We start from the raw sequence: 567,500 nt of genomic DNA, 5'->3' as shown, positions 1-567,500 counted from the left end.
CTGTGCAAAACCACTGCACACAGCAGGTAAGTATAGCATGTTTGTCATCCCTCAACCCCCCCATCCCCCCAAAAATGAACCTTTAGAATCGCTTTAACTTGTACGAAATTTCTCAAAAGACAAAAGGAAACGTTCTCTCTGGTGTACGATCATTATGTTCGCTGCCACCTTCTTCCAGGTCATCCTTTGCTTCTGATCATGCACGATTTTTTCTATTCACATATTTCTGTACGATTACTGAACACATTGAGCGAAGGTCAGACGTTGTGTTCACCTACGATAAACATTTTTTAGTTTTCACCTTTGTTTTTTGTTTTTTTGTCCGAACCATCGGAATCGGCTGTTGAAAGCATTATACTAACAAAATGACAATCAACCGATCGTTCCTCGCGCAGAATTTGTCTTCCTACTTTCTTATAGTTTGTACCCAGGTTTACATTTTTTTTATGGTGCTCTGCGGTGCGGTGCTTAGTCGATCCTTTGTGAACAACATACCCATGAACCATGAGATCACAGCACACAAAAAAAGTGCGCAAAGGGTACAGAATAGGGCCAACTTCCAAAGAGGAACGGTCTTATTCCCTGAACCTCCCCCAAAGCCCCCCCCCCCCCCCGGGGTGCAAGGCTGCTGACAGGGATAAGGCATACTGTGCTCTATCTAGGTGGACTCCGACCCCTAGGTATCTGCCTAAGCTGGTTCTCCCAAAGAGAGACTCCGGTTGAGTAGATGAAGAAGACCCAAGGGCTACAGATCCTCTACCCGACATCAGGGCAGGGTAGTCAGGGCCGGGATAATGGGTGGGCAGAAGGGGCGGCTGCCCTGGGCCCAATGGTTTACTATAGGGCTGTCATGTTTCACATGACTGTCATATGCCTTTAAGTGTTCTTTGTATTTTGTCTCTGCTCCTCCCTTTCCTCTGGTTTAGTTCATGCTGTATAGATAGCTCCACCCCTTTTCCCAGTAAGGGATTTCAGCTTCAAGCCTCATGTCATGAAGCAGATCACATTATGATCTTTTGACCGATCCGATGTTCATTGTTGTAAGATTCTCTCAGTTTATGGAATAAACTTCACAAGATCTACAAGGTGTCATCTGGATCGAGTCACTGTCTGTGATATTCAACTAAGATTGGAGTTATCGCTATCTCATCACAACTGTAAGTTACAGAGATCACACTTTCAATGCTTAGATTGGAGAGACAGAACAAGGGCTGAGGGCACTTTCCTTCTGTTACAAGGCTGACAGGAGTAGTGATAGGGGCAGGGATATTGACAAGCAAGTGACGGATGGACATAGGATCCCCTAAGCTTGCACATCATGAATGGAGGAGGGAGGGGGCACAGTTTGGCATCTTTTCCCTTGGTGCTGGATGACCTTGTCCCCGGTTTGTGCTACTACAGCAACCTTCACAATCTTCCAATCTTTCAGGCCCTGTTTCAAGTGGCTTTCCTTCTACATAATGACCGCAGGGTGTTGTTCGCTCCTCAGCGCTTCCATTCACAGAAGGCCTTCTATTTTTTTTAGTGAATACAAGGACTTCTCTGATTGTACAAGGTGGAGATTGTGACATCATCATCACTAACCCCCCTTCATCCAAGCATCCGAGGCCTTTGTGAATAGTGGTGGTGTCCTCTGTGATCACTACGCAGAAGAAAAAAGAAAAAACAAAACCCACAAGCGGCTGCAGTTAGCTGAAGGAGCCAGCAGCCTCCCCCTGCTTTCAAAGGGTCTTCCTCCATGTGGGGCCCATTCTAAAGGTCTGAATTTGGTCTAATGTGGTGCTGATTACTGGGTGAGTGGTCACACATTGGTTATAGTGGTCATTCTTTATATTGCATATATACAGTGAAGGAAATGTGTATTTGCTCCCCGGCTGATGTTGAATGTTCGCCCCTCACAAAGAAATGATCGGTCTAAAAATCGAATGTTCGGTGTATTGTAACACAGAGATAGAATACAACAACAAATTCAGCAGAAATGCGTCTAACAAATGATGACTGATCTGCATGTTCATGAGGGAAATAAGGGTTTGGTCCCCTATCATTCAGCAGCATTTCTGTCTCCCAGGTGTCTTTCATACAGGTAACAAGCTGAGATTAGATGCAGTCTCTTAAAGGGAGTGCTGCTAATCTCATTGTGTTACCTGTATAAAAGACACCTGTCCACAGGAGCAATCAAACCATCAGATTCCAAATTCTCCACCATGGCAAAGACCAAAGAGCTGTCCAAGGATGTCAGGGACAAGATGGTAGACCTACACAAGGCTGGACTGGGCTACCAAACTATGGCCAAGCAGCTTGGTGAGAAGGTGACAACAGTTGGTGCAATCATTCACAAATGGAAGAAACACAAAACAAGTGTCAGTCTCCCTAGGTCTGGTGCACCATGCAAGATCTCACCTCGTGGAGTGTCAATGATCATGAGAACAGTGAGGAATCATCCCAGAACTACACGTGAGGATCTTGTCAATGATCTCCAGGCAGCTGGGACCACAGTCACCAAGAAAACAATTGGTAACACACTACGCCGACAAGGACTGAAATCCTGCAGTGCCCGCAAGGTCCCTCTGCTCAAGAAAGCACATGTCCAGGCCCGTCTGAAGTCTGCCACTGAACATCTGAATGATGCAGAGGAGGACTGGTTGAAAGTGTTGTGGTCAGATGAGACCAAAATCCAGCTCTTTAACATCAACTCAAATCACCGTGTTTGGAGGAGGAGGAATGCTGCCTATGACCGCAAGAACACCATCCCAACTGTGAAACATGGTGGTGGAAACATTCTGCTTTGGGGGTGTTTTTCTGCTAAGGGGACAGGACAACTGCACCACATCAAAGGGACGATGGACGGGGCAATGTACCCTCAAATCTTGGGTGAGAACCTTCTTCCCTCAGCCAGGGCATTGAAAATGGGTCGTGGATGGGTGTTCCAGCATGACAATGACACAAAACACACAGCCAAAGCAACAAAGGAGCGGCTCAAGAAGAAGCACATTAAGGTCCTGGAGTGGCCTAGCCAGTCTCCAGACCTTCATCTGATTGAAAATCTGTGGAGGGAGCTGAAAGCGCGAGCTGCCAAACGTCAGCCACCAAACCTTAATGACTTGGAGAGGATCTGCCAAGAGGAGTGGGCCAAAATCCCTCCTGAGATGTGTGCGAACCTGAGGGCCAACTCCAGGACACATCTGACCTCTGTGATTGCCAACAAGGGATTTGCCACCAAGTACTAAGTCATGTTTTGTGAAGGGGATCAAATCCTTATTTCCCTCATGAACATGCAGATCAGTCATCATTTGTTAGACGCATTTCTGCTGAATTTGTTGTTGTATTCTGTCTCTCAGTGTTACACCGAACATTCCATTGTTAGACCGATCATTTCTGTGTGAGGGGGAACATTCCATTGTTAGACCGATCATTTCTGTGTGAGGGGCGAACATTCAACATCAGCCGGGGAGCAAATACGCATTTCCTTCACTGTATATGATTGTTTCTCCCCCTCTTCTCTCTCTCTCTCCTCTTTCTCTTTTTTCCCTCCTCTCTCTCTTCTCTCTCTCCTCTACTAGCACATATTTCCCCCATTCCCCCCTGCAAAAAAATGCCACCCTAGGCAAATGCCTTGTTTGCCTTGCGGTAGATATGCCCCTGGCAAGGCACACCAGATCCACCAGATCTCTCAGTGTCTGTACTCACGAGTCCAAGGACAGAATGGCAACCTCCTTCCAATCTTCTAAGCGACTCTCTCTCCAGAGACACCAGACAGGGCTTTGGCAGCTCCCTTCAGTCAGCTTACTGTAGAACCGGGGTCACTCTCTCCAGCTCCAGGCCCTCAGGTCGCCCACCTGAAGCCTGCATGGCAGCAAGTACCAGGTGAGGCAAACCTGCCTCCAGCCGCCTGGCTTGGTTCAATCCTCTCCCAAGAAAGACGCTCACGGAACATATTATATATATTTTTAAAATATTCTTCCCAAATATATTGAAATATATTTGAAATACTACATTTTTAACTGTATTCAATATATATATATAAAAAATATATATATGTGTGTGTGTCTATATATATATATATATATATATATAGAGCATGTTGAAATGCTGAAATGCGTTTTTTATATATTACAAAATAAAAAATATTTTTAAAAATATATTCTTCAAATTTTTTTGAACATATAAAAAAAATTAAATTTTAACATATATTTTTACATATATTTGTAAATGCGTCCAAAAATGTAGATTGCATGTATTTTTAAAGACATCCAGTATATTTGAAAATGTATTTTTAAAAATATTTTTTCATATATTTTGTAATTATTATTATTATTATTACTACGAGTTTATATAGCGCCAAAGGGTTTGCTCAGCGCTGTACAATAGGGGGGACAATACATGGCACAGTACAACAACAACAAACAATGTAATAAAAACGCATTTGAATATGCAGTATATATATTTATTGAAATATATTTTGAAATATATTGAATATGGCCAAAATTGTAGTATTTCAAATATACGTCAATATATTTGGGAAGAATATTTTTAAAATATATTTAAAATATATTTTTCTTCCATGTGGGTATTCATGCTGCTCATTTGCCTAGTTCCCTCCCAGGTTCCGGAAGGCTCTCATAGCTTCCTGAAGGCGGGCAGAACTAAAGGCGAACTCAGCAGTACCAGAACCGACCTTATCCAATCCATCGCAGCAGGCGAAGCTCCACCCAAAAGGGGAAGTTCTGCTTTAAGGACTACTCCCCCGCTCCCCATTAAGGATTGGCACCTTTGGGAGGAGGGTCCCCGAATTTGACAGGTACCCGCTCCCATTTGACAGTATTTGGAACACCTTGCTTGCCACTGTGGCCATCTTCATAATGCAAATGCTTTTTAGATACATACTTTGTCTGTATGTTTTTTATCCTTTATACCTTTGAATAAACCTTGGATAATGCACTAGGTGTGTGCGCCACCTGTTCAGGGGTGGACTGACCATTCGAACACTCGGGCACTGCCCGAGGGCCCAGGGTCAGTAGGGGGCCCCATGAGATGCCCCTGGTACCTTTCATTGGCTTTTTCAAAGGCTTTTTTGGGTGTTGGTGAGGACACAGGGTCCCCATGATCCCCTATTGCTCGGGAGCCCCATGAGTTGTAAGTCCACCCCTGCACCTCTTTATTCTTTATCTAGTGGCTGATCTCCCCGTCTGAGGAGGGCAGCACCCTTGAAACATCTCCTTTGGTTGTTGCTGTCCTGGTTCCCTTGGCTTTCCTTTGGCTGTGCATTTCCTGAGGCACTGGAGAGTACATCCGTTATCCGGTTAAGACCAAGGGAGTGAGAAATTGTCTTTCAGTCTATTCACCACATGGCTTTGTTTAGAAATCAGAAAAGATAGGCTTACCCAAAAACAGGTTAACAGAAATACATTTCCGTTCCACAGGACATACAGTATCTCCATAGCTGATATCAGGTAAATGACAGATGAAAGTGGGGCAAACACCAGTTTAATCAGTACTGCTCTAGAAGTAAACTCATACCTCAATACCTATTAGTACCAGATATTTCCTTCACTCCCCAACCAATCCTTTTAATGCGACCTGACAGACATACCTGGTAGTAGCGGTTATTGAGGAGCATTTGACTCACCCACCATTGCTAGGCCATTCAACACTGTCACTGGGGACCATAGCCCTGTGTGTGCCTCAACTTTGATGATCTGAAGCTCACACCAGGCTTTCTTGTCACTGCTAGTGGTGGCAGAGCAATAAGAAGTGAAGAGAGAAGTATGGCCAAACCATTTTTTGGTTTCTTCACATTTAGCCAGTGTGTAATGGACCACCTGACAGCACCTCTATCAGTCCCCTGATAGAGCCTCCCCAGAGTGCGGAGTCTAAGTACCGGAGCACTTGTTCACCAGGGCCCCTAATGGTGGGGATGGACTTGGAGCGCTCCGGGACCAGGTCGCAGCTACCGGGTATCTCTACCAGAGGTGGAGGAGTCTGCCAGAGGCTCCTGTGGGTTAAGAGTCTGATGTGAGGGAGCCCGGGGATCCCTGAGGGATGGATGGATGAGCAAGATCAAACAGGCCGTGTCGGTAACTAGCGGGTCGGTGCGGTACAAGACGATAGGCAAAGGATAGTCGGGTCACACGCAGGGTCAATACCAGAAGATCAGATCTATAAGGGAGCATCCAGGAGCAGAGTCAGGCAAGCCAAGGGGTCAGGACAGGAGAAGGCAACAAGGTCAGACAATCCAGATCAGAGTACTCACAACACAGGCAACAGGATACGCAAAGACTATTCAGCAACAAGTGTCTGTTCAGGGCTGGTTTAAGTAGCCCGCCCTGCACCTGACAGGGGCAGCCTAGGTCCTAGTGCCTGCCCAGTACTGTCATAGACGACGGGTGCGCCTGGGTCCTAGTGCCCTGCTGCCTGCATGTCTTGACAGACACCTACACATGTGTAGACCCATGCGTCGCGATGGTCCCTGACACAGTGTTTCTTCTCTGAATAGTCTTACAGCATCACAGCTAGCATGGGCCCCCTGGAGCTTGAGGGGTTGCAATGGCAACCCTGCCCATGCTCCAGGGGGTCCATGCAGCTTACCTGTCATTAGGTTATACACTGTGTCCTTGGGGAAAAGTGCTTGCGGCGTCACCCTGCGTAGGTACTTCAGTAAACTCAGAGGACCCGGGCCCTCTGAGTTTCTGGTTTCCTCTACACGGGGTGATGGGGCAAGCCCTTTCCCCCAGTGGTATGCTCTCTGCTCATGTCTACCCCCCCCATTCACCCAATCTAGTACAGCCCCTCCATCCCTGCCCTTCTCAACCGTGCGCGTGCACACAAGGTTGGGACAGGAAGGCCATACACTGAGCTTCTGGGTGAAAGCAGTGGGCTTGTGTGTGAATCTGGAAGTCGGAGGGTCCACCCAACCCAGGCCCAGCCCTCTGAGTGTCCTCTTTCACATACAACCCACTGCGACAACTCAGAGGTGCCTGCCTTCACCTTGTGTGCACGTGCAGCCGGCAGCAGGAGTGTTTTGGCACACGGTTGGAGCATCTTGATGCACGATGGAAGGGTAGGGGGGACCGAGGTCAACTTTTGCATGGGGGCCCACAAGCTTCAAGCTGCACCTCTGACAGCTAGGGTTGCTACTTGTTGGTATTTTCCAGCTTGTCCAGTAAATTTTGAGTTATTATTCCATTGATATACAATTGGAAAGATATCATAAGTCGAGCATTGCTTTCCAGAAAGCGTGGAAACTTTATTGACAGCCTAAACTCCATTGCTTGCAAGACTCTTGGGAGCGTCTGTCGTGCTTTGCTAAGAGTGAGTCTCTTTTGCCCCATTATTATGTTGCCCCGACTTTCATCTGCTTCTTTAAAGGCTATCTCCACCTTCTGCAATAAGTTACATGTTACATGGGGGTGTAACCCCACCCCAAAAACCACTTCACTTGTGACAGCGAGGGTTCTTCTCCAGCTGTCACTTTTGAAATCTGCATCATGTGCGGCCTTGTAGAATATGTGTGCGATAATCACCTCGTAGTCCATTGACACTTCCTCCAGATCTCCAACTGAAAGCCCATACCGAGGTACAGACATAGAGCTGGGCAGAGTCTGCAGGAGCTTGGTATTGTACCCTCATCCCCCGATCATGGGTGACATGAAAAATAATAAAAAAAATGCACATTTTTTTCCTGTAAATATCAGTGCATTTAATATTTTTGTTTTTCTAAAAGGTGAAATTAGCCTTGAGCTAGACCAGGAGTCGCCAAACATTCTAAACAAAGGGCCAGTTTATTGTCTTTTAAACTTTAGGAGGGCTGTAATGTGCCCAGTGAGAATAGAAAATGTCTCATACTTGGTGGTCAGTGGAAGTAAAAAAAAATTACATAACCCCTGTCGTCAGTAGGAGGAGGACTAGTGGCCCATCATTGGTGTCAGTGGGAGGAATAGTGCCCCATCATTGAAGTCAGTGGGAAGAATAGTGCGCCATCATTGGTTTTAATTTGAAGGAATAGTGCCCCATCATTGGTATCAGTGGGAGGAATAGTGCCCCATTATTAGTATCAGTGGGGGGAATAGTGCCCCATCATTGGTGTCAGTGGGATGAATAGTGCCCCATCATTGGTATCAGTGGGAGGAATAGTGCCCCATCATTGGTGTCAGTGGGAGGAATAGTGCCCCATCATTGGTATCAGTGGGAGGAATAGTGCCCCATCATTGGTATCAGTGGGAGGAATAGTGTCCCATCATTGGTGTCAGTGGGAGGAATAGTGCCCCATCATTGGTATCAGTGGGAGGAATAGTGCCCCATCATTGGTATCAGTGGGAGGAATAGTGCCCCATCATTGGTGTCAGTGGGAGGAATAGTGCCCCCTCATTGGTGTCAGTGGGAGGAATAGTGCCCCATCATTGGTATCAGTTGGAGGAATAGTGTCCCATCATTGGTGTCAGTGGGAGGAATAGTGCCCCATCATTGGTGTCAGTGGGAGGAATAGTGCCCCATCATTGGTGTCAGTGGGAGGAATAGTGCCTCATCATTGGTGTCAGTGGAAAGAATAGTGCCCCAATTTTGGTGTCAGTAGGAGGAATAGTGCCCCATCATTGGTGTCAGTAGGAGGAATAGTGCCCCACCGTTGGTGTCAGTGGGAGGAATAGTGCCCCATCATTGGTGTCAGTAGGAGGAATAGAGCCCCATTGTTTATACCAGTTGGAGGAATTATGTCCCATTGTTGGTGTCAATAGGAGGAATAGTGCCCCATTGTTGTTGCCAGTGGGAGGGATAGTACTATATTGTTGGTATAAGTGGGAGGAATAGTACCCCATTGTTGAAGTCTGTTAGAGGAATAGTGCCCCATTGTTGTTGTCAGTGGGAGGAATAGCGCTCCGTTATTGGTGTCAGTGGGAGGAATAGTGCCCCATTTTTGTTGTCAGTGGGAGGAATACTGCTTCATTGTTGGAATCAGTGAGAGGAATAGTTCCTCCCGTTGGTGTCTGTGGAAGGAATAGGGCCCCATTGTTTATATTAGTGTGATAAATTATACCCCATTGTTGGTGTCAGTGGGAGGAATAGTGCCCCATTGTTGGTGTCAGTGGGAGGAATAGTGCCCCATTGTTGGTGTCTGTGGACTAATGGTGCCTCATTATTGGTGTCAGTGGGAGAAGTAGTGAGTTGTATCAATGGGAGTAGTAATAGTGCCTCATATCAGTGGTAGGAATAGTGCTCAAAGGCCAGATAAAGACAAGCAAAGGGCTGCATCTTGCCCTTGGGCTATAGTTTGGAGACCACTGAACTTGATGAACCTTTGCTGGTAATAAGGGGTCTATTAGCACACAGAGTTTTACATTGGTACCAGTGAATTCTGTAACAACTCATTCTCTGGGTCCATCAAAATAAAAGAGAGAAAGGAAGGACAATCAGTCACAAACCATTACGCCCTTTGCCATATCGGAGACGCAATGATTTCCTCCAGACACAATCATTATACCTTACGTACCGAACTTTCATTCCTACATAAATAACAGAACAAGTCTCGTAATAACACCTCATGGCCAGTTTCGGATGTTAATGACTTTAATATTTTGCTTTGCATAGGAACTGATTATTAGCAATAAATACAAGGCGGATTCAGGTACGACTGATTTAAAGTGCTCTGTTGGATGTGGGGGAATGGCTGACCGCTGAGGGAATGTGAAAAGCTATTGAATCAGGAAGAAATGTTTCAGAGAAAGAAGGAATGCAGTGAGAAAGCGTGTGGGTGGAAGAAAGATTTAGGGAGGAGATCCTTAGTGCCTCATTTCCTACAAGCGTTCTATATATGTTCTCTACGTTATGGCTTTATAGTCTTTTTACATCTATGGCCTGTGACCTGAAAGTCATCTCCATTGTCTTGGTCAGAGACAGTACTGATTGCTTATCACCTGGACTGGGGCCTGGAGAATGAAGGTTCTTACAGACATATCTTTAGGTACACCAAACCTGACCTAAAATGTTTCTTTGGTTAAAAACAATGCTGAAGGTTAGCTACTTTGTGGTTCCTGCACTAACATACATAACATTTTGGGGGGTGGATATATTTGTCACACTTAAATGATTCAGATCATCAAACAAATTTGAATATTACACAAACCTGAATAAATACAAAATGCAGTTTTTAAATAATGATTTCATTTATTAAGGGAAAAAGCTGTCCAAACCTGTCTGGCCCTATTTGAAAAAGTAATTTCCCTCCCCCCCTTTGCTAAATCATTAATGAGATGTAATTAACCACATTTTTGGAAAGCTGAGTTAAATTTTCATTTGCCACACCCAGGCCTGATTACTGCCAGACCTGTTGAATCTCTAAATGAATTCATTAGAAGCTGTCTGACAAAGTGAAGCATGCTAAAAGATCTCAAAAAGCAAAAGAAATTCAAGTAGAGATGATAAACAAAGTAACTGGCATGTATCGGTCTGGAAAGGGTTACAAAGCCATTTCGAAAGGCTTTGGGACTCCAGTGAACCACGGTGAGAGCCGTTATTCACAAATGGAGAAAACTTGGAACAGTGGTGAACCTTCCAAGGAGTGGCCAGCCTACCAAAATTACTCCAAGAGCACTACGAAGACTCATCCAGGAGGTCAAAAAAGAACCCAGAACAACATCTAAAGAACTGAGGGCTTCACTTGCCTCAGTTAGGATCAGTGTTCATGATTCAACAATAAGAAAGAGACCGGGCAAAAATGACCTCCATGAGGCAGTTTCAAGGCCAAAGCCACTGCTGACCAAACAGAACACTAACATTTGCCAAAAATCATCTTTATTACGCTCAAGACTTTTGGGCAAATGTTCTGTGGACTGGTGAGACAAAAGTTGAAGTTTGGTGTAAAACGAACACAGCATTTCATAAACATAACATCATACCAACAGTCAAACATGGCGGTGGAAGTGTGAAGGTCCGGGGCTGCTTTGAAGCATCAGGACCTGGACGACTTGCCTTAATTGATGGAACCATGAATTCTGAGCTCTACCACAAAATCCTGAAGGAGAATGTCCAGCCATCAGTCCCTGATCTCAAGCCCAAGCGCACTTGGGTTATGCAGAAAGGGGTTTAGGGGGCAATTACTTTTTCACCTACGGCCAGGTGGGTTTGGACAGCTTTTTTTCCCTTAATAAATGAAATCATCATTTAAAAACTGCATTTTGTATTTACTTGGGTTATCTTTGTGTAATATTAAAATTTGTTTGATGGTCTAAATCATTGTGTGACAAATATGTAAAAAAAGGCATGTCCTCCAAAGATCCTGCCACCTGATTTAAACCTAAGGCCTTCATGATATATGCTCTGGATGGTCTTTCAGCTTATTCCCTTGTCATCTGTGTTTTTGAAGCCTGTTTGACTCCTTTCCTGACCCCTCTACATCTGACTCTTCTCTGGATGACCCTTGCCTGATCATGTCTGCTTCTGTTACTGACCTTGGTCTGGACCGTTGACCAAGTTTCTGCCTTCTGATTTAGTACTTTTCTGGCAGCACACGTTCAACCCTTGCCTGTCTCTGACCTGGACTCATGATTTGGAACCTATTTGCCTGGCTATTATCAAACTCGGCTTGTGACTTGAATCCGCGCATCTGCTCATCTGACATCGGTACTTTCAAGTTTAAGTTTAGAGGACAAACTTCCTGTCACCCGCACCCTTCCGCTGCCCTAGCAGCCCCTGCCTCCACTTCCAGAGGTTCCTGAGCAGGAATTGTGCAAGGGCCAACTTCATCACCTTGAGCTCCACAGCCCGATTCATGACAAAGTACCTGTGTTAATTTTCAAATTGGTCTCAAAGTCTCTGGAGAACCTGTTGTATCTAAGACCCAGGCTGGACATGGAGAACAAGTTAACATTTAACCTCAACCATATCATTTAAGAACTTCAGTGGGCAGTCCAGACTGTGGCATTGGAAAGTTGAATGACATGGGGTGGGTCACAACGTCTCACTCTGACCACATCACTCCTTCAGAAAAAACTTTATTCCAGGTCCAACAGCCCCCCATAGCCACACCCTACTGATGCATTTCGCCCTGATTGAGCTTAGTCATAAAGTCATGGATAACCATAGAGGTGGATGTTAGCATCAGGAGGGGAAAGGCTTAAAGCAAGCCTGTGAAGGGCAGAGCAACAAATTCGTTTAAAGCCCAACTCCAGGAAAATATAAAAACTCCCCCTTTTCAGTGGGGCCCTCAGCAATGCAAGCTATATTGCTCTAGAGGGTTTCCCAAGAGGATCTCTCACTTACCTGATTCCTCCTGCTGGCCAAATCCAGTGTTCTCCTCCTCCGCCCAAAGGGCCAGGCCATGGATGGGGTTCAGCATCATCACATACAATACAGGGACATTAATCCTGTACAATGAGGAGGCTGGAGTGTGACCAGGGGACTGTTGGAGCGAAGAGTAAGGTAAGTATTACTCCGTAATCCTCTGTTATGAGACCAAATGAGCAATTAACCCTCGTATTGCAGAGGGTCCTACTTCAAAGGTGGATTTTTTTTATTTTTCCTTTCGTTGGGCTTTAATTTTCCCTCACCTCCTTTCAGGAAACTCTGCATAAACTCCAAATTGTTCCTGGTGGCGAGCAAAATGGGGTGGGGAAGAGATGGGAAGGTGAGTATATGTTGTTGGGGAGGAAGGAAAATCCGTGAACCGATCAATTTGCCCGACATGGACAAAGCAAAGTTCACTTTAATCTCAACGTGAACAGAAGTCAAGATGCCATGTACAGCTTGGGGATAAGGTCCCAGGGGCTCTACAGGTGAAGACTATTATAGATAGTTGCAGGCAAAGTGTCAGAACTGTCATTACCGTAAAAAACATTTTAGGCTTGGTCAAGTTCTCTTTAAACTTCTGCATTGTCAAATGTCCTTCATGCACCACACAGTCTGCATTTACCTTTACATGGTAAACACATTCTGCAATTCACACGCAGTGCAGGACAGCACAGTGCATTCCACCATGTACAGTCTACATGGACCAGGGCTCCTGTGCATGCCACGAAGGTGCATACCATAGAGGTAAAGGCTGGCTTTATGCAAGCACTTACATGGTCTATATGGTGTTGTGTTCCTGGGAATTAAGGTGTGTCTGTTACAACACATCCAATTCAAGGGCCCTTATGAGGGCCCTTTTTAGCAAATAATTAACAGATAATGTGGCTTTAGGCTGGCCATACACTGGTAGAGTTTTGTTAGAAAATTTAAATTTTTGGAGCGTTTATTTGATTTTGTAATGGTTACTGGGGTATCATTGACGATCGTAGAAAGTTTAATGAAGGAGGATGGAATGAGCAGGACAGACCCATTACCAGTTTGAAATACATGAACAATCCTACCCTGATGAAGCTACTTGAATAGTGGCGTAACACATAGAACAGAGCCAAGTGACGTCACTTCCAGTGTGGAAATGAAACCAGAATTTCATGTATTCTATCCTGATAAAGCTACGTGGATAGTGTAATGGTTACTGGGGTATCATTGTCAATTGTAGTATTGAGAAAATTTAATGAAGGAGGATGGAATGAGCAAAACAGACTCATTACCAGCTTGAAATACATGACCAATCCTACCCTGATGAAGCTACGTGGATAGTGATGTAACACATAGGGCGGAGCCAAGTGACGTCACTTCCAGTGCGAAACTGAAATCAGAATTTCACGTACTCTACCCTGATAAAGGTTTATGGATAGTGGTGTAACACGTAGGGCGGAGCCAAGTGACATCACTTCCAGTGCGGAACTGAAACCAGAATTTCATGTACTCTATCCTGATAAAGCTACGTGGATAGTGTAATGGTTACTGGGGTATCATTGTCGATCGTAGTATTGAGAACGTTTAATGAAGCAGGATGGAATGAGCAAAACAGACTCATTACCAGCTTGAAATACATAAACAATCCTACCTTGATGAAGCTACGTGGATAGTGACGTAACACATAGGGCGGAGCCAAATTATGTCACTTCCAGTGCGGAACTGAAATCAGAATTTCACGTACTCTGCCCTGATAAAGCTACTTGGATAGTGGCGTAACACGTAGGGCGGAGCCAAGTGACGCCACTTCTGCTGCGGAGCCAAAACCAGAATTTCATGTATTTCAAGCCGGCAATGAGTCTGTGACTCAAGTTCATATTGTGAGAGCGTTTTTGCATTTCTAATGCTATTAAACAGTACTACCCTATTGGGGGCTTCCTGTCTTTCCTCCATGAGTTATCTGGAGAATGGCTGAAATGATGCCTTTTATTTAAAGGTAACTCGCTGGTGCTTTTAAGGGAACCTGTCTCTCAATCACCCTGGGGAGCCTCGGATGGATTCATCAGCATATGATCTGTAAAAGCATTTTGTGACCTGTATATCTATAAAGGGTCCAGAAGTCAGTTGAGCGAGAATTTCTGTTGGTGGTGAAGAACTCCAGTTTCTGGTGGAGCACGGATTTGAATTTACACGAGAATTACTGACCACAGTTGACTTTAATTTGTTATTATTCATTGAGATTTTATGTGTTGATATACAGGAGGATCATTGAGAAAAAAAACCGTTATTTTGTTCTAAAATTTAATGGTTTATGTTTAGTTTTTATGGGAGGTCAGTATATCCTTATATATTTTATGAGTAGCGCAACATTTTTCTTGATAATATTTAACTGTAAATGTGTTTTTTTTTTTACTTGTAGGTACAAAGAGAACCTATTTAATACATTTGGGTTTCCATTCAAGTAGCAGGTCTTGACAAAACTTTGAGTATAGAAGGGAACAATTGAGTACTGTCCGTGATACTTTTTTTATTTGCACTAACATACAATTTTGAGGACAAGCTTTCGGGGTATGTCCCTGTGACGGGAGTGACTTTTGGGGGTGGGGGGACCCCTGTATCAGCTCCCCAGATTCCTCTTATGTGTAACCCACCCTGTGCCTGTTAGGGGTACAGGGTGAAAAGGTCTAATATTGGTGTAGGGATTGTTCATTGTCCTCTGCCATGTGGCTGCATCCCAGAGTTCTAGCAAACTATTATGGGATGTAATGTTTGTGTATTGGTGTGGGGGTTTTTCATTGTTCACTGCCAGGTGCTGCATCCCATTGTTCTATTGTATGTCTTGGTTTGGTGGGGGGGTGTTTCCTGCAGCCCTTCCCCCTGATGGGTCGGCCTGCTGATGTGTTTCCTGTTCCTGGTTGTATTTCCCCGCCCTGTGTATAAATCTTGTGTTTGTGTTAAAATAAAGCAGTTGACTTCCTGTCTTTAAGAAGAGTCTGGTGCTGTCTATTTCCTGTATGGTCAGCAGTGGGGTCTGTGGATGGTGTTCGAACAGGGAAGCGAGAGTCTAACGGAAATACCCTAGGGCAGTCGGGGTCCGGTTTCGTTACAGTCTCCTTCTTCAAGGTCCAAGCAGTACTCTGGACCAGGTCAGAGTACTGCCTGGACCTTGAAGAAGGGGACATACCCCAAAACCTTGTCCTCAAAATTGTATGTTAGTGCAAATAAAAAAAGTATCACGTCAGTACTCAATTGTTTCTGTCACAAGTGCACTAATACGGCTACAATCACCTCACACAGTATAGAAGGGAAATTAGTTGACTTAATAATGGCAAGATGGAACGCTCTGAAGAACAATTTTTCAGAATTTCCATACAAACGTTGGAACGAAATTCTACCGTATGGCCAGCCTAAAGAAGTGCCCTGTCAACTCTACACCATAGCTCTTTGCTGTTGGCAGCCACTTTATTTTTAAGTCCCTTCAGGGCAATTGACGCAGAATATGAAGCTGGTCATACACAGGTTATCTAATCATTCCAACAAAGGGACCCTTGCGTGATCTTTTCATCACCTGACATCCTTGTGCACTAAAAACTGTCTATTGAGCAGTAATACGTTGTGTTGTGTAAGCGGAAATAAATAGTGAATTTGTAGAAAAAATAATTTTTTCGATGATGACATCAGATGCCCTGCAACCGTGACATCTGGCCTCCAAATGTCCTCTCTTCCTGTCACACATGGTAAGATAAGGTGAACTCTTCCTGTGTATAACCAACCTAAAGCCTGAAGGATGTCTTTTACAAACCCATCTCTTTTCCCCCAAGATTTGATCATGTAAGGCTCAGAACTAAGAATTTATCATGACCCAATTGAAACAGCTGGGCTTGACAGTGTTGGCCTTGGCCAAGCCCTGGGTTTTTGAAGTACTTGAGGAGTTAGTTGCATTTACTTGTATGCACGACCCTTCTTGGATACATGATGGTTTGAGTAATTAGTGCAGATCAATACACATTGCCGGGCGCCTATGGCAGGCACTAGGGCCAGTTAGTCTATAACTCCCACAAGATTGGGTTACATGGGGAAGCCATCTCTTCCTGTGACAACATATGGCCACCATGAGGGTGTCGAGGACAGCTAGCTTTCTTTAGGACTATTCCTTAGGTTTCTGAGCTCCAGTTCCAGCTGTCGGATGTGGAGGTCCCTCTGAGCCAGCTGCTCCTTCAGACGTCGAATCTCATCCTGCTGCCGGTAGAACATGCGCAGAAGCTAAAGGGCACAGGTAAGTGAGCGGGTGAAGGGCACAGTATATGCATACAGCAGAATAGACACATGCAGAGTGAACATTGTGACTAGCAGCTAGTACTTTGTGTTGACTGACACCGTACTTAACACATAATTCTTTATGTACAAATAAGAATATACTTTAGAAGTTAATTTGCAGAATATTTGTGCTCAGCCTTGGGTGTCCTTGGCCTGCAGAGCAGAAGGTGTCTTGGTTCCAAAAGCAGAAGAGCAAAGTAACCCTTACAGATATAGATATGAGCATTATGGGATTTTAAAGTTACTTCAAAAATCTCTAGTCCAGTCATTCTCAACCAAAGTTCCAGAGAACCCCAGGAGCCCTTCAGAGGTTTCTAGGGTTTCCCTGAGCTGTGGCTAGTTGGCCTCCTGTTTGATGGTGCGTGCATAGTCCTGTGCCCAATTGCACTTGGCTGAGCCAGTATGTAGGTAGGTGCATTCTATACTCCTTTTCCCAGAGGTTATGCTGCTCCATGTGCTGGCATCCATCTTGGGTTTCTGCAAAGCATGGTGGGAGCCTTTTATGCTTTCAGGCCTCTGCAGTCCATCCCCCAGAGGGGTGTGGTTGAGCACATTTAAGCCTGTTGTCTGCACTTGCTCTTTGCATTCATGTCCTGTTTGTTAAGTGTTGTTGAAAGCTCTGTTTCTACTCTTGTGGCTCTCCTGGAAACCGACTCGGCTTTGTCTAAGACTACTCTCAGCCTTATCCCTTTATCTGACCTCCCGTTGCTGAACCCGGCTTGTGACCCGTGTATTCTTGTCTACCGTTCTGTACTGTCTGTCCCGCTGTTATTTACCCGGCCTGTCCGACTACGCTATTGTTCTTATCTGGTTCCTACCCGCTATACACCATTGGCGGCGGCCATTACCGCAGCTGGGGTTTCTCGGGGGGCCGCGACCTGGTTCCTGGCTGCGTCAAGTCCATCCCCACCATCAGGGGCCCTGGTGAAGGGCAGCCTGGGGCTTATACTCCGCGCCTCCTGCCATTAGGCCTGCCTGTCCATTCCACAGCTCCTGCCCTGACAACTCCCCACTGTAGGTGGCTCTAGGCTATATCGGCAATATAGAAGGGGAAGGAAGTTATGGGAAACTTAGTTCCTCTATGATTTCCTGCGATCACCAGGAGAGTGGCTTTCCAATTGGACACTGGGGCACTCGTGACCGCCACAGCCATCTGAGGGCAGAGCCTATTTATGCCTCTGATCCCATGAATTGGCATGCATTTTGCGAGTGGTTAATGTAGGGACAGGTTCCCCCTCTGTTAGGGACAGCACTTTGTGACAGGGAGAGGTTCTGGAGGAGTAAAGAAAGTGGGGGGACTATGTTATCTCCACCTTGGATGTGGTTGGAGTGGCCAGGCCACATTTCCGCTCCTCATCTGTACACGGTGAGCAGGCGGCCCCAAAGACAGAGGCCGTGGGGAAGGTGGGCAGTGAGGGCGGCAAGGACCGAGAGCCCGGAAGGGAGAACACCTTCACCGCTTCCCTCCCTTTCCCAGGAAAATGTTTGCTCAGGGTACAATCAATGTTAAAGATGGCCCTGGTCCTAACAAGAGCTGGCTAATGTGACAGAGAGCTCCAAAGAATGAGAACCACAACATAAAATATGAGATTATATCACATATATCATGCATCTGGCTCTCACCCCGGGTCTCTATCTGCCGCATGCCACCTGGAATTTGCCCGGTGGCTGCTGGGCCACATGTTCTTACCAGGGCCATCTTTACCATGGGGCAAAAGGGGCAGCTGCAACGGACCCAGTCATTGTTGTGGGACCCAAAGCAGCTGTCCCCTGAGCCCCTTGTCATGGAGAGTCCAGGTCCGACGACAGTGGGAACGGGGCAGAGAAGGCCTTGGATCCTGCGGATCTAAATCCGGTACTGACAGTGGCCTCCTCAGGGTGCAGACAGGCTGAAAGCACCTTGCTCCGCATATCATCTGTACACGGTGAGCAGGTGGCCTCAAAGACAGAGGCCGCGGGGAAGGTGGGCAGTGAGGCAGGCAAGGAGAAGACCTTCACCGCTTCCCTCCTTTGCCCAGGAAAATGTTTGCTCAGGGTGCAATCCATATTAAAGATGGCCCTGGATCTAACAAGAGATGGCTAATGTGACAGAGAGCTCCAGAGGGTGAGAACCACAACATAAAATATGAGATTATAAATTATGCACTTGGCTCTCACCCGCGGGTCTCTATCTGCCGCAGGCCATGTGGGCCTCTAGGGAGGGACACCGACCGAGCAAGACTCTCTGAGACTAGTCCTCCCTTCGGTCTCAATGCAGAACTTGATGCTGGCGCTCAGTGGTATCTACCTGTAAAAACCCAGCATTCATTCTTTCATTTATTATCATATATTTACATAATTCCAAATGATTATTAAATTACAGTGACTGAAACAGGTTTAATAAAACTAAAAACTAAAAGACATTGAGAAATCGATGTCAAGAAAAACATATGGGCTGCTCAGTCTAAAATGCCAGGGCCTATTTTCGCCCCAATCTGGGCCTGCCCGGGGCATATCATTTTGTTACCAACCTAACAAAATTATTTTTAATTATAATCTTGAAATGAGTAGCAGCAGAAAAGAATAGGGAGAAGGTAAAACTTGTGGTCTAGACTTCAGCATTTACTATACTTGGGCGGACTTTTGGGTGTATAGGAACCCAGCCATAGACCTGGCGACCCATGGGCCATATTGGCATAGAAGTAGAGCTCATCTTGAATAAAAACTGGGGTGACCTCTAACATTGGTGGTCTTTGTAGAAGTGATCTCTTACATTGGTGGTTATTGGAAAATTGCCCCCCTTGCATTGATGGCCAGTGTATGTGGGAGATCAATTTACCAATTGGCTCCTTGCTCAAGGAACCCCTATTTACCTCAGTAGGAACCCTGGTTGAGAAACACTGCTTTCTAAATAATGAATTCTGCTGACACATAGAAAGTGGAAAGCTTTAACTCTTCTCAGTAGTGCTACATCTTGCTCAGTCTCTATTGTTCTTCACCTATTTTTTGTCCAATGAGGAAGCCCATCAGAGTGATGGACCAATAGGAATGTGCGTCGTTTAGCGGCAAGTTCCGAGACTATCCAGAATTGTCTGAACTTTGTGAAAATGGACCAGCCCAGCATTCAGGTGAAGCAGAGGACAGAGAATTCTGCTGCAGGTATGGGTGCCTATGCTTCAGCAGTTTTCAGCATTCTTAAAGTGACAGCGTCTCTTAACCTCTTGCCGTCCGCCTGCTGTTGATAAACGGCAGGGCGGTGGCACTCCAGGGGCGGGTTGCCGTTAACAAACGGCACCCGCCTTTTCTAGCTGTAGCAGCAGCACCGCGATCTGGTGCCGCTGTGTCCTCTGGACACATTGAAACATCAATCGTCGGACGGGACCTCTGTACGAGGTCCCGATCATGTGATCACTGATTGGCGAATCAGTGATCACATGCAGAGTAGTAAGCAAGAGGTCACTTCTGACATCATTGCTTACTACTTATGAAATCTGTGAATAATCACAGCGGTCACATGGTACAGGGCTATTCACAGTACTTCTCAATGACTGCAAGAATGCAGACAGAGAGAAAGAGAAATTATTGCTTTTACATCCTATATGGGTGTAAAAGCAATCCGTGTAAAAAAAAGAAAAAATATTCATCACCCCCCACAAGTAGTAGTGTCACCATGGTGACACTGTACTGCTAGGGTGACAGTATGTAAAAAAAAAATAAAAATAAAAAATAATAATATAAAAAAAATAAAATAAAAATGTAAAAAAAAATGTTTAAAAATGATAATTTTTGGTTATAAACTAATTTGGATTTTTTTTTTTTACTAAAAAAATAACGGAATAAATTTTGGCCAAGATTTATGATGAAATATTATTTATTTGCAAAATTTTATTAAAAAATACTTTTTTTCAAAATTTTTGGACACTTTCATTTACATAGTAAAAAAAATAAAAATCCCAGCGGGGAATAAATACCACCAAAATAAAGCTTTATCTGTCTCAAAAAAATGGTAAAAAATTCATATGGGTACAGTGTTGCATGACCGCGCAATTGTCATTCAAAGTGGGATATCGCTGAAAGCTGAAAATTGCCCTGGACTGGAAGGGGGTGAAAGTGTCCGGACAGGAAGGGGGGGAAGTGTCCGGTCTGGAAGGGGGGGAAAGTGTCCGGACAGGAAGGGGGGGAAGTGTCCGGTCTGGAAGGGGGGAAAGTGTCCGGACTGGAAGGGGGGGAAAGTGTCCGGACTGGAAGGGGGGGAAAGTGTCCGGACTGGAAGGGGGGGAAAGTGTCCGGACTGGAAGGGGGTGAAAGTGTCCGGACTGGAAGGGGGGGAAAGTGTCCGGACAGGAAGGGGGGGAAAGTGTCCGGACTGGAAGGGGGGGAAAGTGCCCGGACAGGAAGGGGGGGGAAAGTGTCCAGCATGGAAGGGGGGGAAAGTGTCCGGACAGGAAGGGGGTGAAAGTGTCCGGACAGGAAGGGGGGGAAAGTGTCCGGACTGGAAGGGGGGGAAAGTGTCCGGACTGGAAGGGGGGGAAAGTGTCCGGACTGGAAGGGGGTGAAAGTGTCCGGACTGGAAGGGGGGGAAAGTGTCCGGACTGGAAGGGGGGGAAAGTGTCCGGACAGGAAGGGGGGGAAAGTGTCCGGACTGGAAGGGGGGGAAAGTGTCCGGACTGGAAGGGGGTGAAAGTGTCCGGACTGGAAGGGGGGGAAAGTGTCCGGACTGGAAGGGGGGGAAAGTGTCCGGACAGGAAGTGGTTAAAACATTGCGAGGATATATGCTTCTAACAGGGTGACCTTAATCATTAGAAGATTTATTGCTTGCAAGAGGCTAAATGAAGAATTTTGGTCCAGACCGGCTACTTTGGACTTCTGCCTATGACAACCGTGTGTAAATTGTGTGATATTAGGTGTGCAGAAATGTACCGGGTTGCATCAGGGAACAGCGTAGGTCGATCTGATATCTATACTCACTTCGTTTTCCGTGCGAGGTGGCACATTCTCTAGCAAATCGATGCTGTTTACAACCATACTCTTCTTGTCTCTCACCGGAGCTTTAAATGTAGCCTTTGACTCCTTGCGGTACCCTTCCTTCAGGCTCATCAGAACGGGGTCTAGGGAAGGAAGATTGATTATTCATTACTCATGTATACAAAGACATTGTTGTTGAGAAAAGACACTCGTCCATCGTCAAACAGCTGGCCGCAGGGTAGCACTCGGTGACTGGCAATTGTTCGTCTTGTGAACAAGGGAGGCAATGAGAAGAGACATTGGTGAATAACCTTGTCTTTCTTTCATTGCACTGATTATGATAGAGATGTGGGTCCAACAAAAGATACATTTCAACAAAAACTGAATGTTAAAGTCCAACTCTGGGCAAAATTATAATTTTTTTCTGATCCCTCCCTCTCTAACCCATCCTTCTCTATATTTACCCTACAGGTGGGCTTTAAAGCAGACTTCTCTAACCCATCCAATCCATCAATCTCTAACCTATCCAATCCATCACTCTCTATCCCATCCAATCCATCACTCCCTAACCCATCCAATCCATCAATCTCTAACCCATCCAATCCAGCACTCTCTAACCCATCTGGGCCTCTCTAACCCATCCTTCTCTACATTTATCCTACAGCTGGGCTTTAAAGCAGACTTCTTTAGCCCATCCAATCCATCACTCTCTAACCCATCCAATCAATCACTCTCTAACCCATTCAATCCATCACTCTCTAACCCATCCAATCAATCACTCTCTAACCCATCCAATCCATCACTCTCTAACCCATCTGGGCCTCTCTAACCCATCCAATCCATCACTCTCTAACCCATCTAGGCCTGTCAAACCCATCTGATACATTCCACTCTAACTTATCTGGACCTCTCTAAACTATCTGAGTCATCCCATTCAGACTTCTCTAACCCATCCAATCCATCACTCTCTAACCCAACCAATCCATCACTCTTTAACCCATTAAAACTATCACTCTCTAACCCATCTGAGCCTCTAAAACCCATCCAATCCATCACTCTCTAACCCATCTTGGCCTCTTGAACCCATTCAATCCATCACTCTCTAACCCATCTGGGTCTCTCAAACCCATCCAATCCATCACTCTCTAACCCATCCAATCCATCACTCTCTAACCCATCCAATCCATCACTCTCTAACCCATCCAATCCATCACTCTCTAACCCATCTGGGTCTCTCTAACCCATCCAATCCATTCCACTCAAACCTATCTGGACCTCTCTAAACTATCTGAGTCATCCCACTCAGACCTCTCTAACCCATCCAATCCATCACTCTCTAACGGTTAGAGAGTGATGGATTGGATGGGTTAGAGAGGTCCAGATGGTTTAGAGTCTAAACCATCTGGACCTCTCTAACCCATCCAATCATCCCTCTCTGACTTGGACCTCTCTAATTATCTGATCTATCCCTCTCTAACCCATCTGGACCTCTCTAACCCGTCCAATCATCCCTCTCTCACCCATCCAATCATCCCTCTCTGACCCATCCAGATCTCTCTAAAGCATCTGATCTCTCTAACCCATCCAATCATCCCTCTATGACCCATCCAGTCATCCCTCTCTCACCCATCCAATCATCCCTCTCTGACCCATCCAGATCTCTCTAAACCATCTGGACCTCTCTAACCCATTCTTCTCTACTTTGTATCCTAGAGTTTGGCTTCAAAGCGGACCTGCTCCCAGCACAGACACTGGACTCTCACTGAGAGCCCCGGGTCTCATACTAACAGTTCTCAGTCACCTGATCACTGTAATAGCCTCTGATTGGCTATCACGGTGATCAGTCAATGTACAGCCCGCCCCTGTGTTTTCTTTCTCCTCTGAATGGAGAGAAAGGTATATTGTATCTTTCTCTCCTTGGTAGGGGAGAAAGATGTTAAAAAAACAAAAGCGTGTAAAAAAATAATAAAAGAAGAAAAAATAAAATAAAAAGCTAGATCTAGGTCAGTGGCAGGGTTAGTGTTAGGGTCAAGGTAAGGGTCAAAGGTTAAGTTATGGGTCAGAGGTCGGGGTCAGTACATTTTGTGGAGAAAGTAGGGAACACTGGGGGGATAAACTGCTTCCATATTGTGTCTTTGGGCTCGTTCCAGCTTGTGGTGCTCTATGAAGAGCAATCCCCACTCCCTGCCCGTCGAAAGGGACAGGGGGTATAATTCCTGCCATGGCCATGAAGCGAAGCAAAGCAAAGCTTCATGTATTCCCCCAGTTGCTCCCTCTGCAGCTAATGGGGTAACAGGTGGTGGTGGTAAAGGGGAATAGGGCGGGGGTAGACCAAACCATGGCTCAACCCAGTGATTTTAACCCCCCCCCCTCCATGTGAAGCCACATCCTTTACCTTTGTTGATGCCACTTAGCCATTCTTTAGCACTCATGGCTGGCTCAATCCCCGGGGTCATAGGATAAATATCCTCCTGGTAGGTTTCTGACTGCAACAAAGAAGACTTGTGTTATCCTTGAAGTTCTCCAGCTACCCAAAGGCTTCCGGAGCAAAGTGCCATACGGGTAGGTGCACACCAAGACTCACCTTTCTTGGAACTATCATAGATATCGGCTCTATAAGATTCTTTAGGGTGATGAGCTTGTAAAAGCGAAATATCTCACATGCTGACACATCCAACCCGTGCTTTGGCATTACTCCTATAGAAAACATGACAAGACATTGTGATCAAAGGTTCAAAAGTTATGGAGTAGAGTTCTGTCCCACCTATTTGTAAATTCTCTCTGTTGTATTGACCTGTATCGGGTTGCTACTGTTTTGGGCCACCACAACTTGTTTATTTATGTGATTTGGTATCTCCCTCTGTCCCCTCCCCCCCATTTTTTTTTTTGTGTTCTTTATTTATAAGCTTTGTTCATTACATAACAAACAAAAGGACACAAATGAAACAGTCCACTGCATGATCGTTGAGGTTTCACATAGGTTAAACTACAGTAGCTGTCTGGGGAGCAATCCAGACCCATATGAATTTGTGCAAAAAGAACCCCCGAAGAAAAAAGCTTTTTTATTTTTTAATATAAAGTCATATGGAGAACTATCCTGAACTCAAGAATACAGTGGTGGAGCAGTGGGTACGGCATTGGAGAACCAGAGGCCCTTTTCCAAGGAAGTTGGCATGTTGTGGCCCACGTAGATTCTGTAGTGTCAAGCCCAATGGAACCCATCAATTGGCATGCAATGGTCATAAAAAGTATATAAAAAGTCCCTCCTGTTGGGTGCTCCCACAGCAAGCAGCTTGCTATGGAGGCACCTGCTGCTCCATGTGTCCATTCACACATGGAGCAGCAGCTTGGCCCCGCCTCTTCTCTTCTCATTGGCACACTGGCTGTGATTGACAGTAGCGAGAGCCAATGGCTCCCACCAGAGGCGTCTCTAGGGTTGGTGTCACCCGATGCGGCAACGCATGGTGTCACCCCTCCAGAGGTGGTCCTCTCCCTGTGTCCCTGTCGCACCCCCAAACCGGTGTTGCAAGATCAGTTAACCCCGTATAGGTTGCAAGCTGACGATCCCTGCAAGATGGATCGAATCTGTGGATTGGGGAGCATAATGGAACGGGGGTTAACTGATCTTGCAACATCGGTCCGGGGGTGGGGGGTGCGACAAAGACACAGGGAGGGGAAGAGCCAGGTTCTGTGTGCACGACAGGGACCGCCCACCTCTGAAGGGGTGACACCACGTGTTACCGCAGATCTGATCCATTTTGCAGGGATCGTCGGCTTGCTGTAAAACTTTTTAGTGTCAACCTGTGAGATAGGTGTCACCCGGTGTGGCACGCACCCCCAGCATCCAATTAGGGACGCCACTGGCTCCCACTGCAGTCTCAGCCAATGAGGAGAGGGAGTACCGACATAGCTGAGACTCCCATGCACATCACTGGAACGAGAGGGGGTTTAGGTGAGAATTAGGGGGGGCTGGGCAGGAATGCAGCACAAAGAAGGTTTTTTACCTTCATGCATAGAATACATGAAGATAAGAAACCTTGAGCCTTTACAACCACTTTAACCTCTTGGCGCCGGCCGCACGCAAATGTGCAGCCTCCCAGCATCTGGGCCTTGATGCCGAATGGCCGCATATTTGCGCGCAATTAAGAAAAACATATGCGCTGAGAGCGCGCGCGCTGCGCACTCCCAGCACATGTGTCCGGTACTCACGGAAAGGTCCCGATCTCCTCTTGCGATCGGGACCTTTCCCGATCATGTGACCGCTGTGACAGCGAATCACGGCGGTCACATGACCCTAAACCCCCCGCCCCGCCTCCCGGCTTCTGAAACCCTTAAAGGGCCGGGAGGTGCCAGCGCCAAGGGGTTAAGGACATTAGTAACAAACATAGTAAGAAATGTATAGAGGGAGCGGGCCCCACTCCTGCTAGTTAGATTTGTCCTAGCAAGACCCTCCCTGTTTCTTCCATGTTCCCTCAGTCAGTGTTAGTTCTTCACAGAGATAGAGCTTGGGAAAGTCATTGTCTTCTTACACTTCAGAAAACTGGAAAAACATCCTCAGTACTGTGATTGTTGCAGTGTACACTCCCTGGCTGCTGCCTCTGCAGCTAAAAGGAGTAGTGGTTTGTGGGTGGTAAAAGCACAGCTAAACCACAGGGTTTTATCCCCCCCCCCATCCCCAACCACTAGTGTGAACGAGCCCTTATAGTCCTTTACAATGGAGATTTGTATTCCAAAATTCTCAGCATCTCACCAAGTCCTTTCTGTGGAGCCGCTGATCGGAATTCCATGAGATAGGTCAGGAATGGCTTTTCCACCGTGATTTCATAGTATCGGATGTTCCCGTCTCCCTGACATAGATTAAGGAATACATAAAAATAAAAAAGTAAGTACTTGGATGACATGTCCCAAAAAACACACCTCGAAAAAATCGCATTCGTGAGTATAAAGAAAAAAAACAATGAAAAGGCTGAATGGAAACAAAATGTCAGTTTTTAATTGGAAAGAACAATTGATATTCACAGATCTGTCGATCATCTAAATGTGAATAAATCTGACATTATAGATCTGATCTGAGGGAGGGATATAGTTATATATATATAAAGCCATATTAAACAAAACCAAAAAGTAACTATAGTTCAGTCCTTCCATGTGGCGGCTGCTTTCCTTTTCTTTTTCTCCTCTGTTTTCACCTGGCCATCTGGCCAGTAGCACACCTCCTGTATTAGAGCGCCCCCAATCTGGATGAAGGAGCACAGGGGGGCACCTTTGGACAGCAGCATTGTCAGTCCGGGGGGAGGGGAGTGTTGGACTTGACTAACAGATTAAACCTGAACTCCGGATAACACATAATAATCAGTTACAGCAACAGTTTTTTTATTCCTTTTGAGATAAATGTTTTACATGAATAAAAGATGATCATTGTAAGCACCCCTGTCAGTGGTCAATGGTTTACCTCATCCCTCTAACTCAGTGGTCTCCAAACTGCAGTCTTCTGCTTGCTATTATCCAGTCCTTGGGGCATTATTTCCCCCATCAGCAACAGTGAGGTATAGGTCCCGCCACTGACACCAACAATGGGGCACTATTCTTCCCACTGACACCAATGATGGGGCACTATTCCTCCCACTGACACCAATGATGGGGCACTATTCCTCCCACTGACACCAATGATGGGGTACTATTCATCCCACTGACACCAATGATGGGGCACTATTCCTCCCACTGACACCAATGATGGGGCACTATTCCTCCCACTGATACCAATGATGGGGCACTATTCCTCCCACTGACACCAACAATGGGGCACAATTCCTCCCACTGACACCAATGATGGGGCACTATTCCTCCCACTGACACCAATGATGGGGCACTATTCCTCCCACTGACACCAATGATGGGGCACTATTCCTCCCACTGACACCAATGATGGGGCACTATTCCTCCCACTGACACCAATGATGAGGCACTATTCCTCCCACTGATACCAATGATGAGGCACTATTCCTCCCACTGATACCAATGATGGGGCACTATTCCTGCCACTGATACCAATGATGGGGCACTATTCCTCCCACTGACACCAATGATGGGGCGCTATTCATCCCACTGACACCAATGATGGGACACTATTCCTCCCACTGATACCAATGATGGGGCACTATATCTGCCGTTAATACCAATGATGGGGCACTATTCCTCCCACTGATAACCAATGATGGGGCACTATTCCTCCCACTGACACCAATGATGAGGCACTATTCCTCCCACTGATACCAATGATGGGGCACTATTCCTGCCACTGATACCAATGATGGGGCACTATTCCTCCCACTGACACCAATAATGGGGCACTATTCCTCCCACTGACACCAATGATGGGGCACTATTCCTCCCACTGACACCAATGATGAGGCACTATTCCTCCCACTGATACCAATGATGGTGCACTATTCCTCCCACTGACACCAATGATGAGGCACTATTCCTCCCACTGACACTAATGATGGGGCACTATTCCTCCCACTGACACCAATGATGGGGCACTATTCCTCCCACTGACACCAATGATGAGGCACTATTCCTCCCACTGATACCAATGATGGTGCACTATTCCTCCCACTGACACCAATGATGGTGCACTATTCCTGCCACTGATACCAATGATGGGGCACTATTCCTCCCACTGATACCAATGATGGGGCACTATTCCTCCCACTGATACCAATGATGGGGCACTATTCCTCCCACTGATACCAATGATGGGGCACTATTCCTCCCACTGACACCAATGATGAGGCACTATTCCTCCCACTGACACCAATGATGGGGCACTATTCCTCCCACTGATACCAATGATGGGGCACTATTCCTCCCACTGACACCAATGATGGGGCACTGTTCCTCCCACTGATACCAATGATGGGGGACTATTCCTCCCACTGATACCAATGATGGGGCACTATTCCTCCTACTGACACCAATGATGAGGCACTATTCCTCCCACTGACACCAATGATGGGGCACTATTCCTCCCACTGACACCAATGATGAGGCACTATTCCTCCCACTGACACCAATGATGGGGCACTATTCCTCCCACTGATACCAATGATGGGGGACTATTCCTCCCACTGACACCAATGATGGGGCACTATATCTGCCGTTAATACCAATGATGAGGCACTATTCCTCCCACTAATACCAATGATGGGGCACTATTCCTCCCACTGACACCAATGATGGGGCACTATTCCTCCCACTGACACCAATGATGGGGCACTATTCCTCCCACTGACACCAATGATGGGGCACTATTCCTCCCACTGATACCAATGATGGGGCACTATTCCTCCCACTGATACCAATGATGGGGCACTATTCCTCCCACTGACACCAATGATGGGGCACTATTCCTGCCACTGATACCAATGATGGGGCACTATTCCTCCCACTGACACCAATGATGGGGTGCTATTCATCCCACTGACACCAATGATGGGACACTATTCCTCCCACTGATACCAATGATGGGGCACTATATCTGCCGTTAATACCAATGATGAGGCACTATTCCCCCCACTGATAACCAATGATGGGGCACTATTCCTCCCACTGACACCAATGATGGGGCACTATTCCTCCCACTGACAACAATGATGGGGCACTATTCCTCCCACTGATACCAATGATGGGGAACTATTCCTCCCACTGACACCAATGATGGGGCACTATTCCTCCCACTGACACCAATGATGGGGCACTATTCCTCCCACTGACACCAATGATGGGGCACTATTCCTCCCACTGATACCAATGATGGGGCACTATTCCTCCCACTGACACCAATGATGGGGCACTATTCCTCCCACTGACACCAATGATGGGGCACTATTCCTCCCACTGATACCAATGATGGGGAACTATTCCTCCCACTGACACCAATGATGGGGCACTATTCCTCCCACTGACACCAATGATGGGGCACTATTCCTCCCACTGATACCAATGATGGGGAACTATTCCTCCCACTGACACCAATGATGGGGCACTATTCCTCCCACTGACACCAATGATGGGGCACTATTCCTCCCACTGACACCAATGATGGGGCACTATTCCTCCCACTGACACCAATGATGGGGCACTATTCCTCCCACTGATACCAATGATGGGGCACTATTCCTCCCACTGACACCAATGATGGGGCACTATTCCTCCCACTGATACCAATGATGGGGCACTATTCCTCCCACTGACACCAATGATGGGGCACTATTCCTCCCACTGACACCAATGATGGGGCACTATTCCTCCCACTGACACCAATGATGGGGCACTATTCCTCCCACTGATACCAATGATGGGGAACTATTCCTCCCACTGACACCAATGATGGGGCACTATTCCTCCCACTGACACCAATGATGGGGCACTATTCCTCCCACTGATACCAATGATGGGGCACTATTCCTCCCACTGATACCAATGATGGGGCACTATTCCTCCCACTGATACCAATGATGGGGCACTATTCCTCCCACTGACACCAATGATGGGGCACTATTCCTGCCACTGATACCAATGATAGGGCACTATTCCTCCCACTGACACCAATGATGGGGTGCTATTCATCCCACTGACACCAATGATGGGACACTATTCCTCCCACTGACACCAATGATAGGGCACTATATCTGCCGTTAATACCAATGATGAGGCACTATTCCCCCCACTGATAACCAATGATGGGGCACTATTCCTCCCACTGACACCAATGATGGGGCACTATTCCTCCCACTGACAACAATGATGGGGCACTATTCCTCCCACTGATACCAATGATGGGGAACTATTCCTCCCACTGACACCAATGATGGGGCACTATTCCTCCCACTGACACCAATGATGGGGCACTATTCCTCCCACTGACACCAATGATGGGGCACTATTCCTCCCACTGATACCAATGATGGGGCACTATTCCTCCCACTGACACCAATGATGGGGCACTATTCCTCCCACTGACACCAATGATGGGGCACTATTCCTCCCACTGATACCAATGATGGGGAACTATTCCTCCCACTGACACCAATGATGGGGCACTATTCCTCCCACTGACACCAATGATGGGGCACTATTCCTCCCACTGATACCAATGATGGGGAACTATTCCTCCCACTGACACCAATGATGGGGCACTATTCCTCCCACTGACACCAATGATGGGGCACTATTCCTCCCACTGACACCAATGATGGGGCACTATTCCTCCCACTGATACCAATGATGGGGCACTATTCCTCCCACTGACACCAATGATGGGGCACTATTCCTCCCACTGATACCAATGATGGGGCACTATTCCTCCCACTGACACCAATGATGGGGCACTATTCCTCCCACTGACACCAATGATGGGGCACTATTCCTCCCACTGACACCAATGATGGGGCACTATTCCTCCCACTGATACCAATGATGGGGAACTATTCCTCCCACTGACACCAATGATGGGGCACTATTCCTCCCACTGACACCAATGATGGGGCACTATTCCTCCCACTGATACTAATGATGGGGCACTATTCCTCCCACTGATACCAATGATGGGGCACTATTCCTCCCACTGACACCAATGATGGGGCACTATTCCTCCCACTGACACCAATGATGGGGCACTATTCCTCCCACTGATACCAATGATGGGGCACTATTCCTCCCACTGATACCAATGATGGGGCACTATTCCTCCCACTCACACCAATGATGGGGCACTATTCCTCCCACTGACACCAATGATGGGGCACTATTCCTCCCACTGATACCAATGATGGGGCACTATTCCTCCCACTGACACCAATGATGGGGCACTATTCCTCCCACTGACACCAATGATGGGGCACTATTCCTCCCACTGACACCAATGATAGGGCACTATATCTGCCGTTAATACCAATAATGGAACATCGTTAACTCCCACTGATGTTGGGACATTTTCTTCTCCCACTGGCCACAGTCCAGCCCCCCTGAAGTCTGAAGGACAGTAAACTGGCCCTTCGTTTATAAAGTTTGGAGACCCCTGTTCTAACTGACTCTTTTTACTGAACAGTGTGGTCTGTTTTTTTTTTTGCAATTCTTTATTGAGACATTGTACACGTCACAAAGAAGTGCCATCACACAGCAGACAAGGCGTGAACATACACTCAACATGAAACACTTACTAGCTAGGAACCTCAGACTAGATACAAACTGTCTGTGTCAGAAACTGAAATAATGCCACTCACATCACAAATATCGAGTAATGAACCTGAAATACGCAAAGTCTGGATGAAAATGTCTCATTATAGAAGGCAAATTTGATCCCATAAATCTCGGGACCATAGAAAGAAAGAAAAATTGTGTAACATAACTCTCAGTGTAGGGGGAAAACAGAGGAAAAAAGGGGGGTTCACAAGAGAGGACAGTGTGGTCTAGTAGCCTCCCTAGCGGTCTGATTATGTCCATATTTTTGTGCTCAAAGCGGTACATTTTTTTGCATGGAAATATGTATTTTTTTTATTGTAGGCCTGTAATTTTTAGGAATAACTCACTGAAATCTGTCCGAACAAGAGTCTAGTAAACATCCCGGGTGCGATAAAACTTGAAACACGAAATCATAAATTATAATTTAATAAATAATCATAAAAAATAATAATAATAATAAATGTAATTCAATAATATAATCAAACCAAAAACACTGAAATGTGAAATAGAGCGCCAAGTTCGCACATCGCTGAGCTCAGTCGCAGAATCGTTTTCAGTGTCTGATGAGGAATTTCCCCCACCAATCATTATCACTCAATTCTGCAAGTGGTTCTGATTTACTATCGCTGTTCTCTAGCCGGTCTAAAACCGCGTCTGACCTAAAGGGACGCTTTTTGGACGCCATGGACGTTTCTCAGTTTCCAGGCAGAAAGAACAGTAAAAATGCAGGCAGGGCGCCGGACAAAGCACTCGGGACAAAATGTATGTGAAATGGTTTGATACAGGAATGTTATACTATGTGATTTTAGTGGATTTAGTGAATGTCACTTTTAAAATTTTCAAATTTCCCGCCAGTTCCGTCCCCCGTACGTCCCGACGTCGCAGGGAACGGAACCCGGAAGACAGATGCCGGCATCGGCCGGAGGACATTGCCGGGGACACTGCTGGAGGGACATCGCGGGAGCGCAGGACAAGGTAAGTGCTGGAGGGATCCCGGAGCAACGCTGCAGTGTATTCCCGAGTGTAGCTCAGGGGGGGTTACTGCTTGTGGTGCTGAAACTTTACCCCGAGCTACACTCGGGAATACCTCCGGGGGGGGGGGGGTTAAAGGAAGTTGAAAAACAACAGACTTACAGGCTGGATCACCAGATGAACATAAAGCCTAAAAAAGAAAAATGAATGCAACCACTTCAGCTAAGAGTTGGTAAGCTGCAATATATTACATTTGCTTTTGTGGGTTTAATACTTTAACATCCTGGATAATGATCCTTGCCACATGGAAGAAAAATATATTTGAAATACTACAATTTTGGCCATATTCAATATATTTCAATAAATAAATTATATATATATATATATATGTGTGTGTGTGTGTATATATATATATATATATATATATATATATATATTATATATTACAAAATATATGAAAAATATTTTTACAAATATTTCTTTTTTAAAATATATTCTACGGATTTTATTTTAACATATAAAAAAGTAATTTTAACATATATTCTTACATAGATTTGTAAATGCATTCCAAAAATGTAGGTTTGCATTTTTAAAGACATACAGTATATTTGAAATGTATTTTTAAAAATATTTTTGATATATTTTGTAATAAAAACATACAGTGTATACACACACACACACACACACACACACACACACATATATATATATTTTTTTTTAATTTTTTTTTTTTAAATATATTGAATATGGACAAAATTTTAGTATTTCAAATATATGTCAATATATTTGGGAAGAATATTTTTTAAATATATTTCAAATATATTTTTCTTAGATATGGGTGTAAATGTGCTGAGCAAACTGTTGGCGCTATATAAATCCTGTATTATAAAAATAATAAAAATAATAATAATAATAATAAATGCAGTGTACAGTTATGTAATATGGGTGAGAAGCAGAGATAATGCCTGGATGTGGTTATACAGATGGGAATACCTTTCCAGCCAGGTACAGCATGTGTGTGTCCATATCATAGAATGGGAACAGCATCCCTGAGAGCCCATCGATCTCCTCCTCTATCAGCGGCATGGACAGATCCTCCTGCGGAAACATTTCATAATATACTGTATTTATATATATCTGTAAAGTAGATCATTCATTTCTAGTCATTTAATGCAATATCAGGCACATACTTATAGTAATTTTTTTTTTCTGTTTAATATACAAGTTAAACTCGAAAAATGAGAATATGGTGCAAAAGTTCATTGATTTCAGTGCAGCAACTTAAAAGGTGAAACTAATATATGAGACTCATTCCATGCAAAGCAAGATAGTTCAAGCCGTGATTTGTCATCATTGTGATGATTATGGCTTACAGCTCATGAAAACCCCAAATCCACAATCTCAGAAAATGAGAATATTCCATGCAATCAATAAAACACGGATTGTACATAGAACAATATCAGACCTCTGAAAAGTAGAAGCTGCATATGTACTCAGTACTTGGTTGGGGCCCCTTTTGCAGCAATTACTGCCTCAATGTGGCGTGGCATGGAAGCTATCAGCCTGTGGCACTGCTGGTGTTGGCCCACTGTGCTTCATTAAGTCCAGGGTCACCGCAGCCGTCTACCAGGAGATTTTGGAGCACTTCATGCTTCCTTCCACAGACCAGCTTTATGGGGATGCTGACTTCATTTTCCAGCAGGACTTGGCTCCGCCCACACTGCCAAAAGCACCAAAACCTGGTTCAATGACCGTGGGATTACTGTGCTTGATTGGCCAGCAAACTCGCCTGACCTGAACCCCATAGAGAATCTATGGGGCATTGCCAAGAGAAAGATGAGAGACATGAGACCGAAAAATGCAGGAGAGCTGAAGGCCGCTATTGAAGCATCCTGGTCTTCCATAACACCTCAGCAGTGCCACAGGCTGATAGCTTCCATGCCACGCCGCATTGAGGCAGTAATTGCTGCAAAAGGGGCCCCAACCAAGTACTGAGTACATATGCAGCTTATACTTTTCAGAGGTGCGATATTGTTCTATGTACAATCCGTGTTTTATTGATTGCATGGAATATTCTCATTTTCTGAGATTGTGGATTTGGGGTTTTCATGAGCTGTAAGCCATAATCATCACAATGATGACAAATCACGGCTTGAACTATCTTGCTTTGCATGGAATGAGTCTCATATATTAGTTTCACCTTTTAAGTTGCTGCACTGAAATAAATGAACTTTTACACCAGATTTTAATTTTTCGAGTTTCACCATACCGCCATTTGTAGACACTATAACTTTCATGCAAACCAATGAATTTACACGTATTGTTTTTTTTTTTTTTTTTAGCAAAGACATGTAACGGAATATATTTTGGCCTAAATTTATGATGAAATTTGATTTTTTTACATTTTTTTTATTGGACATGTTTAATAGCAAAAAGTCGAAAAAATATATTTGTTTTTTACAAAATTGTTGGTATTTTTTGTTTATAGTGCACAAAATAAAAAATGCACAGGCGATCAAACACCACCATTTGTCGGAAAAAAAAGGACATAAATTTAATTTGGGTGCCATTACTAGTATATATATATATATAAAAAAAAATTCCAGTATATATACCGCCATTTGTAGACACTATAACTTTCACACAAACCAATTAATTTACACGTATTAGGGTTTTTTTTTTAGCAATGACACGGAGCAGAATACATTTTGGCCTAAATTTATGATGAATTTTGATTTTTAAAATTTTTTTATTGGACAAGTTTAATAGCAAAAAGTAAAAAATATATATATATTTTTTTACAAAATTGTGGGTATTTTTTGTTTATAGCGCGCAAAATGAAAACCGCACAGGCGATCACAAACACCACCATTTTTTGGGGAAAAAAGAACATAAATTTCATTTGAGTGCCATTACTAGTATAAAAAAATTCCAGTATCTATACCGCCATTCGTAGACACTATAACTTTCATGCAAACCAATTAATTTACACGTATTGGGGTTTTTTTTTAGCAAAGACACGGAGCAGAATATATATTGGCCTAAATTTATGATGAAATTAGATTTTTAAATTTTTTTTTATCGGACAAGTTTAACTGCCTCCCGTTTGGCTGTTGTATATAAATGGCCGGACGGTGGCAGTGCAGGGTCAGGTGGTCATTTATAAACGGCCTCCCCGCACCCTGGGAGCGCACAGCACAGCGATCCGGTGCCCGCTGTGTCCTTCCGACACAGTGGAACACCAATCGTAGTACGGGACCTCTGTGTGACGTCCCGATCATGTGATCACTGATTGGCCAATCAGTGATCACATGCAGAGTAGTAAGCAAAATGTCACTTCTGACATCATTGCTTACTGCGTGTGAAATCTGTGAATGATCACAGGGATCACATGGTACAGGGCCATTCATAACAGCCTTGTACCATGTGACAAGCTGTGACCAATCACAGCTCACTCAGTAGTTCTTTTTGGATTTTTTAATTTAATTTTTTTTTTTACTTTTTAATTTTACCTTGCTTCCCACCGTATGCTCCCCAGTGACACCATGGGATCGCAACCTTGTTTTATTGGCCCTTCAAGCCCATTAGGCTAGGTTCACACCAAACACAACTTTGAAATTGCGCTTCATTTAGGACGCGGACCAGTGCGATTTCAGATGCAACTTGCAATCGCAAAAAATACGGCAGGAACTACTTTCATAACGGTTACATTGCCAGCATTAGGGAGTGACTTGCCATGCGATTTGGAACGGTGACATCTCATGACAAGTTGCGCCGATGTGAACCAGGGCTTAGGGAGGTTCACTTATCCAATCTCACTAACAAGAAGTCTTTCTCATTGCCGTAACCACTATGAGGTGTAGGAAGAGCCAGTGGCGCCCCGAGGCAGGTGGGGGTGCGGCCCGCATCGGGTGACGCCGACCGCACGGGGTGACCCTGGACCCGCTCCACGAAAAGGTAAGTTGTAGAGCAAGCCGACGATCCCCGCAGGATGGATCGGATCTGCAGATTGAGCATAATGGATCGGAGTCCGATCCATTATACTCCCCAATCCGCAGATCCCATCCATCCTGCAGGGATCGCCGGCTTCCTTTACAACTTACCTTTTCGTGGAGCAGGTCCAGGGTCACCCCGTATAGGTTGCATGCTGGCCATCCCTGCAGCATGGATCGGATCTGCGGATTGGGGAGGATATTGGATTGGGCTCTGATCCATTATGCTCAATCCGCAGATCCGATCCATCCTGTGGGGATCGTCGGCTTGCTTTACAACTTACCTTCTCGTGGAGCGGGTTCAGTGTCACCCCGTATAGGTTGCATGCCGACGATCCCCGCAGGATGGATGGGATGTGCGGATTGGGGAGCATAAGGGATCGGACTCCGATCCATTATGCTCAATACGCAGGTCCGATCCATCCTGTGGGGATCGTCGGCATGCAACCTATACGGGGTGACACTGAACCCGCTCCTCGAGAAGGTAAGTTGTAAAGAAAGCCAACGATCTCCGCAGGTCGGTGTCACCCGGTGCGCGGCCGTGGAGTCAGCAATCCTCAATCCGCAGATCCGATCCAGTCTGCGGGGATCGTCGGAGGGGGTGTCACCAAGTGTTACCGCACCGGGTGACACCAACTCTAGGGACGCCTGTGGGAAGAGCCCTTCCTAAAGGGATAGGGAAAGGCCTTCCTTCTTCCCAAGGTGGTTTCCTCCCTCCACCTTAACTAGGACATGGGTGGGCAACTGTGGCCCTCCAGCTGTTGGTGAACTACAAGTCCCATCATGCCTCTGCCTTTTGGAGTCATGCTTGTAACTGTCAATTTTGCAATGCCTCATGGGACTTGTAGTTCACCAACAGCTGGAGGGCCGCAGTTGCCCACCCCTTAACTAGGACTTTGTTCTCCCCTCATTCATCATTTTCTGAAACATTCTACGGAAATTTCTGTGCACTGCTGACGCCTAACAGGGGATTTGTCAGATGCCATTTGCTGCACACTATTGTCACAGCCGTTCTCACCTGATCCCACAGTGCGATCTGCCTCGTATTCCACTTCGAGACTCCTGTTGTAAGTAGGCGCTTCATGTTCCCCAGAAAAACAACTCGAGTCATTTTGTGGTTTTTACAGGTTGCTGCCTAGAAAGACAAAGTACGTAGTTAGTCTGGCTGAAAAAAAGACAAAAAGTCCATCCAGTTCAACCATAAAATTATATAAAAATAAAAGTTATAATCCTACACCCACAACTGATCCAGAGGACGGCAAAAAGAACCCAGCAAAGCACGATCCAATTTGCTCCTGCAGAGGAAAAATTCCTTCCTGATCCCCCGAGAGGCAATCGGATATTCCCTGGATCAACTTTACCTATAAATGTTATATCCAGTTATATTCTGTGTATCCAAGAAAGAATCCAGGACTTTCCTACAGCAATCCACTGAGCTGGCCACACCCAACTCTGGAGGGAGTCTATTCCACATTTTCACAGCTCTTACTGTGAAGAAACCTTTCCATGTTTGGAGATTACATTTCTTTTTTCCAGACATTAAGAGCACCCCCTTGTCCTCTGTGATGACCTCAGGGAGAATAACTACACCGAGTTCACTATATGAACCACTGATGTATTATACATGGAGATCATATCCCCCCCTTATGTATTATACATGGAGATCATATCCCCCCTTATGTATTATACATGGAGATCATACCCCCCCTTATGTATTATACATGGAGATCATATCCCCCTTATGTATTATACATGGAGATCATATCCCCCTTATGTATTATACATGGAGATCATATCCCCCCCTTATGTATTATACATGGAGATCATATCCCCCCTTATGTATTATACATGGAGATCATACCCCCCCTTATGTATTATACATGGAGATCATATCCCCCCTTATGTATTATACATGGAGATCATATCCCCCCTTATGTATTATACATGGAGATCATATCCCCCTTATGTATTATACATGGAGATCATATCCCCCCTTATGTATTATACATGGAGATCATACCCCCCCTTATGTATTATACATGGAGATCATATCCCCCCTTATGTATTATACATGGAGATCATATCCCCCCTTATGTATTATACATGGAGATCATATCCCCCCTTATGTATTATACATGGAGATCATATCCCCCTTATGTATTATACATGGAGATCATATCCCCCCTTATGTATTATACATGGAGATCATATCCCCCCTTATGTATTATACATGGAGATCACATCCCCCTTACAGTGAAGGAAATGCGTATTTGCTCCCCGGCTGATGTTGAATGTTCGCCCCTCACACAGAAATGATCGGTCTAACAATGGAATGTTCGGTGTAACACTGAGAGACAGAATACAACAACAAATTCAGCAGAAATGCGTCTAACAAATGATGACTGATCTGCATGTTCATGAGGGAAATAAGGATTTGATCCCCTTCACAAAACATGACTTAGTACTTGGTGGCAAATCCCTTGTTGGCAATCACAGAGGTCAGACGTTTCCTGGAGTTGGCCCCCAGGTTCGCACACATCTCAGGGGGGATTTTGGCCCACTCCTCTTGGCAGATCCTCTCCAAGTCATTAAGGTTTGGTGGCTGACGTTTGGCAACTCGAACCTTCAGCTCCCTCCACAGATTTTCAATCAGATGAAGGTCTGGAGACTGGCTAGGCCACTCCAGGACCTTAATGTGCTTCTTCTTGAGCCACTCCTTTGTTGCCTTGGCCATATGCTTTGGGTCATTGTCATGCTGGAACACCCATCCACCACCCATTTTCAATGCCCTGGCTGAGGGAAGAAGGTTCTCACCCAAGATTTGATGGTACATTGCCCCGTCCATCGCCCCTTTGATGCGGTGCAGTTGTCCTGTCCCCTTAGCAGAAAAACACCCCCAAAGCAGAATGTTTCCACCACCATGTTTGACAGTTGGGATGGTGTTCTTGGGGTCATAGGCAGCATTCCTCCTCCAAACATGACGAGTTGATGCCAAAGAGCTCGATTTTGGTCTCATCTGACCACAACACTTCCCACCAGTCCTCCTCTGCATCATTCAGATGTTCAGTGGCAGACTTCAGACGGGCCTGGACATGTGCTTTCTTGAGCAGAGGGACCTTGCGGGCACTGCAGGATTTCAGTCCTTGTCGGCGTAGTGTGTTACCAATTGTTTTCTTGGTGACTGTGGTCCCAGCTGCCTGGAGATCATTGACAAGATCCTCACGTGTAGTTCTGGGATGATTCCTCACTGTTCTCATGATCATTGACACTCCACGAGGTGAGATCTTGCATGGTGCACCAGACCTAGGGAGACTGACACTTGTTTTGTGTTTCTTCCATTTGTGAATGATTGCACCAACTGTTGTCACCTTCTCACCAAGCTGCTTGGCCATAGTTTGGTAGCCCAGTCCAGCCTTGTGTAGGTCTACAATCTTGTCCCTGATCATATCCCCCTTATGAATTATACATGGAGATCACATCCCCCCTTATGTATTATACATGGAGATCATATCCCCCCTTATGTATTATACATGGAGATCATATCCCCCCTTATGTATTATACATGGAGATCGTATCCCCCCCTTATGTATTATACATGGTGATCATATCCCCCCTTATGTATTATACATGGTGATCATATCCCCTCTTATGTATTAAATATGGAGATCGTATCCCCCCCTTATGTATTAAACATGGTGATCATATCCCCCCCTTATGTATTATACATGGAGATCATATCCCTCCTTATGTATTATACATGGAGATCATATCCCCCTTATGTATTATACATGGTGATCATATCCCCCCTTATGTATTATACATGGAGATCATATCCCCCCTTATGTATTATACATGGAGATCATATCCCCCCCTTATGTATTATACATGGAGATCATATCCCCCCTTATGTATTAAACATGGAGATCGTATCCCCCCCTTATGTATTAAACATGGTGATCATATCCCCCCCTTATGTATTATACATGGAGATCATATCCCTCCTTATGTATTATACATGGAGATCATATCCCCCCTTATGTATTATACATGGAGATCATATCCCCCCTTATGTATTATACATAGAGATCATATCCCCCCTTATGTATTATACATGGAGATCATATCCCCCCTTATGTATTATACATGGAGATCATATCCCCCCTTATGTATTATACATGGAGATCATATCCCCCCTTATGTATTATACATGGAGATCATATCCCCCCTTATATATTATACATGGAGATCATATCCCCCTTATGTATTATACATAGAGATCATATCCCCCCCTTATGTATTATACATAGAGATCATATCCCCCCTTATGTATTATACATGGAGATCATATCCCCCCTTATGTATTATACATGGAGATCATATCCCCCCTTAATCTCCTCTTCTCAGTAGAGAATAAATTCAGTGCCTCTAATCTTTCCTCATAGCTGATCTCCTCCATGCCTCATATCAGTTTGGTTGCCCTTCTCTGTACTTTCTCCAGTTCCCCAATGTTCTTTTTGTGAATTGGAGCCCAAAATTGAACTGCATATTCAAGATGAGGTGTTACTAATTTGTACCGGGGGGGGGGGGGGTAATATGATATCTTTCTCTCTGGAGTCTATACCTCTCGTAATACAAGAAAGGATTTTGCTCGCGTTAGAAACCGGCAACTGAATCAACTGAATAGAAGTATTCTTTAAGGTCCCCTTAGTCACTCCTGATAAGCCAGGTACAAGGGGTGTCTTTAGTGCTCCTGCTTTGCTCAATAGGTCTCAGGAGAACATTTGGTTTAGGAACCAGTCATCTGGCACAGCTTAGACCAGCCATTCTCAACCAGGGTTCCATGAAACCCTAGAGTTTCTCCAAAAGTTGCTAGGGGTCCCTTAGGCTGTGGTTGATTGTCTTCCCATCTGATGGTGCCTGCATAGTTCCTAGACTAACACCACTTGGCAAAACCAAATGCATGACATCAATTTATCTTCTTAGCTGGCTGTAATGGTGGCATTCTGACCACCACTGTAAGGATTGCATTAATCCTACTGACTGCCAACGTAAGGGGCATTTTCCCATAGACCTCCTGAAAATTATTTCATGGGGTCCCCTTGGGTAACAAGGTTGAGAAAGACTGGCTAAGATCATGTCTATAGGTCTTACTGTCCGCTTGTTTCCTTGGCCCTGCCTGATGAAACTGCGCGCCTGGATTAATTTTGTCCTGCACATGCTCAGAAATGCGTCGCATTGTGATGACGTCAGACACGACATGTGCTGATCCCGTACATCTTGGAGACTCTGCCAGGCTCCACCATCCATGCTGCATATGCACAGCACCATCTGCTGGCAGACACCTTGGAGATTCCACCAGGCTTACCATCCATGCTGCACATGCACAGCACCACCTGCTGATGGACTCAATCGATCTCCTCTCTGGATCAGGCACACAACTACATCTGACAGACGTCTCACCCTCTTGCCCATGAGCCTGTTTTTAAATTCTAGGATATGAGTTACTACTTATCTTTCTGTTTTAAGTGAGTGCAGTATTTTATCTGTATTGCTTTTTGCACCACTGAATAAGCCTGACAGACGAATTTCCCGTACACACTATCAGTTTTTTTTTGTTCATCCCAGCAGGCTTAATGAAAAAACCTCACAGAACTGGGCTTTTTTCCATGGAGCTGCATATTTGCGTAGCTGTCTTTGTGCTGGGACTGCGCGCTCCCAGCACAAAGACCGCGGTGTCACGGAGAGCCCTGGGTTCTGTTCTAAAGATCGGGACCCGGGACTCCCGATTCCGGGTCACATGATCGCTATGACAGCCTCTGATTGGCTATCACAGTGATCAGTCACTGTACAGCCCAGCCCCCTTGTTTTTTTCCTCTCTCTATGAATGGAGAAGAGAGATACATTGTATCATTATATACATTCTATTATACATTGTATCATTATATACATTCCATTATACATTGTATCATTATATACATTCTAATATACATTGTATCATTATATACATTCTAATATACATTGTATCATTACATACATCCTATTATACGTTGTATCATTATATACATTCTATTATACGTTGTATCATTATATTCATCCTATTATACATTGTATTATTATATACATTCCATTATACATTGTATCATTATATACATTCCATTATACATTGTATCATTATATACATTGTATCATTATATACATTCTAATATACATTGTATCATTATATACATTCTAATATACATTGTATCATTATATACATCCTATTATATGTTGAATCATTATATACATCCCATTATACATTGTATCATTATATACATCCTATTATACGTTGTATCATTATATACATCCTATTATACATTGTATCATTATATACATCCTATTATACGTTGTATCATTATATACATTCTATTAAACATTGTATCATTATATACATCCTATTATACATTGTATCATTATATACATCCTGTTATACGTTGTATCGTTATATACATTCTATTATACGTTGTATCATTATATACATTCTGTTATACATTGTATCATTATATACATTCTATTATACATTGTATCATTATATAAATTCTATTATACATTGTATCATTATATACATTCTGTTATACATTGTATCATTATATAAATTCTATTATACATTGTATCATTATATACATTCTGTTATACATTGTATCATTATATACATCATATTATACATTGTATCATTGTATACATTCTGTTATACATTGTATCATTATATACATTCTGTTATACATTGTATCTCTCTAACTCCTGGCATAGAGAGAAAAAATAAGGTTTGTAAGAAAAAAAAAAAAAAGATAAATAAATAAATATTAAAAAATAAAATAAAAAATAAAGAAGCAATACCTAGATCAAGGTTTGATCTAGTTAAGTGCCAGAGTTATTGTTTGGGTCAAGGTCAGGGTCAAAGGTCAAGGTAAAAATGTCAGGGTCAAAGGTCAGTGTCAGGGACTGCCAGTGCCTCTCCCATCCCCTGCCATATCCCTCCACCCCTCCCTTCCCCCTTGCACATTCCGATGTCTGTGGAGCTTCCATGGACAGGGCTGGGCTGGCCATTGCCGAAGCAACCTAGCTGTGTCCCACATGGTTTTCAAAAGACTTGCACAGGAAGCAGCCCTCCTCTCTTCCTGTCAATGCTGCTGGAATCATCTTGCTCCCAAAAAGATTCTGAAAGGCTCGGGTGAGGGGGACCATGCCTCCCCAGCCATCCCCCCTGCGCACTCTGCAGACACCCAAAAGTTCAGGACTGTAGCCCTCTGCAATACCCCAGGGTTGGGAGTCTCCACAGCTCTGCATGAGCCTTCTCCTCAAAGGTCAGACCCCACAGCTGAGACCCTGCCAGACCCTACAAGTCTGTAAGCCTGTCTACTGAGCACCCTTGCACCCTGTCTGCTGCTGAGTGCCCTGGGAGCTGCTGCTGAGGGACCCAGCACACTGTCCGTGGCTGCGTGTCCCTGGAAGCCGTCCGCTGTTGAGTGCCCGGGGAGCTGCTGCTGTATGCTGATCGCTGGTTGTCCCTGGAACACTGACCGCTGGTCCTCCCTGTCTGGAGCCGCCTGCCGCTGAGGATCTGCAACCTGCTTACCGTGAGTGTCCTGAACTGTCCCTGTTGTGCGCACTGACCACCTGTGTCCTGAACTGTCCCTGCTGTGTGCACCGACCACTCGTGTCCTCAAGTGTCCCCGCTGTGTGCACCGACCACCCGTGTCCTGAACTGTCCCTGTTGTGTGCACTGACCACCTGTGTCCTGAACTGTCCCTGTTGTGCGCAATTGACCACCTGTGTCCTGAACTGTCCCCGCTGTGTGCACCGACCACCCGTGTCCTGAACTGTCCCCGCTGTGTGCACCGACCACCCGTGTCCTGAACTGTCCCTGTTGTGTGTACTGACAACCTTTGTCCTGAACTGTCCCTGTTGTAAGCACTGACCACCTGTGTCCTGAACTGTCCCTGCTGTGTGCACCGACCACTCGTGTCCTGAACTGTCCCTGTTGTGCGCACTGATCACCTGTGTCCTGAACTGTGCCTGCTGTGTGCACCGACCACTCGTGTCCTGAACTGTCCTCGGTGTGTGCACCGACCACTCGTGTCCTGAACTGTCCCTGTTGTGCGTACTGACCACCTGTGTCCTGAACTGTGCCTGCTGTGTGCACCGACCACTCGTGTCCTGAACTGTCCCCGCTGTGTGCACCGACCACCCGTGTTCCGAACTGCCCCGCTGTGTGCACTGACCACCCGTGTCCTGAACTGTCCCTGTTGTGCGCACAGACCACCTGGGTTATGCACTGCCCTACTACACGCCTAGACTACCCTTACTTGAACCGCCCCATGGCAAGCCCGGAGTATAGCTACCTGTGGTGCCCCTGAGTGCTTGAGCCATCGCTACCCGTTGAGTCCCCGTGAACCCAATGTCCCTAGAAAGCTGGGTGGGAGCTGTGCTGAGGCCAGACTCCACAGTTAGAGTCCCGTTGAGTCCCCGAGACCCCTGCCCAGGGGTAGATTGCCGCCTGTTGCCCAAGGCCCCTGCCCAGTGGTAGGTTGCCGCCTGTTGCTCGAGACCCCTGCCCAGGGGTAGATTGCCGCTTGTTGCCCGAGGTCCCTGCCCAGTGGTAGGTTGCCGCCTGTTGCCCGAGGTCCCTGCCCAGTGGTAGGTTGCCGCCTGTTGCCCAAGACCCCTGCCCAGGGGCAGATTGCCACCTGTTGCCCGAGGTCCCTGCCCAGTGGTAGGTTGCCGCCTGTTGCCCGAGATCCCTGCCCAGGGGTAGATTGCCGCCTGTTGCCCGAGGTCCCTGCCCAGTGGTAGGTTGCCTGCCTGTTGCTCGAGACCCCTGCCCAGGGGTAGATTGCCGCCTGTTGCCCGAGGTCCCTGCCCAGTGGTAGGTTGCCGCCTGTTGCCCGAGACCCCTGCCCAGGGGTAGATTGCCGCCTGTTGCCCGAGGTCCCTGCCCAGTGGTAGATTGCCGCCTGTTACCCCAGGTCCCTGCCCAGTGGTAGGTTGCCGCCTGTTGCCCGAGACCCCTGCCCAGGGGTAGATTGCCGCCTGTTGCCCGAGGTCCCTGCCCAGTGGTAGATTGCCGCCTGTTGCCCGAGACCCCTGCCCAGGGGTAGATTGCCACCTGTTGCCTGAGGTCCCTGCCCAGTGGTAGGTTGCCGTCTGTTGCTCGAGACCCCTGCCAGGGGTAGATTGCCGCCTGTTGCCCGAGGCCCCTGCCCAGGGGTAGATTACCTGCCTGTTGCCCAAGACCCCTGCTCAGGGGTAGGTTGCCCGCCTGTTGCCCGAGTCTCCAATCTGCTGTCCAGTCACGGAGGGAGCTTGGCTGAGGCCCCAAGCCTAGGAGGGAGATTGCCTGCCTGTTGCCGAAGACCCCCCGTGCCTGGAATCGTCCCTGGTTTGCGCACACATCACCCTCCCTGCCATTTCCCCATTGAGTGTCTGTCATTTTGTTGCTTCAATAAAGCTTTGTGTGTTCCCCATCTTCTCCGTGTGCTCTGTCCTGCCTACGCTTCCGTTACAGTCAGGATTTTAAAAAAAAATTGGTATCAGTGTCAGTTAGTGCCAATGTCAGTGTGTTTTAGGTAAAAAAAAAAAGACAAAAAAAAGACAAAATGCACACTATTGTTTCTGGGCTGTACTACGGGTACAAACAACAAATAACATACACATATATGGTATCGCTGCGATCGTCAAGAGCTGGAGAATTTATTTTGGGTTGTCCTTTGGTGGTAGGTTATGGTAGTAACAAGAACCATACAGCTATAAAAAAAAATATTTTTTTTTTAGTATTTTGGGCCAGTTTTCCTTTGATAATAAAAAAAATCAGGCGATATCCATTAACATTTACCACCAAATGAAAGCCCAATTTGTCCTGAAGAAAAACGCGGTATAATTCACCTGGATGTACAAAGTAGTTGTGATGATATGTATAGTTTTACTAACACATGTCAACGTTGCAAAATTGTGCTTAGGCGTTTAGATTTGTTTTCCCCTTAGGTGTGAAGGGGTTAAATAAACACACAATAATTACAATGCTGAACATAAGATAATGAAAGACATGAAGTATACAATGAAGAAGGTAAATCATAAAATGAATATAGTCACGTGAACGATCACCGATCACCTGCAGCACTCTCCCTGAACGAGGTTCCAGCACACGCAACTTCTTATCTTTGCAGGTGGTGGCCAGTAGGCTCCCGTCTGTGTTGAAGGACATGCAAAGGATGACATCCGTGTGACAGTCTATCATTTTCACTGCTTCCCCGTCATCCAGATTCCAGATCAGTATCTAAACACGGAAGTTTTCATTAATACCGTTACTTTCCCCGCCACTGAGCCCTGTTATAAGACATCGCTAATTCACAAACAATGCCCAATTGGGTGGTGTGATATGGGGAACTTGGGATCACCAACCGGGCGTTCGTAAAAGTAACGCAGTCTTAATCGCTTCTTCAGAAGTCAGGAATAAAACAATTTCTTTGTCAAAGATAAATGCAAACAGTCCACAGTTGAAATATCCTGAAAACAATATGATGGCTCACCACCAATTTACCAGTCCCATACCAGGGTTTAGGGTTCCCCGTCTGTCTCGGAGTGCTGCAAAGGCAGCAAAAACTGTCTCAGTTGTCAGACAGTTCACACTTGCACAGGGCTCCACTCTACCTCACAGACGGGTGCGGATTCCTCATTGCTTCTTGTAGGTGGCTTAACCCCCTGCATGACCAGAGTCCCTGTAATCAGGGCTTGGAGGTTCTTTTCCCACCCAAAGGTCCCTCTGAAATCCAGGTATCAATGAGGGCTTACTGATAATACTTGAAATCAATCCTCTCCTCTCCAACCGGACTACCCCAGAACCCCGCAGGGGGGAGAACCCGTGAGTACTAAAACTGCATTCAAGTCATCTCGCTTAAAGGGACCACAACTTCAATAATGGGGAAATGTACCGGCCATCCAGGACACAATCCTAGTTTCATGTACAGTGGCCAGTGCCCCAAATGTTACTTTGTTCCTAGACCAGCCTTTCTCAACCTTTTTACCGCAAGGAACTCTATAATAATTTTCACATTCCAGGGAACCCTTACTAGAACCAATTTATTAGGGGTCAATAATAAAAAAAGGCCTCCATTGGGGCAAGAAGAATACAACCTTCACAGCTGTGGTCAGCCTTACAGACTGCTAAAAAGATCTTTGGTGTCATGCTGCTGGTTCTGCCAAGTGGCATTGGAACTGTAGCTATGCAAGCATTATCATGTGGGAAGTCAATGACCCACATCTAAAGGAACCCCAAGCACCCTCAGGAGGAACGTTGGGGTTCCACGGAACACTACATTAGACAATGCCCAGCCACTGGGGTTCCACGGAAACCTATATTAGACAATACCCAGCTATGTGGGCTCCATGGAACCCTATATTAGACAATGCCCAGCCATTTGGGCTCCACGGAACTCTACATTAGACCATGCCCAGCCATTGGGGTTCCACGGAACTCTACATTAGACAATGCCCAGTCATTGGAGTTCCATGGAACCCTATATTAGACAATGCCCAGCCATTTGGGCTCCACAGAACCCTATATTAGACAATGCCCAGCCATTTGGGCTCCACGGAACTCTACATTAGACAATGCCCAGCCATTGGGGTTCCACGGAACCTTATATTAGACAATGCCCAGCCAATGGGGTTCCACGGAACCCTATATTAGACAATGCCCAGCCATTGGGGTTCCACGGAACCCTATATTAGACAATGCCCAGCCATTTGGGCTCCACGGAACTCTACATTAGACCATGCCCAGCCATTCTTGAACCACCCAGTCACCGAATGATCTTCCTAAAGAAAAATCTGTCTACAAACATGCTTGTTTTGATCAGGTGAACTTGCATGTTTGTGCCTAAGGGAAGACATTGTGTGTCCTATATGAGAAACAATAGTATCTGGTGCAGTCAAACCAGGCCAACCAACTTTGTCCTGAGCAGGCTTGGCCAAGTCGTAAAGAGGTCTACAATCATAATAAAAGGGCCCTAATTTGACTGTGACAAATGTAAGAGGCATTTGTTATCCCATTGACCCCTGACACCAATGATCATTTTAGCTGGCTGTAATGGTGGCATTCTAACCAAGACTGTACGGGGTTATACCTTCCACTGACCACCAATTTAAGGAGAATTTTCCTTATGACTCTTTATGGACTAATCTTTGCTGGGATTCCCGTACACCTGAAAATCTGGAGTAAAAAGGTCAGGAAAGGCTGGTCTAAAGTAATCAGGTAGGTTAACATGGATCTGTCATGACAGACAATGCTGCAAACAGGCTGGGACAAGGTTGCACATAGCAACCTGTTGAAATTATACATTTGTACCAATGGTTACTCTTTTATTGAATAGTCATGGGAACACTGATTACTCCTATATTGAACTGATTAGTTCTCTATTGACCAGTAATGGAGACACCGATTACTCCTCTGTTTAAAAGTAATGGAAACACCGATTACTCCTCTTTTGAATAGTAATGGAAACACTGATTACTCCTCTGTTGAAAAGTAATGGAAACACTGATTATTCCTCTACTGAAAAGTAATGGAAACACTTATTACTCCTCTATTGAATAGTAATGGAAACAGTGATTACTGCACTATTGAATAGTAATGGAAACATTGATTACTCCTCTATTGAATAGTAATGGAAACTGATTACTCCTCTATTGAAAAGTAATAAAAACATTGATTACTCCTCTATTGAATAGTAATGGAAACACTGATTACTCCTCTATTGAATAGTAATGGAAACACTGATAACTCCTCTACTGAAAAGTAATGGAAATACGTATTACTCCTCTATTGAAAAGTAATGGAAACAGTGATTACTCCTCTATTGAAAAGTAATACAGACACTGATTACTCTTCTGTTGAAAAGTAATGGAAACACTGATTATTCCTCTATTGAATAGTAATGGAAACACTGATTACTCCTCCATTGAATAGTAATGCAGACACTGATTACTCTTCTGTTGAAAAGTAATGGAAACAGTGATTACTCTGCAGACACTGCTAACTCGCCTGTTGAAAAGTAATGTAAACACTGATTTCTCGTCTATTGAATAGTAATGTAGACACTGTTAACTCCCCTGTTGAAAAGTAATGGAAACACTGATTACTCCTCTATTGAATAGTAATGGAAACACTGATTTCTCCTCTATTGAATAGTAATGTAGACACTGTTAACTCCCCTGTTGAAAAGTAATGGAAACACTGATTACTCCTCTATTGAATAGTAAGGGAAACACTGATTACTCCTCTACTGAATAGTAATGGAAACTGATTACTCCTCTATTGAAAAGTAATAAAAACATTGATTACTCCTCTATTGAATGGTAATGGAACACTGATTACTCCTCTATTGAATAGTAATGGAAACACTGATTACTCCTCTACTGAAAAGTAATGGAAACACTTATTACTCCTCTATTGAATAGTAATGGAAACACTGATTACTCCTCTATTGAATAGTAATGGAAACACTGATTACTCCTCTATTGAATAGTAATGCAGACCCTGATTACTCCTCTGTTGAAAAGTAATGGAAACACTTATTACTCCTCTATTGAAAAGTAATAGAAACACTTATTACTCCTCTACTGAATAGTAATGGAAACTGATTACTTCTCTATTGAAAAGTAATAAAAACATTGATTACTCCTCTATTGAATAGTAATGGAACACTGATTACTCCTCTATTGAATAGTAATGGAAACACTGATTACTCCTCTACTGAAAAGTAATGGAAACACTTATTACTCCTCTATTGAATAGTAATGGAAACACTGATTACTCCTCTATTGAATAGTAATGGAAACACTGATTACTCCTCTATTGAATAGTAATGCAGACCCTGATTACTCCTCTGTTGAAAAGTAATGGAAACACTTATTACTCCTCTATTGAAAAGTAATAGAAACACTTATTACTCCTCTATTGAAAAGTAATGGAAACATTGATTACTCCTCTATTGAAAAGTAATACAGACACTGATTACTCCTCTGTTGAAAAGTAATGGAAACACTGATTACTCCTCTATTGAATAGTAATGGAAACACTGATTACTCCTCCATTGAATAGTAATGCAGTCACTGATTACTCTTCTGTTGAAAAGTAATGGAAACAGTGATTACTCTGCAGACACTGCTAACTCGCCTATTGAAAAGTAATGGAAACACTGATTACTCCTCTATTGAATAGTAATGGAAACACTGATTACTCCTCTATTGAATAGTAATGTAGACACTGTTAACTCCCCTGTTGAAAAGTAATGGAAACACTGATTACTCCTCTATTGAATAGTAAGGGAAACACTGATTACTCCTCTATTGAATAATAATGCAGACACTGATAACTCCTCTATTGAATAGTAATGCAAACACTGATTACTCCTCTATTGAAAAGTAATGGAAACACTGATTACTCCTCTATTGAATAGTAATGCAGACACCAATTACTCCTCTGTTGAAAAGTAATGGAAACACTGATTACTCCTCTATTGAATAGTAATGCAGAAACTGATTACTCCTTTATTGAAAAGTAATGGAAACACTGGTTACTCCTCTTTTGAATAGTAATGCAAACACTGATTACTCCTCTATTGAAAAGTAATGGAAACACTGATTACTCCTCTATTGAATAGTAATGCAGACACAAATTACACCTCTGTTGAAAAGTAATGGAAACACTGATTACTCCTCTATTGAATAGTAATGCAGACACTGATTACTCCTCTGTTGAAAAGTAATGGAAACACTGATTACTCCTCTATTGAATAGTAGTGGAAACACTGATTACTCCTCTATTGAAAAGTAAAGGAAAAACATATTACTCCTCTACTGAAAAGTAATGGAAACACTGGTTACTCCTCTATTGAATAGTAATGGAAACACGTGTAACTACATGCTCTACTCAAGTACTTTTCTATTGCAGAAATAAAAAGTTAACCAAAGAAATAGGAAATTTGATTTTTATTTTCACGGTATCCCAATGTGTCACAATATCATTCAATAGTTTGAAAGAAGAGAACCAGCAAAGTTACCAGATGGGTTTAGATGTGAATGGGGTTCAGGAAAGTCTGTAGGCACTGAAAATAATTCTAAATTTTGGTGCTGTAGGTAGGGAATATTTTCCTAGGTACAAGTCTAACTCAGTGTTTCCAAAGGTGGGTAACGTGTATCACGCCCCAGAGGACCCGAGCTTCAGATGGCAGGCCATAGTCAGCGGTCTCCAGGTCATCTAGGTCCCCTTAATAGCCATTTTGGGAAGAATGGGATTCTGGTATGATTCCCACTTTAAAATAACACAATGACAGGGATCCCACAACAATTTAGGGAAAAATAAACTTTTTTCCTTTAGTATAGGTGGTAAGGTAAGAGTATATAAATGGCCAAAGTCTATGAAACTGCTGACTTATCCGAGACCACCAAACCGGAATCCTAAATTGTGATTAGCGACATCAAAATGCAACAATGTTACGTTGGGTTCGGTGATGGGATTAGGCAACGCTGACCTTGTAGTCGTAGCCTGAGCTGAACAATATGTTGTTGGCTGTAGGATGCCACTCTATGAGCCCCACTCTTCTGCTGTGTCCATACAGTTCCAGCACCGCTTCTGTCATGTTCTTCTTCAGCCCACCATTCGGGATTTCCCATATCCGCACCTTGGGAAAGGACACGTTATTACTGCACCGCTACAATGTATACCATGATGGATGACACATATACTGCCGATCACACGGGTTATGCCGAAAGAGACACAGAACCAACAGACACCACAGTCTATATTCTGTTACTTGTATTTAAAAAGTTTTAAAAGAATATATGTGTCTCATAACAGAAGATTCTAAAATATACAATGATATCATTATTCTATGATTATTTCTCTATGGTGTTCCCTTCCTCCTAAGTCTGTCTTACAGTAAAACTAAAGCCACAACATTTTTTTTTTTTAATTTCGATAGAGTAAGGAAGGGTTATAACTCCTGTCAGTTACTAAATTATTAAATATTAAATTAAATACTTATATTAAATTAAATAATACATTTTGAACTAATAGATGATTTAATTTTAAAAAGGAATTAATTAAACTAATGATAATAATGTAATATTATTAATAACAATTTATTATTATATTATTTATTAATATTATATTATTTTTCTATGGTGTACCCTACCTCCTATGTCTTCCTTACAGTACAACTAAAGCCACAACCTTTTTTTTTTTTTTTTTTTTTTTTTAATTTGGATAGAGTAAGGTAGGGCTATAACTCCTGTCAGTTACTAAATTATTAAATATTAAATTAAATACTTATAATAAATTAAATAATACATTGTGAACTAATAGATGATTTAGTTTTAAAAAGGAATTAATTAAAATAATGACTAATAATAATGTAATATTAATAATAAATTATTATATTATTTACTGTATTATAAATATATTATTTTTCTATGGTGTGCCCTTCCTCCTAAGTCTGACTTACAGTACGACTAAAGCCACAACCTTTTTTTTTTCTTTTCTTTAATTTGGATAGAGTAAGGAAGGGTTATAACTCCTGTCAGTTACTAAATTATTAAATATTAAATTAAATACTTATATTAAATTAAATAATACATTGTGAACTAATAGATGATTTAATTTTAAAAAGGAATTAATTAAAATAATGAATAATAATAATGTAATATTAATAATAATTTATTATTATTATATTATTTATTATGATTATAATATTTTTCTATGGTGTACCCTTCCTCCTAAGTGTGCCTTACAGTGCAACTAAAGCCGCAACCTTTTTTTTTTTTTTAAAAATTTGGATAGGGTAAGGTAGGGCTATAACTCCTGTCAGTTACTAAATTATTAAATATTAAATTAAATAATACATTGTGAAGTAATAGATGATTTCATTTAAAAAAAAGAAGTAATTAAAATAATGAATAATAATAATAATAATTTAATATTATTAATAATATTTATTATTATTATATATTTTTATATTGTTATGATTATTATTATTATTATATTATTTTTCTATGGCGTACCCTTCCTCCTAAGTCTGCCTTACAGTACAACTAAAGCCACAACTTTTTTTTTTTTTTTCTATTTGGATAGAGTAAGGTAGGGTTATAAATCCTGTCAGTTACTAAATTATTAAATATTAAATTAAATACTTATATTAAATTAAATAATACATTGTGAACTAATAGATGATTTAATTTAAAAAAAGGAATTAATTAAAATAATGAATAAAAATAATAATTATTATTATATTATTATTTTTCTTTGGTGTACCCTTCCTAAGTTTGCCTTACAGTACAACTAAAGCCAAAACCTTTTTATTTATTTATTTATTTATTTATTTTTTTCTTTGGATAGAGTAAAGGAGGGTTATAACTCCTGTCAGTTACTAAATTATTAAATATTAAATTAAATACCTATAATAAATTAAACAATATATTATGAATTAATAGATTAATTCATTAAAAAAATACTTTTAAATAAAAAAAATGTAAATTATTATTCTATGATTATTTCTCTGTGGTGTACCCTTCCTCCTAAGTCTGCCTTATATTGTAGTACAACCAAAGCCAAAAATGTATAGTTTTTTTAAGTTGTATAGAGTAAGGGAGGGTTATGACCCGTTTCGGTTACTAAATTATATTAAATAATAAATTAAATACCTATAATAAATTAAATAATACATTATGAACAAATAAATGATTTAATAAAAAAAATTTAAATAAAAAATGTAAAAATGTAAATTATTATTATATGGTTATTTCTCTATGGTGTACCCTTCCTCCTAAGTCTGCCTTACAGTACAACCAAAGCCAAAACTTTATTTTTTCTAAAAAGTTGGATAGAGTAAGGGAAGGTTATGACCCCTGTCAGTTACTAAATTATTAAATAATAAATTAAATACCTATAATAAATTGAATAATACATTATGAACTAAAAAATTAATTAATTAAAAAAATACTTTTAAATAAAAAAATTAAAAAAATGTAAATTATTATTCTATGATTATTTCTCTGTGGTGTACCCTTCCTCCTAAGTCTGCCTTACAGTACAACCAAAGCCAAAACTGTATTTTTTTTTAAGCTGGATAGAGTAAGGGAGGGTTATGACCCCTGTCAGTTACTAAATTATTAAATAATCAACTAAATACCTATCATAAATAAAATAATACATTATGAACTAATAGATTAATTAATTAAAAAAACTTTTAAATAAAAAAAATAAATTATTATTATATGGTTATTTCTCTCTGGTGTACCCTTCCTCCTAATTCTGCCTTACAGTACAATAGAGTAAGGGAGGGTTATAACTCCTGTCAGTTACTAAAATATATTAAATAATAAGTTAAATAATACATTATGAACTAATAGATGATTTAATTAAAAAAATACATTTAAATAAAAAAATTAATATTATTATTATATGATTATTTCTTTATGGTGTATCCTTCCTCCTAAGTCTACCTTACAGTACAGCCAAAGCCAAAACTTTATTTATTTTAAAAGTTGGATAGAGTAAGGGAGGGTTTTGACCCCTGTCAGTTACTAAATTATTAAATAATAAATGAAATACCTATAATAAATTAAATAATACATTATGAACTAATTGATGAATTAATTTAAAAAAAACTACATTTAAATAAAAAATAAAATTTTTTAAAATTATTATTACTTTTTTTTAAAAAGTTGGCTAGAGTAAGAGAGGGTTATGACCCCTGTCAGTTACTAAATTATTAAATAATAAATGAAATACCTATAATAAATTAAATAATACATTATGAACTAATTGATTAATTAATTAAAAAAAACTACATTTAAATAAAAAATAAAATTTTTTAAAATTATTATTACTTTTTTTTAAAAAGTTGGCTAGAGTAAGAGAGGGTTATGACCCCTGTCAGTTACTAAATTATTAAATAATAAATGAAATACCTATAATAAATTAAATAATACATTATGAACTAATTGATTAATTAATTTAAAAAAACTACATTTAAATAAAAAATATATTTTTTTTAAATTATTATTACATTTTTTTTAAAAAGTTGGCTAGAGTAAGAGAGGGTTATGACCCCTGTCAGTTACTAAATTGTTAAATAATAAATGAAATACCTATAATAAATTAAATAATACATTATGAACTAATTGATGAATTAATTTAAAAACATTACATTAAAATAAAAAATAAAAAAAATTTAATTATTATTACATTTTTTTTAAAAAGTTGGCTAGAGTAAGGGAGGGTTATGACCCCTGTCAGTAACTAAATTATTAAATAATAAATGAAATACCTATAATACATTAAATAATACATTATGAACTAACAGATGAATTAATTTAAAAAAAATTACATTTAAATAAAAAATAAAAAAAATTTAATTACATTTTTATTTTAAAGTTGGCTAGAGTAAGGGAGGGTTATGACCCCTGTCAGTAACTAAATTATTAAATAATAAATGAAATACCTATAATACCTTAAATAATACATTATGAACTAATTGATGAATTAATTTAAAAAAATTACATTTAAATAATAAATAAAAACAATTTAAATTATTATTACATTTTTTTTTTTAAATTGGCTAGAGTAAGGGAGGGTTATGACCCCTGTCAGTTACTAAATTATAATAAATGAAATACCTATAATAATTTAAATAATACATTATGAACTAATTGATGAATTAATTTAAAAAAATTACATTTAAATAAAAAATAAAAACAATTTAAATTATTATTACATTTTTTTTTTAAAGTTGGCTAGAGTAAGGGAGGGTTATGACCCCTGTCAGTTACTAAATTATAATAAATGAAATACCTATAATAAATTAAATAATACATTATGAACTAATTGATGAATTAATTTAAAAAAACTACATTTAAATAAAAAATAAATTTTTTTAAAATTATTATTACTTTTTTTAAAAAAGTTGGCTAGAGTAAGAGAGGGTTATGACCCCTGTCAGTTACTAAATTGTTAAATAATAAATGAAATACCTATAATAAATTAAATAATACATTATGAACTAATTGATGAATTAATTTTAAAAAATTACATTTAAATAAAAAGTAAAAACAATTTAAATTATTATTACATTTTTTTTTAAAGTTGGCTAGAGTAAGGGAGGGTTATGACCCCTGTCAGTTACTAAATTATTAAATAATAAATGAAATACCTATAATAAATTAAATAATACATTATGAACTAATTGATGAATTAATTTAAAAAAACTACATTTAAATAAAAAATAAAATTTTTTAAAATTATTATTACTTTTTTTAAAAAAGTTGGCTAGAGTAAGAGAGGGTTATGACCCCTGTCAGTTACTAAATTGTTAAATAATAAATGAAATACCTATAATAAATTAAATAATACATTATGAACTAATTGATGAATTAATTTAAAAAAATTACATTAAAATAAAAAATAAAAAAAATTTAATTATTATTACATTTTTTTTAAAAAGTTGGCTAGAGTAAGGGAGGGTTATGACCCCTGTCAGTAACTAAATTATTAAATAATAAATGAAATACCTATAATACATTAAATAATACATTATGAACTAACAGATGAATTAATTTAAAAAAAATTACATTTAAATAAAAAATAAAAAAAATTTTAATTACATTTTTATTTTAAAGTTGGCTAGAGTAAGGGAGGGTTATGACCCCTGTCAGTAACTAAATTATTAAATAATAAATGAAATACCTATAATACCTTAAATAATACATTATGAACTAATTGATGAATTAATTTAAAAAAATTACATTTAAATAAAAAATAAAAACAATTTAAATTATTATTACATTTTTTTTTTAAAGTTGGCTAGAGTAAGGGAGGGTTATGACCCCTGTCAGTTACTAAATTATAATGAATGAAATACCTATAATAATTTAAATAATACATTATGAACTAATTGATGAATTAATTTAAAAAAATTACATTTAAATAAAAAATAAAAACAATTTAAATTATTATTACATTTTTTTTTAAAGTTGGCTAGAGTAAGGGAGGGTTATGACCCCTGTCAGTTACTAAATTATTAAATAATAAATGAAATACCTATAATAAATTAAATAATACATTTTGAACTAATTGATGAATTAATTTAAAAAAATTACATTTAAATAAAAAATAAAAAAAAATTAAATTATTATTACTTTTTTTTTTTAAAGTTGGCTAGAGTAAGGGAAGGTTTTGACCCCTGTCAGTTACTAAATTATTAAATAATAAATTAAATACCTAAATAAATTAAATTGTACATTATGAACTAATAATTTTTTTTTTTAAATTAAAAATTAATTAATTGAAATAATTAATTAAAATAATTATAATTTTACTGTATATTTGGAGAGCCATTTTGTTTCAGTTTGTTATACTTGGAAATAGAAAATCATCAGCAATTTTAACTTTACCTCGCTATAAAAAAAATTGGTTTATAGTTTGCCCTTAAAAGTGAGAGTGGACCCCGCCATAATGTACAGTATGTGACCGTCCCCTTTAAATCACATGATGTGTGCTGTTGCTCTGTGGAGTGCTAGGTCCTGTGTGAACTACCATCATGACAACACAGACATGAAGCGTGACTTACCGAGGTGTCCTCGGAGCAGGAGGCGATGACGTTCTCAATGAACGGGTTCCACTTAACATCCAGCACTGTGCCCTGGTGCCCGCACACCTTGGGGTGGTTGGGCTCAATGCGTCCAGTCTGGGGGAGGCACAGAACATTTCAGAGGTGAGCCCCCTACCATGCAGACCTGGGGGAGGAGGACAGACAGATACACCTGTCAGTAGCTCCTCCCTCCACCTGCACACAGACTGCCCATGCACAACACTCGGATTCATTCTATTGGCAGTGACAACTTCCGCAACTCAAATTCAAGAAAATGATTTCAATGTTGAATTTCTAAACTGCGGGGGAACCCATTTGTACGTCTGACAAAAATAGAAGCTGGAACTGAACTCAGCCGAGAGCTGCGGCCTAATTCTGGGAGATTGAAAGAGGATATAAAAAGTGGAGCAAAGAAAAAAAACGAACAATATGAAGATAATCGTTATTTCTCTGCTGTAGATGAGAATGTATGAGGGCTGTACTGAGAGTAATGCAAAACTGGGAGTAACGTTTTATTAAAGTATAAATAGTATCTATAGTAACCATTCCTCTATAGTAACCCTTCCTCTATAGTAACCCTTCCTCTATAGTAACCCTTCCTCTATAGTAACCCTTCCTCTATAGTAACTCTTCCTCTATAGTAACCCTTCCTCTATAGTAACCCTTCCTCTATAGTAACTCTTCCTCTATAGTAACCTTTCCTCTATAGTAACCCTTCCTCTATAGTAACCCTCCCTCTATAGTAACCCTTCCTCTATAGTAACCCTTCCTCTATAGTAACCCTCCCTCTATAGTAACCCTTCCTCTATAGTAACCCTTCCTCTATAGTAACCCTCCCTCTATAGTAACCCTTCCTCTATAGTAACTCTTCCTCTATAGTAACCCTTCCTCTATAGTAACCTTTCCTCTATAGTAACCCTTCCTCTATAGTAACCCTCCCTCTATAGTAACCCTTCCTCTATAGTAACCCTTCCTCTATAGTAACCCTTCCTCTATAGTAACCCTCCCTCTGTAGTAACCTTTCCTCTGTAGTAACCCTTCCTCTATAGTAACCCTCCCTCTATAGTAACCCTTCCTCTATAGTAACCCTTCCTCTGTAGTAACTCTTCCTCTATAGTAACCCTTCCTCTATAGTAACTCTTCCTCTATAGTAACCCTTCCTCTATAGTGACTCTTCCTCTATAGTAACCCTCCCTCTATAGTAACCCTTCCTCTATAGTAACTCTTCCTCTATAGTAACCCTTCTTCTATAGTAACCCTTCCTCTATAGTAACCCTTCCTCTATAGTAACCCTTCCTCTATAGTAACCCTTCCTCTATAGTAACCCTCCCTCTATAGTAACCCTTCCTCTATAGTAACCCTTCCTCTATAGTAACCCTTCCTCTATAGTAGCCCTTCCTCTATAGTAACTCTTCCTCTATAGTAACCCTTCCTCTATAGTAGCCCTTCCTCTATAGTAACCCTTCCTCTATAGTAACCCTTCCTCTATAGTAACCCTTCCTCTATAGTAGCCCTTCCTCTATAGTAACCCTTCCTCTATAGTAACCCTTCCTCTATAGTAACTCTTCCTTCCGCCAGAACTGTAGCTCAGGAAAGGTACACAGGCGGCCAATCACGGGCGAGGAGTCGGAGCCGAGCGGACCCGCGAAAATCGAGTGAGGGAAAAGCCGGTAAGTGTGCAGTGCAGAGGTGCTGCTGCAACCACATATGCAGGCTGCAGCAGCACCATACTGGAACAGTGGTCAGCAAGTGTCATTGGTGTCACTGATACTAATGATGGGGCATTATTCCTCCCACTGACACAAACGATGGGGCACTATAGACAAATGATACTATTTACAGTCGTGCGGGGAGCGCAAAATGTTTTCTTCTTCCTAGGGGGGGCATGACAGAAAATAATTGAGAAGCACTGCTATAGAGGAAGGGTTACTATAGAGGAAGAGTTACTATAGAGGAAGGGTTACTATAGAGGAAGAGTTACTATAGAGGAAGAGTTACTATAGAGGAAGAGTTACTGTAGAGGAAGAGTTACTATAGAGGAAGAGTTACTATAGAGGAAGGGTTACTATAGAGGAAGAGTTACTATAGAGGAAGGGTTACTATAGAGGAAGAGTTGCTATAGAGGAAGGGTTACTATAGAGGAAGAGTTACTATAGAGGAAGAGTTACTATAGAGGAAGAGTTACTGTATAGGAAGGGTTACTATAGAGGAAGAGTTACTATAGAGGAAGGGTTACTATAGAGGAAGAGTTACTATAGAGGAAGAGTTACTATAGAGGAAGAGTTGCTATAGAGGAAGAGTTACTATAGAGGAAGGGTTACTATAGAGGAAGAGTTACTATAGAGGAAGAGTTACTATAGAGGGAGAGTTACTATAGAGGAAGAGTTACTATAGAGGGAGAGTTACTATAGAGGAAGGGTTACTATAGAGGAAGAGTTACTATAGAGGAAGAGTTACTATAGAGGAAGGGTTACTATGGAGGAAGGGTTACTATGGAGGAAGGGTTACTATAGAGGAAGGGTTACTGTAGAGGAAGAGTTACTATAGAGGAAGAGTTACTATGGAGGAAGGGTTACTATGGAGGAAGGGTTACTATAGAGGAAGGGTTACTATAGAGGAAGAGTTACTGTAGAGGAAGAGTTACTATAGAGGAAGAGTTACTATAGAGGAAGGGTTACTATAGAGGAAGGGTTACTATAGAGGAAGGGTTACTATAGAGGAAGAGTTACTATAGAGGAAGGGTTACTATAGAGGAAGAGTTACTATAGAGGAAGAGTTACTATAGGGGAAGGGTTACTATAGAGGAAGAGTTACTCAACCAACATGTAAAATGTAAATGAACTATAAGGTAATTAAGCCACGTTTGCATTCCATACAGTACAGCCCTCATAATATCTGATTTAGGGTACACGCACATAGACAGTTTTGCCCTCTTAACGCCAAATCCCAGCATTTTCCGCATTCTGGGAGGCCCCAGTGCAATGTCCAGTCCCACCACCAGCAGCCTGTGAAAATCAATGACAGGTTAAAAACCACTGTGGCTGGATGCTGCACATGTAGGGCTCTATGCATATAGGGATGTTTGGGGCCTAGGCACCTGAATGCAGCGCCCAGTACAGTACAATGTCCAGCCACTGCATATTTCAGCCGGTCATAGAAGTTAACAGGCTGCTGGATGCAGCACATGTGCCACCTGGGTGCCCAAAAGCGCTGGGACTTTACTCCGACAGGCCAAACCCCCTAAGTACACAAGTCCTTATTGTTACATCGAAGGTCCGTAACGCTTTTTCCAACTTTTGATGGAGTGGGAAAGTATTAGAACCCCTGTTGGGTTTTTGCTGCTATCCGGGGGGCTTCATTAAAGAGATTTATCCTCACTTCCTGTCCTGCTGACAACAATTTCATCAAAAAGGAAGTGAGGTACAAAGATAGTAATAAAAATCTGATAGGGGTGCTAGCCATCCTCTGTTCTACTATGCTTTTTTTTTTGTCTGTTTTGTTATTGGAGTTTTCCCGTCTGGTCAATTGTTGTCAGCAGGAGAGGAATGGGTAATGGAGCCCCAGAGAGCATTAAAAACCTACCATTGGGTTCCAACCCTTCCTGGCTCTATGTAAATCTAAGAAAAAATAGTTTGACCCGGACATACACTTTAAGGGAACAACCATTTTTCATTTTATCCAGTTGTATATGAGATATATGGTCATAGTCAAAAATCTCGTCCCCCCTCCCTCGCATTTCTGTCAGATAACTGTCCACTTCACCCATAAAATTGCTGCAATAACAAATGTTTCGGCATTCTCATGTTTATTCCTTTTGTTTGTATTGGTATGACACAAAAAAGTGGAGAAACAAAAAGCCAAATCTGACACATTCCATGCAAAACCTCAAAAATGGACCGGACACAATGATCGGCACCTTCTCAAAATTGTAAGAAATAATTACATTCCAAGTTTGTGACGTTCCTGTAATTTTTTCATTAATCTCCCCGTATCCATGACCAGTGATGACAATATAGAAATCACACCGACAACCAGTTAAATTGGTGAAAAATGGCCTCCACCTTTCTGATGTGTGTCTGTGTGCCACACGGAGCATGGAGAAGAGAAAGAGCAGCAAAGAATTGTCTGAGGATTGGAGAACAAAAATGGTATAAAAGCATGGACAACCTCAAGGTGACAAGTCCATCTCCAGAGATCTTTATGTTCCTGTGTCCACTGTGCGCAACATTTTCAAGAAGTTTACAGCCCATGGCACTAATCTCCCTGGACGTAGAGGAAAGAGAAAAATTGATCAAAGAACTTCGATCAACTTCCAGACAAATTCAATCTGACTTTCAGGCACAGGGTACACCTGTGTCCACTCGCACTATACGTCGCCATCTGAATGAAAAAGGACGCTATGGTAGGAGACCCAGGAGGACCCCACTGCTGATACAGAAATATGGGAGGAGACCCAGGAGGACTCCACTGCTGACACAGAAATATGGTAGGAGACCCAGGAGGACCCCATTGCTGATACAGAAATATGGTAGGAGACCCAGGAGGACCCCATTGCTGATACAGAAATATGGTAGGAGACCCAGGAGGACCCCACTGCTGACACGGAGATATGGGAGGAGACCCAGGAGGACCCCACTGGTGATACACAAATATGGGAGGAGACCCAGGAGAACCCCACTGCGGACACAGAAATATGGGAGGAGACCCAGGAGGACCCCACTGCTGACACAGAGATATGGGAGGAGACCCAGGAGGACCCCACTGCTGATACAGAAATATGGGAGGAGACCCAGGAGGACCCCACCGCTGACACAGAAATATGGTAGGAGACCCAGGAGGACCCCACTGCTGATACAGAAATATGGGAGGAGACCCAGGAGGACCCCACCGCTGACACAGAAATATGGTAGGAGACCCAGGAGGACCCCACTGCTGATACAGAAATATGGGAGGAGACCCAGGAGGACCCCACCGCTGACACAGAAATATGGTAGGAGACCCAGGAGGACCCCATTGCTGATACAGAAATATGGTAGGAGACCCAGGAGGACCCCACTGCTGATACACAAATATGGGAGGAGACCCAGGAGAACCCCACTGCTGACACAGAAATATGGGAGGAGACCCAGGAGGACCCCATTGCTGATACAGAAATATGGTAGGAGACCCAGGAGGACCCCACTGCTGATACACAAATATGGGAGGAGACCCAGGAGAACCCCACTGCTGACACAGAAATATGGGACGAGACCCAGGAGGACCCCACTGCTGACACAGAGATATGGGAGGAGACCCAGGAGGACCCCACTGCTGACACAGAAATATGGGAGGAGACCCAGGAGGACCCCACCGCTGACACAGAAATATGGTAGGAGACCCAGGAGGACCCCACTGCTGACACAGAAATATGGTAGGAGACCCAGGAGGACCCCACTGCTGACACAGAAATATGGTAGGAGACCCAGGAGGACCCCACTGCTGACACAGAAACATATTGGAAGCCAGATTGGAATTTGCCAAAACTAACCTAAGGAAGCCAAATCATTTTGGGAGAATGTGCTGTTGACAGATGAAACAAATTGACACGATTCCAGCTTTTTGGTAAAGTCCATCATTCTACTGTTTCAGAAAATTCAATGAGGACTTTAAAGAGAAGAATCCAGTCCCTCCAGTCACACATGGTGGGGGGTCACAGTCCCTCCAGTCACACATGGTGGGGGGTCACTGATGGTTTGGGGTTGCTTTGCTGCTTCAGGCACTGGATGTCTTGGCCGTGTGCATGGCATTATGAAATCTGAAGACTACCAGAGAATTCTGGGGTGCAATGTAGGGCACGGTGTCAGAAAGTTGGGTCTCCATCAGAGGTCATGGGTCTTCCAGCAGGACAATGACCCAAAGCACACATCAAAAAGCCCCCAGAAATGGTTTCAGACAAAGCGCTGGAGAGGACTGAACTGGCCAGCAATGAGTCCAGATCTCCATCCCATAGAGCTCCTGTGGAGAGATCTCAGAACAGCAGTTGGGGAAAGGAACCTTCCAATGTGAGAGACCTGGAGGAGTTGGTGAAAGAAGAGCGATCCAAAATTCCAGCAGAGAGGTGGAGGAAACTCATTGATGGTGACAGGAAGCCAATCATTTCACTTATTACATGGAGGGTGCCAATAATTTTGTCCAGTCCATTTTTGGGGTTTTGCGTGGAATGGGTCAGATTTGGCTTTTTGTTTCTCCACTTTTTTGTGCCACACCGATACAAACAAAAGAAATAAACACGAGAATGCCGAAACATTTGTCATTGCAGCAATTTTCTGGGTCAAGTGGTGCGTTATCTGACAGAAAAGCAAGGGGGTGGTAAGATTTTTGGCCATGACTGTAACTAACCATTGCCCCCTACTGATCACATTTACAGACTTACATTCAATGTCACCTTAAGCTGACTCTACACAATCTGAACCATTAAAGGCAATATCAATTAAATGAGCAAACAAAGGCCATGGCTGTTTATTTAACATACATACATAATTATTGACAAAATTGCGAGCTGGAGTCTTCAATAACAAAATTGTAGAGCTATTCATCCTGTGAAACTGCATGTACCTTCGTTTTGTGTGACCTGGGGGCAAAAATCGAATGTTATTAGGCTATATTCTCCCAAGGTCGAATGTTAGATGGCGCTGACATAGTGAATAAGCATCGATCATCAGTTCCATCTAGTGGCCATAATGTGCTATTTTCCAGATTTTTTTTTTCTGATTTATGCTTTTCTTACGAATGTAAAATGTTCGACCTGCAGAGAAAACGGCCTACTAACAATCGCACAGAATTGAACTTTCACAGGACTATGTCTAGGGGCTTAGTTATACAGTAGTGAATGTGACTGTCACCAAACATTTACTGGCAGGGAATCAATCACTGTCGTTGTCACGCATGCACCAGGAAGAGTCACCTGCAGTGAATGTTTGGTGAATGTTAGGAATAACTGCTTTATAAATAGGATCCTAAATATATCTTATTGGATTCGGTGCTTCAAATGCTAAAAATGAGTGAATCATGCATACGACTATAACAACCAATCAGAAATTAGTTCTTATCTAAACCAGGGGCGGACTGACAACTCATGGGGCCCCCGGGCAATAGGGGATCATGGGGCCCCTGTGTCCTTGACCACACTCAAATCACACCCAAAAAAGCCTATAAAAGTTACCAGGCATTTCATGGGGCCCCCCTACTGACCCTGGGCCCTCGGGCAGTGCCCGAGTGCTCGAATGGTCAGTCCGCCCCTGATCTAAACTGACTGCAGTATTCTGGAATCTTCTTGGCTACTGTTGGATCAAGGCCGTCTTAAACCCAAACCCCCCCCCCTTCCCAAATGTCATATATCGCAGCTTACCAATCATTAGATGTGGCGGCTGCATTAGTTTTCTTTTCTTTGGCTTTTTCCACCTCTGTTTTCACCCGGTGGTCTGGCCAGTAACACACCTACTGCATTAGAGCGCCCCCACTCTGGATGAAGGAGCACAGGAGGCACAGCAGAGAGCAGCATTGTCGGTCTGGGGGGGAGTGTAGCATTAGATGGACTGGCGGATTTAAATACATTAACACATTTAAGCCGAACTCCGGCTCACACTTTATAAGCAGTTACAGCAAACATTTTTTTTTTCCTTTTGAGATAAAGGTTTTACATAAATAAAAGCTGATCATTGTAAGCGCCCCTGTCAACAGTAAATGGTTTGTCTCAACCCTGTAACTGCAGGAGAGCTTGTCCTTTTAAAAAAACAAAAAAAACAAAAAACAACAGACTTACTGGCAAGATCACCAGATGAAAATGGAAGAAAATAAAGTCTAAAAAAGAAAATGAATGCAGCCACATCGGTAAGCTGAAATATAATACATATTTACTTTTGGGTTTAATATTACTTTATAGCTCTTGGCATACAGCCCCTGCACTTTTCTTTATTGCCCCGTCATGTCCTAAATCACGTTCGATGTTTTCAGGTTTCAGAGAAGTCATAGTGTGACAGTTGAGCTTTTGTTTGTCTGCGTACGTCATTAGGCTTGATGGTGTTTTTGTGAATGAAGGTATTCGTTTGATATCACACTGTGGTAGCACCCAGATATGGCAGAGTTCCCCTTTAGACTCTAACACTTCTAGCAGCCTGTGTTTGTAAAAGCAAGGTTTTCGGCTCATCGTCCCCCCTCCCTTATTTCCTGTGAATAATGTGTACCGGTTCGTAGCTGGGGTTCTTATCTGTAGCTGCTGTCCAAGGTTATTCTGCAGAGTTTAGAAAGCCGGTTGAAAGTAATAGAAAATGAAAGAAGAAATGTGTGCCTCGTGACGTAATCGTTGGTATATATACGCTTGTAGGACGTTTTCTATAACTCACTTGGCAGATGAGAGCATTAGCAGTCTGTTGAGTCAAAACAGCGCTGTTTTTAATAAATCATTTGTATTCCTCAAGTCCGTGTCCGGAGTTCTCAGGTTTGCCGAAATTGCTACTACAAAATGATGATTTTGTTACAGTTGCAGTACATAAGATCCTGGCATGGCAGTGTTTTTATTATGTAAAGTAGATCTACACCTACTGGCCACTTTATTAGGTCTACCTGTTCAATGGCTTGGTAACACAAATTGCTAATCAGCCAATCACATGGCAGCAACTCAATGCATTTAGGCATCTAGACGTGGTGAAGACGATTGGCTGAAGTTCAAACCGAGCATCAGAATGAGGAAGAAAGGGGATTTAAGTGACTTTGAACGTGGCATGGTTATTGGTGCCAGACGGGCTGGTCTGAGTATTTAAAAACTGCTGATCTACTGGGATTTTCATGCACAAGGGTTTGAGGAGGAGGAGGGGTATTTGAGGAGGAAGGTCTGGGGGGGAAACTGAGGAGGAGGGGGAGGGAGTTCTGGGGTTCTGAGGAGGAGGGGAGCCTGAGGTGGAGGAGGGGAAGTCTGAGGAGGAGGGGGGAGGGCTAGGGAGGAGGTCTGAGAAGGAGGGGGGGGGTCTGAGGGGTCTAAGTAGGAGGGGGGAGGTCTGGGGGAGGGGTCTGAGCAGAAGGAGGGGAGGTCTTAGGAAGAGGGGGGAGGTTTGAGGGGTCTGAGGAGGAGGAGGGGGAGGTCTGAGGAGGAGGCGGGAGGTCTGGTGCTGGGTTGATCTCCTTAACCCTTGTACTCATAGATCATCTGGAATTTAGAGGCAGCCACATGCCACTAGAGAAGAGGAGAGAGGAAGAGTGGACCTCTGCCCCCCGCCACGCTGAGACTGAGCATCGGCTCTATTTCCGTCTGTAGGCTGGAGGAAGGAGAAAACCTAATCCTCTCTCCAGCTGCAGCTATCGGCCGCTGCTCTTTCTGACAGGAGGTTCCACTCCTGTCAGTGAGGAACAGACGCAGTTCGGCCTTTTTACATGACATCAAAGCGGCCCATGGGGCAATTGCCACCCTGCCACCCGGCCCAATCCACCTGAGACACATAAGGTGACACACAGGTAAAATGTCAATTAAAGGTTAGTTTCCCACATCTGTGGATTTTTAAATTGCAATTAGTTTCTGTGTATAAACAGTCAATGAGTTTTTTTAGCTCCTACATGGATGCAATGAGCAGGCTAGATACTGAGCCATGGGGAGCAGAAAAAGAACTGTCAAAAGACCTGCATAACAAGGTAATGGGGCTTTATAAAGGTAGAAAAGGATATAAAAAGATATCCAAAGCCTTAAATATGCCAGTCCGTATTGTTCAGTCACTTATTAAGAAGTGGAAATTTTGGGGATCTCTTGATGCCCATCCAAGGTCAGGTAGATCAAGAAACATTGCAGCCACAACTGTCAGAATTGTTCAGGACACAAAGAAAAACCCAGAGATAACCTCAGGAGGAATACAGGCTGCTCTGGAATAAGACGGTGTGTTTTTTTAAGGAGTACAATACGACGATACTTGAACAAAAATGAGCTGCATGGTTGAGTTACCAGAAAGAAGCCTTTACTGTGCCAATGCCACAAAAAAGCCCGGTTACAATACGCCCAACAACACCTTGACATGTCTCACAGCTTCTGGCACACTGTAATCTGAAGTGACCAAAACAGAGCTTTATGGTCAAAACTAAGCGCTTGGTACTCTTGTCGCTGTTGACCCCTCCACTGTGAAGCATGGTGGTGGCTCACTGATGTTTTGGGGGTGTGTGAGCTCTAAAAGCATCGGGAATCTTGTGAAAATTGATGGCAAGATGAATGCAGCATGTTATCAAAAAATACTGGCAAATAATTTGCATTCTTCTGCACAAAAGCTGCGCATGGGACGCTCTTGGACTCTCCAGCACAACAATGACCCCAAGCAGAAGGCCAAGTTGACCCTCCAGTGGTTACAGCAGAAAAAGGTGAAGTTTCTGGAGTGGTCTGCAGAGTCTCCTGACCTTAATACCACCGAGCCGCTCTGGGAAGATCTCAAACGTGCGGTTCGTGCAAGACGACCAAAGACTTGGCATGACCTGGAGGCATTTTGCCGAGACGGATGGGCGGCTCTACCACCGGCCGGAATTCGGGGGCCTCATAGACAACTATTACAGAAGATGGCGCGCATTTATTGATGCTAAAGGGGGCGAAACTCAGGATTAGGAATTAAGGGGGTGCAGTTTTGAACAGAGGGCATTTCATTGGTTTACTTGTCACCATGTTCTGTTCTATGATTGGGCCATTCTGTTATCACCTTCAGTTACAGAATAGGAATTCCATAAGAAATACAAGAAGTGGGTTTTGTCGGCTCGCTCATGTTTTCTTTACAAATGGTTCATCCTGTATATCGGGGGTCCGCAAGCCATCGTTTACGATCGACTGGTCTACGGCGGAGAGCCAACAGGTCGGTCGAGGAAGTGCTACCTGTGTGTGACACTGTAGTGGGGCCAATGTGGGGGAGGGGGCAGAGGAGACACTGTGGGCGGAGGGACACAGAAGACACTGAGGTGGGCAGAAGAGACACTGTGGGAAGGGGGGGCAAAGGAGACACTGTGGGAGGGGGGACACAGAAGACACTGTGGGGGGAAGAAGAGACACTGTGGGAGGGGGGGCAGAGGAGACACTGTGTTGGGGGGGGGGGCAGAAGAGACATGTGGGAGGGGGGGCAGAAGAGACACTGTGGGAGGGGGGACACAGGGGACACTGTGGGAAGCGGCAGAGGAAATTCTGTGGGAGGGGATAGAGGAGACACTGTTGAAGGGGGGACAGAGGAAACTACAATGGAGGGGGGTGGAGGATGATAAAAAAAGGACAGAGGGCACTGCTATGGAGGATGGGGAATCAGAGGACACTGCTATGGGGCATGGTAGAGGACACTACACAGTTGGGGGGGGGGAGTTGAGGTAAAGGGGCAGAAGACACTGGTTTTGGGGTACAGAACACTACTGGGGTGGAAGGGCGCAAAGGATATGACAGTGGGGGGGGGGTGAAGGGGGCAGAGGACACTGCTTTGGGGGTGCTATAGGACAGAACCGTGGGGGACACTACAGTTGGGGAGGGGGTGATGTGAAGGGAGCAGAGGGCACAACATTGAAGGGTACAGGCCACTACTGTGGGGGGGTGATGAGAAGAGGGCAGAGGACACAACATTGGGGGGTACAGGACACTACTGTGGGGGGAGTGGGCAGAGGGCACTACATTGGGGGAGTGATGAGAAGGGGGCAGAGGACACTACAGTTGGGGGTGATGTAAAGTGGGGCAGAGGACACAACTGTGGGGGGTGTTTTTTTTACATTTTATACAATCAGAATACATACGGGAACGTTCAATATGACCAGAACAAAAGCCAGCAGTTAACATTTCCTCTGGCTTCCACTGAATTTTCTGATATGTATAGTGTGCTGCACCCCACTCTGGATTCAATGGAACACAGAATCTAAGCAGTGGTGAATTTAAGCAGTGGCCTCTCTGCTTTGGTCTGAACCCCCCTCCCTCCAATGAATCAGAGCTAGAACCATCCATTCAGAAGGTTCATACCCTCTGAGCAAGTCAGTCTGTAGACAGGTGAAGTTAGTTAGTCTGCCACTAGGTGGCCCTGTTCCAGAATAGTGTCTGGTTACAGAAGACAGTGTCATCGGGTGTTAGGCCCCTTTTAGGTAGAGCCCTCCCATAGTGACATCTTGGTTGAGTCAGTGCCCAGTTATAAGTCAGGTTGGGAGGAGCCCTAGTGCAGTTTTGGTATGGGAGCCAAACACCCCACACCTAAGTAGATGTAGCCAAGAAGTTGAGGCTCTGGACAGGAAAAAGTAGTCCTGCACCCAGAATAGCTGGCTGTAGACTTCCTGATTCCTGTGGAGGCCAGGGCAAGTTGCAAAAGTGCTTTTAGAACAGGCTAAGAGTGAAGCTATTCCAAGAAAAGGTCCCAGGAGAGGCATACCCAGGAAGGAGGTGACTACAGGGAGCCTATTCCAGTGAGTACTAATGACCTGGGGTGGAGGGAGGAACTTTTAGAGAAAAGGTGACTGCTTAAGAGTGCTGCGTGATGCTTTCACACGTGACTACTGAAGACCGTCCAGTAAATGTGAATGACAATGTGCTCTCAAGTGACTCAAGAATGTATGTCAATGTGATGTGACTTAGTTTCGCCACTCCTTGAGTACCATCAGTAAAGTGCAGCAACCCTATTTCTGTGTGGACAATCCTTCCTTGAGGATAAAAAAAATTCAACAGCCGGGAAAGTTGTGTGGAGGCCTCTGGCATGAGTGGGGCACAATATGGCAGAGGGTTGGCCTCAGAAGACGGGACAGTGTTCTAGTAAGGAGAGGAGTGGGGCAGGGACTTGTTCTTTTGGTGCCAACATCCAGTTAATTGCAAAGACCCTACTTATAAGCAGTATAAGGACAGGTTCATTCGGCGACTTGGGCAAGGATGTGGAAATGTGCCCTCTCCCCCACTCCTAGTGCATGCCATCGAATTGGTGTACCTTAGGTACCATTCACTGCCCTCTTGCAACAGCTGTCCATGGTTGGCATGGAGTATGCACAGAAATGAAGCTATGGCCTGGCCCTGTCTGCTAATCACTGTTCTACTACCCCGGCCAATTGTCCCTCCTGCCCATCCCTTGTCCCGGCCATGCTTATATGTCACTTTGCCCATGAGGATATAAGATGTCAGGAGTTAGCCAAGGAAATTGGTCAAATGGGTCTCAAAGTAGTAGAAGAGCAAAGTGAACGGAATTGGTGCGTTTAGTAGTGAACTTCTTTGATGGGCATGCTGATTTGGTAAAAAAAAACCACCCATAAGTATTGGTCACTGCTGGTGTCATCTGTCCCGGTTCTTTCCAGGATATTACCATCAAAAATAATTTAGAGAAATGGAAGGCGATATGGAGATGAAGAGTACATTTTGATCTCAAAATTTGCCAATATTCATGTTCAGTATGCACTTGCGTTTGAACAAAATTGTTCGGCAATTTAAATTAGAAGCGACCAGGTGACATGTGAAACATGGCACCTTAAAAAGGGTACCATGTGTGAAACCACTAATTTGTTCCATATGGTCCAACACCCGCGTGCCTTGGCATATGTAGGTCAGATGTCATGCAACATCAAAGTTTGGCTGAATGAACAATTGCAGTTCCATTAGGCCCTACAAAATCAATGGATTGTAATTAAAAACAAAAAAAAAAAACGTAATGCTAAGAATGAGAGATCTGTGTCTTGTGAAATTAAATTTTAATGATGGTTGTCCTTTAGACCCCATCCACCCTGAGCTAAGTTTCACCCTTGCCATTCATCAGTCCAGTGGGAGAACCTCAGTGACCAATATCAAACCTTCAAATTCAATTTAAAACCAAGGAAGTCATTGATGACCAGCTTCTGAAAATGTGAGTTGTCTGGCTATCTTTGGTTTCGAAACTTTCTGAGCAAGCATGCATCAAGTGAAGCAACATGAAGTAAGACCTCCTGCTCTTTGTACGTGTCAGAGGCTGCTGGATAAGTATGACAGCTAGGCAACTAGCCACTTCAGAGAGGCCATCATTGGCAGCCTACAAGCTTCCAAGATTGCTTCATTATATAATGTCATGACTTCTTCCGGTCTAAGTCTCCAATTTGTCAAACAGAAGAAAACATAACTTGTGCCACTTACCTGGTGGAGGGGAATCACCAGAAATGCACCCCCTCCCGCACTCTCGGTAACAATGGCTAGGAACTTGGAGTTGACGGCACAGAAAGAGTTGTCATGCACGTTCTTGGTGATGGGTATGCATTCGTAACAGTTCTCTCGACTTGCCACCTTGCCGTACACATTCCTGAATTTGGAACTGCGATATTGCGGGCGCCACGACATCTGGAGAGGATGAATATGGCGTCAATAGCAGTGCGGCATAGTAAACATACAATGGTAATTTAGGAAGACATATCTTCAAAGCCCAACATCAGACACTTTCAATTTAGCAGTTGGATAGATAAGGGAAGCATGGGCAGAGCTTGAGGGGTTGCAGAGGTTGCAATGGCGGCTCTCCCCATGCTCCAGGGGACCCATGCGGCCTCTCTGTCACATTTGGTTTTGCACTGTGTTGCTGAAGAGAAGTGCTTGCCAGTTCACCCTGTGTAGGTAATTCAGTAAACTCAGAGGACCTGGGCCGGCCAAGCAGGGGACCGCTCAGGCCCGTCTTGTGCCCTCTGAGTTTCCACCTTCACCTACACAGGGTGATGGGGCAAGCGCTGTCCCCCAGAGGTGCACTCTCTGCTCACCTACCAACCACCTGGCCCCTATGCACCCAATACAGCCCCTCCCTACCCTGCCCAGTACAGCCCCTCCCCACTCTGCACACAAGGTGGGGGCATTTAGGCCATACTCTGAGCTGTCTGGTGAAATCGATGGGTTTGTAGGTGAATCTGGAAGTCAGAGGGCTTGTATGTGAATCTGGAAGTCAGAGGGCTTGTATGTGAATCTGAAAGTCATAGGGCTTGTATGTGAATCTGGAAGTCAGAGGGATGGTATGTGAATCTGGAAGTCAGAGGGCTTGTATGTGAATCTGGAAGTCAGAGGGCTTGTATGTGAATCTGAAAGTCATAGGGCTTGTATGTGAATCTGGAAGTCAGAGGGCTTGTATGTGAATCTGAAAGTCATAGGGCTTGTATGTGAATCTGGAAGTCAGAGGGCTTGTATGTGAATCTGGATGTCAGAGGGCTTGTATGTGAATCTGAAAGTCATAGGGCTTGTATGTGAATCTGAAAGTCAGAGGGCTTGTATGTGAATCTGGAAGTCAGAGGGCTTGTATGTGAATCTGAAAGTCATAGGGCTTGTATGTGAATCTGAAAGTCATAGGGCTTGTATGTGAATCTGGATGTCAGAGGACTTGTATGTGAATCTGAAAGTCATAGGGCTTGTATGTGAATCTGGAAGTCAGAGGGCTTGTATGTGAATCTGGATGTCAGAGGGCTTGTATGTGAATCTGAAAGTCATAGGGCTTGTATGTGAATCTGAAAGTCAGAGGGCTTGTATGTGAATCTGGAAGTCAGAGGGCTTGTATGTGAATCTGGAAGTCAGAGGGCTTGTATGTGAATCTGAAAGTCAGAGGGCTTGTATGTGAATCTGGAAGTCAGAGGGCTTGTATGTGAATCTGAAAGTCATAGGGCTTGTATGTGAATCTGGAAGTCAGAGGGCTTGTATGTGAATCTGGATGTCAGAGGGCTTGTATGTGAATCTGGATGCCAGAGGGCTTGTATGTGAATCTGGATGTCAGAGGGCTTGTATGTGAATCTGGATGTCAGAGGGCTTGTATGTGAATCTGGATGCCAGAGGGCTTGTATGTGAATCTCAAAGTCATAGGGCTTGTATGTGAATCTGGAAGTCAGAGGGCTTGTATGTGAATCTGGAAGTCAGAGGGCTTGTATGTGAATCTGGAAGTCAGAGGGCTTGTATGTGAATCTGGAAGTCAGAGGGCTTGTATGTGAATCTGGAAGTCAGAGGGCTTGTATGTGAATCTGGAAGTCAGAGGGCTTGTATGTGAATCTGGAAGTCAGAGGGCTTGTATGTGAATCTGGAAGTCAGAGGGCTTGTATGTGAATCTGGAAGTCAGAGGGCCCTTTCACCTGGGCGGGGTCTGAGTTTCCTCTTTTACATACAAGCCCACCGCTCAGAGTGTGACCTACCTGCCCCCACCTTGTGTGCACGAGCAGTCCACAGCAGGGGAGTGAGAAGGGAGACAATGAGACCACCATACAGTCAAAGACAATACTTCAGTAAGTAGCAGACCTCACAACTTTCTTGGTGCATGACGGGAGTATCTTGGTGGGCGGTGGAAGTCGTGGGTGGTAGTAGGGAGGCCCCAGATCAACTTTTGCATCAGCGCCCACGAGCTTCAAGCTACACCTCTGAGGAGGAGAGTTATAATTTCTGTTGGGTGTTTTCTGTGACATTGTGGAGAACTTTCCTCACTTCCTGTCCTTGTGACACCCATACATGATGGGTGTCACTTGCACAGAAAGTCAATAAAAACAATGTGAGAAGTTTTAAACCCTCCCCACTCTACTAAAATACTAAAAACGTGGGGTCTATACCCCAATCGGAGATTTTTTATCACTGCTTGTCTTGACAGGATGTTCTGCATATTGGGTTGAGTAGAGAGCCATCTATTGGGAGTTCAAAGCAATTGCACCCTTTTTATTATTCTTATCAAAAAGAACAGGAAGTACTTTGTATTTTGTTAATAAAGATTTTCCATCCACCACTGCAGTGCCATTTCAGCTTTCAGAAGAACCCCCCAGTGAAAGTCTCCTCTTTCCCTCTTTGATACACATATGCTTGTAAGTCTATTCATTGTTTGTTAAAGTTATACTGTATATATGTAAATTGCAATGTTATGTACAGGGGCGGACTGACAACTCATGGGGCCCCCAGGCAATAGGAGATTATGGGGCCCCGTGTCCTTGCCCAAACCCAAAAAAGCCTATGAAAAAGGTACCAGGGGCATCTCATGGGGCCCCCTACTGACCCCGGGCCCTTGGGCAGTGCCCGAGTTTCCAAATGGTCAGTCCATCCCTAGTTATGTATATGTGGATTTGAAGGTAGCGGTCTGCAAAAGAAATGTGTTTATTGTATGCGTTTGGGAGAGACACGTAAAGCATATTGTAACCTCAGCTTAAGTGATTCTATTGCAGTTTTACAGAACTATTCACAGAAGTAAATTCAGTTTTGAAATGAAATACAATGCCGCTTTTGTCAGTTCTGTTAGCTAGCTATCGGCTAACCGTTAGTAGGGCGAGTTACAGGAATTCAAGGAAAATCTCACCAATAGGCAGACACTAATAAAAAAATGGACAGATTTTCCAATCCCCTCCCACTATCCTAAAAAAACTAAAGGATATGTTTTCAGTGGAGTTGATCTTTAAAGGTATGGTATAAATAAGTGAAAAGTTCAAGTATAGTTTGAAAACAGAACCTGTACATATGCAAAGTTGAAGAATGCACCCAAGGCGTTTTTCCCGGGTGTGTGCCTCCAGATTTCACAAACGATGAGTAACATTGTGTTGAGTATAGAGCCATCTATTGGGTCTTCACTGCAATTGCACCCTTTTTATTATTCTTATTATGTTAATAAATTATTCTTATTATTTATTATTTCTTATCAAAAAGAACAGGAAGTACTTTGTATTTTGTTAATAAAGATGTTTCATCCACCACTGCAGTGCCATTTCAGCTTCCGGAAGAACACCCCAGTGAAAGTCTCCTCTTTCCCCCATATGCTTATCAGTCTATTCATTGTTTGTTAAAGTTATATATGTAGATTGCAGTGTTATGTATATGTGAAGGTATCTGTCTGCAAAAGAAATGTACAGTGGGGATCGAAGGTTTGGGCACCCCAGCTAAAAATTTGTATTAATGTGCATAAAGAAGCCAAGGAAAGATGGAAAAATCTCCAAAAGGCATCAAATTACAGATTAGACATTCTTATATGTCAACAAAAGTTAGATTTTATTTCCATCATTTACACTTTCAAAATAACAGAAAACAAAAAAATGGCGTCTGCAAAAGTTTGGGCACCCTGCACAGTTAATATCTTGTACTGCCCCCTTTGGCAAGTATCACAGCTTGTAAACGCTTTTTGTAGCCAGCCAAGAGTCTTTCAATTCTTGTTTGAGGTATCTTTGCCCATTCTTCCTTTACAAAAGTCTTCCAGTTCTTTGAGATTTCTGGGCTGTCTGTCACGCACTGCTCTTTTAAGGTCTATCCATAGATTTTCAATTATGTTGAGGTCAGGAGATTGTGAAGGCCATGGCAAAACCTTCAGTTTACGCCTCTTGATGTAATCCCACGTGGATTTCGAGGTGTGTTTAGGATCATTATCCATTTGTAGAAGCCATCCTCTCTTTAACTTCAGCTTTTTCACAGATGGCATCAAGTTACCATCCAAAATTTGCTGAAATTTTATTGAATCCATTTTTCCTTCTACTCGTGAGATGTTCCTTGGCTTCTTTATGCACATTAATACAAATTTTTAGCTGGGGTGCCCAAACGTTCGATCCCCACTGTATTTATTGTATGCGTTTGTGAGAGACATGCATAAATGCATATTGTAACCTCAGCTTAGGTGATTCTATTGCAGTTTTACAGAACTATTCACAGAAGTAAATTCAGTTTTGAAATGAAACACAATGCTGCTTTTTTCAGTTCTACAGGAATTCAAGGAAAATGTCACCAACAGGCAGACAGTGATAAAAAAATGGAGAGCTGTTCCATTCCCCCCCCCCCCCCACACACACAGGATATGTGTTCAGCTGAGTAGGTCTTGGTATGGTATAAATAAGTGAAAAGTTCAAGCATAGTTTGAAAATAGAGCATGATGAAGAATGCACCCAAGGCTTTTTTTCGCGTGTGTGCCTCCAGATTTCACGACGAGTAACAAAGGACAAGACCCGAAGCATTGGGCAATGCGTGGCATTCATGACTACGGCGCAGAATCAGCTATAACCCCAGCTTGAGCGTCCTTCCTGAAAGCATGGTCTGTATCACATGCATGTTGGAGGACACATTGTGCCTGAGGGTGCGGGGTGACAATGGATCCACTGTCTATGGCCACACACCCTTCTACTATTCCCCGTCCTACAATATTCCTCACAATGGTTCTCTCTCTACAGCCCTACCCGCTAATATGGAGTGTTAACCATTTCCTGTAGGATCGTCTCCTTCACCAAAAAATGTCACCAGAAATGAAAAGACTGAACTATTTTTAGCCCGAATTTTCCTAATCACCCCGATTCCTCATATCTTCCATCAGTGATGACTACACAGCTGTCTCCTTCCTCATCAATAGATCTTCATTATGGGTCTTCCTGTAGGCAAACGTCATCACGCCAGACTGGGAAACAGCAGAGATCACAGAACCCGTCCCATTATCCCTCCATTGTTATCATATAGACTTAGATTCACATCCCTGGGGAAAATATTCAATACTTAACCATTTCAATACCGGGCAATTTTACACCTTCCTGCCCAGGCCATTTTTCATGTTTCAGCGCTCTCACACTTTGAATGACAATTGCGCGGTCATACAACATTGTACCCAAACTAAAATTTTATCATTTTCTTCCCACAACTAGAGCTTTCTTTTGGTGGTATTTAATCATAAATTAACAAAAAAAGACCAAATATTTTGAAAAAAAAACACGTTTTTCTTTGTTTCTGTTATAAAAGTTTACAAATAAATAAATGTTCTTCATAAATTTAGGCCGAGATGTATTCTGCTACATGTCTTTGCTGAAAATAACCCAAATTAGGATGTATTATTTAGTTTGTAGGAAAGTTATAGAGTTCACAAACTATGGGATAGATTTGAATATTGATCAATCCTGAAGTACTGACAGCCAATCTAATTTCTTGAGGTCCAAGAATGTCAGAACAGTACAGATATCCCCCAAATGTCAGGACGGTACAGATATCCCCCCAAATGTCAGGACGGTACAGATATCCCCCAAATGTCAGGACAGTACAGATATCCCCCAAATGTCAGGACAGTACAGATATCCCCCAAATGTCAGGACAGTACAGATATCCCCCCAATGTCAGGACAGATATCCCCCAAATGACCCCTTTTTGCAGAGTAGACAGTCCGACGTACTTCATAAGAGGCATGGCGAGTTTTTTGAAGCTGTATTTTTTTGTCATAATTTTTCGGAAAATGAAAAAATATTTTCATATTTTAAATTTTTTTTTTACATACTGTCACCAGTGCAGTACAGCGTCATCATATAACTGGCATGGCGGTGATCAGGGACACTGACTGGTGACAGTATGAAAAAAAAAATATATATATATATATTTTTTTTTATTACATTTTTTTTTTTTTTTTCATCTTTTACTATGACCAAAGTAGTACAATGTTACCATAGTAACATTGTACTACTTTGGGGAAGTGATCAGTATTTTTTTTTTTTTTGCTTATAGCAAAGAATTACTTTGCTATAAGCAAGCATTTACCTGAATGACATAGATTCATTCAGGGTTTTTTTTTTTTTGTGCTTAGCTGTGATTTGGCCACAGCTAATCACATGACATGTGCATGTGACCTGCTGTGACCATTCACAGCTAGGCACTAGTATACAATGGATGGCATGAATGAAGCCATCCATTGTATACAACTGTCATGTGACCTGCTGTGATTGGTCACAGCAGGTCACATGGTACCGGCAACGGGGGCTGGTACTCAGATCTGTCATCGGCCGTGTCCGAGGTACACGGCCGGTGACAGATCGCACCGCTGCGCGGCTCTGCAACCGTGCGAACTGCGCATGTGCGGGAGCATGCCAAATGGTGTACCCCCCCGGAAAGCTAAAGCATTTTTGCGGCCGCCAAACGGCTATAGGCCGGGCGACTAATGGTTAAAGGCGGGGCTTTTTCCCCCAAAAAATAATAGGTGCAAGTACTCCCCCCTTTTGAATCACTTCCCTACCCACCTGCAATCACCGTCATTTGGTTCCACCCCTTCCCCACCTCCCAGTACCCCTCCTTTTAGAGAATACAGAGCCAAGTATCACTTTGTGGTGCTAAATAATTTGTATGGAATTTGTTAATGATAACAAGAAAAGCAGAAAAATAGATCCCCTGCAGGCAGCAGCAGTACCCCCCCCAGCAACAATAGATTCCTCCATCAGCCATGGGCCCCCAAAACAAAATACCACCCCAGCAACAATAGAGCCCCGGCAGCTACAACAGATCTCCCAGCAGCCAGCAACAATGGACAATACACTCCTCCCTCAACAGTAAATCCCCTCCAGCAACAACTGACCACCATCAACAATAGATCCCCCATCAGCAACAACAGAACTCCCCAGCAACAATAGGCCATCAAGCAAACAATAGATCCCATTCAGTGACAATAAATCCCCCAGCAGCCAGCAACAATAGACAAATGACCCCTCCCTCAACAGTAAATCCCCTCCAGCAACAACTGACCCCCATCAACAATAGATCCCCCATCAGCAACAACAGACCTCCCCAGCAACATTAGGCAACCAAGCAAAAAATAGATCCCACTCAGTGACAATAAATGTGACTTGGATGTGACTTTGGATGGGTGTGACTTGGATGTGACTTTGGATGGGTGTGACTTGGATGTGACTTTGGTTGGGTGTGACTTGGATGTGACTTTGGATGGGTGTGACTTTGGATGGGTGTGACTTGGATGTGACTTTGGATGGGTGTGACTTGGATGTGACTTTGGATGGGTGTGACTTGGATGTGACTTTGGTTGGGTGTGACTTGGATGAGGCTTTGGATGGGTGTTACTTGGATGTGGCTTTGGATGGGTGTGACTTGGATGTGGCTTTGGATGGGTGTGACTTGGATGTGACTTTGGTTGGGTGTGACTTTGGATGGGTGTGACTTGGATGTGACTTTGGATGGGTGTGACTTGGATGCGACTTTGGTTGGGTGTGACTTGGATGCGGCTTTGGATGGGTGTGACTTGGATGCGGCTTTGGATGGGTGTGACTTGGATGCGGCTTTGGATGGGTGTGACTTGAATGCGGCTTTGGATGGGTGTGACTTGGATGCGGCTTTAGATGGGTGTGACTTGGATGCAGCTTTGGATGGGTGTGACTTGGATGCAGCTTTGGATGGGTGTGACTTGGATGCAGCTTTGGATGGGTGTGACTTGGATGCAGCTTTGGATGGGTGTGACTTGGATGCAACTTTGGATGGGTGTGACTTGGATGCGGCTTTGGATGGGTGTGACTTGGATGCGGCTTTGGATGGGTGTGACTTGGATGCGGCTTTGGATGGGTGTGACTTGGATGCGGCTTTGGATGGGTGTGACTTGGATGCGGCTTTGGATGGGTGTGACTTGGATGCAGCTTTGGATGGGTGTGACTTGGATGCAGCTTTGGATGGGTGTGACTTGGATGCGGCTTTGGATGGGTGTGACTTGGATGCGGCTTTGGATGGGTGTGACTTGGATGCGGCTTTGGATGGGTGTGACTTGGATGCGGCTTTGGATGGGTGTGACTTGGATGCGGCTTTGGATGGGTGTGACTTGGATGCGGCTTTGGATGGGTGTGACTTGGATGCGGCTTTGGATGGGTGTGACTTGGATGCAGCTTTGGATGGGTGTGACTTGGATGCGGCTTTGGATGGGTGTGACTTGGATGCAGCTTTGGATGGGTGTAACTTGGATGCGGCTTTGGATGGGTGTGACTTGGATGCGGCTTTGGATGGGTGTAACTTGGATGCGGCTTTGGATGGGTGTGACTTGGATGCGGCTTTAGATGGGTGTGACTTGGATGCGGCTTTGGATGGGTGTGACTTGGATGCAGCTTTGGATGGGTGTGACTTGGATGCAGCTTTGGATGGGTGTGACTTGGATGCAGCTTTGGATGGGTGTGACTTGGATGCAGCTTTGGATGGGTGTGACTTGGATGCAGCTTTGGATGGGTGTGACTTGGATGCGGCTTTGGATGGGTGTGACTTGGATGCGGCTTTGGATGGGTGTGACTTGGATGCGGCTTTGGATGGGTGTGACTTGGATGCGGCTTTGGATGGGTGTGACATGGATGCGGCTTTGGATGGGTGTGACATGGATGCGGCTTTGGATGGGTGTGACTTGGATGCAGCTTTGGATGGGTGTGACTTGGATGCAGCTTTGGATGGGTGTGACTTGGATGCGGCTTTGGATGGGTGTGACATGGATGCGGCTTTGGATGGGTGTGACTTGGATGCGGCTTTGGATGGGTGTGACTTGGATGCGGCTTTGGATGGGTGTGACTTGGATGCAGCTTTGGATGGGTGTGACTTGGATGCAGCTTTGGATGGGTGTGACTTGGATGCGGCTTTGGATGGGTGTGACTTGGATGCAGCTTTGGATGGGTGTGACTTGGATGCGGCTTTGGATGGGTGTGACTTGGATGCGGCTTTGGATGGGTGTGACTTGGATGCGGCTTTGGATGGGTGTGGCTTGGATGCAGCTTTGGATGGGTGTGACTTGGATGCGGCTTTGGATGGGTGTGACTTGGATGCGGCTTTGGATGGGTGTGCCCGAAGTCGCATGACAATAAGTGTGATAAGTGTGAATGGAGCCCTAAACCTACAAAACAAAAATATAATAATAATAGCCCTGATCCTGACCAGTCTGCAGCTACACAGCCCCATACACAACAATCTGCGATGCTCGGTGTGTTCTGACACCTTTCTATCAGAACCGGAATTCACTTTTTCAGCCCTCGTCAAAGTCGCTGGTTGAATGAAAAAAAAAAAAAGATCAATGTATGGGAGCAATGTGAAGAGGGGGCTAATGTAAAAGGAGGTCTATGATGTTTGGGGCGACTGATGTAAAGGAGAGGGAGAGAGGACTGTGATGTAAGAGGGGGATGGTGATGTAAGGTGGGGGATGGTGATGTAAGGGGGGATGGTGATGTAAGGGGGGGATGGTGATGTAAGGGGGGGATGGTGATGTAAGGGGGATGTTGATGTAAGGGGGGGACTGTGATGTAAGGGGGGGATGGTGATGTAAGGGGGGGACTGTAATGCAAGGAGGGGAATGTGATGTAAGGGGGGATGGTGATGTAAGAGGGGGGGGCTGTGATGTAAGGGGGGATGGTGATGTAAGGCGGGGCTGTGATGTAAGGGAGAGCTGTGATGTAAGGGAGGATAGTGATGTAAGGGGGGACGGTGATGTAAAGGGGGGGACTGTGATTTAAGGGGGGATGGTGATGTAAGGGGGGGTCTGTGATGTAAGGGGGGATGGTAATGTAAGGCATGGGATGGTGATGTAAGGGGTGAGGCTGCGATGTAAGGTGGGGGATGGTGATGTAAGGGGGCTGTGATGTAAGGGGGGGGGGGCGGTGATGTAAGGGGCGATGGTGATGTAAGGGAGGGGGCTGTGGTGTAAGGGGTGATGGTGATGTAAGGCGGGGGATGGTGATGTAAGGGGGGACGGTGATGTAAATAGGGGACTGTGATGTAAGGGGGGATGGTGCTGTAAGGGGGGATTGTGATGTAAGGCAGGGGATGGTGATGTAAGGGGGAGGCTGTGATGTAAGGGGGGGATGGTGATGTAAGGCGGGGGATGGTGATGTAAGGTGGGGGATGGTGATGTAAGGGGGGAGGCTGTGATGTAAGGGGGGGATAGTTATGTAGGGAGGGGGATGGTGATGTAAGGGGGGCTGTGATGTAAGGGGGGGCTGTGATGTAAGGCGGGAGATGGTGATGTAAGGTGGGGGATGGTGATGTAAGGCGGGGGATGGTGATGTAAGGGGGGGATGGTGATGTAAGGGGGCTTGTGATGTAAGGGGGGGCTGTGATGTAAGGCGGGGGATGGTGATGTAAGGGGGGTTGTGATGTAAGGGGGAGGCTGTGATGTAAGGGGGGGGGGTGGTGATGTAAGGCGGGGGATGGTGATGTAAGGTGGGGATGGTGATGTAAGGGGGAGGCTGTGATGTAAGGGGGGGATAGTTATGTAGGGAGGGGGATGGTGATGTAAGGGGGGCTGTGATGTAAGGGGGGGCTGTGATGTAAGGTGGGAGATGGTGATGTAAGGTGGGGGATGGTGATGTAAGGGGGGATGGTGATGTAAGGGGGGGATGGTGATGTAAGGGGCTTGTGATGTAAGGGGGGGCTGTGATGTAAGGGGGGATGGTGATGTAAGGCGGGGGATGGTGATGTAAGGGGGGATGGTGATGTAAGGCGGGGGATGGTGATGTAAGGCGGGGGATGGTAATGTAAGGCGGGGGATGGTGATGTAAGGTGGGGGATGGTAATGTAAGGGGGGATGGTGATGTAAGGTGGGGGATGGTGATGTAAGGGGGGGATGGTGATGTAAGGCGGGGGATGGTGATGTAGGGGGGATGGTGATGTAAGGCGGGGGATGGTGATGTAAGGGGGGATGGTGATGTAAGGCGGGGGATGGTGATGTAAGGGGGGATGGTGATGTAAGGTGGGGGATGGTGATGTAAGGGGGGATGGTGATGTAAGGCGGGGATGGTGATGTGAACGATCACAGAGTCATAGCACATACACGGAAGAAGACGCGTCTCTGTACAATCCTCCTATACACATAACAGGCCGTGTCTCTCTCTCTCTCTCTCTCTCTCTCTCTCTGTCTCTCTCTCTCTCTCTGTCTCTGTCTCTCTCTCTCTGTCTCTCTCTCTCTGTCTCTCTGTCTGTCTCTGTCTTCTCTCTCTCTCTCTCTGTCTCTCTGTCTGTCTCTGTCTCTCTCTCTCTCTCTCTGTCTCTCTCTCTGCCTCTCTCTCTCTCTCTCTCTCTCTCTCTCTGTCTCTCTCTCTCTATCTCTCTCTGTCTCTCTCTCTCTGTCTCTCTCTCTCTCTCTCTCTCTCTCTCTCTCTCTCTCTGTCTCTGTCTCTCTCTCTCTCTCTCTCTGTCTCTCTGTCTCTCTCTCTGTCTCTCTCTCTCTCTCTCTCTCTCTCTCTCTCTGTCTCTCTCTCTCTCTCTCTCTGTCTCTCTGTCTCTCTCTCTCTCTGTCTCTCTGTCTCTCTCTCTCTCTCTCTCTCTCTCTGTCTCTCTCTCTCTCTCTGTCTCTCTGTCTCTCTGTCTCTCTGTCTCTCCCCTGACACATCGCTGCACTCCTGGGCCTCCCCAGACTGGATACTGTGCTCTGCTCTTCTTCCTGACACCCCCCCCCATGTCATGTCATTCACACGGATCCAGCTCAGTGTAATGGTGGCAGTAGGACAATGCATTGTATATTGGGCCCCACAGAACCAGAGAGGGGCCCGTCTACGGAGCCGATGCTGCACATTGGAGGAAAGGTAACATCAATGGAGAAGATGACTCTTTGTAAACCCGCCATGTTCTCTGTGGAGTGAAAATATAAACGCCATGTAATGATGTAACTATTATAGTGAAGAAAGAATCTTCTAGGCTGCTATTGGTTGAGCCCCGGTGACCCCAATCTCCCATGCAGCTGCCACCTGACCAATGTAGCAAATCCTAAACATTTGCCACTTCAATAACAAAGAAAAGCTTTGATGCCACTTCATACCATTCTGTATCGCCTCTTCTCCCCTGCACTCCACAGTCACAGGTCCATCAAAGGCAATGCAAGCCCCATAGCCCCGCATTGTATAGAAGGCAACCAAGGGACAGTCCACTGCTGAAGCATGGGGGGAGCGCCCTCTACTGGGGGAAAGTAAAACAGCTTTTCCCATCTCCCTGGACCTACAGTAAATGAGCATTTGACCCTTACGGCACGGGGAGGGGGGGGGGGGGAAGCCTCACTTCAAGCGAGGACTCCTAGTTTTCTTGGGGGTGTGCTTTAATGGAAGAAGGCGGGGCATAAGAAATAAGAGGCAGCCCTGTGATCACTAACACACCGCTACATATATCCAGTACAAATGCAAGTAGTGTAAGTACCTGAATGTAACTTGGTATCCGCCTCTTGCAGGACCCCTCAGAGCATTCCAGTATGAGAGCTTAAATCACCCCCAAAAATATCGGAGCCCGTCCCCACGTATACTCACATTCCAATATACACATACATGGTGGGGGGAGGGGCCCTACATACAAAGACATAGAGCATGGGTCTAAACTGCCGCCTACGGTCTGGATGTGGCCCATTGCTTGCCTTTATCTGGTCCTGGGGCACTATTCCTCCACTGACACCAATGATGGGGCCCTATTCCTCCACTGACACCAATGATGGGGCATTATTCCTCCCACTGACACCAAAGATGGGGCACTATTCCTCCCACTGACACCAATGATGGGGCACTATTCCTTCCACTGACACCAATGATGGGGCACTATTCCTTCCACTGACACCAATGATGGGGCACTATTCCTCCCACTGACACCAATGATGGAGCACTTTTCCTCCCACTGATACCAGAGATGGGAAATGAATTGCCCACTGACACCAATGATGGGGTACTATTTATCCCACTGACACCAATGATAGGGCGCTATTCCCCCCACTGATACCAATGATGGGGCACTATTCCCCCCACTGACACCAATGATGGGGCACTATTCCTCCCACTGATACCAATGATGGGCGCTATTCCTCCCACTGACACCAATGATGAGGCACTATTCCCCCCACTGACACCAATAATGGGGCACTATTCCCCCCACTGATACCAATGATGGGGCACTATTCCTCCCACTGATACCAATGATGGGGAACTATTCCTCCCACTGACACCAATGATGGGGCACTATTCCTCCCACTGACACCAATGATGGAGCACTATTCCTCCCACTGATACCAATGATGGGGCACTATTCCTCCCACTGACACCAATGATGGGGCACTATTCCTCCCACTGATACCAATGATGGGGAACTATTCCTCCCACTGACACCAATGATGGGGAACTATTCCTCCCACTGACACCAATGATGGGGCACTATTCCTCCCACTGACACCAATGATGGGGCACTATTCCTCCTACTGACACCAATGATGGGGCACTATTCCTCCCACTGGCACCAATGATGGGGAACTATTCCTCCCACTGACACCAATGATGGGGCACTATTCCTCCCACTGACACCAATGATGGGGCACTATTCTTCCCACTGACACCAATGATGGGGCACTATTCCTCCCACTGACACCAATGATGGGGCATTTTTGATGTGTTTTTCCCCATTCCAGTACAGTTCAGAGCAGAAAAAAATGCAGCCAGTTTCACTTCTTTATTTCTGCACTGGGACGCACTGGAACTGACCACACCGGTGTGAACTAGGCCATTGGAAGCCATGTACCCTACTGTACATATGTGTTTGATGCAGAGAAAGAACGTACTGGACTGCATGTGGTGTGAACTGGCCCTACGGGATCTTCAGGTCACTAAAGACAGCCGTGAACGGACATGAGCGGACACGGAACTTTCACCAACCAGACTGCAACTTCTCCACTATTGGGCCGAAGGCAGGCTGGTGGAAGCAGGGGCGGACTGACAACTCATGGGGCCCCCGAGCAATAGGGGATCATGGGGCCCCTGTGCCCTTGCCCAAACTCAAAAAAGCCTATGAAAAAGGTACCAGGGGCATCTCATGGGGCCCCCTACTGACCCCGGGCCCTCGGGCAGCGCCCGAGTTTCCAAATGGTCAGTCCGCTCCTGGGTGGAAGTCATCATGAGTAGCGATCCTCTCCTTGATGCAGTGCCAGACTACTAGGGTGACATAAAGGTGGTGCATCATCCCACCGCCATCAGACGCAGGTTGCGGCATGTGTTTAGCAGCGATTAGAGACCTGACAAGTAGCCCGCTCCTTGTCTCCAGAACTGCATGGAATAAAAGGCTTCCAATGACCGCGGGGTGAACAGCCAGGAGATACAGAAAGATTCTGTTCACAGAGTGGCTGCAGCTGAGTAAAGGGTGGTGGTGGTGGGGGGGGGGGGGACGCAGATCTGTGCCAGATATCCTGACTGCAAGCCAAGCTACAGAAGCGCTCCCCCCCCCCCTGCTACCAGCAATGTCACTACTCTGCAAGTACTCCTCCATTTATGTGCTGGGCAGACTATGCAAATACAGTGGGGAAAATAATAAAAATATAGTATAGAAATAGAAATAATGATTTGATCCCCTGCAGATTTGGTAAGTTTGTCTAATTACACAGAAATTAAGGATCTATCATTTTTTTCATGGGTGTATTATAAATGATAGAGACGGAACATCAACCAAAAGTCCAGAAAAAACACGATACAAATGTTATAAATGGAGTTTCAGTTCAGTGAGTAAAATAAGTATTTGATCCCTGAGTGAAACATAGTTATTCTGGCTAAAAAAAGACAAAAGTCCATCCAGTGCAACTATTAAAAAAAAAAAAGTTATAATCCTACACCCACAGTTGATCCAGAGGAAGGCAAAAAAACCCAGCAAAGCACGATCCAATCTGCTCCTGCTGGGGAAAAATTCCTTCCTGATCCCCCGAGAGGCAATCAGATATTCCCTGGATCAACTTTCCCTATAAATGGTATATCCAGTTATATTCTGTGTATCCAAGAAAGAATCCAGGACTTTCCTACAGGAATCCACTGAGCTGGCCACAACCAACTCTGGAGGGAGTCTATTCCACATTTTCACAGCTCTTACTGTGAAGAAACCTTTTTGGAGATTACATTTCTTTTCCTCCAGATGTAAAGAGTGCCCCCTTGTCCTCTGTGATGATCTCAGGGGGAATAACTACACCGAGTTCACTATATGAACCACTAATGTATTATACATGGAGATCATATCCCCCCTTATGTATTATACATGGAGATCATATCCCCCCTTATGTATTTATACATGGAAATCATATCCCCCCTTATGTATTATACATGGAGATCATATCCCCCCTTATGTATTATACATGGAGATCATATCCCCCTTATGTATTATACATGGAGATCATATCCCCCCTTATGTATTATACATGGAGATCATATCCCCCCTTATGTATTATACATGGAGATCATATCCCCCCTTATGTATTATACATGGAGATCATATCCCCCTTATGTATTATACATGGAGATCATATCCCCCCTTATGTATTATACATGGAGATCAGGGGCGGACTGACAACTCATGGGGCCCCTGTGTCCTTGCCCAAACTCAAAAAAGCCTATGAAAAAGGTACCAGGGGCATCTCATGGGGTCTCCTACTGACCCCGGGCCCTCGGGCAGTGCCCAAGTTTCCAAATGGTCAATCCGCCCCTGATGGAGATCGTATCCCCCCTTATGTATTATGCATGATCCAGGGAGACCAGATATACTGAATGCGGGGTCTGGAGAGAGCGGATACAGTGAATGCAGGGTCCAGGGAGAGCGGATACAGTGAATGCGGGGTCCGGGGAGAGCGGAAACAGTGAATGCGGGGTCCGGGGAGAGTGGATATAGTGAATGCGGGGTCCGGGGAGAGCGGATATAGCGAATGCGGGGTCCGGGGAGAGCGGATATAGTGAATGCTGGGTCCGGGGAGAGCTAATATAGTGAATGCGGGGTCTGGGGAGAGCGGATATAGTGAATGCGGGGTCCGGGGAGAGCGGATATAGTGAATGCAGGGTCCGGGGAGAGCGGATATAGTGAATGCGGGGTCCGGGGAGTGCGGATATAGTGAATGTGGGGTCCGGGGAGAGCGGATATAGTGAATGCAGGGTCCAGGGAGACTGGATATAGTGAATGCGGGGTCCGGGGAGAGCAGATATAGTGAATGCGAGGTCCGGGGAGAGCAGATATAGTGAATGCGAGGTCCGGGGAGAGCGGATATAGTGAATGCGGGGTCCGGGGAGAGAGGATATAGTGAATGCGGGGTCTGGGGAGAGCAGATATAGTGAATGCGGGGTTCGGGGAGAGCGGATATAGTGAATGGGGGGTTCGGGGAGAGCGGATATAGCGAATGCGGGGTCCTGGGAGAGCGAATATAGCGAATGCGGGGTCCGGGGAGAGCGGATATAGGGAATGCGGGGTCCGGGGAGAGCGGATATAGCGAATGCGGGGTCCGGGGAGAGCGGATATAGCGAATGCGGGGTTCGGGGAAAGTGGATATAGTGAATGCGGGGTCCGGGGAGAGCGGATATAGCGAATGCGGGGTCCAGGGAGAGCGGATATAGTGAATGCGGCGTCTGGGGAGAGCGGATATAGTGAATGCGCATTCCGGGGAGAGCGGATATAGCAAATGCGGGGTCCGGGGAGAGCAGATATAGTGAATGCGGCGTCTGGGGAGAGCGGATATAGTGAATGCAGGGTCCGGGGAGAGCGGATATAGTGAATACGGGGTCCGGGGAGAGCGGATATAGTGAATGCGCATCCGGGGAGAGCGGATATATTGAATGCTGGGTCCGTGGAGAGCGGATATAGTGAATGCCGGGTCCGGGGAGAGCGGATATAGGGAATGCGGGGTCCGGAGAGAGCGAATATAGGGAATGCGGGGTCCGGGGAGAGCGGATATAGGGAATGCGGGGTCCGGGGAGAGCGGATATAGTGAATGCGGGGTCCGGGGAAAGCGGATATAGCGAATGCGGGGTCCGGGGAGAGCGGATATAGCGAATGCGGGGTCCGGGGAGAGCGGATATAGTGAATGCCGGGTCTGGGGAGAGCGGATATAGTGAATGCAGGGTCCGGGGAGAGCGGATATAGTGAATACGGGGTCCGGGGAGAGCGGATATAGTGAATGCGCATCCGGGGAGAGCGGATATATTGAATGCTGGGTCCGTGGAGAGCGGATATAGTGAATGCCGGGTCCGGGGAGAGCGGATATAGGGAATGCGGGGTCCGGAGAGAGCGAATATAGGGAATGCGGGGTCCGGGGAGAGCGGATATAGGGAATGCGGGGTCCGGGGAGAGCGGATATAGTGAATGCGGGGTCCGGGGAAAGCGGATATAGCGAATGCGGGGTCCGGGGAGAGCGGATATAGCGAATGCGGGGTCCGGGGAGAGCGGATATAGTGAATGCCGGGTCTGGGGAGAGCGGATATAGTGAATGCGGCGTCTGGGGAGAGCGGATATAGTGAATGCGCATTCCGGGGAGAGTGGATATAGTGAATGCGCATCCGGGGAGAGCAGATATAGTGAATGCGGGGTCCGGGGAGAGCGGATATAGTGAATGCGGGGTCCGGGGAGAGCGGATATAGTGAATGCAGGGTCCGGGGAGAGCGGATATAGTGAATGCGCATTCCGGGGAGAGTGGATATAGTGAATGCGGGGTCCGGGGAGAGCGGATATAGTGAATGCGGGGTCCGGGGAGAGCGGATATAGTGAATGCTGGGTCCGGGGAGAGCGAATATAGGGAATGCGGGGTCCGGGGAGAGCGGATATAGTGAATGCGGGGTCCGGGGAGAGCGGATATAGTGAATGCTGGGTCCGGGGAGAGCAAATATAGGGAATGCGGGGTCCGGGGAGAGCGGATATAGCGAATGCGGGGTCCGGGGAGAGCGGATATAGCAAATGCGGGGTCCGGGGAGAGCGGATATAGTGAATGCGGGGTCCGGGGAGAGCGGATATAGCGAATGCGGGGTCCGGGGAAAGCGGATATAGTGAATGCGGGGTCCGGGGAGAGCGGATATAGCGAATGCGGGGTCCGGGGAGAGCGGATATAGTGAATGCGGGGTCCGGGGAGAGTGGATATAGTGAATGCGGGGTCCGGAGAGAGCGGATATAGTGAATGCGGGGTCCGGGGAGAGCGGATATAGTGAATGCGGGGTCCGGGGAGAGCGGATATAGTGAATGCGCATTCCGGGGAGAGCGGGTATAGTGAATGCGGGGTCCGGGGAGAGCGGATATAGCGAATGCGGGGTCCGGGGAGAGCGGATATAGTGAATGCGGGGTCCGGGGAGAGCGGATATAGCGAATGCGGGGTCCGGGGAGAACGGATATAGTGAATGCGGGGTTCGGGGTTTAGTAACACTTTAGGTCATCATTTTTCCAGGTCATATATAAATGAATAAAGGAACATCAGCTGATTCTGGAATGGCCGTCTCATTTCTAGTCCTTCCTGAGTGGAGGAAATGGACTCCTCTAATGGCTCTGCAGACGGCCGGCTGTAGTCAGTGGAATATCAATACTGATCCCTCCATGCATCTTCGGTAGAGTGGCTTCGCTCCTCCTGATCACGTCTGTCATTGAATGTGATGGAGATGAGAGGATTGTGATGGGTTACAATGGAAGGATATAGCTCAGCAAGAGTCTTGTGTAACCTCGGACATCCTCCATGTCTCCCTCGCACCTGACACACAATACAATCAGGAAGGATGCATACCGCAGCTTTACATTGTGTCACTCCATGGCCTTTCTCTCCTGTGATTTAATGTGCGTTCAATGGACGTCATGCCCGTCCACATGGAGTATGCAATCATTAAGCATGCATACCATAGCTTTACATTATGTCACTCCATGGCTTTCCTCTCCAGAAATTTAATGAGCAATCAATGGACCAGGGGCAGACTGACAACTCATGGGGCCCCCGGGCAATAGAGGATCATAAGGCCCCTGTGTCCTTGCCCAAACTCAAAAAAAGCCTATGAAAAAGGTACCAGGGGCATCTCATGGGGCCCTCTACTGACCCCGGGCCCTCGGGCAGTGCCCGAGATTCCAAATGGTCAGTCCGCCCCTGCAATGGACATCATGCCTGTCCACATGGAGTATGCAATCAGGAAGCATGCATACCATAACTTTACATGGTATTACTCCATGGCTTTCCTCTCCAGAAATTTAATGAGCAATCAATGGACATCATGCCCGTCCACATGGAGTATGCAATCAGGAAGCATGCATACCATAACTTTACATGGTATCACTCCATGGCTTTTCTCTCCAGATATTTAACATGCAATCAATGGACGTTGTACCCGTCCACATGGAGTATGCAATTATTAAGCACGCATACCATAGCTTTACATCGTATCACTCCATGGCTTTCCTCTCCAGAAATTTAATGAGCAATCAATGGACATCACGCCCGTCCGCATGGAGTATTGTTGTCACAATGTCAGGGTGCCCGCGGACTGCCTCTGCCTGCCTTTTGTTCTAAATAAAATCCTTTCTGCTTGATTAGCAGGCAGCTATGCGAGTCATTGGGACGGACAACCGCTTCTCGTGGTGTTCAGCCTCACAAAATATAGCCGCAGGCCACGGCCATTGACTGCCCCACTTTGCTGGAGCCTAAATATGACCCCCATAGAGAAGACCCCCAATATGACCCCCATAGAGAAGACCCCCAACATGACCCCCATAGAGAAGACCCCCATAGAGAAGACCCCCAACATGACCCCCATAGAGAAGACTTCACAGAACACTTGTACTGGCATTGCTGCGTTTATATTCTGGCTGCTCATCCATCCCATAATAGGCCCTTCAGGTTCAATCATATCCAAACATTGAAGATGGTTTTATTATACAGGATTTATAGAACGCCAGCAGAATGTGTAACATAAAGGGAGACGGTACAGTTGGAATACAAGAGGAGGGCCTGATCCACAGAGCTTATGCAGGCCATAGACGGGTCGAAAACTGGCCGTTTTGATTAAAAAAACCCAAAAAATTGGTCGTTCGATCGGCCGACGTTACCACCAACGGTAAAAAAATCTGCTGATTTTCATCCCATCTATAGCCGGCATTTAACCCCATAATTGCTTTTGTCCCTGCAGAGACGGGGGAATTCCAGTCCGCTATTATATTTTATATGAAAAGTCTTGCAGTTGCAACAATGTATCCATTTGTATCCATTTGTATCCATTTGTATCCATTTCGGATGCAGATGTTTTTATTCGGATACAAATGGATACATTGTTGCAACCGCAAGACTTTTCATATAAAGTATAATAGCGGACTGGAATTCTTCTTCTTTTCTTTTTCTCTCTTCTTCTTCCTTTCTTCTTCTTGCAGGTCACGGCTCATGCGCAGATTTTTTATCATTGCCGGTAAAATCGGCCGATCATATAATCGGCTGCAAATCTTCCAACTTGCCCATAAAAAAAATGTTCAAGAAGCCAGAAAAACGGCCGGCCAATTAACCCACTAATGGTGTGAAAATCAGCCGATTTTCGACCCGTCTACGGTCGGCAACAATCTAAAAGGAAGGGTCAGTGGATATAAAAGGTAATAACTGTGGGGGGCGGGGTGATGAGCTAATGGAGGAAATAAAAATCACTTTGCTAAGTGAAGGCAAGATGGGCTTCCCTGAAGAGATGAGTTTTCATGGATCTCCTAAAGGTGGACTGAGTAGGAGATAGTCGGGCAGATTAGGGTAGGGGGTTCCAGAGGATGGGAGCGGCTCTGGAGAAATCCTGGAGGTGAGCATGATAGGAGGAGCTAGAGAGCAGGGGGTCTTAGGAGGAGCAGAGAAGACAAACCGAGCATCAGAATGGGAAGAAAGGGGATTTAAGTGACTTTGAACGTGGCATGGTTGTGGGTGCCAGACGGGCTGGTCTGAGTATTTAAAAAACTGCTGGTCTACTGGGATTTTCAAGCACAAACATCTCTAGGGATTACAGAGAATGGTCCGAAAAAGAGAACATGTCCAGAGTGGCAGTTGTGTGGAGGAAAATGCCATGTTGATGTCAGAGGTCAAAGGAGAATGGGCAGACTGGTTGCTGTGACATTCAGATGGTAGGGTCAGAATTTGGCATAAACAACATGAAAGCATGGATCCATCCTGCCTTGTATCAATGGTTCAGGCTGGTGGTGGTGGTGTCATGGTGTGGGGGATCCATCCTGCCTTGTACCAATGGTTCAGGCTGGTGGTGTCATAATGTGGGGGAGATTTTCTTGGCACTAGCAAGGTGGACCTAATAAAGTGAGAGTGTATATGTACCTTAGCTTTGAGGGAGAGTGAGACCCAAGAAAACGGGTAACTACAACTCGCCCAAGGCAGCAGGGATAAAGCAGCATGGTGACATCACCCCTTTCCATATCTAATGCCCCTGCACACACCTACACTATATTGCCCGCAGTATTGGGACGCTGGCCTTTCCACGCACATGACCTTTAATGGCCCCCCAGTCTTAGTCCGTAGGGTTCAATATTGAGTTGGCCCCGCCCTTTGTCGCTATAACAGCTTCAACTCTTCTGGGAAGGCCGTCCACAAGGTTTAGGAGGGTGTCTATGGGAAGGTTGGACCATTCTTCCAGAAGTACATTTGTCAGGTCAGGCACTGATGTCGGGGGAGGAGGCCTGGCTCGCAGTCTCCGCTCTAATTCATCCCAAAGGTGTTCTATGGGGTTGAGGTCAGGACTCTGTGCAGGCCAGTCAAGTTCCTCCACCCCAAACTGGCTCCTCCATGTCTTTATGGACCTTGCTTTGTGCACTGGTGCACAGTCATGTTGGAACAGGAAGGGACCATCCCAAAACTCTTCCCACAAATTTGAGAGCATGAAATTGTCCAAAATATCACTGGAACTAGGAGGCCAAGCCCAACCCCTGAAAAACAACCCCACACCATAATCCCCCCTCCACCAAACTTTACACTTGGCACAATGCAGTCAGGCAAGTACCGTTCTCCTGGCAACCGCCAAACCCAGACACGTTCATCGGATTTCCAGACAGAGAAGTATGATTGGGCACTCCAGAGAACACATCTCCACTGCTCTAGAGTCCAGTGGCAGCGTGCTTTACACCACGGCATCCGACACTTTGCATTGCACTTGGTGATGGAAGGCTTGGATGCAGCTGCTCGGCCATGGAAACCCATTCCATGGAGCTCTCTACGCACTGTTGTTGTGCTCATCTGAAGGCCACACCAAGTTTGGAGGTCTTTAGCTATTGACTCTGCAGACAGTTGGTGACTTCTGTGCACTGTGCGCTTCAGCATGCGCTGACCCCGCCCTGTCATGTGACGTGGCCTACCACTTGGTGGCTGAGTGGCAGTTGTTCCCAGTTGCTTCCACTTTGTTATAATCCCACTAACAGTTGAGCGTGGAATATTTAGTAGCCAGGAAATGTCACGGATGGACTTATTGCCCAGGTGGCCACCTATCACGGGACCACGCTTGGAGTCACTGAGCTCCTGAGAGCGACCCATTCTTTCACCAATGTTTGTAGAAGCAGTCTGCATGCCTAGGGGCTGGATTGTATACACCTGTGTCCATGGAGGGGATTGGAACACCTGAATCACATGATTGGGAGGGGATTGGAACACCTGAATCACATGATTTGGAGGGGATTGGAACACCTGAATCACATGATTGGGAGGGGATTGGAACACCTGAATCACATGATTGGGAGGGGATTGGAACACCTGAATCACATAATTTGGAGGGGATTGGAACACCTGAATCACATGATTGGGAGGGGATTGGAACACCTGAATCACATGATTTGGAGGGGATTGGAACACCTGAATCACATAATTTGGAGGGGATTGGAACACCTGAATCACATGATTTGGAGTGGATTGGAACACCTGAATCACATGATTTGGAGGGCGGGGACAATACATTTGGCAACATTGTGTATTTTTTAATGTAGAAGAAATGGAACGGAGCCATTCTGGGGCACCTAGTTTCTCAAGCAATGGCTAGGTAGATGTCGACAAGATGCTGTTTTTCCCCTCCTAGAAATGCTGCGTCAGCGTTTTGCTGCTACAACTGCGTAAGGCGATCCTACTTAAACCGCGCCAAACCAGACAATGCAATTTCTAGACAGGATTAAGGCTGATGATTTCCAGGACAGAATGCGTCCTCCAGGTGCACTAAAGCACTTAGTGGATTCTCTGCAGTTAACATAATTAGAGATTAGGGATTTTTCACTTACGGGAATTGGCCGTTAGGTAACCTGGGGGGGGGGGGGTTGTGTGGGTGGGGGTTGGGGTAAAGGCTGACCTCAGACCATTAGGTCTTACATTATGGACGTGTTAACAGGTCACTATTACATGATAGCGTTTGGAAAGAAAAAAAAAAAAATCTCGAGCCTTGATTTGCAGATGACACCAACCCAATAACATGCTGAATGTAGGGAATCACTCCCGGAGTGCGGATGGAAGAGAAGACCCTTCTGGCCTCCACTTATGGCCTCTGGGCAATCATATACAGTATAATGATCTATCTCATCTAGCGGGGTCTATGTTACGGGGTGCAGGTAATTCTAGCTACCATTATTATTCCAGGTACTTATATATCGCCGTCAATGTACGTAGCGCTTTACATATTTATTGTACATTCACATCAGTCCCCGCCCCCGAGGAGCGTACAATCCAAGGTCCCTAACTCACATTCATACATACACATACTAGGGCCAATTTAGACAGGAGCCAATTCACCTACCAGCATGTCTTTGGAGTGTGAGAGGAAACCCACGCAGGCACAGGGAGAACATGCAAACTCCAGGCAGGTGGTGCCATGGTTGGGATTCGAACCAATGACCCTAGTCCCTAATCCTCAAGGGGCGTACAATCTAAGGTCCCTAACTCACATTCATACATACACATACTAGGGACAATTTAGACAGGAGCCAATTAACCTACCAGCATGTCTTTGGAGTGTGGGAGGAAACTGGAGTACCCGGAGGAAACTCACGCAGGCACAGGGAGAACATGCAAACTTCATGCAAGTGGTGCCGTGGTTGGAATTCAAATCAACAACCCGAGTACTGCCAGGCGGAAGTGCTAACCACTGTGCTGTTAGGGTCTGGTGCAATTTTGATGCGGTTTACCATGTTCCAGTCCAGTGCAGTGCAGGAAAAATGCAGCATGTTAGCATTACCCATATGGAAGAAAAATATATTTAAAATGCTAAAATTTTGGCCATGTTCTATATATTTTATATTTATATATATATTGCATGTTGAAATGCGTTTTTATTACAAGATATATGAAAAATTATTTCTAAAAATACATTTCAAATATACTATATGCCTTTTAAAAATACAAATCTACATTTTTGGAAATGCATTTACAAATCTATGTAAAAATATATGTGACAATGACTTTTTTATATGTTAAAAAAAAACTGAAGAATATATTAAAAAAATATATATTTTTAAAAATATATATATTTTTAAATATATTTTTCAGATTTTTTTTTAACATATAAAAAAAAAGCCATTTTAACAAATAGATTTTTACATAGATTTGTAAATACATTCCGAAAATTTAGATTTGTATTTTTAAAAGGCATACAGTATATTTGAAATGTATTTTTAGAAATAATTTTTCATATATCTTGCATATGTATATACTGCATGTTGAAATGCGTTTTTATTACAAAATATATGAAAAATATTTTCAAAAATACATTTCAAATATACTGTATGCCTTTAAAAATACAAATCTACATTTTTGGAAATGCATTTACAAATCTATGTAAAAATATATGCAGAAGTGACTTTTTTATATGTTAAAAAAAATCTGAAGAATATATTTTTAAAAAACATATTTTTAAAAATATATATTTTTTAGATATATTCTTCAGATTTTTTTTTTACATCTTTCAAAAATGTATATATATATATTGAAATATATTTTGAAATATATTGAATACGGACAAAATTGTAGCGTTTCCAATATATTTTTCTTCCATGTGGGTGGGAGCGATGCCAAACACCCCCACAACCCAGATGTCCGGCCTTCCTACAAGGTCACTAGAGATCACTCTGATTTCCATTGAGGACGATCTTTTCCGTTGGAAATTGGGAAGCCCCTTTAAGAAACATTTAATGGAGTTTGAAGACCAGCCGATGGAGGGAACGGAGTTCTCTGGAGCTTTTTCACTTTATTTCGGTGTTCTCCGACCTTCACAGACCAGGACCTAAAGGAAGCCTCTATATCCACTGAAGGGAAATGACTGGTGCATAGTTCATGATGCAGTTAATGGATAACTAGAAGCACTCCGCTGTGCGCTCTCCAGGGACCCCGGGGCCCCATTAGTACCAGATGCGGGAATAGTTGATCTGTACTTCATAGAGAACAATCAGATTCCGCCTACCATGTGCTCTACTGGGATTGGAGGATGATCACTCATAGACTCACTGGTGGCGAAAGATCGTTATTTCTTAGCTTTGTTAACCCTTTCGCTGCCAGAGCTGCTTTTGTTTGTTTTGTTTTTTTTCACACATGTGAAAACATTTTAGGCCTTCTGCAGGGCAGTACTGGGGTAGTTGGTTCGAATCCCAACCATGGCACCACCTGACTGGAGTTTGCATGTTCTCCCTGTGCCTGTGTGGGTTTCCTCCATGTACTCCGGTTTCTTCCCACACTCCAAAGACATGCTGGTAGGTGAATTGGCTCCTGACTAAATTGTCCCTAGTATGTGTATGTATGAATGCGAGTTAGGGACCTTAGGTTGAACACCCCCTGAGGGTTAGGGACTAGGGTGGTTAGTTCGAATCCAACCATGGCACCACCTGCCTGGAGTTTGCATGTTTTCCCTGTGCCTGCCTGGAGTTTGAATGTTCTCCCTGTGCCTGCGTGGGTTTCCTCCAGTTTCCTCCTACACTCCAAAGACATGCAGGTAGGTGAATTGGTTCCTGTCTAAATTGTCCCTAGTATGTGTATGTATGAATGTGAGTTAGGGACCTTAGATTGTACGCCCCTTTGAGGGTTAGGGACTAGGGTCATTGGTTCGAATCCCAACCATGGCACCACCTGCCTGGAGTTTTCATGTGCTCCCTGTGCCTGCGTGGTTTTCCTCTGGTTTCCTCCCACACTCCAAGACATGCTGGTAGTTGAATTGACTCCTGTCTAATATATCCCTAGTATGTATATGTATGAATGTTAGTTAGGGGCCTTAGATTGTACACTCCTCGAGGGTTAGGGACTAGGGTCATTGGTTTGAATCCCAACCATGGCACCACCTGCCTGGAGTTTGCAAGTTCTCCTTGTGCCTGCCTGGAGTTTGAATGTTCTCCTTGTGCCTGCGTGGGTTTCCTCCGGGTACTCCAGTTTCCTCCCACACTCCAAATACATGCTGGTAGGTGAATTGACTCCTGTCTAACCTGGCCCTAGTGATTTGTGATTTTCTATTTCCAATGAGGAATGAGTCAATCCATGACAGGCGACTTCTGCTGTGCTGCCTCTTTAGCTAACCCATAGTGCTCTGGGAATCGTTTACCATATAGTAAATGGCTAATACAAGCATTCTATAAGTACAAAACAGATATATTGTCTGTTCACGCTTTGGGTGATTAGGAATCGCGGGCAAAATCAGTGCGATTCTGCGCATGGCTTCCAAAATCGCGGCAAAATGCGCATCACGAGGTTCTTCCTGAATGGCTCCCCAATACTGGTGAAATTTTGGTGTGACTGACGTGTGACAAATCACGATAGAATCATGGAAAACCGCTTCGGTAAAATCGTACGGTGAATGGACTGCCCAGTGAATGACGCGTGAAAATCCCCCCAAACAAAATCGTGAGTGAGAATGCAAGTTCCTGCTACATGCAGTGTGAATTGAGCCTAAAATCGCAGTTTGACCAATAGTGGAATGACGGCCGAGCGGGATGCCCATCGATCCGGGTGGGCGTCATATGACATCCCTTCCATATCACACCTCGCACGTGCCCACGGACCGTGCTGCGGCGAGATCTGTCACCAGCTGTGTACCTTGGACATAGCCAATGACAGATCTGTTTACAGGCCCATTGCCAGTACCATGTGACCATGTGCTGTGATTGTTTTCAATTTCATTTTCCAAAAAATTTATACAAAACAATTACAACTTCAAAAAACTCACCGTGCCTCTTACTAAATACCTTGGATTGTCTACTTTGCAAAAAAGGGGTCATTTGGGGGTATCTGTACTGTCCTGACATTTGGGGGATATCTGTACCGTCCTGACATTTGGGGGATATCTGTACTGTCCTGACATTTGGGGGATATCTGTACTGTCCTGACATTTGGGGGATATCTGTACCGTCCTGACATTTGGGGGGATATCTGTACTGTCCTGACATTTGGGGGATATCTGTACCGTCCTGACATTTGGGGGATATCTGTACTGTCCTGACATTTGGGGGATATCTGTACTGTTCTGACATTTGGGGGATATCTGTACCGTTCTGACATTTGGGGGATATCTGTACTGTTCTGACATTTGGGGGATATCTGTACTGTTCTGACATTTGGGGGATATCTGTACTGTCCTGACATTTGGGGGATATCTGTACTGTCCTGACATTTGGGGGATATCTGTACCGTTCTGACATTTGGGGGATATCTGTCCTGTTCTGACATTTGGGGGATATCTGTACTGTCCTGACATTTGGGGGATATCTGTACTGTTCTATCATTTGGGGGATATCTGTCCTGTTCTGACATTTGGGGGATATCTGTACTGTTCCGACATTTGGGGGATATCTGTCCTGTCCTGACATTTGGGGGATATCTGTCCTGTCCTGACATTTGGGGGATATCTGTCCTGTCCTGACATTTGGGGGATATCTGTCCTGTCCTGACATTTGGGGGATATCTGTACTGTTCTATCATTTGGGGGATATCTGTCCTGTCCTGACATTTGGGGGATATCTGTCCTGTCCTGACATTTGGGGGATATCTGTACTGTCCTGACATTTTTGGGCCTCAAAAAATTTGATCGCCCGTCAGTACATCAGGATTGATCGATTTGCTGATATATCCCATAGTTTGTGAACTCTATGACTTTCCTACAGACGAAATAATAAATACTGATTTTATTTTCAACAAGGAAACGTAGCAGAGTACATCTCGGCCTCAATTCATGAAGAACGATTATTTATTTGCAAACGTTTCTAACAGTTCGGTCTTTTTTTCGTTAATTTAGCAAAAAATGAAAAAAAAAAAACCAGCAGTTGTGTGAACAAAATGATAAAGCATTTAGTTTGGGGACAGTGTCGCACGACCGCGCAATTGTCATTCAAAGTGTGAGAGCGCTGAAAGATGAAAATTGGCCCTGGGCAGGAAGAGGGTAAAAGTGTCTGGTGTTCCCACATGGAAGAAAAATATATTTGAAATGCTACAATTTTGGCCGTATTCAATACATTTCAAAATATATTTCAATATATATATATATATATACTGCATGTTGAAATGCGTTTTTATTACAAACTATATGAAAAATACTTCTTAAAATACATTTCAAATTACTGTATGTTTTTAAAAATACAAATCTACATTTGTGGAATACAATTCAATATATTTAAAAATGTATTTAAATAAATAAATATATATATACATATATACTGCATGTTGAAGTGTGTTTTTATTACAAAATAAAAAACAACAAAATATATGAAAAATATTTTCAAAAATACATTTCAAATATACTGTATGTCTTTAAAAATACAAATCTACATTTTTGGAATGCATTTACAAATATATGTAAAGATATATGTTTAAAATGACTTTTTTATATGTTAAAAAACTGAAGAATATATTTTAAATATATATATTTTTAAAAATATATTGTTTTTAAATATATTCTTCAGATTTTTTTTAAAAAATATAAAAAAGTCATTTTAACATATAATTTTACATATGTTTGTAAATGCATTCCAAAAATGTAGATTTGTATTTTTAAAGACATACGGTATATTTGAAATGTAATTTTGAAAATATTTTTCATATATTTTGTTGTTTTTTATTTTGTAATAAAAACACACTTCAATATGCAGTATATATATATATATATATATATATATTTATTTATTGAAATATATTTTAAAATATATTGAATTGTATTCCACAAATGTAGATTTGTATTTTTAAAGACATACAGTATATTTGAATGCATTTTTAAAAATATTTTTAAATATATTTTGTAATAAAAAGGCATTTCAACATGCAGTATATATGTATGTATATATATATATATATGTATGTATATATGTTGTGTATATATGTGTATGTATATATATACATATATATATATATATTTATTTATTGAAATATATTTTTAAATATATTGAATACGGCCAAAATTGTAGCATTTCAAATATATGTCAATATATTTGGGAAGAATACTTTTAAAATATATTTCAAATATATTTTTCTTCCATATGGGTTGAAGTGGTTAAAATGTATCAACTAAAAAACAAATTAAAATAACATTGACCATTATAGTTTCCTTTCAAACATTGTACCCAAAGTCACAGCTTACCAAGGCCTTCTGGGTGCGGGTCCCTCCTCAGTACCCCCTGGGATATGTGCAGCAACACCCTGATGGTACAGAATACCTAAATCCATGTATTCCGGCCTGCTTTACAAATGACATAATATTTACTTAAACTTTAAACTGTCACATCCAATGTACTTTATCCAGCAGAGTTACTGCCTGACCCCATCCCTGACCCCATCCAATGGACTCCGTGTGCTAAAAAGGACACTATTGAATCACTTTTGCCCTATTCTGTATAAATTGAGCTTAAAATTATTCTAAAGGAAAGATTAAAAAAAATAAAAAATAAAATTAAAAACAACATGTCATGCTTGCCTGCTCTGTGTAATTGTTTTGCACAGAGCAGCCCCGATCCTCCCGATCCCCCGCCAGTGAACCTTGCTCCTCCCCCCTGCTGAGTGCCCCCCCCCAATAGCAAGTTGGTTGCTAAGGGGGCACTCAAGCAGACTCACTCCCATTCACACTTAGCACGTCTCGACCCTCTCTGCCCCCCGCTCTCTCCTCATTGGCTCACTGCCGGTGACTGACAGCAGCAGGAACCAATAACTCCCACTGCTGTGTGAGCCAATGAGGAGAGAGACGCTTTAAACATTTTTACTGGTTACCTGTTAAGAGTGACAAAGAAGGTCTAGTGCTAGAATTGTTGATCTCGCTCTAACGTTTGCAGCCATGCCTCACGTGTGTGCGGCGAATACCGTTTACATACATGTGCGCGACTATCGTATGCGTTCACTTCTGCGTGCGAGCACGGAGGGATAGCGCTTAAAAATTTTTTTTGTTTGTGTGTTTACACTGCCCCTTTATTATTTTTTTTAGCACTTTTATTCCTTTACAAGGAATGTAGACATCTCATGTAATAGAAATAAACATGACAGGTCCTCTTTAAGCAGAAATCTGGGGTCAAAAAGACCCCAAATCTCTCCTTTACCTTTAAAAGAAAAGATAAAAAAAAAGAAAAAAAATAGTTTACATCCACTCCGGACTGGAAGTGACGTCATGACGTCGCTTTGGTCCTCCAACGCCATAGAGGCGATCAGAGACTCTCGTCGCCTCTCTGAGCAGCCAGACGCACCGTCGGAACGTTGTTAACTGGTTTTAACAGTAAGCCCAAGAAACACCGGAGAGCGGCGGGAAGGAGGGAAGGAGGGAAGGAGGGAAGGAAGGAGGGAGGTTGTCAAGAGGAACTTCATTCCCTCATTCAACACTGACTGTTTATAATCCTAATACTGCTAGCCAGGACTTTTTTTCTAAGAAAAAAAAATAGGTGCAGAAACTCCCCCCTTCTGAGTCCTTTCTTGTCTCCGCCCCCTACCCACCTCTGAGCACTGCCACTTGGTTCCACCTCCTACCCACCTCTGAGCACTGCCACTTGGTTCCACCTCCTACCCACCTCTGAGCACTGCCACTTGGTTCCACCTCCTACCCACCTCTGAGCACTGCCACTTGGTTCCACCTTCTACCCACCTCTGAGCACTGCCACTTGGTTCCACCTTCTACCCGCCTCTGAGCACTGCCACTTGGTTCCACCCCCTACCCACCTTTGAGCTCCATCACTTGGTTCCACCCCCTACCCACCTCTGAGCTCCATCGCTTGGTTCTACCCTCTACTCACCTCCAAGTACCATCACTTACTTCCACCCCCTACCCACCTCCAAGCACCATCATTTGGTTCCACCCGCTACCCACCTCTGTGCACCATCACTTGGTTCTACCCCCTACCCACCTCCAAACACCGTCACTTGATTCCACCCCCTACCCACCTTCAAGCATCGTCACTTGGTTCCACCCCCTACCCACCTCCAAGAACCATCACTTGGTTCCACCCCCTACCCACCTCTGAGCACTGCCACTTAGTTCCACCCCCTACCCACCTCTGAGCACCATCACTTGGTTCCACCCCCTACCCTCCTCCAAGCACCGTCACTTGGCTCCATCCTCTACCCACCTCCGAGCACCGTCACTTGGTTTCACCATCTACCGACCTCCGAGCACTGTCACTTGTTTCCAGCCCCATACCCACTTCTGAGCATCCTCACTTGGCTCCACCCTCTACCCATCTCTGAGCACCGTCACTTGGTTCCACCCCCTACCCACCCCTGAGTACCGTCACTTGGTTCCACCACCTACCCACCTCCAAGCACTGTCGCTTGGCTCCATCCTCTACCCATCTCCGAGCACCATCACTTGGTTCCACCCTCTACCCACCTCAGAGCACCGTCACTTGTTTCCACCCTCTACCCACCTCCGAACACTGTTACTTGGTTACACCCCCTACCCACCTCTGAGCACTGTCACTTGGTTCCACCACCTACCCACCTCCAAGCACTGTCACTTAATTCCACCCCCTACCCACTTCCAAGCACCGTGACTTGGTTCCACCCCCTCCCCACTTCCAAGCACCGTCACTTGGTACCTACCTCCCAGGACATCTCCTTTTAGAGAATACAGAGCCAAGTATCACTTTGTGGTGCTAAATAATTTGTATGGAATTTGTTAATGATAACAAGAAAAGCAGCAAAATAGATCCCCTGGAGCAATAGATTCCTCAAGCAACAATAGATTCTTCCAACAACCATGGACCCCCAAAACAAAATGCCACCCCAGCAACAATAGACCCCCCCAGCAGCTACAAAAGATCTAGTGGCAGCCAGCACCAGTAGACAATAGACCCCTCCTTCAACATTAGATCCCTTCCTGAAACAATTGACCCCCATCAACCACAGATCCCCCACCAGAAATAACAGACCTCCCCAGCAACAGTAGACCATCACACAAAAATACACCCCTCAGTTACAATAGATCACCCAGCAGCCATCAGTAATAGATCCCCCAGCACCCCTTTTACATACATTCAGTGCTGGAGGTGCCGGAACTGCATTCCCCTGCTGCTAGCATTAAAAAATAGACAGGAAGGTACGTTACATTTACTTGTTTTTAACATTTCTTCAGTTACTTCCTGGTTTCTAGCCTAGGCAAAAATGATGTCATTCATCCCAGGAGTCTTCAGCTAAGCACACCCTTCTGCCTGCATGCCTGAGCTAAGGGCAGATAGAATCCAGGAAGTAAATGCTACATGAATCTGCCCTTACTCAAGATGAGAGATGAAAGTGATTTAGGCCAATTAGGTATGGAGACATGGAGGGAAGGGGGGGGGGGGTTATTGCTGATTGTGCCCCCATTAGTCCACGGTCACACCAGTGCAAATTGCCATGCGATTTTCTCCTTTCAAATCGCATGACAAGTTGCACCCTATTGTCCCCAATGGAAGCGGTCCTATCGGTCATACTGGAGTCGCACCCTATTGTTCACAATGGTAGCGGTCCTATCGGTCATATCGGAGTCGCACCTTATTATCCACCATGGAAGCGGTCCTATCGGTCATATCGGAGTCGCACCTTATTATCCACCATGGAAGCGGTCCTATCGGTCATATCGGAGTCGTACCTTATTATCCACCATGGAAGCGGTCCTATCGGTCATATCGGAGTCGCACCTTATTGCCCACCATGGAAGCGGTCCTATCGGTGATATCGGAGTCGCACCCTATTGTTCCCAATGGTAGCGGTCCTATCGGTCATATCGGAGTCGCACCCTATTGTCCAACATGGAAGCGGTCCTATCGGTCATATCGGAGTCGCACCTTATTATCCACCATGGAAGCAGTCCTATCGGTCATATCGGAGTCGCACCCTATTGTCCAACATGGAAGCGGTCCTATCGGTCATATCGGAGTCGCACCTTATTGCCCACCATGGAAGCGGTCCTATCGCTGATATCGGAGTCGCACCCTATTGTTCCCAATGGTAGCGGTCCTATCGGTCATATCGGAGTCGCACCTTATTATCCACCATGGAAGCGGTCCTATCGGTCATATCGGAGTCGCACCTTATTATCCACCATGGAAGCGGTCCTATCGGTCATATCGGAGTCGCACCTTATTATCCACCATGGAAGCGGTCCTATCGGTCATATCGGAGTCGCACCTTATTATCCACCATGGAAGCGGTCCTATCGGTCATATCGGAGTCGCACCTTATTATCCACCATGGAAGCAGTCCTATCGGTCATATCGGAGTCGCACCTTATTATCCACCATGGAAGCGGTCCTATCGGTCATATCGGAGTTGCACGTATTTGGAAAGTACGGCATGCGCTGCTTTGTGCAAGTTCAGGCGCGAGTTGCATAGACTTGACGTACAGACGTCTCCCAAGTCGTATCTGACATCAAACTTTTCACATGAAGTCGCACGATTTCGAAGTGAGATTTGGTGTGACCGGAGTCTTAGCGAGATTCCCCCCCCCCTCTGTTTGACCAGTGTGCCGTTATCAGCGAAAGTGAAGGTAAAATAGAGAGTAAAAGAAAATCTCCCATTTTGGGTTGTCCTAGAACAGGAATTGACTAGTTCTGGTGACCCAGGATTCGATCACTTTGGAGGGATTTCCTCTCACTTCCGGTTTTGGCTATGGGACAGGAAGTGAAGGGAAATCTCCCCAATGGGACACAGAAGGCTTGCTGTGTCACCCTTCATTGATAAATGAGTAAAATTCAGAGGGACAGGAGCCCATCCATGAGTCTCCGGTTTCACCTACACAATGTGATGGAGCAACCTAGTACAGCCGCTCCCTTCCCATCCTGCGCAACTCTGCACGTGCAGCCAAGGTGGGGGCAACCCAGTACAGCCCCTCCCTTCCCTGCTCAACTCTGCATGTGCAGACAAGGTGGGGGCAACCCAGTACAGCCCCTCCCTCCCTTCCCTGCTCAACTCTGCACGTGCAGACAAGGTGGGGGCACCCCAGTACAGCCCCTCCCTTCCCACCCCGCTCAACTCTGCACGTGCAGAAAAGGTGGGGGCAACCCAGTACAGCCCCTCCCTTCCCACCCCGCTCAACTCTGCACGTGCAGACAAGGTGGGGGCAACCCAGTACAGCCCCTCCCTTCCCTGCTCAACTCTGCACGTGCAGACAAGGTGGGGGCAACCCAGTACAGCCCCTCCCTTCCCTGCTCAACTCTGCACGTGCAGACAAGGTGGGGGCAACCCAGTACAGCCCCTCCCTCCCTTCCCTGCTCAACTCTGCACGTGCAGCCAAGGTGGGGGCAACCCAGTACAGCCCCTCCCTTCCCTGCTCAACTCTGCATGTGCAGACAAGGTGGGGGCAACCCAGTACAGCCCCTCCCTCCCTTCCCTGCTCAACTCTGCACGTGCAGACAAGGTGGGGGCACCCCAGTACAGCCCCTCCCTTCCCACCCCGCTCAACTCTGCACGTGCAGAAAAGGTGGGGGCAACCCAGTACAGCCCCTCCCTTCCCACCCCGCTCAACTCTGCACGTGCAGACAAGGTGGGGGCAACCCAGTACAGCCCCTCCCTTCCCTGCTCAACTCTGCACGTGCAGACAAGGTGGGGGCAACCCAGTACAGCCCCTCCCTCCCTTCCCTGCTCAACTCTGCACGTGCAGACAAGGTGGGGGCACCCCAGTACAGCCCCTCCCTTCCCACCCCGCTCAACTCTGCACGTGCAGACAAGGTGGGGGCAACCCAGTACAGCCCCTCCCTTCCCACCCCGCTCAACTCTGCACGTGCAGACAAGGTGGGGGCAACCCAGTACAGCCCCTCCCTTCCCACCCCGCTCAACTCTGCACGTGCAGACAAGGTGGGGGCACTCCAGTACAGCCCCTCCCTTCCCACCCCGCTCAACTCTGCACGTGCAGACAAGGTGGGGGCAACCCAGTACAGCCCCTCCCTTCCCACCCCGCTCAACTCTGCATGTGCACACAAGGTGGGGGCAGCCCAGTACAGCCGCTCCCTCCCCACCCTGCTCAACTGTGCACGTTCACACAAGGTGGGGGCAGCCCAATACAGCCCCTCCCTCGCCTTGCTCAGCCGTGCACGTGCAGACAAGGTGGGGGCAGGCAGGCCACACTCTGAACCTCCCACAGCTTTAACCCGGCAGCTCAGAGTGTGGCCCGCCTGCCCCCACCTTGTGGGCACACCATGAAGGCACCAGGATAACATAGTGCCCACAAGGTCCCGGGGTCAGTAGGAGGCCCCATGAGATGCCCCTTGTACCTTTTTCATAGGCTTTTTTGAGTTTGGGCAAGGACACAGGGGCCCCATGATCCCCTATTGCCTGGGGGCCCCCTGAGTTGTCAGTCCGCCCCTGATACTGATGCATTGATAGCTAAACATGCAACAAACCCGGAGTGCTGCAGGCATACAGGCAGGCCTCTAATAAATGCAAGTCAGCGTGTTCCGGTGCAGCAGGGAGCTCCAGACGCCGGCAGTAAAACACAGAATGTCCGGGACGTAGCAGGCAATGCACAACGCTGATCTATGCCCATACTACATCCATCCTCCTTGTACTGGCGGCACATGTGCGTGCGGCTCTTCAAGTGGAATGGCGCGGCTATCAGCGGAATGATTAGCGCGGGGGTCACTATGGAGGCTGCGGGGTCTTTTTTTTTTTCCTCGGTTTATAATCTGATTTGCATAGGGTGAGGGTTATTCATTGATGTCAGATTCATTCAATATTGAAGCAACGGCTCCCACCCGGCTGTCCCATCAGCAGCTCGTCGTGGCGGAACGTTCCCACCGGTGACCTATTGGGGCTCATGCACACTGCAGGCATTTGACTTTTTATTTCTGCCTCTAAATACCCCTCCATGTTAGCCTATGGGGGAGATTTACAAAGGCCCCCTTCACCCCGGCGCTCAGAATGTCCGTTCTTCATCTGTCCGTTTACGGATGATAAACGGACATCCATGTATTTCTACGGACTAGCGGATGGAAACGGATCATCATCAAATTACATCTGTTAATGTCCGTATCCGTTAGTATTGAACGTAAAAAAATCCTATTTTTCTTCCGCAAATCCCCATCCCCCCCCCAGAATGGACGAAAAACGGATGGAAATGGATGGAAAAAACGGATGTAAACTGATGAAAAGTGGATGAAAAACGGATGTAAACAGATGTAAAAAATGGATGTAAACTGATGAAAAAAAATGGATGTAAACGGATGTAAAAAAGCAGATGTAAATGGGTGAAAAAACAAATGTAAAAAATAGATGTAAACGGATGAAAAAAGATGAAAAAACGGATGAAAATGGATTAAAAACAGATGTAAACGGATATAAACAATGAATGTAAACGGATGAAAAAAAGCTAAAAAACAGATGTAAACTGATGTAAAATGGATGTAAATGGATGTAAAAAAACAGATGTAAATGGAAGAAAAAATGGATGTAAAAAATAGACGTAAATGGATGAAAAAAGGGATGTAAATGGATGTAAAAAAACAGATGTAAATGGATTAAAAAACGGATGTAAAAAATAGATGTAAACGGATGAAAAACGATGAAAAAATGGATGTAAACTGATGAAAAGCAGATGAAAAATGGATGTAAACGGATGAAAAGCAGATGAAAAATGGATGTAAACTGATGAAAAGCAGATGAAAAATGGATGTAAACGGATGTAAAAAACAGATGTGAATGGAAGAAAAAATGGATGTAAAAAATAGACATAAACGGATGAAAAAAGATGAAAAAATGGATGTAAACTGATGAAAAGCAGATGAAAAATGGATGTAAACGGATGAAAAGCAGATGAAAAATGGATGTAAACGGATGTAAAAAACAGATGTGAATGGAAGAAAAAATGGATGTAAAAAATAGACATAAACGGATGAAAAAAGATGAAAAAATGTATGTAAACCGATGACAAGTGGATGTAAATGGAAGTAAAAAACGTATATATATATATATATCTCTATCGTCATTTGTAGACGCTATAAGTTTCATGCAAACAATATACACGTATTGGGATTTTTTTTTTTTAAGGGCTCGTTTACCAACGCTTGCCAAATGCCCCTATAGCGTTTGGCAAGCGTTTGCCCGGCGTTTGCGGAGCGTTTTTTTAACACTCGGCAAATGCTCCGCAAATGTCGCATGCGCGGTTTAGCATGGTGGTTGCTAGGCGTTTGCTGAGCGTTCAAAACGCCCCACAAACGCCTATAATGAAGTTTAAATGGTGTTACCGCTCCGCAAACGCCCCGCAACCGCGTCGCAAACGCCGGCTGGGCGTTTGCGGAGCCGCACCATAGACTTGAATAGGAGGCTTCAACGCCTCCTGACTCGACCAGAGGCGTCCGTTTTGCCGCGACGCAAACGCTCCCGTTAGAACAGCACCATGTGCTGTAATGGGCTGAATTGCCCGAGGCGTTTGGGAAGCGGTAAAAACGCTTCCCAAACGCCTCTCTGCCGCCGGCACACAACGCTAGTGTGAACGTAGCCTAACTGAGACGTGCCGCAGAATATTATATTTAGGCCTAAATTTATGAAGAAGTTAGTTTTTTTTTTTTATGGGATATGTTTTATATAAAAAAATATTGTTTTTTTTTAAATTTTGGATCTTTTTTCTTTATACAATAAATAATAACTCCCCCCCCCAGTGATGACCAAAGACCACCAAAACAAAAGCTCTGTTTGTGTGAAAAGTCCATTTCATTCCTAGGATGTAAGGGCCGAGCTCTCCGCTTCCTCCTGTATTGAATTGTACGGTAACTGTCTGCCCTCGCGTTGTAAAGTGCTGCGCAAACTGTTGGCGCAATATAAATCCTGTAGAACAATAATAATTTGGGCACAGTGTTGCATGACCGCGCAATTGCCAGTGAAAGTAGTGCAGTGCCGAATAGCAAAAGATGGCCTGGTTATGAAGGAGGGGGGGTTACATTTCTGAAGCTCAAATGGTTCAGCTTTGATGGTAAATCCTGGCAGCTGATTGGTTTCTGTGCACCAGATTCTGAGTGCTCCAGATTTAGTAAATCCCCCCTCCCCCCCCTCTATGTGTCTATGCACAGATTAGGAGTTTAGAAGATTTAGAGGCAGAAAAACAAAACAAAAACCATCACTTGGTTCTGAAGAGGAAAATTTGGGCTGATAAAACCTACAAGCGTGCATTACGGCGCATTTATGGGCGTTCGCGCTTCAATACATCCTAATGCAGGCCATAGACGGGTCGTTTATCGGACGATTTTTCATCCGAAAAACGAAACAAAGTTTCTGTTGCCACCAATGGTTGTGAAAATCGGCCGTTTTTCACAAATTCTCCAGCATGACCGATAAAAGAAATGAGGAGGAACTGCGAAAATAATCCGATGCCATCGCCCCACTAACAGAGCGAAAATCGGCTAATGCCATTGCCCCACTAACAGAGCGAAGATCGGCCAATGCCATTGCCCCACTAACAGAGTGAAGATCGGCCGATGCCATTGCCCCACTAACAGAGTGAAGATCGGCCGATGCCATCGCCCCACTAACAGAGTGAAGATCGGCCAATGCCATTGCCCCACTAACAGAGTGAAGATCGGCCGATGCCATTGCCCCACTAACAGAGTGAAGATCGGCCGATGCCATCGCCCCACTAACAGAGTGAAGATCGGCCGATGCCATTGCCCCAATAACAGAGTGAAGATCGGCCAATGCCATCGCCCCACTAACAGAGCGAAAATCGGCCGATGCCATCGCCCCACTAACAGTGCGAAAATCGGCCGATGCCATTGCCCCACTAACAGAGCGAAAATCGGCCGATGCCATTGCCCCACTAACGGTGCGAAAATCGGCCGATGCCATTGCCCCACTAACGGTGCAAAAATCGGCCAATGCCATTGCCCCACTAACGGTGCAAAAATCGGCCGATGCCATCGCCCCACTAACAGAGTGAAGATCGGCCAATGCCATTGCCCCACTAACAGAGTGAAGATCGGCCAATGCCATTGCCCCACTAACAGAGTGAAGATCGGCCAATGCCATTGCCCCACTAACGGTGCAAAAATCGGCCAATGCCATTGCCCCACTAACAGAGCGAAAATCGTTCGATGCCATTGCCCCACTAACAGAGCGAAAATCGTTCGATGCCATTGCCCCACTAACAGTGCGAAAATCGGCCGATTATTTTTTCGGACGAAAAATCGGCCGATAAACGAACCGTCTATGGCCTGTATAATGGCCGTTTCAATAAATACATTGTAATCCATTAATATCCTGCCCAATAGAAGACATTAATGTCAAACGCAGGAACACGCAGGGAAAAACCGTTTTTTTTTTCTGTTGTTTTTCTCCTTACAGTGTGCGTGACACCTGGGGAAGGGTCACACTATAGAAACGCAGTCCAGATGCATTCTGAATGCGTTTCCGCATGTGCGTTTGTGACGCGTTCTGGTGATATTTTTGATGCGTTTTTGATACTTTCCGGTTCAATTTTCCCCCTCTCTTTTTCTTCAATTTAAATAGGGACATGTGTGTTCCGGTGCGTTTTTGGTGCGTTCCGGTGCGTTTTTGATGCGTTTAACTGCATTCCAGTGCAGTTCTGTGCAGAAAAAAATGCAGCCTGTTCTACTTTTTTTTCTGAATCCGAAACGCACCGGAACTGCAAGCACTGATGTGAACTCTGACACTGACCACCATATCACCGACTTTCTGTGCGTTTTGGATGCAGAAAGAAACAGCAACTGAAACGCATGGAGTGTGAACCGGCCCTTAACCACTTCCTGTCTGGCCCATGTCGATAAACGGTTGCACAGGAGTGCTGCCGATGCGGCTGGACGTTTCTGAAGGTCCCCTCGCATCCATTGCCGCTATACATGTCTGACTACAGTATGTTTCTTACTAATGTCCTTACCCACCTCCGGTCCGGCCCATGTATATAAACGGCCAGACGGTGGCAGTGCAGGGTCAGGTGGCTGTTTATAAACGGCCTCCCCGCACCTTGCTTGTGCGCGCTCCCTGGGAGCCGCAGCGCCGCGATCCGGTGCCCGCTGTGTGCTCTGGACACAGTGGAACACCGATCATGTATGGGACCTCTGTGTGAGGTCCCGATCATGTGATCACTGATTGGCCAATCAGTGATCACATGCAGAGTAGTATTATTATTATTATTATTATTATACAGTATTTATAAAGCGCCAATAGTTCGCTCAGCGCTGTACATTACAAAGGGAGACAGAACATGTGACAGAACAATACCAATACAATGCAATACATGAGGGGATTGAGGGCCCTGCTCCTTGGAGCTTACAATCTAGGAGGGAGGGGGTGGTAGCACAGGAGGAGATAGCTGTGGGGGATGGAGTGGTAGGAAGAGTGGAGGAGGGAGGCAAGTTAGCAGGGGGTGGGGTAGGCTTCCCTGAAGAGATGGGTTTTCAGGGTGCGCCTAAAGGAGAGGAGAGTAGGTGATAATCTGATGGGTTGGGGCAGGGAGTTCCAGAGGATGGGTGACACCCTGGAGAAGTCCTGGAGGCGGGCATGGGAGGAGGAGACCAGGGAACTAGAGAGAAGGAGGTCTTGTGAGGAGCGGAGTGTGCGTGTTGGGTGGTACTTGGATATTAGGTCGGTGATGTAGTTCGGGGCAGTATGGTGGACGGCTTTGTACGTCAGCGTTAGGATTTTGAATTTGATCCGTTGCGCAATCGGAAGCCAGTGGAGGGATTGGCAGAGGGGGGTGGCGGACACTGATTGGAGGCCAGTGGAGGGATTGGCAGAGGGGGGTGGCGGATACGGAGCGGTTGGAAAGGTGAATGAGTCTGGCAGCCGTATTCAGGATCGACTGAAGCGGGGATAGCCAGCGGCGAGGCAGGCCAGTGAGGAGGGAGTTGCAGTAGTCGAGTCGTGATATGATGAGGGAGTGGATGAGCTGTTTAGTGGTTTCTGGGGTTAGGAACGTGCGGATTTTGGCGATGTTGCGGAGGTGGAGTCTGCATGTTGCGGAGGTGGAGTCTGCATGTTGCGGAGGTGGAGTCGGCACGAGTTTGTTAAAGATTGGACTTGGGGCTGGAAGGATAGATTGGAGTCCAGAATGACACCCAGTACTCTGGCCTGCAGGGCGGGTTTGATGGTAGCGTTGTTGGATGTGACGGAGAAATCAATGGGGGGTGGTGTCCGGGCTGGGGGGAAGACAAGAAACTCGGTTTTGGTAGTAACCAAGATGTCACTTCTGACCTCATTGCTTACTACGTGTGAAATCTGTGAATGATCACAGAGATCACATGGTACAGGGCTATTCACAACAGCCTTGTACTATGTGACAAGCTGTGACCAATCACAGCTCACACAGTATTTCTCAATGGCTGCAAGAATGGAGCCAGAGAGAAGGAGAAATGATTGCTTTTACAGCCTTTATAGGAGTAAAAGCAATCAGTGTAAAAAAAAAAAAAAAAAAATCTTCATCACCCCCCACAAGTAGTGACAATGTGTAAAAAATAAAAAAAAACCAAATAAATAAATATAAACATTTTTTAGGAAAATTATAATTTTTGGTTCTAAACTAATTTCGGTTATTTTTTTTTTACTAAAAAGATAACGGAATAATTTTGACCAAGATTTATGATGAAATATTATTTATTTGCAAAAGTTTATAAGAAAAACACTGTTTTTTTTCCAAAATTTTTGGCCTTTTTTTTATTTATATAGCAAAAAAATAAAAATCCCATAAATACCACCAAAATAAAGTTTTACCTGTCTCAAAAAAATGCTTGTCATTCAAAGTGTGATAGCGCTGAAAGCTGAAAATTGGCCGGGGGGGGGGGGGGGGGGGGGGGAGTGTCCGGACGGGAAGGGGGAGAAAGTGTCCGGACTGGAAGGGGAGGAAAGTGTCCGGACTGGAAGGGGGGGTGAAAGTGTCCGGACTGGAAGGGGGGGTGAAAGTGCCCGGACTGGGAGGGGGGGGGAAAAGTGTGCGGACTGGAAGGGGGGGGGGAAATGTCCGGACTGGAAGGGGGGAAAGTGTCCGGACTGGAAGGGGGGGGGGGAAGTGTCCAGATTGGAAGGGGGGGGGGAAGTGTCCGGACTGGAAGGGGGGGAAAATGTCCGGACTGGAAGGGGGGGGGGAAGTGTCTGGACTGGAAGGGGGGGAAAGTGTCTGGACTGGAAGGGGGTGAAAGTCTCCAGACTGGAAGGGGGGGAAAGTGTCCGGACTGGAAGGGGGGGGAAGTGTCCAGATTGGAAGGGGGGGGAAAGTGTCCAGATTGGAAGGGGGGGGAAAGTGTCCAGATTGGAAAGGGGGGGGAAGTGTCCAGATTGGAAGGGGGGGAAAGTGTCCAGATTGGAAGGGGGGGGGGGGAAAGTGTCCGGACTGGAAGGGGGGGGAAAGTGTCCAGACAGGAAGGGGGGGGAAAGTGTCCAGATTGGAAGGGGGGGGAAAGTGTCCAGATTGGAAGGGGGGGGAAAGTGTCCGGACTGGAAGGGGGGGGAAGTGTCCAGACAGGAAGGGGGGGGAGTGTCCGGACTGGAAGGGGGGGAAAGTGTCCGGACTGGAAGGGGGGGAAAGTGTCCGGACTGGAAGGGGGGGAAAGTGTCCGGACTGGAAGGGGGGGAAAGTGTCCGGACTGGAAGGGGGGGAAGTGTCCGGACTGGAAGGGGGGAAAGTGTCCGGACTGGAAGGGGGGGAAAGTGTCCCGACTGGAAGGGGGGGAAAGTGTCCGGACTGGAAGGGGGGGAAAGTGTCCGGACTGGAAGGGGGGGAAAGTGTCCGGACTGGAAGGGGGGGAAAGTGTCCGGACAGGAAGGGGGGGGGAAAGCGTCCGGACTGGAAGGGGGGAAAGTGTCCGGACTGGAAGGGGGGAAAGTGTCCGGACTGGAAGGGGGGGGAAAGTTTCCGGACTGGAAGTGGTTAAAGAGTTACTCCACTTTTGTTGAGATAAGCCCCTCCCCTCTGGGTGATCGATTTACATTGAAGGGTTTAACAAACTTTCTTGCAGATTCCGACCTTTTGTTATACTGAAGAAATATCTGTTTGTTTCTCTGTGTCCGTGTGCAGAGTGAATGTGTATGGGAGTGACTTTATAATTACCAATCACCTGCAGGGCTCTGAGGAAAGTAGCGGGGTCTGCATCCCTTTAGATGTGATTTGGGAGTATCTCACCAAAAATGACATTTTTGTTGCAGGGGATGCTGAAAATCTAACTGTGTATCTTAGTGTAGACTTCTGGGAAAATCAGTGAGCCAATCACAAATGACATATCTGGGGGGGGGGGGGGGTCTGTACGCCATCTATATATAGAACGCCTGCAGGCGGCCATATTGCATTTTACAGAAAATGACAGCGGCTGCAGATTGAGAAGGAAAAGTCATTTTTATTAACAATTGTATTTGTTTAATTTTTTTTTTTTTTTACCACAAAAGTGGAGTTACCCTTGAAAGTTGCGATTTTCCTGACCGCCGCTGCTTTTATTATTTTTCTAAGTCTCTGATGCAGAACGAACTTGCATCACGTAGCAGCAGAATGAAGTCAAAAATGCCGATTTGCACGTGTGTTCTGGGTCAGCGACTCGAGGAATTTGGAGAACAGGTTTGGTGATTAACTCTGCCCTCCAGGTAGGTTGTGTATCGGACATTTCTATTGGTCCAGCTTGGCACGATGGAAGTCTGTAGATCTCATACCCGAGGGGCCGCCGGGGAAGCCGACAATCGCTGTAGTAGTCAGTGCTACTACAGGGATACTAGGGAAATGTGGTGAGTCCCTGCCGCACTGCACACTGACCACAGGGGGCGCTCTCTGGGCACTGCCGACATTCCCTGATTAGAAGGTGTTAAGAGGAGGGGCTGTGGCATCATGATCTCCACCTCGTCCAATCAGAGAACACCTTGTATTGATTGAACAAAATGCAGAGCATTGAATGGAGGAAATTATGGGTTAGTGCCCCCTTTTTTCTTCAGTGTGCAGAAGGGAATCTGCTCACACAGGACCCAGGACTGGCCAGTAACACACCTCCTGTATTAGAGCGCCCCCATTCTGGATAAAGGAGCACAGGGGGGCACCTTTGGATAGCAGAATTGACTGTCTGGGGGGGAGGGGAGTGTTAGATGGACTAGCACAGTGGTCACCAAACTGCGGCCCAGGGGCCAGACGCAGCCCTTGCTTTTATCCGGTCTTTGGGGCAATTCTCCCCACTGTCAGCAGCAGCGGGGCATAGTTCTTGCCACTGACACCAACAATGGGTAACTATGCCTGCCACCGACGTCAATGATGGGCAGCTATTCCTGCCACTGACACCAACAATGGGGAACTATTCCTGCCACTGACACCATCAATGGGGCACTAATCTTCCCACTGATATCAATGGGACATTAATCTTCCCACTGACACCAATGATGGGACACTATTCCTCCCACTGACACCAATGATGGGGCACTATTCCTCCCACTGACACCAATGATGGGGCACTATTCCTCCCACTGACACCAATGATGGGGCACTATTCCTCCCACTGACACCAATGATGGAGCACTATTCCTCCCACTGATACCAATGATGGGGCACTATTCCTCCCACTGATACCAATGATGGGGCACTATTCCTCCCACTGACACCAATGGTGGGGCACTATTCCTCCCACTGACACCAATGTTGGGGCACTATTCCTCCCACTGACACCAATGTTGGGGCACTATTCCTCCCACTGATACCAATGATGGGGCACTATTCCTCCCACTGACACCAATGTTGGGGCACTATTCCTTCCACTGATACCAATGATGGAGCACTATTCCTCCCACTGACACCAATGTTGGGGCACTATTCCTCCCACTGATACCAATGATGGGGTACTATTCCTCCCACTGACATCAATGATGGTGCACTATTCCTCCCACTGACACCAATGTTGGGGCACTATTCCTCCCACTGATACCAATGATGGGGCACTATTCCTCCCACTGATACCAATGATGGAGCACTATTCCTCCCACTGACACCAATGATGGGGCACTATTCCTCCCACTGACACCAATGATGGAGCACTATTCCTCCCACTGATACCAATGATGGAGCACTATTCCTCCCACTGACACCAATGATGGGGCACTATTCCTCCCACTGACACCAATGATGGGGCACTATTCCTCCCACTGACATCAATGATGGGGCACTATTCCTTCCACTGACACCAATGATGGGGCACTATTCCTTCCACCGATACCAAGGACGGGGCACTTTTCCTCCCACTGACACCAATGATGGGGCACTATTCCTCCCACTGACACCAATGATGGGGCACTATTCCTCCCACTGACACCAATGATGGGGCACTATTCCTCCCACTAATACCAATGATGGGGCACTATTCCTCCCACTGACACCAATGATGGGGCACTATTCCTCCCACTGACACCAATGATGGGGCACTATTCCTCCCACTGACACCAATGTTGGGGCACTATTCCTCCCACTGATACCAATGATGGGGCACTATTCCTCCCACCGACACCAATGATGGGGCACTATTCCTCCCACTGACACCAATGATGGGGCACTATTCCTCCTACTGACACCAATGATGGGGCACTATTCCTCTCACTGACACCAATGATGGGGCACTATTCCTTCCAATGATACCAATGATGGGGCACTATTCCTCCCACTGATACCAATGATGGGGCACTATTCCTTCCACCGATACCAAGGACGGGGCACTTTTCCTCCCACTGACACCAATGATGGGGCACTATTCCTCCCACTGACACCAATGATGGGGCACTATTCCTCCCACTGACACCAATGATGGGGCACTATTCCTCCCACTAATACCAATGATGGGGCACTATTCCTCCCACTGACACCAATGATGGGGCACTATTCCCCCCACTGATACCAATGATGGGGCACTATTCCTCCCACTGACACCAATGATGGGGCACTATTCCTTCCACGGACACCAATGATGGGGCACTATTCCTCCCACTGACACTAATGATGGGGCACTATTCCTCCCACTGACACCAATGATGGGGTACTATTCCTCTCACTGACACCAATGATGGGGTACTATTCCTCTCACTGACACCAATGATGGGGCACTATTCCTCTCACTGACACCAATGATGGGGTACTATTCCTCCACTGACACCAATGATGGGGGAATATTCCTCCCACTGACATCAACAATTTCTTCCCCTAATAGCAAAGATTGAGCATTGCTTACTCCCACTGGCCATAGTCCGGCCCAGGGGCAGACTGACAACTCATGGGGCCCCCGGGCAATAGGTGATCATGGGGCCCCTGTGTCCTTGCCCAAACTCAAAAAAGCCTATGAAAAAGGTACCAGGGGCATCTCATGGGGCCCCCTACTGACCCCGGGCCCTCGGGCAGTGCCCGAATTTCCAAATGGACAGTCCGCCCCTGGTCCGGCCCCCCTAAAATCTGAAGAAATGTAAACTAGTCCTTTGTTTAGAATGTTTGGAGACCCCTGATCTAGACAATTGTCCGCACTTATGTAATGTTTCTCTATGAAAAATTAAAATCGTTCCTATATTCGTCATGCGTCTTCCTTTCTGACCACAATCTTTTCTCTCCAATACATAGCAGGGGCGTACTGACAACTCATGGGGCCCCCGTGCAATAGGGGATCATGGGGCCCCTGTGTCCTTGCCCGCACTCAAAGCACACCCAAAAAAGCCTATAACTAAGGTACCAGGGGCATTTCATGGGGCCCCCTTCTGACCCCGGGCCCTCGGGCAGTGCCTGAGTGCTCGAATTGTCAGTCCACCCCTGATACATAGTCAGTTCCTCCGGGGATTCTACATTTCCCCATACTTGGCTGACGTGGAAATACACGTTGTGCCTGTTGTCTCCTATGAGGTCATCCATACACTGACTTCAGGTCAACGCCTACTACCACGATTCAGCGCTCACTCCAGTAGTCATCCCACCATTCCACTTGCCCAACAATTCTTCTCTCTAAAGCATTTTTTTTGTAACATCTATAATATGATATTATTTCTCGAGCTCCTAATTCCGACACATGAACTCCTACACATCTCACTACACGTCTTCTGCCTACACAACCGTTCCCGCACCCACGCCTTCTTCCAAGAACATGTTCTATTTGCTATAATTATCTTTCATCTGTCAGTTTATCTATCTGTCCATCTACTGAGCTATCTATCCGCAATCTCCATGATTTGTAGAATCTCTCTTCTATGCCCATTCATATCTCGGTATATTCATGTATCATTCAAAAAAGGAATTTATACAGCCGTATAGTTATCCACACATCCCTTCCATTTTCTCCTTTTCATTCACAATGGCTGTTTTTTTTCCTGCACTAAGATTCTACACCTACAGCCTTTCTCGACCTTTTCAACAACGAGGAACCCTTGAAATAAATTTCCGGTCTCAACACTGAGGAACCCTTGAAATAAATTTCCGGTCTCAGGGAACCCCTACTAAAAATGACTATAGTTACAACTCATGGTACATTAGTGTGATGGTCAGTGGGAAGAATGACCCCCTTACAGATAACTAAAAAGATCAAGGGTGTCAGTGGGAACTTATCTCGGTATATTCATGTATCTTTTGAAAAAGGAACTTATACAGCCGTATAGTTATCCACACATCCCTTCCATTTTCTCATTTTCATTCATAATGTCTGTTTTTTTTCCTGCACTAAGATTCTACACCTACAACCTTTCTAGACTTTTTCAACACTGAGGAACCCTTGAAATAAATTTCTGGTCTCAACGCTGAGGAACCCTTGAAATAAATTTCCGGTCTCAATGCTGAGGAACCCTTGAAATAAATTTCCGGTCTCAACACTGAGGAAACCTTGAAATAAATTTCTGGTCTCAACGCTGAGGAACCCTTGAAATAAATTTCCGTTCTCAACACTGAGGAACCCTAGAAGTGCATTTCCAGTCTCAGGGAACCCCTACTAAAAATGGCTATAGTTACAACTCATGGTACATTTGTGTGATGGTCGGTGGGAAGAATGCTCCTTTCATTTGAGGTCAATGGGAAGAATGACCCCCTTACAGATAACTAAAAGGATCAAGGGTGTCAGTGGGAACATATCTCGGTATATTCATGTATCTTTCGAAAAAGGAACTTATACAGCCATATAGTTATCCACACATCCCTTCCTTTTCTCATTTTCATTCACAATGGCTGTTTTTTTCCCCTGCACTAAGATTCTACACCTACAGCTTTTCTCGGCCTTTTCAACAGTGAGGAACCCTTGAAATAAATTTCTGGTCTCAACGCTGAGGAACCATAGAAATAAATTTCCGGTCTCAACACTGAGGAACCATAGAAATAAATTTCCACCTCAACACTTAGGAACCCTTGAAATAAATTTACAGTCTCAACACAGAGGAACCCTTGAAAAAATTTCCGGTCTCAACACTGAGGAACCATAGAAATAAATTTCCACCTGAACATTTAGGAACCCTTGAAATAAATTTCCAGTCTCAACACAGAGGAACCCTTGAAATAAATTTCCGGTCTCAACACTGAGGAACCCTTGAAATAAATTTCCGGTCTCAACACTGAGGAACCCTTGAAATAAATTTCCGGTCTCAACACAGAGGAACCCTTGAAATAAATTTCTGGTCTCAACACTGAGGAACCCTTGAAATAAATTTCCGGTCTCAACAGTGAGGAACCCTTGAGTTAAATTTCTGGTATCAACACTGAGGAACCCCTGAGATAAATTTCCAGTCTCAACACTGAGAAACCCTTGAAATAAATTTCTGGTCTCAACACTGAGGAACCCTTGAGTTAAATTTCTGGTCTCAACACTGAGGAACCCTTGAAATAAATTTCCGGTCTCAACACAGAGGAACCCTTGAAATAAATTTCCGGCCTCAACACTGAGGAACCCCTGAGATAAATTTCCAGTCTCAACACTGAGAAACCCTTGAAATAAATTTCTAGTCTCAACACTGAGGAACCCTTGAAATAAATTTCTGGTCTCAACACAGAGGAACCCTTGAAATAAATTTCCGGTCTCAACACAGAGGAACCCTTGAAATAAATTTCTAGTCTCAACACTGAGGAACCATTGAAATAAATTTCCGGTCTGAACGCTGAAGAACCCTTGAAATAAATTTCCGGTCTCAGGGAACCCCTACTAGAAATGACTATAGTTACAACTCATGGTACATTAGTGTGATGGTCAGTAGGAAGAATGCTCCTTACATTTGAGGTCATTGGGAAGAATGACCCCCTTACAGATAACTAAAAAGATCAAAGGGGTCAGTGGGAACTTATCTGAGAGGCAGAAATTTCCCATTGCTCAAGGAACCCCGAGCAACCTCTGGAGGAACCCTGGTTAAGAAACCGTGGTCTGCACCTATCCATACCTTAATTTATACGGTACTTAACTCTTCCATTCCACCACATCATGGTCCTCTTTCTACTGCCAATGATGTACTTCCATAAATCTGTTACTCCGTTATCTGTATTTTTTTTGTAATTCCTTTATTTATACATTTTTGTGGAGTAGCCAAAAAAAGTACAATATAAAGCACACAGAAGCTACATGTCAAACGGCAATAAATGGGTCAAGTATAACAAATAATCAGCTAAACAAAAGCAGCATGGTAGAAGCCGAGAAAGGCAACAACAGAATGGAATCAGGTACGTGGTTACAGTAGGGCCCCGGATTGGCTGATACAGCAATGATCCAAACACAGGCAACCAGCTAAATGGGCCATATGGGAAACCAGGTCATCCCGAGATCTCAGACATGGGGAAATGAGGTCCCACCAGAGATCTCAGGCAACATGCTGAGAAAGCTTTTTCGATATAGAATTCCCCTCTGATTCGGAGACCAACTAGGAAGACTATAGATACATAGGGGAAACACAAAGAAAGGGGAGCAGGGCACAAAGGGAGGAAAAAAAGAGAAAGAGAGAAAAGGGCGTGGATGAAAATAGGGAAGAAAACCAGGGAAAGAGGGGACAAGGAAGAGAATCAAAGACAAGGGAAGATCGGACAAGAAAAAAACAAGAGAATTAAGGCAGGAAGAGATAGCAGAATACAGTGAGTCAGCCCTCCCATCCAGGGGCCCTTGACAGCAAGCAAAGCAAGACAAACTGGACAGTAAGAGCCCCTCAAACTGGCTTAGAGGGCACCTGAAGATAAGATTTGGTATATACAAAATATTGCCATGGTCTCCTGGTGTCACAAAAAATTTGCCTCCGTTGTACAAAGAAGCTGTGAGGTCCTCCATGTCTTGCAGCTCATTAACTTTATAAACCCAAAGGGACCTCGTAGGTGGGTGCACAGACCTCCAAACACAAGGGAATGCAAGCCTTGACCGCATTTAACAATAGAGTCATCAGAGAGGCCTTATACTTTTTAATTGGGTGGTCCACAAGTGCAATAGATATGCCACCAGATCACAGGCCACAGCAACACTTCTCAAGTCCTTAATGGTGCTGGACACTATTTGCCAAAAAGGTTTGATTTTAGGGCAGGCCCAGAAGATATGTAGAATCGTACCCCGGTGAGCACCACATCTCCAACACAGGTCCAAAAACTGCGGGAAAATGCGGTGTAGGGTCGTAAGGGACCCTGTTATCTGTATTTATTCAGACACCACTCAGCCCAAGTCTACCCATCCTTAAAGCCAAGATGTTATACTATCCATTTTGCTCATGAACGAATACTTAGATCAGAAGCTGAAAAGTATACCTTATGGCGCTGCTCCAAGCTGTGGATGGAAGGAAATAGATCACTCCACCAGCAAGTGAGAAGAGCGGGAGCATGATTCCGAGTGATTCCAGTATCAGCCAATGTAAGTGAAGGGATGGACCCCTCAACTGACCCCAGGAGTCCAATGTTGAAGAATGGCCTCAGCCGCCATTCTGGCCACGCCCTCTGACACATTTAGCCCAGCCCATCAGGGGCTTGGTCACAGAACAGCGGCTGAGGCCATTCCCCAACATTGGACTGCTGGGGTCGGTTGAGCAGTATCCATCCCTTCACTTAGATCAGAAGCTCTGGTTGGGAGCCTGACCTGCAATTCATATCACCATCACAGATAAACCAAACATAGACGAACCACATCAGCTGCTCGGCACTACTCTTTCTCCATTACCCAGTTTTCTCACCATCATACACCATCCAAGCCAACTCGTCCCTCAGCTATTCCCAGGAACTGTCCGTAGAGTTGCCTTAATACAAAACTGCATTTTTTAAGATTCCTTTTAGGAAAGTTTATTAGAAACGTGACAGGTTTATGTCTGTGGAGGTTTTCATTCCTCCAGGCAGGGGCGGACTGACAACTCATGGGGCCCCCGGGCAATAGGGGATCATGGGGCCCCTGTGTCCTTGCCCAAACTCAAAAAAGCCTATGAAAAAGGTACCAGGGGCATCTCATGGGGCCCCCTACTGACCCCGGGCCCTCGGGAAGTGCTCAGGTTTCCAAATGGTCAGTCCGCCCCTGCCCCCAGGTCATGGTGTAGCTTTTACAATGTTTCTGACACTCACGAGAACCTAGGAAGTCACCTGGATGAGTATTGAAATGTCTTCAATGTTGCAGTATAAGTTCAGTAACTAACCACAGGCTTGATAGTTTGGAATGAAACAATATATCCTATACATTCTATGTACATATATGTTTCTTACCTGCTTAGTGCATCTAGGGCTGTAATAAGATATGAGCCCTTTAATTCATAATACAAATTCCAGTACTTGGTGTGTCTCCTGTCCTAGTTGGTGGAGACCAGATGTCTTTTTTCCCCATTATTGAATCAAGGTACTTTTCACAGTCGTACTTCTATGTAGCAGCCAACGGTCACAGGACAAAGGTTCAATCTTTTCTCCTATCCCACCAAGAGTTCAAGCCTCACCAAGTCTACATCTTCAGCAGTCAACCCTTCATTGCCCATTCCAGTCAAGCCAACCATGACTACAACATTTCACGTACAGAACCATGTTTGACCCCCTATACCCAATAATAACTCTTCAGTAATTTGCTAATCAAGTAGATATGTCACCACTGCCCAGGTTTAAACTATTTACCAGATCAACTCTGCATTTTTATTTGCACTAAGCCGCCAATGGTCACAGTACAACGGTTTAGTCTTTTCTGATATCCCACCAAGAGTCCACAAATCTACATCTTTAACAGTCAACCTTTCATTGCCCATTCCAGTCAAGAAAACTAAAAACTATGACATTTCACATACAGAACCATGTTCTACCCCCTGTACCCAATAATAGTGATTCAGCTCTTCCCCAATTTACTAAATAAGCAGATACGTCACCGCTGCCTAGATTTAGACCATTTACCAAATTGACCCTACATTTTTATTCACACTAAGCCACCAACGGTCATAGCCAGGGGTGAACTGACCATTCAAGCACTCGGGCACCGCCCGAGGGCCCAGGGTCAGTAGGGGGCCCCATGAAATGCCCCTGGTACCTTTTATAGGCTTTTTTGGGTGTACTTTGAGTGTGGGCAAGGACATAGGGGCCCCATGATCCCCTATCGCCCGGGGGCCCCATGAGTTCTCAGTCCACCCCTGGTCATAGCACAACGGTTCAGCCTTTTCTGATATCCCACCAAGAGATCAAGCCTCCACATGACTACATCTTTAACAATTAACCCTTTATTGCCCATTCCAGTCAAGGCAACTATAACTACGACCTTTCACAAACAGAGTCATTTTTTATCCCCCTGTACCCAATAACAGTTCTTTAGCTCTTCACCAATTTAGATTTAGACCATTTAACAAATCAACTCTGCATTATTATTTGAACTAAGCCGCTAGCAGTCACAGTGCAATGGTTCAGCATTTTCTAATCTCTCACCATGAGTTCAGCCTTCACAAGTCTACGGGGTTGATTTTCTAAAACTGGAGCAAAATCTGGTGCTTCTTCAATTTGACAATAAAAGCTAGAAGCTGATTGGTGTCTATGTGGAGCGACACCAGATTGTGCATTCTCCAGTTTTAGTAAATCGACCCTCATGTCTTCAATAATGAACCCCCGATTGCCTGTTCCAGTCAAGACAATTATTACCCATGACATTTCACAAACAAAACCATATTCGACCCCCTGACACCAAATAATAGCTCTTCAACTCTTCAGCAATGCACTAAATAAGTAGATACATCACCACTGCCAAGATTTAGACTATTTACCCAAACAACTCTGCATTATTATTTGCACTAGGCCACCAACGCACATAGCACAACGGTCCAGCCTTTTCTGATATCCCACCAAGAGTTCAAGCCTCCACAAGTCTACATCTTCAACAGTCAACCCTTCATTGCCCATTCCAGTCAAGACAACTATAAACTAGGACATTTCACAAACCGAACCATGTTCTACCCCGTGTATCGAATAATAGCGCTTCAGCTCTTCACCAATTTACTAAATAAGTAGATATATCACCACTGCCTAAATTTAGACCATTTACCAAATCAACTCGAATTTTTATTTGCACTAAACCACCAACAGTCATAGTACAATGGTTCAGGTTTTTCCTATAACCCACCAAGAGTTCAAGCCTCCTCAAGACTATGGGGCTGATTTCCTAAAACTGGAGCAAAATCTGGTGCGTCTTCAATTAAGCTTTGGAAAAAATAGAAACTGATTGGTTTCTATGTGGAGTGACACCAGATTGTGCATTCTCCAGTTTTAGTAAATCAGCCCTCATGTCTTCAACAATTAACCCCTGAATGCCCATTCCAGTCATTATTATTTGCACTAAGCCACCAACGCTCATAGCACAACGGTTCAGCTTTTTCTGATATCCCAGCAAGAGTTCAAGCCTCCTCAAGTCTACATCTTCAACAGTCAACCCTTCATTGCCCATTCCAGGACATTTCACAAACAGGACCATGTTCTACCCCGTGTATCAAATAATAGCACTTCAGCTCTTCACCAATTTACTAAATAAGTAGATATATCACCACTACATAAATTTAGACCATTTACCAAATCAACCCTGAATTGTTTGTTGCACTAAACCACCAACGGTCATAGTTCAATGGTTCAGCCTTTTCCGATAACCCACCAAGAGTTGAAGCCTCCTCAAGACTATGGGGCTGATTTACTAAAACTGGAGCAAAATCTGGTGCGTCTTCAATTAAGCTTTGACAAAAAAACTGGAAACTGATTGGTTCAGCCTTTTCTGATATCCCACCAAGAATTCAAGCCTCCTCAAGTCTACATCTTCAACAGTCAACCCTTCATTGCCCATTCCAGTCAAGACAACTAAAACTAGGACATTTCACAAACCGAACCATGTTCATCCCCGTTTATCCAATAATAGCACTTCAGCTCTTCACCAAATAAGTAGATATGTCATCACTAACTAGATTTAGACCATTTACCAAATCAACCCTGCATTATTATTTGAACTAAACCACCAACGGTCATAGTACAATGGTTCATCCTTTTCCAATAACCCACCAAGAGTTCAAGCCTCCTCAAGTCTACATCTGCAACAATCAACCCTTCATTGCCCATTCCAGTCAAGACAACTGATTGCTTTCTATGTGGCGCAACACCAGATTGTGCACTCTCCAGTTTTAGTAAATCAACCCCCATGTCTTCAACAATTAACCGCTGATTGCCCATTCCAGTCATTATTATTTTCACTAAGCCACCAACGCTCAGAGCACAACGGTTCAGCCTTTTCTGATATCCCACCAAGAGTTCAAGCCTCCACAAGTCTACATCTTCAACAGTCAACCCTTCATTGCCCATTCCAGGACATTTCACAAACAGAACCATGTTCTACCCTGTGTATCGAATAATAGCGCTTCAACTCTTCATCAATTTACTAAATAAGTAGATATATCACCACTGCCTAAATTTAGACCATTTACCAAATCAACCCTGAATTTTTTTTTGCACTAAACCACCAATGGTCATAGTACAATGGTTCAGCTTTTTCCGATAACCCACCAAGAGTTCAAGGCTCCTTAGGACTATGGGGCTGATTTACTAAAACTGGAGCAAAATCTGGTGCGTCTTCAGTTAAGCTTTGAAAAAAAAACTGGAAACTGATTGGTTCAGCCTTTTCTGATATCCCAGCAAGAGTTCAAGCCTCCACAAGTCTACATCTTCAACAGTCAACCCTTCATTGCCCATTCCAGTCATTATTATTTGCACTAAGCCACCAACGCTCAGAGCACAACGGTTCAGCTTTTTCTGATATCCCACCAAGAGTTCCAGCCTCCTCAAGTCTACATCTTCAACAGTCAACCCTTCATTGCCCATTCCAGTCAAGACAACTAAAACTAGGACATTTCACACACTGAACCATGTTCTACCCCGTGTATCCAATAACAGCACTTCAACTCTTCACCAAATAAGTAGATATATCATCACTACCTAGATTTAGACTATTTACTAAATCAACCCTGCATTATTATTTGAACTAAACCACCAACGGTCATAGTACAATGGTTCAGCCTTTTCCGATAACCCACCAAGAGTTCAAGCCTCCTCAAGTCTACATCTGCAACAGTCAACCCTTCATTGACCATTCCAGTCAAGACAACTGATTGCTTTCTATGTGGAGCGACACCAGATTGTACACTCTCCAGTTTTAGTAAATCAACCCTCATGTCTTCAACAATTAACCCCTGATTGCCCATTCCAGTCATTGTTATTTGCACTAAGCCACCAATTCTCATAGCACAACGGTTCAGCTTTTTCTGATATCCCACCAAGAGTTCAAGCCTCCTCAAGTCTACATCTTCAACAGTCAACCCTTCATTGCCCATTCCAGGACATTTCACAAACAGGACCATGTTCTACCCCGTCTATCGAATAATAGCTCTTCAGCTCTTCATCAATTTACTAAATAGGTAGCTATGTCATCACTGCCTAGATTTAGACCATTTACCAAATCAACCCTGCATTATTATTTGAATTAAACCACCAACGGTCATAGTACAACGATTCAGCCTTTTTCTGATATCCCACCAAGAGTTCAAGCCTCCTCAAGTCTACATCTTCAACAGTCAACCCTTCATTGCCCATTCCAGTCAAGACAACTGATTGCTTTCTATGTGGAGCAACACCAGATTGTGCACTCTCCAGTTTTAGTAAATCAACCCCCATGTCTTCAACAATTAACCCCTGATTGCCCATTCCAGTCATTATTATTTGCACTAAGCCACCAATGCTCGGAGCCCAACGGTTCAGCTTTTTCTGATATCCCAGCAAGAGTTCAAGCCTCCTCAAGTCTGCACCTTCAACAGTCAACCCTTCATTGCCCATTCCAGTCAAGACAACTAAAACTAGGACATTTCACAAACCGAACCATGTTCTACCCCGTGTATCCAATAATAGCTCTTCAATTCTTCACCAATTTACTAAAATAGCAGCTATGTCACCACTGCCTAGATTTAGACCACATCAGCTCGGCATTATTATGTGCGCTAAGCTGTTTTCATCCATATTCCGCCTTCTTCTGTCAGCTAAAATAACAGATTCATTTTCCTCACACTGAGCTGGATTGTTGTCCTCCTACACACTTTCACGTTTCTAGTCTGTAGCCCGATTCTCTCTCTTACATTGAACCATGGATTTCCCATCCAACTTTTCTCTCTCTCTGAAACAGAACAATCTCCCCTCTCCTTGGCACTCAGCTACTCCTCACCCACGCCCCCCACATCACAAAGCGTTTAGCAGCAGGTTGTAGAAAGGGTTTGGTTGGATATCCGCATGTTCCCACTCCAGATGTCCTTGGATTAGGGACAGAGCTGGCAGACAGCCCCTTACAATGGAAGCGGTAATATGTGACTTTTTTTTAATAATCCTTTGCTGCTTGGAACGGCTCCAAGAGATTAGGCGGGCGTCTATTCGCTCGGGACTTTGTGGCATGGTGGTGCGGGGAGAGCGCGGTGGGAGAAGAAAGCTGCGTAAGCCTTCTGCAGTCTCAAAAGTCCAAGGCTATAACCGCAATGACTCCTAGCATCCTACGCCGTTCATGGAGGACCGCGCCAAGAGCACACTGAAGAGCGTAAACTCTTCCGCATTGAAGGCTCTTCATTGATCATCCGTCGCATGATGAGTAACTCAATCTCTACGCAACGGCTTCACTCCTGGGGACTTTCTGTCTCACGCATACATCATTGCTGGCATTGCCTTACCTTGGTGACAGTCATACAGGGCTGTGTGGGGACCAGGCTCCTGAGCTGCTGGATTCTGACTGCAGATCTTGGTGCGTGGCTGCCTCCAGACGCACTCACACACACTCCGTGCCTCCCCTCCTCCTCATTATTCCATCCTTTGCTGGCTGAATCGTGATGTCACTCTGCATCCATACTGATCAGGCAGGAAACAGCACTGCTGATGGAAACCCCTGCCCTGCCAGAGACATGAAAGCAAAAAAAAAAAAAACACATATAAACAGCTTGATAATAATAACACTTCAATCAGCAATAAATAAAACAAGATAAATAAATACTCAGTATTAAAAACCAGGAAAATAAATACTTAATATTAACACTTCAAACAATAATAATAATAAAAAAAAAAAACACAAGCAAAATAAATACTTAGTACTACAACAAGCAAATGTGATACTTTATATTAAAAATTTAAAACAATCACAATGAAAAAAAAAACAACAAGCAAAAGTAATACTTAGTACTAAAACAAGCAAATGTGATACTTTATATTAAACATTTAAAACAATAATAATGAAAAAAAAAACAACAAGCAAAAGTAATAGTACTAAAACCAGCAAATACGATACTTTATAGTAATATTTACAATATTAATAATAATAATTAAAAAAAAAACAAGCAAAAGAAATAGTACTAAAATAAGCAAATATGATACTTAATAGTAATACTTAAAATAATAATAATAAAAATAATAATTAAAAAAAAAACAACAAACAAGCAAAAGAAATACTTGGTACTGAAACAAGCAAATACGATACTTTATATTAACACTTAATAATATTAATAATAATAAAAAAAAAAAAAGCAAAAGAAATACTTAGTACTAAAACAAGCAAATACGATACTTTATATTAACACTTAAAATAATAATATTATTAACAATAATAATAAAAAAAAAAAAAGCAAAAGAAATACTTAGTACTAAAACAAGCAAATACGATACTTTATATTAACACTTAAAATAATAATAATATTAATAATAATAAAAAAAAATCAAGCAAAAGAAATACTTAGTACTAAAACAAGCAAATACGATACTTTATATTAACACTTAAAATAATAATAATAATAATAATATTAATAATAATAAAAAAAAAACAAGCAAAAGAAATACTTAGTACTAAAACAAGCAAACGATACTTTATATTAACACTTAAAATAATAATAAAAAAAAACAACAAGCAAAAGAAATAGTACTAAAACAAGCAAATATGATACTTTATAGTAAAACTTAAAATAATAATAATTTAAAAAACCCAAGCAAAAGAAATATTTAGTACTAAAACAAGCAAACGATACTTTACATTAACACTTAAAACAATAATAACAATAATAATAATAATAAAAAACGAAAAAACCAAGCAAAAGAAATACTTAGTATTAAAACAAGCAAATTAAATACTTTATAGTAACACTTAAAACAATAATAATATGAAAAACAAGCGAAAGAAATACTTAGTACCACAACAGGCAAACAATACTTTATATTAACACTTAAAATAATAATGATAAAAAAACAAGCAAAAGAAATACTTAGAAACACTTAAAAAAAAAAATTAAAAAAAATAAAAAATAAATAAAATAATAATAAAATAATAATAATAACAGTAATAATAAAAACACAAGCAAAAGAAATACTTAGTACTAAAACAAGCAAATACAATACTTTATATTATCACTTAAAACAATAATAATTAAAAAAAAACAAGCAAAATAAATACTTATAGGTATATAATAAGTATTTCTTTAGTTGAGTTTATTATTATTATTATTTTTTTTTTTTTTTGTTAAGTGTTAATATAAAGTATCGTATTTGCTTGTTTTAATACTAAGTATTTCTTTTGCTTGTGTTTTTTTTTTTTTTTTTTATTATTATTGTTTTAAGTGTTAGTACTAAAACAGGCAAATACGATACTTTATATTAACACTTAACAAAAATAATAGAAAAAAAACAAGCAAAAGAAATACTTATGCAGGCCATACATTGGTATCAGTGGGAGGAATAGAGCCCCGTCATTGGTGTCAGTGGGAGGAATGGTGCCCCATCATTGGTGTCACTGGGAGGAATAGTGCCCCATCATTGGTGTCAGTGGGAGGAATAGTGCCCCATCATTGGTATCAGTGGGAGGAATAGTGCCCCATCATTGGTGTCAGTGGGAGGAATAGTGCCCCATCATTGGTGTCAGTGGGAGGAATAGTGCCCCATCATTGGTGTCAGTGGGAGGAATAGTGCCCCATCATTGGTGTCAGTGGGAGGAATAGCGCCCCATCATTGGTAACAGTGGGAGGAATAGTGCCCCATCATTGGTGTCAGTGGGAGGAATAGTGACCCATCATTGGTATCAGTGGGAGGAATAGTGCCCCATCATTGGTGTCAGTGGGAGGAATAGTGCCCCATCATTGGAATCAGTGGGAGGAATAGTGCCCCATCATTGGAATCAGTGGGAGGAATAGTGCCCAATCATTGGTGTCAGTGGGAGGAAAAGTGCCCCATCATTGGTGTCAGTGGGAGGAATAGTGCCCCATCATTGGTGTCAGTGGGAGGAATAGCGCCCCATCATTGGTATCAGTGGGAGGAATAGGGCGCCATCATTGGTCTCAGTGGGAGGAATAGTGCCCCATCATTGGTGTCAGTGGGAGGAATAGTGCCCCATCATTGGTGTCAGTGGGAGGAATAATGCCCCATCATTGGTGTCAGTGGGAGGAATAGTGCCCCATCATTGGTATCAGTGGGAGGAATAGTGCCCCATCATTGGTGTCAGTGGGAGGAATAGTGCCCCATCATTGGTGTAAGTGGGAGGAATAGTGCCCCATCATTGGTGTCAGTGGGAGGAATAGCGCCCCATCATTGGTGTCAGTGGGAGGAATAGCGCCCCATAATTGGTATCAGTGGGAGGAATAGTGCACCATCATTGGTGTCAGTGGGGGGAATAGCGCCCCATCATTGGTATCAGTGGGAGGAATAGTGCCCCATCATTGGTGTCAGTGGGAGGAATAGTGCCCCATCATTGGTGTCAGTGGGAGGAATAGTGCCCCATCATTGGTGTCAGTGGGAGGAATAGTGTCCCATCACTGGTATCAGTGGGAGGAATAGTGCCCCATCATTGGTGTCAGTGGGAGGAATAGTGCCCTATCATTGGTGTCAGTGGGAGGAATAGTGCCCCATCATTGGTATCAGTGGGAGGAATAGTGCCCCATCATTGGTGTCAGTGGGAGGAATAGTGCCCCATCATTGGTGTCAGTGGGAGGAATAGTGTCCCATCACTGGTATCAGTGGGAGGAATAGTGCCCCATCATTGGTATCAGTGGGAGGAATAGTGCCCTATCATTGGTGTCAGTGGGAGGAATAATGCCCCATCATTGGTATCAGTGGGAGGAATAGTGCCCCATCATTCGTGTCAGAGGGAGGAATAGTGCCCCATCATTGGTGTCAGAGGGAGGAATAGTGCCCCATCATTGGTGCCATTGGGAGGAATAGTGTCCCGTCATTGGTGTCATTGAAAGGAATAGTGCCCCTTCATTGGTGTCATTGGGAGGAATATTGCCCCATCATTGGTGTCAGTGGGAGGAATAGTGCCGCATCATTGGTATCAGTGGGAGGAATAGTGCCCCATCATTGGTGTCAGTGGGAGGAATAGTGCCCCATCATTGGTGTCAGTGGGAGGAATAGTGCCCCATCATTGGTGTCAGTGGAAGGAATAGTGCCCCATCATTGGTGTCAGTGGAAGGAATAGTGCCCCATCATTGGTGTCAGTGGGAGGAATAATGCCCCATCATTGGTATCAGTGGGAGGAATAGTGTCCCATCATTGGTATTAGTGGGGGGAATAGTGCCCCATCATTGGTATCAGTGGGAAGAATAGTGCCCCATCATTGGTGTCAGTGGGAGGAATAGTGCCCCATCATTGGTGTCAGTGGGAGGAATCGTGCCCCATCATTGGTGTCAGTGGGAGGAATAGTGCCCCATCATTGGTGTCAGTGGGAGGAATAATGCCCCATCATTGGTGTCAGTGGGAGGAATAATGCCCCATCATTGGTGTCAGTGGGAGGAATCGTGCCCCATCATTGGTATCAGTGGGAGGAATAGTGTCCCATCACTGGTATCAGTGGGAGGAATAGTGCCCCATCATTGGTGTCAGTGGGAGGAATAGTGCCCTATCATTGGTGTCAGTGGGAGGAATAGTGCCCCATCATTGGTGTCAGTGGGAGGAATAGTGCCCCATCATTGGTATCAGTGGGAGGAATAGTGCCCCATCATTGGTATCAGTGGGAGGAATAGTGCCTTATCATTGGTGTCAGTGGGAGGAATAGTGCCCCATCATTGGTATCAGTGGGAGGAATAGTGCCTTATCATTGGTGTCAGTGGGAGGAATAATGCCCCATCATTGGTATCAGTGGGAGGAATAGTGTCCTATCACTGGTATCAGTGGGAAGAATAGTGCCCCATCATTGGTGTCAGAGGGAGGAATAGTGCCCCATCATTGGTGCCATTGGGAGGAATAGTGTCCCGTCATTGGTGTCATTGAAAGGAATAGTGCCCCTTCATTGGTGTCATTGGGAGGAATATTGCCCCATCATTGGTGTCAGTGGGAGGAATAGTGCCGCATCATTGGTATCAGTGGGAGGAATAGTGCCCCATCATTGGTGTCAGTGGGAGGAATAGTGCCCCATCATTGGTGTCAGTGGAAGGAATAGTGCCCCATCATTGGTGTCAGTGGAAGGAATAGTGCCCCATCATTGGTGTCAGTGGGAGGAATAATGCCCCATCATTGGTATCAGTGGGAGGAATAGTGCCCCATCATTGGTATCAGTGGGAAGAATAATGCCCCATCATTGGTGTCAGTGGGAGGAATCGTGCCCCATCATTGGTATCAGTGGGAAGAATAGTGCCCCATCATCGGTGTCAGTGGGAGGAATAGTGCCCCATCATTGGTGTCAGTGGGAGGAATAGTGCCCCATCATTGGTGTCAGTGGGAGGAATAGTGCCCCGCCCCATCATTGGTATCAGTGGGAGGAATAGTGTCCCATCATTGGTGTCAGTGGGAGGAATAGTGCCCCGCCCCATCATTGGTATCAGTGGGAGGAATAGTGTCCCATCACTGGTATCAGTGGGAAGAATAGTGCCCCATCATTGGTGTCAGAGGGAGGAATAGTGCCCCATCATTGGTGTCAGAGGGAGGAATAGTGCCCCATCATTGGTGTCAGAGGGAGGAATAGGGCCCCATCATTGGTGCCATTGGGAGGAATAGTGTCCCGTCATTGGTGTCATTGAAAGGAATAGTGTCCCGTCATTGGTGTCATTGAAAGGAATATTGCTCCATCATTGGTGTCAGTGGGAGGAATAGTGCCGCATCATTGGTATCAGTGGGAGGAATAGTGCCCCATCATTGGTGTCAGTGGGAGGAATAGTGCCCCATCATTGGTGTCAGTGGGAGGAATAATGCCCCATCATTGGTGTCAGTGGGAGGAATAGTGTCCCATCATTGCTATCAGTGGGAGGAATAGTGCCCCATCATTGGTGTCAGTGGGAGGAATAGTGCCCCATCATTGGTGTCAGTGGAAGGAATAGTGCTGTATCATTGGTGTCAGTGGGAGGAATAGTGCCCCATCATTGGTGTCAGTGGGAGGAATAATGCCCCATCATTGGTGTCAGTGGGAGGAATAGTGTCCCATCATTGCTATCAGTGGGAGGAATAGTGCCCCATCATTGGTGTCAGTGGGAGGAATAGTGCCCCATCATTGGTGTCAGTGGAAGGAATAGTGCCGTATCATTGGTGTCAGTGGGAGGAATAGTGCCCCATCATTGGTGTCAGTGGAAGGAATAGTGCCCCATCATTGGTGTCAGTGGGAGTAATAATACCCCATCATTGGTGTCAGTGGGAGGAATAGTGCCCCATCATTGGTGTCAGTGGAAGGAATAGTGCCGTATCATTGGTGTCAGTGGGAGCAATAGTGCCCCATCATTGGTATCAGTGGGAGGAATAGTGCCCCATCATTGGTGTCAGTGGGAGGAATAGTGCCCCATCATTGGTGTCAGTGGGAGGAATAGTGTCCCATCATTGGTGTCAGTGAGAGGAATGGTGCCCCATCATTTGTGTAAATGGGAGGAATAGTGTCCCATCATTGGTGTCAGTGGGAGGAATAGTGCCCCATCATTGGTGTCAGTGGGAGGAATAGTGCCCCATCATTGGTATCAGTGAGCGGAATAGAGCCCCATCATTGGTGTCAGTGGGAGGAATAGTGTCCCATCATTGGTGTCAGTGGGAGGAATAGTGTCCCATCACTGGTATCAGTGGGAGGAATAGTGCCCCATCATTGGTGTCAGTGGGAGGAATAGTGCCCCATCATTAATGTCAGTGGGAGGAATAATGCCCCATCATTGGTGTCAGTGGGAGGAATAGTGCTCCGTCATTGGTGTCAGTGGGAGGAATAGTGTCCCATCACTGGTATCAGTGGGAGGAATAGTGCCCCATCATTGGTGTCAGTGGGAGGAATAGTGCCCCATCATTGGTGTCAGTGGGAGGAATAATGCCCCATCCTTGGTGTCAGTGGGAAGAATAGTGCCCCATCATTGGTGTCACAGGGAGGAATAGTGCCCCATCATTGGTGTCATTGAAAGGAATAGTGCCCCTTCATTGGTGTCATTGGGAGGAATATTGCTCCATCATTGGTATCAGTGGGAGGAATAGTGCCCCATCATTGGTGTCAGTGGGAGGAATAGTGTCCCATCATTGCTATCAGTGGGAGGAATAGTGCCCCATCATTGGTGTCAGTGGGAGGAATAATGCCCCATCATTGGTGTCAGTGGGAGGAATAGTGTCCCATCATTGGTGTCAGTGGGAGGAATGGTGCCCCATCATTGGTGTAAATGGGAGGAATAGTGTCCCATCATTGGTGTCAGTGGGAGGAATAGTGCCCCATCATTGGTGTCAGTGGGAGGAATAATGCCCCATCATTGGTGTCAGTGGGAGGAATAGTGCCCCATCATTGGTGTCAGTGGGAGGAATAGTGCCTCATCATTGGTGTCAGTGGGAGGAATAGTGCCCCATCATTGGTGTCAGTGGGAGGAATAATGCCCCATCATTGGTGTCAGTGGGAGGAATAGTGTCCCATCATTGCTATCAGTGGGAGGAATAGTGCCCCATCATTGGTGTCAGTGGGAGGAATAATGCCCCATCATTGGTGTCAGTGGGAGGAATAGTGTCCCATCATTGGTGTCAGTGGGAGGAATGGTGCCCCATCATTGGTGTAAATGGGAGGAATAGTGTCCCATCATTGGTGTCAGTGGGAGGAATAGTGCCCCATCATTGGTGTCAGTGGGAGGAATAATGCCCCATCATTGGTGTCAGTGGGAGGAATAGTGCCCCATCATTGGTTTCAGTGGGAGGAATAGTGCCTCATCATTGGTGTCAGTGGGAGGAATAGTGCCCCATCATTGGTATCAGTGGGAGGAATAGTGCCCCATCATTGGTGTCAGTGGGAGGAATAGTGCCCCATCATTGGTGTCAGTGGGAGGAATAGTGCCCCATCATTGGTATCAGTGGGAGGAATAGTGCCCCATCATTGGTGTCAGTGGGGGGAATAGTGCCCCATCATTGGTGTCAGTGGGAGGAATAGTGTCCCATCATTGGTGTCAGTGGGAGGAATAGTGCCCCGTCATTGGTATCAGTGGGAGTAATAGTGCCCCATCATTGGTATCAGTGGGAGGAATAATGCCCCATCATTGGTGTCAGTGGGAGGAATAGTGCCCCATCATTGGTATCAGTGGGAGGAATAGTGCCCCATCATTGGTGTCAGTGGGAGGAATAGTGCCCCATCATTGGTGTCAGTGGGAGGAATAGTGCCCCATCATTGGTATCAGTGGGAGGAATAGTGCCCCGTCATTGGTATCAGTGGGAGTAATAGTGCCCCATCATTGGTATCAGTGGGAGGAATAGTGCCCCATCATTGGTGTCAGTGGAGGAATAATGCCCCATCATTGGTGTCAGTGGGAGGAATAGTGTCCCATCATTGGTGTCAGTGGGAGGAATGGTGCCCCATCATTGGTGTAAATGGGAGGAATGGTGTCCCATCATTGGTGTCAGTGGGAGGAATAGTGCCCCATCATTGGTGTCAGTGGGAGGAATAGTGCCCCATCATTGGCATCAGTGGAAGGAATAGTGCCCTGTCATTGGTGTCAGTGGAAGGAATAGTGCCCCATCATTGGTATCAGTAGGGGGAATAGTGCCCCATCATTGGTGTCAGTGGGAGGAATAGTGCCCCATCATTGGTGTCAGTGGGAGGAATAGTGCCGTATCATTGGTGTCAGTGGGAGGAATAGTGCCCCATCATTGGTATCAGTAGGGGGAATAGTGCCCCATCATTGGTGTCAGTGGGAGGAATAGTGCCCCATCATTGGTGTCAGTGGGAGGAATAGTGCCCTATCATTGGTGTCAGTGGGAGGAATAGTGTCCTATCATTGGTGTCAGTGGAAGGAATAGTGCCCTATCATTGGTATCAGTGGAAGGAATAATGCCCCATCATTGGTGTCAGTGGGAGGAATAATGCCCCATCATTGGTGTCAGTGGGAGGAATGGTGCCCCATCATTGATGTAAATGGGAGGAATAGTGTCCCGTCATTGGTGTCAGTGGAAGGAATAGTGCCGTATCATTGGTGTCAGTGGGAGGAATAGTGCCCCATCATTGGTATCAGTGGGGGGAATAGTGCCCCATCATTGGTGTCAGCGGGAGGAATAGTGCCCCATCATTGGTATCAGTGGAAGGAATAATGCCCCATCATTTGTGTCAGTGGGAGGAATAATGCCCCATCATTGGTGTCAGTGGGAGGAATGGTGCCCCATCATTGATGTAAATGGGAGGAATAGTGTCCCGTCATTGGTGTCAGTGGAAGGAATAGTGCCGTATCATTGGTGTCAGTGGGAGGAATAGTGCCCCATCATTGGTATCAGTGGGGGGAATAGTGCCCCATCATTGGTGTCAGCGGGAGGAATAGTGCCCCATCATTGGTGTCAGTGGGGGGAATAGTGCCCCATCATTGGTATCAGTGGGAGGAATAGTGCCCCATCATTGGTATCAGTGGGGGGAATAGTGCCCCATCATTGGTGTCAGCGGGAGGAATAGTGCCCCATCATTGGTGTCAGTGGAAGGAATAGTGCCCCGTCATTGGTGTCAGTGGAGGAATAGTGCCCCATCATTGGTATCAGTGGGGGGAATAGTGTCCCATCATTGGTGTCAGTGGGAGGAATAGTGCCCCATCATTGGTGTCAGTGGGAGGAATAGTGCCTCATCATTGGTGTCAATGGGAGGAATAGTGCTCCATCATTGGTATCAGTGGGAGGAATAGTGTCCCATCATTGGTGTCAGTGGGAGGAATAGTGTCCCATCATTGGTGTCAGTGGGAGGAATAGTGCCCCATCATTGGTATCAGTGGGAGGAATAGTGCCCCATCATTGGTGTCAGTGGGGGGAATAGTGCCCCATCATTGGTGTCAGTGGGGGGAATAGTGCCCCATCATTGGTGTCAGTGGGAGGAATATTGCCCAAGGGCCCGGGGTCAGTAGGGGACCCCATGAGATGCCCCTGGTACCTTTCATAGGCTTTTTTTGGGTGTGGTTTGAGTGTGGGTGAGGACACAGGGGCCCCATGATCCCCTATTGCCCGGGGGCCCCATGAGTTGTCAGTCCGCCCCTGGCTACAAACACTCCACAAGTCCTCCTGTACACAAAGTATCCGCAGAGGATGATACAATGTAACGCTGTAAAGTCACACTACAAAAATGACATCTATGGAATGGACTATATTGCAGCTTACAGATCATCAGATGCGGCGGCTGCATTACTTTTCTTTTTTAAGGCTATTTTCCCCTCTGTTTTCACCTGGTGATCTGACCAGGAACACACCTCCTGTATTACAGCGCCCCCACTCTGGATGAAGGAGCACAGGGGGCACCTTTGGACAGCAGCATTGCTGGGGGGGGAGTGTTAGATGGACTAGAAGATTTAGATACACTAACAAATTGAAACCAAACTCCGGCTCAGGGGTGAACTGACCATTTGGGAACTCGAGCACTGCCCGAGGGCCCAGAGTCAGTAGGGGGCCCCATGAGATGCCCCTGGTACCTTTCATAGGCTTTTTTGGGTGTGGTTTGAGTGTGGGCAAGGACACAGGGGCCCCATGATCCCCTATTGCCCGGGGGCCCCATGAGTTGGCAGTCCGCCCCTGCTCTGGCTCACACTCTATAATCGGTTACAGCAGATTGTTTTTCCTTTCAGGATAAAGGCTTTACATAAAGAAAAGCTGATCATTGTAAGCTCCCCTGTCAGTGTAACATAGTTTGTCTCATCCCTCTAACTGATACAGCTGTAGGAGAGCTTGTTTTTTTTTTTTAACAACAGACTTTCTGGTTGGATCAAGCAGGTGAAAATAAAGGAAAGAAATCCTAAAAAAGAAAACGACTGCAGGCATCACATCTAAGTCTATGCGTTTTCCACAGTGTTTTGCAGAAACGACCAGCAGCGCAATTGCACAGAACTCATGCGATTTTAAATAGCAGTGGTGCAATTTCAGCGCAATTTCAGGTGCGATTTCTGAAGCCTTTATTGCAAAGATTTTGAATGATTTCTTCCATTTTGCGGTGCGATTTCCATTCTATTCTATGTCTGTGAAATCGCAACAAAACTGCAGAAAAAGTCATGAAAGAACTACTTTAGAAATGACACTGCAGCAAATCGCAGATGTTAAGGCCTTGACATTCACATTCATTAGATGAGATTTCAGGTGCGATTTTGCAAACTGAAATCGCATCTAATGAATGTTAATGTCAGCGCCTTAACATGTGCGAATTACTGCAGCGCGATTACTTTTTCTGCAGTTTTGTTACAAAATCGCACCGGTGTGACCAGGCACTAAGTGACCGGTCACACCACTGCAATTTAAAATCAAGCGATTTCTGTGCAATTTCAGCTGCGATTTCTGAAGTCTTTCTTGTGACTTGTGAAGATTTTCAACAATTTCTTCCATTTTGTAATGCGATTTCCATTCTATTCTATGTCTGTGAAATCGCAACAAAACTGCAGAAAAAGTCATGCAAGAACTACTTTAGAAATCGCATGTGTTAAGACACTGACATTCACATTCATTAGATGCGATTTCAAGTGCGATTTCGATTTGCAAATTGAACCTGAAATCGCACCGCAATCGCCATAGACGGGTCGAAAATCAGCCGATTTTTCATCTGAAAAAAAAAATCAGCCAATTTTTGCACTGTTAGTGGGTTAATTGGTCGGCCGTTTTTCGGGGTTTTGGAAGAAGAAAAAGTGTCTGCTCATTGGTGGCTCTTCTCAATGGTGTTATCTCTGTAAATATTTTGTATCCTTCTGTGAATGTTGGACAGCCTGCACTCCTATGTGACTGAAAACTCATTGACTGCATGTTGGTTCTGCTTGGAAATCCATTATTTACCTGCCATGAAAAAGAAGAACACAAAGACAATGAAGAAGAAAAAGAAAAGAAAAAAAGAAAAAGGAAAATGAAAAGAAGAAGAAGTAGAAGGAAAAGAAGAGGAAGGAGAAGAGGAGGAAGGAGAAGAAGAGGAAGGAGGAGAAGAGGAAAAGGAAGAAAAAGAAGAAGAAGAGGAGGAAGAAAAAGAGGAAGGAGAGGAGGAAGAAGAAGAGGAAGGAGAAGAAGAGGAAGGAGAGGAAGGAGAGAAAGAGGAAGAGGAAGAAGAGGGAGAAGAAGCAGAAAAAGAAGCAGAAAAAGAAGAAGAAGAAAAAGAAGAAAAGAAAAAGAGGAAGAGGAAGAAAAGGGAAAAGAAGAAGGAGAAGAAAAAGAAGAAGAAAAAGAAGAAGAAGAAGAGGAAGAAGATGAAAAAGAAGAAGAAGAAGAGGAGGAAGAAGAAGAAGAAGAAGAAGAGGAAGAAGAGGAAGAGACGAAGAAGAAGAAGAAGAAGAAGAAGAGGAAGAAGGAGAAGAAGAATAAATGAAAAAGAAGAAGAAAAGAAAAAGAAAAAGAAGAAGAGGAAGAAAAAAGAAGAAGAAGAAAAGAAAAAGGAGAAGAAGAAAAGAAAAAGGAGAAGAAGAAAAGAAGAAGAAGGAGAAAAAGAAGAGAAGAAAAAGAAGAAGAGGAAAAGAAGTAGAAGAAAAGAAAAAGGAGAAGAAGAAAAAGAAGAAGAAGAAGGAGAAAAAGAAGAAAAGGAAAAGAAAAAGAAGAAGAGAAGAAAAAGAGGAAGAAAAAGAAGAAGAAGAAAAAAGAAGAAGAGGAAAAAGAAGAAGAGGAGGAAGAAGAGGACGAAGATGAAAAAGAAGAAGATGAAAAAGAAGAAGCAGAAGAAGAGGAAGAAGAGGAAGAAGAAGAAGAGAAAGAAGAGGAAGAGGAAGAAGAAGTAGAAGAAAAAGAAGAAGAGGAAGAGGAAGAAGAAGAAGAAGGAGGAGAAGAGGAAGAAAAGAAGAAATGAAAAAGAAGAAGAAAAGAAAAAGAAGAAGTGGAAGAAGAGAAGAAAAAAGAAGAAAAGAAAAAGGAGAAGAAGAAAAAGAAGAAGAAGAAGGAGAAAAAGAAGAGAAGAAAAAGAAGTAGAGAGGAAAAAGAAGAAGGAGAAGAGGAAGAAAAAAGAAGAAGAAGAAGAAAAGAAAAAGAAGAAGCAAAAGAAGTAGAAGAAGAAAAGAAAAAGAAGAAGAGGAAAAAGAAGAAGAAAAGAAAAAGAAGAGGAAGAAGAAGAAGAAAAAAGAAGAAGAAGAGGAAGAAGAAGAAAAGAAAAAGCAGAAGAAGAAAAGAAGAGGAAGAAGAAGTAGAATTCCAGTCCGCTATTATATTTTATATGAAAAGTCTTGCAGTTGCAACAATGTATCTCCCCGAAATGGATACAATGTTGCAACCGCAATACTTTTCATATAAAATATAATAGCGGGGCTCTCTGCGAGGGACAGAAGTAATTAAATGGCGGCTGTAGACGGGACGAAACTCGGATGATTTTTTTACCGTTGAACGAACGATTTTTCTTTTTTTTTAAAAATGGCCGGTTTTCTCCCCGTCTATGGCCTGCATAAGTGCTGCAAGATACACATTCTGCCTCTTCTCTATCAGGACGGCGGGGGACACAGACACTGCAGAGGAGATTTTGACCCGAAAACCCCCGAATTGTGAGCCCGGGAAGGGCGATGATTCTGCGATTGCCGCTCTGCTAACTTCGCCTTTGCTGAGATTATAATTATAGAGAAGCTAAATATAGCTGCAGGTCTGTAATTATTATCCTGTTTTATAATGGAAAGAACGGCAACTGTGAAATGTTGGAGCCCAGCGAGCGACTCCATGCGTTCCGCGGGGTTACAATTGCCCTTTTATTATATTTATGTAACAATTTGCAGCGCTATGAAATAAATAATTAATACGCGGCAAAAAAAAACACCCCCTCAAATCAAGAAGTGATTCAGGAGCAAATATTTCCCGTGAAAAATGATGTCACAACCCGGGGGGTCTTTTGTTGCTGGAGTGGGATCTATTGTTGGTGGGACCTAGTGTTGCTGGGGTGGGGTCCATTGTTGCTGGAGGAGTCTATTGTTGTGTGTGAGGGATCTATTGTTGCTGAGGTGGGGTCTTTGTTGATCTATTGCTGCTAGGGGAGCCTATTGTTGTTGGGGGGAGCTATTGTTCTGCAGGGGGTCTATTATTGTTGTGTGGAGGGTCTATTGTTTGGGGGAGCTATTGTTGCTGGGGTGGGGTCCATTTTTGCTGGGGAACACTATTGTGTATGGGGGGGTCTATTGTTGCTGGGGGAGTCTATTGGGAGTCTATGGATTTATTTATCTTACTCTGTAACCCCCGGGGGTGTCGCTCTGCTAAATCGTACTAAGATGTCTGCCATGGCACCACCTTCTGGTCAAGTCTTGTAAGTAATAATGAGTCTATTTAAAGTTATAATATTATTATTATTATATTTATATAGCGCCAATAGTTTGCTCAGCGCTGTACATTATAGTGGGGGACAGAACATGAGACAAGACAGTAACAATACAATACACGAGGGGGGCGAGGGCCCTGCTCCTTGGAGCTTACAATCTAGGAGGGAGGGGATGGTGGTACAGGAGGAAGTGGCTGTGGGGGATGGAGTGGTAGGAGGAGTGGAGGAGATCGGCTGTTAGGTGAGGGTGGGGTAGGCTTCCCTGAAGAGATGGGTTATCAGGGTGCGCCTAAAGGTGAGGAGGGTAGGTGACAGTCTGATGGATTGGGGTAGTGAGTTCCAGAGGATGGGGGAAGTCCTGGAGAAGTCCTGCAGTCAGGCATGGGAGGAGGAGACCAGGGAGCTAGAAAGTAGAAGGTCTTGTGAGGCACGAAGATTACAGGTTGGGTGGTATTTGGATATCAGGTCGGTGAGGTAGTTTGGGGCAGAGTTATGAATGGCTTTGTATGTCTGTGTTAGTAGTTTGAATTTAATGCATTGGGCAATCGGGAGCCAGTGGAGGGAATGGCAGAGGGGGTGGAGCCAGTGGAGGGAATGACAGTGGGGGTGGAGCCAGTGGAGGGATTGGCAGAGGGGGGTGGAGCCAGTGGAGGGATTGACAGAGGGGGGTGCAGCCAGTGGAGGGATTGGCAGAGGAGGGTGGAGCCAGTGGAGGAAATGACAGAGGGGGGTGGAGCCAGTGGAGGAAATGACAGAGGGGGGTGGAGCCAGTGGAGGGAATGACAGAGGGGGGTGGAGCAAGTGGAGGGAATGACAGAGGGGGGTGGAGGGATTGGCAGAGGGGGGTGGAGCCAGTGGAGGGATTGGCAGAGGGGGGTGGCAGAAGCGGAGCGGTTGGTAAGGTGGATGAGTCTGGCCGCTGAGTTCAGGATAGACTGAAGCGGGGATAGTCTGTGATGAGGCCGGTGAGGAGGGAGTTGCAGTAGTCCAGGCGTGAGATAATAAGGGAGTGAACGAGTAGTTTAGTAGTGTCTGGGGTTAGGAATGAACGTATTTTGGAGATGTTACGGAGGTGGAGCCTGCATGAGTTTGCCAACGATTGGACATGGGGTTGGAAGGATAGGTTTGAGTCCAGGGTGACACCTAGGACTTGGGCTTGCGGGGTGGGACTGATGGTGGCGTTGTTGGTCATGATGGAGAGGATGGGGGGATAGGCACGGGCTGGGAGGAAAACCAGGAGCTCGGTTTTGGAGAGGTTCAATTTGAGGAAATGGATCGACATCCAGTCTGATAGGTCGTTCAGTAGGTGGGTGATTCGGGTGGAGACTGAAGGGGTGAGGTGGGGGGTGGAGAGATAGATTTGCGTGTCATCGGCATAGAGGTTGTAGTGGAAGCTATGGGAGTGTATCAGTTTGCCGAGGGAGGAGGTGTAGATGGAGAAGAGAAGGGGCCCGAGGACAGAGCCTTGGGGGACCCCAACAGAGAGGGGGAGTGAGGGGGAGGTGGTAGCATTATAGGTAACGCTGAAGGAGCGTTGGGATAGATAGGAGGAGAGCCAGGAGAGGGCGGAGTCTCTGATGCCAAGGTAGTTTGTTAAGGAGGAGGGGGTGGTGGACTGTGTCAAAGGCCGCAGAGAGGTCAAGGAGTAGGAGCACTGAATAGTGGCCATTAGCTTTGGCGGTTAGCAGGTCGTTGGTGAGGTGAGTAAGGCGGTTTCGGTGGAGTGTAGGGGACGGAAGCCGGACTGTAGTGGGTCAAGGAGGTGGTTGTCGTTGAGGTGGGCGCTCAGGTGATTGTAGACTAAGCGTTCAAGGAGCTTGGAAGTGAGTGGCAGCAGGGAGATGGGTCTGAGGTTGTTCAGGTCTGTGGGGTCCAGGGAGGGTTTTTTGAGTATGGGGGTGATGTGCGCGTGCTTTAGGGGGGAGGGGAATGCGCCAGTAGAGAGGTAGAGATTGAAGATGTGGGTGAGGGAGCGTAGGATGGAGGAGGAGGGTGACCGGAGGAGTTGTGTGGGGACAGGGTCAAGGGGGCAAGTGGTGAGGAGGGCTTCTGAGAAGACCTTAGTGACCTCTTCAGTGTTAGCAAGGCTGAAGGAGCGGAGTGTTGGGGAGGTGGTAGTGTGCGGGACGTTAGGTATGGTGGGGGGGCAGGGCAATTGCGAGGTCAGAGGAGGGGAGAGTTGGTGGGGTTATGGTGGGAGGGGCCGGGTTCAGGTTGCGGAGGCTGGTGATGGTTTGACGTTTGGGGGGGGAGGTGTTAGAGGAGGGGGGGATGGAGAACGTAATGAGGTTGTGGTCAGAGAGAGGGAAAGGGGTGTTTGTGAGGTTGTGGGGGGTGCAGAGATAAGAGAAAACAAGGTCCAGGGCGTTCCCGTCGGAGTGGGTGGAGCACTGCGTGCGCTGTGCGAGTGTAAAGGAGGAGGATAGGTGGAGGAGTTGGGATGTAGCCGGGTTGTTGATATTGATGGGGATATTGAAGCCTCCAAGGATGATGATGGGGAGCTCAGAGGAGAGGGAGAAGGGCAGCCAGGAGGAAAAGTCGTCAAGGAAGCGGGATATTTATATTAAAAAAAAAACAAAATTTTTTATATATTGCACTTTACCAATTCTTCAAGGTGGAGGCTGCATTAGTTTTCCTTTTTTTTTGTTCCTGTCATTCCTGCCGGTAAGTCTTTTCTCTTTCAGCTTCCTTTAACCACTTGCCCTCCAGAAGATCCCCCCCACCCCCTTCCTGACAGCAGGACAGTTTTTGCGCTGCGTTACTTTAACTGACAATTGCGCGGTCATGCAACGCTGTACATAAATGAAATGTTCGTCCTGTTTTTCCCACAGATGGAGCTTTCTTTTGGCGGTATTTGATCGCCTCAGCAGTTGTTAATTTTTTTGCGCAATAAACGAAAAAAAAAGACCGACAGTTTTGAAAAAAAAAACAAACAATTTTTTTTACTTTTTGCTATAAAACACATCCAATAAAAAAAAAATACAAAATCTTCATAAATTTAGGCCAAAATGTATTTTGCTCCATGTCTTTGCTAAAAAAAAAAAATCACCGAGTCCCGAACAAAAATCGCTGGCCAGAACCTGGTGATTGACATCCTCAGGAGCCAAAAGCAGCGCAGGAAGGGTGGTGCGCGTGCGTGCGTATATTTACGTGATTTTGCCCAGTGAGCCCGCTCTGTAGCAGGAAAAAGACAGATAATTTTGAAAGAAAAAAAAATTATCTCTACTTTCTGTTATAAAAAAAATCCGATAATAATAATAAAAAATAAAAAAATATATATATTTTTAATTATATAAAATGGAAACAGAAAATTTTGAAAGAAAAAAAAAAACATAATCTCTACTTTGTTATAAAAAAAAAAGCTAATAATAATAATTTAAAAAAAATATATATATATATTTTAATTATATAAAATGGAAAAAGCCAGAAAATTTTGAAAGAAAAAAACATAATCTTTACTTTCTGTTATAAAAAAATAGCTAATAATAATAATTTAAAAAAAATCAAAAATATATATTTTTTTTAATAATAAAAAATGGAAAAAGACAGAAAATGTTGAAAGAAAAAAAACATAATCTCTACTTTCTGTTATAAAAACAATAGCTAATAATAATAATAATAATATAAAAAAAATCAAAAATATATATATTTTTTAATTATAGAAAATGGAAAAAGACAGAAAATTTTGAAAGAAAAAAACATACCGTATTTTCTGGCGTATAAGACGACTTTTTACCCCTTGAAAATCTTCTCAAAAGTCGGGGGTCGTCTTATACGCCGGAAAATACGGCAATCTTTACTTTCTGTTATAAAAAATAGCTAATAATAATAATTAAAAAAATCAAAAATATATATTTTTTTAATAATAAAAAATGGAAAAAGACAGAAAATTTTGAAAGAAAAAAAAACATAATCTCTACTTTCCGTTATAAAAAATAGCTAATAATAATAATTAAAAAAAAATCAAAAATATATATATTTTTAATTATATAAAATGGAAAAATCAGAAAATTTTGAAAGAAAAAAAAATAGTCTCTACTTTGTTATAAAAAAATAGCTAATAATAATAATTGAAAAAAAAATAAAAATATATAATTTTTTTAATTATATAAAATGGAAAAAGACAGAAAATTTTGAAAAAAAAAAACATAATCTCTACTTTCTGTTATAAAAAAAACTAATAGTAATTAAAAAAATCAAATATATATAAATATATATTCGGAAGAGTTATATTCTTTTTATTTTTATTCTATTGTTTTTTTTCTATTCTATTCTATTATTTTCTGTTTGTTTCTTTTCTGTTATATCCTTTTCTTTTCTGTTCTAATCCTTTCTATTCTATTCAAATTCATTCTATTTTTTGAATTTTGGACGATAGTTATATTCTATTTTATTCTACTGTATTTTTTTTTTTACTATTCTATTCTTTTCTATTCTAATCTCTTCTATTCTAATCTATTCTGTACTTTTATATTGTATTCTATTTTATTCTATTGTTTTTATATTCTATTCGAATTTTGGAAGATAGTTATATTCTATTCTGTAATTTTTTTCTATTCTATTCTAATATATTTTGATTCAAATTTTGGAAGGTGGTTATAATCGTTCTATATTTTTCTATTCTATTCTATTCTAATTTATTCTATTCAAATTTATCCTATTCGAAATTTTAATTTTGAAAGACCGTTATATACTTTCTATTTTCTTCTATTGTTTTGCTATTCTAATCTTTTTTTATTCTATTTTAATTTATTCTATTCTAAATTGAATGTATTCTATTCACAATTCTAATTTTGAAAGACAGTTATATTCTAATTTATTGTTTATTCTATTCTATTATTTTCTATTCTGCTCCATTCTTTTCTATCCTATTTGAATTTATTCTATTCGAAATTCGGAAGAGTTATATTCGTTTTATTTTTATTCTATTGTTTTTTTCTATTCTGTTCTATTCTATTCTATTATTTTCTATTCCGTTATATGCTTTTATTTTCTGTTTTATTCTCTCTATTCTATTCAAATTCATTCTATTTGTCAAATTTTGGAAGATAGTTATATTCTATTTTATTCTATTATATTGTTTTTTGGTTTTTTTTACTATTCTATTCTTTACTGTTCTGAACTAGTCTATTTTCATCTATTCTATACTTTTATATTGTGCTCTATTTTATTTTATTGTTTCTATATTCTATTCGAATTTTGGAAGATAGTGATATTCTATTTTATTCTATTGTGTTGTTTTTTTTACTATTCTATTCTATTATTTTCTATTCTAATCTATTCTATACTTTTATATTGTTTTCTATTTTATTCCATTGTTTTTATATTGTATTCAAATTTTGGAAGACAGTTATATTCTATTTTATTCTATTATATTGTTTTTTGGTTTTTTTTACTATTCTATTCTTTACTGTTCTGAACTAGTCTATTTTCATCTATTCTATACTTTTATATTGTGTTCTATTTTATTTTATTGTTTCTATATTCTATTCGAATTTTGGAAGATAGTGATATTCTATTTTATTCTATTGTGTTGTTTTTTTTTACTATTCTATTCTATTATTTTCTATTCTAATCTATTCTATACTTTTATATTGTTTTCTATTTTATTCCATTGTTTTTATATTCTATTCAAATTTTGGAAGACAGTTATATTCTATTTTATTATATTGTGTTGTTGTTTTTTTACTATTCTATTCTATTCTAATCTCTTCTATTCTCTTCTATATTTTTATATTGTATTCTATTGTTTTTATATTCTGTTCGAATTTTGGAAGATAGTTATATTCAATTTTATTGTTTTTTTTTTACAATTTTATTCTATTGTTTTTATAGTCTATTATTTTCTATGGATGAGTCGTACATCTTCTAGAACTTTATATGTCACGAAACAAAGTCAACATTTCACCGTCTAATGAGGTAAGTCTTTATTGGCGCCATTCAGCTCCGACGCGCAGTCCTCTCTGCTAATTACAACAATAACACCAACACCCACTCACTGCTGTCACCGCGCCACTCAGTGTCACCCGCGAGACCTTCCCACCGCTTTCCTTTGTGATCCCTTCCAACAAAAACATCCTTCAAAGAAGTGGGCAAGACCACCATGAAGACTAAGAGCAGGACATGGACTCTGGAAATGCTGCGGAATGGGAGGATGAAACGTGAATGGCACACATCACCGCCAGGACGCGGATCACGTCACAGAAGATTTAACAGCGATCACGATTCAATATCCAAACGATTCAGAATAACGGAAGATATTTAAAATCAGTGGCGTCCCTAGGCAGGTGCTGGGGGGGTGCGCGCCGTACCAGGTGACCCTGGACCCGCTCCACGAAAAGGTAAGTTGTAAAGCAAGCCGACGATCCTCGCAGGATGGTTCGGATCTGCGGATTGAGCATAATGGATCAGACTCTGATCCATTATGCTCCCCAATTCGCAGATCCGATCCATTCTGTGGGGATCGTCGGAGGGGGTGTCACCCAAGTGTTATTGCACCGGGTGACCCCAACCCTAGGGACACCCCTGTTTAAAGTGAAGGTGAAAACGAGAGACAAATGTTTCCGGTACCTCGAGGAACCATGTGACCGCCTCGTGTACCTCAATGATTCCCTCAAGACAGTCCATAATGCCAAAGCGCTCCGTAATGTTGCTTAGCGCTCACCCCAAAGGGGCGGCTGGCACCAGACAGGTTCCCCCTTACGTGGCACCAGCCACCCAAGCATGCCGGCAATTAACCCTTTTGCTGCCAGAGATGCCTTTGCATTTTTTTCACACACGTTTAAAAGCCCCTCACCCTCCGGAGGATTTTCCCCCCCTCGCCCTCCGGAGGATTTATCCCCCCCCCCTTGCCCTCTGGAGGATTTCCGCCCCCCCTCGCCCTCTGGAGGATTCCCCCCCCCCCCCCTCGCCCTCGGGAGGATTTCCCCCCCCCTCGCCCTCCGGAGGATTTCCCCCCCCCTCGCCCTCCGGAGGATTCCCCCCCCTTGCCCTCTGGAGGATTTACCCCCCCTCGCCCTCCGGAGGATTCCCCCCCCCTCGCCCTTCGGAGGATTCACCCTCCAGAGGATTTCCCCCCCCTCGCCCTCCAGAGGATTCCCCCCCCCCTCGCCCTCCAGAGGATTCCCCCCCCCCTCGCCCTCCAGAGGATTTCCCTCCCCCTTCCTGTCCAGGCCATTTTTTGCAATGCGGCGCTGTGTTACTTTAACTGACAATTGCGCAGTCATGCCACGCTGCACCCAAATGGAATTTTATGTCCTTTTTTTCCCCCACAAATAGAGCTTTCTTTCAGTGGTATTGGATCGCCTGTGCGGTTTTTTATTTTTTGCGCTATAATCTAAAAAGGACCGACAATTTTGAGAAAAAAATAAATAAATAAAATTATATATATATTTTTTTCTTTTTTTACTTTTTGCTATAAAACATGTCCAATAAAAATTTTTTACAAATCTAATTTCTTCATAAATTTTGGCCAAAATGTATTCTACTCCGTGTCTTTGCTAAAAAAAAAAAAATCCCGATGCGTGTAAATTAATTGGCTTACGTGGAAGTTATAGCGTCTACTAATGGCGGGATAGATAATGGGATTTTTTTTTTTTTTTTACTAATAATGGCGGCGATTAGCGACTTGCTAATAGCTGGACTGCGGCGGACATTCTGACACTGGGGAGGGGAACTGACTTGGTGTCACTGACATCCCCAGTGACACCAATACAGTGATTGTATGGCATTATATATACTGGGATTTTGTTTTTACACCAGTAATGGAGGCGATCAGCAAATTATAGAGGGACTACAGGGGATATTCTGACACTGTACTAAGGGCACTGGGCAGGAAGGGTTTAACATTTGGGGCGATCAAAGGGTTAACTGTGTGCTGTTTTAATAGGGAGACATGCTGTACAGAGAAATACACAGCAGCATGTCCTGGACGGCAGGAGAGAGACCTGTGCTGTTTACACACAGACCTACCCCCTGTCAGCTTTTCCCAATGATTGCCGAGTGTCGGCCGGGAATCGCGGGCCAGGACCCAGTGATTGATATCTCTAGCCACCAATAGTGGCGCGGGTAGGGCGGCGCAGAAATGCAAATTATATATATATATATATAAATAATATATATATATATTTTATATATATATATATATATATATATATAAATAAATATTAAAAAATGAAATATATATATATATATGATTTTGCACAGCCCTGCTGCCCTGTAGCAGTACATCTGCTATAGGGTGGAGGGCAACCGGTTAAAAAAAAATCATTTAGATCGCATAAAACCCCCAAAACATGACGTAAAAAAAAAAATCTGAAGAATATATTTAAAATATATATAATTTAAAAAAAATAATTTTTTTTTTAAAATATATTCTTCAGATTTTTTTTTAACATATAGAAAAATAATTTTAACATATATTTTTACATATATTTGTTAAATACATTCCCAAAATGTAGAATTGTATTTTTAAAGAAATACAGTGTAATTGAAAATGTATTTTTAAAAAATATTTTTCATATATTTTGTAATGAAAATCCATTTCAACATGCAGTGTGTATGTATGTGTATATATATATATATATTTTTTATATTTTTCATATATTTTTAAATAAAAACGCATTTCAACATACAGTATATATATATATATATATATTTTTTAAATATATTGAATACGGCCAAAATTGTAGTATTTCAAATATATGTCAATATATATGGGAAGAATATTTTTAAAATCTATTTTACTTCCATGTAGGTTTGATCGCCCCAGATGTTAACCCCTTCCTGCCCAGTGCTATTAGTACAGTGTCAGTGTTTTTTTTAGCACTGATCACTGTATTGGTGTCACTGGGGGTTATCAATGACACCAAGTCAGTTCCCCCCCCCCAGTGTCAGAATGCCCGCCGCAGTCCCGCTATAAGTCGCTGATCGCCGCCATTACTAGTATAAAAAAAAAATCCCAGTATCTATACCGCCATTTGCAGACGCTATAACTTTCACACAAACCAATTAATTTACATGTATTGTATTTTTTTTAGCGAAGACACGGAGCAGAATACATTTTGTCTAAATTTATGCAGAAATTTGATTTTTTTTAAATGTTTTTTACTGGACATATTTAATAGCAAAAAATAAAAACCGCACCGCAAATATTACAGAAAGAAAGCTCAATTTGTGGGGGGAAAAGGACATACATTTTGTTTGGGTGCAGCGTTGCATGACCGCGCAATTGTCAGTTAAAGTAACGCAGTAACCCAAAAAATGTCGTGGTCAGGAAGGGGGGGGGGGGGAATCCTCTGGAGGGCGAGGGGTTAAAGCAGAAATGAAAGGCAAAACATTTGTAAATAGATATAAAAAAAACATTATAAATATATTCTTCTGTCCCCATTGGAGAGATTTCCTTTCTCTTCCTGTCTCATAGCCACAACAGGAAGTGGAGGAACTCCCTCCAAAGTTTCACCAGAGCTAGTGTCCCCATTGGGGAGATTACCTTTCACTTCCTGTCTCCTTGCCACAACATGAAGTGAGAGGAAACCCCTCCAAAGTGTCACCAGAACTAGTGTCCCCATTGGAGAGATATCCTTTCACTTCCTGTCTCATAACCACAACAGGAAGTGAGAGGAAGTGGAAGAAATCCCTCCAAAGTTTCACCAGAGCTAGTGTCCCCTATGGGGAGATTACCTTTCACTTCCTGTCTCCTTGCCACAACAGGAAGTGAGAGGAAATCCCTCAAAAGTGTTACCAGAACAAGTGTCCCCATTGGGGATATTTCCTTTCAATTGCTGTCCCATAGCCACAACATGAAGTGGGAGGAAGTGAAGGAAATCCCATTGTTACAACAGGAAGTGAGGAAAGCCTTCCAAATTGTCACCAGAACTATTGTTTCATAGTCAAAACAGGAAGTGGAGGAAATCTCTCCAAAGTTTCACCAGAGCTAGTGTCCCCATTTGGGAAATTACCTTTCACTTCCTGACTCTTTGCCACAACAGGAAGTGAGAGGAAATCCCTCCAAAGTGTAACCAGAAGTAGTGTCCCCATTGGGGAAATTTCCTTTTGCTTCCTGTCCCATAGCTAGAACAGGAAGTAGGAGGAAATCCCACCAGTGTCACCAGAACAAGTATCCCTATTGAGAAGACTTCCTTTCATTTCCTGTCCCGTAACCACAACAAGAAGTGAGGAAGTGAGAGGAAATCCCTGCAATGTGTCACCAGAACTAGTGTCCCCATTGGAGAGATTACCTTTCACGTCCTTTCTCATAGCCAACACAGGAAATGAGAAGAAATCCTTCCAATATGTCACCAGAACAAGTGTCCCCATTGGGGATATTTCCTTTCACTTCCTGTCCCATAGCCATAACAGGAAGTGAGAGGAGGTGAAGGAAATTACATTGCCACAACAGGAAGTGAGAGGAATTTATTCCAAAGTGTAACCAGAGCTAGTGTCCCCATTGAAGAGATTTCCTTTCACTTCCTGTCTCATAGCCACAACAGGAAGTGAAAGGAAGTGAAGGAAATTACATTGCCACAACAGTAAGTAAGAGGAAATCCTTCCAAAGTGTCACCAGAAGTAGTGTCCCCACTGGGGAAATTTCCGTTTGCTTCCTGTCCCATATCCACAACAAGAAGTGAAAGGCAGTGGAGGAAATCCTTTCAAGTTGTCACCAAAACTAGTGTCCCCATTGGGGAGCTTTCCTTTCACTTCCTGTCTCATAGCCACAACAGGAAGTGAGAGGAAGTGGAGGAAATCCCATTGTCATAACAGGAAGTGAGAGGAAATCCCATTGTCATAACAGGAAGTGGAGGAAATCCCATTGTCATAACAGGAAGTGGAGGAAATCCCATTGTCATAACAGGAAGTCTTCCAAAATATCACCAAAAATAATGTCCCCACCAGAAGATTTCCCCTCAGTTCCTGTGCCGGTGACAACCCAAAATTTGAGATTTTCTTTCACATTGAGGGATTTGGGTCACCAGGATGAATAGAGTAGGGGAGAATCTCCCTGACGGGGACACAGACAGTAATAGTGACCTGTCAGGGGGTCCAATCCCTCCCCACTCCACCCGAACCTGAAAAACAAAGTTTACCCTTTAGTTATACTTTAAGTCTGTGTCTCCCTCTGCTGGCCGTTTCTTGCACTGCGCCTTCAGCTTCATTCGGTGAGCAGCACTCGGCCAGGAGGCTCCATTCACTCCAATGCGTTTTTTAGTGCTTTTTGCAGAAACGCACAGCAGTCCATGTAACATGGTTTCCTATGGGACACGTTCACATCTCTGCTTTTTTGAGCCGCTGCGTTTTTGGAAAGGGCTGGGGACTTTTTTAAGGGCCATTCACACTCCATGTGTTTCAGTTGCATCCAAAACGCACAGAAAGTCAGTGATATGGGTGTCAGTGTCATAGTTCACATCAGCGCTTGCCGTTCCGGTGGCAGAAAAAAAAAAGTAGAACAGGCGGCATTTTTCCTGCACAGAACTGCACCGGCAAAATGCATCAAAAACGCACCGGAATGCACACGTCCCTATTTAAATTGAAGAAAATGAGAGACGGGGAAAAAATGAACTGGAACGCATAAAAACGCACCGGAATACACCAAAAATGCGTAAACAATGCAATAGGAACATGTGCATTCCGGTGCATTTTTGATGCGTTTTTGACAGGTTCCTGTGCTTTTTTTAATGCATTCCAGTTAATTTTTTCCTCTCTCTTTTTCTTCAATTTCAGGGCCGGTTCACACTCCATGCGTTTCAGTAGCTTTTTTTCTGCATCCAAAACGCACAGAAAGTCAGTGATCTGGGTGTCAGAGTTCACACCAGCGCAGTCAGTTCCATTGACTTTTGGTCTCAGAAAAAAAAAGTAGAAGAGGCGGCATTTTTCCTGCACAGAACTGTACTGGAACGCGGTAAAACGCATCAAAAACGCACCGGAACAAACCAAAAACTCATTAAAAATGCATCAAAAACGCACTGGAATGCACACGTCCCTATTTAAATTGAAGAAAAAGAGAGAGGGGAGAAAATGAACTGGAATGCATAAAAACGCACCGGAATGTGACCAAAAATACATCAAACCGCACTGGAACACACCAAAAATGCATAAAAAAGTTGCATGCAAAAATGCATCCAGAACGCACTGTAATGCGTCAAAAATGTATCGAAACGCACCAAAAACGCATGAATAAGGTGCATGAAAAAATGCATCCGGAACACATCTGGACTGCTTCTATAATGTGAACCGGCCCTAAAAACAAAAAGTGCGTTTGTGCCGCGTTTTGCATTTTTAACCAAAATGCATCAAAACGCACTGGACGCGGCAAAAATGCATCAAAAAGCACTGGAACGCTGCAAAAATGCATCAAAAAGCACTGGAACGCGTCAAAAATGCATAAAAACACACTAACGCATCAAAACGCATGAAAATGTTGCAAGGAAAAATGCATCTGGAACACATCTGGACTGCTTCTATAGTGTGAAACTGGCCCTAAAAACAAAAAGTGCGTTTTTGCAGCATTTTGCATTTTTAACTGAAATGCATCAAAACGCACTGTAACACGGAAAAAATGCATCAAAACGCACTGGAACCAGTCAAAAGTGCATCAAAACGCACTGTAACACGTAAAAAAAATGCATTAAAACGCACCAAAAACACATGAAAAAGGTGCATGGTAAAATGCATCTGGAAGGCATCTGGACTGCTTCTATAGTGTGAACCGGCCCTCAAAACAAAAAGTGCGTTTTTGCTGTGTTTTGCATTTTTTACTGAAATGTATAAAAACGCACTGGAACGCGTCAAAAATGCATCAAAATGCACCGTAATGTGTCAAAATGCATCAAAACGCACTGGAACGCATCAAAACGCACTGGAACGCATCAAAATGCACCGTAATGGGTCAAAATGCATCAAAACGCACAGGAACGCATAAAAATGCATCAAAACACACTGGAACGTGTCAAAAATGCACCAAAACGCGCAAAAAAGGTGCATGAAAATATGCATCCGGAACACATCTGGACTGTTTCTATAGCGTGAAACGGCCCTGAAAACAAAAAGTGCGTTTTTGCTGCATTTTGCATTTTTATCCTGCCCAACAAAAACAAAAAATTCCACTTTAAGAGAAAAAAAAAAGAGCTGAACAAAATGCGATAAAAACGCATCAAAAATGCGTGTAGAAAAACGCAAAACAAACTGCGCACAGCAGTGGAGAAAGCATGAACCGCGGCACGCACGTACGTGAACGGCGCCCAATGCTGAACGCCGCGCTCCGCTTATTCCCGCTCAGAGGCGTCTCTGTCGCTCCAAAATGTTCAACAAAAACAAAGCGGCGTCATCGCGCCAAAGTCGCTCCCGCCGATACGGAATGATATTTATAGGACAGACATGGCCTGCGAAGAAAACTATGCGCACGGTTGTGGAATGACGGCCCCTGGGGGGGGTCGGCTCGCATACCGCGTCACGTGCGTCGGCCTCCTGGAAGTTGCATTAGGCGGCGTGAGCGCAATGTGCTATTTCAATCAGGGAGTAGATTGGCGCGGGATATAATGCTGCGGATGGCGGCTCCCCCAGCTGGACGGTCTGGGGTACTGCACGGGTCCAGCTGTGGTCCTTTGATGTCAGCGGGTGGAAGAGCTGAGTCATGTCTGCTATGGAGGGGGGCGGGGTTGAGGGCACCTGCCAACCAGCTGAGCTGCTGCAAATTCCCCGCCACTTCCCCGCTCCGCGGACGGCTGCGGATCAAAGCGTAACCCTTCAGCTGCCACACTTCTCTGCACAGCGGGCGACAATTTACAAGGAAATCTCCCGATAAACGAACGTTTCCCACACATGGAGGTTGGCTTACTAAAGGCTGTGCGCTTTGCAAGAGAATTTGCACTTTGTCAGGGAATTCCCCCCAGAGCTTAGCGAACGTGTAAACGGATGTAAGTGGGCGAAAACGGATGAAAAACGGATGTAAACGGACAAAAATGTATGTAAAATGGATGTAAATGTACAAAAAAAGGATGTAAACGGATGAAAAAAATGGCACTTCGCTGCACAGTGGGCGACATTTTACAAGGAAATCTCACGATAAACGAACGTTTCCCGCACAGTGAGGTTGTCTTACTAAAGGCTGTGCACTTTGTCAGGGAATCCCCCCAGAGCTTAGCGAACGTGTAAATGGATGTATACGGATTAAAAATGGATGTAAACGGACAAAAATGGATGTAAACGGATGAAAAAGGATGTAAAAAGATGAAAAATGGATATAAACGGATGAAAAACGGATGAAAAAATGGATGTAAACAGATGTAAACAGATGAAAAAATGGATGTAAATGGATGAAAAACGGATGTAAACATGAAAAAAACTGATGAAAAAATGGATATAAATGGACGAAAAACTGATGAAAACTGATAAAAATGACACTTCTCTGCACAGCGGACGACATTTTATAAGGAAATCTCCCGATAAACGAACGTTTCCCGACACATTGAGGTTGTCTTACTAAAGTTTGTGCGCTTTGCAAGAGAATTTGCACTTTGTCAGGGAATCCCCCCCAGAGCTTAGCGAACATATAAATGGATGTATATGGATGAAAAATGGATGTAAACAGACAAAAATGGATGTAAACGGATGAAAAATGGATATAAACGGATGAAAAATGGATGTAAACGGACAAAAATGGATGTAATCAGATGAAAAATGGATGTAAACGGATGAAAAAACTGATGAAAAAATGAATGTGAACAGATGAAAAACTGATGTAAACAGACAAAAAATGGATGTAAACGGATGAAAAAAAGTGACGTAAACTGATGAAGAATGGATGAAAACGGATAAAAATTTATGTAAACGGACAAAAAAAGTATGTAAATGGATGAAAAACTGATGTAAACGGACAAAAAAGGTATGTAAACGGATGAAAAATGGATGAAAACTGGTTAAAAAATGACACTTCACTGCACAGCGGGCGACATTTTACAAGGAAATCTCCCGATAAACGAACGTTTCCCGCACATTGAGGTTGTCTTACTAAAGGTTGTGCGCTTTGCAAGAGAATTTGCACTTTGTCAGGGAATCCTCCCTCCCCTAGAGCTTAGCGAACGCATCAAAAATTCCCTTTACACAGATCATGTGCAACATGAAACAAAACAATTGCCCCTTTCACCCGGGCGTTCTGTAGGTCTGTTTTACATCTGTCCGTTTACAGATGAAAAAGAGACACTCCATGTATTTCTGGGGACTAGCGGATGTAAACGGAGGATCACCTGTATACATCCATGAATGTCCGCATCCTTTAACATTTGTTTTTTTTTTAAAGGGAACGGACAAAAAAACAGATGTAAATGGATGGAAAAAACTGATAAAAAAATGGATGTAAACAGATGAAAAAGGGATGTAAACGGACAAAAATGGATGTAAATTGATGCAAACGGACAAAAAATGGATGTAAATTGATGTAAACGAACAAAAATTGGATGTAAACTGATGAAAAAAACTGATGTAAAATGATGAAAAATGGATGTAAACGGACAAAAATGGATGTAAATTGATGTAAACGGACAAAAAAGTATGTAAACTGATGAAAAACTGATGTAAACAGACAAAAATGGATGAAAACGGACAAAAAAAGGGATGTAAACGGATGAAAAACAGATCAAAACGGATAAAAAATGGATGCAAACTGATGGGAAAAAAATTGACGGACAAAAAAAATGGATGTAAACGGATAAAAAATGGATGTAAACTGATGAAAAACTGATGTAAACGGACAAAAAAATTGGATGTAAACGGATAAAAAATGGATGTAAACTGATGAAAAAAATGGCACTTCGCTGCACAGCGGGCGACATTTTAAAAGAAAATCTCCCAAGAAACGAACATTTTCCGACACATTGAGGTCGGCTTACTAAAGTGAAGGGTGAAGTCAGCAGATCCTCACTGAGCTAAGGGAAAATTCCCCCGTGGACACCCATTGGCCTTTACGGACTCTTCCACACGGGCGTTCTGTAGGTCCGTTTATCATCTGTCCGTTTACAGATGAAAAACGAAACCCCCATGTATTTCTATGGACTAGCGGATGTAAACGGATGATCATCTGTTTACATCCGTTAATGTCCGCATCTGTTAACATTCGTTTTTATTTAACAGAAGAAAACAGAATGGACAAAAATGGATGTAAACAGATGAAAAAAACTGATGTAAACGGAAAACAGATAAAAAATGGATTTAAACTGATGAAAAAAAATGGATGTAAAATTAGGGAAAAAAACTGATGTAAACTGATGAAAAATGACTGGAAAATGGATGTAAATGGATAAAAAAACAGATGAAAAAACTGATGTAAATGGATAAAAATGGATGTAAACGGATGAAAAACAAGATAAAACTGATGTAAACTGATGAAAAACAGATGTAAACAGATGAAAACGGACAAAAATGAATGTAAATGGATGAAAACAGACAAAAACAGATGTAAATGGATGAAAAACTGATGTAAATGGATGAAAAAAGATGTAAATGGACAAAAAACTGATGTAAATGGATAAAAAAAGGATGAAAAACTGATGTAAATGGATGGAAAATGGATGGAAATGGATGGAAAATGGATGTAAACGGACAAAAAAATGAATGCAAACGGATGAAAAAAAAAAATGATGAAACTGATGAACAAATGGATGGAAAATGGATGTAAATGGACAAAAAATAGATGTAAACGGATTAAAAACAGATGAAAAAAAAAATGATGAAAAATGTATGTAAACAGATGTAAACGGATGAAAAACACATAAATGGAAAAAAATGGATGTAAATGGAGGAAAAAAAGATAAAAAACAGATGTAAACTGATGAAAAATTTATGTAAACTGATGTAATGGACAAAAACATGTAAACGGGGAAAAAATGGATGTAAATATATGAAAAAAGGATGAAAAACTGATGTAAACAGATGTAAATGGACAAAAAATGGATGGAAACGGATCCGTTTTTGCTTGGAAAAAACTTGACTGAACTGATGGAAAATAAAAGTGACGCCGTGTAGGAGGGGCCTAAGTGAATCCGCCCACTGCAGCTGGTTTATTAATGTGATTCACACTTAGCTCCATACTGTATATATTTGCACAATTTTATATTTTTCAGGTATTGACCAAAACATCTTCCAGCTCTGGTTCTATGATGGATCTGGGCGGACAGTGCGCACTCTCAGGTGTAATTTGAGGGTATGTACATCCACATTGGAGGAAGGGTTCAGGAATTACAGCTCTTAGGTGTAGCCATCCCCCCTTTTTCAAGGGACCAAAAGTAATTGGACAATTGAATCAAAAGCTGTTCCATGGCCAGGTGTGGGCTACTCCTTTGTTATTTCTTCATCCATTAAGCAGGTAAAAGGTCTGCAGTGCGGTATTTGCATTTGGAATCTCTTGCTGTGAACCTCCATCATGCGTTCAAAGGAGCTGTCCATGCAAGTGAAACAGGCCATTGTAAGGCTTCAAAAACGAAACAAATCCATCAGAGAGATCGCAGCAACATTAGGAGCGGCCAGAGCAACAGTTTGGTACATTCTGAGGAAAGAACGCACTGGTGAGCGCAGCAACATAAAAAGACATGGACGTCCATGGAAGACAACAGTGGTGGATGATCGCAGGATCCTCTCTATGGTAAAGAAAAACCCAATCACAACATCCAGACAAGTGAAGGACACTCTCCAGGAGGGGGGCGTATCATTGTCAGTCTACAATCAAGAGAAGACTTCACGAGAGCAAATCCAGAGGGTTCACCACAAGGTGCAAACCATTCATAAGCCTGAAGAATAGAAAAGCCAGATTAGACTTTGCCAAAAAACATCTAAAAAATCCAGACCAGTTCTGGAAAAGCATTCTTTGGGGCGGATAAAATGAAGATGAATCTGTACTAGAATGACGGGAAGAAAAGTGTGGAGAAGGCTTGGAACAGCTCATGATCCAAAGCACACAACGTCATCTGTAAAACATGGCGGAAGCAATGTGGTGGCATGGGCGGAGGCGGCGTGATGGCATGGGCGGAGGCAGTGTGATGGCATGGGCGGAGGCAGTGTGATGGCATGGGCGGAGGCAGTGTGATGGCATGGGCGGAGGCAGTGTGATGGCATGGGCGGAGGCAGTGTGATGGCAGAGGCGGTGTGATGGCATGGGTGGAGGCGGTGTGGTGGCATGGGCAGAGGCGGTGTGGTGGCATGGGCAGAGGCGATGTGGTGGCATGGGCAGAGGCGGTGTGGTGGCATGGGCGGAGGCAGTGTGATGGCATGGGCGGAGGCAGTGTGATGGCATGGGCGGAGGCGGTGTGGTGGCATGGGCGGAGGCGGTGTGGTGGCATGGGCGGAGGCGGTGTGGTGGCATGGGCGGAGGCGGTGTGATGGCATGGGCGGAGGCGGTGTGATGGCATGGGCGGAGGCGGTGTGATGGCATGGGCGGAGGCGGTGTGATGGCATGGGTGGAGGCAGTGTGATGGCAGAGGCGGTGTGATGGCATGGGCGGAGGCGGTGTGGTGGCATGGGCGGAGGCGGTGTGGTGGCATGGGCGGAGGCGGTGTGATGGCATGGGCGGAGGCAGTGTGATGGCATGGGCGGAGGCAGTGTGAAGGCATGGGCGGAGGCAGTGTGAAGGCATGGGCGGAGGCAGTGTGATGGCATGGGCGGAGGCAGTGTGATGGCATGGGCGGAGGCAGTGTGATGGCATGGGCGGAGGCAGTGTGATGGCATGGGCGGAGGCAGTGTGATGGCATGGGCGGAGGCAGTGTGAAGGCATGGGCGGAGGCAGTGTGATGGCATGGGCGGAGGCAGTGTGATGGCATGGGCGGAAGCAATGTGGTGGCATGGGTGGAAGCAGTGTGGTGGCATGGGCGGAGGCGGCGTGATGGCATGGGCGGAGGCAGTGTGATGGCATGGGCGGAGGCAGTGTGATGGCATGGGCGGAGGCAGTGTGATGGCATGGGCGGAGGCAGTGTGATGGCAGAGGCGGTGTGATGGCATGGGTGGAGGCGGTGTGGTGGCATGGGCAGAGGCGGTGTGGTGGCATGGGCAGAGGCGATGTGGTGGCATGGGCAGAGGCGGTGTGGTGGCATGGGCGGAGGCGGTGTGATGGCATGGGTGGAGGCAGTGTGATGGCATGGGCGGAGGCGGTGTGGTGGCATGGGCGGAGGCGGTGTGGTGGCATGGGCGGAGGCGGTGTGGTGGCATGGGCGGAGGCGGTGTGATGGCATGGGCGGAGGCGGTGTGATGGCATGGGCGGAGGCGGTGTGATGGCATGGGCGGAGGCAGTGTGATGGCATGGGTGGAGGCAGTGTGATGGCAGAGGCGGTGTGATGGCATGGGCGGAGGCGGTGTGGTGGCATGGGCGGAGGCGGTGTGATGGCATGGGTGGAGGCAGTGTGATGGCATGGGCGGAGGCAGTGTGAAGGCATGGGCGGAGGCAGTGTGAAGGCATGGGCGGAGGCAGTGTGATGGCATGGGCGGAGGCAGTGTGATGGCATGGGCGGAGGCAGTGTGAAGGCATGGGCGGAGGCAGTGTGATGGCATGGGCGGAGGCAGTGTGATGGCATGGGCGGAGGCAGTGTGATGGCATGGGCGGAGGCAGTGTGATGGCATGGGCGGAGGCAGTGTGAAGGCATGGGCGGAGGCAGTGTGATGGCATGGGCGGAGGCAGTGTGATGGCATGGGCATGCATGGCTTCCAGTGGCACTGGGTCATTGGTGTTTATTGATGATGTGACAGAAGACAGAAGCAGCCGGATGAATTCTGCCGTGTTTACAGATATACTGTCAGCCAAATGCAGCAAAGGTGATTGGACGGAGCTTCACAGTACAGATGGACAATGATCCAAAACACACTGCAAAAGCAACCCAGGAGCTTATGAAGGAAAAGAAGTGGAAAATTCTGCAATGGCCGAGTCGGAGGAAGCCCAGTCTTTGGTCATGTCCATGGGTTCCAGACTTCAGGCAGTCATTGCCAGTAAAGGATTCTCAACAAAATATTACAAATCAACATTTTATTGATGATTATATTCAGTTGTCCAATTACTTTTGGTCCCTTGAAAAGGGGGGATGGCTACACCTAAGAGCTGTAATTCCTGAACCCTTCCTCCAATGTGGATGTACAGACCCTCAAATTACACCTGAGAGTGCGCACTGTCCGCCCAGATCCATCATAGAACTAGAGCTGGAATACGTTTTGGTAAATACCTGAAAAAAATATAAAATTGTGCCTGTGTCCAAATATATATATGGACCTAACTGTAGTTGACCTTCCTGTCTCCCCACCTGTTTAGTGCTGGTTAGTTCAGTAGGCTCTCCTCACTTCTTCCATGTTCAGTCAGTGTTGCACCTCACAGAGGGAGGGCTCAGGAAAGTCATTGCGGTTGATTTACTAAAACGGCATGGTTCAAAATCCGGAGCAGCTCTGCACAGACACCAATCAGCTTCCAGGTTTTATTGTCAAAGCTAAAAGTGTCACCAAACCACCCAACAGTACAATCAGTCTGTAGATGCAGTAAAGCATGCTTGTTATACTCACTGTGGAACCTGAGGGGTTAATCCTCTGCATTGTGTATAAAAGGCTGATTGATCCTGTCTTCTCTGATCCTCCCCTTCTTCTAGTGCCCCCTTCTCATCCCCTGACATATCATGTTGAGACATTCTGCACATGCTCAGTTTGGTGTGTAGCGCTAGAGAGGTTTTTTTTTTTTCTTGGGAGAGTACATGTGATCAGCACAGTGACAATCAGCACTATCCAGATGGAGGTCAGGGGTTCTGCATCCTCCTAGAAAAGAATGAAAACTCCTCCTAAAAGATTAACCAGTGCTCTGCTGGACGCTGATAAAAGTCACAAGACTGCTCTATACTGCTGATGAGAAAAGGTATTTAGCTGTTTATATTTACTAAAATAATTGCATTTCCATGTTGTGTGTACTGTGGGAGACCAGATATAGTGAATGCGGGGTCCGGGGAGAGCGGATATAGTGAATGTGGGGTCCGGGGAGAGCGGATATAGTGAATGTGGGGTCCGGGGGGAGCGGATATAGTGAATGCAGGGTCCGGGGAGAGCGGATATAGTGAATGCGGGGTCCGGGGAGAGCAGATATAGTGAATGCGGGGTCCGGGGAGAGCGGATATAGTGAATGCGGGGTCCGAGGAGAGCGGATATAGTGAATGCGGGGTCCGGGGAGAGCGGATATAGTGAATGCGGGGTCCGGGGAGAGCGGATATAGTGAATGCGGGGTCCGGGGAGAGCGGATATAGTGAATGCGGGGTCCGGGGAGAGCGGATATAGTGAATGCGGGGTCCGGGGAGAGCGGATATAGTGAATGCGGGGTCCGGGGAGAGCGGATATAGTGAATGCGGGGTCCGGGGAGAGCGGATATAGTGAATGCGGGGTCCAGGGAGAGCGGATATAGTGAATGCGGGGACCGGGGAGAGCGGATATAGTGAATGCGGGGTCCAGGGAGAGCGGATATAGTGAATGCGGGGTCCGGGGAGAGCGGATATAGTGAATGCGGAGTCCGGGGAGAGCGGATATAGTGAATGCGGGGTCCGGGGAGAGCGGATATAGTGAATGCGGGGTCCAGGGAGAGCGGATATAGTGAATGCGGGGTCCGGGGAGAGCGGATATAGTGAATGCGGGGTCCTCGGAGAGCGGATATAGTGAATGCGGGGTCCTCGGAGAGCGGATATAGTGAATGCGGGGTCCGGGGAGAGCGGATATAGTGAATGCGGGGTCCTCGGAGAGCGGATATAGTGAATGCGGGGTCTGGGGAGAGCGGATATAGTGACTGCAAGGTCCGGGGAGAGCGGATATAGTGAATGCGGGGTCCTCGGAGAGCGGATATAGTGAATGCGGGGTCCTCGGAGAGCGGATATAGTGAATGCGGGGTCCGGGGAGAGCGGATATAGTGAATGCGGGGTCCTCGGAGAGCGGATATAGTGAATGCGGGGTCTGGGGAGAGCGGATATAGTGACTGCAAGGTCCGGGGAGAGCGGATATAGTGAATGCGGGGTCCTCGGAGAGCAGATATAGTGAATGCGGGGTCCTCGGAGAGCGGATATAGTGAATGCGGGGTCTGGGGAGAGCGGATATAGTGAATGCGGGGTCCTCGGAGAGCAGATATAGTGAATGCGGGGTCCTCGGAGAGCAGATATAGTGAATGCGGGGTCCTCGGAGAGCAGATATAGTGAATGCGGGGTCCTCGGAGAGCAGATATAGTGAATGCGGGGTCCTCGGAGAGCGGATATAGTGAATGCGGGGTCCGGGGAGAGCGGATATAGTGACTGCAAGGTCCGGGGAGAGCGGATATAGTGAATTCAGGGTCCAGTGCCTTGTGAGGGCAGACAGTACAATTACAATACAATACAGGAGGAGTCAGAGGGCCCGGCTCCTTACAGCTTACAATCTAGGAGGGAGGGGCAATTGATACAAAAGGTAATAACTGTGGAGGATTGGCTGATGGAGAAAATAAAGTACAGATATTAGGTGGGGGCAGGAAAGGCTTTTCTGGAGAGATGGGTTTTCAGGGATCGTAGACAGAGTAGAAGACAGTCGGACAGATTGGGGTAGGGAATTTTATAGGATGGGAGAGGCTCGGGAGAAGTCCTGGAGGCGAGCATGGGAGGAGGAGACAAGGGAACTAGAGAGCCCGAGGTCTTTGGAGGAACGATGAGAGCGGTTTGGTTGGTGTTTTGAGACCTGGTTGGTGAGGTAGCCGGGGGCCGAGCTATGGGTGGCATTGGACCCCTCACCCACCAAAAGTTCCTTTTCCAGAAGACGTTCCCATCTAGAGGTTAGGAGGAGAAGAATCCACATACAGACCGTCTTTTGACACTTGACTTTCAGTCATCCCAATGGTGGTGGCACCTTCAGGTGCCAACAGATAACAGCAGAGCAGAGAGCCACGTTGAGGAGCAGCCCATACCTTCAGGGAGTCCTACATTATCCAAGGTGTAGGAGTGGCCCCATAGGTCTCACCCCTCCTTCCTAGCTGCCCTCCTAAGAGGAAGCTCCCAGAATCGAGACCCTCAAAAATAACTTCTTTGCTGCCTTTGCACTGCTTTCCATATCCAGCCAACTGACCTCAGGTGGACTCCCACCTTACTATTCATACAGAAACGTCTACCCAAGATGCCTCACACTGGCAGGGGCGGGGCTGACACTACCTAACTTCCTGTGGTACACCCAGCTTACTACAACCATCAGTCCCTCCCCTCATGCCAGGGTACTAGGTGTAGTCCTGGAATCCCATCTGTCCTTTCAGACCCAAATCCAATCACTGTCCAAATCTTGTAGACTTCACCTCAGCAACATCTCCAACCTTCGCAACATCTCCGACCTCCGCAACATCTCCAACTTCCGCAACACCTCCAACCTCGGCAACATCTCCAACCTCGGCAACATCTCCAACCTCCGCAACATCTCCAACCTTGGCAACACCTCCAACCTCGGCAACATCTCCAACTTCCGCAACATCTCCAACCTCCGCAACATCTCCAACCTCCGCAACATCTCCAACCTTGGCAACACCTCCAACCTCGGCAACATCTCCAACCTCGGCAACATCTCCAACCTCCGCAACATCTCCAACCTTGGCAACATCTCCAACCTCCGCAACATCTCCAACCTCCCTAACATCTACATCTCCAACCTCGGCAACATCTCCAACTTCCGCAACATCTCCAACCTCCGCAACATCTCCAACCTCCCCAACATCTCCTACCCTCCCAACATCTCCAACCTCAGCAACATCTCCAGCCTCCGCAACATCTCCAACTTCTTAATAAAAATAAATCCTGTATAATAATAATAATAATAATATAAATCCTGTATAATAATAATAATAATATTAATAATAATAATAATAAATCCTGTATAATAATAATAATAATAATAATATAAATCCTGTATAATAATAATAATAATAATAATAATATAAATCCTGTATAATAATAATAATAATAATATTATTAATAATAATAATAATAATAATAATAATAATAATATAAATCCTGTATAATAATAATAATAATAATAATAATAATAATAATAAATCCTGTATAATAATAATAATAATAATATAAATCCTGTATAATAATAATAATAATATTAATAATAATAATAATAATAATAATAAATCCTGTATAATAATAATAATACTCTGGGGACCTCTAGCAGCTATCTCAGCAACGACACGAGTGGCAGTCTTCACTACAGACTGCCCACCCTCCTCACTATGGGAACATCTAGAGGACAATTTTATGGAACTACAGCAAGCCCCTTCCCTACATCCACTATGTCTCAACCGACTGGAAGACCGCCTAACGTACTTATATATTACGGCTTTCAAGTGGAATACTGGTCTAGCTTTTCAGCGATGCCCCCCTACCCACCTCCGAGTGTCCTGCATGTTAGAATCTGGAACCGGACCCATCATGGGTCGCTCATTTCATGCGTGAACCCGATAACAACTGCAAGTGGCACGACAGAGACCAAAACACGTTACTCAACAGCAGGGCTGCTGCTAAAAAAACTACAGGACCCCATACACCCAATCTGACAGGCCCCCCAGAAAAAAAACACAGTTTACTATACTTCCTAGATTGTAAGCTCCCAGGATCAGGGCCCTCCTAACCCTCTTGTATTGAACTGTATTGTTGCTGTATTGTCTCCTGTTATATTGTAAAGCGCTGAGCAAACTGTTGGCGCCATAATCCTGTATAATAATAATAATAACAACAACAACAACAACAACAACAACAACAACAACAACAACAACTTCAATTATGAATGAACACAGCGAGCGATCAGTACTGATCACTCATTGTGTTCATTCAGGAAAGGAAGGGGCTGGTAAATGGTACATATTTACTGGAATCTTCCCGCGCTCTCCATCCTGAAGGATCCTATTGTCCTTGTGCCTAGTGGGAAGGAAAGGAGGGTCGCCGGCAGCACTGTGGGGGTGGGGGGTGGGGTAAACATATGGTGCACAAGGAGGGTGATATGGGGCAATTACTGGAACTGATCCCCTGTATGGCTCTTTCTGCAGCAGCTGAAAGCCAGCAGGAGGGAGAGGAGAAGATGCCGGCTGTCAGCTGGTGCAGAGAGAACCATACAGGGGATCAGTTCCAGTAATTGCCCCATATCACCCTCCTTGTGCACCATATGTTTCCCCCCTGTAGGCCCCCCACCCCCACAGTGCTGCCGGCTACCCTCCTGGAACTGATCCCCTGTATGGCTCTCTCTGCAGCAGCTGAAAGCCAGCGGGAGGGAGAGGAGAAGAAGCCGGATTTCAGCTGCTGCAGAAAGAGCCATACAGGGGATCGGTTCCAGTAATTCGCCCCTCCGCTGTTCCGTTCACCCTCCCTGCCAACATCTGATTCACCCAGCTGCATGCGCCCCCTGCTGGCCTGGGCCCCATACAGGAGGACTGGTGGTACCCCCTTATCCACAGCCCTGCTCAACAGCTATGTTTTTGCTTGTAATTCTAAGGTTTTCTATGTTTCGCCCATTTATGGAAACAGAGGAATGATTTGGGACAAAATGGAAGCGTGATTCATCGGAGGGGTAGAACGGAACGTCCAACGACATGTGACCACCTTCTGTCTGCAGACTCCCGACGTCATTTGTACACCTTGTGCCCAGATGACCGAGCTTTGCAGCAGACACGTCCTCCAGGCATGCTTTTATCCACGCTGCGGGTGGATGAACATGTTCACTCAATCTCAGTCAATATGGGCCCCGGGCCCCGTAATGCTGACCCTGATATGGGTTTTTTACATTTTAACGCTTGAGGTGATTGTTGGAGTATTAGTGCAATTACAACAAAACCACTGAGTACTGTCCAAGATACCTTTTTTTTCTGCCCTAAGGCGACTGTGCGATTAGATCCAGTGCATGAGGTCCTGAAATTGTGGTGCGGGTGGAAGGGACAGGTGCAGTATCTAAGCCCTCCGACTAGACTAGAGGCTGAGAGCTGTCTAAGACAGCTCAGTCACTGTGCTGGGACCGTAAAAAAGCGTATCTCTACAAAGAAACCTCAGCTGTTCACGGATGCATATGGGCAGTGGCAGAGAAGGTGGGCTTGGATGACCACACACCGCACCTATGCGTCCCTGGATGACCTAGTATTCTGTGCTGAGAGCATGCTCCTGCGTGCTCCGTGCACAGGGACCGAGTTGTCCTAGACAGCTCCCAGTCATGATCAGGAGGTGATGGGACAGTTAAGGGTGCTTATACCCAGGGACGGGACAAGGGAGGGGCAGAAGGGGCAGGTGACCCGGGTGTAGCCTCCCCATGTAGAGGCAGTGGTGCACTGGGAGCTCAGCTCTAGGTCTCTAGTCATGATCAAGAACCCAGGGCTGGGACAAGGGAGGGAGCAGAAGGGACAGGTGTCCGGGGTGTGGCCTCTCTATGTAGAGGCAGGGGTGCTCTGGGAGCTCAGCTCTTGGCCCTTAGTCAAGATCAGGAACTGATGGGACAGTTAAGGGTGCCAATACCCAGGGCCGGGACAAGGGAGGGGGCAGAAGGGGCAGGTGTCATGGGTGTAGCCTCTCTATGTAGAGGCAGGGGTGCACTGGGAGCTCAGCTCTAATCATGATCAAGAACCCAGGGCCAGGACAAGGGAGGGGGCAGAAGGGGCAGGTGACCTGGGTGTAGCCTCTCTATATAACGGCAGGGGTGCTCTGGGTGATCAGCTCTCAGTCCTAAGTCATGATCAGGAACTGATGGGACAGTTAAGGGTGCTTATAACCAGGGCCAGGACAAGGGAGGGGGCAGAAGGGGCAGGTGTCCCGGTTGTAGCCTCTCTATGTAGAAACAGGGGTGCACAGGGAGCTCAGCTCTAGGTCTCTAGTCATGATCAAGAACCCATGGCTGGGACAAGGGAGGGGGCAGAAGGGGCAGGTGACCCGGGTGTAGCCTCTCTATGTAGAGGCAGGGGTGCACAGGGAGCTCAGCTCTAGGTCTCTAGTCATGATCAAGAACCCAGGGCTGGGACAAGGGAGGGGGCAGAAGGGGCAGGTGACCCGGGTGCAGCCTCCCTATGTAGATTCAGGGGTGCTCTGGGTGATCAGCTCTCGGCCCTTAGTCATGATCAGAAACTGATGGAACAGTTAAGGGTGCCAATACTCAGGTCCGGGACAAGGGAGGGGGCAGAAGGGGCATGTGACCCGGGTGCAGCCTCTGTAGAGGAAGGGGTGCATTGGGAGCTCAGCAGCTCCCTTCTCCCTCTTCACTGACAGGAATTACTGCAGCATCACTCCTGTCAGCAAGGCTTTTTTTTCATCCAGAACATGGCAGTACTTGGTACCACCACCTCCAGCACTGGCCCTGTGCTCCCTGCTGTCCCTCGATGTAGGAACCAAATGAGTGACAGTGTGCCCCCCCCCCCCCTACGCAGGGCACCAAGAACACTTAGAACACACAGTGCCCAGACATCACCAACACAGGGACGTTTGTTTTTCCTTTCAGTGACACCACTGACGCAAGGAATATTTGTTCATTCCAGTGACACCACCAATGCCAGGACGGTTTCCTTTGCAGTGACACCACTGGCACAGGAATGTTTTTTTTAATTATTTCAGTGACACCACTGGCATAGGGACTTTTTTTTTTTTTATATATCAGTGACACCACTAGCATAGAGATGGGTTTTTTTTTATATCAGTGACACCACTAGCATAGGGATGTTTTTATTTCAGTGACACCACTGGCATAGGGATATTTTTTTTTCATTTCAGTGACACCACTGGCTCAACAGTTAGCCCAATATTTGTGCACCAGTTTTAAAACGTTTTGGGCTGTAGCATACTACAAGCATTTTTTCTTGCACCAACAATGGCTCAGACCCCATCTCTACCCAACAGGAGCAGGTAGTGGTGGGGGGTGATAAAGAAATGGGGAGGTTATGAGTTGGTGGGGTGCTGGGAGGGGGTGCAGTATCCTAGCTATGCCCTGGGCACTGGATGACCTTGTCCCGTCACTCTTTATACCGTATGACACAGGTGCCATACTGGTGGCCCTCCAGCTGTTGCCAAACTACAAGTCCCATAAGGGATTGCAAGACTGACAGTTACAAGCATGACTCCCAAAGGCAGAGGCATGATGGGACTTGTAGTTTCGCAACAGCTGGAGGGCCGCCGGTTTGGCACCCCTGGCGTATGCCATCCTTAGTATACATGACGCCCTTCCCTTTGAACTTCAGATCCAGGGGGCGGAGACTTCTGATCCAGGGGGCGGAGACTTCTGATCAGGGCCATTTGGGTGATTACTGTTATCATTATGATTTAAAAAGGAGCCAAACAGCAATGTAATAATAAATGGCTTCATATGATCATCATCCTTCAATAAAAGAGCATTTTTTGGCATGATCAGTCAGATTTGCAATATCAATGCCAAAATTTCACAATTTCTACCAGGAGAGGGAAACTTTTGAGCACAACTGTATATAGCACTGTCAATTTATGCAGCACTTTACATATATACAGTGGGGCAAAAAAGTATTTAGTCCCCACCAATTGTACAAGTTCTCCCACTTACAAAGATGAGAGGCCTGTAATTGGCATCATAGGGAGACCTCAACTATGAGAGACAAAATGAGAAAACAAATCCAGACAATCTCATTGGCTGATCTGGAAAGAATTTATTTGCAAATTATGGTGGAAAATAAGTATTTGGTGAATATGAAAAGTTCATGTCAATACTTTGTTCTATATCCTTTGTTGGCAATGACAGAGGTCAGATGTTTCCTGGAAGTCCTCACAAGGTTGGCACACACTGTTGCTGGTATGTTGGCCCATCCTCCATGCAGATCTCCTCTAGAGCAGTGATGTTTTGGGGCTGTCGCTGGGCAACACGGACTTTCAACTCCCTCCAAAGGTTTTCTATGGGGTTGAGATTTGGAGACTGGCTAGGCCACTCCAGGACCTTGAAATGCTTCTTACGAAGCCACTCCTTCGTTGCCCGGGTGGTATGTTTGGGATCAATGTCATGTTGGAAGACCCAGCCACGTTTCATCTTCAATGGCCTTGCTGATGGAAGGAGGTTTGCACTCAAAATCTCACGATACATGGCCCCATTCATTCTGTCCTGTACATGGATCAGTTGTTCTGGTCCCTTTGCGGAGAAACAGCCCCAAAGCATGATGTTGCCACCCCCATGCTTCACAGTAGGTATGGTGTTCTTTGGATGCAACTCAGCATTCTCTCTCCTCCAAACACGACGAGTTGTGTTTCTACCAAACAGTTCTATTTTGGTTTCATCTGACCATATGACATTCTCCCAATCCTCTTCTGGGTCATCCAAATGCTCTCTAGCAAACTTCAGACGGGCCGGACATGTACTGGCTTAAGCAGGGGGACACGTCTGGCACTGCAGGATCTGAGTCCCTGGCGGCGTAGTGTGTTACTGATGGTAGCCTTTGTTACGTTGGTCCCAGCTCTCTGCAGGTCATTCACTAGGTCCCCCCGTGTGGTCCTGGGATTTTTGCTCACCGTTCTTGTGATCATTTTGACCCCACGGGGTGAGATCTTGCGTGGAGCCCCAGATGGAGGGAGATTATCAGTGGTCTGGTATGTCTTCCATTTTCTAATTATTGCTCCCACAGTTGATTTGTTCACACCAAGCTGCTTGCCTATTGCAGATTCAGTCTTCCCAGCCTGGTGCAGGTCTACAATTTTGTTTCTGGTGTCCTTCGACAGCTCTTTGGTCTTCACCATAGTGGAGTTTGGAGTGTGACTGTTTGAGGTTGTGGACAGGTGTCTTTTATACTGATAACAAGTTCAAACAGGTGCCATTGATACAGGTAATGAGTGCAGGACAGAGGAGCCTCTTAAAGAAGAAGGTCCAGGTCTGTGAGAGCCAGAAATCTTGCTTGTTTGTAGGTGACCAAATACTTATTTTCCACCATAATTTGCAAATAAATTCTTTCCAGATCAGCCAATGAGATTGTCTGGATTTGTTTTCTCATTTTGTCTCTCATAGTTGAGGTCTCCCTATGATGCCAATTACAGGCCTCTCTCATCTTTGTAAGTGGGAGAACTTGCACAATTGGTGGCGACTAAATACTTTTTTGCCCCACTGTATATATATAGCACATTTACATCAGTCCCTAACCCTCAAGGGGTGTACAATCTAAGGTCCCTAACTCACATTCATACATACACATACTAGGGACAATTTAGACAGGAGCCAATTCACCTATCATAATGTCTTTGGAGTGTGGGAGGAAACCAGAGTACCCAGAGGAAACCCATGCAGGCCCAGGGAGAACATTCAAACTCCAGGCAGGCACAGGGAGAGCATGCAAGCTCCAGGCAGGTGGTGCTGTGGTTGGGATTCGAACTAATGATCCTAGTCCCTAACCCTCAAAGGGCATACAATCTAAGGTCCCTAACTCACATTCATGCATACACATACTAGGGACATATTAGACAGGAGCCAATTCACCTACCAGCATGTCTTTGGGTTGTGGGAGGAAACCGGAGTACCTGGAGGAAACCCACGCAGGCACAGGGAGAACATGCAAACTCCAGGCAGGTGGTGCCGTGGATGGGATTTGAACCAACAACCCGAGTACTGCCAGGTGGAAGTGCTAACCATTTAGCCACTGTGCTGCCCATGCCCAAATGCATCGAGTTGCTGCCATGTGATTGGCTGATTAGCAATTTGTGTTACCGAGCAATTGAACAGATAAATAATAAAGTGGCCGGTGAGGGTATAATTTTGGATCATTTTGTCCGCCCAGCAAATGTGATTGGTGGCGTGTACTTGCCCCTCCTCTTTGTACTTGTTGCTGGCTATAACTGATAGTCATCGTGAATTATCTGCAGTTTCAGCAGCATGATTTGGGTTCAGACAGGGTACAATGGACCTGGCTTGGACAGGGGTTTGCACCATGCTGGCCCAGCTCCCGACCTGCTTACTCTCAAATGGGATGGTTTTAAGTTATTCTGCCATGTTGCGTCCTTGGGCTGAAGCCCATCTTCTCCATATTTTGCCCCCCCCCCTTTTTGTCATATTTTATTTGTAGCCGTACTGCTTTCCCTACAGAATTGATGGTCCTGAAGAAGCCAGATGTGTAGGCGAAACGCGTTGAGCGCTTTTCTAAACCTCTACTTTATTCCTGTAATCAACAAGTATACTATAGGTGACATATGTCAAAGGATTAACTATGTACTGACTTTTCTGCTCCCCCTTGATGTGTCTGGGGGTTATGTATGTATTGTTTGTTTGAATGTATATTTTTGTGACCATTTTATATCAAGAAATTTGTGTTCATTTGTGTTCATGATAATGCGGTCTCTGTGCCTAAAAAAATCCGCTAGTTTGGCCGTACTGCTTTTTGTCCGGCAATATTTTCTTTGTAATTGAACCATTTTCTAAATAAAGACTAAAAAAAAATCAAATAAAATCTATGATTCAGAACGAAGGCTCCATACACACTGGGGGGGGGGGGGAGAGCATTTAATAAAGCTGGTAACATTAGCTGTGTAAAGTCGTTTTCAGCGTTTTTAGTGTTTTTGCATTATGCCAGCCATAGACGGGTCGAAAATTGGCCGAAAAAAAAATTTGGCCGATTTTCGCACTGTTAATGGGTTAATTGGTCGGCCGCTTTTCGGGGTTTTTGCACATTTTTTTTTATCGGGCATGTTGGAAAATTCATGGCCGATTTTGATGATCAGCCAATATTCCCGGCAATGATGGGCAAATCGGCCAATCGTTTTACTGATAAAAAAAATGCGCATGAAAAAGAAGAAGAAGATGATGAAGAAGAAGATGATGAAGAAGAAGAAAAAGAAGAAGAAAAAAAATAAGAAGCAGAAAAGGAAGAAGAAGAAAAAGAAGAAGAAAAGGAAGAAGAAGAAGAAGAAGAAGAAGAAGAAGAAAAGAAGAAGAAAAAGAAGAGGAAGAAAAGGAAGAGGAAGAAAAAGAAGAAGAAAAAGAAGAGGAAGAAAAGGAAGAGGAAGAAAAAGAAGAAGGAGAAAAAGAAGAAGCAGAAAAAGAAGAGGAAGAGGAAGAAGAAGTAGAAGAGAAGAAGAAGAAAATAAATTCCACTCCGCTATTATATTTTACATGAAAAGGTTGCAACAATGTATCTATTTGTATCCGAATAAAAACATCTGCATCCGAAATGGATACAAATGGATACAAATGGATACATTGTTGCAACCGCAAGACTTTTCATATAGAATATAATAGCGGACTGGAATTCTTAGGGACAGAAGTAATTATGGGGTTAAATGCCTTCCATAGACGGGACGAAAATCGGGTGATTTTTTTTTAGCGTTGGTGGTAACGACGGCCGATCAAACGACCGATTTTTTTAAGAAAAGCGGCTGGTTTTCATCACGTCTATGGCCTGCTTTAGTACTTAGCAGCGTTTTGCCATTTTTTTTGCATTTTGCGGTTTTTAGTGTTATTTTTTACCCAAAAAAATATTTTTTTGGGTCAAAATACGTCCAAAAACACTGTTTTGCATCAATTTACCGCATTTTTTTAATTTTTCTGTGTTTTTCAGCGTAAGACCATTTTTACAGCAATCGACTGATCCTCGGGAAATCAAATCTGAGCTTCCTGGGATGGCAATCCCACCTTGCAGCGTGGTCGCAGGACCTTCATGGTTCTCATATATTTCTGGATGTTTGGTTACAATTAAAAGCCTTTGAAGTTGTTTCTTTTGATGTTTTTCTGCTAATAATTTTAAAAAGAAAAGAGGACATTTACCTGCACCCAGATGTCCTATTAACCCATCTGTGTCCCTCTGTGGTTGTGGCCTTTGAACACAATGATATTAAAGAATATCTAAAACCAAAACCAGAATTATACCGTGTTGGATACTTTTTATTTATTTATTTATCTATTTTTTTTATTTTTTTTTAATATTCCTTGGCTTTATTTTCACCTGGTAATCCTGCAAGTAGTGACGGTCTGAACACCCCTCGGTTCGATTCGCAGTAGAACATTCAAACCTAAACAAAGTTCTACCAAGAACATCGAACATAATGCAAGTCCAGGGATGGACTGACCATTTGGGCCCGGGGTCAATAGGGGGCCCCATGAGATGCCCCTGATACCTTTTTTATAGGCTTTTTTGAGTTTGGGCAAGGACACAGGGCCCCATGATCCCCTATTGCCCGGGGGCCCCATGAGTTGTCAGTCCACCCCTGTGCAAGTCTATGGGACTCGAATTTGAAAATTCAAAAGTGCCCATTTTGAAGGCTTATATGCAAGGCAATGGCCATAAAAAGGGTACGGGGACTCGGGGACTGCCCTGAGGAACATGAACCAGTGAAAAAAAAGAAACATTTAAAAAAGTACCGTTTTTCAAGGGGAGGTCATTTTTAATTGCTGAAAGTAAAAAAAAAAAAAAGTGAAAAATTCCTTTAAATATCATGCCTGGGGGGTCCCCTTAAACTACCTGCAAAGTTGCACATCTGTACAATGTAGAGAACCCGCTGCAGCAGGACTGACATTTTTTAAAAAAATGAAATTTTTATAAAAACAAAAAAAAAAACCAGTAAAAACTTTTTTTTTTTTTTTTTTTTAAGTGCATGGGGTTCCCCCTAAAAGCCATACCAGGCCCTTTAGTCCTAGTAGGACTTTTAAGGGGGAACCCCACCCTCCAAAAAATGGGGGGAAAAAAGCATGGGGTTCCTCCTAAACTCCTATCAGACCCTTGATCCGAACGAAGGACAAGGGCCTCTTCCACACTACCCTGGGCTGTTGTTGTGGGGCTCTTCGGGTGGGGAGCTTATTGGAATCCAGAAGCCCCCTTTAACAAGGGGACCCCAAGATCCCACCCCCCGTGTAAATGAGTATGAGGTACATGGTATCGCTACCCATTCACAAAAAAAATTGTAGTGTAAAAAGAGACAGGAGACAGTCTTTGACAAGTCCTTTATTAAAAAATAAAAAAAATAAAAAAGTCCCCCGAAGTAGATCCAATGTCAATCACGATGCCCGCCGCCACCGCCGACCTGTATAAAGAAAAAAAAAATGCTCCGCCCTCAACGCTGGCTCCCACAGTCTGACATGACAGTTCTTAAATAGGCGATGACATCACAAGGGGGTGGGATCGCCCTGCCCCCTTGTGATACCATCATGCCCTGTGATTGGCCAAAGCATAGCACCTGACCTGTGGTCAGGTGCTATGCTGTGGCCAGGGGCGGACTGACCATTTGGAAACTCGGCACTGCCCGAGGGCCCGAGGGGGGCTATAGATGACTACAGGATCTCAGCGTCAGAGCCCTGAACTAGAGATATCATTGGCTGTCAGATCGCCACTCTGCGGTGTTTGCTTACCCGCCCCCTACCCATGTTCTTTGCTGGAAGGGGATGGGGGAAGATAAATAAATCCTGTCCTAATCCTGGAGAGCTGCAGTGGTAGGAGGAGCAGCTGGAGGGGAGAGAGAGCACAGCCTGCCCCTCCTCCTGGCTCTCTCCTCCTCTGCAGATCTGGCTTGTCTCCTCCAGTACTAAGCTGACGGTGAAGCTGCCGCACCTTCTCCTGTCAGCTTGTGGGTAAGAACTCTCCATGTGGTGCCACCAGTGGAGTATTTAAGTTTCGTGCTGCCCTAGGCAACACAAAAATTGACTCCCTCTCCCCACAGACAGACCCTGACACTGACAAACACCCCCCTCCCCCACGATAACAGCCTGACATTGACCAACAACACCCCACGCAAGAGAGCTTTCCACTACCATCGCCCCATACACACTGGCAACCCCTCCCCCCACCCTGGCTAGAGAGGACATTCACCTTCACAGCTCTGGACATCCCCAGACTCTGCATACACCATCAAGCAGCCAACAGCCTCTCTCCGATCCCACCTGGTCCCCATGCTGCGTGTGTCACTTCTTCCATCCCTTCTTTCAGGGGGCAGCGCTGCCCCCCTGAAAAATGCTGCTGCTCCCCTGAAAAATGCTGTTGCCCCACTGAAAAAATGCCGCCCTAGGCAAATGCCTTGTTTGCCTTGTGTAAATATGCCCCTGGGTGCCCCCCACCTCACATGATACCAACACGACCAGGGCAGCCGCCCCTCCCGTCCACCCCTTGTCCCATCCCTGGTTAAGAGTTCTTGTAGGCCCTGATCTGTAGCAATGCAGCAATCGTAATTTCTCAGTATTACCAGGCTCGGGCCCAGGGGCTGACTGACCATTCGGGCTCTTGGGCTTGGGGTCAGTAGGGGGCCCCATGAGATGCCCCTGGTACCTTTTTCATAGGCTTTTTTGAGTTTGGGCAAGGGCACAGGGGCCCCATGATCCCCTATTGCCCGGGGGCCCCATGAGTTGTCAGTCCGCCCCTGGCTGTGGCCAATCAAAATGCACTGTCAGGGAACAGTGCATTGTGGGGCCGGCGGGCAAATAGCCCGCCAAACACCCTTGCCGTTTGTCTGTTCAGCGAACACAGGAATGGCTGATGTTCGAGTCGAACTAACAGACTCAAAAATGAAGACCATCACTACCTGCAAATATCACACTGTCCCTGGATGGCTACATCACCCCTCCACTGTATCTATGGAGGGAGCCATGGTTGTCACCCTAGGCTGCTCTCCTGATATGAACCAGACATCTGTGGTTCATTTCGTTCCGAATCAAAATTAGGACGAATGTTTTGTTGAGATTCGGATGTATCCAAATATCCAAACTACAACAGTAACAAATCCGATCAAACGAAACCAAAATTCGAACGACATTCGAATTCTAATCAAGTTCGTCTCGAATTCCACATGCATGCGAATACGAAAACAATAGAATAGAACAGATTAGTTTAGAACAGAATAAAAAAGAATAGACTAGAAAAAAAAGAATAGAATAGAAAAGCAATAGAATACAATACAATAAAAAAGAATAGAACAGATTAGAATAGAATGGAAAAGAAAAAAACAATGGAACAGAATAAAATAGAATATAACTGTATTAAATTTGAATTTGAATAGAAAAGATCAGAATAGAATAGAGAATAATGGAAAAAAAAAATAGAACAGAATGTCCCCTTCTTCAAGGTCTAAGCAGTACTACTCAGTGTCTCAGAAGGGGACACACCCCGAAAGCTTGTCCTCGTAATTGTATGTTAGTGCAAATAAAAAAAGTATCATGTCAGTACTCAATTGTTTCTGTCGCAAATGCACTAATACGGCTACAATCACCTCAAGTAGAATAGAATAAAACTGAAAGAATATAACCATCTTCTGAGATTCGAAATTCAAATAGAATACATTTAAATAGAATAGAAAAGAATAGAATAGAAAAAATATAACTGTCTTCTGAAATTCAGATTTCTAATAGATTAGAATAGAATAGCAAACAATAGAAAATAATAAAATAGAATATAACTTTCTACCAAAAATGTAATTCGAATAAAATAGATAAGAATATAATTTAAAAGAATAGAATAGAAAAAAACCCCAATATAATAGAATTCAATAGAATAGAATAAAATAAAAAGAATATAACTCTTCCGAAATTAGAATTTTGAATAGAATAAATTAAATTTTGAATAGATTAGAACAGAAGAGAATAGAAGAGAAATAAAAGGAATGGAACAGAATAGAAAAAAAAAACTATAAAACAGAATAGAATAATACAGAAAGAATATAACCGTCTTCCGAAATTCAAATTTCGAATAGAATAAATTCAAATGATGATTCGAATTTTTTAATTCAGTCATATTGAAATTGAATTGAATCGAATTGGAAAATGAAATGAAACAAATTCTGAAAACTAATTAAACGAATTTAACTAAATGAAATAATTGAAATTACGACTCGAAACGAAACAATTTTTTTTCAGTCCGCACATGTCTAATATGAACTTCAAACATGTCCATATCCCTTCATTTCTATTACATGGGGGGGGGGGGGCAGAGCACTTGGTAGTTTATAGAATCTATCTTGTCCCCTCCGCAGTTCTGTTAGATAACGCACCACTTCACCCAGAAAATTGCTGCAATCACAAATGTTTCCTCATTCCCATGTTTATTTCTTTTGTTTGTATCTGTGACACAAAAAACGTGGAGAAACAAAAAGCCAAATCTGACCCATTCCACACAAAACCCCAAAATGGACCGGACAAAATTATTGGCACCTTCTCCAAATTGTAAGAAATAATTGTATTCCAAGTTTGTGATGTTCCTGTAATTTGTCATTAGACTCCCCCGTATCCATGACCAGGAGCTGACAACATGGAGATCCCACCGACAACCGGGGACAATGGTGACAAATGGACTCCACCTTTCTGTTGGGTGTCTCTGTGTGCCACATGGAGCATGGAGGAGAGGAAGGGCAGCAAAGAATTGTCTGAGGATTGGAGAACAAAAATGGTGGAAAAGCATGGACAACCTCAAGGTGACAAGTCCATCTCCAGAGATCTTTATGTTCCTGTGTGCACTGTGCGCAACATTGTCAAGAAGTTTACAGCCCATGGCGCTTTAGCTAATCTCCCTGGATGTGGAAGAAAGAGAAAAATTGATCAAAGATTGCAACAAAGGATTGTTGGAATTGTGGCTAAAGAACTTCCAGACAAATCCAAGCTGACCTTCAGGCACCGGGTACAACTATACGTCACCATCTGAATGAAAAGGGACCCCATAGTAGTAGACCCAGGAGGACCCCACTGCTGAAACAGAAATATGGTAGGAGACCCAGGAGGACCTCACTGCTGACACAGAAACATATTGGAAGCCAGATTGGAGTTTGCCAAAACTTACTTGAGGAAGCAAAAAATCTTCAGGAGGACCCCACTGCTGACACAGAAATATGGTAGGAGACCCAGGAGGACCCCACTGCTGACACAGAAATATGGTAGGAAACCCAGGAGGACCCCACTGCGGACACAAAACGATGGGAGGAGACCCAGGAGGACACCACTGCTGACACAGAAGTATGGGAGGAGACCCAGGAGGACCTCACTGCTGACACAGAAATATGGTAGGAGACCCAGGAGGACCCCACTGCTGACACAGAAATATGGTAGGAAACCCAGGAGGACCCCACTGCTGACACAAAACGATGGGAGGAGACCCAGGAGGACACCACTGCTGACACAGAAGTATGGGAGGAGACCCAGGAGGACCTCACTGCTGACACAGAAATATGGTAGGAGACCCAGGAGGACCCCACTGCTGACACAGAAACATGGTAGGAGACCCAGGAGGACCCCACCGCTGACACAGAAATATGGGAGGAGACCCAGGAGAACCCCACTGCTTACACAGAAACATATTGGAAGCCAGATTGGAGTTTGCCAAAACTTACTTGAGGAAGCAAAAAATCTTTTGGGAGAGTGTGCTGTGGACAGACGAAACAAAATGGCAGCTTTTTGGTAAAGCCCATCATTCTACTGTTCAGAAAAAGCAACGAGGCCTTCAAAGAAAAGAATCCAGTCCCTCCAGTCACACATGGTGGGGGGGTCACTGATGTTTTGGGGTTGCTTTGCTGCTTCAGGTACTGGATGTCTTGGCCGTGTGCATGGCATTGTGAAATCTGAAGACTACCAAAGAATTCTGGGGTGCAATGTAGGGCCCGGTGTCAGAAAGTTGGGTCTCCATCAGAGGTCATGGGTCTTCCAGCAGGACAATGACCCAAAGCACACGTCAAAGAGCCCCCAGAAATGGTTTCAGACAAAGCGCTGGAGAGGACTGAACTGGCCAGCAATGAGTCCAGATCTCCATCCCATAGAGCTCCTGTGGAGAGATCTCAGAACATCAGTTGGGAAAGGAACCCTTCCAATCTGAGAGACCCGGAGCAGTTGGTGAAAGAAGAGCGATCCAAAATTCCAGTAGAGAGGTGGAAGAAACTCATTGATGGTTACAGAAAGCCATTGATTTAACGTATTTTTTCCAAGGGGTGTGCGACCAAATATTACATGGAGGGTGCCAATAATTTTGTCCGGTCCATTTTTGGGGTTTTGCGTGAAATGTGTCAGATCTGGCTTCTTGATCCTCACCTTTTTTGTGTCACCAATACAAACAAAAGAAATAAGAATGCCGAAACATTTGTGATTGCAACTATTTTCTGGGTGAAGTTGTGCGTTATCTGACAGAAATGCGGGGGGGGGGACAAGATTTTTGGTCATGACCAGGGGCGGACTGACAACTCATGGGGCCCCCCGGGCAATAGGTGATCATGGGGCCCCTGTGTCCTTGCCCAAACTCAAAAAAGCCTATGAAAAAGGTACCAGGGGCATCTCATGGGGCCCCCTACTGACCCTGGGCCCTCGGGCAGTGCCCGAGTTTCCAAATGGTCAGTCCGCCCCTGCTCCTTACATTGGTGATCAGTGGGAAAAATGCTCCTTACATTGGTGGTCAGTGGGAGAAGGAGGAGGACACACTGAAGGAGCTCTCCCTGAGAACCAGCATTTTCAAGCCTGGGCCTTGCGTGCTAGCTTGGCCCAGGAACCATGCCTGATCCAGGGGGAGGCCCTGGGAGGGATTCCCCTGATGAGACCGGGCCTAGTGAAGAGGAGGAGGTGGAGGACCTGACTGTGGGTCCCGGCCCTGGTGAGGATGTCGATGTCTTCAGACAGAAGATTGTTGATAGATTTGTGACTATTGGAAGAGCTGAGGAGAAACTTAATGTTTTAAAATCGGAACACAAATCCTTCAGAGCCAAATACTGCCAGGCCTGGAGCAAGAACAGATTGGGCATGAAGCCAGCGCTCCAGCACATGGAGGATAAAGTAAAGAAACAATCTTTATTATTAGAAAAGCTGAAAACAAGAAGTGGTGCGTTTAAAGAAAAATTTGATAATGAGAGGAGATTTGCCAGCCAGACATCAGTGAGCTCTGTGGATCAGCAGCCTCAGGTAATGGATGACCCGGCACCATCTACATCAGCGTCTCTCCCCCCATGTCAGGCTGAGGAGTTGTCAGTAGCAACCAGCCAGGGGGTTGAGGGTGAATATGGAACCCTGAAGTTCATCCAGCAGATGGAGTCTCCCCTGAGAGCAGACAAGTTTGCCTTCACTGATGACCCTGCAGAAGTCCCTGAGGATGGACAGAGGAGGTACAGACTGGCAAAGCCAAGACTGGTGGAGAAAGCCCAATATACCAACATGGCTGCTCCCAGCATGTCTGCCCCACCTGCTGCGGTGAGTTCTGTGGATGAGGAGCTCTGCAAGCAGCCTGCTGTGGAGGAATCCTCATCCAACATGGAGGAAAAATCCCTGGCAGAGAGGTCTCCAGACCATCAGGGGAATGTGGGTGAACCTGCACCAAGCACCCCACAGATGGAAATTGCTGCTGCTGTTCCTGCTGAGACCAGTAGTCCCTCTACAGGCAAGATGGCTGCCACCTGCAGAGAGACTGTTTCACCTGAGCTCCCAGGTGCTCCAGACCTGATTGATGCTGGTGGGGGAGGGGAGCAGCACACTGCACCATGTGGAGAGCCAACAGCACACATGGATGTCTCACTTGTTGCTGTGTCTGAGAATCCAATCCAGTCCTGGGCTGAGTGTCCTTTCTTGGAGCAAGAGATGACTGCTGGAGCTTCTATGGTTGCAGCAGTGAGTGCGGACATTGCTGTGAACTCTATGACTGTTGAGACTGCTAAAGCAATGGATGTGTTGGTGGTGGGTGGAGGTGAAGGGGTTAGCATTGCTGACAGAGGTAAAAATGACATTTCTCCCCCTGCTGAGCAGAGAGAGGATACACCATCCAATCCCGGATCTGTGCAATCGGTATCTGCCAGAGTTGCACCAGATGCTCCCAGACACAGAAATCTTTCTGCTGCTGGGAGGATTGGGGGGAGCTATGCCTCTGTTTTGGGGAGTCGCACCAAGGGGGGTGGGGGGAGTGTTGGGAATGCTAATGGTCACAATTTGGGGAGGTTTGGTGGTGGGATGGTTGGTGGGGTCAGGAGAAGGAATGTTGTGCAGTTGAAGTGGGAGGGGGAAGGGAACCCACCAGTAAGGGGGAGGGTGGCGGAGTTGATTCTAGAGATGGGGTTTAAAGCCTGTGATGTGTTTGCATTGATCTGCCCAGTAGGCAGCTATGAATACGATTTGTCGTTTGTAAAACCTGAAGGCCTGGACCTGTTTTGGGAGAGATATTGGAGGTGCAGGAGCCTTCAGCAGTGGAGAGGTTTGGTGGCAAAGGTGGTTTCCAGACAGCCTTTGATAAAATCGGTGACAATCCTGGTCCGGAATGAATCTATACCAGAGGCTGATTTAGTAGTTTGGCTACGCCGACATGGTGAGGTCCTCACCCCACTGCGGAAGGTCCTGGATGAGCATAGGATATGGACAGGGGCCTGGACGGTGTCAGTGCAATTGAGGGTGCTGGGCAATGTGGTTCAGCATCTTCCCTGCTCAGCCTTTCTGGGGAGGGATAGGCTGACCATTTTCTATCAAGGTCAGCCTAAAGTTTGTTACAAATGCGGAGAGAAAGGCCATTTTGCATCGTCCTGCACCATCAAGAAGTGCTCACTGTGCCAGGATTTTGGCCATTTGGCCAAAGAATGCACCGAGATTCGGTGTAATTTGTGCCAGCAGCTGGGTCATCCATACAGTCTGTGCCCAGAGGCACTACACAACCTGCCAGGACTGGAGGCTGAGCTGCAGAGGCTGGATAAAGAGGATGAGGCAGCTGATGCTAGGGAGGAAACTGTTGTTGCCCCTCCTGTGTCTGTTCCCTCTGTTGTGTCAGATTGTGTTTCCCCCAGTAATGTCACCCCTGAGTCTGTCCCTCCTGTCCCTAATCTTACAGTACGTAGATCCTCCAGACTGGCAGAAGCTGCTGGGGGGGCGGGTTTAGCGGATCTTCCCTCTCGGCCTACTCCACCTCCGGTACCTGTCCCCCGTCAGCGCAAACGTGGTCAGGAGGTTGTGGGGGTGCCGGATGGGGGTGGAGCCGATGGGGCTCAGGGAGGGGTATCCATGTCCCATGTCTCACCTCCTGCTGGGGGGGATTCGGCTGATGAAGGGTGGGAGAGGGTGAAGGAGAAGAGGAAGAAGAGGAGGATGAGAAGAGCTGTCCTCTCTTCCTCAGAATCAGATCCAGGAGGGGTCCCTCTTGGCAATACTTTTTCAGTTTTGTCAGGTGATGAGATGGTATCGGATATATCCATTTCTCTATCATCTATGGATGAGGAGGAGTCACATACTCTGAAGAGAGCTGTTTCGGGTGATGAGAGTGTGGTAGAGGTTAAGAAACAACTACCCCAATCATCCTGATGGCAGTTCCCACTCTGTTAAAGGTGGCGACCATTAATGTCGCCAGCATTAAATCTGCAAGAGCTCGTGATACGGCCTTATTTTTGCTCAGCGAGTTTGATGCTGAGATTTTATTTTTGCAAGAGACCTGGCTCAATACTTTGGCCGATGTCTATCTAGCAAAAAGGGAGTGGAGATGTGGTCCCTCCTTTTGGTCTCTTGCGGCTGAACCTTGCAGCGGAGTTGCGGTCCTTTTTAAAACCGATATGGTAACGTGCCGGCGGGTAATTGAGGTAGAAATGGGGAGATGTCTCTGTTAGGGGGCAGGACCTGCGCCTGATCAATATCTATGGTCCCCAGTCAAAATGGGGCAGGAAATGCCTCCTCACAAAAATCAAGCCCTTCCTTTTTATGTCCCAGCAGGTTGTCTTTGGAGGTGACTTTAACACCATAATTAGGCCTGAAGACAGGAGAGGCTCCATAGACAGGCTGGGTTATGATAGCGTTTTTCTCAGAGATTTGGTTAGACAGGCAGGCCTGGTAGATGTGCACATTAAGCACTGCCCTGGCAGCACGGGGTTCACATTTCAGAGAGGGAATAGTCAGAGCAGGATAGACAGGTTTTTTTTAAAGGAGAACTCTGCTTTCTCGGCTCCTGAGTTGAAGGCGGTGGAGTTCTCTGACCACTGTATGCTGTCTGTGACTCTGAATGCCTCGGACACTCCACCCAGGGGAAGGGGTGTCTGGAAACTGAATTCGGCTCTCCTGGAAGATGTAGAGGTAAGACAATCCTTTGAGGATTTTTTTCAGGCACAGGTTTCTATTCTGGACTTTTGCAGCAGTAAGTCAGAGTGGTGGGAGCTTGTGAAACAAAGGGCGATTGGACTTTTCAAGGCCATAAGTAAGAAGAAGCAGCTTGGTATGTATATTGCCTACCAGCATTTGTGGAGGAAGCTTGATTGTCTTGTCTCGTATGGAGGAGATCCAGGGGAGATCTCTGAAGTGAAGCTTCTTCTTAGGAAGTGTCAATACGACCGGCATGCCTCCTTGGTTCTGGAAAGGGATTATGGGAAATATCACTCACCTGATCCTTACAAGAACTGTAAGCAAGGCATAGCAATTAAGACGGTCATTGGCCTGAAAGACAGTACGGGTTCCCTGATAAAGTCCAGATCAGGGATCTTGGAGATCTTTGGGTCATATTATGCAGACCTCCTGGGAAGAAAGGACCTTAGCCGGGACAGGATGGAAAGCTTTCTGGATTCTACTCCAGGATTGGGAAATGGTGCATTGCTTTTGATGAATTTGACAGAACCAATTTCAACAGATGAGGTAGTTCATGCTATAGACAAGCTGGCTACCAAAAAATCGCCTGGGCCAGATGGATTGACAGCTGAATTTTACAAGTGTTTTAAGTCCATTCTGGCTCCCTTTTTAGCGGAGGTTTTTAACAGCTGTCTAGAAGAGGGTTCGCTCCCTCCCTCCATGAGGCAATCCGCTGTGATTCTTCTGTCAAAAGGTAAAGACCCCTCAATGATTGATAGACCTTCTCAATGTTGATAGAAAGATCTTGGCAAAGATTCTTTTTTGGCGCTTGTCGTCAGTAGCAGGCGATTTGTTGTCCAGCCATCAGCACTGTTTGGTCCAAGGTAGAAGTACCTTTTCAGCAGTTTTGGCTATCCGGGAGGCTTTGGAACGATGCAGGGCTGCTGGATGGAGAAAGTACTTGCTGGCATTGGATCAGGCAATAGCTTTTGATCGAGTGAATCATGAATATCTGTGGTTCCTGCTTGGTAGATACGGCCTGCAGGGGAGGTTTATAGATTGGCTGAAGACATTATATAAAGGGGCTGAGAGCTTCCCACTTGTTAATGGTTGGGTTGGGCGGCCTTTTGAGGTCGGCTCTGGTGTGCGCCAGGGATGTCCTTTGAGCCCCCTGCTATATGCTTTCGCAATCGACCCCTTTGTAAGAAGGCTAGAGGGCGCATCGTTGTGCGGGGTGCCTCTGGGCATTGCTGGCGTGCCGCCTTTGAAGGTCGTTGCCTATGCTGATGATGTGTCTGTTATTATCTCTGGGACTGAGGAGGCGCAGGAGGTGGTCTCTGTGATAGAGCAGTACACGGAGGCTTCTGGCTCTAAAGTCAACCATGAAAAGAGTGAAGTTTTCTGGATGGGTGAGGAGGGTGAAAGCTTCGAACTTCCGGATGCCTTCCCAGAGCCCCAGCAGGAAATTAAAATTTTGGGCATCAAATTTGGTCCTGGTGACTATGGTCATCGAAACTGGGAAAGCAGGTTGGTAGTTGCCAATGCCAAAGTAGCGAGCTGGAAGAGATGGAGGCTTTCCTTAAGAGAGAGGGTTGACTTGATCAAAACTTACCTGATCCCGATCTTTTTATATGTCAGCTTCGTCTGTATCTTGCCGGTATCTCTCTATGCAAGGGTCTACAGCTGTTTTTTCCAACTGTTATGGGTGTCAGGGACCACGGCTCCAGGGTCCGCGATCGCGGCTCCGTCCCTCGCGCATGCGCGGTGGCGGCGGCTCGCGCCGGGACACGGGCACTAGGTCCCGGCGAGCCGCAGATGACAGGACACCGCGCATGCGCAGTAGGAGCCGCGGGCGCGCCTCAGGCGTCCAATGACAGCCGGGGGCGCGTCCTAGTCGGCCAATGACAGTGCAGGGCGCACTATTTAAAGATGCCCTGCACTGTCACAGATTGCCGCAAGGTCTTCTGTGATCCTGAGTTCCTGCAACTATCCTGTGACCCTGATTGACCCTGACTATTCTGCCTGCTCCTGCGTTTGACCCGGATTGTCCTGACTACTCTGCCTGTTCCTGCGTTTTGACCCGGATTGTCCTGACTATTCTGCCTGCTCCTGCGTTTGACCCGGATTACCCTGACCATTCTACGATTTGACTTCCCTGCTGACCCTGCGTGTGACCCGACTACTCTCGCCTACCGATTCTGTACCCCGCTTATCCCCACGGGCCCACAATCCGTTACTACCCTGCTGGGGCCGCCATCCTCTTCATATCTGGCTCTCCCGGTACCTGTCCCCAAGGGCCTCCTCAGCCACTGGCGGGCCTGCTCGGAGGTCGTGACCTGGCCCGGGACTGTTTCAAGTCCATCCCCACCATCAGGGGCTCTGGTGAAAGCACAGCCCGGGCTTAGACCCCACGCTCTGAGTAGGTCTGTCAGTTGGCAGCCTGAGGCACCACCTGGCGGATCATAACAGTACCTTGCGGCCATGACAGAGCCAGGAAGTGGACCGGCGTCCCTAGAGGATATTTGTCAGCACCTAGCCACCTTGACCCAGGCTTTTCAGAACTTCCACAGTCGCTGCGCCCGACTGGAGGACCGCATGGAGTCAATAGCCCCCCTGACTCCCCCTGCTCAGAGTCCTCCACCTGCAGGACCTCCCGCTAACCCGGTATCCGGAGCGGTTGCCACATCCCCAGCTCCTGAACCCCGCGTTCCTCTGCCGGAACGATTCCGTGGTGATCGGAGCCGCTTCCGGGCCTTCCGGAACGCCTGCACCCTATACTTCGACTTACAACCCCGCACGTTCACCACTGAGACCGTCAAGGTGGGGTTTATAGTCTCCCTCCTTCAGGATGAGCCCCAGGATTGGGCTCACCGTCTGATGGAGAAGCACGACCCCCATCTTGAATCCGTGACCGAATTCTTTCGGGCCATGGCCGTCTTGTATGACGACCCCCAGAGAGCTGCTTCCGCTGAAGCGACTCTATACTCCCTGCGGCAGGGCCGCCGGACAGCCGAAGAATACGCGTCCGATTTTAGGCGTTGCATGGGCGACACCAGATGGAACGATGCGGCCTTATGCCATCAGTTCCGCATCGGGCTGTCTGAGCCTCTCAAGGACGAACTAGCGCGAGTAGGCCTACCTGACTCCCTGGAAAAACTGATTGAGTTGGCCATTCAAATCGACCGTAGACTAAGGGAACGTCGGCTGGAAAGGAGCGGTCAGGGTCAAAGGGTGGCATGGATTCCTTCCAGGGATACAGCTCCAACCCCAGGGAACCATCCGCGAAGCACGGAAACAGGGGACAACCCGGAACCCATGCAGCTGGGATTGGCCCGTTCTCACTTATCGGTCGAGGAACGTCAAAGGAGACTATCACAGAACCTATGTCTGTACTGCGGGGAAGCTGGTCATCAGGTGCGCTCCTGTCCTGCTAAAATGAGTAAGTCCACGCCCGTTTCTTTTTCTCTACCCGCAGGAAGGGATGATCTGTCGAGTTACCTGGCCATTCCTGTGTCTTTACAGCTCCCCGGAGGAACATTGTCGGTGACCGCAATCGTTGACTCAGGAGCCTGTAGTTGCTTCATCGATCTGACTTTTGCCCACCGGCAAAAAATCCCTCTCCAGACCAAAGAAAGGGGGTTCAACATCTTCTTGGCAGATGGGTCTCGTATAAAATCAGGGGTGGTGGACCAGGAGACACCACCCATTTTCACCACAATGGCAGACCATCACCAGGAGTTCCTCCGTTTGGATGCCATCGCATCCCCCCTTTTTCCAGTCATTCTGGGCCTCCCTTGGCTTAGGGCCCATAACCCCCAGATTGACTGGGAAAAGGGAACAGTTCAATTTTGCTCACCCTACTGTTTAAGCCACTGCCACGTCACAGGATCCGTGGTCCCCCGGTTCCTCCTGTGCTTGGATGGTGACACCGATCTTTCCCAGGTTATTCCCCCGGCCTACCATGACTTCTTAGACGTCTTTAGTAAGCGAGGAGCTGACGTTCTCCCTCCGCACCGTTCCTACGACTGCCCCATAGACCTCCTACCCGGATCTGAAATCTCTTTCGGCCGTATCTTTCCCTTGTCCGAAGCAGAATCAGGAGTACTGAGGGAATACATTGATGAGAACCTTCGGAAGGGATTTATTCGTCCATCCACATCCCCAGCCGGGGCCGGGTTATTCTTCGTAGAGAAGAAGGACAAGTCGTTACGGCCCTGCATAGACTACCGTGACCTGAACAAAATAACGGTAAAGAATCGTTATCCTTTACCCCTAGTCCCCGAGCTCCTCCAGAGATTGAGATCGGCTACGATATTCACCAAATTAGACCTGCGGGGGGCCTATAACCTTGTCCGTATCAGGGAGGGGGATGAGTGGAAGACGGCGTTCCGTACGAGATTCGGTCACTACGAGTACTTGGTGATGCCGTTCGGGCTCTGTAATGCACCGGCGACCTTTCAGCACTTTATCAATGATGTTTTTCGTGACCTTCTTGATATTTTTGTGGTGGTTTATTTGGATGACATCTTAATTTTTTCCCCTTCACTGGAGGTTCATCGGGGTCATGTGATACAGGTATTAGAACGGTTGCGTCAACACGGGCTATACGCAAAGGCAGAGAAATGCTGTTTCGAACAGCACGAAACCACATTCTTGGGACTGGTTCTCTCTTCCGCGGGGGTCGCGATGGATCCCCAGAAAGTCACGGCGATCTTAGATTGGCCAATACCCGCCGACAAAAAGGGGGTACAGCGTTTCATCGGTTTTTCCAATTTTTACAGGAAGTTTATTAGGGACTTCTCCGGTCTGGTCTCCCCGATCACGCAACTGACGAAACAAGGGGTCCGCTTTAAGTGGACCCCCGAAGCGCAGGCAGCCTTCGAAAAGCTCAAAGAATTGTTCACCTCTGCTCCCATTCTCTGCCATCCAGATGCTTCTCTCCCATATGTGTTGGAAGTGGACGCCTCCGAAAATGCTGTAGGGGCGGTTTTGTCCCAAAGGAATGGTACCAAGGAACTTCTGCACCCTGTGGCGTTCTTCTCCAGGAAGTTTACTCCAGCGGAACGCAACTACGACATTGGAGATCGGGAGCTCCTGGCCATTAAAACCGCTCTAGAAGAATGGAGGTATTTACTGGAAGGAGCCACACACCCAATCCTAATATTCACAGATCACAAAAACCTCGAATATTTGAGAACGGCAAAACGACTGAGACCTCGTCAAGCGAGATGGGCGCTTTTCTTCTCTCGATTCTCATTCCATATAACGTACCGACCCGGTACTAAGAACACTAAGCCAGACGCTCTGTCCCGCATGTTTGAGGACCCCGACGACGCTGTGCCACCCGACACCATCTTACCTTCTGGGAGTTTCCTCGCTCTACAAACGGAACTTCGCTCTCGACTTCTTGATGCTTCTGTAGGACTACCAGTTCCGTCAGAATCACCCCTCCAGAGCCACGGTGGGCTAATTTGGAAGGAAGACCGGATCATGGTCCCAGAAGAAGTGCGAACCCTGGTCCTAGGGCACTGCCACGACCATCCTATGGCGGGCCACTTCGGGGTAACGAAGACGCTGGATCTGCTACGGCGCTCATTCTGGTGGCCAGACATGATCAAGGACTGTGAGCAGTACGTCCGCACGTGTTCCACCTGTCAAAGGAACAAACCCTCCAGGAGCAGGGCATGGGGATTGTTACGTCCTTTACCCATACCCAAGCGGGCTTGGCAAATGATAGCCATGGATTTCGTGGTCGAACTTCCACCATCCCAGGGCTACACTGCAATAATGGTGATCGTTGACCGCTTCTCAAAGATGGCACATTTCGTGCCCCTGGAGAAGACCCCATCAGCACCGGAAACGGCACGGATCTTCATCAAGGAAGTGGTTAGGCTTCATGGTGTTCCCGAAGATATAGTTTCAGATCGGGGGGTCCAATTCACCTCCAGGTTCTGGAACGCCTTGTGTAAATCGCTGGGAATCAAGCTGTCGCTTTCATCCGCCTACCACCCACAGACCAACGGCCAAACTGAAAGAACAAACCAGACGCTGGAACAGTACTTACGGTGCTACACATCCTACCTTCAGGACGACTGGCTGTCATTGCTGCCTTCCGCGGAATTCGCGTACAACAACTCGAGTCACTCAGCCACGGGTCAATCCCCGTTCTTTTCCAATTATGGGTATCATCCCACATTCCTCCCTGATCTGATGCCTGAGAATCCGGTACCAGCTTCTCAAGACATCTTGAACTTCTTTTCTGTCAATAACAAGACAATTCAGGAAGCCATCGCTAAAGCCCAAGAGGACAGTAAAAGAGCATTCGACAGAAAGAGAAGAGGAGAATTACTGCTTCAACCAGGGGATCAGGTTTGGCTGGCAACGACCAACTTGAAGATGCTATGTCCTTCAAGGAAGCTGGGACCCAAGTTCATCGGCCCCTTTCCGGTAAAACGAGTGGTTAACGAGGTGGCCTACGAGCTCGAGCTTCCGCAGACCTTCAAAATACATCCTGTCTTCCATGTATCTCTCCTGAAACCTTCCAGACCAGATCCCTTCCCTGGCCGTGAATCCAGACCTCCCGAGGCAGTCACTATAGGTGACCAGGAGGAATTTGAAGTAGAGACTATCCTCAGTTGCCGAAGGAGGGGGGGCCAGACACAGTTCCTGATAAAATGGAAGGGGTATGGCCCTGAGGAGAACTCATGGGAACCCGCCCAGAACGTCCACGCACCCAGGCTCATCCGGGAGTTTTTTCGTGCTCACCCGCGGTGGAGAGATCAGTGGGGCTCCCGGAGGGTGCCCTTTGGGGGGGGGCAATGTCAGGGACCACGGCTCCAGGGTCCGCGATCGCGGCTCCGTCCCTCGCGCATGCGCGGTGGCGGCGGCTCGCGCCGGGACACGGGCACTAGGTCCCGGCGAGCCGCAGATGACAGGACGCCGCGCATGCGCAGTAGGAGCCGCGGGCGCGCCTCAGGCGTCCAATGACAGCCGGGGGCGCGTCCTAGTCGGCCAATGACAGTGCAGGGCGCACTATTTAAAGATGCCCTGCACTGTCACAGATTGCCGCAAGGTCTTCTGTGATCCTGAGTTCCTGCAACTATCCTGTGACCCTGATTGACCCTGACTATTCTGCCTGCTCCTGCGTTTGACCCGGATTGTCCTGACTACTCTGCCTGTTCCTGCGTTTTGACCCGGATTGTCCTGACTATTCTGCCTGCTCCTGCGTTTGACCCGGATTACCCTGACCATTCTACGATTTGACTTCCCTGCTGACCCTGCGTGTGACCCGACTACTCTCGCCTACCGATTCTGTACCCCGCTTATCCCCACGGGCCCACAATCCGTTACTACCCTGCTGGGGCCGCCATCCTCTTCATATCTGGCTCTCCCGGTACCTGTCCCCAAGGGCCTCCTCAGCCACTGGCGGGCCTGCTCGGAGGTCGTGACCTGGCCCGGGACTGTTTCAAGTCCATCCCCACCATCAGGGGCTCTGGTGAAAGCACAGCCCGGGCTTAGACCCCACGCTCTGAGTAGGTCTGTCAGTTGGCAGCCTGAGGCACCACCTGGCGGATCATAACAATGGGGAAATAGGCTGAACTTGATCAAACACAATGTAACTTACCTGTCCAGGCGGGAGGGTGGCCTAGGAATGGTCAACCCGATAGTTTTCTTTTCTTTGCTCTTTTTAAAGTACAATCTTGGTAATATGTTAGCAGAGACCCCGCCGGGATGGGTGGGTATTTTTCAGTCTTGGTTTAGGCCTTTTCTGCATTGCTGGGAAGATGGCGGCCCAGTGAAAAGTCTGAGAGTCCGACATGGCAAGCTCCCGGCTTATGTTGCCCCGTGTCTGAAAATACTTCGGCAGTGGCAGGTGACAGTGGAGGATATCAGGTCCCTTCCCAGGAAGCTTCTGGGGGAGAGGATTTTGGCTTCTGCTTTCAGTGTGTCACTGGCCTTAAAGGATTGCCCAGGATCCGTAATGAGGGAGGGATTGCGTTTAATTAACTTGGAGAGAATCCCTTTGAAGTTTAGGGATCAAGCCTGGCTCGCTTTCCATGGAAGGCTCTATGTGAGAGGGAACCTGAAGCACCGCCCTGTGGATGATCGGGATTGTCCTAGAGCAGAGTGTGTTGGTAAGGTGGAGTCTATGGACCACTTTCTGCTCCTGTGTCCCTTTAACATAGAGGTGTATAAAAGGGTGGGGAGGGTTCTGGGCATCCCCTTTCTCTATCACATGAGTTATGCAGAGTGGGTGTACGGGGCATTCCCAGCTCACTGGGACTTTGATTTGGATACACTTTTTCTAGTTAGTATAGTTGTCCGTTACTTCACATGGAACGCACGGTGTCAGATTACCATCCGGAAGAAAGTCCTCCCTGTAGAGGTGGTGGTGCACGATATTCTGGGTGAGGTTGGGAAGATTCGGGGTCTTGAGAGGGTCAGAGAGCTTCGGGCGGTCTGGATAAGGGCGTGGAGGAATATCAGACCTGCCTTTGGTGAACTGTCCATCTCTGGGTGAGGGGCTCTTTCCTTATACTGTTCTTTTCACTCCCGTAGTTTTTGTTGATTAAGATCTTTTTTGAAGAAGGGCTGCATGCATAAGGGGGGCGGGGCTGCATGCATAAGGGGGGCGGGGTGGTTTCTTGACCTCACAGGTTTGATGTCTGGTGTAGTGATGTGAGTGGTAGTACGATTTATTTCCCCAATTATGTCATGTTTATTTTTGAGACGTTTGCTTTTGTCTGACAGCAGATTTTGCTATGTTTATTTTCGTTTTGCTGTAAATATATATAATTTTTTTTATATTCTGTATAATATTTTATGTTTATTGATTGCGAGACTTTTAATAAAGAAAAATTGGGAAGAATGTCCCTTACATTGGTGGTCAGTGGGAAGAATGTCCCTTACATTGGTGGTCAATGGGAAGAATGTCCCTTACATTGGTGGTCAGTGGGAAGAATGTCCCTTACATTGGAGGTCAGTGGGAAGAATGTCCCTTAGAATGATGGTCAGTGGGAAGAATGCTCCTTGCATTGGTGGTCAGTGGGAAGAATGCTCCTTGCATTGGTGGTCAGTGGGAAGAATGCTCCTTGCATTGGTGGTCAGTGGGAAGAATGCTCCTTGCATTGGTGGTCAGTAGAAAGAATACCCCCTTACAGATAGCTAAAAACATTATTGGCGCCAGTGGTAACCTATCTGAGAATCAGAATTTGCTCATTGCTCTTGGAACCTCTAGATAACTCTGGAGGAACCCTGGGCTTCCATGGAACCTTGGTTAGGTAAGGTTGCTTACATAACCAAGGTTCAATGGAATCCCAGGGGTTCCTCCAGGGTACATTTATACAAAAGAGATATTGTTTAAGGCATGTATTCTTTTTTTCAGGAAATTTTACGCTTTGTTACCCTCTTCTTAACCCTCTTACCCCTCAGAAGAAGGCTGTAGTATGCTTTATTACTTGCAGTTGTCCTAAAACAACAAAGCCCGAAGCTGCTCCATCACAAAAGGAGAACATCTGTGTTTATCTGGATATAAGAAGCCCGGACTCTTCATGCTTATATAATAAGTAGTATTTGGGAACTGTTTTGTCTCCACGCTACTGCACACAATTTGTATGCCAAGCAGCTTGCTCTGCCCTCAGCAGCCAGCAGTCAGCTTCTTGACCCATCGGAAGGGAGAATGGTATTCATTTGGGTTTCTGTGAGTAACACAGTGAAAACAGTTAGCTCTACAAATAAATCTTAGACATGAGATTTCCAGCATGTCCTGTCCTACTTATTTTCTCTCTAGTGAGTCACCGTCCGTCTTCATATCCAGGAACTAGATGCTAGGCCTCCAGCTTGAGGTTCCTACAAGGTCCAGAGCCAACCTCCATACCGCCATACCTCAAGATGACTTCTTAACTATGTCGTGAAAAGCAAACCTTGCCATGTATAAAGTTAATATACAAAGGAGATATATCTATTAATTTCCTATTAAATTAGTAGATTTTTTAACTGCTATGCAGGAACTTGGAGTAGACAACTTGAGATACGCCTCAAAAATAATAATTTTTTTATTCAACTTTTATTGAGGGAAAAGTTTCAAAAGTTACAGCTTTCAAAACGATTACAACACTCAGTATCATGTCTCCATTGATTTCTCATAATAGTGGAGCAATACATTACAGAAATATACACCGACCGTATCCATATGACCACTTATCATAACATTATGGCCACCCACCTAATATTGGGTAGGTCTCCCTGACCCACCAAGGCATGGACTCCAAAGTAACATCCACATGAACGGCAGGATCCAAGGTCTCCCAGCATAACATCGCCCAAAGCATCACACTGCCTCCGTTGGCTTGCCTTCTTCCCATACTGCATCTTGGTACCATCTCCCCTCCAGGTAAGGGACACAGCCACACATGATTTAAAAAAATATGATTCATCAGACCAGGCCACCTTCTTCCATTGCTCCATGGTCCAGTTCTGAGGCTCACGTGCCCATTGTAGGCGTTTTTGGCTGTGGACACGGGTCAGCATGGACAACCTGAGCGGTCTGCGGCTCTGTATGTTCTAACACCTTTCTATCATAACCAGCATTCACTTTTTCAGCAATTTGAGCTCTAGTAGCTCTCCCACATGTATCAGTGAGCCTTGACCGCTCATGACAGTGTTGCTGGTTGGCCAGTTTTCCTTCCTGGGACCACACTCTTGGTCAGTCCTGACCACTGCAGACCGGGAACATCCCACAAGAGCTGAAATTTGGGAGTTGTTCTGACTCACAATTTGGCCCTTGTCAAAGTTGCTCCTTACGCTTGCCTGCTTTTTCTGCTTTCAACACATCAACTTCAGGGAAAACATGTTCACTTGCTGCCTAATATATCCAACCCACTTTCAGGTACCATTGTCATGAGATAATCAATAGGAGATAGTCATAATGTTATAGCTGATTGGTGCACATGTGGTATTATAATGCTTTCAGTTCTGTGTAGTGTTGTCTCGTAACAAACAACAATTTTTGGAGAAAGAAAGAAAAGAGAGCAAAAGAAAAATGAAAAGAAAGGGGAAGGGGCCTCAGGATCATGGGTCAGACCTAACTCAATTTAGCCAACACCATCCCAGATGCCTATACACTCCCCGGCCCTGTTATTAGGTCCACCTGTTCAATTGCTTTGTAGCACAAATTGCTAATCAACCAATCACATGGCAGCAACTCAATGCATTTAGGCATTTAAACAAGGTGAAGATGACTTGCTGAAGTTCAAACTGAGCATCAGAATGAGGGAAAAATGGGATTTAAGAGACTTTGAAAGTGGCATGGTAGTTGGTGCCAGACGGGCTGGTCTGAGTATTTCAAAAACTGCTGATCTACTAAGACTTTCAAGCCCAGCCATCTGTAGGGTTTCCAGATAATGGTCCGAAAAAGAGAAAATATTCAGTGAGTGGCAGTTGTGTGGACAAAAATGCCATGTTGATGTCAGAGGTCAGAAGAGATTAGGCAGACTGGTTGCTGGGACATTCAGATGGTAGGGTCAGCATTTGATGTAAACAACATGAAAGCATGGATTCATCCTGCCTTGTATCAATGGTTCAGGCTGGTGGTGGTGATGTCATGGTGTGGGGGATCCATCCTGTCTTGTATCCACGGTTCAGGCTGGTGGTGATGGTGTCATGGTGTGGTGGATCCATCCTGCCTTGTATCAATGGTTCAGGCTGGTGGTGTCATGGTGTGGTGGATCCATCCTGCCTTGTATCCACGGTTCAGGCTGGTGGTGGTGCCTTGGTGTGGTGGATCCATCCTGCCTTGTATCCATGGTTCTGGCTGGTGGTGGTGGTGTCATGCTGTGGTGGATCCTTCCTGCCTTGTATCAATGGTTCAGGCTGGTGGTGGTGGTGGTGTCATGGTGTGGTGGATCCATCCTGCCTTGTATCCACGGTTCAGGCTGGTGGTGGTGTCATGGTGTGGTGGATCCATCCTGCCTTGTATCCATGGTTCAGGCTGGTGGTGGTGTCATGGTGTGGTGGATCCATCCTGCCTTGTATCCATGGTTCTGGCTGGTGGTGGTGGTGTCATGGTGTGGTGGATCCATCCTGTATAGTATCCATGGATCAGGCTGGTGGTGGTGGTGTAATGGTGTGGTGGATCCATCCTGCCTTGTATCCACGGTTCAGGCTGGTGGTGGTGGTGTCATGGTGTGGTGGATCCATCCTGTCTTGTATCCATGGATCAGGCTGGTGGTGGTGGTGTCATGGTGTGGTGGATCCATCCTGCCTTGTATCCACGGTTCAGGCTGGTGGTGGTGTTTATGGTGGGGAGGAGATTTTGTTGGCACTAGCAAGGTGGACTCAATAAAGTAGCTGGTGAGTGTAGATGAGTTTAGAGGACACCCAAGCTCATTTCTATTCAGGATGGACCTATAGTTGAAAGGCATGTATGCAGACAGAAAGTGGGCAAAGTATTTTATTTATGTAGCACTACCCCCTTTAGGAATTGCTGAGTATTCGGTCCAACTATACAGTAGTCCTGCACAGCCAGACAACACACATTTTCACGTAGTCTTGCATCCTGGAGTCAGACTAGTCCTTGAGCTTTGGTTTTGTAATTTGATTAGGGGATTTGAACTGGGATAGGGTTAGGGGAGTACGAGATGCCCAATGAAACTGTGAAAGTGAGGACAACTTCCTGGAACTATGTACAAGAGTTTACAGGAAAACAGTCCTGGAGTTCTGGAGAGCTAGCCAGCATCTCCTGTAGTACCACCCCAGACCCTACAGTGCAATGAAAAAGTCTTTCCCCCCCCCCCCTTGAAATTTTCCACATTTTGTCATGTTACAACCAAAAACATAAATGTATTTATTGGGATTGGATGTGATGGACCAACACAAAGTCGCACATAATTGTGAAGTGGAAGGAAAATGAAAAATGGTTTTCAAAATGTTTGACAAATAAATCTGTGAAAAGTGTGGTGTGCATTTTTATTCAGCCCCTGAAGACAACTTTATAGGACCCCCTTTCTCTGTAATTCCAGCGGCAAGTCTTTTTGGGGATGTCTCTTTGCACATCTAGAGAGGGACATTTCTGCCCATTCTTCTTTGCAGAATCGCTCAAGCTCTGTCAGATTGGATGGAGAGCGTCTGGGAAGAGCAATTTTCAAGTCTTGCCACAGATTTTCCATTGGATTTGGGACTGGACTGTGACTGGGCCATTCTAACACAGGAATATGCTTTGATCTGAACCATTCCATTGTAGCTCTGGCTGGATGTTTCGGGTCGTTGTCCTGCTGGAAGGGGAACCTCCGCCCCGGTCTCATGTCTTTTGCAGACTCTAACAAGTTTTCTTCTAAGCTCGCCATGTATTTGGCTCCATCCATCTTCCCATCAACTCTGACCAGTTTCCCTGTCCCTGCTGAAGAAAAGCATCCCCACCACATGATGCTGCCACCACCATGTTTCACAGTGGGGATGGTGTATTCAGGGCAAAGTGCAGTGTTAGTTTTCTGCCACACATAGCATTTTGCTTTTAGCCCAAATAGTTTTGGTCTCCTCTGACCAGAGCCCCTTCTTCCACATGTTTGCTGCGCCCCCCACATGGCTTCTCGCAAACTGCAAGCTGGACTTCTTATGGCTTTCCTCCAACAATGGCTTTCTTCTTGCCACTCTTCCATAAAGGCCAGATTTGTAGAGTGGATGACTAATAGTTGTCATGTGGACAGATTCTCCCACCTGAGCTGTGGATCTCTGCAGCTCCTCCAGAGTTCCCATGGGCCTCTTGGCTGCTTCTCTGATGAATGCTCTCCCTGCCTGGCCTGTCAGTTTAGGTGGACGGCCATGTCTTTGTAGGTTGGCAGTTGTGCCGTACTCTTTCTATTTTCGGATGATGGATTGAACAGTGCTCCGTGAGATGGTCAAAGCTTGGGAGATTTTTTTTATAACCTAACCCTGCTTTAAACTTCTCCACATCTTTATCCCTGACCTGTCTGGTGTGCTTTGGCCTTCATGATGCTGTATGTTCTCTAATGTCCTCTAACAAACCTCTGAGGGCTTCACAGAACAGCTGTATTTATACTGAGATCACATGACACACAGGGGGACTCTATTTACTAATCAGGTGACCTCTGAAGGCAATTAGTTCTACTAGATTTTAGTTAGGCATATCAGAGTAAAGGAGGTTAAATACAAATGCACACCACACTTTTCAGATATTTATTTACAAAACATTTTGAAAACCATTTATCATTTTCCTTCCACTTCACAATTATGTGCCACTTTGTGTTGGTCTGTCACATAAAATCCCAATAAAATACATTGACGTTTTTGGCAGGAACATGACAAAATGTGGAAAATTTCAAGAAGCAGGAAGACTTTTTCAAGGTGCTGTAGATGCTCCTTATCCAGCTATTGTGGGTGAATCCCTGATTAAGGGATCCAGTGTCTGTCACATGAATGGTGAGACAGTCTTGGGTGGCAGGCTAATCCAGTTACCCACTAGAGTACCTCCTTCCCCTATCTGACCCAGGGGGTGCAGGTCTACTCACTCAGTCCTTCTCCTGTGCTGCTGGTGGGTCGGTGACTGCTACCAGGCCTTTTAACTGAGCCGCTCCTTCACTCCCTCCTTCTGCTCCTGGTTCTCACTCAAGGGGCCAGAGATGTCCCAAACTTTCCTCCTTCCAAGGCCTTTTGCCTGTAGGTGAGCCCCTCTCCACCTGGGCCCCCTCCCAGGCTCCTGTTCTCCAGCCTCACTTCCTCTCCATCTTCCACCTGAATTCTACTGCTGCTGAGCAGGCTCAGCTACTCTTAAAGGTTGTCCTGGCCCCTTGTCAAGACTCTTGTTGGGGGTTGGCCAGGATCCTCTAAGAGTACAGTTCAGTTAACCCACTGCTTCTAGACCTTTCTCTGAAGTTCTAGAGTGGGGGGAAATTCCATAGAGCTTCTCAGCTTTGACCACAATTGTACCCCTGCTAGCTATCACACCCAGGCTGCTACTCTTCTAGCTAACAATTGAGGTCTAGCTCCCCCTAACTGACTAGAAGGGAGCTACAATTACATAAAAAGTCAAACGTTTATAATACGTAGTGTGACGCATTGCCTAGTACGGTAACGCATTATCCTCGGTATAGTGCGTTGAACTGCCATTCATTTCAAAATGTATCTTGCCTGTTCACCTCAAAGCAAATGTGTTTCATTGTATCACAGAGCACAGATGTCAACCATATTTATGGTGCGATGCTTTGAAAGAAAAAAGAATGGCATGTGTCCTGTTTTACTGTTTTACATAAAAAAGAACGGGCTGTCTTAATGTAACATGAAAGAGCATAAAATATCCCAGGTTTATGTGCAATCTGTAGTGTGAGATTCTGTACATTCTGGTCAAATTGACTTGACTTTGAATGGGCTGCTAACAAACCAGAGCGGACAGAAAAATGTACCTGGTGTGTTGGGGGGCCATTCAAAAAGGCATCATAAGGCACCAATGACCATAACATGCCGTACCGCAGTGCAATAATGTGAATCCAAAGACAAAAAAACAATAAATCAGCGCAACAGATTCCCCAAATCCTAATGCCAGGAGACAGGGGAAAAATACACGATAAAGTCCAATATGAGCAAAGTAAGTCCATATGGCACTCGGGCAAGTTCTGGAGGCTGCAGCCGGCTCTGGGTGAAGACAAAGGAAGAGGAAAAGTGCCTCTAAGTGCAGAACAAAGGACATTTATACAGGTGTATTTAGGTTTTGTGCTGCCCTAGGCAACAGAAAACGTTTGCGTGCCCCCCCCCCAATCGGAGAGCAAGAGAGTTCAATAAGTGTGTGTATGTATATATTATTCTCTCTCCCCCCTCTCTCTCTCTCCCCTTTCTCCCCCCCTCTCTCTCTTCCCCTCTTCCCCCTCTCTCCCCCCTCTCTCTTATCTCTCTCCCCTCTCTTCCCCCCTCTCTTCCCTCTCTCTCACTCCCCTCTCTTCACCCTCTCTTTCTCCCCCCCCCTCTCTCTCTTCCCCTCTTCCCCCTCTCTCCCCCCTCTCTCTTTTCTCTCTCCCCTCTCTTCCCCCCTCTCTTCCCTCTCTCTCACTCCCCTCTCTTCACTCTCTCTTTCTCCCCCCCCCTCTCTCTCTCTTCCCTCTATCTTCTCTCTCTCTCTTTCTCCCCCCCCCCTCTCTTCCCTCTCTCTTTCTCCCTCTCTTTTCACTCTCTCTTCTCTCTTTTCTTTCTCCATCTCTCTCTCCCTCTCTTTCTCCCTCTACCCCCCCTCCCTCCCTCTTTCTCCCCCCCTCTCTCCTCCCCCTCCCCTCTACCCCCCCTCCCTCCCTCCCTCTCCCCCTCTCTCTCCCTCCCCTCCCTCCCTCTCCCCCTCTCTCTCCCTCCCCCCTCTCTCTCTCCCCTCTCTCTTCCCACTCTCTCTCCCCTCTCTCTTCCTCTCTCCCCCCTGCCTCTCTCGCTTCTCCGTCCCTCTCTTCCCTCTCTCTCCCCCCTCTCCTCTCTCTCGCCCCCCACTCACTCTCCCCCTCTCTCCCCCCTCCCTCTTCTCTTCCCTCTCTCTCCCCCCTCTCTCCTCCCTCTCCCCCTCTCCTCTCTCCCCCCCTCTCCCCCCCTCTCTCCCCCATTCTCTCTACCCCTCTCTTCCCTCCCCCCCTCTCTCGCCTCTCTTCTCTCTCTCCCCCTCTCCCCCTCTCTCTTCCCTCTCTCTCTCCTCTCTCCCTCTCTCTTCTCTCTCTCCCCTCTCTCTTCCCTCCCCCCCCCCTCTTCCCCTCTCTCTACCCCTCTCCCCCCTCTCTCTCTCCCCCTCTCTCTTCCCTCTCCCCCCCCTCTCTTTTCTCTCTCTTTCTCCCTCTCTCTCAACCTTCAACTGAGGACAAGCCTGGCAAACCAAACAAAATCAACTTGAGAGGAGATAGACCTCCCACCGCACCCACCACCCCTCAATTGGGACAGGGGACCGTCGTGTTGTCCCTGAAAACTGATAAAAACAGATAGTACACTCGATTTTAGCCAAAAGGCTGAGAAGTGACTTTTTACACAATAATGTAGACCTCGGGTGTCAAACTGGTGGCCCTCCAGCTGTTGCCAAACTACAAGTCCCATGAGGCATTGCAAGATTGACAGTTACAAGCATGACTCCCAAAGACAGAGGCATGATGGGACTTGTAATTTCGCAACATCTGAAGGGCCACCAGTATGACACCCCTGATGTAGACGCACACAAGTGTTAACAGAATGATTTTTCCTGGGATTCTAAATAAATGTAGCGTGTTTAGATATACAGCATAGCGTCATTACTACTGAAATCCATAGCTGGGGGACATTAATGCATTTTGGATTAAACTTTATGATGGATGATAAACAGACGAGCTTCCGATGCGTTTTTGAGCTTCCAGCAGTTACTAGAAACATTTCAGACAGGAAATCTTGAGGAGCTTTGTGGTGTCTGCGTGACGGAATCATCATTTATTTACATAGCCATCAACATGGCTGCAGGTTTTGTTGGGGCACCTACAGCGTTCACTGCTTAGAGGAATTTAGGCAAATTGTGATCCTGCGAATGATGACATTTGGTTAGAATTACATTCTAATGTTCTAATGGAGCAATATTGCATTCAAGATCACATGTTATTTTTATTTTCTTGTTATTTTTTTAATTTCATGTTATTTGGAAACCATTTAGGATTCTAAAAGTAACTCAGCGCTTGGTTCTATGAACAAAAATGTACTAAAAAGTGCAATCTGTTCTGGCTGTGCTAAATCATTCTTTAGATTCAGTATACTGTATGCACACAGAAATACTATTTACGCTTCCCGTGGAAGAAATATTTAACATTTTATTTATTAATTATGTATTTAATTTAATTTCCCTTGTCTCCTCCTCCCACGCTAGTCTCCAGGACTTCTCCAGAGCTTCCCCCATCCTCTGGAACTCTCTACCCCAATTTATCAGACTATCGCCTACTCTGCTCACTTTTAGGCGATCTCTGAAAACCTCTCTCTTCAGGGAAGCCAATCCTGCCCTCAGCTAATACTGGAATCTTCTACTCCTCCTACCAGTCCATCCCCCACAGTTAATACCTTTTGTACCACCAGCCCCTCCCTCCTAGATTGTAAGCTCCCAGGATCAGGGCCCTCCTAACCCTCTTGTATTGAACTGTATTGTTGCTGTATTGTCTCCCATTATATTGTACAGCGCTGAGCAAACTGTTGGCGCCATAAATCCTGTATAATAATAATACATAGTGAACATATCACTATCCAAGTTATGCCGAGGCTGTTAAAAATGCCCAATCATATAAATATAGGGTCCCGATGTAATGAAGAAGGGACAACTGGCATGTACAGCTTTCACATCGGGAGCTAGTTGCCAACTTTCTCTAACTTCCTAATTTTGGGATTTATCTCTCAATATTGCTGTACTTGGAAATAGCCTTGGTTCTCGAACTGACCAGATATATGGAGCCCAGTGGGCCTGGTATATGGCCGTTGGGCTTACGGAGGATCTCCCTTTGTGTGAGACGAAGGTACACCCTGCCCATATGGAAGAAAAATATATTTGAAATACTACAATTTTGGCCATATTCAATATTTTTCAAAATATATTTAAAAAAAAAATTATCTATCTATCTATCTGTCTGTCTGTCTGTCTGTCTGTCTATCATCTATCTATCTATTTATCTATCTATCTATCTATCTATCTATCTATCTATCTATCTATCTATCTTCTATCTATTATCTATCTATCTATCTATCTATCTATCTATCTATCTATTATCTATCTATCTATCTATCTATCTATCTATCTATCTATCTATCTATCTATCTATCTTCTATCTATTATCTATCTATCTATCTATCTATCTATCTATCTATCTATCTATCTATCTTCTATCTATTATCTATCTATTATCTATCTATCTATCTATCTATCTATCTATCTATCTATCTATCTATCTATCTATTATCTATCTATTATCTATCTATCTATCTATTATCTATCTATCTATCTATCTATCTATCTATCTATCTATCTATCTTTCTATTATCTATCTATTATCTATCTATCTATTATCTATCTATCTATTATCTATCTATTATCTATCTATCTATCTATCTATCTATCTATCTATTATCTATCTATTATCTATTATCTATTATCTATCTATCTATCTATCTATCTATCTATTATCTATTATCTATCTATTATCTATCTATCTATCTATCTATCTATCTATCTATCTATCTATCTATCTATCTATCTATCCATACACACTGTATGTTGAAATGCACTTTTATTACAAAATATATGAAAAATATTTTTAAAAATGCATTTCAAATACATTGTATGTCTTTAAAAAAACAAATCTACATTTTTGAAACGCAATTACAAATGTATGTAAAAATATACGTTAAAATGACGTTTTTTGTATGTTAAAAAAAATCTGAAGAATATATTAAAAAAAAATATATTTTTAAAAATATCTTTTTTTAAAAAAATATATATTCTTCAGATTTTTATTAACATATAAAAAATTAATTTTAACATATATTTTTACATATATTTGTTAAAAGCATCCCAAAAATGTAGATTTGTATTTTTAAAGACATACAGTATATTTGAAAATGTAGTTTTAAAAATATTTTTTCATATATTTTGTAATAAAAACGCATTTCAACATACAGTGTATATATATATATATATATACACCTACATACACACATACAGTGTATGTGTACATAGTGTGTGTGTATATATATATATATGACACACACAGTATATGCACAGTATATGGGTAGCACAGTGGCTAAATGGTTAGCACTTCTGCCTGGCAGTACTCGGGTCACTGGTTCAAATCCCAACCCCTGCACCACCTGCCTGGAGTTTGCATGATCTCCCTGTGACTGCATAGGTTTCCTCCCACACTCCAAAAACATGTTGGTATGTTAATTTGCTCCTGTCTAAATTGGTCTAGTATGTATATATATGAATGTAAGTTAGGGACTTTAGATTGTACGCTCCTCAGGGGCGGGGACTGATGTGAATGTACAATATATGTGTATGTAAAGTGCTGCGTAAATTGACGGCTCTATATAAGTACCTGAAATAAATAATATATATACTGTATGTTGAATGCATTTTTATTTAAAAATACATTTTCAAATATACTGTATGTCTTTAAAAATACAAATCTACACTATTGGAATGCATTTGACAAATATATGTAAAAATATATGTTAAAATTACTTTTATTATTTATTTAAATATATTGAATATGGCCAAAATTGCATTATTTCAAATCTATTTTTATTCCACATGGGTATGGACCAAAATGTTTCCAACGCCTTGTTGAATTTATGCCGCACAGAATGAAGGCAGTTATGAAGGCAAAGAGGGGTCCAACCAGCAAGAAGGACCTAATAAAGTGGGCGGTGACAGTATAATATATATATAAAAAAATTGTAAGTGCCCCAAATCATGCTGCGGAAACTGCAGATAATTCACAAGGACATCAAAAATTGTATATGCCCCCCCTCCCCCTTCCTGCCCATAGGCCATCATATTTCTCCCATAATGGTCAAGGCGATGACATATTGTTGGCCATATTTCCAGATTTTTTTTTTCATTATATAATTAACTGAACTTCCATTCTCATGAAAACTACACACAACAAACTGAGAACTAGAACAGAATGGATTCTTTCTTGGATACACAGAATATAACTGGATATAACATTTATAGGGAAAGTTGATCCAGGGAATATCTGATTGCCTCTCGGGGGATCAGGAAGGAATTTTTTTCCCTGCAGGAGCAGATTGGATCGTGCTTTGCTGGGTTTTTTTGCCTTCCTCTGGATCAACTGTGGCTGTAGGATTATAACTTTTTTTTTTTTAATGGTTGCACTGGATGGACTTTTGTCTTTTTTTAGCCAGAATAACTATGTTTCACTCAGGGATCAAATACTTATTTTACTCACTGAACTGAAACTCCATTTATAACATTTGTATCGTGTTTTTTCTGGACTTTTGGTTGATGTTCTGTCTCTATCATTTATAATACACCCATGAAAAAAATGATAGATCCTTTATTTCTGTGTAATTAGACAAACTTACCAAATCTGCAGGGGATCAAATCGTTATTTCTATTTCTATACTATATTTTTATTATTTTCCCCACTGTATTTGCATAGTCTGCCCAGCACATAAATGGAGGAGTACTTGCAGAGTAGTGACATTGCTGGTAGCAGGGGGGGGGGGGGGGAGCGCTTCTGTAGCTTGGCTTGCAGTCAGGATATCTGGCACAGATCTGCGTCCCCCCCCCCCCCACCACCACCACCCTTTACTCAGCTGCAGCCACTCTGTGAACAGAATCTTTCTGTATCTCCTGGCTGTTCACCCCGCGGTCATTGGAAGCCTTTTATTCCATGCAGTTCTGGAGACAAGGAGCGGGCTACTTGTCAGGTCTCTAATCGCTGCTAAACGCATGCCGCAACCCGCGTCTGATGGCGGTGGGATGATGCACCACCTTTATGTCACCCTAGTAGTCTGGCACTGCATCAAGGAGAGGATTGCTACTCATGATGACTTCCACCCAGGAGCGGACTGACCATTTGGAAACTCGGGCGCTGCCCGAGGGCCCGGGGTCAGTAGGGGGCCCCATGAGATGCCCCTGGTACCTTTTTCATAGGCTTTTTTGAGTTTGGGCAAGGACAAAGGGGCCCCATGATACCCTATTGCCCGGGGGCCCCATGAGTTGATCCAGGGAATATCCGATTGCTTCTCGGGGGATCAGGAAGGAATTTTTTTTCCTGCAGGAGCAAATTGGATCGTGCTTTGCTGGGTTTTTTTGCCTTCCTCTGGATCAACTGTGGATGTAGGATTATAACTTTTTATTTTTTTTAATGGTTGAACTGGATGGACTTTTGTCTTTTTTCAGCCAGACTAACTATGTAACTATGTAAGGTCTTGCTGCATTACCCAACGTTGACTCATTCAATAGAAGAGAAGCCATTGGCACAGAAGGCTGGTTATTCCATAGACTGTCTTCTGATTAGAACTTTCTTTCGTCTCCTCTTTTCCTTCCTTTTCTTTCCCGGAGGATGGCTGTCCAGGCAACCTCACAATACTCCATTCACATCCTTCAGTATAATGAGATAGGAGCCTTAGATAGAGGCCCAGAGCCCACACTTCAACCGGGGAGTGCGGGAGCTTCAAAGCATGACGAATAAACACCGAGGATCGATGTCACAAAGTGTAGGCTGTGAGTTCTGTGCCCTAAGGAATCTATAGGATAGTACACACAGGCAACTGTGATTTTTTTTTTTTGGACATGTCTTTCTGTTTTCTCCATCGGAAATTCCTTAAAAAATCTTTTATTTACGGGACAGTTTTACATTTTTTTAAGATACATGTTAAAAATATATTTTGGTGCTAGAAAAGAATGTTTTCTCCATCGCGAATTCCTTAAAAAATATTTTATTTACGGGTCAGTTAAAAATTTTTTCAGATATACAGTGGGGCAAAAAAGTATTTAGTCACCACCAATGGTGCAAGTTCTCCCACTTACAAAGATGAGAGAGGCCTGTAAATGGCATCATAGGGAGACCTCAACTATGAGAGACAAAATGAGAAAACAAATCCAGACAATCACATTGGCTGATCTGGAAAGAATTTATTTGCAAATTATGGTGGAAAATAAGTATTTGGTCAGCTACAAACAAGCAAGATTTCTGGCTCTCACAGACCTGGACCTTCTTTTTTAAGAGGCTCCTCTGTCCTGCACTCATTACCTGTATCAATGGCACCTGTTTGAACTTGTTATCAGTATAAAAGACACCTGTCCTCAACCTCAAACAGTCACACTCCAAACTCCACTATGGTGAAGACCAAAGAGCTGTTGAAGGACACCAGAAACAAAATTGCAGACCTGCACCAGGCTGGGAAGACTGAATCTGCAATAGGCAAGCAGCTTGGTGAGAACACATCAACTGTGGGAGCAATAATTAGAAAATAGAAGACATACAAGACCACTGATAATCTCCCTCCATCTGGGGCTCCACGCAAGATCTCACCCCGTGGGGTCAAAATGATCACAAGAACGGTGAGCAAAAATCCCAGGACCACACGGGGGGACCTAGTGAATGACCTGCAGAGAGCTGGGACCAACGTAACAAAGGCTACCATCAGTAACACACTACGCCACCAGGGACTCAGATCCTGCAGTGCCAGACGTGTCCCCCTGCTTAAGCCAGTACATGTCCGGGGCCCGTCTGAAGTTTGCTAGAGAGCATTTGGATGATCCAGAAGAGGATTGGGAGAATGTCATATGGTCAGATGAAACCAAAATAGAACTGTTTGGTAGAAACACAACTCGTCGTGTTTGAAGGAGAGAGAATGCTGAGTTGCATCTAAAGAACACCATACCTACTGTGAAGCATGGGGGTGGCAACATCATGCTTTGGGGCTGTTTCTCCGCAAAGGGACCAGGACGACTGATCCATGTACAGGACAGAATGAATGGGGCCATGTATCGTGAGATTTTGAGTGCAAACCTCCTTCCATCAGCAAGGGCATTGAAGATGAAACGTGGCTGGGTCTTCCAACATGACAATGATCCCAAACATACCACCCGGGCAACGAAGGAGTGGCTTCGTAAGAAGCATTTCAAGGTCCTGGAGTGGCCTAGCCAGTCTCCAGATCTCAACCCCATAGAAAACCTTTGGAGGGAGTTGAAAGTCCGTGTTGCCCAGCGACAGCCCCAAAACATCACTGCTCTAGAGGAGATCTGCATGGAGGATGGGCCAACATACCAGCAACAGTGTGTGCCAACCTTGTGAAGACTTCCAGGAAACGTCTGACCTCTGTCATTGCCAACAAAGGATATATAACAAAGTATTGACATGAACTTTTCATATTCACCAAATACTTATTTTCCACCATAATTTGCAAATAAATTCTTTCCAGATCAGCCAATGTGATTGTCTGGATTTGTTTTCTCATTTTGTCTCTCATAGTTGAGGTCTCCCTATGATGCCAATTACAGGCCTCTCTCATCTTTGTAAGTGGGAGAACTTGTACAATTGGTGGGGACTAAATACTTTTTTGCCCCACTGTATGTTAAAAATATAATTTTTTGCTAGAAAAGAACATTTTCTCCATCTCAAATTTCTTAAAAAATCTTTTATTTACGGGACAGTTTTACATTTTTTCAGATATATGTTAAAAAATATACCGTATTTTTCGCACCATAAGACGCACTTTTTTCCCCCACAAAAAGGGGGGAAAATGTCAGTGCGTCTTATGGAGCGAATGTAAAGCGGCCGGTCCGGTATTTCTGCCGCCACCATGTCAGAATACCGGGCCGGCCGCTCAGCTGTTCTCTCCTGCAGGGCCTTACCTGTTCCTCGCTCCAGCGCTGCACAGTCTTCCCGCGCTGGCTTCTGTGACAGCCGGGTGCCCACTGCGCATGTGCTGCGCTTTGTGAATGATCCGGTGTCTTCTGGGACACATGAAAGGTCACAGAAGGCGCCGGGCCATTCACAAAGCGAAGCGCTTCTTGCACCTGCGCAGTGGGCACCCGGCTGTCACAGAAGCCGGCCCGGGAAGAAGAGGGAAGGCAACTCCGCGGAAGTGGGAGCGGGTACCTGTCAAATTCAGGTACCCGCTCCCCCTCCCTCCCCAAAGGTCAGCAGTCTCTGGTCATCCCCTTCACTGTCTGCAGTCTCTGGTCATTCCCTGCACTGTCCGCAGTCTCTGGTCATTCCCTTCACTGTCCGCAGTCTCTGGTCATTCCCTGCACTGTCTGCAGTCTCTGGTCATTCCCTGCACTGTCCGCAGTCTCTGGTCATCCCCTGTACTGTCCGCAGTCTCTGGTCATCTCCTGTACTGTCTGCAGTCTCTGGTCATTCCCTGTACTGTGTCCGCAGTCTCTGGTCATCCCCTGTACTGTCTGCAGTCTCTGGTCATTCCCTGTACTGTCCGCAGTCTCTGGTCATTCCCTGCACTGTCCGCAGTCTCTGGTCATTCCCTGCACTGTCCGCAGTCTCTGGTCATCCCCTGCACTGTCCGCAGTCTCTGGTCATCTCCTGCACTGTGTCCGCAGTCTCTGGTCATCTCCTGCACTGTGTCCGCAGTCTCTGGTCATCTCCTGCACTGTGTCCGCAGTCCCTGGTCATCTCCTGTACTGTGTCCGCAGTCTCTGGTCATCTCCTGTACTGTGTCCGCAGTCTCTGGTCATCTCCTGTACTGTGTCCGCAGTCTCTGGTCATCTCCTGTACTGTGTCCGCAGTCTCTGGTCATCTCCTGTACTGTTTCTGCAGTCTCTGGTCATCTCCTGTACTATGTCCGCAGTCTCTTGGTCATCCCCTGTACTTTGTCCGCAGTCTCTGGTCATCTCCTGTACTATGTCTGCAGTCTCTGGTCATCTCCTGTACTGTGTCCGCAGTCTCTGGGCATCCCCTGTACTATGTCTGCAGTCCATTGGTTCAGAATATTTTTTTTTCTTGTTTTTCACCTCTAAAACCTAGGTGCGTCTTATGGTCAGGTGCGTCTTATGGAGCGAAAAATACGGTAATTTTTTGCTAGAGAAGAATATTTTCTCTATCGCAAATTCCTTAAAAAAAATTTAAAACTGTCCCGTAAATAAAAGATTTCATAAGGAATTCGTGATGGAGAAAATGTTCTTTTTTAGCAAAAAATTTTATTTTTAACATATATCTGAAAAAAATGTTAAACTGGAGGAGTTTAGAGACCATAGAGTCTGTCATCGTCTCTGGGAGCAGCCGGCCGCAGCGTTGGATCATTTCTCAGGCGCACCGGTTCTACCTGGTGAGCAGTGGGGGGGGGGGGGGGGGCTAGTCCCCTCCTGCCGCTAATGGAACATTCCGGTGGGTAATTAGCCATCAGCTAATACCGGGGTTATGGCTGATATCTTATATACGTATTGCGGTCATCAAGTGGTTATATATTTTCTGAAAGCAGAGGCCCTGAAGAATAAAATGGTGGCTGTTGCAATGTTTTTTTTTTTTAACCACTTCAAGTCCGGACACTTGAAAAAAAATTTTGCAAATAAATAACCTTTCTTCATAAATCTTGTATTCAGCTATCTTTTTAGTAAAAAAAATAAATAACCCAAATTAGTTTATAACCAAACATTATAATTTTTCAATTTTTTTTTTTACATTTTTATCTTTTTTTTTATATTATTTATGTTTTTTTTTTTTAACCTGTCACCCTAGCAAATAAAGAATCTTTCTTCATAAACCTTGGCCATAATGTATTCATCTATCTTTTTAGTAAAAAAATTTGTTTATAACCAAAAATTATAATTAAAAAAAAAAAAATGTTTACATTTTTTTTTATATTGTTATGTGGGTTTTGTTTTTTGTTTTTTAACATACTGTCACCCTAGCAGTACAATGTCCCCATAGTGACACTGTACTACTTGAAGGGGGTGATGAAGATTTTTTTTTTTCATTTTTTACACTGATTATTTTGACAACCATAAAGGCTGTAAAAGCAATAATTTCTCCTTCTCTCTGGCTGCATTCTTGCAGCCATTGAGAACTACTGTGTGAGCTGTGATTGGTCACAGCTTGTCACATGGTATAAGGCTGTTGTGAATAGCCCTGTACCATGTGATCTCTGTAATCATTCACAGATTTCACATGTAGTAAGCAATGATGTCAGAAGTGACATCTTGCTTACTACTCTGCATGTGATCACTGATGGCCAATCAGTGATCACATGATCGGGACCTCACACAGAGGTCCTCTACAGTGATCGGTGTTCGGGTGTCTGGAGAACACAGCGGGCACCGATCGCGGTGCTGTGCTCTCCCAGACAATGGATGTAGGGGGACCAGGGGCGGACTGACAACTCATGGGGCCCTCGGGCAATTGGGGATCATGGGGCCCCTGTGTCCTTGCCCAAACTCAAAAAAGCCTATGAAAAAGGTGCCAGGGGCATCTCATGGGGCCCCCTACTGACCCCGGGCCCTCGGGCAGTGCCCGAGTTTCCAAATGGTCAGTCCGCCCCTGAGGGGGACGTTTAGAAACGTCAACCGGCTCCCGCACTGCTCCCATCCGGCCGTTTATATTCATGAGGCCCCCGGGCAATAGGGGATCATGGGGCCCCTGTGTCCTTGCCCAAACTCAAAAAAGCCTATGAAAAAGGTACCAGGGGCATCTCATGGGGCCCCCTACTGACCCCGGGCCCTCGGGCAGTGCCTGAGTTTCCAAATGGTCAGTCCGCTGCTGATTAGGGGTCTCCAAACTTTCCATGACTAAGGCCACATCATGATTTTTACAAATATTCGAGAGTAGGCATGCACGGTTCGTTTCATTCCGAATCAAAATTCGGACAATATTTTCCATTTCCAGATTCGAATGTATCTGAATTTCCAAAATACAATTGTAACGAATTTAAAACGAATCTGAAAGAACGAAACAAAATTTTGTCCGAAATGGAATTCCAAAGCAAATTTGAAATATAAACATGTTGCTGATTTCCTTCAAAGACTGTTGGGGGTTATGTACTAAAACTAAAAGAGTGCAAAATCTGATGCAGCTCTGCATAGAAACCAATCCGCTTCCCAATTTTATTGCCAAAGATTAACTGGGCAAGTTGAAGTTAGAAGCTGATTGGCTACCGTGCACGGCTGCACCAGATTCTGAATGCTCCAGCTTTTGTAAATCTCCACCTTTGTGTACTGGTGTTAGAATATAGCTGTCTTCTGAAATTCGAATTTCAAAAAGAATAGAATAGAAAAGAATAAAGTAATAGAGAACAGGATAGCATAGAATAGAAAATTATACAATAGAATAAAATAGAGAACAAGGGAATAGAATAGAAAATAAAATAAAAAACAGAATATAAAAGAATAGAGTAAAACAGAACAGACTAGAATAAAAAAAAAGAATAGAATACAATAGAATATAAAAGAAAGGAATAGAATATAAAAGAATAGAAAATAAAAGAATAGACTAGAACAGAATAGAAAAGAAATGAATAGAATAAAATAGAAAGGAAAAGAGTAAAACAGAATAGAATAGGAAATAGAAAATAAAAGAATAGAATAACATAAAATAGTAAATAAAGGAATAGAGCAGAATAAAATTAAAAAGAATATAAAATAAAAGAATAGAATAAAAAAAACAGAATAGAATAAAAAGGATATAGCCATCTTCCGAAATTCGAATTGCGAAAAGAATAGAAAAGAGTAAAACAGATTAGAAAATAAAATAAAAGCATAAAATAGAATAAAAAATAAAGGAATAGATTAGAAAAGAATAGAGTAGAAAATAAAATAAAATAAAAAATAGAATAGAATAGAAAATAAAATAATGGAATAAAATAGAATAGAAAATAAAGGAATAGAATAGAAAATAAAGGAATAGAATAGAAAATAAAGGAATAGATTAGAGAATTAAAGAATATAATAGAAGAAAATAGAATATAACCATCTTCTGAGAATCAAATTTCGAATAGAATATATCCAAATATTCTTCACAATGAATTCAGATCGATTTGATATTTTTTATTCAAATTTGATTTGAATACTTCAGATCCATTGGAAGAATCTGAATCCGGTCGAAAACGAATAAACGAAACAAAACAAATTTTTGTTATCAATGCAACGAAACAAAATTAGTACGTTTACAAATTGAACCAAAACTAAACAAAATACATTTTTTTTGTTCTGCACAACGAAAAAAAAAATCTGTTCCCCCTTATATCAAGGTCCCCCAGTGTCCTCAGCAGATTCCCCCTTATATCAGGATCCCCAGAAGATTCCCCTTTACATCAGGATCCCCAGCAGATTCCCCCTTACATCAGGATCCCCATCAGATTCCCCCTTACACCAGGATCTCCAGAAGATTCCCCCTTATATCAGGGTCCCCAGCAGATTCCCCCTTATATCAGGATCCCCAGCAGATTCCCGCTTACATCAGGATCCCCAGCAGATTCCCCCTTACATCAGGGTCCCCAGCAGATTCCCCCTTACATCAGGGTCCCCAGCAGATTCCCCCTTACATCCGGGTCCCCAGCAGATTCCCCCTTACATCAGGGTCCCCAGCAGATTCCCCCTTACATCAGGGTCCCCAGCAGATTCCCCCTTACATCAGGGTCCCCAGCAGATTCCCCCTTACATCCGGGTCCCCAGCAGATTCCCCCTTACATCCGGGTCCCCAGCAGATTCCCCCTTACATCCGGGTCCCCAGCAGATTCCCCCTTACATCAGGATCCCCAGCAGATTCGCCCTTACATCAGGGTCCCCAGCAGATTCCCCCTTACATCAGGGTCCCCAGCAGATTCCCCCTTACATCCGGGTCCCCAGCAGATTCCCCCTTACATCCGGGTCCCCAGCAGATTCCCCCTTACATCCGGGTCCCCAGCAGATTCCCCCTTACATCCGGGTCCCCAGCAGATTCCCCCTTACATCCGGGTCCCCAGCAGATTCCCCCTTACATCCGGGTCCCCAGCAGATTCCCCCTTACATCCGGGTCCCCAGCAGATTCGCCCTTACATCAGGATCCCCAGCAGATTCGCCCTTACATCAGGATCCCCAGCAGATTCGCCCTTACATCAGGATCCCCAGCAGATTCCCCCTTACATCAGGGTCCCCAGCAGATTCTTCCTTACATCAGTGCCCCCAGCAGATTCCCCCTTACATCAGTGCCCCCAGTTATAAAGGAGGTGGTTGAAGCAGGGGCCATCTGCTTTTGCTGACCTTAGTCCTCAATCAGTGCACATCAACAGCTTCCCCACCACCCTATAGCAGATATACTGCTACAATGCAGCAGGGGTGTGCAAAATCACACATATATATACACGTGATTTTGCATTTCCAGGTAGGGAGCGCACTGCCATTTGCAGCCACGGCTGTCAATCACAAGGTCCCGGACGGTGATTACCGAGGATCTCCGACGGGGAGGAGGGCTGCTTTGTTTACTAACAGAAAGAAAGCTCAATTTGTGGGGAAAAAAAGGACGTAAATTTTATTTGGGTGCAGCGTTGCATGACCGCGCAATTGTCAGTTAAAGTAACGCAGCGCAGTAACGCAAAAAATGGCCTGGTCAGGAAGGGGGGGGGGGGGTAATCCTCTGGAGGGGGAGGGGGGGGGGAATCCCCAGCATATTCCCCCTTATATCAGGATCCCCAGTAGATTCCCCCTTGCATCAGGAGGGCGAGGGGAAATTCTCTGGAGAGCGAGGGGGGGGGGATCCTCTGCATGGCAAGGGGGGAATCCCAGCAGATGCCCCCTTATATCAGGATCTCTAGCAGATTCCCCCTTACATCAGGAGGGTGAGGGGAAATTCTCTGGAGAGTGAGGGGGGGGGGAATCCTCTGGAGGGCGAGGAGGGGGGGAATCATCTGGAGGGTGAGGGGCAGGGGAAATCCTCTGGAGGGTGAGGAGGGGGGAATCATCTGGAGGGTGAGGGGGGGAATCCTCTGTAGGGCGAGGAGGGGGGGAATCCTCTGGAGGGCGAGGAGAGGGGGAATCCTTTGGAGGGCGAGGAGGGGGGAATCCTCTGGAGGGCAAGGAGGGGGGAATCCTCTGGAGGGTGAGGGGGGGAGAATCCTCTGGAGGGTGAGGGGGGGGGATCCTCTGGAGGGCGAGGGGAAATCCTCTGGAGGGCAAGGGGGGGGAATCCTTTGAGGGCGAGGATGGGGGAATCCTCTGGAGGGCGAGGAGGGGGGAATCCTTTAGAAGGCGAGGAGGTGGGAATCATCTGGAGGGTGAGGGGGGAGAATCGTCTGGAGGGTGAGGAGGGGGGAATCTTCTGGAGGGTGAGGAGGGGGGAATCTTCTGGAGGGTGAGGGGAGGAATCCTCTGGAGGGCGAGGGGAAATCCTCTGGAGGGCAAGGGGGGGGAATCCTTTGGAGGGTGAGGAGGGGGGGGAATCCTCTGGAGGGTGAGGGGGGGGGGAATCCTTTAGAGGGCGAGGAGGGGGGAATCATCTTGAGGGTGAGGGGGGGGGGAATCCTCTAGAGGGCGAGGGGTTACTGGTTGTCCCCATCTGTGGGAGGAATGAAACCTTGTAGTGGGTCAGATGTGGCCCCCAGGCCGTAGGTTGGAGTCCCCTGACTTGGATCCGTTGGCTCACCTCTACAAATAATAATTGTTCTTGTTTCCCACCAACAGCCTATAGACTATGAAGGGTTAATGGATGCGGTTTATGTCATTGGTGGGCTAAAGCTCAAACTGTTCCACCAGCGGTGTGGAAACATCTTGGTGCTGATGAAGATGAATCGGTGGTTAGGTCATGTCCATGGCACAGGGTGACATTCCGAGGGTTTATCATCTGTCCCTTAATTGGAGCGTGATTCCCTGATTTATAGACGGTTCCTCGGATCCACATCTGTCCTCGGAGGCCTCGGATCCACATCTGTCCTCGGAGGCCTGTTCCATCTCTCTCCTGAACATTCCTGCCTGTCCCTTGCATTGCGCAAGGTATGCTATAAACAGATCAAATATTCCCGTGCAAATTCCTTCCCCATCCTCGCATCAGTCCACATTTAATCCCATTAACTCTTCCTCAGATGATCCCATCGCCTTCCTAGGGATGAGATCACCTATTGCCATCGGCGCGCTTCGTGGCCTCAAAGGGTTAAACGTGAAATTTCTTGTGGGTTTCTGGGTCCGGAAGAGCGATACGTGATCCAGAACTGGGAGAGCACATTCAGTCTCCTCTTATTTTTATCTTTGATTGAGTCATTTTTGACTCGAGTTTTTTTTGTGTTTTTTTTTTTTATTTGATTAGGTTTCCTTACCCTATATGATCTTTATATGGAGAAGAATGCGACACGATGGCGAGTTGGATTGCTCAATAAATATTGAAACAATCTGCCCAAGTTGAAACTTTTCTCTGTTTTATTACCCTGAAATCTCTTTTCCGCTACTGTGTATCAAAAATCCTGAAAGCTGTACCAGGGAATGTTCTATGTTACTGATGGACGGTGTTCAAATGCACAAAATGAGTAACATGTGGACTTCCAAAAAAGAGGTCTGTGAACTTGAAGTTTAGCAAAGCATATTTTTACATACAGGTGTACCTCGGTTTACGAATTTAATGCGTTTTGCGGGACTTTTTATATTGCGAAAAATTTGTTTCCCATAGGAATGCATTGAAAAACTATTAATCCGTTCCAGAGATCAGAAAAAAGTAAAAAAAAGTATTTTATCTGTCCAAAACTCTTTATAAAGTGCACTTTAAAGGCATAAATACTGTACGGGGACATGATTAAAAATGAGTTTGTAAATGCATCAAAAACCAATTAATCCATTCTGGAGGTCAGAAAAAAGTAGAAAAAGTTTTAACTGTTCAAAACTCTTTGTAAAGTGCACTTTAACCCCCCTGGAGGTATTCCTGAGTGTAGCTCGGGGTAAAGTTTCAGCACCAAAAGCGGTCACCCCGAGCCAGGGGCGGACTGACCATTCAGGAAACTCTGGCACTGCCCGAAAGCCCGGGGTCAGTAAGGGGCCCCATGAAATGCCCCTGATACCTTTTATAGGCTTTGTTTGGGTGTGCTTTGAGTGTGGACAAGGACACAGGGGCCCCATGATCCTCTATTGTCTGGGGGCCCCATGAGTTGTCAGTCCACCCCTGCCCTGAGCTACACGGGAATACCCTGCAGTGTTGCTCAGGGATTCCCTGCAGCACTTACCTTGTCCTGCGCTCCCACGATGTGTCCCCTGCAGCGTCCCCGGCAATATCCTCCGGCCAATGCCGGCATCCGTCTTCCGGGTTCCGTTCCCTGCGACGTCGGGACGTACGGGGGATGGAACTGGCGGGAATTTTGAAAATTTAAAAACCTGACATTCACTAAATCCACTAAAACCACAGAGTATAACATTCCTGTATCAAACCATTTCACATACATTTTGTCCCGAGTGCTTTGTCCGGCGCCCTGCCTGCATTTTTACTGTTCTTTCTGCCTGGAAACTGAGAAACGTCCATGGCGTCCAAAAAGCGTCCCTTTAGGTCAGACGCGGTTTTAGACCGGCTAGAGAACAGCGATAGTAAATCAGAACCACTTGCAGAATTGAGTGATAATGATTGGTGGGGGAAATTCATCATCAGACACGGAAAACAATTCTGCGACTTTGCTCAGCGATGTGCGAACTTGGCGCTCTATTTCACATTTCAGTGTTTTTGGTTTGATTATATTATTGAATTAAATTTATTATTATTATTTATGATTATTTATTATATTATAATTTATGATTTTGGTGTTTCAAGTTTTATCATCCCCGGGATGTTTACTAAACTCTTGTTCGGACAGATTTCAGTGAGTTATTCCTAAAAATTACAGGCCTACAATAACAAAAAACAACATATTTCCATGCAAAAAAATGTACCGCTTTACACAAATATGGACATAATCAGACCGCTAGGGAGGTTAAAGGCATAAAGGGACATGATTAAAAAAATTTGTAAATGCATTGAAAGCCGATTAATCCGTTCCGGAGGTCAGAAAAAGTCAACAAAAGTCTTATCTGTTCAAAACTCTTTATAAAGTGCACTTTAACTACTTGCCGACCGCATATAGCCGAATGATGGCTTCACTGTAGCCGGCCAGTTCTGGGAGGGGGCGTCATATGACGTCCTCTCAGAACGTGCCCTCCCGCATGCCCCCGGGGGCGTGCACCTGGCGATCTCCGTGATCGCGGTGTCCTACGGACACAGCTGATCATGTGACGTGGTAAATGGCCAATCACAGTGGCCTTTTACCACGTGATCAGCCGTGTCCAATGACACAGCAGATCACCGGTAAATGCAGTAGCCGGTTATTGGCTGCACTTTCCTCACGTTGTTACAGTGTGAGGAAAGTACTGCCGATAACCGGCGATTGTCAGAGGAGGGATTGGCACCGATCATCCAGACACTGATGATCAGTGCCCTGAGGATCAGTGCCCAGCAGTGCCACCCACCAGGGCCCAGCAGTGCTGCCCAGCAGTGCCACCCAGCAGTGCTACCCAGCGGTGCCGCCAGTCAGTGCCACCCATCAGTGCCCATCAGTGCTGCCCATCATTGCCACCTATCAGTGCCCATCATCAGTGCCGCCTGTCAGTGCCCATCATCAGTGCCAGCTCATCAGTGCCGCCTATCAGTGCTGCCTATCAGTGCCCATCAGTGCTGCCTATCAGTGCCCATCAGTGCTACCTATCAGTGCCCATCAGTGCTGCCTATCAGTGCCCATCAGTGCTGCCTATCAGTGCCCATCAGTGCTTAATTACAGTGCAGCCTCATCAACGCACATCAGTGAATGAGAAAAATTACCTGTTTACAAAATTTTATAATGGAAACAAAGAAAAACTTTTTTATTTTTTTATCTTTTTTTTTTGTTTATAGCGCAAAAAAACCAAAACACCCAGCGGTGAGTAAATACCACCAAAAGAAAGCTCTATTTGTGTGAAAAAGAATGATAAAAACTTAATATGGGTACAGTGTTGCATGACCGTGCAATTGTCATTCAAACTGTGACAGCACTGAAAGCTGAAAATTGGCTGTGGTAGGAAGGGGGTATAAGTACTCGGTAGGCAAGTGATTAAAGGCATAAATACTGTACAGGGACATGATTAAAAATTAATTCATAAATGCATTGAAAACCAATTAATCCGTTCGTATTGCGAACAAAATTCGTAAACTGAAACGCGGTTTCCTATAGGAATGCATTGAAAACCAATTAATCCATTCCAGAGGTCAGATAAAAGTAAAAAAAAAGTCTTTTATCTGTTCAAAACTCTTTATAAAGTGCACTTTAAAGGAATAAATACTGTACAGGGACATGATTACAAAAAAATAGTAAATGCATTGAAAACCAATTAATCCGTTCGTATTACGAAAAAAAATTGTAAACCGAGGCGTTATTTTCAATGGATTTTCATTCGTAAACCAAAAATGATGTAAACCGAGTGTCACGGATCCACCACACGCCAAGCCCACAGCGCCTAGCTAACCGAGGTGCACACGTGCGGCCGTGACTTGGGGTAAGAGGGAATAAAGGGGACTTAACTTTGAATATATAAAACCGTATATAAGATCAGCCGTGACACACTTTCACAGCCCGCACTACCTTTTGGCCACCACCAGATGGAGACTCCAATCCAGCTGGTTGACCACACACTGGCAGATACAAATCTTACATACAATCTGGTGCACTGATTAGAGTTGAGGACCAGCTTAGTAATTACCCACCCTTCTAGAGTCCCTCAAGCTATCCTACAGCTTGAACCCCAGAGTTAATCACCCTTCCACTGTCCACATCCTCCCCGCACCAGACACACCACAAAAGGTAGCCTGCCACCACCGATCAGTTTATCCGCAGAACCGTCTGCTGGGACACCCCACACACACAGAACTCCGTCTGGCCGATCTGTTACCTTTTACAATCTGCACGCAATCTGCCCACACACAGTGCAACTGCATACAGATTGGCAATGAGCTTGACCGAGCATTTAAAAGCACTAAAATACAATACAATACAATCTCTCCAGTCTATTCTCTGAAGATATGAGCCCGAGCTTAAATGCACAGAAGTCACTAATTAATTTTAAGATTTAATTTCCCGAAGTGGGCGGGGCATAAAATATGTACAAAATATAAAAAGTTACAGAAATACAAAAAATACAAGAAGACACACAAATGACTATTCACTATAAAATAAAAAGGGAATAAAACAGAATAAAACTTTTCCCAAGATCTATCCTGTGACTGGAGCAAGTCAGAGCGTCAGCAATCTGTCAGTCAAATCGAACCGGCTCCATACGAATCACAAATGTCCCAATGCCCGGGTACTCCATTTATGGGGATATGGACGTAGGCGGGACATTAGTCCTCGGCCAATTGACCTTGGGGGGCTGCCCCTGTACCTGCCCACAGGATGTTCTGGGTGCTGACCTGCCCAAGTTCAATCGGACTAAGACCAGCTTGAAACACCAAGTCGGGGATTGGATTTCCGACACCAGAGCATCGGCCCGATCGCGACAGTACCAAACACTGTTTAACTGTCGCACTCCAGCGCCACCTAACCATTTCCTGCATTTTCCTGGCCTTCTACCTAAGCCACAAATATGGTTTTTATGTGCCGATGTAGCCTACAGAGAGCCCTAACAGAAGGGAGTATGTTCATCTCTCTGCAACTAATATTTTAGCTTTTATGAGAGATGAAACATACCCCTTTTGATGTATGGGTATACCTTTAGCTCCCTGCTGTCATGAAGCTGAAATGTCTGGAGCCAATTCCTCCTAAACCGGTTTCCCCAGAAGGTGACAAAACCTTATTTAGCACTGTAGGCGTCACATCCAGGAAGATGGGCTTTCCAGCCGCTAATTGATGCCTCTGTGTCTGAGTACCTCTGACTGAATATACATTTTTAATGACAATGGAATGTCCCTCCAGTTACGATTACACATTGCTACTGATCACATCTTATCTACTCAAATCTGTACATTTATGTCACATGCACGTTACATCATTCACATATATGTTACACCGAGGTGTTCGTAAACCGAGGTGCGCCTGTAGTTACATTTCCCCAGCTTGGACCAATAGAAGTATGATTGTACCATACCTGGGTGATCCCCATGGAAGTTGGAAATCATTGTTGGAGGCACTGCTACTAGATCAGCCTTTCTCAACCTTTTTTTTTTTTCCAGAGGAACCCTTGAAATAATGTTCCGGTCTCGAGGAATCCCTCCTGAAAACAATTTGTTGGAGGTCAGTGGGACACATGCCCTTTATAATGGTGGGTTGCGTGTTCGAGTCGAACGTGTTTGGTGAACACGCGAACAGTACTGGCTTTCAGTGCACTGCGTCCCCTTGTGACGTCATCACCCTATTTAAGAACTGTCATCGCGGCGCAGCGGTCAGACGGCAAGAGCCAGCGTCTAGCGGATTTTTTTTTCTTTTATTGGCTAGCGGCGGGCATCGCGAGTGACGACGGATCTACTTCGGGGAACATTTTTTACATTTTTAATAAAGGTTGTCTCCTGTAATGTTTTTTACACTACACTTTATTTGTGGGAATGGGTAGCATTACCATGTACCGCATACTCATTCACATGGGGGGAGGGGCTGGGATCTGGGGGGTTTCCATATTCCGATAAGCCTCCTGCCCGCAGACCCCCACAACCACCGGGCCACGGTTGTGGGAAAGATGCCCTTGTACCCATCAACATGGGGACAAGGTGCTTTGGAAGGGAGCCCTCCTGCTCCAAAGCACCCCCCATGTTCAGGGCATGTGGTCTGGTATGGTTCAGGAGGGGGGCACTTGCTCACCTACCCCCTCTCCTCCCCCCGCTTTCCTGACCTGCCAAGCTGCAGGCTCAGATAAGGGTCTGGTATGGATTTTGGGGGGGAAACCCACACCATTTAAAAACATTTTTGGCATGGGGGGTCCCCTCAAAATCCATACCAGACCCAAAGGGCTTGGTATGGATGGGTGCATGGAAAGGGGGACCCCATGTGAGAATGTGGAATAGACTCCCTCCAGAGTTGGTTGTGGCCAGCTCAGTGGATTGCTGTAGGAAAGTCCTGGATTCTTTCCTAGATACACAGAATATAACTGGATCAGGGGCGGACTAACAACTCATGGGGCCCCCGGGCAATAGGGGATCATGGGATCCTTGCCCAAACTCAAAAAAGCCTATGAAAAAGGTACCAGGGACATCTCATGGGGCCCCCTACTGACCCCGGGCCCTCGGGCAGTGCCTGAGAGCACAGAATGGTCAGTCCGCCCCTGAACTGGATAAAACATTTATAGGGAAAGTTGATCCAGGGAAGATCCAATTCCCTCTCGGGGGATCAGGAAGGAATTTTTTTCCCCAGCAGGAGAAGATTGGATCGTGCTTTGCTGGGTTTTTGCCTTCCTCTGGATCAACTGTGGGTGTAGGATTATAGCTTTTTTTTTTTTTCTTAATGGTTGAACTGGATGGACTTTTGTCTTTTTTCAGCCAGACTAACTATGTAACTATTTAACTATTCTATTGAATTCTATTATATTGGGTTTTTTCGATTCTGTTCTTTTAAATTATATTCCTATCTATTTTATTCAAATTCCAATTTTGGTAGAAAGTTATATTCTTTCTCTTTTATTCTTTTCTATTCTAATCTATTCTATTCAAAATTTGAATTTCGGAAGACAGTTATATTTTTTTCTATTCTATTCTTTTCTATTCTATTCAAATGTATTCTATTTGAAATTCGAATCTCAGAAGATGGTTATATTCTTTCTATTTTATTCTATTCTGGGGTTTTTTTTGCCTTCCTTTGGATCAACTGTGGGTTTAGGATTATAACTTTTTTTTTTATAATGGTTGAACTGGATGGACTTTTGCCTTTTTTTCAGCCAGACTAACTATGTAACTATGTAACTATTCTATTGAATTCTATTATATTGGGATTTTTTTCGATTCTGTTCTTTTTAAATTATATTCCTATCTATTTTATTCAAATTCCAATTTTGGTAGAAAGTTAAATTCTTTCTCTTTTATTCTTTTCTATTCTAATCTATTCTATTCAAATCAGATGTCTAGAAACCCACACAATCCCTAACATCCCTTTGGGGGCAGAGCTGGAAAGCAGAAAGTGCAGGGTCTGGAGGAGGACAAGAGGAGGTGTAGAGTCAGTTACCAGAGTCTACTGAATGAGTCAGTTACGGTCTCTTGCTATATGTGTTTACCATTGTGTCTTTATCCTGTTGTTAATTGAGTCACCTGTTGTTTCTGTCTGTTGGCTAGTCCTCCTGGAGGTTCCTATATGATTAGTCTTGTGTCAATTGGTGTTGGACTTCCCCTATTTATGAAGTGTATAAAAACCTGTATTTATGTTCAATAAAGAGTTCCATTTGCACCTAAGCTAGTGTTGTCTAGTGGAGGGGTGTCAAGCTCCATTTCATCGCGGGCCGCATCAGCATTATGGTTGCCCTCAAAGGGCCAGTTATATCTGTAAGACTAGATGCCCAGAGCACCTCACACCCCCCCCCCCATTACAGCAGATGTCAAGAATCCCAAACCCTCCCTAACATCCCTTTGGGGGCAGAGCTGGAAAGAAGAAAGTGCAGGGTCTGGAGGAGGACCAGAGGAGGAGTAGAGTCAGTTACCAGAGTCTACTGAATGCTGAGATCATGGGAGGCAGAGATGAGGGGGTGCAGAGAGGTGCAGTGTTTGGCGGAGGAGTTCTATTCTCCTGTTTGCTGACGACTGCTGAGACAAGGTGGGGGTGGAGACAATGGAATAACTGCAGGAAAGGTGCAAGGGCCACATAAAATGGCTTGGAGGGCTGGATTCAGCCCATGGGCTTTGTGCTTGACACCTGCAGTCTAGTCCCTGGGTGAAATGCCTAGTTATAATACCTTGGTCCTGTGTCCCAGCGGCAAGGAAGCAGTTCTCTGACGGAAGCACCCAGGCGAGGTGCCAGGTAGTCTGTCACAGTTGAGAATCATCTATCCATTCAGCAATCAGTCGAGCGCCTTATTGAAGACTTCCTGTGATAATCCAAGGGATAAGACATTGGTGTGTGGAAAAAATTCTTTCCCGTTTTTTCCTCTCTTTCTGCCTCATCTTGGTCCTCCTTTACCCTAGGTTTTGCGTGGGAACGAGAGCCCATTCATTTGAATGGACTCCCGTGCCCGTGACACGCAGGGAAAGAAGTCCCTGCACTACTTCGGAAAATGTAGCCGAGGTTCCCAGTGCGGGCGGCGTGCCATTAGAAGTAATACACCCGCCCGCGGGTCCGCAATTCTCTATGCGGGTGGTGCGGCTGCACGGATTTTCGTGCGGATCCTCAGTGGCGCCACCCACACAGATGTGAACCGGAGGTAACCCCTGTGTCCACCTGAGGAATGGTTTTGGCTTGCCCCACCCACATGGAAGAAAAATATGTTTGAAATATATTTTAAAAATATTCTTCCCAAAAATATTGACATATATTTGAAATACTACAATCTTGGCCGTATTCAATATATTTCAAAATATATTTCAATATATATATATATACTGCATGTTGAAAAGCGTTTTTATTACAAACTGTATGAAAATATTTTTAAAAATGCATTTCAAACATACTGTATGTCTTTAAAAATATAAATCTACATTTTTGGAACGCATTTACAAATATATGTAAAAATATATGTTAAAATGACTTTTTTATATGTTAAAAAAAATCTGAAGATATATTTTAAAAAATATATATTTCTAAATATATATATATTTTTACATATATTCTTCAGATTTTTTTAACATATAAAAAAGTAATTTTAACATATATTTTTACATATATTTGTAAATGCGTTCCAAAAATGTAGATTTGTATTTTTAAAGACATACAGGATATTTAAAATGCATTTTTAAAAATATTTTTCATAAATTTTGTAATAAAAACGCTTTTCAACATGCAGTATATATATGTCTATATATATATATATATATATTTATTTATTTATTTTAAATATATTTTGAAATATACTGAATACGGCCAAAATTGTAGCATTTCAAATATATGTCAATATATTTGGGAAGAATATTTTTAAAATATATTTCAAATATATTTTTCTTCTATATTGTCCGCCTTCTTATTCACCCCTTCTCTCTGCCCCCCACCCACCTCTGAGCCCCATCCCTTGGTTCCACCCCCCACCCACCTCCCAGTACTGCCCCTTTTAGAGAATACAGAAGTAAGTATCCTTTTGTGATGCTAAATAATTTGTATGGAGTTAATTATAACAAGAAAAGCAGTAAAATAGATCCCCTGCAGCCAGCAACATAAGACCCCCTCCAAGCAACAATAGATCCCCTGCAGCCAGCAACATCAGACCCCCTCCAAGCAACAATAGATCCCCTGCAGCCAGCAACATCAGACCCCCTCCAAGCAACAATAGATCCCCTGCAGCCAGCAACATCAGACCCCCTCCAAGCAACAATAGATCCCCTGCAGCCAGCAACAATGATCCCCTCAGCAACAATAGACCACCCCACCAGGAATGATGGACCCCCCGGCAACAAACTCTTCCCCTGCAGTAACAATAGTCCCTTCAGCAAAAAATAGATTCCCCACACAACAATAGACCTTCCCCCAGCAGCAATGGACTCCCACAACAAAATACCACCTAAGCAACAATAGATCCACCCCAGAAATATTATATCCTCCAGCAACAAAAGACCTTTCCCTCGACAGTAGATCCCTCCCAGCAACAACTGACCCCCTCATCAAGATAAGAACCCCCAGCAACAATAGATCCCCACCTGTGATAATAGATCCCCCAGCAGCCAGCATAAATAGATCCTCCAGCACAGCCCACGCTGCTCGCCATGACATACATTCAGTGCTGGAGGTGCCAGAACTGCGTTCCCTTGCGTTCCCCCGCATTCCCCTACATTCTCCCAGGTTCCCCCGCATTCCCCACATTCCCCCGCGTTCCCCACATTCCCCCACATTCCCCTACATTCCTCTACGTTCCCCCACGTTCCCCCGCGTTCCCCTGCTTTTCCCCACGTTCCCCTACGTTCCCCTGCGTTCCCGCTGATAAAAAGCCCTGAGTAAGTATACATATTTTTTTATGCCGATTAGACAGCATAGGTAGGAGGACGGGGGAGGGGACATTTTTATTCATAGGTATTGTTAGGTGGGAATTCTAGTTTGAGGAATTTGGGAAAAAGGTGTCGGCTTCCTGAACTATTCCTTTGCCATTGACGTCTCCCTTCTCTTTCTAGCATTCACGTTCCTCTGACACCATCAGCATTGTAACAACAATACAAACAATAGTTATATTTCACAATCCAATATATGATGACTGGAAAATCCTCCTTCCATGCTGTGAGGGCTGCCTGTCTGCTGGTCGCCTCTTTCCTCAACTTCCTGCATTCCCAGCATGCTTTGCAGCTTCTCCTCCATTTCTAAGGACTACGTATCCCATGGTACCTTGCAGACTTTAGCTTTTCGATTTTATCTGATGGAAAGCTATGCTCTATAACCCTTCCATTGAAGTCTATTGGGGCCAAAAATGCCCAATCATGCTCCTCCTGGGGAAGTTCCTGGATAGTAACATTTCAATCCTTTTTGTTTTTACTCACTAGTTTCTTAGACCTGATCTCATCAGAGTTCCCCTTATACCAGAGTCCTAATCAGAGTCCCCCTTGCTCCAAAATCCCCATCAGAGTCCACCTTATACCAGGGTCCTAATCAGAGTCCCCCTTATACCAGGGTCCTAATCAGAGTCCCCCTTATACCTGGGTCCTAATCAGAATCCCCCTAGTTACACCAGGGTCCCCATCAGAGTCCCCCTTACTTCAAAGTCCCCATCAGAGTCCCCCTTACTTCAAAGTCCCCATCAGAGTCCACCTTATACCATGGTCCTAATCAGAGTCCCCCTTACACCAGGGTCCCCATCAGAGTCCCCCTTACTTCAAAGTCCCCATCAGAGTACACCTTATACCAGGGTCCTAATCAGAGTCCCCCTTACACCAGGGTCCCGATCAGAGTCCCCCTTACTTCAAAGTCCCCATCAGAGTCCACCTTATACCAGGGTCCCCATCAGAGTCCACCTTATACCAGGGTCCCAATCAGAGTCCCTCTTATACCAGGGTCCCCATCAGAGTCCCCCTTACACCAGGGTCCCCATCAGAGTCCCCCTTACTCCAAAGTCCACATCAGAATCCACCTTATACCAGAGTCCTAATCAGAGTCCCCCTTATACCAGGGTCTTAATCAGAGTCCCCCTTACACCAGGGTCCCCATCAGAGTCCCCCTTACTTCAAAGTCCCCATCAGAGTCCACCTTATACCAGGGTCCTAATCAGAGTCCCTCTTATACCAGGGTCCTAATCAGAGTCCCCCTTACATCAGGGTCCCCATCAGAGTCCCCCTTACTCCAAAGTCACCATCCGAGTCCACCCTACATCAGGGTCCTAATCACAGTCCCCCTTACACCAGGGTCCCCATCAGAGTCCACCTTATACCAGGGTCCCAATCAGAGTCCCTCTTATACCAGGGTCCTAATCACAGTCCTCCTTACACCAGGGTCCCAATCAGAGTCCCCCTTACTCCAAAGTCCCCATCCGAGTCCACCCTACATCAGGGTCACCATCAGAGTCCCACTTACATCCTGGTCCCCATCAGAGCCCCCCTTACACCAGGGTCCTAATCAGAGTCTCCCTTAGTGGGCAGTGGGGACATCGGGGGGTCTAATCTATGTTCAAAAAGTTGCATCCTGGTCCCCATCAGAGCCCCCCTTACACCAGGGTCCTAATCATTTATATTGTACCAAAAATCTGGGTATTCCAGTGTCTTTGTGTGCCCAAAAATTCATTTTAGTGTTTTTTTTCCTGAAAATATGCATTTGACAAATAACTGCGTGAATATCGTCCAACATAAAACATTGCTCTACCCCCATTTTATTCTTCTGGGTTTCTGCTTTCAGAAAATATATGCTTTCCTTTGGGGGAGGGTTACAGTAATTTTTAGCTGAAAAGGAAGATTTTAGCATGTGTGAAAAAAAATTAGAAAATCGTCCCGGTAGGCAAGTGGTTAATGGCCACATTGTACAATTTGTTAAGGCGGGACTCCAGCCTGAATGCTGTGTGACCTCGGGTGGGGTCAGTATGTATTGCTGTCTGGGTCCTGACTGGTGACATCAGTGCTGGGACAGGTCTTCCAGCACCCAGGGCAAAGATGCAGGACTGCTCCCCCTCCTAATGCATGCCATAGAATGGGTGAACCACCTTGTGCCCATTCTTTGCCCCCTTGCCCCTTCTGCCCATGGTTGGCATGGAGTGCAGGCTGTCCCTGCATGGCCAATCACTTGCTTTCTTTTGGCTAGAAGGAGGTTGCACATGCATGGTGTGCTTTTGTGTCAGTTGTGGGCAGATGGGGTGGAGAGGTCGCTGTCAGCGCAGACATGAAACTTCAGCCGCTGGTTGCTAACCCACTGACTTGTAACTTGTGTGGTGAGGTGGCGCCCTCTCCTACAGCTGAGCCATGGGCGACTGCCCCTCCTGCCCACCCCTAGTCCTGGCCCTGGGTGATCTCTCCCCCTCCTTCTCGCTCTCTCTGTCTCTCTCATCATCCAAATGGAAGCAGGGGGAAACCTCCAAAGATGTGACACAAACCCAAAATAAACATGACCGAGGTTCTAACCCTTCCAATGTTATCCAAAACTAGAAAAATAAGGGAAGCCTAGATTGCCAGTGGGCGGCTGCCCCTCCTGCCCACCCCTTGTCCTGGCCCTGTGTGACATCTCTCTCTCTCCCCCCCTCCCTCTCTCTCTCCCTCCCTTTCTCTCCCTCTTCCCCCTCTTTCTCTCCTCTCTCTCTCTGTCCCTCTCTCTCTCCTTCTTCCCCACCTCTCTCTCTTCTCTCTCTCCCCATCTCCCCCCCTCTCCCTCCCTTTCTCTCCCTCTTCCCCCCCTCTCTCTCTCTCCTCTCTCTCTCTCCCCCCTCTCTCTCTCCCTCTCCCCCCTCTTTCCCCCTCCCCCTCTCTCTCGTCACCCAAATATAAAGTAGAGGGAACCTCCAAAGATGTGACACAAACCCCCAAAAAACATGACCGAGGTTCTAACCCTTCCTACTTTATCCCAAACTAGAAAAATAAGTGAAGTCTAGAGTTCCAATTGGCGGCTGTCCCTCCTGCCCACCCCTTGTCCCGGCCCTGGATGACATCCTCTCTCTTTCACTGTTATGTTACCCAAATGGAAAGCAATCGGAAACCTCCAAAAATGGGACACAAACCCAAAATAAACATGACCGAGGTTCTAACCCTTCACATATCTTTCTAGTTTTGGATTGAGTGGGAAGGGTTAGAACCTCGGTCTTGTTTATTTTGGGTTTGTGTCCCATTTTTGGAGGTTTCCGATTGCTTTCCATTTGGGTGACAAGACAGCAAGAGGAAGAAAGAATGAGATCCAGGGCTGGGACAAGAGGTGGGCAGGAGGGACAGCCACCTACTGGAATTCTAGACTTCCCTTATTTTTCTAGTTTTGGATAAAGCAGGAAGGGTTAGATCCTCGGTCATGTTTATTTTGGGTTTGTGTCCCATCTTTGAAGGTTTCCGATTGCTTTCCATTTGGGTGACAAGACAGTGAAAGAGAGAGAATGTTATCCAGGGCCGGGACAAGGGGTGGGCAGGAGGGGCAGCCGCCAAGTGGAACTGTAGACCTCATTTATTTTTCTAGTTTTGGATAACGTAGGAAAGGTTAGAACCTCAGTAAATTTTTTTTGTTTTTTTGTGATTGTATCCCATCTTTGGAGGTTCCCCTTGCTTTCCATTTGGGTGACAAGACAGCAAGAGGGATAAAGAATGTCATCCAAGGCTGGGACAAGGGGTGGGCAGGAGGGACAGCCGCCTACTGGCACTCTAGACTTCACATATCTTTCTAGTTTTGGATTGAGTGGGAAGTCTAGAGTGCCAGTAGGCGGCTGCCCCTCCTGCCCACCCCTTGTGTTTGCCCTGGGTGACATCTCTCTCTCTACTCTCTCCCTCTCTTCTCTCTCTCCCTCTCTATCTCCCTCTTCCCCCCCTCTCTCTCCTTCTCTCTCTCTGTCTCTCTCTCCCCCTCTCTCCCTCTCCCCCCTCTCTCTCCTTCTCCCTCTCTCTCTCTCTGTCTCTCCTCCCTTCTCTCCCCCTCCCTCTCTCTCTGTCTCTCCTCCCTTCTCTCCCCCTCCCTCTCTCTCTGCCTCCCCTCCCTTCTCTCCCCCTCTCTCCTTCTCTCTCTCTCTCTCTCCTCCCCCCTCTCTATCCTTCTCTCTCTTTCTCTCTTCCTCTCTTCCCCCTTCTCCCCCCTCTCTCTCCCCCCCTCTATCCTTCTCTCTCCCCCCCCTCTCTCTCTCCCTCCCCCCTCTCTCCTTCTCTCTCTCCCTCTTCCCCCCCTCTCTCCTTCTCTCTCTGTCTCCTTTCGCTCTCTCTGTCTCTCTCTCCGCCTCTCTCTCCCTCTCCCCCCTCTCTCCTTCTCTCTCTTTCTCTCTCCCTTTCTTTCCCCCCCCCCCTCTCTCTCTCTCTCTCTCGTCACCCAAAAATAAAGTAGAAGGAACAAACCCTTCCTACTTTATCCAAAACTAAAAACATAAGTGAAGTCTAGAGTTCCACTTGGTGGCTGACCCTCCTGCCCACCCCTTGTCCCGGCCCTGGGTGACATCCTCTCTCTTTCACTGTCTTGTCACCCAAATGGAAAGCAATCGGAAACCTCCAAAAATGGGACACAAACCCAAAATAAACATGACCGAGGATCTAACCCTTCCTGCTTTATCCAAAACTAGAAAAATAAGGGAAGTCTAGAATTCCAGTAGGCGGCTGTCCCTCCTGCCCACCTCTTGTCCCAGCCCTGGATCTCATTCTTTCTTCCTCTTGCTGTCTTGTCACCCAAATGGAAAGCAGGGAGAAACCTCCAAAAATGGGACACAAACCCAAAATAAACATGACCGAGGGTCTAACCCTTCCCACTCAATCCAAAACTAGAAAGATAAGTGAAGTCTAGAGTGCCTGTAGGCGGCTGGCCCTCCTGCCCACCCCTTGTCACGGCCCTGGATGACATCCTCTCTCTTTCATTGTCTTGTCACCCAAATGGAAAGCAATCGGAAAGCTCCAAAGATGGGACACAAACCCAAAATAAACATGACCGAGGATCTAACCCTTCCTGCTTTATCCAAAACTAGAAAAATAAGGGAAGTCTAGAATTCCAGTAGGCGGCTGTCCCTCCTGCCCACCTCTTGTCCCAGCCCTGGATCTCATTCTTTCTTCCTCTTGCTGTCTTGTCACCCAAATGGAAAGCAGGGAGAAACCTCCAAAGATGGGACACAAACCCAAAATAAACAAGACCGATTTTCTAACCCTTCCTACTTTATACAAAACTAGAAAAATAAGTGAAGTCTAGAGTTCCACTGGGCGGCTGCCCCTCCTGCCCACCCCTGGGTGACATCTACTCTCTTTCACTGTCATGTCACCTGAATAGAGAGTAATGGGATTCCTCCATAGATGGGACACAACCCAAACAAAAACATGACAGAGACTCTAACCCCGTCCCACTCGATCCAAAACTAGAAAAATAAGTGAAGTCTAGAGTTCCACTTTAATGCTTCCATGAATACTGTATTTCGTTCTTTTCAGCAGATATTTAGGAGTCGCTGCGGCACATTCTAAGGACGGTGACCCTCCATCAGAGCTGCTGTTGCGCCCAGATGTGGAGTCCTGACACCGAATCTGAACCTCGGCAGATGCTTTTGGCGATCATTGTGCCAAGATGATAAAAGATGAGCAGGTAACGCAATCATTTGCCGACAAAATCCGCCGCCGTCTAAGTTTCTTCATCTCTGCAGATGATCTGACTCAGGGGGGCCATTTCAGGGGGGGGCCCCAGTGAAAGGGCTCAGATTCTTCATCTCTTATTGATGACCTTATGATGAATGTCCTCTTACTGCCCACTGATCTGTCCTCTGTACCCTCTACACCTCCTCCCGGAGTCTGGTCCTCCCACTTCCTCTGTCTGCTATGAAACTCCGAAGTTTGGGAGCCAGGGAATCACGGAGACTGAAGTGGGAAAGTGGCAGCTGCTCCGGCTACTGGTCTGGCAGAGGGATTCCCCCACCGACACGCCATGAGAGTCTGGAGTATGGACCGCTGGAGAGGGCTCCTGGCCGCCTGGGTGGTGTGCCTGCTACCAGGTGAGCTGATAGAAAGGACACATCATCTCCTGCGTGGCCCTCCCTGCTCCAGGGGCCGCTGTGCTATTGGTCAGACAACCCTTGTGCACTCACAATCATCATTCTCCATTGGGTTTTGTGTTCTCCTCTGGGTGGCTTAGTGGTTAACGCTTCTGCCTTGCACTGCTGAGGTCCCCGGTTCAAATCCTGGCCAGGATACCGGCTTCATTGTGAGATGGGACCTTAGAATGGAAGATCCTTAAGAACTGCATCTGATCTGAGTATAAAGTACATTGCTGGATAAATCCAGCACAGTGGCTTAGTGGTTAGCACAGCTGTATCTCTCTCTCTCTCTCTCTCTCTCTCTCTCTCTCTCTCTCTCTCTCTCTCTCTCTCTCTCTCTCTCTCGTTCAAATCCTGGCCAGGGCACCAGCTCCATTGTAAGATGGGACCTTAGAATGGAAGATCCTTAAAAACTACATCTGATATGAATATACAGTAAATTACTGGAGCTTGATAAATCCAGCACAGTGGCTTAGTGGTTAGTGCTCCTGCCTTGTACTGCTGAGGTCCTTTGCTTAGTGCTGCTGCCCTGCAGTACTGGGGTCCCCAGTTAAAATCCTGATCAGGATACCAACTCCATTGTGATATGGGACCTTAGAATGGAAGATCCTTAAGAACAGCATCTGATATGAATATATATATAGTAAACTGCTGGAGCAGTGGCTTAGTGGTTAACATTGCTGCCTTGCAGTACTTGGGTCCCCGGTTCAAATCCTGGCCAGGAAACCGGCTTCATTGTGAGATGGGACCTTAGACTGGAAGCTCCTTAAGAACAGGATCTGATATGAATATACAGTACATTGCTGGAGCTGGACAAATCCAGCACAGTGGCTTAGTGGTTAGCACAGCTGCCTCTCTATCTCTCTCGTTCAAATCCTGGCCAGGGCACCAGCTCCATTGTATGATGGGACCATAGAATGGAAGATCCTTAAGAACAGCATCTGATATGAATATATATATAGTAAACTGCTGGAGCTCAATAAATCCAGCATAGTGGCTTAGTGGGTAACACTGCTGCCTTGCACTGCTGAGATCCCTTGGTTAGTGCTGCTGCCCTGCAGTACTGGGGTCCCCGGTTCAAATCCTGATCAGGATACCAACCCCATTGTGAGATGGGACCTTAGAATGGAAGATCCTTAAGAAGAGCATCTGATATGAATATATACAGTAAACTGCTGGAGCTCAATAAATCCAGCACAGTGGCTTAGTGGTTAACATTGCTGCCTTGCAGTACTGGGGTCCCTGGTTCAAATCCTGGCCAGGATACCGGCTTCATTGTGAAATGGGACCTTAGGATGGAAGATCTTTAAGAACTGCATATGATATGAGTATACAGTAAATTACTGGAGCTTGATAAATGCTGCACAGTGGCTTAGTGGTTAGTGCTCCTACCTTTCACTGCTGAGGTCCCTTGGTTAGTGCTGCTGCCTTGCAGTACTGGGGGTCCCCGGTTCAAATCCTGGCCAGGATACCGGCTTCATTGTGAGATGGGATCTTAGATTGGAAGCTACATAAGAACAGGATCTGATATGAATATACAGTAAATTACTGGAGGTAGATCAATCCAGCACAGTGGCTTAGTGGTTAACACTCCTACCTTGCACTGCTGAGGTCCCTTGGTTAGTGCTGCTGCCCTGCAGTACTGGGGTCCTCGGTTCAAATCCTGACCAGGACACCAGCTCCATTGCAAGATGGGACCTTAGAATGGAGGCTCCTTATGAACTGCATCTGATATGAATATATAGTACATTGGCAGAGCTAGATCAATCCAGCACAGTGGCTTAGCAGTTAGCACTGCTGCCTTGGGGTCTGCATGTTCAAATCCTGGCCAGGAAACCATCTGCATGGAGTTTGAGTTGTAAGGTCATGGACCGATATACAGTAAACTGCTGCATACGTTGCTGGTGCTTTGTAAATGCAGCTTAGTGGTTAGCACTTCTGCCTTGCAGCACTGGGGTGTTTGCTTGGAATACTGGCCAGGACAACACCTGCATGGAGTTTGCATGATTTCCCTGGACTTCTTAGATTGTAAGGACAGGCAGTGATCTGTATGTAAAGTGCTGCATATATCATGGTTGCTGTTTGAATATAGCTCAGTGGTTAGCACTTCTGCCTTGCAACACTGGGGTTCCCAGTTCTAATCCTGACCAGGACATCATCTGCATGGAGTTTGCATGATCTCCCTGGGCTTCTTAGCTCATAACAGCAGAGAGTGATATGTAAAGTAATCCATATATTGCTATATATAAATGCAGCTCAGTGTTTTGCCTTGCAGAACTGGGGTCCCCGGTTCAATGCCTGCCCTAGGCACCATCTGCATGGAGTTTGCATGATCTCCCTGGGCTTCTTAGTTTATAAGAGCAGGGAGTGATATGTAAAGTAATGCATATATTGCTAGTGTGATATAAATACTGCTTAGTGGTTAGCCCTTATGCCTTGCAGCACTGTGGTCTCTGGTTCAAATCCTGCCCAAGGCACCATCTGCATGGAGTTTGCATGATCTCCCTTGGCTTCTTAGATTGTAAGGGCGGGGAGTGATGTGTATGTAAAGTACTGCATACGTTGCCAGGGTGATAGGAATACAGTTTAGTGGTTAGCACGGGGTCCTCAGTTCAAATACTGGCTGGGACACCAGCTGCATGAGGTTTGCATTGTGAGATTAGACTGTAAGTGCCTTAAGGGCAGGAACAATATACAGTAAGTTGCTATCGCTCTGTAACTTCTGCACAGTGGCTTAGTGGTTAGCACTTCTGCCTTGCAGCACTGGGATCCCTGGTTCAAATCCTGACAAGGACACCATCTGCATGGAGTTTGCATGATCTCCCTGTGCTTCTTAGATCATAAGAGCAGGGAGTGAGGTGTATGTAATGTGCTGCATGTATCATTGATGCTATTTATATACAGCTCAGTGGTTAGCACTTCTGCCTTGCAGCACTGCGGTCCTCGGTTCAAATCCTCACCAGACGCCATCTGCATGGAGTTTGCATGACCTCCGTGTGCTTCTTTGATTCTAAGGGAGGGAGTGATGTGTATGTTATGTATATGGTGCCAGTGTGATGTAAATACAGCTTACTGGAGGCACTTCTGCCTTGCAGCACTGGGGTCCCCAGTTTAAATCCTGAACAGGGCAGCATCTGCATGGAGTTTGCATGCACCCTGTGGGTTTCTTCTACACCCCAAAGATGTACTAGTCAGTTAATGGGCCCTAGTATGCATGTGTGAGATAGGGACCTTAGATTATGAGCGTATTATGGGTAGGGAGTGATGTGACTCGGAAGCACTGCCTGAATTGCTGGTGCACAATGGTTAGCATCTCGGCCTTGCAGCGCTGGGATCCTGGGCTCACCATCTGCATGGGGTTTGCATGATCTCTCTGTGCTTGCATGGGTTCATTCTATGCTCCAAAGACATGTTGGTAGGTTAATTGGCTCTAATATGCATGCATCTGCATGGAGTTTGCATGGTCTCCCTGTGCTTCTTAGATTGTAAGGGCAGGGAGCGACATGCATGTAAAGTGCTGCATATATATCATTGCTGCTATTTGAATACTGCTCAGCACTTCTGCATTGCAGCACTGGGGACATGTGCTCAAATCCTGGCCAGGGCACCATCTGCATGGAGTTTGCATGCTCTCCCTGTGCTTCTTATACTGTAAGGGCAGGACGCGACATGCAGTTAAAGTGCTGCATATATGTCATTGCTGCTATTTGAATACTGCTCAGCACTTCTGCTTTGCAGCACTGGGGTCCTGTGCTCAAATCCTGGCCAGGGCACCGTCTGCATGGAGTTTGCATGCTGTGTATATGTGAGATGGAGAAGTTAGATTACGAGCTCCGGAAAGGCAGGGAGTGATGGGTGTGTAAAGTGCTGCAAATGTTCCCTGGGCCACATAAATACAGCTCAGTGATTAGCCCTTCCACCTTGCAGCACTGGGGACCTGGATTCAAATGCCACCTAGGGCACCGTCTGCATGGAGTTTGCCTTTTCTCCATGTTCTTGTATGAGTTTTATTTCCCCACACTCCAAGGATATGCTGATAGTTTAATTGTCACCCAAACCCCTTGGCTCTAATATTCATACGCGGGACTGAAACCCATAGCCTGCAGAATCCTGAAGGTCGGGGCTGACCGGGGTATGCAGTATGTAAAGTGCTGCCTACATTGGTGGTGAGATGTAAATGCAGCACAGTGGCTCAGTGGTTACAGCTACTAACTTGCAGCACTGGGGTCCTTGGTTTGAATCCTGGCCAGGACACCATCTGCATGGAGTTTGCATGTTCTCTCTGAGCTTGCTTGGGCTTTTTTCTACACGCCAAAGACATGCTAGCAGGTGAATGGGCTCTAGTCTGCCTTGTGGACCTCAGATGAAGGGCAGGGAGTGATGGGAACAGGGGCGGACTGACAACTCATGGGGCCCCCGGGCAATAGGGGATCATGGGGCCCCTGTGCCTTTGCCCAAACTCAAAGCACATCCAAAAAAGCCTATAAAAAAAGGTACCAGGGGCAGGGGTGGACTGACCATTTGGAAACTTGGGCACTGCCCGAGGGCCCGGGGTCAGTAGGGGGCCCCATGAGATGCCCCTGGTACCTTTTTCATAGGCTTTTTTGAGTTTGGGCAAGGACACAGGGGCCCCATGATCTCCTATTGCCCGGGGGCCCCATGAGTTGTAAAGTGCTGCATATATTATTGGAGCCATATAAACGCAGCTCAGTGTTGCAGCGCTGGGGTCCTGGGTTCAAATCCCACCCAGAGTCCCATCTGAATGGAGTGTAGAAGTGCTCCTTATGCTTGCATGGGATTCTTTCACACTCCGAAGACGGGCAGCACAGGGGCCAAATGGTTAGCACTTCCGCCTGGCAGCACTGGGGTCGTTGGTTCAAATCCCACCCAGAGTCCCATCTGAATGGAGTGTAGAAGTGCTCCTTATGCTTGCATGGGATTCTTTCACACTCCGAAGACGGGCAGCACAGGGGCCAAATGGTTAGCACTTCCGCCTGGCAGCACTGGGGTCGTTGGTTCAAATCCCAACCACAGCACCACCTGCCTGGAGTTTGCATGTTCTCCCTGTGCCTGTGTGGGTTTCCTCCCTCTCCAAAGACATGCTGTTGGCAGGGGCGGACTGACAACTCATGGGGCCCCTGTGTCCTTGCTCAAGCCACACCCAAAAAAGCCTATGAAAGGTACCAGGGGCATCTCATGGGGCCCCCTCCTGACCCTGGGCCCTCAGTGCCCGAGTGCTTGAATGGTCAGTCCGCCCCTGCTGGTAGGTTAATTGGCTCTGGTCTGAATCAGCCCTCATTTGTGTATGAATGTGACTTAGGGACCTTAGATTGTACGCTCCTCGGGGGCGGGGACTGATGGGATTGTACAATATCTATGTAAAGTGCTGCACACATTGACAGCGCTGTCAAAAAATAAAATAGTTGGCGCCTGTAATTGGCCCTTAGTATGCGTGGCTGAGATAGGGGGTTTCTGTCTTGCAGCACTGGGGGTCCTGGGTTCAAATCCCAGCCAGGACACTGTCTTCATGGAGTTTGCATGTTCTTCCTGCACTTGCTTGGGTTTCCTCCCACACACCAAATGTATGATATGCTGGTGGGTTAGTTGGACCTATATATGGGCAATAGGGACCTTGGATCCTTGGGGGCGGGGGCTGACGTGTATGTGCAGTATATATATATACAGGGGCGGACTGACCATTTGGACACTCGGGCACTGCCCCAGGGCCCGGGGTCAGTAGGGGGCCCCATGAGATGTCCCTGGTACCTTTCATTGGCTTTTTCATAGGCTTTTTTGAGTGTGGGCGAGGACACAGGGGCCCCATGATCTGATCCCCTTTTGCCCGGGGGCCCCATGAGTTGTATATATATATACAGCTCTGTGTAAGTTGCTGGTGTTATATATAAACCTGTAATAAATGAATTGTGCTGATCTGCTTTAAAAAGTCACGGCTCCCACCAGGGGCGGACTAACAACTCATGGGGCCCCTGGGCAATAGGGGATCATGGGGCCCCTGTATGCTTGCTCACACTCAAACCACACCCAAAAAAGCCTATGAAAGGTACCAGGGGCATCTCATCTCCTACTGACCCTGGGCCCTCAGGCAGTGCCCGAGTTTCTGAATGGTCAGTCCGCCCCTGGCTCCCATCGCTTGAAGAGGCACTTCACCCCTACCTAGTTTTTTTTTTTATTCCCTGATAATTGTTCCTGCGGTATCAAAAAGTTTCAAGACTAGCTTTGTAACACGCCAACAGATGGCTGCGTGCACAGTCACAGGGAGCACCGACCTTCATAAGTCAGTGCGCCAAAAGACATCGCCCCATGTACATCGGGAGCTGTGCAACTGGTGTTATTCTGACCACGTGCGTTACCACGTCTGCTGTTTCATCATGGACAGCGAGTTAGAACAAAGAGCAAACGGGAAATTCTGCGTGAAACCGGACAAATCCGCTGCAGAGACATCTGACACGATTCGGCAAGTTTACGGCGATGCTGCAAATGAGTCGTTCGATGTGTTTTGAGCGGAACGAGAGCGGAAGAGCATCACTGGATGAAGGTAAGAGATCAGGAAGACCTTCAATGAGCTTGACCCTCTTGCCCTCCTCCCGAAGGTGACGATTCGGCTCAAAGGTCGCCATTTTGACAACATTGCGAAGCAGGGGCGGACTGACAACTCATGGGGCCCCTGGGCAATAGGGGATCATGGGGCCCCTGTGTCCTTGCCCAAACTCAAAAAAGCCTATGAAAAAGGTACCAGGGGAATCTCATGGGGCCCCCTAATGACCCCGGGCCCTCGGGCAGTGCCCGAGTTTCCAAATGGTCAGTCCACCCCTGTTACGAAGATCCAGCGATTTGCCCGGTTTCACGCAGAATTTCCCATTTGCTCTTTTGTTCCAGCTCGCTGTCCATGATCTAAGAGCAGACGTGGTAACGCACGTGGTCAGAATATCACCAGTTGCACAGCTCACGATGTACACAGGACATCTTTTGGCACACTGACTTATGAAGGTCAGTGCTCCCTGTGACTGTGCACGCAGCCTTGTGCTGCCATCTGTTGGCGTGTTACAAAACTAGTCTCGAAATGTTTTTATACTGCCTCGTATATAGTTTTAAAAAAGTGCCCAATTGTGTAGGAGGGAGGGGGAGGAGTCAGGGCAGGGTCATATTTATGGGTGCTGGTGCACTATAAAATGGAATTTATGTAAATAATAATAATAATTAATATTTAATTATATTATTATTAGTAGTAATAGTAATGTTGTAATTATTTTTGTTGTTATTATTATTAGTAGTATAATAATAATAATAATTATTATTATTATTGTATTATTATTTTAAATCATTGTTTTTCTAAATTATTATTTTTGTATTATATTATTATTTTATTAGTATTATGAGTTTATTTTTATTATATTATTATTATTATAGTAGTAGTATTGTTGTTATTATTATTATATTATAAATATTATTATTACTATTATTATATTAGTATTATTATTTTAAATCATTGTTTTTCTAAATTATTATTTTTGTATTATATTATTATTTTATTAGTATTATGAGTTTATTTTTATTATATTATTATTATTATAGTAGTAGTATTGTTGTTATTATTAGATTTTAAATATTATTATTATTACTATTATTATATTAGTATTATTATTTCAAATGATTGTTTTTCTAAATTTTTATTTTTGTATTATATTATTATTATTATTGTATTAATATTATGATTTTATTATTGGTATATTTTTTTTTTATTATTATTATTATTATTATTTAATTACTATTATCATCATTATTATACTTATATTTTATTTATTTTTTATTATTATTATTTTTATTATTACACTATTTATTATTACAGTTGTTTATATACGGGAATGTGTATATTATTGCAATATGATGACACAATTCTGGCAGGCCAAAGGAAAGAATTTGTTGGATCTCTTTTGCAAAAAAAAAAAAAATGATGGGAGTAATGACTTCCATTCCTTAAAGGGACCATATTCTGAAAAATCCACCTGAGTGCAAGGGAGGTCAGCCATGGACGAAGCTTTCAATTCAGTGATGTGTATGGTGGTTATGCTAGAGGGAGGCTAAGATCACACAGTTTTCTGTGCGTGAGGCCATTCACGGCCTCGGCTGTCAGTCACTGGGTCCCGGACAGTGATTACTCGCCGGCACCCGATGATTGCCGAGGATCTCCGACTGGGAGGAGAACTGAAAAATAGTCCTCCTCCCTGTCAGCTCCTGCACACTGCACAGCACAGCCACCCAAAGCAGTGTGATTACAGTGAAGCACACACACAGCCCCAGAGCAAAACAGCGCACAGTTGACCCTTTGATCGCCCCAGATGTTAACCCCTTCCTGCCCAGTGCCATTAGTACAGTGTCAGTGACTTTTTTTTTAGCACTGATCGCTGTATTGGTGTCACTGGGGATGTCAGTGACACCAAGTCAGTCCATCCCCCCCCCCCCCAGTGTCAGAATGCGCGCCGCAGTCCCGCTATAAGTCGCTGATCGCCGTCATTACTAGTGAAAAAAAAAATCGCAGAATCTATACCGCCATTTGTAAACGCTATAACTTTCACGTAAACCAATTAATTTACACGTATTGGATTTTTTATAGCAAAGACACGGAGCAGAATACATTTTGGTGTAAATTTATTTTTTTCTCCAGAATCCTCTGGAGGGCGATGGGGGGGATCCTCTGCAGGGTGATGGGGGGGAATCCTCTGGAGGTTGAGGAAGGGAATCCTCTGGAGGGTGAGGAGGGGGAATCCTCTGGAGTGCGAAGGGGGGGAATCCTCTGGAGGTTGAGGAAGGGAATCCTCTGGAGGGTGATGGGGGGAATCCTCTGGAGGGTGAGGAGGGGGAATCCTCTGGAGTGCGAAGGGGGGGAATCCTCTGGAGGGTGATGGGGGGGAATCCTCTGGAGGGTGATAGGGGGAATCCTCTGGGGTTGGGGTGTGGGGGGGGGGAATCCTCTGGAGCAGGGACGGACTGACCATTCGAGCACTCGGGCACTGCACGAGGGCCCGGGGTCAGTAGGGGGCCCCATTAGATGCCCCTGGTACCTTTCATTTGCTTATTCATAGGCTTTTTTGGGTGTGGGCGAGGAAAAAGGGGCCTCATGATCCCCTATTGCCCGGGGGCCCCATGAGTTGTCAGTCCGCCCCTGCTCTGGAGGGTGAGGGGGGTATCCTCTGGAGAGTGAGGGGGGGGAATCCTTTGGAGTGTGGGGGGGGGGAATCCTCTGGAGGGTGATGAGGGGGGGAATCCTCTGGAGTGGGAGGGGGGGAATCCTCTGGAGTTTGATGGGGGGGAATCCTCTGGTGGGTGAGAGGGGGGGATCCTCTGGAGGGCGAGGGGAAGAATCCTCTGGAGGGTGAGGGGGGGAATCCTCTGGAGGGCGAGGGGGGGAACCCTCTGCAGGGCGAGGGGGGGGATCCTCTGGAGGGCGAGGGGGGGGGGATCCTCTGGAGGGCGAGGGGGGGAATCCCCTGGAGGGCGAGTCCTTTATTTAAAGCAATCTTTTAAGCAGCAATTATCTCTTTCACGCACGTTTGCGCACATTGCGATGTGTTTGTAGCGCCCGTTGTACTTTTTTTCAGCGCTGAGCAAACGAAGTGCGACGCCCTGGTGTGAACCGCATTCATAGGAAACCATTTTTTTTTATTATTGGTAATGCGTTGACAAGCGCCCCTCCGGTGTGATGGCCCCCCAATCCACGCACAGACTTCTCCGCACACCAGCAGACGTAGCAGGCGAAGGGTTTGGCTGTGTCTTTAATTCGGAGGACTCGGCCCTCCCTGTCTAAAGCTGGACTGACCCGACTGCTGCACATCTGGCAGCAACTGGAAACAAAATCTCCCCCGTCAGCCCGAAATCCCAGCAGAGCAGAAATGTGAAGAGCGGGGGGGCCCGGCGGATGAAAGGCAGGACGTGGACGGAGCGGGGCAGGGGGTACAGGGGGGGGCAGGGGTGCGGGGATTGGCATTGTCTGAAGATGCTGCACAATTCGGGGAGCTCAGGACCGAAAGGAGGCAGCGGAGGGCAGGTCAGAAATTGTATGAAGGAGTCCGAGAGCCAGAATTGGATGAGGAGAGACGCGGTGTCACTCCAGGCTGGACTGTGGACACTGTTGGGGGGGGGGACTGTGCCGGGGGATGGGGGGGTTGTGTTCTGCACATCTGTGGATGCAGAAAAAGGAACAGCAGCAGATGAAGAGGATCATTAATAATCCATTCTCCAGGACTGTGCGCAGCGCACAGAACAATGTAACGTGTGACATCATGGAAAGAGTTACAATGTGTCAGGTGGACCTGTAGGTGGCGCTATTTCATGTCTTTCTGATGATTGCTATATAGAGGGAGAGGACAGGAAGGAGTGTTATGGGCCCAATGAAGCAGATCCTACAGGTGGCCGGATCTAGGGGGGTGCTGGAGTGGGCTGTCCCTCCCCCTCAGATTTTAGTAGTTCCCCCCAAAGCCAACCCTAACCTGCCACTATACCGCCCTCACCAGTCACTATACCGCCCTCACCAGTCACTATACCGCCCTCACCAGTCACTATACCGCCCTCACCAGTCACTATACCGCCCTCACCTGCCACTATACCGCCCTCACCTGCCACTATACCGCCCCAACCAGCCACTATACCGCCCTAACCAGCCACTATACCGCCCCAACCTGCCACTATACCGCCCTCACCTGTCACTATACCGCCCTCACCAGTCACTATACCGCCCCAACCTGTCACTATACCGCCCCAACCTTCCACTATACCGCCCTCACCTGTCACTATACCGCCCTCACCAGTCTTCTATACCGCCCTCACCTGTCACTATACCACCCCAACCTTCCACTATACTGCCCTCACCTGCCACTATACCGCCCTAACCTGCCACTATACCGCCCTAACCAGCCACTATACCGCCCTAACCAGCCACTATACCGCCCTAACCTGCCACTATACCGCCCTCACCTGCCACTATACCGCCCTCACCTGCCACTATACCGCCCCAACCTGCCACTATACCGCCCTCACCTGCCACTATACCGCCCTAACCTGCCACTATACCGCCCTCACCTGTCACTATACCGCCCTCACCTGCCACTATACCGCCCTAACCTGCCACTATACCGCCCTAACCTGTCACTATACCGCCTTCACCTGTCACTATACCGCCCTCACCTGTCACTATACCGCCCCAACCTGCCACTATACCGCCCTAACCTGCCACTATACCGCCCTAACCTGTCACTATACCGCCTTCACCTGTCACTATACCGCCCTCACCTGTCACTATACCGCCCTAACCTGCCACTATACCGCCCCAACCTGCCACTATACCGCCCCAACCTGCCACTATACCGCCCCAACCTGCCACTATACCGCCCTCACCTGTCACTATACCGCCCTCACCTGTCACTATACCGCCCTAACCTGCCACTATACCGCCCTAACCTGCCACTATACCGCCCTAACCTGTCACTATACCGCCTTCACCTGTCACTATACCGCCCTCACCTGTCACTATACCGCCCTAACCTGCCACTATACCGCCCCAACCTGCCACTATACCGCCCCAACCTGCCACTATACCGCCCTAACCTGCCACTATACCGCCCTAACCTGCCACTATACCGCCCTAACCAGCCACTATACCGCCCTAACCAGCCACTATACCGCCCTAACCTGCCACTATACCGCCCTCACCTGCCACTATACCGCCCTCACCTGTCACTATACCGCCCTCACCTGTCACTATACCGCCCTCACCTGCCACATACCGCCCTAACCTGCCACTATACCGCCCTCACCTGTCACTATACCGCCCTCACCTGTCACTATACCGCCCTAACCTGCCACTATACTTTAAGTCAAAATGGCGACTGGAACTAATTTTGCAATGCATTCTGGCCATTTGGGAGTAAAAAATGAGCTGAGGGGAGTGTTTGTGATAAAAACGCTTATGTGTGAAAACATAAATGCGCAATAAAAACTCTTGATAACGCACATTTTTAGGCATAAGCATCTTCTAGGTTTTAATCTGGCATTTTTAGGTTTTTCATTTGAACTGAGACTGAACATATGGAGGTAGAGGAGACAATGAGTGTATGGAGGAAGAGTAGAGAATGAGTGTATGGAGGAAGAGGAGAGATTCAGTGTATGGAGGAAGAGTAGAGAATGAGTGTATGGAGGAAGAGGAGAGACCGAATGTATGGAGGAAGAGGAGAGATTCAGTGTATGGAGGAAGAGGAGAGACCGAGTGTATGGAGGAAGAGGAGAGAATGAGTGTATGGAGGAAGAGGAGAGATTCAGTGTATGGAGGAAGAGGAGAGACCGAGTGTATGGAGGAAGAGGAGAGATTCAGTGTATGGAGGAAGAGGAGAGACCGAGTGTATGGAGGAAGAGGAGAGAATGAGTGTATGGAGGAAGAGGAGAGATTCAGTGTATGGAGGAAGAGGAGAGACAGAGTGTATGGAGGAAGAGGAGAAAATAAGTGTATGGAGGAAGAGACAGAGGGGTTGATTTTCTAAAGGCAAGAAGACTGTGCACTTTTCAAAGTACAATGGCACTCTGCAAAAGCAGTTGCTCCCGAAGTAGTGAACTGGCCCTTAGAGTTTACATACTCTTTTGGTGTTTAGGTTTGGATACATGGCTCCATTCACACTTGTGCAACTTGTCATGCTTCTTTGACCACATAAAGTCGCATGACAAGTCGCAGCCCATGTATGTCAATGGAAGCCATTCAAATTTTAATGCGACTTAAGCTTTCAGCGACTTTAAAAAGGTACCTTTACTACATTGACGCGACTTTCACGCAAGGTGACTGCCATAGACTGCAATGTAAACTGTCAAAAGTCACATGAAAGGCACATCTTAATGTTATCGATGCGACAGTTGTACAAAAGTCAAAGCCAAAGTCGCACCCATCCAAAATTGCATCAAATCCGCAATGGGAATCGCACAAGTGTGAATGGAGCCTAAAGAGGACATTCACCCATTTTAATGACTTGCCTTCATCCCTTCCTTCCAATTACTCAGTTGGATATATTTTTAATAGCAAAAGCACTTTTATGGCAGGTCCTGGTCCTGCAATTCAAGGATCCCACTGCCATCAAAGCCTCCTAACGCCATGCATTGGGAAATCACTACACTGTGCATGCCCTGGCCTATTTCCCCACCACACTGAGCATGCACTATGGTGTTGGGATGTCTGCAAGAACCAGGAAGAGACAGCTGACTCCCTGATTCTGTCAGAAGAATACATGAATGCGTTGGACCCGGCATGCTCACGACACTGTTGGATTTACTGGGCATGTCTGGAGGGCGAGGAGGAGGGAATCCTCTGGAGGGTGAGGGGGGGAGATCTACTCTCTAGTTCCCTGGTCTCCTCCTCCCATGCCCATCTCCAGGACTTCTCCAGGGATTCCCCATCCTCTGGAACTCACTACCCCAATCCATCAGACTGTCACCTACTCTCCTCACCTTTAGGCGCAAGCTGAAAACCCACCTCTTCAGAGAAGCCTACCCCGCCCTCACCTAATTGCCGACCTCCTCCACTCTTCCTACCACTCCATCCCCCACAGCTATTTCCTCCTGTACCACTATCCCCTCCCTCCTAGATTGTAAGCTCCAAGGAGCAGGGCCCTCGAACCCCTCGTGTATCGCACTGTATTGTTATTGTACTGTCTCATGTATTGTCCCCCATTGTAATGTACAGCGCTGAGCGAACTGTTGGCGCTAAATAAATACTGTATAATAATAATAATGTAAGCAGGGCTGTGGATAAGGGGGTACCACCAATCCTCCTGCCAGAAGGGGGGGTCCAGGCAGCTGGGTAAATTGGATGTGGGCAGGAAGAGTGATCGGCACAGTGGGAGAGGGGCAAGTACTGGAACCGATCCCCTGTATGGCTCTCCCATGCAGCAGCTGAAAGCCGGCTTCTTCTCCTCCTCCCTCTCCACTGGCTTTCAGCTGCTGCAGAGAGAGCCATACAGGGAAACGGTTACAGAAATTGCCCCGGCCTGATGCACCCATCACCCTCCCTGTACACCATACATTTCCCTCTGCTGCTACCACTGCCGCGATGTTGCCAACTTCCCTCCTCTCCTTCCCACTGGCACAATGGGATCCTGCAGGATGAGGAGTGGGGGAAGGGTCTGGAAAATATGTCACATTTACCAGCTCCTTCCTTTCCTGAATGAACACAATGAGTGATCGGTAACAATCGCTCACTGTGTTCATTCATAATTGCACCCTAGTAAACTGTGTTTTTTGGGTTTTTTTGTGGGGATGGGGGGGACTTGTCAGGTTGGCTGAATGGAGCCCCATGGTTTGGGGGGGGCCTGTCAGATTGGCTGAATGGAGCCCCGTGGTTTGGGGGGGGCCTGTCAGGTTGGCTGTATGGGGCCCTGTAGTTTCTAACAGCAACCCTGCATGTAAGTACGGTTTTTGAGGAGAACTCAGCAGACAGGAAGGGAAAAAATTGTACGGGGGGAGTGAAGCTCCCCTTTAAGGAATATAGACTGTTAATAAAGGGGTGAAATTAGAATATTGGCGCGTTTAGTTCACTTTTCTCCTTTAACCTATTTATGAAATGACAAAGCTATTCGTCTCACAACTGTTCAGATTGGCCTGAAAACCTTCCGCCACTCTCAGATTTCTGGGTCATTTGGAGGAATCATATTAATGAAACATTAAACTTAAATAGCCGTAGCTAGATCCCCCCCATGGACTCCAGTAGTTGTTCCAAAAGTTCTCAACCCTTCTCATAGGAAGCTGTTGAGTTGTCCCGAGTTGCAGTGGCTGCTGGTTGTGTATACAGTATTGTATGTCATTGTTATATACAGTATTGTATGTCATTGTTATATACAGTATTGTATGTCATTGTTATATACGGTATTGTATGCTATTGTTATATACAGTATTGTATGTCATTGTTATATACAGTATTGTATGCTATTGTTATATACAGTATTGTATGCTTTTGTTATATACAGTATTGTATGTCATTGTTATATACAGTATTGTATGCTATTGTTATATACAGTATTGTATGTCATTGTTATATACAGTATTGTATGCTATTGTTATATACAGTATTGTATGTCATTGTTATATACAGTATTGTATGCTATTGTTATATACAGTATTGTATGTCATTGTTATATACAGTATTGTATGCTATTGTTATATATTATTATTATTATTATACAGTATTTATAAAGCGCCAATAGTTCGCTCAGCGCTGTACATTACAGAGGGGGACAGAACATGTGATAGAACAATACCAATACAATGCAAAACATGAGGGGATCGAGGGCCCTGCTTTTTCGAGCTTACAATCTAGGAGGGAGGGGATGGTGGTACAGGAGGAGATAGCTGTGGGGGATGGGGTGGTAGGAAGAGTGGAGGAGGTAGGCAGGTTAGCAGGGGGTGGGGTAGGCTTCCCTGAAGAGATGGGTTTTCAGGGTGCGCCTAAAGGAGAGGAGAGTAGGTGATAATCTGATGGGTTGGGGCAGGGAGTTCCAGAGGATGGGTGACACCCTGGAGAAGTCCTGGAGGCGGGCATGGGAGGAGGAATATACAGTATTGTATGCTATTGTTATATACAGTATTGTATGATTTTGTTACACTAGTGGCCAAAATTGTGGATACACCTTACATTTTTCAAACTTTTGCAGTTTAAAGTACTTTTTATATAAAAATCTCTAAAAAATGTCATAGCGCAAGTAAAATTAAATATAGTAAATGAATGCCTTAACAAAACAATCTTTAAATAAGTTCAATTTTGGCTGGAAATGTACCATAGACTGCCAGGAATTGATTATTACATGGTGTCGAGCGTGAATCCAAGCAAAAACTCAGGACTCATTGAGGCTAGTCTCAATGAGTCCTCGTATGTTGCTTGGATTCTCGCTCGACACCATGCGTTTCAATCTTGACCACAGATTTTTGATGGGATTCAAGTCAGGGCTATTTCCAGGCCAGGGAAGCAGAGGAATGTTCTTGTCATTGAACCATTTAAAGCATTTACGAGATGTATGGCATGGAGCTCCATCCTGTTAAAAAGTAAATTCTGTCCCTTTGTCCGATACGTTGCTTATTGATGGGATAACTTTGGTTCCTGGACCTCTTTGATGTATCGCTTTGCATTAATAATGCAATCAATAACCTGCATTCGTCCAACACCATACCAAGACATGCAGCGCCATATCATGACGCTTTGAGGGTGTTTCATTGTTGCTGTCATGCACTCGGGAAGGCATTCTTCGCACGTATCGAACACAATCGCTTCCGAAAATAGAAATTTGTGTTTCATCACTCCAAATAATTTGTTTCCTGTCTTCTGTTGTCCAATTTTGATGTTCCTTGGCCCATTCGACTCTTTTCTTTCTTTTTTTGGCAGTTCAAAAGCAAGGGAGTAATTAAAGATATCAAACAAAACTGACAAAATCAGAAGGTGTGTCCACAATTTTGGCCACTAGTGTATATACAGTATTGTATATTCTCGTTGGTGTGTTTGTAATGCATACAGTATATGCGATATATTTACAGAGTAGGTTTGCCCGCAATCTGAGTGAGAGAGTCAATGGCTGTATAGTAATGTTGCATAATGGTAGCCAAGTGTTGTGTCCCATAGAACTTGTCTTACACATGCTGTGATGGGGCACATGTACTCGTTAGCCCATTTCTACCTGGCTACAGTTGGCCCCTTTAGACTTACTGAGACACTATGAGCACAGGATCCTCCCCTGAGCACCATACAGAAGCCCCCCTAGGAGACCCCAGGCCTGGCCCAGTGAGCACCATCCAGTAGCCTTTCCTATTCCTTCTTCAGGCCTTATGGTAATGGATCCAAAATAGCAATGACACCCTACACAAATGTAATTTCCAGAAGACGTTCCCATCTTAAGGTTACAAGAAAAAGAGGAGCCTTTTAACTCTTTAACTGGAACCAGGGCCGGGACATGGGGTGGGCAGCTGCCACAGGTGAAGTGAAGCAAGAGGGTAAGGAATGGATGCAGGGTGGTACACCCATTCTTTGGCATGTATTAACAATGGGGGGGGGGTTGCAGTTCTGTGCGGTGGGAGCTAGATGACCCTGTCCCGGTACTGACTGGAACACAATTAAACTTACCTATCTACATGTTTTCAATCATCCCAACGGTGACAACGCATTCCTTTAGTTGCAAACAGATAACAGCAGAGCAGACAGCCAAGTCGAGGAGCCGCCCATAACTTTAGGGGTTTAGGGAGTCCTATATTCCATATCCATAGTCCCATAAGTCCTACATCTCTCCTTCCTTGCTTTCCCCTTAAAGCATCTTTGCTGCCTTGGTCCTTCCTCTGCTTCCCATGGCCAGCTGACCCCAGGTAGACTCCCATCTATTAATAGATAATCCTTTACCTAAGATGCCCCACACTGGCAGGGGCAGGGATGGCCTTCCTCCCAATCTATGGTATACCACACTGACTACTCTGGAGGCATCTAGCAGCTACCTAGGCACTTACACTGCCTACTGTTTACTACATGGCCCTCAACCATAACTGTGGCAGTTAGAGGTTTAGGGAATCATACATCCCATATCCAATAGATGTGAGTAGTCCCATAAGTCCTACACCTCTCCTTCTTTGCTTTCCCCTCAAAGCATCTTTGCTTCCTTGGTCCTTGCTCTGCTTCCCATGGCCAGATGACCTCAGATAGACTCCCTCTATTAATAGATAACTTCTACCCAAGATGCCCCACACTGTGGACCAAGGGGGTAAGGAATGGACGCAGGGTGGTACACCCATTCTTTGGCATGTATTAACAGTGGGGGTGTTGCAGTTCTTGATCTATCTATGGTATACCACACTGACTACTCTGGAGGCATCTAGCAGCTACCTAGGCACTTACACTGCCTACTGTTTACTACATGGCCCTCAACCATAACTGTGGCAGTTTGGAGTTTATTGAATCCTACATCCCATATCCAAAAGATGTGAGCAGTCCCATAAGTCCTACACCTCTCTTTCCTTGCTTTCCCCTTAAGGCATCTTTCCTGCCTTGGTCCTTGCACTACTTCCCATGACCAACTGACCCCAGTTGGACTCCCTCTATTTATAGATGACCCTCTACCCAAGATGCCCCACACTGGCAGGGTCAGGGATGGCCTTACTCCCAATCTATGGTATACCACACTCATTACTCTGGAGGCCTCTAGCACCTACCTAGGCACATACACTGCCTACATGGTTCTCAGCCGTAACTGTGACCATATCTAGTGACTAAATTGAGGGACTACACTGGGAATGTCTTTTGGATGGAACCTCTGGGAAGGTTTCTCTGGGAAGAGAGGCCTGCCTGCTAGACATCCAACACTTGCTAATGCAAACAACACATACTCATAACATGCAACAACTGCAGCTTTTATTTTGCCAGATAGACAGCTTGAGCACTTTCAGAGCCACAGTTACCACAGATCATGGAGAATAGTGTTGACTAGAAGCATTCTTATCTTCTAATAGGAAAATAACAGGAATAATTCTTCCACTGGAGAGTGGAGAACCAGTAGAGGAATGTAAGCTCCTTGACCACCGCTGTTCACAGTGGTCACCTGTTAAAATTACAATATCTTCCTTTTGGTCTATTCCCAGTGCTGAAATATATGATAATATATGAAATATGTGATGATAGGAGAGTTATTTGTTAGATTAAATGTACCTCTTCTAAATGATAACCTGAAATTCTAAGACAAGTTGAAAAGACTTGAAGAACTGAGTGAAAATTTCCAGAAATAGAGAAAATGTATTTGTTATTTCCAGGAATACATTCCAAAACCTGGGGCTATTCTTGGAAGTAGGGGAGAGCTAGAATTCTTTAATAATATTCTTTAGTAACTAGAATATATACTTGAGGAATAAAGATCTTGGCTTCAATATAGTTCAAGAATAATCAAGAAAGGGATGTAATCACATTTTACCTACCATTCCTTGTTCACACACATGCTAAGCAGCCTAGCATGTGGTGTCCACCATACCCAGGGCTTTTTTTTATCTCAGAAAATAGGTGTAGGAACTCATCCATGACCTCCAGCCCCTCTCCCGCCCACATACACCCTCCAAACCAAATCAAATACTCACTAACAGTAGAAGGGCCTTAAAGGGGCAATAAATACCAGGAGTGCATTATGTACAGAATGCAGAGTTCAGGGGGGGTTACACACAGAGCGCAGAGTTCAGGGGTGTGCTACACATGGAGTGTAGAGTTCAGGGGTGCGCTACACACAGAGCGCAGAGTTCAGGGGTGTGCTACACATGGAGTGTAGAGTTCAGGGGTGCGCTACACACAGAGCGCAGAGTTCAGGGGTGCACTGCATACAGAGTGCACAGTTTGGGGTGCATTACACACGGAGTGTAGAGTTCAGGGGTGCGCTACACACGGAGTGTAGAGTTCAGGGGTGCGCTACACATGGAGTGCAGAGTTCAGGGGTGCGCTACACAGAGTGCAGCGTTCAGGGGTGCACTGCACACAGAGTGCACAGTTTGGGGTGCATTACGCACAGAGTGCAGAGTTCAGCCTTCTTCCACAGCAGTTTACTTCTGCATCCACATCTCACTTTCATCCCTCTTGAGCTTTGACCTCTGCATGCAATGTCTTCTGAAGCACCCAGCCAGCTCTAGTACCTCCCCACACACTGTAGGTGGCTCTGCCTCTCTCACTTGCAGGGAGATCATTCAGCAAGGTCATCTTAATGCATGGGCACTGCCTAAGGGGGGGGGGGGATGGGAGGTCAGCGGGGCAGTGTACAGGGTGTCAGTAGGGCAGTATACAGGGTGTCAGTAGGGCAGAGGATAAGGTTAGCAGTTTGTAAGGCAGTGTACAGTGTCAGCAGGGTGGAGGATATGGGTCAGCAGGGCAGAGTACAGGGGGTCAGTAGGACAGATGATAAGGTTTACAGTTTGTAGGGCAGTGTACTGGGTCAGCAGGGTGGAGGACAGGAGGAGGAGGGCAGGGTGGAGGGAGGAGGATGAGGTTAGCAGTTTGTAGGGCAGTGTACAGGGTCAGCAGGGCAGAGTACAGGAGGTCAGTAGGGAGGAGGATGAGGTTAGCAGTTTGTAAGGCAGTTGTATAGGGTCAGCAGGGTGGAGGACATGGGTCAGCAAAACAGTGTACAGGGGGTCAGCAGGGCAGAGGATAAGGTTAGCGGTTTGTAAGGCAGTTGTACAGGGATCAGCAGGGTGGAGGACATTGGTCAGCATAGCAGTGTACGGGGGGTCAGTAGGGCAGATGATGAGGTTAGCAGTTTGTAAGGCACTGTACAGGGTTATCAGGGTGGAGGACAGGGGTCAGCAGGGCAATGTACAGGGGGTCAGTAGGGCAGACGAAAAGATTAGCAATTTGTAAGGCAGTGTACAGGGGTCAGCAGGGCAGAGGATGGGAGGTCAGCAGGGCAATGTACAGGGGGTCAGTAGGGTGGAGGATGAGGTTAGCAGTTTGTAGGACAGTGTATAAAGTCAGCACGGTGGAGGACAGGGGCCACAGAGTTCAAAGGTCAGTAGTAAGTGATGCAGAGGACAGATTTTGGGAAGAGCTTGAAGGGGAATGATAAACAGAAACTGTGCCTAGTCACTGCATAATTTGCACACATATACCACATCACTTGTACCTGCAAAATAATGCTTACTATCACGAGCAACAGTCTCACAGACATAGACCTCAGAATGATGGATCATTTTAGAAACTGTAAATGTTTCCATTACATATGCTGTTCTGCACAGTAAAAGTGATCGCTTTGCCTGTCTGACCATGTAATGTACAATATAATGTATAGAATGTGGGGGGTGTAGAGTGTACAGGTAACATGCAAAACAACATATAAAGTGCAGCATCTGGACAAATCCACCTATTCACATCAGATTCCCCCCTTACATTAAGAATCCCCATCAGACTTCCCCCTCAAACAGAGTTCTCATCCTTACATCAGGGTCCTCAGAGTACTCCCCACCCCCCAACATCAGTGTCCCCAGAGTCATCCCCCTTTTGTCAGAGTCCCCCCTTTATATCAGGGTCCCCAGGGTTCTTCAGCCTTACCTCCGGTTCCCCAAAACCACCCAGCTTACATCAGGATCCCCATAGTCACCCCACTACCACCAGGGCTCCTACAAATCACCTTCCCCTTATGTCAGGGTGCCCCGAGTCACCCTCTCTTACATCAGGGTCCCTGGAACCCCCCTCCTTAAATCAGGGTCCCTAAAGTCACTCTCTGAAAGGAAAGTCCTCAGAATATCTTTAGTTTCATCACGCCCCCCCCTCCCCTTTGTCTTTACACCAGGGTCCCAAAAGCCCCTCTTAAATTATAGGCAACAAGAATAAAAATTAAAGAAAGGGGGCGCTTCTAAAGCCAGACATAGACAGATTGGAATTTGTCCGGTTCTAGCTGAACTTAGTGAATTTTGATCCATCTCTGGGCACGCTGGATGTACTATTGATCAACTTCAGTACAACCAGCTTGTTGGGTTTTTTCATACAATTATTGCCGGGTGCTAAAGTCGGCAGCAGAAATCATTGTATTCTGGCGGCTGGGAAACCTCCCACAATTAGAATACAATAATGCATTGGGAGGGATTCCCCCATCAATACTGAATGTGTGGATGAGAAAATAAAATGATTTTCTTTTCTTTAACCCATGGCTGAAGGAAATAAAATTGCTTAGGCAGGCCATAGATTATTTGAGAGTCACTCGATCTCCACATCTACGCAGTCACTGTTGATGGGGGGGGGGGGATCCCTCTGGAAGTGCTATTGTGTTCTGCTGCCAGGGAGCCTTCCTGGCCAGCAGAACTCAATGATTACTGATAGCAGTTATAGTCGCTAGCAGTAATCTTATGTAAAAAAGTCCGACAACTAGCCTGCCCATAGATAGATTAAATCTCAGTCAGTTCAGCAGGGACTAGCCGAGATTCGGTCCATCTATGGTCAGCTTTAATGTATGGTCACCATAAGAGTAGCTGAACAAACCAATGCGCAATAGGAAAGAGGTAAGTTACAGTAAACCATCTTATGTGATAACCAGGGGCGGACTGACAACTCATGGGGCCCCCGGGCCAGGGGCGGACTGACAACTCATGGGGCCCCCGGGCCAGGGGCGGACTGACAACTCATGGGGCCCCCGGGCCAGAGGCGGACTGACAACTCATGGGGTCCCCGGGCCAGGGGCAGACTGACAACTCATGGGGCCCCTGGGCAATAGGGGATCATGGGGCCCCTGTGTCCTTGCCCAAACTCAAAAAAACCTATGAAAAAGGTACCAGGGGCATCTCATGGGGCCCCCTACTGACCCTGGGCCCCCGGGCAATGCCCGAGTTTCCAAATGGTCAGTCCGCCCCTGCCCCGGGCAATAGGGGATCATGGGGCCCCTGTGTCCTCACCCACACTCAAAACACACCCAAAAAAAAGCCTATGAAAGGTACCAGGGGCATCTCATGGGGCCCCCTACTGACCCCGGGCCCTCAGGGAGTGCCCGAGTTTCCAAATGGTCAGTCCGCCCCTGGTGATAACAGAACTGTCACTACACACAGCTCTGCGACTGACTCTCCAGTCTATGCTGAGCGCTGACAGGTCAGAGATAAACGTCATTGCGCCTTCCAGCTCAGTCTATATACTTTGCGGCTGAATGAAGGGAATTTACTAAAACTGCCCGGTGCAAAATCTGGAACAGCTCTGCATAGAAACCCATCAGCTTCCAGGTTTTATTGCCAAAGTTTCATTGAACAAGCTGAAGCTAAAAGCTGATTGGCTCCCATGCACAGCTGCACCAGATTTTGCACTCTCCAGTTTTCGTAAATCAACCCCAGTTTATGTAGTGAACTCTCAGCATAGATCCAATATTAAGATACACAATGAACCTGACAGTTAACGAGGCAGTATGCAAAATTCCGTGATATGGAGAAGGGAGCAGCTGAAGCTCCCAGTGTGCCCCCTGCATCTCTGCACTGCCCTGGCCCCAGGAGAAGGAGTTCAGCAGCCACAGAGTACCAGGGCAGAGGCAAGCTGTTGGATTTGAGGGGGCACAACTGAAATCTGGGTAGGGGGCGTAGCCCACCCCAGCACCCACCTAGATCCTGCCATGCCAGGTACATGGGGACCCTTTGATAATCTTTAATTATATTATACTTGCCAATTGTCTTAGATTTGTCGGGACATTCATGTTTTTTTACTAAGCTGTCCCATGGGGTGTGTCCTAGAATCTGGGCTATGGGGACATCAGCAGCCTACTCTCACTGAGCTAAATCTACCATTGGAAGAACATCTCCCCCCTGTACTGTGCCCTCCTGTCCCCACTGTACTGTGCTCTCCTGCCCCCCCTGTGCTGTGCCCTCCTGACTCCCCCTGTACTGTGCCCTCCTGACTCCCCCTGTACTGTGCCCTCCTGCCCCCCCTGTACTGTGCCCTTCTGTCCCCACTGTACTGTGCCCTCCTGTCCCTGCTGTACTGTTCCCTCCTGCCCTCCCGTACTGTTCCCTTTTGCCCCCCCCGGTGCTGTGCCCTCCTGTCCCTACTGTACTGTTCCATCCTGCCCCCCCTGTGCTGTGCCCTCCTGTCCCCCCTGTACAGTGCCCTCCTGCCCCCCCTGTACTGTGCCCTTCCTGTCCCCACTGTGCTGTGCCCTCCTGACTCTACCCTGTACTGTGCCCTCCTGTCCCCACTGTGCTGTGCCCTCCTACTTCCCCCTGTACTGTGCCCTCCTGCCTCCCCCTTGTACTGTACCCTCCTGCCCCCCCTGTACTGTGCCCTCCTGCCTCCCCCCTGTACTGTGCCCTCCTGTCCCCCCTGTGCTGTGCCCTCCTGCCTCCCCCCTGTACTGTACCCTCCTGCCCCCCCGTACTGTGTCCTCCTGCCTCCCCCCTGTACTGTACCCTCCTGTCCCCCCTGTACTGTGCCCTCCTGCCTCCCCCCTGTGCTGTACCCTCCTGTCCCCATGTACTGTGTCCTCCTGCCTCCCCCCTGTACTGTGTCCTCCTGCCTCCCCCATGTACTGTACCCTCCTGTCCCCCCTGTACTGTGCCCTCCTGCCTCCCCCCTGTACTGTACCCTCCTGGCCCCCCCTGTACTGTGCCCTCCTGCCTCCCCTCTGTACTGTACCCTCCTGGCCCCCCCTGTACTGTGCCCTCCTGCCTCCCCTCTGTACTGTACCCTCCTGACTCCCCTGTACTGTGCCCTTCTGCCTCCCCCTGTACTGTGCCCTCCTGACTCCCCCCTGTACTGTGCCCTCCTGACTCCCCCCGTACTGTGCCCTCCTGACTCCTCCTGTACTGTGCCCTCCTGACTCCCCCTGTACTGTGCCCTCCTGCCTCCCCCCTGTACTGTGCCCTCCTGACTCCTCCTGTACTGTGCCTTCCTGCCTCCCCCTGTACTGTGCCCTCCTGACCCCCCTGTACTGTGCCCTCCTGACTCCCCCTGTACTGTGCCCTCCTGACTCCCCCTGTACTGTGCCCTCCTGACCTCCCCCTGTACTGTGCCCTCCTGACTCCCCCTGTACTGTGCCCTCCTGACTCCCCCCTGTACTGTGCCCTCCTGACCTCCCCCTGTACTGTGCCCTCCTGACTCCCCTCTGTACTGTGCCCTCCTGACTCCCCCTGTACTGTGCCCTCCTGACTCCCCCTGTACTGTGCCCTCTTGCCTCTCCCCTGTACTGTGCCCTCCTGACTCCCCCTATACTGTGCCCTTCTGCCTCCCCCCTGTACTGTGCCCTCTTGCCTCTCCCCTGTACTGTGCCCTCCTGCCTCCCCCTGTACTGTGCCCTCCTGACTCCCCCCTGTACTGTGCCCTCCTGCCTCCCCCCTGTACTGTGCCCTCCTGACTCCCCTGTACTGTGCCCTCCTGACTCCCCCTGTACTGTGCCCTCCTGACTCCTCCTGTACTGTGCCCTCCTGACTCCCCCTGTACTGTGCCCTCCTGACTCCCCCTGTACTGTGCCCTTTGTGTTAATTAGTCTTTGATTTATAGCAGGTTTACTTATTGTTTCAACATTAATGAAAGTACTATTAAATATACGGTATGTTTACTTCTATCAACTATTTATACTTTAATTCTTGAAAGTAGGTGTGTAAACTGGGGCAGGCTGGAAGGAGTCCTAGTGCATTACTTTGCACGGGGGGGCCCATGATGCTATTAAGACGGCCCTGTCATCCCATGATTGTGATGGTGGTGAGAAGGGAGCAGAGGGACTGATCCAGAAGTGCTAGAACTTAGCTCCACCAGGTTCCAGCTGGAAAAAAAAGTCCTGCCCATATATAATACACAATGCAGCTCGAGGTGATTGTGGTATCTCCCAAAAAAACAATAGTATGCAATAGTCATAAGACCTAAACCATTGTATGAGTATGAGGGTTTCCTGCAGGATCTGGAGCTGTTAGCACCTCCAGGACAGGGGTCTCCAAAGTATTTGTCCTCTTTTTTTATTTTTTCATTTATTTATAAAACTGATTTTTTTTTCACCCACAAGAATAATTGTAAGATATACAATGTGGTCATTGTACTGAAAAGTTTGGAGACCCCTGGCCTAGGAGAAGCAGCTGTGCCCTGCAGGATCCATGTGTTCCAGGAGATCAGTTTCAGGAGGAACACGGGGTTACAGATAACTTGTAAACCTTCCTAATGTAGTAGTACCCTGCCTTACCCTACTCTGCACCTGCTCAGTTTCTCTCCATTGTTGGCATTGTGCTGAAAATCAGAGCCACTGGAGGCCAATCTTCTGAGAGCTTAAAGATTTACTGCTGCTCAGGGGTGCTGGGCTTCAGCAAAATGGCCACGTCCAGCAAGAAGAAACAGAACAATACTGGAGGCTATTTACAGCAGGTGCTGGGGGTGCGAACCGCACGGGGTGACACCGGACCCGCACCACGAAAAGTAAGTTGTAAAGCAAGCCGACGATCCCCGCAGGATGGATCGGATCTGCGGAATGAGCATAATGGATCGGACTCTGATCCATTATGCTCCCCAATCTGCAGATCCCATCCATCCTGCTGGGATCGTCGGCTTTCTTTACAACTTACCTTTTCGTGGAGCAGGTCTAGTAACACCCTGTATAGGTTGCATGCCGACCATCCCCGCAGGATGGATCGGATCTGCGGATTGGGGAGCATAATGGATCGGACTCCGATCCATTATGCTCAATCCACAAATCTGAACCATCCTGCGGGGATCGTCGGCATGCAACCTATACAGGGTGACAATGGACCCGCTCCACGAAAAGGTAAGTTCTAAAGAAAGCCGACGATCCCCGCAGGATGGATCGGATCTGCGGATTGGGGAGCATAATGGAACGGAGTCCGATCCATTATGCTCAATCTGGAGATCCGATCCATCCTGTGGGGATCATCAGAGGGGGTGTCACCAAGTGTTACCGCACTGGGTGACACCAACCCCGGGGACGCCTCTGTTTAAAGTGAAGGTAAAAACGAGAAACAAATGTTTCCGGTACCTTGAGGAACCAACCCTAGGGACGCCCCTGATTTACGGCACATACTATTTTTGGTAGCAGAATTATTAGTAAAATGTGTGTTCCTTGTTAAATAAAATTTTTTATCAAACCAAACCAGGTGTGTGGGGGTGCTATTGTTAGCCCCATACACAACAAACTGCGATGCTCTGTGTCTTCTGACACCTTTCTGGCAGAACCAGAAATAACATTTTTCAGTAGTTTGAGCTCCAGTAGCTCTACTATTGGACTGGACTACACAGACCAGCCTTCCCTCTCCATGTGCATCATTGAGCCTTGGCCTCCCATGACCCTATTGCCAGTTTTCCCTCCTTGGACCACTTTTGGTCGGTCCTGATCACTGCAGACCGGGAACATCCCACAAGAGCTGCAGTTTTGGAGTTGCTTTGACCCAGTGGTCTAGACATTACAATTTCGCCCTTGTCAAAGTCCCTCAAATCCCTACACTTGTGTATTTTTTCTGCTATGAACACATCAACTTCAGGGACAACACATTTACTTGTCGGCTAATAGATCGCACCCACTTTCAGGTGCCTTTGTAATAAGATAATTAATGGTATTCACTTTACCTGTAAGTGGTCATAATGTTATGGTTGTTCGGGGTACAGGCTTACATTGTGCCAAGCTGGACCGATGTACCCATACAATACACATCATACCTGGGGTCCAGCTTTAATTAAGAAAAAAATTCTCAGATTGGTTGCAGCAGACATCTGGGGATATCCCATGGGTGATATTGTCACTTTATTTTCTACAATTATCCTGCTGCTGATACCGAGCCGTAAAGCCACAGAAATGATCCCGGCTTTCGTATAACACAAACCATGTGCACAGATTACACGTTGACAAAATGTTTTACAATCTCTTCTCACGGATCAGCAAACTTGTTTTTATGGATTTTTTCTTCCCCGGTGAGATTTCTGAAAATCTTCCGAAACATTAAAAACATACATGTATATTACAATTTACATTATCAGATACAATGTATAGAGATGTAGATGATATAATGTATAGAGACGCAGAAGATAAAATGTATAGGGAGATAGAAGATACAATGTATAGGGAGATAGAAGATGCAATGTATAGAGATGTAGAAGATAAAATGTATAAAGACGTAGAAGATACAATGTATAGAGATGTAGAAGATAAAATGTATAAAGACGTAGAAGATACAATGCATAGGGAGATAGAAGATACAATGTATAGAGATGTAGAAGATACAATGTATAGAGATGTAGAAGATAAAATGTATAAAGACGTAGAAGATACAATGTATAGGGATATAAAAGATACAATGTATAGAGACATAGAAGATACAATGTATAGGGAGATAGAAGATACAATGTATAGAGATGTAGAAGATACAATGTATAGGGAGATAGAAGATAAAATGTATAGAGACGTAAAAGATACAATGTATAGGGAGATAGAAGATACAATGTATAGGGAGATAGAAGATACAATGTATAGGGACGTAGAAGATAAAATGTATAGAGATGTAGAAGATAAACAGTGTAGAGACCACGACCTGATCTAGCCTATCTGGTCTGGGGGTGCAGTGAAAAAAGTCAGGGGGTATAATGCCAACACTGTGTGTGAGTCACTGACAGTCTGTCACATGGTGTCATGACCTGGGAAACACTAGTATGTATCAGGCTGACAGAGAACCTGTCCTCCTTATATCAGATGTTCCTATCAGAGTCCCTCTTTAAATCAGGAGTCCTCATCAGAGTCCTCCTTTACATTCAGTTCCCATCAGCTTGCCCCCTTACATCAGGTGTCCCTATGAGAGTACCTCCATCAGAGTTCCCCTTTACATCAGCTGTCCCCAACAGAATGCCCCCTTACATCAGAGTCCCTATCAGAGTTTCCCCTTACATCAGGGTCCCTATCAGGTTTCCCACTTACGTCAGGGGTCCCCAACAGAGTACCCCCGTACATCAGGAGTCCCCCATCAGAGTGCCCTCTTACATCAGCTGTCCCATTATAGTCCCCATCAGAGTGCCCCCTTACATCAGGTGTCCCCATCAGAGTGCCCCCTTACATTAGGTGCCCTATCTGAATCCACATCAGAGTGCCCCCTTACATCAGCTGTCCCCATCAGAGTGCCCCCTTACATCAGGTGCCCTATCTGAATCCACATCAGAGTGCCCCCTTACATCAGGTGTCCCCATCAGAGTGCCCCCTTACATTAGGTGCCCTATCTGAATCCACATCAGAGTGCCCCCTTACATCAGCTGTCCCCATCAGAGTGCCCCCTTACATCAGGTGCCCTATCTGAATCCACATCAGAGTGCCCCCTTACATCAGGTGTCCCCATCAGAGTGCTCCTCTTATATGGACTGTACCCATCTGTGTGCCTCCTTAAATCAACTGTCTGCATCAGACTGGCTCATGGATTAGTGGATGCATTTTAGGAGACCTGGGGGGGCACGGCTAAAATCTGGGGGGGCACAGCCCACCCCAGCACCCCTCTAGATCTGGCCCTGGTAGAGACATAGAAGATAAAATGTATAGAGATGTAGGAGATGCAATGGGTTTAATTTAGGGCTCGTTCACACTTGACTTTTTTTTTCAACTCTTGACAAACGCCCCTATAGCATTTGACAAGCCTTAGTCTAGCGTTTGCAAGGCGTTTTTAATGCTCCACAAATGCTCTGCAAACGCCACATGCGCGGTTTAGTGGCGGTTGCTAGGCATTTGCCAAGCGTTAAAAACACCCCACAAACGCATATAATGAAGTTTGAATGGTGTTAACGCTCCGCAAACGCCTCGCAACCACGTCGCAACCGCACTGCAAACGCCAGCCGGGCGTTTGCAGAGCGACACTATAGTCTTGAATAGGAGGCTTCAACTCCTGACTCGACCAGAGGCGTCCGTTTTGCTGTGCCGCTAACGCTCCCGTTAAATGGTAAAAATGCTTCCCCAACGCCTGTCTGCTGCTTGCTAACAAGGCTAGTGTGAACGTAGCCTTACTAAAACTGAAAAGTGCAAAAATCTGGTGCAGCTGTGCATGGTAGCCAATCAGCTTCTAACTTGAGCTTGTTCAATTAAGCTATGACAATAAAACATGGAAGATGATTGGTTTCTATGCAGAGCTGCACCAGATTTTGCACCCTGCAGTTTTAGTAAATCAAGCGCAATGTATAGGGACATAAAAGATACAATGTATAGAGACATAGAAAATAAAATGAATAGAGATATAGAAGATACAACGAATAGAGACATAGAAAATACGATGTATAGAGTTGTAGAAAATACAACATATAGAGATGTAGAAGATACAATGTATAGGGACATAGAAGATACAATGTATAGGGACATAGAAGATACAATGTATAGAGTCATAGGTGATACAATGTATAGGGACATAGAAGATACAAAGTATAGAGTCATAGGTGATACAATGTATAAGTCGTAGGTGATACAATGTATAGAGTCGCAGGTGATACAATGTATAGGGACATTAAGGATACAATGTATAAGTCGTAGGTGATACAATGTATAGGGACATTAAGGATACAATGTATAGGGACATTAAGGATACAATGTATAAGTCGCAGGTGATACAATGTATAAGTCGTAGGTGATACAATGTATAGGGACATAGAAGATACAATGTATAGAGTCGTAGGTGATACAATGTATAGGGACATTAAGGATACAATGTATAGAGACATAGAAGATAAAATGTGTAGAGGCGTAGAAGAGCTCACAGATCAGGACTGCCAGGATTACGGTGACCACCGATATCAAAGTAATTTGTTCTCGGGGTCACGGTCTTGCTGGATATTTATCTACAGCACCAAATCTTGAAGCTCGCGCGACGGCCTGTATTTTCTGCAGATCTCATACGGGTTAATTTACCATCAGCTCCCGTACAGACCATTTTTACGACATTCCTGTGGGTTGTGCACTTTCCGTCTGGAGGTTTTTTCAGGACATTATTCTGTGAGTAATGAAATATTCTGCTTAGCAGTCGGATAATGTAGAATTCCAGAGACGTATCCGTGAACAGAGAGTCATTTAACAAAGAGATGTCAAAGTCAATACTTTCTTTGGTCCATGAGCAAGACATCTCATCAATCTTTAAGCTCGATGGAAGTAATAGGAATAGATATTTATACTTTGTATCATTGTACTAACAGCCTTTGCCATCCTCTCACCCCCGCTTTATTTTACACTGTACACTGTACTATAGATCTTTACGATAACATAGTTACATAGTTTATAAATGTTGAAAAAAGACACAGTCCCATCCAGTTCAACCTATGTGTGTGTGGTCTTTATTCTCTAACAATTCCCATAGCCTTTGTGTATTCTGAATCCTGAAGAAGACATCTAAATGTTTTTTGAAATTGTCGATACTTTCACTGGGGAGGGAGTTCCACTCTTTCGCTGCTCTAGTAAAGAACCCTTTCCACTATCTATGGTTATAAACAGTAGTTAGTCTGGCTGAAAAAAGACAAAAGTCCATCCAGTTCAACCATAAAAAAAAACACATTATAATCCTACACCCACAGTTGATCCAGAGGAAGGCAAAAACCCCAGCAAAGCACGATCCAATTTGCTCCTGCAGGGGAAAAAATTCCTTCCTGATCCCCCGAGAGGCAATTGGATATTTCCTGGATGAACTTTACCTATAAATGTTATATCCAGTTATATTCTGTGTATCCAAGAAAGAATCCAGGACTTTCCTACAGCAATCCACTGAGCTGGCCACAACCAACTCTGGAGGGAGTCTATTCCACATTTTCACAGCTCTTACTGTGAAGAAACCTTTCCGTGTTTGGAGATTAAATCTCTTTTCCTTCAGACATAAAGCGTGCCTCCTCTTAAACCTCCTTTTTTTGAACCTCAAATCTTGGCTGTGTATCCTCCTCAGGGTCCTTAGAGTAAACAATTTATTACAGTTATGTCATGTTTGACATTTATATTTGTAGATTGTAATCATCTCCCCTCTGAAGTGCCTCTTCTCCAGAGTGAATAACTGTAATCTATGTCATCATCATTCCTTATAGTGGAGCTCCCCCATCCCCCATAGCTCAGCCCCACCATCCCCCATAGTGTTGGGGACCCTTTTTTTGGTTCGCACTAGAAGCAGATCGCACGGGTATTCACACCTATGCGATCCGATTCTGCACATCGCACCACGTTTTGCGGACCAATTTCGGGGTGTTGTTAGCTTAACATACCCCCCCCTGGCGGTTCACATGAATGGGGTGCAATTCTGATGCAGTGCGGAATTGGCACAGAAAACGCTGCGAAATCCAGACCGCATCAGTGTGAACCCGGGCTCAGTGGGGTTCCTTGCTGACAGCTAAATGTCAAAAGAATTGTCAGTATTGCCCGACAATTAAAAAATGTTTTTAAAAATTGAGGTGGGGTCCCCCCTCCCATCCATACCAAGCCCTTTGTGTCTGGTATTGATTTTAGGGGGAACCCCCATGCCAAAATGTAAAAAAATGTTGTGGGGTCCCCTCCAAAATCCATACCAGACCCTTATCCGAGCATGCAGCCAGGAAAAGGGGGAGACGAGGGAGTGCCCCCCCTCCTCCTGAATTGTACCAGACCACATGCCCTCAACATGGGGGGGGGTGCTTTGGGGTGGGGGGGCTCCCCCCAAAGCACCTTGTTGATGAGGACAAAGGCCTCTTCCCCATAACCCTGGCCAGTGGGGGTCTGCAGGTGAGGGGCTTATCAGAATCTGGAAGTCCCCTTTAACAAAAGGGCCCCTGGTCCCGGCCCCCCCCCCCATGTGAATGAGAATGTGGTACATGGTACCGCTGCCCATTCACAAAAAAAAGTAGTGTAAAAAAGACAGGAGACAGTCTTTGACAAGTCATTTATTAAAAAAAAAAAAAAAAAAAAATGTCCCCTGAAGTAGATCCAACATCAATCGCGACGCCCGCCGCAACCACTACCCATAAAAAGAGAAGAAATAAAAACCCCGCTCTGCTTGTGACGCTGTCTCGCGCCGTCAGACGCTGTGCAGCAATGACAGTTCTTAAATACTGTCATGATGTCACAAGGGGGCTGGGTTCACCCCGCCCCTTTGTGCCATCATCCTGTGCTGTGATTGGCCAAAGCAATGCACCTGACCTGTGGTCAGGTGCAGGGGCGGACTGACCATTTGGAAACTCGGGCACTGCCCGAGGGCCCGAGATTAGTAGGGGGCCCCATGAGATGCCCCTGGTACCTTTTTCATAGGCTTTTTTGAGTTTGGGCAAGGACACAGGGGCCCCATAATCCCCTATTGCCCGGGGGCCCCATGAGTTGTAAAGTGCTGCATATATTATTGGAGCCATATAAACGCAGCTCAGTGTTGCAGCGCTGGGGTCCTGGGTTCAAATCCCACCCAGAGTCCCATCTGACTGGAGTTTAGAAGTGCTCCTTATGCTTGCATGGGATTCTTTCACACTCCGAAGAAGGGCAGCACAGGGGCCAAATGGTTAGCACTTCCGCCTGGCAGCACTGGGGTCGTTGGTTCAAACCCCAACCACAGCATCACCTGTGCCAAGGGGCCCCATGAGTTTCCAGTCCGCCCTTGGTCAGGTGCATTGCTTTGACCAATCACAATGCATGTCAGGGCGCAGTTCATTGTGGGGCATGGCGGGTGAACAGCCCGCTGAATGCCCGTATCATTTGTGTGTTCAGCTAACACACAAACAGTCAACGTTCGAGTCAATCTTAGGTTCAACTCGAACATTCAGCCCCACACTAATTGAGAGTAGTCTGCAGACTGTGTTAGCTCCTGCTTGGCATTGCACGCTATTGCTAAGTCTGTGATCTACAAACACCCCCAGATCCTTTCCCATCACTGATTTTCCCAGGGGAGCCCCTCCTAATGTGGATAACTTCACATTTCTCAATATTGAACCTCATCTGCCATGTAGCTGCCCAACCCCCAATTTTATTCGTCTTCCTGTAATGATGCTATAATATCATCAACAAACACTGAAAGTGAGTTTATGATTCCAACCTCTATATCAATAACAAACAGATGGTACCATCTTCCCCAAGACAGAAGCCTTGGGCCCACCATTCAGAGGATGAGTCAATGATCACTACTCTCTGGACCAGTTCATGTAACCAGTTTCCTATCCATGTGCATATAATTTCATGAACTCCAACAGACATTCTTTTCTATATTAAATCTTTATGAGGCACAAGATCAAATCGAATCTAGACAAGCTACGTCCACAGGACTTCCACTGTCCAATTTCTCACTTTCCTACTCATAGAACTACATTAGGTTGGAAGTAAGTGAGAAATTACATTTACATGTATAACGCCCTCCAGGTTAGTTAGATAGTTCTTTTTAGAGGCTGAGTATCAGCCTGGCAATGAGTCAGCCTGGGGAATGAGGTAGTGAGGTTACCTCAAGACAGGCTGGGAAGCTCTAACAGGTCAGGGCCCCCCACTTCTCCAGAAACTTGAGAGCTTTCTGGAATAGGGGTGGAGGAGACCCAGATCTGCATGTTTGAGGGACTCTGGCCAATCCCCTGGCAGGAGGCAGGGCATGGTGACCGGGGCAACCCTTAAATGTGACAGAGCCTGGGGTGTGCAGTGTCAAGTGGAAGATAGATTGAGGAAGGCTGGAGTGTGGATCCTGAGAGGGGGCCCCCAGGGAAGAGAGCCCACCTACAGGCAGGTCCCCTAAAAAAGAGGATCTCCACTGCCAGGGTGGATGGCCTGTGCAGCAGGGAAGGAGCTAGCCCAACTTAAGGCCTGAAAGCGGCCACCAACCCACTGAGCCAACAGGAGAGGACAATGTAAGTACTCTTACACCCCCTGGGCTGGATAAGGGGAAAGGGGAGTCAGGTGCAAGACCCAACTAGATTCTCGTTTGGGACTGTTCTGAATTAACAGCTCTTGGGCCCCCTTGCCCAGGGAATACCCTCAGTGCAGCTGGGTGAAGAGGAATAATCATCTGGGGTCTGAGGAGGTACACTAGATAGGGCCCTTGGTGCTCTTCAAGGAAAGAGCCGGTTCCTATCCACATTTTTATACATAGTTGTGAAGGAGTTTGTCCTCAAGTTCTGCAGTTCCTTGGGCATCCCATATACCCTTAGACCCCAAGTTTTTACCCCCTTAATAAAATCACAAAACCAAGCTCCAGGATTGTTCTTTGACACCAGTGTGCAAGGTGTGGGAAGTGAGTGTTGCCGGCCTGTGCAGAGCATAGGGAGACCCAGATCAAATCTAGCGGCCCCTAAGGGGGTAGTGCTACTTATGCTTCCAGAATACAGTGCAGATGTACTTTGTTGGCTGCTTATTGCAAGCTATTGAAGTTTATACATATGTCAGCCAGGAATTGTCAAAATATAGAGGAACCCACCAAGCACCTGACTCTGGACACCGCTGATAGAGAGTGCACAGCTACTAGTGATACTGCTCATCATGAGGTACTGGATTTATCTATTTTATGGGTCCTCTGTTCTATCAACCAAGGATGCAAGTAAACAGAGGAAAGTGGCTGCTTGCATCATAGCAACCAAGGACACTAGTCAGCAGGAGATGCCTGTGTCCCAGCAACCAAGCACACAAGGCACCAAGGGTCACCTGCTTCCTAGCAACCAAGCAGACAAGATGGCCTGCATCCTGGCAACCAAGGATGCTAGACAGCAGAGGCACCACTGATTACACATTGTTGATATTAACATGTTGGCCCTGAGCAGCAGCAAAAGCAAGAAGGGTACAATTGCACTGTACACTGTATGCACGTGTAGCGCTACCCTTCAGGGGAACCGGGGGATAGGATGGGTTCTCTGTTCTTTGCCTTGACCTCTGTGATAACTTCAGCCCCTCTGACACACTAAGTTGAGTGTACAAAACATGTCATATCACAGAAAATGACTGACAGTATCACTTAGTACTCAGTGGTAGTAATATATCAAAGAAGACAGGCACTGAACCAGTTAGTAAAGGCAAACTCGATATATTGTCACCTGATATGGTTGGTAATGAAGTAAGCATAGAAATGGATTGACAACGGTAACAACACAGTTCAGCATACAGCAGAACGTGAAAGTAAACTGTAAAGAGGGAAATGTCTCCTTCTCCATGTTTCTGTAGTCCAGCACCTGGCTACACATGTAAACCTCAGCATATATGTTACATACCAATGTTTCTCAACCAGGGTGCCACGAGCAAGGGACCCAGTCTGACTATGAGTTGCCATGATGCAGGTCGGCCAGCCGCCAGCATTGTAATAGCCATTGGTGCTGTAGGGCACGGTTTCTCAACCAGGGTTCTTCCAAAAGTTGCTAGGGGTTCCTTGAGCAATGAGCAATTCCTGCCTATCAGATAAGTTCCCACTGACACCATTGATATTTGTAGCTATTAGTAAGGGTGTCCCAATGATCACAAATGTTGGGAGCGTTCTTTCCACTAACCATCACACTAATGTAACGTGAGTTGTAGATATAGTAACTTTTAGCGGGGGTTTCCTGAGACTGGAAAATTATTTCTTCCATGTTGAAAAGATTGAGAAAGGCTGCTCTAGGGCATCATTCAGTGCTATGTTGATGGTGACCTACTTGGCATGGCAAAGCATGACTCTGATCCAGGACAGATGGCATGAAGGGCAGACCTCGGCTTTCAGGAGAAGACAGAAGTCTGCCTCCTCCAGACCTCCTCCACCTCCTATCCTCTGCCATGCTCTGGAGCCAAAAGGTAGGCTCTGATGTGTATGATGTGGGGGTCTGTGTGACTGCTGGGGGAAGGGGGGATTTCTGTGATGGGATCTGTGATGTGATTGAAGAGCACAGTAGAGGACAGGAGATGGAGGTCTAGAGGAGGTGGATTTCCATCATCTCCTGAAAGCTGGGGGAAGGCTCTGCATGCTGCCTGTCCTGCATCAGAGTCATACAGTAGACTGCCATGGTGCAGGCCACCATAGCAATGAATGATGTCATGCTTCCTGCTCCTAGAGCGGCAATGGTTGCTAGGGTGCTGGCGGCCAGCAACTCATGAAGCTGATCGCTGGTGGCACCCCAGAGAACCCATACCGCAAACACAGCAAATTCTGTACTCCTGCCCTGGGGATGGACTCAGAGGCTAAGGTGACAATTCAAATATCCTGGAATATGCCCTCCTTGGTGCCCTCAACGGACCGGGGTAGTCCAAAGTCACTGGATGCAAAAGAAAAACAAAAAGAGGGCGCACCGGCCTAGTGCATTATTGTAAAAAATATATTTATTAAAAGGATAAAAAGTAGGTATCATACTCACAATGGACATATAAAACACAGGAACATCACAATAAACAGCGGCGTCCAATCCATATAGCATCTAAGTCCGCAACAATGGAACCCTGGATGACCAACTTCTAACGCGTTTCGAGGACTCTTGAACCCAGACCGCACCCTGGTTAGGGAAACACTGCATTAGATATACAGAAGCTGTTATGTAAGTTCTTGCTGGTTCTTGCTGAACAGCAATAGCAGAAAACAAATGTTACAAAAATTGTTACAATGTCATAATAAATGTTTCTCTGTGTTTTAAGTCAAGCAGAAGTTTAATAAAGCAGCAACTAACAGTAACACGTTGTGGATTCCTGGCTCTGCTTGGGGGAGTTCAGTCCCAAAACGATTACTGGATCATCTTAAAGAGCAATGCCAGACAAAAAGTGGAACCATCAGTCAGATACTAATTCTATCCAACAAACACAACAACTGCGCTCATGCCAGCGACTTCATCCAATTCCAGTCATTTCAGTGTTCAGCCAGAATCCACAGAGCAACTCACAGGGTCATTGGGAGAATACTTTCTGACACCTGTGCATCTCCCTTCCTTTCTGCTTCCTATAGTACCAATCAGAGGCGTCCCTAGGGTTGGTGTCACCCGGTGCGGCAACACTTAGTGACACCCCCTCCGACGTTCCCCGCAGGATGGATCGGATCTGTGGATTGAGCATAATGGATCGGAGACCGATCCATTATGCTCCCCAATCCGTAGATCCGATCCATCCTGCGGGGAACGTCGGCTTTCTTTACAACTTACCTTTTGGTGGAGCGGGTCCGGTGTCACCCCCTTATAGGTTGCATGCTGATGATCCCCGCAGGATGGTTCGGATCTGCAGATTGAGCATAATGGATCAGACTCCGATCCATTATGCTCCCCAATCCGTAGATCCGATCCATCCTGCGGGGAACGTCGGCTTTCTTTACAACTTACCTTTTGGTGGAGCGGGTCCGGTGTCACCCCTTATAGGTTGCATGCTGATGATCCCCGCAGGATGGTTCGGATCTGCGGATTGAGCATAATGGATCAGACTCCGATCCATTATGCTCCCCAATCCGCAGATCTGATCCATCCTGCGGGGATTGTCGGCTTTCTTTACAACTTACCTTTTCTTGGAGCGGGTCCGGGACAACTGCGCATGACCGGGTTTCAGGCACGATCAATCGATGATAGCAGTAGTTCTTTCATCGATTGATTGTGCCTGAAACCGGGACATGCGCAGTTGCTTCAGGGGGACATATCTACATGGGAGACACATCTTGCCGATACACCGGTGTCACCCCGCTGGATCGTCCGCATGCAACCTATACGGGGTGACACCGGACCCATTCCAAGAAAAGGTAAGTTGTAAAGAAAGCCGATGATCCCTGCAGGATGGATCCGATCCATCCTGTGGGGATCGTCAGCTTGCTTTACAAGTTACCGTTTTGTGGAGCGGGTCTGGTGTCACCCGGTGCGGACCGCACCCCCCTCCCCCCCCCCCGCACCTGCCTTGGGACGCCACTGGTACCAATCACATTCAGATGTGTAAGGGCTCATATACACTGCAGCTGATAAACTCACGTTTAGGAGCTGTTCAACGTTTTTTTCAGCAGCCCCTGAACTCTCCCTAATGTTCTCCTATGTGTCCGTGTACACATCGCCCTTTACAGGCAGCTAAGTTTACAGTTGTTTTTTTGAACGCAGAAAACTTGCGTTTAGCAGATTTTATCAGCGTTTAAAACGCAAAACGCTTGTAAATTCGGCTAGCCGCGTTTATAGGCGTTTGAAATATTTTTTAAACTCTTCCATTTCCAGATGCTGTGGAGAGCCTTATTCCAAATGAAAAATGCATGCAAAGCGTTTTCACGGTGCTCAGATGGACCCGGTACACCGTACTTTGAGGTTTTGCATGAAAAAAAATATGTTAGACCCTGCTGCAATCATTTCTGCACAGAAATGAGCCAGAACACATCCAAACACCACAAAAAAAAAAAAAAAAAAGACAGCTAATCTCAACGCATACTGCTCTCTCTGCTTCTGCTCTCTCTATTTCTCTCAAAATGTCTGAAATAGTTAATTTTTTTTACTGTTTTTCAGTGCATTCTGGGCATTTTGGAAGGTTTCCTGAGGTTATCTTAACTACTTCCTGTCCATGTATATAAACGTCCGGACGGTGGCAGTGCAGGGGCAGTTTGCCGTTCATAAACGGTGGCTCACCATTTTGGACTCTGCGTGCTCCCTTGGACAGCACTGTGATCCCGTGCCCGCTGTATCTGGAGGACACAGCGGAACACCGATCACTGTACCTCTGTGGGAGATCCCAATCATGTGATCACTGATTGGCCAATCAGTGATCACATGAATAGGTGTAAGCAAGATGTCACTTCTGACATCATTGCTTACTACGTGTGAAATCTGTGAATGATTACAGAGGTCACATGGTACGGGGCCATTCACAACGGCCTTGTACCATGTGATAAGCTGTGACCAATCACAGCTCTCACAGTATTTCTCAATGGCTGCAAGAATGCAGCTAGAGAGAAGGAGAAATGATTGCTTTTACAGCCTTTATGGGTGTAAAAGCAATCAATGTAAAAAAAATCTTCATCACCCCCCACAAGTAGTACAGTGTCACTTTTTTTTTTTACCAGAAAATAACTGAATACATTTTGGCCAAGATTTATGAAGAAAGATTATTTATTTGCAAAATTTTATAAGAAAAACACTTTTTTTCAAAATTTTTGGACTTTTTCATTTATATAACAAAAAAATAAAAATCCCAGCGGTGAATAAATACCACCAAAATAAAGTTTTATCTGTCTAAAAAAATGCTAAAAAATTCACATGGGTACAGTGTTGCATGACCGCGCAATTGTCATTCAAAGTGTGATAGCACTGAAAACTGAAAATTGGCCTGCACTGGAAGGGGGTGAAACGCTCATAAACGTGGTATGCAAACGCGGCTAAACAGACGTTTTTTAATCTACGTTTTCCAGCAGTCAGTTTCCATCGTTCAGTAGTGTCCCGTGTACATGGGGCCTAAAGCAGGTTTCGATCTGATTGCTGGGAGCCTGGCACAGAACATACAATTGTGTTTATCGGGTAAGTTTGCCCATATGGAAGAGAAATATATTTTCAATATATTTAGAAAGAAAAATTATACATGCGACATATATTTACAATATATTGGCCTATGGTGCGAATATATTTTAACATATATTCCGAAAATGTAAATTAAAATATATTTTCCATAGGCATATATTTAAAAATATATTCTTCAAAATGTATTTTCCAGATATTTTTCAACATCCCAAAAAAATGCATTTAAACATAGATTTTTTAAATATACTTGTAAATGAAAGGGATAGTGCTCAGAGGTGCGTAGGGGACGCAGCTGCACATTGCTTGAGAAAGTAAAAGTTCAGTTGATAGGCTGTGGTGGCATAGACCTCTCTGAAGAGATGAGTTTTCAGGGATTGCTTAGAGTTGGACAGAGTAAGAGGTAGCTGGACAGATTGGGGTAGGGAGTTCCAGAGGGTGGGAGAGGCTCTGGAGAGACCTAGGAGGTAAACAAGGTGGGAGGAGACCAAGGAGTTAGAGAGCAGGAGGTCTTTGGAGGAGCGGAGAAGATGGTTTGGGTGATATATTAAGACCAGGTTGGTCATATTGCTTGGGGCAGAGTTGTGGATGGTTTTGAATGTTGTATTTTGAATTTTATATACTGTGCACTGCCACCTAGGGGCACCTGGGTGCAGCACAGACTGGCACTCTCTGTGTGGCCTTGGACCACTTGTATGAATTCTCCATTTCTCTGCAGAGTCCCCCTCTCCTCATACACAGGGAATGTTGAGAGAATGATGGTATCTTTACTCTGTACATTTGTCACAGCCTGTCCACACACATGACCATTTAGTAATATATATTGGGCCCGCCCTCCAAATCATGTGATTCAGGCGCTCCAATCCCCTCCATGGACACAGGTGTATACAATCAAGCCCCTAGGCATGCAGACTGCTTCTACAAACATTGGTGAAAGAATGGGTCGCTCTCAGGAGCTCAGTGACTCCAAGCGTGGTCCCGTGATAGGTGGCCACCTGGGCAATAAATCCATCCGTGACATTTCCTGGCTACTAAATATTCCACGCTCAACTGTTAGTGGGATTATAACAAAGTGGAAGCAACTGGGAACAACAGCAACTCAGCCACCAAGTGGTAGGCCACGTCACATGACAGGGCGGGGTCAGCGCATGCTGAAGCACACAGTGCGCAGAAGTTGCCAACTGTCTGCAGAGTCAATAGCTAAAGACCTCCAAACTTGGTGTGGCCTTCAGATGAGCCCAACAACAGTGCGTAGAGAGCTCCATGGAATGGGTTTCCATGGCCGAGCAGCTGCATCCAAGCCTTCCATCACCAAGTGCAATGCAAAGCGTCGGATGCCGTGGTGTAAAGCACGCCGCCACTGGACTCTAGAGCAGTGGAGACGTGTTCTCTGGAGTGACCAATCACGCTTCTCTGTCTGGCCATCCGATGTGTCTGGGTTTGGCGGTTGTCAGGAGAATGGTACTTGCCTGACTGCATTGTGCCAAGTGTAATTTTGGTGGAGGGGGAATTATGGTGTTGGGGTGTTTTCAGGGGTTGGGCTTGGCCCCCTAGTTCCAGTAAAGGGAACCCTTAAGGTGACATTTTGGACAATTTCATGCTCCCAACTTTGTGGGAAGAGTTGGGGGATGGCCCCTTCCTGTTCCAACATGACCGCGCACCAACGCACAAAGCAAGGTCCATAAAGACATGGAGGAGCCAGTTTGGGGTGGAGGAACTTGACTGTCCTGCACAGAGTCCTGACCTCAACCCCATAGAACACCTTTGGGATGAATTAGAGCGGAGACTGCAAGCCAAGCCCCCTCCCCCGACATCAGTGCCTGACCTGACAAATGTGCTTCTGGAAGAATGGTCCAACCTTCCCATAGACACCCTCCTAAACCTTGTGGACGGCCTTCCCAGAAGAGTTGAAGCTGTTATAGCTGCAAAGGGCGGGGCCAACTCAATATTGAACCCTACGGACTAAGACTGGGAGGCCATTAATTGTCATGTGTGTGGGAAGGGCGGGGCCAACTCAATATTGAACTCTACGTACTAAGACTGGGGGGCCATTAACACTCATGTGCATGGAAAGGCCGGCCAACCAATACTTTTGGCAATATAGTGTATATTTGTCCAATCTGAAACAATGTAACAATGCAATAAAATCCATATCTGAAATTCAGCTTTAATATCACATATATACTTATCAATTCATCCCACCTTCAATGTATTTCCATTCTAGGTCCCACTGACACCTTCAATATTGATGACAAGAAGCCGCAGATAATAGCCGGCTCCAGGGACGCCTTCTTTGGATATAGAGTACAGCAGCATCAGGTCGCCGGCAAAAAATGGTAAGTCTCATAATTTCAGAGAATTACTGGAATGTCATCCATAAACTGTCCATACTGCAATATTGCCCATATGGAAGAAAAATATATTTGAAATATATTTTAAAAATATCCTTCCCAAATATATTGCCATATATTTGAATTGCTACAATTTTGTCCATATTCAATATATTTATATATATATATATATATATATATATATATTTATATATACTGCATGTGGAAATGCGTTTATATTACAAAATATATGAAAAACATGCTCCAATTTTGTCCATATTCAATATATTAAAAAAAATAAATAAATATATATATATATATATATATATATATATATATATATATATATTACATGCGGAAATGCGTTTTTATTACAAAATATATTTAAAATATTTTTAAAAATACATTTCAAATATACTGTATGCCTTTAAAAATACAAATCTATATTTTTGGAATGCATTTACATATATATGTAAAAATATATGTTAAAATGACTTTTTTATATGTTACAGAAACAATACTGATGTGATACTTTTTAATTTATTTGCACTTTTTTATATGTTAAAATCTGAAGAATATGTGTTAAAAAAACATATTTTTAAAAATATATATTTTATTATTAAAAAAGTAATTTTAACATATATCTTTACATATATTTGTGAATGCATTCCAAAAATGTAGATTTGTATTTTTAAAGACATACAGTACATTTGAAATTTATTTTTAAAAATATATATATATTTATTTATTAATATATATTTTGAAATATATTGAATACGGCCCAAATTGTAGCATTTCAAATATATGTCAATATATTTGGGAAGAATGTTTCAAATATACTGTATGCCTTTAAAAATACAAATCTACATTTTTGGAATGCATTTACATATATATGTAAAAATATATGTTAAAATGGCTTTTTTATATGTTAAAAAAAATCTGAAGAATATATTTAAAAAAACATATTTTTAAAAATATATATATTTTTAAATATTTCCTTCAGATTTTTTTAACATATAAAAAAGTCATTTTAACATATATCTTTACATATATTTGTGAATGCATTCCAAAAATGTAGATTTGTATTTTTAAAATTTTAAATTAATTTTAAAAAATATATATATATATATATATTTATTTATTAAAATATATTTTGAAATATATTGAATACGGCCCAAATTGTAGCATTTCAAATATATGTCAATATATTTGGGAAGAATGTTTTTAAAATATATTTCAAATATACTTTATGTCTTTAAAAATACAAATCTACATTTTTGGATGCATTTAAATATATATGTAAAAATATATATGTTAAAATGACTTTTTTATATGTTAAAAAAAATCTGAATAATATATATAAAAAAACATATTTTTAAATATATATATATTTTTAAATATATTCTTCAGATTATTTTACATATAAAAAAGTAATTTGAATATATATTTTTACATATATTTGTGAATGCATTTAAAGACATTAAAAAAAAGAAAGAAAAAAGAAAAGAAAAAGAGATATTTTTCATATATTTTGTAATAAAAACGCACTTCAACATGCAGTGTATATATATATATTTATTGAAACATATTTTGAAATATATTGAATACGGCCCAAATTGCAGCATTTCAAATATATGTCAATATATTTGGGAAGAATATTTTTAAAATATATTTCAAATATATTTTTCTTCCAATCAACCCAATCAATATTTAACCTCTTCACGCTGGCTGAACGCAAATGTGCGGCCTCCCGGTGTCTGGGCCTAGACGCCGAGCGGCTGCACATTTGCATTCTATTAAAAAAAGAACATGTGTGCTGAGAGCGTGTGCCCTGTGCTCTCCCAGCACACATGTCCTGTACTCACGGAAAGGTCCTGATCTCCTCTTTCGATCGAGACATTTCCCGATCATGTGACCTCTGTGAGACGCCGTCACATGACCCTAAACCCCGCCCCGCCGTCCGAAACCCTTAAAGGGCCGGGAGGTGTCGGCGTGAAGGGGTTACCCCCTTCCCACCCCTTCGCAGTTTATAAATGGCAGGTTAAAGTGGTTATACCAGTGCTGCAGCTACAGTCATGATGGTATTTTACAGCCGGTGATTCTCTTTTGTGTAAAAGTAATCTGAGCAGCCATACAGCCACTGGACAACTTTCAGACCTCATGCACACGGGGAACTTTTGCAGTGACTTTTAGAGGCACCAGGAGTATTTTGTTTACTGCTTACAAATGGTCCCCCATGCACACATAGTAGCAGTAGCATTTACCAGCAGGAAAAACATCCCAGAGCCAGTGTGTCCAGGAGCAGCAGAAAAAACATTTGACTCGGCTAAACGCACCTAAGCGCACCTAAACGCGTGTTTACACGAGGTGCGTTTAGCACTTGAACGTTAATTCATTTCAATGGCCAGAATAAATTAAGAGCCTTTAGTATCTCACTTTTATTGAGATTTTTAGGCACCGTATGTTGATGCCGTTCCGCGGGCATGCGCAGTATTAAAGTGTGACATGTTACGGATCTATTTACTTGCAAAAACAATTGGGCATTACATTGTGTTTGTGTTCACTGAAACTGTGCATTTGTGCAAATATTGTGCAACATGAAAAATTGCAACATCAACCCTTTTATTCCCCAGGGTCTCTGCTTAGGAAAAAATATATAAAATTTGGGGTGTTCTAAGTAATTTTCTAGCAAAAAAAGCCCAGACACAAATTAGTTAATAATATTTTTTCTGCATAAAATACTTGCATTAAAAAAAATGGATCTCCAAATCAATGGAACAAAGTAACAATAATATTACATCAGATTTCTGAATCATAAATACAATGTAACAATGATATCACTTTGGATACTTTTGAATCCTGTTTCTGAGCAGTGTTTATAAACATTGTTCCGAAGGTCTTTTTATTTTTTCCCAACAGCTGCTGGAATAGCTTCTGTTATTTTGTATATCCCTCCGACTGTAAGAGGTATTGCTAATGGTAGTTTTCACGAAATGTATATTGTAATAGGGGCTATCATACCCACATGGAAAAAAAATATATTTGAAATACTACAGTTTTGGCTGTATTAAATATATTTATATACAGCTAAAATTGTATATACATATATTATATACTGTATATATATTTTTTATTATATATATATATATATATATATATATATTTGTTTATTTTATATATATATATATATATACACACATACATATATATGCACATACATATTTATATATATAAATATATATACTCACACACACACACACATATATATATATATTGAAATTAGTTTTTTATATATTACAAAATATATGAAAACTATTTTTTACAATTAAAATATTCTAAATATTATATATTAAAATATTCTTCAGATATTTTTTAACATATAAAAAAGTCATTTTAACGTATATTTTTACATATATCTGTAAATGCATTCCAAAAATGTAGATGAAATGTAATTTTAAAGACATACGGTATATTTGAAAATGTACTTTTCAAAAATAAATTCATATATTTTGTAATAAAAACGCATTTCAACATGCAGTATATATATATATATATTTTTTTTTAATTGAAATATATTTTGAAATATATTGAATACGGCCAAAATTGTATTATTTCAAATATATGTCAATATATTTGGGGAGAATATTTTTAAAATATATTTAAAATATATTTTTCTTCCATGTGGACTTCCAGGGGGTTTAATTACAATACACTTGAGCACACTTGAAGGCGGTATGGGGAAACCTGCAATTTGTGCGTGTTTCCAGGACCGCATTTGAATTGTACTGCCCTTGCGGTCTGCAGTGGGTATCAGTGCAATGTTAATGATACCCCAAATGCAGGCAGCAAATGCAGTGCGTCTGCTTGCACTGGATCGCATGGCACAAAGCTACCATGTGATCTGGTGGCAGTGTGTTTCCAAAAGTAGTGCATGCACTGAATCGCATGTGACCTGCACAGAAATGCCGAGCACATTCCTGCACGATTCATCGGCAATTCATAGTGTGAACCTAGGCTAAGAAATCGGATTTGTTCCCTTAAAGCGCCATCCAAAAGGGGAAGTTCCACTTTAAGCCTTTGTCCCCTCCCCATTAAGGATAGGCACCTTTGGGGGGTAACTGAACTTTACAGGTACCCGCCCCCACTTCTGCTGCCTAGGCGATTAGAAAAGGAAGTTGTCCTCCCCCTCCCCTTAGTCTTTTGGAACAAATGACAGGTCCCAGGAGACTATGGGGCCATTCACAATGTGCAGCATTCAAATTATAATTTATTCTATTCAAAATTTGAATTTCAGAAGATGATTATATTCTTTCTATTCTATTCTATTATAATCTATTTTGTTTTTTTTCTATTTTATTTTCTTATTTTCTATTTTTTTTTCTTTCTATTCTATTCTAATCTATTCAAGTTTGAATTTATTCTATTCGAAATTCGAATGTCAGAAAACGGTTCTATGCTTTCTATTTTATTCTATTCTATTTAGTTTTTTTCTTTTTCTTTTCTTATTTTCTATTCTTTTTCTTTCTATTCTATTCTAATCTATTCACGATTGAATTTATTCTATTCAAAATTTGAATTTCAGAAGACGGTTCTATTCTTTCTATTTTATTTTATTCTATTCTAATCTATTTTGTTTTTTTTCTATTTTATTTTCTTATTTTCTATTTTTTTTTCTTTCTATTCTATTTTAATCTATTCACGTTTGAATTTATTCTATTCAAATTTCAAATTTCAGAAGACGGTTCTATGCTTTCTATTTTATCCTATTCTATTTTGTTTTTTATTTTTTATTTTCTTATTTTCTATTGTTTTTCTTTCTATTCTATTCTAATCTATTCAAGTTGGAATTTATTCTATTCAAAATTCGAATTTCAGAAGACGGTTCTATTCTTTCTATTTTATTCTATTCTATTTAGTTTTTTCTTTTTATTTTCTTATTTTCTATTCTTTTTCACTCTATTCTATTCTAATCTATTCAAGTTTGAATTTATTCTATTCGAAATTCGAATGTCAGAAGACGGTTCTATTCTTTCTGTTTTGTTCTATTCTATTTAGTTTTTTCTTTTCTTATTTTCTATTCTTTTTCTTTCTATTCTATTCTAATCTGTTCAAATTTGAATTTATTCTATTTGAAATTTGAATTTCAGAAGACAGTTCTATTCTTTCTATTTTGTTCTTTTGTAGTCTATTGAATTTTTTTTCTATTCTATTATTTTCTATTCTAATCTATTGTATTCAAATTCGGATTTATTCTATTCAAAATTCAAATTTCAGAAGGCAGTTATATTCTTTCTATTTTATTTTATTTTATTGTTTTTTTTCCATTTTATTTTCTTATTTTCTATTCTTTCTATTCTTTTCTTTCTTTCTATTCTATTCTAATCTATTCAAATTTGAATTTATTCTATTCGAATTTCAGAAGACGGTTCTATTCTTTCTATTTTATTCTATTCTATTTAGTTTTTTTTCTATTTTATTTTCTATTCTTTTCTATTCTTTTTCTTTCTATTCTATTCTAAACTATTCAAATTTGAATTCATTCTATTTGAAATTAAAATTTCAGAAGTTGGTTCTTTTCTTTCCATTTTGTTCTATTCCATTCTATTGAATTTCTTTTTTCTATTCTATTCTTTTCTATTCTAATCTGTTCTATTTAAACTCGAATATATTCTATTCAAAATTAAAATTTCAGAAGACAGTTATATTCTTTCTATTTTATATTATTCTGTTGTTTTTTTCTATTTTATTTTCTATCCTTTCTATTCTTTTCTTTCTTTCTATTCTATTCTAAGCTATTAAAATTTGAATTTATTCTATTAGAAATTTAAATTTCAGAAGATGGTTCTATTATTTCTATTCTATTGAAATTTTTTCTATTCTATTCTTTTCTAATCTATTCTATTCAAATTTGAATTTATTTTATTTGAAATTTAAATTTCAGAAGACAGTTATATTCTTTCTATTTTATTTTATTCTATTCTATTTTTTTTTCTATTTTAATTTATTCTATTCTTTTCTAGTCTATTCTAATTTATTATATTGTATTCTATTCTATTCTTTTTTTTGTCTGTTCTGTCTTTTTCTATTATATTCTAATTATATTATTTTCTTTTATGTTCTATTCTATTCTTTTTTTTTGTCTGTTCTGTCCTTTTCTATTATATTCTAATCTATTATATTATTTTCTTTTATGTTCTACTCTATTCTTTTCGTATTCGAGTCAAATTCGATTTCCGTCTGAATTTCGTTTCGTTATTTTGGATTCGTTACTATTGCAATTCAGAAATTCGGAGACATCTGTACGTCTGAATAATAAAGAATTTGTCCGAATTACGATTAGAAACTAAACGCACCGCACACGTCTAAATGAGATATGTTTGGTTGTTGTCAGTCTTCCGGTGCACCTTAGAAGTCCTGGTCATTCTATTCGTAATCATTTCAAGCTATGAGCACATTTTGAAAGGCATGGTGAGCCGATTACAGGAGCAAGGGGAAAAGGATCTGGAAAATCCTGTCTACAAAGTAAATACTGTTGCTACTGGTAGAGGTATAACTAAAGCCAAATCTTCATTTTTAGTATTGGATGGAGAGGGATCAGACCCCCTGGCAGGTTTTTATTGCTTTCTGTATCCCATTGCGGGTGGCCCCCAGAACAGGGGTGGGGGGGGGGGGAAATCTTCCAATAGGGACACTATATCATTAATTTGGTAAGAAGTACAAAGTATACAACTACATATAGTGCCATGGCACATACTGCATTTTTATTTTTATATACAATATATATATATTAATAGAGTAAAAGAAAAAATATTTATATCACTTTATAAAATATAATTTATATTTGCAACAAGGGGGGTTCAACCCCCTCCCCCCATGTGACTGGGTGTATCAATGCAATGGTGTTTTCTGGTTTTGTGCTGCCCTGGGCAAGACTAAAATTGGGCGCCCCCCATCTAAATTTCCCCCACCCCGCCATCTGTAAACCACACCCCTTCCTCTTTAGGCTCCACCTCTTCCTATTAGAGCTCCATCTCAGGAATTGGTCAGAGACTGCGGATCAGGATAAAGGAGACTGTCAGAGATTGCGGACAGGACACAAGAGATGGTCAGAGACTACAGACAGGATACAGGAGATAGTTAGAAACTGTGGACATGATACAAGAGATGGTCAGAGACTGTGGACAGGATTCAGGAGATGGTCAGAGACTGCGCACAGGATACAGTAGATGGTCAGAGACTGCAGATATGATACAGGAGATGGTCAGAGACTGCAGACAGGATACAAGAGATGGTCAGAGACTGCAAACATGATACAAGAGATGGTCAGAGACTGCAGACATGATACAGGAGATGGTCAGAGACTGCAGACATGATACAAGAGATGGTCAGAGACTGCAGTCAGGATACAAGAGATGGTCAGAGACTGCGGACAGGATTCAGGAGATGGTCAGAGACTGCGCACAGGATACAGTAGATGGTCAGAGACTGCAGATATGATACAGGAGATGGTCAGAGACTGCAGACAGGATACAAGAGATGGTCAGAGACTGCAAACATGATACAAGAGATGGTCAGAGACTGCAGACATGATACAGGAGATGGTCAGAGACTGCAGACATGATACAGGAGATGGTCAGAGACTGCAGTCAGGATACAAGAGATGGTCAGAGACTGCGGACAGGATACAGGAGATGGTCAGAGACTGCGGACAGGATACAGGAGATGGTCAGAGACTGCGGACATGATACAGGAGACGGTCAGAAACTGCAGACAGGATACAGGAGATCAACAGAGACTGCAGAGAGGATACAAGAGACGGTATGCATACTGCGGACAGGATACAGGAGATGGTCATAGACTGCGGACAGAGGATACAGGAGACGGTCAGAGACTGCAGACAGGATACAGGAGACAGTACGTATACTGCGGACAGGATACAGGCGATGGTCAGAGACTGTGGACAGGATACAGGAGATGGTCAGAGACTGTGGACAGGATACAGGAGACAGTCAGAGACTGCAGACATGCTACAGGATATGGTCAGAGACTGCAGACAGGATGCAGGAGACGGTCAGAGACTGCAGGCAGGATACAGGAGACATTCAAAGACTGCGGACATGATACAGGAGACGGTCAGAGACTGCAGACAGGATACAGGAGACGGTCAGAGACTGCAGACATGATACAGGAGACAGTCAGAGACTGCGGACATGATACAGGAGACAGTCAGAAACTGCAGACATACAACAGGAGAAGGTCAGAAATTGCAGACATGATACAGGAGACGGTCAGAGACTGCAGACATGATACAGGAGATGGTCACAGACTACAGACGTAATAAAGCAGCTAAAAAATACCTCTGTCAGTTTGGTTTGTAAAATATATGGGAAAACCTCTGATTTCACTGCGGACCCGCTCCTCCAGCTGAGCTGAAAAATGCAGCCTAAGGCAAATGCCTTGTTTACCTCGTGGCAAATACTCCCCTGCAACAATGTAAGGAGGACTCTGATAGGGACCTTGATGTAAGGGGGGCACTGATGGGGATCCTTGATGTAAGGGGCACTGATGGGGACCTTGATATTAGGGAGGACTCTGATGTAGGGAGGACTCTGATGTAGGGAGGACTCTGATGTAGGGAGGACTCTAATGGGGACCCTGATGTAAATGGAGACTCTAATGTAAGGGTTTCATCTGGGTAGGGGTTCAAGTCCCCCTCCCCCCATGAAACTGAAGTCTCTGATGGGGACTCTGATATAAGGGGGACTCTGATATAAAATGTAGGATGTGGCCCTCGTACTGAGCGGTTTGGAGCCCCCGCTGTAGTAGTACCAGGTCTCTGTAGCTGACAATACAGTGAAGATTTCAGGTCGCTGGGCTCCTGGAAAGGTTCCGTTTAATAATATTATGGCAATGATGTCATCTGCAGACAATCTTTATATACAGAGTGAAGTCTCTCTGTACTGTAATCAGAGCTGCTGTGATGTGGCTCTCGTATTCTATCACCGATATACATGGAACAATATCTCTCTGTATAGAGATGCCGTCAATTACTTCCAGGAGAAATCACAAGAGTGCTTTTAATTATCCTCCATTTGTTCCAGTAGGGCTGTCAGATGTGGTAACATCCCCTCTGCTCATCATACAGACTCCATGAGGATTCTGATTGAAAGGAAAGGCCATGAGTCAGTAGAATGATGTTATCACAAGTACTGCATATGTTGCAAGATGAGATCATTAACCGTGTGTGGACTGGATGCAGCACTACAATCCCCTTCTCCAATGCAGGCCAATGTGCTTTGTGATGTAGTCTGAGCCAGTATGTGTTTTTGTGGATTCTGATTGGCAGGAGAGGAGTGTGAGGTATAACAATGGGCAGTATTGGCAGGAGAGGGGTGTGGGATATAACAATGGGCAGTATTGGCAGGAGAGGGGTGTGGGATATAACAATGGGCATTATTGGCAGGAGAGGAGTGTGGGGTATAACAACGGGCAGTATTGGCAGGAGAGGAGTGTGGGGTATAACAACGGGCAGTATTGGCAGGAGAGGAGTGTGGAGAATAACAATGGGCAGTATGGCAGGAGAGGAGTGTGGGATATAACAATGGGCAGTATGGCAGGAGAGGAGTGTAGAGTATAACAATGGGCAGTATTGGCAGGAGAGGAGTGTGGGATATAACAATGGGCAGTATGGCAGGAGAGGAGTGTGGAGTATAACAATGGGCAGTATGGCAGGAGAGGAGTGTAGAGTATAACAATGGGTAGTATTGGCAGGAGAGGGGTGTGGGGTATAACAATGGGCAGTATTGGCAGGAGAGGGGTGTGAGGTTTAACAATGGACAGTATTGGCAGGAGAGGAGTGTGGGTATAACAATGGGCAGTATTGGCAGGAGAGGGGTGTGGGGTATAACAATGGGCAGTATTGGCAGGAGAGGGGTGTAAGGTTTAACAATGGGCAGTATTGGCAGGAGAGGGGTGTGGGGTATAACAATGGGCAGTATTGGCAGGAGAGGGGTGTAAGGTTTAACAATGGGCAGTATTGGCAGGAGAAGAGTGTGGGGTATAACAACGGGCAGTATTGGCAGGAGAGGGGTGTGGGGTATACCAATGGGCAGTATGTGCATGAGAGGGGTGTGGGGTATAACAATGGGCAGTATTGGCAGGAGAGGAGTGTGGGGTATAACAATGGGCAGTATTGGCAGGAGAGGGGTGTAAGGTTTAACAATGGGCAGTATTGGCAGGAGAGGAGTGTGGGGAATAATAACGGGCATTATTGGCAGGCGTGGAGTGTGGGGTATAACAACGGCATTATTGGCAGGAGAGGAGTGTGGGGTATAACAATGGGCAGTATTGGCAGGAGAGGGGTGTAAGGTTTAACAATGGGCAGTATTGGCAGGAGAAGAGTGTGGGGTATAACAACGGGCAGTATTGGCAGGAAAGGGGTGTGGGGTATAACAATGGTCAGTATGTGCATGAGAAGAGTGTGGGGTATAACAATGGGCAGTATTGGCAGGAGAGGAGTGTAGGGTATAACAATGGGCATTATTGGCAGGAGAAGAGTGTGAGGTATAAAAATGGGCAGTATGTGCATGAGAGGAGTGTAGGGTATAACAATGGGCATTATTGGCAGGAGAGGTGTGTGGGGTATAACAATGGGCAGTATTGGCAGGAGAGGAGTGTGGGGTAAAACAATGAGCAGTACTGGCAGGAGAGGAGTGTGAAGTATAATAATGGGCAGTATTGGCAGGAGAGGAATGTGGGGTATACCAATGGGCAGTATTGACAGGAGAGGAGTGTGGGATATAACAATGGGCAGTATTGGCAGGAGAGGAGTGTGGGGTATAACAATGGGCAGTATTGACAGGAGAGGAATGTGGGGTATACCAATGGGCAGTATTGGCAAGAGAGGAGTGTGGGGTATAACAATGGGCAGCATTGGCAGGCGAGGGTTGTGAGGTATAACAATGGGCAGTATTGGCAGGAGAGGAGTGTGGGGTATAACAATGGGCAGTATTGGCAGGAGAGGAGTGTGAAGGGGATAACAATGGGCAGTATTGGCAGGAGAGGAGTGTGAAGGGGATAACAATGGGCAGTATTGGCAGGAGAGGAGTGTGAGGTATAACAATGGGCAGTATTGGCAGGAGAGGAGTGTGGGGTATAACAATGGGCAGTATTGGCAGGAGAGGAGTGTGGGGTATAACAATGGGCAGTATTGGCAGGAGAGGAGTGTGGGGTATAACAATGGGCAGTATTGGCAGGAGAGGAGTGTGGGGTATAACAGGAAATTATGGACAGGAGAGGAGTGTGGGGTATAACAGGAAATTATGGACAGGAGAGGAGTGTGGGGTATAACAGGAAATTATGGACAGGAGAGGAGTGTGGGGTATAACAGGAAATTATGGACAGGAGAGGAGTGTGGGGTATAACAGGAAATTATGGACAGGAGAGGAGTGTGGGGTATAACAGGAAATTATGGACAGGAGAGGAGTGTGGGGTATAACAGGAAATTATGGACAGGAGAGGAGTGCGGAGGATATAACAGAGGGAATTAGGGCAGGAGAGGAGTGCGGAGGATATAACAGAGGGAATTAGGGAAGGAGAGGAGTCAGACATATTACTCCCCTTCAGGGGCGGACTGACAACTCATGGGGCCCCCAGGCAATAGGGGATCATGGGGCCCCTGTGTCCTTGCCCAAACTCAAAAAAGCCTATGAAAAAGGTACCAGGGGCATCTCATGGGGCTCCCTACTGACCCCGGGCCCTCGGGCAGTGCGAGTTTCCAAATGGTCAGTCCGCCCCTGCTCCCCATTCATGCAGACATACTGTATGTGTGCAGTTTGTATATGGAAGCCATGGATGGGCCGCTATACGTTTCTTGCATTTGCTAAATAAAGAATCTAGGAAAGGAGTAGCATCTTCAGCGCACTGTGTGACTCTTTGTATACCCAACAATGGGTGCTGGTGGGTTTCTCTAGGGCAGGGGGTGTCAAATTCAATTTTGCGGCATCAGCATTATGGTTGCCCTCAAAGGGCCAGTTGTGTCTGTAAGACTAGATGTCCAGAGCAGAAAGTGCAGGGTCTGGAGGAGGACCAGAGGAAGTCTGGAGTCAGCTGCCAGAGTCTGCTGAAAGTTTAGACCAGGGGAGGCAGAGATGAGGGGGTGCTGCGGCTGCATAGAGAGGTGCAGGATCTGTAGGAGGAGTTCTGTCCTCCTCTCTGCTGCTGACTGCTGAGACAGGGGGGGTCAGAGACGAGCCTATCCACAGCTCTACGGAGAAGCACAGGATTTCTGCCCTCCTCTCTGCTGTCAATTGCTGAGACAAGGGGTGGTAGAGATGAGGTAGGTGCTGCAGATGCAGGAAAGATGCAAGAGCCACATGAAATGGCCTGGCATGCCGGATTTGGCCCGCGGGCCTTGTGTTTGACACACGTGCTTTAGGGTATTGCTAGATCCTATATTTGCTTCACACAGAAAGTTCAGGGTCTGGAGGAGGACCAGAGGAAGTGTGGAGACAGCTGCCAGAGTCTGCTGAAAGTTGAGACCAGTGGAGGCAGAGACAAGGGGGTGCTGCGGCTGCATAAAGAGTTGCAGGATCTGTAGGAGGAGTTCTGTCCTCCTCTCTGCTGTCAACTGCTGGGACAAGGGGGGGGGGGATAGAGACCAGGGGGTGCTGCAGATGCAGGAGAGGTGCAAGGGCCACATGAAATGGCCTGGCAAGCCGGATTCGGCCCACGGGCCTTGTGTTTGACACAAGTGCTCTAGGGTATTGCTAGATCCTATATTTGCTTCACACAGAAAGTGCAGGGTCTGGAGGAGGACCAGAGGAAGTGTAGAGTCAGCTGCCAGAGTCAGCTGAAAGTTGAGACCAGGGGAGGCAGAGACGAGGGGTTGCTGCGGCTGCATAAAGAGGTTCAGGAACTCGAGGAGTTCTGTCCTCCTCTCTGCTGTTGACTGCTGAGACATGGGGGTCAGAGATGAGCCTATCCACAGCACCATGGAGAAACGCAGGATCTGGTGGAGGAGTTCTGTCCTCCTCTCTGCTGTCAACTGCTGAGACAAGGGGGGGGGGGGGAGTAGAGACCAGGGGGTGCTGTGGCTGCATAGAGAGATTCAGGAACTCTAGGAGGAGTTCTGTCCTCCTCTCTGCTGTCGACTGCTGAGACAGGGGGGTCAGAGATGAGCCTATCCACAGCACCATGGAGAAACGCAGGATCTGGTGGAGGAGTTGTGTCCTCCTCTCTGCTGTCAACTGCTGAGACAAGGGGGGGGGGTTGAGACCAGGGGGTGCTGCAGATGCAGGAGAGGTGCAAGGGCCACATGAGATGGCCTGGCAAGCCGGATTCGGCCCACGGGCCTTGTGTTTGACACAAGTGCTCTAGGGTATTGCTAGATCCTATATTTGCTTCACACAGAAAGTGCAGGGTCTGGAGGAGGACCAGAGGAACTCTGGAGTCAGCTGCCAGAGTCAGCTGAAAGTTGAGACCAGTGGAGGCAGAGACCAGGGGGTGCTGCGGCTGCATAGAGAGGTTCAGGAACTCTAGGAGGAGTTCTGTCCTCCTCTCTGCTGCTGACTGCTGAGACAGCAGGGTCAGAGATGAGCCTATCCACAGCACCATGGAGAAGTGCAGGATCTGGTGGAGGAGTTCTGTCCTCCTCTCTGCTGTCAACTGCTGAAACAAGGGGTGGTAGAGACATGGGGGGTGCTGCAGATGCAGGATAGATGCAAGGGCGACATAGAATGGCCTGGCAAGCCGTATTTGGCCAGCAGGCCTTGTGTTTGACACACATGCTCTAGGGTATTGCTAGATCCTGTGTTTTCTTCACACCACAGAGGAAAAGTAATCAGGACTCATTAACTTTTGCTGGCTAAACTATAAACCTCATTGGATGCTGCGGGGCCACGGGCCTGAGCTTCCCCCTTCCTGCAGCTTCTACCCATGGCTCTCTATGAGTTATGAAGGATATAGCAAATCCTACAACACCATCACACTGCTACAGTAGAAGGGTTAAATCTATTAGGACACGAGAAACAAAGAAAGAGTTCTCCATATGTTTGCATTTTTGTGGTGTGTTTGTATCTCATTTGGGATCTGTAGGAATCTCCAGAGCTGGCTGGGCTTTATCTGGAGGAATTGGGTGGAGGAGGAGCCTAGATTTGGCCATGATTGCCAAGACAGAGAACATAGCCCACACTAGTCTTAGGGAAAGCCATTGCGGTATTTGATGAGTTATCTCGAGTCCAAAACTGCACAGTGGCTTCCCAGGATGTGAACTGACTGGATTTCATTCAGCTGATCCCATGGTGGATATGCACGTCCAAGTTACTATCCATACATCTTGTGATTTATTGTTCCATAAACCTATGTAGTATGGTCCAGCATCTCTCAACCTTTTTACATGAAGGAACCCTTGAAACAACTTTCTTGTCTCAGGGAATCCCTGTAAATTGCTGCATCTAGAGCTTACTGTACATTAGTATGATGGTCAGCGGGAAGAATGCTCCTTACATTGGTGGACAGCAGAAAGAATGCCCCTTACATTGGTGGTCAGTAGGAAGAATGCCCCTTAAATTGGTGGTCAGTAGGAAGAATGCCCCTTAAATTGGTGGTCAGTAGGAAGAATGCCCTTAAATTGGTGGTTAGTAGGAAGAATGCCCTTAAATTGGTGGTCAGTGAGCAGTATACTCCTTGTATTGGTGGCCAGTGGGAAGAATTCTCCTTACATTGTTGGTCAATTTGAAGAATGTCCCTTACAATGGTGTTCAGTGGGAATAATGCTTCTTAAATTGGTGGTTAGTGGGAAGAATGCCCCTTAAATTGGTGGTCAGTGAGCAGAATACTCCTTACATTGGTGGTCAGCAGGAAGAATGCTCCTCACATTAGTGGACAGCGGAAAGAATGTCCCTTACATTATTGGTCAATGGGAAGAATGTCCCTTACAATGGTGGTCAGTGAGCAGTATACTCCTTACATTGGTGGTTAATGGGAAGAGTGCTCCTTACATTGGTGGTCAGTGGGAAGAATGCTACTTACATTGGTGGTCAGTGGGAAGAATGCTCCTTACATTGGTGGTCAGTGGGAAGAATGCTACTTACATTGGTGGTCAGAGGGAAGAATGCTCCTTACATTGGTGGTCAGTGGGAAGAATGTCCCTTACATTGGTGGTCAGTGGGAAGAATGTCCCTTACATTGGGGGTCAGTGGGAAGAATGTCCCTTACATTGGGGGTCAGTGGGAAGAATGTCCCTTATATTGGTGGTCAGTGGGAAGAATGTCCCTTACATTGGTGATCAGTGGGAAGATTGTCCCTTACATTGGTGATCAGTGGGAAGAATGCTCCTTACATTGGGGGTCAGTGGGAAGAGTGTCCCTTACATTGGGGGTCAGTGGGAAGAATGTCCCTTATATTGGTGGTCAGTGGGAAGAATGTCCCTTACATTGGTGATCAGTGGGAAGAATGTCCCTTACATTGGTGGTCAGAGGGAAGAATGCTCCTTACATTGGTGGTCAGTGGGAAGAATGCTACTTACATTGGTGGTCAGAGGGAAGAATGCTCCTTACATTGGTGGTCAGTGGGAAGAATGTCCCTTACATTGGTGGTCAGTGGGAAGAATGTCCCTTACATTGGGGGTCAGTGGGAAGAGTGTCCCTTACATTGGGGGTCAGTGGGAAGAGTGTCCCTTATATTGGTGGTCAGTGGGAAGAATGTCCCTTACATTGATGGTCAGTGGGAAGAATGTCCCTTACATTGGGGTCAGTGGGAAGAATGTCCCTTACATTGGTGATCAGTGGAAGAATGTCCCTTACATTGGTGGTCAGTGGGAAGAATGTCCCTTACATTGGTGGCCAGTGGGAAGAATGCTCCTTACATTGGTGATAAGTGGGAAGAATGTCCCTTACGTAGATGGTCAGTGGGAAGAATGTCCCTTACATTGGTGGTCAGTGGGAAGAATGTGCCCCACATGTGTGGTGAGTGGGATAAATCCCCCTCTTTCAGATAATTAAAACTTTATTGGTGTCAAGGGGATCAAATCTGAGAGGCAAACATAACTCCTTGATCATGGAACGGCTAGCAACCTCTGGAGGAACCCTAGGGTTCCAGAGAACCTTGGTTGAGAGAGGCATATACAGATGTTGAGACACATTGTGTAGTCAGCAGGGGCGAACTGACCATTCGAGCACTCGCCACTGCCCGGGGGCCCGGGGTCAGTAGGGGGCCCCATGAAATGCCCCTGGTACCTTTTATAGGCTTTTTTTGGGTGTGCTTTGAGTGTGGGTGAGGACACAGGGGCCCCAGGATCCCCTATTGCCCGGGAGCCACATGAGTTGTCAGTCTGCCCCTGGTAGTCAGAGGACTTTAATTACCTGAATTGGAAGTCATGACTGTGCCTCTTCATAATGATAGTTCCTCCTACTGCTAATTGTATTCACATCCTACACAGAAGTACAGCAGTCCTTGAAGTTTTCTCTAGTTTTTCCAGATAGGGATGTAGATTTTTTACAGTAAAGCGAAATATCACCCAAAAGAGAAAGTTCTGCTTTTTTGCCCCCCCCCCCCATTCATCACTTTTGGCCAGTTTTGTTTTGGAGGGGGAGTGGCTACCTGGCCTTGACAGGTACCTGCTCCCATGTCCACTTGGACCACACCCGTCACAGGGCCCAGAAGGCTGCGCGACCATTTACAAAGCACAGCTAGCTGCAAGAAGTCACGGCCGGCTTCCCTTAGTAAAGATGCCGGTACCAGGGACCTGAAGACAAAGAGCCATCAGGCGGAGGACCGATGCTGGATCCCTGGACCCCTGGATCAATTTTCTTTTTAAAGTCAGCAGCTGCAGTATTGGTAACTGATGACTTTTAATTTTTTAGGGGGGTGCTGAAGAACCTCTAAAAGATGTGTCCATGAGTAGGCAAAGGTCAATGAAGCAATGGATTCCTTGCTAATTCATTGATCCTGGACATATTTGACTTTTCACACCATAACTGTTTTTAAGTCCCTAAACCATTTAATTGTACTGAGGAGGGGGGGGGGATCTGTGGGCCCCAAAACATTGGACATTTGCTGTGCTTTCTGTGGTAATTTACTGAACCGATAAATCATTGTTGGACTTTTGGATTGTTTGCTTGGTGCTCTTTTTGGTGCATCTATATTTGAATTATTCAGTTTGGGTGAGCTCCTACTTCTGAGGGGTCTCCATGTTGTGGAGAGCCATCGAAACCAAGCCAATTGGCTCCACTAAGAACTTCATTTCTAATGGCAGGTGCCTCACCCCCATCTCGTCTTCAAAGGTGTAACTAGGGAGGGGACAGCTGCTCATAAAAGACATTATATCTGATGTAAAAAATGGAAGACTTATAATTTGTGTATTATATTTTACAGAATGTTACGGTATTGGGTAATATGAGATGCAAAAGTGAGATGTAATGAGGAGAGTTGTTGCAGATTGTCTAAAATACTTCTGGAGAGTTGCTATCATAGACCTTTTGCCTAGGGTGCAAAAATACCTATCTGCGCCTATGAGCCTAGGGTTTTATTTGTTGTGTTTATGCTGTATAACTTGACAAGGTCATGTGTATGCTGTTATGCAATCACTAACAATCAACCTAAGTGTCATTTCACAAGTGCAGGTATGGGAGTGAAAACAACCAAATGAACGCAGAATCTCTCCTGTGTCTGATAGTAACTCATAGCTGAGCCGCCTGTGATGCTAGACAACTCCTTGTCTGATCTCTTAGACAGTCTTGCCTTGTACCTTGTTTCCTGTAAACCTTGAACTCTTTGCTCCTCCCATTAATTTCCTATTTAAGCCATGCCTTCACACTTTTTGTTTGCCAGATTATTGTGTTCTCTCCAGCCAATATCTTGCTTCTTTGCGTATCTTAATTTCCATATGTCATCAACCTTTTGCTTGTTCCTCAACTATGCTTCCGCTTGATTTCAACCTGCAATTGTTTGCCACTGACCTTGGCTTGTTTCTCAACTATGCTTCCACTTGATTCCAACCTGCAATCATTTGTTACCGACCTTGGCTTGCTTCTCAACTATGCTTCCACATGATCCCAGCCTGCAACCATGTGTTACCAACTTTGGCTTGTTCCTCAACTACGCTTCTGCTTGATCCCAACCTGCAACCACTTGTTACCGATCTTGGCCTGTTCCTCAACTATGCTTCTGAATAATCCCAACCTGCACCCACTTGTTACCGACCTTGGCTTGTTCCACAGCTATGCTTCCTGCTTGATCCCAACCTGCAACCACTTGGTACAGACCATGGCTTTTTCCTCAACTACACTTCCCGCTTGATCCCAGCCTGCAACCACTTGTTACCAACCGTGGCTTGTTCCTCAACTATGCTTCCAAATTATCCTAACCTGCAACCACTTGTTACCGACCTTGGCTTGTTCCCCAACTATGCTTCCAAATTATCCCAACCTGCAACCATTTGTTACCGAGTTTAGCTTGTTCTTTAACTACGCTTCTGCTTGATCCCAACCTGCAACCACTTGTTACTGACCTTGGCTTGTTCCTCAACTATGCTTCCGAATGATCCCAACCTGCAACCACTTGTTACTGAGCTTGGCTTGTTCCTCAACTATGCTTCTGAATGATCCCAAACTGCAACCACTTGTTACTGACCTTGGATTGTTCCTCAACTATGCTTCCCGCTTGATCCCAACCTGCAACCACTTGTTACCGACCTTGGCTTGTTCCATCCACTATGCTTCCATTTGATCCCAAACTGCAACCACTTGTTACCAACCTTTTGCTTGTTACTAGCTATGCTTCTGCTTGATCGCTAACTGCTATATCTGCTACTGGACCCTGGCTTGCTCATCTCCTAGTGGGGTGATGCTGAGAACTGCAACCTGGTACTAACATGCACTAAAACCTCATCTCCACCATCAAGAGTTCTGGTGAACACAGGTTAGTGCGTAGACCCCACGCCTCAGGTAAGCCCACTGTTTCCTTCAGGGTAACCTGCTTGTATACTTATCCTTCTGGTGGGTGGGAGCCTTTCTACTGCTATAGCTACTGGTCTCCGAGTCTGACCCCCTGATTGTGACACCATCTGTCTTTTGGTTGTAGAATCCCATGAAGACTTTTCCTGTAGCACCCCTGAGTCAGATGCTATGGTCAAGAACCCCAGTTAGGGGCCTACAGTAAAGACTATGCCATTAGTACACAATGAACAGCCCAGGGGCCAGGTTGCTAAGACAGTTCCTGCCTCAGGTGCCAACAATGCTTTGCAGAGAAGGAGCAGCAAAGCTCAAGCTCATCCGACTGGGTCTGTTATGTTTACAGGTTTTGCAGCACATCTTTGCTATTGGGGCTGATCAGGAGCAAACATCACTTTATTACACACAAGCAAGGACTTGCATTCTCAGTGGTTCCAGGCCTGGTCCTTAGGCCCAGCGACCTGTATAGTAGCCCAAACATCCTAGTGAGCGCGAACCTATCTGACCACTAAACTACCAAAACTGCCATCTCCAGACCACCACCAACTCCTGACCTGACAGGACTGCTAAATACACTTCCCGGGTATAGACTACGCATCTCACCTTCAAGAGACCCAAGACATTCTCTGCATTAATGTCACAGAGGTAGAATTACGATATAACCTCCATGAAGTGGTCCTTAAAGAGGTAGAAATGGCCCACCAACACTATGCAGGAGGGAGTGCTGTGGTGCTCACCTTATCACAAGCTTTCCCCAGGTGTAACATCTTTATGCCTCATGGCAATCCCACCTTTTCCCTGACTACCCCCAAGGGGGAGGGCACCCATTCTATACCCCATTCAGGGACAACTATTCCTCCCAGTGGTGTATTTAGATTTTCTGCTGCCCTAGGCAACACAAAAATTTTGCACCCTCCCCCCACAATGAGAGAACGAGAGAGTCAATAAGTGTGTGTATGTATATATGATTCTCTTTCTTTTACTCTCTCTATTCCCTCTCTCTCTTCCCCCCTCTCTCTCTCTCTTCCATCCCTCCTCCCTTATCTCTCTCCCCACTCTTCCTCTCTTCCTTCCCCCCTCTTCCCCCTCTCTTCCCTCCCTCTCTCTTCCCTCTCTCTCTATTCCCTCTCTCTCCCCCCTCTCTTCCCTCTCTCTCTTCTCTCTTTTCCCTCTCTCCCCCCTCTCTTCCCTCTCTCTCCCCCTCTCTCTTCCCCCCCTCTCTCTTCCCCCTCTCTCTTCCCTCTCTCCCCCCTCTCTCTTCCCCCTCTCTTTCCCCTCTCTCTTCCCCCTCTCCCCCCTCTCTCTCCCCACTCTCTTCCCTCCCTCTCTCTTCCCTCTCTCTCTTCCCCTTCTCTTCCCCCTCTCTTCCCTCCCTCTCTCTTCCCTCTCTCTCTATTCTCTTTCTCTTCCCTCTCTCTCTATTCCCTCTCTCCCCCCTCTCCCTCCCCGCTCTCTCTCTTCCCTCTCTCTATATTCCCTCTCTCTCCCTCTCTTCCCTCTACCCCCCCCCTCTCTCCCCCCCCTCTCCCCCTCTCCCCCACGCCCCTTTCTCTCTTCCCCCTCTCTTTCCTCTCTCTCTCTTTCCTCTCCTCCCTCTCTCTCTCTTCCCTCTCTTCGTTTCTCAGATCGTATGGGGCTGCACACACACACACCTGCACCATGGGCTGCTGATCTCCGGGCAGCAGGAAGGAGGGGGGAGGTGTGTGCAGCCCCATACGATCTGTCAGTGTAGGGATGGGGGCAGGGAGATCCCACAGAACACAGCACAGCTCACCTCCTCCGGGCTCTCCTCTCCCTGCTCCAGGCTGTCCCCTGGTCCTGGCTCGTCAGCTGCTGGAGGGAGAGGCACAGGACCATCACTCTGCAACTGCCCTCCCCCACATCGATCCTCCTCCACTGAAAGAGTACCGAAGGTACCCCTCTGATGGCGGCCCTGCATGGCTTTGTCCGCCGCTGCTCACAAGGTCCCTTCTTCCGGGGGGCGGTGCCGTCCCCCTAAAAATTGCCGCCCTAGGCAAACGCCTTGTTTGCCTCACGGTAGATACGCACCTGATTCCTCCCCATCTTCTATAGTGAAAGGGCAGGGCAACAAAGGACCACATTCCCCAGGAGGCATAAATTATGCAATAGAGGTAAACCCCCCTTACAAGCAATTTCCTAGAAGTCATACATTTGACAAAGGTCTTGTATTACTTAAAAAGGAACTTCACTGCCCATGGCCTCTTACTTGGTATGCTGGGCTCTCTAAAAACAAAAAACATACTCACCTGCTTAGAAGGTCCACCCTTGTCCTGTTTTGCTGGGTTTCATAGCCTTAGTCCCGTGCCACCATTTTGGTCCTCTCCAGTCGGCTGCCTCTTCTGGATTCAGGTGGCCTGGCCCCCAATGATGCATGCAGTTATACCCCCTGGTCACTCAGGGCCTCCAGAGATATGTCATCCCAGGGGAATGCTGTAGCATGACATGTAATTCTTGCATGTGGCCAGAATGATGGTGGGTGGTGGGGCCACATGTTATTTTTGTGGGGGGAAGAAGAGCCGTGTACCCTAAGTCAATTTGTGGAGTAAAGTTCCTCTTTAACTTTGGGCAGATAATGCTGTTCCAAGATCCCATGGCACGTGGTCACATGATCAAACTGTCGCTTAATTGTCATGAGTCACAACAGGATCCTGAAACTGCGATTTTTGCTTTTGGTTTTTATTAATTTCAGAACGGAATTGGCAAAAGGGAACAAATGTATTTTTGATTACCATCAGACCCAATGTACTTTTCCTTTACTGGTACTACAGAACTGTATACAAATTTTATTGGCTACAAATGGAAGTTCTGACATTTTTAATAGCATGACTAAGATATTCACCAGCCAACTGTAATCCTACAGGGGCTTGAAAGCATTTTTTAAGCAGGAAGCTGAATGCTCCAGAATATTAGTAATAACTGATAAATTGGGTGGGTCACCATCTCCAGAGATAGAAAGCGAAGGAATGCTGATGTAATAAAGCCGACCTCTGAAGAGTTAGCCCAACAACTGGAATCTATGACCCCTGGCTCCCCTCTGGTTGTGTCTAAAACTGTTTTCAAAGTAAACCAGTCATGAGAAAGATCTGTGTCTGAATTTGCTAGTTGCCTGGCTGCTGTGGTGGCCCACTGGCTTCAGTCCCTTCAGAGTCATTGACCTAGAAGATTGGGAAAGTCAAGTAAGACAGAATTGTTTATTAGGTATGAGCTTGGGGTCGGCCTGAACCTGGAAGGAAGCTGTCAATGCTGGACCAATCAGCTGGGGCATCCCCCACCCCACAGCCAGGGGCAGACTGACAACTCATGGGGCCCCTGGGCAATAGGGGTTCATGGGGCCCCTGTGTCCTTGCCCAAACTCAAAAAAGTCTATGAAAAAGGTACCAGGGGCATCTAAAGGGGCCCCCTACTGACCCCGCACCCTCGGGCAGTGCCCGAGTTTCCAAATGGTCAGTCCGCCCCTGCACACAGCTACATGTAGACACTGTGCGCTTCAGCATGTGCTGACCCCGCCCTGTCATGTGACGTGGCCTACCACTTGGTGGCTGAGTGGCTGTTGTTCCCAGTTGCTTCCACTTTGTTATAATCCCACTAACAGTTGAGCGTGGAATATTTAGTAGCCGGGAAATGTCACGGATGGACTTATTGCCCAGGTGGCCACCTATCACGGGACCACGCTTGGAGTCACTGAGCTCCTGAGAGCGACCCATTCTTTCACCAATGTTTGTAGAATCAGTCTGCATGCCTAGGGGCTTGATTGTATACACCTGTGTCCATGGAGGGGATTGGAACACCTGAATCACATGATATGGAGGGGATTGGAACACCTGAATCACATGATTTGGAGGGCGGGGACAATACTTTTGACAGCATAGTGTATGGTGCTAAGAGGAAGCTAAAAAAAAGAAGCCAAAAATGCTATTACGTCAGTTTTCAAAACTTTGCTTCCTACCCGGATCCCTAGAAGATCCTTTAGTTCTCACAAGTCACAACCACAATGTGATAGCTAGAATTATGAGTACGACTCCCTTGAGTTTTCATACGGAGTTCACAAGTTTGGGTCATCCTTGATATCAGACAGTTCGCATTCCCTTCTTCTAAACGTGGGAATTCCCTAAATCTCTAAATTCCAAGACAACTGTCTGTAGGGGGGGCATTCTTCCAACCGGGGCTTTTTGGTGGAGGTACTCCTCACCTCCCCCAAGTAACCCATTGCCTACCCACCAATGAACAACGTTCCTTGTCTCCACCACCACCCCCAGTACAAGGGGCGGACTGACAACTCATGGGGACCCACGGGCAATAGGGGATCATGGGGCCCCTGTGTCCTTGCCCAAACTCAAAAAAGCCTATGAAAAAGTTACCAGGGGAATCTCATGGGGCCCCCTACTGACCCCAGGCCCTCGAGCAGTGCCGAGTTTCCAAATGGTCAGTCTGCCTCTGCCCAGTACCATCCAATTTTGGAGAATACAGAACCAAGTATTAATTTGTATTGAATTTGTTAATTATAACAACAAAGAGCAAGCAGCAATAGACACCCACCCGCCCCTGGGAAACCATTGACCCCCTAGAAACAATAGCCCCCCCAGCAAAAATAGATCCCACAGCAACAAAAGGTCCACCCCCGGCAACAATAGATGATCCCCCAACAAAAATAGATCCCACAGCAACAAAAGGTCCACCCCCGGCAACAATATACTCCCCCAGCAAAAATAGATCCCACAGCAACAAAAGGTCCACCCCCGGCAACAATAGATCCCCAGCAGCAATATGTAGATCCTTCACTTCAACAATAGATTCCCCCCAGCAACATTTTAGAGAATACAGAAAGTTTTATTTTGTAGTGCAAAGCAGGGGCGGACTGACAACTCATGGGGCCCTCGGGCAATAGGAAATCAGGGGGTCCCTGTGTCCTTGCCCAAACTCAAACAACACCCAAAAAAAGCATATGAAAGGTACCAGGGGCATCTCATGGGGCCCCCTACTGACCCCAGGCCCTCGGGCAGTGCCCAAGTGGCTAAATGGTCAGTCCGCCCCTGGTGCAAAGTAATATGTATGGTACGCACGTGCAGGGGCGGACTGACCATTCGGAAACTTGGGCACTGCCCGAGGGCCCAGGGTCAGTAGGGGGCCCCATGAGATGCCCCTGGTACCTTTTTCATAGGCTTTTTTGAGTTTGGGCAAGGACACAGGGGCCCCATGATCCCCTATTGGCCAGGGGCCCCATGAGTTGATCCCCTATTGCCCGGGGGCCCCATGAGTTGTCAGTCCGCTCCTGCACACGTGTCATTTTAGCCATGATGTCATTTTAGCATTTCAAACACCCAGCTGCCTAAAGCGCCCTTTTCGCCGTTTTCAGATGTCCCGTAAAAATTTAAAAAATGTCAGGGACATGAAATCTGCAGCTGGCTAATAATTCCCCCCCCCCCCCTCTACAAATCACACATTTCTTTCTAGAAATACAATTCTTGAATTACTTTTTTCTATTGCCAAATTGTACAGATCACAGGCTCCCGCTGATTCCACACATGATCCGTCCGCTCCGTTCCTAGAAGAATGCGGACGCCTCCGGGGTCGTCATGAAATTCTTTTATTTTGTCTTATTTCAAAGCATGGGGGGGGGGGGGGTCAGGGGATCGCCTGTTGTGTGTTTTAAAATAAAGTGGCAAAGCTGCCTTTAGTAGGTCTAAATGTATCCAGATCCAGTCATAGCAAAAATCCTGCCCCCCCCCCCTCATTTCTGTCAGATAATGGATCACTCCACCCAGGACATTGTTGCAATTACAAATGTTTCGGTATTCTCATGTTTATTTCTTTTGTTTGTATCCCTATGACTCAAAACAGAGGAGAAACAAAAAGCCAAAATCTGACACATTCCACCCAAAGTACAGAAAGGTCCTTCCTATCATCTCGTATCCGACGTCTCTTACCTTACCATACCATTACTCAGCAGAACTTAAAGAGTAACTCCACTTCTGTTGAGAAAAAAAACCCCTCCTCCCTCTGGGTGATCTGCCAAAGTCTTGGGACGGGGACCAGTCTTTCCATGAACTTTAATGGCCCCCCAGTCTTGGTCCGTAGGGTTCAATATTGAGTTGGCCCCGCCCTTTCCACACACATGACCTTTAATGCCCTCCCAGTCTTAGTCCGTAGCGTTCAATATTGAGTTGGTCCCGCCCTTTCCACGCACATGACCTTTAATGCCCTCCCAGTCTTAGTCCGTAGGGTTCAATATTGAGTTGGCCCCGCCCTTTCCACGCACATGACCTCTAATGGCCTCCCAGTCTTAGTCCGTAGGGTTCAATATTGAGTTGGCCCCGCCCTTTCCACACACATGACCTTTAATGCCCTCCCAGTCTTAGTCCATAGGGTTCAATATTGAGTTGGCCCCGCCCTTTCCACACACATGACCTTTAATGCCCTCCCAGTCTTAGTCCGTAGGGTTCAATATTGAGTTGGCCCCGCCCTTTCCACGCACATGACCTTTAATGGCCCTCCCAGTCTTAGTCCGTAGGGTTCAATATTGAGTTGGCCCCGCCCTTTCCACGCACATGACCTTTAATGGCCCTCCCAGTCTTAGTCCGTAGGGTTCAATATTGAGTTGGCCCCGCCCTTTCCACGCACATGACCTTTAATGGCCCTCCCAGTCTTAGTCCGTAGGGTTCAATATTGAGTTGGCCCCGCCCTTTCCATGCACATGGACTTTAATGGCCCCCCAGTCTTAGTCCGTAGGGTTCAATATTGAGTTGGCCCCGCCCTTTGCAGCTATAACAGCTTCAACTCTTCTGGGAAGGCCGTCCACAAGGTTTAGGAGGGTGTCTATGGGAAGGTTGGACCATTCTTCCAGAAGCACATTTGTCAGGTCAGGCACTGATGTCGGGGGAGGAGGCCTGGCTCGCAGTCTCCGCTCGAATTCATCCCAAAGGTGTTCTATGGGGTTGAGGTCAGGACTCTGTGCAGGACAGTCAAGTTCCTCCACCCCAAACTGGCTCCTCCATGTCTTTATGGACCTTGCTTTGTGCAGTGGTGGGCAGTCATGTTGGAACAGGAAGGGGCCAACCCAAACTCCTCCCACAAAGTTGGGAGCATGAAATTGTCCAAAATATCGCCTTAAGAGTTCCCTTCACTGGAACTAGGGGGCCAAGCCCAACCCCTGAGGAACAACCCTACACCATAATCCCCCCTCCACCAAACTTTACACTTGGCACAATGCAGTCAGACAAGTACCGTTCTCCTGGCCACATCCAGGCATGTCCATCGGATGGCCAGACAGAGAAGCGTGATTGGTCACTCCAGAGAACGCATCTCCCCTGCTCTAGAGTCCAGTGGCGGCGTGCTTTACACCACGGCATCCGACGCTTTGCATTGCACTTGGTGATGGAAGGCTTGGATGCAGCTGCTCGGCCATGGAAACCCATTCCATGAAGCTCTCTACACACTGTTGTTGGGCTCCTCTGAAGGCCACACATAGTTTGGAGGTCTTTAGCTATTGACTCTGCAGACAGTTGGAGACTTCTGCGCACTGTGCGCTTCAGCATGAGCTGACCCCGCTCTGTCATGTGACGTGGCCTACCACTTGGTGGCTGAGTGGCTGTTGTTCCCAGTTGCTTCCACTTTGTTATAATCCCACTAACAGTTGAGCATGGAATATTTAGTAGCCAGGAAATGTCACGGATGGACTTATTGCACAGGTGACCACCTATCACGGGACCACGCTTGGAGTCACTGAGCTCCTGAGAGCGACCCATTCTTTCACCAATGTTTGTAGAAGCAGTCTGCATCCCTATGGGCTTGATTGTATACACCTGTGTCCATGGAGGGGATTGGAACACCTGAATCAGATGATTTGGAGGGCGGGGCCAATTCTTTTTGCAATATAGTGTATATAAATTGCAGGGATTTTAAAAACTTTGTTGCAGATTCCTACCTTTTTGTTATACTGAAGAAATATCTGTTTGTTTCTCTGTGTCCGTGTGCAGAGTGAATCTGTATGGGAGTGATTTTATAATTATCATTCAGCTGCTGCACCTGCAGAGCTCTAATGAGGAAAGTGGCAGGGTCTGCATCCCTGTAGACATGATTTCCCTTTGGGATTATCTCACCAAAAATTTAATTTTTGATGCAGGGCATGCCCAACATCTAACTTGTATCTTAGTGCAGAAAATCAGTGAGCCAATCACACAAGCAGGAAGTTACATATGTGATGGGGAGGGGCGATCTGTGCACCATCTGTGTACAGAACGCCTCCAGGTGGCCATATTGCATTTTACAGAAAATTGCAGCTGCTGCAGATTGACAAGGAAAGGGAATTTTTAATAACATCTAATGACAATATGACTTGTGTCGCAATTGTATATGATATATATATATGTTTTTTGCTTTTTTCCACTAAAGTGAACTAACCTGTTAAAATGGAAATAAATTGCATCTGAGCACCACAAACTGAAAATGCTATTTAATTCATTTTTAATATTCAAAGCAAACCCCCCCCCCCCCATGTCATGTCTCTATACTTAATTTTGTGGAGAAATCACTTTTAACCCCCTCCCCCCTCCAGCATCTCTAGCAGCGGCCATCTTGAGCAAGGGCAGGTGATTCATGTAGCATTTTACTTCCTGGAATCCATCTGCCCTTACCTCAGGCCTGCAATCAGGAGGGTTTGCTTAGCTGGGAAAGCCCCTATTCCCATGAAGACTCCTGGGGATGTATGACCACATTTTGGCCTAGGCCAGAAACCATGAAGCAGCTGAGGAAATGTAAAAAAAAAGTGTAAAAGAAGAAAATTTAATACACCTTCCTATTTACAGTGAGGAACAGAAGTATTTGAACCCCCTGCGATTTTGCAAGTTCTCCCACTTCTCCATCATGGAGGGCTCTGCACATTCACATTGTAGGACATTCCTACTCTGAGAGACAGAATTCAGGAAATCCCATTGTATGATTTGTAAAGAATGTATTTGTCTCGCACGGCTGAACAGAAGTATTTGAACCCCTGAGAAGATCCGTGTTATTGGTACAGAAGCCTTTGTCTGCAATTACAGAGGTCAGACGTTTCCTGTAGTCCTTGGCCAGGTTTGCACTGCAACAGGGATTTTGGCCGACTCCTCCACACCGATCTCCTCTAGATCTGTCAGGTTTCGGGGCTGTCGCTGAGCAACACGGAGTTTCAGCTCCCTCCAAAGATGTTCTATTGGATTTAGGTCTGGAGACTGGCTAGGCCACTCCAGAACCTTCATATGCTTCTTACGGAGCCACTCCTTGGTTCTCCTGGCTGTGTGCTTCGGGTCGTTGTCATGTTGGAAGACCCAGCCACGACCCATCTTCAATGCTCTGACTGAAGGAAGGAGGTTGTTGCTCAAAATCTCACAATAAATGGCCCCATTCATCCTCTCCTTAATACAGTGCAGTGGTCCTGTCCCCTTCGCAGAAAAGCACCCCCAAAGCATGATGTTACCACCCCCATGCTTCACAGTAGGGATGGTGTTCCTGGGATGCAACTCATCCTTCTTTTTCCTCCAAACACGACAAGTGAAGTTTAGACCAAAAAGTTCTACTTTGGTTTCATCTGACCACATGACTTTCTCCCATGCCTCCTCTGGATCATCCAGATGGTCATTGGCAAACTTCAGACGGGCCTGGACATGTGATGACTTGAGCAGGGGAACCTTCAGACGGGCCTGGACATGTGATGACTTGAGCAGGGGAACCTTCAGACGGGCCTGGACATGTGATGACTTGAGCAGGGGAACCTTCAGACGGGCCTGGACATGTGATGACTGGAGCAGGGGAACCTTCAGACGGGCCTGGACATGTGATGACTTGAGCAGGGGAATCTTCAGACGGGCCTGGACATGTGATGACTTGAGCAGGGGAATCTTCCGTGCAATGCATGATTTGAAACCATGACGGCGTAGTGTTCTACAGACAGTGACCTTTGAAACTGTGGTCCCAGCTCTCTTCATGTCATTGACCAGCTCCTCCCTTGTAGTTCTGGGCTGATTCCTCACCTTTCTTATCATCAGTGATACCCAACGAGGTGACATCTTGCATGGAGCCCCAGTCCGAGGGAGACTGACAGTCGTCTTCAGCCTCTTCCATTTTCTAACAATTGCTCCAAGAGTTGATCTGTTTTCACCAAGCTACTTGGCAATTGCCCCGTAGCCCTTTCCAGCCTTGTGGAGGTCCACAATTTTGTCTCTGGTGTCTTTTGACAGCTCTTTGGTCTTGCCCATGGTAGTAGTTGGTGTCTGACTGACTGTGGGGCAGACAGGTGTCTTTAAAGAGCTCAGACAGGTGCTACTAAGTTAGATGAATGAGTGGAGTAGAGGTGGACTTTTTAAAGGCGCAGTAACAGGTCTTTGAGAGCCAGAATTCTTGCTGTTTCTTAGGTGTTCAAATACTTCTGTTCAGCCGTGCGAGACAAATACATTCTTTACAAATCATACAATGGGATTTCCTGAATTCTGTCCTCAGAGTGGGAATCCCCTGCAATGTGAATGTCAGACCCTCCATGATGGAGAAGTGGGAGAACTTGCAAAATTGCAGGGGGTTCAAATACTTCTGTTCCGCACTGTACAGTACTGGTGTTAGCAGCATAAGAATAGAAATAAAAATTGTTTGGGTTGATTTAATATTCAAAGCAAACTTCCCCATCCATCCATGTCTCCATCCATCCACCCATCCATGTCTCCACCCATCCATGTCTCCATCCATCCACCCATCCATGTCTCCATCCATCCACCCATCCATGTCTCTATCCATCCACCCATCCATCCATGTCTCCATCCATCCACCCATCCATGTCTCCATCCATCCACCCATCCATGTCTCCATTCAACCACCCGTCCATGTCTCCATCCATCCACCCATCCATGTCTCCATCCATCCACCCATCCATGTCTCCATCCATCCACCCATCCATGTCTCCATCCATCCACCCATCCATGTCTCCATTCAACCACCCATCCATGTCTCCATTCAACCACCCATCCATGTCTCCATCCAACCACCCGTCCATGTCTCCATCCATCCACCCATCCATGTCTCCATCCAACCACCCATCCATGTCTCCATTCAACCACCCATCCATGTCTCCATTCAACCACCCATCCATGTCTCCATCCATCCACCCATCCATCCATGTCTCCATTCAACCACCCATCCATGTCTCCATTCAACCACCCATCCATGTCTCCATTCAACCACCCATCCATGTCTCCATCCAACCACCCATCCATGTCTCCATCCAACCACCCATCCATGTCTCCATCCATCCACCCATCCATGTCTCCATCCATCCACCCATCCATGTCTCCATCCATCCACCCATCCATGTCTCCATCCATCCACCCATCCATGTCTCCATGCTTTATTTTGCTGTTTTGAAAAACACCCCCCTGGCGTTTCTGGCCGTGGCCATCTTGAATAAGGGCAGATGATTCATGTAGCATTTACTTCCAGGAATCCATCTGCCCTTAGCTCAGACATAGGCTAAGCTGAGAACCCTTTCTCTTCTCCTGAAGGCTGCTGGGATGTATGACATCATTTGCCTAGGTCAGAAACCAGGAAGTAACTGAAGAAATATAAAAAAAAAAGTTTAAAACAAGTAAATATAATATACTTTCCTATCTATTCACTAATGATAGCAGCATATGGATTAAAAATAGTTCATGATGATTGAGAGAGTGAAGTTCTGCTTTAGCCCGGGTTCACATACGTGCCGTGCGGTATATCGCATGTGATTCGCACGGGAACCGCACCCATTCCTGTATAAATCACATGTGATTTGTGTGCGGTGCGATCGGAGTCGTACATTTTGTATGGCTCTCTTCGCACCAAAAACACACAGGACCCTTTTTTTGGTCCGCACTAGAATCGGATCGCACGGGTATTCACACCTATGGGATCCGATTCTGCACATCACACCGCGTTTTGCGGACCGATTTCGGGGTGTCGTTAACTTAACATACACCCCCGCAGCGGTTTGCATGAACGGGGTGCAATTGTGATGCGGTGTGGAAATCGCACAGAAACCGCTGCAAATTCTGCACCGCATCAGCGTGAACCCGGGCTGAAAGTATAATGCGGGCCGTACTACTTGGGTCCAATTCCAAACAAATTCTCCTTAGAAATTTTGTACGTTTTGTAATCCGATGGCGCCAGCATTGATTTCGAAATTCGACCAACCAAGCCTCATATTGCTACGGAAAAGAATTTTCTCATCTTTCCAGGTCGCAGCTCGCACTCATTTCTTTACCGATTACGTTTCTCGCACGATTCTCCCATCATTGATTAGAAATTCATTCGTTTTTCAGAAAATTTCCAGCATGCCGATCACTCAAATTCGATGGCCGCATGAAAATCGACCATTGTTGCAGCTCCACTAATGGAGCCAAATTCGAAAGAAAATTAGTTCGGAATTCGACCCATGTATGGCTAGCCCAACTCTACTTTTGTTGAGAAAAAAAACGGGTGAAAACGCAGAGATGTGAACCTGTCCATTAGGAAATCATGTTAAATGGACTGCTGTGCGTTTCTGCAAAATGCATCAAAAATGCATCTAACACACGTAAATAACCCCATAAAAACCACACTAAGTGCTTTTCTGCAGCGTCTCCATTGAAGTCTATAGAACCAAAAACGCAATGTTTTGCGTTTTAAAAAAGTCCCTGACCCTTTCCAAAAAACGCACCGGGTGAAAATGCGGAGATGTGAACGTGTCCCAGGAAATCATGTTAAATGGACTGCTGTGCGTTTCTGCAAAATGCTTTAAAAACGCATGAAAAAATGCACTACATGATTTTCTGCAGCGTCTCCATTGAAGTCTATAGAACCAAAGATGTAACGTTTCATGTTTTAACCACTTGCCGCCCAGCCACTGTAGATATACGGCGGCAGGGCGGCACTTGCAGGCAAAACCACGTTTTAAACCGCGTGTTTTGTAAACAAATAGGGGGTGCGCGCGAGGCGCGCCGCCGCCCTATGTGTCCCGCCGATCACCGCCGCAGATGTGAGTCGCCGGGTCACAGCCGCTCCTTAGCGGCTATGTCCCGGCGATCGGCGGCAAACAGTGACAGAGAGCACAGCTGCAGTAGCTGTGCTGTCTGTCACTTCCCTGTCAGCTCCAGGATGAGCTGATTGAGAAAGAACAGTTTCTCTTTCTCGATCAGCCTTGTCCCGCCCAGTACACACCCCGCCCCCTAGTAAAACACTCCCACTCACTCCTATAACCCTTCCCTGCAAAATAAAGTTAACCCCTTCCTCCCCAGTGCCATTAGTACAGTGTCAGTGTTTTTCTTTTTGCACTGATCACTGTATTACTGTTTTTGGGGATGTCAGTGACCCCAAGTCAGTACCCCCCAATGTCAGAATGTCCGCCGCAGTCCCGCCATAAGTCGCTGATCGTCGCCATAATTCGCTGATTGCCGCCATTATTAGTATAAAAAAAAACTAAAAATCCCAGTATCTTTCCCGCCATTTGTAAACGCTATAACCTTCACATAAACCAATTAATTTACACGTCTTGGGATTTTTTTTTTTAGCAAAGACATGTCGCAGAATGCATTTTGGCAGAAATTTTTGACTAAATTAGATTTTTGCATTTTTTTTTACTGAACATGTTTTATAGCAAAAAGTCCAAAATATTGTTTTTTTTTTCTCAAAATTGTCAGCCTTATTTTTTATAGCGCAAAAAATAAAAACCGCACAGGCGATCAAATACCACCAAAAGAAAGCTCAATTTGTGGGGGAAAAAAAGGATGTAAATTTCATTTATGTACCGTATTGCATGACCGCGCAATTGTCCGTTAAACTAGCGCAGCGCTGTATAGCAGAAAAATGGCGTAAATTGCAGTATCTATCCCATAGTTTGTAGACGCTATAACTTCACACAAAGCAATCAATATACACTTATTGGGATTTTTTTGACCAAAAACATGGAGCAGAATACATTTTGGCCTAAATTTATAACTAACTTTGAGTTTACTATATATTTTTTATAGCTGAAAGTAAAAAATATCGTTTTTCTTCAAAGTTTTTGGCCTTTTTTTGTTTATAGCGTGAAAAATAAAAAGCGCACAGGGGATCAAATTACACCGAAAGAAAGCTCTATTTGTGTGAAAAAAAAGGACGTAAATTTGGTTTGGGTGCAGCGTTGCACGACTGCGCAATTATCAGTTGAATTAGTGCAGCGCCGAGTAGCAAAAAGAGGCGTGGTCATTAAGGGGGTAAATCCTCTGGAGCTCAAGTGGTTAAAAAAGTCCCCGACCCTTTCCAAAAAACGCACCGGGTGAAAACGCCGAGATGTGAACCTGTCCCATAGGAAATCATGTTAAATGGACTGATGTGCGTTTCTGCAAAACACGTCAAAGTGCTTCAAAACGCACTAAGTGCTTTTCTGCAGCGTCTCCATTGAAGTCCATTGAACCAAAAACCCAATGTTTCCTGTTTAAAAATGTCCCTGACCCTTTCCAAAAAACCGCACCGGGCGAAAACGTGAGATGTGAACCTGACCCATAGGAAATCATGTTAAATGGACTGCTGTGCGTTTCTGCAAAACGCATCAAAAATGCATCTAACACACGTAAATAACCCCATAAAAACCACACTAAGTGCTTTTCTGCAGCGTCTCCATTAAAGTCTATTGAACCAAAAACGCAACGTTTCGTGTTTAAAAAAATCCCAGACTCTTTCGAAAAAACGCACCAGGTGAAAACGCGGACATGTGAACGTGTCCCATAGGAAAGCATGTTAAATGGACTGTGCTGCGTTTCTGCAAAACGCTTTTAAAAACGCATAAAAAACACATAAAAGATGCATCAAAACTGCACTACATGCTTTTCTGCAGCGTCTCCATTGAAGTTTATAGCATGATGCCATTAGGAGGGCCCAGACCTGAAGGCTTTGTAAACTGACGCGCTAGCACCTTGTTACCACAATGGATTGCTACTCTTTTAGCCAGTATATTATTGGTGGTCTATGGACCAGTGATGGACTGACCATTTATGCACTCGGGCACTGCCTGAGGGCCCGGGGTCAGTAGGGGGCCCCATGAGATGCCCCTGGTACCTTACATAGGCTTTTTTGGGTGTAGTTTGAGTGAGAATGAGGACACAGAGGCCCCATGATCCCCTATTGCCCGGGGGCCCCATGAGTTGTCAGTCAGTCCGCCCCTGGGGCGGACTGACAACTCATGGGGCCCCCGGGCAATAGGGGATCATGGGGCCCCTGTGTCCTTGCCCAAACTCAAAAAAGCCTATGAAAAAGGTACCAGGGGCATCTCATGGGGCCCCCTACTGACCCAAGTGCACAAATGGTCAGTCCATCCCTGGTCTGCCCCTGCTATGGACTCCAGCGTTGGTGTTCCTCCAAACTGGGTATGGAGGGCTAACAGGAGTCCTGCCCTGAGACTGACTCCTCTTGTAGGCCAAATCGCATGGGGGGAGGGGGGGTAGTGCAGCGCCCCCATCAGTGCTGTGAGTAGTAGTGCATGCTCAAAAAAAATTGGTCGAACTTCACACTCCAGAGAGATCCAATCACAGGCGGTTGTGATGCTTGGAAGTACTCGTTATCCGGGAATACCGACATGCAGCAATCATCCGAAGCAGACACCTACCTTGCTCTGATCATGTATGGCCACCCTTAGATCAGGCCGACTGCCGGCCACATGTTCCAAACCGAAAAAAGAGACGCAAAGACGCATCGCTCGCACTCTTTGATCTCGCCTGGAAATGACTACCTTCTGGATATAATCTCGTGATTACAGGGATGCGTTCTCAGCCTGTCACATTTATCGTTTGCTCCTGTATGTCTTGAATTTTCTTTCTCATTTTTCTGCCACAATCGTTCAAATGTTCGGGTCAGAAGTGCTGAAGACACAGAGTGCGGGGGAGGGGGGGGGGGGGGTAAAATGTGTTGCAAAGGGAATTTTGGTGCCGGGTGTGGTACTTGTGATTTGTATGTCGGTTTTATTTTTTATGTATTAAGATGTTCCTCTTTCTACTAGAAAAATTCAAACAACAAATAATAATAAAAAAAAAAGACACCGAGTGCAGGAGTGCGCACAGGGCAGAGGTCAGGAGTGCATAAGACACAGTTTGCAGGGGTCAGTAGTAAGTAACACGCACAGTGCACATGTCACAGATTGCAGGGGTCAGTAGTAATTAACACGCAGAGTGCACATGTCACAGATTGCAGGGGTCTGTAGTATGTGACACACAAAGTGCACATGTCACAGATTGCAGGGGTGGGTCAGTAGTAAGTAACACGCAGAGTGCGCATGTCACAGATTGCAGGGGTCAGTAGTATGTAACACGCAGAGTGCACATGTCACAGATTGCAGGGGTCAGTAGTAATTAACACGCAGAGTGCACATGTCACAGATTGCAGGGGTCAGTGGTAAGTAACACACAGAGTGCACATCTCACAGATTGCAGGGGTCAGTAGTATGTAACACACACAGTGCGCATGTCACAGTTTGCAGGGGTCAGTAGTAAGTAACACACAGAGTGCACATGTCACAGATTGCAGGGGTCAGTAGTATGTAACACGCAGAGTGCACATGTCACAGATTGCAGGGGTCAGTAGTAATTAACACGCAGAGTGCACATGTCACAGATTGCAGGGGTCAGTGGTAAGTAACACACAGAGTGCACATCTCACAGATTGCAGGGGTCAGTAGTATGTAACACACACAGTGCGCATGTCACAGTTTGCAGGGGTCAGTAGTAAGTAACACACAGAGTGCACATGTCACAGATTGCAGGGGTCAGTAGTATGTAACACGCAGAGTGCACATGTCACAGATTGCAGGGGTCAGTAGTAAGTAACACACATGTCACAGTTTGCAGGGGTCAGTAGTAAGTAACACACAGAGTGCACATGTCACAGATTGCAGGGGTCAGTAGTATGTAACACGCAGAGTGCACATGTCACAGATTGCAGGGGTCAGTAGTAAGTAACACAGAGTGCACATGTCACAGATTGCAGGGGTCAGTAGTAAGTAACACGCAGAGTGCACATGTCACAGTTTGCAGGGGTCAGTAGTATGTAACACACAGAGTGCACATGTCACAGATTGCAGGGGTCAGTAGTAAGTAAAACACATGTCACAGTTTTCAGGGGTCAGTAGTAAGTAACATACAGAGTGCACATGTCACAGATTGCAGGGGTCAGTAGTATGTAACACGCAGAGTGCACATGTCACAGATTGCAGGGGTCAGTAGTAAGTAACACACATGTCACAGTTTGCAGGGGTCAGTAGTAAGTAACATACAGAGTGCACATGTCACAGATTGCAGGGGTCAGTAGTATGTAACACGCAGAGTGCACACGTCACAGATTGCAGGGGTCAGCAGTAAGTAACACAGAGTGCACATGTCACAGATTGCAGGGGTCAGTAGTAAGTAACACGCAGAGTGCACATGTCACAGTTTGCAGGGGTCAGTAGTATGTAACACACAGAGTGCACATGTCACAGATTGCAGGGGTGGGTCAGTAGTAAGTAACACGCAGAGTGCACATGTCACAGATTGCAGGGGTGGGTCAGTAGTAAGTAACACGCAGAGTGCACATGTCACAGATTGCAGGGGTGGGTCAGTAGTAAGTGACACGCAGAGTGCACATGTCACAGATTGCAGGGGTGGGTCAGTAGTATGTGACACGCAGAGTGCACATGTCACAGATTGCAGGGGTGGGTCAGTAGTAAGTAACACGCAGAGTGCACATGTCACAGATTGCAGGGGTGGGTCAGTAGTAAGTAACACGCAGAGTGCACATGTCACAGATTGCAGGGGTGGGTCAGTAGTAAGTAACACGCAGAGTGCACATGTCACAGATTGCAGGGGTGGGTCAGTAGTAAGTAACACGCAGAGTGCACATGTCACAGATTGCAGGGGTGGGTCAGTAGTAAGTAACACGCAGAGTGCATATGTCACAATTTGCAGGGGTCAGTAGTATGTAACACACAGAATGCACATGTCACAGATTGCAGGGGTCAGTAGTAAGTAACACACAGAGTGCACATGTCACAGATTGCAGGGGTCAGTAGTAAGTAACACGCAGAGTGCACATGTCACAGATTGCAAGGGTCAGGAATGCATATGACACCAAGAGTAGAGGCCAGGAGCGTACAGCATGCAAAGTGCAGAGGTCAGGAGTGCATATTGCACAGAGCTCAGGTAATGAGAGTGTAAGTGCACAGAGAGAAGGGCTCAGGAGTGTGTGATATACAGAGTACGGGGGTCATGAGTACATAATACACAGAGTACAGCGGTCAGAAGTGTGTAACATTCAGAGTGCAGTGGTCAGGAGTAAGTAAAGCACAAACTCAAGGGGTCAGGAGATTGCTACATACAAAATACAGGAATCAGGATTGTGAAACATGCAGAGTACAGGAATCAGGAGTGCAGGGGATGAGAGTGCAAAATGCATTGAGAACAGGGGCCAGGAGTGTGTAACACACAGAGAACAGGCGTCTGGAATAAGTAACACACAGATTGCACTTCTTACAGAGTGCAGGGTTCAGGGGTGTGTAAGACAGAGAGTGCAGAGGTCAGGAGTGTGTAACATACAGAGTACAGGGGTCAGGATTGTGTAAGACACAGAGTGCAGAGGTCAGGAGTGTGTAACATACAGAGTACAGGGGTCAGGGGTGTGTAAGACACAGAGTGCAGAGGTCAGGAGTGTGTAACATACAGAGTACAGGGGTCAGGGGTGTGTAAGACACAGAGTGCAGAGGTCAGGAGCGTGTAACATACAGAGTGCAGAGGTCAGGAGTGTGTAACATACAGAGTACAGGGGTCAGGGGTGTGTAAGACACAGAGTGCAGAGGTCAGGAGTGTGTAACATACAGAGTACAGGGGTCAGGATTGTGTAAGACACAGAGAGAAGAGGTCAGGAGTGTGTAACATACAGAGTACAGGGGTCAGGGGTGTGTAAGACACAGAGTGCAGAGGTCAGGAGTGTGTAACATACAGAGTACAGGGGTCAGGGGTGTGTAAGACAGAGAGAGAAGAGGTCAGGAGCGTGTAACATACAGAGTACAGGGGTCAGGATTGTGTAAGACACAGAGAGAAGAGGTCAGGAGTGTGTAACAAACAGAGTACAGGGGTCAGGGGTGTGTAAGACACAGAGTGCAGAGGTCAGGAGTGTGTAACATACAGAGTACAGGGGTCAGGGGTGTGTAAGACACAGAGTGCAGAGGTCAGGAGTGTGTAACATACAGAGTATAGAGGTCAGAAGTGTGTAAGACACAGAGTGCAGAGGTTAGGCGTATGCAACACAGGTCAGGAGAGTGTAATGCACAGGTCAGTGAACTAAGCACAATAAAAAAATTACTTCCCTCTCCCCAAGTCAAAGTCCCCCTAGTACAGATCTCTCCCCCTCCCAGTTAGTACAGATTCCCTTCCAAAGCACCTTTCCCCCAGTAAATCTCCTTCCCCCTCCAGTACAGCTCCCATCTTCCCCAGTACAGCCCCCCTCAGTACAGCTCCATCCACTCAGCACATCTCCCCTTCAGTGCAGTGCTGCCCCCTTGACACAGCTCTGCCCCCTCAGTATAGATCAGCCCAATACAGCACTGCCCTGCAGTAAAGCTCTGGCCCCCAAGGACAGCTTTGCACCCTCAGTATAGCTCCCCACACACACACACAGTACAGTTCTGCCCCCTCAACACAGCTGCCCACCACCACCACAGTACAGCTCTGCACCTTCAGTACAGCTCCCCCCCAGTACGGGTCACCTGCCCCCCCCCCCCCAGGTACTGCTCCCCACCTAGTACAGCACGCTCACTACAGCTCCCCCACCTCCATCCCAGTACATCTCTGCCCCCTCAACACAGCCGCCCACCACCACCACAGTACAGCTCTGTGCACCTTCAGTACAGCTCCTCCCCCAGTACAGGCCACCTGCCCCCCCAGTACAGCACCTCCACCTCCATCCCAGTACATCTTTGCCTCCTCAACACAGCTGCCCACCACCACTACAGTTCAGCTCTGTGCACCTTCAGTACAGCTCACCCCCCCCCAGTACAGCTCATCTGCCCCCCCCCCCCCAGTACAGCTCCCCCACCTCCATCCCAGTACATCTCTGCCCCCTCAACACAGCTGCCGACCACCACCACAGTACAGCTGTGTGCACCTTCAGTACAGCTCACCCCCCCCAGTACAGCTCATCTGCCCACCCCCCCCGGTACAGCTCCCCCACCTCCATCCAGTACATCTCTGCCCCCTCAACACAGCTGCCCACCACCACCACAGTACAGCTCTGTGCACCTTCAGTACAGCTCCCCCCCCCCCAGTACAGCTCATCTGCCCCCCCCCCGGGTACATCTCCCCACCTCCATCCCAGTACATCTCTGCCCCCCTCCATTTTATAAGTAAACTAAAGTTAGTTTTTATATATTTGCCTGGAGTTGTTTTTTTTTAATCCCAAGAAGACTCAGTCTAATGATCTAATGATGATCTCCAGTCGCCCAGCATGTGTGGAGGTCGGCCATGTCCCCTCTGGATACACAATGGTGGCTGTTCGGGATTGTGATGGTGATGAGTACGGACGCTGAGATAATATCATTATGTAACAGGGATTACTGAGCTCGGGATTCTGGGTAATCTCAGGCTGACCCAAGGGAAGATCTCATTAATTCCTAAGTCTATGGAACAACTTCAACGGATGCTTCCTTAGATCAGAAGGCGTCAAGTGTTTGAGGAGCGCCAGCTCTGCATGCCTGGAGGAAACCAAAGTGATGTAAGAATCGTTCTTTGTAAACAACAGTTTGGAAACGGCAGGAGGATAGAGAGGTGAGCCACGAAGAGGGCTTCCAACCAGGAGAGGACCAATCCCTTCGTCCAAGGAACCCAAATGGGAATATTGATGGAGGGTGGAGGAGATATTCCCATGGTGAGTCCTGGATTCTGTCGTCTTGTTGGAATACCGCCAGCTCGTCACCCTCTGCCATGACATCACAAGCCCCAGCCTATCCCTTCCTCTCCATGTGGCGGAGATCAGAGCCTGGAAATTCACACGCGGCAAGGCTCTTCGTATTTTCGCTTCCAAGGAATTCGGTCACATTCAGAACACTTGCAAAATTCATCATCCAGCATCTGTTTTTTTGAAGAATTTGTCGGAAGGTAATACGCCAAGTTCCAGGCGATTGGAGTAGACAGCTTTAGTCATGCCAGATCCATCTTAAATATTGCCCAAGGACATTTCTTAATAAATAAAATGTAAAAAATTTTTAAAAATGCAAGGTGGGGGGGGGGGGGAGGAGATGGGGAGGGGGGGTGGTAGAAAAGGGTTTATTTACTGAGGGAAATGACAATGTGCAAATTGGAAGCAATCCACAGAGAAGAATGAGTGCGCACCCTTCAATGCTCCGACTTCCTGAAAAAGAATGAGAATTACACTTAAAAAAAAAAATATTTATTTTGGTAACTACTGTACCATTCTCTTACAATCACTTATTAAATGAAGGAATGAACCTAAAAAACAAAAATGTGATAAAGTTATAAATGGTTAGCGCCAGGGGTGGACTGACAACTCTTGGGGCCCCCGGACAATTGGAAATCATGGGGCCCCTGTGTCCTCACCTGCACTCAAACCACACCCAAAAAAGCCTATACAGTTGCAAGAAAAAGTATGTGAACCCCTTGGGATTACGTGGAGATTTGCATGAATTGGGCATAAAATGTGCTCTGAACGTCATCTAAGTCACAACAATAGAAGAACACAGTCTGCTGAACATAATACTACACAAACATTAGATGTTGCCATGGTTTAATTGCACATAACATGTAAACATTCACAGTGCAGGGAGGAAAAAGTATGTGAACCTTTGGACTTAATAACTGGTTGACCCTCCTTTGGCAGCAATAACCTCAACCAAACGTTTCCTGTAGTTGCAGATCAGACCTGCACAACGATCTGGAGTCATTTTGGACCACTCCTCTTCACAAAACTGTTTCAGTGTAGCAATATTCTTGGGATGTCTGGTGTGAATCGCTCTCTTAACCGCTTCCATACCGGGCAATTGTATACCTTCCTGCCCAGGCCAGTTTTCAGGTTTCAGCGCTCTCACACTTTGAATGACAATTGCGCGGTCATACAACATTGTACCCAAACTAAAATTGTATCATTTTCTTCACACAACTAGAGCTTTCTTTTGGTGGTATTTAATCACCGCTGGGGTTTTTAGTTTTTGCTAAATTAACAAAAAAAGACCAAAAATTTTGAAAAAAAAACACATTTTTCTTTGTTTCTGTTATAAAAGTTTACAAATAAATAATTGTTCTTCATAAATTTAGGCCGCGATGTATTCTGCTACATGTCTTTGGTGAAAATAACCCAAATTAGGATGTATTTTTTAGTTTGTAGGAAAGTTATAGAGTTCACAAACTATGGTATAGATCTGAATATTGATCAATCCTGAAGTACTGACAGCCAATCTAATATCTTGAGGTCCAAGAATGTCAGAACAGTACAGATATCCCCCCAATGTCAGGACAGTACAGATATCCCCCCAATGTCAAGACAGGACAGATATCCCCCAAATGTCAGGACGGTACAGATATCCCCCAAATGTCAGGACAGTACAGATATCCCCCAAATGTCAGGACAGTACAGATATCCCCCAAATGTCAGGACGGTACAGATATCCCCCAAATGACCCCTTTTTGCAGAGTAGACAGTCCGACGTACTTCATAAGAGGCATGGCGAGTTTTTTGAAGTTGTATTTTTTTGTCATAATTTTTCAAAAAATTAAAAAATTAAAAAAATTATTTTCACTATTTTTTTTTTTACATACTGTCACCAGTGCAGTACAGCGTCATCATATAACTGGCATGGCGGTGAACAGCGACACTGACTGGTGACAGTATGAAAAAAAAAAATATATTTTTTTTTTTAAATTTTTTTTTATTATATTTAATTTTTTATTACATTTTTTTAAAGATTTTTTTTCATATTTTACTATGACCAAAATAGTACAATGTTACCATAGTAACACTGTACTACTTTGGGGAAGTGATCAGTATTTTTTTTTTTTTTTTTTACACAATTTGCTTATAGCAAAGAATTACTTTGCTATAAGCAAGCATTTACCTGAATGAAATCGATTCATTCAGCTGTTTTTTCTTTTTTTTTTTTTTTTTGTTGTGCTTAGCTGTGATTTGGTCACAGCTAATCACATGACATGTGCATGTGATTAGCTGTGACCATTCACAGCTAGGCACTAGTATACAATGGATGGCATCATGAATGAAGAATTACTATATGGGGGATGAATTACTATATGGGGGATGAATTACTATATGGGGGATGAATTACTATATGGGGGATGAATTACTATATGGGGGATGAATTACTATATGGGGGGATTAATTACTATATGGGGGATGAATTTCTATGGGGGATGAATTACTATATGGGGATGAATTACTATATGGGGGATGAATTACTATAGGGGGGATGAATTACTATATGGGGGATGAATTACTATATGGGGGATGAATTACTATAGGGGGGATGAATTACTATATGGGGGATGAATTACTATAGGGGGGATGAATTACTATGGGGGATGAATTACTATATGGGGGATGAATTACTATAGGGGGGATGAATTACTATGGGGGATGAATTACTATATGGAGGATGAATTACTATATGGGGGGATTAATTACTATATGGGGGATGAATTTCTATGGGGGATGAATTACTATATGGGGGATTAATTACTATATGGGGGATGAATTACTATGGGGGATGAATTACTATGGGGGGGATTAATTACTATATGGGGGATGAATTACTATGGGGGATGAATTACTATGGGGGATGAATTACTATAGGGGGGATGAATTACTATATGGGGGATGAATTACTATATGGGGGATGAATTACTATAGGGGGGATGAATTACTATATGGGGGATGAATTACTATAGGGGGGATGAATTACTATGGGGGATGAATTACTATATGGGGGATGAATTACTATGGGGGATGAATTACTATATGGGGGATGTATTTTCAGTTTTAAAAATGTGGCTCTCAAAATAAATTTCAATCGTGGTTTTGGCGAGATTTGGCTCAGTTGAAAAAAAAGGTTGCCCACCACTGGCCTATACCAATCAAAAAGCCGCTAGCACTCAAACTGGTACCCAACAGTAATAATACAATAACAAATAATCGAATAGTGCAGAGCTAGACATATAATGTGAATAACATATATATGAAAAACTAATCACAGTAAAATGTCACACATCTATACATGCAAAAAGGTGACCAAACAATGTAATTATTTAGAGAAATAAATCTCAATGATAAACGTGTCTCCCAGTGCATCTGTGCGGATCCCAAGACGGTGTAAGACCTGACCGAGCTGGTCCAGAATCTTCTCCAGCAGATGCAGGACAAGTTCCAGACCATGTCTGACCAGATCATCGGCAGAAATATCCTTCCCTGAACACGAGAGGTATATTGTGCTGAGACCAGGAGCCAGTGTATCCTGAATACCTACCGGATGGGAATCCTATGGGAGATTTGCTGGTGATATCTATCTATGGTGGATCCTGAGTGATCCTTAAGGCGTATAGGCCCTTTGGGTCGTAGAGTGGAGGTGAGGGGGCAATATTACCACAAGAGGAGAGGCACTTACCATCACCTGAAGCTATTGTGTGATCACTTGCATTGCATCACATCGCTTGGAGTTGAGCACCACGGCATAGTGTTATGAACGTTTTGTGACATCTAATTTACTGACATTCACATCAGTGAGCGGCACTGGGGGACACGTTTATCATTGAGATTTATTTCTCTAAATAATCACATTGTTTGGTCACCTTTTTGCATGTATAGATGTGTGACATTTTACTGTGATTAGTTTTTCATATAGATGTTATTCACATTATATGTCCAGCGCTGCACTATTCGATTATTTGTTCCGTATCTATTCGTTACGATTCTAATTTCGTTTCCTTGCATTTGTAATGAAAGTTGTTTTGTTTCGCTTTTGACCGGATTTAATTTTTGTTTTTTTCAATGGATTCGAAGTATTCGAATCGAAATTTGAACCGAAGATAATCAATCCGAATTCGTTGTGAAGAATAGCTGGTTCTATTCTGTTTGAAATTCAGAAGATGGCTATATTCTTTCTTTTTTTTTATTCTATTCTATTTTTTCTATTCGATTCTTTTATTTTTTATTCTTTTCTATTCTGTTCTATTTTTCTATTCTATTCTTTTCTATTCTATTCTGTTTTACTCTATTCTTTTCTATTCTGTTCAGTTTTTTTATATTCTTTTCTATCCTACTCTGTTTTCCATTCTATTCTTTTATTTTCTGTTCTTTTTTTTTCTATTCTACTCTATTCTATTCTGTTTTATTCTATTATTTTTGAAATTCAAATTTCACAAGAGAGCTATATTTTTTTCTAATTCATTTTCTATTCTAATCTATTCTTTTATTTTCTATTCTATTGTATTCCTTTATTTTCTATTTTTTTTTCTTTTATTTTCTCTTCTTTCCTCCCTCTCTCTTCTTCTTTTGCTATCTTCTTCTTGCTTTCTATTCTTCCCTTCCTTTATCTACTTCCTTCACTGTCTTTTCTGCTTCAATTTTTCTCCTCACTCTCTCTTCTTACCTCACCCTCTCTTCTTCTTTCACCCTCTCTTCTTCCTTTGCCTTCTGTTCTTCCCTCTCTTTCTCTTCTACTTTCTTTCTTTTCTCTTCTTCCTTCACTATCTTCTTTTTGCTTTCTATTCTTTCCTCACCCTCTATGCTTCCCTCGCCTTCTCTTCTTCCATTGCTATCTTCTTCTCGCTTTTTCTTCTTCTCACACCTACTCTTCTTTCTTTGATATGTTCTTTTTGCTTTCTTATTTTCCCTTGCCCTCTATTATTCCTTTGTATTCGCTTCTTCCCTCCCCCTCTCTTCTTCCTTTGCTATCTTTTTCTCTCTTTTTATTCTTCCTTCACTTTTTCTTCTTCCTTCGCTGTCTTCCTTCACCATCTCCTCTTCCCTCACCTTCTCTTCTTCTCTCCCCTTCTCTTCTTCCCTCACCTTCTCTTCTTCCTTTGCCATCTCTTTTTCCTTTGTCTTCTCTTCTTCACTCTCCCCCTGTTCTTCCTTCACCCTATCTTCTTCCCTCACCATCTCTTCTTCCCTCACCTTCTCTTCTTTCTTTGCCATCTATTTTTCCCCTGCCCTCTCTTCTTCCCTTGATTTCTTTGTCTTTCTCCCATGCCCTCTCTTCTTCCTTTGCTATCTTCTTTTCGCTTTCTATTCTTTCCTCATCCTCTCTTCTTCTCTCGTCTTCTCTTCTACCCTCACTCTATCTTCTTCTTTTTCTGTCTTCTTTTCACATTCTCTTCTTCCCTAGCCTTCTCTTCTTCCCTTACCTTCTCATCTTCCCTTACCTTCTCATCTTCCCTCACCTTCTCTTCTTCCCTCGCCTTCTCATCTTCCCTCGCCTTCTCATCTTCCCTCGCCTTCTCTTCTTCCCTCGCCTTCTCATCTTTCCTCGCCTTCTCCTCTTCCCTCACCTTCTCCTCTTCCCTCACCTTTTCTTCTTCCCTCGCCTTCTCTTCTTCCCTTGCCTTCTCATCTTCCCTCGAGTTCTCATCTTCCCTCGCCTTCTCATCTTCCCTCGCCTTCTCTTCTTCCCTCGCCTTCTCATCTTTCCTTGCCTTCTCCTCTTCCCTCACCTTCTCCTCTTCCCTCACCTTTTCTTCTTCCCTCGCCTTCTCTTCTTCCCTCGCCTTCTCATCTTCCCTCGAGTTCTCATCTTCCCTCGCCTTCTCATCTTCCCTCGCCTTCTCTTCTTTCCTTGCCTTCTCATCTTCCCATACCTTCTCATCTTCCCTCACCTTCTCTTCTTCCCTCGCCTTCTCATCTTCCCTCGCCTTCTCATCTTCCCTCGCCTTCTCTTCTTCCCTCGCCTTCTCATCTTTCCTCGCCTTCTCCTCTTCCCTCGCCTTCTCCTCTTCCCTCACCTTTTCTTCTTCCCTCGCCTTCTCTTCTTCCCTCGCCTTCTCATCTTCCCTCGAGTTCTCATCTTCCCTCGCCTTCTCATCTTCCCTCGCCTTCTCTTCTTTCCTTGCCTTCTCATCTTTCCTCACCTTTTCCTCTTCCCTCACCTTCTCATCTTCCCTCACCTTCTCATCTTCCCTCGCCTTCTCTTCTTCCCTAGCCTTCTCTTCTTCCCTCGCCTTTTCTTCTTCCCTCACCTTCTCTTCTTCCCTCGCCCTCTCTTCTTCCCTTGCCCTCTCTTCTTCTGTCGCCTACTCTTCTACCATCACCCTCTCTTCTTCCATTTTTTATCTTCTCACTTTTCATTCTTCCCTTTCCCTCTCTCCTCCCCTTGCTATCTTCTTCTCGATTTTTTATTTTCCGCACCCTCTCTTAGGGCTATTTTTACAGGTCCTGTTTATGGAGAGATCTGGGGTCTATTAGATGCCAGAACTCCCTTCTGCCCTTTAAAGCATCTGTTTGAATAGGTGTTTGTACAAGCTGATAATGGCTTGTAAGCAACAAATCGAAACAAGAAGTGACAAAATCCTCATCGCTTCCGGTTTCTTGGACCATAGAGATGATTGTTTAACTTGATTATTATTCCTTCATCTCTATGGAACGGCCAGCTGCCAGCCGGTAGAATAGGAGAGCCTGGGAAGGTGGCGGAAGTCGGCGTCAGATTGCTTTTGCATTTTACAGCATCGCTGGCCGGAAACATTGATACTGGGATCATGAATGCAGCTGAAGCCATGGCCCCGGGATAACCACTTCAACCCAAGTACATACCGGTACATCCTACGGGTGAGAAGTGTTTCAAGATTCACTCCATCTTTGTTGGGAAAAAACACTCCCCTCTGGGTGATCTACGTACATTGCAGGGATTTTCCCCCCTTCCTGCCAAGCGTATGCACATATGTGGCCTCGCTGAAGTAGGTCTTCTTTTTCTGTGGATTTCATGCTAATGATCGGGAGTTGAGAGGACCGGCTCTTGATCACATGACTGCAGTAATAGTCTACAATTGGCTATCATATTTATCAGTCAGGCCACCCCGTGATCTTTCTTCCCTGAAATGGAGAAAAAGATACTTTGGGGTTGATTTAATAAAGGCAAATAAACTGTGAATTTGCAAGTGCGGTTGCTCCAGAGCTTAGTAAATGAGGTGAAGCTTCACTTTGCAAAAATACCCAATCACATGTGTAGGAAGGTGTAGTCTGTTTTCTCCACTGCAGGTGGCCCTTGACCGGAGTGGTACTGCAGCTGGAGAGGAAGTCAACAGAAACTTGGTTTCTCTATGGTTTCCTCGATCCCCTGGAGCAGCGTTATGGTTAACTAGGCTTCATCCAGGTGGCTCTGGTGGCAGGGGTGTATTTACCACAAGGCAAACAAGGAATTTGCCTAGGGCGGCATTTTCGGGGGGGGGGGCAGCACTTCCCCTCGGATGAAGGGACATAAGAAGGCACACACGCGGCATGGGGACCTGGTGGGTTCCAAGAGAGGCTGTGGGTTTCATGATGGTGTATGCACAGCCCGACTCTTGTTCCCGGGGGGATGTGCGGAGCTGTAAAGGTGAGCGTCTTTTTCTGTCTTGCCGTGGCGGAAGGTGGCTGGTGTATGGGGGGCAGTGGTAATGGGGGTGCTGATTTTTGTGTTGCCTGGGGCAGCACAAAACCTAAATACAACACTGCCTAGTGGCCATCTTGGGCCAATCAGAGCCTTTTTAAGTCTCTCTGCCCCTAGGCACACATTTGCAAAGTGGCTGGTGTAAGGAGAGGTACCCTGTCTGTCAGGGCAGCACTAGTGGTAGGGAGAGGTTTCAGAGGAGTAAGGAAAGCATAGGGCCTACACCTCCACAACCTCCCGCTTGGGTTGGACCGACCACACCGTACTCCACCTCCCTCGCCAGGCGCTCCCTTCAGTTCAGGTTAGAAGACCTCACTGATGGGGACATTTGCTTTAAGGGGGAAATCTAATGAGGACATTTTATCTAAGGTGGCACTCTGATGGGGACATTTGATGTAAGGGGGCACTCTGATGGGGACATTTGATGTAAGGGGGCACTCTGATGGAGACATTTGATGTAAGGGGGCACTCTGATGGGGACATTTGATGTAAGGGGGCACTCTGATGGAGACATTTGACGTAAGGGCGCACTGATGGGGAAAATTGATGTAAGAGGGTACTTTGATGGCCACAGTTGATGTAAGGGTGCTCTGATGGGGGACATTTGATGTAAGGGGCACTCTGATGAAGAAATTTGATGTAAGAGGTCACTGATGGGCACAGTTCAGGTAAGGGGGCACTTATGGGGACTTTGATATAAAGGGGCACTCTGATGAGGACATTTGATGTAAGGGGGCACTGATGGAGACAGTTGAGGTAAGGGGGCACTCTGATGGAGACATTTGATGTAAGGGGGCACTGATGGGGAAAATTGATGAAAGAGGGTACTTTGATGGCCGCAGTTGATGTAAGGGGGCACTCTGATGAAGAAAGTTGAGGTAAGAGGTCACTGATGGGCACAGTTCAGGTAAGGGGGCACTTATGGGGACATTTGATGTAAAGGGGTCACGCTGATGGGGACATTTGATGTAAGGGGGCACTCTGATGGAGACATTTGATGTAAGGGGGCACTCTGATGGGGACATTTGATGTAAGGGGGCACTCTGATGGAGACATTTGACATAAGGGCGCACTGATGGGGAAAATTGATGTAGGAGGGTACTTTGATGGCCACAGTTGATGTAAGGGTGCTCTGATGGGGGACATTTGATGTAAGGGGCACTCTGATGAAGAAATTTGATGTAAGAGGTCACTGATGGGCACAGTTCAGGTAAGGGGGCACTTATGGGGACTTTGATATAAAGGGGCACTCTGATGAGGACATTTGATGTAAGGGGGCACTGATGGAGACAGTTGAGGTAAGGGGGCACTCTGATGGAGACATTTGATGTAAGGGGGCACTGATGGGGAAAATTGATGAAAGAGGGTACTTTGATGGCCGCAGTTGATGTAAGGGGGCACTCTGATGAAGAAAGTTGAGGTAAGAGGTCACTGATGGGCACAGTTCAGGTAAGGGGGCACTTATGGGGACATTTGATGTAAAGGGGTCACGCTGATGGGGACATTTGATGTAAGGGGGCACTCTGATGGGGACATTTGATGTAAGGGGGCACTGACGGGGACATTTGATGTAAGGGGGCATGCTGATGGGGACGTTTGATGTAAGGGGGCACTGATGGGAACAGTTAAGGTAAGGGGGCACGCTGATGGGGACATTTGATGTAAGGGGCAAGGAAAATATTTAAAAAAATACAGCTTTGCTGCTTGCCTGTGATTGGATGATGGAAGTCAGGAGAGCTTCCCCTCATTTACTAAGCTCTGGAGCAACTGCACTTGCAGAGTGCACCGCCTATTTGCCTTTAGTAAATCCACCCCAAGGATGCATACTGTACAACAGCTGACTCTTCTATTGACCAGTTCAGTTTTAGGTCTTGGGCAAGTATAAAAAAAAATTCAAACCAGGTTCCTTTTCATTTTCAGCAGCTTTGCATATTGACTTACTGTATTTCTTACTCCAAGATTTTTATGACAACAGCAAAATGTGTTTTGGCTGTCACCTCCTCCTATGTAGGAACACATTAGGCATGGATCTTGATGCGGTCAGGGTTGGAATCCTCGGTGCCCGGCTCTATTACTTCATTTGGAACAGATCATGGCTCACATGTAATGGTCCCCAAAGATTGTCATGGTGTCACAGAAAGTTCTGTTGGCAAGGTCCATAGCAGGCAAGGAAGAGGTGTTAGCTCAGGCTTCCAGCAAAGGCAGCACCAAGTCTTCCATGTCACTTTCTGAATGTTTAAAGGATAAGTTCACCTTTTAACAAAAAAAAAAATAATAAATGCAGATTTTTTTGTAGGTGCATTTATTATTTTCTGTTTGTGGAGCCTCTAAAGCATTGCACCGGTGATCAGCGGATCGAATGGTGCCATAGAGGTCTCCCCCTGACCTGTCAGTATATCTGATTGCTCATACATCCCGTACCGGCAATCAGATAATACTGACAGGAAGACTCGATGAAGTACTGCGGCACTGTGGAGCGCCATGGTAGTTCATTGAAAACTACAAGATGACAGCCGTAATGTCTGCCAGGACTTGTAGTCTTCCCATTCACAGAACACTGTGAACGAATGATGCGCCCGGGCGGGCGGGTGGGAGGAGCTCTGCGCAGCCATGCTCTTTTAAAATTGTGACAGCTAGCGAGGGGGAGAATATCCCCCGCTAGCTGTCACAGCAGGCAGCGGGGGGGGGGGGGGGGGGCGGGGAGCGGGGGCCAGTCTGTGACTGTAACAGGAACTGATGGGGACAGTTGAGGTAAGGGGGCACTCTGATAGGGGCATTTGATGTAAGGGTGCACTGAAGGGGACAGTTGGGGTAAGGGAGCACGCTGATGGGGACATCTGATGTAAGGGGGCACTCTTATGAGGACATTTGATGTAAGGGTGCACTGATGGGGACAGTTGATGTAAGGGGGCACTCTAATGGAGATGTTTGATGTAAGGGGGCACTCTAATGGAGACGTTTGATGTAAGGGGGCACCGTGATGGAGACGTTTGATGTAAGGGGGAAATCTAATGAGGACATTTTATGTAAGGGGCACTCTGATGGAGACATTTGATGTAAGGGGGCACTCTGATGGAGACATTTGATGTAAGGGGGCACTCTGGGGGGGCATTTGATGTAAGGGGCACTCTGGGGGGGGGGGGCATTTGATGTAAGGGGGCACTGATGGGGAAAACTGATGTAAGAGGGTACTTTGATGGCCACAGTTGATGTAAGGAGGCACTAATGGGGACATTCAACGTAAGGGGGCACTAATGGGGACATTTGATGTAAGGAGGCATTCTAATAATGCAATTTATGTAAGGTGGAACTTTGATGGGGATACCTGATGTAAGGTGGGACTCTTATAGGAACCCTTATGTAAGGGATTTCAGATGGGGATTCCTGGTATAAGGGGGTATATGTGCCTAATACATACAAGCATTCCCTGTCAGATCTTACATCTGGGTTGTGATTTGTGGTACAGAAGCATGTCGAGTGAACAGGGAATAATACTTCTCTATGTCTCTGTCACACAATTGACATTATGCCCCCTGGTATATTTTACTGCACCCCTAGATCAGATAGGCTAGATCCAGGCCTGGTAACTAACAAAGGTTGGAGCACTGAAGATTTTGCCTGCAAGCTTTCAGTTTTCAGAGGGTGCTACTGATCTGCGAAGGTAACTTTAGATACAACTCTTTTATTTTGTATTTCTAGACAAATATTATTCAGCAGCTGAATTAATCACTTACTGAGCGCGCAGCTTCTTTATCTTTAATCCTTGCTACGTTCCAGTTTAATCTGGTGCCTTGACCGCTGCCTCAGGCTTCCTGTTTGGGGGTGGCTTCTTTCTCTTGCAACATTTTATGGAGCCACACTTTCATGCAGGGACTAGAGCTGTGTTTGACTACACTTCGTGCATCAATAGAAACACACAACCCCATAGCATAGTAGGGCAAGGCACTCCCCTGCTCCTCCCACCTTACCCCCCTCTTCCCTTCTCCAAGCTCACTGCCTCCAAACGGCAACTCCAATGTTAACTCTTTCCTTAGAAGACTGGAAGTTCAGGGAAGCAGCAATGAGACAGCAGGAGCCAGCAGCATAGAAAGGTGTAAACCACAAGTGCTGTGGGAGAATTTTACCAAATATATTACTGGGGAATGCTATTACCGTGCTTAATGTGTTAAACTGAGAACACTGAGGGTTTAATAATACTGTAGGGGCAAATAGGCTGTTCGGTTTACAAGGGAATTTTCCCCTAGCTTAGTGAATGTGGTGAAAAATTACTTTGCAACGAATACTCAATCACATGCAATAATAATAAATCCCGCTGGTGACCCCTCTAGTGATATAAAGATCTATATAGAGGAATCAGGACCTCCTTCCTCCTGCTGGTGACCCCTCTAGTGATATAAAGATCTATATAGAGGAATCAGGACCTCCTTCCTCCTGCTGGTGACCCCTCTAGTGATATAAAGATCTATATAAGGGAATTGGGACCTCCTTCCTCCTGCCAGTGACCCCTCTAGTGATATAAAGATCTATATAGAGCAATCAGGACCTCCTTCCTCCTGCCGGTGACCCCTCTAGTGATATAAAGATCTATATAGAGGAATCAGGACCTCCTTCCTCCTAATGGTGACCCCTCTAGTGATATAAAGATCTATATAGAGGAATCGGGACCTCCTTCCTCCTGATGGTGACCCCTCTAGTGATATAAAGATCTATATAGAGGAATCGGGACCTCCTTCCTCCTGCCGGTGACCCCTCTAGTGATATATAGATCTATATAGAGGAATCTGGACCTCCTTCCTCCTGATGGTGACCCCTCTAGGATGAGTAAAGATCTATATAGAGGAATCAGGACCTCCTTCCTCCTGCCGGTGACCCCTCTAGTGATATAAAGATCTATATAGAGGAATCTGGACCTCCTTCCTCCTGCTGGTGACCCCTCCTAGGGATGACTAAATATCTATACAGAGGAATCAGGACCTCCTTCCTTCTGCTGGTGACCCCTCTAGGATGACACAAGATCTATTTAGAGGAAGGAGGCCCTGATTCCCCTATATGGATCTTTATATCACTAGAGGGGTCACTGGCAGGAGTAAGGAGGTCCTGATTCCTCTATATAGATCTTTATATCACTAGAGGGGCCACCAGCAGGAGGAAAGAGGAATCAGGACCTCCTTCCTCCTGCCGGTGGCCCCTCTAGTGATATAAAGATCTATATAGAGGAATCAGGACCTCCTTCCACCTTCCGGTGACTCCTCTAATGATATAAAGATCTATATGGAGGAACCAGGACCTCCTTCCTCCTGCTGGTGACCCCTCTAGTGATATAAAGATCTATATGGAGGAACCAGGACCTCCTTCCTCCTGCTGGTGACCCCTCTAGTGATATAAAGATCTATATAGAGGAACCAGGACCTCCTTACTCCTGCCGGTGACCCCTCTAGTGATATAAAGATCCATATAGGGGAATCAGGGCCTCCTTCCTGCTGCTGGTGACCCCTCTAGTGATATAAAGATCTATATAGAGGAATCAGGACCTCCTTACTCCTGCCGGTGACCCCTCTAGTGATATAAAGATCTATATAGAGGAATCAGGACCTCCTTCCTCCTGCCGGTGGCCCCTCTAGTGATATAAAGATCTATATAGAGGAATCAGGACCTCCTTCCTCCTGCCGGTGACCCCTCTAGTGATATAAAGATCTATATAGAGGAACCAGGACCTCCTTCCACTTGCTGGTGACTTCTCTAGTGATATAAAGATCTATATAGAGGAATTAGAACCTCCTTCCTGTTGCTGGTGACCCCTCTAGTGATATAAAGATCTATATAGAGGAATCAGGACCTCCTTCCACCTTCCAGTGACTCCTCTAATGATGTAAAGATCTATACAGAGGATCCAGAACCTCCTTCCTCCTGCTGGTGATCCCTCTAGTGATAACATAAGAGTAGTTATGCCCTCCTTCCATCTGCTGGTGACCCCTCTAATGATGCAAAAAGATCCATATAGGAGAATCAGGACCTCCTTCCTCCTGATGGTGACCCGTCTAATGATATAAAGATCTTTATAGTGGAATCAGGACCTCCTTCCTCCTACTGATGACCCCTCTCGCAATACACCCAAGAATTCTATTCACTTGAGTGTGCACATCTGCCCTCATGATCCCTCAAGATAAGTGTTGAACAATGCGTGTCTAGAGACATTGAGACATACACTTTGAAAAGACGTAAGTTTGCAAAAGAGAGATTTTTTTTGGGTGGTTGAACTGCCTATAAATATCCAGCTGTGGTTTTTATATCTATAGTAAATCTACTTTTACTGTTGAACTTTTGTCAACCGCTCTTTTATGTGACATTGGAAATTGCCATTTTAATCACTGAGATGACACAGAACATCTTCATTTCTGGATGTCATCTAGCCAAATCTAAGTCTTGATCTTGTGCAGCTCTTATTTAACAGTTTCATAAGTCTACTTGGTTGCTGGGTTACGTTTCTGCAGTTGCTTATATTTTCCTGGCTCTGCTCCCATTGCCCAGATGTTAAAAGGTTCCTCCTTTATGTCTGTCGCTTGAGAACGTCCCCATCCTAGCATGGCCACATGTGCACGGCACAAAGCACTGACGGTTAGGCGGCGAGAGGAGCCGCTTGGCTTCGTAGAGGCTGCTAATTGTAGACAAGGGTAGATGTGAGCACTTTGGGTACAAAAATACACTTGTTGTTCGTTTTGCCGCACACTTGTGTTATTCATAGCTTGATGTCTCTAGCTGCGATCGCCCAATGAGACAATGCGTTCAACTTTCCTCACATCTGCTTCTGCTGAGTAGGTTTGGCTGCTGGCAGCATTCGTCTCAGACTTGTGGATAGGATCCCAAACCCTCTTCGTCTGCCGAGAGTCAACCCAAGACCAATAAAATGAAATTACATCTTACCCACTCCCGACCTGCAACTGTGCGTGTGGATTCATTAAGTTTCAAAGGAGTCAGCAAACTTTCTTCTGACCGTTGCTGAAAAAAAGTTGCTGAAAAAAAACAAATTATGGAATGGCTGAAGATAAAATTACCACTAAATCAACAATTACTTCCATCTCAAATACAAACTGGAACATTGGTTTACAAATTCACGGGCAATTACATTCATGGAGTAACAGATACTCATGTATTTGGATCGGCAACTGTTGGTGTGTAGACCGTAGTTCCTTTGACATTTCACTTCGAGCGATTATCACTGTATCCAAAAGCCCCAACAAAGGGAAAAATGTCATTGCAGCATGCGATATATGCAGTGCAAAAGTGCAATAAAGGCCCAATTATATACTGAAAGGGTTAGTCCATCTTTACAAACATTTTCCACAACCCCCCCCCCCCCCATGCACTTCAGCAAGCAAAGCACATTACAGTTGCAAGAAAAAGTATGTGAACCCCTTGGGATTACGTGGAGTTTTGAATGAATTGGGCATAAAATGTGCTCTGAACGTCATCCAAGTCCCAACAATAGAAGAACACAGTCTGCTGAACATAATACTACACAAACATTAGATGTTGCCATGGTTTAATTGCACATAACATGTAAACATTCACAGTGCAGGGAGGAAAAAGTATGTGAGGCCCTAGCTTAATGACTTCTCCCAGAGCTAATTGGAGCCAGGAGTGAGCCAACCTTGACTCCAATCAGTGTGATGATATTGGATGTGTTGCTGACAGCTGTCCTGCCCTTAAAAAACACACAGGGGTTCACATACTTTTTCGTGCAACTGTATAATCCAATCTTCGGCTTTTAGGAAAGTGCCTCCTGTATCATTCCCCATATGGAAGAAAAATATATTTGAAATATATTTTTAAAATATTCTTCCCAAACATGTTGACATATATTTGAAATGCTACAGTTTTGGCCATATTCAATATATATAAATATAGGGTTAGTCCATCTTTACAAACATTTTCCACAACCCCAACACAATATATATATATATATATATATATATATATATTATATATATATATATATATATACTGTATGTTGAAATGCGTTTTTATTACACAATATGCGAAAAATATTTTTAAAAATACATTTCAAATATACTGTATGTCTTTAAAAGTACAAATCTACATTTTTTCGAATGCATTTACAAATATATGTAAAAAATATATGTTAAAATGACTTATTTATATGTTAAAAAAAATCTGAAGAATATATTTAAAAAATATTTTTTTAAAAAATATTTTCCATATAATTTGTAATATATAAAAAACACATTTCAACATATATTTTTACATATATTTGTAAATGCATTATAAAAATGTAGATTTGTATTTTTAAAGACATGAAGTATATTTGAAATGCATTTTTAAAAATACTTTTCTTATATTTTGTAATAAAAATGCATTTCAACATACAGTGTATATATATATATATATATATATATATATATATATATATACATATATATATAATATTTTTTTAAATATTTTTCATATATTTTGTAATATATAAAAAATGCATGTCAACACACTGTATATATATATATATATATATATATATATATAATTTATATATATATATATATATATATATATATATATATATTGAATATGGTCAAAATTGTAGTATTTCAAATATATGTCAATATATTTGGGAAGAATATTTTTTTAAATATATTTCAAATATATTTTTCTTCCATGTGAGTAAGGCATGGACGGTTTACCTATGATTACCTGTCTGGCGCATCTCTTTGTATCCATCTGCTGTGTCTTAGTTTCCTATTGTCTGGTTATATCATGTGCCATCATTTTTACAAAACAAAAAGGCGTTAGTAAGTTTCATGTTACCTCTGATGGCACAGAAAGGAACATAGCACAGACTTTCCAGTGATAGCTGCCAAGTATGTATAATGAGACCGGCGGCAGGATCTGTGGGTTACACCTGCATGCATTAAATGTAATATATTTTATACATCATTTGTAACCACGGATATAAAATATTGGAGCTCTGATTTCTTTTGTACTTCGATTTTATTTGCATTGGTTCTACCATAGAAAACAGTCTGAGCATTGTACAGCACGCAGCATTGCGATGGCATCCATTCAGGTCTGTTCTGTAGTGTTCTACCGGGCACTGATTTCCAGGGACAGTCCCAGCCCATAAAAAGCCCCGATTTTATGCACCCGCTGGGCCCCATTTACTTATATAGTTATACTGCGTATGTTATTCGATAATCTGACGGTTTAGACTTTCTGATCATATCTATGAAAACTGTAAGTGTTGGAGTCCATTTTTCATTTATTTCCAGTTTTTTTTAAGTTGAATTGAAGAGAAATGATCAGACTGGCTGTAGCTTGTGTGATGTCATTTGTTTTCTGTGCCCTTGATATAATACCTGGGCCCTATTAGTAAAAATATATACGCATCGTTCAAAGTTTTTTTTCTTATGAGGGGGGAATATAATGTGATTCACTGTTCCTATGCTGTTTATATACTACAAGAGGGGCACATTTCACTATGCTGGTCATCTTTAATGAGAACTTGAACTTTGCCCTCAGAAAGAGCCGGTATTGAGGGTAATAAGGAGCTTGTGACCTTTTTTCCTTCCTCAGGATGCAGTGCTCAGCCCCTTCTCAGTACAGACCCCTTTCTACCCACCAGTACAGATACCCCTCCAGTACAGACCTCCTTTGAACCAATAAAGACCAAAAAGTGCAATAAAGGCCCAGTTATATACTTAAAGGGTTAGTCCATCTTTACAAACATTTTCCACAAACCCCCCCCCAATGGAATGCGTTTACAAATATATGTAAAAATATATTTTAAAAATAACTTTTTTATATGTAAAAAAAAATCTGAAGAATATATTTAAAAAAATAAATTTTTTAAAATATTTTTCATGTATTTTGTAATATATAAAAAATGCATGTCAACATACTATATATATGTATATATATATATATATATATATATATATATATATATATATATATATATATATATATATATAATTTTAAAAAAAATATTTTTTTTATTTTTATTTTTTTAATATATTGAATATGGCCAAAATTGTAGCATTTCAACTATATGTCAATATATTTGGGGAGAATCTTTTTAAAATATATTTAAAATATATATTTCTTCCATGTGGGTATTGTTTATCCTTACTGACATAGCTTGGGTCAAATGTTTAACAAAAGCTCCTTGAAAACAACGGCAATAGCTAAAAATGCGCATTGCCTAACCAATCGTTTGCATTGCCCAATCTACCAGAAGAGTATCTCTTTTCCCATTTTATTAGAAGACAGCGAAAATAGAAAGTACTCAAGTGCAAACATTGTTCCAGTGCCATTTGTTTTAGAGATGTACACACAAGAAAAACTTTTATTTTTTACTCCCAAAAACAATATTTACAGTATATAATAATATATCCCAAAAACAATATTAATTGCAAGTCTGAAAAAAATCACAATCTATAACTATATACTAATGTAACACGCAGGGGCGCACTGACAACTCATGGGGCCCCCGGGCAATAGGGGATCATGGGGCCCCTGTGTCCTTGCCCACACTCAAAGCACACCCAAAAAAGCCTATAAAAAGGTACCAGGGACATTTCAAGGGGCCCCCTACTGACCCTTGGCCCTCAGGCAGTGCCCGAGTGCTCGAATGGTCAGTCCGCCCCTGGTAACACAACATCCGAACATTGTCATGTCGGGGAGGGAAGAAGGTCATCAAAGTGGAGGTCCAGTCAAAATCTGAAAAAAATATAAAAAAACAGCCACTCACCTGTCCCCCAATCCAGCGGTGTCCTCACTGCAGCCGATTTCACCGGCCTTCCTCTCTCCTCAGCGCCAACATCTTGCGCATGGGCGAGTAGCGTTGCGCCTTGTGAATGGTCCCATAGTCTTTTGGGACCTGTCACGTGTCCCAAAAGACTAAGGGGAGGGAGAGAGGATAACGTTCACTTCCGATCGCCTAGGTCAGAGGTGGGCAACCTGCGGCTCTCTAGCTGTTGTGGAGCTACATTTCCCATGAGGCATTGCAAAGATTACAAAACTGACAGTTACAGCTATGACTTGCAGAGGCATGATGGAACTTGTAGTCCTGCGGCTCTCAGGTTGCCTACCCCTGGCCTAGGTAATTCCAGTGGAAATGGGAGGGGGTACTTGTCAAAATCCCCTCCCTAGAGATTCCAATCCTAACAGGTATTGGGGGACGATGCCTTAAAGCTGAACAACCCTTTTGGGTGGTGCTCTGCTTTAACCCTGTGCAAGCTCCAGTATTAAAGTCAAAGTGTTACAGATATTGACCTGAGTGACAACCCCGAAGCGCACCTCTTAGTCAACATTAAGGGTAACCGAAACTTTAGCATCACATCCCAAATATGAACATGAATTAAAAAAACCCAAAACAATTAAAGGTGTGGGATGTTTATGGTACTGCCAACGCTGTTATTCACCAACATCACCCAAAACTTAGCCTTGGCCAGCCAATATACCTTTAGAGTGATGACATGTTCCCTCCCTGGTGCAAACGTCTCCATGAAGATGCTCTCTTTTTCATCTAAAGATATATTGGCTGGTCAAGGGCTAAGTTTTGGGTTATGTTGGTGAATAACATCGTTGGATGCGGGAACTTGTGTGTTTTAGCAAGAATTTTACTATATATAGGCTTTGGGGGTTAGTGTATGCTCCCATTTTTTGCCTCCTGACAATGGCGTTGGGACTGTCTTGGCTACCTCACGTCTGGCTTACCTCTGATCCCCTTGGACTGCCCTTCCTGCACCTCTGTCAACTTTGCTGCTCTCCATTCCCTCCCCATTTATACTTGCTCTATCCTTTCTTGTTTCGATACCCCTTTAAGCCTCTGAGGAAGCCTAGACTGTGAAACGCGTCGGAACTAATAACACCTGTCCCTCATCTCGGCAACATGTCTATGGCGGTTATATCTGAGTAATCTGCTACAATTATTTTAGTGGCTTAAGATCTGTTATGAGGAGGGTATTTGGGGTGACGATCTCTGATATTGTATTCATGGTTAATGGCTTTTTATCGCCTACTTTTAACAGTGTTGTATAATTATATATTATACATGGAGATCATATCCCCCCTTATGTATTATACATGGAGATCATATCCCCCCTTATGTATTATACATGGAGATCATATCCCCCCTTATGTATTATACATAGAGATCATATCCCCCCTTATGTATTATACATGAAGATCATATCCCCCCTTATGTATTATACATGGAGATCATATCCCCCCTTATGTATTATACATGGAGATCATATCCCCCCTTATGTATTATACATGGAGATCATATCCCCCCTTATGTATTATACATGGTGATCATATCCCCCCTTATGTATTATACATGGAGATCATATCCCCCCTTATGTATTATACATGGAGATCATATCCCCCCTTATGTATTATACATGGAGATCACATCCCCCCTTATGTATTATACATGGAGATCATATCCCCCTTATGTATTATACATGGAGATCATATCCCCCTTATGTATTATACATGGAGATCATATCCCCCCTTATATATTATACATGGAGATCATATCCCCCCTTATGTATTATACATGGAGATCATATCCCCCCCTTATGTATTATACATGGTGATCATATTCCCCCTTATGTATTATACATGGAGATCATATCCCCCCTTATGTATTATACATGGAGATCATATCCCCCCTTATGTATTATACATGGAGATCATATCCCCCCTTATGTATTATACATGGAGATCATATCCCCCTTATGTATTATACATGGAGATCATATCCCCCCCTTATGTATTATACATGGAGATCATATCCCCCCTTATGTATTATACATGGTGATCATATCCCCCCCTTAGCCTCCTCTTCTCAGTAGAGAATACATTCAGTTCCTCTAATCTTTCCTCATAGCTGATCTCCTCCATGCCTCTTATCAGTTTAATTGCCCTTCTCTGTACTTTCTCAAGTTCCCCAATGTTCTTTTTGTGAATTGGTGCCCAAAACTGAACGTATGCAATGAGTTTGCTGAGGTTGGTTTTTCAAGCACCTTTAAAGTCCCACATCTTTGATTGATTTTTTTAAATTCACGTACCTCTTACATCTCAACCATCTACCTGGATATAAATACAAACATTCCCTTTTTCTGCTCGTGATCAGTGTAGATAGATTGAGCATCCCATTCAAATGGAAGCAAAGCTCTCCTTCTACCTTATGTGGTTTATGAAAGTCCAAGAGTTGTATACTATAAAAAAAAAAATCTTATCTCCACATGCAATCATCAAGGTGAAAGGTTCAGGAAGACCTGGTTCTGCTGGGTAGATTTGACCTTCACCCAAAATTATAAGAAGCTCCTCTCCATGGGTTAAAAGATCCCCTGAGTAGGGGCCCATGGATATCATTCACTTTTTGTTTCTGGGGATATGGTACTGTAGAAACTGTCACGAAAAACTGTATTTTGCCTTATATGGAAAAAATGGCAGAATTAATGGAAAGTGGTGACTACCAATTCTTGCAGCCAACTGAGCTGTCCATTAATCAACCTTCTGCTCTTTTTACAGCACCCAACTTGAGTCATAACCTGTAAATATAGAAGAGAAATAGGATACTCCCCTTAATCTGTTAAAACGATCTGATTCTGACTGATGCTGCTAACCTCAAACTTCTGTATAACCCACAAACTTTGTCTGCCTGTCACTTGTGGCTTTCCTCAAACTTCCGAATCTTGCAAACTTCATCATGACATCTTTCGTATTCTTGCTTAAGTACAATATATCTGTTTATTCTTATGGGACTCATATTGTAATCCGGTTTTCCATTTCACTTTGTCCTTCACTTACGGTTGTCATTCTTTGGTATCATTAATAAAGCTTAGAGCAATGGTTAAAACTCAGAAACGAGAGAAACATTAGAGTCATCATTCATTAAGGCTGTTCTATACTGGATTCTTGACTTTCTTCAAGTAGGCATGTTGCCAGGTGGGCTAGAGTGGATGGGACGATGGTCACGTCCTCCATGTTTTCCAATTAACTCGTTGGACGCCAACTTTGGGAAACATGAGAGGCCTACCTTGGGGTGGGTTCTTCTGGGCTACTCTGGGCACCTGAGACAGAATCACTCTACTTCACACACATGGGGTACCTTTGCTCTGTGCTATTTTCACCAATGCCCCGGGACAAGGTTGAGGTTGCTATCAGGAAATACTTGACTTTAAGGTGGGCCTCTATGAACGTACACTTGCACAACAATTGTTCTCCATTTACCTCTCAGGTCTCCATGTAAATGTACATCTTCCCACTGTAGCTTGCAATTAGGAAGGCTGTGCTGAACACTGACCGCAGTCACCTCTCCAGCGTTTCCCACTACTGGTCCTGGTAGCAGCATGGAACCCTGCCATGGACATAGCACGGGCCCCAACGTGCACTTAACTTTAACTCTTGAACTTCCATACCGGTGTGCAGGATGGGGACTTCTGCAATGCAGTTTCAGTTGATGTGTGATATGGAATGCAGCATAGGTAGTGCCGACATCTCCATCATGGGTAGAGGCAATTCCACCTATAGCAGACACATGTTATGACAGGCTGCTTGCTGACTGCACCCTCTGTTGCTCATGGCAACCACATGTAAAACTTGAATTAAGGTGACTCTTAACATAACTGTAGACTAAAGTGTGTGTTGGTCCTGGTTACTTGCAATGCACCTCTTTCAAGACTTCAGACCAGGCAGAATGCAAAGTTTAAACGCTTTACTTGAAATAAAGTGCAACATTACCAAAGAGTCCAAAGCAGACAAGACAGTCCATTAACATCCTACGTACCTAGTCCTTACTCCTAACCAGGTTATGTGTTGTCCCGGAGTACCTGCAAAGGTGGAGTCCATCAGAGTGTCACGTACCTGGGGATGAAGCCTGACATGGAGAGAAAAGCGATCTCTCCACCTCTGGCTCAGTACCCCTGGTAAAGTGACAGGAGACATGAGAGCCTGGAGTGGCACGAGTGCCTGACATTTCTGGCAATGACAACTACAGATGAGAAATCTGACTTGGATGCAGGCTGAATTGTGACACAGGGCAGCAGCCACAGTGGACTGGCAGACAGTCAGCAGGCACTTGGCAGGCTGGCAGGTCAACATCTGGAGGCAGTTGGCAGGCCTCCAGGTTACAGACAGGAGACACTTGGCAGGCTGGCAGGTCACAGGCAGGAGGCACTTGGAAGGCTGGTAGACTTCAAACAGGAGGTACTTGGCAGGCTGGCAGATCACAAACTGGAGGCACTTGGCAGGCTGACAGGTTATGGATAGGAGGCACTTGGCAGGCTGGCAGGTCACAGGCAGCAGGCACTTGGAAGGCTGGTAGACGTCAAATAGGAGGCACTTGGCAGGCTGTCAGATCACAAACTGGAGGCACTTGGCAGGCCTCCAGGTTATGGATAGGAGGCACTTGGCAGGCTGGCAGGTCACAGGCAGCAGGCACTTGGAAGGCTGGTAGATTACAGACAGAAGGCACTTGTCAGGCTGGCAGGTCACAGACAGGAGACACTTGGTAGGCTGGCAGGTCAAAATCTGGAGGCACTTGGCAGGCTGACAGATTACGGATAGGAGGCACTTGGCAGGCAGGCAAGTCACAGACAGAAGGCACTTGGTAGGCTGGACCATTACAGGCTGGACACAGAGCAGGGTCAGATGCTAGCAAGCACATCAGGAACAGAGCGGCAGGCAGAAGAGTAGTCAGGTTCAGGCTTGAGTTGGAAAAGGTAAGCAAACAGACAGAGGGATCAGGCAAAGACATGGTCAAAAAGCAAGATGGGGTCAGTTCAGGCTGAGTTCAAGCGTGGTCAGATGGATCAGGATAGCAACAGAAGATCAGGCACACGAACAGGTAGCAAGCAGCAGAACGCTGTAGACCATAAGGCAAAGTCCTAGTGCAGCAGAGATGTTTAAATAGCCCACAAGGTGACAATCTAGTGGTGGGCGTGCATGCTGGTGCGCATACATGTGCGCGCATGAGCCCAAGCACAGGTTTGGCTAACAAGAATTCTCTGTCTCAACATAGCTATACACCTGGGCACATTTTGCCTTTCCTGACACAGAGGCATCTCCAGCAGCTGGTGTCTTTGGGGCAAACCCTAAGTTCTGCTAACTTTACATCCATGTAGTAGGAAGTGACATTCTGTACTCCTCCCAGGTGCGGTCCTCCGATCCTCTCCTTTACTAGGTTCTTTTTTCTGGGCTTTCATGTCTGAGGTTTACAACGGCTTCAAAGAACTATACCCCTCTTCTATGTCTTTATTGAGTTCTGAGCTGACATACTGTATAAACAAATATAGATTGATAACTGAATGATCTCATAGAAGCCCCTTTCTTTTTTTTATCAGTTAGCTAAAATTGTATATTAGCAAGTTCATGTGTATAATATCTGTAAATGACGGAATTATTACTTGGAGACAAGGCAGGAAATTCTTACATTGCAAAAAAAAAACAATTTCCAACCATTATGTGTTTCAGTGCAGAACATAAAAATGGTGACTCCTAAGCTTGTGCCTCTGATATATCGGCTTCTAGATAGCACTAAGCAGCTTCAATTCTCCTGGGAGGCTCTCCAGTAGGATTTTGGCAATCATCATACTGTATATAGAGGAATAGCTGTGCAGTTTGTTCATAGATCTTAAGGAAGCACTCCAGATTTGAAATGTGAACCTCAGATATGAAATATGAACAAAGCATATCCCTCTATATTGTGTACTTGTCTCAATCCAAAGTGCCATTTCTGTCTGCATTTGATAAGGTTTACAATTAGGAAGAAATGAACAAGCACATACATCAGTGAATTATCTGGACCTATTAGAAGATGTTGTTTGAAGGTCCTTTATGAGCTTGGAATATAGCGAATACGTGGTCTGAACCACAGAGTGGGCAGGTAAGTCCAGATAGGAAAAGATGGGGGAGGTGGAGAGAAGAGTGGAAGGAGGAGAACTGTGCTGAAGACTGGTAGTGGGAAGAGAACAAGAAAGGCCATGGTAGGGTCAAGGGCAGAGGTCAGGGTAAGGACATAAAACAAAGGGAAGGATAACAAGGGAGGGACACAATGGGATGTATCCCTCTTGGACTCAGGCAAGAGGGCCCGTTAAATGGACTATAGATAATTCAGGCTAGTAGAATTTGAAAATGGTAGGACATGGTTCCCATATTTTGAGACATTTCGCTTGTATGTCATTGGGGAGGCTAGACAGTTTCTCGATAACCAACATTGAGTTCATGTGGTCTTTGGAGTGGAAGGAGGAGAATTGTGCTGAAGACTGGTAGTGGGAAGAGAACCAGAAAGACCATGGAAGGGTCAAGGGCAGAGGTCAGGGTAAGGATGTAAAACAAAGGGAAGGATAACAAGGGAGGGACACAATGGGATGTATCCCCCACGGACTCAGGCAAGAGGGCCCGGTAAATGGACTATAGATAACTCAGACTAGAAGAATTTGAAAATGGTAGGACATGGTTCCCATATTTTGAGACATTTCGCTTGTATGTCATTGGGGAGGCTAGACAGTTTCTCGATAACCAACATTGAGTTCATGTGGTCTTTGGAGTGGAAGGAGGAGAATTGTGCTGAAGACTGGTAGTGGGAAGAGAACAAGAAAGACCATGGTAGGGTCAAGGGCAGAGGTCAGGGTAAGGACGTAAAGCAAAGGGAAGGATAACAAGGGAGGGACACAATGGGATGTATCCCCCATGGACTCAGGCAAGAGGGCCCGGTAAATGGACTATAGATAACTCAGGCTAGAAGAATTTGAAAATGGTAGGACATAACCAAGCCGTGGTTCCCATATTTTTAGACATTTAGGTTGTATGTCATTAGGAAGGCTAGACATTTTCTCGATAACCAACACTGAGTTCATGCGGTCTTTGACTTTTTGGAACAGGACTATGGCCGTCTTCCAAGTTGTGGCTGTGATTTGCTTTGTAGCCGGAAACAAATATGTAGCCAACTTCTGTTGGTATGAAAGGTGGCCTTGAATCATGTAATGGAAGAGGGCCACCCTCACATCGTTAGGACATATTATCTCATTATTAGTCCTATCTATTTCTCGTGCAGTACTTAGAGTTATGGCCCTTTAAAGTAAACATATTATTTTGGCTAGTGTGGCCAAAGAACAGACTAATTTCAGCTGATGTGAAGTCAACCAACCTTCAAACAACCAATCATGCCCAATAGAAATGGGCTTCTTCTTCACTTGGCCAGACGTTTGAAGTGAACACAGGTGCACTTTTCTGCACTTCACCAGACTTCTTATTTTGGTAAATCAGACCCTATGAATGTTTTGTAAGCCAAAGGACACATTAACCAATGTTTATTTAGTTCATCATGATGTATTTCACTCCCTCATTTTATATTTAATTTTGCTTTGATTACATTCCATATTCCATAAATTTATGTGACGTGACATATCCAGCTTAGATTAGTGACGCACAAATATGTCAAACACTTTGGCTGGACTCAAGTCTATTAAGCCATTTTGGAAGTAGTCCAGTCATCTTGGAAACATTATTATTTCCCTGTTATAGCTGCTTTGGTAGTGTTTCTTTTATATAGTCTATAGGACTTTATCAGTTGCTGCTTGGTTAGATATGTGACCACTGCAGTATGGTGGCTTTGTAAAACATTGTAGAGGGTTGCTGTAGAAGTTGTAGCCAATGCTTAACCAATTATTTGTCAGAATTGAAAGCTTAATTACTGACAAATTTAAAAATACCAATACCACCCATGGTGTAAAGCACTTATTAGTCAATCATGTTCCTTCCACTGGTCCAGGGGTCTCCAAACTTTCTAAACAAAGGGCACCTTTATTGTCCTTTAGACTTAAGGGGGGCAGGGCTGTGGCTGTTGGGAGTAGAAAATGTCCAGACATCAGTGGAATAAACAATGCCTCATCTTTTGTGTCAGTGGAAGGAGTGGTGCCCCATCTTTGATGTCATTGGGAGGAATTGTGCCCCATCATTGGTGTCATTGGGCCCCATTGTTACTGTCATTGGGAAGAACTGTTCACCATCTCTGGCGTCATTGGGAGGAATTGTGCCCCATCGTTGGTGTCATTGGGCCCTATTGTTGCTGTCATTGGGAAGAACTGTTCACCATCTTTGGTGTCATTGGGAGGAATTGTGCCCCATCGTTGGTGTCATTGGGCCCCATTGTTGCTGTCATTGGGAAGAATTGTTCACCATCTTTGGCGTCATTGGGAGGAATTGTGCCCCATCCTTGGTGTCATTGGGCCCTATTGTTGCTGTCATTAGGAAGAATTGTTCACCATCTTTGGTGTCATTGGGAGGAATTCTGCCCCTTCATTGGTGTCAATGGATGAAAATAGTGCCCCAAGGGCCAGATAAAAGCAAGCAAATGGCTGTATCTGGCCCTTTCAAGAGCCCTTGCAGGAGGTCTTCCCATTGACTGCATCCTGTTTTTATGGTCATCCTGCCATGCAGGACATTTCAGTGTTAGCATGATTGTGGTTTTGTAATAAATTCATTATGTGTTACATATGAAGAAACAGTCTATATTAAAAACTGACATTTAGCATCGAGTAGACACAGGTTTCTCATATAACTGTAAGACTTTGATGGAAACATTTTGGAACCATTTTCTCAATCTCAAGTTGGCATAGTTACTGAGCATCTGGATCTTATAGATTTGCAAATAAGTGTTCATAGTCAATTGAGATACTGTCTGTCTTGCCAAATATCCAGTCTACCTTCCATATTCTATCATTGCACTGGACCAACCGCCATATCTTCCAGTGCTCCAATGTAGGAAGCAGTGATAGAACACGGAAGGTAGACTGGATAGTTGGCAAGATGGACGGTATCTCAATTGGCTATGAACACTTATTTTCAAATCTATAAGATCCAGATGCTCAGTAACTACGCCAACTTATGATTGGGAAAATGGATCTAAAATGTTTCCATTAAAGTCTTACAGTTATATGAGAAACCGGTGTCTACTCAATGTTAAATGTCAGTTTTTATTAGACTGTTTCTTTTTCTTAGTATACTGTCCTTCGTATGTAACACAGAATTAATTTCTTACAAAACCACAATCATGCTAACATCGAAACTTCCCGCATGGCAGGATGACCACATAGACAGGATGCAGTCAATACGAAGACCTCCTGCCGGGGCTTACTATGTCTGTATTTGTAATCTTTTTTGATGTCCTTTTTGACAGGTTGGTGGTTGGAGCCCCCTTCGATCAAAATGGAGCGCAGAAGACAGGTGATATATATAGATGTTCCATCGCCAACGACACAACAAATGACTGTACCAAGCTCGGAATTGGTAGGTGACGGTCCTTGCCTTCACTGGAAGCCTAACTACTATTCACATGTTCTAAATGTATCCTATGAGCCCCCAATATATCAATTATATTCCAGCTGGCCACATAGTATAGAACTTAGATGACTAACATACTGCTGTGATAAATGTTTAGAATTCACAAGAGACTGAAAGTAAAAGCACCTTATGTTGGTTACATGCAGGGCTGGGGCAAAGGGTGGGCGGGAGGGGCGGGAGGGGCGGCTGCCCTGGGTACAGTGGTTTACATTAGGGATTAGGGTGTCTTCCTTTTGTTACAAGGCCGATAGCGGCAGTGATTTTGACAAGTGAGTGACTGCTGAGTGTAGTATCCCCTAGGATAGCACATCATGAATGGGGAAGGGGGAGTGCAGGTTGGCATCTTGGACCTGGGTGCTGGATGACCTTGTCCCGGCACAGATTATATGTAAAGATCCAAATAGTCAACCTCCAACCATACGAGTTAGCCCTGCCACTTGATATCTAGATATTGCTGATGTGAATTTAATTAGAAATCATCCTTCAACACATGAAACATGGTTTTGCCAGATTATGAGTCCTCAAACTTACCCCATATGCAAGCTGGGAGCAGAAACAGACTTAGAGATTTTCTAGAACCATTAGGATTTAGAAACTTAACAAAGAATTCCAGGTATGAATACTTTTACATAGTCACATTGGTCCAGCTTCAATGAATGTATCTACAGTATGTACATACCATATCTGTGGGATCCCTCCAGAAGCTGAGAATCTCTGTAGTAGACACCGCTACTACACCACTACTACAGTGATCTCCTCTAGCTTCCGGGTCCAGTGTAGAGCGGCTACCATGTTGCACAGGAGGAACGCAGGAGGACATCTGCTGGGCAGGAGGGGTCATTCGGAGAATGCTTTGCCTTTTCTCAATGCATGCTAAGGATTCTCTGATTGGACAATATATAGAGGCAGGGCAGTAATTTCATGCTCTCCACTTTGTCCAATCAGAGAATTCTTTGCATCCATTGAGAAATTCTAAGTTTTACAGAGTTATTTTGGTTCAGCTTGGACCAGTAGAAATTGCGCTTACTACAGTGAGTTCCAGTTTTTAGAGTGATCCTGCAGGTATGGCACATACTGTACATACTCACACTGATCCAAGCCAAACCAATGTAATTATGTAAAAATTTGAATTTCTCCAAAAATGCAAATAATTCTCTGACTGGACGAAGTGGAGAGCATGAAATCACTGCCTGGCCTCTATCTATCATCCAATCAGAATACAAAGCAATCTCTGATTGGATGTGGTAGAGAGTGTGACATCACTGCCTCGACTCTATACCTCATCCAATTAGAAATCTCTTTGCATTCATTAAAAAAAAAGCAACGCAATCTCTGAATGGTGCCCATACGAAGTGGCCAACCTCCTAAGGTCAGAATTCAGCTGGTCTGCCGCTTGGCATGGATCTCAGAGCCTATTGGAGACCACTGTAGTGGGAGGAGGAAACAAGGGAACTAGAGAGCAGGAGGTCATACGAGGAGCGGAGAGTACGGTTTGGGTGATATTTGGAGACCAGATTGGTGATGTAATTGGGGGCAGAGTTATAAATGGCTTGGACGAGGTAGAGAGTGTGACATCACTGCCTCGTCTCTATACCTCATGTCTTTGCATTCATTGAAAAAAATGCAACACAATCTCTGAATGGTGTCCATACGAAGTGGCCAACCTCCTAAGGTCAGAATTCATCTGGTCTGCCGCTTGGCATGGATCTCTAATGGAGACCACTGTAGTAACAGTGTAGTAGCAATGTCTATTACAGTGATTTCCTGCTTCTCGTGGGATCCCACAGGTATGTTGTATTCAGAGTTACATTGTCCAAGCTGGACCAATGTACCCATGCAAGAGTCCCCATACCTGGAATTATTCCTTAAACAATTGGCAAAGAGCAATCACTGTGGAAGGCACCGTTAGCAATTTCTCAATGAATGCAACATATTCTCTGATTGAATGAGGTGAAGAGGAGACATAACACTCTCCACCTCGTCTAATGAGATGGATTTGTATTCATTGAGAAAATGCGAAGCATTCTTTGAATGGTTAGAAATCAACCACCTCCTACCCTACTATAATTACCCTATAACACAAACAACACCTTCCCCTGAAGGTGTACCAAACTATATATATGACAGTGTTATTAACAAATGTTCCAAAGCAAATATAATCATATAGATACCCAATTATTATAAAATGAATCCACTACCAATATAAAGTCCACTATGATTTTATGAAAATACGCAAAATGTCCCATCAATAACTCCAACGGTGTTCAAAATTAGTCCACCTCAAAAAAAGAAAAAACTCATATAGTGCATTAACCTTTATCAAATAAACTTTATCTATATTTCATCCAGTGAAAATAAGTAAAAGTTGTGAAAAACGTGAACCACACGTGATCAGTGAAAACCCACTTCAATGTGCATAACACTATTACAGTGCCACATCACAGAAAACTCCAATATAAAAGGGTGTATCCACTTCTAAAAGCAGTGAGGATACCCTTACCAACTTCCCAATATAATGGGCTTTGTAGTCATCCAGGAAATTCACAGGCTGATCCACTCAGGAACCTCTGCTGTATCACGCAGCCACCCCACTCTCTGGATTCCTTAGACACTTTGCTCCCAGTGTCACCACAAAAAAACACAGGACATAGTGTGATACCGCCAATAAAATAAGTAACATACACTTTATTAAAACTGCTCACATTGCCAAAGCTTTTTAACCGCATTAGAGGGAGTACAGAAGGTGTAGGAATCTCACGGTCATCCAGGGAGACACGTCCCGTTGCTCCTGCTCGATCTCTCCCTTATTAGAAATGGCCGCCAGGTAACTTCCGGTTTCCGGGAAAACGTCTCGACGTCACTCCACCTTGACGCGTTTCGTCATCGACTTATGACTTTGACTAAGTCGATGACGAAACGCGTCAAGGTGGAGTGACGTCGAGACGTTTTCCCGGAAACCGGAAGTTACCTGGCGGCCATTTCTAATAAGGGAGAGATCGAGCAGGAGCAACGGGACGTGTCTCCCTGGATGACCGTGAGATTCCTACACCTTCTGTACTCCCTCTAATGCGGTTAAAAAGCTTTGGCAATGTGAGCAGTTTTAATAAAGTGTATGTTACTTATTTTATTGGCGGTATCACACTATGTCCTGTGTTTTTTTGTGGTGACACTGGGAGCAAAGTGTCTAAGGAATCCAGAGAGTGGGGTGGCTGCGTGATACAGCAGAGGTTCCTGAGTGGATCAGCCTGTGAATTTCCTGGATGACTACAAAGCCCATTATATTGGGAAGTTGGTAAGGGTATCCTCACTGCTTTTAGAAGTGGATACACCCTTTTATATTGGAGTTTTCTGTGATGTGGCACTGTAATAGTGTTATGCACATTGAAGTGGGTTTTCACTGATCACGTGTGGTTCACGTTTTTCACAACTTTTACTTATTTTCACTGGATGAAATATAGATAAAGTTTATTTGATAAAGGTTAATGCACTATATGAGTTTTTTCTTTTTTTGAGGTGGACTAATTTTGAACACCGTTGGAGTTATTGATGGGACATTTTGCGTATTTTCATAAAATCATAGTGGACTTTATATTGGTAGTGGATTCATTTTATAATAATTGGGTATCTATATGATTATATTTGCTTTGGAACATTTGTTAATAACACTGTCATATATATAGTTTGGTACACCTTCAGGGGAAGGTGTTGTTTGTGTTATAGGGTAATTATAGTAGGGTAGGAGGTGGTTGATTTCTAACCATTCAAAGAATACTTCGCATTTTCTCAATGAATACAAATCCATCTCATTAGACGAGGTGGAGAGTGTTATGTCTCCTCTTCACCTCATTCAATCAGAGAATATGTTGCATTCATTGAGAAATTGCTAACGGTGCCTTCCACAGTGATTGCTCTTTGCCAATTGTTTAAGGAATAATTCCAGGTATGGGGACTCTTGCATGGGTACATTGGTCCAGCTTGGACAATGTAACTCTGAATACAACATACCTGTGGGATCCCACGAGAAGCAGGAAATCACTGTAATAGACATTGCTACTACACTGTTACTACAGTGGTCTCCATTAGAGATCCATGCCAAGTGGCAGACCAGATGAATTCTGACCTTAGGAGGTTGGCCACTTCGTATGGACACCATTCAGAGATTGTGTTGCATTTTTTTCAATGAATGCAAAGACATGAGTTATAGAGACGAGGTAGTGATGTCACACTCTCTACCTCGTCCAAGCCATTTATAACTCTGCCCCCAATTACATCACCAATCTGGTCTCCAAATATCACCCAAACCGTACTCTCCGCTCCTTGTATGACCTCCTGCTCTCTAGTTCCCTTGTTTCCTCCTCCCACTACAGTGGTCTCCAATAGGCTCTGAGATCCATGTCAAGCGGCAGACCAGCTGAATTCTGACCTTAGGAGGTTGGCCACTTCGTATGGGCACCATTCAGAGATTGCGTTGCTTTTTTTTTAATGAATGCAAAGAGATTTCTAATTGGATGAGGTATAGAGTCGAGGCAGTGATGTCACACTCTCTACCACGTCCAATCAGAGATTGCTTTGTATTCTGATTGGATGATAGATAGAGGCCAGGCAGTGATTTCATGCTCTCCACTTCGTCCAGTCAGAGAATTATTTGCATTTTTGGAGAAATTCAAATTTTTACATAATTACATTGGTTTGGCTTGGATCAGTGTGAGTATGTACAGTATGTGCCATACCTGCAGGATCACTCTAAAAACTGGAACTCACTGTAGTAAGCGCAATTTCTACTGGTCCAAGCTGAACCAAAATAACTCTGTAAAACTTAGAATTTCTCAATGGATGCAAAGAATTCTCTGATTGGACAAAGTGGAGAGCATGAAATTACTGCCCTGCCTCTATATATTGTCCAATCAGAGACTTATTTTATTGGCGGTATCACACTATGTCCTGTGTTTTTTTGTGGTGACACTGGGAGCAAAGTGTCTAAGGAATCCAGAGAGTGGGGTGGCTGCGTGATACAGCAGAGGTTCCTGAGTGGATCAGCCTGTGAATTTCCTGGATGACTACAAAGCCCATTATATTGGGAAGTTGGTAAGGGTATCCTCACTGCTTTTAGAAGTGGATACACCCTTTTATATTGGAGTTTTCTGTGATGTGGCACTGTAATAGTGTTATGCACATTGAAGTGGGTTTTCACTGATCACGTGTGGTTCACGTTTTTCACAACTTTTACTTATTTTCACTGGATGAAATATAGATAAAGTTTATTTGATAAAGGTTAATGCACTATATGAGTTTTTTCTTTTTTTGAGGTGGACTAATTTTGAACACCGTTGGAGTTATTGATGGGACATTTTGCGTATTTTCATAAAATCATAGTGGACTTTATATTGGTAGTGGATTCATTTTATAATAATTGGGTATCTATATGATTATATTTTCTTTGGAACATTTGTTAATAACACTGTCATATATATAATTCTTTGAATGGTGCCCATGCCAAACAAGAGTTTGCAGTGCATCAAGGAAGTTGCTTGACATGGGACACAGAAGCTAGCAGAGATCACTGGAGTAGTGATGTCTACAACACTATTTTGCAGCTTCTACAGCAGTCTCCAAACTACGGCCCGGGGGCTGCATGCGGCCCTTTGCTTGACCATATCTGGCCCTTGGGCACTTTTTCTCCCAGTAATACAAGACACTATTCCTCCCACTGACACCAACAAGGGGGCATAATTCTGACATCAACAACAGTCACCATTCATCCCATTGACACCAACGATGGGGCACTATTCCTCCCATTGACACCAACGATGGGGCACCCTTCCTCCCATTGGCACCAACGATGGGGCACTATTCCTCCTATTGACACCAACGATGGGGCACTATTCCTCCCACTGATACCAATGATGGGACACTATTCCTCCCACTGATAACAACGATGGGGCACTATTCCTCCCATTGGCACCAACGATGGGGCACTATTCCTCCCACTGACACCAGAGATGGGGCACTATTCCTCCCATTGACACCAATGTAGGGGTACCATTCCTCTCATTGACACCAACGATGGGTCCCTACTTCTCCCATTGACACCAACGATGAGGCACTATTCTTCCCATTGACACCAATGATGGGGCACTATTCCTCCCACTGACACCAATGATGGGGCACTATTCCTCCCACTGACACCAACAAGGGGGCATAATTCCTGCTACTGACATCAACAACAGTCATTATTCCTCTCATTAACACCAACGATGGGGCACTATTCCTCTCATTAACACCAACGATGGGGCACTATTCCTCCCACTGACACCAGAGATGGGGCACTATTCCTCCCATTGACACCAATGTAGGGGTACCATTCCTCTCATTGACACCAACGATGGGTCCCTACTTCTCCCATTGACACCAACGATGAGGCACTATTCTTCCCATTGACACCAATGATGGGGCACTATTCCTCCCCCTGACACCAACAATGGGACACTATTCCTCCCACTGACACCAACAAGGGGGCATAATTCCTGCTACTGACATCAACAACAGTCATTATTCCTCTCATTAACACCAAGGATGGGGCACTATTCCTCTCATTAACACCAACTATGCGGCACTATTCCGCCGCCTGACACCAAGTCAGGCGGGGCACTATTCTTCCTACTGACACCAACAATGGGGCACTATTCCGTCGACTGACACCAACAACGGGGCACTATTCTTCCCAATGACACCATCAATGGGGCACTATTCTGTCGACTGACACCAACAACGGGGCACTATTCTTCCCACTGACACCAACAATGCGGCACTAGTCCGTCAAATGACACCAACAACGGGGCACTATTCTTCCCACTGACACCAACATTGCGGCACTAGTCCGCCAACTGACACCAACAATGGGGCACTATTCTTCCCACTGACACCAACAATGCGGCACTAGTCCGTCAACTGACACCAACAACGGGGCACTATTCTTCCCACTGACACCAACATTGCGGCACTAGTCCGCCAACTGACACCCACAATGGGGCACTATTCTTCCCACTGACACCAACAATGCGGCACTAGTCCGCCAACTGACACCAACAACGGGGAACTATTCTTCCCACTGACACCAACAATGGGGCACTATTTCTCCAACTTACACCAAGAATAGGGCGCTATTCCTCCCCTAATGCCAAATATGCATTGTTTACTCCCAATGGCACAGGACAATTTCTACTCCCACTGGCCCCCCTAAAGTCTGAAAGTCAGTAAACTGGCCCTTTGTTTAGAAGGTTTGGAGACCCCTGTTCTACAGGGATCCCACAGGTTCGATAGATGCATAAATACATTGGTCCAACCTGGACGAATATAACTATGTAAAAATATCCATTCCTGGAATTTTTCTTTGACTTCGTCTATTGCCTAATGACTTGTTAGCTTTGTAGGTGAAAATGTCAGTATGTCTTTTGAGAAAAACTGCAGTGGCTTTAACCCCTCGCCCTCCTGAGGCGTCCCCTCCCCCCTTCCTGACCAGGCCATTTTTTGCGTTACGGCTCTACGTTATTTTACCTGACAATTGCGCGGTCATTCAATGCCGCACCCAAATTAAATTTACGTCATTTTTTCCCCATGAATTGAGCTTTCTTTCGGTGGTATTTGATCGCTTGTGTGTATTTTATTTTTTGCGCTATAAGCAAAAAAATCTGACAATTATGAGAAAATAACAAAATTTTGGACTTTTTGCTATTAAACATGTCAAGTAAAAAAATGTAAAAAATCTAATTTCCTCATAAATTTAGGCCAAAATGTATTCTGCTCCATGTCTTTGCTAAAAAAAAATCCCAATGCGTGTAAATTAATTGGTTTACGTGAAAGTTATAGCGTTTACAAATGGCGGTATAGATAATGGGATTTTTTTTTTCTACTAGTAATGGCGGCGATCAGTGACTTTTAGGGGGACTACGGGACTGTGGTGGACATTCTGACACTGGGGGGGGACTAACTTGTCACTGACACCCCCTTGACACCAATACAGTGATCAGTGCTCAGGGGCGGCCTGACAACTCATGGGGCCCCCGGGCAATAGGGGATCATGGGGCCCCTGTGTCCTCACCCACATCCAAAAAAGCCTATGAAACAGCCAATGAAAGGTACCAGGGGCATCTCATGGGGCCCCCTACTGACCCCGGGCCCTCGGGCAGTGCCCGAGTGCTCGAATGGTCAGTCCGCCCCTGTCAGTGCTAAAATAAAGCACTGACACTGTACTAATGGCACTGGGCAGGAAGGGGTTAATGTGAGGGGCGATCAAAGGGTTAACTGTGTGCAGGGAGTGTTTTACTAGGAGGCGGGGGTGTGTGCTTCACTGTAAGCACACTGATCGGGATGGCTGTGCTGTGCAGTGTGCTCGAGCTGACAGGGAGGAAGATTGTTTGTAAATAAAACAGTTTTCCTCCCTGTCGGTGATTGTCAGTAGTCACCGGGCACCGGCGGGTAATCACCGGCCAATACATGTAAATTAATTGGTTTACGTGAAAGTTATAGCATTTACAAATGGCGGTATAGATACTGGGAATTAAATTTTTTTTTAAAACTAGCAATGGCGGTGATCAGCGACTTCAGGGCATTCTGACACTGGGGGAGAACTGAGTGATCGGGATGGCTGTGCTGTGCAGTGTGCCCGAGCTGACAGGGAGGAAGATTGTTCGTAAACTAAGCAATCTTCCTCCCCCATCGGTGATTGTCGGAAATCACTGGGTGCCGGTGGGTAATTACCAGCCGGGACCCGGTGATTGACATCCGCAGCTGCGAATGGCGGCGTGGGTAGGGCGTGCGTGAGGCTTGCGCGCGCCCCCTACCTGGAAATGCAAAATTACATATATATAAGTGATTCCGGTCACAGGTGCCACCCTGTAGCAGTATGTCTGCTATAGGGCGGTCCTTAAGCGGTTAAATGATAAATTAGATTTTGAGAATGGCATCCAATAGGCTTCAAAAATGTTCTTTCTATTCTTCTTTGTAATAAAGTCTTTGTTGTTACCAGGGGCGGACTGACAACTCATGGGGCCCCCAGGCAATTTGGAGATCATGGGGCCCCTGTGTCCTTGCCCAAACTCAAAAAACCCTATGAAAAAGGTACCAGGGGCATCTCATGGGGCCCCCTACTGACCCCGGGCCCTCGGGCAGTGCCCAAGTTTCAAAATGGTCAGTCCGCCCCTGTAGCAGGGGCAGACTGACAACTCATGGAGCCCCCAGGCAATAGGGGATCATGGGGCCCCTGTGTCCTTGCCCAAACTCAAAAAAGCCTATGAAAAAGGTACCAGGGGCATCTCATGGGGCCCCCTACTGACCCCGGGCCCTCGAGCAGTGCCCGAGTTTCCAAATGGTCAGTCCGCCCCTGTACCAGGGGCAGACTGACAACTCATGGGCCCCCCAGGCAATAGGGGATCATGGGGCCCCTGTGTCCTTGCCCAAACTCAAAAAAGCCTATGAAAAAGGTACCAGGGGCATCTCATGGGGCCCCCTACTGACCCCGGGCCCTCGGGCAGTGCCCGAGTTTCCAAATGGTCAGTCCGCCCCTGGTTGTTACCCTAAGATAAAATTTAGACATCTCAGATTCCCATAACTGAGGCCATTGGAGCAAATCCTCAGTTTGCCGATCTCTCTATGGATGTAATTGCTATTTCTCATTCTTCCATGATGCCTAAATGGATAAAGTTCCCAATGCCACTCATTAGAATTGACTTTGTATCCAACAACCTGTCCTACAAACGTTAGACCTGCTCTACAGGTCGTACATTTCCAACATTGGCCACATGGACAGAGACCATTTGGTTCCTTGGGCTACCCATAATTAATGATGCTAGTAGAACTGCTATGCTTGCCTAGATGTGAATGGCGCGCCCTACATGTATGAATGCTTAGGTCTATGTGGCAGTATAGTTGTCTAAGGTCTCTGTGGTAACTCAGAGGTTTCTCAGGTCTCTAAGGAGGTCTCAGAGGTCTGTTACTCTGGTAACTGGAGGTCTCTCAGGCAGGGTGACGCTGTCCAACGTGTCGGAACGAAAGGATAACATGCGCTTGGGAATGAGCTTAGTCACAAATCCTAAAGATAATAGCTTTGTGGTAAGAATATCCTGTATCCTGAGCCCGCTCTATATGGCCTCATTCTCCTATATGCCCTGCCTGAACCTTTCTATGCTTACAGCATTTGCTGTCGATAATTGCAGCAGATGCTGTCCCTCAGCCCCCCGATCATCTTTGCAGCATGACGTGTGACCCATATTCAAGGCTGTTTCTGCAAATTTTGTCTTGTCTTGGCTCAACCTTAAGCGCCTCATGCCTGGGCTTCTTTCTGCCATGTTAACTTGCCTGCTTTTATTAATCAATATTTACCCAATTATACGGTGTTTTTACATGTTTGGTAACAGTGTTGGCATGTTTTAGGCCTGCAGTCCATTGTGGTCTCATGAGTGTGGAAGCTCCTATTACACAACTGGGATGTGCTCCAGAGTCAACGCCAACTTCCGATTCTCCAGAATCGTGGCCCCTGCGCTGCAAAGTAAGGCAACCGTGTACATGCAATTCAGTATATAGCTTGAATTAAATGGAAACAATGGTGTATGTTTCTTACTACACATACTGAGACACTGGGGTTGTTTTACTAAAAATCAATAGATATCCCATCAATCAAGATCTGCACAGGACAGCTTAAGCTGAGCTTCATTCTCCATGTCATAACTAAACTTGGAACATAACAAAAAAAATATAATTATCTTTAACATAAAGCAGTTATATTCATTCAGCTCTACTAATTCTGTACAATTCTCTTGGAGTTGGTGTATTCTCCGCAGATTGTGGATTCTTAGCGCTTCTGGTTAATATTAAATGCATCCAGAGATCCAGATCTTGGTTTGTAATCCATAAGCAACGAAAAGAGGAGGAAAGCATTCCATGTTTTTCATTGTAGCTGCTCTAAACAAAATATTTTGGAATCCACTTAAGCATTAGAACCCTTGAGCATGTGCCTCTCAATGTTTAGAAGTCAAAACCCATAAGCATAATCTTCAGAATACTGCTTCACACTGTTCTGAAGTAAGTAGTTCCCTGGTCTACTCCTCCCATGCCCGCCTCCAGGACTTCTCCAGGGTGTCACCCATCCTCTGGAACTCCCTGCCCCAACCCATCGGATTATCACCTACTCTCCTCTCCTTTAGGTGCACCCTGAAAACCTATCTCTTCAGGGAAGCCTACCCCACCCCCTGCTAACTTGCCGACCTCCTCCACTCTTCCTACCACTCCATCCCCCACAGCTATCTCCTCCTGTACCACCATCCCCTCCCTCCTAGATTGTAAGCTCCAAGGAGCAGGGCCCTCCATCCCCTCATGTTTTGCATTGTATTGGTATTGTTCTGTCACATGTTCTGTCCCCCTTTGTAATGTACAGCGCTGAGCAAACTATTGGCGCTTTATAAATACTGTATAATAATAATAATAAAGTCAATTAGGCTGCTCGCTTTGCAAGGAATGTTGCACCTTGTAAAGGAATTAGTCCCAGAGCTTAGCGAATGTGGCAAAGGTTTGCAAATAATACCCGATCATGAGCAAGGAGCGCTTGCATGTGATTGGATGACGGAAGTCAGCAGAACCTTCCCTCCTTCACTAAGCTCATTGGCAAATCCCTTTGCAAAGTGCAACTTCCCTTGCAAAGTGAAAGTTCGATTTGCCTTTATTCAATCAACTCTATAATTTTAAAGAAAGTCATCTTGAATTTAACTTTTAAACTTTCGATTGTTTCTGGTGTCCGAGACGCCGCTCTCCCGACTCGATCCATGTGAAGCGTGTTATGTGGCCTGAACCACCTCTATTCCCCGGACCATGCCCTCTGGTGCATTTTGCCCACCCACCGGGGCTTAGTCACGGAGGTGACTAATGACCTCTATAACTAAGCCCCGGTTGGCGAGGTGAAATGTGTCAACGGAGAAGAGCTGCTGAGGCCACACAACACATTTCACACGGGTTGTATACCATACAACAGTGGTTCTCAACCTGTGGGTCACGACCCCTTTGGGGGTCGAACGACCCTTTCACAGGGGTCCCCTAAGACCATCAGAAAACACATATTTCCGATGTGTAAAGAGCAGCTACTGTGTAGAAAGCAGCTGCTGTGTTGAAAGCAGCTACTCTGTTAAAAGCAGCTACTGTGTTGAAAGCAGCTACTGTGTTGAAAGCAGCAGTATTGGAGGTAAAACGACACTCATGAATTATAATTATTGGGTAAATAATTTTATGGTTGGGGGTCACCACAACATGAGGAAATGTATGAAAGGGTCACGGCATTAGGAAGGTTGAGAACCACTGCCATACAACAATTGTGTGCTTCATCCTAATTGTCCTAAAACCAATAAACATGAAAAAAACGGATGGATGTTTTACAATATAATGTGTTTCCACACAATGATTACATTTCAGTTGGCTTTAAGGTCAATTTCTAAACTTTTTTTAAAATTTGGTCCTGGAATGGCGAGTAACTACAATAAATCTGAACGTGATTCTTCTCCTCAGGGTGTCCAACTTTCATGGATATTGTTATTGTTTTGGACGGATCAAACAGCATTTACCCATGGACAGAGGTTCAGGGTTTTCTCATCAGTATTCTTCAAAAATTCTACATTGCTCCGGGTCAGATTCAGGTAAGATGTTTTTGTGTTACAAAGCCGTGTTGGATGTAAATAGAAATTTCAGGCAAACAGCTGAAATACGTACAGTTGTGTTCAAAATAAAAGCAGTCAGACATCACTAACCGGATCAATCACTGTTTTTGGTAGAAATGATATTTCTACATGGTAAATAATTTCCTAGCAGGTGTAGTAGAGTAATAGAAATCCAACAGACCCGACAGTCATGACATGCATGCTGCTGATTCTGTGTCATTGAATCACTCATTGAAAGGGGCGTGTTCAAAATAATAGCCATGTGGAGTTCTATTAGTGAGGTCATTCATCCTTTGAAAAACAGGTGGCAATTATTGCCCTTATTAAGGAAGGAAGGCAGCACATGTTGTACATGCTGGTTACAGTGCATTTCTCTCTGAAATTCTGAGGAAAATGGGTCGTTCCAGACATTGTTCAGAAGAACAGCGTACCTTGATTAAAAAGTTGATTGTAGAGGGGAAAACATATAAAGAAGTGCAGAAAATGATCGGCTGCTCAGCTAAAATGATCGCAAATGCTTTAAAATGGCAACCAAAACCTGAAAGATGTGGAAGAAAGCGAAAAACTACCATTGGAATGGATAGAAGAATAGCCAAAATGGTGCGGACTCAGCCAACAATCAGCTCCAGGAAGATGAAAGAAGGTGTGACGTTCCCTGTGAGGACTCAGCCAACAATCAGCTCCAGGAAGATGAAAGAAGGTGTGACGTTCCCTGTGAGGACTGTTACAATTAGAAGACGCCGATGTGAAGCCAAGCTATCTGCAAGAAGTCCCCGCAAAGTCCCACTGTTGGGAAAAAGACGTGTGCTGAAGAGGTTACAATTTGCCAAAGAGCACATTGACTGGCCTAAAGAGAAATGGCACAACATTTTGTGGACTGATGAAGGTAAGATTGTTCTTTTTGGGTCTAGCGGGCGGAGACAGTTTGTCAGACGACCCCCAAACACTGAATTTAAGCCACAGTACACTGTGAAGACAGTGAAGCATGGTGGTGCAGGCATCATGATATGGGGATGTTTCTCATACTACGGTGTTGGGCCTATTTATCGCATACCAGGGATCATGGATCAGTTTGAATACATCAGAATACTTGAAGAGGTCATGCTGCCTTATGCTGAAGAGGAAATGCCCTTGAAATGGGTGTTCCAACAAGACAACGACCCCAAACACACCAGTAAACGTGCAACATCTTGGTTCCAGACCAACAAGATGGACGTTATGGAGTGGCCAGCCCAATCCCCGGATCTTCATCCAATAGAAAACTTGTGGGGTGACATCAAAAATGCAGTTTCTGAGGCAAAACCAAGAAATAGAGAAGAACTGTGGAATGTGGTCCAATCATCCTGGACTGGAATACCTGATCACAGGGGCCAGAAGTTGGGGGACTCCATGCAACACAGATGTACAGCAGTTCTCAGAAACAGTGCGACTACAACCAAATATTCATGAAGTCATTCAAAGGAAAGCAAAATCTTCAAACATTTCTCAGTTTATATAGTGAATGTTTGAGTTTGTAAAGAAGAATACAAACACAGCGATTTTTTTGAACTGTCTAATATTCACTTTTCTTCCATTTTTTTAGAGGAACAACACAAATTTGATGTATTTTTCTTCAGGTTTTGATTTGGAATAGAATGTGTCGTGTTCCCAATGCATTTGTGTGGATGGAAATAAAAGCTATTAGAAGGATTTTCAGCTTTATTCACTTTTTCCAACACACTGCTATTATTTTGAACACAACTGTATATGTTTTGTTTATGTTACAAGATGTCAGTAGTTACAACAAAGCCTTTCCTTCCCCACATTGCGCTATGGACCGTATGGCAGACCCAAACAGGACAGGGGCTATTGGAGGAGACTATGGGCTAGCCTTCTTCCCAATGATTATGACCAATGGAGGAGACCGGGGATTTTGTCTGTTTCTGCATGGAGGATAGCCTGGTCCTGAAACCCTTTGACTGGCTGGAAGCATCTACCTGTGGCCTGGCCGAAGGGGTGCTTTGCCAGCAAAACGGTGTGCTCACTGTGCCACAGATAGAAGGCTGGAAAACAATGGTCCTTCTTCAATGCCAAATAATCTCCAAGGGGTGTGCAGGAAAGCCCATAATTTTCTTCCTCTTTCTCTGGAACTGGACCCTAGGCTAAGCCTACCTGTCAGGGACCCTATCACCGTGCAGCCGTGCGACGACGACAGGTCCCTTCGGGTCACGGCAGTATGAGTGTGCATGGACGGGAGCGTGCAGGCGCGCATGCGCAGGAGCGCGGAAGTGCACGCATGCACAGTAGAGTCCGCGTCACTGCTAGGTGGGCTATTTAAACCTGAAATACAGTACAATCAATGCCTTCTGGTCTACAACGTTCCTGCACTTATTACCTGATCCTGTTGCCTGTATTCTGATTTGCCTGACTAAGAAAGAACTCCGCCTGCACTGACCTCGGCTATCCCTGACCATCCGCTTACCTGCTCCCTTGTACTTGATCTGCCCGCTTAATACTGACCCGGCTTGTCTGACTCTGCTGCATCTACTTACCTGCACCTGGCTTGCATCCTGATGGTTGCCATACTTACCTGCACCTGGCTTGCATCCTGACGGTTGCCATACTTACCTACACCTGGCTTGCATCCTGACAGTTGCCATACTTACCTGCACCTGGCTTGCATCCTGACAGTTGCCATACTTACCTGCACCTGGCTTGCATCCTGACGGTTGCCATACTTACCTACACCTGGCTTGCATCCTGACGGTTGCCATACTTACCTGCACCTGGCTTGCATCCTGACAGTTGCCATACTTACCTGCACCTGGCTTGCATACTGACGGTTGCCATACTTACCTGCACCTGGCTTGTATCCTGACGGTTGCCATACTTACCTGCACCTGGCTTGCATCCTGACGGTTGCCATACTTACCTGCACCTGGCTTGCATCCTGATGGTTGCCATACTTACCGGCACCTGGCTTGTATCCTGACAGTTGCCATACTTACCTGCACCTGGCTTGCATACTGACGGTTGCCATACTTACCTGCACCTGGCTTGTATCCTGACGGTTGCCATACTTACCTGCACCTGGCTTGCATCCTGACGGTTGCCATACTTACCTGCACCTGGCTTGCAGCCTGACGGTTGCCATACTTACCTGCACCTGGCTTGCATCCTGACAGTTGCCATACTTACCTGCACCTGGCTTGCAGCCTGACGGTTGCCATACTTACCTGCACCTGGCTTGCATCCTGACAGTTGCCATACTTACCTGCACCTGACTTGCATCCTGACGGTTGCCATACTTACCTGCACCTGGCTTGCATCCTGACGTTTGCCATACTTACCTGCACCTGGCTTGCATCCTGACGGTTGCCATACTTACCTACACCTGGCTTGCATACTGACGGTTGCCATACTTACCTGCACCTGGCTTGCATCCTGACGGTTGCCATACTTACCTGCCGCTGCACCCACAGTCCTGCACCTGGCCTGCACCCTGGTCACCGCCATACCTGCCTGCTACCGCATCCACGCTCCGGTGTCCAGTCCCAGTCTGCATCCTGATTGCCGCCATACCTGCCTGCTGCTGCATCTATGCTCCTGCATCCGCACCTGGCCTGCATCCGGATCTCCTGGGTCTTCAGCTACCTGCTGCCAGCTCCACTCCTGGCTCTGTGCCCTCTGCTCCCACTATCAGGGGCTCCGAGCGGGAGTTGTAAGAAGACGCCTTCTCTCCACATCAGACTCCCCAACCAGGTACGTGACACTACCTTTACCCAACAAGCAGGTTTTTGCCCATGTCTATACATTTCCCACGCTGTGGGCAAGTCAAAACGACCCAGAAGGGGCTTTAAATAGTCTCTCTAAATCCAAAATGGCTGCCCAGATCTCTGTGTTCAATCAGATGCAGACTCCCCCAAAATGGCCACTAGAAACCCAATGCAAAGGACAAATCAGTCCTCTGGAAAGTTACCCCTAGTGCCAGAGGTATGAAGAGATGGTGTTGTGTTTACTTCTGGCACTGAACAAGTCTAGTTAGAAAGGAGCTTAACCCGGAAGCCATAAAAGTAAACCAGAAAGTAGCAAAATGATCCTACAGACTAGCAAAGGTGTGTTACCAGAATGCCTGGGCAAAATTCATAACGCTGCCCCAAACTACCTCACCGACCTGATACCCAAATACCACCCAACCCGTAATCTTCGCTCCTCACAAGACCTCCTACTTTCTAGCTCCCTGGTCTTCACCTCCCACACCCGACTGCAGGACTTCTCCAGGACTTCCCCCATCCTCTGGAACTCCCTACCCCAATCCATCAGACTGTCACCTACCCTCCTCACCTTTAGGCGCACCCTGAAAACCCATCTCTTCAGGGAAGCCTACCCCACCCTCACCTAACAGCCAATCTCCTCCTACCACTCCATCCCCCACAGCCACTTCCTCCTGTACCACTATCCCCTCCCTCCTAGATTGTAAGCTCCAAGGAGCAGGGTCCTCGAACCCCTCGTGTATTGTATTGTTACTGTATTGTCTCATGTACTGTCCCCCACTATAGTGTACAGCGCTGAGCAAACCTTCTGGCGCTATATAAATATAATAATAATAATTTGGCAGATAACACAGCATGTGTATTTAAAAATGTATCTAGATGTTCGGAGTTCCACTTTAGTAATCCGTACCCCTCTTGGCAGGTGGGGGTATTGCAGTACGGGGAAGAGGTGGTCCACGAGTTTCATTTGAATGACTTCCGCTCAGTGAATGAGGTGGTGGAGGCTGCAAAACGCATTGAGCAGAGGGGAGGGACAGAGACTCGAACTGCACTGGGCATTGAGAAAGCATGGTAAGAAAAGCATGTATATATTATTCTGTGTCCAAAAAAGTGTATGTTGTCCATGTTGCTATGATTGTATATAAAGACTGATGAAAAGAAAAACTAGTTAGTGCTGTGAAATATTACAAACCGATATATTCCATAGAAATGATTATATAAGTCTAATGGCTGTCTTCTCTCTATAGCACGGAGGCGTTCCAGCGCGGTGGAAGGAAGGGAGCCAAAAAAGTGATGATTGTTATTACTGATGGAGAATCTCATGACAGCCCCGATCTACAGCGGGTGATAGAGACGAGCGAAAGAGAAAACATAACCCGCTATGCTGTGGCTGTAAGTACCTCTCTTTATGGGGTTCCTACCACTGAGACTGTAGGATGAGGAAATGTAGTGCAGGCCAAGGCCACCACTGGACCACCACCCACCATGAACAAGGGCGAAGAACCATATATTGGGCTTCCCACAAAATGTATCCAAAAGTGCTTCCTTAGTGCACTCGCCCCATTCCTCCGCTCCCGATTCCTCCCATCTCCTTAGTGCACACACCCCATTCCTCCGCTCCCGATTCCTCCCATCTCCTTAGTGCACACACCCCATTCCTCCGCTCCCGATTCCTCCTGTCTCCTTAGTGCACTCGCCCCATTCCTCCGCTCCCGATTCCTCCCATCTCCTTAGTGCACACACCCCATTCCTCCGCTCCTGATTCCTCCCATCTCCTTAGTGCACACACCCCATTCCTCCACTCCCGATTCCTCCCATCTCCTTAGTGCACACACCCCATTCCTCCTCTCCCGATTCCTCCTGTCTCCTTAGTGCACTCGCCCCATTCCTCCACTCCCGATTCCTCCTGTCTCCTTAGTGCACTCGCCCCATTCCTCCACTCCCGATTCCTCCTGTCTCCTTAGTACACACACCCAGGGGCAGACTGACAACTCATTGGGCCCCCGGGCAATAGGGAATCATGGGGCCCCTGTGTTCTTGCCCAAACTCAAAAAAGCCTATGAAAAAGGTACCAGGGGCATCTCATGGGGCCCACTACTGACCCTCAGGCAGTGCCCGAGTTTCCAAATGGTCAGTCCGCCCCTGCACACACCCCATTCCCCTGCTCCCAATTCCTCCCATCTCCTTAGTACATTTGCCCCATTCCTCCGCTCCCGATTCCTCCTGTCTCCTTAGTGCGCTCGCCCCATTCCCCTGCTCCCGATTCCTCCTGTCTCCTTAGTGCGCTCGCCCCATTCCCCTGCTCCCTATTCCTCCCATCTCCTTAGTGCACTCGCCCCAGTCCCCTGATCCCGACTCCTCCTGTCTCCTTAGTGCACACACCCCATTCCTCTGCTCTCGATTCTTCCTGTCTCCTTAGTGCACACACCCCATTCCTCTGCTCCCCATTCCTCCTGTCTCCTTAGTGCACTCGCCCCATTCCTCCTGTCTCCTTAGTGCACTCGCCCCATTCCTCCGCTCTCGATTCCTCCTGTCTTCTTAGTGTGCATGTCCCATTCTCCTGCTCCCGATTCCTCCCATCTCCTTATTGCACTCGCCCCATTCTCCTGCTGCCGATTCATCCCATCTCCTCAGTGCGCACATCCCATTCCCCAGCTCCCAATTCCTCCCGTCTCCTTATTGCACACGCCCCATTCCCCTGCTCCTGATTCCTCCTGTCTCCTTAGTCCGCACGCCCCATTCTCCTGCTCCCGATTCCTCCTGTCTCCTTAGTCCGCACGCCCCATTCCCCTGCTCCCGATTCCTCCTGTCTCCTTAGTCCGCACGCCCCATTCTCCTGCTCCCGATTCCTCCTGTCTCCTTAGTGACATGCTGAGATTTGAGCCATTTGCCGTGATAAAAATGCTCCAGCCCACCTGCAGAGCAGTTACATCATCAGTGGCCATCCAATGGCAAAACCCAAAGGAAGATGGCGGAGAGGGAGGCGGCGAGCTTGGACCGCATCACTGAAGTGCGAATCAATGTGCACGTCTGCTATATATCTGCACATCATGGCAAATGTTGCCCGGCCACCGGCCTCCTCCAACACTAAGCTTTGATTACGGCTTCGTTCACACCTGTGCAGTTTGCGTTTTTTCCCTTTGCAGCGCTTTTCGCAGTTACTTTTGCATTTTTCTACACTCGTTTTTGCGATTTTTCTGTGTTCCACGTTTTGTACAGCTTTTTTTTTTTTTTTAAGTTGAATTTTTTTTTTTTTGCCGGGCAGAGTAAAAATGCAAAACGTGGCAAAATCGCAGCAAAAACACACTACCATACATTTCAGCAGATTCTCCATTGAACTCTATTATAGCAAAAACGCTTTTAAAAAAGTCCCCGACCCTTTCCAAAAATGCAGCAGCTAAAAAAGCATCGAGGTGAACGTGTCCCATAGGAAACCATGGTAATGGAACTGTAATGCGTTTCTGCAAAACACACTAAAAAACGCATCGGTGTGAATGGAGCCTTAACCTTTCCCTCATAATTGTGTTGTCCTTGGAGGCTGTAATATAATAAATCACAGCCCCCCCCCCCCCCACCAATGTAGAGAACACGTCACCATGATCTGACTGTTTATTTGGAAATTCTGACATGTCCTCGAAGAGTTTGCAGGCTCCCTTTAGTTAATATGGTGATTTGTAACATGAGATGTGGTCTGTCTGGGTTTCCTTACAGCTGGCCAATGCTTTACTCCTTGGTGCCTACAGAGCCCCACGTCTGTCCGTACTCGTCTCCTTCCCTTTGCTCCGGTGTACTGTTCTGTGTACTGTTCTGTGTACTGTTCTGTGTATTGTTCTGTGTACTGTTCTGTGTACTGTTCTGTGTATTGTTCTGTGTACTGTTCTGTGTACTGTTCTGTGTATTGTTCTGTGTACTGTTCTGTGTATTGTTCTGTGTACTGTTCTGTGTATTGTTCTGTGTACTGTTCTGTGTATTGTTCTGTATATTGTTCTGTGTATTGTTCTGTGTATTGTTCTGTGTACTGTTCTGTGTACTGTTCTGTGTATTGTTCTGTGTACTGTTCTGTGTATTGTTCTGTGTACTGTTCTGTGTATTGTTCTGTGTACTGTTCTGTGTACTGTTCTGTGTATTGTTCTGTGTATTGTTCTGTGTACTGTTCTGTGTACTGTTCTGTGTACTGTTCTGTGTATTGTTCTGTGTATTGTTCTGTGTATTGTTCTGTGTACTGTTCTGTGTATTGTTCTGTGTATTGTTCTGTGTACTGTTCTGTGTACTGTTCTGTGTATTGTTCTGTGTACTGTTCTGTGTATTGTTCTGTGTACTGTTCTGTGTATTGTTCTGTGTACTGTTCTGTGTATTGTTCTGTGTACTGTTCTGTGTATTGTTCTGTGTATTGTTCTGTGTATTGTTCTGTGTATTGTTCTGTGTACTGTTCTGTGTATTGTTCTGTGTACTGTTCTGTGTATTGTTCTGTGTACTGTTCTGTGTATTGTTCTGTGTACTGTTCTGTGTACTGTTCTGTGTATTGTTCTGTGTATTGTTCTGTGTACTGTTCTGTGTATTGTTCTGTGTACTCTTCTGTGTATTGTTCTGTGTACTGTTCTGTGTATTGTTCTGTGTATTGTTCTGTGTACTGTTCTGTGTATTGTTCTGTGCACTGTTCTGTGCATTGTTCTGTGTACTGTTCTGTGTACTCTTCTGTGTACTGTTCTGTGTATTGTTCTGTGTACTGTTCTGTGTATTGTTCTGTGTACTGTTCTGTGTATTGTTCTGTGTACTGTTCTGTGTATTGTTCTGTGTACTGTTCTGTGTACTGTTCTGTGTATTGTTCTGTGTATTGTTCTGTGTACTGTTCTGTGTATTGTTCTGTGTACTCTTCTGTGTATTGTTCTGTGTACTGTTCTGTGTATTGTTCTGTGTATTGTTCTGTGTACTGTTCTGTGTATTGTTCTGTGCACTGTTCTGTGCATTGTTCTGTGTACTGTTCTGTGTACTCTTCTGTGTACTGTTCTGTGTATTGTTCTGTGTACTGTTCTGTGTATTGTTCTGTGTACTGTTCTGTGTATTGTTCTGTGTACTGTTCTGTGTACTCTTCTGTGTACTGTTCTGTGTATTGTTCTGTGTACTGTTCTGTGTATTGTTCTGTGTACTGTTCTGTGTATTGTTCTGTGTACTGTTCTGTGTATTGTTCTGTGTACTGTTCTGTGTACTGTTCTGTGTACTGTTCTGTGTACCCTTCTGTGTACCCTTCTGTGTACTGTTCTGTGTATTGTTCTGTGTATTGTTCTGTGTACTGTTCTGTGTATTGTTCTGTGTACTCTTCTGTGTACTGTTCTGTGTATTGTTCTGTGTACCCTTCTGTGTATTGTTCTGTGTATTGTTCTGTGTATTGTTCTGTGTACTGTTCTGTGTACTGTTCTGTGTACTGTTCTGTGTATTGTTCTGTGTACTGTTCTGTGTATTGTTCTGTGTACCCTTCTGTGTATTGTTCTGTGTACTGTTCTGTGTATTGTTCTGTGTATTGTTCTGTGTACTGTTCTGTGTACTGTTCTGTGTATTGTTCTGTGTACTCTTCTGTGTATTGTTCTGTGTACTGTTCTGTGTACTGTTCTGTGTACTGTTCTGTGTATTGTTCTGTGTACTCTTCTGTGTATTGTTCTGTGTACTGTTCTGTGTACTGTTCTGTGTACTGTTCTCTGTACTGTTCTGTGTATTGTTCTGTGTACTCTTCTGTGTATTGTTCTGTGTACTGTTCTGTGTATTGTTCTGTGTACTCTTCTGTGTATTGTTCTGTGTACTGTTCTGTGTATTGTTCTGTGTACTGTTCTGTGTACTGTTCTGTGTATTGTTCTGTGTACTGTTCTGTGTACTGTTCTGTGTATTGTTCTGTGTACTCTTCTGTGTACTGTTCTCTGTACTGTTCTGTGTATTGTTCGGGAAATGGAATATCTATCAACCGAGGAAGAGAATTAAATAAATATACCGCCGCTTCATACATTGGCACATACCTAATATCCCCTATATATGGGACTTTGAAGGCAGCACCAATCAACGAGCCAAAATCAAAAACAGTGTGTGAAATAAATGGGAATACCAAAAACAGCGCTCTCAACCGTCAAATAAAATCAAATTAAATCAAACAAATATATATACAGTATATATAAATAAACATACAAAACAAATATTGAAAAAAAACAAAAAGAAAATGAAAAACTGCCACCAAATAAATAAAGTGCCAATATTGTACCAAAAAAATGTAAAATATCAAAAATACTCAAATAAAATCCCATATTAAAGTGTAGTCCATGTATATATAATATTTTTATTCAAACAACATATATTCACCACAATCGTGAATTCCTCTGTGCTCAATGCAGGCCATAGACGGGTCGAAAACCGGCCGTTTTCTTATTTAAAAACGAAAAATTGGTAGTTCGATCGGCCAACATTACCACCAACGGTAAAAAAAATAGACCGATTTTCGTCCCATCTACGGCCGGCATTTAACCCCATAATAACTTCTGTTCAGGGGCGGACTGACAACTCATGGGGCCCCCGGGCAATAGGGGATCATGGGGCCCCTGTGTCCTTGCCCACACTCAAACCAGACCCAAAAAAGCCTATGAAAGGTATCAGGAGCATCTCATGGGGCCCCTTACTGACCCCGGGCCCTCGGGCAGTGCCCGAGTTTCCCAATGGTCAGTCCGCCCCTGCTTATGTCCCTGCAGAGATCTCCGCTATTATATTTTTTTATGAAAAGTCTTGCTGTTGCAACAATGTATCCATTTGTATGCATTTCGGATACAGATGTTTTTATTCGGATACAAATAGATACATTGTTGCAACCGCAAGACTTTTCATATAAAATATAATAGCGGACTGGAATTCTTCTTCTTCTTCCTCCTCTTCCTCTTCTTCCTCCTCCTCTTCCTCCTCTTCTTCTTCTTCTTCCAGGTCACGGCTCATGCGCAGATTTTTTACCGGTAAAATGATCTGCCGATTTGCCCATCATTTCCGGGAAAATCGACCGATCGTCAAAATCGTCTGCAAATTTTCCAACTTGACCGATAAAAAAAATGTGCCAAAACCCCGAAAAATAGCCGACCAATGAACCCACTAATGGTGCGAAAATCGTCTGTTTTTTTTTTTTCGTCCGAAAAATCGGCTGATTTTCGACCCATCTATGGCCTGCACAACACCCCATCAAAATGCTAACTCACCAGATGCTGGTGATTAATCAGCATATCTTTCAAATATCAGTGGTTGTGGAAAACTCAGCAAAATAACGATTACTCCAGATAATAATCATTCATCAGATGGCTGATCCAATTAAACTCCGTCATGGTAAGTATAATCCATATGTGGATAAATAAAGAACACTCGCCATAGCATAACAACGTTTGACTATTTATTATGTCCAATTCCCCCATTAAAAACAAACTCACAATATGTAAGTTAAAATACAGCATTCAGTAATATAAGCGCATCTGCAGTCTGCACAACAATCTGCAGCTCCCACAGTGGCGTCTCACCAGCCGCTCTCAGCAACACGTGACGTGGTTGCGGTCACATGGTCCAGCCACGTGGTAGAGGCGTACGCGATGACGTCACTGCTCGATCAAGCCCTATGAACAAAATCAAAAACCATTAAAAAACACCACAGTTTTATATACAGTAAATTCCATTTAATGCAAGCCATAGATACCGTTAGTGGGTTAATTGGTCGGCCATTTTTCGGGGTTTTGGCACATTTTTTCATTTCGGTAAAGTTGGAAAATCTGCGGCCGATTTTGAAAATCGTACGATTTTCCTGGCAATGATGGGCCAATCAGCCGATCGTTTTACAGATGAAAAATCTGCGCATGAGCCGTGACCTGCAAGAAGAAGAAAAAGAATAAGAATAAGAAAAATAAGAAGATGAGGAAGTCCGCTATTATCTTGCGGTTGCAACATTGCATCTATTTGTATCCGAATAAAAACATCTATATCCGAAATGGATACAAATGGATACATTGTTGCAACCGCAAGACTTTATTCATGTCAAATATAATAGCGGAGCTCTCTGCAGAGACAGAAGTAATTAAATGCCGGCCGTAGATGGGATGAAAATGAGCCGATTTTTTTTACCGTCGGTGGTAACGTCAGCCAATCGAACGACCAATTTTCCTTCTTTTTTTTTTTTAAAAAATGACCATTTTTTAACCCATCTGGGGCCTGCATAAGAGACATAATAATAGCAGATTTGTGATCACAATTGCATGGAATTGCATACAGGATCATACAGATGGTAATCTACAGTCAAGCATCCGACGCGTTTCGAGAGCAATGGACTTTCCTTCTTCTTATGTTGCTAGAGTGATATAATTTTTTTTGGGGGGGGGGGTCTATTTTTTATGGCTGCTGAAGGATCTTTTGATGCTGGCTGCTGGGAGATTTAATATTGTTGGTGGGTCTATTGTTGCTGGGGGATGAGGCATTTTGTTGCATGGGATCTATTGTTGATGTGGGTGTCTATTGTTACTGGGGGAAGGGGGTCTATTGCTGCTGTAGGAGATCTATTGTTTTGGGAAATATATTGTTCCTGGGGGAAGGGGTTTTTTTGTTGCAGGGGGTCTATTGTTGCTGTTGGAGGTCTATTGTTACTGGGGGAGGGGATATTTTATTGCTGGGGATCTATTGTTGCTGGGGGAAGGGGATATTTTGTTGTGGAAAATCTATTGTTGCTGGGGGAAAGGGGTATTTTGTTGCAGGGGGTCCATTGATGATGTGGGGATCTATTGTTGCTGGGGGAAGGGGGTATTTTGTTGAAGGGGATCTATTGTTGCTGTTGGAGGTATATTGTTACTGGGGGAGGGGATATTTTATTGCTGGGGATCTATTGTTGCTGGGGGAAGGGGATATTTTGTCGTGGGAAATCGATCGTTGCTGGGGGAAAGGGGTATTTTGTTGCAGGGAGTCTATTGTTGCTGTAAGAGGGCTATTGTTGCTGGGGGAGGGGGTATTTTGTAGCTGGGGATCTATTGTTGCTGGGGGAGGGGTATTTTGTTGCTGGGGATCTATTGTTGCTGGGGAAGGGGGTATTTTGTTGCTGGGGATCTATTGTTGCTGGGGAAAGGGGGTATTTTGTTGTGGGAAATCTATTGTTGCTGAGGGAAGAGGGTATTTGTTGAAGGGGATCTATTGTTGCTGTTGGAAGTCTATTTTTGCTGGGGGAGGGGGCCATTTGTTGCAGGGATCTATTGCTGCTGGGGGAGTGGGTCTTTTGTTGCTGGTGAACTATTGTTTCTGGGGAAGAGGGATCTATTGTTGCTGAGGGAAGAGGGTATTTGTTGAATGGAATCTACTGTTACTGTTGGAATTCTTTTGTTTTTGGGGGAGGGGGTCTTTTGTTGCAAGGATCTATTGCTGCTGGGGGAATGGCGTATTTTGTTGTGGGAAATCGATTGTTGCTGGGGGAGTGGGTTTTTGTTGCTGGGGATCTATTGTTTCTGGGTAAAATTGGATTTATTGTTGCCGGGGGAAGAGAGTATTGTGTTGTGGTGGATCTATTGTTGCAGAAGATATATTGTTTCTGGGGGGAAGGGATATTTTGTTGTGGGGAATCTGTTGTTGTTGGGAGGGGGTCTATTGTTGATGGGGGATATATTGTTGATGGGGGGATCTATTGTTGTTGGGGAGTCCATTGTTCCTGGTTACTGGCGATCTATTTTACTGGTTTTCTTGTTATCAGTAACAAATTCCACAGGAATGATGCTTGGAGGTGGGTAGGGGGCGGGATAAACGTACGGAATGTACTATAGTCAGCCATTGCATCCCTGAAGAAGAGACGTCTATTGATCTCAATATGTGTCGGATGTTTGACTGTCAGTTACCATCTGTATGATCCTGGATGCAATTCCATGCAATTATCACCACAAAACTGCTACTATGTTGTCTTTTAATGGAATTTATATAAAACTAGGGGATTGTTTTATTCTATGGTTTTTGATTTTGGCTCGCTGATTGGTGCTGCCTTCAAAGTCCCATAGATAGGGGATATTTCTTTATTTGTGTTAACTCGGGATGGTGGCAGCCACAGACCTTTCTCACCTTACTTTTGCAATTATACCTTAGACCCAGTCTGTCCGGACAGTATGGTCATCTTCGATTGTAAGCTCCCAGGATCAGGGCCCTCCTATCCCTCTTGTATTGAACTGTATTGTTGCTGTATTGTCTCCCGTTATATTGTAAAGCGCTAAGCAAACTGCTGGCGCCATAAATCCTGTATAATAATAATAATAATAATCTGCTGACTTGGCAGCATCCACAGGCAGCTTAACCCCTTGACGCCGATGTCACACAAATATGCGTCCTTACCGAACTGGGCTTTTTTCCATGGAGCCGCATATTTGCGTACCCATGCGGCGCGCTCCCAGCACAAAGACCGTGGTGTCACTGAGAGCCCTGAGTCCCGTTCTAACGATCGGGACCTGGGACTCCCATTTCCGGGTCACATGATCGCTGTGATAGCCTCTGATTGGCTATCACAGTGATCAGTCAATGTACAGCCCAGCCCCCTTGTTTTTTTATCTCTCTATGAATGGAGGAGAAAGATAATTGTATCATTATATACATTCTATTATACATTGTATCATTATATACATTCTGTTATATATTGTATCATTATATACATTCTGTTATACATTGTATCATTATATACATTCTGTTATACATTGTATCATTATATACATTCTATTATACATTGTATCATTATATACATCCTATTATACATTGTATCATTATATACATCCTGTTATACATTGTATCATTATATACATCATATTATACATTGTATCATTATATACATTCTATTATACATTGTATCATTATATACATCATATTATACATTGTGTCATTATATGCATTCTATTATGCATTGTATCATTATATACATCCTATTATACATTGTATCATTATATACATTCTATTATACATTGTATCATTATATACATTCCATTATACATTGTATCGTTATATACATCCTATTATACATTGTATCATTATATACACCCTATTATACATTGTATCATTATATACATTCCATTATACATTGTGTCATTATATACATTCTATTATACATTGTATTGTTATATACATCCTATTATACATTGTATCATTATATACATCCTATTATACAGTGTATCATTATATACATTCAATTATACATTGTATCATTATATACATTCCATTATACATTGTATCATTATATACATTCCATTATACATTGTATCATTATATACATTCTAATATACATTGTATCATTATATACATCCTATTATACAGTGTATCATTATATACATTCCATTATACATTGTATCATTATATACATTCCATTATACATTGTATCGTTATATACATCCTATTATACATTGTATCGTTATATACATCCTATTATACATTGTATCATTATATACATCCTATTATACATGGTATCATTATATACATCCTATTATACATTGTATCATTATATACACTTTATTATATGTTGTATCATTATATACATTCCATTATACATTGTGTCATTATATACATCCTATTATACATTGTATCATTATATACATCCTAATATACATTGTATCATTATATACACCCTATTATACATTGTATAGTTATATACATCCTAATATACATTGTATCATTATATACATCCTATTATACATTGTATCGTTATATACATTCTATTATACATTGTATCGTTATATACATTCCATTATACATTGTATCATTATATACATTCTATTATACATTGTATCATTATATACATTCTATTATACATTGTATTATTATATACATTCTATTATACATTGTATCGTTATATACATTCCATTATACATTGTATTATTATATACATTCTATTATACATTGTATCATTATATACATTCTATTATACATTGTATTATTATATACATTCTATTATACATTGTATCTCTCTAACTCCTGGCATAGAGAGAAAAAAAAATGTTTGTAAAAAAAAAAAAGATAAATAAATATTAAAAAATAAAATAAAAAATAAAGAAAAAAATACCTAGATCAGTGCTAGGGTTAGTGTTTGGGTCAAAGGTCAGGATTTATAAAAAAAAATTGGTGTCAGTGTGTTTTAGGTAAAAAAAAAAAGACAAAAACAAAATGCACACTATTGTTTCTGGGCTGTACTACGGGTACAAACAACAAATAACATACACATATATGGTATCGCTGCGATCATCAAGAGCTGAAGAATTTATTTTGGGTTGTTCTTTGGTGGTAGGTTATGGTAGTAACAAGAAACACACAGCTAAATTTAATTTTTTTTTTTTTACTATGTTGGGCCAGTTTTCCTTTGATAATAAAAAAAAAATCAGGAGATATCCATTATCATTTACCACCAAATGAAAGCCCAATTTGTCCTGAAAAAACGCGGTATAATCCACCTAGATGTACAAAGTAGTTGTGATGATCTGTATGGTTTTACTAACACAGGTCAACGTAGCAAAATTGTGCTTAGGGATTTAGATTTGTTTTACCCTTAGGCGTGAAGGGGTTAAATCTTCAGGAAGACACAGACTTTGAATCCAACTCAGTTATACTTCAGATAATTACAATACAGAGGATGTTTTTTTTTTTCAGTCCTTTGAAAGAAGACAAAACGTTTTCTGTCGGTGAATAACTAAAGCTGACTAAGGGAACAGGGTAGAAATAGGGAATGTATAGCTAGGACCAAGAGGGGAGGACAGATGGATAAACCAAATCACATAGTAAATATGTTGCAGTGGCCCAAACAGCCACTAGGTGTCTGCATACTACGAAATGATAATAACCTGATGCAGTTCAATACAACACAGAAATAATACATAAGAGCGACATAACACAGACATCCAAGAGGAGGTGACGTTGCTGTCTGCTTCTCCTGCAGGTCCTGGGATATTACAACAGACGAGGGATTAATCCTAAAGCCTTCCTAAATGAAATCAAGTACATTGCCAGTGACCCGGATGATAAGCACTTCTTCAATGTGACAAACGAAGCTGCACTAAAGGACATTGTGGATGCACTCGGGGAAAGAATTTTCAGTCTGGAAGGAGGTAATATTCACATTTATTGTGTAAAATATTTATACATTTCTCTGCAACCCATTTGTTATTTCCTTTTATAGAGGTACGTGTCTTTGTATGTGTAACGCCCTTCAGGTTCAGCTAGGGGGAGCAGGGGCATCCCTACGGTTGGTGTCACCCGCTGCGGTAACACTTGGTGTCACCCCTCCGACGATCCTCACAGGATGGATCGGATCTGTGGGTTGAGCATAATGGATCGGAGTCCGATCCATTATGCTCCCCAATCCGCAGATCTGATCCATCCTGCGGGGATCGTCGGCTTGCAACCTATACGGGGTTAACTGATCTCTCCACGAGCTTCACGAAAAGGAACGTTTGAAAGCAAGCCGACGATCCCCGCAGGATGGATCGGATTTGCGGATTGGGGAGCATAATGGATCGGACTCTGATCCATTATGCTCAATCCGCAGATCTGATCCATCTTGCGGGGATCGTCGGCATGCTTTAAAACTTTCCTTTTCGTGGAGCTCGTGGAGAGAGTCTGGTGTCACCTAGTGTGGCACGCAACCCCCGCACCTGTCTGGGGACGCCACTGAGGGGGGGGGGTTAGTTGTTTTAGATAGAGGCTTGATAGGAGCCTGGGTGTGAGTCAGCCAGGTTACTTTAGGTCAGGGCTGAGGGCTCTGCAGGTCGATTCTCTGATACCTCCCCCTGCTCTAGAAGCTGGAGAAATTTATAGAAGTCAGTGGGTGGGAGTGAGGAGGAGCTGGCCTGCATACTTAAAGGGATATTAGCCAATCCCCAAGCAGGAGACTTCGGATGGGGCCAGGACAGCCCTTAAATATGACTGAGCTTGAGTAGCAAGGTACAGTGTCGGGTGGAAGAAGGAGTGAAGGTTGGAGTGTGGAGTCTGGTAAGGGGGCCGAGGAAAGGGGCCTACCTACTGGCAGGGTGCTGGAAGGGAGGATCTCTCTGCCACAACATCTCCTGAGAGCAGGGAAGGGATACTCTCCATCATGAAGGATCCTATCGTGTGCCTGCAGCTGCCGGTGAGAAGGAGAGGAGGGAAGCTGGCAGCACTGCGGTGGTGGGGAGGCCTGGGCAGCAGGGGGAATTGTATGGTGAGCAAGGAGGGTGATGGGTGTGGTGGGGGGGACAATTACTGGAACCGATTCCCTGTATGACTGGCTGAAAGCCAGGAGGAAGGAGAGAAGAAGCCAGTTTTAAGCTGCTGCAGAGAGAGCCATACAGGGGATCGATTCCAGTGACTGCCCCCCCCCCCCCCCGCCAAAGTGCCAATTACCCTCCCTGCCCACATCCGATTCACAAGCTGCCTGGGCCCCATACAGGAGGACTGGTGGTACCCCCTTATCCACGGCCCTGCATGTCCTAGCCATGGGGCACAGGGTCAGTACAAAAATTCCAGGCCCTTGTAGAGTTGAGAAAGCATCATTGTACATAATTTATTTCTTTGAAGTGAAGTGATTGAGGAGATAAGTGGTACTGGGGAGTTATGGGAATGTAGTGACTGGGCCACCCGGTCTGGAGATAGGGCCACCCTTTCTGGAGATAGAGCCACCCGGTCTGGAGATAGAGCTACCCGGTCTGGAGATAGGGCCACCCGGTCTGGAGGTAGAGCCACCTGGTCTGGAGGTAGGGCCACCCGGTCTGGAGATAGGGCCACCCGGTCTGGAGATAGGGCCACCCGGTCTGGAGATAGGGCCACCCGGTCTGGAGATAGGGCCACCCGGTCTGGAGGTAGGGCCACCCGGTCTGGAGATAGGGCCACCCGGTCTGGAGGTAGGGCCACCCAGTCTGGAGATAGAGCCATCCAATCTGGAGATAGAATCACCCAGTCTGGAGATAGAGCCATCCAATCTGGAGATAGAATCACCCAGTCTGGAGATAGGGCCACCCGGTCTGAAGATAGAGCCACCCTATCTGGAGATGGAGCCACCCGGTCTGGAGATGGAGTCTAGGAAGATAATGCAGAAAACAGAGCAGCCTTATGGATTATACATTAGGTTCATTATTTGCTCAATCCCTGCTTGCTCAATAGAGCTCCCACTGTTGCCTCCCAGGCTTTGTTCATTCTCTGGTTTAGATGCTATACCACAGGCTGTCTGTGCAAAACCACTCTACATCCCCTTTTGTGTGCAGACTATACGACGTGGTGCTGATACCACCTCACATAGGTCGGTGCTCCCTGTGACTGTGCATGCAGCCTTGTACTGCCATCTGTTGGCGTGTTACAAAACTAGTCTCCAAACTTTTTAATACTGCCTCGTATAGGTCGGTGCTCCCCGTGACTGTGTGTGCAGCCTTGTGCTGCCATCTGTTGGCATGTTACAAAACCGGTCTCGAAACTTTTTGATACCACCTCGTATAGGTCGGTGCTCCCTGTGACTATGCGTGCAGCCTTGTGCTGCCATCTGTTGGTGTGTTACAAAACCAGTCTCAAAACTTTTTGATACCACCTCGTATAGGTCGGTGCTCCCTGGGACTGTGCGTGCAGCCTTGTGCTGCCATCTGTTGGCTTGTTAAAAACTAGTCTTGAAACTTTTTAATACCGCCTCATATGGTATCTTTAATATGTTCTCACAACCTGTACAACCTATGTATGTGAACACATTTGTACAAAGCTGCTTTGTGCCAAATTCAGGAATCTACCTATAGATCAGTGTTTCTCAACTCCAGTCCTCATGGACCCCCAACAGGTCATGTTTTCAGGATTTCCATTATTTTGCACAGGTGATTTGATCGGTTTCACTGCCTTAGTAATTACCACAGCTGTTTCATCTGAGGGAAATCCTGAAAACATGACCTGTTGGGGGTCCATGAGGACTGGAGTTGAGAAACACTGCTATAGATGAACATGTTACCTGCTTGTAGGCAAGTGCAGATTCCCCCTTCGTCCTGTAGGCGGCACTGTGCCATTATTACAGATGGAGATGAGTTTGTTCGGGAAATTGTTCCCTTGTGGACCCCTTTGGATCTCAGAGAAGCTAGCTGTCCAGTTGAGTGTTGCATCCTCTGGGGACCTCCATTTTGGAACCTCGACCACAGGGTCTCCTGTATCATTTGGGCACACCCGGAGTGAGTGGTAGGTCGGGGACAGGGGCGGACTGACAACTCATGGGGCCCCCGGGCAATAGGGGATCATGGGGCCCCTCTGTCCTTGTCCAGACTCAAAAAAACCTTTGAAAAAGGGACCAGGGGCATCTCATGGGGCCCCCTACTGACCCCGGGCCCTCGGGCAGTGCCTGAGTTTCCAAATAGTCAGTCCGCCCCTGGTTGGGGATAGAGACCTCGATTGTTAGGCAAAGTGATCAGCACAGATAGAGATTTTTGATGAGTGGGGTCAGAACAGGGACCACACCTGCAGAAAGTCAACCCTGGTAGCCAGAAGAACTCCTTAGTAGCCATACAGTGCGTCTAGTACAACACAAACCATCATTTAGTACTACGGCCCGAGCAGGGGTCAACTCACAACTCATGGGGCCCCCAGGCAATAGGGGATCATGGGGCCCCTGTTTCCTTGCCCACACTCAAACCACACCCAAAAAAGCCTATGAAATGTACCAGGGGCATCTCATGGGGCCCCCTACTGACCCCAAGCCCAAGAGCCCGAATGGTCAGTCAGCCCCTGGGCCCGAACCTGGTAATACTGAGAAATTATGATTGCTGCATTGCTACAGATCAGGGCCTACAAGAACTCTTAACCAGGGATGGGACAAGGGGTGGACGGGAGGGGCGGCTGCCCTGGTCGTGTTGGTATCATGTGAGGTGGGGGGCACCCAGGGGCATATTTACACAAGGCAAACAAGGCATTTGCCTAGGGCGGCATTTTTTCAGTGGGGCAACAGCATTTTTCAGGGGAGCAGCAGCATTTTTCAGGGGGGCAGCGCTGCCCCCCGAAGGAAGGGATGGAAGAAGTGACACACGCAGCATGGGGACCAGGTGGGATCTGAGAGAGGCTGCGGGCTGCTTGATGGTGTATGCAGAGTCTGGGGATGTCCAGAGCTGTGAAGGTGAATGTCCTCTCTAGCCAGGGTAGGGGGAGGGGTTGCCAGTGTGTATGGGGCGATGGTAGTGGAAAGCTCTCTTGCGTGGGGTGTTGTTGGTCAATGTCAGGCTCTTATCATGGGGGAGGGGGGTGTTTGTCAGTGTCAGGGTCTGTCTGGTGGGGGGGAGCCGATTTTTGTGTTGCCTAGGGCAGCACGAAACCTAAATACGCCACTGATGGCACCACATGGAGAGTTCCTACCTACAAGCTGACAGGAGTAGGTATGGCAGCTTCACCGTCAGCTTAGTACTGGAGGAGACGCGCCAGATCTGCAGAGGAGGAGAGAGCCGGGAGGAGGGGCAGGCTGTGCTCTCTCTCCCCTCCAGCTGCTCCTCCTACCACTGCAGCTCTCCAGGATTAGGACAGGGTTTGTTTATCTTCCCCCATCCCCTTCCAACAAAGAACATGGGTAGGGGGCGGGTAAGCAAACACTGCACAGTGGCGATGGGACAGCCAATGATATCTCTAGTGCAGGGCTCTGATGCTGAGATCCTGTAGTCATCTATAACCCCCCCATAGTGGTTGGATTTTGGGGGTGGAGAGGGAGGAGATTTTGCTGAGGCATAATGCTCATACATTTTGGAGGGGAGCCATTTGGCATCTTCTCCCTGGGCTCTAGATGACCTTGTCCCAGAACTGCAAAATACCAAATAATCACAAGAATCAAGAACTGTGTGGTTTGTCCCTGACCGGGTACCTTGGGGCCTGGGGGCCACCTACATGCTTTTTACCCCTCGCCTACCGGGCACTTTCACGCCCTTCCCGCCCAGGCCAATTTTCAGCTGTTGCATTCTGAATGACAATTGCGCGGTCATGCAACACTGCACCCACATGACATTTTTATCATTTTTTCACACAAATAGATTACTTTTGGTGGTATTTAATCACCGCTGGGGGCTTTTTTATGTTTTGCTAGATAAAAAACAGATTGAAAGCAAAAAAATGCATTTTTATTTGTTTCTGTTTTAAAATTTTGCAAATAAAAAATCTTTCTTCATAAAGTTACGCCGAGATGTATTCTGCTACATTTCTTTAGTGAAAATAACCCAAATCAGTGTTTATTATTCAGTCTGTAGGAAAGTTATAGATCCACATACTATGGGATATATCTGAAAATCGATCAATCCCGATGTACTGACGGCCGATCTAATTTCTTGAGGCCTGAAAATGCCGGGACCAGGGGCAGACTGAAAACTCATGGCGCCCCCGGGCAATAGGAGATCATGGGGCCACTGTGTCCTCGCCCACATTCAAACCACACCCAAAAAAGCCTATGAAAGGTACCAGGGGCATCTCATGGGGCCCCTTACTGACCCCGGGCCCTCGGGCAATGCACGAGTTTCCAAATGGTCAGTCCGCCCCTGGCTGGGACATAAAAAATGACCCCCAAATTACCTTTTTAGAAAGTAGACAGTCCAAGGTATTTAACCACTTCCAGTCCAGACACTTTCACCACCCTTCCAGTCTGGACACTTCCCCCCCCCCTTCCAGTCCAGACACTTTCACCACCCTTCCAGTCTGGACACTTCCCCCCCCCCTTCCAGTCCGGACACCTTCACCACCCTTCCAGTCCGGACACTTTCCCCCCCTTCCAGTCCGGACACTCCCCCCCCCCCCCTTCCAGTCCGGACACTTTCACCCCTTCCAGTCCGGACACTTTCACCCCCTTCCTGTCCGGACACTTTCCCCCCCTTCCAGTCCGGACACTTTCCCCCCCTTCCTGTCCAGGCCAATTTTCAGCTTTCAGCGCTATCACACTTTGAATGACAATTGCGCGGTCATGCAACACTGCACCCATATTAATTTTTTAGCATTTTTTTGAGACAGATCAAACTTTATTTTGCTGGTATTTATTCAACACTGAATTTTTTTTTTTTTTGCTATATAAATGAAAAAGTACAAACATTTTGAAAACAACTGTTTTTCTTATAAAATTTTGCAAATAAATAATCTTTTTTCAGAAATCTTGGCCAAAATGTATTCATCTATCTTTTTAGTAAAACAATTAACCCAAATTAGTTTATAACCAAAAATTATAATTTTTCTAAATTTTGTTTTACATTTTTATATTATTATTTATGTGTTTTTTTAACATGCTGTCAGCCTAGCAGTACAGCATCACCATAGTGACACTGTACTACTTGTGGGGGTGATGAAGATTTTTTTTTTTTTTACACTGATTGCTTTTACACCCATAAAGGCTGTAAAAGCAATCGTTTCTCCTCTCTGGCTGCATTCTTGCAGCCATTGAGAAATACTGTGTGAGCTGTGATTGGTCACAGCTTGTCACATGGTACAAGGGTGCTGTGAATAGCCCTGTACCATGTGATCTCTGTGATCATTCACAGATTTCACACGTAGTAAGCAATGATGTCAGAAGTGACATCTTGCTTACTACTATGTCAGTGATCACATGATCAGGACCTCACAGAAGTCCTGTACAATGATCCCAGGGAGCGCACACAGGCTGAAAAATGCGGGCGCCGTTTGTGAACAGGAACCCGCCCCTGTACTGTTCCCATCCGGCCGTTTATATACATGAGCTGGACTGGAAGTGGTTAAGCTAAGTTGGTATCAGAATGCACAGTTCAATCACTCAAGATATTTCTATGTTTTGATTGCAGGGACCAATAAGAATGAGACATCCTTTGGGCTCGAGATGTCCCAGGCTGGGTTTTCGTCCCATGTGGTAGAGGTGAGTACAGAGTGGGGTTGGCAGCCATCACATCGTATCAACCATCACAAGGTTCTACAAATGTCTGTATTACAATGTCTGTTAATTCTCCATCAGTCTAGTAGGGGGTCCGACGCCGACTAATTGTGGAAAGACAGAACAACCCATTTTTTTTAGAAGAAACTTTCATGATTGAAGCCTGTATATTTAGTCACACTAGTATTTTTTGTATACGTGTTAATTGCAGGATCAGCTTTTCTGAAAGTGATCTTTTAGTTTTAGGTGGGCCCTGGTTGGCCGAGTCCCGGGTATTTCACTTCCGAGATGTCCCTGCCATAATTCCCTACAAGTTTCTAGTGTCCCCCCTCTTTGTGTGTTCCAGCACCTTCCTTTACATTCTATTAGATGTAGCACCCTCCTAGTATAGAATGCTAGGTGAATTTAGTTTTTGGCTTGCTCTGTAATCAGAGGAGCAGTGATCATTTGCCTTGGTCTGCTCATAGTTTCACAAGCTAGGAGCTTGACTGTTTCCCGAAGAAGCTTGCTGAATATTTACTATGTCCTGGCCAATCCCTGAGGAGGTGTGCACATAAGGTGGTCCAGGAGGTGGTAAATAGCCTGAAACCTTGAGGAGATTATCTTCTCCCCCTGCCGGGGATGGATCTGTGAGCTTCAGGGGATTGCTTGCCCCTGAAACACCTGTGGACTAAATGCTGGACCTCTCTATCAAGGGATCGAGTTTGAGGATGCAACTGCTTTAGGACTTGTGAGGAGAGCCCCTGACTGACTCCCTAAAGCAGTGTAATCGGAGAGAACTGTCTCATGGTCCCCAGTGATGAGACTTTACCTATTCTGGAGCTATCTCATGGTCCCCAGTGATGAGACTTTACCTATTCTGGAGCTATCTCATGGTCCCCAGTGATGAGACTTTTAGCTATTCTGGTGCTATCCCATGGTCTTCAACTGAGACTTTAACTATTCTGGAGCTATCTCATGGTCCCCAGTGATGAGACTTTTAGCTATTCTGGTGCTATCCCATGGTCTTCAACTGAGACTTTAACTATTCTGGAGCTATCTCATGGTCCCCAGTGATGAGACTTTTAGCTATTCTGGTGCTATCCCATGGTCTTCAACTGAGACTTTAACTATTCTGGAGCTATCTCATGGTCCCCAGTGATGAGACTTTAACTTTTTTGGAGCTAATTTATGGTCTTCAGCTTTGAGACTTTTAACTATTCAGGATATCGTATGTACTCTCCAGCGCCTCAGGATATGCACAGCCAAAAGGGAAGCCAAGGGTACCAGGACAGCGACAACCAAAGGAAATGCTTCAGGGGTGCAGCCCTCCTCAGACAGGAGATCAGCCACTGGATAAAGAGAAAACAGGTGGCGCACACACCCAGTGCATTATCCAAGCTTTATTGTAAGGAGTGAAAAATAAAAACATACTCACAGACGAAGCATGTATCTAAAAAGCATAGAAAAATGACGATGGCCACAACGGCAGGCAAGGTGTTCTCACTGTCAGTGCGGTCCGCACTTTTAACTATTCAGGGGCTATCTCATGGTCTCCAGCTATGAGACTTTAACTATACTGGAGCTATCTCATGGTCCTCAGCTAAGAGACTTTAACTATATTGAGCTATCTCATGGTCTTCAGCTGAGACTTTAACTTTTCTGGAGCTAATTTATAGTCTTCAGCTTTGAGACTTTTAACTATTCAGGGGCTATTTCATGGTCTCCAGCTATGAGAATTTTAACTATTCTGGAGCTATCTCATGGTCCCCAGCTATGAGACTTTTAACTATTCTGGAGCTACCTCATGGTCCCAAGCTATGAGACTTTGAAGTATTCTGGAGATATTTCTTGGTCCCCGGTGATGAGACTTTAACTATTCCGAACCTATCTCATGGTCCCCGGCTATGAGACTTTAACTATTGTGGAGCTGTTTCATAGTCTTTAGCTATGAGACTTTAACTGTTCTGGAGCTATCTCATGGTCTTCAGCTATGAGACTTTAACTATTGTGGAGCTATCTCATGGTCTTCGGCTTTGAGAATTTAACTTCTATAGAGCTATCTCATGGTCCCCAGCTGTGAGAAAATAGGCTGTTCTGTAATCTACCTTATGATTCGCAGCTGTGAGAGCTAGACTGTGCTACCTTTACCAAGAGTAGAGTGTCCTCCGCTAACAGTACTTATGGTGTTATGGAGTATCCCATGCCCCTTTCCCTTTCTTGTTAAAGTTTTGCAAGTAACACATCCCCTAGGCTGTTTAATGGAGCCGGAGTGAATGGACTAATCTTGCTTGTAAGACTGGTAGCCTCTGCACTGTTCGGGAAGGAACTAGTTAAATACAGCGGCGAGGTAGCACTACATGTAAAATACCTTATATTGATGACGCACCCCATGAAATGGCATAGAGAGTGTGGAAGTGGGTGTATCATGGTGTATGTAAGCTCAAATTTTCAGCATATTTGGTGTCATGTCTCAAATAAAGTTGTCTTAAACAATTTTTGTTTGGGAGGAACCTGTTCCAGAGTTTTTTATCAGGAGATTCTGCACTTCTAGTTGCAGACTGACAACACTAGACCAATGCCTCACTATTAGCAGAGCAGAATTGGTAGCTCACTGTGCAAGTTCATTTAGTTGGCAATTTGGCTTCCCATCTTATGGACCTGATAGGCAACCAGGGGCGGACTGACAACTCATGGTTCCCTCGGGCAATAGGGGATCATGGGGCCCCTGTGTCCTTGCCCAAACTCAAAAAAGCCTATGAAAAAGGTACCAGGGGCATCTCATGGGGCCCCCTACTGACCCCGGCCCCTCGGGAAGTGCCCGAGTTTCCAAATGGTCAGTCTGCCCCTGTAGGCAACCAAACGGACGCTTGATGGAGAGCACATTGTAGGCTGACAAAGTTGCTGCTGATTGCGAGACAGTGGCTTTGTCATTCTGTAACAGGAAGTGCTGGAACTGGCAGGATCTTCTGGTAAGAAATTTTGCAACAGATTCTCAAAAATGGTATATATTTACGACACCTAAATATGTGGCGGCAGGGAAGGGGGGGCTTAAACCCTCCGCCACATATACTCATTTTTGACTTGCTCTGGGACATGCTGCATTGGCACCCCCAGAGCTGTGACCAAGCTGTTATGGACAGCTCATGGTCAGCTACTAATGTTCGGGAGCCAGTAAGACAAGCTCCAGATGATGTCGGCACGGTGCAGCCAATCACAGTGCCACCTACCGGCTCTGTCACAGGCCATTTAAAAAACTGGCTCCTGCTGATCCAAAGGGTTGGAGACAACTATATACAGTGGGGCAAAAAAGTATTTAGTCAGCCACCAATTGTACAAGTTCTCCCACTTACAAAGATGAGAGAGGCCTGTAATTGGCATCATAGGGAGACCTCAACTATGAGAGACAAAATGAGAAAACAAATCCAGACAATCACATTGGCTGATTTGGAAAGAATTTATTTGCAAATTATGGTGGAAATAAGTATTTGGTCACCTACAAACAAGCAAGATTTCTGGCTCTCACAGACCTGTACCTTCTTCTTTAAGAGGCTCCTCTGTCCTGCACTCATTACCTGTATCAATGGCACCTGTTTGAACTTGTTATCAGTATAAAAGACACCTGTCCACAACCTCAAACAGTCACACTCCAAACTCCACTATGGTGAAGACCAAAGAGCTGTCGAAGGACACCAGAAACAAAATTGTAGACCTGCACCAGGCTGGGAAGACTGAAACTGCAATAGGCAAGCAGCTTGGTGTGAACAAATCAACTGTGGGAGCAATAATTAGAAAATGGAAGACATACAAGACCACTGATAATCTCCCTCGATCTGGGGCTCCACGCAAGATCTCACCCCGTGGGGTCAAAATGATCACAAGAACGGTGAGCAAAAATCCCAGGACCACACGGGGGGACCTAGTGAATGACCTGCAGAGAGCTGGGACCAACGTAACAAAGGCTACCATCAGTAACACACTACGCCGCCAGGGACTCAGATCCTGCAGTGCCAGACGTGTCCCCCTGCTTACGCCAGTACATGTCGGGGCCCGTCTGAAGTTTGCTAGAGAGCATTTGGATGATCCAGAAGAGGATTGGGAGAATGTCATATGGTCAGATGAAACCAAAATAGAACTGTTTGGTAGAGGTGTTTGGAGGAGAGAGAATGCTGAGTTGCATCCAAAGAACACCATACCTACTGTGAAGCATGGGGGTGGCAACATCATGCTTTGGGGCTGTTTCTCTGCAAAGGGACCAGGACGACTGATCCATGTACAGGACAGAATGAATGGGGCCATGTATCGTGAGATTTTGAGTGCAAACCTCCTTCCATCAGCAAGGGCATTGAAGATGAAACATGGCTGGGTCTTCCAACATGACAATGATCCCAAACATACCGCCTGGGCAAATAAGGAGTGGCTTTGTAAGAAGCATTTCAAGGTCCTGGAGTGGCCTAGCCAGTCTCCAGATCTCAACCCCATAGTCGCTAGGCCACTCCAGGACCTTGAAATGCTTCATCTTTGTAAGTGGGAGAACTTGCACAATTGGTGGCTGACTAAATACTTTTTTGCCCCACTGTACACTGAGACATAAAGCCAAACATATTGAAAATAGATTTGGGGTCTACAAACACTTTATGTACAAGCAGGTCTAGTGGGTCACTCTATGGGCATTGTTTTCTTTGACGTATGTTATGTTGTCATGTTATAATCAGGTCCACCAGTTAGGCGGATACAGCTTACATACTGTAAATTGAAGGAGATAAGCATTATTTCTATGATCCTCTATAATATGTTGTTGGTTAGGACAACTGCCCACGTCGGCCTCACTGCCGGTTCAGCTACGACTTCCACTGATTGATCCTGCACAATGGTTAGTCTACATTTGGGAGCCAGAAAACCTTTAGGCAACAGCGGTCATAACCACAGAGATATTTAACCTTTCACTGATCCCTTTTTGTAATGGGATAGGATTAAATGTTCTTTAGTTCTGAAAGGAGGCCCTACCTTGACATTCTTAAATGCGTTTTGGAAAAAATGAGGTATTATAAATTACATTTCCCAAATAATCCAACAAAATGATAAGGGTAAGGTTCCTATTTGTTTGGGAAGTTTGCAGTAATGTTCGATGCTTAGTTCTGACCACATCTTTGGGTGGTACGATCATTTTTATATGTAGGTTTCACAATAGTTTCCTAGAGAAGCAGTGACATGTTGCTTCATTGTTCAGAAGCTTTTTTGTTCTCTGTTCTCAGTTCATTATGGTACATAATGCATCATGTTTATGTAGCACTACCCCCTTAGGAGTCACTGAAATTTGGGTCCCCCTATAGTCCTGCACAGATGGGCAACACGCATTCCCCATACAGACTTGCATCCAGGAAACAGTAACCCATCCTTGAGCTTGATTTTTTGGATTTTATTAGGGGATGTAAACTTAGATGGGGTAAGGGGTGTACAAGATGCCCAAGGGTAATGGCAACAGAGAGCAAACTTTTCTGGAACTATATTCAAGTCTTTACAGCACAATTCTCTTCTGGAAAGCTAGCCAGCATCTCCTGTAGTACCACCCCAGACCTCAGATTCTCCTAATCCAGCTGTTCTGGGTGAATCCCTGGTAAGGGGATCCAGTATCTGCCACTTCACAAGAAGCCAGTCCCGAGTAGTATGCTTATCTAATTTCCCACTGAAGTGCTCCTTTCCCTTACTGGCCCAGGGGGTGCAGGTCTACTCATTCAGTCCTTCTCCTTTGCTGCTGGTGGGTCGGTGACTGCAACCAGGGCTTCTAGGTGGGCCGCTCCTTCCCTGTTGCATAGGTGGTTCTCGCTCTGGGGGCTGGTGAAGTCCTCAGCTTTGCTCCTTCCTCTGCCTGTAGGTGAGCTCCTCTCCATCTGGGCCCCCTCCCAGGCTCCTGCTCTCCAGCCTCTCTTTTATATCTTCTACCCAAACTCTCCTGCTGCTGAGCAGGCTCTGTCATTGTAAGGGTTGTCCTGGCCCCTTGCCAAGCCTCCTGTTGGGGATCGGCCTTGAGAGTGTAGACTAGTCACTCCTTACCTCCACCCACTGCTTCTACTTTCTCCTAAGTTCTAGTGCAGGGGGAAGTCTCAGAGAGCCAGTCTGCAGAGCCTCTCAGCTCTACCCAAATTTGACCCTGCTAGCTATCACACCCAGGCTGCTACTCAGCCTCTAATAATTTGGACTCTAGCTCTTCCTAGCTACCTAGGAGGGTGCTACATTTACATTATGCTTCCTGGTCTTTAGATTTAGGTGCCACCAAAAATATTATCTGGTATTACATTGCTGCCCTTGGAATCCATTAATCAACAATGAGAGACCTAGTTATACAGTATTTAGCACACCCCTAGGTGATAGGTTAGGTAAATTTAGTTTGGCTCACCGTAACCAGTGTGGCTGCAATTTCTGGATTAGGCAAATTTAGTTCTAGCTCACTGTAATCAGTGCAGCTACACGTGATTGGTTAGGATTATTATTTGTGTAGCACCCTCTAGTGTGCTACTAGAATAGTGGAGGCAAATCTATTGAGTATGGCTCATGGTAACTGTGTGAGTCTGTGATTAAGGTCGGGTTACTGCAGGTCAAGCTGGATGACTTAATAGGTTGAGACTCTATCGTCTCCACCCGGTTCTGGAGGACCATGGAAACCTTCCAGAAGCCAGTAGGCGGAAAAGGTGAAGACCTAATCTGCATGTTTGTAAGTCTAACCAATCCCAAGTTTGGAGGCCCTGGTAGAGTGGTGAACCAGCCCATAAATATGGGATAGTCAGGTAGGCTGGAGAGTTGGGTGGAAGATGGAGTGCTGAGGAGACTGTCGGTGGCCTGGGAGGGGTTGCCTAGGTCTGGGGGAGGGGACTGATGGCCTCCAGGCTGGGCTTAAGCTGGCTCAGAATGATCCATTCAGCAGTACAGCATAAACAGGATCAAGGCCTGGGAGCAGTTGGGGCAAAGAGGACAGAGTGTGTACATCAGCACACCCAAGGATTCACAAGGGGAGACACTGCCACATGTAGCAAGCTTTCAAAGGACAGAACTGTGCTGAGTCCTTTATTCTTGTCCTGGGAGATCTTCAGAGCAGCCAGGAGGGCTGGTAATGCCTGCAGGTTGTGGAGCTGGAAGTGGTTCTACAGGGGAGAGGAGACATCTCTGCATGGAGTTAACAAGGAGCCAAGTTGATTTCAGAGGGGCTGCAAGTTCCTAGTCCATAAGGAGTTGTTGCTACTGATCTGCAAAGACCGACCGCTTTTAAGGAAAAGAACAGTCCAGGATCTGTTTCTGTAAATAGGAAGGAAGTTGTCCCCGTGCTTTAATTCAACTAAGTTTGGCATCCCATAATCCCTATTACCCTATCCAAGTTAAAACAAGCTTGTGGACTGTTCACTGACTGTGAATGAAATTGTGGAAAATGCATGTTGCCTGGCTGTGCTGAGCTTAGTAATACCAAGAAACCCAGTGGTCCTCACTGGGGTAGCGCTGCATGTGTTTCACAAGCTGCAGGTCTGATTGCTCCCTCCGTGCATTTCAGAACCCTCTGGGTGGTTCTGGAACATAGATGTGGATTAGGGCAAATGGGCAGTATAAATATTTATACTGTCTCAGCCACTCTCTGTGTGCTTTCCACAGATGGCTACTGGGAAATGAGTATAAATAGTTTGAGACCTGGAACAGAAGTGTCTTATCCTTCAGGAGGAAATAAAAGCCTGACGGGGTGTGGAGAGGTCTTGCATAGTGCGGAGGCAGTGAACACACAGAGTTTGGTTGCAGCAAGCTTGAAACTTGTATGGCATGGAATACCAACATTTCAAGCAGAGCACCGCTTAGGAAAAACACTCACAGTTCAATGTAGTTCAAAGATATGGCTGAGGAGAGATGCTGACAGTGTCTGTCTCAGAGGGTGGAATGTGGTTCCAAGTGGTAAGGCTTCCCTACAGGGTAGCAAGTCTCTAGCTGCCTTTCCCTACTCCTCTGGAACCTTGCACTACCGCTAGTTGCTTTCCATAACAAGTGGGGTCTCTTTCCCTACACTAGCCACTCTTAAAATGCATGCCAAAACTCAGGGACAGGGACTTAAAAAGACCTTGATGACCCAAGATGGCCATCAAAGCTCCCATGGCTGCAGCATAGCCAACCAGAATGCTGCTGCATTGACCCAGGAGACCATAGAGAAACCATGTTTCTCCTAACTTCCTCTCCAAGCTGCAGTTCCACTCAAGTGAAGATAACAGACTGCACCTGCCTACAAGGGGCTGATGCCCCCTTAGGCAATCCTGCGGGGTCCGGGGAGAGCGGATATAGTGAGTGCGGGGTCCCGCGAGAGTGGATATAGTGAATGCAGGGTCCGGGGAGTCCAGATATAGTGAATGCGGGGTCCGGGGAGAGCGGATATAGTGAATGCGGGGTCCGGGGAGAGGGGATATAGGGAATGCGGGGTCCGGGGAGAGCGGATATAGTGAATGCGGGGTCCGGGGAGAGCGGATATAGTGAATGCGGGGTCCGGGGAGAGCGGATATAGTGAATGCGGGGTCCGGGGAGAGGGGATATAGTGAATGCGGGGTCCGGGGAGAGCGGATATAGTGAATGCGTGGTCCGGGGAGAGCGGATATAGTGAATGCGGGGTCCGGGGAGAGCGGATATAGTGAATGCAGGGTCCGGGGAGAGCGGATATAGTGAATGCGGGGTCCGGGGAGAGCGGATATAGTGAATGCAGGGTCTGGGGAGAGCAGATATAGTGAATGCGGGGTCCAGGGAGTCCATATATAGTGAATGCGGGGTCCGGGGAGTCCAGATATAGTGAATGCAGGGTCCAGGGAGAGCAGATATAGTGAATGCGGGGTCCAGGGAGTCCATATATAGTGAATGCGGGGTCCGGGGAGTCCATATATAGTGAATGCATGGTTCTGGCTTTAGTAACACTTTAACTTTACTTTTCTTTATGTACTTTTTCCACTTGCAACCTGAATGTCTTAAATGTTTTGGCTCCTGCCTCTTCACTGAACATGATGCAATTCTTAGAATTGGAACCAGCATACCCTTGTTTTATCAGGCAGTGTTATCCTTGCCATGGGGTCTATCTGATTTTTAGCATACTGTATAGGACATCTATCACATGCATATAATAACTTTGATAATGGCCAGATATAAATATTGTTTTGAGTTACTCTTCCATGAGCTTTCCTTGAAGTGTTGTTATATTTTATGGATATCTTCTCCTCTAGGATGGGATATTGCTGGGAGCGGTTGGAGCCTATGACTGGAGTGGAGCTGTTCTTAAAGAGACCAGCAGTGGGAAGGTGATACCTCGGAGAGAGTCTTACCTCAAGGAGTTTCCGGATGAGCTCAAGAACCATGGGGCGTACCTTGGTAAATACATAATGTGCACCTGTAGCAAAAACAAAGTATGAAAGATGGCAACAGAAAGCATTGCTAGGCGTGTGAACATACCTCCTTAAACCTGAACTCCAGACACATCTAAGAAATGCACAGTAGCTATAGCAGTAGAGAAAAGCAGGATAGGTATACAAGTAGGTCACCTTGGCGGATGATGTGGGCATAACAGAGGTGCGGGGGTCTAAGCACTTACTAGTATTCACCAGAGCTCTTTATGGTGGGGATGGGTTTTGCTGCGTGTTAGTACTCAGGATCATCCCACCAGGAGGTGAGCAAGCCGGGGTCCATTAGCAGATATAGCAGGTAGGGATCAAGTTGGATAGTAGTCAGTAGACATGTCAAAGGTTAACAAGCAGGTACAGGTTGGAATCAAGTGGAAGCATAGTTGAGTAGCAAGCTAAAGTTTGGTAACGAGTGGTATTGGAGATAAGGACAGCTGCAGGTACACAAAGGAGCAATATATCGGCTGGAGAGAGCACCATTATCTGGCAGACAGGAAGTGCAAAGGCATGGTTTAAATAGGAAGTTCGTGGGAAGAGCAAAGGGTTCAAGAGAAACAAGACACAAGTCAAAGAAACAGGCAGGGAGCTGTGCAGCATCTCAGGTGGCTCAGCAAGGAGAGACACCACCAGACACAGCAGAGGTTGCAGGTTCAGATCCAGGCCATGTCACATTGGCACCATGAGTCCAGTGCATGGAAGCTTCTATCTAGAGGCAGGCTTGGCTATGAGATGCTTGTGCAGACTGTCAGGAAGGTAACTGGCCAGACCGTAAGGGCACACAGCAGACTGCTATAGACAGCAGGTGGGCAGTAGCTGAAGAGGCAGGCAGGGTAGCAGTCAGATTCAAGTTCAGGAGACAAGCCACAATCGCACCAGGATATCAGCAGAGGTATGTCAAAGTCTAGATGTAGTCAAACTGTGAATCAGAAGAGACAAACCATGGTCAGGAAATAGCCAAGGTCTGTAGTAGGAAGGACAGGGGCAGGTAGTGAGAAAACAGATCTCAGGAACAAGTTCATGTTCAAGTCGCAGGATAGAGTTGAAGACCATCCAGCAACTTTGTTGAGCTCTGTTCCTTAAATAGGCCATCTGGAGCCAAGATTGCAGTTCAGTGTGGAAGCCGTTTACTACTGACTGACTCCAGCTCCACTCCATAAGTTAAAGCAAGTCTCTAAGCCTCTTTCACCAATAGTTGGGCTCACGTTGTGGGGTAGGTATGAAATGATAGAGCCTTGACTGATGAACTGGAAGTCTGTTTACATACTGAGCATCCAAAATGGGCTCCTGGGTGCTACCCTGAGAAAGGTATGTTCAGACAGAAGAAAAAGATAAGATGTCGCAGCTTACTAATTCTTAGATGTGGTGTCTGCATTATTTTTAGGATTTTTTTTTTGCCCCCTTAGGAGTCGCTGAGTTTTGGGTCCCCCTAAGCTATGCATGGCCAGGCAACACAAATTTTCTACACCTTGCACACTGGAGTCAAAGAACAGTCCTTGAGCATGGTTTTGTGATTTTATTAAGGGGTTAAGAACTAGGATGGGGTCTAGTGGTACAGTATATGGGATGCCCGAGGTACGGTAGAACTTGAGGACAACTCCTTAGCAACCATGTACAAAATGCGGATAGCAACAATCTTTCTCCCTAAAGAGTGCCAAAGATTTTTCCTTATGTACCTCCTCAGACCCCAGATGAATCTTCCTCTTCACCCAGCTGCACTGAGGGTATTCTGAGGGTAGAGCTGTTAATGTAGAAACAGTCCTAGATGAGAAGCTAGTTGGATCTTGCACCTGACTGCCCTCTCCCCTTATCCAGCCCAGGTGGTGTAAGAGTACTCATGCTGTCTTTTCCTGTCAGCTTAGTGGGTAGGTGGCTGCTTTCAGGCCTTTTGCTGGGCTAGCTCCCTGCTGCTCACGATGTCCTCCCCAGGAGATGGTGGCACAGTAAAGGTCCTCTTTTCCAGCAAGCTGCCTGTGGGTAGGCCCCCTACCTGGGGCCCCCTCCCAGGCTCCACACTCCAGCCTTCCTTACTCCATCCTCCACCTGACACTGCACACCTCCCCCCAGGCTATGCCACATTTTGGGGATGCCTTGGTCACCATGCCCAGCCTCATGCCAGGGGATTGGCCAAAGGTTCCTCAAACATGCAGATCTGGGCCTCCTTCACCCCTCCTCCAGAAAGCTCTCAGGTTTCTGGAGAGGTGGGAGTACTCCAGAAGCCCTGACCTGATAGAGTTCTATCCTGTTATGAGATGAATTCCTGCCTCACTCACAGGTTGACTCATCCCAGGCTGCTACTCAGCCTCTGACTAACTAAAATGCTATCTAGCTAAATCTAGAGGGCGTTACATTTATTTTCACCTGGTAATCCTGCCAGCAAGCCTGTCTTTTTCACAGCCTATTTCAACACACCAAGCTGTGCAGCAAAAGTGCCAGTTAGAGGATTATGAAGTTATCCTGCACCATTCTCCTCCAGTCAGGAGGAGGAGAACTAAAGCTGAGCAAAGCCATAGACCCATGCAAGATGCTGGGAATCTTGGGAGGACTAGTCCAAAGCAACAGTCATGTAGAGGAACAGCTGGGTTTCTGAACTACAGATCCCTATATACTTTGGGGCACAGAAAGAGCCAAGGGGGACTTAAGTAGAATCACCTGGGAAAAGCCTCTAAAAAACATTTACCACTGGCAGGGGTGCTTACAATGGTTAGCTTTTAATCATTTATGTAAAACCTCCAAAACAGAGAAAAAAAACTACAGTAACTGCTTACTAATTGTTAGTTGGAGGTCAGCTTTAAATTGTTAGTCAGTCCATCTAAATCTACTAGCCCATCTAACACCGTCCTCTCCACAAATTTACAGTGCTGCTGTCCAAGGATGGCTATACTGCTCCTCCATAGATACAGTGGAGGAGTAAATGTAGTCACGCTATGACAGGAGCTGATCACCACAGGAAAATAAAGTAATAAAACCCAGAAAAAAAAAGAAAACTAATGCAGCCACCAGAGGCGGACTGACAACTCATGGGGCGCCCTTGCCCACACTCAAAGCACACCCAAAAAAGCCTGTAAAAGGTACCAGTGGCATTCCATGGGGTTCGCTACTGACCCCAGGCCCTCAGGCAGTGCCCGTGTGCTCGAATGGTCAGTCCGCCGCTGGCAGCCACCATATCCAAGGATTAATAGGCTACAATATATTCTTTTTTTTTTGGTTTTGGGGTTTAGTTACGCTTTAAATTGATTCAGGTTCAGCCGGCAGCAATTACACACAATGAAGTTTGAAAAAACCCAATCTCTGGTTGCCATGTCTGTTCATAGGGGACGTCAATTTGCTATTCTCTGCCCAGATCTTTAATAGCTTCAAAGTCTGGTCATTTTTTCCTACTGTGTCAGTGAAACTTTAATGGCTCCCTATGGCTTTTATAGAGTGAACAGTATAACGTGATACATCATCATTTGTATCCTATAGAGCTGGACACCCTTCAGTTTTCATGAGCTTCGCCTTAGAAATTCCACATCAACTGACGGTTCCCATAGTGCCATATGGAAACAATGATGATCCTGAAATCATCTTAAATGATTGAGATCTTTTTTTTTGTAGCCAACCTGTCATTGTTACATTGTATGGCAGCCATTATCCAATCACTTGTGTCCATTATACATAATCCTGGGTACTTTGTGAGTTAATGCCCAGCTCAGAATTCTGATCTATGTGTTGGAACTTCTCTCGGAAAATTGTGGGGGGAAAATAAAGTGTTTTATATCCGCAAGGTCCAGGACGGATCTTATTGCTTTAGGTCCTGTGGAAAAGAGGCCTGGCCCAATGCCTGGAGCAGCTCGCTGCACCACAGACCCGGTGCTGGCTATGATGGTGGGGGGGATTGGGGGGGGGGATGTGGGAGCCGAGAACTGCTGCTGCATTAGAGTTCGTCCTTCTGCCGTACTTCAGGATTGCGCAGTAATGTTATGGCAGGCAGATTGCCAACAGGACTGAGCCAAATTCTGCAAATCCTAAGCTGCCTCCTGCAACCCAACCTGAGGATCCCTCTGCTTTAAATATTAACCCTTCAAAGCTAGGATCACATGTATGCGTACGGGCGCAAATTCACAGGCTGCTCTTTAGAAGATGCACATGGGTGCCAATAATTAACGGAAACCCCCTTGCATTGGCCAACAGCGCCATGAGGTTGGGTGCAGTGTGGTTTTTTAAAGAGGCTTTCGGACGTCTTTCCCTGTGTTGACCTTGAGTAGGGCAGCCCATTGAAATGAATGGGCTAACCTACATGGGAAGGAACGTGTGTGAAGAGCATGTGTGCGTCCATGCACGCAGTAGTGTGAACCAAGACTAAGTCTTTGTAGATTTGGTTGATTATTAGGACCAGAGACGAACTCTCCTGCACTCAGAGACCCAGATAGGTGGAGGATGGATGAAACAAGAACTTAAAAAACTCGACCACCATGTATCATTCTGTATTTAATAAAATTTGGTTTACTGAGATAATGCGCAAGGTTGGTGCGCCTTTTGTTTTGTTTTGCTTTGCAGTGATTATTAGGACCTCCATGGTCTTGACCACATACATTATTTTAAGCCAAATTTAACTTGCCCATTGATTGCACCTACAACAGTGTGGATCAGAGAAGCATCTATAGATCCTATTGGAGCCATAAAACCAATACCGTATTGGTGGTAGATTACAATGGTCAGTTCATTTGCTTTTCTACAGTCAACAGCTAGCTGAACGTGATTGTAATTTTTTTTTATTTCAGTAGAAACATCAGTTATGTGTTGCAACCTAAAACATTTGACCATCTGCCATCAGTTTAGTATGGCCATTAATGTTCTGTAGCTCCCTCTAGGTATATAGGATTTGTTGTTTTTTTAGTTAGAGGCTTGATAGAAGCCTGGGACGAGTCAGCCTGGGAGTGAGGTAGTGAATTCACCTCAGGACAGGCTGGGAGGATCCACAGGTCAGGGCCTCTGGAGCCCTCCCACCCTTCCAGATACTTCTGACTCTTTCTGGAAGAGGGGCGGGGGAGAGGAGCCCATAGGGGAACTTGGCCAATCCCCCGGCAGGAGGCCAGGCATGGTGGCCAAGGGCAACCCTTAAATATGATAGGGCCTGTGCAGCAGGGGAGTCAGATGGAAGATGGACTGAAGGAAGGTGCTGGAGAATGAAGCCTGGGAGGGGGCCCCAGGGAGGGGAGCCTGCCTACAGGCTGGTTGCTGGACAGAAGGCTCTTCACTGTGCCAAGTCTCCTAGGGAGGACAATCCTGTCGGCAGGGAAGGAGCGAGCCCAGCGTAAGGCCTGAAAACTGCTGCAACCCATTAAGCTGCAGGACAGGACAGTGTGAGTACTTCTACACCCCCTGGGCCAGATAAAGGGAGAGGACGGTTAGGTGCAAGACCCCACGAGTTCTCATCTGGAATGACTTAAGTGGCAGATCGTGCCCACGGATACCCTCAGTGCAGTCGGGTGAAGGTGGAAGGATTTATCTCTGAGGAGGTACATCAAGGGGACTTCAGTTCTCCTTAACCCCTTCCGGCGTCTGGGCCTAGACGCTGAGCGGCCGCATATTTGCGTTCATGTAGCAAAAAACATATGTGCTGAGAGCGCGCGCCCTGCGCACTCCCAGCACACATGTGATGTACTCATGGAAAGGTACCGGTCCGCTCTTTTGATTGAAACCTTTCCCGATCATGTGACCGGCCGTGACGTCTGGGCCTAGACGCTGAGCGGCCGCATATTTGCGTTCATGTAGCAAAAAACATATGTGCTGAGAGCGCGCGCCCTGCGCACTCCCAGCACACATGTGATGTACTCATGGAAAGGTACCGGTCCGCTCTTTTGATTGAAACCTTTCCCAATCATGTGACCGGCCGTGACGTGACGTCACGGTGGCCACATGACACTAGGCCCCGTCCCGCCCACCTCCTGCCGCAGGAACGCCTCTTCACGCTGGGACGATCCGGCGTGAAGGGGTTAAGGAGACAGTGCTGTTTTTGCTGATCCATATTTTTGTGCAGTGTACAGTTTGGTAAGAAGTTTGTCCTCAAGTTTGCAGTTCCTTGGGCATCCCATATATCCATAGACCCCTCAATGAAAACAATGAAAAAATGGCTTTGCATCATCGTACTGTAATTTTATTGCTGCATGCCAAGTTTGACAGGCGGTGCCTTTCACCCTAATCTGAAAAGCGATCTACTGCAGATCATTTCGGGGACAGCAGACAGCACTGCAAATGTGAAAAGAGCCACTGTCCCCGTGTTGCTCTGCAAGAAATCTTCTTTCTCAATGTTAGCTTTCCAACAATTCCATTTATTAATTCTGCTGTCATGTACCTCGGTTGAAGGCTGAGTTGACGAGAGGGCTACCCTTGCAGTTCTGGTCTGGGAACCCCTAAATGTGGTGATGTACAAGGCTCGAAGAAGCCAGGTGCCGGTAGCTTGATAGCAGGTGACTGCCGCGGTCAGGGAACGTACCAAGCACCTACCGCATCTCCTGCGAGGTCCCGTGACCCGGCTTGTTCTTGACCTTGCTCCATGGATTCTGGTTACTCACCTCGGCTACCTCACCTTGGCTACGTTCCCTGACCGTGACTGTCACCTAAATGTGGTGAGGTACAAGGCTCGAAGAAGCCGGGTGCCGGTAGCTTGATAGCAGGTGACTACCACGGTCAGGGAATGTAGCCAAGGTGAGCCAGGATCATACACAGTGAGACAACAGTGTAGTCAGAAAGCAAGCTGAGGTCAGTACCAGGGAAGCAGAAAGAGAACAGTAAGAGGGAAGCCGAGGTGAGTAACCAGAATCCATGGAGCAAGGTCAAGAACAAGCCGGGTCACGGGACCTCGCAGGAGATGCGGTAGGTGCCTGATACTAGAGAGTTTCACATCTCTGGTGGCCCAAGGGCGGACTGACCATTTGGAAACTCAGGCGCTGCCCGAGGGCCCAGGGTCAGTAGGGGGCCCCATGAGATGCCCCTGGTACCTTTTTCATAGGCCTTTTTGAGTTTGGGCAAGGACACAGGGGCCCCATCATCCCCTATTGCCCGGGGGCCCCATGATTTGTCAGTCCGCCCCTGTGGTGGCCCCTTTATTAAGCTGATAGGGCTTGAGCACCTAGCAGGGAAACAGACCTGTGGCTGACAAACTCTGCTTCTACTGTGCTGAGGCTGAGCGGCAGAGGCATTGACTGGGCATTTTGGCAGGTTGCTCTGGGGGTGGAGTTCGAACCCCCCTGACTCCCCCATTATCTACGTCCCTGCAGATAATTTGTCTTTTACTTCCCTGGCCATACAGTGTTTGAAGTGGTCGGTTGACGATACTGGAGTCATAGATCGATGGCGGCTATACTTAGGTGCTATGGATTTATTTGACAAAGAAATGGCCTGGTCATCTCCCAATGGGGCATCTCGGTGATAGGTGGCCTGACCTTGTGAACAGACCCACATGGAAGAAAAATATATTTTTAAAATAGTCTTCTCAACTATATTTATATATATATCTTACAGTTCTTACACTATCTCTAAACAGGCTACACAGTCACATCTGTAATGACACCGCAACGCGTCAGGCTGTATGTAGCAGGAGCCCCACGATTTAATCACACGGGGAAGGTGATCATCTTCAGCATGCAAGGCATGGACAACCTTGTCATCCATCAATCTCTACAGGGGGAACAGGTAACTACTCCAGTACGAGTCTAACGATTACAATGTTAGGAGAATGTGACCATGGAATTCACTGACATTGGCCTTCACAAAACATTTTTCTAAGATTGTTTCCATGTGACTTGAGTTTTATGTTCTCTCCACCAGATTGGGTCATATTTCGGCAGTGAAATTGGCTCTGTAGATGTGGATGGCGATGGGGTAACGGATGTGCTGTTGGTTGGATCTCCAATGTTCTTCAGTGAAGCGAGGGAGCGTGGCCGTGTCTCTGTCTATGTCATGAGAGAGGTAGGTCTGTCACACTGATCACTGATTATATTAAAGTGGATGGGGAATTTTTTGTGTTGCTTACACCCTTTACGTATAGGACCTAGGAAAGGAACTTTTTGGAGCAATGTTTACCCAAACTGCTCACTCAACCCAACTTATATACATAAGGGTTTAGACCCCGCGCCTGAATTCCTTCGACAGCACACATTTCTTTTTCTTTTTTTTTTGTGGAAGCGGTGGAAAGTGAAACTTGTGTGCAACGTGAGGTTTTTCCATGCCTGTCATTAGATTTCATTTCTTTTAGGGAGTTGCATGCCTGACTTCTGAAGCTCTATTGCTGCCTTTGCGTTCTGTCTGTTAGCCCTGGTTCACATCGCCGCGATTTCAGGTGCAATTTGGGAATTGAAATCGTACCTGAAATTGGATCTAATGAATGTGAATGTGAGTGTCTGAGATGTAAGGGGCCACTCTGATGGGCACACCTGATGTAAAGGGGCACTCTGATCGGCACAGCTGATGTATAGGGGTGCTCTGATAGGGACAACTGATGCAGGGGGTACTCTAATGGGGACACCTGATATAGAGGGGCATGCTGATGGGGGACATCTGATGTAAAGGGGGCACTCTGATAGGGATACCTGATGTAAGGGGGCACTAGAATGGGGGTATCTGATGTATGGGGGCACTATAATGGGGACACCTGATGTATAGGGGTGCTCTGATAGGGATAACTGATGTAGGGGGTGGTCTAATGGGGACACCTGATATAGAGGGGCATGTTGATGGGGGACATCTGATGTAAAGGGGGCACTCTGATAGGAATACCTGATGTAAGGGGGCAGCTGATGTAGGGAGTGCTCTAATGGGGACACCTTGGTCTAGAGGGGCATGCTGATGGGGGACATCTGATGTAAAGGGGGCACTCTGATAGGGATACCTGATGTAAGGGGGCACTTTAATGTGGATATCTGATGTATGGGGGCACTATAATGGGGATACCTGATGTATAGGGGTGCTCTGATAGGGATACCTGATGTAAGGGGGCACTTTAATGGGGATATCTGATGTATGGGGGCACTATAATGGGGATACCTGATGTATAATGGTGCTCTGATAGGACAACTGATGTAGGGGGTGTTCTAATGGGGACACCTGATATAGAGGGGCATACTGATGGGGGACATCTGATGTAAGGGGGCACTATAATAGGGATAGCTGAGGTATGGGGGCACTATAATGGGGACACCTGATGAATAGGGGTGCTCTGATAGGGACAACTGATGTAGGGGGTGCTCTAATGAGGACACCTGATATAGAGGGGCATGTTGATGGAGACCACTGATGTAAAGGGGTCACTCTGATAGGGATACCTGATGTAAGGGGGCACTATAATAGGGATAGCTGAGGTATGGGGGCACTATAATGGGGACACCTGATGTATAGGGGTGCTCTGATAGGGACAACTGATTTAGGGGGTGCTCTAATGGGGACACCTGATATAGAGGGGCATACTGATGGGGGACATCTGATGTAAAGGGGGCACTCTGATAGGGATACCTGATGTAAGGGGGCAGCTGATGTAGGGGGTGCTCTAATGGGGACACCTGATATAGAGGGGCATGCTGATGGGGGACATGTGATGGGGGAATGTGAGTGTCTGGACATACGCGATTTGCTGTGGCGCACATTCAAAAGTAGTTCTTGTATTACTTTTTCTGCAGTTTGTTGCGATTTCACACATAGACTACAATAGAAATCGCACTGCAAAACGCAATGGAAAACGCAAGAAATCTTTGGGAAATCTAAAACAAATCTTCAAAACGCGCAATTTCAAATCGCAACCAAGCTTAATCCTACTAACCTGACAGCCTTACACCCTTTCGGAGTGACCCATCACTTGCCTCCCCCTTCCTCACAGCACAACTCCCAGATTCCTGGGGAGGCCCTTGCCAGATATAGTCACCGGTCACACCATTGCGATTTAAAATTGCGCGGTTTGTGTGCAATTTCAGGTGCCATTTCTGAAGACTTTATTGCGACTTGTGAAGATTTTCAATGAATTCTTGCAAATTTGCAGCGCGAGATTCATTCTATGCATTCTATTCTATGTATGTGAAATCGTAACAAAACTGCAGCAAAAGTCATGCGAGAGCTGCTTTAGAAATCGCGCCGCAGCAAATCACACGTGGTAAGACACAACATTCACATTCATTAGACGGCATGGCAAAGCTTACGGCACGGCTCAAAGCTGAAAAAAATTGCGATCGCCCCACCAGCAAGGAAAAAGGGGAACAGCGCCCCAAGTAATCCAGAGGCTGGAAAATGTATGTGAGTGGAGGGAAAATAGACGCTGCACCTGCTAATCCCAAGGAGTCAGAGAGAGAGAGACGCTATGTTGTGTGTGGCCTTAACCGTCACTCCAGCCATGCTGTCTGACGCAGTTTGCCCCACCCACTGACGCATTTCGCCCCACCTCTGTGACCCAGCCCCCTATGGGTGGGGCGAAACGCATTAGCGAGCATGGCGAAAGTGACGGCTGAGGCCACGCACAACATGGCGTCTTTCTCTCTCTGACGTCTTGGGATCGGTATGAGCAGCGTCCATCTTCCCTCCACGCACATTCATTAGATGCGATTTCAGGTGCGATTTCAATTCGCAAATCACACCTGAAATCACACACCGGGCACTTATCTGGGAAATCCTATCCCGAGATTGGAGAATCAGCAAGGTCATCCTTGCAATTTAATCCATGAGCTAGTCTGATGCAGACACTTCTGTGTCCCGGTGTCACTTTTCCAAGCCAGTATGTGATCTCCACTCCACTAGATTCATTGGAGGAAAGGTGAGACATTGGGGGTCTTATAGACTCTTTATGTCTCATTAAAGAGAACCTGTCACCAAAAAAAAATCATCACGTAGGGGACTTTTTGTCTCCTATGTGATGAATAAAAAAAAAGGTTAGTAAACAAAAAGGGGAATAAAGTGTAAAAAAAATGTAAGTTACATCCAAGCACTTCAAATGCCCCTGAAAAAAAATGTGAGCCCCACCCACCACCCACCACCATACCCGCACATTCAAATGTGAATGCTTGCATCAGAGGCGCCTACACACGAAATCATTGATTGCACCTACATACTGTATTGACACACATGCCGGAAATCAGTAATTCTAGGCTCATTATTCATTTTCACCTCGAAACTGATGACCTGTAGAGCTTTTAAACCGACACCTATGGAAAATATAGGGTACTGAAGTTTGTCGCCATTTCATGGGCATACACAATTTTAAGGCTTGACTTGTTGGGTTTCTATATATTCGTCGCAAACCTGATCTATTATATTTTACCAAGATATTAGGTAATATACTGGGGTAGATTTACTAAAACTGGAGAGTGCAAAATCTGGTGCAGCTGAGCATGGCAGCCAATCAGCTTATAGCTTCAGCCTGTTTAGTTAAGCTTTGAAGAAAAAAAAAAAACCTGGAAGCTGATTGGTTTCTATGCAGAGATGCACCAGATTTTGCACGCTCCAGTTTGAGTAAATCAACCCCCATAGTGTTTACAGTGAAGGAAATGCGTATTTGCTCCCCGGCTGATGCTGAATGTTCGCCCCTTACACAGAAATGATCGGTCTAACAATGGAATGTTCGGTGTAACACTGAGAGACAGAATACAACAACAAATTCAGCAGAAATGCGTCTAACAAATGATGACTGATCTGCATGTTCATGAGGGAAAGAAGGATTTGATCCCCTTCACAAAACATGACTTAGTACTTGGTGGCAAATCCCTTGTTGGCAATCACAGAGGTCAGACGTTTCCTGGAGTTGGCCCCCAGGTTCATACACATCTCAGGAGGGATTTTGGCCCACTCCTCTTGGCAGATCCTCTCCAAGTCTTTAAGGTTTGGTGGCTGACGTTTGGCAACTCAAACTTTCAGCTCCCTTCACAGAATTTCAATGGGATTGAGGTCTGGAGACTGGCTAGGCCACTCCAGGACCTTAACCTCCCTGGCGGTATGATTATTTCAGATTTTTGGTGCTGAAAGCGGTACCATTTTTTTGCATGGAAATATGTATTTTTTTTATTGTAGGCTGTAATTTTTAGGAAAAACTCACTGAAATCTGTCCGAACAAGAGTCTAGTAAACATCCCGGGTATGATAAAATTTGAAACACAAAATCATAAATTATAATTTAATAAATAATCATAAAAATAATATAAAAATAATAAAAAATTTAATTCAATAATATAATCAAACCAAAAACACTGAAATGTGAAATAGAGCGCCAAGTTCGCACATTGCTGAGCTCAGTCGCAAAATCGTTTTCAGTGTCTGATGAGGAATTTCCCCCACGAATCATTATCACTCAATTCTGCAAGTGGTTCTGATTTACTATCGCTGTTCTCTAGCTGATCTAAACCGCTTTTGACCTAAAGGGACACCTTTTGGACGCCATGGACGTTTCTCAGTTTCCAGGCAGAAAGAACAGACAAAATGCAGGCAGGGTGCCGGACAAAGCACTCGGGACAAAATGTATGTGAAATTGGTTGAGACAGCAATGTTTTACTATGTAAAATGTAAAAAAAAAAAAATGACATTTTTTAAAATGTTTAAATTTCCCGCCGCCGCCGGCGGCGGCGCCCGTACGTCCCGCCGTCACAGGGACAAGACACAGAAGCCGGATGCCGGCATCGGCCGGAGGAGATGGCCGGGGACGCTGCAGGGGACACATCGTGGGAGCGCAGGGTAAGGTAAGTGAAGAACACATGCCGGAGCAGTGCCGCAGGGTAAGCCCGAGTGTAGCTCGGGGTTACCGCTTTTGGTACTGAAATGTTACCCCGAGCTACACTCGGGAATACCGCCAGGGAGGTTAATGTGCTTCTTCTTGAGCCGCTCCTTTGTTGCCTAGGCCGTGTGTTTTGGGTCATTGTCATGCTGGAACACCCATACACGACCCATTTTCAATGCCCTGGCTAAGGGAAGAAGGTTCTCACCCAAGATTTGATGGTACATTGCCCCGTCCATCGTCCCTTTGATGTAGTGCAGTTGTCCTGTCCCCTTAGCAGAAAAACCCCCCCAAAGCAGAATGTTTCCACCACCATGTTTCACAGTTGGGATGGTGTTCTTGGGGTCATAGGCAGCATTGCTCCTCCTCCAAACACAACGAGTTGAGTTGATGCCAAAGAGCTTGATTTTAGTCTCATCTGACCACAACACTTCCACCAGTCCTCCTCTGCATCATTCAGATGTTCAGTGGCAGACTTCAGACGGGCTGGACATGTGCTTTTTTGAGCAGTGGGACCTTGCGGGCACTGCAGGATTTCAGTCCTTGTCGGCGTAGTGTGTTACCAATTGTTTTCTTGGTGACTGTGGTCCCAGCTGCCTGGAGATCATTGACAAGATCCTCACGTGTAGTTCTGGGATGATTCCTCACTGTTCTCATGATCATTGACACTCCACGAGGTGAGATCTTGCATGGTGCACCAGACCTAGGGAGACTGACACTTGTTTTGTGTTTCTTCCATTTGTGAATGATTGCACCAACTGTTGTCACCTTCTCACCAAGCTGCTTGGCCATAGTTTGGTAGCCCAGTCCAGCCTTGTGTAGGTCTACAATCTTGTCCCTGACATCCTTGGACAGCTCTTTGGTCTTTGCCATGGTGGAGAGTTTGGAATCTGATGGTTTGATGGCTCCTGTGGACAGGTGTCTTTTATACAGGTAACACAATGAGATTAGCAGCACTCCCTTTAAGAGACTGCTTCTAATCTCAGCTTGTTACCTGTATGAAAGACACCTGGTAGCCAGAAATCCTGCTGAATGATAGGGGATCAAATCCTTCTTTCCCTCATGAACATGCAGATCAGTCATCATTTGTTAGACGCATTTCTGCTGAATTTGTTGTTGCTCTTCTGTCTCTCAGTGTTACAATACACCGAACATTCGATTTTTAGACCGATCATTTCTTTGTGAGGGGCGAACATTCAACATCAGCCGGGGATCAAATACTTATTTCCTTCACTGTATGCTAAAACGGCTCTGGCAGTGAAAAGGTTAAGTCTGTTGTTGATTCGTTTCCGTTTTTTTATCATCTGACTAGAGCGACCTGAAATCGAATCGGCTCCTCTGGTCAATGCACTTTGCACTGAATTATTAAGTAAACATCTAAGTGCAGCAATGCGGAAGTCAGCTCAGAAAACGTTCTTCAGTTTGCTGTTGCTGCCAAATTCTTAACCCAGAAAAATATTCATTATGCTCTCGCCAAATTCTTGTGAAAAAAAAAACACGGCAAACTATTCCTCATTGTTTATATTACAAAAATAATAATTCACAATGTTTAAAAAATGCTGACGGATTTTTAATCCGCTGCGTAGCATAGAGATATCTGTGACGTTCCTCCCGAGTTGGCCCTTTCCGTACAACTATGGGAAAATAAAGATCATATCATAAGCCTTCAACTCCAAGTTAAGAGTGAAGATCACCCCAACAATCTTTAGGTGTTTATTTTAGTGACTCCAGTGTGTTGGGTGTCATTAGCCTTCATGAATAAGCATTTACTGATTTGCTTGAGTCAACACAAACAACAATTTAAATACAATATGGAAATGAGACAATTCAAACGAGTAACCATCCCCCAGTGCAGGGCTGCCGTAATAAACCACGGGGCCCCATACAGCCAACTTGACAGGGCGCCTCCCCCAAAAAAAACCCCCACAGTTTACTATGCTTCAGGTATGAATGAACACATTGAGTAATTGCTACCGCCCACTCATTGTGTTCATTCAGGAAAGGAAGGGGGCTAGTAAATGTGACATATTTACTGGACCCTTCCCCCCTTTTCCAGTCTGAAGGATCCTATTCTGTGCTTGCAGCTGCGTGTGGGAAGGGGAAATGAAGCCGGCAGATCTGCAGGGGGTGGGTGCACGCAGGGGGGAACATATGGTGCACAGGGATGGTGATTGGTGCATTGGGAGGGCAATTACTGGCACTGATCCCCTTTGTGGCTCTCTCTACAACAGCTGAAAGCCAGTGGGAGGGAGAGGAGAAGAAGCCAGCTTTTTTGTTGCTCATCTAATGATATTTCCAACTAACCAATGTTCTAACCCAGCAATGGGCAAACTACGGCCCGGCGGACCTTTTAATCCGGCCCGCGGAGCTAGGCTCCCATTAGGCTCCTCTCACAGTCCGCCCTGAAGACCGGTGTAGCATGAAAATCTGTCTCCTATGAGGATCTGTCCCCCCCGACGTATCTGCGCATGTGCCGGAGATCGCCGATCGGCTGCTAATGCCTGAAACTGGCACATGCGCAGATACGTCGAGGGGGACAGATCCTCATAGGAGACAGATTTTCATGCTACACCGGAACGGCGCGGGAACACGGCGAGAGGAACGCGCGGAGCAAAGGTAAGTGAATTGACACAGGGGGGACTTGGGAACTTAATATAGGGGATGAATTAATATGGGGAATGAATTACTATATGGGGGATGACTTACTATGGGGGATGAATTACTATGGGGGATGAATTACTATATGGGGGATGAATTACTATAGGGGGGATGAATTACTATATGGGGGATGAATTACTATATGGGGGATGAATTACTATATGGGGGATGAATTACTATGGGGGATGAATTACTATATGGGGGATGAATTACTATATGGGGGATGAATTACTATGGGGGATGAATTACTATGGGGGATGAATTACTATATGGGGGATGAATTACTATATGGGGGATGAATTACTATATAGGGGATGAATTACTATATAGGGGATGAATTACTATATGGGGGATGAATTACTATGGGGGATGAATTACTATATGGGGGATGAATTACTATATGGGGGATGAATTACTATGGGGGATGAATTACTATGCTTACTATGGGGGAATATTACTATACTTACTATGGATGACACATACACATCATTCATCTACTCTTGGTCCGGCCCCCGGGTCCAATAAATGAACCCATTGCGGCCCTCAAGTCAAAAAGTTTGCCCACCCCTGGTCTAACCCATCAGAATTAAAAAAAAAAGTTTTGAGTGGACTTATACAGTAAAGTAGTAGCATTCAAAACGCAAACCGTATAATCACAATTCCGAAGAGATGGCAGGGAGCTGTTGACTAATTTTGTTTTTGCAAGCAAACGTCTTCCATATGTGTGAAGGACAATATTATTCCCACTGCTGAGATTGTTTTGGAATAGCCAATGTTTTCAGAATTTGCAGACTTTTTTCAGTACAGGGGTTCTCTTCCTTTTTCTACACACTGTACTATATTGTGGAACTGTGTTCTGGTCTTGTTACAGAAACGCTTTGTTCCAGATGGAGCTTTGCGTGACTTGGACAGCTCACAAAATTCACGCTTTGGATATGCCATCTCTGCAGTGCCAGACCTAAACCAAGACTCTTTCAATGACGTGGTGATCGGGGCACCTCTAGAAGATGGCCATAAGGGTGCCATTTATATCTTCCACGGATTCAAGAAAAACATATTGAAGAAATACAAGCAGGTACAAATCTAAATTGCTAAATATTTATATGATTGATAAAAAATCTAATTGATCTATGTCACCTTCGCATTTTTACACTTTGTATCAGCGTTGACCTAAAGTGGAATTGTAGTCAAAAACAGGGGCGGACTGACAACTCATGGGGCCCCCGGGCAATAGGGGATCATGGGGCCCCTGTGTCCTTGCCCAAACTCAAAAATGCCTATGAAAAAGGTACCAGGGGCATCTGACCCCGGGCCCTCGGGCAGTGCCCAAGTTTCCAAATGGTCAGTCCGCCCCTGGTCAAAAACTAACTAACGCCAAACCAACTCTATCCCACATTCCAAGCCTGATCTATCTAGCCCTGTAAAACCAAAACCACTGTACTTACCTGTTCTGCAGCCGCTCCGGTCCAGTCCCATGCTGAGCTGTCATCCATGGCTGCAGTGTGTGGGAGTGTGGAGAAGAGGCAGCTGACAACGGAAGTCCCATAGTGACTCTATGGGTGACGTCACATCCCAAGCATTTCACAGCTCTTGTCAGTTCTTTCCTGCACTCCTGCATAGAATGTGGCATAGAGAAGGTTTAGCATTAGTTAGTTTTTAACTATATTTCCACTTTAAAGGTAACTCCACTTTCATTGAAAAAATATTATTATTATTATACAGGATTTATGGCGCCAACAGTTTGCTCAGCGCTTTACAATATAACGGGAGACAATACAGCAACAATACAGTTCAATACAAGAGGGATAGGACCAGGGGCGGACTGACCATTTGAGCACTTGGGCACTGCCCGGGGTCAGTAGGGAGCCCCATGAAATGCCCCTTGTACCTTTTATAGGCTTTTTTGGGTGTGCTTTATGTGTGGGAAAGGACACAGGGGCCCCATGATCCCCTGTTGCCCGGGGGCCTCATGAGTTGTCAAGTCTGCCCCTGGCTAGGAGGGCCTGATCCTGGGAGCTTACAATCTAAGAATAAAGCAAATAGAAAAAATAATATAATATAGACCAGGGCTTGAAAAAGCCACTCGCCAAATGCGAGGAGAAATTCTCTACCGGCGAGCACAGATAATGGAGCGGCTGCGCTCCAAGCCTCATTGTGAAGCCGAGTTCCGGTTTCCAACTTCCGGGTTTCCGGATTCTTCGACACTGCCGCTGAGGGGACAGGTGCAGGAGAGGTCCACTCTCCTCCGCTGAGAGGAGACACCCTCTCCACCGCTGTGGGGGACTCAAGGAGTAAGTATTGTATACATGTCATATCACTATAATGGAGTACAGGGGAGCTGGGATATACATTACTGTATACAGTTTTATATTTTTCTAAAGAAAAAATGTAATTTCATAAGCTTTAAGGGGGCGTGGTGGGGGCAGGGTTGGGGGACGGGGGTGGGGTTGGAGGCTGACCTGGGCAAGGTTGGGTGGGGCAACTGGTGGAGAGTAAGGTTTGTGCCTGGCTAGTAGGTCTAGACTCAAAATTTTAAGCCCTGATATAGACACCTGCTACACAAGCCATGTTCTAATTTAATGTTATTAAAAATTACCTTTCCATTTTAGCCTGCAGCCGCTGTAATTTTCTGTAAAATTCAATGCAATATGGCAACCTGGAGGTGTTCCTTATGCCGTTGGTGTATGGAATGCCACCAGAAATGTCACTTCCTGCTTGTATTATTGGCTGACTGATTTTTGACTCGCTGGCTGACTGATTTTCTCAGAAGTCTGCACTATGATACAAGACAAATTGTGGGCATCCTCTGCATTAGCAATTTCAGTCTTGGTGAGATTATTCCCAGGGGTGTTGGTAGACCCTGGCACCCAGACCACATACCCCAGGTCTTCTACTGAAAACCCCAGGTCTTCTACAGAGTGCCCGGGTCTTCTACTGAGTGCCTCAGGTCTTGTACTGAGTGCCTCAAGTCTTCTACTGAGTGTCCTGGGTCTTCTACTGAATGCCCTAGGTCTTCTACTGAGGGCTCCAAGTCTTCTACTGAATGTCCTGGGTCTTCTATTGAGTGCTTCAGGTCTTCTGCTAAGTGTCCCAGGTCTTCTATTGGTTCCTGAAGTCCTCCACTGAGTGCCCCAGGTCTGCTGCTTAGTGCTTCTGGTCTTCTACTGAATTCCCTAGGTCTTCAACTGAATTCCCCAAGTCTTCTACTGAATTCCTCAAGTCTTCTACTGAGTGCCCCAGGTCTTCTACTGGGTGCCCCAGGTCTTCTAGTGAGTGCCCCAAGTCTTCTACTGTTTGCCCCAAGTCTTCTACTGAATGCCCCATGTCTTCTACTGAGTGTTCCAGATTTTCTACTGAGTGCCCCAAGATTTCTGATGAGTACCCTGGGTCTTCTACTGAGTGCACTAGGTCTTCTACTGAGTGCCCAGGTTGTCTACTGAGTGTACTTGGTCTTCTACTGAGTGCCCTGGGCCCTCTACTGAGTTCCTGAAGTCTCCCACTAAGTGCCTTGGGTCTTCTGCTTAGTGCCTTGGGTCTTCTACTGAGTTCCCTGAGTCTTCTACTGAGTTCTCCAAGCCTTCTACTGAGTGCCCCAGGTCTTCTACTGAGTGCTCCAGGTCTTCTACTGAGGGGTCCATGTCTTCTACTGGGTACCCCAAGACTTCAACTGAGTGCCCCGGGTCTTCTACTGAATGCACCAGGGCTTCTACTGAGTGCCCCAAGTCCTCTAATGAGTGCATCATGTTTCTACTGAGTGCCCTGGGTCTTCTACTGAATGCCCCAGGTCTTCTAGTGAGTGCCCTAGGTGTTCTACTGAGTGCCTCAGGTCTTCTAGTGAGTGTCCAAGTCTTCTGCTGAGTGCCCTGGGTCTTCTACTGTGTGCCCTAACTCTTCTACTAAATGCTCCAGGTCTTCTACTGAATTCCCTAAGTCTTCTACTGAATGTCCCAGGTGTTGTCCTGAGTGCCCCAGGTCTTCTAGTGAGTGCCCCAGGTCTTCTAGTGAGTGCCCCAAGATTTCTGGTGAGTGCCCTAGCTCTTCTACTGAGTGCACTAGGTTTTCTACTGAATGCCCCAAGTTGTCTACTGAGTGTACTTGGTGTTCTACTGAGTGTCCTAAGTCTTCTAATGAGTGCCCCGAGTTTTCTACTGAGTGCACTAGGTCTTCTTCTGAATGCCCCAGATCTTCAACTGAGTGCCCCAGGTCTTCTACTAGGTGCACCAGGTCTTCTACTACGTGTCTTGCAGTTCCTACTGAGTGCCCCAAGTCTTCTACTAAGAGCTCCAGGTCTTCTTTTGAGCACCCCAAGACATCTACTAAGTGCACCAGGTCTCTTTTGAGATATGGAGATGATGTATTCTATGCATTATACAGTTCTGTAACATTGTAAAATGTGTCTACTTCTCAATACATCTATTGTTTGTTTTGCCATCATAAAGTGACATTTCTGTTTTTAGAGCAATTCATTTTTGTTCAGTTAAAAATTTTATTTTACCTTTAGATCTGTTCCAAAGAGGTCATCAAGGTATCTTATCAGCCCTCAACATTTTAATCTGTGTGTTTTGTTTTTGTGTTCAATACCACTTTAATTTTGTTTTTGTATTCTTATGTTTTCAGCGCATTGCTGCAGCAGACTTGTCACCCACACTGGAATATTTCGGCTGCAACATTCATGGAGAGATGGATATGAATGAGGATGGCCTGGTGGATCTGGCAGTGGGTTCTATGGGAAATGCTGTTCTTCTTTGGTATGTACTAATACAGACAAAATTTATTATAAGTCAGGGGTCTCTAAGTTTCTCTAAACAGGACCAGTTCACTGACATTCAGACTATAGGTGTTATGATCCGCCAGGTGGTGCCTCTGGCAGTCCACTGGACAGACCTACCCAAAGCGTGGAATCTAAGTCCCGGTCTGTGCTTTCACCAGGGCCCCTGATGGTGGGGATGGACTTGTAACAGACCAGGGCCAGGTCACGACCTCCGAGCAGGCCTACCAGTGGCAGAGGCAACCTCCGGGGATGTATGGGTACCGGGAGAGCCAGATGTAAGGAGGACGGCGGGACCTAGCAGGATGGGTCACGAGCAGCGGTCCCGTGGGGTAAGCGAGGTACAGAATCGGCAAGCAAAGAGTAGTCAGGTCACACACAGGGTCAGCAGGATAAGTCAGTCCGCAGATAGGTCAAACAAGCTGGGGATCAGGAGTGGAGAAGGCAGCGTAGTCAAATGGTCGGTCCGCCTCTGGGTGGGCCACATTGTAGCCAGTGGGAGTAGAAAATGTCTCGGAATCAGTGGTTAGTAAACAATGCCTCAGGCTTGGTGGGAGAATAATTTCTCACCATTGCTGTCAATGGGGGAAATAGTGCCCCATAATTGGTGTCATTGTTGGTATCGATGGCAGAAATTATACCCCAGTTTTGGTGTCCAGTGAGAGGAACAGTGCTTTGTAGCAGTGTGAGGAATAGTGTCTCATCACTGGTACTGGTGTCCTATTGTTGGTGTCCGTGGCAGGATATATGCCTCAATGTTGGTGTCAGTGGAAGGAACAGTGCTCCATTGTTGGTGTCAGCAGCAGGAATTATGCCCCAATATTTGTGTTCAGTGGGAGGAATAATGCCCCATCATTGGTGTCAGCAGCAAGAATTATGCCCCAATATTGGTGTTCAGTGGAAGGAATAATGATTTGTAGAAGTGGGAGGAGTAGTGCCCCATCATTGGTATCAGCATTGGTGTCCATGGCAGGAATTATGCCACAGTGTTGCTGTCTAGTGGGAGGAATAGTAGCCTTTCATTGGTGTCAGTGGGAGCAAAAGTCCCTCATCATTGGTGTTAGTGGCAAGAATTATGCCCCACTCTTGGTGTCCAGTTGGAGGAATATTGCCCCAAGGACCAGATATAGGATAGCATAGGGCCACAGTTTCGAGACCACTTGAGACCACTCTTTCAAGTAACCAGACTTTCTGCAGCATGAAGTGACTAACAGAATAAATGCTTCCAAGTTCAGTGCATTAAAAATGCCCATATGGAAGAAAAATATTTTTGAAACATATTTTACGAATATTCTTCTCAAATATATTGCCATATACTTGAAATGCTACAATTTTGGCCATATTCAATATATATATATATATATATATATATATATATATATAGATAGATATAGATATTATTTATTTATATATCTGCATGTTGAAATGAACTATTACAAAATATATGAAAAATATTTTTAAAAATGCATTTCAAATATACTGTAGGTCTTTAAAAATACAAATCTGCATTTTTGGACTGCATTTACAAATATAGGTAAAAATATATGTTAAAATTACTTTTTTATAGGTTAAAAAAAATCTGAAGAATATATTTTAAAACAATATATTAAAAAATATAAAGACATACAGTATATTTTAAATGTTTATTTTTAAAAATATTTTTCATATATTTTGTAATAAAAACACATTTCAACATGCAGCAGTGTATATATATACAGTGGGGCAAAAAAGTATTTAGTCGCCACCAATTGTGCAAGTTCTCCCACTTACAAAGATGAGAGAGGCCTGTAATTGGCATCATAGGGAGACCTCAACTATGAGAGACAAAATGAGAAAACAAATCCAGACAATCTCATTGGCTGATCTGGAAAGAATTTATTTGCAAATTATGGTGGAAAATAAGTATTTGGTCACCTACAAACAAGCAAGATTTCTGTCTCTCACAGACCTGTACCTTCTTCTTTAAGAGGCTCCTCTGTCCTGCACTCATTACCTGTATCAATGGCACCTGTTTGAACTTGTTATCAGTATAAAAGACACCTGTCCACAACCTCAAACAGTCACACTCCAAACTCCACTATGGTGAAGACCAAAGGGCTGTCGAAGGACACCAGAAACAAAATTGTAGACCTGCACCAGGCTGGAAAGACTGAATCTGCAATAGGCGAGCAGCTTGGTGTGAACAAATCAACTGTGGGAGCAATAATTAGAAAATGGAAGACATACAAGACCACTGATAATCTCCCTCCATCTGTTGCTCCACGCAAGATCTCACCCCGTGGGGTCAAAATGATCACAAGAACGGTGAGCAAAAATCCCAGGACCACACGGGGGGACCTAGTGAATGACCTGCAGAGAGCTGGGACCAACGTAACAAAGGCTACCATCAGTAACACACTACACCGCCAGGGACTCAGATCCTGCAGTGCCAGACGTGTCCCCCTGCTTAAGCCAGTACATGTCCGGACCCGTCTGAAGATTGCTAGAGAGCATTTGGATGATCCAGAAGAGGATTGGGAGAATGTCATATGGTCAGATGAAACCAAAATAGAACTGTTTGGTAGAAACACAACTCGTCGTGTTTGGAGGAGAGAGAATGCTGAGTTGCATCCAAAGAACACCATACCTACTGTGAAGCATGGGGGTGGCAACATCATGCTTTGGGGCTGTTTCTCCGCAAAGGGACCAGGACGACTGATCCATGTACAGGACAGAATGAATGGGGCCATGTATCGTGAGATTTTGAGTGCAAACCTCCTTCCATCAGCAAGGGCATTGAAGATGAAACGTGGCTGGGTCTTCCAACATGACAATGATCCCAAACATACCGCCTGGGCAACGAAGGAGTGGCTTCGTAAGAAGCATTTCAAGGTCCTGGAGTGGCCTAGCCAGTCTCCAGATCTCAACCCCATAGAAAACCTTTAGAGGGAGTTGAAAGTCCGTGATGCCCAGCGACAGCCCCAACACATCACTGCTCTAGAGGAGATCTGCATGGAGGATGGGCCAACATACCAGCAACAGTGTGTGCCAACCTTGTGAAGACTTCCAGGAAACGTCTGACCTCTGTCATTGCCAACAAAGGATATATAACAAAGTATTGACATGAACTTTTCATATTCACCAAATACTTATTTTCCACCATAATTTGCAAAAAAATTCTTTCCAAATCAGCCAATGTGATTGTCTGGATTTGTTTTCTCATTTTGTCTCTCATAGTTGAGGTCTCCCTATGATGCCAATTACAGGCCTCTCTCATCTTTGTAAGGGGGGGAACTTGCACAATTGGTGGCTGACTAAATACTTTTTTGCCCCACTGTATGGGCAGCACAGTGTCCAAAGACATGCTGGTAGGTGAATTGGCTCCTGTCTACATTGTCCCTAGTATGTGTATGTATGAATGTGAGTTAGGGACCTCAGATTGTACGCCCCTTGAGGGTTAGGGACTGATGTGAATGTACAATATATATGTAAAGTGCTGCTTAAATTGACAGCGCTATATAAGTACATGAAATAAATAATAAATATATATATATTTATTTAAATATACTTTGAAATATATTGAATACGGCCAAAATTGTAGCATTTCAAATATATGGCAATATATTTGGGAACCATATTTTTAAAATATATTTCAAATATATTTTTCTTCCATGTGGGTGGATATCTCAGTTAGAGGTGGATTCTGTTGGTCTAAGCCATGTGCTGAGAATGTTAAGAGCCATCTTTAACGGTGACCAAAACACTTATCAATACGATCAATTATTTGTTCATTTAATGAGATTAAACTGATCAACCAGAATAAAATAACAAGGCGGTTGCGGCACAACCCCAATCACTTGAAAGATTCACATTTGGCGGCAACCAACGTGGCAGGCGGTATCATTTTTGCCAGCCATTGTAGCTTAAGGTGGGTGGGCAGTAAAACCTGGACTCAGCTGCCTATACCCAGGGGCGGACTGACCATTTGGAAACTCGGGCACTGCCCGAGGGCCCAGGGTCAGTAGGGGGCCCCATAAGATGCCCCTGGTACCTTTTTCATAGGCTTTTTTGAGTTTGGGCAAGGACACAGGGGCCCCATGATCCCCTATTGCTCGGGGGCCCCATGAGTTGTCAGTCCGCCCCTGCCTATACCCCAGCCGTAGTGTGAACGAGCCCTATGTGAACTCTTGACTCTGCCAAGTTGAATTTTCTCCAATCGATCATACAACATGTGAATCAGAGAACTGATCATACTACAGATTGATATTTTCAGTAGATGGGCAAGTGCTGAACAATACCGTGTGCATTGCATTGTTTGATATTTTAATCAATTTTGAGTCGCTTGGTTGTGATCGGTTACTAATAAAAGAGAAGTATGGCTGTGACGGACCGCCTGGCACTCTGCTTCAGTGCCTCTGTAAGGGGACTACTTCCTTACTGCTGGGACACGGGACCAAGGTATTGTAGCTGGCCATCGCACCCAAGGACTAAACAACACTAGTTTAGGTACAAGTGGAACTCTTTATTGATCACAAATTCAGGTTTTTATACACTTCAGTAATAGGGGCAGTCCCCACATGAACAATAAAAATAAATCTTACACATTGGGATAAACATCCCACGCTGATTTGCTAAGGAGGTATCGCTAACACCAGACTAATCCCATCATGTAGGAACCTCCAGGAAGTGTAGCGAACAGACAGAAACAATAGGTGACTCAATTAACAATGGGACAAAGGCAAACACGTAGCATTTTAATAAGCAGATTACAGCAAGAGACCTAAGCATCAGGTTGTTTTGAGCTGATTATATTAACATCTGCTCTTAATCTCTGAGTCTAGAAGGGGGGTGGGTTAAAGCCAGGGGTGGACTGACAAATCATGGGGCCCCCGGGCAATAGGGGAATATGGGGCCCCTGTGTCCTTGCCCAAACTCAAAAAAGACTATGAAAAAGGTACCAGGGGCATCTCATGGGGCCCCCTACTGACCCCGGGCCCTTGGGCAGTGCCCGAGTTTCCAAATGGTCATTCCGCCCCTGGTTAAAGCAGTCAATACTGGTTTTGGCAGAGAGACCCCAAATCTGTATCCTGGTCCTCCAGTTCTCAGAGCCTGTACGTTTTGGGGAAATATGGTCTTGAATCCGAAGTAAAACTACTCCAAAGGTCCCTCCTAGGCACAACCTTCCCAAAGAATAGAGCCTCCTCAGATGCCAGGGCCCATAGTTCATAGGCAAAAGGCAAGCCTGCAGTCCCCTTCAAAAGCCCCTGTGTCGGTTGGCTCTGTCACAGGGGCCAAAGCTTCTTTGATCACACTTCTCTTCTGGATCACAGGGTTGCACTTTCTTTTGCTGTCCTGTGACCCAGAATCAGCTAACAGCAGGCTGAAGTCTGCTGCCTGACTTCACAGAGCTGCTCCAGGCTCTGGAAGGATCCCGACAATATTGTCGGGATCCACCCAGTTGCCTGATTGACAGCTGGCTCTGCCTTTCAGCATGCAAATGAGAGCCAGAGCTAGCTGCGACTAAGCTAGCTCACAGTTTGCCCTTTGGATGTTCCCACTCACAAGGGATGAGCTTGGGTTTGGGTCGGAAAGCAGCTGTTAGTGCCGGGCCAATAAGTTATTGACCTAATATGGCCGAGTCAGCCCCTGTTGACCTGATGGGTCCGGGACCTTATACAGGTCACCTTCATGTACTCACCCCATGGGCATCCCTGATCATACATTACAAAATTAATCACATGTAACTTTCTTTACTCCACCATCACGGTCACCATCTTTCTTTTTTTGAGGTGGGTGTGCTATATGATTTCTGTCCAAAAAAGAAATGATGGTCAGTAAAAGTTTAGCAGCACAGTGGCTAAATGGTTATCACTTCTGCCTGGCAGTACTAGGGTCGTTGGTTTGAATCCCAACCATGGTACCACCCGACTGGAGTTTGCATGTTCTCCCTGTGCCTGCGTGGCTTTCCTCCCACACTCCAAAGACATGCTGGTAGGTAAATTGGTCCTAGTGTATGTATGAATGTGAGTTAGGGACCTTAGATTGTACGCCCCTTGAGGGTTAGGGACTAGGGTCATTGGTTCCGATCCCAACCACTGCACCACCTGCCTGGAGTTTGCATGTTCTCCCTGTGCCTGCCTGGGTTTGCTCCTACACTCCAAAGACATGCTGGTAGGTTAATTGGCTCCTGTCTAAATTGTCCCTAGTATGTGTATGTATGAATGTGAGTTAGGGACCTTAGATTGTACGCCCCTTGAGGGTTAGGGATTAGGGTCATTGGTTTGAATCCCAACCGCTGCACCACCTGCCTGGAGTTTGCATGTTCTCCCTGTGCCTGCGTGGGTTTCCTCCCACACTCCAAAGACATGCTGGTAAGCAGGGACGGACTGACAACTCTTGGAGCCCCCGAGCAATAAGGGTTCATGGGGCCCCTGTGTCCTTGCCCAAACTCAAAAAAGCCTATGAAAAAGGTACCAGGGGCATCTCATGGGGCCCCCTACTGACCCCGGGCCCTCGGGCATCGCCTGAGTTTCCAAATGGTCAGTCCGCCCCTGCTGGTAAGTGAATTGGCTCCTGTCTAAATTGGCCCTAGTATGTGTATGTATGAATGTGAGTTATGGACCTTAGATTGTACGCCCCTAGAGAAGTGGTTCTCAACCTGTGGGTTGCGACCCCTTTGGGGGTCGAACGACCCTTTCACAGGGGTCCCCTAAGACCATCAGAAAACACATATTTCCGATGTGCAAAGAGCAGCTACTGTGTAGAAAGCAGCTGCTGTGTAGAAAGCAGCAGTATTGGAGGTAAAAGGACACTTCATGAATTATAATTACTGGGTAAATAATTTTATGGTTGGGGGTCACCACAACATGAGGAACTGTATTAACGGGTCACGGCATTAGAAATGTTGAGAACCACTGCCCTAGAGGGTTAGGGACTAGGGTCATTGGTTTGAATCCCAACCATGGCACCACCTGTTCTCCCTGTGACTTTGTGGGTTTCCTCCGGGTACTCCGGTTTCCTCCCACACTCCAAAGACATGCTGGTAGGTGAATTGGCTCCTGTCTAAATCTAGTATGTGTATGTATGGATGTGAGTTAGGGACCTTAGATTGTACGCTCCTCGGGGGCGGGGACTGATGTGAATGTACAATATATATGTAAGGCGCTGCGTAAATTGACGGCGCTATATAAGTACATGAAATAAATAAAATAATGATACATTGTGCTTTTATCGGCAGGACTCGCAGCGTTGTACGGATTAACGCGACCATTCGATTTGAGCCGCCGAAAATCAACATTTTCAGTAAAGAGTGCCACAGGAACGGACGGGAAGCCACTTGCATGGCGGCATTCATCTGCTTCTCTCCGATGTTTAAAGCACCCCAGTTCCAGGGGCAGAGTGTGGGTAGGTGACCGCATCCTATGTACTATGCAGAAGGAATGATAAGGAAGGGAGCCATATACAGCCCTTCTTTGGACATTCAGATTATGTACAGTATGAGCAAACTGCTGAGTGACAACAGGCAACCTAAACTCCAGGTCTGATTTTTTTTTTTTTGCATACTTGGCCCAGATTGGCGCAATGTAAGTGTATACATCTCATACCTGAGGGGCTGCTGTAATGGTAATAGCTGGCACTACTAAATGGTAAATGGTTAGCACTTCCGCCTGGCAGTACTCGGGTCGTTGGTTTGAATCCCAACCACGGCACCAACTGCCTGGAGTTTGCATGTTCTCCCTGTGCCTGTGTAGGTTTCCTCCGGGTACTCCAAAGACATGCTGGTAGGTGAATCGGCTCCTGTCTAAATTGTCCCTAGTATGTGTATGTACTGTATGTATGATTGTGAGTTAGGGACCTTTTTGTTTTTTTTTTGTTTTTTTCAACTCTAAACTTTCGGCCTGCAAGTGCTTTTAAATTCTTATTCTCTATAGACAAAGTGCTAAAAAATTATTGCAAATTTTATTAGCAACCCTAGCGTCCTTGGGAATGTAGCCAACCTCCTTGGACTTGGGCACAAGGGGAAAATGGACCCCAGACTGAACAGGGGGATAGCGAGAATGGTAGACAAAGAGCAGCAAGGAAAACTTCCAGGTGATATAAGCTGAACTCCAAAGGTCAAGGTACCCCAGTGTCTGATCGCGCCAGCCGCCATTTTTTTTTTTAGAGACGGCGTGCTTAAAGGAAGAAAACCCAGGAGGATTCCCCTGTTGAAAGACATTAAAAACATTAACATCAAAACACCAGACTGGAAAGTGCATATTGACAAGCCACAATGCTCATGGGGGACAGGGTCGCCTTATCGCATTGGCACCCCTTGTTTTTTAATTAGCTGTCTTTGTTTGGACCTATGGCCCAAGATCGGAGCTCTGGGGACAGCTGCAATACTGTGTGGTGCCCAACACCTAGAGTGGCAGTGGGGTGCTGGGCGCTGGAACTCTCTCTGTAAGGAGTGATGTAGAGCCCAATATGCAGAGCGGCAGGGCGCTGGAAGCCTCTCCGTGTATCAGCACCCAACACAGGAAGGAAGACTGAACTGGGGGCGGAGTTAACTCCACCCCATAGGTACATGTTAGTCTGGTTGAAAAAAGACAAAAGTCCATCCAGTTCAACCATTAAAAAAAAAAAGTTATAATCTACACCCACAGTTGATCCAGAGGAAGGCAAAAAACCCAGCAAATTATGATCCAATTTGCTCCTGCAGGGGAAAAATTTCCTTCCTGATCCCCAGTGCAAGCAAAGTCCTGAACCAGGAGAGAAGAGCGTGGGGGCTTGTGATCATGTACAGTAAGTGATCACAATGGGGGAGAGGGCTGTGATTGAGGGAAGGGTTACCATTGATTACCTTTACCATTGATGCAGGCGTGGGGGATGGGGTAACTTTCACTGCCATTACTACTAATGCATGAGTGGGGGATGGAGGGTTAACTTTCACTGCCTCTGACCCCTTCTCATTTTGTGGTCAGTGGCAGTGAAATTTAACCAGCCCAAGCCCACAACCACCTGCAATGGTGGTCATGGTAGTGAAATGTAAACCGATCTTCCCTCCTTCTGCAATGGTGGTCATGGTGGTGAAATGTAAACCCATCCTCCCTCCTTCTGCAATGGTGGTCATGGTAGTGAAATGTAAACCCCTCCTCCCTCCTTCTGCAATGGTGGTCATGGTAGTGAAATGTAAACCCATCCTCCCTCCTTCTGCAATGGTGGTCATGGTAGTGAAATGTAAACCCCTCCTCCCTCCTTCTGCAATGGTGGTCATGGTAGTGAAATGTAAACCCATCCTCCCTCCTTCTGCAATGGTGGTCATGGTAGTGAAATGTAAACCCATCCTCCCTCCTTCTGCAATGGTGGTCATGGTAGTGAAATGTAAACCCATCCTCCCTCCTTCTGCAATGGTGGTCATGGTGGTGAAATGTAAACCCATCCTCCCTCCTTCTGCAATGGTGGTCATGGTAGTGAAATGTAAACCCATCCTCCCTCCTTCTGCAATGGTGGTCATGGTAGTGAAATGTAAACCCATCCTCCCTCCTTCTGAAATGGTGGTCATGGTGGTGAAATGTAAACCCACCCTCCCACCTTCTGCAATGGTGGTCATGGTAGTGAAATGTAAACCCATCCTCCCTCCTTCTGAAATGGTGGTCATGGTGGTGAAATGTAAACCCACCCTCCCACCTTCTGCAATGGTGGTCATGGTAGTGAAATGTAAACCCACCCTCCCTCCTTCTGCAATGGTGGTCATGGTGAAGAAATGTAAACCCACCCTCCCTCCTTCTGCAATGGTGGTCATGGCAGTGAAATGTAACCCCCCATCCCTGCCACACCCACTTTTTGATGCTAAGCATGCCACAGGTCACCATCTCCCTGATAGGGGCCCTTATTGCATTGTTTTGCCAAGGGGCCCATGATGCTATTAATACAGGCCTGCCGGGGAAGCATGACCTTTAGATAAAAAAACAGTAGAGACAGAACTGGAGCTTTTTGGCAAGTCACATCAGCTCTATGTCCACAGATGAAGAACACTGTGCCTAGTACCGGGACAGGTTCATCCAGCGCCCATGGCAATAATGCGGAGCTGTGCCCCTCCCCCACTGCTAATGCTTGTTGTGGAATGGGTGTACCACCCTATGTTCATTTTCTGCCCCCCTGTTCTGCTGCACGGCAGCTGTCCCTACTGCCCAACCCTTGTCCCGGCCCTGACTGTGCCTACTGTCACGCTCCTTTGTTTTGGGGCTGCTTTGCTGCATTTGGCATGGGGTACCTTCAGTCTGTGCCGGGCACAATGAAATCCCAAAACTATTGAGTAATTCTGGAGTGACATGTACAGTACTATTCCGTGGCGGAAAGCTCTGTCTCCTTTGCAGGTCATGGGTCATCCTAGATCAGGGGTGTCAAACTGGCGGCCCTCCAGCTGTTGAGAAACTAGTCCCATTGTGCCTCTGCCTTTGGGAGTCATGCTTGTAACTGTCAGTCTTGCAATGCCTCATGGGACTTGTAGTTTGGCAACAGCTGGAGGGCCACCAGTTTGACACCCGTGCCCTAGAGGATACTGACCCAAAATGTACATCTAAAAGCACCCACAAATGTCTAAGAGCAAAAAAGTCGAACTATTCTGAATTGGCCTTATATAAGTTGAATCTATTGAACATCTGTGGAAAGAGCTGAAAATGAAGTCTGGAGAAGGTACCCTTCAAACCTGAGACAGCTGGAGCAGGGGCGGACTGACCATTGGGGAACTCGGGCACTGCCTGAGGGCCCGGGGCCAGTAGGGCCATGAGGCATTGTAAGATTGAATGTTACAAGCATGACTCCCAAAGGCATGATGGTACCTGTAGTTTTGCAACAGCTGGAGGGCCACCAGTTTGACACCCCTGACCAAGATCATCCAGAGAACCAAAACACTTGTAGAGACCTTATGAGCATGACTGCATACTTACCTCGGTCCCGGGGCGGACTGACCATTTGGGCTCTCGGGCACTGCCCGAGGGCCCGGGGTCAGTAGGGGGTCCCATGAGATCTCCCTGGTACCTTTCATAGGCTTTTTTGGGTGTGGTTTGAGTGTGGGCAAGGACACAGGGGCCCCATGATCCCCTGTTGCCCGGGGGCCCCATGAGTTGTCAGTCCGCCCCTGAGCTGGAGCAATTTGCTCAAGGAGAGTGGGCAAGAAAACTCTGTTGTTAGGTACAGAAGTCTCATTGGGAGCTGCAGAAATTGGTTGTACAACAAAATATTAGTTGAAGGCTCCCATCATTCTTGTCCATGCCATTTTCATTTGTTTTACTCTTCAAGAAATGCTGTTCAATCAAAATATAAAGGTCAAAATATGGAATAAATGGTGTACAAGGGAAACGTGACAGGATATGGGACCCATGGCTCACTACTCTTGGCATGCCCACGCATTATTTAAAAGTCAACAGCCTACATAGATTTAGAAGGGGACCAGTTTTCTGCCAGGAGGCTGTGAAATCTAGATGACCAGTTGGAACCTCGAATGGAACAATCATAGACGAGTGTTGACAGCCGGTGTTGATGGCCGGACCCCAGGGTGCCACTAACCCGTTCTTGTATTTCTTTGGTTGTATCTCTGTATCATATATCCAAATCTCACTTTATATCCCGTGATTCTGTGGAAATGGGATACTCTGTTAGATTGTTTGACATGTCACTCTAACATCTGAAATATTTGGAAGTCTGTAATGTCGGTTGATGCACCTTTAGGTAAAAGTCAAGTTAAAAAAAGAGACATGGAACAATGATGAATGCCAATTAGTTTTCTCAGTTTTAAGATATTTCAAAGAAAATTGTGGGTTCTTTTTTTTTTTTTTTTGATAGAAGGGTACCAACAAAGTCGTCCGCGGCTGTAGGTCTCTTACCTGTACATATGTTCGTTCTAGTCTACTTTACCGCTCTATAGATGCTTTTCTTGGCTGAGAATGGTCCGAAAAAGAGAAAATATCCAGTGAACTGCAGTTGTGTGGACAAAAATGCCTTGTTGAGGTCAGAGGAGAATGGGCAGACTGGTCCGAGATGATAGAAAGGCAATAGTAACTAAACCACTCGTTACAACCAAGGCATGCAGAATACCGTCTCTGAACGCACAACCTTGAAGCTAAGAACAGGAAACGTGGGCTACAATTCCCACAGGCTCACCAAAATTGGATATTGTATCAGTGGGAGGAATAGTGCCCCATCATTGGTGTCAGTGGGAGGAATAGTGCCCCATCAGTGGTATCAGTGGGAGGAATAGTGCCCCATCATTGGTGTCAGTGGGAGGAATAGTGCCCCATCATTGGTGTCAGTGGGAGGAATAGTGCCTCATCATTGGTATCAGTGGGAGGAATAGTGCCCCATCATTGGTATCAGTGGGAGGAATAGTGCCCCATCATTGGTGTCAGTGGGAGGAATAGTGCCCCATCATTGGTATTAGGGGGAGGAATAATGCCCCATCATTGGTGTCAGTGGGAGGAATAGTATCCCATCATTGGTGTTAGTGGGAGGAATAGTGCCCCATCATTGGTGCCAGTGGGAGGAATAGTGCCCCATCATTGATATCAGTGGAAGGAATAGTGCCCCATCATTGGTGTCAGTGGAAGGAATAGTGCCCCATCATTGGTGTCAGTGGGAGGAATAGTGCCCCATCATTGGTGTCAGTGGGTGGAATAGTGGCCCATCATTGGTGTCAGTGGGAGGAATAGTGCCCCATCATTGGTGTCAGTGGGAGGAATAGTGCCTCATCATTGGTGTCAGTGGGAGGAATAGTTCCTCATCTTTGGTGTCAGTGGGAGGAATAGTGCCCCATAATTGGTATCAGTGGGAGGAATAGTGTCCCATCATTGGTGTTGGTTGGATGAATAGTGCCCCATCATTGGCATCAGTGGGAGGAATAGTGCCTTATTATTGGTATAAGTGGGAGGAATAGTGTCTCATCATTGGTGTCAGTGGGAGGAATAATGCCCCATCCTTGGTATCAGTGGGAGGAATAGTGTCGTATCATTGGTGTCAGTGGGAGGAATAGTGTCCCATCATTGGTGTCAGTGGGAGGAATAATGTCCCATCCTTGGTATCAGTGGGAGGAATAGTGTCGTATCATTGGTGTCAGTGGGAGGAATAGTGTCCCATCATTGGTGTCAGTGGGAGGAATAGTGTCCCATCATTGGTGTCAATGGGAGGAATAGTGCCTCATCCTTGGTGTCAGTGGGAGGAATAGTGCCCCATCATTGGTGTCAATGGGAGGAATAGTGCCTCATCCTTGGTGTCAGTGGGAGGAATAGTGCCCCATTGTTGGTGTCAGTGGAAGCAATAGTGCCCCAATAAAGACAAGCAAAGGGCCACAGTTTGGAGACCACTACCCTAGAATGATGTTTGAGCCCAAGTGAGTAACCAATTGCTGCGTGCCTGGCTGCTGCTGCTGCACTACTCTGGGAGAGGAACCTGTGGCAATCAGCGGCTCCTGTGCAGGTAGCGCTACATGTGTACAGTGAATACAGCAGTTGTTCTCAACCAGGGTTCCTCCAGAGGATTATGGGATATATGTGTTTGTTCTAGCTTGGTGTGGGGTGTTTCCGGCAGCCCTTCCCCCTAATGGGACGGCCTGCTGATGTGTTTCATGTTACTGGGTGTATTGCCCCGCCCTGGGTATATATCTTGTATCTCTGTTAAAATAAAGCAGTCCACTTCCTGTTTTAAGACAAGTCTGGTGCTGTTTCGTCTTGTATGGCCAGCGGTGGTGTCCGTGGATCTGTGTTCGGACAGGGAAGGGGGAGTCTAACGGAAATACCCAAGTGCAGTCTGGGTCCGGTTCCGTTACACATGGTATGGGCCCTCTCCTGCTTGTGTACCGTATGAAGCAATTTGTATTAGCAGGTTTGTGTTTTCACTTTTAATGCCGCTCAGAATATGTTTTTACTGCCATAATTGTGACGGATGTATTTGTATCCTTTAGGCATCAAATACAATGTGACCATTGATGAGCGTCGATACACCCCCCGTGCTGTGATTGATGACATCGGAGGAGACAAGCACTTCATTGAAACCATCAGAGCCACAAGTGGGCACAGTCAGTGCCAGCAGCTCAATTTCCACGTTCTGGTGGGTTTCTTTATTTTTTTAATTAATTGGTCCGGGGTCCGGGGTCCGGGGTTTAGTATACACGACGAGAATATCAGATGAACCATCCATTTTTTTTTATTTTTTATTTTTGCACGCTAGTCTCACAACGAAAGTGCAGAGGTTACTAAAAACATGAAAATTTTTGTCCAAAAATGATGCATTGCATTTGTATTGTATTTTCGGACAAAAACTGCGCAGATTAAATGAAAATCGTACGTTCTGGTATCTTGTCCTCTTCCAATAATTTCGGACATAAGCTGCATGCTAACGATCAGACTATCGTACGATCACTTCGAAGGTGGTATATTTTTTGGACGATTTCCTGACCTTCGTCTGCAGGATGAAGGAGACCTCTTTGGTGGACCTCGCCTATAGTTGAGATTTAGGTTCAGGTTTGTAGACGCCTCAGTTTGCAAGTCAAGTTCAATAAAGGATTTCTTAATTCGTTCTCATTGATCCTTTCTGATGATATTAGAATTACGCCCCCAGAGAAATTAGAAAGTCAATTTTTTTTTTTGGACGATTTTCTGACCTTTGTCTGCAGGATGAAGAAGACTTCTTTGGTGGACCTCACCTATAGTTGAGATTGAGGCTTTAGGTTTGTAGACGCCTCAGTCTGCAAGTCAAGTTCTATAAAGGATTTCTTAATTCGTTCTCATTGAACCTTTCTGATGATATTAGAATTACGCCCCCAGAGAAATTAGAAAGTAAATTTTTTTTTGGATGATTTTCTGACCTTCGTCTGCAGGATGAAGAAGACCTCTTTGGTGGACCTCGTCTATAGTTGAGATTTAGGTTCAGGTTTGTAGACGCCTCAGTTTGCAGGTCAAGTTCTATAAAGGATTTCTTATTGTCTCATTGATCCTTTCTGATGATATTAGAATTACGCCCCCAGAGAAATTAGAAAGTCAATTTTTTTTTTGGACGATTTTCTGACCTTTGTCTGCAGGATGAAGAAGACTTCTTTGGTGGACCTCACCTATAGTTGAGATTGAGGCTTTAGGTTTGTAGACGCCTCAGTCTGCAAGTCAAGTTCTATAAAGGATTTCTTAATTCGTTCTCATTGATCCTTTCTGATGATATTAGAATTACGCCCCCAGAGAAATTAGAAAGTCAATTTTTTTTTGGATGATTTTCTGACCTTCGTCTGCAGGATGAAGAAGACCTCTTTGGTGGACCTCGCCTATAGTTGAGATTTAGGTTTCAGGTTTGTAGACGCCTCAGTTTGCAGGTCAAGTTCTATAAAGGATTTCTTATTGTCTCATTGATCCTTTCTGATGATATTAGAATTACGCCCCCAGAGAAATTAGAAAGTCAATTTTTTTTTTGGACGATTTTCTGACCTTTGTCTGCAGGATGAAGAAGACTTCTTTGGTGGACATCACCTATAGTTGAGATTGAGGCTTTAGGTTTGTAGACGCCTCAGTCTGCAAGTCAAGTTCTATAAAGGATTTCTTAATTCGTTCTCATTTATCCTTTCTGATGATATTAAAATTACGCCACCAGAGAAATTAGAAAGTCGATTTTTTTTTCAGGTGCCCAAAAGCCCAAGCAAGCCTAAATCCTTGGCGGCCCTCTTAGCTCTCACCGATTCTTAACACTTCTTATTTCCCTAACACTAACCTGTCCCTCCCAATAATTGTAATACTTTTGCTACCCCAACGCTGAAACTAATGCCAGCCATAGACGGTTTGAAAATCGGTCGATTTTTTGTCCGAAAGATTTTTTTTCGTCCGATTTTCGCACTGTTAGTGGGTTAATTCGTCGGCTGTTTTCTTGCGTTTTTTCCACTTTTGGATTATCGGTCATGTTGGAAAATTTGTGGAAAACGACCGATTTTCGCGTCAATGATGGTCAAATCGTACGATCGTTTTTCCGGAAAAAAAATGCGCATGAGCCGTGACCTGAAAAATGACATCATTTCCTGTTATATGTCATGATTTTTATGACTTGGTTGGCTGATTTTCGTAATAATTAGTGGTTACGCCGGTTTAACGAACGACCGATGTTTCATTTATCGGACGAAAAACCGCCCAGTTTTCGAGCCGTCTATGGCCTGCATAAAGCCGACCATACGCGGGTCGAATTCTGAAAGTATTTTCTTTCAAAAATCTTTTCCAAGAATTTTCGTTCAAATTTCGCACCATTAGTAGGTCACAGAAACGTCTGATTTTCGAGCGGCTATCGAATTCGAGTGATCTGGCATGTTGGAAATTTTTTGCAAAATGAACAAATTTCTAATCAATGATGCGAGAATTATAATCGAAAAAGAAACAAGCGTGAACTGTGACCTGGAAGGAAAGAAAATTCTTATCTGTAACATATAAAATTGAAGGCTTGGTTGGTCGAATTTCGAAATCAATGGATATCAAAATGCACACAAATTCAGATTTTCTAAAGAATTGGAATTCGACCCGTGTATGGCCTGCTTTAGCTTGATAACTAATCCTGAAAATGAACCCTTATGCAGGCCATAGACGGGTCGAAAACCGTCCGTTTTAAAAAAAAACAAAAAACTGAAAAATCGGTCGTTCAATAGGCCGACGTTACCACCAACGGTAAAAAAATCGGGTGATTTTCGTCCCATCTACGGCTCATGCGCAGATTTTTTTATCGTTAAAACGATTGGCCGATTTGCCAATCATTGCCGGGAAAATCGTCCGATCTGCAAAATCGGCCGATTTTTTTCCAACTTTACCGATAAAAAAAATGTGCCAAAACCCCGAAAAACGGCTGACCGATTAACCCACTAACAGTGCAAAAATCGGCCGATTTTTTTTTTTTCGCCCGAAAAATCAGCCGATTTTCGACCCATCTATGGCCTGCATTAACGCCTAACCTTTCAACACTGAACCAAACCCTGCAACATAAAAAAACATAAAAAGCTATATTAAACCCAAAACCAAAAATATAATATACTGTAGAGTACTAATCATTAGATGTGGTGGCTGCATTTGTTTTCTTTTTTTTTTTAGACTTATTATGCTCCCCAATCCACAGATGCCATCCATCCTGCAGGGATCGTCGGCATGCAACCTATACGACCTCCACGAATAGGTAAGTTGTAAAGAAAGCCGACGATCCCCGCAGGATGGATCGTCGGCTTGCTTTACAACTTACCTTTTCATGGAGCGGGTCCGGTGTCACCCCGTGCGGTCGGTGTCACCCGGTGCAGGCTGCACCCCCAGCACCTGCCTCGGGGCGCCACTGTCTCTCTGGACTGTTCTGAAATACTGAGATGTCTAACTGTCTGTAAGTTCTTTTTTGCAAAATAACAATAAAGAATTATAAAAAACAAAACGGGACAGGGATTTGATGTCACACACTGCATAGCATAGAGCAGAGAGCTGAGTGTAATCTGAGACCTGAGTGGAGGGAATGAACACACCCCCTCTACACAGTCCCATAGGGAAGCATGCACAGCTGAAGCTGTCATTCACAGGCTGTGTGCTGGAGTTCCCTGTCTTCCTGGATCCCTGTCAGTCAGCATAACCTGTCAGAACCAGCTCATGCAGATAGCAGAGGAAGGAGACAGAAGTCACACTTGGTGCTTTGGATTGAGGCAAGTACATGCTATAGAAGGACATACTTTGTTCATTTTTCATTTGAGAGGTTTACAGCTGCTTTAAGGATGGCTTAAGTTAGAGTATTACATTTGGAGTCCTATGTGGTATATTCCTTTTTATATATATATATGTTCCTTCTCCTCTCTAGGACACAGCAGACTACGTGAAGCCAATCACCTTTTCTCTGGAGTATGAGCTGGCATTTCCTGACCAGGGACCAGTACTAGAGGAAGGATGGCCATCATCTCTCAAAGCATCGGTAAGCGATGAACAAAACAACAGATGTGTCGAAAGGAAACCGTTCACTTATATGAATCTACAGGCCTTCGGAGTATGATGAAGTATGGGGGGGGGTATTTACTAAAACTGGTGCCCTCAGAATCTGGTGCAGCTTAGCATGGTAGCCAGTTAGCTTCAGCTTGTTCTATTAAGCTTTGGCAATAAAACCCGGAAGCTGATTGGTTTCTATGCAGAGCGGCACCAGATTTTGAGTTTTGGGTCCTCCTGAAGCGCTGTACAGCCAGGCAACACGCATTTTCTTCCACGTTGTGCACACTGGAGTCAGTAAACAGTCCTTGAGCTTGGTTTTGTTGGTTTTAATAAGGGGTTAACAACTTGGATGGGGTCTAGGGGTATATGGGATGTCCAAGGAAACTGTAAAATTCAGGACAATTTAGAGCAACTATGAACAAAAATGTGGACAAAAATAGTCTTTCCTCTAAGAGCATCCAAAGGTGTACCTCCTCAGACCCCAGATGAATCCTTCTCTTCTCCCAGCTGCCTGAGGGTATCCCTAGGCAAAGGGGCCCAAGAGCTGTAGTTCTAGGACTGTCTTGGATGAAGACTAGTTGGGTCTTGTACCTGATCGCCCTCTCCACTTATCTGGCCCAGATGTAGGAGTACTCACTCTGTCTTCCCCTGTTTGCTTGGTGGGTTGGTGGCTGCCTTCAGGCCTTATTCTGAGCTGGCTCCTTCTCTGCTTCCTAGGCCATCCTCCCAAGGAGACGATGGGACATCCTCTAGAATCCTGCCTGCAGATGGGCCCCCTCCAAGGCTCCTCACTCAAGCCTTCCTCTCAGTCCATCTTCCACCCGACACTGCCCTGACTCCTCCCAGGCTCTGTGATACTTAAGGGTTGCCTTGGTCACAATGCGCAGCCTCCTGCCAGGGGATTGGCCAAGGTCCCTCAAGCATGCAGATCTGAGGCTACTCCCCTCCTCCATTCCTCCTCCAGAAAGCTCTCAGGTTTCTGGAGAGGTGGGAGGGCTCCAGAACCTCTGACCTTCAGAACCTCCCTAACCTGTCCTGAGGTGAACTCACTCCCAGGCTGCTACTCAGCCGCTGCCTAAAAAGAGATCAAACCAGCCTGTCTGGCTAACTTGAAGGGCATTCCATAGATAACCCCCCTATGTTTTTTGACTAGTGTTGAATTTGTCAGCCTTTATTGGTACATACTAAACAAATTTCTGACAGTCAATGTGGTTTTCTTTTGGGCGTTGCCATTTGTTCCAAAATCAAATGTTAAAAGCAACATCAATTTGGAAGCATTTTCAAAATCTTTATTGGTCAAGTATGGTCAAGTATGGTCAAGTATGGTCAAGTATCTGATGACGTCTTTGAATGTCCTGCGAGAATTTTCATACAAATGTTCCTACGGAGATCTACCATTGTATGGCTAGCTTCATTCTGCACTGCTCCATCCGATGCTAATGATGTAGAGCATCCAATGATGTCATCTCTTGGCTGAGCGCTCGTCTTCTGAGCCATTCTGCTGAGTACGCTCATTCAGCCATAGACATCAGGGAGTGGTTAGCAGGCTCTAGGAATTGACATCACATTCTCCATTACAATGCCAATTTGTATAGTATGTTTCTGCGTGTTTTTAGATCTTCAAAGGGTCTTCCCACCCAAAACTCATCATTTAATTATGGATTAATAAAGGCTGTTTAAGGTCCTCAGGGACTTCAGTAATGAGATCTTTGAACCCAAATCTCCACCAAAGCCATTACTATCTAGTTTTTCTCTCACTGTCGAACTTTTCCATTTGGATACTTAGCCTGATTCCACTTTTCAATACTCGCCTCCTCTTCTGTTTTCCTCGTATCTACCTCAGACTCACCAGATCTGCCGTCCAGAGCTGGTCGTCTTCCCGGCCGAATGACACCCAGCATCATTCGACCCACTTTCTGTGAACGGAGGGCGTCAGGACGAGGGTGGGGAGCTCACCATGCGATCCTGTGTTCACGGTACAATGATGCAGAGAGAACGGCATTGATATCAAGTTGGCAACATTCTCTGCATCATTGAGGACATCGAAGGAGCAGAGAACGGACCTGGAGAACCCTCCAAGTCTAATGTCCAGTCTAAAGACTTCTGTAAAATGTTAAACAGGAAAAAATTGGGGGGGGGGGTCACCAGTGATAGGGGGAAGGTCTAGGGGGTGACATTTGGCTGTAAGAGTGATCCCCCACAGGGGTGGACTGACAACTCATGGGGCCCCTCGGTAATAGGAGATCATGGGGCCCCTGTGTCCTCGCCCACACCCAAAAAAGCCTATGGAAAAAGCCAAAGAAAGGTACCAGGGGCATCTCATGGAGCCCCCTACTGACCCCGGGCCCTCGGGCAGTGCCCGAGTGCTCGAATAGTCAGTCCGCCCCTGATCCCCCATGACTTGGAAGAGATACCTGACAAGGGGAGCCAGTTCTGCTCCAAGCTCCAGTAGAAGCCAATACAGGTCCTCATCGCCAGAATCTGAAATGGTGGTCTGATCCCCCCGGGGATTTGTATTGGTATGTATGATTTTTTTATGTTCTACGCAAAAGATGGTCAGAGACTGCAGACATGACACAAGAGATGGTCAGAGACTGCAGACATGATACAAGAGATTGTCAGAGACTGCAGACATGACACAAGAGATAGTCAGAGACTGCAGACATGACACAAGAGATGGTCAGAGACTGCAGACATGATACAAGAGATGGTCAGAGACTGCAGACATGATACAAGAGATGGTCAGAGACTGTGGACATGATACAAGAGATGGTCAGAGACTGAGGACATGACACAAGAGATGGTCAGAGACTGAGGACATGACACGAGATGGTCTGAGACTGCAAACATGATACAAGAGATGGTCAGAGACTGCAGACATGATACAAGAGATGATCTGAGACTGCAGACATGATACAAGAGATGGTCAGAGACTGCAGACATGACACAAGAGATGGTCAGAGACTGCAGACATGACACAAGAGATGGTCAGAGACTGCAGACATGATACAAGAGACGGTCAGAGACTGCAGACATGATACAAGAGATGTTCTGAGACTGCAGACAAGATACGGGAGATGGTCAAAGACTGCAGAAATCATACAAGAGACAGTCAGAGACTGCAGACATGATACAAAAGATGGTCAGAGACTGCAGACATGATACAAAAGATGGTCAGAGACTGCAGACACAATACAATAGATGGTCATAGACTGCAGACATGATACAAGAGATGGTCAAAGACCAGGAACATGATAAAAGGAGATGGTCGGAGACTGCAGACATGATACAAGAGATGGTCAGAGACTGCAAACATGATACAAGAGATGGTCAGAGACTGCGGACATGATACAAGAGACGGTCAGAGACTGCAGACATGATACAAGAGATGGTCATAGACTGCAGACATGATACAAGAGATGGTCAAAGACCAGGAACATGATAAAAGGAGATGGTCAGAGACTGCAGACATGATACAGGAGATGGTCAGAGACGGCAAACATGATACAAGAGATGGTCAGAGACTGCGGACATAATACAAGAGACGGTCAGAGACTGCAGACATGATACAAGAGATGGTCAGAGACTGCAAACATGATACAAGAGATGGTCTGAGACTGCAGACATGCTGCAGGATATAGCTAGAGGCTGTGAACATGCTATAGGAGTTAGAGGCTGGGGACATGCTGCAGGAAACAGTCATACAGACTGGAGACATATTACCTGAGACTGCTAGAAATCATAGCTTTAAAAGTGCAATAAGGAAACACAGATTAGTGTCTGCAGGGGCCCTGAAGTCCACAGAAAAAGTGCCAAAGGGCTGCATGTGGCCCTCGGGCCCACAGTTTGGGCACTGGGGCTGTAGACTGTACTGCTGTCTATAGGTGTCTTGGTTGCTCCTCCATCCACAGCGGACACACCCTATGACAGGAGGTGTGTTACTGGCAGGATCATCAGGTAAAAATAAAGGGGAAAAAAAGAAAACGAATGCAGCCGCCACATCCAATGACTGGTAAGCTGCAATATATTACCTTGTTGTTTTTTGGGTTTCATACCACTTTGACACTCTAGACTTCTGAGTTCCAGGATAATTGTGCTCCTTTTCCTCAATAACCTCAATGTTTAAATGAAATATCTCTAATTGCGTTAAACTGTCATTTTCAGTATTTTCCAACATTGTTGCATTTTTTGTTCCTTATGTACTATAACTAGATTTTCATGGTTTCTGTGAACCCAATACCAATATTCTGATGGTATTAAAAATGTTTTTTTTATGCTTAGTTCTGCATATATTGCCATTTTCTGTGCCTTCATTATATGGCGACCCCGCTAATCCCCACTTATGTGCAAAAAAATGTCGATCTATACCGCAGTCTCTGCAACGGATTATTTTCTTACGAAATGTAATCCCCCCTCACTCCTTTATGAAGTGTTGCTCAATCATGGCAGATGTAGTTTTCTAAAAAAAATAAAACAAAGGAAAAAAAATGTGTTTGGTACTTATAGTATATGGCAGTGGTCTCCAAACTGCGGCCCGGGGGCCAGATGCGGCCCTTTGCTTTTTTCTGGTCCTTGGGGCATTATTTCCTCCACCATCAGCAACAGTGGGGCCGCCTTCAATACCAACAATGGGGACCTATTCCTTCCATGTCTGTTGGAGAAACAGTGCCCCATTGTTGGCATCTGTTGGAGAAATGGTGCCCCATTGTCGGCGTCTGTTGGAGAAATGGTGCCCCATTGTTGGCGTCTGTTGGAGAAATGGTGCCCCATTGTTGGCATCTGTTGGAGAAATGGTGCCCCATTGTTAGCGTCTGTTAGAGAAACGGTGCCCCATTGTTGGCGTCTGTTGGAGAAATGGTGCCCCATTGTTGGCATCTGTTGGAGAAATGGTGCCCCATTGTTAGTGTCTGTTGGAGAAAATTTGCCCCATTGTTGGCGTCTGTTAGAGAAATGATGCCCCATTGTTGGCGTCTGTTGGAGAAACGGTGCCTCATTGTTGGCACCTGTTGGAGAAAATTTGGCCCATTGTTGACGTCTTTTGGAGAATTGGTACCCTATTGTTGATGTCAGTTGGAAGACTAGTGTTTTGTATCAGTGGGAGGAATAGTGCCCCATTGTTGGTGTCTGTTGGAGAAACGGTGTCTCATTGTTGGCATCTGTTGGAGAAATGGTTCCCCATTGTTGGCGTCTGTTGCAGAAAATTTGCCCCATTGTCGGCGTCTGTTGGAAAAACAGTGCCCCATTGTTGATGTCAATTGGAAGAACAGTGTTTTGTATCAGTGGGAGGAATAGTGCCCCATTGTTGGAGTCTGTTGGAGAAACGGTGCCTCATTGTTGGCTTCTGTTGGAGAAATGGTGCCCCATTGTTGGCGTCTGTTGGAGAACATTTGCCCCATTGTTGGCGTCTGTTGGAGAATTGGTGCCCCATTGTTGATGTCAGTTGGAAGACTAGTGTTTTGTATCAGTGCGAAGAATAGTGCCCCATTGTTGGTGTCTGTTGGAGAAATGGTGTCTCATTGTTGGCATCTGTTGGAGAAATGGTTCCCCATTGTTGGCGTCTGTTGGAGAAAATTTGCCCCATTGTTGGCGTCTGTTGGAGAAATGGTGCCCCATTGTCGGCGTCTGTTGGAAAAACAGTGCCCCATTGTTGATGTCAATCTGCAGAATAGTGTTTTGTATCAGTGGGAGGAATAGTGCCCCATTGTTGGCTTCTGTTGGAGAAATGGTACCCCATTGTTTGTGTCTGTTGGAGAAACGGTGCCCCATTGTTGGCGTCTGTTGGAGAATTGGTACCCCATTGTTGATGTCAGTTGGAAGACTAGTGTTTTGTATCAGTGGGAGGAATAGTGCCCCATTGTTGGTGTCTGTTGGAGAAAATTTGCCCCATTGTTGGCGTCTTTTGGAGAAATGGTGCCCCATTGTCGGCGTCTGTTGTAAAAACAGTGCCCCATTGTTGATGTCAATTGGAAGAATAGTGTTTTGTATCAGTGGGAGGAATAGTGCCCCATTGTTGGCTTCTGTTGGAGAAAAGGTGCCCCATTGCTGGCTTCTGTTGGAGAAAAGGTGCCCCATTGCTGGCTTCTGTTGGAGAAATGGTGCCCCATTGTTGGCGTCTGTTGGAGAAACGGTGCCCCATTGTTGGCTTCTGTTGGAGAAACGGTGCCCAATTGTTGGTGTCTGTTGGAGAAATGGTGCCCCATTGTTGATATCAGTTGGAAGAATAGTGTTTCGTATCAGTGAGAGGAATAGTGCCCCATTGTTGGCGTCTGTTGGAGAAATGGTGCCCCATTGTTGGCGTCTGTTGGAGAAACGGTGCCCAATTGTTGGCGTCTGTTGGAGAAATGGTGCCCCATTGTTGGTGTCTGTTGGAGAAACAGTGCCTCATTGTTGGCATCTGTTGGAGAAATGGTGCCCCATTGTTGGCGTCTGTTGGAGAACATTTGCCCCATTATTGGTGTCTGTTGGAGAATTGGTGCCCCATTGTTGATGTCAGTTGGAAGACTAGTGTTTTGTATCAGTGCGAAGAATAGTGCCCCATTGTTGGTGTCTGTTGGAGAAATGGTGTCTCATTGTTGGCATCTGTTGGAGAAATGGTTCCCCATTGTTGGCGTCTGTTGGAGAAAATTTGCCCCATTGTTGGCGTATGTTGGAGAAATGGTGCCCCATTGTCGGCGTCTGTTGGAAAAACAGTGCCCCATTGTTGATGTCAATCTGAAGAATAGTGTTTTGTATCAGTGGGAGGAATAGTGCCCCATTGTTGGCTTCTGTTGGAGAAATGGTACCCCATTGTTGGTGTCTGTTGGAGAAACGGTGCCCCATTGTTGGCATCTGTTGGAGAATTGGTACCCCATTGTTGATGTCAGTTGGAAGACTAGTGTTTTGTATCAGTGGGAGGAATAGTGCCCCATTGTTGGTGTCTGTTGGAGAAAATTTGCCCCATTGTTGGCGTCTTTTGGAGAAATGGTGCCCCATTGTCGGCGTCTGTTGTAAAAACAGTGCCCCATTGTTGATGTCAAATGGAAGAATAGTGTTTTGTATCAGTGGGAGGAATAGTGCCCCATTGTTGGCTTCTGTTGGAGAAACGGTGCCCCATTGTTGGCATCTGTTGGAGAATTGGTACCCCATTGTTGATGTCAGTTGGAAGACTAGTGTTTTGTATCAGTGGGAGGAATAGTGCCCCATTGTTGGCTTCTGTTGGAGAAAAGGTGCCCCATTGCTGGCTTCTGTTGGAGAATAGGTGCCCCATTGCTGGCTTCTGTTGGAGAAATGGTGCCCCATTGTTGGGGTCTTTTGGAGAGACGGTGCCCCATTGTTGGCGTCTGTTGGAGAAACAGTGCCCCATTGTTGGTGTCTGTTGGAGAAATGATGCCCCATTGTTGATATCAGTTGGAAGAATAGTGTTTTGTATCAGTGAGAGGAATAGTGCCCCATTGTTGGCGTCTGTTGGAGAAATGGTGCCCCATTGTTGGCGTCTGTTGGAGAAACGGTGCCCAATTGTTGGCGTCTGTTGGAGAAATGGTGCCCCATTGTTGGCGTCTGTTGGAGAAATGGTGCCCCATTGTTGGTGTCTGTTGGAGAAATGGTGCCCCATTGTTGATGTCAGTTGGAAGAATAGTGTTTCGTATCAGTGAGAGGAATAGTGCCCCATTGTTGGCATCTGTTGGAGAAATGGTGCCCCATTGTTGGTGTCTGTTGGAAGAATAGTGTTTCATATCAGTGAGAGGAATAGTGCCCCATTGTTGGCGTCTGTTGGAGAAATGGTGCCCCATTATTGGCGTCTGTTGGAAGAATAGTGTTTCATATCAGTGGGAGGAATAGTGCCCCAAGGACCAGATAAAGGCATGTAAAGGGCCACAGTTTGAGGACCACTGTTCTATAGTGTGTACTTGTCTCAGTTCAGAGCACTAAGTGTAATTTCTGTCTGCTGCCTCCTTCCTCTGCTATCAGCATGAGTCACTCCTGACACGTTTTCCTGACACCAAGAAAAAAATGGTGACTCAGGAGGGACCTCCTGCAGATTGACAACTTCAGCTCTGTTCCTGTGAGGTGTGTGGAGGGGTGGTTGGGGGTCTTCCCTCCAATCAGCTCTCAGAACTCCCCTCACTGAGCTCTGCAGAGCTCTGCAGCTCCCCGTTCCCCATTTTCTGAACTTTCAGACAAGCTTTATGAATTCTTGACTTTGAATGGCTGTAGAACAGAGTAGACTTGAGATAAACGGGTACAACTTATATAGGAGGATTTGTTTATTATCTGTGTATCACCTGAGGCCAATCGCTGCACTGGGTATATGGAAGGGTTTACAACCACTTTAACTTTCATAAGTAGTTGAAATTTCATGTTAGTAAAGTAACTCTTCCTCCATAATAATTCTTCTTCTTTTCTATTGATGGTAAATAAGCAGAAGCAACGTGCCATCATTGAGATCTTGATGAAGGAGGGGTGCAGCTCTGTCCAACGTCCACAGAAGGCCACAGAATGTTTACAAAGATGACACCATTGACCAGAGCAATTTCTTCTTTTTGGTGACTCTTGTTAATGGTGTCATCTCCGTAAACATTCTGTAGCCTTCTGTGGATGTCGCACAGCCTGCACTCCTCCTTCATCGAGAACTCAATGACTGCACATTGCTTCTGCTTGGAATCTATTTTTAACCTTTTATTATCAACTTATGTTCATATTCATTCAAATTTCACATGTTGGAGGAGTAATTCTTCCTCTATAGTAACTCTTCTTCTTCTTTTTCATTGAAGGTAATTATTGGATTCCAGACAGAAGCAATGTGAAGTCATTGAGTTCTCGATGAAGGATGGGTGCAGGTTGTCCAACATCCACAGAAGGCTGCAGAATGTTTATGGAGATGACACCATTGACGAGAGTCACCAAAGACAAGACATTGCTCTTGTCAATGGTGTCATCTCCATAAACATTCTGTAGCCTTCTGTGGATGACGGACAGCTTGCACCCGTCCTACGTCAAGAACTCAATGACCACACGTTGCTTATGCTTGGAAGCCATTTTTAACCTTTTGATTATTAACGTTCATTCATATTCATTAAAATTTCCAATGTTGGTGGAGTAACTCTTCTTTAGTAACTCTTCTTCTTCTCTTTCATCGCAGGTAAATATTGGAATCCAAGCAGAAGCAATGTGCAGTCATTGAGTTCTCGATGAAGGAGGGGTGCAAGCTGTTCGACATCCACAGAAGGCTAGAGAATGTTTATGGAGATGACACCATTGACAAGAGTCACCAAAGACAACACAATGCTCTTATCAATGGTGTCATCTCTATAAACATTCTGTAGCCTAGCCTTCTGTGGAGGTCGGACAGCCTGTACCCCTCCTTCACCAAGAACTCAATGACCGCACATTGCTTCTGCTTGGAATCCATTTTTAACATTTGATTATTAACTTACATTTATATTCATTAAAATTTCAAATGTTGGTAAAGTAACTCTTCTTCTTTTTCATCACAGGTAAATATTGGAATCCAAGCAGAAGCAATGGTGTCATCTCTGTAAACATTCTGTAGCCTTCTGTGGATGTCGGACAGCCTGCACCCCTCCTTCATCAAGAACTCAATGACCGCACATTGCTTCTGCTTGGAATCCATTATTTACCTGCGATGAAAAAAATAAGAGTTACTATAGGAGAAGAGTTACTCTACCAACATGTGAAATTTAACCTCTTTACACTGAGTGTACGCCTCTTGGTAGCTGGGCCTTAACACCGAGCGGCCGCATATTTGCGTACCATTTGTAAACAATCTTGCTTAGAGCACGCTCTGACCCACAGAAAGGTCTAGATCTCTCCTTGTGATCAGGACCTTTACGATCATGTGACCGCCGTGACAGCCAATCACGGCGGTCACATAACCCTAAACCCCGCCCTGCCTCCCGGTGCCAGAAACCCCTTAAAGGGCCTGGAGGCTCCAGCGGAAAGGGGTTAGGTGAGCTACAGGCAGGGCTTTTTTTCAGCAGAAACACAGGGGAATTTTTACTTAACCATGCAGTGTGCCCCCACTGCATGGATGGGCTGCTCATTTTTTTTTATGGGTGACCTGATCCTATGGAAAACCGTGCTCCCCCACAGTCCAGCGGCGGACTGTTATTGTCTGTGGAGCACGCATTGAGCGTTCTGACATCAGGAACAGTCTTTTTACAAGAGCTGTGGACCGTGGGGGGCAGGAGCCAAAAAGACCAGTCTTGTTTGGGGAGGATCGGCAGGTCAGGTGAATATGTCTTCGGTGTCCCCTTCCCTTACAACAAAACGAGCATTTGACCCATGCAGTGCCGGCACAGCCCCACTGTGCGGGCCGAAAAAAAAAACCTCTGGACCATGGGGGGGGGGGTCAGGAGCCAAAGAGACCGGTCTTGTTCAGGGAGGATTGGCAGGTCAGGTGAATATGTCATAACAAAAAGGGGTTAAAAGACCGGGATGCCCATGACCATGTATAAATCAATAATGACCAGGGGGGGTTCTCAACAGAACAGCCCCAAATGCTGCAGGATGATAATGGCCGACTCGCATGTAAATCACCTTGTGGTGTCCTTGGAACCAGATATGACATAGAAAAAAGGAGGCAGTTTGTCCTCATTGGGACCTCTTGACTTTAGGGGTTCTTTCCCTTGGTCTCCCTCCTTTTTTCCAGGTGAATATGTCTTTAGTGTTCCCTTCCCTTACAACAAAACGAGCATTTGACCCATGCAGTGCCGGCACAGCCCCAATGCGCGGGCCAAATAAAAAAAAAAAATTTCCTGGATTTCTGCTTTCAGAAACTCTGGTGTCAATGCAGAATTAATTTATTCTTTGTGGGGGGGGGGGGTATTTCCCTCCTAGAAGTAGAGAATTCCTAGGAATACGAAGCTGTGCAGTCTTTATTTGCACCAAATGTTGATGAAACATCTTTTGGTTCAGGTTCCATTCTGGAATGGGTGTAACCAGGATGAGCGCTGCGTCCCCGACCTCTACTTGGATGTGAAGCACGATATCCCGACTGCCATGTACGTGTATGCGTAAGTCTGTGCCGTGTGTGGAATCTATCTGTGATCCGTGTATGGAATGTATAAACCTCTGTATGTAATATTTACTCGTGGAGCATTGGTAGATGTCACGCCTCTGGAACCCATTAGGAACATGTGTGCGAGGTGGAACGTCTTCTCTATTGTCTACATAAAACGCCACATAAATTGTTACATAAAATTACATTGCATAAACGCAAAAAGTTTAAAAATTGATGACTTAAAGTACAGATATAATACTCATGCCGTGCCACAAATAAACGAGACGCGGCTGCAAGCACCTAAATGTGTTCCCACATCAATAAAACTTCCCGAAAATAGTGCTGCGCTGCCCTCTAGTGACCCAAAAAATACACAAATAATAAATAAACACCCTCCTGAGCATCAAACCCAATGTGTCAGAGTATTCTTCAGCTCAGCCAGGTGTTTATTGTAGGTTGGCCAGGTGTTTATTGCTACTTGATTTTTGTTTATTTTTGATATATGTTTCACATTCAGATGGGCAACAGCAGGCTACTGGGATTTTCACGCAAAACCATCTCTAGGGAAACCGAGACTCATCAGACCAGGCAATGTATTTCCAATCTTCTTTTGTCCAATTTTGGTGAGCCGGTGGAAATTGTGGCCTCCGTTTCCTGTTCTTAGCTGACAGGAGTGGCACCCAGTGTGGTCTTCTGCTGCTGTAGCCCATCTGCTTCAAGGTTGGACATGTTGTGCGTTCAGAGATGGTATTCTGCATGCCTTGGTTGTAACGAGTGGTTATTGGACTTACTGTTGCCTTTCTTGAAGGCCACAATTCGCACAAGCTCACCAAAATTGGACAGAAGAAGATTGGAAAAATGTTGCCTGGTTTGATGAGTTTTGGTTTCCCTAGAGATGTTTTTGCATGAAAATCCCAGTAGCCTGTTGTTGCCCATCTGAATGTAGATCAGCAGTTTTTGAATTTTTCAGACCAGTCCGTCTGGCACCAACAACCATGCCACATTCAAAGTCACTTTTTGCATGAAAATCCCAGTAGCCTGCTGTAGCCCATCTGCTTCAAGGTTGGACGTGTTGTGCATTCAGAGATGGTATTCTGCATACCTTGGTTGTAACGCGTGGTTATCGGAGTTACTGTTGCCTTTCTATCATCTCCAACCAGTCTGCCCATTCTCCTCTGACCTCTGACATCAACAAAGCATTTTCCTTCACGCAACTGCCACTCACTGGATATTTTCTCTTTTTTGGACCATTCTCTGTAAATGCTGGAGATGGTTGTGCCTGAAATCCTAGTAGATCAGCAATTTTAGAAATACTCAGACCAGCCCGTCTGGCACCAACAACCATGCCACGTTCAAAGTCACTTAAATCCCCTTTCTTCCCCATTCTGATGCTCGGTTTGAACTTCAGCAAGTCACCTTCACCACATCTACATGCCTAAATGCATTGAGTTGCTGCCGTGTGATTGGCTGATTAGCAATTTGTGTTACCAACCAATTGAACAGGTGGACCTGATAAAGTGGCCGGTGAGTGTGCATAATCTCACTTTTATATACAGTCAGGTGTTAATTATATTCTCTTGTTTATTGACTGTAATACCGTTCATACAGACGTCCCAAGCTTCACATTCAAAGAGTTCTCTGTAAATTCTCTTCACCTCATTAGCTCATCTAATCCAGATTGTCTGAGCTCTCCCTGTAATGAGGTGGAGAATTTATTGAAAGCACATGTCTCCGTAATGCAAACATTTCCATCATTCCAGGAGTGTCTGAACGTATAGGGTTACTTACCTCAAATGTCTGGATGGTAATAACTGGAGGCTCTCGATGGACAGGACGTTCATTAAAGGGGCACCAAAGAGAGACTCCGGGACCCGGGGATAAATTCTGCCGAGACTCATCAAAAACGATCTTCACATTTCGAGAGTAAATTTTCATTGAACTGGAAAATCCCCCCCCCCCCCTCCACTTTCCACACCAGCACATTGGTAGCCGAATTAAACATCTGCTCTGGATTGCTCGGCAGTTATGAAAGTAATAAAGTAAAGTTGTCTAAACAGAAAGGTCCACTCGTTCCCCTAATCTCCGAGTCTGGTGGTGGCACATAACTCGGGCCGTCTGCTCTTCTCGCAGGAAGGTAATTTTACAAATATTGGGACGGTGGAAAATTTTAAGTAGGCCACATTCTTTCCCTCTTAGAAGTAAAATACCAGCACGATGCTAAGATTGAAAACAAAGTAAGTCTTGGGCAGCCGACCAAAACCGTTCTGAGCCCCTAACTACCAAAGATGAAGCCTTGAGATGGCATGGAAAGAACGCACCGTGCACTATACAGACAAGGCCAGACTGGGAGCAAAGAGGGCCAGAGAACGGGCACTCCAGAAGGCGTCCTAGCCCTCTCCTCTTCTGTCTGTGCTGGGACAGCTCCTTTGCCCTTCTCATCACCTCCCTACATAACCTTTTATGCAGCAGTCAGGAAGGGAAGGGGTTGGGGGAGTGAAGTAAGAATGCTGAGCTGGGTCCAGTCCGAACTTAATCCGAATTCCAGTACGGCAGAACCAATGGGAAGGTGTCAAATGATCGCATCTCTGCTAACCAACATTGAGGCACCATTCCTTCCACTGACACCTACAGTGGGGCACTATTCTACTGACGTCAACCAGGAGATACTATTCCTCTCACCGACACTGAGAGATTTATCTGAAATTGGTGTTCTGGTAATGAGTAGGGATGAGCTGGGTTCGGTCTAAACTCGGCTGGAACCCAGTTTGGTAATGGAGATCATATCCCCCTTATGTATTATACATGGAGATCATATCCCCCCTTATGTATTATACATGGAGATCATATCCCCCCTTATGTATTATACATGGAGATCATATCCCCCTTATGTATTATACATGGAGATCATATCCCCCCCTTATGTATTATACATGGAGATCATATCCCCCCTTATGTATTATACATGGAGATCATATCCCCCCTTATGTATTATACATGGTGATCATATCCCCCCTTATGTATTATACATGGAGATCATATCCCCCCTTATGTATTATACATGGAGATCATACCCCCCCCCTTATGTATTATACATGGAGATCATATCCCCCCTTATGTATTATACATGGAGATCATATCCCCCCCTTATGTATTATACATGGAGATCATATCCCCCCCTTATGTATTATACATGGTGATCATATCCTCCCTTATGTATTATACATGGAGATCATATCCCCCTTATGTATAATACATGGAGATCATATCCCCCCTTATGTATTATACATGGAGATCATATCCCCCTTATGTATTATACATGGAGATCATATCCCCCTTATGTATTATACATGGAGATCATATCCCCCCTTATGTATTATACATGGAGATCATATCCCCCCTTATATATTATACATGGAGATCATATCCCCCCCTTATGTATTATACATGGAGATCATATCCCCCTTATGTATTATACATGGAGATCATATCCCCCTTATGTATTATACATGGAGATCATATCCCCCCTTATGTATTATACATGGAGATCATATCCCCCCCTTATGTATTATACATGGAGATCATATCCCCCCTTATGTATTATACATGGAGATCATATCCCTCCTTATGTATTATACATGGAGATCATATCCCCCCCTTATGTATTATACATGGAGATCATATCCCTCCTTATGTATTATACATGGAGATCATATCCCTCCTTATGTATTATACATGGAGATCATATCCCCCCTTATGTATTATATATGGAGATCATATCCCCCCCTTATGTATTATACATAGAGATCATATCCCCCTTATGTATTATACATGGAGATCATATCCCCCCCCTATGTATTATACATGGAGATCATATCCCCCCCTTATGTATTATACATGGAGATCATATCCCCCCTTATGTATTATACATGGAGATCATATCCCCCTTATGTATTATACATGGAGATCATATCCCCCCTTATGTATTATATATGGAGATCATATCCCCCCCTTATGTATTATACATAGAGATCATATCCCCCCCTTATGTATTATACATGGAGATCATATCCCCCTTATGTATTATACATGGAGATCATATCCCCCTTATGTATTATACATGGAGATCATATCCCCCCTTTATGTATTATACATGGAGATCATATCCCCCCTTATGTATTATACATGGAGATCATATCCCCCCTTATGTATTATACATGGAGATCATATCCCCCCCTTATGTATTATACATGGAGATCATATCCCCCCTTAATCTCCTCTTCTCAGTAGAGAATACATTCAGTTCCTCTAATCTTTCCTCATAGCTGATCTCCTCCATGCCTCTTATCAGTTTGGTTGCCCTTCTCTGTACTTTCTCCAGTTCCCCAATGTTGTTTTTGTAAATTGGAGCCCAAAACTGAACTGCATATTCCAGATGAGGTTTTACTAATGATTTGTACCGGGGGGGGGATGATATCTCTCTCTCTGGAGTCTATACCTCTCCTAATACAAGAGGATTTTGCTCTCTTTAGAACCTGCAGCTTGGCATTGCATGACATTATTAAGCTTGTGATCTACCAGAACCCCCAAATCCTTCTCTGCCATTTACCCCCCCAGATCCTTCTCCACCATTGACCCCCCCCAGATCCTTCTCCACCATTGACCCCCCCCAGATCCTTCTCCACCATTGACCCCTCCAGATCCTTCTCCACCATTAACCCCCCCAGATCCTTCTCCACCATTGACCCTCCCAGATCCTTCTCCACCATTGACCCCCCCAGATCCTTCTCCACCATTGACCCCCCCCCTCCAGATCCTTCTCCACCATTGACTCCCCCAGTTGTACCCCCCCCTAGTATGTATGATGCATGCACATTCTTAGCCTCCAAGTCCAGAACCGTACACATGCACGGCAATCTGATGTGCGACTGGACTCCTCCACCTCCCAAATGCCTGAAAGAGACCAGTGGTACATCTGCGTATGTGTTGTTTTTTTTGTAAATATATTCTTCAAATTTTTTTAACATATAAAAAACATATTTTAACATATATTTTTACATATATCTGTAAATGCATTCCAAAAATGTAGATTTGTATTTTTAAAGACATACAGTATATTTGAAATGTATTTTTAAAAATATTTTTCATATATTTTGTAATAAAAACACATTTCAACATACAATATATAAATGAGTTTTCATGTTCTCTCTGTGCCTGTTTGGGTTTCCTTCGGGTACTCCGGTTTCCTCCCACACTCCAAAGACATGCTGGTAGGTTAATTGGCTCCTGCCTAAATTGTCTCTAATATGTGTATGTATGAATGTGAGTTAGGGACCTTAGATTGTACGCTCCTCGGAGGCGGGGACTGATGTGAATGTACAATATATATGTAAAGCGCTGCGGAAATTGATGGCGCTATATAAGTATCTATAATAATAAATAAATATATTAATAAATATATTGAAATACATTCTGAAATATATTGAATGCAGCCAAAATTGTAGCATTTCAAATATATGTCAATATATTTGGGAAGAATATTTTAAAAATATATTTAAAATATGTTTTTCTTCCATGTGGGCATTGGCTGAGACACAGCAGCAGGAGCCATTGGGAGCGGGGGGGGGGGGGGCGGTGGCCCAAGCCTTGCTCTGTTAAGCCTCATGAGACAGCAGGCACCAGTGCCCCCATAGCAAGCAGTTTGCAGGCGCTGCTCAAGGGGGGAGGAACCAGGTGCAGGACCCAAGAAGAGGAGGCTCAGGGCTGCTCTGTGCAAAACAATTGCAAAGAGCAGGTAAGTATAGCATGTTTAAAAAAAAAAATCAAACATTTACATAGTTAGTCTGGCTGAAAAAAGACAAAAGTCCATCCAGTTCAACCATTAAAAAGAAAAAAGGTATAATCCTACACCGACAGTCAGTGGGTTTTGTGCTGTCCTAGGAAACACAAAAATCGTCTGCCTCCTGGGACACCGACCAACACCACCACCCCCTTCCTCCTCCTGCAGAGAGAGCCTCACATTGACCAACAACACCCCTGCCCCCCACTCGGGAGAGCCTTCCACTAACCCCCCTCCAGCAATAGAGAGAGACACTCATCTTCAAAGCTCTGGACATCCCCGGGAACAAGAGTCAGGCTCTATATACAGGTGAAACTCGAAAGATTAAAATCTGGTGCAAAAGTTCATTTATTTCAGTGCAGCAACTTAAAAGGTGACACTAATATATGAGACTCATTCCATGCAAAGCAAGATAGTTCAAGCCGTGATTTGTCATCATTGTGATGATTATGGCTTACAGCTCATGAAAACCCCAAATCCACAATCTCAGAAAATGAGAATATTCCATGCAATCAATAAAACACGGATTGTACATAGAACAATATCGGACCTCTGAAAAGTAGAAGCATGCATATGTACTCAGTACTTGGTTTGGGCCCCTTTTGCAGCAATTACTGCCTCAATGCGGCGTGGCATGGAAGCTATCAGCCTGTGGCACTGCTGAGGTGTTATGGAAGACCAGGATGCTTCAATAGCGGCCTTCAGCTCTTCTGCATTGTTCGGTCTCATGTCTCTCATCTTTCTCTTGGCAATGCCCCATAGATTCTCTATGGGGTTCAGGTCAGGTGAGTTTGCTGGCCAATCAAGCACAGTAATCCCACGGTCATTGAACCAGGTTTTGGTGCTTTTGGCAGTGTGGGCGGAGCCAAGTCCTGCTGGAAAATGAAGTCAGCATCCCCATAAAGCTCGTCTGCGGAAGGAAGCATGAAGTGCTCCAAAATCTCCTGGTAGACGGCTGCGTTGACCCTGGACTTAATGAAGCACAGTGGACCAACACCAGCAGATGACATGGCTCCCCAAATCAACACAGACTGGACTTCAAGCATCTTGTAGTGTGTGCCTCTCCATTCTTCCTCCATACTCGGGGTCCTTGGGCCTCTCCATTCTTCCTCCATACTCCGGGTCCTTGTGCCTCTCCATTCTTCCTCCATACTTGGGGTCCTTGGGCCTCTCCATTCTTCCTCCATACTTGGGGTCCTTGGGCCTCTCCATTCTTCCTCCATACTCTTGGTCCTTGGGCCTCTCCATTCTTCCTCCATACTCCGGGTCCTTGGGCCTCTCCATTCTTCCTCCATACTCGGGGTCCTTGGGCCTCTCCATTCTTCCTCCATACTCGGGGTCCTTGGGCCTCTCCATTCTTCCTCCATACTCGGGGTCCTTGGGCCTCTCCATTCTTCCTCCATACTCGGGGTCCTTGGGCCTCTCCATTCTTCCTCCATACTCGGGGTCATTGGGCCTCTCTGTTCTTCCTCCATACTCGGGGTCCTTGTGCCTCTCCATTCTTCCTCCATACTCGGGGTCCTTGGGCCTCTCCATTCTTCCTCCATACTCGGGGTCCTTGTGCCTCTCCTTTCTTCCTCCATACTCTGGGTCCTTGGGCCTCTCCATTCTTCCTCCATACTCGGGGTCCTTGGTTTCCAAGTGAGATGCAAAAGTTGCTCTCATCAGAAAAGAGGACTTTGGACCACTGAGCAACAGACCAGGTCTGGTTTTCTTTAGCCCAGGTAAGACGCTTCTGACGTTGTTTGTCGCTCATGAGCGGCTTGACAAGAGGAATACAACATTTGAAGCCCATGTCCAGGATTCCTCTGTGTGTGGTGGTTCTTGATGCACTGACTCCAGCCTCAGTCCACTCCTTGTGAAAGTCCCCAACACTTTTGAATGGCCTTTTCCTGACAATCCTCTCCAGGCTGCGGTCATCCCTGCTGCTTGTGCAGCTTTTTCTTCCACACTTTTCCCTTCCACATAACTTTCTATTAATGTGCTTTGATACAGCACTTTGGGAACATCCAACTTCTTCTGCAATTCCCTTTTGAGGCTTTCCCTCCTTATGGAGGGTGTCAGTGATGGTGTCAGGTTAGCAGTCTTTCCCATGATTGTGATTCCTACTGAACCAGACTGAGAGACCATTTAAAGGCTCAGGAACCCTTTGCAGGTGTTATGGCTGAATGAGCTGATTAGAGTGGGACACTTTGAGCCGAGAATATTCCACCTTTTCACAATATTCTCATTTTCTGAGATTGTGGATTTGGGGTTTTCATGAGCTGTAAGCCATAATCATCACAATGATGACAAATCACGGCTTGAACTATCTTGTTTTGCATGGAATGAGTCTCATATATTAGTTTCACCTTTTAAGTTGCTGCACCGAAATAAATGAATGAATGCACCATATTCTAATTTTTCAAGTTTCACTTGTACACCATCAAGCAGCCCGCAGCCTCTCTTGGATCCCACCTAGTTCCCATGGCACGTATATATCCCTTCTTTCATCCCTTTTTCTGAGGGGAGGTGCTGCCCCCCTGAAAAATGCAGCCCAGGCAAGTGCCTTGTTTGCCTTGTGGTACATACGCCCCTGACCACAGTTGATCCAGAGGAAGGCAAAAAAAAACAGCAAAGCATGATCCAATTTGCTCCTGCTGGGAAAAAAATTCCTTCCTGATCCCCCGAGAGGCGATCGGATATTCCCTGGATCAAGTATTTAATATCACTTTAATAAATAAGGTGAAGCTGTGTTCACTTTAAATTCCCAATAATGTGCAAGGGGGAAAAAAATGGATTTATGTTTGTATGGGGTGATTGAGGTGACAACAGCTTCACCTTACTCACTAAGCCAAGTGCACATTCCCAATGCTGAGTGAGCGGCATGTAAATCTCTAAATCAACCCGATTGCATTGTCAAGAGGCTCGTCTCCACGTATTGTCTATGGGCCAAAACGGCTGATTTTCCACCGCCGATCACAGGATAACAGCTGCACCGCCTTGAGAAGTCTTGCTTCGGTGAAGCTTTGATCTGGCCCCACATGTGACAGATTAATGTAGACATGCTTTCAGTTTTATAGTGTAGGGAGGTATTTATTTCATTTTATGACGCAAGTTTCTATTGGAAGCTCTGGTGTTCCCGTCTGAGGAGATCCTAATAATCGGATGTGTTTGACTTTGTTATAAATTCCATCATGATACAATCTCATTGTGTGTCAAGGGAAGCAAAACAATACCACCGCGTTCCAAATATGTTGTGTTTGACTACACTTCACTCCAGATAACAAGATCCATTTGTACTTTTTATTGTTGAACTGGCTGGTAGCAGAGGCGTCCCTAGGGTTGGTGTCACCCGGTGCGATAACACTTGGTGACACCCCCTCCGACGATCCCCGCAGGATGGATCGGATCTGCAGATTGAGCATATTGGATCGGACTCTAATCCATTATGCTCACCAATCCACAGATCTGATCCATCCAGCGGGGATCGTTGGCATGCAACCTATACGGGGTGACACCGGACACGCTCCACCAAAAGGTAAGTTGTAAAGCGAGCCGACGATCCCCGCAGGATGGATCGGATATGCGGATTGAGCATAACGGATCGGAGTCCGATCTATTATCCTCCCCAATCTGTAGATCCGATCCATCCTACGGGAATTGTTGGCATGCAACCTATACGGGTGACACAGGACACGCTCCACCAAAAGGTAAGTTGTAAAGCAAGACGACGATCCCCGCAGGATGGATGGGATCTGCAGATTGGGGAGCATAATGGATTGGACTCCGATCCATTATGCTCAATCCGCAGATCCGATCCATCCTGCGAGGATCGTTGGCTTGCTTTACAACTTACATTTTGGTGGAGCGGGTCTGGTGCTACCCTGTGCGGTAGGTGTCACCCGGTGCTGGCGCATACCTACACCAGCATCTGCCTAGGGATGCCACTGGCTGGTAGTAGTTAGCCACATTCAACTGGACTTGTTCTGAAATGCTTTTCTAAGCCACTTCTGCAGATCCAATGCATGTCAGGAAGATACCCCAATACTTATATCCATACCCATCATAATCCAATCGACAAAGAATGTCTACATGTTGAGTCCTCCTGCACACGGGACGTTTTTACAGCGGCTGTTTTTGGCTTTTGACGTTTTTTTTCTACAGCCAGTAAACCCCCCAGCATGTTATCCTCTGTATCCATACACATACAGACTGGAATCAACGTTTTTTGGCTGGAAAAAAAAACCCAGAACTAGTGGGCTTCTAGAGGAGTTTTTTGAGCTGGAAAAACGCTCTAATGTTGAAAAACACAACAATAAGCGGTAAAACATGGTTGTGACGGGAGTCACTTTCGGTGGGGGGCCCATGGAACACAGCTTACTTTGGAGAGGTTGGGAGACCCCTGTCTCAGCTCCCCATATCCCTCTTATGTGTAAGTCACCCTGTGCCTGTTAGGGGTACAGGGTGATCTGTCCTAATATTGTGTAGACGTGTCTAGGAGATAGGTGGGGTGGGGGGTTGTGGATTGTTTGGTGTCATGTGGTTGCATCCCATTGTGCTATTGTGTGTCTTGCGTGGGTGCAAACTTTTATGGGATGTATGTGTTTATGGGTATTGGCTTGGTGGGGGGTGTCTCCAGCAGCCCTCCCTCCTGATGGGACTGTCTGTTGGAGTACCTCTTGTTACTAAATGTAGATTGCCCCGCCCTGTGTCATTATGCAGGGAGGGGGGGGGTTGTTCCCTTCTCCCCTAAGTGTATATATCTTGTATCTGTGTTCAAATAAACTAGTCTACTTTCTGGATTACTTCAAGACTGGTGTCGTCTAGTCTTGTATGGTCCGCTGTGGTGTCTGTGGTCAGTGTTTGGACGGGCAAGCAGTAGTCTAATGCAAGTACCCAAGCGCAGTCTGGGGTCGGTGATGTAAGGAGAACTTTAATGAGGACTCTGATGTAAGGAGGACTCCAATGGGTACCCGGATGTGAGGAGGACTCCAATAGGGACTTTGATGTAAGGAGGACTTTAATGAGAACCCTGATGTAAGGAGGACTTTAATGAGGACCCTGATGTAAGGAGGGCTCCAATTGGGATCTTGATGTAAGGAGAACTCTAATGGGGATCCTGATGTAAGGAGGACTCCAGTGGAGACCCTGAGGTAAGGAGGACTCCAGTGGGAACCCTGATGTAAGGAGGACTCCAGTGGGGACCTGATGTAAGGAGGACTCCAGTGGAGATCCTGATGTAAGGAGGACTCCAGAAGGGATCCTGATGTAAGGAGGACTGTAATGGGGACCCTGATGTAAGGAAAACTCTAATGGGGACCCTGAGGTAAGGAGAACTCCAATGGGAACCCTGATGTAAGGAGGACTCCAGTGGGGATCCTGATGTAAGGAGGACTCTAGAGGGAATCCTCCTGATGTAAAGAGAACTCTAATGGGGACCCTAATGTAAGGAAGACTCCAATGGGGAACCTTATGTAAGGAGAACTCTATTGGGGACCATGTTGTAAAGTGGAACTCTGATGAGGAATTTATTTTTTTAATGTCCCATGAATAATTGTAAAATATACAATATGGCCCACAAAGTCTGGAGTCCCCAGGATTATGGTGCCTTAATGAGTGGATATAAATGCTGAGCTGTCTTCCTGACATTCATTAGAACTGAAGAAGTGGCTTGGCCAAGCTAAGAAACCACTTCAACCTTCCAAAACAAGTAAAGCTGAATGTGACCAACTACTACTACTAGGTTTACTGTGACCTGGATAGAGGAGAACCTTCACAGACACAGTATGTATTGTTGATTTCATATTTTTTGAAATTGCTGACATTTTCTTTCCAACTGTCTGTGCTCTCAGGGAGTTCTGCCAGCGCTCTCTACGGAGATCCCCATCAGGCTGCAATACCTTCACTAGATCATTTGACAACTCCGTGTTCATCATTGAAGGGAGCAGAAGGCGAGTGGCCCTGGAGGTGACACTTGAGAACCGAGGGGAGAACGCATACAGCACCGTGCTCAATATTTCCCACTCTCCAAACCTGCAGTTTGCCAGCTTGATCCAAAAGGTAAATATACATCAGACATGGACAACAGACATGGACATCAGACATGGACATCAGACATGGACATCAGACATGGACATCAGACATGGACATCAGACATGGACATCAGACATGGACATCAGACATGGACAACAGACATGGACATCAGACATGGACAACAGACATGGACAACAGACATGGACATCAGACATGGACATCAGACATGGACATCAGAGATGGACAACAGACATGGACAACAGACATGGACAACAGACATGGACAACAGACATGGACAACAGACATGGACAACAGACATGGACAGGCCGGTTTATTGTGAGTAATGGTCAAAGCAATGTGAGGCTTAAGTCTCCCTTGTGATAGTAACAAGGGCAAAAAAAACACTAAAAACTTCTAACCTGTTTCTACGGCCTCACTGCCTCATTGGATGAAACAGCGAGGTCTCAATCCAGAGAAATCCTGCAGCATTTTGACCAGCAGGGACACCATGCCATAGAGCAAAATGAATAATATTTTGTAAAATATAAATATAACAGTCTTTAGAGCAGGGCTCTCCAAACTTTCTAAACAAAGGGCCAGTTTATTGTCCTTAAGACTATAGGAGGGTAGGACTGTGGCCATTGGGAGTAGAAAAGGTCCTGGTGTCAGTGGGGAAAAAAACATTGCACCTTCTTTGGCGTCAGTGGGAGGAATTGTACCCCATCACTGGTGTCAGTGGGAGGAATTGTGCCCCATCATTGGTATCAGTGGGAGGAATTTTGCCCAATCATTTGGTGTCAGTGGGAGAAATTGTGTCCCATCATTGGTGTCAATGGGAGGAATTGTGCCCCATCATTGGTGTCAGTGGGAGGAATTGTGCCCCATCAAATGTGTTTCAGTGGGAGAAATTGTGCCCTATCATTGGTATCAGTGTGAGGAGTTGTGCCCCTTCATTGGTATCAGTGGGAGGAATTGTGCCCCATCATTGGTGTCAGTGGGAGGATTAGTGCCCCATCATTGGTGTCAGTGGGAGGTATTGCGCCCCATCATTGGTGTCAGTGTGAGGAATAGTGCCCCATCATTGGTGTCAGTGGGAGGAATAGCGCCCCATCATTGGTGTCAGTGGGAGGAATTGTGCCCCATCATTGGTGTCAGTGGAAGGAATAGTGCCCCATCATCATTGGTGGCACTATTCCTCCCACTGACACCAATGATGGGGCACTATTCCTCCCACTGACACTAATGGTCCCCATCAGAGCCTCCCCTTACATCAGGGTCCCCATCAGAGCCTCCCCTGAGATCATTGTCTGTATCACAGCCTCCCCCGAGATCATGGTCCTAGTAGAGCCTCCCTTTATATCATGGTCCCCATCAGAGCCTCCCCTTATATCATGGTCCCCATCAGAGCCTCCCCTTACATCATGGTCCCCATCAGAGCCTCCCCTTACATCATGGTCCCCATCAGAGTCTCCCGTACATCAAAATCTCTTCTAACATCAGGGTCACTTTTAGAGTCCCCCTTTATATCAGTGTCCTCCCTTACAATAATTACATAGTTAGTCTGGCTGAAAAAAAGACAAAGGTCCATCCAGTTCAACCATTAAAAATGGACACCATTATTATCCTATTGAGGGTTGTAGGAATGGGGGGGGGGAGTAGTTGAAGGGGAGATCATAGTGCACGGGTGTCAAACTGGCGGCCCTCCAGCTGTTGCGAAACTACAAGTCCCATCATGCCTCTGACTTTGGGAGTCATGCTTGTAACTGTCAATCTTGCAATGCCTCATGGGACTTGTAGTTCCACATTCCACATTCCTCATGGGACTTGTAGTTCCACATCTTCAATCTCTCCCTCTCTACCGGCGTATTCCCCTCCCCCCTAAAGCATGCGCACATCACCCCCATACTCAAAAAGCCCTCCCTGGACCCCTCTGACCCAAACAACCTCAGACCCATCTCCCTGCTGCCACTCACTTCCAAACTCCTGGAGCGCTTAGTCTACAACCGCCTAAGCGCCCACCTAACTGACAACAACCTCCTTGATCCACTACAGTCCGGCTTCCGTCCCCTACACTCCACCGAAACCGCCCTCCTCAAAATCACCAACGACCTACTTACCGCCAAAGCCAAAGGCGACTACTCTGTCCTCCTCCTCCTGGACCTCTCCGCGGCCTTCGACACAGTTGACCACCCCCTCCTCCTTAATAAACTATTCTCCCTTGGCGTCAGAGACACCGCTCTCTCCTGGTTCTCCTCTTACCTATCCCGACGCTCCTTCAGCGTTTCCTACAATGGTGCCACCTCCCCTTCCCTCCCCCTCTCTGTTGGGGTCCCCCAGGGCTCTGTCCTTGGACCCCTTCTCTTCTCCATCTACACCTCCTCCCTTGGCAAACTCATACACTCCCACGGCTTCAACTACCATCTCTATGCTGATGACACTCAAATTTACCTCTCCACCCCTCACCTCACCTCCACTTTCTCCGCCCGCATCACTCACCTCCTAAACGACATCTCTGACTGGATGTCGCTCCATTTCCTCAAACTCAACCTCTCCAAAACCGAGCTTCTCGTCTTCCCTCCTGCCCGTGCCCCCCCCCCCCCCCCATCCTATCCATCACTACTAACATCACCACCATCAATCCCGCCCCGCAAGCCAAAGTCCTTGGGGTCATTCTGGACTCTAACCTCTCCTTCCAACCTCATGTCAAATCACTGACAAACACATGCAGGCTCCACCTCCGCAATATCGCCAAAATACGCACCTTCCTTACCCCAGACACCGCTAAACTACTTGTGCACTCCCTGATTATCTCACGCCTTGACTACTGCAACTCCCTCCTCACCGGCCTACCCCAGTGCAAACTCTCCCCGCTTCAGACCATCCTGAACTCAGCTGCCAGACTCATCCACCTCACCAGCCGCTCCACCTCTGCCACCCCCCTCTGCCTCTCCCTCCACTGGCTCCCTATCGCCCAACGCATCAAATTCAAACTACTCACTCTGACCTACAAAGCCATTCACAACACTGCCCCTAACTACCTCACCGACCTGATTCCCAAGTACCACCCTACCCGTACCCTTCGCTCTTCACAGGACCTCCTTCTATCTTGCTCCCTGGTCTCCTCCTCACACGCACGTCTGCAAGACTTCTCCAGGTCCTCCCCCATCCTCTGGAACTCACTACCCCAATCCATCAGACTGTCACCTTCCCTCCTCACCTTCAGGCGCTCCCTGAAAACCCACCTCTTCAGGGAAGCCTACCCCACCCTCACCTAACTGCTGCTCTCCTTCATTCCTCCTACCACTCCATCCCCCACAGCCACTTCCTCCTGTACCACTACCCCCTCCCTCCCAGATTGTAAGCTCGAAAGAGTAGGGCCCTCTTACCCCTCGTGTGCTGCTCGTAGCTGCTGTAATGTTTCATGTATTGTCCCCCCCTCTATTGTACAGCGCTGAGCAAACCCTTTGGCGCTATATAAACTCAATGTAATGTAATGTAATAATGTAGTTTGGCGACAGCTGGAGGGCCACCAGTTGGCCATAGTGAGTCCCCACTTGTTCTTCAATCTGAACACATTGGGGATACACCACTACCCCTAGCTGTGGGCTGGATAAAATCTTGTAGTAGGCCAGATGTGGCCATAATTTGAAGACAGATCTTCTGACCACCTCCACCTCCTTCTGACCACCACCAACTCCTTCTGACCACCACCACCTCCTTCTAACCACCTCCACCTCCTTCTGTCCACCTCCTTCTAACCACCACCACCTCCTTCTAACCACCTCCACCTCCTTCTGACCACCTCCTTCTGACCACCTCCACCTTCTTCTAACCACCTCCACCTTCTTCTAACCACCTCCACCTCCTTCTAACCACCTCCACCTCCTTCTGACCACCACCAGTCTTATTCTACAAATTGTTTAATGATGTTTTTCCAATTTCCAAAACTGGTTGGAAATGGCTGTAGAATAATAGCTCCAGAAATGTGCCGAGCAAACTGAAAAACATCTCCGTGATGGTCATTAGTCCAGGTGAAGGTTAGGATACTCTTCAATGTTCTCAGTGTTGAGGTCATGGCAGAGGAGGTATAATGGAGAGAACGGATCCATCGTAGAAGCTTCCTGCCAATGGTCCTGCCAATGGTACAGCACTGGATTTGGATTTTCACCAAATGTTCTGTGTGGTTGTTCTCTCCATTCCATCATCCGTCCCATAAATGGGCAGAAGATTGTTTGGACTTTATTTACAATCAGGATTCATTCTTTCTATGACACCAGCTATGAAATGCAATAAATTGTATCTATCCAGCCATGATCTGGTGCTGGATGGCCTGTTAGCTTAAAGGGCCACACCACATACAACAGATATTTCAGTTTCTGTAGATGCTGGAGAGTTAAACCACCTGGAACTTTCTGTCACGATCGCACGATCGCCGCCACCAACATGCGACAATCGCACGACCGCGACCAACAATAATACGTCACGCCCGCGGTGTCAGACCCCAGATCTTCTCACCAAACTCGTGACCAAAGGACCGGCCGATCTAAAACTGTGGTGTGACGCGCGTAACAAGGCCACACTCAGCTGCACCCTACACAGCGATTGCCCAGCTAATGGACTACAATCGGTGCCTGCAGCCTAAATACGCTTGTTACTGGGTCGGGTTAATTACGCAACTAACCCTCTACTGCCACCACCACTTTTGTCGGAGACTGGCAAACTCCTGTTACCAAATATACACTATAATGATTGAAATATTGATCTATACAACACGGTCCGCAGACCTGTTATACAGAGATTATAACAAACAGTAGCGTCTCTTCAAAGGCAGGAATTCGTGAATTGCAAGTAAACGCTTAGAAACAGTTTGACTCTTTTAGTAATAAATCTTTCTTTCTGAAAGTGTTAAACAGGTGAAATAAAATATTTACAAAGGGATGTCACTAAGATATATATATGCATATAAAGATACAGCAAAGAGATAACAGGAAGGAAGTTAAAGGGTTAAGCTACTTGCCAATACGCCTTGGTTTGTAAGCAGATCCAAGTTGCAGAGCAGGAAGGGTCTTTGATCTCCTCCATTACGATGTTAAGATCAGGAGATGTGATTTGCTTCCCTTAGGCTTGTCAGCCTGTCTTTTTAAAATCCCTCTGCAAGGGGGGGGGGGCGGCTCTGAACACTGGCCACTACTCTGTTTTGGGAGGGGTCAGTCGGAGAGAACTCTGAATTAGAACCAACATCTGTCATAATCCATGACATGAAACATAGGGGAAAAAACCTGACTTGAGGAATGTTCATTTCATTCTGTCATCTTTAACCGTTAGGTTTTGTGAGGTTACAATCTTTTTCAATTCCGGGGAGAAGCTGCCTTATCTGTTTTATGATGGGTGAGCCTACTGCAAGTTCTGGGGTCACCCTGGCCTTATCAGGACTTTAGGTGATGAAGGCTACACTTTCGCAGACTGCCTGGCACCAAACTAAGGATGCCTTAACCTGGGTTGACCCACACCATCTGTCACAATATAACGTTTGCCTCTCAGGAAGGGAGGGGGTAGGGAATGAAGAACCGAGGAATACTTCTAAATAAAAAAAAAAGGGGAACTCCGTGTTCCACTCTGATGAGCAAGTTTGCTACACTTTCCTCCTCAGGATTCTTTTGGGGTCCGCAGACCAGCCGTGGCCATCATAAGGGGTGTCACTTTCCATGTTGCAAAGTCAAAAGTATGTTTGCCTTTAGTAATTCCCCCACCAGATTTTAGTTGTGCCCCCCCCCCCAGGTCTCTGAGAGTGCATCCACTAATCCATGAGCCAGTCTGATGTAGGTACTTGGTGTAAGGAGGCATGCTGATGGGGACAATCCACGTAACGGGGCACTCTGATGGGGACACCTGATGCAAGGGGGCACTCTGATGGGGTTACCTGATGTAAGGGGGCTCTCTGATGGGGACACCCAAAGTAAGGGGGCTTTCTGCTAGGGACACCTGTTGTAAGGGAGCACTCTGATGGGGACACCTGATGCAAGGGGGCATGCTGATGGGGTCACCTGATGTAAGGGGGCTCTCTGATGGGGACACCCGAAGTAAGGGGGCTTTCTGTTAGGGACACCTGATGTAAGGGGACTCTCTGATGGGTCACCTGATGTAAAGGGGCTTTCTGCTAGGGACACCTGTTGTAAGGGGGCACTCTGATGGGGTCACCTGATGTAAGGAAGCTCTCTGATGGGGACACCTGAAGTAAGGGGGCTTTCTGCTAGGGACACCTGATGTAAGGGGACTCTCTGATGGGTCACCTGATGTAAGGGGGCTTTCTAGTAGGGACATGTGATGTAAGGGCGCACACTGATGTGGTCACCTGATGTAAGGGGGCATGCTGATGGGGTCACCTGATGTAAGGGGGCACTCTGAGAGGGACACCTGATGTAAGAAGACACTCTGATGGGATCACCTGATGTAAGGGGGCACTCTGATGGGGTCATGTGATGTAAGGGGGCACTCTGATGGGGACACCAGATGTGAAGGGGCACTCTGAGGGGGCACCTGATGTAAGGGGGCACTCTGATAGGGACACCTCATTTAAGGGGGCATGCTGATGGGGTCACCTGATGTAAGGGGGCATTCTGATGGGGTCACCTGATGTAAGGGGGCATTTTGATGGGGATACCTGATGTAAGAGGGCACTCTGATAGGGTCATCTGATGTAAGGGGGCACTCTGATGGGGTCACCTGATGTAAGGGGGCACGTGATGTAAGGGGGCACTCTGACGGGGTCACGGGATGTAAGGGGTCACTCTGATGGGGTCACCTGATGTAAAGAGGGACTTTGATCTGGACATCTGATATAAGGGGGCACATGTTCTGTTTATTCACCATAATCTAATTACCGCATCAGACATACTAGTGTTTCCCAGGCCTGACACCATGTGACAGACTGTCAGTGACACACACAGTGTTGACATTGTGCCCCCTGACTTTTTTTCCTACTGCACCCCCACATCAGATCAGCCTAGATCCGGCCATGATAGGTAGATGTATAAAACCAATATTTGTATTCCTGTGTGTGTCCTGCAGGAGGAGTCAGACATCAAGATCGAGTGCAAGAATGACGATCGAATCCCACGCAGCAAGATGTGCAATGTCAGCTTCCCGTTCTTCAGAGCAAAGGCCAAGGTAAGCAAACTGCTAACAGCACTACAGAACTGGATGATGTGCCCGCCGGACTGAGTAGCCGCGTTCTGAACATGCGTGTTTTTTAACATACTGTCACCCAAATTAGTTTATAAAGGGATAGAATAGAAAATAATAGAATGGGAAAAAAAATAACAGAATAAAACAGAATCGAATATAAAAGAGTAGATTAGAACAGAATAAATTAGAAAAAAAAATAGAATAGAATAGATAGAATAGAAAAAAAAAGAATAGAATAGAATATAGCTGTTTTCCAAAATTTGAATTTCGCAATTCGAATTTCAAAAAGAATAGAATAAAATAGAAAGAATATAACCATCTTAGATTAGAATATAATAGAATAAACAGATCAGAATAGAAAATAAAAGCATAAAATATAAAAGAGAAAAAAAATACAATAGAAATTAAAGGAATAGAATAGGAAAGAAAAGAACAGAAAATAAAAGAATACAAAAGAAACAAATAGAATAGAAAAAAAAGAATATATTAGAAAAGACTAGAATAAAATAGAAAAAATATAGCTGCGTTCAGAATTTAAAATAGAATAGAATAAAATAGAAGGCAAAATAAAAGGATAGAATAAAACAGAATAGAAAAGAAAAAATAAAATAGAATAGAAAAAACAATTTGATTTTCGAAAAGAAAAGAACCAGCTACTCTTCACATTGAATTCGGATCGATTCAATACTTCTGATTAGAATAGGATTTGAATCCATTGGAGAAAATCTGAAAACAAATAAACGAAGGGAAACGAATTTCCTTACGAATGCAACGAAAAGAATGTAGTAACTATGTGAATCGATCCGAAACAAAACCATTTTTTTTTCTCTTTGTTCTGCACGTGTGTCGCCTCGATCTCAGTTTGTGTGTCTCCGTCTCTCAGGTGGCGTTCCGGCTGGACTTCGAGTTCAGTAAATCCGTGTTTCTTCCATCTCTGCAGATCCAACTAGTGGCCAGCAGGTAAGTTCGCTCTGCTCTTCCTCCATCATGGTGGCCTCCACCTTTCTGCTCAGAAGCCAAGAGACTGCTGCTGGGTGCCACCAACTTGGATTTGATACTCTCTGTTCTGGCCCAGCTCCTAAGACCATCCCCTCACCTCCCAACAAAACCTTTTATGTAGCAGCTGGAGGAAGAAGGGGAATACTATAGAGCAGGGGGATCCAAACTTTATAAATAAAGGATCAGTTTGCTGTCCTGCAAATGTTAGGGGGGTCAGATTGTGGCCAGTGGGAGCAGAAAATGTGCTGGTGTCAGTGGGAGTGAACAGTGCCAGATCATTGGTATTAGGGGGAGTAATCACTGGTTGTCAGTGGGAGGATTAGTGACCGATCTTTGGTGTCAGTAGGAGGAATAGTGCCCCATCATTGGTATCAGTGGGAGGAATAGTGCCCCATCATTGGTGTCAGTGGGGGGAATAGTGCGCCATCATTGGTATCAGTGAGAGGAATAGTGTCCCATCATTGGTATCAGTGGGAGGAATAGTGCCCCATCATTGGTGTCAGTGGGAGGAATAGTGCCCCATCATTGGTGTCAATGGGAGGAATAATGCCCCATCATTGGTGTCAGTGGGAGAAATAGTGCCCCATCATTGGTGTCAGTGAGAGGAATAGTGCCCCATCATTGGTATCAGTGGGAGGAATAGTGCCCCATCGTTGGTGTCAGTGGGAGGAATAGTGCCCCATCATTGGTGTCAGTGAGAGGAATAGTGCCCCATCATTGGTATCAGTGGGAGGAATAATGCCCCATCATTGGTGTCAGTGGGAGGAATAGTGTCCCATCATTGGTATCAGTGGGAGGAATAGTGCCCCATCATTGGTATCAGTGGGAGGAATAGTGCCCCATCATTGGTGTCAGTGGGAGGAATAGTGCCCCATCATTGGTATCAGTGAGAGGAATAGTGCCCCATCATTGGTGTCAGTGGGAGGAATAGTGCCCCATCATTGGTATCAGTGGGAGGAATAGTGCCCCATCATTGGTATCAGTGAGAGGAATAGTGCCCCATCGTTGGTGTCAGTGGGAGGAATAGTGCCCCATCATTGGTGTCAGTGGGAGGAATAGTGCCCCATCATTGGTGTCAGTGGGAGGAATAGTGCCCCATCATTGGTGTCAGTGAGAGGAATAGTGCCCCATCATTGGTGTCAGTGAGAGGAATAGTGCCCCATCATTGGTATCAATGGGGGTAATAGTGCCCCATCATTGGTGTCAGTGGGAGGAATAGTGCCCCATCATTGGTGTCAGTGAGAGGAATAGTGCCTCATCATTGGTGTCAGTGGGAGGAATAGTGCCCCATCATTGGTGTCAGTGGGAGGAATAGTGCCCCATCATTGGTGTCAGTGGGAGGAATAGTGCCCCAGCATCGGTATCAGTGGGAGGAATAGTGCCCCATCATTGGTGTCAGTGGGAGGAATAGTGTCCCATCATTGGTGTCAGTGGGAGGAATAGTGCCCCATCATTGGTATCAATGGGGGTAATAGTGCCCCATCATTGGTGTCAGTGGGAGGAATAGTGCCCCAGCATCGGTATCAGTGGGAGGAATAGTGCCCCAGCATCGGTATCAGTGGGAGGAATAGTGCCCCAGCATCGGTATCAGTGGAACAAAAAGCGTCCTATTGTTGGTGTCAGTGACAGGAACTATGTCCCACTGTTGCTGACAATTATGGGAATAATGCCCCCGGGCCACAGTTTGGAGATCATTGCTATAGTTTTACTTGAATGACCACTCCATACCCGGATATCTCAAACTCTCCTCTGCAGGGAAGTCTCCATCCACCCAAACCTGCACTTTTACTTCCTTCATAAATGTATCCTCCCCGGGTGTTACCTCTGGTGTTGTCTGCCCCTCCCTCTTAGATTGTCCTGTACCACTAGCCCCTCCCTCTTAGATTGTAAGCTCCCAGGATCAGGGCCCTCCTATCCCTCTTGTATTGAACTGTATTGTTACTGTATTGTCTCCCGTTATATTGTAAAGTGCTGAGCAAACTGTCGGCGCCATAAATCCTGTATAATAATAATAATATATAAATCCTGTATAATAATAATAATAATAATAATATTTTCAAAACTGGAAGCCAGCAGTGGTAGCTTTATCCCGGGTTCACATATATGTGGTGCGGTATATCTAATGTGATTCATACAGGAACCAACCGCATTCCTGTGTCAATCACATGTGATTTGCGCATGGTGCGATTGGAGCCGTACAGTTTGTATGGATCAGATCACACCGCATCCACACCAAAATAATGCAGGACCCTTTTTTTTGTCGCACGGGTATTCACACCTATATGGTCCAGTTCTGTACATCGCACTGCGTTTTGCAAACCGATTTCGTTAACTTTTACATACACACCCTCAGCGGTTCACATGAACGGGGTGCGATTATGATGCTGTGCAGAATTCCACACCGCATCAGTGTGAACCCGGGCTCAGTGTTTCAGGAATGGTTGCCTTTAACTCTGGTAAAGAGTTCTACAATAATCAATAAGTATCAATTCCCTATCATTGTATTATTAATATTATTTTATCATTATTATTATTCCCTATCATTGTATTATTATTATTATTATTATTCCCTAACATTTTATTATTATTATTATTATTCCCTATCATTGTATTATTATTATTATTATATTATTATACAGTATTTATATAGCGCCAAAGGGTATGCTCAGCGCTGTACAGTAGCAAGGGGGACAGAACATGAGACATTATTACTATTTTATCATTATTATTATTCCCTATCATTGTATTATTATTATCATTATTATTCCCTATCATTTTATTATTATTATTATTATTATTCCCTATCATTTTATTATTATTATTGTTATCATTATTATTATTATTGTTCCCTATCATTTTATTATTATTATTATTATTATCATTCTTGTTCCCTATCATTGTATTATTATTATTATTATTATTCCCTATCATTTTATTATTATTATTATTATTATTATTATTCCCTATCATTGTATTATTATTATTATTATTATTATCATTATTATTCCCTATCATTGTATTATTATTATTATTATTATTCCCTATCATTTTATTATTATTATTGTTATCATTATTATTATTATTGTTCCCTATCATTTTATTATTATTATTATTATCATTCTTGTTCCCTATCATTGTATTATTATTATTATTATTATTCCCTATCATTTTATTATTATTATCATTATTATTCCCTATCATTTTATTATTATTATTATTCCCTATCATTGTATTATTATTATTATTATTATTATTATCATTATTGTTCCCTATCATTGTATTATTATTATTATTATTATTCCCTATCATTTTATTATTATTATTATTATCATTATTATTATTATTATTGTTCCCTATCATTTTATTATTATTATCATTATTATTCCCTATCATTTTATTATTATTATCATTATTATTCCCTATCATTTTATTATTATTATTATTATTATTATCATTATTATTCCCTATCATTTTAATATTATTATTCCCTATCATTGTATTATTATTATTAATATTATTATTATTATTATTCCCTATCATTTTAATATTATTATTCCCTATCATTGTATTATTATTATTATTATTATTGTTATTCCCTGTTATTATTATTATTATTCCCTACCATTGTATTATTATTATTATTATTGTTATTCCTTATCATTGTATTATTATCATTATCATTGTATGACTTTACAGTGACAGTGAGGAAATGGAGAGTACAATCACTGACAATGAGGTTCTCCTCCACTTCAACCTGAAGTATGAGTCGGATCTTCTGTTCACCAGGTACAGAGACTTCTACTGCATGTGGATGTGTAGATTGTTATCCTGGATCTAAGACATATTAAATATTTATATGAAAGTCCTCATCATTTACATGGTTCCCATCAGAATCCCCTTCATATGAAAGTCCCCCCTTACATCGGGGTTCCCATCAGAGTTATTCGTACATCAGTTACATGGGAGGGGGTTGAAGTCGGGACCACATGCAGCCTCTTGTGACCTTATTCCTCAATCTGTGCCCACCTTCACTGCGGACCAGATAAAATCTTGTAGTGAGCTGGATGTGGCCCCTGGGCTGTAGCTTGGAGGCCTCTGATGTTCCAGTCCTCCAGCAGTATATAGAAGTACGATGATCATGCCGTATGTATAGTAAGAGCTGATACATATAACTACTGCCACTCCTCAGTCTATAGAAGCATGATTCCAATGTAGATGGTGCCCTATATCCAGGGCCATGGATAAGGGGGTACCACCAGTCCTCCTGTACGGGGCCCAGGCTAGCAGGGGGGCCCAGGCAGCTAGGTGAATTGGATGTGGGCAGGGAGGGTGATTGACACGGCAGCTGAAAGCCAGCTTCTTCTCCTCTCCCTCCTGCTGGCAGCTGCTGCAGAGAGCCATACAGGGGATTGGTTTCAGTATTTGCCCCCCTCCGCCACACCCATCACCCTCCCTTTGCACTATACGTTTCCCCCTGTGTGCCCCCCACCTCCACCATACTACCAGCTTCCCTCCTCTCCTTTCCACTGGGAGCTGCTGCAGAGAGAGCCCTATAGGGGATCGGTTCCAGTAATTGCCCCCCTCCGCCACACCCATCACCCTCCCTTTGCACTATACATTTTCCCCTACAGCCCAGGCCCCCCTGTGTGCCCCCCACCTCCACAGTGCTACCAGCTTCCCTCCTCTCTTTTCCACCGGCAGCTGCAAGCACACAATAGGACCCTTGAGGATGAAAAGTGGGGGAAGGGCCCGGTAAATATGTTACCAGCCCCCTTTGTTTTCTGAATGAACACAATGAGTGATCGGTACTGATCACTCACTGTGTTCGTTCATAACTGAAGACTAGTAAACTGTGTTTTGTTTAGTTTTTTGTTAAGGGAGAGAGCCCTGTCAGGTTGGCTGTATGGGCCCCCCCTTGGTTTCTATCAGCAGCCCTGCCTATAGCCAATATGGCAGCAGTATAGAGGAGTAAGATGGCCATATTGTATGTATGCTAAGATCTGATACGGTACAACCACTACACAGACAACCTATAGGAGCACGATTCTTGTGTTGCCTGATCCCGTACACCCAATACCCCGGCATCCATTCCTCCTGCAGTCCATAGAGACATCTGAGTACTTCTTCTAATGACAGCTTAGTGTAGGTAGCCACGACCCCGTTGGAAAAGTACATTTGGTCTGCGCTGCCTTCCAAAAAAAGTGTAAAAAAATGGTAATCACCAATCATTTATCATCGTTTAGCGTGGAACCTGATTGGCTGCTATGGGCTGTGGCTCCAGTATTTGTAACTCGGCCACCATGTGTTAGCAAGTGTCACCACCGAATGGTTATTTTCCAGTTTGTTGGATTTCCAGCTGGTATGCAAAGAAGCAGAAGTTCAGGAACTTTGGGTGACCCCCAAGTAGAGCAGAGACTGGGAATGCAAAAAGTGCCGAAATGAAGACTGTGTGCTTTAATCAGGAGCCAGGAGGAGCGTTCCCAGTGAGGTGCCTGGCTGTGTATGTGACACATGGTCATATTAATAGCCACTTTTATTACCTGCCGGATATGTGCGAGGGCTTCCAGTCACGGGTGGAATCTTATTTGTGGGACTCTATCCATGGACTGTGACACATGTTTGTCATCAAGGAAATATTTGAGTCAAGATGAAGATGGAACATATTAACGTTCTGTCTCAATGTTTCCTTGATAGTTCTTAACAGGCCTGCCAATCAAGAAGAGTCGATCTTGAGACAGGAACCTCTCAGATAACAGCGTATAGACCTCTGCAATGGAAACATATAAACCTCTGAGATAGGAACGTATAGTCCTCTGAGATAGGAACGTATAGTCCTCTGAGATAGGAAAGTATAGACCTCTCAGATAGGAAAGTATAGACCTCTGAGATAGGAATGTATAGACCTCTGAGATAGGAAAGTATAGTCCTCTGAGATAGGAATGTATAGACCTCTGAGATAGGAACGTATAGTCCTCTGAGATAGGAACGTATAGTCCTCTGAGATAGGAACGTATAGTCCTCTGAGATAGGAACGTATAGTCCTCTGAGATAGGAAAGTATAGACCTCTGAGATAGGAAAGTATAGACCTCTGAGATAGGAAAGTATAGACCTCTGAGATAGGAAAGTATAGACCTCTCAGATAGGAAAGTATAGACCTCTGAGATAGGAAAGTATAGACCTCTGAGATAGGAAAGTATAGACCTCTGAGATAGGAAAGTATAGACCTCTGAGATAGGAAAGTATAGACCTCTGAGATAGGAATGTATAGACCTCTGAGATAGGAAAGTATAGTCCTCTGAGATAGGAACGTATAGTCCTCTGAGATAGGAACGTATAGTCCTCTGAGATAGGAACGTATAGTCCTCTGAGATAGGAACGTATAGACCTCTGAGATAGGAAAGTATAGACCTCTGAGATAGGAATGTATAGACCTCTGAGATAGGAAAGTATAGTCCTCTGAGATAGGAACGTATAGTCCTCTGAGATAGGAACGTATAGACCTCTGAGATAGGAAAGTATAGACCTCTGAGATAGGAAAGTATAGACCTCTGAGATAGGAAAGTATAGACCTCTGAGATAGGAAAGTATAGACCTCTGCGATAGGAACGTATAGTCCTCTGAGATAGGAACGTATAGTCCTCTGAGATAGGAACGTATAGTCCTCTGAGATAGGAACGTATAGTCCTCTGAGATAGGAACGTATAGACCTCTGAGATAGGAAAGTATAGACCTCTGAGATAGGAAAGTATAGACCTCTGAGATAGGAAAGTATAGACCTCTGAGATAGGAAAGTATAGACCTCTGAGATAGGAATGTATAGACCTCTGAGATAGGAAAGTATAGTCCTCTGAGATAGGAACGTATAGTCCTCTGAGATAGGAACGTATAGTCCTCTGAGATAGGAACGTATAGTCCTCTGAGATAGGAACGTATAGACCTCTGAGATAGGAAAGTATAGACCTCTGAGATAGGAATGTATAGACCTCTGAGATAGGAAAGTATAGTCCTCTGAGATAGGAACGTATAGTCCTCTGAGATAGGAACGTATAGACCTCTGAGATAGGAAAGTATAGACCTCTGAGATAGGAAAGTATAGACCTCTGAGATAGGAAAGTATAGACCTCTGAGATAGGAAAGTATAGACCTCTGCGATAGGAACGTATAGTCCTCTGAGATAGGAACGTATAGTCCTCTGAGATAGGAACGTATAGTCCTCTGAGATAGGAACGTATAGTCCTCTGAGATAGGAACGTATAGTCCTCTGAGATAGGACTGTATAGACCTCTGAGATAGGAATGTATAGACCTCTGAGATAGGAAAGTATAAACCTCTGAGATAGGAAAGTATAGACCTCTGAGATAGGGAACGTATAGACCTCTGAGATAGGAATGTATAGTCCTCTGAGATAGGAATGTATAGACCTCTGAGACAGGAACGTATAGAACTCTGGGATGGGAACGTATAGCCCTCTGAGATAGGAACGTATAGCCCTCTGAGATAGGAATGTATAGTCCTCTGAGATAGGAATGTATAGACCTCTGAGACAGGAACCTATGAGATAGAAACGTATAGATTTCTGAGATAGGAACGTATAGTCCTCAGAGACAGGAACCTATGAGATAGAAACGTATAGATTTCTGAGATAGGAACGTATAGTCCTCTGAGACAGGAACCTATGAGATAGAAACGTATAGATTTCTGAGATAGGAACCTATGAGATAACAGCATATAGACCTCTGCGATGGAAACATATAGACCTCTGAGATAGGAACGTATAGTCCTCTGAGATAGTAATGTATAGTCCTCTGAGATAGGAACCTATTAGATAGGAACGTATAGACCTATGAAATAGGAATGGATAGACCTCTGAGATAGGAAACAAATAGACCTCTGAGATAGGAAACAAATAGACCTCTGAGATAGGAAACAAATAGACCTCTGAGACAGGAGACGTATAGACCTCTGAGACAGGAGACGTATAGACCTCTGAGATAAGAACATATAGACCTTTGAGAATAGAAACTCTTGAGACAGAAAGATATAGACCTCTGAGAAAGGAACGTATAGTCCTCTGAAATAGGAACATACAATATATACCTCTGAAATAGGAACCTCTGAGATAGGAACGTTTATTAAAAAGTGCAATTCTAGGACCTGAACACCTCCTAACACCTCTATTCTTCTACCCCAGACACTCCAGTCTGGACCAGTATGAGATCACATCCCAAGGGTCAGCTGACAGATACAATGCTATTGGGCCCCCATTCAACTGCTCTTTTAAGGTAAGTGACTGCCTACTTCCCCACACCCTCTCCGGCTCCACATCTCACTCTTATTAACCTTTCTGCTGCCAGGAGAACGGATATAGTGAATGCAGAGTCTGGGGAGAGCGGATATAGTGAATGCGGGGTTCGGGGAGAACGAATATAGTGAATGCAGAGTCTGGGGAGAGCGGATATAGTGAATGCCAGGTCCGGGGAGAGCAGATATAGTGAATGCGGGGTCCGGGGAGAGCGGATATAGTGAATGCGGGGTCCGGGGAGAGCGGATATAGTGAATGCGGGGTCCGGGGAGAGCGGATATAGTGAATGCGGGGTCCGGGGAGAGCGGATATAGTAAATGCGGGGTCCGGGGAGAGCGGATATAGTAAATGCAGGGTCTGGGGAGAGCGGATTTAGTGAATGCGGGGTCCAGGGAGAGCGGATATAGTGAATGCAGAGTCTGGGGAGAGCAGATATAGTGAATGCAGGGTCCGGGGAGAGCGGATATAGTGAATGCGGGGTCCGGGGAGAGCGGATATAGTAAATGCGGGGTCCGGGGAGAGCGGATATAGTAAATGCAGGGTCTGGGGAGAGCGGATTTAGTGAATGCGGGGTCCGGGGAGAGCGGATATAGTGAATGCGGGGTCCTGGGAGAGCAGATATAGTGAATGCGGGGTCCGGGGAGAGCGGATATAGTGAATGTGGGGTCCGGGGAGAGCAGATATAGTGAATGCAGGGTCCGGGGAGAGCGGATATAGTGAATGCAGGGTCCAGGGAGAGCGGATATAGTAAATGCGGGGTCCGGGGAGAGCGGATATAGTGAATGCAGGGTCCGGGGAGAGCGGATATAGTGAATGCGGGGTCCGGGGAGAGCGGATATAGTGAATGCGGGGTCCGGGGAGAGCGGATATAGTGAATGCGGGGTCCAGGGAGAGCGGATACAGTGAATGTGGGGTCCGGGAAGAGCAGTTTAAGTGAATGCAGGGTCTGGGGTTTAGTAACACTTTAATGTCACCTATGGACACCAATGAAGCTGATCAGGCTCAGATCGTGTTGATCCCCCTGAATTATATTTATGGGCTCAGAGGCATTATAGCACAAAATTGCTCCCCAGGTCTGCTATAAACCTAAGTATGTTTCATAGATACAAAATCTGGGCTTCTTCCCTGAGGATGTCACAATGAAGATCACCATTCCGGTGGCGACCCGTGGCGGTAATCGCCTGCTCCTCTTACAACAACTAACCAGTGACCAGGTACTTCATCCAGCCGTATTATTGGAAGATCGATCTCCTAGTCCCTTCCAAAGCACTAATGACATCTTCTCTTCCAGGGGAATGAAACCTGCAATGTTTGGGGGAATAGCACGGATTACCGCAGGAGGCCATCAGAGGAGGACATCAGTCACATACCTCAGCTGGTAATGTCTGTAGACCTGTGATGGGAAGGGTTGGGAATACGACACTGAGGTTATTAAATACAATTCATTATTCCCTTTTCCTGGGGAGCGTGAATCTTTATCCTACGCAAATGTGTGGCCTCCCGGCGTCTGGGCCTTAACGCCAAGTGGCCACACATTTGCGTGCAATAAAAAAAACCATATGTGCTGAGAGTGCGCTCCCTGTGTGCTCCCAGAACACACGTCCGGTACTCACAGAAAGGTCCCGATCTCCTCTTTCGATCAGGACCTTTCCTGATCATGTGACCGCCGTGACCCTAAACCCTGCCCCGCCTCCCGGCTTCTGAAACCCTTAAAGGGCTGGGAGGCGCCGGCGCCAAGGGGTTAAAGTTGAACTCCAGGCACAAAAACTCTGCATCCCTTCCTACTGACCCCTGAATTCTGCAACACTTACTGCTAACCTCTGAACTCTGCATCCCTTCCTATTGACCCTTGAACTCTGCATCCCTTCCTATTGACCCTTGAACGCTACGTCCCTTCCTTTTGACCCTTCAACTCTGCATCCCTTCCTACTGACCCTTGAACTCTGCATCCCTTCCTGTGCCAACATTGCAGCCTTCCTTTGGCTCTTTTACAGCAATGGCTCCTTGCCAGAAGAACGGCGGCTAACTCCCCAACAGTCCAAGTACTACCAGTCTAGTTTATATTATGTGATACTTGATATCACATATAACATGATATATATATAGGTGGTATTTGATAGCAACTTCCTAAGCTCCAGGAATATCAGTAGGTCCTCAAACAGTCTATAAACTGAAGTGAGCTAGGCCTTTTTCACATGGACGTTGTAGGTGTGGCAAAACCAAGCAGCTGAGGTACATATTTAACCTGCCAAACCTGTAATGGTGTCACAGTCAGGGGTCAGGCTCGGGTATCATTAGCTCTAGCGATAGAGAGGTTCCCACCGACCAGTAGGATAGGTATACAAGCAGGTCATCCTGGCGGATAACACGGGCTCACCCGAACTGCGGAGTCTAAGCACTTCACCAGTGTTCACCACAGCTCCTGATGGTGGAGATGGGTTTTGCTATGTGTTAGTACCAGGTTGTGGTCCTCAGGATCAACCCACCAGGAGGTGAGCAAGCCCGGGGTCCAGTAGCAGATATAGACAGTTGGGATCAAGCAGAAGCATAGTCAGCAAACAAGCCAAAGGTCGGTAACGAGCGGTTGCAGGTTGGGAACAAGCCAAAGGTTGGTAACGACCGGTTGCAGGTTGGGAACAAGCCAAAGGTTGGTAACAAGCGGTTGCAGGTTGGGAACAAGCCAAAGGTTGGTAATGAGCGGTTGCAGGTTGGGAACAAGCCAAAGGTTGGTAATGAGCGGTAGTCAAGATACAGCTGGCAGCAGGAGTGACAAGAGTGAGATATTGACTGGAGAGAGCTCAATAATCTGACAAGCAGGAAGTGCAAAGATATGGCTTAAACGGGAAGTTCATGGGAGGAGCAAAGGGTTCAAGAGAACCATGACACAAGGCAAGGTTGTCTAAGGCCGTGTTTCTCAACCTTTCTTCAGTCAAGGCACAATTTAAAACTGTGGATAATCTCAAGGCATCCTTTCAAATTCTGCACAATCTCAAGGCACCCCAATCTAAAATGAAAAAAACCTATTCTACACACATCCAGTACACCCAACGTTAGAGGTGATTTGTTCTTCCAAAGCAAATACACCTTTTCACACTGATACTGACTAATGTTCCAGTGTGTCTCTCTCATTTTCTCTCCCTCACTCTGCTAATGTGACCCCAGTGCTGATGGAGAGAGGAAAACAAGGATGATTTGCATGCACCCGACATCCTCCTTTATCAACTAATGATGTCATTGGTTGTTAGGATGCTGGCAGCTAGAAGGTCATAAAAGTGCACAATCAAAACGTGTGGCTTTGTGTACTAAAGGGCAGGATTTAGTACAAAAATTATACAATTTTTGGGCATTTTGCCAAGGTGCCCCTGAAGAAGCCTGAAGGCACCCTGGTTGACAAAGGCTGGTCTAAGGCATCAGGGAGGGAGCTGTTCAGCATCTCAGGTGGTTCACCAACTAGAGATACTGCCAGACACAGAAGAAATTGCAGGTGCAGATCCAGATCCTGACAAATGGTCACCGGATGGCCCCATGCACATTTGCACACAAGGCTTTGCTCTGCAACATTACAAAAGAAGTAGGCCATGTCACATTCAGCAGGCGATACTGCCTGCCAACATGTCTCAGAGAAAACTTGGGCTGAGGAAGATGTGAGATACCTTGAAACGCATTCTATGCCTCATGTCCAAGGGTGACGTCAGAGGAGAGAGGACTCAGGGTTGTCTACTGTCCTCACTATCTGGCAGTGATGCTGTGACCACTGGATCATCAATGTTTTCAGTCACAGATGTTCCCGTCAGAGATTGCTGGCTTCCTCACGGTGCAATGACCCAGCGGTATTCCACCATTTAACCCCTGTGAGTACATTTCATACATTTTTGTAAAATACATTTTCTGGATTTGACTCACTACATTACGCAGGTTTTGCTCCATGTCTTTTCCCTCCTATCACCTCCTGATCGCCTGCTAACCACGGCCCAGCCACTGCTCATGAAGCAATCCTCTGTGATTCATGAGTCTGCAGCGTCAACCCTGTGAATGAGGGGCTTAGTGTCAATTTTTACCATTGTGGGTCCAAGTTTAAAAGTTCTAGCCTTCAGCTTCCTTAGTATTTCCGGGCACTTTCATTATTTTGGTAATAATGTGATGTTCATTAATACATGATTTATTTCAGAATCACAGTAACTCGGATGTCATCTCCATTGATTGCACTATGAGCTTGGTGTCCAATCAGGAAGCAACCCTCACCCTCCATGGAAGATTGTGGAGCAGAACATTCCAAGCGGTAAGGAACATCAGATGTAGGAAGAGAGTGCGGTCTTCCATCGCATGATTACCAAGATCATGGGTGTCAAACTGGTGGCCCTCCAGCTGTTGCCAAACTACACATCCCATGAGGCATTGTAAGATTGAATGTTACAGGCATGACTCCCAAAGGCAGAGGCATGATGGTACCTGTAGTTTCGCAACAGCTGGAGGGCCACCAGTTTGACACCCCTGACCAAGATCATCCAGAGAACCAGAACACTTGTAGAGACCTTATGAGCATGACTGCATACTTACCTCGGTCCAGGGGCGGACTGACCATTTGGGCACTCCCATGCATACCAGGCCATATGCCCTCAACATGGGGGTGTACCGTGCCAGAGGGACCCCCCTAGCAAAGCACCTTGTCCCCTTGATGATGAGTAGAAGGGCCTGTTCCCCACAATCCTGGCCAGTAGTTGTGGGGGTCTGCAGGCAAGGGGCTTATTAGAATCTGGAAGCCCCCTTAACAATAATGGGGCCCCCTAGATACGGATTCCACCCTCTATGAATGAGATATAAAGATACCCAAATATTTGACCAGTCCTCTATTGAAAAATTTAAAAGAACCAAAAAATGTAAATTCAGCATCAATCATGATGCCTGTTGGTAAAAAAAAAAAACAACAAAAAAACAACGACCCGGCACACATGACCGATCATAAGGTCACCCAAAGCCAGATCTATAAAAGGAAAACTAGAGCAACCTCCCCCGTTCTCCGTAAAAATAACAAGATCAAAAAAGGGAGGGTTCATATGCTGCCATGGATCTGCGTTAGGAAAGGAAAATTACAGTAAGTATTTGATACAATTTTCTGTTTTTCTGACACCAACATGGCAGCATACATCTGGTAGTACGCTGCTATGGATTGGCACCAAGAATGGAAAATTACAGTAAGTATTTGATACAATTTTCCTGACACCAACATGGCAGCATACATGTGGTAGTAGGCTGCTGTGGATTGGCTCGAAGAATGGAAAATTACGGTAAGTATTTGATACAATTTTCCTGACACCAACACGGCAGCATACATGTGGTAGTAGGCTGCTATGGATTGGCTCCAAGAATAGAGAATTACAGTAAGTATTTGATACAATTTTTTCCATTTTCCTGGCGCTAATATGGCATCATTTATGTGGTAGTAGCCTGCTGTGGATTGGCTCCAAAAATGGAAAATTACAGTAAGTATTTGATACAATTTTCTATTTTCCTGACACCAACATGGCAGCACACATGTGGTAGTAGGCTGCTATGGATTGGCTCGAAGAATGGAAAATTACGGTAAGTATTTGATACAATTTTCCTGACACCAACACGGCAGCATACATGTGGTAGTAGACTACTGTGGATTGGCTCCAAGATTGAAAACTTACGGTAAGTATTTGATACAATTTTCCATTTTCCTGACACCAACATGGCAGCATACATGTGGTAGTAGACTACTGTGGATTAGCTCCAAGATTGAAAACATACGGTAAGTATTTGATACAATTTTCCTGACACCAACACGGCAGCACACATGTGGTAGTAGACTGCTATGGATTGGCTCCAAGACTGGAAAATTACGGTAAGTATTTGATACAATTTTCCTGACACCAACATGGCAGCACACATGTGGTAGTAGACTGCTATGGATTGGCTCCAAGACTGGAAAATTACGGTAAGTATTTGATACAATTTTCCTGACACCAACATGGCAGCACACATGTGGTAGTAGACTGCTATGGATTGGCTCCAAGACTGGAAATTACGGTAAGTATTTGATACAATTTTCCTGACACCAACATGGCAACATACATCTGGCAAATAACGAGCTAAACAGGGAGGGCTAAAATACCTACTCAAACTTTATTACAATGGACAAGGAAACCTGGACCGTCATTCCATCGAAGTCCATTGACCTACAAGTACGAGGGAGGTGGCTCTAGCTTTCTATTTATAGATTCAAACAGGTCCTGCAGGTGGATGTAGGGGCGGAGCTACATCACACGTATGCCCTCCCTTATTCCATCAAAATGTTTTTTTTTTTCATTTCCTTTTTGTCAATCTCAGCTAATCCCGACCAATGATTTCCTCTAATGGCCGTTGCTTTTTCTTGCAGATTAAATTCCGCTCCGTGAATCTGGTGACTATCGCTGTATTACAACAGAAATTCCAGAGTCCGTTTATATTCCGAGAGGAGGAGCCCACCCGCCAGGTGACCCCATTTCTGCATTTAATAACATCCATCTGGATATTACAGCAGCTGAGGCTGTGTGTATGAACCCTTTTTAGTGAATTCGGGATCCAGGGAGAGTGGATATAGTGAATGCGGGGTCCGGGGAGAGCGGATATAGTGAATGCGGGGTCCGGGGAGAGCGGATATAGTGAATGCGGGGTCCGGGGAGAGCGGATATAGTGAATGCGGGGTCCGGGGGAGAGTGGATATAGTGAATGCGGGGTCCGGGAAGAGCGGATATAGTGAATGCGGGGTCCGGGGAGAGCGGATATAGTGAATGCAGGGTCCGGGGAGAGCGGATATAGTGAATGCGGGGTCAGCGGAGAGCGGATATAGTGAATGCGGGGTCCGGGGAGAGCGGATATAGTGAATGCGGGGTCCGGGGAGAGCGGATATAGTGAATACAGGGTCCGGGGAGAGCGGATATAGTGAATGCGGGGTCTGCGGAGAGCGGATATAGTGAACGCGGGGTCCGGGGAGAGCGGATATAGTGAACGCGGGGTCCGGGGAGAGCGGATACAGTGAATGCGGGGTCCGGGGAGAGCAGATACAGTGAATGCGGGGTCCGGGGAGAGCGGATACAGTGAATGCGGGGTCCGGGGAGAGCGGATACAGTGAATGCGGGGTCCGGGGAAAGCGGATATAGTGAATGCGGGGTCCGGGGAGAGCGGATATAGTGAATGCGGGGTCCGGGGAAAGTGGATATAGTGAATGCGGGGTCCGGGGAGAGCGGATATAGTGAATGCGGGGTCCGAGGAGAGCGGATATTGTGAATGCGGGGTCCGGGGAGACCGGATATAGTGAATGCGGGGTCCGGGGAGACCGGATATAGTGAATGCGGGGTCCGGGGAGAGCGGATATAGTGAATACGGGGTCCGGAGAGACCGGATATAGTGAATGCGGGGAACAGACAACCCCCACGCCAACTCCCTTTGCAAGCAACAGTATGACCTCCTAAGGAAGATGCCCCATTCCCAAAAGGAGATTGGTCCAAATACGAGGGCTGTTCAGGTCACATCGGGACTTTTGAGTTTATAAATTAAAAGAACAAATTTCAAGGAGTGGAAACTGCATTTATTTTTTGCCATCCTCCCCTGCTACATTTATACCCTCATCCCAGCCTGTCACTAATGCCTGGAAAACTTTGGTGTAGAGAGATTTGTCGGGACGCCTGAACCCTCCTAGGACAGCCGGCTTCACCTCCATCATTGTGGTCACCGTTCCCACGGGAAGATTCATCTCTTGTGCAACTTCATGATTGATGGTCCAGGATCAGGCGTTCCCCGCGCTGAATGTTCACAGGAATGACTGGAACCGCCACAACCGGGATCTTGACTGACGGACGGACCGCCATCTTTGAAATGTTTCCACCAGGGGCAGACTGACCATTTGGAAACTTGGGTACTGCCCGAGGGCCTGGGGTCAGTAGAGGAGGCCCCATGAGGTGCCCCTGGTACCTTTTACACAGGCTTTTTTGAGTTTGGGCAAGAACACGGGCCCCATGATCCCCTATTGCCCGGGGGCCCCATGAGTTGTCAGTCCGCCCCTGGTTTCCACCATTCGAATATCTTACTGCGGCTGAGCGTCTCATCGCCGTACTGCACTTGAAGTCTTCTGTAGATCTCCACGGGTTTTACACAAGAAACATCATCACCGCACGCGGTTCCATGCACGCGGTTCCATGCACGCACTAACACTGCTGTCTGCCATCTTGATTCACGGTCTCTGGACTGGCCCGCGACACATTCACTGCCTATAGGACACACTTGCCACTTACTACTACATGTAGTAGCGCCATGCCGGCATCCCTTGTACCTGGAAAATGAAGAGTCCCGCTTGGACCGGAATGCCCCTCGTAGTTCGTTTACCATCCCATTCCTTCAGTATAAGATCATCAAAACGTAAACCTTGCGGCTCCCAGCTGTGGATGGAAGGAGAAGGAGCGTCCCACCGGCAAGTGAGAGGAGGAGACCACGAGTCCGATCGATTCCAGTGTCAGCCAATCCAAAGGAAGGGATGGGCGCAACTCAACCCACCCCAGGAGTCCAATGTTGAGGAATGGCCTTGGCCACCGCTCTGGTCACGCCCCGCTGATGTGCTTCGCCCCGCCCACCGGGGGGCTTGGTCACAGAGGTAGTCATCTAAAGAGACCAGACTTGGTCCTGATTGGACGGTCAGCCCCGGCCTGGAATGTGCAAAGTCCTCGTCACTCAGAATGTAGAACAACAAGCAGAGATCCCGGGTTCTCCCGGGATCATCTCATACCGACTCCACCCAGTCCTATGTTCTCCACCTCGTCCAATCACAGAGCTCCTCGCATTGGCTGAGAAAGTACAACTGGGATCTCTGAATGACGACCTCCTGTGTTCACAATGCAGCAGGGCAGCCACTCCACACGGGACCCAGGAGCTAGTGGAAATCACTGTAGTAGTGGTGTGGTAGAGGTGTGATAACGGTGTAGTACTGGTGTAGTAGCCCCTCCTCTATGGAGGGGCCCCGGGACGTAATGTGGTAGTCTCTCTAGGAAGTTTTGTAGTGGTGTGGTAGCAGTGTAGTAGTGGTGTAGTAGCTTTGTAGTAGTGGTGTAGTTAGCAGTGTAGTAGAGGTGTAGTAGTTTTGTAGTAGTGGTGTGGTAGCAGTGTAGTAGAGGTGTAGTAGTGGTGTAGTAGAGGTGTAGTAGCGGTGTAGTAGCCCCACCTCTATGGAGGGGCCCCGGGACTGAATGTGGCAGTCTCTCTATGAAGGGACCCCTGGACTGGAGATGGCAATTTCTCTATGGAGGGGCCCTTGGACTGAATGTGGAAATCTTTCCAATGAAGGGGCCCCTGGACTGATAGTGACAGTTTCTCTATAGAGGGGCCCCTGGACTGGTAGTGGCAATTTCTCTATGGAAGGGCCCCTGGACTGTAGGTGGCAATCTCTCTATGGAGGGGCCCCGGGACTGTATGTGGCAATCTCTCTATGGATGGGCCCCGGGACTGAATGTGGCAGTCTCTCTATGGAGGGGCCCCCGGACTGGAGGTGGAAATCTCTCTATGGAGGGGCCCTTGGACTGATTGTGGAAATCTTTTCAATGGAGGGGCCCCTGGACTGATGTTGGCAGTTTCTCTATGGAGGGGCCCCAGTAGTGAATGTGGAAATATCTCTTTGGAGGGGCCCCTGGACTAGAGGTGGCAATTTCTCTATAGAGGGGACCCTAGACTGGAGGTGGAGATCTCTCTATGGAGGGGACCCTGGACTAGAGGTGGCATTTTTTCTATTGAGGAGCCCCTAGACCGAAGGTTGCAATCTCTCCATTGAAGGGCCCCTGGACTGGACGTGGCAGTCTCTCTATGGAGGGGTCCAGGGACTGAATGTGGCAATCTCTCCATGGAGTGGCCCCTGGACTGGAAGTGGCAATTTCTCTATGGAGGGGTCCAGGGCCTGAAGTAGCAGTCTCTCTATGGATGAGCTCCTTTAACTGAAGGTGGCAATCTCTTTATGGAGGGGCCCCTGGACTAGAGGTGGCAGTCTCTATGGGTGGGGGGCCTTGAACTGAAGGTGGCAATCTCTCCATGGAAGGGCCCCTGGACTGAAGGTGGCACTCTCTCCATGAAGGGGCCCCTGGACTGAAGGTGGCAATCTCTCCATGGAAGGGCCCCTGAACTGGAAGTGGCAGCTTCTCTATGGAGGCTCTCCATTGCCAACTCCAGTTCAGGGGCCCCTCCACAGAGAGACCAAAATTCCCATATTTTTATAGACAGAAAATGTCCGTAAAAGACATTTATGGACAGTTGTAAAAAATCACAGATTTGTACAAACTGTCTGTAAATTTACTGACAGTTGTCAATCCTGGTGACAGCTTCCTGGTGGGATCGCTCAGGTGGATCGATTCTCCCTTTCATGGGCAGGCAGCATAACAATATAACTGTGCCTGAAAAGTGTTTATTTTTTCTGTACGGGATTCTCAGGTGGAGAATATAATATTTTTTAAAGAAAGTTACATAAAGATAACTAAATATAATAAATTATTGTCTAACCAATCTATGCTGTGTGGGCAAGATGGGACATGGCCTAACGCACAACTCTGCTGCCACCTGCTGGACACATGGCAGTATTGTTTTGTTTTTTTTTGTTTTGTTTTTTATATTTTATCCTGAGCATTCTTTATTATATACAGTATTATTATCCACAAATATAAGAGTTATTCTTGTCTAATCTATAGATCGTACTGGAAATTTCCAAGCAGGAAGAATGGGAAGTTCCTATATGGATTATCATCATCAGTACATTAGGTGGCCTGCTGCTATTGGCTCTTCTAGTGCTGGCCCTTTGGAAGGTAAAGTACAGTTCATACATACAGTTGTGTTCAAAATAATAGCAGTCAGACATCACTAACCGGATCAATCACTGTTTTTGGTAGAAATGATATTTCTACATGGCAAATAATTTGCTAGCAGGTGTAGTAGAGTAATAGAAATCCAACAGACCCAACAGTCATGACATGCATGCTGCTGATTCTGTGTGATTGAATCACTCATTGAAAGGGGCGTGTTCAAAATAATAGCAGTGTGGAGTTCTATTAGTGAGGTCATTCATTCTTTGAAAAACAGGTGGCAATTATTGCCCTTATTTAAGGAAGGAAGGCAGCAAATGTTGTACATGCTGGTTACAGTGCATTTCTCTCTGAAATTCTGAGGAAAATGGGCCGTTCCAGACATTGTTCAGAAGAACAGCGTACCTTGATTAAAAAAGTTGATTGGAGAGGGGAAAACATATAAAGAAGTGCAGAAAATGATCGGCTGCTCAGCTAAAATGATCGCAAATGCTTTAAAATGGCAACCAAAACCTGAAAGACGTGGAAGAAAGCGAAAAACTACCATTGGAATGGATAGAAGAATAGCCAAAATGGTGCGGACTCAGCCAACAATCAGCTCCAGGAAGATGAAAGAAGGTGTGACGTTCCCTGTGAGGACTCAGCCAACAATCAGCTCCAGGAAGATGAAAGAAGGTGTGACGTTCCCTGTGAGGACTGTTACAATTAGAAGACGCCTATGTGAAGCCAAGCTATCTGCAAGAAGTCCCCGCAAAGTCCCACTGTTGGGAAAAAGACGTGTGCTGAAGAGGTTACAATCTGCCAAAGAGCACATTGACTGGCCTAAAGAGAAATGGCGCAACATTATGTGGACTGATGAAAGTAAGATTGTTCTTTTTGGGTCTAGTGGGCAGAGACAGTTTGTCAGACGACCCCCAAACACTGAATTCAAGCCACAGTACACTGTGAAGCATGGTGGTGCAAGCATCATGATATGGGGATGTTTCTCATACTACGGTGTTGGGCCTATTTATCGCATACCAGGGATCATGGATCAGTTTGAATCCATCAGAATACTTGAAGAGGTCATGCTGCCTTATGCTGAAGAGGAAATGCCCTTGAAATGGGTGTTCCAACAAGACAACGACCCCAAACACACCAGTAAACGGGCAACATCTTGGTTCCAGACCAACAAGATGGACGTTATGGAGTGGCCAGCCCAATCCCCGGATCTTAATCCAATAGAAAACTTGTGGGGTGACATCAAAAATGCCGTTTCTGAGGCAAAACAAAGAAATAGAGAAGAACTGTGGAATGTGGTCCAATCATCCTGGGCTGGAATACCTGATCACAGGGGCCAGAAGTTGGGTGACTCCATGCAACACAGATGTACAGCAGTTCTCAGAAACAGTGCGACTACAACCAAATATTCATGAAGTCATTCAAAGGAAAGCAAAATCTTCAAACATTTCTCAGTTTATATAGTGAATGTTTGAGTTTGTAAAGAAGAATACAAACACGGCGATTTTTTTTGAACCGTCTAATATTCACTTTTCTTCAATTTTTTTAGAGGAACAACAAAAATTTGATATATTATTCTTCATGTTTTAATTTGGAATAGAATGTGTCGTGTTCCCAATGCATTTGTGTGGATGGAAATAAAAGCTATTAGAAGGATTTTCAGCTTTATTCACTTTTTTCAACACACTGCTATTATTTTTAACACAACTATATATATATATATACATACACACATACATACTGTACACACACACACACATATATATATATATAAAATTCAGTTGTAGCATTTGTACCATCATCCTACAAATGTGTTTTAAAGGGTCTCTTTACATTTGTAGAAAACAAAAAAAAGAGTACATAAACATATAGCCTATACATTTGCTACACAAGCTATGTTATATTTTAAATAATGTAATTAATTTTTTTTAAATTTATTTTAATTTTGTTAAAAACAATCCTTTGTTTTCAAATCTGCAGCCACTTTCAATTAAAAATTCAATTCAATACACATATACAGTGAGGAACAGAAGTATTTGAACCCCCTGCGAATTTGCAAGTTCTCCCACTTCTCCATCATGGAGGGGTCTGACACTCACATTGTAGGTGCATTCCCACTCTGAGAGACAGAATTAAAAAAAAAAGTTCAGGAAATCCCATTGTATGATTTGTAAAGAATGTATTTGTCTCGCACGGCTGAACAGAAGTATTTGAACACCTAAGAAACAGCAAGAATTCTGGCTCTCAAAGACCTGTTACTGCGCCTTTAAAAAGTCCATCTCTACTCCACTCATTCATCTAACTTAGTAGCACCTGTCTGAGCTCTTTAAAGACACCTGTCTGCCCCACAGTCAGTCAGACACCAACTACTACCATGGGCAAGACCAAAGAGCTGTCAAAAGACACCAGAGACAAAATTGTGGACCTCCACAAGGCTGGAAAGGGCTACGGGGCAATTGCCAAGCAGCTTGGTGAAAACAGATCAACTGTTGGAGCAATTGTTAGAAAATGGAAGAGGCTAAAGATGACTATCAGTCTCCCTCGGACTGGGGCTCCATGCGAGATCTCACCTCGTGGGGTATCACTGATGAGAAGAAAGGTGAGGAATCAGCCCAGAACTACAAGGGAGGAGCTGGTCAATGACATGAAGAGAGCTGGGACCACAGTTTCACAGGTCACTGTCGGTAGAACACTACGCCGTTATGGTTTCAAATCATGCATTGCACGGAAGGTTCCCCTGCTCAAGTCATCACATGTCCAGGCCCGTCTGAAGGTTCCCCTGCTCCAGTCATCACATGTCCAGGCCCGTCTGATGGTTCCCCTGCTCAAGTCATCACATGTCCAGGCCCGTCTGAAGGTTGCCAATGACCATCTGGATGATCCAGAGGAGGCATGGGAGAAAGTCATGTGGTCAGATGAGACCAAAGTAGAACTTTTTGGTCTAAACTTCACTCGTCGTGTTTGGAGGAAAAAGAGGGATGAGTTGCATCCCAAGAACACCATCCCTACTGTGAAGCATGGGGGTGGTAACATCATGCTTTGGGGGTGCTTTTCTGCGAAGGGGACAGGACCACTGCACTGTATTAAGGAGAGGATGAATGGGGCCATTTATTGTGAGATTTTGTACAACAACCTCCTTCCCTCAGTCAGAGCATTGAAGATGGGTCGTGGCTGGGTCTTCCAACATGACAACGACCCGAAGCACACAGCCAGGAGAACCAAGGAGTGGTTCCGTAAGAAGCATATCCAGGTTCTGGAGTGGCCTAGCCAGTCTCCACACCTAAATCCAATAGAACATCTTTGGAGGGAGCTGAAACTCCGTGTTGCTCAGCGACAGCCCCGAAACCTGACAGATCTAGAGGAGATCGGTGTGGAGGAGTCGGCCAAAATCCCTGTTGCAGTGCAAACCTGGTCAGGAACTACAGGAAACGTCTGACCTCTGTAATTGCAGACAAAGGCTTCTGTACCAAATATTAACACGGATCTTCTCAGGGGTTCAAATACTTCTGTTCAGCAGTGCGAGACAAATACATTCTTTGCAAATCATACAATGGGATTTCCTGAATTAGTTTTTTTTTAATTCTGTCTCTCAGAGTGGGAATGCACCTACAATGTGAATGTCAGAGCCCTCCATGATGGAGAAGTGGGAGAACTTGCAGAATCGCAGGGGGTTCAAATACTTCTGTTCCTCACTGTGTATATATATATATTTCAGTTGTAGCATTTGTACCATCATCCTACAAATGTGTTTTTAAAGGGTAACCTCATGTTTGTAGAAAGAAGAAAAAAAAAAAGAGTAAATAAAAAAGTTATAGCCTATACATTTGCTACACAAGCTATGTTATATTTTAATAATGTAATTTAATTTCTTTTATTTTAATTTTGTTAAAAACAACCCTTCGTTTTCAAATCCGCAGCCACTTTCATTTTCTGTAAAATTCAATTCAATATGGCAACCTGGAGGCGTTCTGTACGCAGTTGGTATAGAGAACGGTATTTACTCTCCAGGTTGAATGTTTTTTTTAATCAATACTGAATTTAATAATTAGTAAAATACTACATTATGGCCACTAGATGGAGCTGATGTTCCATAGTCACTGTGGTCATCAGCTCCATCTGTTGGCCATAATGCTGAATAGCATTCAACCTGGAGAGAAAATAGCCTAATAACATTGTTTTCTGAGATAGTGACTGTGAGCTCTTAGGGGGCAGGGACTGGTGTCAATGTAGAATATATGTAAAGTGCTGTGTAAACGGTTGGCACCATATAAATACCCGTAATAAATAAATATAAATAAATGAGGGTATTTTCTCTCCAGGTTGAATGTTTTTTTTAATTAATACTAAATATAATAATTAGTAAAATACTAAATTATGGCCACTAGACGGAGCTGTTGTTCCATATTCACTGTGGTCATCAGCTCCATCTATTGGCCATAATGCAGAATAACATTCAACCTGGAGAGAAATAGCCTAATAACATTTGTTTTAGCCTTACTTTTCACAGGGAAAAAAATTGTCTAATAGCATTATGTTTTGTGAAATAGTGACTGTAAGCTCCTAGGGGGCAGGGACTGGTGTCAATGTAAAATATATGTAAAGTGCTGTGTAAATGGTTGGTGCCATATAAATACCCATAGTAAATAAATACAAATAAATGAGGGTATTTTCTCTCCAGGTTGAATGTTTTTTTTAATTTAATACTGAATATAATAATTAGTAAAATACTACATTATGGCCACTAGACGGAGCTGATGTTCCATAGTCACTGTGGTCATCAGCTCCATCTATTGGCCATAATTCAGAATGACATTCAACCTGGAGAGAAAATAGCCTAATAGCATTATGTTTTGTGAGATAGTGACGGTAAGCTCCCGCTTCCACCCTCGTAGAGACTGGTGTCAATGTAGAATATATATAACGTGCTGTGTAAATGGTTGTTGCCATATAAATACCCGTAATAAATAAATACAAATAAATGAGAGTATTTTCTCTCCAGGTTGAATGTTTTTTTTCATTAATACTGAATTTAATAATTAGTAAACTACTACAATATGGCCACTAGATGGAGCTGATGTTCCATAGTCACTGTGGTCATCAGCTCCATCTATTGGCCATAATTCAGAATGACATTCAACCTGGAGAGAAAATAGCCTAATAGCATTATGTTTTGTGAGATAGTGATTGTGAGCTCCTAGGGGGCAGGGACTGGTGTCAATGTAGAATATATATAACGTGCTGTGTAAATGGTTGTTGCCATATAAATACCCGTAATAAATAAATACAAATAAATGAGAGTATTTTCTCTCCAGGTTGAATGTTTTTTTCATTAATACTGAATTTAATAATTAGTAAAATACTACATTATGGCCACTAGACGGAGCTGATGTTCCATAGTCACTGTGCTCATCAGCTCCATCTATTGGCCATAATTCAGAATAATATTCAACCTGGAGAGAAAACGGCCTAATAACATTCGTTTTAGCCTTACTTTTCACAGGGGAAAAATTGTCTAACAGCATTATGTTTTGTGAGATAGCGACTATAAGCTCCTGGGGGCAGAGACTGATGTCAATGTAGAATATTTGTAAAGTGCTGTGTCAGTGGTTGGCACCATATAAATACCCATAATAAGTAAATAGAAATAAATGAGGGTATTTTCTCTCCAGGTTGAATGCTTTTTTAATTAATTCTAAATATAATTAGTAAAATACTACATTATGGGCACTAGATGGAGCTGATGTTCATCATTCACTGTGGTCATCAGCTCCATCTATTGGCCATAATTCAGAATAACATTCAACCTGGAGAGAAAATAGCCTAATAATATTCGGTTTATCCTTACTTTTCACAGGGGAAAAAATTGTCTAACAGCATTATGTTTTGTGAAATAGTGACTGTAAGCTCCTAGGGGGCAGGGACTGGTGTCAATGCAGAATATATGTAAAGTGCTGTATAAATAGTTGGTGCCATATAAATACCCATAATAAATAAATAGAAATAATTGAGGGTATTTTCTCTTCCGGTTGAATTTTTTTTATTAATACTAAATATAATTAGTAAAATACTACATTATGGCCAGTAGATGGAGCGGATGTTCATTATTCACTGTGTTCATCAGCTTCATCTAGTGACCCTAATGAAAGATGACTTTCAACCTGGAGAGAAAATAGTCTAATAACATTATGTTTTGTGAGATAGTGACTGTAAGCTCCTAGGGTGCAGGGACTGGTGTTAATGTAGAATATAAGTAAAGTGCTTTATAAATGGTTGGTGCCATATAAATACCCATAATAAATAAATAAATAGAAATAAATGAGGATATTTTCTCTCCAGGTTGAATGTTTTTTAATTAATTCTAAATATAATTAGTAAAATACTACATTATGGGCACTAGATGGAGCTGATGTTCATCATTCACTGTGGTCATCAGCTCTATCTTTTGGCCATAATTCAGAATAACATTCAACCTGGAGAGAAAATAGCCTAATAACATTTGTTTTATCCTTACTTTTCACAGGCGAAAAAATTGTCTAACAGCATTATGTGTTGTGAGATAGTGACTGTAAGCTCCTAGGGGGCAGGAACTAGTGTCAATGTAGAATATATGTAAAGTGCTGTGTAAATGGTTGGTGCCATATAAATACCCATAGTAAATAAATACAAATAAATAAGGGTATTTTCTCTCCAGGTTGAATGTTTTTTTTATTTAATACTGAATATTATAATTAGTAAAATACTACATTATGGCCACTAGATGGAGCTGATGTTCCATAGTCACTGTGGTCACCAGCTCCATCTATTGGCCATAATTCAGAATAACATTCAACCTGGAGAGAAAATAGCCTAATAGCATTATGTTTTGTGAGATAGTGACGGTAAGCTCCCGCTTCCACCCTCGTAGAGACTGGTGTCAATGTAGAATATATAAAACATGCTGTGTAAATGGTTGTTGCCATATAAATACCCGTAATAAATACAAATAAATGAGAGTATTTTCTTTCCAGGTTGAATGTTTTTTTCATTAATACTGAATTTAATAATTAGTAAAATACTACATTATGGCCACTAGACGGAGCTGATGTTCCATAGTCACTGTGCTCATCAGCTCCATCTATTGGCCATAATTCAGAATGACATTCAACCTGGAGAGAAAATAGCCTAATAGCATTATGTTTTGTGAGATAGTGATTGTGAGCTCCTAGGGGGCAGGGACTGGTGTCAATGTAGAATATATATAACGTGCTGTGTAAATGGTTGTTGCCATATAAATACCCGTAATAAATAAATACAAATAAATGAGAGTATTTTCTCTCCAGGTTGAATGTTTTTTTCATTAATACTGAATTTAATAATTAGTAAAATACTACATTATGGCCACTAGACGGAGCTGATGTTCCATAGTCACTGTGCTCATCAGCTCCATCTATTGGCCATAATTCAGAATGACATTCAACCTGGAGAGAAAATAGCCTAATAGCATTATGTTTTGTGAGATAGTGATTGTGAGCTCCTAGGGGGCAGGGACTGGTGTCAATGTAGAATATATATAACGTGCTGTGTAAATGGTTGTTGCCATATAAATACCCGTAATAAATAAATACAAATAAATGAGAGTATTTTCTCTCCAGGTTGAATGTTTTTTTCATTAATACTGAATTTAATAATTAGTAAACTACTACAATATGGCCACTAGATGGAGCTGATGTTCCATAGTCACTGTGGTCATCAGCTTCACCTATTGGCCATAATTCAGAATAACATTCAACCTGGAGAGAAAACAGCCTAATAACGTTCGTTTTAGCACAGAACATGCAGTTTCATAGGGGCCCTAACTGTTTCAGCAGCTCGTTCTAGTTGAATTTTACCCCGGCGTTGTATAGTAACGGCTTGTCTTTTTCCCGGTCTACAGTTGGGTTTCTTTAAACGCAGTCACCACGAGAGAGAGGAAGAAGACAAAGTTCTAGAGTGAGTCGAGGAAGGCTGAAGGGTCGGCCGCAGCCCGCACACGCGCCTATATATTCAAACCTATAGGGACCAGAGGGAGAAGCTGGCTGGAGAACCGACGATAGAAGACAAATGGACAGATGCCTTCTTGCACAAGACTGAGCCGGTAGCTCTGACTTCACCAGCAGAGGCTACCTCAGGGAACAGGACGAACGAGCTCCCGCTTCCACCCTCGGCCTCTATTTATTTCTATCATTATTGATCGAACATTCACTGAACTTTCAGCCAAAAGAACTGAACTTGTAAAAAAAAACAAAACAAAAAAAAAAAAAAAAAGCTCTGACAGGTTCTGCTCAGGGATCAGCCAACTTCGTCACTACCGATCGGTGGAGTCCGCGTCCCTGGACTCCGTGTCTGAAATCATTCCTTGTGTTTTCTAGTTTGATTTTTGTTTTTTATCGGTTTAATATTAGCATGCCGGTGTAACCTGGCCAGGGAAGAGGATGACGCAACGCGTCCGGGGGGATCACATAAGATCATTTCTGGATGTTTCTATTTACAAAGACGCGGTGAACTGTACAACTTCTTGGTTTGTTTTTTTGTGGTTTTTATTTTTTTTGTTCATCTTTTCCCCCAGGTCTTTATCAAAGAAAAAAAATCAATGGGGGGGGGGGGACTTTTGAAAGATGAGAACAAAAGAGCAGAATTTTTTGGAACAAGAATAAAAAATAGCAACATTTTACAAAGGGAGAGGCTTGTAACTATGTATCGCTTTTATAGTGCCATACTAACCTTTGAAGCGGTATTAAACCCAAAACCAACAATGTCATACATTGCAGCTTGCCAGTTATTAGAGGTGGCGGCTGCATTAGTTTTCTTTTTTTTTTTTTTTTTTTTTAAGGCTGTTTTCACCTGGTGATCTGGCCCTGTATTAGAGCGACCCCATTCTGGATGACGGAGCACAGGGGCAGCTTTGGGCAGCAGCATTGTCAGTCTGGGGGTAGTATTAGATGGAGTAGCAGCTTTAGATACACTAATGCAGGCCATAGATGGGTCGAAAATCGGCCGATTTCTCGGGGTGGGTTAATAGGTTGGGTTTTGGCCCTTTTTTTATCGGTAAAGTTGGAATAAATCGTCTGATTTTGCCAATCGGCCGATTTTCCCGGCAATGATGGGCAAATCAGCCGATCGTTTTACCGATAAAAAATCTGCGCATGAGCCGTGACCTTCAAGAAGAAGAAAAAGAAGAAGGAAAAAGAATAAGAATTCCAGTCCGCTATTATATTTGACATGAAAAAGTCTTGCAGTTGCAACAATGTATCTATTTGTATCCGAAAAAAACATCTGTATCTAAAATGGATACAAATGGATACATTGTTGCAACTGCAAGACTTTTTCATGTTAAATATAATAGCGGAGCTCTCTGCAGGGACAGAAGTAATTAAATGCCGGCCGTAGACGGGACGAAAATCGTCCAATTTTTTTTTACCGTTGGTGGTAACGTCGGCCTATTGAACAACTGATTTTTCGTTTTTTTTTTGTTTTGTTTTTTTAAAAACGGACGGTTTTCGACCCGTCTATGGCCTGCATAACGAATTAAAACTCCGGCTAACATTTTATAATCAGTTACAGCAAACAGTTCGGTTTCTTTTTGGGATAAAGTTTTTACATAAATAAAATCTGATCATTCTAAGCACCCCTGTCAGTGTTAAATGGTTTGTCTCCTCCCTGTAACGGCTACATCTGCAGGAGAGCTTGTTCTTTTGAAAAACAACAGACTTCCTGGCCTGATCACCAGATGAAATAAGAAGAAAGAAAGCCTAAAAACAACTAATGCAGCCGTCACATCTAAGCTGCAATATATTAAATATTTGCTTTGGGGTTTAATACCGCTTTGAACTGTAATAAGGTGAACTGCAGACCATCATCCAATCTGAAAAAAGTCTTTACTGATATATCAAATAGTACAGCTGCACACTAACACGGTCTCCATCTGGGATGGCTCCCCTTTCATGTGTTTTACCAAAAGTAGCTTGATTGCAAGGCAGCAGGATGCAGGGTATAGAGTAAAGGGCGAGAACGAGATAACAGCTAGCAGGATCTGGCAGCAAGCAAAACACTGGAGTGTGCGGCACTAGTAAGAGAAGGCCTAAATACCCTCCCAGCAGCCAGCATCAGGTGGAATTTGATTACTGGGATCTGCTGGCTGCTGGGACATGCCCGCTGGTGGACACTGAAACTACAACCTTCTGCACAGTGCCACCAGCAGGTGATCCAGGTGCTGATAGCTAGCACTAGAGGGAGAGGAATTAAATACCTTCCCAGCAGCCAGTATCAGGTGGAAACTGATTACTGGGATCTGCTGTCTGCTGGGACACGCCCGCTGGTGGACACTGAAACTACAACCTTCTGCACAGTGCCACCAGCAGGTCATCCAGGTGCTGATAGCTAGCACTAGTAGGGGAGGACCTCAATACCTTCCCAGCAGCCAGCTTCAGGTGGAATTTGATTACTGGGATCTGCTGACTGCTGGAAGACACCTGCTCATGGACACTGAAACTACAACCTCCTGCACAGTGCCACCAGCAGGTGATCCAGGTGCTGATAGCACTAGTAGGGAAGGACCTAAATACCTTCCCAGCAGCCAGCATCAGGTTGAAACTGATTACTGAGATCTGCTGGCTGCTGGGAGACACCCTCTGGTAGACACTGAAACTACAACCTTCTACACATTGCCACCAGCAGGTGATCCAGGTGCTGATAACTAGCACTAGTAGGGGAGGACCTAAATACCTTCCCAGCAGCCAGCTTCAGGTGGAATTTGATTACTGGGATCTGCTGACTGCTGGAAGACACCCTCTGGTAGACACTGAAACTACAACCTTCTGCACATTGCCACCAGCAGGTGAGCCAGGTGCTGACAGCTACACCGGCCACATGGGGCACCACAGCCACGGAGACCACAGGGGCTCTTTGTAAGCAATGCCAGATCAGAGTCAGGGATCAGGAATGGACTTGTTGGATTTTTCCATGCGTTTCTTTCTGCAGGGGCGGTTTGCACTTCAGCTCCATAAAATAAAGATAACCGGACCCGATTTATGACCACTATTATTGACCTGTTTTGGTCACACATGGGGGTGTATTTATGTAAAAAAAAAAATAAATAAAATTTGCATTGCTGTCCATCCGTCGAAACTGCACACTTTATTCTGGGCAGATCAAATGTGCGAAATGGGAAAATACTGAATTGTGGCCACTAGGCGGCGCCAAGAACCACTTTTAAAAAAAAAAAGGATGCTCACCATCTCCATCTAGTGGACACAATGCAGTATTTTCCTATTCACACATTCAGTCCCTACAGAATAAAGCCCGAGAACATTCAACTTTGCCCCATTCCCACAAAAAATACATTTCCATGTAGTATCACAGGACGGATCTCTCTGCAGCTTCACACCTCGTAATGTTCTATGTCTGTCTCCTGTTCTTTTGTATTTCGTGCTATTTAAGAATAAATGCTATTATTAAAGTGATGCTGAGAATTGTTTTTCCTTCTTAAAACTTTTATTTACTTATTTATTTATTAATTAAAATTTTTTATATATATATATATATATATACACACATATTTAATTTTTTTTTAATTATATATATATATATATATATATATATATATACACCGTGTTCCAAATTATTATGAAAATTCTATTTAAGTGTCACAAAGATGAAATGTTTTGTTTCTCAGTGTAACTCATGGATGGCATTGTGTGTCAGGGCTCTTTTGATCACTGAAAACAATCTCGGACTCCTGTGATAATTAGATTGGCCGGTGAGCCCAATTTCAGGAAAAACTACTAAAGGACGGCGTTCCACATTATTAAGCAGAGCGCCATTTTCAAGCAATATGGGGAAGAAAAAGGATCTCTGTGCTGCCGAAAAGAGTGAAATAGTTCGATGCCTTGGACGAGGGATGAAAACATTCGATATTTCAGGAAAACGTCAGCGTGATCATCGCACTATGAAGAGATTTGTGGCTGATTCAGAGCACAGACGGGTTGGTGCAGATAAAGGCACATTGAGGAAGATTTCTGCCAGATCCATGCATCGGATCAAGAGAGCAGCTGCTAAAATCCCATTACATAGCAGCAAACAGATATTTGAAGCTGCTGGTGCCTCTGGAGTCCCACGGACATCAAGGTGTAGAGTCCTCCAGAGTCCTGCAACTGTGCATAAAGCTTCTATTCGGCCACCACTAACCAATGCTCACAAGCAGAAACGGCTGCATTGGGCAGAAAAATACATAAAGACTCATTTTCAAACAGTCCTGTTCACTGATGAGTGCCGTGCAACCCTGGATGGTCCAGATGGATGGAGTAGTGGATGGTTGGTGGACGGCCACCCTGTTCCAACAAGGCTGCGACGTCAGCAAGGCGGTGGTGGAGTCATGTTTTGGGCCGGAATCATGGGAACAGAGCTGGTCGGCCCCTTTAGGGTCCCCGAAGGTGTAAAGATGACCTCTGCAAAGTATGTGGAGTTTCTGACTGACCACTCTCTTCCCTGGTACAGAAGGAAGAACTATGCGTTCCGTAATAAAATCATCTTCATGCATGACAATGCACCATCTCATGCTGCAAAGAATACCTCTGCATCAATGGCTGCTATGGGGATAAAAGGAGAGAAAGTCATGGTGTGGCCTCCATCCTCCCCTGACCTCAATCCTATTGAGAACCTTTGGAGCATCCTCAAGCAAAAGATCTATGAGGGTGGGAGGCAGATTACATCCAAACAGCAGCTCTGGGAGGCTATTCTGACATCTTGCAAACAAATTCAAGCAGAAACTGTCCAAAAACTCACAAGTTCAATGGATGCAAGACTTGTGATCTGCTATCAGATAAGGGCTCCTATGTTACAATGTAACGTGACCGCTTCAAATGTTTACAAAGTTACAATGTTGGTAAAACTTTGATTGAAATAGCTTTTGATTTCAGTAAATTTGCTGCAAACACAACAAATGACAATTTTCAGTTCTTTACAACCTATAAAGTGTTTTGAAACTTTCTGTGCGGAATAATCCGGAACACAAATCCTGTTATCATTAGGAGGTTTGTGCAATAAAATGTGAATTGTACTCTTATAGTTGTCACCTGAGAATTATGCCGACTGTTATTTACATCAATTATTGAGGGAAAGGAGAAAAATATCATTTGCAGAATAATTTGGAACACGGTGTGTGTGTATATATATATATATACTTTTATTTATTTATTTTGTTTTTTTAATTAGCCACTTCCCAGTAGCAGAACCACTGCTACAGGGTGGCAGGGCTGTGAAAAATCATAAATATATATAATGTGTGAATTTTTAATTCAGCATAGGGGGCTCCACCCTACCCACTCCGCCATTGGCAGGTACAGGTGTCGATCACCGGGTCCCGGCCGGAGATTCCACGCTCGCATCCGGCGATTGCCGGAGAACACTGACAGGGGGAGTGGTCTGTATGTAAACAGCACAGGTCTCTCCCCTGTCAGCACTGACATGCTGCTTTGTATGGCTCTGCATAGCAGAGCCATACAAAGCAGCATGTTGTCTCCTTAGTAAAACAGCACACAGTTAACACTTTGATCTCCCCAGATGTTAACCCCTTCCTGCCCAGTGCCATTAGTACAGTGTAAGTGCTTTTTATTAGCACTGATCATTGTAGTGGTGTCACTGGGGATGTCAGTGACACCAAGTCAGTTCCACCCCCCAAAAGTGTCAGAATGCCCGCCGCAGTCCCGCTATAAATCGCCAAGTACCGCCATTACTAGTATAAAGGGTTTTTTTTTTTAAATCCCAGTGTATCTATACCGCCATTTCTAGACGCTATAACTTTCACGTAAACCAATTAAATTACACATATCGGGATTTTTTTTTTTAGCCAAGACAAAGAGCAGAATACATTTTGACCTAAATTTATGATGAAATTTGATTTTTTTTTTTTACTGAATATGTTTTATAACAAAAAGTCAATCATATTTTTTTATTTCAAAATCACGGGTCTTTTTTTGTTTATAGCGCAAAAAATTAAAAAACGCAGAGACGATCAAACACCACCAAAAGAAACCTCTATTTGTGGGGAAAAAAGGACGTAAATTTCATTTGGGTGCAGCATTGCATGACCGCGCAATAGTCAGTTAAATTAACGCTGTGCCATATCACAAAAAAATGGCCTGGTCAGGAAGGGGGGGGGGGGAATTCCTGGGGAGCGAGGGGGGTGAAATCCTCTGGAGGGCGAGGGGAGGGAAATCCTCTGGAGGGGGGAAATCCTCTGGAGGGTGAGGAGGGGGGTAAAATCCTCTGGAGGGCAAGGGGAGGGAAATCCTCTGGAGGGCGAGGGGGGGGGGGGTGAAATCCTCTGGAGGGCAAGGGGAGGGAAATCCTCTGGAGGGGGAGGGGGGGAAATCCTCTGGAGTGCGAGGGGGGGGGTGAAATCCTCTGGAGGGCGAGGGGGGGAAATCCTTTGGAGGGCGAGGAGTTAAAATAAAAAGAAGTTATACTAACCTGCTCTGTGCAATTGCCCGCTACCTCTTCTTCTGCAGTACTCCTCCGGCACCCAAGCTCCTCTTCTCCTGCACGTTCCCTTCATAGGAATCTGTGCGCTACGGGGGGGGGGGACATATGTGGGTATGCTCCCAAGCTGGGCTGTGTGTGTCCCAGGGTCAGTAGGGGGCCCCATGAAATGCACCTAGTACCTTTTTTATAGGATTTTTTGGGTGTGCTTTGATTTGAGCAAGGACACAGGGGCCCCGTGATCCCCTGTTGCCCGGGGGCCCCATGACTTGTCAGTCCACCCCTGCCGCCATCTACAGGCAATGGGCGGATGAGAAGCAGTTAATCATTACAAATGGGTGTCCAAAAGCTGTCCAACTAAGGAGTGGGTAACACAGCAGCACCAAAAGACCCCCCGTAACAAAAAAGGGTTTACAGATTCAGAGTAGGGGAAGCCTGAGCATCCGCCTGGTAGAACCTAAAGCGGAGCTCCACCCAAAAGAGGGGAAGTTCCGCTTTAAGCATTTGTCCACCGCTCCCCATTAAGGATTGGCACCTTGGAGAGCGGGTACCCAAATTTGACAGGTACCCACTCCCACTTCCACTGCGATCAGAAGCAGTTGTCCTCCCTCCCTCTCCGTAGTCTTCTGGGACAGGTGACAGGTCCCAGAAGACTACGGGGCCATTCACAAAGCGCAGCGCTTGTTGCGCATGCGCAGTGGGCACCTGGCTGTGAAGCCGCAAGCCGTCACATCCACACTGAAGATGCCGGGGAGAGAAGACGGCTGGTGAAACCAGCTGTGGTGAGGACACCACTGGACTGAGGGACAGGTAAGTGTCTGTATTTTAAAAGTCAGCAGCTACGGTTTTTGTAGCTGCTGACTTTTAATTTTTCTTCAGATGGAACTCCGCTTTAAATGTTGTGAACAGACGCTCCAGATGGCAGCCTCGCAAGTCAAAAAAAACAGATGTCTGATGCTGAAAAGCTCATGAAGCATTAACGGCTTTGGTAGAATGTGCCTAAACCATAACGGGAGGAACCGTAGCCTTTAAACCAAGTTCTCTAATACAGAGGGCCTCAAGTGTGGCTCCAGAGCATTCCTTCTCAAGCTTTTCAATGCAGAGGAACCCTTGACATAGTGTTCCAGTCTCAGGCAACCCCGGCTAAAAATCTACAATTCATGATACATTAGTGTGATAGAGGTAAGAATTCCCCTCACACTTGTGGTCATTGGGAAGAATGCTCCTCACACTTGTGGTCATTGGGAAGAATGCACCTCACGCTTGTGGTCATTGGGAAGAATGCTCCTCACGCTTGTGGTCATTGGGAAGAATGCTCCTCACGCTTGTGGTCATTGGGAAGAATGCTCCTCACGCTTGTGGTCATTGGGAAGAATGCTCCTCACGCTTGTGGTCATTGGGAAGAATGCTCCTCACGCTTATGGTCATTGGGAAGAATGTTCCTCATGCATGTGGTCATTGGGAAGAATGTTCCTTACACTTGTATTTGGGAAGAATGCTCCTCACGCTTGTGGTCATTGGGAAGAATGTTCCTCACGCTTGTGGTCATTGGGAAGAATGATCCTTACACTTGTATTTGGGAAGAATGCTCCTCACGCTTGTGGTCATTGGGAAGAATGTTCCTTACGCTTGTGGTCATTGGGAAGAATGCGCCTCACACTTGTGGTCATTGGGAAGAATGCTCCTCACACTGGTGGTCATTGGGGAGAATGCTCCTCGCACTTGTGGTCATTGGGAAGAATGCTCCTCGCACTTGTGGTCATTGGGAAGAATGCTCCTCACACTTGTGGTCATTGGGAAGAATGTTCCTCACACTGGTGGTCATTGGGAAGAATGCTCCTCACACTGTTGGTCATTGGGAAGAATGCTCCTTACACTGGTGGTCATTGGGAAGAATGCTCCTTTCACTTGTAATTGGGAAGAATGCACCTCACGCTTGTGGTCATTGGGAAGAATGCTCCTCACGCTTGTGGTCATTGGGAAGAATGCTCCTCACACTGGTGGTCATTGGGAAGAATGCTCCTCACACTGGTGGTCATTGGGAAGAATGCTCCTCACGCTTGTGGTCATTGGGAAGAATGCTCCTCACGCTGGTGGTCATTGGGAAGAATGCTCCTCACGCTGGTGGTCATTGGGAAGAATGCTCCTCACACTGGTGGTCATTGGGAAGAATGCTCCTCACGCTTGTGGTCATTGTGAAGAATGCTCCTTTCACTTGTAATTGGGAAGAATGCTCCTCACGCTTGTTGTGGTCATTGGGAAGAATGCTCCTCACGCTTTTGCTCATTGGGAAGAATGTTCCTTACACTTGTGGTCATTGGGAAGAATGCTCCTCACACTTGTGGTCATTGGGAAGAATGCTCCTCACACTTGTGGTCATTGGGAAGAATGTTCCTCACACTGGTGGTGGAAACCAGAATTTCCCTGGTTGAGAAACCCTGCTCTAGAGAGTCGCACAATAGCAGCACATTTATGCTCCTTACACTGTTGGTCATTGGGAAGAATGCTCCTCACACTTGTGGTCATTGGGAAGAATGCTCCTCACGCTTGAGGTCATTGGGAAGAATGTTCCTCACGCATGTGGTCATTGGGAAGAATGTTCCTCACGCATGTGGTCATTGGGAAGAATGCTCCTCACACTTGTGGTCATTGGGAAGAATGCTCCTCACACTTGTGGTCATTGGGAAGAATGCTCCTCACACTTGTGGTCATTGGGAAGAATTAGCCCCTTACAGATTGCTAAAAAGATTAATGGTGTCAGTGGGAACTTATCTGAGAGTCAAAAATTGCCCCGAGCAACCTCTAGAGGAACCCTGGTTGAGAAACCCTGCTCCAGAGTCGCACAATAGCAGCACATTTATGGGCATTTAGGAATGCTATAGCCCAGGGGTGGGCAACTGTGGCCCTCCAGCTGTTGGTGAACTACAAGTCCCATCATGCCCCTTCCTTTAGGAGTCATGCTTGTAACTGTCAGTTTTGCAATGCCTCATGGGACTTGTAGTTCTACAACAGCTGGAGGGCCACAGTTGCCCACCCCTACTATAGCCCATTCATTTTGAAAGTGCTATAGTGCACCTTAACGCCCAAAAATTCGGCCCTGCTGCACTTTCTGCACTGTATCTCAATGTACACTGAAGTTGTTGCAGTACAATAATCCCAGTAATAACCCCTTGCCCTCCTGAGGATTTACCCCCCTTTCCTGACCAGACCATTTTGTGCGATACGGCGCTGCGTTACCTTAACTGACAGTTGCGCGGTCGTGCAACGCTGCACCCAAATGAAATTTACGTCCATTTTCCCCACAAATAGAGCTTTCTTTTGGTGGCATTTGATCGCCTCTGCGGTTTTTATCGTTTGTTTTATACTAGTAATGGCGGCGATCAGCGACTTATAACGGGACTGTGGCGGGCATTCTGACACAGGAGGGGAACCGACTTGGTGTCACTGACATCCCCAGTGACACTAATACTGTGATCGGTGCTAATAAAAAGCACTGACACTGTACTAATGGCACTGGGCAGGAAGGTGTTAACATCTGGGGCGATAAAGGGTGCTGTTTTACTTGGGAAACATGCTGCTGTATATGTCTCTGCAATACACAGCAGCATGTTATTGCTGGCAGGAGAGATGCCTGTGTTGTTTACACACAGGTCTCTCTCCTGTCACTGTTTCTCGGCGATCGCCGGGTGCTGGCAGAGAATCTCCATCTGGGACCCGGTGATTGATACCTGCAGCTGCCGATGGCGGTGCAGGTAGGGTGATGCACGCGCCCACTACCTGGAAATGCAAATCATATATATATATGTGTGAGTTTGCGCAGCCCTGCCACCCTGTAGCAGTATTTCTGCTATAGAGTGGCAGGCAACTATTAATGGCAGTGCCAGTAATAACCCCCAACATCAGTATCAGTGAATGCAATAAAAAGCCCCAACACTGATATCAGTGGATGCAATAGTAACCCACAAACATTGGTGTCAGTGAGCGTAATAACAGCCCTGAGCACTAGGGTCAGTATTATTCACCCCAGACCCCCACCACCAACACCCACATTGGTGGTCAAAAGCAGTGACATTTAATCCCACCCTCCCCCCATTGGTGATCACTTGCTCCTGCCTCTCGCCCTGCACTCTCTCTCTCCACAATCCAGAAGACTCATGGGGGCTCCTGCGGGAACCCTCAGGATGTGCAAAGAGGTAAGCTGATCACCTAAAAAACAAAGGCGGTGGTTGAGAGGTAAACTCATATAGAACGTCAAGATTGTAGAGACTAATTTCCTTGGATGCTTCAGAGATGGACATAGCCAGGACCTTCTGCAAGATGGTAAGAAGAGCCCACCTTTGGTAGGAAGGAGTCTTCAGGCCTCAAAACAACCTCGTCCTTGTGCAACACTAAAATGGCTTTCTACAGGATAAGGCCTGTTTTGGACTGGGTCACCTACAGACCATTTACCGCGATCTACCAGTGAGCCAAATTGATATAGAATTACGTGCACGTGGAAGTAAGACACTGACACTTCGCAGTTTGCCAACTTCCTAAAATTCTTTTTTATTGAGGAACTAACAGTAACATTTATAGGTCGCATGATGCAGGCGAAGCATATACATTGATTGGGTGAAAAGTCTACTAGGTTTCTACGTGTTCTTCCATCTGTGTTGATATCTTCCAATCATTGTCCCCAAAATGACTCATTCCCTTTTATGGGGGTTGTTTACATTAAAAGATACTTTTCTTCTAATGAGTTACCTCGGGTGAGACTCCGGATGATGGCGCCATCTTAATTATCATTGTTCTGTCAACCTATATCTGATTGTTTACTTAAGAGAGTAAGGAATTTAAAGAGCAAGAAGAAGCAGAGAGAAGCAAGACTATAAAATTGTCATTTTACTGATCATCTAATAGAACGTTGACTGTCTATCACAATCCACTACAGGCCGACAACTCAGAGACTCTCCATGCAGGTGACAGCAAGAAGAAAGGCAACCTTGGGGGTAAGGTCAGACAAGGAAATATCTCTAATAGGTTCCAAAGCTGGCCTTTAAAAAGCCATGAGCTAGATCAGGGGTCTCCAAAGTGTGGCTCGGGGGGCCAGATGCAGTCCTTTACTTTTTTTTATCTGGCCGTTGGGGCATAGTTCCTGCCACTGACACAGACAGACAATGGAGCACTATTCCTTTGACTGACACCAATGATGAGGCACTATTGTTCCCATGAACAACAACGATGGAGCACTATTCCTTCCACTGACAAACTATGGTCCGCTATTCTTCCCCTTAATACCAAAAATGGGGCACTATTCCTCCCCCTGACATCAATGATGGGGCACTATTCCTCCCCCTGACATCAACGATGGGGCACTATTCCTCCCCCTGACATCAACGATGGGGCACTATTCCTCCCCCTGACACCAACGATGGGGCACTATTCCTCCCCCTGACACCAACGATGGGGCACTATTCCTCCCACTGATACCAACGATGGGGCACTATTCCCCCCGCTGACACCAACGATGGGGCACTATTCCTCGCGCTGACACCAACGATGGGGCACTATTCCTCGCGCTGACACCAACGATGGGGCACTATTCCTCGCGCTGACACCAACGATGGGGCACTATTCCTCGCGCTGACACCAACGATGGGGCACTATTCCTCCCGCTGACACCAACGATGGGGCACTATTCCTCCCGCTGACACCAACGATGGAGCACTATTCCTCCCGCTGACATCAACGATGGGGCACTATTCCTCCCACTGACACCAACGATGGGGCACTATTCCTCCCACTGACTCCAACGATGGGGCACTATTCCTACCACTGATACCAACGATGGGGCATTATTCCTCCCACTGACCAAAACAATGGGACACTATTCCTCCCACTGACACCAACGATGGGGCACTATTCCTCCCACTGACACCAGCGATGGGAGACTATTTTTCCCCACTGACACCAATGATGGGTCACTATTCTTCCCCCCCCCCAATATCAAAGATGGAGCACTAACCTCCCACTGACAGTAACAATGGGACACTATTTCTTCACCTAATACAAAAAAGGGGACAGTATTTACTCCCGCTGATACCAGGACATTTCTGCCCCTGCTGGCCACATTCTGGACCCACTAAAGTTTGAAGGACAGTAAACTGGCCCTTTGCTTAGAAAGCTTGGAGACCCCTGAACTAGATCAAGGTCCCAAAGGCATTAGGGAAGCAAGAGGCCAGAGTTTTCTCAATCAGACAGCCAAGATGGAGATTTGTCCTGTAATAGTAACCAAAGACAGATGTTGATCCAGACCAGACTGGAGAAAAGACCGAACGCATCCCACAGAGTACTTTCTTCACTGAGTTCTTCTACTCACACAAAGCAAAATAAGACTTCCAGTGGCAGACTTTGCAAAAAATCAACTGCCTTGCTTTCAAGAGAGTAGGGAAGGCCAAGCCAAATCAGCCATGTGCCTCACAGGGCCGTTGTTTTAACAGTCGTGTCTTAAAAACCAGCAATCAATAGCAGGATGGAATATTGGTCCTTGGGACAGAAGATCCAAATGGGCCCATGGAGCATCTGCAAGGTGCTCAAGTACTGTATGTCTGAGTAGCAGGGCCTCCTGGGCCAACTTGGTTTGATGAGAATAACCAAAATGCCCTGCATCTCCATAACATAAGAGGAAGAATTGGGATGGACAGTAAAGAGTAGATCAGACTGAACTGATCTTATGGTGTCACGAGAGCATTCACTATAGGTGCCCAAGGGTTCCTGGACCTAGTGACGAACCTGTCAAGTTTGTTATTGAACCTGGGCACCAGCAGGTCCAAATCCAGCTTCCCCTAAAGGGCTTGAAACTTAAAGAGAAGACTAATTCTGAAGATTTGACAAAGTGTGTGTGCCAGGCCATTCATGCAGTAGTGTAGGACTGTAGGAAAGTCTACCTGCCTGTGGGCGAAGATATCTCTTAGGATTGAACTGAAATCTCCAGACATGCATTTAGTACAAACAGCAATGGTCTGGCAGACGGCCATGGAAGCAGTTACAGGTTCCAAGGAAAAAAAGAGAGGGCCTCTAACATCTTGTCTACTGGGTCCTTGAAGATGAGATCATCTTCCAAAGGGGCCATGAGAGTCTTGTTAAGACAAGAAACAACAGTTGAGTGAAGCTTCTCCAGGTGAGGTCAGTCCAAATACAGGACAGGTTCTAACAGTGAGTGATCTGGGAAAGTTTTAGCGGGTTAAGTTAACTTAAGGGACTTCTATCCTGGATACCTTGAGGTGCGTAGACTCAAGATGGTCTAATGCTACACGGGAGCATACATTGTTTATAATGGTAGCTATGGTATTCCTTCACTTCGATTAAATCACCATGACAGGCATGTTATTATGATTCATTGCCTCTAAAGAAGAGGCATCATCCTCAACTGCCACCTCCTCAGTTAATGTCTTATCAAGAGAAAAATCAAAGACGAATTTAGGTGGGGAGGTCATAGAGGCACAGGTATGACCCCTGCTATCTACGACCTTGACAAAACCAGAAATTCTGCCCATGAAATCTGACACTGTGGCAGAAAATAGGACAGAGTACTAGGTTCCCGAGTGGAAAAACTACAACCCCCTTTAGAAATGAGCCTGAGCTATCAAGGCCATCTGACCCTTTTCCCTTGCGCTTGAGATCTACCATGCCTGTGAAATATCGCCCACTGTCTACTCACAACGTCTTCTTCTTCTGTGGAGAGGGAGAATTCCTTGGTTCCAAGCACTAGTAAGTGGCTGTAAACCCACGTAAATATGGCAACAACCACTATACGTTGGCACCAGAAGAGAGCCGAGAGCTGTGTTGGTTCATTGTTGCACCCAGAAATTGGAAAGGGGAGGACATGCAGCCGTAGTAACTCAAAAAAGTAAGTGCAGTAAGGTTCACTAGGTACCACAAGAGGAAGTTTCCCAGGCCCAATGTGCCTGTACAGGTGTGCCATAAAGTCATAATGTGCACTAACCTGGACAAGAAGGTTTTAAGGGCTTCTACCTTGTACTCACCACAGACAATTCTGTAGATCGACATCCTGGCTTTGCCCACCATGATGGGCAGACCCTCACAGGGGTCCTCAGGGACAGGGCTCTGCTGTTGGCAGACCATGACCCCTGCCCTGTAAAGCACCCTGCAGCTAAATCCACGCTAAAGGGAGCACCTAAAGCAACATCCAGTGCATGACAGCAACATGCACTGGATGGACATGCTTGCAGCGCCGTGGCAGTTCATTGAGAACTACAAGTCAACAGCAGCTAAGGCTGTCGAGATTTGTAGTCCATTCAATCAAAGAACACTGCGAATGAAGGACACGGCTCTGCTGTTTTTAAAAAGTGACAGCTCGTACGGGGAACTTCTCCCCATACTGCTGTCACAGGGAGGGGTGGGATCAGCGATGGATGCATGTTACATCCTAAAAAACCAGTTGGAACATGTAAGGCACAGGTGTCAAACTGGCGACCTCCAGCTGTTGCCAAACTACAAGTTACATGGGGCATTGCAAAACTGACAGTTACAAGCATGACTCCCAAAAGTAGAGGCATGATGGGAGTTGTAGTTTTGCAACAGCTGGAGGGCCGCCATTTTGACACCCCTGATATAAGGTCTTCCCAAAGGTGAACTAATTTAAAAAATGAGACATATGGCTACAGTCATACTTCTCTTGTGGGCTATGGGAGTGCACGTTCGTTTGCACTTCTGTGACCCAGAATGAACCAACAGCAGGCTAGTCGGTTGATGTCACAGATCCGCTCCGGTCTCTGGATGTATCCCAACAATAATGTCAGGATTGACCCAAATGCCTGACTGGCAACTGACTCCGCCTCTCAGAGCACCCCAGAGAGCCTGAACCCATCACTCCAGTGAGCACTGGAATGATTGACAGCCACCGCTCTTTGCTCAGTGAAGCCTGAGAACTGAGTGATCAGAAGTCATGTAGTCACTCAGTTTTTGGACTTAGAGCCGGGATGCTACAGCCATACAGGCGATTATGAGTCTGTGTTTTTTTAAACACACTTTTCCCAAGAAATGGCTGTGCATGTAAGTGGGTGCTGCAAGGACCACCAGCTGGAACCAAAGAGTAGTAGCCTGCGAGGCTCTGAAACTTTGCTTCTGCTGTAACAATGGGATCATTGAATTAAGCTTTGGACCCAATCTGGAGATCCATGGTGTGCTGGTGAGGTATTCTCTCTTTGTTTTTTTTTTTAAACGCACATCTCCTTTGGAGTCAAAACTTCCATACTTGTTCAAGATGAGAAAAATAAAAAAAAAACCTGAAACTAGAGGATCAGCATTTCAACTCCTTCCCAACCACCCCCAGCATCCCTTTAACTGTGCTTTATGCTTTGGGGGGGGGGGAATATGTGCCTGACTGTAACCATTGTGATTAGCCAGCGGTCGTATGATCAGGAGCCAGTCCTGCAGGCTCCCACTCATTATTAGCAGGGCCGGTGCTAGACTATTTTGTGCCCGAAGCAAGACCAGCTCAGTCAGTGGGGGTGGGAGGTAGGTCGGTTGGTGTACCTGTAGGTTCCTTGGTCAGGGTCACAGAAGATGTCGGTATTGGTGGAGGAAGTTGATGTTCTGATGACAGCGGTTCCCTCACCTCTTTGCGCATGCGCTTTCACCACTTAGAAGAGAAGAAGAGGCTGGGACACAACGTTCGGGCTGCCATATTTATTATGGGAGGGACTGGCTAATTGATTTGAGGAGTAGGAGAAGTCAAAGTCTATGATTGGACAGTTGGTTCTCCTGCCATCACACAATCCTAATTATACAATGGAGAGCCAATTCCTCCCCTGATCCTTCACTCCTCTCACATCTTTGGTCATGTGATTTCAAGTCCAGTCCTCTCTTGATTCCTCCCACCTTTTCCATTCTACCCCACCCCTCACTGTTTATACCACCTATAGAAGGATGAGATAATTATGTATTTGTAGTCTGAATGGTGAGAGAGAATGGGAGGAGCTGTGCTGGGGGGGAGAGGAGATGGCCATGTACATAGAGTACAGATGATCAGTGTTCGGCCTCATTATTCATCTCTCCTCTATGGACGCCTCCCCAGAGATCTCCCAGCATCCTGTGTTTGGGGATTTCTCTCCTCAGTGGAGGCAGAGTTAGATGTCAGAGGAAGGGGGGGGGAGGGACCAGCAGTGCCCTGGACCCCACCCTCAATGACCACCATCCAACCTACCCCCAGAAGCTGGTTTAGAGTAGAGAAACCAGTGTGGGAGGTTGCACCCTAGACAGCAGTGCACCTTAGATGGCTACCTAGTTGTGTTGGTCCTGAATATTAGAGATTAGGAGAGGTCTTTGTGCTGAAAGCACGTAGTAAGCGCACCAAGACCTCAGCCACCCATGGACCCATAGGGGCATTAAAGCCCACCCTCTTTGCTGCTGTACATATGTCACATGGGTAGCAAGAGATTCTTTAAGTAAAGAGAAGACAACATGGGTCAGAATAGTCATGAAGAAGCATTGGGCTATGTTGTACCAATAGAGCTTCCCAGAGATATGAGGAGCAAGTGTGTTTTTCACCTCCTTGCCATCCAATCACTGGCTAACAGCCAATCTACAGTTGCAAGAAAAAGTATGTGAACCCCTTGGGATTACGTGGAGTTTTGCATGAATTGGGCATAAAATGTGCTCTGAACGTCATCTAAGTCACAACAATAGAAGAACACAGTCTGCTGAACATAATACTACACAAACATTAGATGTTGCCATGGTTTAACTGCACATAACATTTAAACATTCACAGTGCTGGGAGGAAAAAGTATGTGAGGCCCTAGCTTAATGACTTCTCCCAGAGCTAATTGGAGCCAGGAGTGAGCCAACCTTGACTCCAATCAGTGTGATGATATTGGATGTGTTGCTGACAGCTGTCCTGCCCTTAAAAAAAAAAACACACACCTGTTTTGGGTTTACTGGTTTCAAGAAGCATTGTCTGATGTGAACCATGCCTCGCAGAAAAGAGCTCTCAGAAGACCAACGATCAAGAATTGTTGACTTGCATGAAGCTGGAAAAGGTTACAAAAGTATTTCCAAAAGCCTTGGATGTTCATGTGTCCATGGTAAGACAGACGGTCTACAAATGGAGGAAGTTTAGCACTGTTGCTACTCTCCCTAGGCGTGGTCATCCTGTAAAAATGACTGCAAGAGCACAGCGCAGAATGCTGCATGAGGTAAAGAAGAATCCCAGAGTGTCAGCTAAAGACCTACAGAAATCTCTGGCACATGCTAACATTTTTGTTGACACATCTACAATAAGGAAAACATTAAACAAGAATGGAGTACATGGGAGGACACCACGGAGGAAGCCATTGCTGTCCAAAAAGAAGATTGCAGCACGTTTGAGGTTTGCAAAAGAGCACCTGGATGTTCCACAGCACTACTGGCAAAATATACTGTGGACAGATAAAACCAAGATTGAGTTGTTTGGGAAGAACACACAACACTATGTCTGGAGAAAAAAAGGCACAGCACACCAACATCAAAACCTCATCCCCACTGTGAAACATGGCGGAGGAAGCATCATGGTTTGGGGCTGCTTTGCTGCCTCAGGGCCTGCACGGATTGTCGTCATTGATGGAAAAATGAATTCCAGAGTTTATCAAGACATTTTACAGGAAACCGTACGACCATCTGTCCGCCAACTGAAGCTCCGCAGAGGATGGGTGATGCAACAGGACAATGACCCAAAGCATACAAGTAATTCAACAAAACAATGGCTGCAACAGCACAGAATACGCCTTCTGGAGTGGCCCAGTCAGAGTCCTGACCTCAACCCAATTGAAATGCTGTGGCATGACCTTAAGAGAGCGATTCACACCAGACATCCCAAGAATATTGCTACACTGAAACAGTTTTGTGAAGAGGAGTGGTCCAAAATGACTCCAGATCGTTGTGCAGGTCTGATCTGCAACTACAGGAAACGTTTGGTTGAGGTTATTGCTGCCAAAGGAGGGTCAACCAGTTATTAAGTCCAAAGGTTCACATACTTTTTCCTCCCTGCACTGTGAATGTTTACATGTTATGTGCAATTAAACCATGGCAACATCTAATGTTTGTGTAGTATTATGTTCAGCAGACTGTGTTCTTCTATTGTTGTGACTTAGATGACTTTCAGAGCACATTTTATGCCCAATTCATGCAAAACTCCACGTAATCCCAAGGGGTTCACATACTTTTTCTTGCAACTGTATACCACATCCACCACGTTATCAGTCTAGCTGTCCTTTTTCAGTAAATAACAAAATACTCTTTGATAAAAATAAATTTATTGTGAAAATCTCCAATGTTGACCAGAGATTAATACAAACGTGAATTCATTTTGCTAAAGTACATACAGTATTTGCTGTAGCATCTAATTTTAGGCCATATAATAAAGAAAAGATTCTGCTGATATTTAGAGTAGACAGAGCGAGTACCTCCAGCAACTTACGAGTGGAATACCATGAAAGAACAGTTAGGGACAGAATTAGGACACCAGTTTAAACCAACTCAAAAGGACTAGAGAAAAGAATTCAACGTACTGCATCGCTATGGATGGTAGAAGCAGTCATTGTGAACAGGAAATCAGGATAACTGTTGCTTGTTTGTTTGGATGCAAATCGTATTAATCCAACGATTATGAAGCTCTATTAACATGCCTGTTGTATTGCTTTACTACAGGTATGTTAATATGTCGCTTTAGTCACTTTCCTAAGAGTTTCGGCCAACCTGGGGTTAGAATTGAGGCGCGCCCAGTACAGTCCCGTTGCAATGAGACCAGACTTGACATTTTACAGCAGGGTTTCTCAACCAGGGTTCCATGGAAGTCTAGGGTTCCTCCAGAGGTTGCTAGGGGTCCCCTGAGCAATTTCTGCCTCCCACTGACACCATTGATCCTTTTAGCCATCTATAAGGGGGTAATTGTTCCCCATGACCACAAATGTAGGGAACAATCTTCTCACTGACCATACAATAATGAATCAAGGGTTGTAGATATAGTAATTTTTAGCAGCAGTTCCCTGACACCGGAAAGTTATTTCCAAAGGTTTCTCTGGGTTGAAAAAAGGCTGGTTTAGATCAAGCCCCAAATATAGGTTTCTAAACTGCACCTCACCGCAAGTCTAATCACATCCAAGGTTTTGGCCCTGAGGAAGGGAGAGGCACTTCCACAGAAACAGATTAGCTTCTCCTGCTGCTCTTCAATAAACATTTCAATTAGACCTTTGAGTGTTCATGAACTTCTGTGCTGGGGGCTCCTCAATTACTATCCCCAAGTTTGTCATCTATTGCACATTTCCTCAGAAAGGCAGCAATCCGGGACTGGAACAAGCTCTATTTACACTGCCCCTTCATTGCTTATTAGCCTTTTTGAAGGGGGGGACTCAGTCTTCAGTACATCTAACAGCACCAATCAGTTCCAGCATTATCAAAACCTACTCAAGAGCAGGGGCAGACTGACCATTTGGAAACTCAGGCACTGCCCGAGGGCCCGGGGTCAGTAGGGGGCCCCATGAGATGCCCCTGGTACCTTTTTCATAGGCTTTTTTGAGTTTGGGCAAGGACACAGGGGCCCCATGATCCCCTATTGCCTAGGGGGCCCACAAGTTGTCAGTCCGCCCCTGCTCAAGAGTATTCGCAGTCAAACAGCTCACCTAAAATTACTAGCAGTTATCCTGAAGAGGTGAGAGTTTAAAAAAGGAATCTGTGAAGCATTATAGGGAAAAAGAGATGAGTTAAATGTGCAAATCACAATTACCTCCATGACTTCATTCATGTAAAGAGCCCAAAACACTATCAGGCACAATCTGCCTCCATTAGATGTCAAGAAATCAAAAAGAATCTTCAACAATTAAAAGATGTAGACACAAGTTGTCCGGTAAGTAGAAGGAGAGCTTTAAAACAAGCCCCCTCTAGCTGCTTGTAATGTGAAATTATTTATTCTCAGAGATCACAACTAGTGATGAGCCAAGGTTCAGCCAAAGCCCAGTGCCAACCAAAACCCAGTTCCCCACCCCACAGCTACACATGGGGCCACTTGGCTGGTGACATCATTGACCACTTATGACCACATCTGGTCATTGACCAAATATGGCCACGAGGAGGACATCAGCCATGATGGCAGGCCACTGGACCATTCCGCTGTAGCCAAAGAATTCCCCACCCCACAGCTACACAAGGGGCCAGGATGCTGGTGACATCATTGACCTCTTATGACCACATCTGGTCATTGACCAAATATGGCCACGAGAAGGACACCAGCCATGATGGCAGGCCACTGGACCATACGGCTGTAGCCAAAGAATTCCGCACCCCGCAGCTACACAAGGGGCCAGGATGCTGGTGACATCGTTGATCCCTTATGACCACATCTGGTCATTGACATTGGCCAAATATGGTCACGAGGACGACATCAGCCATGATGGCAGGCCACTGGCCCAATCTGCTGCACCCATAGAATTCCCCACGCTGTAGCTACACTAGGGGACAGGATGCTGGTGACATCATTGACCCATAATGAGCACATCTGGTCACTGACATCGTCCAAATATGGCCATAAAGATGATGGCCCCAGCCATCATCCCCATCCCTTTTTTATGTGTGGCTGCAGGGTAGGGAATTCTATGGCCAGAGCTGAAGGGGCTGGCAGCCTGCTGTCATGTGACAGCTTACTGTGGGATAAGACCAAACATTTGCTCACCACTAAACACAACAAAGTCTTCAAAGTCAGGTTTCAGTTGGTTTTGAACAGATTAGAAGCACCTGCTTGGTCTACATTAAAGGGTGGTAGGCTATCAGGATCCACTCTCAAAGAAAAAGCTAAGATTTTTATTGCCCCTGTTCTGAACTTCTCCAGTTCATATTCTCCTCAATGCTCATAGATACAGAGATAAATGAGGGCTTGATTTAAAGCGCTTTTACTAATGTATTACATTTAAAAAGTTTAGTGTGCATGCTTTGGGCACAGGTTCACTTTAAGACAGATACACAAAAATGTTATTGTTTTAGATGGGTAGGATAAGTGGTTGTCTTTGCATCAAATTATATATGACTGAAGTTGGTTTTCTTTGCATAATTTTAAAGCCCACACTCTCCTAAATGCTGTTCTGAATGTAGTTTGTTTCTAATTGGATGTCAGGGGCCCAACACGGCAATGTTAAAGTTCTGATCAAGGAGGATCCGGTTCAAATTTTTGGAATCATTCCAATATGACAAGATACTCGGCACGTAGACAAACCTATAGGGTCCTGTTGGAACAGTTAGAAGAGAAAGCTATATGTAGGCAGGTGCCTCATGTTAATGATCTTCCAACAGATCCAACGTCATTCATAGTATAATAATCAGAGATCACCTTTGGACTACGCACATTGCTAGTGGGCCTATCCCGATACAATTTCTGGTACATGTACCCCCAAGGCAACTAAAACCTCAACAATACCCAAAACCTTGTACCAGGACTGCAAACAAAAAGGGCCATGTTATTAAAAGTGTTCGTTAAGGCATTTTTTCAGTTAGGGATAGAGTAAGGAAGGACCAGGCCCTTTGTCAAGTTCTTATTGCTGTCTGTGCCCTCACCGCGGCATGGGCTTGGTCCAAACTTGAGTCACTCCTGCCCAATCAACAGCTGTTAGGGAATTAGGTCATCAATGGCATAGGCATCTCAGTCTCTCTGTGTACATGCAACACGACTGACCTAACATGACCACACAGCCAACTTGGGTCAATGTCATGTGGCAATATGGGGTCAATGTTGTCATAAGCATCCCCTCCATTTTGTATAAGTGCAGTTGTGGGGCAGGGAATGGCCTGGCAGCAGTGGATTGGGCAGCAGCGACAGCTTCAATCCGATTCCAGTCTGAATCCAAGTTGTTCATCCTTAGTTCTGAAGAGATTTACCCCTCTATTTTTTTTGGTGACCATTATTCACAAAGACAGAATATGGAAGGAAAAAAAAAAAAAAGTCCATAGATGACAAAATTAGCTCTCTGCTCTCCATAATCATCAGCAAGACACTTCTATTTGTTCCCATAAGGCCACATTCACACCTGTGTCCAGGGCCAATGCATGCAGTCGGGATTAGCTACAGGAGCTGGCAGCCTCCACTTGCTTTCAACAGGTCTGCAAGCGGTCGCAATTAGCTGCCGAAGTCGGCAGCCTCCCCTGGCTTTCAATGGGTCTGCATCCAGCAGCTAATCACCAGGTCACAATTAGCTGCAAGAGCCAGCAGCCTCCCTTTGCTTTCAATAGGTCTGCAAGCAGCCGCAAATGGCTGCAGGAGCCAGCAGCCTCTCCTTGCGGTCAATGGGTCTACATCCTGCAGCTTTTCACCGGGTCATGATTAGCTGCAGGAGCCAGCAGCCTTCCCTTGCTTTCAATAGGTCTGCAAGCAGCTTCAGTGATCTGTAGGATCTGGAAGCCTCCCCTTGCTTTCAATGGGTCTACAAGTGGGTGTGATTATCTGCAGGATCCAGCAGCCTCCCCTTGCTTTCAATGGGTCTACAAGTGGATGTGATTATCTGCAGGATCCGGCAGCCTCCCCTTGCTGTCAATGGGTCTACATCCTGCAGCTTTTCACCGGGTCATGATTAGCTGCAGGAGCCAGCAGCCTTCCCTTGCTTTCAATGGGTCTACAAGCAGCTGCAATGATCTGTAGGATCTGGAAGCCTCCCCTTGCTTTCAATGGGTCTACAAGTGGGTGTGATTATCTGCAGGATTCGGCAGCCTCCCCTTGCTTTTAATGGGTCTGCCTCCCACAGCTAATCGCCAGGAACCCCCCGCTGGAGTTCTCGCATGTAATTGCTGTTGGGCACATTTGTAGGTGTAACTGTGGCCTAATAGAAAAGGGTTGCGTGATTCTTCTATGGTACCAATTTGAACTAGAAAGTTGACTGGGTTGCCCTTCAGAATTTGTACCACATTCACAAGACCTTCTTCTCCCATGCCATGCGCTCCAACAATCATTTTACATTGGCCGTTTCGCTGGAACTGCACGCACCAGCTTCTGTTAGGCGGGTCAATGTCTACGCCCACTGGAAGCCAACATTTCCATTACTTTATATGGATACACCATCGGCAATAGAAACAGAAATGTCCGCTGAAGCAAGCATACAGTTGTTGGGCCTCTGATGTTAGCAATTGGCTTACGAAGGCAGAAGTAGCGATCCACGGACGAGCGCACATACAACATACCTGGAAAATTTCATGGCACAATCAGAAGAAGTCATCCCCACCAAGTATTAAAAGAGACTCATTTTTAGTCCGCCAACATCCCCGATACCTGAGGAAAAAAAAAAAATTCCAGAATTCCGATACGGTGTGCGACGAAAACCGGTGAATGTGAACCAAAACCAAACCAGAGAAGACGCCATGTTGCATCATTCCATAGAGTAAGAATAAGGCACTCAGGTGGCCAGCTGCCTCCCCTACTTCCAATGGACTCGAATGGAGGAGTCCATCTACATTAGAAGCAATTGCCAGCTTTTCTAGTGCAACTTTTTGTTTAACCATTTACAAAAACACAGACGAGATCTCAAATAGAGTATGGCTCTTGTACTGGGAGTGATCTGCATTCACTGCCCGTTGTACTGCATACAAACACCTACACATACAATGGCCATGGACTAGGAAAGAACGGGATCTGCAGATGGTTAGATGCAACATCACATAGAACTATAATGGACACACATATATATATATATATATATATATATCCCTCCGTCCAACATGAACATAACCTGGTTTTCCACCAGTCTCTTCATTAAGGATTTCCCATTGGTGAGGAGATACAACAAGGGGGTCAAGTATGCAAAACATTTCCGCCACCCTCCCCCAATATAGCAACTAGCGCCCATCACAAATTAAAGTGGTTGTAAACCCGTATGCGTTACCCAGTGAACTGACTGGCCTCAGGTGATACACAGATGAAACAAATCCTCCTATGCAAGTTGTACAAGTTTATCTGTAGCCCTCTTTTACCATAGTAAAAACCCCAGCACTCGGTCCCGGGCTATGCAATCTTTATTAGACAACGGGGTAAAAGCCACAGATAACTGTACTAGTGCTAATGCATTTCAGCCAGTAAGAGCCTTAATCATGGCTGATTGCAGCTGTTGTGGCGTACTAGTGCAGCGATCAAGGGGTTAAAGCAGGTGGTGAGGAGGCACCACAATGCCTCCTGACCGCCTGTCAAATGGCCAAAGCTCATGTGAAGGAACCTTTATTACAACACTGGGGCTGGTCACATGGCAGGCAAACCCACCTATGTAGCGCACAGGAAGGGTTTGGAGTGCATGCGTTTGGTTTCCAATCAGTAACTAGCAGGAGTCTACAATCAAGAACCCTTACAAAAGTACAAAAAAGATATGGAGAACAGGAAAGTGGCCTTTTATTTGAAGCAATAAGTGCAAAGAGTCAAGAAGCACAGAGGGCACTAAGCCCGGGTTCACATATGCGGTGCGGTATGTCGCATGTGAGTCGCACAGGAACCGCGCCTCATTCCTGTGCAAATCACATGCGATGTGTGCAGTGCAATCAGAGCAATACATTCTGCATGGCTCAAATCGCACCGCACCCAAAACAGGCAGGACCCTTTTTTAGGTCCGCACTAGAATCAGATTGCATGGGTATTCACAGCTATGCGATCCGATTCTGCACATCGCACTGCGTTTTGCAGGTGTTAACATACACACCGGCAGCGGTTCGCATGAACGGGGTGCGATTGTGATGCGGCACGGAAATCGCTGCGAATGTGATGTGAACCCGGCCTAAGTCATAACCTGGAGACTGCTCTAATCACGAAGATAATCCATACAAAGGCGACAATCAATGGATGTTTAAGTTCTTGGACAGTATAGAATCCCATTTACATCTACATAATTCTATTGCTGGAAAATAAATATTACCCAATGCCCTATTAAAGGATTCATTTGTTTTCCTTCCATTAAAAACAAAAAGGAAATCTATCAGTGCTGCTGCCTGTCCCAGCTGCACCTCCTATCCAGAACTTGAAGCCAATTTTCTTTATTCTAGTTTAGAACGCAAGGATGGTCGGAAGCTGGCCGTACACAGAAGGTAGAACGAAAAATGGGGAAAAAAAAAAAAAAGAGAAAGAAGAAAAAGAGAAAAACAAAAAGGGAAAAGAGAACAAAAGGGAAAAGAAAAAGAAAGAAAAAAAAGGGAAAAAAAGGAAAGAAAAAAAAAGGGAAAAAAAAGAGAAAGAAAAAAGGGGGGGAAAAAAAGAAAGAAGAAAAAAGGGGGGGGAAGAAAAAAGAAAGAAGAAAAAGGGGGGGGGGGGGGGAAGAAAGAAGAAAAAGGGGGGGGGGGGGGAAAGAAAGAAGAAAAAGGGGGGGGGGGGAAAAAGAAAGAAGAAAAAGGGGGGGGAAAAGAAAGAAGAAAAAGGGGGGAAAAAAAAGAAAGAAGAAAAAGGGGGGGAAAAAAAAGAAAGAAGAAAAAGGGGGGGAAAAAAAAGAAAGAAGAAAAAGGGGGGGAAAAAAAAGAAAGAAGAAAAAGGGGGGGAAAAAAAAGAAAGAAGAAAAAGGGGGGGAAAAAAAAGAAAGAAGAAAAAGGGGGGGAAAAAAAAAGAAAGAAGAAAAAGGGGGGGGGAAAAAGAAAGAAGAAAAAGGGGGGGGAAAAAAGAAAGAAGAAAAAGGGGGGGAAAAAAAGAAAGAAGAAAAAGGGGGGGAAAAAAAAGAAAGAAGAAAAAGGGGGGGAAAAAAAGAAAGAAGAAAAAGGGGGGGAAAAAAAAGAAAGAAGAAAAAGGGGGGGAAAAAAAAGAAAGAAGAAAAAGGGGGGGAAAAAAAAGAAAGAAGAAAAAGGGGGGGAAAAAAAGAAAGAAGAAAAAGGGGGGAAAAAAAAGAAAGAAGAAAAAGGGGGAAAAAAAGGAAAGAAGAAAAAGGGGGAAAAAAAGGAAAGAAGAAAAAGGGGGAAAAAAAGGAAAGAAGAAAAAGGGGGGGGGGGGGAAAGAAAGAAGAAAAAGGGGGGGAAAAAAAAGAAAGAAGAAAAAGGGGGGGAAAAAAAAGAAAGAAGAAAAAGGGGGGGAAAAAAAAGAAAGAAGAAAAAGGGGGGAAAAAAAAGAAAGAAGAAAAAGGGGGAAAAAAAAGAAAGAAGAAAAAGGGGGAAAAAAAGGAAAGAAGAAAAAGGGGGAAAAAAAGGAAAGAAGAAAAAGGGGGGGGGGAAAGAAAGAAGAAAAAGGGGGGGAAAAAAAAAGAAAGAAGAAAAAGAGGGGGGAAAAAAAGAAAGAAGAAAAAAGGGGAAAAAAAAGAAAGAAGAGAGAGTGCAGACTGACGCATCTCCTGCTGTGGCCATTGTATTCTGACAGTCATCCCCAGCAGATGTCAGAAAACCTGAACCGCAAGGGGGGGGCGTGGCTTGTTCCCCAATACACACTTCGAAGAGAACACTTCCAGAGAACCACTGGAGGTTTCTACTACTTTCCAGCTGCTTGGACAGACTATTTACAATCATGACTAAAATAAATAAAAGAAAGAATCCAACATGGCACCGGAACTTTGCCAACCAGATCAGGTTGAGAGGAATAAAGAGGCTGCAGCGTGCCTGGAGAAAGGACCCCAATCCAGGAACCGCCCCTCCGACACCATCATGGGATTAAAACAAGGACCACTGAAGTAACCCTCCTAAAAGACTAAAGATGGCGACCCTTGGTAAGACACAGTCAATGGAGATGGGACATTAGAACTACCCCAGCTTACAGACCACTCCCTCCACTGATCCGGAACCCACCTCCTGCTAGCAGTCAAAACTTGTAACACCACCCTGGCAGCACTCAGCCAAAGCCTTGGTAGCATTAAAGAGAACCTATCCATGGTCTAGCAAGATCTACAAAAGAATATCCCAACAGCAGCTGCGTCCGATTGCATGCCAGTGCCGTTTGGTCGGAAGTTTTCCTTCCTTTTTTGGATGTAGGGTGGTGACCCGGGGAGTGAATTTTGGCTGATTCATCAAAACCTTTTACTGCCTTCCCCGCAGAGGGAGTGGCCAGGGGGGTAAACATGCCGCGGCAAGAATTAGATCAGATGTCAAGCATTCAAATAGAATCCCTAACAGCCAGATATAGACAGGGGGAGATGTACTAAAACTGGAGCGCTCAGAATCTGCTGCAACTATGGGAGCCAATCACCTTCTTCCTTCAGCTTGATTAAGCCAGTGGTCTCCAAACTGTGGCCCGAGGGCCAGATGTGGACCTTTGCATGCTTTTATCCAGCCCTTGGAGCACTGTTTTATCCACTGATATCACCAATGGGACCTAATTCCCTGCACTGACACCAATGGAGGAGACAAACCCTCCCAATGACACCAATCATGGAGCACAATTCCTCCCAATGACACCAATCATGGAGCACAATTCCTCCCACTGACACCAATCATGGAGCACAATTCCTCCCACTGACACCAATCATGGAGCACAATTCCTCCCAACGACACCAATGATGGGGTGCCATTGCTCCCACTAAAAAAAAGGGCATGGTTTATTCCCACTGACGTCAGGACCTTTTCTACTCCCAATGGCCATAGTCCGGCCCCCCCTAAAGTCTGAAGGGCAGCAAACGGGTCCTTTGTTTATAAAGTTTGGAGACCCCCTGAATTAAACTTTGGCAATGAAGCCGATTGGTTTCTCTGCAGAGCTGCACCGGATTTAGCACCATGCGGGTTTAGTAAATATCTCCACGTGAGAAGAGGGCTTTAAAACAAGCCACCCCCGACCTCTCTAGCTGCTTGTAATGTGGAGTTATCTATTCTCAAAGACTACAACCAGCGTACAAATGCTGCAGCGGGGATTATTCCGCCGTCGCGTGGCCCATTCACGCACGTGCAAGGGGTTGTGGCGCACGAGGGAAGGGATCGAGGGGTTAACGCGTGTGGTGACAAGACGCCTCCTCACTGCTGGTCGAATGCTCTGTAACAAGCGATCCGAACACAGATCACCATTTAGAGTGTGAATGGTCCCTAAAAAAAGATTTTACGAAATGTTCTATTATACGTTTTTGAAGACGGATATTCCTGAAATGTTAGTTTCTATGAAAGGGCCACTACCAGCGTTCAGATACATGCGTGTAAAAATGCCTAAAATAGAACATTTTGAATATGAATAGCTTTATGTATTTGCGCAGTGATCAGGACGTCATCGCGTTCCATCTGAGGATGCCAAAGTGCTGCCCTTACACCAGCATGAAGACTGCAGAGCGCACGTCCTATCGGCACGCAGCACTCAACGTCTGCGGAAGTCACGGAAACCCGATGTCTCCTGCTTGGACCTTTCTCTGGCACATTGATAGCTGCTGTGAGCAGAGATCTGTAGGTGTGACGCTCGCAGATCTTCAGGCCTATCAGGGGCCGACTGACAACTCATGGGGCCCCCGGGCAATAGGGGATCATGGGGCCCGTGTCCTTGCCCAAACTCAAAAAAGCCTATGAAGAAGGTACTAGGGGCATCTCATGAGGCCCCCTACTGACCCCGGGCCCTCGGGCAGTGCCTGAGTTTCCAAATGGTCAGTCCGACCCTGAGGACTATATAAGAAGAGCGCAAAGAGAAGGTGAACGGTGCGCAAAAAACACGGAGCAGAAGTTCTGAAATCCCGGAGACGAAGGTGTGCCTGTACACAAGTTCTGCTAGTAATCGCCCTTTCATTGCAACAATGTAGTCATTCCAGTTTACTGGCCCTTAAGGGTGCAACTCAAGCGGCCATGTTTGAATGAAAGTGGAATTCCGGCGATACCCAAAACATAAATCTGCTCCCACCCCCGATCTAATCCTACTCCATCTAACCTGTAAAAAGGAAAGATGCATACCTACCTATACTGAGGCTGCTCCAATCTGGTCACGACTGGCTTTAGTGTAGTAGAGAGGCAGAGCAGAGCCTGCGTGGTGGCGCCACCCGCAGAGCCTGCTTGGTGGCGCCACCCGCAGACGTACTACGGGCCAGCTGTTGGCTATCCCTCCTCTATACTGCCTATACTTACCTATTCTGAGGCTGCTCCAATCTGGTCACATGACTGGCTTTAGTGTAGTAGAGGCAGAGCGGAGCCTGCGTGGTGGCGCCACCCGCAAAGCCTGCTTAGTGGCGCCACACACAGACTTACTACGGGCCAGCTGTTGGCTGTCCCTCCTCTGGAGCAGCCTCAGAATAGGTAAGTATATGCAGTACAGAGGAGGGACAGCCAACAGCTGGCCCGTAGTAAGTCTGTGTGTGGCGCCACTAAGCAGGCTCTGCGGGTGGCGCCACCACTCAGACTCCGCTCTGCCTCTCTACTACACTAAAGCCAGTCATGTGACCAGATTGGAGCAGCCTCAGAATAGGCAAGTATATGCAGTATAGAGGAGGGACAGCCCACAGCTGGCCTGTAGTAAGTCTGCGGGTGGCGCCACCACTCAGGCTCTGCGGGTGGCGCCACCACGCAGGCTCCGCTCTGCCTCTACTACACTAAAGCCAGTCATGTGACCAGATTGGAGCAGCCTCAGAATAGGTAAGTATATGCAGTACAGAGGAGGGACAGCCAACAGCTGGCTCGTAGTAAGTCTGCGTGTGGCGCCACCACTCAGACTCCGCTCTGCCTCTCTACTACACTAAAGCCAGTCATGTGACCAGATTGGAGCAGCCTCAGAATAGGTAAGTATATGCAGTACAATCTGGTCACATGACTGGCTTCAGCGCAGCAGAGAGGTAGAACGGAGTCTAAGCGGTGGCGCCACCCGCATGCGAGCTGAGTTACTACAGGCCAGCTGTTAGCTGTCCCTCCTCTATACTGAAACCAGCGCTGGGAACCGATCATGTCACCGGACTGGAGTATTTCAGGATAGGCATCTTTCCTTTTACAAGGTATAGAATAGTTTTAGAATGGGGGGGGGTGGGAGTAGATGTACGCTCAGGGTGCGACTGAAATTTCTGCTAGTAATCGCCCTTTCACTTCAACAATGTAGTCATTCCAGTTTACTGGCCCTTAAGGGTACAACTGAAGCGGCCATGTTTGATTTAAAGTGGAATTCCGGTGATACCCAAAGCCTAAATCTGCTCCCCCCCCCGATCTAATCCTACTCCATCTAACCTGTAAAAGGAAAGACGCATATACTGACCTATTCTGAGGCTGCTCCAATCAGGTCACATGACTGGCTTCAGCGTAGCAGAGAGGTAGAGCGGAGTCTAAGTGGTGGCACCACCAACAGAGCCTGCACGGTGGCGCCACCCGCAGACTTACTACGGGCCAGCTGTTGGCAGTCCCTCCTCTATAGTGAAACCGGCGCTGGGAACCGATCATGTCACCGGACTGGAGTATTTCAGGATAGGTAGGTATAGGCATCTCTCCTTTTACAAGGTAGACAGAACAAGTCTTAGAATGCGGGGGGTGGGAGTAGATGTCCACTCAGGGTGTGACCGAAATTTCAGCTAGTAATCGCCCTTTCATTTGTAGTCATTCCAGTCTACTGGCCCTTAAGGATACAACTGAAGCTGCCATGTTTGATTGAAAATGGAATTCCGGAGATACCCCAAAGCTTAAATCTGCTCCCACCCCCGATCTAAGCCTACTCCATCTAACCTGTAAAAGGAAAGATGCATATACTGACCTATTCTGAGGCTGCTCCAATCAGGTCACAGGACTGGCTTTAGTGTAGTAGAGAGACAGAGCGGAGCCTGCGTGGTGGCGAAACGCTCAGGTGCGCAGAACATGCGCAGTGACGCCACACGCAGGCACGGAGAGCCTGCGCGGTGGCGCCACACGTAGGTGCGCAGAACCTGTGTGGTGGCGCCACACGTAGGCGTGCAGAACCTGCGCAGTGGCGCCACATGCAGGCGCGCTATGGACCAGCTGTTGGCTGTCCCTCCTCTACACTGAAACCGGCGCTAGGGAACCGATCATGTCTCGGGACTGGAGTGACTTCAGAATAGGCAAGTATAGGCATTAGTGGTGCACTGAAATGAAAATTCTAGTACCGAAAATTCAAAATGCACTTGGCCGAAAACTGAAACCGAAATGCGCAGTTTTTAAAAATGAATATATTTTTTGGAAACAAAATACATTTTGATTAAAAAAAAAATATATATATATACCTCAATTTTTTAGTAAAATATAAAAAGAGGATGTTACGGCGAGTAAATAGATACCCAACATGTCACACTTTAAAATTGCGCACGCTCGTGGAATGGCGTGAAACTGCGCTACTTAAAAATCTCCATGGGTGATGCTTTAAAAAGGCCTACAGGTTAGCAGTGTGACGTTACAGAGAAAGTCTAGTACGAGAATTATTGCTCCGACGTTCATGGCGGTATCTCACGTGTGTGGTTTGAACACCATTTACATATGTGGGCGTGGCCTACGTATGCGTTTACCATTACGTGCGAGCAAAGGGGAACTTTAAACTTTTTTTTTATTTACTGATTTGGGTTATTTTGCACTTTCCCTTTTAAAAAAAAAAAAAATGTATCACTTTTATTATCACAAGGAATGCATGCATCCGTTGTGATATAAATATTTACTGACAGGTCCTCTTTCCGGAGAGATATGGGGTCAATAAGACGCCATCTCTCTCCTCTGCCATGTAAAGCATTGGATCATAAAAAAAAAAAAAAAAACAAATATTAATATAGTGCTTTAAAAACAAAGAAAAAATGGCCGGAAAGGGAAGTGACATCGCTCCGGTCCTCCAAGGGCATAGAGATGAGCGGTGGCCATCTTTCCTTCACTCATCTCTATACCCAGCGCCGGGATCGCTCAATGGTTTCTCAGGTAAGGCTGAGAACTACCGAGCGGCGACAGGCAGGAGGCGGCGAGGGGCGGGGTTTTTCGGCACCTGTATCGGTGCTTTTTTTGTTTTCGGCTGAAAGGGATGTTTTCAGCCGAAACGTTTCGACCACCGAAATTTCGGTGCATCCCTGATAGGCATCTTTCCTTTTACAAAGTAGATAGAACAGTCCTAGAATGGGGGAGGGGGGATAGATGTAGGTTTAGGGTGTGACTGAAATTTCACCGTACAGCAATGCCATGATTACCAGATCAATGGGGTGCTTGGGAAAAAAAAATAAAAATCTGAATGAGCCAAAAAGCAAACTTTTTTTTTTTGTTCTGGAAAGCGTCGAGAAGATGTAGAACCCCTGTCAGGTTTCTACTGCGATTTGTGTCCTCATTAGGGAGACTTACCCTATTTACCGTGATCACAGAAACAGGAATAGAGAGGAAATCTTCCAAAATGGGGACACTAGAATGATTTCCTCTCCTTTCCAGTTTTGGCTATGGGACAGGAAGTGAAGGGAAATTTCCTCAATGGGGACACAGATGGCGGATTAAAAAACAAAACAACACTGACCGATGTTACTCTATCCAAAAATATATATTAAAAAAAAAAAAAGTTTAGCCTTTTGTTCTACTTTTCGTATATTATGAATACATGTAATGGGGTGACAGCGGATTCAGACCCCCAACATGGGCAGATAGTTGTGGCAAGAGTAGGGGAGGGTTAAAACTCCTTTCAATTATTTTTTTTGCGGTCCCATTAATAAGATTTACCTTTGCCTGGTTCTGATAATTGCAACATTTTACTTTTCCATAATTGCAAAATTTTACTTTTCCATAATTGCAAAACATTCTGATTGGACGAGGTGGAGAGGCGGGGCTGTGACATCACAACGGTCACCTCATCCAATCAACAAATGACTGGCGTTCAAAGAGAGAATACAAAGTGTTTTTCTGTGCCAAGCAGGCGACCTCCTGTGTTCACCAAGCTGGCCAAGCTCGGGGCCCGGAAGATGGCGGTGATCTCCGTACTAGCAGTGCCTCCTGCAGCGATTTCCAGCTTCCCCAGAGATCCCACAAGTAGGGTATATACAGAGTTACATCGGTCCAAGCTGGAACAATGTAACTGCCATACCTAAAAATTTCAGCTTTAAATAGGTCCCATAATTAGCAATAACAAAAACTGAAGTGGGAGGAGGAACTAGGGGTGCCCCAACTCCAGGCCTCAAGAACCACAATTTTTCATAAAATTAGAATTTCTAATAAAAAAAAAAAAAAAAAGTAGGAGATAAAAATTTAAAACTTTTTCAATTTTTAATAGAGTAAGGGAGAGTTATAACCTCTGTCAGATTTTTTTTTTTTTTTTTACACCTGTGTCCCATTGGGGAGATTTACCTTCACTTCCTGTTCCACCATAACTAGTGTCCCCATTGGCAAATTTCTCCTCATTACTGGGGGTTTTCTTTTACTTTCAATGATAGAGAGTGAATCTCCCTAAAGGGCGCCACAGACAGCAATAAAAACCTGGCAGGTGTTCTAATCCCCCTCCACTTCATCCAAAGTCTTTTTAGTTCCATTTCGGATAGAGTAATGCAGGGCATAGATGGTTCGTTTATCGGCCGATTTTTCGTCCGAAAGAATAATCGCGGTTCCTCCTCATTTCTTTTATCGGCCATGCTGGAAAATTTGTGAAAAGCGGCCAATTTTTGTAATCATTGGTGGCAACAGAATGAACGAAGTTTCGTTTTTCGGATGAAAAATCGCCCGATAAACGAACCGTCTATGGCCTGCATAAGGGAGGGTTATTACCCCTGTTCGGTTTTTTTTTTGTTTGGCCATCTTGGTTCCATTGGGGAGATTTCCCTTCACTTCCTGTCCCACAGTTAAAAGAGGAAGAAAGGAATTTCCTGCAAATTGAAGAATTTCTCCAGGCCACTAGAACTAGTGTCCTTACCACTGGAAGAGTTTTTTCCCTCTATAGCCTGTTCTGGGGGGCAACCCAAAATTAGGGATTTTCTTTGACTTTCAGTGATAATGGTAAACAGGACTAATAGGTTGAATCTCCCCAAGCGGGACACAGACTGCAGTTAGGCGTTCTAACCCAGGGGTGTCAAACTGGCGGCCCTCCAGCTGTTTCGAAACTACAAGTCCCATCATGCCTCTGCCTTTGGGAGTCACGCCTGGAACTGTCAATTTTGCAATGCCTCATGGGACTTGTAGTTTGGCAACAGCTGGAGGGCCGCCAGTTTGACACCCGTGCCATAGTGAGTCCCCACTGACCTTCAATCTGCACACATTGGGGGTACACCACAACCCCTAGCTGTGGGCTGGATAAAATCTTGTAGTGGGCCAGATGTGGCCATAATTTGAAGATCTTCTAACCACCGTCTCCTCTCTATCCAAAATTTACAAAAACAAAAAAGTTTTGCCTTTAGTTATACCTTAATCCAGAGTTGGGCAACTGTGGCCCTCCAGCTGCTGGTGAACTACAAGTCCCATCATGCCTCTGCCTTTGAGAGCCATGCTTGTAACTGTTTTGCAATGCCTCATGGGACTTGTAGTTCTACAACAGCTGGAGGGCCACAGTTGCCCACCCCCGCCTTAGACATGAGTAGCAAGCCATACCTTTTGATTAAGGCAGGGGTGTGCAACTGCGGCCCTCCAGCTGTTGGTGAACTACAAGTCCCATGAGGCATTGCAAAATTGACAGTTACAAGCATGACTCCCAAAGGCAGAGGCATGATGGGACTTGTAGTTCGTCGACAGCTGGAGGGCCGCAGTTGCCCACCCCCGCCTTAGACATGAGTAGCAAACCAAACCTTTTGATGAAGGCAGGGGTGTGCAACTGTGGCCCTCCAGCTGTTGGTGAACTACAAGTCCCATGAGGCATTGCAAAACTGACAGTTACAAGCATGACTCCCAAAGGCAGAGGAATGATGGGACTTGTAGTTCGCCAACAGCTGGAGGGCCACAGTTGCCCACCCCTGCCTCAATCAAAAGGTATGGTTTGCTACACATGTCTAACATGATATTCAAAGATTGCCAGTTGGACCCACCCAGCTAAAACAGATCACTTAGGACCTTTCATTAACCCCCGCCAGAACAAAGAATTTTGATTTCTTGAAGCTGAAACATTTATGCAGAATCTGATAGAAATTAAAAAAAAAAAATTTTTAACTTAAAAATGCAAAAGCATAAAAAGAAAAAAAGGACAGTTGGATTGTAAACCCCACCCTCGCGGGATCTCCTGTCCCCGATCACCGCATTTGTAATTCAGCACCTTATTTCACGTACAGCAGCTTCCTGCCGTAGCGTAGGTCGCCCCAGGACAATCTACATTGTAGTCCTGTGTACAGCACAGGAAGACAGTACATTGGAGGAAAAGGGGGACTTCCTGTTGGGATGGTCCCTATATGGTGAAGGCAAACTGCCATTTTCAGTAATGGACCCTGGAAAGAATGGACATGCACATAATAAAAAGCGGATCTCCTCTATTAATGAAACTCCACAAACTCCTCGAGTGTTTTGGGGATCTGATTCTGGTATTTAATTTTGTGAAAACGCACGGCTCGAGCGGCCAGGCACTTCAGGCTGAGCTTCATCTGCGTCTTTAGTAGGATCTCGGCCACGCCCGTCGTGCTCCTGTCCAGCGGGGTTTTCTTCTCCTTATTGGTCATGTCCGTGTGAGCACCGGCCTCGGCCAAGCCGATAATAATCGAATGCAACGTGAGAAAGTCGCTGATGGGACGGTTGTACTGTACAATCAGATGCAGCGGGGTGTTCCCCGCATTGTCTGTGGCGTTTACATTCGCCCCGCAGTCTATGAGCAGCTTGGCCACGGGGGCGCTGGGGAAGCTGCAAACGTCGTTAGTGTGAAAGTCGTCCACGGGCGTGCTGCAGTCCACGGCTAGGTGCAGGAGGCTGTTTCCTTCCCGGGTGCGGGGGTCGAGGTGCACCAGCCGGTAGATCTGCTTGTTGATGCGGGATTGCTCTTCTTCGGCGCACTGGGTCTTGGTGGAGATGCAGACGAGGTAGAGGAAAGTGCAAAGGTTGCATTCGTGGTTTTCCAGTGCGGAGTGAGCGTCGGGCTCCTGTGGGTGCTGAATCCGAGTCATCCCGCGTTCGATCTCCAGGACGCTACATCTCAACACGCTCTCCACGTCGGGCGCCTTCACCGGTTCGTTTAGGTGGATCATCTGGGAGAAGACCTGAGCGAACCTTAGCAAGTCCTTATGCGTGTTGCGGTTGCCTTTCTGACGCAGCTGTAGCGCGTGCAGCCAGAGCTTAATGCACTGCTCGAACTCCATGTTATCGGCGTACACCGCGCCGCGATAGATGATCGGGTGCGACACGTCGATATTATCGGAGCCAAGTATTCGTTCGCGTACAATAAGCCCTTCCATGTGCAATGCATCCGCATCATGGCGTATGGCGTCCAACTCCCGTGGGGTGCGACATTCAGTTCTCATGCTGTAGGCCGGAACAGGAGGAAGGACTTCCTTGTGGAAGATGTTGTCAGGATCTCGGAAACGTTCCAGCATGGCCAGGTACAGGTACTGATAAGTCTTGGTGATATTATAGTTCTCTCGGTCGTTGGCAAAGGAGGCCCCCAGCAGCTCGAGGGCCTCCACTCGGCTTTTGAGATCACAATCAGAATGTGCAAGAAGCAGCTCCACTACTTCGGCCTTACAACTTTCCGCCGCCACCTTCAAAGGCGTCATCCCGTGTCCATTGACCACCATGGCCGCCTTCCACTTCACCAGCTCTCGCACAATGTCCAAGTGTCCGGCTTCGGCGGCAAAGTGCAAAGCTGTGGCCCCGCAATGAGCCCTGGCGTTAGGGTCGGCGTTCTGCTCCAAAAGGTAGCGGACTACATCCGTGTGGCCCTTGTAAGCAGCGATCATTAGGCACGTGTTGTCGTATTTGTTGGCAATACTAATGTTTGCGTGGTTTTCCACCAGGAATCGGACAATGTCTAGTCTTCCGTCAAAGCAGGCGGCCCGCAGCGGGGTTGAGTTAGTTACCGTCGTGTGATTGACATTCGCTCCGTGGCCGACCAACAGCTTGACGACTTCATAGTGCCCGGCCCCAGCCGCGCACCAGAGGGCGGTCGCTCCATCGATGACGTAACTGCGGAGGGTAAGAGAAAAATAAATAAGTAGAGGAAGTAGAAAAACAAAAAACGAAAAAAAATCATTTAACCCCTTCACAAGGGTAAAACAAATCTTAATGCCTAAGTACAATTTTGCAAAGTTGACATGTGTTCGTAAAACCGTCCATATCATCACAACTCCATCATACATCCAGGTGGATTCTATCGTGTTTTTTTCAGGACAAATTGGGCTTTCATTTGGTGGTAAATGGTAATCGATATCGGATTTTTTTTTTATCAGGAAAACTGACCCAAAATAGTTTTTTTAATTTAGCTGTGTGTTTCTTGTTACTACCATAACCTACCACCAAAGAACAACCCAAAATAAATTTTCCGGCTCGTGACGATCGCAGCGATACCATATATGTGGATGTTATTTGTTTGTTCCTGTAGTACAGCCCAGAAACAAATCTTAATGCCTAAGCACAATTTTGCAACGTTGACATGTGTTAGTAAAACCGTCCGTATCATCACAACTACTTTGTATATCCGGGTGAATTAAACCGCTTATTTTCAGGACCAACTGGGCTTTTATTTGGTGGTAAAAGGTAATGATATCTCCTCTTTTTTGTTTGATTATCAAAGGAAAAACTGGCCCAAAATAGTAAAAAAAAAAAAAAAAAACTCTTTTTTTTTTTTTATTTAGCTGTGTGTTTCTTGTTACTACCATAACCTACCACCAAAAAACAACCCAAAATAAATTCTCCAGCTCTTGACGATCGCAGCGATACCATATATGTGTATGTTATTTGTACCCAGAGTACAGCCCAAAACAATAGTGCGCATTTTGTTTTTGTTGTTTTTTTTCCCCCCTAAAACACAACTTTTTAAAAAAAATCCTGACCTTTTGACCTTGACCTTTTGACCCGACCCAAACACCCTGGCACTGAATTAGATCAAACATTGATCTAGGTATTTTTTCTTTATTTTTTAATATTTATTTTAATTTTTTAAAAACTTTTTTTTCCCTCTATGCCAGGAGTTAGAGAGATACAATGTATAATATGATGCATATAATTATACAATGTATACTAGGATGTATGTAATGATACAATGTATAATGGAATGTATGTAATGATACAATGTATAATGGAATGTATATAATGATACAATGTATAATGGAATGTATATAATGATACAATGTATAATGGAATGTATATAATGACACAATGTATAATGGAATGTATATAATGATACAATGTATAATGGAATGTATATAATGACACAATGTATAATGGAATGTATATAATGATACAATGTATGTAATGATACAATGTACACCCTGTTCCAAATTATTATGCAAATTCTATTTAAGTATCACAAAGATGAAATATTTTGTTTTTCAGTGTAACTCATGGATGGCATTGTGTGTCAGGGCTCTTTTGATCACTGAACACAATCTGGGACACCTGTGATAATTAGATTGGCCGGTGAGCCCAATTTCAGGAAAAACTACTAAAGGACGGCGTTCCACATTATTAAGCAGAGCGCCATTTTCAAGCAATATGGGGAAGAAAAAGGATCTCTCTGCTGCCGAAAAGAGTGAAGTAGTTCGATGCCTTGGACGAGGTATGAAAACATTCGATATTTCAGGAACACTTAAGCGTGATCATCGCACTATGAAGAGATTTGTGGCTGATTCAGAGCACAGACGGGTTGGTGCAGATAAAGGCACATTGAGGAAGATTTCTGCCAGATCCATGCATCGGATCAAGAGAGCAGCTGCTAAAATCCCATTACATAGCAGCAAACAGATATTTGAAGCTGCTGGTGCCTCTGGAGTCCCACGGACATCAAGGTGTAGAGTCCTCCAGAGTCCTCCAACTGTGCATAAACCTTCTATTCGGCCACCACTAACCAATGCTCACAAGCAGAAACGGCTGCATTGGGCAGAAAAATACATGAAGACTCATTTTCAAACAGTCCTGTTCACTGATGAGTGCCGTGCAACCCTGGATGGTCCAGATGGATAGAGTAGTGGATGATTGGTGGACGGCCACCCTGTTCCAACAAGGCTGCGACGTCAGCAAGGCGGTGGTGGAGTCATGTTTTGGGCCGGAATCATGGGAACAGAGCTGGTCGGCCCCTTTAGGGTCCCCGAAGGTGTAAAGATGACCTCTGCAAAGTATGTGGAGTTTCTGACTGACCACTTTCTTCCCTGGTACAGAAGGAAGAACTATGCTTTCCGTAATAAAATCATCTTCATGCATGACAATGCACCATCTCATGCTGCAAAGAATACCTCTGCATCAATGGCTGCTATGGGGATAAAAAGGAGAGAAAGTCATGGTGTGGCCTCCATCCTCCCCTGACCTCAATCCTATTGAGAACCTTTGGAGCATCCTCAAGCAAAAGATCTATGAAGGTGGGAGGCAGATTACATCCAAACAGCAGCTCTGGGAGGCTATTCTGACATCTTGCAAACAAATTCAAGCAGAAACTGTCCAAAAACTGCCAAGTTCAATGGATGCCAGACTTGTGATCTGCTATCAGATAAGGGCTCCTATGTTACAATGTAACGTGACCGCTTCAAATGTTTACCAAGTTACAATGTTGAGAAAAGTTTGATTGAAATAGCTTTTGATTTCAGTAAATTTGCTGCAAACACAACAAATGACAATTTTCAGTTCTTTACAACCTAGAAAGTGTTTTGAAACTTCCTGTGCGGAATAATCCGGAACAAAAATCCTGTTATCATTAGGAGATTTGTGCAATAAAATGTGAATTGTACTCCTAATAGTTGTAACCTGAGAATTCTGCCGACTGATATTTACATCAATTATTGAGGGAAATGAGGAAAATATAATTTGCATAATAATAAGGAACAGGGTGTATAATGGAATGTATATAATGACACAATGTATAATGGGATGTATATAATGACACAATGTATAATGGGATGTATATAATGACACAATGTATAATGGGATGTATATAATGACACAATGTATAATGGGATGTATATAATGACACAATGTATAATGGGATGTATATAATGACACAATGTATAATCGGATGTATATAATGATACAATGTATAATAGGATGTATATAATGATACAATGTATAAAAGAATGTATATAATGATACAATGTATAAAAGAATGTATATAATGATACAATGTATAAAAGAATGTATATAATGATACAATGTATCTCTCTCTTCTATTCATAGAGTGAAAAAAAAAAAAAAACATCAAACAAGGGGGCCGGGCTGTACAGTGACTGATCACTGTGATAGCCAATCAGAGACTACCACAGTGATCATGTGACCCGGAATAGGGAGTCCTGGGTCTCGATTGTTAGAACAGGACCCGATGCTCTCAGTGACACCGCAGTCTTTGTGCTGGGAGCGCGCCGTGCTCCCAGCACAAAGACAGGTATGCAAATATGCTGCCCCACGGAAAAAAAGCCCAGTTCTGTGAGGCCGCATATTTGTGTTACATCGGCGTCAAGGTAACCCCCAGGCGAAAGGTTTAACCCCAAAGTTCACAGGCGCTGCCAAAGCAGTTTTTAGATTTTCAACCAATAAAAAAAAAAAATTGTTTAGGCCTGCGGATTAGTTAAAACCCCCAAAATATATATTTTCAGAAAGTAAGGAATGAAATGGTGGTAGTCCCCAATTTTTATGACATTAGTGCAGTGGTTTATTAAGCACACATAAAAAAATTAGTGGTAAATATACGACAAAGTAAAAACAAGAAAAGAATACACTAAAGTTAATTTTAGGCAACACAAATGCAAATGATGACCCAATTGTTTGGTAAAATATAAAAGATGAGGTTGTGCCAAGGAAACAGATTCCCAACATAGACAGCCGAGTAAACACCCAAACGACCTGGAAGCTAATCAGCCGCTGATCCAGGGATGTATTACTAATTATAAAGTATTATTATTATTTGTATTTTATTTAAAAAAAAAAAAAAAAAAAACTTATTTTTTTTTTCCTTACATTATTTTTTGTTTACATTATTTATGAACAAAAATACAAGGTGAACCAAAAAAAAATATTTAATAATAAAAATACTTAGTTTTTCTAGATTTAAATTTTTGTATATTAAGTGTATTTTTATTAGTGTTATTATATTTATTATATAAAAAAAGCTGGGCAAAGGCTTGTAAAATTCGTACAGCAACCATGGTGACTGGAAACTGCATCCTGGCGCCTGAGCTTTTGTCAGCCCATGCATTGATGGATCTCCACCCTCCCTGAGCTGGTGGCCGTTGCCTGCGTTCCCCTCATAGCTTGGGCCAGCTCAGCCTCACTTTCACTTCCCCCGGGCTGGCTGTGCCGGGTACAAGGCCTGCCAGAGGTTTCCTTCCCACAATGACTTCCTCAGGTGCCGGTGCCAGCATACAGGCATCTTAGGCAGCTGCTTAAGGGCCCCCGGTCAGTTGATGGCAGGAGAGGCGGGAAGGCCTCAGCCAGAGCCCGCCGCCGCGCACAGGCCTCAGCCAGCCGCCGCGCACAGGCCTCAGCCAGCCGCCGCGCACAGGCCTCAGCCAGCCGCCGCGCACAGGCCTCAGCCAGCGCCAGCCGTGGCATGAAGGTGTCAGTAGTAAGAGCGATGTGTCTGTCACCTGGCAGTCTCCGGTCAGCTCCCCCCCCCCCCCGGTGTACATGGTATACACAGTAGTAGGATGGAGATCGGGATAGAGGCCAGGGGAGAGCAGTGTATTCCCAGTATGTATTCTCCTCGCTGCCGCATTTCCCTTCCCACTTCCATCCCTGTGACAGCAGAGCCCCGGCTCCGCACAGCCTGCCGGCATTGTAGTTCTCTCCTGTGGAGGTGGCAACCCAGAGGCAGGGGCAAGACTACAACTCCCAGCATGCAGTGGGCCCAGCCAGGCTGTAGGCAGCTCTGAGGGTTGTGGCTCCCGGAGCTGCCTGCAGTGTGTAGTGATGGGGGAGCCGGGGGTTGGGTGATGATCCCGGAGGACGGCACAGTCACTGAGTGGGGATCGCTCACAATTCTGCCTAAGAACACAGCCATGAAGAATGGTACAAGAACCTCCTCCGAGAGCAACTTCTCCCAACCATCCAAGAACAGTCTGGTGAGGAACAATGCCTTGGCCAGTATGTGGAGCACCTTGCCAGAAAGAAAAGCGGTTTGGGGAACAAAACATCGAACTTTGGGGTCCATTTCCAGGACACTCCCCAGACCTTCATCCCATTGAGAACTTGTGGTCAATCCTTAAGAGGCGGGTGAACAAAAACCCCACAAAATGTGACAAACTCCAAGCATTGATCATGCAGTAATGGGCGGCCATCAGTCAGGATGTGGAGCTGAAGTTGACTGACAACATGCCGGGGAGAATCGCAGAGGTCTGGAAGAAGGGACAACACTGCGAATATTGAGACGTCATGTCATGGTCAGGAAATGCTCCTCATACTTCAGTATCCAGAGTAACACCTGACAACAAGATCCGAAAACAATGAAGCAGCAGACTTTAAGATTTGTGTCATTCCCAGGGCTGTATACTTCCATGTACGGGTCACCAGTCCCCCTCCAGTGTATATACGCCCCCATATCCGGGTCACCAGTCCCCCCCCTCCAGTATGTACACCCCCATATTTGGGTCACCAGTCCCCCCCCTCCAGTATGTACACCCCCATATCCGGGTCACCAGTCCCCCCCCCCCTCCAGTATATACACCCCCATATCCGGGTCACCAGTCCCCCCCCCTCCAGTATATACACCCCCATATCCGGGTCACCAGTGCCCTCCAGTATATACACCCCCATATCCGGGTCACCAGTCCCCTCCAGTATATACACCCCCATATCCGGGTCACCAGTCCCCTCCAGTATATACACCCCCATATCCGGGTCACCAGTCCCCCCCCCCCTCCAGTATATACACCCCCATATCCGGGTCACCAGTCCCCCCCCCCCTCCAGTATATACACCCCCATATCCGGGTCACCAGTCCCCTCCAGTATATACACCCCCATATCCAGGTCACCAGTCCCCTCCAGTATATACACCCCCATATCCGGGTCACCAGTCCCCTCCAGTATATACACCCCCATATCCGGGTCACCAGTCCCCTCCAGTATATACACCCCCATATCCGGGTCACCAGTCCCCTCCAGTATTTACACCCCCATATCCGGGTCCCCCTCTCACCCGTCAAAGCGCACGGTGCCGGTCTGCTGGGTGTCCACCCGGTAATGCTCCAGCAGTAGTCGGACCACCTTGCTGTGGCCGTTCCGGGCGGCGATGATGAGTGGAGTGGAGCGCTGTCCGCCATGCTGGGTGACGGAGCCGAGGAGGGTTCTGATCTCGGACTCGGTCCGGTTGAGAAGGAGAGCGGCCAGGGTCAGCACCCGGCCCTCAGCCGCCGCCTTATACACGTACGCTGACAGCCCCTCCAGGGCCATTCCAGGGGCCGCGGCTGCAGGAAGTCCCTACAGACCCACTTCCGGTCCGCTCTCACGTCCTGTCAGCTCTCCCGGAAACAGCAGCCCCGGCGTCGGAGTTCCGGATTGTGACAGGAGGGGGAGGATGTGTTTACATAACAGTGGGCGGGCACCGCCGACAGAACGGCCCCTCCGTACCCGCCCTTTGTCACCAAGCCCCGCCCTCTGTCCCCCAAAGCCCACCAATCCACACAGCCGAGCAAAGCTGCGAACTGACCGGCCCGCCTGATAAACAATCACATGACGCCCAGCGCTAGTACCAGCCGAGCCCCGCCCCGCTCTGGTCTGCGATTGGTTGTGGCGGTTCTTCAGTCCTTCCTCTGATTGGTTGTCCTGTGATTGGTTGTGGCGGTTCTTCTCTTCTTTCTGCCAGTCCTGTGCCAGGAGCCGGGCGGAGGAGCTGAGTGCCGAGAGAGATGCAGAGCGTAAGGAGGCGGCATCACACCCCGGGGTCACCGGCCAGGTACCGGCAAAGAGAGGGGGCTACCTCAGTATTGGGGTCCATTCAATCTAGGGGGAGGGGGGGTTACTTCAGTTTTTGCGGTCCAATCAGGCTGGGGAAGGGGTGCTACCTCAGTATTGGGGTCCAGTCAGTCTGGGGGAGGGGGGTTACTTCAGGTTTGGGGTCCAGTCAGTCTGGGGGAGAGGGGCTACCTCAATATTGGGGTCCAGTCAGGCTGGGGGAGGGGAGTTACTTCAGTTTTGGGGTGCAGTCAGTCTGGGGGAGAGGGGCTACCTCAGTATTGGGGTCCAGTCAGGCTAGGGGAGGGGGGTTACTTCGGTTTTGGGGTCCAGTCAGGCTGGGGGAGGGGTTTACTTCAGTTTTGGGGTCCAGTCAGGCTGGGGGAGGGGGGTCCTCAGCATTGGGGACCAGTCAGTTTGGGTGGAGGAGGTTACCTCAGTACTGGGGTCCAGTCATTCTGGGTGGTAGGGGGGTTTTCCCAGTATTGGGGTCCAGTCAGTCTGGGTGGTAGGGGGTTTCCTCAGTATTGGGGTCCAGTCAGTCTGGGGGAGGGGGTTTCCTCAGTATTGGGGACCAGTCATTCTGGGGAGGAGAGGTTTTCCTCAGTATTGGGGTCCAGTCAGTCTGGGGGGAGGGGTTTACTTCAGAACTGGGGACCAGTCCTTCTGGGGGGGAGGAGGGTTTCCTCAGTATTGGGGTCCAGTCAGTCTGGGGGAGGGGGGTTTCCTCAGTATTAGGGTCCAGTCAGTCTAGGGGAGGAGTTTACATCAGTATTGAGATCCAGTCTGTCTGGGGGATGGGGTTACCTCATTATTGGGGTCCAGTCTGGAGGCCAGGGGGGTTACTTCAGTAATGGGGTCCAGTCAGTCCCCTCCCCCTCACCTCCTCTCCTCATGCTGGGACTTGTAGTGTCCTATCACAGTGATGGGGATGATTGCTGATGACATGACATTGGCTCATCTGTGGTTCCCCGGAGGTGGAGGGTTATCTACAGCAGTCCTGAGGGGGGCACCGTGGCTGCAGATCCAAAACATTATGTTTGGACACATTAGAGAAGCGTTACACCCCCCGTCAGGGTATTATTGCCACCTCTGACCCTTTTGGGGATATTTACCCCCTGTGTGTCCTGGCAAACCGGGTGCCCAACATGTTGCCTCTTTGGCATGTATTGTGTGGCCCTTGGTGCTTCTGCAGAGAACCGCCTGTTTCCCGTACACAGGTGCTTCATCAGGACGAAGGATCCATATTCTTTGGACCGACTTCTAGTCATTGGCAGGGTCCATACACTTGCAGTTGGCGGGCACACAGGTGGCCGTGGCGTACATGACACCATTGCGTCACTTCCATTTCTGTCCTTGTGATGGACATTGTTTATCGACTTGTTAGGTTTGGTGCCGTACAGCAAGACAACGGCTCAAGAAACTCCCGCTTCCACCTGGACCTCTGGTTCTACTTCACATTGCAGAACTGGCTTCTGGATTTCGGACGGCCGATCGTAATGGTGAGTTACATCGTTAATATTTGGAAACGCTTTAGTAGAACCAGTGAAAAAAAAAATCTACAAATTGTGCTTCTTTAAATTGTCGAAGGAACATTTACAAAATTTCTGCTAAATATAAAAGATTAACCTGCATTGAGTTAATAAATAACAAAATTTTGTAAATTCGAAATTGCGCCTTTTTGCGAAATCAAACATATGCAAAACTGTAAATAATAAAATTTCCCCAAAAATCTGGATTTTTTTTTTTTTTATTTTATTTTTTACTTACAGCTTTCAGAGCTTGTAGAAGATCCCCTAAACCGGGTGTCGGCAACCCACGGCTCCAGAGCCGCATGCGGCTCTTTTTCACCTTGGCTGCGGCTCCGGAGCACACTGCCCACCAGGTGACAGGCAATAGGGCAGCAATGGGCAAACTACGGCCCGGCGGACCTTTTAATCCGGCCCGCGGAGCTAGGCTCCCGCTAGGCTCCTCTCACAGTCCGCCCTGAAGACCGGTGTAGCATGAAAATCTGTCTCCTATGAGGATCTGTCCCACCCCAAGGTATCTGCGCATGTGCCGGAGATCGCCGATCGGCTGCTAATGCCTGAAACTGGCACATGCGCAGATACGTCGAGGGGGACAGATCCTCATAGGAGACAGATTTTCATGCTACACCGGAACGGCGAGAGGAACGCGCGGAGCAAAGGTAAGTGAATTGACACAGGGGGGACTTGGGAACTTAATATAGGGGATGAATTAATATGGGGAATGAATTACTATAGGGGGGGATGAATTACTATAGGGGGGGATGAATTACTATAGGGGGGGATGAATTACTATGGGGGATGAATTACTATATGGGGGATGAATTACTATATGGGGGATGAATTACTATATGGGGGATGAATTACTATGGGGGATGAATTACTATATGGGGGATGAATTACTATATGGGGGATGAATTACTATATGGGGGATGAATTACTATATGGGGGATGAATTACTATATGGGGGATGAATTACTATATGGGGGATGAATTACTATGGCGGATGAATTACTATGGGTGATGAATTACTATATGGGGGATGAATTACTATATGGGGGATGAATTACTATATGGGGGATGAATTACTATATTGGGGATGAATTACTATATGGGGGATGAATTACTATATGGGGGATGAATTACTAGGGGGGATGAATTACTATATTGGGGATGAATTACTATATTGGGGATGAATTACTATATTGGGGATGAATTACTATATGGGGGATGAATTACTAGGGGGGATGAATTACTATATTGGGGATGAATTACTATATGGGGGATGAATTACTATATGGGGGATGAATTACTATATGGGGGATGAATTACTATATGGGGGATGAATTACTATATGGGGGATGAATTACTATGGGGGATGAATTACTATGGGGGGATGAATTACTATATGGGGGATGAATTACTATATGGGGGATGAATTACTATATGGGGGATGAATTACTATATGGGGGATGAATTACTATATGGGGGATGAATTACTATATGGGGGATGAATTACTATGGGGGGATGAATTACTATGGGGGATGAATTACTATATGGGGGATGAATTACTATATGGGGGATGTATTTTCAGTTTTAAAAATGTGGCTCTCAAAATAAATTTCAATCGTGGTTTTGGCGAGATTTGGCTCAGTTGAAAAAAAAGGTTGCCCACCACTGACCTATGGCTATGATTGTGATTATGACGGTACACTGTGGCCCTGATTAACCCTTTGCTTACTGGGCCCTTAAACCCCCTTCATGACCAGAGCGCTTTTTGCAATATATGCAGTGTCGGATTTGTTTTAAATGTTGCAATGGTTTTGCGGCTCCCAGTCTTTTTTTCCCTCTCGGAAACGGGTCCAAGTGGCTCTTTATGTCTTAAAGGTTGCAGACCCCTGCCCTAAACCATATAGTTGCTAAAAGCGCATGACCAGTAGAATAAAAAGAAGGTGCTAAATTTGAAATTGCGCCTTTTTGCAAAATTGTGAAAATCAAACATATGCCAAACTGTAAATAATAAAATTTCACCAAAAATCTGGATTTTTTTTAAATTTTATTTTTTACTTACAGCTTTCAGAGTTTGTAGAAGATCCCCTAAACCATATAGTTTCTAAAAGCACATGACCAGTAGAATAAAAAGAAGGTGCTACTAATTTTTATGGCCCCATGATATTTGCACTAATGTTTATCAAAACATTATTTTCGTTAAAAATACAATAAAATCATTATTAGCAGTTACAAACAAAGCAGATTTGACAAAATTCCACCTAAATATAAAAGCTTAACCTGTATTGAGTTAATAAATAACAAAATTTTGTAATTTTGAAATTGCGCCTTTTTGCGAAATCGTGAAAATCAAACATATGCAAGACTGGAAATCGAATTTCCAAAAAATCTCGATTTTTTTTTTTTTTTTTTTTTTTTTTTTTTTTTTTTTTTCTTTATTTTTCAATTACAGCCTTCAGAGTTTGTAGAAGACCCTCATAAACCATATAGTTTCTAAAAGCACATGACCAGTAGAATAAAAAGAAGGTGCTACTGATTTTTATGGCCCCATGATATTTGCGCTAATGTTTATCAAAACATTATTTTCGCTAAAAATACAATAAAATCATTATTATCAGATACAAACACAGCACATTTTACAAAATTCCACCTAAATATAAAAGCTTAACCTGTATTGAGTTAATAAATAGCACACATTTGTAAATTTTGAATTGCGCCTTTTTTGCGAAATAGTTAAAATCAAACATATACAAAACTGTGAATAATCGAATTTCTGAAAAATCTGAATTTTTTTCTTTATTTTTCACTTGCAGTTTTCAGAGTTTGTAGAAGATCCCCTAAACCATATAATTTCTAAAAGCACATGACCAGTAGAATAAAAAGAAGGTGCTAAATTTGAAATTGCGCCTTTTTGCAAAATCGTTAAAATCAAACATATGCAAAACTGGAAATAATCGAATTTCCAAAAATCTGGATTTTTTCTTTATTTTTCACTTCCAGCCTTCAGAGTTTGTAGAAGACCCTCATAAACCATATAGTTTCTAAAAGTGCATGACCAGTAGAATAAAAAGAAGGTGCTACTGATTTTAATGGCCACATGATATTTGCGCCAATGTTTATCAAAACATTATTTTCGCTAAAAATACAATAACATCATTATTAGCAGATACAAACACAGCACATTTTACAAATTTTCTCCTAAATATAAAAGCTTAACCTGTATTGAGTTAATAAATAACACAAATTTGTATATTTTAAATTGCGCCTTTTTTGCGAAATAGTGAAAATCAAACATATGCAAAACTGGAAATAATAAAATTTCCCCAAAAATCTGGATTTTTAAAAATTTTATTTTTCACTTACAGCTTTCAGAGTTTTTAGAAGAGACCCTAAACCATATAGTTTCTAAAAGCGCATGACCAGTAGAATAAAAAGAAGGTGCTACTAATTTTTATGGCCCCGTGATATTTGCGCCAATGTTTATCAAAACATTATTTTACTAAAAATACAATAAAATCATTATTAGCAGATACAAAAACAGCACATTCTATAAAATTATTCCTAAATATAAAAGCTTAACTGTAGTGAGTTAATAAATAACAAAAATTTGTACATTTTAAATTGCGCCTTTTTGCAAAATAGTGAAAATCGAACATGCAAAACTATAAATAACCAAATTTCAGAGTTTGTAGAAGACCCCCTAAACCATATGTTTCCTGAAAGCACGTGACCAGTAGAATAAAAAAAAAGCTGATACTGATTTTTAAGGCCTCGCAATATTTACGCAAATGTTTATTAAAACATTATTTTAGATAAAAATACACTAAAATCATTATTAGCAGATACAAACACAGCAAATTTTACAAAATTCTTGCTAATTCCCTACTAAATATAAGAGCTTAACCTGTATTAAAAAATGACAAATATTTGTAAATTTTAGATTTTGTGCAATGGTGAAAATCAAACATGCAAAACTGGAAATAAAAATAAAATTTCTCTAAAAATCTGGATTTTTTTTTTTTATTTTTCACTTACAGCTTTCAGAGTTTTTAGAAGACCCCCTAAACCATATAATTTCTGAAAGCACATGACCAGTAGAATAAAAAAAAGGTGCTACTGATTTTTGGGGCCCCGAGGTATTGTGCCGATGTTTATCAAAACATTATTTTTGCTAAAAATACACTAAAATCATTATTAGCAGATACAAACACAGCAAATTTTCCAAAATTCCTGCTAAATATAGAAGTTTAACCACTTGCCCTCCAGGGGATTTAAACCCCCCCTTCTGACCTGGCCATTTTTTTTTGTGATACGGCGCTGTGTTATTTTAACTTACAATTGCGCGGTCATGCACCGCTGCACCCGAAGGAAATGTACTTCCTTTTTTTCCTACGAATTGAGATTTCTTTCAGTGGTATTTGATCGCTGTGCGTTTTTTTTTTTTGTTTTTGTTTTTTTGGGGGTTTTTTGAGCTATAAGAAAAGCGGCAATTTTGAGACAAAAACATTTTTTTTGACGTTTTGCTATTAAACATGTTAAGGAAAAAAATTTTAAAAATCAAATTTTGTCATAAATTTAGGCCAAAATGTATTCTGCTCCGTGTGTTTGCTAAAAAAAAAAAAAAAATTCCAATATGTGTAAATTAATTGGTTTGTGTGAAAGTTATAGCGTTTACAAATGGTGGTATATATACTGGGATTTTAAAAATTTTTTTTGTAATTTGCCACCATTACAAGTAAAATCAGTGAGTTCTAGTGGGACTGCGGCGGGCATTCTGACACTGATGGGAATTGACTTGGTGTCACTGACATCCCCAGTGACACCAGTACAGTGATTTGTGCTAATAAAAAGCACTGACACTGTACTAATGGAACTGGGCAGGAAGGGGTTAACAGGGGTGATCAAAGGGTTAACTGTGTGCTGTTTTGCATACTGGGCTGTGTGTGTGCTTCACTGTAAGCACTCTGCTTTGGATGGCTGTGCTGTGCACGAGATGACAGGTAGGGGAACAGTTTTGTTTACAAACAGTCCCCGACCCCCCCCCCCCCCCCGTCGGAGATGCTTGGCAATAACTCACTGGACACTGGCTAGTGATCACTGTCCAGGACTCGGTGATTGACAGCCGCGGACCCCTACCTGGAAATGCAAAATCGCGTATATATACATGATTTCGCACATCCGTGCCACCCTGTAGCAGTACTTCTGCTATAGGGCGAACAGGAAGTAGTTAACCTGAGTTAATAAATAACAAATATTTGTACATTTTTTTTATTGTGCCTTTTTGCGAAATGGTGAATAATGAATGTACACAAAAGTGTAAATAACTATGTTTCTCAATATTTCATTTTTCACTTAACAGTTTTCAGAGTTTGTAGAAGACCCCTTAAACCATATGTTTTCTGAAACACATGCCCAGTAGAATAAAAAGAAGTTGCTACTGATTTTGTGCAAATGTTTCTAAAAAATTATTTCCGCTAAACATACACTAATATCATTATTAGCCGATACAAACACATCAAATTTTACAAAAGTCCTGCTAAATTCCTACTAAATATAAAAGCTTAACCTGTATTGAGTTATTAAGTAACAAATATTTGTAAATTTAATTTTAAATTGCGCCTTTTTGCGAAATGGTGAAATTTGAACATATGCAAAACTAAATAATCAAACCTCTCTAAAAATCCGGATTTTTTTTTTTATTTTTCACTTACAGCTTTCAGAGTTTGTAGAAGACCCCTAAACCATATGTTTTCTGAAAGCACATACCCAGTAGAATAAAAAGAAGCTGCTACTGATTTTTAAGGCACCACGATATTTGCGCAAATGTTTATCAAAACAATATTTTCGCTAAAAACACACTAAAATCATAATCGGAAGATATAAACACAGCAAATTTTACAAAATTCCTGCTAAATATAAAGGCTTAACCTGTATTGAGTTAATAAATAACAAAAATGTAGTACATTTTAAATTATGCCATTTTTGGAAATGGTGAAAATCGAACTTATGCAAAACTATAAATAACCAAATTTTTTAAAAAAATTTGGAGGTTTTCATTTTTCACAGTTTTCAGAGTTTGTAGAAGACCCCCTAAACCATTTGTCGTCGGGAGGCCAGAGGAGGGAAGCCGACAGCTGAGGGGGGTGGGAGGCAATTTAGATGGCAGCAAAGGCAGGTGGAGCAGTAGGACACAGCACAGTGAAGGGGGTGGGGGGGGAGGTCACATTTAAGAAGATCAGAGCTATAATTTTGTTTAGCAGCGTCTGATTGGACACAGCCTACGTCATTGGCTCTTTACTGCGATCGGTGATCCACTGTTCCCCAGGGACGCAGTGCACCACCGATCACCACGCTGTACGCCCCCGGGGGTGCGCATGTACAGCTAGAGTGGGAGGATGTCATATGACGTCCTCCCAAAACGAGAGAACTGCCGCCCGTCTGTCTTTTCCGGCGGTTGACATTGTTTGTATTAGGAGAGATGGAGAGAGAGATATCATTCCCCCCCCCCCCCGGTACAAATCATTAGTAAGACCTCATCTGGAATATGCAGTTCAGTTTTGGGCTCCAATTTACAAAAAGAACATTGGGGAACTGGAGAAAGTACAGAGAAGGGAAACCAAACTGATACGAGGCATGGAGGAGATCAGCTATGAGGAAAGATTAGAGGAACTGAATGTATTCTCTACTGAGAAGAGGAGATTAAGGGGGGGGGGGGATATGATCTCCACGTATAATACATAAGGGGGATATGATCTCCATGTATAATACATAAGGGGGGGATATGATCTCCATGTATAATACATAAGGGGGGATATGATCTCCATGTATAATACATAAGGGGGGATATGATCTCCATGTATAATACATAAGGGGGGATATGATCTCCATGTATAATACATAAGGGGGGATATGATCTCCATGTATAATACATAAGGGGGATATGATCTCCATGTATAATACATAAGGGGGATATGATCTCCATGTATAATACATAAGGGGGGGATATGATCTCCATGTATAATACATAAGGGGGGATATGATCTCCATGTATAATACATAAGGGGGGATATGATCTCTATGTATAATACATAAGGGGGGGATATGATCTCCATGTATAATACATAAGGGGGGATATGATCTCCATGTATAATACATAAGGGGGGGGATATGATCTCCATGTATAATACATAAGGGGGGATATGATCTCCATGTATAATACATAAGGGGGGGATATGATCTCCATGTATAATACATAAGGGGGGATATGATCACCATGTATAATACATAAGGGGGGGATATGATCTCCATGTATAATACATAAGTGGGGATATGATCTCCATGTATAATACATAAGTGGGGATATGATCTCCATGTATAATGCATAAGGGGGGATATGATCTCCATGTATAATACATAAGGGGGGATATGATCTCCATGTATAATGCATAAGGGGGGGATATGATCTCCATGTATAATGCATAAGGGGGGGATATGATCTCCATGTATAATACATAAGGGGGGGATATGATCTCCATGTATAATACATAAGGGGGGATATGATCTCCATGTATAATACATAAGGGGGGATATGATCTCCATGTATAATACATAAGGGGGGGATATGATCTCCATGTATAATACATAAGGGGGGGATATGATCTCCATGTATAATACATAAGGGGGGGATATGATCTCCATGTATAATACATAAGGGGGGGATATGATCTCCATGTATAATACATAAGGGGGGATATGATCTCCATGTATAATACATAAGGGGAGATATGATCTCCATCTATAATACATAAGGGGGGATATGATCTCCATGTATAATACATAAGGGGGGATATGATCTCCATGTATAATACATAAGGGGGGGATATGATCTCCATGTATAATACATAAGGGGGGATATGATCTCCATGTATAATACATAAGGGGGGATATGATCTCCATGTATAATACATAAGGGGGATGTGATCTCCATGTATAATACATAAGGGGGATGTGATCTCCATGTATAATACATAAGGGGGATGTGATCTCCATGTATAATACATAAGGGGGGGGATATGATCTCCATGTATAATACATAAGGGGGGGGATATGATCTCCATGTATAATACATAAGGGGGGGGATATGATCTCCATGTATAATACATAAGGGGGGGGATATGATCTCCATGTATAATACATAAGGGGGGGGATATGATCTCCATGTATAATACATAAGGGGGGGGATATGATCTCCATGTATAATACATAAGGGGGGGGATATGATCTCCATGTATAATACATAAGGGGGGGGAATATGATCTCCATGTATAATACATAAGGGGGGATATGATCTCCATGTATAATACATAAGGGGGGGATATGATCTCCATGTGTAATACATAAGGGGGGATATGATCTCCATGTATAATACATAAGGGGGGGATATGATCACCATATATAATACATAAGGGGGGATATGATCTCCATGTATAATACATAAGGGGGGATATGATCTCCATGTATAATACATAAGGGGGGATATGATCTCCATGTATAATACATAAGGGGGGGATATGATCTCCATGTATAATACATAAGGGGGGGGATATGATCTCCATGTATAATACATCAGTGGTTCATATAGTGAACTCGGTGTATTTATTCCCCCTGAGGTCATCACAGAGGACAAGGGGGCGCTCTTTACATCTGGAGGAAAAGAAATGTAATCTCCAAACACGGAAAGGTTTCTTCACAGTAAGAGCGGTGAGAATGTGGAATAGACTCCCTCAAGAGTTGGTTGTGGCCAGCTCAGTGGATTGCTGTAGGAAAGTCCTGGATTCTTTCTTGGATACACAGAATATAACTGGATAGAACATTTATAGGTGACGTTGATCCAGGGAATATCTGATTGCCTCTCGGGGGATCAGGAAGGAATTTTTTCCCCGCAGGAGCAGATTGGATCGTGCTTTGCTGCGTTTTTTGCCTTCCTCTGGACCAACTGTGGCTGTAGGATTATAACCTTTTTTTTTTTTCTTAATTGTTGAACTGGATGGACTTTTGTCTTTTTTTCAGCCAGACTAACTATGTAACTTTCCTTCCACTTCACAATTCTGTGCCACTTTGTGTCGGTCTATCACATAAAATCCCAATAGGATACATTTGAGTTTTTGGTTGTAAGATGACAACATGGGGAACATTTCAAGGCTCTATATATGCTTGGGAAGTATTCTCCCCTCCCAAAGGTTTGGTGGTTATTTGGGTATTGCCTTTTATTTTTACTTTTACACCACAAGAATTGAGAGAAATATTTTTTTTTCTGCAGAACAAGGCAGTAGGCATCAATTCAGTACCTTTCCTCTTTTGCGCTCCGATAGGATCTCTATGGTCTGAAATGGCGGGTAAGAGGAGCGTAACCTAATATTGATCTGCGAACAGATGACATGCTGAGCGCCGAGTCCTCGGCTGGAACACAATTTGCGTTGATACGTGATATTGCTGTTTACTTTGTCCCTCTGTGACTTCTTAGCCTTGCAAGCTGGTGGTACGATGGTGTAAATGGCTGTGACACCGACACCATGGAAATAAGTAGATTCTGAGGCTGGGAGGAAAAGTTTTATCTTCTTAAAAGGTGGTGATGTCAGGAACATTGAGCTGTGAAAGGTTCAGGCTGATGTCACATTATCCTTTGCTGGCTCATGAATGCAAATGGAAACATTTGTACAGTCACAGATCGTACCCTCTTATCTGTGATGAGCTCCCCCCTCCACACACACACACTGACACCAGCGATGGGGCACTATTCCCCCCACTGACACCAGCGATGGGGCACTATTCCCCCCACTGACACCAGCGATGGGGCACTATTCCCCCCACTGACACCAGCGATGGGGCACTATTCCCCCCACTGACACCAGCGATGGGGCACTATTCCCTCCACTGACACCAGCGATGGGGCACTATTCCCCCCACTGACACCAGCGATGGGGGCACTATTTTCCCCCCGCTGACACCAGCGATGGGGGCACTATTTTCCCCCCGCTGACACCAGCGATGGGGGCACTATTTTCCCCCCGCTGACACCAGCGATGGGGGCACTATTTTCCCCCCGCTGACACCAGCGATGGGGGCACTATTTTCCCCCCGCTGACACCAGCGATGGGGGCACTATTTTCCCCCCGCTGACACCAGCGATGGGGGCACTATTTTCCCCCCGCTGACACCAGCGATGGGGGCACTATTTTCCCCCCGCTGACACCAGCGATGGGGGCACTATTTTCCCCCCGCTGACACCAGCGATGGGGGCACTATTTCCCCCCCCCCCCCAACACTGACACCAGCGTCGGGGTACTATTTTCCCCCTCACAGTGACAGGGCACTATTTTCCCCTTACTGACACCAGTTACAGGGCAGGATTCCCCCTCCCCACTGACATCAGTGATGGGGCAGGATCCCCCCCCCTCCCCACTGACATCAGTGATGGGGCAGGATTCACCCCCCCCCCTCCCCACTGACATCAGTGATGGGGCAGGATTCCCCCCCCCCCCACTGACATCAGTGATGGGGCAGGATTCCCCCCCTCCCCACTGACATCAGTGATGGGGCAGGATTCCCCCCCCCCCCCACTGACATCAGTGATGGGGCAGGATTCCCCCCCGACATCAGTGATGGGGCAGGATTCCCCCCCCCCCCCACTGACACCAGTGATGGGGCAGGATTCTCCCCCCCCACTCCCCACTGACATCAGTGATGGGCCAGGATCCCCCTCACTGATACCAGTGACGGGGTGCAATCCCCCCCCCACACACACACACACACACACTGACACTAGTGGTGGGGCTCTATCCCCCCCACTGACACCAGCAATGGGGCATCATTTGCTCCCACTGGCCACGGTCCAGTACCCCTAAAGGCCAAATTACAGTAAATCAGCCCTTTGTTTAGAAGGTTTGGAGACCCGTGGGATAGATAATCAGATGATTGGCGTGTGTGTGGATGAGTCCAAGGCAAGCTCTGCTTTAGGTAAAGCCCTATTAGACTTTCAGTTTAACCCCTCACCTACAGGGCACTTCTACCCCCTTCCTGCCTACCGGGCACTTCTACCCCCTTCCTGCCTACCGGACACTTCTACCCCCTTCCTGCCCACCGGACACTTCTACCCCCTTCCTGCCTACAGGGCACTTCTACCCCCTTCCTGCCTACCGGACACTTCTACCCCCTTCCTGCCTACAGGACACTTCTACCCCCTTCCTGCCCCCTGGACACTTCTACCCCCTGCCTGCCTACAGGGCACTTCTACCCCCTTCCTGCCTACAGGGCACTTCTACCCCCTTCCTGCCCACCGGGCGCTTCTACCCCCCTCCTGCCTACCGGGCACTTCTACCCCCTTCCTGCCTACCGGGCACTTCTACCCCCTTCCTGCCTACCGGGCACTTCTACCCCCTTCCTGCCTACCGGGCACTTCTACCCCCTTCCTGCCTACAGGGCACTTCTACCCCCTTCCTGCCCACCGGGCACTTCTACCCCCTTCCTACCGAGGGCAATTTTCAGCTTTCTGCACTGTCACACTTTGAATGACAATTGCGCGGTCATGCAACACTGTACCCATATGACATTTTTATCATTTTTTTGAGACAGATAGAGCTTTATTTTGGTGGTATTTAATCACCTCTGGGATTTTTATTTTTTCTTAAACCAAAAACCACTGAAAATTTTGAAAAAAAAATTTTTTTTCTTAGTTTTTGTTATACAATTTTGTAAATAAGTGATTTTTCTCCTTCACTGATGTGCGCTAATGAGGCTGCACTGATGGACACTGATAGGCTGCACTGATGGACACTGATAGGTGGCACTGCTGGGCACTGATGAGGAGGCACTGGTAGGTTGCACTGATGGGCATTGACAGGCATCACTGATATATGGCACTGTTAGGCGGCACTGTTAGGCAGCACTGACTGGCACTTTTAGGCGGCACTGACTGACAGGCGGCACTGATGTGCACTGATAGGCGACACTGACTGGCACTATTAGGTGGCACTGATTGGTAGCACTGATGGGCGACACTGATTGGCATTGATAGGTGGCACTGACTGGCACTGACGGGTGACACTGAAGGGCAGCTCAGATGGTCACTGGTATGTGGCATTGATCTGGCACGTGGCACTGATGGGCACTGGCACGTGGCACTGATGGGCACTGGCACGTGGCACTGATGGGGCCACACTGATCATCAGGGCACACTGATCATCAGTGCCCTGATGATCAGTGTAGATGTCCCCTCTGCAGAAAGCCGATTTACCGGCTCTCCTCTCCTCTGTCAGCCTGACAGCTCGAGAGGAGAGAAATTCCGATAACCGGCATTTCTGTGTTTACATGTGATCAGCTGTGATTGGACACAGCTGATCACATGACTGAGCCGACATCTTCGGCTCTTTCCGTGATCCGCTGTGTCCGAGGTACACAGCACACCGGCGATCGCCATGCTGCACGCTCCCTGAGCCGCGCATGCGCGGTGAGACTGGAAGGACGTCATATGACATCCTATCAGAACGAGAGAACCACCTTGTGCCCGTCATTGTACTATAGGGCGGGTGGGAGGCGGTTAAAGAGGATGGGTATTCTATACATAGTTACACTGTTTTGGCTTGGACCAATGTAACTATGTATATATCATACCTGGCCGATGCCCCGGAGGCTGGAAATCACTGAAGTAGACACCACTACTACACCGCTACTACAGGGATCTTCACTAGTTTCCAGGTCCTGAAAACAAGTGGCTGTCCTGCTGCATTCTGAACATAAGAGGTTGGCCGCTCAGCATGGGCACCATTCAGTGAATGCTTTACATTTTCTTTCAGGTACTTACAGTCAGGTCCATAAATATTGGGACATGGACACAATTCTAACATTTGTGGCTCTATACACCACCACAATGGATTTGAAATGGAATGAACAAGATGTGCTTTAACTGCAGACTGTCAGCTTTAATTTGAGGGTATTTACATCCAAATCAGGTGAACGGTGTAGGAATTACAACAGTTTGCATATGTGCCTCCCACTTGTTAAGGGACCAAAAGTAATGGGACAATTGGCTTCTCAGCTGTTCCATGGCCAAGTGTGTGTTATTCCCTCATTATCCCAATTACAATGAGCAGATAAAAGGTCCAGAGTTCATTTCAAGTGTGCTATTTGCATTTGGAATCTGTTGCTGTCAATTCTCAAGATGAGATCCAAAGAGCTGTCACTATCAGTGAAGCCATCATTAGGCTGAAAAAACAAAACAAACCCATCAGAGAGATAGCAAAAACATTAGGCGTGGCCAAAACAACTGTTTGGAACATTCTTAAAAAGAAGGAACGCACCGGTGAGCTCAGCAACACCAAAAGACTCGGAAGACCACGGAAAACAACTTTGGTGGATGACCGAAGAATTATTTCCCTGGTGAAGAAAACACCCTTCACAACAGTTGGCCAGATCAAGAACACTCTCCAGGAGGTAGGTGTATGTGTGTCAAAGTCACCAATCAAGAGAAGACTTCACCAGAGTGATTACAGAGGGTTCACCACAAGATGGAAACCATTGGTGAGCCTCAAAAACAGGAAGGCCAGATTAGAGTTTGCCAAACGACATGTAAAAAAGCCTTCACAGTTCTGGAACAACATCCTATGGACAGAGGAGACCAACATCAACTTGTACCAGAGTGATGGGAAGAGAAGAGTATGGAGAAGGAAAGGAACTGCTCATGATCCTAAGCATACCACCTCATCAGTGATCATGGTGGTGGTAGTGTCATGGCGTGGGCATGTATGGCTGCCAATGGAACTGCTTCTCTTGTATTTATTGATGATGTGACTGCTGACAGAAGCAGCCGGATGAATTGTGAAGTGTTTCGGGAATATTATCGGCTCATATTCAGCCAAATGCTTCACAACTCATTGGACGCTTCACAGTGCAGATGGACAATGACCCAAAGCAGACTGCAAAAGCAACCAAAGAAGTGGAATGTTCTGCAATGGCCAAGTCCATCACCTGACCTGAATCCGATTGAGCATTTCACTTGCTGAAGACAAAACTGAAGGGAAAATGCCCCAAGAACAAGCAGGAACTGAAGACAGTTGCAGTAGAGGCCTGGCAGAGCATCACCAGGGATGACACCCAGCGTCTGGTGATGTCTATGCGTTCCACACTTCAGGCTGTAATTGACTGCAAAGGATTTGCAACCAAGTATTAAAAAGTGAAAGTTTGATTTATGATTACTATTCTGTCCCATTACTTTTGGTCCATTAACAAGTGGGACGCACATATGCAAACTGTTGTAATTCCTACACCGTTCACCTGATTTGGATGTAAATACTCTCAAATTAAAGCTGACAGTCTGCAGTTAAAGCACATCTTGTTCCTTTCATTTCAAATCCATTGTGGTGGTGTATAGAGCCAAAAATGTTAGAATTGTGTCTGTTCCAATATTTATGGACCTGACTGTATATAGCGCCATCAATGTACGCAGCGCTTTACATATGTATTGTACATTCACATCAGTCCCTAACCCTCAAGGGGCGTACAATCTAAGGTCCCTAACTCACATTCATACATACACATACTAGGGCCAATTTAGACAGGAGCCAATTAACCTACCAGCATGTCTTTGGAGTGTGGGAGGAAACCCACGCAGGCCCAGGGAGAACATGCAAACTCCAGGCAGGTGGTGCCGTGGTTGGGATTCAAACCAACGACCCTAGTACTGCCAGTTGGAAGTGCTAACCATTTAGCCACTGTGCTGAATAGATGCAAAGCATTCTCTGAATGGACAAGGTGGAGAGACGGGGCAGTGATATCATGATCTCCACCTCGTCCATTCAAAGAACCCTTTGCATTCATTCAGAAGATGCAAAGAATTCTGTGATTGGCATTGTGCTGACTGTCCAACCTTCTGTATTTAGTAAGCATCAGGCAGCTCAACAAGTGGAGATCACTGGATTAGCGGCACCTACTTCAATGATTTCCAGCTCCCAGCCAGCTCTATACTTAGATGGGTCCAAGCAGCACAAATGTAACAATATCCATACCTGCAATTCTTCTTTACCCCCTTCCAGTCCGGACACTTTCCCCCCCTTCCAGTCCGCACACTTTCCCCCCCTTCCAGTCCGCACACTTTCCCCCCCTTCCAGTCCGCACGCTTTCCCCCCCCCCCCCCCCTTCCAGTCCGGACGCTTTCCCCCCCCCCCCTTCCAGTCCGGACGCTTTTCCCCCCCCCCTTCCAGTCCGGACGCTTTCCCCCCCCCCTTCCAGTCCGGACGCTTTCCCCCCCCCCTTCCAGTCCGGACGCTTTCCCCCCCCCCCTTCCAGTCCGGACGCTTTCCCCCCCCCCCTTCCAGTCCGGACGCTTTCCCCCCCCCCCCTTCCAGTCCGGACGCTTTCCCCCCCCCCCCCTTCCAGTCCGGACGCTTTCCCCCCCCCCCCTTCCAGTCCGGACGCTTTCCCCCCCCCCCCTTCCAGTCCGGACGCTTTCCCCCCCCCCCTTCCAGTCCGGACGCTTTCCCCCCCCCCCCCTTCCAGTCCGGACGCTTTCCCCCCCCCCCCCCCTTCCAGTCCGGACGCTTTCCCCCCCCCCCCCTTCCAGTCCGGACGCTTCCCCCCCCCCCCCCCTTCCAGTCCGGACGCTTTCCCCCCCCCCCCCCTTCCAGTCCGGACGCTTTCCCCCCCTTCCAGTCCGGACGCTTCCCCCCCCCCCCCCTTCCAGCATTTTTTGAGACAGATAGAGCTTTATTTTGGTGGTATTTATTCATCATTGGGTTTTTTATTTTTTTTGCTATATGAATAAAAAAATTCCAAAAATTTTGAAAAAAGTTTTTTTTTATAAAATTTTGCAAATAAATAATATTTCATCATAAATCTTGCCCAAAATTTATTCCGTTATCTTTTTATTAAAAAAAAATAACCCAAATTAGTTTATAACCAAAAATTATAATTTTTTTAAATTTTTTTTTTTTTTTTTACATTTTTATTTATTTTTTTATATTGTTATGTTTTTGGGGTTTTTTTTACATACCATCATCCTAGCAGTACAGGGTCACCATGGTGACACTGTACTACTTGTAGGGGGTGATGAAGATTTTTTTTAATTTTTTTTTTACACACTGATTGCTTTTAATCAAACAAAACATCTGCCCATCCAAATCACTGACTAAACTTAGGTCAGCCTCTGACTAACAGGGAACAGGGCGCACTCCTAACGGGTCCTTCCCCCCCCCCCCCCCCCTTCCAGTCCGGACGCTTTCCCCCCCCCCCCTTCCAGTCCGGACGCTTTCCCCCCCCCCCCTTCCAGTCCGGACGCTTCCCCCCCCCCCTTCCAGTCCGGACGCTTTCCCCCCCCCCTTCCAGTCCGGACGCTTTCCCCCCCCCCCCCTTCCAGTCCGGACGCTTTCCCCCCCCCCCTTCCAGTCCGGACGCTTTCCCCCCCCCCCCCCTTCCAGTCCGGACGCTTTCCCCCCCCTTCCAGTCCGGACGCTTCCCCCCCCCCCCCCTTCCAGCATTTTTTGAGACAGATAGAGCTTTATTTTGGTGGTATTTATTCATCATTGGGTTTTTTATTTTTTTTGCTATATGAATAAAAAAATTCCAAAAATTTTGAAAAAAGTTTTTTTTATAAAATTTTGCAAATAAATAATATTTCATCATAAATCTTGCCCAAAATTTATTCCGTTATCTTTTTATTAAAAAAAAATAACCCAAATTAGTTTATAACCAAAAATTATAATTTTTTTAAATTTTTTTTTTTTTTTTACATTTTTATTTATTTTTTTATATTGTTATGTTTTTGGGGTTTTTTTTACATACCATCATCCTAGCAGTACAGGGTCACCATGGTGACACTGTACTACTTGTAGGGGGTGATGAAGATTTTTTTTAATTTTTTTTTACACACTGATTGCTTTTAATCAAACAAAACATCTGCCCATCCAAATCACTGACTAAACTTAGGTCAGCCTCTGACTAACAGGGAACAGGGCGCACTCCTAACGGGTCCTTCCCCCCCCCCCCCCCCCCCTTCCAGTCCGGACGCTTTCCCCCCCCCCCTTCCAGTCCGGACGCTTCCCCCCCCCCCTTCCAGTCCGGACGCTTTCCCCCCCCCCTTCCAGTCCGGACGCTTTCCCCCCCCCCCCCTTCCAGTCCGGACGCTTTCCCCCCCCCCCTTCCAGTCCGGACGCTTTCCCCCCCCCCCCCCTTCCAGTCCGGACGCTTTCCCCCCCCTTCCAGTCCGGACGCTTCCCCCCCCCCCCCCCTTCCAGCATTTTTTGAGACAGATAGAGCTTTATTTTGGTGGTATTTATTCATCATTGGGTTTTTTATTTTTTTTGCTATATGAATAAAAAAATTCCAAAAATTTTGAAAAAAGTTTTTTTTTATAAAATTTTGCAAATAAATAATATTTCATCATAAATCTTGCCCAAAATTTATTCCGTTATCTTTTTATTAAAAAAAAATAACCCAAATTAGTTTATAACCAAAAATTATAATTTTTTAAAATTTTTTTTTTTTTTTACATTTTTATTTATTTTTTTATATTGTTATGTTTTTGGGTTTTTTTTTACATACCATCATCCTAGCAGTACAGGGTCACCATGGTGACACTGTACTACTTGTAGGGGGTGATGAAGATTTTTTTTTTTTATTTTTTTTTTACACACTGATTGCTTTTAATCAAACAAAACATCTGCCCATCCAAATCACTGACTAAACTTAGGTCAGCTTCTGACTAACAGGGAACAGGGCGCACTCCTAACGGGTCCTCCCCCCCCCCCCCCCCCCCCCTCCAAAAAAGAAGACAGAGCCTGGAGTTGGACTGTAAGTAACGTCGCTGGAGATATTTAATAGTTAGATTGGATCTTTCTATAAAAATATACCGATAGTTTTACGTGAGTGATAGCAACTGCAGAAGAATATACACTGCTCCAAAAAATTAAAGGAGCAGTGTCAGGTAGAAGGTCCTTAACCCATCAGCAGGACCGGTATCTGCTCCTTTGTGCAAGGAGGATCAGATGAGCCCTGCCAGAGCCCTACAAAATGACCTCCAGCAGGCCACTGGTGTGAATGTCTCTGACCAATCAGAAACAGACTTCATGAGGGTGGCCTGAGGGCCCGACGTCCTCTAGTGGGCCCTGTGCTCACTGCCGGGCACCATAGAGCTGGATTGGCATTTGCCATTGAACACCAGAATTGGCAGGTCCACCACTGGCACCCTGTGCTTTTCACAGATGAGGGCAGGTTCACCCTGAGCACATGTGACAGACATGGAAGGGTCTGGAGAAGCCGTGGAGAACGTTCTGCTGCCTATAACATGGTTCAGCATGACCATTTTGGTGGTGGGTCAGTGATGGTCTGGGGAGGCATATCCATGGAGGGACACACAGACCTCTACAGGCTAGACAATGGCACCCTGACTGCCATTAGGTATGGGGATGAAATCCTTGGACCCATTGTCAGATCCTACGCTGGTGCAGTGGGTCCTGCTTTCCTCCTGGTGCAGTGGGTCCTGGGTTCCTCCTGGTGCACAACAATGCCTGGCCTCATGTGGGGGAGTAGGCAGTTCCTGGAGGATGAAGGAATTGATACCCTTGAATGGCCCCCACGCTCACCTGACCTAAATCCAATAGAACCCCTCTGGGATGTCATGTTTCGGTCCATCCAACGCCACCAGGTTGCACCTCAGACTGTCCAGGATCTCAGTGATGCCCTGGTCCAGATCTGGGAGGAAATCCCTCAGGACACCATCCGCGGTCTCATTAGAAGCCCCCCCCGACGTTGTGAGGCATGCATACAAGCACGTGGGGGCCATACAAACTACTGAGGGCCATTCTCATCCACCTTACCAACCGCTCCATCTCCGCCACCCCCCTCTGCCAATCCCTCCACTGGCTTCCGATTGCCCAACGGATCATATTCAAAATCCTAACACTGACGTACAAAGCCGTCCACCATACTGCCCCGAACTACATCACTGACCTAATATCCAAGTACCACCCAACACGCACACTCCGCTCCTCACAAGACCTCCTTCTCTCTAGTTCCCTGGTCTCCTCCTCCCATGCCCACCTCTAGGACTTCTCCAGGGCGTCACCCATACTCTGGAACTCCCTACCCCAATCCATCAGACTATCACCTACTCTCCTTTCCTTTAGGCGTACCCTGAAAACCCATCTCTTCAGGGAAGCCTACCCCACCCCCTGCAAAATTCCGGCCTCCTCCACTCTTCCTACCACCCCATCCCCCACAGCTATTTCCTCCTGTGCCACCATCCCCTCCCTCCTAGATTGTAAGCTCCAAGGAGCAGGGCCCTCGAACCCCTCGTGTATCGCATTGTATTGTTATTGTACTGTCACATGTTGTGTCTCCCATTGTAATGTACAGCGCTGAGCGAACTATCGGCGCTTTATAAATACTGTATAATAATAATAATAATAAAATTCTGAGTTGCTGCAATGACATTTCAGCAGAATGGACTCGCCTACTGCATCATTTTTCACTTTGATTTTCAGGGTGTCTTTGAATTCAGTCCTCTGTAGGTCGATCATTTTCATTTCCATCCAATGATGGGGCGTCCTTACGTTCCTCACCCATCACCCCGTCCATGTCAGTATAGAGATCCAGCAGGAGATTCCTCCCCATTGAGATCTGATGGGTTTTCAAAGTGTTCCTTTCATTTTTTGGAGCCGTGTATATTGTTGTGTTTCCATGTATATAGTATGTATTAAAAGTCATTATAAACCCTGCTAAGCTGTAGTGAATTAGTTCTGTTTCCTGTACAGATAATCCTTCCCTTGGACTGGTTTCCTCTGAACAAGCCCAGCGCAGGAGACTACTTCCACATGGCGTATAACATCATTACTCCTCTGCTGCTTCTAAAGGTAAAATTAGAGAAACAAAATTTGAATTTGTTTTACCTATAAATGTTTCAACATACAGCGGGTATAGAAAAGAATCACCCCTCCCCCTCCCTTTAAAATAATCACATTTTGTTGCTTTGCAGCCTGAAATGAAGACAGACACAGTTTTTGTTTTATCCATCTGTATTTACGCAGTGCAACTTATAACCTCTAAGTGAAAGATATAACACATATCAGAAAGAAATTCAAAAAACAAAACGCACCGAGTTGGAAAAAGGATCACCCCCAACCCTTGTGTCAGTATTTTGTTGAACCCCCTTTTACTTTAATTCCAGCCTTTAGTCTGTTGGGATTTGTCTCTACTAACTTTGCACCTCTAGACTTTGCGATATTTGCCCGCTCTTCTTCGCAGAACTGCTCAGGTGCAGTGACATTTGATGGTGACGGTTTGTGGACGGCAGTCTTCAAGTCATTCCACAGATTTTCAATGGGGTTGAAGTCTGGGCTCTGACTAGGCCATGCAAGGACATTCACCTCCTTCTCCAACCACTGGGGGGGCCATTGTTGCTGTGTGCTTTGGGTCATTGTCATGTTGGAAGGTAAACCTTCTTCCCATTGACCACTTTCTGGCAGAGGGCAGCAGATGTTCCTCCAGAATGTGACGTTATTTTGCCCCATCCATTTTTCCTCCTATCCTGACAAGTGCTCCAGTCCCTGCTGCAGAGAAACCCCCCATAACAGGATATTACCACCCCCCCTCAATAACAGGATATTGCCCCCTCCATGCTTTACTGTAGGAATGGTGGTGTTTGGATTATGAGCTGTATTGGGTTTCCGCCAGACATATTGTTTAGTGTTGAGGCCAAATCATTCTATTTCAGTCACATCTGACCAGAGGACCTTTCTCCACATGTTCTCAGAATCTTCAACTTGCGTTTTGGCAAAGCTCAGTGGTGACGGCATGCGGCCTTTCTTGAGGAGCGGCTATTTTCTTGCACCCCTCCCATACAAGCCACATTTGTGGAGGATTTGTGATATTGATGTCACACGCACACAACAGCCACTCTTTGTCATCAATTCCTGACACGGCTTCAGAGTTGCTGTAGGCCTCTTGGTATACTCCGTGGCCAGTTTCCTCCTGGCTCTTTCATCCAGCTTGGAGCAACGTCCTGATCCAAGGAGGGTCTGTGTTCTACCAAATACCTTCCACTTCTTAATAATAGACTTCACTCTGCTTCTAGGCATTGACAAAGCCTTTGACCTTTTTTTGTATCCATCTCCTGACTTGTGCCTGTCCACAACTTTATTCTGGAGATCCCAGTGACAGTGCCTTGACACCCATAGTTGATTGACCGCTCTTTGTCATTAATTCCTGACACGGCTTCAGAGTTGTTGGAGGCCTCTTGGTAGCCTCTCTGACCAGTTTCCTCCTGGCTCTTTCATCCACTTTGGAGCGACGTCCTGATCCAGGGAGGGTCTGTGTTCTACCAGATACCTTCCACTTCTCAATTATAGACTTCACTCGGCTTCTAGGCATTGATAAAGCCTTTGAATTTTTTTTTGGATCCATCTCCTGACTTGTGCCTGTCCACAACTTTATTCTGGAGATCCCAGTGACAGTGCCTTGACACCCATAGTTGATTGTTTGCTTCAGTTGCACTATCAGTGACTGAAATGCTCCAGGAAAGCTCTTTTCATGCTGAGCCAATCAAAATGACCACAGCTGATCACAGGTGAAAGTCAAATGGCATTGAGAAGGTGATTAGCTACACCTGATTGAGTTTACGAGTCATTTTTAGGAGTGGGGCAATCCTTTTTCCAAATCAGTGATCCTGTTTTTGAATTTTTTTCTGACAGGTTGGTTTTCTATCCTTCACTTGGATGTTATAAGTTGCACTTCGTAAATACAGCTGGATAAAACAAAAACTGTGTCTGTTTTCATTTCAATCCCCTCCATATCATGTGATTCAGGTGCTCCAATCCCCTCCATGGACACAGGTGTATACAATCAAGCCCCTAGGCATGCAGACGGCTTCTACAAACATTGGTGAAAGAATGGGTCGCTCTCAGGAGCTCAGTGACTCCAAGCGTGGTCCCGTGATAGGTGGCCACCTGTGCAATAAGTCCATCTGTGACATTTCCTGGCTACTAAATATTCCACGCTCAACTGTTAGTGGGATTATAACAAAGTGGAAGCAACTGGGAACAACAGCCACTCAGCCACCAAGTGGTAGGCCACGTCACATGAGAGGGCGGGGTCAGCGCATGCTGAAGCGCACAGTGCGCAGAAGTCGCCAACTGTCTGCAGAGTCAATAGCTAAAGACCTCCAAACTTGGTGTGGCCTTCAGATGAGCCCAACAACAGTGCGTAGAGAGCTTCATGGAATGGGTTTCCATGGCCGAGCAGCTGCATCCAAGCCTTCCATCACCAAGTGCAATGAAAAGTGTCGGATGCCGTGGTGTAAAGTTAGGTAAAGTTGATCCAGGGAATATCCGATTGCCTCTCGGAGAATTAGGAAGGAATTTTTTTCCCAGCAGGTGCAAATTGGATCAAGCTTTGCTGGGGGTTTTTTTGCCTTCCTCTGGCTCAACTGTGGGTGTAGGATTATAACTTTTTTTTTTTTTCTCTATGGTTGAACTGGATGGACTTTTGTCTTTTTTTCAGCCAGACTAACTATGGAACTATGTAGCCACTGGGCTGTAGAGCAGTGAAGATGTGTTCTCTGGAGTGACCAATCGCGCTTCTCTGTCTGGCAATCTGATGGACGTGTCTGGGTTTGGCGGTTGTCAGGAGAATGGTACTTGCCTGACTGCATTGTGCCAAGTGTAAAGTTTGGTGGAGGGGGGATTATGGTGTGGGGTTGTCTTTCAGGGGTTGGGCTTGGCCCCCTAGTTCCAGTGAAGGGAACTCTTAATGCGTCAGCATACCAAGACATTTTGGACAATTTCATGCTCCCACCTTTGTGGGAGGAGTTTTGGGATGGCCCCTTCCTGTTCTAACATGACTGCTCACCAGTGCACAAAGCAAGGTCCATAAAGACATGGAGGAGCCAGTTTGGGGTGGAGGAACTTGACTGTCCTGCACAGTCCTGACCTCAACCCCATAGAACACCTTTGGGATGAATTAGAGCGGAGACTGCGAGCCAGGCCTCCTCCCCCGACATCAGTGCCTGACCTGACAAATGTGCTTCTGGAAGAATGGTCCAACCTTCCCATAGACACCCTCCTAAACCTTGTGGACGGCCTTCCCAGAAGAGTTGAAGCTGTTATAGCTGCAAAGGGCGGGGCCAACTCAATATTGAACCCTACGGACTAAGACTGGGGGGCCATTAAAGGTCATGTGTGTGGGAAAGGGCGGGGCCAACTCAATATTGAACCCTACGGACTAAGACTGGGGGGCCATTAAAGGTCATGTGTGTGGGAAAGGGCGGGGCCAACTCAATATTGAACCCTACGGACTAAGACTGGGGGGCCATTAAAGGTCATGTGCGTGGAAAGGCCGGCGGCCCAATACTTCAGGCAATATAGTGTATCTCTTCATCTGGAGGGCATTGCCTGTGGTCGTAGTCTGTGATGCCTATTACAAGGAACAGGATTTGGTGCAAAGACCCTGTGCTCCTTCCTGTATGGAATCTGAAAAACGTTTTACTACGCATTGGCAGCCACTATGGAATAATGACCTCCATTTCCCATATGCAGTAAATGATGGCATTATTACTTTGTTACTCCGATTTGTCAGACTCTGATTCATTTATATTCTTGATTTCTCTTGCAGCTGATTGAAAGGTCTCCAAAAACTCTTCCAAACTCGGTGATCTATATCAGCATCATGACGTTCGTGATGGGGGCCAGCATCCACCTCGTAGGGGACTCCGTAAATCACAGACTGATCTTCAGCGGATACCAGCTTCACCTGTCTGTGCGGGACAATCCAATCATGCAAAAGCTGCAACCCCCCACCCTGGTGAGAATGCGAGGGGGGGGGGGATAAAATGAGATTGGGGTTCAGCAGCACACACACGGGAGGGGGAGGAAGCTATCCCATCTTAGATAAACTGGGTGTAAGAAGAAAGCGGGTTGGACATTTATGTGCCATTATCACTTTACCACATTTCAAGATTTTTCTTGGTAATGGGCTGCTGATCTACAATTAGCCCCCCTGGTGGTATTCCCGAGTGTAGCTCGGGGTAAAGTTTCAGCACCACAAGCGGTAACCCCCCCCGAGCTACACTCAGGGAATACACTGCAGCGTTGCTCCGGGATCTCTTCTGCACTTACCTTGTCCTGCGCTCCCGCGATGTCCCCCTTGCAGTGTCCCCGGCCATCTCCTCCGGCAGATGCCGGCATCTGTCTTCCGGGTTCCATTCCCTGCGACGTCGGGACGTACGGGGGACGGAACTGGCGGGAAATTTGAAAATTGTAAAAGTGCTATTCACTAAATCCACTAAAATCACATAGTATTCCATTCCTGTATCAAACCATTTCACATACATTGTGTCCCGAGTGCTTTGTCCGGCGCCCTGCCTGCATTTTTACTGTTCTTTCTGCCTGGAAACTGAGAAACGTCCATGGCGTCCAAAAAGCGTCCCTTTAGGTCAGACGCGGTTTTAGACCGGCTAGAGAACAGCGATAGTAAATCAGAACCACTTGCAGAATTGAGTGATAATGATTGGTGGGGGAAATTCCTCATCAGACACTGAAAACGATTCTGCGACTTTGCTCAGTGATGTGCGAACTTGGCGCTATATTTCACATTTCAGTGTTTTTGGTTTTAATTGTATTATTGAATTACATTTATTATATTATTTTTTATGATTTATTATATTATAATTTATGATTTCGTGTTTCAAATTTTATCATATTCGGGATGTTTACTAGACTCTTGTTCGGACAGATTTCAGTGAGTTATTCCTAAGAATTACAGGCCTACAATAAAAAAAAATACATATTTCCGTGCAAAAAAATGTACCGCTTTGAGAGCAGAAATATGGACATAATCAGGGAGGTTAAAAAACAAAAACAAAGTGGAGGAAAATAGATTGCATCATCTGCCCCAGGTAGCAGTGGTTGAAATCGATCAATCGTGCTCGAACTTTGGGCAGATAATGCTTTTGCACGTTTATTTATCAAAACTATACTGATAATAGCCCAAGAAACTGCCCCAGAAACCTCAGAATGGAAAAGGAATACTGGAATCTAGGGATCCAAGCAGCACATTAATTATTATTATTATACAGTATTTATAAAGCGCCGATAGTTCGCTCAGCGCTGTACATTACAAAGGGGGACAGAACATGTGACAGAACAATACCAATACAATGCAAAACATGAGGGGATCGAGTAATAATTTATTGTGGCACTTTGATCTTCAGACCCGGGCAGCGCTGGGGCCTTCTTTATTTTATTTTTTTTATTATTTTTTTTTTTTAAATGTAGAGTAGTACTCATGCTGTATCCAAATGGTCTTCATAGATTTCCATATTCGCCAGCAAGTGATGTTGCAGCTGAAATACAATTGCACCAGAAAATTCATGCGGGTGAAGGAGGGGAGCCCTTCCATGTTAAAGCAGCTGGAATCCCTCTTTAGCCAAGCAGGCGATGTATTTGCTACATCTCCTTTTTAATATATTTTTTTTTTCTCTCGAAGTACAATTACGAGAATTTTTTTTTTTTTTTTGTTCAAATTTTTTTTTTTTCCCCATTTCCCCAATTTTAACCACTTGCCCACCGGGCACTTTTACCATCTTCCTGCCCAGGCCAATTTCCCGTTTTCAGCGCTGTCGCACTTTGACAATTGCGCGGCCATGCAACACTGTACCCAAACAATATTTTTATAATTTTTTTTTTTTTTTTAGACAGCGCTTTCTTTTGGTGGTATTTAATCACTTCTGGGGTTTTTTATTTTTTGCTAAACAAACTAAAAAAGACCGAAGTTTTGAAAAAAAAAAAAAAGTTTTTTTTTTTTAGTTTGTGTTAAATTTTGTAAATAAGTAATTTTTCTCCTTCACTGATGTGCGCTAATGAGGCTGCAGTGATGGGCACTAATAGGCTGCACTGATAGGCGGCACTGATGAGGAGGAGGCACTGGTAGGTGGCACTGATGGGCATCGACAGGCATCACTTGTGGGTATTGACAGGCATCACTGATGGGCACTGAAAGGCAGCACTCATATATGGCACTATTAGGCGGCACTGACTGGCACTGTTAGGCGGCACTAATTGCAACTGATAAGCGGCACTGACTGTCACTGATAGTTGACACTGAAAGGCAGCTCTGATGGGCACTGATATGTGACATTGATGAGCACTGATGGGCACTGATATGTGGCATTGATGGGCACTGGTTTGTGGTATTGATGTGCACTGATGGGCACTGGTAAGTGGCATTGATGGGCACTGGTATGTGGCATTGATGGGCACTGACAGGTGGCACTGATGGGGCTACACTGATCATCAGTGCCCTTATGATCAGTGCAGATGTCCCCTCTGAGGAATGCCACTTACTGCTCTCCTCACGCCGGCATTTCCTTGTTTACATGCGAACAGCTGTGTTTGGACACAGCTGATCACATGACAAAGCCGATGTCATTGGCTCATTCCTCTGATTGGTGATCCGCTGTTTCCCAGGGACGCAGCGCACCACTGGTTGCCTCGCGCCTCCGGGGGCGTGCATGTGCAGTTAGAGTGGGAGGACGTCATATGACGTCCTCCCAGAGCAAGAGAACCGCCGCCCTGCTTTTCCTTATATGGCGGGGGGGAGGCGGTTAAAGGACAAGTTCACCTTTCATAACATGTTACACCCATATTCAGGGTGTGCCATGTAACATGTTATGAATACACTGGCCCCCGCTCACCTGCTGTCAAACTCAACCATGACCGTGCGGAGCTCCGCCCGCCAACTGGCTCCCGCTGCTGACTCAGCCAGTGAGGAGGGAGAATCCCCATACATCCGAGGCTATTGTGAACATCGCTGGATCGAAGGGCGTCAGGGAAGGTATTTTTTGGGCGCAGCACACAGGTTTTTTTACCTTCATGCACAGAATACATGAAGGTAAAAGCCTTGAGCCTTTACAACCACTTTAAACTCTGGTTTAAAAAAAGATCTATTCCAGTGTGTATTCTTAACAAATGTTTCAGATTCCTTTAAATGTACAGGACACAGGCAAAGTATTCCTAGATCCTTGTGACTTCTATCAGTGTCCAGCTGAGCACTGGTTGAAGCTTGTAGGAGTAATTTCCATTCTCCTCTGACTGTCCTATGAGGCTGCATAACCCCTGACCCTCTATCTGGACAGCGCCGATTGGCCCTGTGCTGATCACATGCACCCTCCCAAAGAAAAAAAAAACACACTAGCAATACACACTAAACTGAGCGTGTGCAGAGTGACTCCTAGGGTTCTGTACGAACAGTAGATGGATTGGAAACAGTAGAAGGGGAGGATTAGAGAAGACAGGATCAAACAGCCTTTTTACACAATGCAGAGGATTAACCCCTTCAGTTCCACAGTGAGTATAACAAGCATGCTTTACTGCATCTACAGACTGATAGTACTGTTGGGGGTTCAGGAACAATTTAATGCAGGTAAAAATGCCCTATTAGCAGTATTCCCCCCCCCCCCAAATGCTTACCTCAGTCCTGTGTAGATCCAACGCTGTACCCGTTTGCAGCAGTTCTCTCTCACAGGCAGCACCCATTGGCTCCCACCGAAGGGAGGAAAGGTCTTCTAATGGGTGGGACTTTGAAGCCACAGATCTGTAAACGGACTACTAAAATCAGCAGTTAAAACATGACGCTCAATTTTATTTTATACAATCTTAAAAAAAGACATAACCAGTGAAAATACATAAATTATGGTGATAAATATCGTAGAGTGTGTAATTTTGGTGTTAATGATGAATGCTGGGTCATGGAAATGTTGCTCTGACGCGTTTGGAGACTAAGAGTGGTCTCTTCCGCAGAGGCGCTCAGAGGCATGACATCTTTGAACACCTCTGAAAATAGGGAAAGATGAGGAAAAAAACCTGCATTTCAATACCGGGCAATTTTACCCCCTTCCTGCCCAGGCCAGTTTTCACGTTTCAGCGCTCTCACACTTTGAATGACAATTGCGCGGTCATACAACATTGTACCCAAACTAAAATTTTATCATTTTCTTCACACAACTAGAGCTTTCTTTTGGTGGTATTTAATCACCGCCAGGGGTTTTATTTTTTGCTAAATAAACAAAAAAGACCAACAATTTTGAAAAAAAAACACGTTTTTCTTTGTTTCTGTTATAAAAGTTTACAAATAAATAATTGTTCTTCATAAATTTAGGCCGAGATGTATTCTGCTACATGTCTTTGGGGAAAATAACCCAAATTAGGATGTATTATTTAGTTTGTAGGAAAGTTATAGAGTTCACAAACTATGGTATAGATCTGAATATTGATCAATCCTGAAGTACTGACAGCCAATCTAATTTCTTGAGGTCCAAGAATGTCAGAACAGTACAGATATCCCCCCAAATGTCAGGACAGTACAGATATCCCCCAAATGTCAGGACAGTACAGATATCCCCCAAATGTCAGGACAGTACAGATATCCCCCAAATGTCAGGACGGTACAGATCTCCCCCAAATGTCAGGACAGTACAGATATCCCCCAAATGTCAGGACAGTACAGATCTCCCCCAAATGTCAGGACGGTACAGATCTCCCCCAAATGTCAGGACGGTACAGATATCCCCCAAATGACCCCTTTTTGCAGAGTAGACAGTCCGACGTACTTCATAAGAGGTATGGCGAGTTTTTTGAAGTTGTATTTTTTTTGTCATAATTTTTCGGAAAATGAAAAAATTAAAAAAATTATTTTCACTATTTCTTTTTTTTTACATACTGTCACCAGTGCAGTACAGCGTCATCATATAACTGGCATGGCGGTGATCAGGGACACTGACTGGTGACAGTGTGAAAAAAAAAATATACCGTATTTTGCGCTCCATAAGACGCACCTAGGTTTTAGAGGGGAAAAAACAAGAAAAAAAAATATTCTGAACCAATGGACTGCAGACACAGTACAGGAGATGACCAGAGACTGCGGACACAGCGCAGGAGATGACCAGAGACTGCGGACACAGCGCAGGGGATGACCAGAGACTGCGGACACAGCGCAGGGGATGACCAGAGACTGCGGACACAGCGCAGGGGATGACCAGAGACTGCGGACACAGCGCAGGGGATGACCAGAGACTGCGGACACAGCGCAGGGGATGACCAGAGACTGCGGACACAGCGCAGGGGATGACCAGAGACTGCGGACACAGCGCAGGGGATGACCAGAGACTGCGGACACAGCGCAGGGGATGACCAGAGACTGCGGACACAGCGCAGGGGATGACCAGAGACTGCGGACACAGCGCAGGGGATGACCAGAGACTGCGGACACAGCGCAGGGGATGACCAGAGACTGCGGACACAGCGCAGGGGATGACCAGAGACTGCGGACACAGCGCAGGGGATGACCAGAGACTGCGGACACAGCGCAGGGGATGACCAGAGACTGCGGACACAGCGCAGGGGATGACCAGAGACTGCGGACACAGCGCAGGGGATGACCAGAGACTGCGGACACAGCGCAGGGGATGACCAGAGACTGCTGACCTTTGGGAAGGGAGGGGAAGCGGGTACCTGAATTTGACAGGTACCCGCTCCCACTTCCGCGGAGTTGTCCTTCCTTCCTTCTTCCCGGGCCGGCTTCTGTGACAGCCGGGTGCCCACTGCGCAAGCGCGAGAAGCGCTGCGCTTTGTGAATGGCCCGGCGCCTTCTGGGACCTGTCATGTGTCCCAGAAGACACCTGATCATTCACAAAGCACAGCACATGCGCAGTGGGCACCCGGCTGTCACAGAAGCCAGCGCGGGAAGACTGTGCAGCGCTGGAGTGAGGAACAGGTAAGGAGAGAACAGCTGAGTGGCCGGCCCGGTATTCTGACATGGTGGCCGCAAAAATACCGGACCGGCCACTTTATATTCGCTCCATAAGACGCACTGACATTTTCCCCCCTTTTTTTGGGGGAAAAAAGTGCATCTTATGGAGCGAAAAATACGTTTTTTTTTTTTTATTATTATTATTTTTAATTTTTTATTACTTTTTTTTATTTTTTTTTTTAAGATTTCTTTTTCATATTTTATTATGACCAAAGTAATCAGTATTTTTTTTTTTTTTTTTTTACACAATTTGCTTATAGCAAAGAATTACTTTGCTATAAGCAAGCATTCACCTGAATGAAATCGATTTCATTCAGGTTTTTTTTTTTTTTTTTTTTTTTTTTTTGTGCTTAGCTGTGATTTGGTCACCTGCTGTGACCTGCTGTGACCATTCACAGCTAGGCACTAGTATACAATGGATGGCATGAATGAAGCCATCCATTGTATACAACTGTCATGTGACCTGCTGTGATTGGTCACAGCAGGTCACATGGTACCAGCAACGGGGGCCGGTACTCAGATCTGTCATCGGCCGTGTCCGAGGTACACGGCCGGTGACAGATCGCGCCGCTGCGCGGCCCTGCATTAGCGCAAACTGCGCATGTGCGGGAGCACGCCAAATGGCGTGCATCCGGAATGCCGAAGCACTTTTGAAGCCGCCAAACGGCCATTGGCCGGGTGGCTAATGGTTAACAGAGGCCGAGGGAGACGAATATAAAGCTGAGATCCAAGCCAGAAATGCGTCACCAAACCCCCATCTAGACAGCATTTATGTCAAATACTCCCAAGAAAGCAAATCGAACGCTTTATAAATGTCCAGAGATAAAATAAACCCTCGTATCCTGCGGCAATGTAAGATATGAATGAGATAGATGACTTTACAGATGTTATCAGCAGCTTGTCGCCCCGGAATGAAGCCGACCTAGTCTCGATGGATAAGTGAGAGTAGATACTTATTAACCTCCCTAGTGGTCTGATTATGTCCATATTTCTGTGCTCAAAGCGGTACTTTTTTTGCATGAAAATATGTCGTTTTTTTTATTGTAGACCTGTAATTTTTAGGAATAACTCACTGAAATCTGTCCAAACAAGAGTCTAGTAAACATCCCGGGTAGGATAAAATTTGAAACGCGAAATCATAAATTATAATAAATAATCATAAATAATAATAATAAATTTAATTCAATAATATAATCAAACCAAAAACACTGAAATGTGAAATAGAGCGCCAAGTTCGCACATTGCTGAGCAAAGTCGCAGAATCGTTTTCAGTGTCTGATGAGGAATTTCCCCCACCAATCATTATCACTCAATTCTGCAAGTGGTTCTGATTTACTATCGCTGTTCTCTAGCCGGTCTAAAACCGCGTCTGACCTAAAGGGACGCTTTCTGGACGCCATGGACATTTCTCAGTTTCCAGGCAGAAAGAACAGTAAAAATGCAGGCAGGGCGCCGGACAAAGCACTCGGGACACAATGTATGTGAAATGGTTTGATACAGGAATGTTATACTATGTGATTTTAGTGGATTTACTGAATTTCACTTTTTCACATTTTTGAATTTCCCGCCAGTTCTGTCCCCCGTACGTCCCGACGCTCGCAGGGAACGGAACCCGGATGACAGATGCCGGCATCGGCCGGAGGACATTGCTGGGGACACTGCAGGGGGGACATCGCGGGAGTGCAGGACAAGGTAAGTGCAGAATAGATCCCGGAGCAACACTGCAGTGTATTCCCGAGTGTAGCTCGGGGGGGGGGGTTACTGCTTGTGGTGCTGAAACTTTACCCCGAGCTACACTCAGGAATACCGCCAGGGGGGCTAATTCGGGTGCTCAGAATCTTCAAGTCCACATTTAACAGTGAGATCGGTCTGAAAGCTTGCGGTTCAAAGGCATCTTTAGACTTCTTAGGGATCATAGTAATATGCGCCTGAAGAGACTCCCAAGAAAGCCAGGAACCCTGCTTCAAAGAATTGAAAAAGGTCGTCAAGTGAGGAACCAAAACGGTGGCAAATTTTTTTATAGTAGAGCCCAGAAAACCCATCTGTGCCTGGAGCCTTGGGGGCCTTTAAAGATTTGATGGCTCGGTAGAGTTCAGATTCAGAGAGATCCACATTCAGGGCATCTCGGGCTGCAACGGATAAGGAGGGTAGGTGCAGCGCAGCGAAAAAACTATAAGTATGTTCCGTGACAAAGGTGTTCGGTTTTTGGTAAAGAGAGGACAAAAAATGCGCAAATCTATGTGTAATCTTCACAGGGTCCGAGGTAAGGGCACCGCCCCTCATTCAGAGGTGAACAGGTTTATGCGTGTGACCTAGCGAATTAAGTTTCTTGGCCAACATTGGCCCCGGTTTATTGGCGCTTGTCTAAAACCTATGTCCGGCCCAACGTAAGGCCTTCTCAGCTCGTGTAGTAGAAAGAAGATCAAGTTCAGCAGCAACCATTATCTCGAGCTTTCCTATTGGCCATAGTCGGGCAGCCTTTCCAAGTAGCGTCTAATGGCCAATCGCGAGGTCCATTCCAACATCCTCTTCTCTCTGGCCCGTTTCCTGGACAAGGCAATCTGAATCAAGTGACCCCTAATGGTGGCTTTGTGAGCCTCCCACAGAGAGACGGCCGAGGGTACAGAACCCACATCGTCCGTAAAATAGGACTGAATGTGCAAAAGAACCTGGGAGCAGGAAGCCTGAGTGGTGAGCAGGGATTTATTGAGTCTCCACAGATAAGAGGGCCGAGCCATACCAGAAAGACACCGTGAAAAGACCAATGGGTCATGATCAGACCAGGGAGCGGTTGAGATGACAATCTTTTGAATCAACCAATTCCCGACCGGCCGTTGCATATAAACAGCCGGACGGTGGCAGTGCAGGGTCAGGTGGCTGTTTATAAATGGCCTCCCCACCCCCTGCTTGTGCGCGCTCCCTGGAAGCACGCAGCACCGCGATCCGGTGCCCGCTGTGTCCTCAGGACACAGTGAAACACCGATCGTCGGACGGGACCTCTGTACGAGGTCCCGATCATGTGATCACTGATTGGCCAATCAGTGATCACATGCAAAGTAGTAAGCAAGATGTCACTTCTGACATCATTGCTTACTACGTGTGAAATCTGTGAATGATCACAGAGGTCACATGGTACAAGGCTATTCACAACAGCCTTGTACCATGTGACAAGTTGTGACCAATCACAGCTCACTCAGTACTTTTCAATGAGTGCAAGAATGCAGAGAGAAAGAGAAATGATTGCTTTTACAGCCTTTATGGGTGTAAAAGCAATCAGTGTAAAAAAAAAAAAAAAAAAAATTCATCACCCCCCACAAGTAGTACAGTGTCACCATGGTGACCCTGTACTGCTAGGGTGACAGTATGTTAAAAATAAAAAATAAGAATATAAAAAAATAAAATAAAAATGTAAAAAAAAATGTTTAAAATATTTTAATTTTTGGTTATAAACTAATTCGGATTTTTTTTTTAATACATTGTGGCAAAGATTTATGATGAAATATTATTTATTTGCAAAATTTTATAAAAAAAAACACTTTTTTTCAAAATTTTGGACTTTTTTTATTTACATAGCAAAAAAAATAAAAATCCCAGTGGTGAATAAATACCACCAAAATAAAGTTTTATCTGTCTCAAAAAAATGGTAAAAAATTCATTTGGGTACAGTGTTGCATGACCGCGCAATTGTCATTCAAAGTGTGATAGCACTGAAAGCTGAAAATTGCCCTGGTCAGGAAGGGGGGGAAAGTGTCCGGACTGGAAGGGGGGGAAAGTGTCCGGACTGGAAGGGGGGGAAAGTGTCCGGACTGGAAGGGGGGGAAAGTGTCCGGACTGGAAGGGGGGGAAAGTGTCCGGACTGGAAGGGGGGGAAAGTGTCCGGACTGGAAGGGGGGGAAAGTGTCCGGACTGGAAGGGGGGGAAAGCGTCCGGACTGGAAGGGGGGGAAAGCGTCCGGACTGGAAGGGGGGGGAAAGTGTCCGGACTGGAAGGGGGGGGAAAGTGTCCGGACTGGAAGGGGGGGGGAAAGTGTCCGGACTGGAAGGGGGGGGAAAGTGTCCGGACTGGAAGGGGGGGGAAAGTGTCCGGACTGGAAGTGGTTAAAGATAAATGTTGTAAGGAAATGAAAACGTGATCTATTCTACAAAAGCTCTGGTGTGGGGCCGAATAAAAAGTGTATTCCCGCGACGTAGGATGCATTTCCCACCAGACATCAACCAAACCATAAGCTTGCAGCGTATCACACAATTTAGATTCCTGAGAAAGGTGGCTGGGGGTCCCTCCCGTCGGGTAACAGCGATCGACAGAGGAATTAAAAGCAACATTCGAATTGCCCAGCAATTAGAGAATACCACATTGATGGTGCTTTCCCCCCCTTCTTTGTCTATACTTCTAGGGATCTTGGTACTCCTTGTATTGTATCCCCTCCCCCCCCCCCCCCCCACACACACACACTTTTTCCGTATTGGCTCCCACTGCTGTCAGTCGATTTCAGTGATTGAGTGGAGCCAAGCCGCGTTGTGTGTATCAATAGATGCACACAGCCCTGTTCAGGAGTGAGCCTGTAGAAAGGAGGAGAGGTTCAGGCCACTCTGTGCAATACCATTGCACAGAGCAGATATGTATAACATGTTTGTTATTTAACAAAAAAAAAAGAATTAAGGCAAAAAAAAAAAAAAAAGCAGACAGCAACTCGCAAGCAACTACCGCTTAGTGAAGAATCTGTGTAGGATGTACAGACCTTTTAAAGAATCATTGCACTGATGCAATGTTCTGGGCACTTAAACAGGCTGAATAAATATTACACAAGTGTCCACATGAGATGGTACTTGCAGAAGTGGAAATACCAGTTTAGAACTGACCTGCCTGCGGTTCTCTCTGCCACTGGGGACCGGGCCGTGGAGGGGTTCTGTAGTTCGCACTTGTCATCCTAGGAAGCAGGGTAAAGGATGTGCTGCTTCATTGTTCATAATGTACTATGTGTCGCAGCCCGTGCTTTACCAAGGAAGCTTGATTAGCCCCCCTGGCGGTATTCCTGAGTGTAGCTCGGGGTAAAGTTTCAGCACCACAAGCGGTGA

General features: G+C 45.4%; 5 protein-coding genes across 5 annotated transcripts; 2 read left to right on the top strand and 3 right to left on the bottom strand.

The window, feature by feature from the left end:
• Window positions 1–15,693: 15,693 nt before the first annotated feature.
• On the bottom strand, window positions 15,694–130,410 carry CORO2B (coronin 2B). The gene is made up of 12 exons (XM_089662071.1): window positions 130,264–130,410; window positions 72,498–72,698; window positions 58,382–58,498; window positions 52,289–52,438; window positions 46,867–47,031; window positions 37,741–37,857; window positions 33,724–33,828; window positions 26,264–26,360; window positions 24,098–24,210; window positions 23,909–23,999; window positions 21,517–21,656; window positions 15,694–16,515 (listed from the first exon to the last, which is right to left on the bottom strand). Exons 1-12 carry the CDS (start codon window positions 130,276–130,278, stop codon window positions 16,384–16,386), a joined length of 1,443 nt encoding a protein of 480 aa, XP_089518197.1. The 5' UTR covers window positions 130,279–130,410; the 3' UTR covers window positions 15,694–16,383.
• Window positions 130,411–234,528: 104,118 nt separating this feature from the next.
• ITGA11 (integrin subunit alpha 11) lies at window positions 234,529–490,251 on the top strand. The gene is made up of 30 exons (XM_089662070.1): window positions 234,529–234,708; window positions 276,804–276,915; window positions 344,705–344,814; window positions 354,884–354,975; window positions 355,297–355,411; window positions 357,415–357,542; window positions 362,238–362,386; window positions 362,563–362,707; window positions 374,244–374,412; window positions 381,073–381,143; window positions 390,368–390,512; window positions 398,067–398,215; window positions 398,351–398,491; window positions 406,791–406,994; window positions 410,537–410,667; window positions 417,904–418,070; window positions 424,603–424,748; window positions 428,484–428,594; window positions 439,520–439,605; window positions 451,275–451,482; window positions 458,524–458,622; window positions 459,524–459,600; window positions 463,336–463,425; window positions 467,832–467,922; window positions 469,046–469,156; window positions 469,234–469,320; window positions 472,111–472,221; window positions 474,343–474,438; window positions 478,664–478,777; window positions 486,687–490,251. Exons 1-30 carry the CDS (start codon window positions 234,642–234,644, stop codon window positions 486,744–486,746), a joined length of 3,582 nt encoding a protein of 1,193 aa, XP_089518196.1. The 5' UTR covers window positions 234,529–234,641; the 3' UTR covers window positions 486,747–490,251.
• LOC149436087 (uncharacterized) lies at window positions 317,237–323,674 on the bottom strand. The gene is made up of 5 exons (XM_089662065.1): window positions 323,667–323,674; window positions 322,232–323,054; window positions 321,876–321,995; window positions 321,511–321,713; window positions 317,237–317,252 (listed from the first exon to the last, which is right to left on the bottom strand). Exons 1-5 carry the CDS (start codon window positions 323,672–323,674, stop codon window positions 317,237–317,239), a joined length of 1,170 nt encoding a protein of 389 aa, XP_089518191.1.
• Window positions 490,252–522,486: 32,235 nt separating the features above from the next.
• On the bottom strand, window positions 522,487–530,627 carry FEM1B (fem-1 homolog B). Its single transcript, XM_089662069.1, has 2 exons — window positions 530,291–530,627; window positions 522,487–524,140 (listed from the first exon to the last, which is right to left on the bottom strand). The coding sequence occupies exons 1-2, from the start codon at window positions 530,542–530,544 to the stop codon at window positions 522,505–522,507; spliced, it is 1,890 nt and encodes a 629-aa protein (XP_089518195.1). The 5' UTR covers window positions 530,545–530,627; the 3' UTR covers window positions 522,487–522,504.
• Window positions 530,628–530,903: 276 nt separating this feature from the next.
• CLN6 (CLN6 transmembrane ER protein) lies at window positions 530,904–556,422 on the top strand (the record flags this gene model as incomplete). Its single annotated transcript, XM_089662066.1, has 4 exons — window positions 530,904–531,046; window positions 532,433–532,547; window positions 552,381–552,479; window positions 556,234–556,422. Coding segments are annotated over exons 1-4 (450 nt in total), but the record flags the coding sequence as incomplete, so codon positions are not given.
• Window positions 556,423–567,500: the final 11,078 nt, after the last annotated feature.

The sequence above is a fragment of the Staurois parvus genome, unplaced genomic scaffold (genome assembly GCF_062004578.1).
Source record: "Staurois parvus isolate SC_StPar_1 unplaced genomic scaffold, SC_StPar_1.0 ptg001422l, whole genome shotgun sequence".
Lineage (NCBI taxonomy): Eukaryota > Metazoa > Chordata > Amphibia > Anura > Ranidae > Staurois > Staurois parvus.
The sequence above is the reverse complement of the archived record's forward strand: the minus strand, read 5'-3'. Positions and strand labels throughout refer to the sequence as shown.

What these genes read in the sequence shown, in the direction of transcription:
- FEM1B (XM_089662069.1), bottom strand. Translation starts at nt 530,544, where the DNA reads ATGGCCCTGGAGGGGCTGTCAGCGTACGTGTATAAGGCGGCGGCTGAG. An exon ending in GGCACCGTGCGCTTTGACGG is followed by an intron (nt 524,141 to 530,290) that starts GTGAGAGGGGGA and finishes TACCCTCCGCAG; the next exon opens with TTACGTCATCGATGGAGCGA.
- ITGA11 (XM_089662070.1), top strand. Translation starts at nt 234,642, where the DNA reads ATGAGAGTCTGGAGTATGGACCGCTGGAGAGGGCTCCTGGCCGCCTGG. An exon ending in GGAAATGCTGTTCTTCTTTG is followed by an intron (nt 410,668 to 417,903) that starts GTATGTACTAAT and finishes TTTTATCGGCAG; the next exon opens with GACTCGCAGCGTTGTACGGA. An exon ending in TAGTGCTGGCCCTTTGGAAG is followed by an intron (nt 478,778 to 486,686) that starts GTAAAGTACAGT and finishes CCCGGTCTACAG; the next exon opens with TTGGGTTTCTTTAAACGCAG.
- LOC149436087 (XM_089662065.1), bottom strand. An exon ending in AGGCTAGGGAAGAAGAGAAT is followed by an intron (nt 321,996 to 322,231) that starts GTGAAAAGAAGA and finishes GATAGGGTGAAG; the next exon opens with GAAGAACAGGGGGAGAGTGA. An exon ending in AGGTGAGGGAAGAGGAGATG is followed by an intron (nt 321,714 to 321,875) that starts GTGAAGGAAGAC and finishes CAAAGAAAGAAG; the next exon opens with AGTAGGTGTGAGAAGAAGAA.
- CORO2B (XM_089662071.1), bottom strand. An exon ending in AGATCGCACTGTGGGATCAG is followed by an intron (nt 33,829 to 37,740) that starts GTGAGAACGGCT and finishes ATGTTTCCGCAG; the next exon opens with GAGGATCTGTCCATGCCGCT. An exon ending in GCTAAGTGGCATCAACAAAG is followed by an intron (nt 21,657 to 23,908) that starts GTAAAGGATGTG and finishes TTCCTTCCCTAG; the next exon opens with ACCCCGTTCTGATGAGCCTG.